Genomic DNA, 576716 nt, shown 5'->3' on the forward strand with positions numbered 1-576716 from the left:
CACACTGCACACACCTCACATACACACTGCACACACCTCACATACACACTGCACACACCTCACATATACACTGCACACACCTCACATATACACTGCACACACCTCACATACACACTGCACACACCTCACATACACACTGCACACACCTCACATATACACTGCACACACCTCACATATACACTGCACACACCTCACATACACACTGCGCACACCGCACATACACACTGCACACACCTCACATTCACACTGCACACACCTCACATACACACTGCACACACCTCACATACACACTGCACACACCTCACATATACACTGCACACACCTCACATATACACTGCACACACCTCACATACACACTGCACACACCTCACATACACACTGCACACACCTCACATACACACTGCACACACCTCACATATACACTGCACACACCTCACATATACACTGCGCACACCTCACATTCACACTGCGCACACCTCACATATACACTGCACACACCTCACATACACACTGCACACACCTCACATACACACTGCACACACCTCACATGCACACTGCACACACCTCACATACACACTGCGCACACCTCACATACACACTGCACACACCTCACATACACACTGCACACACCTCACATACACACTGCACACACCTCACATACACACTACGCACACCTCACATATACACTGCACACACCTCACATACACACTGCACACACCTCACATATACACTGCACACACCTCACATACACACTGCACACACCTCACATACACACTGCACACACCTCACATTCACACTGCACACACCTCACATATACACTGCACACACCTCACATATACACTGCACACACCTCACATATACACTGCACACACCTCACATACACACTGCACACACCTCACATTCACACTGCACACACCTCACATAAACACTGCACACACCTCACATTCACACTGCACACACCTCACATACACACTGCACACACCTCACATATACACTGCACACACCTCACATATACACTGCACACACCTCACATACACACTGCGCACACCTCACATACACACTGCACACACCTCACATTCACACTGCACACACCTCACATACACACTGCACACACCTCACATATACACTGCACACACCTCACATTCACACTGCACACACCTCACATATACACTGCACACACCTCACATACACACTGCACACACCTCACATACACACTGAACACACCTCACATACACACTGCACACACCTCACATACACACTGCGCACACCTCACATACACACTGCACACACCTCAAAAACACACTGCACACACCTCACATACACACTGCACACACCTCACATACACACTGCGCACACCTCACATATACACTGCACACACCTCACATACACACTGCACACACCTCACATACACACTGCACACACCTCACATTCACACTGCACACACCTCACATTCACACAGCACACACCTCACATATACACTGCACACACCTCACATATACACTGCACACACCTCACATACACACTGCACACACCTCACATTCACACTGCACACACCTCACATACACACTGCACACACCTCACATTCACACTGCACACACCTCACATACACACTGCACACACCTCACATATACACTGCACACACCTCACATACACACTGCACACACCTCACATACACACTGCGCACACCTCACATACACACTGCACACACCTCACATACACACTGCACACACCTCACATACACACTGCACACACCTCACATACACACTGCGCACACCTCTCATATACACTGCACACACCTCACATACACACTGCACACACCTCACATACACACTGCACACACCTCACATTCACACTGCACACACCTCACATTCACACTGCACACACCTCACATATACACTGCACACACCTCACATATACACTGCACACACCTCACATATACACTGCACACACCTCACATACACACTGCACACACCTCACATACACACTGCACACACCTCACATACACACTGTGCACACCTCACATATACACTGCACACACCTCACATATACACTGCACACACCTCACATACACACTGCACACACCTCACATACACACTGCACACACCTCACATACACACTGCACACACCTCACATACACACTGCGCACACCTCACATACACACTGCACACACCTCACATACACACTGCACACACCTCACATACACACTGCACACACCTCACATACACACTGCGCACACCTCTCATATACACTGCACACACCTCACATACACACTGCACACACCTCACATACACACTGCACACACCTCACATTCACACTGCACACACCTCACATTCACACTGCACACAACCTCACATATACACTGCACACACCTCACATATACACTGCACACACCTCACATATACACTGCACACACCTCACATACACACTGCACACACCTCACATTCACACTGCACACACCTCACATACACACTGCACACACCTCACATTCACACTGCACACACCTCACATACACACTGCACACACCTCACATATACACTGCACATACCTCACATACACACTGCACACACCTCACATAGACACTGAACACACCTCACATATACACTGCACACACCTCACATACACACTGCACACACCTCACATACACACTGAACACACCTCACATATACACTGCACACACCTCACATACACACTGCACACACCACACATACACACTGCACACAACTCACATATACACTGCACACACCTCACATTCACACTGCACACACCTCACATACACACTGCACACACCTCACATACACACTGCACACACCTCACATATACACTGCACACACCTCACATACACACTGCACACACCTCACATACACACTGCACACACCTCACATACACACTGCACACACCTCACATATACACTGCACACACCTCACATATACACTGCACACACCTCACATACACACTGCGCACACCGCACATACACACTGCACACACCTCACATTCACACTGCACACACCTCACATACACACTGCACACACCTCACATATACACTGCACACACCTCACATATACACTGCGCACACCTCACATTCACACTGCGCACACCTCACATATACACTGCACACACCTCACATACACACTGCACACACCTCACATACACACTGCACACACCTCACATACACACTGCACACACCTCACATACACACTGCGCACACCTCACATACACACTGCACACACCTCACATACACACTGCACACACCTCACATACACACTGCACACACCTCACATACACACTACGCACACCTCACATATACACTGCACACACCTCACATACACACTGCACACACCTCACATATACACTGCACACACCTCACATACACACTGCACACACCTCACATACACACTGCACACACCTCACATTCACACTGCACACACCTCACATATACACTGCACACACCTCACATATACACTGCACACACCTCACATATACACTGCACACACCTCACATACACACTGCACACACCTCACATTCACACTGCACACACCTCACATAAACACTGCACACACCTCACATTCACACTGCACACACCTCACATACACACTGCACACACCTCACATATACACTGCACACACCTCACATATACACTGCACACACCTCACATACACACTGCGCACACCTCACATACACACTGCACACACCTCACATTCACACTGCACACACCTCACATACACACTGCACACACCTCACATATACACTGCACACACCTCACATTCACACTGCACACACCTCACATATACACTGCACACACCTCACATACACACTGCACACACCTCACATACACACTGAACACACCTCACATACACACTGCACACACCTCACATACACACTGCGCACACCTCACATACACACTGCACACACCTCACAAACACACTGCACACACCTCACATACACACTGCACACACCTCACATACACACTGCGCACACCTCACATATACACTGCACACACCTCACATACACACTGCACACACCTCACATACACACTGCACACACCTCACATTCACACTGCACACACCTCACATTCACACAGCACACACCTCACATATACACTGCACACACCTCACATATACACTGCACACACCTCACATACACACTGCACACACCTCACATTCACACTGCACACACCTCACATACACACTGCACACACCTCACATTCACACTGCACACACCTCACATACACACTGCACACACCTCACATATACACTGCACACACCTCACATACACACTGCACACACCTCACATACACACTGCACACACCTCACATACACACTGAACACACCTCACATATACACTGCACACACCTCACATACACACTGCACACACCTCACATACACACTGCACACAACTCACATATACACTGCACACACCTCACATTCACACTGCACACACCTCACATACACACTGCACACACCTCACATACACACTGCACACACCTCACATATACACTGCACACACCTCACATACACACTGCACACACCTCACATACACACTGCACACACCTCACATACACACTGCACACACCTCACATATACACTGCACACACCTCACATATACACTGCGCACACCTCACATACACACTGCGCACACCTCACATACACACTGCACACACCTCACATTCACACTGCACACACCTCACATACACACTGCACACACCTCACATATACACTGCACACACCTCACATATACACTGCGCACACCTCACATTCACACTGCACACACCTCACATATACACTGCACACACCTCACATACACACTGCACACACCTCACATACACACTGCACACACCTCACATACACACTGCACACACCTCACATTCACACTGCACACACCACACATTCACACTGCACACACCTCACATACACACTGCACACACCTCACATTCACACTGCACACACCTCACATTCACACTGCACACACCTCACATTCACACTGCACACACCTCACATATACACTGCACACACCGCACATTCACACTGCACACACCTCACATACACACTGCACACACCTCACATATACACTGCACACACCTCACATACACACTGCACACACCTCACATACACACTGCACACACCTCACATACACACTGCACACACCTCACATATACACTGCACACACCTCACATATACACTGCACACCTCACATATACACTGCGCACACCTCACATACACACTGCGCACACCTCACATATACACTGCACACACCTCACATATACACTGCACACACCTCACATATACACTGCACACACCTCACATATACACTGCACACACCTCACATATACACTGCGCACACCTCACATTCACACTGCACACACCTCACATATACACTGCACACACCTCACATACACACTGCACACACCTCACATACACACTGAACACACCTCACATACACACTGCACACACCTCACATACACACTGCGCACACCTCACATACACACTGCACACACCTCACAAACACACTGCACACACCTCACATACACACTGCACACACCTCACATACACACTGCGCACACCTCACATATACACTGCACACACCTCACATACACACTGCACACACCTCACATACACACTGCACACACCTCACATTCACACTGCACACACCTCACATTCACACAGCACACACCTCACATATACACTGCACACACCTCACATATACACTGCACACACCTCACATATACACTGCACACACCTCACATACACACTGCACACACCTCACATTCACACTGCACACACCTCACATACACACTGCACACACCTCACATTCACACTGCACACACCTCACATACACACTGCACACACCTCACATATACACTGCACACACCTCACATATACACTGCACACACCTCACATATACACTGCACACACCTCACATATACACTGCACACACCTCACATTCACACTGCACACACCTCACATACACACTGCACACACCTCACATTCACACTGCACACACCTCACATACACACTGCACACACCTCACATATACACTGCACACACCTCACATACACACTGCACACACCTCACATACACACTGAACACACCTCACATATACACTGCACACACCTCACATACACACTGCACACACCTCACATACACACTGCACACAACTCACATATACACTGCACACACCTCACATTCACACTGCACACACCTCACATACACACTGCACACACCTCACATACACACTGCACACACCTCACATATACACTGCACACACCTCACATACACACTGCACACACCTCACATACACACTGCACACACCTCACATACAGACTGCACACACCTCACATATACACTGCGCACACCTCACATATACACTGCGCACACCTCACATACACACTGCGCACACCTCACATACACACTGCACACACCTCACATTCACACTGCACACACCTCACATACACACTGCACACACCTCACATATACACTACACACACCTCACATATACACTGCGCACACCTCACATTCACACTGCACACACCTCACATATACACTGCACACACCTCACATACACACTGCACACACCTCACATACACACTGCACACACCTCACATACACACTGCACACACCTCACATTCACACTGCACACACCACACATTCACACTGCACACACCTCACATACACACTGCACACACCTCACATTCACACTGCACACACCTCACATTCACACTGCACACACCTCACATTCACACTGCACACACCTCACATATACACTGCACACACCGCACATTCACACTGCACACACCTCACATACACACTGCACACACCTCACATATACACTGCACACACCTCACATACACACTGCACACACCTCACATACACACTGCACACACCTCACATACACACTGCACACACCTCACATATACACTGCACACACCTCACATATACACTGCAAACCTCACATATACACTGCGCACACCTCACATACACACTGCGCACACCTCACATATACACTGCACACACCTCACATATACACTGCACACACCTCACATATACACTGCACACACCTCACATATACACTGCGCACACCTCACATTCACACTGCACACACCTCACATATACACTGCACACACCTCACATACACACTGCACACACCTCACATACACACTGAACACACCTCACATACACACTGCACACACCTCACATACACACTGCGCACACCTCACATACACACTGCACACACCTCACATACACACTGCACACACCTCACATTCACACTGCACACACCTCACATTCACACAGCACACACCTCACATATACACTGCACACACCTCACATATACACTGCACACACCTCACATACACACTGCACACACCTCACATTCACACTGCACACACCTCACATACACACTGCACACACCTCACATTCACACTGCATACACCTCACATACACACTGCACACACCTCACATATACACTGCACACACCTCACATACACACTGCACACACCTCACATACACACTGCACACACCTCACATAAACACTGAACACACCTCACATATACACTGCACACACCTCACATACACACTGCACACACCTCACATACACACTGCACACAACTCACATATACACTGCACACACCTCACATTCACACTGCACACACCTCACATACACACTGCACACACCTCACATACACACTGCACACACCTCACATATACACTGCACACACCTCACATACACACTGCACACACCTCACATACACACTGCACACACCTCACATACACACTGCACACACCTCACATATACACTGCACACACCTCACATATACACTGCGCACACCTCACATACACACTGCGCACACCTCACATACACACTGCACACACCTCACATTCACACTGCACACACCTCACATACACACTGCACACACCTCACATATACACTGCACACACCTCACATATACACTGCGCACACCTCACATTCACACTGCACACACCTCACATATACACTGCACACACCTCACATACACACTGCACACACCTCACATACACACTGCACACACCTCACATACACACTGCACACACCTCACATTCACACTGCACACACCACACATTCACACTGCACACACCTCACATACACACTGCACACACCTCACATTCACACTGCACACACCTCACATTCCCACTGCACACACCTCACATTCACACTGCACACACCTCACATATACACTGCACACACCGCACATTCACACTGCACACACCTCACATACACACTGCACACACCTCACATATACACTGCACACACCTCACATACACACTGCACACACCTCACATACACACTGCACACACCTCACATACACACTGCACACACCTCACATATACACTGCACACACCTCACATATACACTGCACACCTCACATATACACTGCGCACACCTCACATACACACTGCGCACACCTCACATATACACTGCACACACCTCACATATACACTGCACACACCTCACATATACACTGCACACACCTCACATATACACTGCGCACACCTCACATTCACACTGCACACACCTCACATATACACTGCACACACCTCACATACACACTGCACACACCTCACATACACACTGAACACACCTCACAAACACACTGCACACACCTCACATACACACTGCGCACACCTCACATACACACTGCACACACCTCACAAACACACTGCACACACCTCACATACACACTGCACACACCTCACATACACACTGCGCACACCTCACATATACACTGCACACACCTCACATACACACTGCACACACCTCACATACACACTGCACACACCTCACATTCACACTGCACACACCTCACATTCACACAGCACACACCTCACATATACACTGCACACACCTCACATATACACTGCACACACCTCACATATACACTGCACACACCTCACATACACACTGCACACACCTCACATTCACACTGCACACACCTCACATACACACTGCACACACCTCACATTCACACTGCACACACCTCACATACACACTGCACACACCTCACATATACACTGCACACACCTCACATATACACTGCACACACCTCACATATACACTGCACACACCTCACATATACACTGCACACACCTCACATTCACACTGCACACACCTCACATACACACTGCACACACCTCACATTCACACTGCACACACCTCACATACACACTGCACACACCTCACATATACACTGCACACACCTCACATACACACTGCACACACCTCACATACACACTGAACACACCTCACATATACACTGCACACACCTCACATACACACTGCACACACCTCACATACACACTGCACACAACTCACATATACACTGCACACACCTCACATTCACACTGCACACACCTCACATACACACTGCACACACCTCACATACACACTGCACACACCTCACATATACACTGCACACACCTCACATACACACTGCACACACCACACATACACACTGCACACACCTCACATACACACTGCACACACCTCACATATACACTGCGCACACCTCACATATACACTGCGCACACCTCACATACACACTGCGCACACCTCACATACACACTGCACACACCTCACATTCACACTGCACACACCTCACATACACACTGCACACACCTCACATATACACTACACACACCTCACATATACACTGCGCACACCTCACATTCACACTGCACACACCTCACATATACACTGCACACACCTCACATACACACTGCACACACCTCACATACACACTGCACACACCTCACATACACACTGCACACACCTCACATTCACACTGCACACACCACACATTCACACTGCACACACCTCACATACACACTGCACACACCTCACATTCACACTGCACACACCTCACATTCACACTGCACACACCTCACATTCACACTGCACACACCTCACATATACACTGCACACACCGCACATTCACACTGCACACACCTCACATACACACTGCACACACCTCACATATACACTGCACACACCTCACATACACACTGCACACACCTCACATACACACTGCACACACCTCACATACACACTGCACACACCTCACATATACACTGCACACACCTCACATATACACTGCGCACACCTCACATATACACTGCGCACACCTCACATATACACTGCGCACACCTCACATTCACACTGCACACACCTCACATATACACTGCACACACCTCACATATACACTGCACACACCTTACATATACACTGCACACACACCTCACATACACACTGCACACACCTCACATACACACTGCACACACCTCACATGCACACTGCACACACCTCACATATACACTGCACACACCTCACATATACACTGCACACACCTCACATATACACTGCACACACCTCACATTCACACTGCACACACCTCACATACACACTGCACACACCTCACATACACACTGCACACACCTCACATATACACTGCGCACACCTCACATATACACTGCGCACACCTCACATATACACTGCGCACACCTCACATACACACTGCGCACACCTCACATTCACACTGCACACACCTCACATTCACACTGCACACACCTCACATATACACTGCACACACCTCACATATACACTGCACACACCTTACATATACACTGCACACACACCTCACATGCACACTGCACACACCTCACATACACACTGCACACACCTCACATACACACTGCACACACCTCACATACACACTGCACACACCTCACATACACACTGCACACACCTCACATTCACACTGCACACACCACACATTCACACTGCACACACCTCACATACACACTGCACACACCTCACATTCACACTGCACACACCTCACATTCACACTGCACACACCTCACATTCACACTGCACACACCTCACATATACACTGCACACACCGCACATTCACACTGCACACACCTCACATACACACTGCACACACCTCACATACACACTGCACACACCTCACATATACACTGCACACACCTCACATACACACTGCACACACCTCACATACACACTGCACACACCTCACATACACACTGCACACACCTCACATATACACTGCGCACACCTCACATATACACTGCGCACACCTCACATACACACTGCGCACACCTCACATACACACTGCACACACCTCACATTCACACTGCACACACCTCACATACACACTGCACACACCTCACATATACACTGCACACACCTCACATATACACTGCGCACACCTCACATTCACACTGCACACACCTCACATATACACTGCACACACCTCACATACACACTGCACACACCTCACATACACACTGCACACACCTCACATACACACTGCACACACCTCACATTCACACTGCACACACCACACATTCACACTGCACACACCTCACATACACACTGCACACACCTCACATTCACACTGCACACACCTCACATTCACACTGCACACACCTCACATTCACACTGCACACAATTCACATATACACTGCACACACCGCACATTCACACTGCACACACCTCACATACACACTGCACACACCTCACATATACACTGCACACACCTCACATACACACTGCACACACCTCACATACACACTGCACACACCTCACATACACACTGCACACACCTCACATATACACTGCACACACCTCACATATACACTGCACACCTCACATATACACTGCGCACACCTCACATACACACTGCGCACACCTCACATATACACTGCACACACCTCACATATACACTGCACACACCTCACATATACACTGCACACACCTCACATATACACTGCGCACACCTCACATTCACACTGCACACACCTCACATATACACTGCACACACCTCACATACACACTGCACACACCTCACATACACACTGAACACACCTCACATACACACTGCACACACCTCACATACACACTGCGCACACCTCACATACACACTGCACACACCTCACAAACACACTGCACACACCTCACATACACACTGCACACACCTCACATACACACTGCGCACACCTCACATATACACTGCACACACCTCACATACACACTGCACACACCTCACATACACACTGCACACACCTTACATTCACACTGCACACACCTCACATTCACACAGCACACACCTCACATATACACTGCACACACCTCACATATACACTGCACACACCTCACATATACACTGCACACACCTCACATATACACTGCACACACCTCACATACACACTGCACACACCTCACATTCACACTGCACACACCTCACATACATACTGCACACACCTCACATTCACACTGCACACACCTCACATACACACTGCACACACCTCACATATACACTGCACACACCTCACATATACACTGCACACACCTCACATATACACTGCACACACCTTACATATACACTGCACACACCTCACATTCACACTGCACACACCTCACATACACACTGCACACACCTCACATTCACACTGCACACACCTCACATACACACTGCACACACCTCACATATACACTGCACACACCTCACATACACACTGCACACACCTCACATACACACTGAACACACCTCACATAAACACTGCACACACCTCACATACACACTGCACACACCTCACATACACACTGCACACAACTCACATATACACTGCACACACCTCACATTCACACTGCACACACCTCACATACACACTGCACACACCTCACATACACACTGCACACACCTCACATATACACTGCACACACCTCACATACACACTGCACACACCTCACATACACACTGCACACACCTCACATACACACTGCACACACCTCACATATACACTGCGCACACCTCACATATACACTGCGCACACCTCACATACACACTGCGCACACCTCACATACACACTGCACACACCTCACATTCACACTGCACACACCTCACATACACACTGCACACACCTCACATATACACTGCGCACACCTCACATTCACACTGCACACACCTCACATATACACTGCACACACCTCACATACACACTGCACACACCTCACATACACACTGCACACACCTCACATACACACTGCACACACCTCACATTCACACTGCACACACCACACATTCACACTGCACACACCTCACATACACACTGCACACACCTCACATTCACACTGCACACACCTCACATTCACACTGCACACACCTCACATTCACACTGCACACACCTCACATATACACTGCACACACCGCACATTCACACTGCACACACCTCACATACACACTGCACACACCTCACATATACACTGCACACACCTCACATACACACTGCACACACCTCACATACACACTGCACACACCTCACATACACACTGCACACACCTCACATATACACTGCACACACCTCACATATACACTGCACACCTCACATATACACTGCGCACACCTCACATACACACTGCGCACACCTCACATATACACTGCACACACCTCACATATACACTGCACACACCTCACATATACACTGCACACACCTCACATACACACTGCACACACCTCACATATACACTGCACACACCTCACATACACACAGCACACACCTCACATACACACTGCGCACACCTCACATACACACTGCGCACACCTCACATTCACACTGCACACACCTCACATACACACTGCACACACCTCACATTCACACTGCACACACCTCACATTCACACTGCACACACCTCACATATACACTGCACACACCTCACATTCACACTGCACACACCTCACATACACACTGCACACACCTCACATATACACTGCACACACCTCACATACACACTGCACACACCTCACATACACACTGCACACACCTCACATATACACTGCACACACCTCACATATACACTGCGCACACCTCACATATACACTGCGCACACCTCACATATACACTGCGCACACCTCACATACACACTGCGCACACCTCACATTCACACTGCACACACCTCACATTCACACTGCACACACCTCACATATACACTGCACACACCTCACATATACACTGCACACACCTTACATATACACTGCACACACACCTCACATACACACTGCACACACCTCACATACACACTGCACACACCTCACATGCACACTGCACACACCTCACATATACACTGCACACACCTCACATATACACTGCACACACCTCACATATACACTGCACACACCTCACATTCACACTGCACACACCTCACATACACACTGCACACACCTCACATACACACTGCACACACCTCACATATACACTGCGCACACCTCACATATACACTGCGCACACCTCACATATACACTGCGCACACCTCACATACACACTGCGCACACCTCACATTCACACTGCACACACCTCACATTCACACTGCACACACCTCACATATACACTGCACACACCTCACATATACACTGCACACACCTTACATATACACTGCACACACACCTCACATGCACACTGCACACACCTCACATACACACTGCACACACCTCACATACACACTGCACACACCTCACATACACACTGCACACACCTCACATACACACTGCACACACCTCACATTCACACTGCACACACCACACATTCACACTGCACACACCTCACATACACACTGCACACACCTCACATTCACACTGCACACACCTCACATTCACACTGCACACACCTCACATTCACACTGCACACACCTCACATATACACTGCACACACCGCACATTCACACTGCACACACCTCACATACACACTGCACACACCTCACATACACACTGCACACACCTCACATATACACTGCACACACCTCACATACACACTGCACACACCTCACATACACACTGCACACACCTCACATACACACTGCACACACCTCACATATACACTGCGCACACCTCACATATACACTGCGCACACCTCACATACACACTGCGCACACCTCACATACACACTGCACACACCTCACATTCACACTGCACACACCTCACATACACACTGCACACACCTCACATATACACTGCACACACCTCACATATACACTGCGCACACCTCACATTCACACTGCACACACCTCACATATACACTGCACACACCTCACATACACACTGCACACACCTCACATACACACTGCACACACCTCACATACACACTGCACACACCTCACATTCACACTGCACACACCACACATTCACACTGCACACACCTCACATACACACTGCACACACCTCACATTCACACTGCACACACCTCACATTCACACTGCACACACCTCACATTCACACTGCACACACCTCACATATACACTGCACACACCGCACATTCACACTGCACACACCTCACATACACACTGCACACACCTCACATATACACTGCACACACCTCACATACACACTGCACACACCTCACATACACACTGCACACACCTCACATACACACTGCACACACCTCACATATACACTGCACACACCTCACATATACACTGCACACCTCACATATACACTGCGCACACCTCACATACACACTGCGCACACCTCACATATACACTGCACACACCTCACATATACACTGCACACACCTCACATATACACTGCACACACCTCACATACACACTGCACACACCTCACATACACACTGCACACACCTCACATACACACAGCACACACCTCACATACACACTGCGCACACCTCACATACACACTGCGCACACCTCACATTCACACTGCACACACCTCACATACACACTGCACACACCTCACATTCACACTGCACACACCTCACATTCACACTGCACACACCTCACATATACACTGCACACACCTCACATTCACACTGCACACACCTCACATACACACTGCACACACCTCACATATACACTGCACACACCTCACATACACACTGCACACACCTCACATACACACTGCACACACCTCACATATACACTGCACACACCTCACATATACACTGCGCACACCTCACATATACACTGCGCACACCTCACATATACACTGCGCACACCTCACATACACACTGCGCACACCTCACATTCACACTGCACACACCTCACATTCACACTGCACACACCTCACATATACACTGCACACACCTCACATATACACTGCACACACCTTACATATACACTGCACACACACCTCACATACACACTGCACACACCTCACATACACACTGCACACACCTCACATGCACACTGCACACACCTCACATATACACTGCACACACCTCACATATACACTGCACACACCTCACATATACACTGCACACACCTCACATTCACACTGCACACACCTCACATACACACTGCACACACCTCACATACACACTGCACACACCTCACATATACACTGCGCACACCTCACATATACACTGCGCACACCTCACATATACACTGCGCACACCTCACATACACACTGCGCACACCTCACATTCACACTGCACACACCTCACATTCACACTGCACACACCTCACATATACACTGCACACACCTCACATATACACTGCACACACCTTACATATACACTGCACACACACCTCACATACACACTGCACTCACCTCACATACACACTGCACACACCTCACATGCACACTGCACACACCTCACATATACACTGCACACACCTCACATATACACTGCACACACCTCACATATACACTGCACACACCTCACATTCACACTGCACACACCTCACATACACACTGCACACACCTCACATACACACTGCACACACCTCACATATACACTGCGCACACCTCACATATACACTGCGCACACCTCACATACACACTGCGCACACCTCACATACACACTGCACACACCTCACATTCACACTGCACACACCTCACATACACACTGCACACACCTCACATATACACTGCACACACCTCACATATACACTGCGCACACCTCACATTCACACTGCACACACCTCACATATACACTGCACACACCTCACATACACACTGCACACACCTCACATACACACTGCACACACCTCACATACACACTGCACACACCTCACATTCACACTGCACACACCACACATTCACACTGCACACACCTCACATACACACTGCACACACCTCACATTCACACTGCACACACCTCACATTCACACTGCACACACCTCACATTCACACTGCACACACCTCACATATACACTGCACACACCGCACATTCACACTGCACACACCTCACATACACACTGCACACACCTCACATATACACTGCACACACCTCACATACACACTGCACACACCTCACATACACACTGCACACACCTCACATACACACTGCACACACCTCACATTCACACTGCACACACCACACATTCACACTGCACACACCTCACATACACACTGCACACACCTCACATTCACACTGCACACACCTCACATTCACACTGCACACACCTCACATTCACACTGCACACACCTCACATATACACTGCACACACCTCACATACACACTGCACACACCTCACATACACACTGCACACACCTCACATACACACTGCACACACCTCACATACACACTACGCACACCTCACATATACACTGCACACACCTCACATACACACTGCACACACCTCACATATACACTGCACACACCTCACATACACACTGCACACACCTCACATACACACTGCACACACCTCACATTCACACTGCACACACCTCACATATACACTGCACACACCTCACATATACACTGCACACACCTCACATATACACTGCACACACCTCACATACACACTGCACACACCTCACATTCACACTGCACACACCTCACATACACACTGCACACACCTCACATTCACACTGCACACACCTCACATACACACTGCACACACCTCACATATACACTGCACACACCTCACATATACACTGCACACACCTCACATACACACTGCGCACACCTCACATACACACTGCACACACCTCACATTCACACTGCACACACCTCACATACACACTGCACACACCTCACATATACACTGCACACACCTCACATTCACACTGCACACACCTCACATATACACTGCACACACCTCACGTACACACTGCACACACCTCACATACACACTGAACACACCTCACATACACACTGCACACACCTCACATACACACTGCGCACACCTCACATACACACTGCACACACCTCACAAACACACTGCACACACCTCACATACACACTGCACACACCTCACATACACACTGCGCACACCTCACATATACACTGCACACACCTCACATACACACTGCACACACCTCACATACACACTGCACACACCTCACATTCACACTGCACACACCTCACATTCACACAGCACACACCTCACATATACACTGCACACACCTCACATATACACTGCACACACCTCACATACACACTGCACACACCTCACATTCACACTGCACACACCTCACATACACACTGCACACACCTCACATTCACACTGCACACACCTCACATACACACTGCACACACCTCACATATACACTGCACACACCTCACATACACACTGCACACACCTCACATACACACTGCACACACCTCACATACACACTGAACACACCTCACATATACACTGCACACACCTCACATACACACTGCACACACCTCACATACACACTGCACACAACTCACATATACACTGCACACACCTCACATTCACACTGCACACACCTCACATACACACTGCACACACCTCACATACACACTGCACACACCTCACATATACACTGCACACACCTCACATACACACTGCACACACCTCACATACACACTGCACACACCTCACATATACACTGCACACACCTCACATATACACTGCGCACACCTCACATACACACTGCGCACACCTCACATACACACTGCACACACCTCACATTCACACTGCACACACCTCACATACACACTGCACACACCTCACATATACACTGCACACACCTCACATATACACTGCGCACACCTCACATTCACACTGCACACACCTCACATATACACTGCACACACCTCACATACACACTGCACACACCTCACATACACACTGCACACACCTCACATACACACTGCACACACCTCACATTCACACTGCACACACCACACATTCACACTGCACACACCTCACATACACACTGCACACACCTCACATTCACACTGCACACACCTCACATTCACACTGCACACACCTCACATTCACACTGCACACACCTCACATATACACTGCACACACCGCACATTCACACTGCACACACCTCACATACACACTGCACACACCTCACATATACACTGCACACACCTCACATACACACTGCACACACCTCACATACACACTGCACACACCTCACATACACACTGCACACACCTCACATATACACTGCACACACCTCACATATACACTGCACACCTCACATATACACTGCGCACACCTCACATACACACTGCGCACACCTCACATATACACTGCACACACCTCACATATACACTGCACACACCTCACATATACACTGCACACACCTCACATATACACTGCGCACACCTCACATTCACACTGCACACACCTCACATATACACTGCACACACCTCACATACACACTGCACACACCTCACATACACACTGAACACACCTCACATACACACTGCACACACCTCACATACACACTGCGCACACCTCACATACACACTGCACACACCTCACAAACACACTGCACACACCTCACATACACACTGCACACACCTCACATACACACTGCGCACACTTCACATATACACTGCACACACCTCACATACACACTGCACACACCTCACATACACACTGAACACACCTCACATTCACACTGCACACACCTCACATTCACACAGCACACACCTCACATATACACTGCACACACCTCACATATACACTGCACACACCTCACATATACACTGCACACACCTCACATATACACTGCACACACCTCACATACACACTGCACACACCTCACATTCACACTGCACACACCTCACATACACACTGCACACACCTCACATTCACACTGCACACACCTCACATACACACTGCACACACCTCACATATACACTGCACACACCTCACATATACACTGCACACACCTCACATATACACTGCACACACCTCACATTCACACTGCACACACCTCACATACACACTGCACACACCTCACATTCACACTGCACACACCTCACATACACACTGCACACACCTCACATATACACTGCACACACCTCACATACACACTGCACACACCTCACATACACACTGAACACACCTCACATATACACTGCACACACCTCACATACACACTGCACACACCTCACATACACACTGCACACAACTCACATATACACTGCACACACCTCACATTCACACTGCACACACCTCACATACACACTGCACACACCTCACATACACACTGCACACACCTCACATATACACTGCACACACCTCACATTCACACTGCACACACCTCACATACACACTGCACACACCTCACATACACACTGCACACACCTCACATTCACACTGCACACACCTCACATATACACTGCACACACCGCACATTCACACTGCACACACCTCACATACACACTGCACACACCTCACATATACACTGCACACACCTCACATATACACTGCGCACACCTCACATTCACACTGCACACACCTCACATATACACTGCACACACCTCACATACACACTGCACACACCTCACATACACACTGCACACACCTCACATACACACTGCACACACCTCACATTCACACTGCACACACCACACATTCACACTGCACACACCTCACATACACACTGCACACACCTCACATTAACACTGCACACACCTCACATTCACACTGCACACACCTCACATTCACACTGCACACACCTCACATATACACTGCACACACCGCACATTCACACTGCGCACACCTCACATACACACTGCACACACCTCACATATACACTGCACACACCTCACATACACACTGCACACACCTCACATACACACTGCACACACCTCACATACACACTGCACACACCTCACATATACACTGCACACACCTCACATATACACTGCACACCTCACATATACACTGCGCACACCTTACATACACACTGCGCACACCTCACATATACACTGCACACACCTCACATATACACTGCAAACACCTCACATATACACTGCACACACCTCACATATACACTGCACACACCTCACATTCACACTGCACACACCTCACATATACACTGCACACACCTCACATACACACTGCACATACCTCACATACACACTGAACACACCTCACATACACACTGCACACACCTCACATACACACTGCGCACACCTCAAATACACACTGCACACACCTCACAAACACACTGCACACACCTCACATACACACTGCACACACCTCACATACACACTGCGCACACCTCACATATACACTGCACACACCTCACATACACACTGCAAACACCTCACATACACACTGCACACACCTCACATTCACACTGCACACACCTCACATTCACACAGCACACACCTCACATATACACTGCACACACCTCACATATACACTGCACACACCTCACATATACACTGCACACACCTCACATATACACTGCACACACCTCACATACACACTGCACACACCTCACATTCACACTGCACACACCTCACATACATACTGCACACACCTCACATTCACACTGCACACACCTCACATACACACTGCACACACCTCACATATACACTGCACACACCTCACATACACACTGCACACACCTCACATACACACTGAACACACCTCACATAAACACTGCACACACCTCACATACACACTGCACACACCTCACATACACACTGCACACAACTCACATATACACTGCACACACCTCACATTCACACTGCACACACCTCACATACACACTGCACACACCTCACATACACACTGCACACACCTCACATATACACTGCACACACCTCACATACACACTGCACACACCTCACATACACACTGCACACACCTCACATACACACTGCACACACCTCACATATACACTGCGCACACCTCACATATACACTGCGCACACCTCACATACACACTGCGCACACCTCACATACACACTGCACACACCTCACATTCACACTGCACACACCTCACATACACACTGCACACACCTCACATATACACTGCACACACCTCACATATACACTGCGCACACCTCACATTCACACTGCACACACCTCACATATACACTGCACACACCTCACATACACACTGCACACACCTCACATACACACTGCACACACCTCACATACACACTGCACACACCTCACATTCACACTGCACACACCACACATTCACACTGCACACACCTCACATACACACTGCACACACCTCACATTCACACTGCACACACCTCACATTCACACTGCACACACCTCACATTCACACTGCACACACCTCACATATACACTGCACACACCGCACATTCACACTGCACACACCTCACATACACACTGCACACACCTCACATATACACTGCACACACCTCACATACACACTGCACACACCTCACATACACACTGCACACACCTCACATACACACTGCACACACCTCACATATACACTGCACACACCTCACATATACACTGCACACCTCACATATACACTGCGCACACCTCACATACACACTGCGCACACCTCACATATACACTGCACACACCTCACATATACACTGCACACACCTCACATATACACTGCACACACCTCACATACACACTGCACACACCTCACATACACACTGCACACACCTCACATACACACAGCACACACCTCACATACACACTGCGCACACCTCACATACACACTGCGCACACCTCACATTCACACTGCACACACCTAACATACACACTGCACACACCTCACATTCACACTGCACACACCTCACATTCACACTGCACACACCTCACATATACACTGCACACACCTCACATTCACACTGCACACACCTCACATACACACTGCACACACCTCACATATACACTGCACACACCTCACATACACACTGCACACACCTCACATACACACTGCACACACCTCACATATACACTGCACACACCTCACATATACACTGCGCACACCTCACATATACACTGCGCACACCTCACATATACACTGCGCACACCTCACATACACACTGCGCACACCTCACATTCACACTGCACACACCTCACATTCACACTGCACACACCTCACATATACACTGCACACACCTCACATATACACTGCACACACCTTACATATACACTGCACACACACCTCACATACACACTGCACACACCTCACATACACACTGCACACACCTCACATGCACACTGCACACACCTCACATATACACTGCACACACCTCACATATACACTGCACACACCTCACATATACACTGCACACACCTCACATTCACACTGCACACACCTCACATACACACTGCACACACCTCACATACACACTGCACACACCTCACATATACACTGCGCACACCTCACATATACACTGCGCACACCTCACATATACACTGCGCACACCTCACATACACACTGCGCACACCTCACATTCACACTGCACACACCTCACATTCACACTGCACACACCTCACATATACACTGCACACACCTCACATATACACTGCACACACCTTACATATACACTGCACACACACCTCACATACACACTGCACACACCTCACATACACACTGCACACACCTCACATGCACACTGCACACACCTCACATATACACTGCACACACCTCACATATACACTGCACACACCTCACATATACACTGCACACACCTCACATTCACACTGCACACACCTCACATACACACTGCACACACCTCACATACACACTGCACACACCTCACATATACACTGCGCACACCTCACATATACACTGCGCACACCTCACATACACACTGCGCACACCTCACATACACACTGCACACACCTCACATTCACACTGCACACACCTCACATACACACTGCACACACCTCACATATACACTGCACACACTTCACATATACACTGCGCACACCTCACATTCACACTGCACACACCTCACATATACACTGCACACACCTCACATACACACTGCACACACCTCACATACACACTGCACACACCTCACATACACACTGCACACACCTCACATTCACACTGCACACACCACACATTCACACTGCACACACCTCACATACACACTGCACACACCTCACATTCACACTGCACACACCTCACATTCACACTGCACACACCTCACATTCACACTGCACACACCTCACATATACACTGCACACACCGCACATTCACACTGCACACACCTCACATACACACTGCACACACCTCACATATACACTGCACACACCTCACATACACACTGCACACACCTCACATACACACTGCACACACCTCACATACACACTGCACACACCTCACATATACACTGCACACCTCACATATACACTGCGCACACCTCACATAAACACTGCGCACACCTCACATATACACTGCACACACCTCACATATACACTGCACACACCTCACATATACACTGCACACACCTCACATACACACTGCACACACGTCACATACACACTGCACACACCTCACATACACACAGCACACACCTCACATACACACTGCGCACACCTCACATACACACTGCGCACACCTCACATTCACACTGCACACACCTCACATACACACTGCACACACCTCACATTCACACTGCACACACCTCACATTCACACTGCACACACCTCACATATACACTGCACACACCTCACATTCACACTGCACACACCTCACATACACACTGCACACACCTCACATATACACTGCACACACCTCACATACACACTGCACACACCTCACATACACACTGCACACACCTCACATATACACTGCACACACCTCACATATACACTGCGCACACCTCACATATACACTGCGCACACCTCACATATACACTGCGCACACCTCACATACACACTGCGCACACCTCACATTCACACTGCACACACCTCACATTCACACTGCACACACCTCACATATACACTGCACACACCTCACATATACACTGCACACACCTTACATATACACTGCACACACACCTCACATACACACTGCACACACCTCACATACACACTGCACACACCTCACATGCACACTGCACACACCTCACATATACACTGCACACACCTCACATATACACTGCACACACCTCACATATACACTGCACACACCTCACATTCACACTGCACACACCTCACATACACACTGCACACACGTCACATACACACTGCACACACCTCACATACACACTGCACACACCTCACATACACACTGCGCACACCTCACATACACACTGCACACACCTCACATATACACTGCACACACCTCACATATACACTGCACACACCTCACATATACACTGCACACACATCACATTCACACTGCACACACCTCACATACACACTGCGCACACCTCACATACACACTGCGCACACCTCACATTCACACTGCGCACACCTCACATACACACTGCACACACCTCACATATACACTGCGCACACCTCACATATACACTGCGCACACCTCACATACACACTGCACACACCTCACATACACACTGCGCACACCTCACATATACACTGCACACACCTCACATATACACTGCACACACCTCACATATACACTGCACACACACCTCACATACACACTGCACACACCTCACATACACACTGCACACACCTCACATACACACTGCACACACCTCACATACACACTGCACACACCTCACATACACACTGCACACACCTCACATATACACTGCACACACCTCACATATACACTGCACACACACCTCACATACACACTGCACACACCTCACATACACACTGCACACACCTCACATACACACTGCACACACCTCACATATACACTGCACACACCTCACATTCACACTGCACACACCTCACATACACACTGCACACACCTCACATTCACACTGCGCACACCTCACATACACACTGCACACACCTCACATTCACACTGCGCACACCTCACATACACACTGCACACACCTCACATACACACTGCACACACCTCACATACACACTGCGCACACCTCACATATACACTGCACACACCTCACATATACACTGCACACACCTCACATATACACTACACACACACCTCACATACACACTGCACACACCTCACATACACACTGCACACAACTCACATACACACTGCACACACCTCACATACACACTGCGCACACCTCACATACACACTGCACACACCTCACATATACACTGCACACACCTCACATATACACTGCACACACCTCACATATACACTGCACACACCTCACATTCACACTGCACACACCTCACATACACACTGCGCACACCTCACATACACACTGCGCACACCTCACATTCACACTGCACACACCTCACATACACACTGCACACACCTCACATATACACTGCACACACCTCACATATACACTGCGCACACCTCACATACACACTGCGCACACCTCACATACACACTGCACACACCTCACATACACACTGCACACACCTCACATATTCACTGAACACACCTCACATATACACTGCACACACCTCACATATACACTGCACACACCTCACATTCACACTGCACACACCTCACATACACACTGCACACACCTCACATACACACTGCACACACCTCACATACACACTGCGCACACCTCACATACACACTGCACACACCTCACATATACACTGCACACACCTCACATATACACTGCACACACCTCACATACACACTGCACACACCTCACATATACACTGCACACACCTCACATTCACACTGCACACACCTCACATACACACTGCGCACACCTCACATACACACTGCGCAAACCTCACATTCACACTGCACACACCTCACATACACACTGCACACACCTCACATATACACTGCACACACCTCACATATACACTGCGCACACCATACATACACACTGCGCACACCTCACATACACACTGCACACACCTCACATACACACTGCACACACCTCACATACACACTGCGCACACCTCACATATACACTGCACACACCTCACATATACACTGCACACACCTCACATATACACTGCACACACACCTCACATACACACTGCACACACCTCACATACACACTGCACACACCTCACATACACACTGCGCACACCTCACATACACACTGCACACACCTCACATTTACACTGCACACACCTCCCATATACACTGCACACACCTCCCATTCACACTGCACACACCTCACATACACACTGCGCACACCTCACATACACACTGCGCACACCTCACATTTACACTACACACACCTCACATACACACTGCACACACCTCACATACACACTGCACACACCTCACATATACACTGCGCACACCTCACATACACACTGCGCACACCTCACATACACACTGCACACACCTCACATACACACTGCACACACCTCACATACACACTGCGCACAGCTCACATACACACTGCACACACCTCACATATACACTGCGCACACCTCACATACACACTGCACACACCTCACATACACACTGCGCACACCTCACATACACACTGCACATACCTCACATATACACTGCACACACCTCACATATACACTGCACACACCTCACATACACACTGCACACACCTCACATATACACTGCACACACCTCACATTTACACTGCACACACCTCACATACACACTGCGCACACCTCATATACACACTGCGCACACCTCACATTCACACTGCACACACCTCACATACACACTGCACACACCTCACATATACACTGCACACACCTCACATACACAGTGCGCACACCTCACATACACACTGCGCACACCTCACATACACACTGCACACACCTCACATACACACTGCACACACCTCACATACACACTGCGCACACCTCACATATACACTGCACACACCTCACATATACACTGCACACAACTCACATATACACTGCACACACACCTCACATACACACTGCACACACCTCACATACACACTGCACACACCTCACATACACACTGCACACACCTCACATACACACTGCACACACCTCACATATACACTGCACACACCTCACATATACACTGCAAACACCTCACATATACACTGCACACACCTCACATTCACACTGCACACACCTCACATACACACTGCACACACCTCACATACACACTGCACACACCTCACATACACACTGCGCACACCTCACATACACACTGCGCACACCTCACATACACACTGCGCACACCTCACATTCACACTGCACACACCTCACATACATACTGCACACACCTCACATATACACTGCACACACCTCACATATACACTGCGCACACCTCACATACACAGTGCGCACACCTCACATACACACTGCACACACCTCACATACACACTGCGCACACCTCACATACACACTGTGCACACCTCACATATACACTGCACACACCTCACATATACACTGCACACACCTCACATATACACTGCACACACACCTCACATACACACTGCACACACCTCACATACACACTGCACACACCTCACATACACACTGCACACACCTCACATATACACTGCACACACCTCACATATACACTGCACACACGTCACATATACACTGCACACACCTCACATTCACACTGCACACACCTCACATACACACTGCACACACCTCACATACACACTGCACACACCTCACATACACACTGCACACACCTCACATACACACTGCGCACACCTCACATACACACTGCACACACCTCACATATACACTGCACACACCTCACATATACACTGCACACACCTCACATTCACACTGCACACACCTCACATACACACTGCGCACACCTCACATACACACTGCGCACACCTCACATTCACACTGCACACACCTCACATACACACTGCACACACCTCACATATACACTGCACACACCTCACATATACACTGCGCACACCTCACATACACACTGCGCACACATAACATACACACTGCACACATCTCACATACACACTGCACACACCTCACATACACACTGCGCACACCTCACATACACACTGCGCACACCTCACATATACACTGCACACACCTCACATATACACTGCACACACCTCACATATACACTGCACACACCTCACATATACACTGCACACACCTCACATATACACGGCGCACACCTCACATACACACTGCGCACACCTCACATACACACTGCACACACCTCACATATACACTGCACACACCTCACATATACACTGCACACACCTCACATATACACTGCGCACACCTCACATACACACTGCACACACCTCACATACACACTGCACACACCTCACATATACACTGTACACACCTCACATATACACTGCACACACCTCACATATACACTGCACACACCTCACATATACACTGCACACACCTCACATTCACACTGCACACACCTCACATACACACTGCACACACCTCACAAACACACTGCACACACCTCACATACACACTGCACACACCTCACATACACACTGCGCACACCTCACATACACACTGCACACACCTCACATATACACTGCACACACCTCACATATACACTGCACACACCTCACATTCACACTGCACACACCTCACATACACACTGCGCACACCTCACATACACACTGCGCACACCTCACATTCACACTGCACACACCTCACATACACACTGCACACACCTCACATATACACTGCACACACCTCACATACACACTGCGCACACCTCACATACACACTGCGCACACCTCACATTCACACTGCACACACCTCACATACACACTGCACACACCTCACATATACACTGCACACACCTCACATATACACTGCACACACCTCACATATACACTGCACACACCTCACATATACACTGCGCACACCTCACATACACACTGCACACAACTCACATACACACTGCACACACCTCACATATACACTGCACACACCTCACATATACACTGCACACACCTCACATATATACTGCGCACACCTCACATACACACTGCACACACCTCACATATACACTGCACACACACCTCACATACACACTGCACACACCTCACATACACACTGCACACACCTCACATACACACTGCACACACCTCACATATACACTGCACACACCTCACATATACACTGCACACACGTCACATATACACTGCACACACCTCACATTCACACTGCACACACCTCACATACACACTGCACACACCTCACATACACACTGCACACACCTCACATACACACTGCACACACCTCACATACACACTGCGCACACCTCACATACACACTGCACACACCTCACATATACACTGCACACACCTCACATATACACTGCACACACCTCACATTCACACTGCACACACCTCACATACACACTGCGCACACCTCACATACACACTGCGCACACCTCACATTCACACTGCACACACCTCACATACACACTGCACACACCTCACATATACACTGCACACACCTCACATATACACTGCGCACACCTCACATACACACTGCGCACACCTCACATACACACTGCACACATCTCACATACACACTGCACACACCTCACATACACACTGCGCACACCTCACATACACACTGCACACACCTCACATATACACTGCACACACCTCACATATACACTGCACACACCTCACATATACACTGCACACACCTCACATATACACTGCACACACCTCACATATACACTGCGCACACCTCACATACACACTGCGCACACCTCACATACACACTGCACACACCTCACATATACACTGCACACACCTCACATATACACTGCACACACCTCACATATACACTGCGCACACCTCACATACACACTGCACACACCTCACATACACACTGCACACACCTCACATATACACTGTACACACCTCACATATACACTGCACACACCTCACATATACACTGCACACACCTCACATTCACACTGCACACACCTCACATACACACTGCACACACCTCACAAACACACTGCACACACCTCACATACACACTGCACACACCTCACATACACACTGCGCACACCTCACATACACACTGCACACACCTCACATATACACTGCACACACCTCACATATACACTGCACACACCTCACATTCACACTGCACACACCTCACATACACACTGCGCACACCTCACATACACACTGCGCACACCTCACATTCACACTGCACACACCTCACATACACACTGCACACACCTCACATATACACTGCACACACCTCACATACACACTGCGCACACCTCACATACACACTGCGCACACCTCACATTCACACTGCACACACCTCACATACACACTGCACACACCTCACATATACACTGCACACACCTCACATATACACTGCACACACCTCACATATACACTGCACACACCTCACATATACACTGCGCACACCTCACATACACACTGCACACAACTCACATACACACTGCACACACCTCACATATACACTGCACACACCTCACATATACACTGCACACACCTCACATATATACTGCGCACACCTCACATACACACTGCACACACCTCACATACACACTGTACACACCTCACATATACACTGCACACACCTCACATATACACTGCACACACCTCACATATACACTGCACACACCTCACATATACACTGCACACACCTCACATTCACACTGCACACACCTCACATACACACTGCACACACCTCACATACACACTGCACACACCTCACATATACACTGCACACACCTCACATACACACTGCGCACACCTCACATACACACTGCGCACACCTCACATTCACACTGCACACACCTCACATACACACTGCACACACCTCACATATACACTGCACACACCTCACATATACACTGCACACACCTCACATATACACTGCACACACCTCACATATACACTGCGCACACCTCACATACACACTGCACACAACTCACATACACACTGCACACACCTCACATATACACTGCACACACCTCACATATACACTGCACACACCTCACATATATACTGCGCACACCTCACATACACACTGCACACACCTCACATACACACTGTACACACCTCACATATACACTGCACACACCTCACATATACACTGCACACACCTCACATATACACTGCACACACCTCACATATACACTGCACACACCTCACATTCACACTGCACACACCTCACATACACACTGCACACACCTCACATACACACTGCACACACCTCACATACACACTGCACACACCTCACATACACACTGCGCACACCTCACATACACACTGCACACACCTCACATATACACTGCACACACCTCACATATACACTGCACACACCTCACATATACACTGCACACACCTCACATTCACACTGCACACACCTCACATACACACTGCGCACACCTCACATACACACTGCGCACACCTCACATTCACACTGCACACACCTCACATACACACTGCACACACCTCACATATACACTGCACACACCTCACATACACACTGCGCACACCTCACATACACACTGCACACACCTCACATTCACACTGCACACACCTCACATACACACTGCACACACCTCACATATACACTGCACACACCTCACATATACACTGCACACACCTCACATATACACTGCACACACCTCACATATACACTGCGCACACCTCACATACACACTGCACACAACTCACATACACACTGCACACACCTCACATATACACTGCACACACCTCACATATACACTGCACACACCTCACATATATACTGCGCACACCTCACATACACACTGCACACACCTCACATACACACTGTACACACCTCACATATACACTGCACACACCTCACATATACACTGCACACACCTCACATATACACTGCACACACCTCACATATACACTGCACACACCTCACATTCACACTGCACACACCTCACATACACACTGCACACACCTCACATACACACTGCACACACCTCACATACACACTGCACACACCTCACATACACACTGCGCACACCTCACATACACATTGCACACACCTCACATATACACTGCACACACCTCATATATACACTGCACACACCTCACATTCACACTGCGCACACCTCACATACACACTGCGCACACCTCACATACACACTGCACACACCTCACATACACACTGCACACACCTCACATTCACACTGCACACACCTCACATATACACTGCACACACCTCACATATACACTGCACACACCTCACATTCACACTGCACACACCTCACATTCACACTGCACACACCTCACATTCACACTGCACACACCTCACATATACACTGCACACACCTCACATACACACTGCACACACCTCACATATACACTGCACACACCTCACATATACACTGCGCACACCTCACATACACACTGCGCACACCTCACATTCACACTGCACACACCTCACATACACACTCCACACACCTCACATATACACTGCACACACCTCACATATACACTGCACACACCTCACATATACACTGCACACAACTCACATTCACACTGCACACACCTCACATTCACACTGCACACACCACACATTCACACTGCACACACCTCACATACACACTGCACACACCTCACATTCACACTGCACACACCTCACATTCACACTGCACACACCTCACATTCACACTGCACACACCTCACATATACACTGCACACACCGCACATTCACACTGCACACACCTCACATACACACTGCACACACCTCACATATACACTGCACACACCTCACATACACACTGCACACACCTCACATACACACTGCACACACCTCACATACACACTGCACACACCTCACATATACACTGCACACACCTCACATATACACTGCACACCTCACATATACACTGCGCACACCTCACATACACACTGCGCACACCTCACATATACACTGCACACACCTCACATATACACTGCACACACCTCACATATACACTGCACACACCTCACATATACACTGCGCACACCTCACATTCACACTGCACACACCTCACATATACACTGCACACACCTCACATACACACTGCACACACCTCACATACACACTGAACACACCTCACATACACACTGCACACACCTCACATACACACTGCGCACACCTCACATACACACTGCACACACCTCACAAACACACTGCACACACCTCACATACACACTGCACACACCTCACATACACACTGCGCACACCTCACATATACACTGCACACACCTCACATACACACTGCACACACCTCACATACACACTGCACACACCTCACATTCACACTGCACACACCTCACATTCACACAGCACACACCTCACATATACACTGCACACACCTCACATATACACTGCACACACCTCACATATACACTGCACACACCTCACATACACACTGCACACACCTCACATACACACTGCACACACCTCACATTCACACTGCACACACCTCACATACACACTGCACACACCTCACATTCACACTGCACACACCTCACATACACACTGCACACACCTCACATATATACACTGCACACACCTCACATAACACTGCACAACCTCAGATATACACTGCACACACCTCACATAACACTGCAACAACCTCACATCACACTGCACACACCTCACATACACATGCACACCCTCACAATACACACTGCACACACCTCACATACACACTGCACACACCTCACATAACACTGCACACACCTCACATACACACTGCACACACCTCACATACACATGCACACACCTCACATACACACTGCACACACCTCACATACACACTGCACACACCTCACATACACACTGCACACACCTCACATATACACTGCACACACCTCACATTCACACTGCACACACCTCACATACACACTGCACACACCTCACATACACACTGCACACACCTCACATACACACTGCACACACTCACATATACACTGCACACACACTCACATACACACTGCACACACCTCACATACACACTGCACACACCTCACATATACACTGCACACACCTCACATACACACTGCACACACCTCACATACCACTAACACTGCACACACCTCACATTCACACTGCACACACCTCACATACACACTGCACACACCTCACATATACACTGCACACACCTCACATATACACTGCGCACACCTCACATTCACACTGCACACACCTCACATATACTCTGCACACACCTCACATATACACTGCACACACCTCACATTCACACTGCACACACCTCACATACACACTGCACACACCTCACATTCACACTGCACACACCTCACATACACACAGCACACACCTCACATATACACTGCACACACCTCACATACACACTGCACACACCTCACATACACACTGAACACACCTCACATATACACTGCACACACCTCCACATACACACTGCACACACCTCACATACTTACTGCACACAACTCACATATACACTGCACACACCTCACATTCACACTGCACACACCTCACATACACACTGCACACACCTCACATACACACTGCACACACCTCACATATACACTGCACACACCTCACATACACACTGCACACACCTCACATACACACTGCACACACCTCACATACACACTGCACACACCTCACATATACACTGCGCACACCTCACATATACACTGCGCACACCTCACATACACACTGCGCACACCTCACATACACACTGCACACACCTCACATTCACACTGCACACACCTCACATACACACTGCACACACCTCACATATACACTGCACACACCTCACATACACACTGCACACACCCACATACACACTGCACACACCTCACATATACACTGCACACACCTCACATACACACTGCACACACCTCACATACACACTGCACACACCTCACATTCACACTGCACACACCACACATTCACACTGCACACACCTCACATACACACTGCACACACCTCACATTCACACTGCACACACCTCACATTCCACTGCACACACCTCACATTCACACTGCACACACCTCACATATACACTGCACACACCGCACATTCACACTGCACACACCTCACATACACACTGCACACACCTCACATATACACTGCACACACCTCACATATACACTGCACACACCTCACATATACACTGCGCACACCTCACATATACACTGCCACACCTCACATACACACTGCGCACACCTCACATATACACTGCACACACCTCACATATACACTGCACACACCTCACATATACACTGCACACACCTCACATACACACTGCACACACCTCACATACACACTGCACACACCTCACATACACACAGCACACACCTCACATACACACTGCGCACACCTCACATACACACTGCGCACACCTCACATTCACTCTGCACACACCTCACATACACACTGCACACACCTCACATTCACACTGCACACACCTCACATTCACACTGCACACACCTCACATATACACTGCACACACCTCACATCACACTGCACACACCTCACATACACACTGCACACACCTCACATATACACTGCACACACCTCACATTCACACTGCACACACCTCACATACACACTGCACACACCTCACATATACACTGCGCACACCTCACATACACACTGCGCACACCTCACATATACACTGCACACACCTCACATATACACTGCACACACCTCACATATACACTGCACACACCTCACATACACACTGCACACACCTCACATACACACTGCACACACCTCACATACACACAGCACACACCTCACATACACACTGCGCACACCTCACATACACACTGCGCACACCTCACATTCACTCTGCACACACCTCACATACACACTGCACACACCTCACATTCACACTGCACACACCTCACATTCACACTGCACACACCTCACATATACACTGCACACACCTCACATTCACACTGCACACACCTCACATACACACTGCACACACCTCACATATACACTGCACACACCTCACATACACACTGCACACACCTCACATACACACTGCACACACCTCACATATACACTGCACACACCTCACATATACACTGCGCACACCTCACATATACACTGCGCACACCTCACATATACACTGCGCACACCTCACATACACACTGCGCACACCTCACATTCACACTGCACACACCTCACATTCACACTGCACACACCTCACATATACACTGCACACACCTCACATATACACTGCACACACCTTACATATACACTGCACACACACCTCACATACACACTGCACACACCTCACATACACACTGCACACACCTCACATGCACACTGCACACACCTCACATATACACTGCACACACCTCACATATACACTGCACACACCTCACATATACACTGCACACACCTCACATTCACACTGCACACACCTCACATACACACTGCACACACCTCACATACACACTGCACACACCTCACATATACACTGCGCACACCTCACATATACACTGCGCACACCTCACATATACACTGCGCACACCTCACATACACACTGCGCACACCTCACATTCACACTACACACACCTCACATTCACACTGCACACACCTCACATATACACTGCACACACCTCACATATACACTGCACACACCTTACATATACACTGCACACACACCTCACATACACACTGCACACACCTCACATACACACTGCACACACCTCACATGCACACTGCACACACCTCACATATACACTGCACACACCTCACATATACACTGCACACACCTCACATTCACACTGCACACACCTCACATACACACTGCACACACCTCACATACACACTGCACACACCTCACATATACACTGCGCACACCTCACATATACACTGCGCACACCTCACATACACACTGCACACACCTCACATTCACACTGCACACACCTCACATACACACTGCACACACCTCACATATACACTGCACACACCTCACATATACACTGCGCACACCTCACATTCACACTGCACACACCTCACATATACACTGCACACACCTCACATACACACTGCACACACCTCACATACACACTGCACACACCTCACATACACACTGCACACAACTCACATTCACACTGCACACACCACACATTCACACTGCACACACCTCACATACACACTGCACACACCTCACATTCACACTGCACACACCTCACATTCACACTGCACACACCTCACATTCACACTGCACACACCTCACATATACACTGCACACACCGCACATTCACACTGCACACACCTCACATACACACTGCACACACCTCACATATACACTGCACACACCTCACATACACACTGCACACACCTCACATACACACTGCACACACCTCACATACACACTGCACACACCTCACATATACACTGCACACCTCACATATACACTGCGCACACCTCACATACACACTGCGCACACCTCACATATACACTGCACACACCTCACATATACACTGCACACACCTCACATATACACTGCACACACCTCACATACACACTGCACACACCTCACATACACACTGCACACACCTCACATACACACAGCACACACCTCACATACACACTGCGCACACCTCACATACACACTGCGCACACCTCACATTCACACTGCACACACCTCACATACACACTGCACACACCTCACATTCACACTGCACACACCTCACATTCACACTGCACACACCTCACATATACACTGCACACACCTCACATTCACACTGCACACACCTCACATACACACTGCACACACCTCACATATACACTGCACACACCTCACATACACACTGCACACACCTCACATACACACTGCACACACCTCACATATACACTGCACACACCTCACATATACACTGCGCACACCTCACATATATACTGCGCACACCTCACATATACACTGCGCACACCTCACATACACACTGCGCACACCTCACATTCACACTGCACACACCTCACATTCACACTGCACACACCTCACATATACACTGCACACACACACATATACACTGCACACACCTCACATTCACACTGCACACACCTCACATACACACTGCGCACACCTCACATACACACTGCGCACACCTCACATTCACACTGCACACACCTCACATACACACTGCACACACCTCACATATACACTGCACACACCTCACATACACACTGCGCACACCTCACATACACACTGCACACACCTCACATTCACACTGCACACACCTCACATACACACTGCACACACCTCACATATACACTGCACACACCTCACATATACACTGCACACACCTCACATATACACTGCACACACCTCACATATACACTGCGCACACCTCACATACACACTGCACACAACTCACATACACACTGCACACACCTCACATATACACTGCACACACCTCACATATACACTGCACACACCTCACATATATACTGCGCACACCTCACATACACACTGCACACACCTCACATACACACTGTACACACCTCACATATACACTGCACACACCTCACATATACACTGCACACACCTCACATATACACTGCACACACCTCACATATACACTGCACACACCTCACATTCACACTGCACACACCTCACATACACACTGCACACACCTCACATACACACTGCACACACCTCACATACACACTGCACACACCTCACATACACACTGCGCACACCTCACATACACATTGCACACACCTCACATATACACTGCACACACCTCATATATACACTGCACACACCTCACATTCACACTGCGCACACCTCACATACACACTGCGCACACCTCACATACACACTGCACACACCTCACATACACACTGCACACACCTCACATTCACACTGCACACACCTCACATATACACTGCACACACCTCACATATACACTGCACACACCTCACATTCACACTGCACACACCTCACATTCACACTGCACACACCTCACATTCACACTGCACACACCTCACATATACACTGCACACACCTCACATACACACTGCACACACCTCACATATACACTGCACACACCTCACATATACACTGCGCACACCTCACATACACACTGCGCACACCTCACATTCACACTGCACACACCTCACATACACACTCCACACACCTCACATATACACTGCACACACCTCACATATACACTGCACACACCTCACATATACACTGCACACAACTCACATTCACACTGCACACACCTCACATTCACACTGCACACACCACACATTCACACTGCACACACCTCACATACACACTGCACACACCTCACATTCACACTGCACACACCTCACATTCACACTGCACACACCTCACATTCACACTGCACACACCTCACATATACACTGCACACACCGCACATTCACACTGCACACACCTCACATACACACTGCACACACCTCACATATACACTGCACACACCTCACATACACACTGCACACACCTCACATACACACTGCACACACCTCACATACACACTGCACACACCTCACATATACACTGCACACACCTCACATATACACTGCACACCTCACATATACACTGCGCACACCTCACATACACACTGCGCACACCTCACATATACACTGCACACACCTCACATATACACTGCACACACCTCACATATACACTGCACACACCTCACATATACACTGCGCACACCTCACATTCACACTGCACACACCTCACATATACACTGCACACACCTCACATACACACTGCACACACCTCACATACACACTGAACACACCTCACATACACACTGCACACACCTCACATACACACTGCGCACACCTCACATACACACTGCACACACCTCACAAACACACTGCACACACCTCACATACACACTGCACACACCTCACATACACACTGCGCACACCTCACATATACACTGCACACACCTCACATACACACTGCACACACCTCACATACACACTGCACACACCTCACATTCACACTGCACACACCTCACATTCACACAGCACACACCTCACATATACACTGCACACACCTCACATATACACTGCACACACCTCACATATACACTGCACACACCTCACATACACACTGCACACACCTCACATACACACTGCACACACCTCACATTCACACTGCACACACCTCACATACACACTGCACACACCTCACATTCACACTGCACACACCTCACATACACACTGCACACACCTCACATATACACTGCACACACCTCACATATACACTGCACACACCTCACATATACACTGCACACACCTCACATATACACTGCACACACCTCACATTCACACTGCACACACCTCACATACACATTGCACACACCTCACATTCACACTGCACACACCTCACATACACACTGCACACACCTCACATATACACTGCACACACCTCACATACACACTGCACACACCTCACATACACACTGAACACACCTCACATATACACTGCACACACCTCACATACACACTGCACACACCTCACATACACACTGCACACAACTCACATATACACTGCACACACCTCACATTCACACTGCACACACCTCACATACACACTGCACACACCTCACATACACACTGCACACACCTCACATAAACACTGCACACACCTCACATACACACTGCACACACCTCACATACACACTGCACACACCTCACATACACACTGCGCACACCTCACATATACACTGCGCACACCTCACATATACACTGCGCACACCTCACATACACACTGCACACACCTCACATTCACACTGCACACACCTCACATACACACTGCACACACCTCACATATACACTGCACACACCTCACATATACACTGCGCACACCTCACATTCACACTGCACACACCTCACATATACTCTGCACACACCTCACATATACACTGCACACACCTCACATTCACACTGCACACACCTCACATACACACTGCACACACCTCACATTCACACTGCACACACCTCACATACACACAGCACACACCTCACATATACACTGCACACACCTCACATACACACTGCACACACCTCACATACACACTGAACACACCTCACATATACACTGCACACACCTCACATACACACTGCACACACCTCACATACTTACTGCACACAACTCACATATACACTGCACACACCTCACATTCACACTGCACACACCTCACATACACACTGCACACACCTCACATACACACTGCACACACCTCACATATACACTGCACACACCTCACATACACACTGCACACACCTCACATACACACTGCACACACCTCACATACACACTGCACACACCTCACATATACACTGCGCACACCTCACATATACACTGCGCACACCTCACATACACACTGCGCACACCTCACATACACACTGCACACACCTCACATTCACACTGCACACACCTCACATACACACTGCACACACCTCACATATACACTGCACACACCTCACATATACACTGCGCACACCTCACATTCACACTGCACACACCTCACATATACACTGCACACACCTCACATACACACTGCACACACCTCACATACACACTGCACACACCTCACATTCACACTGCACACACCACACATTCACACTGCACACACCTCACATACACACTGCACACACCTCACATTCACACTGCACACACCTCACATTCACACTGCACACACCTCACATTCACACTGCACACACCTCACATATACACTGCACACACCGCACATTCACACTGCACACACCTCACATACACACTGCACACACCTCACATATACACTGCACACACCTCACATATACACTGCACACACCTCACATATACACTGCACACCTCACATATACACTGCGCACACCTCACATACACACTGCGCACACCTCACATATACACTGCACACACCTCACATATACACTGCACACACCTCACATATACACTGCACACACCTCACATACACACTGCACACACCTCACATACACACTGCACACACCTCACATACACACAGCACACACCTCACATACACACTGCGCACACCTCACATACACACTGCGCACACCTCACATTCACTCTGCACACACCTCACATACACACTGCACACACCTCACATTCACACTGCACACACCTCACATTCACACTGCACACACCTCACATATACACTGCACACACCTCACATTCACACTGCACACACCTCACATACACACTGCACACACCTCACATATACACTGCACACACCTCACATACACACTGCACACACCTCACATACACACTGCACACACCTCACATATACACTGCACACACCTCACATATACACTGCGCACACCTCACATATACACTGCGCACACCTCACATATACACTGCGCACACCTCACATACACACTGCGCACACCTCACATTCACACTGCACACACCTCACATTCACACTGCACACACCTCACATATACACTGCACACACCTCACATATACACTGCACACACCTTACATATACACTGCACACACACCTCACATACACACTGCACACACCTCACATACACACTGCACACACCTCACATGCACACTGCACACACCTCACATATACACTGCACACACCTCACATATACACTGCACACACCTCACATATACACTGCACACACCTCACATTCACACTGCACACACCTCACATACACACTGCACACACCTCACATACACACTGCACACACCTCACATATACACTGCGCACACCTCACATATACACTGCGCACACCTCACATATACACTGCGCACACCTCACATACACACTGCGCACACCTCACATTCACACTACACACACCTCACATTCACACTGCACACACCTCACATATACACTGCACACACCTCACATATACACTGCACACACCTTACATATACACTGCACACACACCTCACATACACACTGCACACACCTCACATACACACTGCACACACCTCACATGCACTCTGCACACACCTCACATATACACTGCACACACCTCACATATACACTGCACACACCTCACATTCACACTGCACACACCTCACATACACACTGCACACACCTCACATACACACTGCACACACCTCACATATACACTGCGCACACCTCACATATACACTGCGCACACCTCACATACACACTGCACACACCTCACATTCACACTGCACACACCTCACATACACACTGCACACACCTCACATATACACTGCACACACCTCACATATACACTGCGCACACCTCACATTCACACTGCACACACCTCACATATACACTGCACACACCTCACATACACACTGCACACACCTCACATACACACTGCACACACCTCACATACACACTGCACACAACTCACATTCACACTGCACACACCACACATTCACACTGCACACACCTCACATACACACTGCACACACCTCACATTCACACTGCACACACCTCACATTCACACTGCACACACCTCACATTCACACTGCACACACCTCACATATACACTGCACACACCGCACATTCACACTGCACACACCTCACATACACACTGCACACACCTCACATATACACTGCACACACCTCACATACACACTGCACACACCTCACATACACACTGCACACACCTCACATACACACTGCACACACCTCACATATACACTGCACACCTCACATATACACTGCGCACACCTCACATACACACTGCGCACACCTCACATATACACTGCACACACCTCACATATACACTGCACACACCTCACATATACACTGCACACACCTCACATACACACTGCACACACCTCACATACACACTGCACACACCTCACATACACACAGCACACACCTCACATACACACTGCGCACACCTCACATACACACTGCGCACACCTCACATTCACACTGCACACACCTCACATACACACTGCACACACCTCACATTCACACTGCACACACCTCACATTCACACTGCACACACCTCACATATACACTGCACACACCTCACATTCACACTGCACACACCTCACATACACACTGCACACACCTCACATATACACTGCACACACCTCACATACACACTGCACACACCTCACATACACACTGCACACACCTCACATATACACTGCACACACCTCACATATACACTGCGCACACCTCACATATATACTGCGCACACCTCACATATACACTGCGCACACCTCACATACACACTGCGCACACCTCACATTCACACTGCACACACCTCACATTCACACTGCACACACCTCACATATACACTGCACACACCTCACATATACACTGCACACACCTTACATATACACTGCACACACACCTCACATACACACTGCACACACCTCACATACACACTGCACACACCTCACATGCACACTGCACACACCTCACATATACACTGCACACACCTCACATATACACTGCACACACCTCACATATACACTGCACACACCTCACATTCACACTGCACACACCTCACATACACACTGCACACACGTCACATACACACTGCACACACCTCACATACACACTGCACACACCTCACATACACACTGCGCACACCTCACATACACACTGCACACACCTCACATATACACTGCACACACCTCACATATACACTGCACACACCTCACATATACACTGCACACACATCACATTCACACTGCACACACCTCACATACACACTGCGCACACCTCACATACACACTGCGCACACCTCACATTCACACTGCGCACAACTCACATACACACTGCACACACCTCACATATACACTGTGCACACCTCACATATACACTGCGCACACCTCACATACACACTGCACACACCTCACATACACACTGCGCACACCTCACATATACACTGCACACACCTCACATATACACTGCACACACCTCACATATACACTGCACACACACCTCACATACACACTGTACACACCTCACATACACACTGCACACACCTCACATACACACTGCACACACCTCACATACACACTGCACACACCTCACATACACACTGCACACACCTCACATATACACTGCACACACCTCACATATACACTGCACACACACCTCACATACACACTGCACACACCTCACATACACACTGCACACACCTCACATACACACTGCACACACCTCACATATACACTGCACACACCTCACATTCACACTGCACACACCTCACATACACACTGCACACACCTCACATTCACACTGCGCACACCTCACATACACACTGCACACACCTCACATTCACACTGCGCACACCTCACATACACACTGCACACACCTCACATATACACTGCACACACATCACATATACACTGCACACACCTCACATACACACTGCGCACACCTCACATACACACTGCACACACCTCACATACACACTGCACACACCTCACATACACACTGCGCACACCTCACATATACACTGCACACACCTCACATATACACTGCACACACCTCACATATACACTGCACACACACCTCACATACACACTGCACACACCTCACATACACACTGCACACAACTCACATACACACTGCACACACCTCACATACACACTGCGCACACCTCACATACACACTGCACACACCTCACATATACACTGCACACACCTCACATATACACTGCACACACCTCACATATACACTGCACACACCTCACATTCACACTGCACATACCTCACATACACACTGCGCACACCTCACATACACACTGCGCACACCTCACATTCACACTGCACACACCTCACATACACACTGCACACACCTCACATATACACTGCACACACCTCACATATACACTGCGCACACCTCACATACACACTGCGCACACCTCACATACACACTGCACACACCTCACATACACACTGCACACACCTCACATATACACTGCACACACCTCACATATACACTGCACACACCTCACATATACACTGCACACACCTCACATTCACACTGCACACACCTCACATACACACTGCACACACCTCACATACACACTGCACACACCTCACATACACACTGCACACACCTCACATACACACTGCGCACACCTCACATACACACTGCACACACCTCACATATACACTGCACACACCTCACATATACACTGCACACACCTCACATACACACTGCACACACCTCACATATACACTGCACACACCTCACATTCACACTGCACACACCTCACATACACACTGCGCACACCTCACATACACACTGCGCAAACCTCACATTCACACTGCACACACCTCACATACACACTGCACACACCTCACATATACACTGCACACACCTCACATATACACTGCGCACACCTCACATACACACTGCGCACACCTCACATACACACTGCACACACCTCACATACACACTGCACACACCTCACATACACACTGCGCACACCTCACATATACACTGCACACACCTCACATATACACTGCACACACCTCACATATACACTGCACACACACCTCACATACACACTGCACACACCTCACATACACACTGCACACACCTCACATACACACTGCGCACACCTCACATACACACTGCACACACCTCACATTTACACTGCACACACCTCACATATACACTGCACACACCTCCCATTCACACTGCACACACCTCACATACACACTGCGCACACCTCACATACACACTGCGCACACCTCACATTTACACTGCACACACCTCACATACACACTGCACACACCTCACATACACACTGCACACACCTCACATACACACTGCACACACCTCACATATACACTGCACACACCTCACATATACACTGCACACACCTCATATATACACTGCGCACACCTCACATACACACTGCGCACACCTCACATACACACTGCACACACCTCACATATACACTGCGCACACCTCACATACACACTGCACACACCTCACATACACACTGCACACACCTCACATATACACTGCACACACCTCACATATACACTGCACACACCTCACATATACACTGCACACACCTCACATTCACACTGCACACACCTCACATACACACTGCACACACCTCACATACACACTGCACACACCTCACATACACACTGCACACACCTCACATACACACTGCGCACACCTCACATACACACTGCACACACCTCACATATACACTGCACACACCTCACATATACACTGCACACACCTCACATACACACTGCACACACCTCACATATACACTGCACACACCTCACATTCACACTGCACACACCTCACATACACACTGCGCACACCTCACATACACACTGCGCAAACCTCACATTCACACTGCACACACCTCACATACACACTGCACACACCTCACATATACACTGCACACACCTCACATATACACTGCGCACACCTCACATACACACTGCGCACACCTCACATACACACTGCACACACCTCACATACACACTGCACACACCTCACATACACACTGCGCACACCTCACATATACACTGCACACACCTCACATATACACTGCACACACCTCACATATACACTGCACACACACCTCACATACACACTGCACACACCTCACATACACACTGCACACACCTCACATACACACTGCGCACACCTCACATACACACTGCACACACCTCACATTTACACTGCACACACCTCACATATACACTGCACACACCTCCCATTCACACTGCACACACCTCACATACACACTGCGCACACCTCACATACACACTGCGCACACCTCACATTTACACTGCACACACCTCACATACACACTGCACACACCTCACATACACACTGCACACACCTCACATATACACTGCGCACACCTCACATACACACTGCGCACACCTCACACACACTGCACACACCTCACATACACACTGCACACACCTCACATACACACTGCGCACACCTCACATACACACTGCACACACCTCACATATACACTGCGCACACCTCACATACACACTGCACACACCTCACATACACACTGCGCACACCTCACATACACACTGCACATACCTCACATATACACTGCACACACCTCACATATACACTGCACACACCTCACATACACACTGCACACACCTCACATATACACTGCACACACCTCACATTTACACTGCACACACCTCACATACACACTGCGCACACCTCATATACACACTGCGCACACCTCACATTCACACTGCACACACCTCACATACACACTGCACACACCTCACATATACACTGCACACACCTCACATACACAGTGCGCACACCTCACATACACACTGCGCACACCTCACATACACACTGCACACACCTCACATACACACTGCACACACCTCACATACACACTGCGCACACCTCACATATACACTGCACACACCTCACATATACACTGCACACACCTCACATATACACTGCACACACACCTCACATACACACTGCACACACCTCACATACACACTGCACACACCTCACATATACACTGCAAACACCTCACATATACACTGCACACACCTCACATTCACACTGCACACACCTCACATACACACTGCACACACCTCACATATACACTGCACACACCTCACATACACAGTGCGCACACCTCACATACACACTGCGCACACCTCACATACACACTGCACACACCTCACATACACACTGCACACACCTCACATACACACTGCGCACACCTCACATATACACTGCACACACCTCACATATACACTGCACACACCTCACATATACACTGCACACACACCTCACATACACACTGCACACACCTCACATACACACTGCACACACCTCACATATACACTGCACACACCTCACATATACACTGCAAACACCTCACATATACACTGCACACACCTCACATTCACACTGCACACACCTCACATACACACTGCACACACCTCACATACACACTGCACACACCTCACATACACACTGCGCACACCTCACATACACACTGCGCACACCTCACATACACACTGCGCACACCTCACATTCACACTGCACACACCTCACATACATACTGCACACACCTCACATATACACTGCACACACCTCACATATACACTGCGCACACCTCACATACACAGTGCGCACACCTCACATACACACTGCACACACCTCACATACACACTGCGCACACCTCACATACACACTGTGCACACCTCACATATACACTGCACACACCTCACATATACACTGCACACACCTCACATATACACTGCACACACACCTCACATACACACTGCACACACCTCACATACACACTGCACACACCTCACATACACACTGCACACACCTCACATATACACTGCACACACCTCACATATACACTGCACACACCTCACATATACACTGCACACACCTCACATTCACACTGCACACACCTCACATACACACTGCACACACCTCACATACACACTGCACACACCTCACATACACACTGCACACACCTCACATACACACTGCGCACACCTCACATACACACTGCACACACCTCACATATACACTGCACACACCTCACACATACACTGCACACACCTCACATTCACACTGCACACACCTCACATACACACTGCGCACACCTCACATACACACTGCGCACACCTCACATTCACACTGCACACACCTCACATACACACTGCACACACCTCACATATACACTGCACACACCTCACATATACACTGCGCACACCTAACATACACACTGCGCACACCTCACATACACACTGCACACATCTCACATACACACTGCACACACCTCACATACACACTGCGCACACCTCACATACACACTGCACACACCTCACATATACACTGCACACACCTCACATATACACTGCACACACCTCACATATACACTGCACACACCTCACATATACACTGCGCACACCTCACATACACACTGCGCACACCTCACATACACACTGCACACACCTCACATATACACTGCACACACCTCACATATACACTGCACACACCTCACATATACACTGCGCACACCTCACATACACACTGCACACACCTCACATACACACTGCACACACCTCACATATACACTGTACACACCTCACATATACACTGCACACACCTCACATATACACTGCACACACGTCACATATACACTGCACACACCTCACATTCACACTGCACACACCTCACATACACACTGCACACACCTCACAAACACACTGCACACACCTCACATACACACTGCACACACCTCACATACACACTGCGCACACCTCACATACACACTGCGCACACCTCACATATACACTGCACACACCTCACATATACACTGCACACACCTCACATTCACACTGCACACACCTCACATACACACTGCGCACACCTCACATACACACTGCGCACACCTCACATTCACACTGCACACACCTCACATACACAATGCACACACCTCACATATACACTGCACACACCTCACATACACACTGCGCACACCTCACATACACACTGCGCACACCTCACATTCACACTGCACACACCTCACATACACACTGCACACACCTCACATATACACTGCACACACCTCACATATACACTGCACACACCTCACATATACACTGCACACACCTCACATATACACTGCACACACCTCACATACACACTGCACACACCTCACATATACACTGCACACACCTCACATATACACTGCACACACCTCACATTCACACTGCACACACCTCACATACACACTGCACACACCTCACATACACACTGCGCACACCTCACATATACACTGCGCACACCTCACATTCACACTGCACACACCTCACATACACACTGCACACACCTCACATATACACTGCACACACCTCACATACACACTGCGCACACCTCACATACACACTGCGCACACCTCACATTCACACTGCACACACCTCACATACACACTGCACACACCTCACATATACACTGCACACACCTCACATATACACTGCACACACCTCACATATACACTGCACACACCTCACATATACACTGCACACACCTCACATATACACTGCGCACACCTCACATACACACTGCACACAACTCACATACACACTACACACACCTCACATATACACTGCACACACCTCACATATACACTGCACACACCTCACATATATACTGCGCACACCTCACATACACACTGCACACACCTCACATACACACTGTACACACCTCACATATACACTGCACACACCTCACATATACACTGCACACACCTCACATATACACTGCACACACCTCACATATACACTGCACACACCTCACATTCACACTGCACACACCTCACATACACACTGCACACACCTCACATACACACTGCACACACCTCACATACACACTGCACACACCTCACATACACACTGCGCACACCTCACATACACACTGCACACACCTCACATATACACTGCACACACCTCATATATACACTGCACACACCTCACATTCACACTGCGCACACCTCACATACACACTGCACACACCTCACATATACACTGCACACACCTCACATATACACTGCACACACCTCACATATACACTGCACACACCTCACATTCACACTGCACACACCTCACATACACACTGCGCACACCTCACATATACACTGCGCACACCTCACATTCACACTGCACACACCTCACATACACACTGCACACACCTCACATATACACTGCACACACCTCACATACACACTGCGCACACCTCACATACACACTGCGCACACCTCACATTCACACTGCACACACCTCACATACACACTGCACACACCTCACATATACACTGCACACACCTCACATATACACTGCACACACCTCACATATACACTGCACACACCTCACATATACACTGCACACACCTCACATATACACTGCGCACACCTCACATACACACTGCACACAACTCACATACACACTACACACACCTCACATATACACTGCACACACCTCACATATACACTGCACACACCTCACATATATACTGCGCACACCTCACATACACACTGCACACACCTCACATACACACTGTACACACCTCACATATACACTGCACACACCTCACATATACACTGCACACACCTCACATATACACTGCACACACCTCACATATACACTGCACACACCTCACATTCACACTGCACACACCTCACATACACACTGCACACACCTCACATACACACTGCACACACCTCACATACACACTGCACACACCTCACATACACACTGCGCACACCTCACATACACACTGCACACACCTCACATATACACTGCACACACCTCATATATACACTGCACACACCTCACATTCACACTGCGCACACCTCACATACACACTGCGCACACCTCACATACACACTGCGCAAACCTCACATTCACACTGCACACACCTCACATACACACTGCACACACCTCACATATACACTGCACACACCTCACATATACACTGCGCACACCTCACATACACACTGCGCACACCTCACATACACACTGCACACACCTCACATACACACTGCACACACCTCACATACACACTGCGCACACCTCACATATACACTGCACACACCTCACATATACACTGCACACACCTCACATATACACTGCACACACACCTCACATACACACTGCACACACCTCACATACACACTGCACACACCTCACATACACACTGCGCACACCTCACATACACACTGCACACACCTCACATTTACACTGCACACACCTCACATATACACTGCACAAACCTCCCATTCACACTGCACACACCTCACATACACACTGCGCACACCTCACATACACACTGCGCACACCTCACATTTACACTGCACACACCTCACATACACACTGCACACACCTCACATACACACTGCACACACCTCACATATACACTGCGCACACCTCACATACACACTGCGCACACCTCACACACACTGCACACACCTCACATACACACTGCACACACCTCACATACACACTGCGCACACCTCACATACACACTGCACACACCTCACATATACACTGCGCACACCTCACATACACACTGCACACACCTCACATACACACTGCGCACACCTCACATACACACTGCACATACCTCACATATACACTGCACACACCTCACATATACACTGCACACACCTCACATACACACTGCACACACCTCACATATACACTGCACACACCTCACATTTACACTGCACACACCTCACATACACACTGCGCACACCTCATATACACACTGCGCACACCTCACATTCACACTGCACACACCTCACATACAGACTGCACACACCTCACATATACACTGCACACACCTCACATACACAGTGCGCACACCTCACATACACACTGCGCACACCTCACATACACACTGCACACACCTCACATACACACTGCGCACACCTCACATATACACTGCACACACCTCACATATACACTGCACACACCTCACATATACACTGCACACACACCTCACATACACACTGCACACACCTCACATACACACTGCACACACCTCACATATACACTGCACACACCTCACATATACACTGCAAACACCTCACATATACACTGCACACACCTCACATTCACACTGCACACACCTCACATACACACTGCACACACCTCACATACACACTGCACACACCTCACATACACACTGCGCACACCTCACATACACACTGCGCACACCTCACATACACACTGCGCACACCTCACATTCACACTGCACACACCTCACATACATACTGCACACACCTCACATATACACTACACACACCTCACATATACACTGCACACACCTCACATATACACTGCACACACCTCACATATACACTGCAAACACCTCACATATACACTGCACACACCTCACATTCACACTGCACACACCTCACATACACACTGCACACACCTCACATACACACTGCACACACCTCACATACACACTGCGCACACCTCACATACACACTGCGCACACCTCACATACACACTGCGCACACCTCACATTCACACTGCACACACCTCACATACATACTGCACACACCTCACATATACACTACACACACCTCACATATACACTGCACACACCTCACATATACACTGCACACACCTCACATATATACTGCGCACACCTCACATACACACTGCACACACCTCACATACACACTGTACACACCTCACATATACACTGCACACACCTCACATATACACTGCACACACCTCACATATACACTGCACACACCTCACATATACACTGCACACACCTCACATTCACACTGCACACACCTCACATACACACTGCACACACCTCACATACACACTGCACACACCTCACATACACACTGCACACACCTCACATACACACTGCGCACACCTCACATACACACTGCACACACCTCACATATACACTGCACACACCTCATATATACACTGCACACACCTCACATTCACACTGCGCACACCTCACATACACACTGCGCACACCTCACATACACACTGCGCAAACCTCACATTCACACTGCACACACCTCACATACACACTGCACACACCTCACATATACACTGCACACACCTCACATATACACTGCGCACACCTCACATACACACTGCGCACACCTCACATACACACTGCACACACCTCACATACACACTGCACACACCTCACATACACACTGCGCACACCTCACATATACACTGCACACACCTCACATATACACTGCACACACCTCACATATACACTGCACACACACCTCACATACACACTGCACACACCTCACATACACACTGCACACACCTCACATACACACTGCGCACACCTCACATACACACTGCACACACCTCACATTTACACTGCACACACCTCACATATACACTGCACAAACCTCCCATTCACACTGCACACACCTCACATACACACTGCGCACACCTCACATACACACTGCGCACACCTCACATTTACACTGCACACACCTCACATACACACTGCACACACCTCACATACACACTGCACACACCTCACATATACACTGCGCACACCTCACATACACACTGCGCACACCTCACACACACTGCACACACCTCACATACACACTGCACACACCTCACATACACACTGCGCACACCTCACATACACACTGCACACACCTCACATATACACTGCGCACACCTCACATACACACTGCACACACCTCACATACACACTGCGCACACCTCACATACACACTGCACATACCTCACATATACACTGCACACACCTCACATATACACTGCACACACCTCACATACACACTGCACACACCTCACATATACACTGCACACACCTCACATTTACACTGCACACACCTCACATACACACTGCGCACACCTCATATACACACTGCGCACACCTCACATTCACACTGCACACACCTCACATACAGACTGCACACACCTCACATATACACTGCACACACCTCACATACACAGTGCGCACACCTCACATACACACTGCGCACACCTCACATACACACTGCACACACCTCACATACACACTGCGCACACCTCACATATACACTGCACACACCTCACATATACACTGCACACACCTCACATATACACTGCACACACACCTCACATACACACTGCACACACCTCACATACACACTGCACACACCTCACATATACACTGCACACACCTCACATATACACTGCAAACACCTCACATATACACTGCACACACCTCACATTCACACTGCACACACCTCACATACACACTGCACACACCTCACATACACACTGCACACACCTCACATACACACTGCGCACACCTCACATACACACTGCGCACACCTCACATACACACTGCGCACACCTCACATTCACACTGCACACACCTCACATACATACTGCACACACCTCACATATACACTGCACACACCTCACATATACACTGCGCACACCTCACATACACAGTGCGCACACCTCACATACACACTGCACACACCTCACATACACACTGCGCACACCTCACATACACACTGTGCACACCTCACATATACACTGCACACACCTCACATATACACTGCACACACCTCACATATACACTGCACACACACCTCACATACACACTGCACACACACCTCACATACACACTGCACACACCTCACATACACACTGCACACACCTCACATATACACTGCACACACCTCACATATACACTGCACACACCTCACATATACACTGCACACACCTCACATTCACACTGCACACACCTCACATACACACTGCACACACCTCACATACACACTGCACACACCTCACATACACACTGCACACACCTCACATACACACTGCACACACCTCACATACACACTGCGCACACCTCACATACACACTGCACACACCTCACATATACACTGCACACACCTCACATATACACTGCACACACCTCACATTCACACTGCACACACCTCACATACACACTGCGCACACCTCACATACACACTGCGCACACCTCACATTCACACTGCACACACCTCACATACACACTGCACACACCTCACATATACACTGCACACACCTCACATATACACTGCGCACACCTCACATACACACTGCGCACACCTCACATACACACTGCACACATCTCACATACACACTGCACACACCTCACATACACACTGCGCACACCTCACATACACACTGCACACACCTCACATATACACTGCACACACCTCACATATACACTGCACACACCTCACATATACACTGCACACACCTCACATATACACTGCGCACACCTCACATACACACTGCTCACACCTCACATACACACTGCACACACCTCACATATACACTGCACACACCTCACATATACACTGCACACACCTCACATATACACTGCGCACACCTCACATACACACTGCACACACCTCACATACACACTGCACACACCTCACATATACACTGTACACACCTCACATATACACTGCACACACCTCACATATACACTGCACACACCTCACATATACACTGCACACACCTCACATTCACACTGCACACACCTCACATACACACTGCACACACCTCACAAACACACTGCACACACCTCACATACACACTGCACACACCTCACATACACACTGCGCACACCTCACATACACACTGCACACACCTCACATATACACTGCACACACCTCACATATACACTGCACACACCTCACATTCACACTGCACACACCTCACATACACACTGCGCACACCTCACATACACACTGCGCACACCTCACATTCACACTGCACACACCTCACATACACACTGCACACACCTCACATATACACTGCACACACCTCACATACACACTGCGCACACCTCACATACACACTGCGCACACCTCACATTCACACTGCACACACCTCACATACACACTGCACACACCTCACATATACACTGCACACACCTCACATATACACTGCACACACCTCACATATACACTGCACACACCTCACATATACACTGCACACACCTCACATATACACTGCGCACACCTCACATACACACTGCACACAACTCACATACACACTGCACACACCTCACATATACACTGCACACACCTCACATATACACTGCACACACCTCACATATATACTGCGCACACCTCACATACACACTGCACACACCTCACATACACACTGTACACACCTCACATATACACTGCACACACCTCACATATACACTGCACACACCTCACATATACACTGCACACACCTCACATATACACTGCACACACCTCACATTCACACTGCACACACCTCACATACACACTGCACACACCTCACATACACACTGCACACACCTCACATACACACTGCACACACCTCACATACACACTGCGCACACCTCACATACACACTGCACACACCTCACATATACACTGCACACACCTCACATATACACTGCACACACCTCACATATACACTGCACACACCTCACATTCACACTGCACACACCTCACATACACACTGCGCACACCTCACATACACACTGCGCACACCTCACATTCACACTGCACACACCTCACATACACACTGCACACACCTCACATATACACTGCACACACCTCACATACACACTGCGCACACCTCACATACACACTGCGCACACCTCACATTCACACTGCACACACCTCACATACACACTGCACACACCTCACATATACACTGCACACACCTCACATATACACTGCACACACCTCACATATACACTGCACACACCTCACATATACACTGCACACACCTCACATATACACTGCGCACACCTCACATACACACTGCACACAACTCACATACACACTGCACACACCTCACATATACACTGCACACACCTCACATATACACTGCACACACCTCACATATATACTGCGCACACCTCACATACACACTGCACACACCTCACATACACACTGTACACACCTCACATATACACTGCACACACCTCACATATACACTGCACACACCTCACATATACACTGCACACACCTCACATATACACTGCACACACCTCACATTCACACTGCACACACCTCACATACACACTGCACACACCTCACATACACACTGCACACACCTCACATACACACTGCACACACCTCACATACACACTGCGCACACCTCACATACACACTGCACACACCTCACATATACACTGCACACACCTCATATATACACTGCACACACCTCACATTCACACTGCGCACACCTCACATACACACTGCGCACACCTCACATACACACTGCACACACCTCACATTCACACTGCACACACCTCACATTCACACTGCACACACCTCACATATACACTGCACACACCTCACATATACACTGCACACACCTCACATTCACACTGCACACACCTCACATTCACACTGCACACACCTCACATTCACACTGCACACACCTCACATATACACTGCACACACCTCACATACACACTGCACACACCTCACATATACACTGCACACACCTCACATATACACTGCGCACACCTCACATACACACTGCACACACCTCACATTCACACTGCACACACCTCACATACACACTCCACACACCTCACATATACACTGCACACACCTCACATATACACTGCACACACCTCACATATACACTGCACACACCTCACATTCACACTGCACACACCTCACATACACACTGCACACACCTCACATACACACTGCACACACCTCACATACACACTGCACACACCTCACATACACACTGCGCACACCTCACATACACACTGCACACACCTCACATACACACTGCACACACCTCACATATACACTGCACACACCTCACATACACACTGCACACACCTCACATTCACACTGCACACACCTCACATACACACTGCGCACACCTCACATACACACTGCACACACCTCACATATACACTGCACACACCTCACATACACACTGCACACACCTCACATACACACTGTGCACACCTCACATACACACTGCGCACACCTCACATACACACTGCACACACCTCACATATACACTGCGCACACCTCACATACACACTGCGCACACCTCACATACACACTGCACACACCTCACATACACACTGCACACACCTCACATATACACTGCACACACCTCACATACACACTGCACACACCTCACATACACACTGCGCACACCTCACATACACACTGCGCACACCTCACATATACACTGCGCACACCTCACATATACACTGCACACACCTCACATACACACTGCACACACCTCACATACACACACTGATTTATGCTGGAGGTAATGAAGATGTTCTACAGTATGAGCTGCAGTTTCTGCTACCAGCAGCACTGTCCCAGAAGACACCTCCCTGCACTCTCCTCTGCTGGGAGCTGGCAGGAGCATGAGGAGGCGAGCAGGAGGAGGCTGACAGGAGGAGGCGGAGGAGGCTGGCAGGAGCAAGGGTAAGCGAGCAGGAGGAGGCTGACAGGAGGAGGCTGGCAGTGGAAGAAGGAGGCTGACAGGAGGAGGCTGGCAGGAGCTGGAGGAGGCTGACAGGAGCAGAAGGAGACTGGCAGGAACAGGAGGCTGGCAGGAGCAGGAGGAGGCTTACAAGAGCAAGGGGAGGCTGGCAGGAGGAGGAGGCTGGCAGGAACAAGGGGAGGCTGGCAGGAGGAGGAGGTTGGCAGGAACAAGGGGAGGCTGGCAGGAGGAGGAGGCTGGCAGGAGGAGGCTGACAGGAGCAGCACAGCACGGCACAGAGGTGGACACAGGAGAACTTATATGGCAGCTCAGCTCGGTAGGTGCCGGGTCTCTGGCTCCCCCTCAGGCTCTGTACAGAAGGACAGGAGCACTGGCGCTGCTATCACTCTGATGAGGGAGGTTCAGCGGCCAGGTCCTGAAGCTCTTCAGACAGCAAGGCCTGTAGTGACATCATGGTCACATGATCATGATGTCCCTACAGGTCCTCAACCAGTCTCTACATCGGAAGCCCCGCTGATAGATAATGCTATTATTAGTGAAGCTCCTGCTGTAGCTGCTGGGGGCCCCCAAGGGAATGGGGACCCTAGGCAGATGCCAAGTCTGCCCCCCCTCCCCCAACGCCGGCCCTGCCTGTAATTGCAAACAAAGGTTTCTGTACCAAATATTAACTTCTGTTTTTCTATTGTATCAAATACTTATTTCATGCAGTAAAATGCACGTTAATTATGTAAAAATCAATAAATGTGATTTTCTGGATTTTTTTTTGAGGATTCTGTCTCTCACAGGTGAAGTGTACCTATGATAAAAATTACAGACCTCTCCATTCTTTGTAGGTGTTAAAACTTGCAAAATCATCAGTGTATCAAATTTCAGGACATACTAAACTGCATATTGGGATGATGGGATGATGGGCTGCAATGCTAGACTCGACCACTAGATGGCAGCACATTTTTCAAATGCAGACCAGGAAATGACTTCTGGCCTTGATACTGGATTAGAAGAAGCTGCAGTTTTTAACTCTTGACCTGTAATATAGAAAGAAATCAGAGGGAATTCAATGGAAATATTAAAATCAATGAGAACATCCACACGGCTGGATTAAAATTTAATAATAGAACCAGGGAAAAAAGATTGTAACTATTTGGGATTATGTGTAGAATATCGGGGTTACACACGTCTGGTGATATATCTCATCAACATCTCATAGGAATATAAGTATAATTATTGTTCTGTATGGGGATTATGGGTGAAATATCACAAATACACATGCCCAGGAACATATTTCATCTACTTCTCATAGGAATATACAGAACAATAGTTATACCCATATTCCTATGAGAAGTAGATGAAATATGTTCCTGGGCATGTGTATTTGTGATATTTCACCCATAATCCCCATACAGAACAATAATTATACTTATATTCCTATGAGATGTTGATGAGATATATCACCAGGCGTGTGTAACCCCGATATTCTACACATAATCCCAAATAGTTACAATCTGTTTTCCCTGGTGCTATTATTAAACTTTAATCCAGCCCTGTGGATGTTCTGATTCATTTAAGTATTTCCATTGAATTCCCTCTGATTTCTTTCTATATTACAGGTCAAGAGTTAAAAACTGCAGCTTCTTCTAATCCAGTATCAAGGCCAGAAGTCATTTCCTGGTCTGCATTTGAAAAATGTGCTGCCATCTAGTGGTCGAGTCTAGCATTGCAGCCCATCATCCCAATATGCAGTTTAGTACGTCCCCAACTTTCCCCACTGCGTATATATACAGTATATATATATATATATATATATATATATATATATATATACATTTTATTCATTTTTAAATGTATTTTTATACATTTGGACTTGTTTGGTTATTATTCTCACTTTAACAGATGAAAATTCAAATTGCCTAATAATTGTGTACACAATGTGCTTTTAATATACTGTCTTATAATACATTTGCAATGCAATACTCAGTGTCCTATGCAGCTCAGCCTAAATTTTAGCATTACAGGAGCATTACATGAGTGTAAGGTGATGGACATATTGCCCGCATTTCCCCCTTGAAGAACAAGTGTAGTATTATATTGTGTAATGTGAATTATGTTATGCGTTAATGATGTATGTTGTTTGACAGTAGGGAAAGTAGGAGTTAAAGGTTGGGACTAGCCCAGAGTGGGAGGGGAAAAGCTGAAGGGACAGAGACAGCTTCCTGTTAGAACATCAGAAAAGGGCCAGAGTGTGTAGAAAAAAGACCTAAGGTTTGATTTGAGCAGTGCCACATGACATGGGTGTCCCTAACGAGAGAGGAGACAGAAGGTAGCGAGATCCTAGCGGAGAGTAAGAGAGAGAAGTGACTGAAAGAACAGAGTGATCAATAGGAGATGGGTAATGGGTCAGGATGGCCCAGATTTTATAACTTACAGAAGTAATGGGCCTAAATGGGACAGAGTATGTAAGATGAAGAGAGTGCCCTGGGAGGAAGTTCCAGAGCGTCAGAGACAGAGAAGATAAGTACCGGCCATACTGGCAATATTGTTCCCTAGAGAGGAAAGAAGACGCGGAATTGTGGGTTGAGATTAGCTCTTTCTGACTGGACTGTAGTACTGAGCTGGGCTGTGGTAAAGTAGAGAGGAACGTTGAAGATAGAGCATAAATGAGTAAAGAGGAGGGAATTGAAACTGTGTGTGGAAAATGTTACGTATTGGAAAGGAAATGTTCATCAAGTTGTGTGCCCACTATCTACTGTATAGAGTCCCCCCAAGTTATCATTGAGTAAAAAGCTTATATTTTACTGGTTGCCTCCCTCATTGAACTGTCAAACATCTGGTCCTGGTCAACCAACATCATCAGTTACATGCGTCCTGCAAGGGTGTAGTGCCCCCACAGCACAAGTCCATACACCGAGCCAGGAACAACACCCTTATGTAATGTGCCGGGGCAGAAGAGACAAGTACCTCACCCGTGGCTACTACCCCATGCCACATTACACTTGGCATCGTCTGCGGGATCGAGTCTTGCAGCCAGAAGAGCAGAGTGATGTGGGGAAGTCTCGAGTTTTGTGGAAGATGGTGACCATTAGGTGATCTAAAATGGTGCCAAGCACGAATTTTGAAATGGCGGTTGGTGGCGCAGTACAACAAAAAGGTCCCGCCCATAGTGAGTGTACAAAGAACAAAAGGGCGCAAAAACAGTTTTCCAGCCCTCCAGAGGTTACACCTACCAAAGGGAGTATCGGCACTGGAAGTGCCAGCCTACCACGAGGAGTTGCTGCTGCAGTAAAATTGTCACAGTTTCATAATAACCTAGGTATGCTGTGAGTGAAAGCTCAGCTGCGCTATGAAATTTGGAGTGTGCTGGTCTGTCAGCATTTTTATTGACAGAAAGAAATCAGAGGGAATTCAATGGAAATATTAAAATGAATGAGAACATCCACACGGCTGGATTAAAATTTAATAATAGAACCAGGGAAAAAAGATTGTAACTATTTGGGATTATGTGTAGAATATCGGGGTTACACACGCCTGGTGATATATCTCATCAACATCTCATAGGAATATAAGTATAATTATTGTTCTGTATGGGGATTATGGGTGAAATATCACAAATACACATGCCCAGGAACATATTTCATCTACTTCTCATAGGAATATACAGAACAATAGTTATACCCATATTCCTATGAGAAGTAGATGAAATATGTTCCTGGGCATGTGTATTTGTGATATTTCACCCATAATCCCCATACAGAACAATAGTTATACCCATATTCCTATGAGAAGTAGATGAAGTATGTTCCTGGGCATGTGTATTTGTGATATTTCACCCATAATCCCCATACAGAACAATAGTTATACCCATATTCCTATGAGAAGTCCCTATCTGATTTAGTCTGTGGCCGTTTCCCCCAGGTGTCTACCATCCTTAAACATTTTCAAGGTATTTATCTGGATAACTGCTAGTAGTGTGTGTCAGCTGTTGCTTTGCTTAGCTCTGTGTCTCTTTCCTCTGACCCTGTTGCCGAACCTAGGACTTGTCATGACTATTCTTGTAGATTACCCCTTCTAGTTTTGACATACCCTTCTGGTATCTGACCCTGGATTTGACCTCTGATTATCCGTTTGTTGTATTCCCTGGTTTTGACGTACTCTCCTGACATTTGACTCCGGACTTTTTCCTGACCACGCCTTTGACCTACCCCTCTGCACTACGAGCCCTCCTGGTATCTGACCTTGGACTTCCTGGCTACCTTGTCTCACGGCTTGCCTGTGAGAAGTGACTTAGAGTCACAAAAATGAAGTAGAAGGAAAATGTCTGCCCAGTAAGGTGTGACTCAGGAAAATGGGTGGAGGAGATAGAGAAAAGGGATGGTGAGCTGAAGAGAGTCCCACCTAATGAAAGGCAGAGCCGTGATGAACGACACCGATAGGCAAGAGAAAAGGCACCATTTGGGGGTTTGAAGTCGAGGTGATAACAGTGCGGAACAGTGACAGGAGTAATAATGGTGGAGACGGAGTTTTTGTTGGTGAAGGGAGGCCTGGAGCTTAGTGAGACATGCGAGGGAAGGATTAAGCGAGACGGTTGCGCCAGTTTATGGCGATGATGGAGGAAGAGATTAGGCTGGGCGACCTAATGGAGGAGGCTGAGGGCATGAGCCAGAGTCTGAATCTCTGACTATGGCCTGGTTCGCGGCCCGCAGACGGGCCAAGCACTTGGAGGCTGTATGGGCCTAGATGCCGGTGGGTCCCCCGCCGATCCCAGAAGTGGTCCCCACTTCTAGATGGGCACCCCCTGCTACCCTGCACCCTCAGTCAAGGACTGACTTTGATATAGTGTGGATGTCCCACCAAGGACAACATCTGCAAGGAGTTTGTATGTTCTCCCCATGTTTGCGTGGGTTTCCTCCGGGTTCTCTGGTTTCCTCTCACATTCCAAAGACATACTGATAGGGAATTTAGATTGTGAGCCCAAATGGGGACAGTTCCGATAATGTCTGTAAAGCACTGTGGAATTAATGATGCTATATAAGTGAGTAGAATAAATAAAATAAAAAAATAAAATGTCAGAAAGGGCCCAGAGTGCTTAAAAAGAAGATCTAAGGTCTGATCTGAGCAGTGCCGCATGATGTGGGTGTCCCTAATGAGAGATGAGACAGAGGATAGCGAGATCCTAGCGGAAAGTAAAAGAGAAGTGACTGAAAGAACAGAATGATCGATTGGAGATGGGTCTTGGGTCACAACGCCTAGTAATACGGTCCAGAGTTTATAACCTACAGAGATAACGGGCCTAAACGGGACAGAATAAGCAAGATGAAGAGAGTGCCCTGGTGCGGGAGTTTCAGAGTGTCAGAGACAGAGAAGATGAGTACCGGCCATAATGGCAATATAGTTCCCTAGAGAGGAAAGAAGATGAATAGGACTCTTGCTAAATGGACTGTAGTACTAAGCTGGGCTGGGGTAAAGTAGAGAGGAATGTTGAAGATAGAGGATAAGTGATTAAAGAAGAAGGAATTGAAACTCTGTGTGGAAAATGCTCTGTATTGGAAAGGAAACGTTCATCAAGGTGTGTACCCGCTATCTACTGTATATAACCCCCCCCCCTCCCCAAGTTATCATAGAATAAAAAAATAATTTTTGACTAGTGGTCTCCCTCATTGAGCTGTCAAACATCTTGTCCTAGCCAACCAACGTCCTGCAAGGGCGTAGCTCCCTCACAGCAAAAGTCTGCATACCCAGCCAGGACCTCCACCTTCATGTATCATGCTGGGGCACAAGAGATGAGTACCTCGCCCACAGCTACTGCCACGCATCATGTTACAGGAGTTCCAAGATGGCTGTATCGGAGGTCCTCGACAGCCCCCCAGCTGCCATGATAACTCATTGATGCACCAATGACATAATTTAAATGCTGCCATCAGAGATTGACAATGACAACTAACTGGTTAACGGCAGGTATCAGCCCACATGTCCACACTTGTGGACCCCGACGCAGACGTATGAGCTAAGGGGTTAAAAAAGTTCATCGGTAATAAAATAATATATGGTCAACTTCCATTCCAGTGCCCGATTCCTCAATATTCTCTGCTTATATACAGTGTATAGCAGGTGATGTCTGCAACCAATCGCTGGTCTTAGTCGTGCAGGTTAGAGACCGGTGAGGTTGATTGGCTGCAGATGACAAATGGGGTATGCGGGCCGTGATATCTGCACCTGCCAGAAGCATCAGTGACGCAGCATTAGAACGGAAGATAAGTACACTGCTCAAAAAAATAAAGGGAACACTTAAACAACAGAATATAACTCCAAGTGAATCAAACTTCTGTGAAATCAAATGTCCACTTAGGAAGCCACACTGATTAACAATCAATTTCACATGCTGTTGTGCAAATGGAATACACAATAGATGGAAATTATTGGCAATTATCAAGACACCCTCAATAAAGGAGTGGTTCTGCAGGTGGGGACCACAAACCACATCTCAGTACCAATGCTTTCTGGCTGATGTTTTGGTCTCTTTTGAATGTTGGTTGTGCTTTCACACTTGTGGTAACATGAGACGGACTCTACAACCCGCAGAAGTTGTTCAGGTAGTGCAGCTCATCCAGGATGGCACATCAATGTGAGTTGTGGCAAGAAGGTTTGCTGTGTCTGTCAGCGCAGTGTCCAGAGGCTGAAGGCGCTACCAGGAGACAGGCCAGTACACCAGGAGATGTGGAGGGGGCTGTAGGAGGGCAACAACCCAGCAGCAGGACCGCTACCTCCGCCTTTGTGCAAGGAGGAACAGGAGGAGCACTGCCAGAGCACTGCAAAATGACATCCAGCAGGCCACAAATGTGCATGTGTCTGCACAAACGGTTAGAAACCGACTCCATGAGGGTGGTATGAGGGCCCGACGTCCACAGATGGGGGTTGTGCTCACAGCCCAACACCGAGCAGGACGCTTGGCTTTTGCCACAGAACACCAGGATTGGCAAAGTCGCCACTGGTGCCCTGTACTCTTCACAGATGAAAGCAGGTTCACACTCAGCACATGTGACAGAGTCTGGAGATGCCGTGGAGAGCGATCTGCTGCCTGCAACATCCTTCAGCATGACCGGTTTGGCAGTTGGTCAGTTATGGTGTGGGGTGGCATTTCTATGGAGGGCCGCACAGCCCTCCATGTGCTCGCCAGAGGTAGCCTGACTGCCATTAGGTACCGATATGAGCTCCTCAAGCCCCTTGTGAGACCATATGCTGGTGCGGTTGGCCCTGGGCTCCTCCTAATGCAGGACAATGCTAGACCTCATGAGGTTGGAGTGTGTCAGCACTTCCTGCAAGATGAAGGCATTGAAGCTATGGCCTGTCCCGACTGTTCCCCAGACCTGAATCTGATTGAGCACATCTGGGACATCATGTCTCGCTCAATCCACCAACATCACGTTGCACCACAGACTGTCCAGGAGTTGGCGGATGCTTTAGTCCAGGTCTGGGAGGAGATCCCACAGGAGACCAACCGCAACCTCATCAGGAGCATGCCCAGGCGTTGTAGGGAGATCATACAGGCACGTGGAGGCCACACACAATACTGAGCCTCATTTTGACTTGTTTTAAGGACATTACATCAAAGTTGGATCAGCCTGTAGTGTGTTTTTCCACTTTAATTTTGGGGGTGACTCCAAATCCAGGCCTCCATTGGTTAATAAATTTGATTTCCATTGATGCTTTTTGTGTGATTTTGTTGTCAGCACATTCAACTTTGTACAGAACAAAGTATTCAATGAGAATATTTCATTCATTCAGATCTAGGATGTGTTATTTGAGTGTTCCCTTTATTTTTTTGAGCAGTGTATATGTTATTCCTTTATTTTGGCAGTATTGCAGCCATCACAAAAAAGTGATAGCAAATTCCTAGGAGGTGGCATCTGTGTGGTAGTCCGGGTGATTGTGTTAGAACTCTCCTGTTAGTTTTTTTCTATTTTGGTCACGTGACCTGCTGCCTATTTATTCCAGCTCCGCCCTTCTGGCTTTGCTGGACTTCAGTGTTATTTGACTCTCTATCTAGCCAGGTGCTTTTGTACCTATCTCTCTAGTTCGTTTGGTCCTTTGGACCTCTAAGTACTTTTTGTCTGTTTGTCTTTTTGCTCCGCTACAACACCTGCTCCCTTTATTCTATAGGTCTGCGTTCAGACTAGCTGAGGACGAAGGCGGGTCTGTTCACAAGGAACAGGTCGCCCGCTGCAACGTAGGGAATCAGCTTAGTCTTATTATAGGGACAGATTCCCTTTCTTTCCTTAGTTCTTGTAGCAGATCATAACAGATTGGTGTAGCATCGGCGTCTCCGCCTCCTGCCGGGCAGAGACGCCGTTCCCCTCACTGCCACGGTCCCAGTCCGGCGTCTTCCTGTTCTCCTGCTGCTAAGGCGTGCACTGCGCTCAGCTTCCTGGGGACTGTGCTTAGGGCGCTCGCTCCCTCCCTCTTAAAGGGGCCGGGCGAGCCATCCTAAAGAGTCCCGGCTAATGGCCGGAGGACTGTCCCTGTATTAAGCACCTCCTCCAAAATGGAGATGCCTGTGAAAGGTTGTTGTTTGTGTGCTAACACTCTCCTCAGCCCTCAGGTTCCTTGCCCGCCAGTCTGTCTAACAATCCAGCCCGCCAGTCTAACAGTCCAGCCCGCCAGTCTGTCTAACAGTCCTGCCCGACAGTCTATCAGTCATGCCCGCCAGTCTGCCTATCTGCCGTGCCAGCTAGCCTGCCTACCCGCAGCACCTGCCAGTTACCTGCCGTGCCTGTCAGCCTGCCAACCCGGAGCAACTGCCAGCCTGCCTACCCGGAGCACCTTCCAGATTATCTGCCATGCCTGCCTGCCTACCCGGAGCACCTGCCAAGTTACCTGCCATACCCGCCTGCTCGTTTACCCGGAGTACCTGTCTGGCTATCCGCTGTACCCGCCTGCTTGTCTACCCGGATCACCCGCCAGCCTACCTGCCATGCCCATCCGCTGTACCGGTCAGTTCCTGTTGTGTGACTCACGCGCGTCCTCTGTAAGCCCTACCCTGGGAGATGGGGGACTCGGAGTCGGGTCCAGTAATGTAGAGATGGGGTGCAGCCATGGCCCGGACCTGCTCCGTACCCAGGGTCGTCACACTAAAACAAAAGAGATGGTACGGGCTTATCCGGGTTGAGTGGCTGATCTCGACTACGCCACCTGTGGCACCTGGTGAAGGCCATCAGCGCTGCTGCAGTCCACTGAGGCCTGGTGTTATGGCAGCCATCGTTGTTACTACTCCCCACAGGCGGAGCAGGGCCTCAGGGCAGAGTGACAGGATGGAGGGGGTAGTAGTCTAGGAGGTCTGGTGCCGCTTAATGTGGTGTAATGCAGAATAAAGATTCTGGAGGCCATAGGGGTTAACTTCCAGGGTTTGTTTACTCACATTGAAGAGTACAGCTGCAAGGCTTCTCCCTGCTCCTCTCGGAGTTCTGCGGTCACCAGAGACTGGGGGGTCCGACAACCTCCGAGTAAGTCCAGTGTTCAATCAGGACCCCGCACCAGAGTGTTCCTAGACTTCAGACCGGGTCCTTTCCTGTCGGTGTGTATGTAGATAGGCTGGGTCTCCCTCTGAACTCCTCTCAGAAAAAGGGTATGGGTGGCAGCTCCGCTCCTTCCGATACTCGGTGGGATCCTCAGGGCCTACCGGACTTTCCTGACTAGGACGTGGAGTAGCAAGGTCAGGTGTCGGGGGCCGGTACCCCTCTTGCAGCCGGAATCCCTCTGAATATATCAGGTTGGCGAGGACAGGTGGCGTATACCGCTCCGTCTGCATCCTCCCTGGGATCCATTTGTGGTGGAGCTACACTCTTAAGCTCCGGGCCTTCTTGGTCATGGTCCTTGACCGGGCTGAGACATTCATTATCTGCAACCTGTCCTTCGACCCAAGGCCGGGGTACGAGGGCCGTATCTCCATCCTCTGCAGGTCCAAACAGGATCCACGCTCAGGGAGGAAGGCCACGTTAAGAATAGTCAAAGAACCATCAGAAGACAAGACAAGACAAGACCATGAGCCAAGATGGCTGTGTACTAAATATGAAATTTAAAGTGTCACTAAAATGTGAGTCCTCCACCCTCACCCACTAAATGGTTCCCCTATCTCTTGGTTCCCCAGTCTCCCGATTACCAGGAGGGGCAGCACCTAGTGCATTCTAGCCCCCTCTGGTGGGAGAAGTGTGGTGTTGGATGTGGAGGTGGGGTCCTGACCATCACACTGTTCTTACCTCAGAGAAGGAACACTACACTCCATTATAGAAGTGCAGCATCCCTGTGGCGGTCGAACCCTCAGGGGCGCCACACTGTCATCTGACACATAGGAGTCACCTGCTCTCCCACAAGGTCGGTCCCAGAGTGGCACCTGGTTCACCTGCCCTGTGCCTCCTTGGTTCACAGAGTCGACTAAGACGCTGTGTGCCCTGGGTCGGTCCGAGTAGGCACTGAGTTATGTCCCTCTGGTCCCTCCTTGCATCAAAGCACAGAGGTTTCACCACCCGGATCCGTAACAATTGGACTCACTGATTAGATAGTGATGGCAAATTCCTAGGATGTGGCATCTGTGTGGTAGTCCGGGTGATTGGACTCACTGATTAGATAGTGATGGCAAATTCCTAGGAGCTGGCATCTGTGTGGTAGTCTGTGTGACTGGACTCTCACTGATTAGACTGTGATGGCAAATTCATAGAATGTGGCATCTGTGTGGTAGTCCGGGTGATAAGACTCACTGATTAGACAGTGATGGCAAATTCCTAGGAGATGGCATCTGTGTGGTAGTCCGGGTGATTGGACTCACTGATTAGACAGTGATGGCAAATTCCTAGGATGTGGCATCTGTGTGGTAGTCTGGGTGACTGGACTCACTGATTAGACAGTGATGGCAAATTCCTAGGATGTGGCATCTGTGTGGTAGTCCAGGTGATTGGACTCACTGATTAGATAGTGATGGCAAATTCCTAGGATGTGGCATCTATGTGATAGTCCGGGTGATTGGACTCACTGATTAGATAGTGATGGCAAATTCCTAGGAGCTGGCATCTGTGTGGTAGTCTGTGTGATTAGACAGTGATGGTCAATTCCTAGGATGTGGAATCTGTGTGGTAGTCCGTGTGATTAGATTCACTGATTAGACAGTGATGGCAAATTCCTAGGATGTGGCATCTGTGTGGTAGTCTGTGTGATTAGACAGTGATGGTCAATTCCTAGGATGTGGAATCTGTGTGGTAGTCCGTGTGATTAGATTCACTGATTAGACAGTGATGGCAAATTCCTAGGATGTGGCATCTGTGTGGTAGTCTGAGTGACTGGACTCACTAATTAGACAGTGATGGCAAATTCCTAGGATGTGGCATTTGTGTGGTAGTCCGAGTGATTGGACTCACTGATTAGATAGTGATGGCAAATTCCTAGGAGCTGGCATCTGTGTGGTAGTCTGTGTGATTAGACAGTGATGGTCAATTCCTAGGATGTGGAATCTGTGTGATAGTCCGGGTGATTGGACTCACTGATTAGATAGTGATGGCAAATTCCTAGGAGCTGGCATCTGTGTGGTAGTCTGTGTGATTAGACAGTGATGGTCAATTCCTAGGATGTGGAATCTGTGTGGTAGTCCGTGTGATTAGATTCACTGATTAGACAGTGATGGCAAATTCCTAGGATGTGGCATCTGTGTGGTAGTCTGAGTGACTGGACTCACTAATTAGACAGTGATGGCAAATTCCTAGGATGTGGCATTTGTGTGGTAGTCCGAGTGATTGGACTCACTGATTAGATAGTGATGGCAAATTCCTAGGATGTGGCATCTGTGTGGTAGTCCGTGTGATTAGACTCAATGATTAGACAGTGATGGCATATCTAAGAGGAGCTGGCAGTTACTTATTCACATAGCTAAGATAGCTTCTCTGAGAACTTTTCACACCTAGAATCGTTTTAGGCCAGGCTAGCTGCTGCTGAATTCTATGGAGAAATACATTAACGAAGAAAAAAAAAATGCCAGGACCAAAATACATCCACATTGTTCAAAAAGATGTACATTTTATTGAATAAAAGACAAAAAAAAATAAAAATCCAGCAACAGGTATAATGATGCACAGAAAGGTGAGTGAGCAACAGAGATAGCTCAATACTATATATACTCTAATTAATTCTGTAGGTATAAAATGACAAAGTGCTCAATAAATCTCTGATCATATACAGTACAGACCCAAAGTTTGGACACACCTTCTCATTTAAAGATTTTTCTGTATTTTCATGACTTTGAAAATTGTACATTCACACTGAAGGCATCAAAACTATGAATTAACACATGTGAAATTATATACTTAACAAAAAAGTGTGAAACAACTGAAAATATGTCTTATATTCTAGGTTCTTCAAAGTAGCCACCTTTTGCTTTGATGACTGCTTTGCACACTCTTGGCATTCTCTTGATGAGCTTCAAGAGGCAGTCACCGGAAATGGTCTTCCAACAATCTTGAAGGAGTTCCCAGAGATGCTTAGCACTTGTTGGCCCTTTTGCCTTCACTCTGCGGTCCAGCTCACCCCAAACCATCTCGATTGAGTTCAGGTCTGGTGACCAAAGATCTCAAATTTGGACTCATCAGACCAAAGCACAGATTTCCACTGGTCTAATGTCCATTCCTTGTGTTCTTTAGCCCAAACAAGTCTCTTCTGCTTGTTGCCTGTCCTTAGCAGTGGTTTCCTAGCAGTTATTTTACCATGAAGGCCTGCTGCACAAAGTCTCCTCTTAACAGTTGTTGTAGAGATGTGTCCGCAGCTAGAACTCTGTGTGGCATTGACCTGGTCTCTAATCTGAGCTGCTGTTAACCTGTGATTTCTGAGGCTGGTGACTCGGATAAACTTATCCTCAGAAGCAGAGGTGACTCTTGGTCTTCCTTTCCTGGGGCGGTCCTCATGTGAGCCAGTCTCTTTGTATCGCTTGATGGTTTTTGCAACTGCACTTAGGAACACATTCAAAGTTTGCCCAATTTTTCGGACTGACTGACCTTCATTTCTTAAAGTAATGATGACCACTCGTTTTTCTTTACTTAGCTGCTTTTTTCTTGCCATAATACAAATTCTAACAGTCTATTCAGTAGGACTATCAGCTGTGTATCCACCAGACTTCTGCACAACACAACTGATGGTCCCAACCCCATTTATAAGGCAAGAAATCCCACTTATTAAACCTGACAGGGTACACCTGTGAAGTGAAAACCAATTCCGGTGACTACCTCTTGAATCTCATCAAGAGAATGCCAAGAGTGTGCAAAGCAGTCATCAAAGCAAAAGGTGGCTACTTTGAAGAACCTAGAATATAAGACATATTTTCAGTTGTTTCACACTTATTTGCTAAGTATATAATTCCACATGTGTTAATTCATAATTTTGATGCCTTCAGTGTGAATGTACAATTTTCAAAGTCATGAAAATACAGAAAAATCTTAAAATGAGGTGTGTCCAAACTTTTGGTCTGTACTGTAAATAATACATCAAATATATATATATATATATATATATATATATATATATATATATATATATAAAGAAAAGACAATATATATGTGTACACTCAAACTGAGTATATAATATAATTCTACGGAGGATCCGGTTCCATATAGAAATAAATCAGCGACTGTTTCTCGTGTTATTAATAATGGCTCCATCGCACTCTTGGAGGCCAGCTTTGCCGATTGATCCTTTTTAGACAGCCCAAATTGACTGGCATCTCTGAAGGTGCCTACTTCTTTGGTAGTTTAGGTGTAACTGTTGATTTAGGAGAACTTACAGCAGAATGTCTCCTCTCTCCATGGAATCTTAGAAGCACCAGCTACCATCGCCATAGACTTGTAGAAGCACCAGCTGCCATCTCCATAGACTTTTAGAAGCACCAGCTGCCATCTCCATAGACTCTTAGAAGCACCAGCTGCCATCTCCATAGACTCTTTGAAGCACCAGCTGCCATCTCCATAGACTCTTAGAAGCACCAGCTGCCATCTCCATAGACTCGTAGAAGCACCAGCTGCCATCTCCATAGACTCTTAGAAGCACCAGCTGCCATCTCCATAGACTCTTAGAAGCACCAGCTGCCATCTCCATAGACTCTTAGAAGCACCAGCTGCCATCTCCATAGACTCGTAGAAGCACCAGCTGCCATCTCCATAGACTCGTAGAAGCACCAGCTGCCATCTCCATAGACTCTTAGAAGCACCAGCTGCCATCTCCATAGACTCTTAGAAGCACCAGCTGCCATCTCCATAGACTCTTAGAAGCACCAGCTGCCATCTCCATAGACTCTTAGAAGCACCAGCTGCCATCTCCATAGACTCTTAGAAGCACCAGCTGCCATCTCCTAGCTTGAGAGTGAAAGAACAGTCCAGGAGGGGAAGGTTTCCAAACTCCTTTGATGAGAAATATAACAAATGTGCTTGTTTTCATGTGAACTATTGATTTGTGACATAAAATTGAAAAGAGTGGTTACTGGTAAAATGCCATTGCCCGGTTGTGCCAATGTGGCTAAGCTGTTTAACTATTTACTGGAAGGCTTTAGAAAATAAAAGTCTGTTATTCTTGCGGCACAAAATAAGTCCGGTCCTGTGTCAAAATGAAACATACCGTGAGCGCATAGAGCGGCTTGTAGCGTCCACGCTCTGTCAGTACGGAGGGGGTTAACCCGGCGCGCGGAGCTGCGGGGCTGAGCTGCGGGGCTGAGCTGCGGGGCTGAGCCGAGCACCAGACACTATTTGCATTCATGAAAACTTCCTGGTTCTGTACAGGTGAAGGCAGACAGTGCGGGGAGGAGGAGGCAGCAGGCTGAGCTCACCCCACACCGGAGAAGAGGGAGCGGGAGAGGCTGCCCTGCCTGCACACACGCCAGGCGGGCATGTGAAGAGTGCCCCGCTACCATGAGTGACAAGTCCAGCTTCCTGCATATCGGGGACATCGTGTCCCTCTACGCTGAGGGCACAGTATGCGGCTTCATCAGCACCCTGGGGTAAGTGTGCCAGCTGCCCGCCTGCCAGTGGGGCTGACTGTAGGGGAGCGGCTGTTAGCTGTGGGCAGCACAAAAAGAAAGTTTGGCAGAGTGGTGTCATGGCATGTGAGTTATCCTGGTAGGATCTGCCCGTTACACATGGTGGGATTTTTCTTCTATTTGGAGAAGATGTGCCCATATTGCCGGTGGCATGTCCCTAAGTGTCTCCTGAAAGTTCCAGTTGTGGCAAAATATCAAATGTTAATCTGATCTTTAGAAAATTGCGCCGCTGAATGGCGAGCTCCAGTACTGAGGCGCCAGTGGCTGACTGGATTGTCCTGGCATGTTGGTGGTCTGGGCTGCCATCCGCACTGAGATTGCAGGAGCTTCTTCCAGCTGAGGCTGCCATAGAGGAATAAGGCCGGGCGCTAAGACCTACTGTACGTGTGAGCTGCAGGCTTCGAGTTGTGGCGCCAGCCATGTTGTGTCTTGTTTAGCACCATCATGTTCACAATAATTCAGTGCAATGTGTCATATAGCAAATGCACCACTTTAGTCCCCATGAAGCCACATCTGAAGGCACCATTGTATGGCACTTTCCCAGAGATTATTTCAAACCACCCATGTACAGATGTATCTCACTAAATTAGAATATCATCAAAAAGTTAATTTATTTCAATTCTGCAATATAAAAAGTGAAACTCATATATTATATAGAGTCATTACAAACAGAGTGATCTATTCCAAGTGTTTATTTCTGTTAATGTTGATGATTATGGCTTACAGCCAATGAAAACATAAAAGTCATTATCTCAGTAAATTAATTAAAAAAAAACACCTGCAAAGGCTTCCTAAGCGTTTAAAAAGGTCCCTTAGTCTGTTTCAGTAGGCTCCACAATCATGGGGAAGACTGCTGACTTGACAGATGTCCAGAAGGCAGTCATTAACATACTCCACAAGGTCCCAGAGTTCCAATTTTCATTTGGAAATAAAGGTCCCAGAGTCTGGAAGAAGAGTGAAGAGGCCACAATCCAAGCTGCTTGCAGTCTAGTGTGAAGTTTCCACAATCAGTGATGGTTTGGGGAGCCATGTCATCTGCTGGTGTAGGTCCACTGTGTTTTATCAAGACCAAAGTCAGCGCAGCCGTCTACCAGGAAATTTAAGAGCACTTCATGCTTCCCTCTGCAGACAAGCTTTTTGGAGAAGGAAATGTCATTCTCCAGCAGGACTTGGCACCTGTCCACACTGCCAAAAGTACCAATACCTGGTTTAAAAACAACAGTATCACTGAGCTTGATTGGCCAGCAAACTCGCCTGACCTTAACCCCCATAGAGAATCTATGGGGTATTGTCAAGAGGAAGATGAGACACCAGACCCAGCAATGCAGACAAGCTGAAGGCTGCTAAAGCAACCTGGGCTTCCATAACACCTCAGCAGTGCCATAGGCTGATCGCCTCCATGCGGCGCCGCATTGATGCAGTAATTGATGCAAAAGGAGCCCCGACCAAGTATTGAGCGCATTTACTGAACATACATTTCAGTAGGACAACATTTCGGATTTTAAAAACATTTTTCTAACTGTTACTAAAAAGTAATTTACTGGGATAATGACTGTTGTGTTTTCATTGGCTGTAAGCCATAATCATCAACATTAACAGAAATAAACACTTGACATAGATCACTCTGTTTGTAATGACTTTATATAATATATGAGTTTCACTTTTTGTATTGAAGAACTGAAATAAATTAACTTTTTGATGATATTCTAATTTAGTGAGATGCACCTGTAAGTCCTTAGGGTCAGCTCAGTAATACCTAAGTAATGGACAACTACCCTAAGGCCGGGGTCACACGATGCTATAAATCGGATGAGTGCAATCTGATAAAAAGAGGTATTGCACTTGGTCCAATGCTATTCAATGAGGCCGTGCAGATCTGTGTATTTTATCTCGGCTGTATTCGGCGTGAGTACAATATCACAGCATGCTGAGGTTTGATTCCGAAATCGGATGGCTGCGAGAAAAAAATATTGGATGCCATACGGACCATCAGAGTGACATCTGATTTATACAGATACTTTACAATTCTGTAGTATAGGAAACTGTAAACGGCCCTGTAAAGGATTCATAGCTGCTGGGTAAAAAAAACTGATTGTATACGGGCAGCACGCAGATGACAAGTGAGAAAAAATGTCTAATTGCTTGAGGTCCTCCCACTGGGACTCAGTACAGTGCTCTATTATCTCTGTCAGTCCTATAGACCATGAATGCACACAGGGATATATTAACCCATAACCCATCCAAAAGGTTTTTAGTTATTTTGGGCCCCCTTTTGCACATTGATCTTTCACTGGATCCTGGTACGGTAGGTATTAGACCACTGTGCATAGTCCTACATAGCCATATAAACACGGTTTTGGCTGGTGCGAACAGCACATGAGAAGATTTTAGCACATGCAATCAAGGTCACAACTAGGCTGTCTTGCTAATAGAGGTACAATAATGGATGAGGCGGCATGACAATAATGCTCATCCCAGACTCTAGTGCTCTGTTGGTCCACTGTGCTGAAAATATATGCACACACTTATTGCTATGGCCCAGAGTGCAAAGTACCTTTAACCATTGGAGCCCTTGGGCACAGGTGACAGTAACAGTATGTAAGCATAAAAATAATTTACAGCCCCTAGTCCCTATAGGGTCCTTAGGTTTCAATCTAGTCACTCTTATGAATAATGCAGCCTTTGGTATACAAATGTGATCATATCATCATTTAAATGGGGGCACCAAGACCCAACTTTTCGTGATGAGACTGAAATCCCTCTTCCTCTTGATCTGGATAGAGCAGCAAGCAAGCATGCAGTGTTACTTCATTCAAAGGTTAGGGAATGAGAAAGAGCCGAGTGCAACGACCGAATGTTTCTGCCCAGGCCCTTAGACATTGAATGGAGCATCAGTGTTGGTGGGGGTCCCAGGAGTTTGGCCTCCAGAGATCAGTCATCACTCACCCTTTGGATAGGAGATCAGAGGAAAACCCCTATAAAACGAGTTAGTGCAGTTTAGGAGTTAGCCTAAGAAATGTTTAAGCTATCAATATTGGGAACTCTGTTTAAGTATTTTAACAGTAGATAATAGTAGTATAGAGTACTGTAAGGTTATAAAACGGAGAGGGAATACGGGTGTTTTGGAAAGAATTTAGGTGTTAACATCCTGCAGTGCAACCGCACAGTGAGTAAATAGAGAGTATTCCGCCAATATTTGGACAGAGCACTGCACAATGAGTTTACGGGGTGCGGTGCTGCGATAGTGTGCCATAAAAAACATTCACATGTAACTATGTATTACTGTATGACTGCTCGTGTATGTGTGTCTTACATTGTAGCTGTACTTTCTGAAGACTTTGGCAAAATGATATGTCCAAGTTCTAAGAAACCCCCGCCCCCCCCCCCAAGTGCTAATATGAAGAACCACAAGCGGAACATGTCTTCAGCTAATTCAGTCTACTCAAAGAGAGCAGCACTCTAATAACTTCTGCCTCTTTATTTTAATGACCTGGCATTATTAGATTTCAAAAGTGTAGTGAAAGTGCATTTACTTTTTAAGAATACAGTATATTGTATGTGACTATGTATTAATGTATTGGTATTAAGTATGTATAAGACTTAGAGCAGATTTCACAATGCAAACTGACTACATAATTGAATAGCTCTCTTAGACCTGATGAGACTAATGTATTTACTTTGAAAATCCATGTCAAAACGTCTGCATAATCCTGATATTAAAGGGAACCTGGGACTTTTCAGATCTCTAATATGGGCACACAGGTGATAGAAATGTAAATATATACATACCTGTATGGCCCATAGTAGAGGTCTGCTATCTTTTTATAAAATTCATTTCCTAGGCTTGGCAACCGGGGGACGCCAAGAAAAGCCCGCCTATTACTTAAATATTACCCCCTTCCCCTGCCCTCCCGTGCACATCACAGGGCCCTGTGACGTGCAGCCTGGATCTGCGCATTGCGCATGCGCGGGGTGTGCAGATCTAGAGTGCACATACCTAATTACCTGGAAGTGAGAGCTGCGACTTGCCACTCAGTTCTTGTTAATTACTTAGACTTCTGATGGCGGGGGCCGTAGCGCCAGCTCTGAGTGGGCACGGGGCTCACATGACATAACAAACTTACGTGAACCCTGGGAACGTGAGTGCTGACACCGCTGGAACGGCGCCGGCAATGGAAGGGGCTATAAGTGTTGTTATTTAAATGGGGCCAAAATGGGGAATGAGAAGGGGTTGTTCAAGTAGTGGACAACTCCTTTAAGGGTCATTCATCCTAGAGATATCTGATGTCTATTTCTAGCTTTAGGCCGCCAAGACCATCAAAATACAGGTGACACAGGTCTCTCCTAGATAATACCCTACAGCTTCATATACTCTACACTATAATTATGTAGAATTTGTCTGGCTGGCCATTATTAGACACAATGCCTTAGGCAAGCTAATACTTTGGGATAGCTTGTTTCAGGTTAATGAAAAGTGTTTTTGAAAACAAACAAACACATATATAACTGTAGTATATGTAGATGTGAAGGATATGCATAACTTTCTGCTATAGTATGCTCTGCATCGTAATATCAGTACCTTGTGCACATAAGCCATGTATTCGGTAAAATGCCAGCGTCTATTCATCTGTATGTGTTCGGTACAATGCTTTCATTGTGAGCTATATTTACTAGCAGGCAGAAAGGTATGTTCAGTTACGCTTCTTTTCTCCTTATTTGGCACCTGAACAGCGAAAATTCTCAGTGTCCTGTTAAAAAACTCTTGTCTCTCTGTATAGTGGTGCCATAGATGTCTCTTGAATGGGTTAAGGAAAGTTCTGCCTCTGTGCCTTGCAGATAAAGAGAGGAAATGAAGTGTGTGTGGTGGGGGGCAAGGGGGAAGAAGAGGCAGGGGACTATGTGTTCCTTGTCCTGTCATCCAGTCATTGCCATAGGGATCAGCAGAACACATTTTTTAAGCAGTGACATTTTCTTGATTTTAAGAAGTCGCCTTGTCTTTTGGCTAAATCATTGGGTTTAGAAATGGAGAAATGGAAGAATATACTGTATGTGTGTGTTTATGGGTGGTAATATTGATCTGGCATTGAAAGCATTGTAGGTACTATGTGATTGCATTACTGGCTATTCCCTCATAAAAGTGACCATATGATGCTGTGGTGGTCTGCTATCAGTTTTATAAGAATACAGACTGTCATAAATGTAATCCTTTGTTTGCATAATTAACTGGCAGCAAAGCAAGAAAGAAGCATTCTCTATAGGATCATTAACCATTTCCTACAATAGCTGAGAAGACTGTACACTAGACTGTGCACTCCGGGTTTACCCTTGCTCTAGTGTTTTTTATTTCTCTTTAGTCATATAGGTATATTGTATGACTCTTCATTTTCAAGGAGGCCAGGTTAGCAGGTTTCACCGCCATAGAAGAATCTAAAGAATTCTTAGAATGGTCAGTATAATTGGCCACATCTTTAAATTTTGTTTGAGAATCAGCTTATCTTATGTTTTCTGTGCTAATAACCTGCTTTATGGCTTGGAGCCGTCACTTGTTCAATATGTGCTTATGAGTAATAATCTGCAGGAGGTTCCTTGGAGTTCCCATGAATAGATGATTCATTTAACCATAGGACAAACTTTCATTGTTCAAATTCTGCACTACGAAGAAGTTAAACCCAATTTTCCCTTTCAATTTTTTAAGGAGAATCTGTCACCAGGTTTTTACCATCTCATCTGAGAGCGACATGAAGTAGGGGCTGAAACCCTTATTCCAGCGATGTATCACTCACTGGACTGCACGCTGTCACGTTGATAAAATCACTGTTTTATCTGCTGCTGATCTGCCAGTTCTCTCAGTGCTGAGCTGTGTATAACCCCACACCACTGACAGGAAGCTGCCGGATTGGCCAGTCAATCACAGCCCTCTGGGTGTGGGGACCGCTAGCATGCATCCCCGCACCTGCTCCCGTGCCACTCAGCACTGAACTGTCACTGTGTGTTTACACGCAGTGACAGTTCAAAATCATGATGCTTGTCATTGGTCGTAAAGGGGTTAACTTCATAGGTTTTCAGACTTATTTATTCACACTTCCAAGGTCCAGCTTTACCTCCCATCAGTGCAGCGCTCTTTGTTGATCAGCTGCAGTGGTGACGCCAATCACTGTGCTCAGCAGCTCTGCCTTGGTATACAGAATGGGTTGCTGAGCACAGAGATTGGCTGGAAGGTTTAAAAATGCTGTAGTCACAACATCACTACTGCAGCCAATCAACAAAGACCGGAACAGCAGTGGAGAGGGATCGCTAGATCGCTCATGTCAGCTGCATCTTAAAAACATCTCCAGAATCCGACCTTTTCTTACCTTTGAAACAGCAAAAATCCTTACTGTCAATCTTATTCATTCTCGTCAGGACTACTGCATCGCCACTTCAGCGATACCTCCACCCTGTACCAGTCATTGCACTGGTTGCTCATTTGCTACAGAATACAATATAAAGTCTCTCTCATCCACAAAACTCTCTACAATTCTGCACTATCATACGTCTCCTTCTTCATCTCAGTCTGTCACCCTACTCGTGCTCTCCATTCTACAACTGACCTAAAACTAACATCCTTCATAATCTGAACTTCACATCTCCGTCTCCAAGACTTCTCTTGTGCTGCACCAGTTGTCTGGAATGCACTACCCCGAATGATCCGATTAATACTTAGCCCCCACATTTTTAATCATACTCTAACCCCTTCATGCTGTGCCCCTTTTCCATTTTTGCGCTTTTGTTTTTTGCTCCCCTTCTTCCCAGAACCATAACTTTTTTATTTTTCAGTAAATATGGCCTTATGAGGGCTTGTCTTTTGCGGGACGAGTTGTACTTTTGAAGGACACCATTAGTTTTACCATATTGTGTACTGGAAACCAGGAAGAAAATTCAAAGTGCAGTGAAATTGCAAAAAAAGTTCAGTTCCACAATTGTTTTTTTTTTTTGTTTACCATGTTCACTAATTGCTAAAAATGACCTGCCATTATGATTCTCCAAGTCATTATGAGTTCGTAGATCCCAAACATGTATAGTTTCTTTTTTATCTAAATGGTGGAAAAAAATCCAAAGTTTGTTAAAAGAAAAAAAAAAAGTCGCCATTATCCGAAACCGGTAGCGTCTCCATTTTTCGGGATCTGGGGCCAGGTGAGGGGTTATTTTTTGCGCGCCAAGCTGATGTTTTCATTGATGCCATTTTGGTGTAGATACTATCTTGTGATCGCCTTTTATTGCATTTTATTGCAATGTTGCGGCGACCAAAAAAATCGTAATTCTGGCATTTTGATTTTTTTTCTCATCACGCTGTTTAGCGACCGGATTAATTATTTTTATATATTGATAGATCGGGCAATTCTGAATACGGCGATACCAAACATTATATTTTGATTTTTTTTTAATTATTTTATTTTGAATGGGGCGAAAGGGGGGTGGCTTGAACTTTTTAGATTTTTTTAATTTTTTTAATATTTTTTAAAAACGTTTTATACTTTTTACTGGCTTCAATAGTCTCTGTGGGCGACTAGAAGCTGCGATCGTCTGATCGCCTGTGTTACATATAGCAGGGCTTCAACCCAGCTATGTGTAACAAAAGTGCTCATCAGCTGTGAGCGCCGACCGCTCATAGCAGATCGGCTATGACAATAACAGGGGTCTCCTGCAGAGTGGCCTAGTCAAAGTCCTGACCTTAATCCGATTGAGATAATGTGGCATGGCCTTGAAAAGGCTCAGAAGCCCTCTAATGTGGCTAAATTACAACAATTTTGCAAAGATGAGTGGGCCAAAATTCCTCCAGACTGTTGCAAAAGACTCATAGCCAGTTATCGCAAACATTTGATTGCAGTTGTAGCTGCTAAGAGTGGCCCGACCAGTTATTAGGTTTAGGGGGCAATCACTTTTTCCTCACAGGGCCCTGTAGGTTTGGATTTCTTTTTCCCCTGATAATAAAGACTTTCATTTAAAAGCTGCATTATGTGTTTACTTGTGTTATCTTTGTCTAATATTTAAATTTGTTTTGTAATCTGAAACATTTAAGTGTGACAAACATGCAAAAGAATAAGAAATCAGGAAGAGGGCAAACACTTCTTCACACCACTGAAGAGCAACAGTTATAACCAGAAATAATAAACTACCAATGTGAAAAATAAGCTTAATACAATAACAAATGGTGTGTGTGACACTCCTCATGTGACTGCCCAGATAAATAAAAAAAGCAAACAAATGTCAACACTATAGGAAATGTTTTACCAAGCAGGTTAGACAACTAAATCACTACAAACACATTCAAATAGCACACAGTTCAAAATGTATGTAAAGTATAAGCAGACACCGTTGGGTTGGTATGACTTCTGACATTGTATTCAAGGGAAAACAGGGTAGGCAGCCTTCCCATAGATTATTGTGTGGGATGTGGTGGGTGTTTGGGGTCAAACCTGGAAACACTCCTGTGTATCCACACTGCATGTGAAATATACAAGAATGTTTCCTGCTTTTCACCTGAAGTCCACCCCGAACCCAGGAATTCCTATACTATATATTCACCGGCCCACTGCCATTTACCTGATGAAGGGTGTTATACCCGAAAAACTATTATCTACTCCTATACCTGTTGTGCTATGAAATGGCCATTTAGTGCGCAATTCTTCTCTTTATCTGCTGTGTTATGACAATGAATTATCATATATGTTACAGGAGATTTATCTCAAAATGGTGCATGCTTTTTGTTTCATTTAGAATAACCGACAGTGTTGCTTGAAAGTTTGTGAACCCTTAAGTAATTTCTATATTTTTACATAAATTATCTCAGATTGTCATGCATATCTTAAAAGTAGATAAAGAGAACCAGAAATGATCCAATATCACAAGTGGCTAACAAAACAGCAGTGAGACCATTATGGCCAGGGACCATGTTTGCAAATGGCACCTTCCCAGGCTAAAAATAGCAGCTCACAGCTGCCGCATAAATTGCATGAATAGAAATGCTAATGAAGATTGGGTGAATGGGACTAGCTGACACCTAGCTTTTTTGTTTGGTGATGTCAAGGTGTCAATCAGACACAGACACAGAGTAAACACTTTATTTGAAATACAACAGAAACATTCTTTAATCATTCAAATAAACCAATATACTCACCCCAGTTCTGATGGTAATTCAAGGTTTAAGCAATGTCCCACCAAATAACTTTATTTAGCTCTAAAAAGCATTCATTGATGTACAAAAACGCATGCAAAAACCGCTTTGAAAATCCGCATGCGTTTTTCCTGCCAAGGAGATGCTTGAAAAACGCACAGGAAATTTCTGCTTCAAATCCTGACCGTGCGCACATAGGCTAAAGGTATGTGCACAAGATCGATATAGGCAGCGCTTTGAACGCAGCATACTTTATGCTGTGTCTAAAGCGCTGCACGCAGGGGAATCCGCATGTGTTCATTGAACCATGTGGATTCATTGCAATCAATACATTGTATTGATCTAGTTTCTCTTGAGGAGAAATTGACATGATGCGGTCTGGAAAGACACGCCTCATGTCCGTGTCCGCGGGTGATCCGCAGATGCACGGAAAAGCATAGTTGGCATGGGATTTCTTGAAATCCCATCCACTATGCTGTAACATCTGGCCGCTGCAGATTGCATGCAGCGCAAGTGCACTGCGTCCAATCCGCAACGATTACGGATCGTGTGCACGTACTCTACTTGTAAAAAAAAAAAAAAAAAAAAAAATTTCAGTGAGAGCTGCTCATAGGATTGCTAGAGAGGCAAATCAGAACTCCCGCTTGACTGCAAAAGACCTTCAGAATGATTTAGCAGACTCTGGAGTTGTGGTACATTGTTGTAGTGTTCAGAGACACTTGTACAAATATAGCCTTCATGGAAGACTCATCAGAAGAAAATCTCTCCTGCATCCTGAACCATAAAATTCAGGGTCAGAATTATGCAAAAGAACATCTAAACAAGGCTGATGCATTTTGGAAACAAGTCCTGTGGACCGATGAAGTTAAAATAGAACTCTTTGGCCACAATGATCAATGTGTGGAGATAAAAGGGTACAGAATTTCAGGAAAAGAACATCTCGCCAACCATTAAACATAGGGGTGGATGTCAGTGGAATTTTCTTCCTTACCAATTAGAAATCGTCCACACCTGAATTCGGAAGCTAATCTGTTATTTATTGATCTTGCGGCATGGAGACAAAATGAAAGCTAACAAATTATTACTATAACCATAATGTCTACCCTCATTTCATTCAATGGCAGTTATATAGGTAAAAATAAAGGCATGTCATAATAATGATTCTAGTACAGGAAAATATAATTAACAGAATGCAAAATGCAGCTGTCATGTGAAGATAACTTTTAATTCTTGCATTTTAACGAGTGAGCAAAGACACCAGCTAACTAGAAAGGAATTCAACAACAAACCCACAGATGTTCACTTAGAGATAATAATTAGTTGATACAAGACTGAGTCTAATACATATATATATATGCATATGTATATACAGTATGTACCTTCTAAAAGTCTATATAATAATGATTATTAAAATAAGCAAGAAATTTATTACAATTATTATAACAGTGGATCAATCATGCTTTGGGGTCTTGTTGCAGCGAGTGGCACGAGAAATATTTCACTGATAGAGGGAAGAATAGATTCAGTAAAATTTAAACAAGTTCTTGATGCAAACATGACACTATCTGTAAAAAAAAAAGCTGAAGTTGAAAAGAAGATGGCTTCTACAAATAGATAATGATCCTAAACACTCATCAAAATCCACAATAGACAACCTCAAAAGGCGCAAGCTGAAGGTTTTACAATGGGCCTCAGTCCCCTGATCTGAACATCATTGAAAATTTGTAGCTAGACCTCAAAATAGCAATGCATGCATGACGACCCAGGAATCTCACAGAACTGGAAGAATTTTCCAAAGAGGAATGGACAAAAATCCCTCAAATCAGAACTGAAAGACTCTTGGCTGGCTACAAAAAGTGTTTACAAGCTATGATACTTGCAAAAGGGGTAGATACTAGCCATGCAGGGTGCTCAAACTTTTGCATCGGCCCATTTACCCTTTTGTAATATTTTAAAATGTAAAAGACGAAAATATATATATTTTTTTGCCTAAAATAATAAATTTTCTTTGTATCTTTAACTTTAGGCCTTTTAGAGATCATTTCATCTTCAACTTGATTAACTGTTCACAATAACAGTAATTTTGACCATGGGTGCCCAAACTTTTACATGCCACTGTATATCCTGTGCGAGTGGGTGGTCACGTGTCCACAAATATGTGATTTGCATACGTTAAGCCACGTGCAAACTAGATTCCCATTCACATCTCTCAATAGAAAATTGTAAGAAGTGGATGAGAAACTAGACCACGCATGACCACAGGTATGCAAAGTGTATACTTGCAGTCACACTGAAAATAGAGGGAAAAACCGTCAGTGTGCACATTGCACCCTGTCAAAATTCAGAAATCTGTAGTCAAATAGAGTAACTGAGGAAATTCCAGTTGAGCCTGAAAACCCCTGTAACCTTACCCAAATGCGGTTACAAGTACTAGATAGTTTGTGCTTTACAAATAGATGGATGACATGAGGATTTATGTTTTATGTGTCAGTTTAACGTTCTCAGGAACCAGTATTGTCACAACCAAAGAAGAAAAGGATAGCCTTGGAGAAATGTATGTACAAATAATGAACCAAATGGGAAAACCCATATAATTATCCCTCTCTAAACGGGCTATAAAATGTAACTTTTAATCTTTATATTAAAATGTGAATGTAAAGGGTATTAAAATATTATCCCTAATCAGCCAAAGTGATAAATAGAGTAAAATCTATGACGTTGTGATGGTATCATGGGGTTTCATCACTAGAGCAGAATGGGAAAGATAACTTTCAGCACATGTCCCCCCAACATGTTTCACTGCACTAGCGGCATCATCGGGGGATGGGACACTAACATGAATGGATTGGAAAGTTACAGAGAACTAAATTTGCTATTGGATGGCGACTTCCATGGTGTCAATGAGATATGATGCATATTGTGTGAACGAATCATGGTGCTCCTTATATCAAATTTATGCTAGGAGACAATTGGCTAGATATTTGGCTACCTGCCAGTGGTGTAAATGAATATGTGGTCATTTCCTCTATTTGGTTAAACACCTTTCTATTGGTTATAGAAAGCCCAATTGGTTATTGGACTTTAACTACCCTGAAATACATTGGGGAATAGAAACCTGTAGTTCCAGGAAAGGTAATAGGTTTTTGACAACTATGAGAGACAATTACCTTTCACAACTGGTTCAGGACCCAACAACAAGGGGGGCACTGCTAGACCTAATATTAACCAACAGGCCAGACCGCATATCAAATATATGAGTTGGGGGTCACTTGGGTAATAGTGATCACAAAATAATAAGTTTTCATTTATCCTTTAATAAGATGTGTAGTAGAGGGGTTACAAGGACACTAAATTTCAGGATGGCAAATTTCCAACGGTTGAGAGATGATCTTAGTGCAATAAACTGGGACAATATCCTGAGACATAAAACTACACAAAGCAAATGGGAGACATTTATTAGCATCCTGAATAGGATCTGTGCACAATATATACCCTATGGAAATAGACAGGCTAGAAATAGGAGGAAACCACTATGGCTAAATAGAGCTGTAAGGGGCGCAATAAGTGACAAAAAGAAAGCATTTAGAGAACTAAAGCAAGTAGGTAGTGATGAGGCATTAAATAAATCTAGAAAATTAAATAAATTCTGTAAAAACCAAATCAAGGCAGCAAAGATTGAGACAGAGAGACTCATTGCCAGAGAAAGTAAAAATAATCCAAAAATATTCTTTAACTACATAAATAATAAGAAACTAAAAAATGATAGTATTGGCCCCCTTAAAAATAGTCTGGGTGAAATGGTGGATGAGGATGAGGAAAAATCCAATATGCTAAATGATTTTTTTTCAACAGTATTTACACAAGAAAATTGCATGACAGAAAACGATCAGTGATAACAAAAATTCTACGTTAAATGTCACTTGCTTAACCCAGCAGGAAGTACGGCGGCGTCTAAAAATCACTAAAGTTGACAAATCCACTGGCCCGGATTGGATACTTAATTCCTGCAGTACTCGCGGGTGTAACGTCGTAGATTTACCATTATTTTTAATCTTTAAAGATTCCATAATAACAGGGTCTGTACCACAGGACTGGCGTATAGCAAATGTGGTGCCAATATTGAAAAAGGGAACAAAAACCAAACTTGGAAATTTTAGGCCGGTAAGCTTAACCTCAACTGTGGGTAAAATCCTGGAGGGTTTCCTAAGAGATACTATACTAGAGTATCTGAAGAAAAATACCCAATATCAACATGGGTTTACGAGGGACCATTCCTGTCAAACTAATCTGATCAGCTTTTATGAAGAAGTAAGTTCCGGACTGGACCAAGGAAATGCAGTAGATGTTGTGTATATGGACTTTTCAAAAGCTTTTGATACGGTTCCACACAAAAGATTGATACATAAAATGAGAACAATGGGGATGGGTGAAAATATATGTAAGTGGGTTAAGAACTGGCTCAGTGATAGGAAACAAAGGGTGGTTATTAATGGAACACACTCAGACTGGGTCACAGTTAACAGTGGGGTACCGCAGGGGTCAGTATTGGGCCCGCTTCTCTTTAACATATTTATTATTGACCTTGTAGGGGGCATACAGAGTAGTATTTCAATATTTGCAGATGACACTAAACTCTGCAGGGTAATCATTACAGAGGAGGACAATTTTATATTACAGGAGGATCTATGTAAACTAGAAGCTTGGGCTGATAAATGGCAAATGAGCTTTAATGGGGATAAATGTAAGGTAATGCACTTGGGAAGAGGAAATAAAATGTATAATTATATGCTTAATTGTAAAAAACTGGGCAAAACTGTCACTGAAAAAGACCTGGGTGTATTGGTGGATGACAAGCTCACGTTTGGTGGCCAGTGTCAGGCTGCTGCTGCAAAGGCAAATAAAATAATGGGATGCATTTAAAGAGGCATAGATGCTCATAAGGAGAACATAAGTTTACCTCTAGAATACTGTGTACAGTTCTGGTCTCCGGTGTATAAGAAAGACATAGATGAACTAGAGCGGGTGCAGAGAAGAGCGACCAAGGTTATTAGAGGACTGGGGGGTCTGCAATACCAAGACAGGTTATTACACTTGGGGTTATTTAGTTTGGAAAAACAAAGGCTTAGGGGTGATTTTATTACTATGTACAAGTATATGAGGGGACAGTACAAAGACCTTTCTACTGATCGTTTTACTCTGAGGCCAGAGACAGGGACAAGGGGCATCTTCTACTTCTGGAGGAAAGAAGGTTTAATCATAATCACAGACAGGGATTCTTTACTGTAAGAGCAGTGAGACTATGGAACTCTCTGCCGCATGATGTTGTAATGAGTGATTCACTACTAAAATTTAAGAAGGGCATGGATGCATTTCTTGAAAAGTATAATATTGCAGGTTATATATACTAGATTCCTTGATAGGACTTTGATCCAGGGAACTAGTCTGATTGTTGTATGGAGTCGGGAAGGAATTTTTTTCCCCATTGTGGAGCTTAGTGTTTGCCACATAGGGTTTTTCGTCTGGACTTAGTCTTCCTTCAACCTTAAAAACTATGGTACGATGTTACTATGTTATGGGATATATACAGAGGCTATATATGGGACACATGTCTAGCCGGCAGCCATTCATGTTAGTGTCCCATCCGTTGATGACGCCGCTAGTGCGATGAAACATGTTGGAGGGACATGTGCTGAGATTTATTTATCCCATTCTACTCTAGTGGTGACACCCCCCGGTACCATCAGAACGTCATAGATTTTAGTCTAGTCTATTCATCAATTTGGCTGGTTAGGGATAATATTTTAATACCCTCTACATTCACATTTTAATATGAAGATTTAAAGTTTAATTTTATAGCCTGTTTAGAGAAGGATAATTATATGGGTTTTCCCATTTGGTTCATTATTTGTACCTACATTCTTCCAAGGCTATCCTTTTCCTCTTTGTTTGTGATACTTGAATATTAGGGTTTATAGCCCATTTATGAGGAATTATATTGGGTCGCTGTACCCTTTGAAATACTCCCGTCATAGATTATGGCTGGGTTTCTCTCTCAACAAATAAATTTGAGGATTTATCAGCAGAGGCATTAAAATTTTTTTTCAAAATCAGGAGTCTCTGATAATTCTGGAAACACTGATATACCATATTTTTCGGACTATAAGACGCAAGGGACCATAAGACGCACCTAGGTTTTAGACGAAGAAAATAGAAAAAAAATGTAAGCAAAAAACGTGGTCATGATACCCTGTTAAGGGGGAGGGGGTCTGCTGCTGACACTGTTATAGGGGTAATCTCCCCCAATACTGTTAATATCCCCCATCCTGGTATATATGGCCCCCTCCTTCCTGTTATACGTGGCCCTCATCCCCATCCTGATATGCATGGCACCCCAGTCCCCCATCCTGGTATGCATGGCCCCCTCATCCCCCATCCTGGTATGCATGGTACCCTCATTCCTCTTCCTGGTATGGATGGCCCCCTTCATCCCTGTATGGATGGCCCCCTTCATCCCTGTATGGATGGCTCCCCTCATGCCTCATCCCTGTATGGATGGTCCCCCTCATGCCTTATCTCTGTATCTCTGTATGGATGGCCCCCCTCATGCCTCATCCCTGCATGGATGGCCCCCCTCATCCCTGCATGGATGGCCCCCCTCATGCCTCATCCCTGCATGGATGGCCCCCCTCATGCCTCATCCCTGCATGAATGGCCCCCCTCATCCTTGTATGCGTGGCCCCCCTCATCCCTGTATGTATGCCCTCACTCATTCTGGTATGCTTGCCCCCCCCCTGATTCCTGTCATGCTGCAGAGAAAAAAATAAACTTTCATTCTCACCTCCTCTCTCCTCCAGTGCTGCGTCTCTCTCTGTGCCGGAATGGTCACTGCTCCCCACACTGGCACTGCGTGCGTGGAGAGCAATGACGATTAATTCTCCCTAATAGCGCGTATACTGTAGCCACAGAACGGCTCCTGCGCTTGGCGGTCAGCGTGCCCGCTATTAAAGGTCATTAATATTCACCACACCCATGGGCTGCGGCTACAGCTTGCACGCTATTAGGAAGAATGAATGGTCACTGCTCCCCACGCACGCAGTCCCAGCGTGGGGAGCAGTGACTATTCCTGCACAGAATGAGACGCTGCGCTGGAGGAGAGAGGAGGTGAATATGAAACTTTTTTTTTTTTCTCTGCAGCATGACCGGGATCAGGGGGTGCCATACATACAGGGATGAAGGGTGACCGTGCCATACATACCGGGATGAGGGGGGCCATACATACAGGGATGAAGGATGCCATACATACCAGGAGCCGCGCTGCGGGCACAGTGTGCTGGTTATTAAGGAAAATTAATACTCAATGCTCCCCATGCCCATGGGCGTGGGGAGCAGTGAATATTCATTTTCTTTAGTAGTGGGCAAAGTGCAGGTTGCAGCAGGCGGCTGTCGCCTCCTGTGCACCTCTACTCCGCCACTGCCGCTTTCCCCACATCCCCCACAACCCACAGCCACAGTATTTATGTATATCGGACTATAAGACGCACCCCCCACTTTCCTCCAAAACTTTGGAGGGAAAAAGTGTGTCTTATAGTCCGAAAAATACGGTAGCTTTCCAGAATTTATTTAAAACGTTTAAAACTCACACTTGATCTTGGTGGGAAGTGACCAGTTTGGATACTTATCTCAAGCAGAGATTAGTCTATTGTGGCTTACGGATCTCTCTCTTAACTAACGCACATAGAGAAGATCAAGAATTTCTGAAGGGGTGGGAGAGATTAACTGAAAACTCCCTGCGCATGATTAAGTGCTTACTTGATTACGAAAAGGAATACTTTTCAAAAATCAATTTACAACTTGAGAAATGGGTTGAACAAAGTAAAAGTTTTGCCACTAATCCAGAATTTTAAGATCTTGAAAACAAACTACAAAAAAATCTTGAGAATTTCAAAAGAATTATTAAAGAGCGGAAACATAAGAAATTCATCAGAGATCTTAACGATTTCCAAACAGGCACTGAATACCAAAAATTATACACAAAACAAGATAAAGGGGCCGGTAGGGCTAGCAGTGATTATTCGGAAAGTGATTTATCAGAATCAGAAGAAACTAATTCACGTAAATTCTCAAAATCCCCAAAAAAATTTCTAAAAGAAAAATTTAATACCTGCAACTTTAATACTAGCACCAATAGAGGTCCAATTCCCAAAAGGAAGGATTACAATACATCGTTTCATAATCCCAAACATACCGAGAGAAATATCAATAGTGATCAAGATTTTGTTATCGAGGCAATCTCAAATCGGTGCAATATGTTCGGGGTCTTCTATGGATGCATCTTCAGATTCCTCTCTTGTACAACCGTTGAATATACAGGTTCAAAAAGCTCCTATATTACATCCATTGAATTCAATATCCCCAAATATGGGAGTAGATTTGCAACAGGGAAATATGGCATTACAAACAGCGGGGAATACACAAATACCATTAGAATTGTGTTTGACACCCACAACTTCTTCTTCTTTTTTAGGGGCATGCCAAATTCAACTGCACAACAGGAACAAATGGTCATATCAACAAGCGCCCAAATAAAACTAGCAGATGAGATCCAAATATTTAATTTATCATCAACTGTATTAAGAGAAAGACAAATAGATATTTTGAGTAGAGGATTATCATTTACTATAACCTCTAAAATGAACATCTTTAATTGGATGAAAGATATTAATCTTTTTGCAAGAAAATTGGCACTACATAAAATACATATACATCGAAATAAAGATTTGAATCAGCTTATGAGGAAGGAGTAGGAATCTGAGGATGCCCTTAATGAATTATTGGTTGAGAATGAGGTACTTTAATCTGCTCAGGACTATTTACATCTTTAAAACCCAAGTCACTTACAACCCCATCCTTTTGTACGTATCCTGCTATTGCAAGTTTTGTGGATTTAGTAACTAAAGATCTGGAAAACATCCACTAGGGTTCCATTTGCCACGACAACAATGTTACCCCAGAGGAATATGAAGAGATTGAAGAACTCCACAAGAATAATGACATAATAGTCAAAGCAGCGGATAAAGGGGGTAACATCGTTGTCATGGATAAGAATTTTTATGTTGGGATGGTGGAACAAATCTTACTTGATTCTGATACATATGAAAAATTGAGAACAGATCCTACGCTACAATACTTGAACGAACTGAAAAATATATTGGAAGACGGCAAAGGAAGAGGACTTATAAGTGAAGATGAATATAAATGTATATATAACAAACCTCCTACAATTGCAACTTTTTATGCACTCCCAAAAGTGCATAAACATAAAATGAATCCCCCCGGAAGACCAGTAGTCTCTGGGAATGATTGCCTCACTGAGAAACCAATCATATATGTGGATAAAATCACTCAGTCATTTATTATCACATTACCTTCTTATTTAAAAGACACTAAAGATACAGTGTGTAAATTACAGAACCTCTCAGTGTCAGAAGATACCCTTATCGCCAGCTTGGATGTGGAAATGCTGTATATCAGCATTAAACACGATCTTGGCATCCAAGTGGTAGAATTTTTCTTAAAATCACGTAGTTCCCATCATCGTGAACACAATTCCTTTGTACTCACGCTTCCTAGGTTTGTGTTAGAGCACAATTTATTTTTGTTTAATGGGGTAATCTTCTATCAAATCAGGGGTACCGCTATGGGGACGGTATGTGCCCCCTCATATGCAAATTTATTCCTGCGTTGGTGGGAGGATCAACATGTGTTTAATGAGGATCTTTTATTTTACACCACATTTTGGCAAGCACAGCAGTCAGACTTTTTTTTAGTTGATGATGAGGTTTGCACACATGTCAGGAGGAATTTTGGTCCACTCCTCTTTGCAGATCATCTCTAAATCATTAAGATTTTGAGGCTGTCGCTTAGCAACTCGGAGCTTCAGCTCCCTTCATAAGTTTTCTATGGGATTAAGGTCTGGAGACTGGCTAGGCCACTCCATGACCTTACTGTGCTTCTTTTTGAGCCTCTCCTTTGTTGCCTTGGCTGTATGCTTTGGGTCATTGTCTTAACTCAAGTTGAGTTAATGCCAAAGAGCTCAATTTTTGTCTCATCTGACCACAGCACCTTCTCCCAATAACTCACAGAATCATCCAGGTGTTTATTGGCAAACTTCAGAAGGGCCTGCACGTGTGCCTTCTTGAGCAGGGGCAACTTGCGGGCACTGCAGGATTTTAAACCTTTAAGGCGTAATGTGTTATCAATGGTTTTCTTTGTGACTGTGGTCCCAGCTACCTTGAGATCATTAACAAGTTCGCCCCGTGTAGTTTTAGGCTGATCTCTCACCTTCCTCATAATCAAGGATACCCTACGAGGTGAGATTTTGCATGGTGCCCCAGATCGATGTCGATTGACAGTCATTTTGTATTTCTTCAATTTTCTTACTATTGCATCAACAGTTGTCTCCTTCTCATCCAGCTTCTTAATTGTGGTTTTGTAGCCCATTCCAGCTTTGTGCAGGTCTATGATGTTGTCCCCGACATCCTTAGAAAGCTCTTTGGTCTTGCCCATGTTGTAGAGGTTAGTCTGACTGATTAATTGAGTCTGTGGACAGGAGTTTTTTATACAGGTGACACTGTAAGACAGCTGTCTTTAATGCAGGTAACGAGTTGATTAGGAGCGTCTAACTAGTCTGTAGGAGCCAGAGCTCATAATGGTGTGTAGGGCATCATATACTTATTTCTCACTGCAAAATGCAAATAAATTGATCTAATTTATACAATGTGATTTTCTTGATTTTGTTTTTTTGGATATTCTCTCTCTCAATGTTAAAATTAACCTTCCCTTAAAATTATAGACTGTTCATGTCTTTGTCAGTGGGCAAACTTACAAAAACAGCAAGGGATCAAATAATTATTTCCTTCACTGTATCAGGATTGGGGATGAGGTGGCCATACATACCAGGATTAGGGATGAGTGGGCAATAGTTACCAGGATGGGGAAATTTACCAGTAGCTGCTGCACTTCCCACCTTAGGCTTATACTCGAGTCAATACGTTTACCCAGTTTTTTGTGGTAAAATTGGGTAACTCGGCTTATACTCTATTATATACAGTACATGAAAATACATAAAAATAGATAAATGTATATAATTTATTAGCTATAAGTGTATAAGTAGGGAGTTTATTTATGATAAAAATTAAAGAATAAATTTACGTAGTTTAGGGGTATTATTTTAAATGTTTTAATTTAGCACTTTTCCATATATGGCCTTATGAAATCCTAAAATTCCTATATGTGCTCTCCAATAATAGAGGCAAGTTCCTGTAACAATATTCATGAATATATTGGTTGAAAAGAAATGTACTCGTTTATACTATAATATAAGTGTACTGATATTTATATATTACTAGCGATGATTAAGATGCTATCACTGTAATCCAATTATTGAGTGATATAGTAAGACTATGATCGAATCCAATTGAATTATCCAGTGCTATAATACCTGTGTTGATACTTTCGCATCTATTAGGACAAATGTGACTATGCCTTTGACCAATCATATTGTATGACAGTAATGATGATGCACTTACATCTGATTTCTGATTGGGTGTTTCTAATGGGAACTCCCATTGGATATTGTGACTATGCTAGCGGCCAATTGAAATGCTCCAGCATGACAAGCACGATGACATGCTTGCGTCTGATTGGATGTTTAAAACAGGATGTTGTGACTGCACTGGTGGCCAATTGAAATGTGCCACGTCAGTATGACGAGTGCGATGATGCGCTCGCGTCTGATTGGATGAGAAAAATACGACGTCCTTCCTTTTATGGTTATTGGAAGAGCGCCGTTATATTCTGTTTGATTACTGATGTAGCCAATCATCGGAATGATAATTATGATGACGTGGCCATTTGTGATTGGAGAGTTACAGAGAACTAAATGTGCTATTGGATGTCGATTTCCATGGTTACAATGAGGTATGATGCATATTGTGTGAACGAATCATGGTTCTCCTTATGTCAGATTTATGCTAGGAGACAATTGGCTAGATATTTGGCTACCTGCCACTGGTGTAAATGAATATGTGGTCATACAGAGGCTATATATGGAACACATGTCTGGCCAGCAGCCATTCATCTTAGTGTCCCATCCCCTGATGACGCCGCTAGTGCGGTGAAACATGTTGGAGGCACATGCTGAGATTTATTTATCCCATTCAGCTCTAGTGATGACACACCACAGTACCATCAGAACATCATAGATTTTAGTCTATCATTTTGGCTGATTAGGGATAATATTTTAATACCCTCCACATTCACATTTTAATATAAAGATTATTGTTTACATTTTATAGCCAGTATTACATTGGCATTGAATTCTCATAGATAAAATGTTTAATTGTATTGATTTAGATTTATTATTATATAAAGGTGTCCATATGAAATCCCTTTTAAAACAGATACTCAAAGAGTACATTTGGATAGTTAGTTTTTTTGCATGAGTAACTTTCATATTGTTATGGTTTGGTGTGATCACCCTCAGCTAGTTACAACCCACCCAAGTCTTGAGGAAAAGTTCTGCTGAAAATGATAACTCTCAGCTATATTTAACCTTGTTTTCCATGAGTAACCTGCGCTTCCTGAAACACCCCGCAATGTGCCGGCGCTATGAGCAGCCAACTTCCTATAACCACGCTGCTGTCTTGCCTTCTGCACAGATGGGCAGGCTCTACTTCACTTGTATCTCTGGACTTATTAATAGCACCGATACATCATTTCTATCAATCTACTTTTATAGAAATAGGTCAGAATTGTAATTACATTAAGCATGCAGTAGTCTGGCCTGTAAAGAAGCACACAGATGTCACCATGCCCAAGATTCCCCTACGTTGCCTATTTTTAACCCCTTCCGCTTTATGTGGTAATAATTCTGGAATACTGCTACATATCCCAGTGATACTGCTATTTTTTTATGGACCACTTCACTTTTGAAGAAACTTTGAAGGACTTGTATATCAGAAAACCCTTAAATAAGACCCAATGTTAAAAACTGCATCTCTCAAAGTATTCATTAGTGCATTTAGTTAACCCCTTAAAGTGCTAAATAGGAATTAGAACAAAGTGGAAAGAAAAAAAATTAAAACGTTAATTTTTTTCCACAAAAATGTTGCTTTAGCCCCACATTTTTCATAGCAATATCTCCTAACATTTGAAGAACAGAAAGAGGGACCCTGGCAACACCCCAATACACGCCCATTTACCATTTCTTTCTACCCTGGCAGGAGGAGTTTTCACAGGGCAACTGGCAGTGAGGGAAATTCTGCAAATGCCCGAAACTGCAGGGCGTAGAGCCAAATCCAGGACTGTCCGCTGTATCCGGGACAGTTAGGACTAGAGATGAGTGGATGAATTCACGGGACTGCGGTGCAGCGTCCAAGTCAGTGGTACCGGGCTGTGAATCCCTAAACTTCTGTCGTCCCCGGCGCAGCTTTTGATTAGCCAGGGCTGGTATGACGTCATCACGTTACTGTGTTTTTTGTTTTCAGAAGATGTCTGCACCAAACTACAACAATCTTCTCTCACTTATTTGATGCGTTTCTGGTGCAGATGTGAAGCCGCGTTTTTAATGTGTTTTTTTTATAGTACAGAAAAGCTTTGATTCTGCACCTAGTAAAGTATCTGCAGTTTTTTAACTTGTTTTTTTTCAGGCTCCACAAAGAAAACAAGAGAGCAAAGAAGCCCCAAAACCACTCGGTTAAGCAGCGTCTTCAGGCCACAAGAAGCGCAGTTTTCATGAAATCACATCCACTTTCCTTGGACAGTTAAACACAGCAGAATTTTTGTGCATTTACGCTACATGTAAACAAGGTCTAAATTTTGAAGCAAAGTGGATGGAATTCCATGAAATCTCCTCTCTCTGTGGTCTGAAGACGCTGTTGAACTCTGCGGTTTTGGTGCATTTTCTCTCTATAGGCTTCTGAAAAAAAAACGTAACGTTTAAGCGCAGAATCAAAGCATTTCTGTACTATTAATTAAAAAAGCGTTAAAAAGTCTGCTTTATATCTGCTCCGAAATCGCATCGAATAAGGGGAAAATGAATAAAAGATATGCAGCAAACACACAATAATCAGAGAAGATTGTTATTGTGTCGTGTGGTGCGGACACCTGCAGAAAAAAAGCAGCAGAAAGAATGCGGCATTTACGCTATGTGTGAACACGTTCTCAGCATTACCGTTTCAATCACGCCATTTGTTTTACGTCATTTACTGATTCCTGTAAATAATCAGATTGTTACGATTACAGGGACACTAAATATGTCCTTGTTATTTGCTGATTTGTGATATTTATTATTTGTTTTTTTTAAAAATGCATTAAAAATTACATTTTTTTTCATTATCAAGTGTTTTTCATTATTATTTTTTAGTAATTTTATTTTATTCTCCCTCTAGAATACAAATACATACATTGTACATAGTAGTGTATTTCTATCAGTATAATCTGCCTGTATACTTGGTCAGAGCAAGTACACAAAATTCCCTCCATTGCATCATCAGAGTTTGTGGCTCAGCTGCTAAGGCTCCTTCCTGTAAAGTTGAGGTTGTTGGTTTGAGACTGGGAGACTCACAAGAAAAAAAAAAATGTTGTAATTGCTTAATATTTTTACTACTTTCATAGTTACTAAAAATTGTTTTTTTTCACCTCAGTATACAGGGACTATAGAAATACATTATGTATCTCTATGGACATGTATCACCTGCTTCTGTGTTCATTGCCTGCAATAGAGGTCAAGATTGCCAAATTCTCCTGTATGTATCAGCATAAGCTGTGGCTCATTGGTAGAGCTGCAGCTTGTGAATGCAGAGCTGTGAGTTTGAGTCCCAGGGAATCCTTATCAGAGTAGAAGCAGTGAATATATAATTTAATTTATGCAGCAAGAAGCCCCACCCCCAAGGAGGAGCTACGGAGTGCAGCCATCAAGGCGTCGGAGAGAAGAGAGGTGAGTATAGAAGCTAACTGGACACTGGACCTAGCTTTCAAATTAGGACAGTCCTGCTGAATCCGGGACGGTTGGGAGCTTTACATTACAAAGAAAACATATGTGGTCGTAAACTATTGTTTGGGTATATGGCAGGGCTCGGAAGAGAAGGAGCGCTATGTGACTTTTGGTCACAAATTTGGCTTGAATAGATTGTGGACACAATGTCGTGTTTGCAGAGCCCATGATGTGCCAAAACAGCAGAAATCCCCCACAAGTGATCCTATTTTGGAAACCACTCCCCTTAATGAATTAATCCAAAGGTGTAATGAGCATTTTGAACCCACAGGTGATTCACAGAATTTTGCAACATTGGGCCGTGAAAATGAAAGTTTACATAATTATTATTTATTATGATAGCGCCATTAATTCCATGGCACTTTACATGTGAAAAAGGGGTATACATAGCAGACAACAAGTACAATAGTTTGAACAAAAACAAGTCACCGACTTGTACAGGAGGAGAGAGGACCCTGCCCGCGAGGGCTCACAATCTAGCACATTTTTCTGGAATGGTTCTCCACGGCCTTAAGGTGCCAGAACAGCATAAACCCCCAAAACTTTGAATATTGTTTTACTTGCGGTTTCACTGGCATTTAAATTTATAACGGGTGGCATATGTAAGCTGTGCAGAGTCATCAGGGTGTAATATGGTTGTGGAATAAGTATGTAAGCAATAAATATAATCAATAATTCATGGATGTGTGGTACACTTTGAATTATTAATGTATGCATAGGTTAGGTTTTTCAGGGCACGTGCTACATTGCTAAGTGGTGACTCTTCTTAGGCTATGTTCACACATTGCGTTTTTGCTTCATTTTTTCCCGCAGGCAAAGCCTGGTCTCTTTTCAGTAAAAAAGCAGCTTCAAAAAAGCAGGTTTTGCTGGGTTTTTGCTGCGTATTTGCTGCGTTTTTCTTGCTGCATTTTTATTGTCTCTTGTGCATGCTGACAAAGTTTAGTGCCCCCCCCTTCCAAAAAAAAAAAAAAAAAAAGATGATGCAACGTTCTTAAAGTTTGGCACCAGAAATGCAGCAAAACCTGATATCTGCATTTTTGCTGCATTTTTGAACTTCCTGATTGCTTTCTATGGGAGAAAAAAACGCTGCAAAAAATGCTGCAAAAACACTGAAAGAAAGAAGTGACATGTTGCAGTTTGCAAAAATGCAGCAGTTTTCCAAATCAGTCAGGAAAAAAACCAAGGTGTGTGCATTAGATTTCTGAAATCTCATAGCTTTTTGCTGGTACTATAAAATGCAGCTTTAAAATTTGCATAAAAAAATGCAGCAAAAACGCAACATGTGAACATAGCATTATTCTTATTTTGTAACACTCATGGCTCCTTTTTTGTGACCTTACTTTCCTTGCAGTTTGGGGGACGCCACTGAGAAAATGTTGCCTTGGTGTAATACAGGCACCTTCTTTTCCAGGTGTACTAGGGCCCACCCTTATTTTGGAACTGAAGGAAGGAATGTTCCAATCTGGCCTGCACATCGTGATAGCACGTATGTGCCATCTGTACAATGTGCATGGCAAGCTTTTTGTTCCACACTTTTGTTTTCTTGGTGGCACTGTAACTCTTGAGCACTTTATCATAGAGATCAACTTCTCCCATGTTCTTGTTGTACTTCAGGACATAGTCTCGTTTGGGAACAAGTTACCTCATACAGTAGTGTAGGTGCTAGTTCTGTATACTGTGGACAGGATAAAGACATTCCTCTTGTCCTTATACTTGACCACCAGCACGTTATCGGTACATTGGGCTCTGCTCTCACCCTCTCTAAGCAGCTGCCCAATTAGTGACCTAGGGAGGTCTATCTGGTTTTTGCGCTCAGTACCGCATGCTGCAGTAGCTCTGGCAGAGAGGGACTTGATATGCTGCTATAGAAGTTTTCCACATAGAGGTGGTAACCCAGTTCCAGCAGTGGGTGCACCAATTCCCACACAATTTTCCAACCCACTCCCACGTCAGGGGGGTCATTTTGGGGGTTCAGTCATGAACCTTAAATCTGTGGGTGTACCCTGAGGTACTCTGCACAGTTTATGCACTTAGATTCCGTACCTTGCCCTCTCACATGCAGGTATTCTCGAAATGTAACCCTTCCCTTGAAGTGGATTGGCAATTCATGTATTCAGATGTCCCTTTGGGGAATGTACACCTCAGCAAGATTGTTGCTGAAGTGATCAATGACTTGCCTAACTTTGAATAGGCGATCAAAGTTGGGGGTCATCTCAGGGTGGACACTGCATTATTATTACCATCCAAAAACCTAAGAATGGCCTCATAGCGTGTCCGAGTCATAGCCATTCAGAAAACTGGAGTGTTATATAAAATATCCACTTTCCAATATTGCCAAATTTCTGGCTTTTCACTCTCTGAAGCACAAGATCCCGAAATGTCCTCATTTCTATTGCTGAAGTGGAGTTTTGGCCAATAAATTGTTCAGCAGATGAATTAGTCTGGGCCATTATGTGATTTACGAATAGGAGTTTGAAAGCATCAATTTCTGTGAGGCTGGCAGTCTCAAATTGTTTTCCAGAGCTGCCGACAAAATCAGGAATCACTAACTGTGGGCATTTCCTCATCTGTAGACTACGTGTGGGGTTCATTGTCACTAGAGGAGGGGGAAAAATAGAGCAATGTGGTATGCTCTTCCTCACGATCGGTACTGGAGGCAAGGAAAGTGGAGGCTGAAATCTGCATTTGGGATGACTGGGGCATCTGTTTATTTTTCATGGGGGCAGTGTGTGTCTATTGTTTTTTTATGTGTATTATATAACCTATTTTTATTCTGAGGTGTGTGAAGTAAGAATAGAAGAAAGTAAAAATAGAAAAAGTAAAGTGTAGAAAAGGGAAAGAATAGAAGACAAGAAAAACTGAATTAAGAAAAACAAAAAGGAGAATATAAAGATTTAGTAAAAAATAAAACTTACTGCACGAAGTAAAAACAATTATTGTACACCCGCATTTATCTGATGCCAATCGTACTTCTATATATTAGTGGGAAAAAAAACTGTAATACAATAATTACTTCAGTATTTTACCACCAAAAATTCTGAGATTTTCAGTAATTAACAGCAGTGAAGATCAGCATCAGCAGTTCAGTAGCCAGTACAAGGCTGTGGCACGACATGTCCCAGCCAGAAGAAGGCTCACAGCTCAGCGTAATGACCTCTCTACACACTTTTCCAGACTGGAATGAGTCGGTGCTGAGCGCTTATCTAGAGGTTAAGCAGATGTCCAGCACAGCAATTAGTCGTCACTATCCAACAATCAGCAATCACCACTGGTGACACCAACACCATCTTAAAGCAGCAACAACCAATGATCGGTGCTGTCAAAGTAGCGATCACTACTGGCCACCATTTTTTTACTAGTAATTATTGACTTTCTAGCAGAAATTGCTGTGATTGGCTGGTCAGCATTGCCTATGCAGGTAATGGCGAATCACCCCCAGTCAATGAGTACAGATGCCCTGCTGTCAGGAACAGCAGCCATCTTTACTTGGTCACCGTGTCTCCCCATGATGTACAGGTATGTCATATATCGGTAAAGGGGTTAAATCATAATTGTTACAGATAGTCAAACAAAGATTTCATACAAAGACAAAATGAATAAAGAAAACATAAGCATTTAAGTATGACTATAAGGCTAAGTGCCCACAATGCAGAAATCAAGCAGAAATTTTGCTGAGCATTTCTGCATCTCCTTGGCAGAAAAAATCTGCTTTTTTTTCTGCCATGAAGAAGCGGTTTTTAAGTGTTTTTGCATGCATTTCAGCATGTGTTTTTTCAAGCGCTTTTCCAAGCAATTTTGAGCATCACTTGGAAAAGTGCTTGACAAGTTGGTCACACAATACTAATCCATGCAACTGGCATGGATTTATATTGTGTGACCAACTTACGCTGCTTTAAATGCAGCATCAATAGTTAAAAAAAAGAATTAAAACGTAAAAAAGAAAAAGAAAACATTATACTTATCTCTCCGGCGGCCCCCGGTCTCCACTCCGATGGCGTCCTCTGTCATCGGCGTCCCGCGGTGTTCTGAAAGGACCTGCGTTGACGTCATTCAGTCAGCTGACAGGTCACGCGACCGCCGACGTCAGCGGTCGCGTGACCACCACATGACTAAATGACGTCACCGCAGGTCCTTTCAGAACACCGCGGGACGCCGATGACAGAGGACTCCATCGGAGAGGAGACCGGGGGCCTGCCAGAGAGGTAAGTATAATTTTATTTTTTACGTTTTTATTCTTTTTTTACTAATGGTACCCGGGTCGGATGAGAGTCTCCTCTTCTCCAGACCCGGGTACCATCCGCACATTGAACCACATAACATCCGCATGCATACATGTATACATGCGGATGTTATGCGGTACAATGCAAATCAATAGCGGGATTTAGCCATGATTACGCACAAGAAATGGTTGTGCTGCGGATTTTTCCGCAATGATAATCTGCAGCGGAAATTTCCACAGCATGTGCACAGCACATGTGGATTATCATTGGGAAACATGGCAGACAACTTAAGCATTTTTAATACGTTTTGCGTGGCGGAAATTTCGCCGCGGAAACTTATTAAATCCTCATTGTGGGCACAAAGCCTAAAAAATAATTCAAGATATTGCAGGAATAACTACCAATAAATGCTTCTAATAGCTGGAGATCAGACCTGATCTTTCATATTATTGTGGAAGAATTTTGACTTATTTAGCCAAATTGGGAGACATTTAAAGGGAACCTCATTCACAAGTCCGTGCCTCCAGTACGTGTGGTGACAGTTTCCACACGTACCGGAGACACTGATACATGCAGATCCATTAAAATCAATGGGTCTGTGAACATGTCAGTGTGTTTTCAAGGACCGTGTATCCGTGTGCTTCACACGCTGACATTTTTTTACGGATGCACAGTCCGCAAAATGTAACAAACGGATGACATCTGTGTGACATGTACCTGCGCCTAGGTATCAACGCTACAGTTAGCGCTGTTCCCAAGCACCGGTGCTGAACACTGCCCTCATCATGGTTCCCTGTCGGCGCTGTGATCAGCACCAGCAGGATCAATGATGAGGGTAGTAGTCTTCACCTGCAGTGTCCATGTGTAAAAATAAGAATAAAATAATAAAATCCTTATACTCACCTGTCCGGAGATGTCCCCTGCTGTAATCCATGCGACCGCTGACACAGAGGTGGGGAGAATGAGCTGCTCCAGAGCTGCGCGCAGTGAGTGACAGGACACCGCTCCTGAGCTCAGCTCTGGGGCTGCTCGCTGGAGCGGCTCAATCTCCCCGGCTCTTGTGTGTCAGCGGTCGCATGGATTACAGCGGGGGACATCTCCGGACAGGTGAGTATAAGGATTTTATTATTTTATTCTTATTTTTATACATGGACACTGCGGGAGCGGACACTACTACCCTCATCATTATCCTTGCTAGTGCTGATTGCAGCGTCGGCAGGGAACCATGATTAGGGCAGCTGTCAGCACCGGCCCTTGGTAACACCGCTAACTGTAGCGCTGATTCCCAGGCGCCGGTGCGTGTGATCCTGATGCCGCACACAGGCCGCACATGGATGCTACACGTAAAACACACACGGACACACGGGACACGGATATCTCCAGTACCGTTTTTTCCAGTACCGGAAATATTAGGACGTGTGAAACCGGCCTAATTGTAAGCTCGGCTGCAGGGAGAAAGTAAAGTTGTACACTTCAACATTGAAATTGCAATACCAGTAAGGAAAAGCCGTGATATTATCACAGGAGCGATAGACTTGTTAATGATATGCCAAAAAAAAGAAAAAAATGGAAGCAAAATTTTCAAAACATCTCAATATATGCAGTATTGATTATAAGGCTATGTTCACACGTGTTTTTTTTCAGCATCACAAATCTGCAGCAAAACCCAATTCTGGCAGGAAATCAGCTGTGTCAAAAACGCAGGTTTTGCTGCGTTTTTTGATGCGTTTTTTCACCGTTTTTTTTTACTGTCCTTCGGTCTCAACTTATGCATGTACATAAAGTTTTGTGAAAACAAAAATCTCATTCTATTTTTGGCATAGTGGGGGAGGTGAATTGTTCACGAATAATTTAAACACAGGCAATGCATTTAGTTTGTATGACACTATTTACTTTCACACTATGTGGTCTGCCATTCAGTTTCACTGGAATTGTTCAATCATGACATGTAGCTCAGCTAATGTTTTCACCCTTACACATCGCTAATTTAATTAAACTCTCCTAATACAAACAACCATCTCAGTAACCAAGACAAGATGGTAAAATAACAAAAATAAATGAGTTTCACATACTGCTGTACTTGTTTATTTTCACTAAAAACGCAGCAAAACCTGATAGCTATGTTCACACAACATGGTTTCTTCAGCAGGTTTTTCACTACCCATTACTTCTAATAGGTGAAAAATGCTGACAAAACGCTGAAAAAAGTGATATGCTCTATTTTCTAAAAACCCAACAAAGGCACAAAATACGCAACAAAAAAAAAAGATGTGTGAACAGAGAATTCTGTTTTATAGACTTTGCTGATACTGCAAAACACAGCTGAAAATTTGCATAAAAATCTGCAGCAAAAAACACTGAAAAACCCAACATGTGTAAACATAGCGTAAGAGTCACGCACTGAACTTACTGCACTTACACGCCTTGTCATGCTATCAATGTGGGTATCAATGGTTGTATTAGGAATGTTCAGCTCGACATTACATTTGGTTGTTGAACCAGTGGTACGGCCATTTCTCCAAAGTGTCCCAGGAGTCGTTTTCAACATGAAAACCACAGGCCATATGTTGCTTATGCTATTGTGAGCAGCCTAATGTTGTCTGAACGTACTACCATGGCCTCCAGTGTCTCTAGACTTCTCACCCATGAAACATAGCTTTAAACTTCATTGGTCAGTAATAACAGAGGAAGCTGTCAGCAGCGGATCTTAATGAAGTTCATTCAGTGTAGCAGAACATTCCTCAGACAACTATTAATAATCTTATTGATAGCAGCCAAGGCACGTAAGCGTTCGGATTTCTGCATGTGGTGCTCATATTCGATACTGAATATATTAAGATGTTTTTAAAATTTTGATTCCATTTTTTTTCACCATTTGCATGTCATTAACATGTCTATTAATCCTGTGATTTCCATAAGTCCATGGCTTTTCCTTCTTGATCTTGCAATTTCAGTAGTTTGGGTGACTCCATGGGCTGTGAGCAGTCCGCTCTTAATACACAGTGAGCTTGTTTAATCATCCAAATAGTTTTTCTCCACTCACCAGGAAGACAACTCCACTACTGTCTCTCCAAACGTTGCCGAAGTCCAGCAAAACTAGTCGGTCAAGGCAGGTAAAAATCTTGAAAATGTAACAAAAAGCTGGTGGCCTCGTAAGATATCAGAATTTTATTTTAAACTCATTAAAAATTTATCACAGCAAAGGAAGATGAGAATTGATGCTTTTCGATACAAAGGTCATAATAGTAACTTTTCGATTAAGACCTTTTGTCAAGAAGGTGTGGGAAAGATTAAGTGCAAAACGAAGGGAAAAGGGGGAGGAAGCCCAAACACTAGGGAAAGGGGGAGTGGAGACCCCCTAGGCAGATCAAATATCACCCTGCCTACCCTACCGTCCCTATATAGGTTCCACACCTATTGCCGAGCAGGACCCGAAGCCCTAGATGTCCCTAGAGCACAGGGGTGAGCACAGGCCCCACTACAAACTAAAGACAACAAGTTAGACAAACAAAGGGGAAAACTTAGCTTGAGCAGACACCAGAGGAGTAACGCCAACTGTCCTCCAAGGGCACCAGAGAAGAAGCTAGCCAACTGCTAGTGCTCCCAAGCCTGCACAAAGGTACATAGGACTATCACCGGAGATTCCCTGGAGCAAACTAAGTGTTCTTAACTCCCAGGCAAGGATGTGTCAAATAGCAGCAGGAGGGAGGTCGCCACTGGGTATTAACCCTTCTACAGCCAGATCCACAGCAACTGTCTACTACAAGTGACACACCCATGACAATACTCCCCCTTCTACGAGTGGCCTCCAGGATAAGAGATGTGGAATGCACGAACCAACCTAGGGGCATACACCTCTGATGCTGAAACCCTCATCCTTTCCTCTGGACCATAACCCTTCCAGTGCACCAAGTACTGTAGGGAACAATGCTGGAGACGAGAATCTACAATCCTCAAAATCTGAAACTCCAAATTACCATCAACAAGGATTGGGGGCAGTGGTAGGGGAGATGACTCAACTAGTTCTACATATTTCTTTAGCAGAGACCTGTGAAAGACATTGTGGATTTTAAGGGCCTGAGATAGCTCAAGAAGAAACGCTACTGGGTTAATGACGGCGGCTATTTTATAGGGACGAATAAATCTAGGTCCCAGCTTCCAGGAAGGAACCTTCAACTTGATATTCCTAGTAGACAACCACACAAAGTCATTCACACTCAGGTCCGGACCCGGCAAGCGTCTCCTGTTAGCCATACGTCTGTACCTGTCTCCCATGATCTTCAAATTACTCAGAGCCCCCTGCCATACTGAGGAGAGTGATGAAGCAAAACGATCCTCCTCAAGAACTCCTGAAGCCCCTCCCCCACTAAAAGTGCCAAACTGTGGATGGAAACCGTGTGTACCAAAGAACGGTGACCTGCTGGGAGATTCTGCCAGCGGTAAGTAAGATGCCCAATCTTCCTGATTTTCGGAGACAAAACAGCTGAGGTAAGTCTCCAGATTCTGGTTAATGCACTCGGTCTGCCTATTCAACTGAGGATGGAAGGTAGAGGAAAAGGACAGTTGCAATCCCAGTTAAGAACAGAACGCTTTCCAGAACTTGGAAACAAACTGGGTCCCCCGATCTGAAGCCACATTGGAGTGAACCCCGTGAAACTTTACAATCTGTTATAAACACCTGAGCAAGAGTCTTGGCAATCATAAGTGCTGGTAATGCGATGAAGTGAACCATTTTACTGAACCTATCTACAACCATCAAAACCACAGTTTTGCCTGCAGATACCGGTAGGTCAGTAATAAAATCCATGGACAAGTGTATCCATGGCCTGCTAGGAATAGGTAGCGTAAGAAGAGTACCAGACAGACAGGTATCCGATACTTTAGACCGCCCTCAAATACTACAAGCAAACACATGTTCAACCACATCCCAATGGAACCCTGGCCACCAAAAACGACAAGAAAGTAGGTCCACAGATGCCTTACCACCTAGATGACCAGCAAGCACAGAGTTGTGATGTTCCCTAATTGCGGCACAGATTAGATGGTACAAATAACCTTCCTGAAGGGCAGGAGGCACTGGCATCCCCCTGAGCCTCCAACACCTCACTTCCAGTTCAGGGTACAATGCCAAAATGATTACCCCATTCTACAAAATCGGGGCAGGGTTCTCATAGTCACCCCCACCAGGGAAGCTCTGGGACAAAGCATCAGCCTTGACTTTTTTTGATCCCTGAACGGAAATTGACAACAAAATTGAACCTAATAAAAAACAGGGACCATCTGGCTTGCCTAGGGTTGAGATGTTTGGCCGATCAAAGATATGACAGGTTCTTATGGTCTGTGATAGAAGTAATAGGATGGACAGCCGTCTCTAACCAATGTCACCATTTTTTGAACGCCAATTAATCGCCAAAAGTTCCCTATTACCCACGTCATAATTTCACTCAGCCGAAGATCATTTCTTAGAAAAGAAAGTGCATGGACACCATTTAACAGGGGATGGACCCTGAGACAACACAGCCCCAACCCCCACCTCCAGCACATCAACTTAAAGGATTGGGAAGCATTGGGTTGACTGAGTATAGGTGCAGTGGCAAAACATCTCTTCAGGGAGGAAAATTTTTTTTTTTTTTGTTTGGCACATAGTTTGTTATCCCTTAATATCTGAAGCACCTATTTAACATTCCCCTGCTGTGTCTCAAAATCAGGTGAGTAAACAAAGATATCATCCAGATAGACCACCACAAACCTGCCCACCAAATGATGGAAAATATCATTAATGAAATGTTGGTACACCGCAGGTGCATTGGTCAAACCGAATGTTGATTCTAACCAGACTGTAGGCTCCCTTTAAATCCAATTTGGAGAACACTTTAGCTCCCACGACCTGGCTGAACAAATCAGGAATCCGAGGAAGAGGTTATGGATCCCAGATGGTAATTTGATTTAATTCCTGGAAATCTAAACAGGGACGTAGACCATCATCTTTTTTTCTTCACGAAGAAGAACCCTGCTGCCTTGGGCAAAGATGAGGGTCTGATATGTCACTTCTCCAGACTTTTCGCAATGAAATCCTTCATGGCTTGTCTCTCAGGGCCAGAAAGATTATACAGTCTGGACTTTGGTAGTTTAGCTCCGGGGGTCAGGTTAATAGGACAGTCATATGCACGATGAGGAGGCAAATCCTGACACCCCCTCTCAGAAAAAACGTCCTCAAAACCAGACAAGAATGCAGGTAAGGTCTCTGTAGAGACTGTAGAAAGGGAAATATTTAAACAGTTCTCATGGCAGTAATCTCCCCACTCAATGATCTCTAGATTGCCAACCCACCAACGGATTATGTTTCACCAACCAGGGTAGACCCAGTACAATTAGAGTGGGAAGACCATCCAGGACACAGCAAGGGATTATCTCACAATGAACTGACCACACCCTCAGTTTTACATTATGTACAATCTGAGTTAACAAGACAACAAAGTAGACAAACAAAGGGGATAAACTTAGCTTGAGCAGACACCAGAGGGGTAACTCCAAATGTCCTCCAAGAGCACCAGAGAAGAAGCTAGCCGACTGCTAGTGCTCCAAGCCTGCATAAAGGTACATAGGACTATCAACGGTGATTCCCTTGAGCAAACTAAGTGTTCTTAACTCCCAGGCAAGGATGTGTCAATTAGCAGCAGGAGGGAGGTCACCACTGGGTCTTAATGGAAGAAGGACTAAGAAGATGTCTGTAATTCCAAGAGCAGTGACCTTCTACAGCCAAATCCAGAGCAACTGTCTACTACACCTGATACACCCGTGACACCTTTGTGTTGAAACACGCCAACGCCCATCTTCCTCTGCTATGATGAATTTTTAATGCGTTTAAAATAAAATTCTGATATTTTACGAAGCCACCAGCTTTTTGTTTTAAGGTTGTTATAAACATGTATACTGTGGAGCAGGATGTCAGTCATGGAGTAGGGGGAGTGATTACCACATGCTGATAGTGCAGTGACACCTGACTGCTCAAACCTCTTGGTGCCACCAACTTGACTTGTCTGGAATCGAGCCGCTGCAGAGAGAATAAAACTTTAATTGGAAGTTTGGCTGCAGAGATAAAATAGTCAACTACATATGTTTATATGTAGAAAGCTACATATGTTTTAAATGGTAATCACCTGCAAATTAACATTATGGCTGCAAATAAAAATCACTTAAAGGGGTTATCTCTAGTTCCTTTTTTTTAGAAACGCATCACTTGCCATTGGGGGACACCCCTAAAGATTGACAATTCAGGCTGGCAGCATGGCTGAGATGCTGGCCTGAACTGTGCTCTCTGATGTTGCAAACACAGGCAGATTTGTCTATGCAGCATCAGAGAGGATTGCTGGCAGGATGCAGCAATCCTGCCAGCTTCTCAAAACATTAAAAATCACTCTATTCTTCAAAATGGAGAGTACTTGTAAACAGTGGTAAGTTGTAAAGTCGCTTGTTTTTATAAACAATTTGCAATTTTACCCATTTAATAATATTGGACTTGCCATTTAAACATCAGTATCGGGAGCCATAAAGTTTTGCTTTTGTTTTTGCTGTCAATCATAAATATTAAATTCATAACTAGTTCAGGCTACTGTTTCTAAAAAGAATCTAGGTCATGTCAATGTACTGTAGCAGTGAACATTATTGTTCTGGGATTTCAGTTAATTGTGTCAAACTTTGAATACAATCAAAAGGGCAATGACAGACACTTGAAACTTTTTAATGGAGTTCTGACATCAGTACTGTCTTAGATAAGTAGTATTCATGGCCATTAACCCCTTTCTGACATTGTCAGTAATAGTACATCCCTGTTGTCTGTGACTTATGGACCAGGTATGTACTATTACGACAATGTGATCGCGCCCGGGCGCGATCTCTGCCGGGTGTCAGCTGATTCTAACAGCTGACACCAGGCACTCAGTGCCAGGAGTGGTGCCTGGCAATCCTGGCACTTTAACCCGCTAAATGTTGTGATTACAGCATTTAGCAAGTGAGCAGGGGAACAGATGCCCCGTGCTCCTAGATCTGAGACCCCGCTCTGTCATCGCAGGGTCCTGATCATTGCCATGGTGACCCGATCTCTTAATTACGACATCCGGGTCACCAGGCCCCAGTAAGTTACTTTGATCATGCGAAGTGCATGATCAAAGTAACTTGTGTCTGTAGGGCTAACAGGTTATAATGTATAGCAGTGATCCTGCACTGCTATACATTTTAACTGCAATCAGACTGCAGAAAGTAAAAGTCCCATCGTGGGACGAAGTAAAAAAATGTAAAAAAAAGTTGTAAAAATATTGAAAAAAAAAAAAAAAAAGGGAACACTTAAACAACAGAATATAACTCCAAGTAAATCAAACTTCTGTGAAATCAAACTGTCCACTTAGGAAGCAACACTGATTGACAATCAATTTCACATGCTGTTGTGCAAATGGAATAGAGGATAGATGGAAATTATTGGTAATTATCAAGACACCCTCAATAAAGGAGTGGTTCTGCAGGTGGGGACCACAGACCACATCTCAGTATCAATGCTTTCTGGCTGATGTTTTGGTCTCTTTTGAATGTTGGTTGTGCTTTCACACTTGTGGCAGCATGAGACGGACTCTACAACCCACAGAAGTTGCTCAGGTAGTGCAGCTCATCCAGGATGGCACATCAATGCGAGCTGTGGCAAGAAGGTTTGCTGTGTCTGTCAGCGTAGTGTTCAGAGGCTGGAGGCACTACCAGGAGACAGGCCAGTACGCCAGGAGACGTGGAGGGGGCCGTAGGAGGGCAACAACCCAGCAGCAGGACCGCTACCTCCGCCTTTGTGCAAGGAGGAACAGGAGGAGCACTGCCAGAGCCCTGCAAAATGACATCCAGCAGGCCACAAATGTGCATGTGTCTGCACAAACGGTTAGAAACCGACTCCATGAGGGTGGTATGAGGGCGTGACGTCCACAGATGGGGGTTGTACTCACAGCCCAACACCGTGCAGGACGCTTTGCATTTGCCACAGAACACCTGGATTGGCAACGTCGCCACTGGCACCCTGTGCTCTTCACAGATGAAAGCAGGTTCACACTGAGCACATGTGACAGACGTGACAGAGTCTGGAGACACCGTGAGAACGATCTGCTGCCTGCAACATCCTTCAGCATGACCGGTTTGGCAGTGGGTCAGTAATGGTGTGGGGTGGCATTTCTTTGGAGGGCCGCACAGCCCTCCATGTGCTTGTCAGAGGAAGCCTAACTGCTATTAGGTACCGAGATGAGATCCTCAGACCCCTTGTGAGACCATATGCTGGTGCGGTTGGACCTGGGTTCCTCCTAATGCAGGACAATGCTAGACCTCATGTGGCTGGAGTGTGTCAGCAGTTCCTGCAAGATGAAGGTATTGAAGCTATGGACTGGTCCGCCCATTCCCCAGTCCCGAATCTGATTGAGCCCATCTGGGACATCATGTCTCGCTCCATCCACCAACATCACGTTGCACCACAGACTGTCCAGGAGTTGGCGGGTGCTTTAGTCCAGGTCTGGGAGGAGATCCCACAGGAGACCATCCACAACCTCATCAGGAGCATGGCCAGACATTGTAGTCAGGTCATACAGGCACGTGGAGGCCACACACAATACTGAGCCTCATTTTGACCTGTTTTAAGGACATTACATCAAAGTTGGATCAGCCTGTAGTGTGTTTTTCCACTTTAATTTTGGGGGTGACTCCAAATCCAGGCCTCCATTGGTTAATAAATTTGATTTCCATTGATGATTTTTGTGTGATTTTGTTGTCAGCACATTCAACTTTGTACAGAATAAAGTATTCAATGAGAATATTTCATTCATTCAGATCTAGGATGTGTTATTTGAGTGTTCCCTTTATTTTTTTGAGCAGTGTGTGTGTGTGTATATATATATATATATATATATATATATATATATATATATATATATAAATTTTGTAAAAATAATTATTATGAAAACAAAACAATAAGTACACATTTGGTATTGCTGCCGGAACGACCCGACCTATAAAACTGTCCCATTAGTTAACCCCTTTAGTGAACACAGTAAATAAAAAAAAGAAGCAAAAAACGGTGCTTCATCATCATACCGCCGAACAAAACACGATCAAAAATGTGAATGTAAATAAAATGGTGCCGCTGAAAACGTCATCTTGTTCCACAAAAAACAAGCCTCCATACAACTCCGTCAACCGAAAAATAAAAGTTATAACTCTCAGAACAAAGCGATGCAAAAAATTTTTTTTTTCTATAAAATAGTTTTTATTGTGTAAAAGTGCCAAAACATAAAAAAACTATATAACTGTAGTATCGCTGTTAACGTACTGACCCGAAGAATAACGCTGCCTATCAATTTTACCACATGTGGAACGGCACAAAACCCCCCCTAAAACACATTTCCTAAATTGTTTGGTTTTTGTTTATTCTGACTCCCAAAAATCGGAATAGAAAGCGATAAAAAAATTTAAAAAATGTCACGTGCCCGAAAATGGTATCAATAAAAATGTCAACTTGTCCTGCAAAAAACAAGCCCTTACGTGACTGTCAGCCGAAATATGGAAAAATTATAGCTCTCAAAATATGGCGATGCAAAAACTAGTCTTTGTAAAAAAAAAAAAGTGTCTTTTAGTGTGTGACAGCGGCCAATCATAAAAACCCGATATAAATCTGGTATCGCTGTAATCGCACTGATCCGAAGTATAAAGTCGTCTAATCACTTATGCCGCAGGAGGAACAAAGTAAAAAAAAAAATAAAACCAATTCTTCACCTACTTCTGATTTGTTCATTCTGCCTCCCAAAGATCGCAGTATGTCTCGGCTCACATTTATCCTGCGCTTTGCGTTGAGTGCTTACACCGGGGTTTCCATGTAAATCTCTGAAATACATGATTCAGACGGAACCCCTGGCGGAAGATTCCCTTTAATGAGGCAGATGGAGACACCATCTGGCCTGTGATCCCACGGTGTCCATCTTTCTATTAGGGGTGCCGTTGGCCACAGTTTTGTGAACTTCTGAAAAAAAAGAACAACGCTAAACAGAGGCCAGACTGAGTCCAAAGTAACTCTGCTGTCTCGTTATTGTGAATGGATCCCTCGGGATAGGGTTGTGTTAGGATTAGGGTAGTATTAGGGTTAGTATTAAAGTTAGGGTTGTGTTATGGTTAGGGTAGTGTTAGGGTTTGGTTTAGGGTTCGGCTTAGGATTGTGTTGGGATTGGGATTTTTCCAAAAGTAAAGAAAAAAAAATGAAGATATGGTGAACAGCGTTGAGCGCAAGTGCTCACTACTTGCGTTTGCACTGAGTAACGCGGGTGCTTGAGTAGCATGCTTGAATCTCCGCCCCATATGTTTCTCAGCTGTTATACAGCCAATAAAAACATGCAGGGATTGCCTGCCATGCACGAGCAATCCCCACATGTTTTTTTTTGGGTGTCTAACAACCGTGAAACATGCGGGCGGGGACTCGAGGATGTCACTCAAGCACTTACGGTACTTGGTGCATACCCGAGTACCCGATGCAAACTCAAGTAGCAAGCACTTGCACTCAAGACTAATGACAACATTTTCAATATGATGACCTAATGTTATCAAATTTATTGTAGTACCTCGGGGTTCAAAATGTTCACTATGCCCCTTGATAAAATCCTTGAGGGTTGTAGTTTCCAAAATGCGGATTTTACATGTGTATTTCCTGCCAGGTAGAAGCGTTTGTCAAGCGTTTTTGCATGCATTTCTGCATGCGAGTTATCAAGTTCTTTTCCAAGCGATTTTAGCATCACATGGAATAGTGCTTGACAACTTGGTCACACTATATAACTCCATGCAACCGGCATGGATTTATATAGTGTGACCAAGTAAATAGTTAAAAAAAAAAGAATAAGAATGGTAAAAAATAAAGATTATACTTACCTTCTGATGGCCGTCGGTCTTTTCTCTGCTGCTTCCGGTCTCTTGTATTGCTTGCGGTGGTGTGAAAGGACCTTTCATGACATCATTTAGTCATGTGACAGGTCACGCGACCGCTGACGTCAGCGGTTGCGTGACCTGTCACATGACTAAATGATGTCATGGAAGGTCCTTTTAGACCATCGCGAGCCGCCCAACACACCGGACGCATCGCTTTGGAGACCGGGGGCCATCGGAAGGTAAATATAATCTTTATTTTTTATTTTAAATTCTTTTTTTAACAGGTACCATGGTACCCGAGTCTGGAGGAGAGTCTCCTCTTCTCCAGACCCGGGTACCATCCGCACATTGAATCGCTTAATATCCGCATGTGCACATGTAGTGATGCGGATATTAAGCGATTCAATGGCGGCAATTACGCTGCGTGTCCGCAAAATTAATGGACATGCTGCGTATTTTTCTGCAATGATAATCCACAGCGGAAATTATGTGCACAGCACATGCGGATTATCATTGGGGACCATGGGGCACGTATTACCAAGCGTTTTTTAAGCGTTTTTGCTGCGGAAATTCCGCGGCAAAAACGTTTGAAAATCGCATAGTGGGCACGCAGTCTTAATAAACTTCTTGAATGTGGTTTTGAGCACCTTGAGGGGTGCAGTTTTTAGAATGGTGTCACTTTTGGGTATTTTCTGTTATAAAGGCCCCTCAAAGTCACTTCAAATGTGATACGGTCCCTAAAAAAATGGTTTTGTAAATTTTGTTGGAAAAATTAGAAATCACTGGTCAACTTTTAACCCTTATAACTTTCTAACAAAAAAAAATATTGGTTCCAATATTGTGCTGATGTAAAGTAGACATGTGGGAAATGTTATTTATTAACTATTTTCTGTGACATATCTCTCTGATTTAAGGGTATGAAAATTCAAAGATGGAAAATGACGAAATTATCAAAATATTGGAAAAATTGTTTTTTTTCACTAATAAATTCAAGCCGTATCAAACAAATTTTACTACTATCATGAAGTACAACATGTCGTGAAAAGAGTATCTCAGAATCAGTGGGATCCATTGAAGCGTTCCAGAGTTATTACTTCATAAAATGACAGTGGTCAGAATTGTAAAAATTGGCCTGGTCATTAACGTGCAAACTACCGTTGGGGATAAAGGGGTTAAATATGATTTTGAGATCAAGATTATGCAGAAGATTTTCCAGTTCCTATAAATTCTAGACATTTTTGTCAGGATTTATAGATTGGTGCACCATTTTTGCATTTTGACGATGTTGCCAATATCATTGAGTTGAGTTGCTCTTTTTTAAAAATGATATCCGTAACAATGTGTTAGCATCTGAATAAATTATTTAGACCAACATCCTTGGTTTGGCTATAATGAGCAACATTTTTAACCACAAACAGAAAATTGTAAGACGAGATAAAAAGATGGAAAATGTTGGTTGGATATGACAGAATTATAGTGCTAACATTTTGTACACCATGTTCTTTAGCAGTACTGTACAGTATTCTTGATCTTCCACATTGCAGTCCAGCCAGTATTTCATAGTACTACATTCAGGTTTTCCAACATCTTAACCTTTTCTTGTGCCGGTATTTTAATGCATCAGTCTCAGCATAGTACCATAAAGTAGCTATGGTACTTTACAGAATTTTCCCCAAGCCATACACATAACTAACTCTTTTTCAGTCACCATTGTGACCTCTCCCATTCACAGTTCGTTATGACCCAATCCTTGGTCCCCAATGTGCCACCCCTCTAAATCTTAGTCTCGAGCATAATATGCGTTAATTCTTATATCTTTCATGCCTTCCATTCTTATTTTTAGTCATGCATAGCACCCCTCTTGGCTCCCATCATGGTACCCCTTTTAATCTTGGTCCAGCATAGCTCCCCTCTTGGTTCTCTTTCACTTATTTCTATTATCCAGAGTTCTTTCTCTCTGATTTCTAGTCCCAAGCTTGACTCCTCTTTCATTTCCTTACAGTATAATACACCAATATTGCTCACCTCTCATATTTATGGGGTACACATGATCAGCATAACAACAGAACATTGCCCATGGTATCACACTGCCTCCTCGGCGTTTTTCCCATCATTACTATACTCTATAAAGCAGCTTTAATCCTGAGCACTGTACATATACGAAAAGAGTGCAATCTACAGTTGAAACCAGAAGTTTACATACACTATATAAAAAGACATATGCATATTTTTCTCAATATCTGATATGAAATCAGAATAAACCTTTCCAGTTTTAGGTAAATTATTTTTAATATTTGCCAAATGCCAGAATAATGAGAGAGAGAGAGAGAATGTTTTAAGGCATTTTTATTACGTACGGCAAAGTCAAAAGTTTACATACACTAAGATTACTATGCCTTTAAACAATTCTGGACTGTCCATATGATGATGTCATGTGTTTGGAAGCTTCTGAGAGACACACCTGTGGATGTATTTTAATGCACACCTGAAACACACTGCTTCTTTGTGTAGCATTATGGGAAAGTCTAAAGAAATCAGAAGATCAGATAGAGAATTGTGGACTTGCACAAGTCTGGCTCATCCTTGGGTACAATCAAGATACCTAAAGGTGCCTCATTCATTTGTACATACAATTATATGCAAGTACAAACAAGACTGGAATGTCCAGCCATCATACCGCTCAGGAAGGAGACAGGTTCTGTGTCCCAGAGATGAACGTGCTTTGGTCTAACATGCATATCAACCCAAGGACAAAAGCAAAAGATCTTGTGAAGATGATGGCTGAAGCTGGTAAGATTGTGTCAATATCCACAGTGAAACGAGTACTGCATCAACATGGGCTGAAAGGCCACTCTGCCAGGAAGAAGCCATTACTGCAAAAGAAACATAAAAAAGCCAGATTAATGTTTGCAAATGCACACAGGAATAAAGACCTTAATTTAAGTTTTTGGGCATAATGACCGTCGTTTTGGTTGGAGGAAAAAGGGAGAAGCCTGGAAGCCTAAGAACACCATCCCAACTGTGAAACATGGGGGAGGCAGCATCATGTTGTGGGGTTGTTTTGCTGCAGGAGGGACTGGTGCACTTCACAAAATAGATGGCATCATGAGAAAAGAAGATTATGTGGCAATACTGAAGCATTATTTCAAGACATTAGCCAGGAAGGTAAAGCTTGGGCAGAAATGGGTCTTCCAGATGGACAATGACCTGAAGTATACTGTCAAAATGGTAACAAAGTGGCTTAAGGATAACAAAGTCAATGTTTTGGAGTGGCCATCACAAAGCCCAGTGTCACGGGTGTGTCGCCACGAAGATCGTCACGATTACACAGCCTGACTTCTCGCAGCTGAGGTTTTGGTGCATTGTGTTTTTCGGCAGTGAGGGAGTTAACTCTCTCTCTCTCTGTGCTAGACGAGGTCCAGCCTCGCCCAGCTGCAATCAATGCTGCTGTAGTGGGACTCCTTCAAATGCCTGCCGGTCTGTTAGGGAAGTGTCGGTGAAAGCATTTCATGCAGACTAACAAAGCGGATCGTGGTATTTGGAGTTTCAGAGCTAAGTGTATTTGGAGAGTTTTTTCCCTTCCTCGCTTTATCATTTATCTCCTTTCCCGTTGGTGTTCCCTCTGTTGTAGTTGTGTAGTTTTTGTATGCAAGGTGGTTTTGGTTTTACCCTTGTACTGTCTCGTTCGTCTAAGTACTGAGTGTGGGCATATTATTACCTGTCCCCTTTTGTTGTGATCAGGGGTCCTTCTCAGGACTAGATTACTTAGGTGCAGGGATCCTCAGGAGGTAGGGGTTACGCTGGCGGCCTGGACCTCTGTACCTTTAACAGTACCTCCAGGTAGAGGGATTAGTCAGGGCCCCAGCTTAGGGTCAGCTTAGGCCCCCTACCTCCAGTACACAGAGACAGCGTGACACCCAGATCTCAATCCTATTGAAAATTTATAGGCAAAGCTGAAAAGGCAGGTGCGAGCAATGCGACCTACAAACCTGGATCAGTTACACCAGTTTTGTCAGGAGGAATGGGCCCAAATTCCGACCAACTATTGTGAGAAGCTTGCGGAAGGATATCTGAAATGTTTGACCCAAGTCATTCAGTTTAAGGGCAATGGCACCAAATACTAATGAAATGTATGTAAACTTTTGACTTTGCAGTAATAAAAATGCTTTAAAACATTCTCTCTCTCTCGTTAAAAATAATGGTAATCCTGATTGACCTAAATTGGGAAAAATATTGAGAAAAACATGCATATGTGTCTTTTTATATAGGGTATGTAAACTTCTGGTTTCAACTGTAGGTTACCAGTATATAATATACATTTAACTATACATACCTTAAGGGCATAACCTAGTTATCATGATAAAAAAGTAATGGTATAAACTCAAACTTAGTGACTGACAGACTAGCGGAAGGGGCTTAAAATGTACATATTACATCCTGATAAAATCTCTTCCCACTCCCAGCCAGTAAATGATGCAGACGCATGTAAAAACATGGTGATTCACTGGACCAGGCCAAGTTTTTACATTGCTCCATGGTTAATATATGCTTCAAGCCCTTGCCACAGTGAACAAGGGTCAGCATGGGCATGATGACAGGTATGTGGCTAAAAAGGCCCATATGTCGCGGTTCCGCCCCTCGGTGTGTCTGGGATGCAGTTACTGGCGGCTCGGTCATCCAATCTGGTACAGGGGCGTGCTGGAGCTATCACTGTGTTGATTGACTGACTTTTGACTTCAGACTCCTTGACTATTCCGTCTCACTGTTTGACCATGAAAAGTGACTCAGTGTCACACCATTCTCAGCAAGCTACAAGCCACAATGAGAGAGATTTATTAAGATTGCCATAAAGTAGATCAGTCTTACTAGAAAGCATACTGGCTAGGATGTGCCTGATTTATTAAGAGGCATCCTAAAAAATCAGCCACATTACATGCTGTGCATGTGCCAGAAATGCAAGTTCCAGACACTTTTTTGAAACATTCTATGAGAAAGTTAAAAAAGTTGCAAACTATGGTCTACATATATTACGTGCCATAATTTTCAATTTTTGTTTGTGATACTTGTTATTGTACCTCAAAATGATACCACTAAAGTACAGCCTGTCCCAAAAGACATAAGACCTTATACAGCACTGTCGATGAAAAAATAAAAGGTTGTGGCAAACAAACTTGCAGAATTTATCAACTGATTTCTGTTCCTCCTGAATTTTGAACATCTCTGTTTAGAGTAAGAGGTATAGAGAATAGAGCAAATCCACAGACTGTGAAAAGAAGTTTTTCATACTTTGCTATGTATTTTGCAACAAATGTAAAGTTAGCTGGAATAAAAAAGGAGATCCCTTGTTCAGATGTTGAAAAAGTGAACTAAAGCAATTGTCGTAATGCTAATGTGGTTAATGCTGCCAATTGTCAAGAGCATTGTAGGGGCTGTCATAAAATAGCACTATGATATATTCTCAGACTAGCACAGATTTTGAGAGCAGCTTCAATCACATTTTGTTTTTGATAAATAAATATATATAAATATATAATTTTTTTGAAATCATCTTGTAGGTCTAGAACAAAGGATGAAGAAATGGTTGATAGGTGTCTTTTTTTGTATCCACTTCTGGGCTTGAAACAAAAAACTATTATTAAAAACTGCCACAAAAATTGCATGTGTCTGCAATCATAAATGCCTTGTTTGATGTGATTATTTTAAGCCAAAGCACTTGTATTTTGATCTTTGTCGATGGTTACAAAAACTGCATCTAAAACTTCACCATTCACACAGTGCAGCCTTATAGGACAGTGTTGGGAATTTGTTACCAAATTGTTCATCAAATAAGAAAAATCGCAATGCAGGTATTCTAATTTTTTCAAGCTGTGCTACAAGTACTATCTGCATCAACATTATGCAGTTTACCCAGGTACACTTACACTTAAAGGGAACCTGTCACCAGAAATAACTTTGTTAACCTGCAGATATGCAGTTAATCTGCAGGTTAACAGCGTTATTATGCTGCCCGGCGCCTGCACATAGCCTAAGGCTGTGGGGAGAAAATTAATTTTATTCTCCCTGCCAGCATTCAGATTCAGTCACGGGGGGGCGGGGGCAGCGCCAATTCAATCACTGAAGAGCAGCCGCCGTAACCGCGCTCCTGGCCCTGACTGACAGCTGGCCACAATGTAAAACCAGTGTCAGTCAGGGCCGAGGGAGTGGTTACAGAGGCCGCTCTGTATTCTCAGGGTGATGACTGAACCCGTGGCGCCCCCGCCTCCATGACTGAATCCGAATGCTAGCGGGGAGAAAAAAAGTTAATTTTCTTCCCGCTGCATTTGACTACGTGCAGGCGCCGGGCTGCATAATAATGCTGTAAACCTGCAGTTTAACCGCATATATGCAGGTGAACAGCGTTATTTCTGGTGACAGGTCCCCTTTAAGTACTTTTAATCACTTAGAATGTAAAACTTTTGTGACCAGCTTGTGAGTCAGCAATAATTCCCCTATGACAATTGACAAGAGAGAGAGATTTTTCATGTTTTGCTGTCTCTCAACCTGGAAATTCAGTTTTTTCAAGGGTTTGCATCAGTTCATGTAAAGAACATGCCTACAATTGTGAACAATTGGTTTTCTTTTTATTTTGAAGCAAGCAACTAATACAAAAACTTCAATGTGCATATCTATTCACCCCCCTAAATCAGTACTTTGTAGAGCCAACTTTTGTGGCAATTACAGCTACAAGTCGCTTTGGCTAAGTGAGCTTTCCATATTTTGCCACTGGGATTTTTGCCGATTTCTCAAGGCAAAACTGCTCCAGCTTCTTCAAGTTAGATGATTTCCTCTGGTGAACAGCAATCTTCAAGTCTGACCACAGATTCTCAATTGGATTAAGGTCTGGGTTTTGACTAGGCCACTCCAAAACATTTACACATTTCCCTTTAAATCACTTGAGTGTTGCTTTAGCCATTGTCTTGTTGGAAGGTGAACCTACGTCACAGTCTCAAATCACTAACAGACTAAAACAGGTTTTGCTCAAGAATATCACTGTATTTCGCACCATCCACCTTCCCCTCGACGCAGACCATTTTCCCTGTCCTGCTGCTAAAAATCATCCCCAAAGCATGATGCTGCCACCACCTTGCTTCACTGTGGGGGCGCCGGACATAGCGTTTACCTTGGTGGTCAAAAAGTTCAATTTTGGTTTCATCTGACTACAGCACCTTCCTCTGTACATTTGGGGAGTCTCCCACATGTCTTTTGGCAACTCAAAACGAGCCTTACAATTTTTGTGTGAAAATAAAGCCTTTTTTTCTGCCCCCTCTTCCATAAAGACCGCTTCTATGCAGTGTACAACTTATTGTGGCGATATGGACAAATACTTCAGCCTCTGTTTGGGAACTCTGCAGCTCCTTCAGGGTTACCTTTAGTCTCTGTGCTGCCTCTTTGGTTAATGCCCTCCTTGCCCGGTCATGGGCGGTCCTCTCTTGGCAGGTTTGTTGTGGTACCATGTTCTTTCCCTTTGATGATAATGGATTTGATGGTTCTCCAGGGGATCATCAGAGATTGGAATATTTTTTAGAACCCAACCTTGACTTGTACTTCTCAACAACTTTGTCCGTGACTTGTTTGGAGATCTCCTTGGTCTTCATGGAGTTGTTTGATTAGTGTTGCCTCTTGCTTAATGGTGTTGCAGCCTCTGGGGCCTTTCAGAAAAGGTGTATATTGTAGCATCGGCGTCTGTGCCTCCTGCCAGGCAGAGACGGCGTTCCCCTCACCGCCGAGGTCCTGGTCCGGCGTCTTCCTGCTTCTCCCCTGCTGTGGGGCGCAACGCGCGCAGCTTCCTCGGCACTGTGCTTAGAGCGCGCGCGCGCTCCCTCCCTCTCAAAGGGGCTGTGCACGCCGTCTTAAAAAGTCCCTGGCCAATGACCAGAGGACTTCTCCTATATAAGGCTCCTCCTCCAAAATGGAGGTGCCTGTGCAAGGTTGTTGTTCCGTGTGCTAACACTTGCTTCAGCCCTCAGGTCCCGCTGCCTGTCAGTCCTGCCCGCCTGTCTGTCTACAGTCCAGCCTGCCAGTCTGTCTAATAGTTCTGCCCACCAGTCTGCCAGTTACCTGCCGTGCCTGCCAGCCTGCCAACCCTGAGCACCTGCCAAGTAACCTGTCGTGCCCGCCAGCTTGCCTACCCGGAGCACCTGCCAAGTAACCTGTCGTGCCCGCCTGCTTGCCTACCCGGAGCGCCTGCCTGGGAATCCGCCGTACCTGCCTGCTTATCTACCTGGACCACCCGCCAGCCTGCCCACCGTGCTCATCCGCTGTATCGGTTAGCTCCTGTCATCTGACCTGTGGGAGTGGCCTGCTCTCACACAAGTTCGGTCCCAGAGTGGCACCTGGTTCACCTGCCTAGTCCCTCCCTGGTTAACGAAGTCGACTAAGCCGCTGTGTGACCTGGGTCAGGCCAAGTAGGCACTTAGTCACGCCTCTCTGGTCCCTCCTTGCAACGAAGCACAGAGGTTCCACCACCCGGACCCGTAACATATATATACTGAAATACCATGTGACACTTAGATTGCACACAAGTGGACTTCCTTTCACTATGCATGTGACTTATGAAGGTAATTGCTTGCATCAGGAATTTTTAGGGACTTCATAGTAAAATGGATGAATACATATGCACATGCCAATTTTTTGTTATTTATTTAATTTATGCCTATATTTTTCTCATTTCACTTCACCAACATAGGCTGAGTTCACACGATGCGTTTTTAATGCGTTTCCGCGGCGTTTTTGCAGCTGCGTAAACGTCGCGGAAACGCATTAAAAACGCATGGTAGAAGGGCAGCAATGTTCCCCAATTGAAATCCGCATGTGCTGTGCCCATGATGCGGATTTTTCCGCAGCGTAAACGCTGCGCTCAAAAATCTGCAGCATGTCAATTAATTTTGCGTAAACGCGGCGTTTTCGCCGCCATTGACTTGCATTAGAACGGGCCAATTCCGCAAGACTGCATTTGTACTTGCGTTATTGGCGCGTTCTAATATGCGGAGGGTACCCGGGTGTGGAGGAGAGGAGAGTCTCTTCCACACCCAGGTACCATTAAAAAAGCTGTAAAAAAAGAATAAAATAAAAAATAAATGTATACTTACCTTCTGTCGGCCCGCACACCGCTCCTGCTTGGTTCCCGGCACTTTGCAGTGAAGGACCTGCGCTGACGTCAGAGTCATGTGATGGGTCACGTGACGCTGACGTCGGCAGGTCTTTCAATTCAAAGTTGCCGGCAGCCGGGAGAACGGAGTGAGCAGGACAGCGCAGGCCATCGGAGGGTAAAGTATACATTTATTTTTTATTTTTACCACTCTCTCGGGTCACGCTATATAAATCCATGCCGGTTGCATGGATTTATTTAGTGTGACCTAGTTGTCAAGCACTTTCCAGGTGATGCTAAAATCGCCTGGAAAGCGCTTGTCAATCCGCATGCGTTTTTTCTGCCAGGGAGATGCAGAAATGATGCAGAAATTTTCTGCTTCATTTCTGCATCGTGTGCACATACCCTTAGGCTATGTGCCCACGTTGCATTTATGAAGCAGAAAATTTCTGCTTCATTTCTGCAAGTCCTCTCCCGGAAAAACGCATGCGGAATTCCGCACGCGTTTATCGCGCATTTTTCGCGCGTTTATCACGCGTTTTCCACATGCGGAATTGCCTTGCGTTTTTTATGCATTGGACAAAGGCAATTCTGCTTGCGGAAACGCAAAATTAAATGACATGCTGCGGATTTTTGAACGCAGCATAAACGCTGCGGAAAAATCCGCAGCATGTGCATAGAACTTGCGGAATCCCATTGGGGACCATGGGGTGCGGGTTACCAAGCGTTTTACAAGCGTTTCCGCTGCGGAAATTCCGCATCAAAAATGCTTGAAAAACGCTACGTGGGCACACAGCCTTAGACTATTAGTGCTGATGTGTCACACATAAATCAGATCACAAAAATATTTAAACACCAGTTGTAATGTAGCAACATAGGTAAAAAGCCAAGGGGGTGAATACTTTCACAGGCCATTTTATGAAAAATTTTCATCTACAATGTATTGTGTTCAAGGCCGACCTTAGCCTGAATGGTGCCCTGTGTGAAATTACTCTTTGGTGGTCTTACCCATTTGAATTATTACCCAGTTTCTCAGAACGCGAACGAGGACAGGAGGCCATTTTTTTTATATCCTAAGAAAAGTGATTTAAGCATTCTTCACAGTTTTTTTCCTTGCATGAAATTACCCACCACCCACATATGAATTGTACTATAATGTCCTCTTCAATATGTGGTGTGGAATCTGCACCTCAAATTCCATCACCCTAAGGCTATGTGCGCACAATCAGTATTTGCTTGCAGAAATTTCTGCAGCCTTTCTGCAAGGTTCTGCACCTCTTGGCAGAAAAAGCGCTGCAGAAATTCTGCAGCGTTTTTGATGCATTTCCATGCGTTTTTGATGCGTTTTTGCCTGCGTATTTGCCATACGTTTCTTGCAATGCATTGTATAGTAAAAATGCAGGCAAAAACGAATAAAGATTGGACATGCTGCTGCTTATGTAAACGCACATGAAATCCTAACAGGAGAATTCCTGATCATGTGCACAGATCTTGCAAATTCCCATATAAAATGCTGGGATAAGGTTTGCAATGCGTTTTTGGGGCCAATTCTGCGTGGATTTACCACATCAAAAACGCAGAAAAAATGTATTGTGTGCACATAGCCTAAGAGTATTCACAGGATATTACATAATGTATATTATCTCATCGATAGGACCCACATGTATCTCGAGAATGAGGCACTGTTGCTTTTTGCTCTTCCTGGGGAAGTGTTATAAATTCCTATACACATGAATGGCAATTCTGGCCATCTCTTGGCTGAGGATCGGCATCTGCAATACATTTCTGGCAAATCCTGTGGATATGCCGTAAGTGTACAAGACGAGAATACCAGTTGATGCTCGATGTAGCTGGCGGCCCTGCTCTGCATGTTCTCAGGGCCACAAAGACCAAAATACAGATGTTAAAGAGGGATTGTATAAAATTAGAAAAAATCTCTGCTTTCCTGTATAACAGAGTGTCTGAGTTTTATCTGACGCTTCTGGGCTCCTTGGACCTGTGCTCCATGTGCTAGTATAAATTACCTTCCTATTCTACCACGAATGGTGGCTTCCTATTAGGCCATCAGAACAAACATTTGATTATAATAGAAAGTTAAGGTAGATCAGGGATGTTGTTAATACCCAGTGTGCATTTTAATTGAACATTTAATAAAAGTTAAATTTTATAGTCTTTAGTGAGGGGTACTATATGGGGTTTCCCTATTTGGTAAATATTGCATAAGTATCCCTCGCGGCTATTTATATTCCTCTTGTAGGTATTTGGATATTGCCCTGTTAACTTTCTCTACTGAACGGGCCTCACATGTAATAAAACTGTCAAACAGTCACAAATCATGCACACGGGAGTGATTTAAACATAACACCGAGCAGCTGTAACTACTCGGTGCTCCCCCGAGCATACTTGGCAAAAGGGTTAACAGAACATCCTCGCTCAACACTACTTTTAATGTTTATCTCACCCAAAAATTTTTGCTAAGTCCCTATGACTCCTTACTTTAAAGCCGAATGCCAAACCTGCAGTTAGTCGACTAACCTTTGCTGACGACCACTGATCCTTAGCTCCACTGCTTCACCACAGTAACAACACTCCCAACTGATCATCCTCAGACAAGTTCCGACCGAAGAACCCAACCAGTGCTCCCATTGTTGCCATAATGACTAATCAGCTGCCCATGTACTACTTGCAAGAGATGACTTAATCAATGGCTCAGCCACCCGGATACCACACTCCAGAATTCCGGAGGGCACTCGAAACCCTTCTCTGCATTCAGAGCCAACGACCAAAAAACACTCCCACTGGAAACGAGAAATTGAATCGGCAATGGAATTCTCAACACCTGGAACATGAGGTGCTGTAATATACGCATTACTAGAGAGACAGTGTAAATCCAGGTGACGAAGAACCTGAATCACTGAGGGTGAAAATGCGGTAATGTTGCTGATCACCAACACCACCCCCATGTTATCACAGTTGAAACAAACTCTCCTGTTCTGTAATCCTGCCTTCCACAAAGTCACTGCCACCAGGAAAAATCTCAAGCAGTGCAATATTTTTAACTAAACCAGCCCTAACCCATTCTTCCGGCCATTCACCCGCACACCACTGGCCTTTAAAATAATCTCCAAAGCCTGAACTCCCTGCTGCATCTGTATACAATTCTATGTCAAAATTGTCTACCTCCTTGTCTATCAGCAGCGAATTGTCACGGGTGTGTCAGAAGTGACAGACAGTCGCCCTGCAGTTGGTTGCAGGAGATCTCTTAGTTTGGCATTACAACCACCTTCTTAGAAACTGTCTCTCTAGGACCCAGTGGCTACCTTCCTCTTGCTAATTAACACCCAGGTTTTCAGGAGGTAAGTACAAGTTTTTTGTATTTAAGGAGGCCTGCAAACTGTATTTTAAACTTCATCCTTACTCCTCTGGAAATGAGGAGCAACTGGTTGGAATTGTGATCTCCCTACCTCAGGGACATCTTCAATTGTAGGCGTTTTCTTTACCGCAGGATCCGATTTGTCTCCAGCCTGTGGAGGTTTTTTTTGGGGCTCTGGCCCTCATCTATGATGACTCTGACTGAGTCGCCTTGGCTGAGTCTAGGCTACAGCAGGGGAATCGGTCAGTGGAGATGAACAGTTCTGAATTCCGTAGATGGGCAACGAATTCTAAATGGAATGACTCCGCCCATAGAAGCCATTTTTGTGAGGGTCTTTCTGAAAGTTTGAAACATGCCTTGGCAGTATATGAAACCCCTCAGTCCTTAGAGGCTGTCATGTCGTTGGCCATACGTCTTGATAGACGCCTTCGGGATAGACTAGTGAGACCACCTTCTCCGGGGCCTTCTTGTCTGGTTATGTACCTCTGCCGGGGGAGCGGTCTGGCGGTGAACCAGTGCGGGGGGAAGTGGAGGAACTTATGCAGTTAGGGGGGGCCTTTACATCAAACATTTCCCCAGAGATTCGCAAGAAAAAAGGTGTATGTTTTTTTATGGCAAAAAGGTAAATTTTATTGGGACCTGTCCTTCAATTCCTAAACAAAAGGAGACTCTATTAATTCTTGGTAGTCTGGAGTTGGATAAGCAAGGGGTGAATTTGTTGCCAACCTGCAGTTTCGACTTTGTCCTGACAGCAGAGGTGGTGCTAGAGAGCAAAACCATGAAATTTCTGTGTTTGTTGACAGTGGAGCCAGAGTCAGCATGGTTGAAAACTCATGGTCTTGCTTGCTGTACTTTAGCTAAACCTATTTCTATCTTCGCCATAGACTCGGTTCCACTTGCACAGAAAGCATTTACTCAGATTGTACATAATGTAAAACTGATGGTGGGGTCGGTTCATTGTGAAATAATCCCTTGCTATGTCCTTCATAGTCTCCGCCACCCCCCCCCCAATTGTTCTGGGTCTCTCCTGGCTGGTGAAACATAATCCATTGGTGGATTGGCAAGCCATAGAGATCATTGAATGGGGAGATTACTTCCTTGAGAACTGTTTAGATATTTCCCTTGCTACTGTCTCTACTGAAATATTACCTGCTTTTTTGGCTGGTATGAGGACGTTTTTTTCTGAGAGGGGTTGTCAGGAATTGCCTCCTCATCGTGCATATGACTGTTCTACTAACCTGACCCCCGGAGCTAAACTACCGAAGTCCAGACTGTATAATCTTTCTGGCCCTTTGAGACAAGCCATGAAGGATTTAATTGCGTAATGTCTTGAGAAGGGACACATCAGGCCCTCATCTTCGCCTGTGGTGGCAGGGTTCATCTTTGTGAAGAAAAAGATGGCGGTCTATGTCCCTGTTTAGATTTCCGGGAATTAAATCAAATTACCATCCAAGATCCATACCCTCTTTCTCTGACCCCTGATTCCTGATTTGTTCAGCCAGGTTGTAGGAGCTATGGTATTCTCCAAGTTGGAATTAATGGAAGCCCACAATCTGGTTATAATCCGAGAAGGAGACGAATGGAAAATGGTGTTCAATACCCCTAAAGGGCATTTCGAGAGTCTGGTTATGCCTTTCGGTTTGACCAACGCACATGCGGTATTCCAGCATTTCATAAATGGTATTTTCCATCATTTCGTGAGGAGGTTTGTGGTGGTCTATCTGGATGATATTTTGGTTTACTCATCTGATTTTGAGACACATCGGGGGCATGTTAAACAGGTGCTCCAGATATTAAGGGATAACAAACTCTATGCCAAATTGGAAAAATGTGTTTTTGCCGTTCAGGAGGTGCTGTTTTTGGGGTACCTGTTGTCATCTTCGGGTTTTCGGATGGATGCGGAGAAGATCCGTGCAATCCTTGTTTGGAACCGTCCCGAGAACCTGAGGGCTCTACAACGTTTTCTGGGCTTTACTAATTTTTACCGGAAATTCATCCAAAATTACTCAGTAATTGTGAAACCCCTTACTGACATGACTAGGAAGGGATCTCATTTTTCCAAATGGTCGGAGGCCTCCCTCCAGGCTTTTTCTTCCTTAAAGAATTATTTTGCCACTGCACCTATACTCAGTCAACCCGGTGTTTCCCAGCCCTTTATTGTGGAAGTTGATGTGTCGAATGTAATGGTTTGGGCTGTCTTGTCTCAGGGTCCGTCCCCTGGTAAATGGTGTCCATGCGCCGCCTTTTCTAAAAAATTGTCTTCAGCTGAGAGAAATTATGATGTGTGCAATAGGGAACTCTTGGCTATCAAATTGGCGTTCGAAGAATGGCGACATTGGTTGGAGGGGGCTGTCCATCCTATTACTGTTATTACTGACCATAAGAACCTGTCATATCTCCAGTCAGCTAAATGTCTCAACCCTAGGCAAGCCAAATGGTCCCTGTTTTTTACTAGGTTCAATTTTGTTGTCACTTTTTGTATAGGGGTCAAAAATGTCAAGGCTGATGCTTTGTCCCGGAGCTTCGCGGGTGGTGGTGACCATGAGAACCCTGCCACAATATTACAGAAGGAAGTAGTCATTTCGGCATTATATCCTGAACTGGAGGGTGAGGTTTGGAGGCTCAGGGGAATGCCCCTGCCTCCTGCCCTCCAGGAAGGTTATTTGTACCATCCAATCTGCGCCTTAAGGTTATTAAAGAACATCATAACTCTGAGGTTGCTGGTCATCCAGGTGGTAAGGCAACCACGGACCTCCTCTCTCATCGTTTTTGGTGGCCTGGGTTGCATCGGGATGTGATTGACCACGTATCTGCTTGTAGTATTTGCACGCGGTCTAAGGTTTCGCATACCTGTCTGTCTGGTACTCTTCTTCCACTACCTATCCCTAGTAGGCCACGGACACACTTGTCCATGGATTTTATTACTGACCTACCGGTATCTGCAGGCAAAACAGTGGTTTTGGTGGTTGTAGATAGGTTCAGTGAAATGGTTCACTTCATTGCATTACCTGCACTTCCAAATGCCAAGACACCTGCTCAGGTGTTTATAAATCAGTTCGTGAAGCTTCACGGGGTTCCCTCCGATGTGGTGTCAGACTAGGGGACCCAATTTGTTTCCATGGTCTGGAAGGCATTCTGTTCTCGACTGGGGATGCAGCTGTCCTTTTCCTCAGCCTTCCACCCCAAGTCGAATGGACAGACCGAGCGTGTCAATCAGAATTTGGAGACCTACCTCAGGTGTTTCGTCTCCGAAAATCAGGAGGATTGGGCATCCTACTTACCAATGGCAGAATTTGCCATTAATAATCATCAACAAGAATCCACTGGCAGGTCTTCCGTGCATACAGTTTGGCACTTTTAGTGTGGGAGGAGCTTCAGGAGTTCCTGAGGAGGAACGGTTTGCTTCATCGCTCTCCTCGGTAGGGCAGGGCATTCTGAGTAATTTAAAGATCATGGGAGACAGGTATAAACGTATGGCTGACAGAAAACGCTTGCCAGGTCTGGACCTGAATGTGAATGACTTTGTGTGGTTGTCTACCAAGAATATAAGATTGAAAGTTATTTCTTGGATGCTGGGACCTAGGTTTATTGGTCCCTATAAAATAATCGCCGGCAGCGTTCCGTCTTGAACTTCCTCAGGCCCTTAAGATCCAGAGTGTGTTCCACAGGTCCTTACTCAAGAAGTATGTGGAACCTCTTAAGCCCTCACCTCTACCACCGCCCCCAGTAATGGTTAATGGTAATCTGGAGTTCCAGATTTTGAGGATTGTAGATTCTTGTCTCCAATGTCGTTCTCTACAATACTTGCACTGGAAGGGTTATGGTGCAGAGGAGAGGATGTGGGCTTCAGCATCAGAGGTGAACACTCCCAGGTTGGTTTGTTCATTCCACACCTCTTATGCTGAGAAACCCGGTCCTGAGTGTCTAGAGGCCACTCGTAGTGGGGGGGGGGGGGGTACTGTCACGGGTGTGTCAGAAGTGACAGACAGTCGCCCTGCAGTTGGTTGCAGGAGATCTCTTCGTTTGGCATTACAGACACCTTCTTAGAAGCTGTCTCTCTAGGATCCAGCGGCCACCTTCCTCTTGCTAATTAGCACCCTGGCCTGGGTGTATAAATACTTGCTGTTTGCTAGAGGGAGTTGTCGGCGATATTCACATGACCCCTTGTGAAAGCTTGAGTGAGAGCAGTACTTCTTCCTCTCTGGAGCTAAGATGACGTGTGTTCATCTCTCTGAAGTCGACTAAAGCTAAGCTATCTTACCTTGTTTGTTCCCCCTTGTTGTCTTTAGTGGTCATTGGGTTTATCGACTAGCGCTCATCCCCTCCCTTCCCTAGCCAGGGCCAAACGCCAGGGAAAGACAGGGCGAGGTTCCTGTGCGGTGATTGGTGAAGAACCAATCTATGGATGTTAGGGGAGACAGAGTGATATGCACTTAGTCTTCCCTACATGTTGCTTGACACTAATGACCATTGTAATGTTCCAAAAACTCCCCTCAAACTGCCAAATCAGCTCGGTGCTCCTTTGATAAACGGACATAATAGTGCAGTGCGTGCACTCCCGCTGTTGAACTGGCTAATCGCCGAGAAATAACCCTACCTTTGATCATATTGTGGCATGCAAAATTTAATTTACCAAGTAGAGATTGCAATTCCCTCAACGTCAATTTCTTAACTCGCTGTGCCCTGGCTACCTCAGCCCTTTAAAGCCTCAACTTTTTCTTCGGGAAGCCTAAATTCCCATTTTTCCGAATTGATAACAATCCCCAAAAAACGGATGCACGCGGTGGGACCTTCTGTTTTCTCTGGGGCTAAGGGGGTGCCAAACTTCTTAGCCAGTCTACAGCCTCAGAATGGTCTCACAGCAGGAGGAATCACTAGTGCCGATACATAGAAAGTCGTCCAAACAATGAATAAGAGAATCAAAACCGGAAACATTGCAAATCACCAACTCTAAAAAGGAACTGCAAGACTCAAATAATGCACAGGATAACAAACAGCCCATAGTCAAACATCTGTCTACAAAATATGCCCCCTCCCAAAAACAGACTAATAACCAAACAATACTGTGACGCAAAGGCAATAACCTAAAAGCAAATTCTATGTTGGTCTTCGACATCAAACCCCTTTCCCGTACTGTCTAATCCAAAGCGCCGCCTCATCAGATGATGTATAGACTACTGAACATTGCTCAGGGTCAATTCTATCATTCACAAACATGCCACGGGGGTAAGAAAGATGATGGATTAGCCAAAACTTATTCAGCTCTTTTTTGGGAACAATCCCCAGTGGAGAAACCACTAAGTTTGGACAAGGGGGTTCTCTGAATGGTCCGGACATACGAACCAAAGCCACTTCCTTCTCTAATTTCAGTCCGAAACAACTAATGCATACTTAAATGCTGATTTTTGATTCTTGAGGACCCGAGGAATTACAAAAGGAAGGGGTGGGGATTTTGAATCCCCCTCCAAAACCTGCGTCCAACAATCTCGCCTTTTCTTGATCGGGAAATCTACTTAGATAGGGTAGCATCGCGGTTAGTTTCACCAGCTTCGCTCCCATGGATATTGTTGGCAGCTGACTTTGTTTGCCTTGTTTGTCTTAAAAAATCTTGTGTCCTGTGTGAGGTACCGCTGCAATGTGAGCAGAGATGCTTTAACTTGCAGTTCGCTCTGAATTTACACTGGCTTTCGTTGATCTGCCAGCATAAACCCAGCTTCTGAGGCTCTGACTACTGGTTTTTGATTTCCATACTGGCTACCCGACTGGCCGGCCAAACTGGCCCCCCCTTGACAGGAATGCCATTACCCTTAACCACAAGTCTATATCCTTCTGATCCCATCTTATGGTGGACCGCACGGCTTTCCACTGACGAAACCGTTTGTTGTACCTCAGCCAAGCTTGCCCCCCATAAACTCACCTATGCAATCCATATAACAGGATAATGGTGAGCAGTTCTCAGGCGCTTTTTTACTTATGACACTGGTCAGGATAGCAAATGCCTGAAGACAGTAAGCAAAAGTCTGGAGGATCAAGCGTCATCTTCGTGTTATGGGTCCGGGTGGTGGAACCTCTGTGCTTTGATGCAAGAAGGGACCAGAGGGGCGTAACTAAGTGCCTACGCGGACTGACCCAAGTCACACGGCGGCTTAGTCGACTCCGTGAACCAAGGAGGGACCAGGCAGGTGAACCAGGTGCGACTTTGGGACCGACATTGTGTGAGAGCAGGTGACTCCCACGGGTCAGATGACAGGAGCTGACTGGTACAGCGGATGAGCGCGGCAGGTAGGCTGGCGGGTGATCCGGGTAGACAAGCAGGCGGGTACGGCGGATAGCCAGACAGGTACTCCGGTAAACGAGCAGGCGGGTACGGCAGGTAATCTGGCAGGTGCTCCAGGTAGGCAGGCTGGCGGGCACAGCGGGTAACTGGCTGGTGCTCCGGGTAGGCAGGCTAGCGGGCTCAGCGGGTAACTTGCAGGTGCTCCGGGTAGGCAAGCTGGCGGGCAGGACTGTTAGACAGACTGTCGGGCTAGGAACCTGAGGGCTGAGGAGAGTGTTAGTACACAAACAACAACCTTGCACAGGCACCTCCATTTTGGAGGAGGTGCTTAATATAGGGGCAGTCCTCCGGCCGGGGACTCTTTAGGATGGCGCGCGCGGCCCTTTTAAGAGGGAGGGGGCGCGCACGCGCCCTAAGCACAGTGCCCAGGAAGCTGCGCGCAGTGCACGCCTTAGCAGCAGGGGAACAGGAAGACGCCGGACCGGGACCGCGGCTGTGAGGGGGACGGCGTCTCTGCCTCCTGCGTCTTCTACACTCTGCTTCTTTTCATCCTCCTTTTTGCTGTCATCCTTTTTACTTTTATCTAGACTGAATTTTTCTAGTGGTAAAAGTTAAAAAATCTCGACATATTCGTCCTTCCAGATTTTTTCTCTAATTTCCTTCTTCAAACGGGCTCCCAGAGGGCCCTCGAAACAGACATATACCTACCCGTGTGCCCTATCGTCAAGATAAATCCTATGCTCTTTCTCTCTCTGCACTGACACGGATACCGAGCCAGAGGCCTGTCTCAATGCCCCAAACCCACTCTGACTAACCAATTGTGGAGTGATCCACACAGCAAGATGTGCATGAGTTGCCCTATCCCCTTCCAAATGAGTTAGCAAGTCTCTCACGTTAGCTAAAACGTCCCTGACCCCCATTACGCAACATATCTGACTGACCCTCCTCCATTTGACCCACATCAATGGAGCCCACTCCCTGACTACACACAACCCCTGAAGACATAAAAATAGGTGGGAACGGGCATGACATCGAGTAATACAGGGCTGCGAAGGAGCTGTGATCCTTCCAGCCACCATTCCTGAATCCACGTGTGGTTCTCGAGAACCTAAACCCCCGATTCTTCCTGATGAGCCGACCTGGGACTGGGCGGTGATCGGTGAAAGTAACATGATCCTCAATGTCGAGGCCCCAGAAGGCCGTGCCACACTGGCGGAGACCCCTTGAAACAATGATGGATGGACTAGGGGGCAATAAATGAGCCGATGGGTCATCAGGTGATAACCCCCTGCCCATGTCATGTGAAAGCTGTGACGCCCGGATGTCGTGGAAAAGGACTGGTGAGCAGCAGAGGGCTGATGGACCAGTGTTCCCCATCTGTGATAGGGGCCCCCCTGTGAACAGTCCGTACCCCCTGAGGCCCCATACTACCAATCGCTGGAGCAGAAGCGGGCCGCCCGACCGGTACATCTGTGGCGCCCCTGAGGGTTCGACCGCCGCAGGGATGCTGCCCTTCTCTAGTGGAGTGTGGTATTCCTCCTCTGAGGTAAGGACAGTGTGATAGTCGTGACCTAACCTTTTGCATCCAACACCACACTTCTCCACCAGAGGGAGCTATTTTGCACTAGGTGCTGCTCCCCTGGTTACAGGGAGACTGGGGAACACAAAGTGGTAGGAACCAGTTAGTGGGTGAGGGTGGAGGACTTACAAGTTAGTGACACTTTAGATTTGATATTTAATTCAATGCCATCTTTGATCTTGGCCCTTCGTCTTTTTGCTGGTCCTAGTTAGTCAAGTTCATGTGGTCGTACTGTGCTGTCAGACTACTGTGTGTAATGTGACCTCCCTCCGGGAGCGCAGATCTTGTGTGGGCCTGCACCGGCAAGGGACACAGCCCTCGTACCCTGGCCTCGGGACGAGAGGTAGTGGGCAGACAAAGAATGTCTCAACTCGGCCCAGGACCAGGATCAAGAAGGCCCGGAGCTTAAGTGTGTGGCTCCGTAGCACATGGATCCCAGGCAGGATGCAGACGGAGCGGTGTACGCCACCTGTCCTCACCATGCTGATAGATTCAGAGGGACTCCGGCTGCAAGAGGGGTACCGGCCCCTGACACCCGACCTTGCTACTCTACGTCCTGGACGGGAAAGCCCGGTTAGGCCCAGAGGATCCCATCGGGTATCGGACGGAGCGGAGCTGCCACCCGTACCCTTGTCCTGAGAGGAGCTCAGAGGGAGACCCGGCCTATTTGCACACACACGGACAGGAAAGGATTCGGTCTGTAGTTCAGGAACACTCTGCTGTAGGGTCGCGACTGAATGCTGGACTTACTCGGAGGTTGTCGGACCCCCGTCCCTGGTGACCGCAGGACTCCGCGGGGAGCAGTGAGTCGCCTTCCTTTGCAATCTAAGTGAGTAAAGCCTTGGAAGTTCACCCCTATGGCCTCCGGACTGTTATTTCTGCGCCACACCACGGGATGCAGGATCCCTTTTTCCTTAACTACTACCCCCTCCATCCCTCTGCCCTGAGGCCTTGCTCCGCCTGTGGGGAGTAGTAAGAACTTTGGCCGCAGTACCACCAGGCCTCAGCGGACTGCAGCGGCGCTGGTGACCCTTCACCAGGCACCACAGGTGGCATAGTCGTTAGTCAGCCACTCAACCCGGACAAGCCCATACCATCTCTTTCTAATGTGACGGCCCTGAGCACGGGTCGGGCCCGGGCCACGGCTGCATCCCACCTCTCCATCACAGGGCCCGACACCGAGTCCCCCAACACCCAGGGTAAAACACGGGCTTTACGAGTAGAGGCGTCACACATCTCCTTGGCAACCTGCTGTGACGTCATCGGAAGTCGAGGAAGTGGCGCACGTAGGCCCCGCAGGACTCAGCCGCGTGTATTGATTCCTCCCTGCCCAGTGTCAACTCACACATTTCTGCTCGCACAGCGGAGGCGTCACTACCGTTCCAGCACACCCATTCTTGATGACAGCTGACCTTCCAGCCAGCCAGAAGGCTGAGACCTGGCAGCCGTCCGGTGACCCTCAAGATGTTGAGCCACGGCCACTATAAGGTGGATCAAGGAGACACGGGGTACTGTAGGGTGCCCTGAGAGCGGGAAACTGAAGTACCCCGCGAGTGTGTATGAGTGTGTGCTAGTGTATTCGAGTGTGTGTGCGAGTGTGTGTGAGTGTGCGCGAGTGTGCGCGAGTGTGTACGAGTGTGTGCGAGTGTGTATGAGTGAGTGTATGTGAGTGTGTGCTAATGAGTGTGTGAGAGTTTGTATGAGTGAGTGTGTGTGAAAGTGTTCGAGTGTGTGCGAGTGCATGCGAGTGTGTGCGAGTGAGTGTGTGCGAGTGAGTGTGTTCGAGTGTGTATGAGTGAGTGTGTGCGAGTGTGTGTGAGTGAATGTGTGCGAGTGTGTATGAGTATAACCCCTGCTGCCAGCCCACTCCCACCCCTCATTAACAACTCCTCCTTTTCTCATAATAGGCATCACAGCTGCTGCGGGACCCCATATTAGACACCTTAGCTTCTGAAGAACCCAATATCAGACACCTAAGCTGCAGAACCTTATAATGCACACGTCACCTGCTGCAGGACATCATAATACACATCTCAGCTGCTGTAGGACCACATATTAGACACCTCAGCTGCTGCAGAACGTCATAATACACCTCAGCTGCTGCAAAACTTCATAATACACACCTCAGCTGCTGCAGAACATTATAATACACAGCTTAGCTGTTGCTGAACCTTATAATACACCTCAGCTGCTGCAGAACCTCATAATACACCTCAACTTTTTCAGAACATCATAATGCACAGCTTAGCTGATGCAGAACATCATAATACACACATCAGCTGCTGCAGAACCTCATAATACACCTCAGCTGCTGCAGAACCTCATAATACACCCCAACGTCTGCAGAACATCATAATATACAGCTTAGCTGCTGCAGAACCTCATAATACACACATCAGCTGCTATATAGCCTCATAATACACATCACAGCTGCTGTAGGACCCCCTATTAGACACCTCAGCTGCTGCAGAACCTCCTAATACACCTCAGCTGCTGCAAAACCTCATAAAACACCTCAGCTGCTGCAAAGCCTCATAATACACCTCAGCTGCTGCAGAACCTCATAATACACCTCAACTTCTGCAGAACGTCATAATACACCGCTTAGCTGCTGCAGAACCTCATAATGCACACCTCAGCTGCTACAGAACCTAATAATACACCTCAGCTGCTGCAGAACCTCATAATACACCCCAACGTCTGCAGAACATCATAGTTTACAGCTTAGCTGCTGCAGAACCTCATAATACACACATCAGCTGCTATATAGCCTCATAATACACATCACAGCTGCTGTAGGACCCCCTATTAGACACCTCAGCTGCTGCAGAACCTCATAATACACCTCAGCTGCTGCAAAACCTCATAATACACACCTCAGCTGCTGCAGAACATTATAATACACAGCTTAGCTGTTGCTGAACCTCATAATACACCTCAGCTGCTGCAGAACCTCATAATACACCTCAACTTTTGCAGAACATCATAATGCACAGCTTAGCTGCTGCAGAACCTCATAATACACACATCAGCTGCTGCAGAACCTCATAAAACACCTCAGCTGCTGCAAAGCCTCATAATACACCTCAGCTGCTGCAGAACCTCATAATACACCTCAACTTCTGCAGACCGTCATAATACACAGCTTAGCTGTTGCAGAACCTCATAATACACCTCAGCTGCTGCAGAACCTCATAATACACCTCAACTTTTGCAGAACATCATAATGCACAGCTTAGCTGCTGCAGAACCTCATAATACACACCTCAGCTGCTACAGAACCTAATAATACACCTCAGCTGCTGCAGAACCTCATAATACACTTCAGCTGCTGCAAAACCTCATAGTACACACCTCAGCTGCTGCAGAACATTCTAATACACAGCTTAGCTGTTGCAGAACCTCATAATACACCTCAGCTGCTGCAGAACCTCATAATACACCTCAGCTGCTGCAGAGTCTCATAATACACACCTCAGCTGCTGCAGAACCTCATAATACACACCTCAGCTGCCTCAGAACACCATAATACACAGCTTAGCTGCTGCAGAACCTCATAATACACACCTCAGCTGCTACAGAACCTAATAATACACCTCAGCTGCTGCAGAACCTCATAATACACCTCAGCTGCTGCAAAACCTCATAGTACACACCTCAGCTGCTGCAGAACATTCTAATACACAGCTTAGCTGTTGCAGAACCTCATAATACACCTCAGCTGCTGCAGAACCTCATAATACACCTCAGCTGCTGCAGAGTCTCATAATACACACCTCAGCTGCTGCAGAACCTCATAATACACACCTCAGCTGCCTCAGAACACCATAATACACAGCTTAGCTGCTGCAGAACCTCATAATACACACCTCAGCTGCTACAGAACCTAATAATACACCTCAGCTGCTGCAGAACCTCATAATACACCTCAGCTGCTGCAAAACCTCATAGTACACACCTCAGCTGCTGCAGAACATTCTAATACACAGCTTAGCTGTTGCAGAACCTCATAATACACCTCAGCTGCTGCAGAACCTCATAATACACCTCAGCTGCTGCAGAGTCTCATAATACACCTCAGCTGCTGCAGAACCTCATAATACACACCTCAGCTGCCTCAGAACCTCATAATACACACCTCAGCTGCCTCAGAACACCATAATACACACCTCAGCTGCTGCAGAGTCTCATAATACACCTCAGCTGCTGCAGAACCTCATAATACACCTCAACTTCTACAGAACATCATAATACACAGCTTAGCTGCTGCACAACCTCATAATACACAGATTAGCTGTTGCAGAACCTCATAATACACACCTAAACTGCTGCAGAACCTCATAATACTCCTCATGTGCTGCAGAACCTCATAATACACCTCATCTACTGCAGGAACTGATAATATACACCTTATCTGCCTCAGAACCGCATAATACACACCTCAGCTGCTGCAGAAACTCATAATACACCTCAGCTGCTGCATAGCCTCATACTACATACCTCAGCTGCTGCAGAACAGCATAATACACAGCTCAGCTACTGCAGAAACTCATAATACACTTCAGCTGCTGCAAAACCTCATAATGTACACCTCAGCTGCTGCAGAACATTATAATACACAGCTTAGCTGTTGCAGAACCTCATAATACACCTCAGCTGCTGTGGAACCTCATAATACACCTCCGCTGCTGTAGTACCTCATAATACACACCTCAGCTGCCTCAAAACAGCATAATACACACCTCAGCTACTGCAGAACCTCACACTACACACTTCAGCGGCTGCATCAACATACACCTCAGTTGTGGCAGAACATCATAATACACCTCAACTGCAGCAGAATCTCATAATAAACCTCAGCTGCTGCAGAACCTCATACTACACACCTCAGCTGCTGCAGAACCTCATACTACACACCTCAGCTGCTGCAGAACCTCATACTACACACCTCAGCTGCTGCAGAACAGCATAATACACACCTCAGCTGCTGCAGAACAGCATAATACACACCTCAACTGCAGCAGAATCTCATAATAAACCTCAGCTGCTGCAGAACCTCATACTACACACCTCAGCTGCTGCAGAACAGCATAATACACACCTCAGCTGCTGCAGAACAGCATAATACACAGCTCAGCTGCTGCAGAACAGAATAATACACACCAGCTGCTGCAGAACAGCATAATACACACCAGCTGCTGCAGAACAACGTAATACACACCAGCTGCTGCAGAACAGCATAATTCACACCTCAGCAGCTGCAGAACAGCATAATTCACACCTCAGCTGCTGCAGAACCTCATAATTCACACGTCAGCTGCTGCAGAACCTCCTAATACAAACCACAGCTGCTGCAGAACCTCACTACTTTCAAGTCCACACTCACTGTAGCAAAACAAACCTACTTCTCATCTCTCATATCTTCCCTGTCTCACAACCCTAAACAGGGAAAATATATATTTTTGTACCGTGTTAGCCAGTAGATAGAATAATATTTAGATTTGAGAGTCCTCAGTGGTTGATACCTCTTAATGGCTAACTGAAAAGATGGTAACAAATTGCAAGCTTTCGAGACTACTCAGGTCTCTTCATCAGGCATAGTATAAGACAAAATCTGAAGAGTCACATATTTATACAAAATAAGACACACAAGAAAAAAAAATGCAATAGGTAAGACAGGTGATGAAAAGCAGAGTTATTATGGAAGAGATAAACAGTTCTGGCTATAAATATTTTAGCAGTTAATAGATAAGGAGTATGAAGGTTTTATTGTCCTGTGTCCAGTGTTGTGATGACCTCACAGGTCTGAGAGTCTGAGGAGCACATTCCTTAGTTGATGTAGAATGACATAAATCCATGCGACACATTCATTCCTGCTCTGAAAGTGTTAAAGGTCATCATCAGTTTGTATTCTGAGACTCTTCTTTCTCTTTGAGATTTGAAGTTACCTTTTAATACTAGTAATTTCATATCTTTTATGCTGTGATCAGGGGAACAAAAATGCTTGGCTACAGGCAGATATATTCTTTTTTCTTTTATTGTGTGGAGATGATGATTCATCCTTGTTCTAAGTTTTTGCCCTGTCTCCAACACATAAAGACCCCCAGCTGGACATTTGGTACATATAATTAAGTACACTACATTAGATGTGATACAGCTGAACGTACCTGGGATCTTATAGTCCTGATGTGAATTGGGAATCTTTATCTTGTCTGTGGTCGTTATAAACGGACAGGTTTTACATTTTTTCTGGTTGCGGGGAAAGGTACCTGTAGCTGGTGGAGATGACAGGGAGCTTCTGACAATGATGTCTAAGCCCTTTCCACTTGCTGCTGACTCCAACTCAAAAATATCTCCCGGTTCCGCACATTCCTTAACCATGAATCTGCAAAAACACTAGTGCACACACTCATCATCTCACTCCTCGACTACTGCAACCTCTTGCTTTGTGGCCTCCCCTCTAACTGTCACGCATGGTGTAGGAAAGACTTAGTGCAACACAAAGGGAAGAGGGATAGGGAGCTCATACTCTAGGGAAAGGGGGGAATGGAGACCTCCTAGGCTGATCTAATATCACCCTTTCTCCACTAACGTCCCTATATTGGTTCTTCACCAATGGACGCACACGAACCTTGTCCTGTCTTTCCCTGGCGTTTGACCCTGGCTAGGGAAGGGAGGGGGATGAGCGCTAGTCAATCCCTACTGACAACTAAAGACAACAAGGGGGAACAAACAAAGGAAGATAGCTTAACTTTTAGTCGACTTCAGAGAGATGAACACCCATCCTCATAGCTCCAGAGAGGATGAAGTAATGCACTTGCTCCGAGCCTTCACAAGGGGTAATGTGAATGTCGCCGGCAACTCCCTCTGGCAGACAGCAGGTATTTATACACCCAGGCCAAGAGGAAGTTAGCCGCTGGGTCCTAGAGAGACAGCCTCTAAGAAGGTGTCTGTAATGCCAAACTAAGAGATCTCCTTCAACCAACTGCAGGACAACTGTCTGTCACTTCTGACACACCCGAGACATGAACACTCTTGCAACCCTCCAATCTATCTTAAACTCTGCTGCTAATCCACCGCTATTCCCTGGCCTCTCCTCTCTATCAATCCCTTCACTGGCTCACCATTACCCAGAGACTCCAGTTCAAAATCCTTACCACGGCATACAAAGCCATCGACAACCCGACTCCTCCATACATCTATGGCCTAGTCTCCTGGTACTTACCTACATGAAACTGCCAATCTTCACAAGATATCCTTCTCTACTCCCCTCTTATCTCCTCTTCACACAATCGCATACAAGATTTCTCCCCTGCATCACCCCCTACTCTGGAACTCTCTATAGACTGTAAGCTCGCGAGCAGGGCCCTCACTCCGTTCGATATGAGATATGCTTATTCTGTATTGTCTGTATAAGTCCCCCCTAAAATTTGTAAAGTGCTGCGGAATATGTTGGCGCTATAAAAATAAACTATTATTATTATTATTATTATTATCAGACTCTCTCCTACCATGGAAACCTTCAAAAGGAACCTGAAGTCCTACCTCTTCCGACAAGCCTACAACCAGCAGTAACCCTCGTTCCATCATACTACTGCACGACCAGCTCTACCTTCACATACTGTTTCCTCACCCATCCCTTGTAGACTGTCATCTCTCCTCCTGTACAAGTTGCTGACTTGTATCGTTCAAGATTATTGTAATTGTTTTTGCTATGTATACCCCCTTTTTCAAATGTAAAGCGCCGTGGAATAAATGGCGCTATAATAATAATAAATAGTAACATTATGTAGGTAGACTGACAGATAAAAAGATGGATATGAAATAGATAGATAGATAGATAAATAGATAGATAGTGTATGTGTGTCATACATGGGGTGTAATATAATATATAATATTACACGCTACATATTACTCCCAGACATATTTTTCTAAATGTACTATTGGCATTAAATTCTCGCCTGATGTCGATAACAATCCATCCAATCCACATGTGCAAAGAAATCAAACCATAGATGTCCATAAATTAAGTTATATGCAATAATGATAAATGACAAAGGGAAAATATATTGGACACACTTGCTAAAATTGAATTAATACTTTGTACAAAAGCCTTTGCTGCTGATGACAGCTTTAAGATGCCTCCTGTATGGAGAAACTGATTGCATGCATTGCTCAGGTGTGATTTTGGCCCATTCTTCCACACGAACTCTTCAAATCCTGAAGGTCCCATGGGCTCCTTCTATGAACTCTGAGCTTTAGTTCCCGTAAATTTACCATTGGTTTCAGGGCAAGTGATTGGCTGGGCCATTCTAGCAGCTTTATTTTCTTGGCTGTGTGTTTGGGATCTTGCTGAAATGTCCACCCTCGTTTCATCTTCATCATCCTGGTAGATGGCAGCTGATTTTTATCAAGAATGTACATTTGTCCGTTCATCCTTCTTTCAGTTATATGAAGTTTGCCAGTGTGTTGTTTGCACCGTCCCCTCTCTCTGGTGCAGACTGGCGAGAAGATGTGACAGAGTGTAGAACACGGATAGGCTGTGTGCCCACGATGCGTTTTTTAAGCGTTTCCGCAGCGGCAAAAACGCTGCAGAAACGCTTAAAAAACGCATGGTAGAAGGCCTGCCATGTTCCCCAATGATAATCCGCATGTGCTGTGCACATGCTGCGGAAATTTCCGCTGCGGATTATCATTGCGGAAAAAAACGCAGCACTACCAATTATTTTGCGGAAGTGCTGCGTTTTCGCCGTCATTGACTTGCATTGAATCGCTTGGATTCCGCATCACTGCATCTGTAGATGCGGAATCCATGTGTTTCAATGTGCGGATGTTACCGGGGTCTGGAGGACAGGAGACTCTCCTCCGGACCCAGGTACCATAGAACCTGAAAAAAAAAGAATAAAATAAAAAAATATTATATTTACCTTCTGATGGCCCGCGGTGCGCTTGTCTTCGCTTGCCGGCAGATCGCGGTGGACTGAAGGACCTGTGCTGACGTCATAGTCATGTTACGGCAGGTCTTTCAGTGTAGTGTACCGCGAGCTGCCGTCAAGCCAGGACGGAGCGAAGCAAGACTGCGGGGGCCATCAGAAGGTAAGTATAGATTTATTTTTTGACATTCTTTGGGGTCACACTATATAAATCCATGCCGTTTGCATGGATTTATATAGTGTGACCAAGTTAACAAGCACTTTCCAAGTGATGCTAAAATCGCTTGGAAAGCGCTTGTCAACCCCCATGCGGAAATGCATGTGAAGAACGCTTCACATCCTCATGTACCTGGCAGGAAAACGCATGTACAATCCGCATGTACAATCCGCATGCATTTTTTGGGCTCATAGCCATAAGGGGGCGAAGTGAACCCCTGCAATCTGCTTCTGCCTGTTGAAGTCCTGTGTGTGTTGGTCGAAAGTGAATTGCCACTGCCAGAGGTGTCTTTTCCTTTTTAAAGGGAATCTGTCACCCCCTGGAACTTTTCAGACCGCTAATATGGGCATACAGGTGATAGAAATGTGAATCTCTACTTACCTGTATGGCCCATATTAGCTGTCTGGTTGCTGTGTAATAGCTTTTTTATTAAATTATTTCTGCTAAGCTTTGCGTCCCCTGGACGCCAAGAAATCCCTGCCTACTAGCCCTATTTCCAAACTCACCCCACCTCCCCTGCACGTCACAGGGCCCCAAGGGAACTTGTGCTCAGGCGCTGGGAAGGGAGAGTGACTCACCAGCGCCTGCGCACAAGTTCCCTGCTACACAACGCTACACAGACAGCAGGGAAAAGAGTGCCGTCCGTACAGAGGAAACCGCACAGGCGCAGGATCCGGCCGGGAGCTGCACGTCACAGGGCCCTGCGACGTGCAGGGCAGGAGGGGTGAGTATAGAAATAGGGCTAGTAGGTGGGGATTTCTTGGCGTCCGGGGGACGCGAAGCTTAGAAGAATAAAAAAGCTATTTCACATCAACCAGACCACTAATATGGGCCATACAGGTAAGTAGAGATTCACATTTCTATCACCTGTATGCCCATATTAGCGGTCTGAAAAATCCCATGGGGTGACAGATTCCCTTTAACCATGCTCCGGCACTGACTGACAGCTGGCTTAGCAGTGTATCAGTACAGAGCCTACTATCAGTCACAGCTGGAGGTGTGGTTACAGCCGGCGCTCACTATGCACTGAGCGGTGACTGAAGGGCCACCTGTCAATCAGTGCTAGGCCGCCCTTACAACCGACGGTCACTATATAGTGAACGGTGACTAAAGCCGCAGCGGCCATGCCTCTGACTGAAAGCCAGAGGCTACCGGGAGAAATAATATTCATTTCCTCCTGGCAGATAGGTTTTCAGTGCAGCTGCCACATGGCTTTAGAACTCTGTTAACTTGTAGATTAACCCCATATCTGCAGGTGAATAAGGTTTTTTGACATGACACATTCTATTTAAGCCAAAACCAGGAGTAGAACATAACCACAGAAAAAATATTATGGAATTATTTATACTTCTAGTTTTGCTGCACTGTTTGTGTTGGTCTGCCTGTTTCCGCTTATTGGTTTTGCTGTTTGAACTATTGGATTTCTTATTTGTGATTTCTTCTTTCCCTGGTAGTTTGGTTGATGACAGATGTGTTGTGGAGCCTGCTGCAGGAGATCTGGATAACCCACCCAAAAAATTCAGAGGTGAGAATGACATGAGAACCGAGTTAAAAATTATGTAATTTTTATAAATTTTCAGTGTGAAAATAGAGAGTATACCTAAATACATATCTTACACTACTGATGTGTGGCTGTGTATATCTTGAATGTCTACCCACACAATATCTAATATATATAATTGTCTTATCCCGTCTGTCTGTCTGTCCTTCTATCCAGGAAATCCCGCGTCGCTGATTGGTCCAGCCGCGGCCAATCAGCGACGCAGGATTTCAGAACAAGATGGCGGCCGTTAGCGGCTCATCTGCCGCACGGAGGTCAGCGGCGATGCAGCCGGGAGATCACCATCACACGCTCACCCTCACCCTCAGACGCTCACCCTCAGACGCTCACCCTCAGACGCTCACCCTCAGACGCTCACCCTCAGACGCTCACCCTCAGACGCTCACCCTCACTCACTCACCCTCACACGCTCCCACACTCACCCTCAGACGCTCACCCTCAGACGCTCACCCTCAGACGCTCACCCTCAGACGCTCACCCTCAGACGCTCACCCTCACCCTCACATGCTCACCCTCACATGCTCACCCTCACACGCTCACCCTCACACGCTCCCACACTCACCCTCACACGCTCCCACGCTCACCCTCACACGCTCACCCTCACACGCTCCCACGCTCACCCTCACACGCTCCCATGCTCACCTTCACACGCTCCTACGCTCACTCTCACACGCTCTCCTTGACACGCTCACCCTCACACACACACCCTCACACGCTCACCCTCACACCCTCACACACACACCCTCACACGCACACCCTCACACGCACACGCTCACCCTCACTCTCACACGATCACCCTCACACGCTCACCCTCACACGCTCACACTCTCACGCTCACCCTCTCACGCTCACCCTCTCACGCTCACCCTCTCACGCTCTCCCGCTCACCCTCACACGCACACCCTCACACGCTCACACCCTCACACGCTCACCGTCACCCCCTCACACGCACACCCTCAGACGCTCTCACCCTCAGACGCTGACACTCTCACCCTCACACGCACACCCACAGACCCTCACACGCTCACCCTCACACCCTTACCCACTCACCCTTACCCGCTCACTCTCTCACGCTCACCCTCTCACGCTCACCCTCTCACGCTCACCCTCTCACGCTCTCCCGCTCACCCTCACACGCACACCCTCACACGCTCACACCCTCACACGCTCACCGTCACCCCCTCACACGCACACCCTCAGACGCTCTCACCCTCAGACGCTGACACGCTCACCCTCACACGCACACCCACAGACCCTCACACGCTCACCCTCACACCCTTACCCACTCACCCTTACCCGCTCACTCTCTCACGCTCACCCTCTCACTCTCACCCTCTCACGCTCTCCCGCTCACGCTCTCCCGCTCACCCTCACACGCACACCCTCACACGCTCACACCCTCACACGCTCACCGTCACCCCCTCACACGCACACCCTCAGACGCTCTCACCCTCAGACGCTGACACGCTCACCCTCACACGCACACCCACAGACCCTCACACGCTCACCCTCACACCCTTACCCACTCACCCTTACCCACTCACTCTCTCACGCTCACCCTCTCACTCTCACCCTCTCACGCTCTCCCGCTCACCCTCACACGCACACCCTCACACGCACACCCACAGACGCTCTCACCCTCAGACCCTCACACGCTCACCCTCACATGCACACCCACAGACCCTCACACGCTCACCCTCACACCCTTACCCATTCACCCTTACCCGCTCACCCTCACACGCTCACCCTCACATGATTACCCTCACACATTCACCCTCACATGCTCACCCTCACATGCTCACCCTCACATGCTCACCCTCACACGCACTCCCTCACATGCTCACCCTCACACGCACACCCTCGCACCCTCACACGATCACCCTCACACGCTCACCCTCACACGCTCACCCTCACCCTCACACGCTCACCCTCACGCGCTCACCCTCACACGCTCACCCTCACGCGCTCACCCTCACACGCTCACCCTCACGCGCTCACCCTCACACGCACACCCTCTCACGCTCACCCTCTCACGCTCACCCTCACACGCACACCCTCACATTCACACGCTCACCCTCACACGCTCACCCTCACACGCTCACCCTCACATGCTCACCCTCACACGCTCACCCTCTCACGCTCACCCTCACACTCTCCCACTCACCCTCACCAGCTCACCCGCTCACACGCACACCCTCAGACGCTCACACGCTTACCCTCACACGCTCACCCTCACCCGCTCACACGCACACCCACAGGTGCTCACACTCTCACACGCTCACCCTCACACCATCACCCGCACACCCTCAGACGCTCACACCGTCACCCTCACACGCGCTCACCCGCTCACCCTCACACGCTCACGACCACACGCTCACCCCCACACACTCACCCTCTCACGCTCACCCTCATCCTCACACGCTCACCCTCACACACTCACCCTCACACACTCACCCTCACATGCTCACCCTCACACACTCACCCTCACATGCTCACAATCTCACCCTCACACGCTCACCCACTTACACTCACCCTCACCCGCTCACCCTCACACGCTCACCCTCACACGCTCACACTCTCGCCCGCTCACCCTCACACGCTCACACTCTCACCCGCTCCCACGCACACGCTCCCACGCACACGCTCCCACGCACACACACGCTCACCCTCACACTATCACACGCTCACCCTCACACGCACACCCTCACACGGTCACCCTCACACGCTCACACGCACACCTCCACACGCTCACTCTCACATGCACACCCTCACCCGCTCACCCTCACACCCTGTGCTAGCCGGTCATCTCCCTCACACGCTCACCCGTTCACCCTGTGCTAACCGGTCATCTCCCAGCTGTTCGCAGCAGAAGTACCCCGACCGGTGGCCTCGCTCCCCGATCCTCCAAAATTCATTAGGGGCCTCGGGGGGATACATTGGGGGGCTGATTTAAAGTAGTGCACAACCCATTTAAATACTGCTTCGCTGATTAGTCGCGCCCTGTCGGCCACATACATATTCTAGAATACCCGATGCGTTAGAATCGGGCCACCATCTAGTTGACAAATAAATTGGAATACACCTCTTAGGGTATGTGCACACGATCCGTACTGTCAGCGCTTTGAACGTAGCATACTTTATGCTGCGTCCAAAGCGCAGCACGCAGGGGAATCCGCATGTGTTCATTGAACCATGCGGATTCACCGCAATCAATACATTGCACTGATCTAATTTGTCTTGCAGAGACTAGCGACTTCGCAAGAGAAATTGACATGCTGCAGTCTGGAAAGACACCCCGCATGTCCATGTCCGCAGGTGCACGGAGATGCTTAGTAGGCATGGGATTTCTACAAATCCCATCCACTATGCTGTAACAGCTGCAGAACATGCAGCGTCAAACCCACAGCGGCCTTTGACCGTGTGCACATACGCTTAGTCTATGTGCACACTGTGTGTTTTTGATGCATTTTTTCTGCGTTTTTTTCTGCTTGGAAATGGACCAAAAACGCTAGGTAATCCGTCTGCCAGCTAATGCAATGACAATCCTGATGTGTGTGCACATCCGGAATTTTCCGCTCAGGATTGTCACTGCGTTTAAATCCACAGCATTTCCATTCTTTGTAGCATTTCGGCAGCATTTACCGCCCACTGAGGTCAATTGAACCGCAGCAAACACGCAGGTATAAATATAACTGCGGATTTGCTGCGGATGTTTGCTGCGTATTTGACTGACTCAATTCAAGTCAATGAGTCAAATACACCACAAAAACGCTCAAGCATGGTACCTGGGCTGGGGATGAAGACTATTCTTCCCATCATCCGACTGCCGCTCCCGCTGATAACATCGAGAGCAGCGCGGCTAAGGGGAGAAGTAGTTTCCTCTGCCGAGCCGACGTCCGTGCGCTGTATCAAAAAAATAAATAAAAATCTACATTAAAATTAAAACACCTTTCATTCTCACCTGTCCGGCGTCCTCCCGATGTCCCCGGCGACCCGATCACTCGGTGGCCGGCGGTACACTGATGGGAGTGTGCTCGCTCCCGGCAGTGTACATCGCTGTGCTGCCGGGACGGAGTTTACTGAAGTTCATCAACTGTAGATCAGCTGATAAGCTCTGCGACCTCACTTTACGACACCGGTGCTGTGTGTGAATATTCTCACGCATCACTGATGCAGTAAATGAGGTCACCAGGGCTGATCAGCTGATCTTCAGCTGATGAACTCAGAGCGAAATCAGCCTGCAGCACAGTGATGTACACGGACAGGAGTTATTACACTCCTGTCAGTGTATACAGTGCTGTCTTCTACAGCAGTCACATCAGTGATTGATGTGGCTACTGTAGAAGTGACCCAGATCATCGTGGGACACTCTGATTACGTTATGACGGTGGACAGGTGAGGGATATGGTTGTTTTTTATTTTTGTTTTTTTACAGGAGACGAGGGATTGTGGGAGTAAGAAAATAATAATTTATTAAAACCATGTGTAATTTTGTTTCAATAAAAGAATATTCTGGCCGTGTCTTTATTGAAAAAGTGTCGTAAACCTTACTATGGGGTTAGTAATGGGGGCGTCTATAGACGTCCTCCATTACTAACCTGGGCTTCATGTCAGCCACCAATACAAGGCTGACATGAACCCCAACCTTATTACCCCACTCGCCACCGCTACACAGCAATGAGAAGAGCGAGGCTAAGTGCCAGATTTGGCGCATCTTATGGATACTCCGTTTCTGTGACTGCTGAGAGCTGATATTATTAGCCTCAGAGGGGGCTAGTATTCATGGCCCCTTCCCTGGCTATTAATATCAGCCCGTAGCTGTCTGTTTAGCCTTTGCTGGTTAGATTTTATAGGGGGACCCTACGTCAATTTTTTTCTGGGGTCCCCCTGTAATCTAGCCACTAAAGACTAAGTAAACAGCTGTGGACTGTTATTAATAGCCAAGGAACATTTTTGGCTAATGGCCCCTTCCTCGGCTACCAATATCAACTACCAGTGGTCGGCTTTCCCTCTGCTGGTTATTAAAATGACGCGGGAGCACAAGACTTAATTTTAGGCTATGTGCCCACGATCCGGACGTAGCAGCGTTATATTGAACGCTGGTAAATCTGCATGTGTTCACTGAACCATGCGAATTGCCGCATTCAATACATTCTAGTAGTCAAATTTCTGTTGCGGAGACTAGTGACTCCGCAATAGAAATTGACATGCTGCGGTCCTGAAAGACGCGCCATATGTCAGTGTCCACGAGTGATCCGCAGCCTCAGATGCATGCATAGTGGACATGGGATTTCTAGAAATACCATCCACTATGCTGTAACATCTGGACGCTGCGGGTTTGACGCTGTATAAACACGCAGCTTCAAACCTGCAGCGGCTCCTGATCGTAGGCACATACCCAAACTCACCCACAGCATGTCAATTTCTGTAGTGGAGACTCCACTGAAGATTTTGACCGATTGAATTGTCATTATATGCAATGGATTCACATGTACCGATAACAAAAGTGCGGCATTAGAACACAGCGTTTTGGACGCAGCTAAAATATGCTGCTTCCAAAGCGCTGCTGTTTGCTGATCGTGAGGACTTAGCGGCTAGCAAAACAGCTGTGAGCTGTTATTAATGGCCAGGGAACATGTTTGCACCTTCCTAGGCTAAAAATATCCGCTACCAGCTGCCTCAGAAATTACATGTTTGGGAATGCTAATGAGATTGGATTAGCTGACACCTAGCCCTTTTGTTTAGTGATGACAAGGTGTCAATCAGACCCTTTCATTACTAAACCTAATTTAATTAAAGTAAAGAGTTAAATAAACACACACAGAGTAAACACTTTATTTGAAATTCAACAGACACATTCTGTAATCATTTAAATTAACCAATATACTCATCCCAGGTCTGACGGTAATCCAAGGGTCATAGCGATGTCACTCGTTTCTTTTTTCAAATATCTATATTTGGCTCCAAAAAGCATTCATTGATGTACAAAAATGCATTAAAAAATGCATAAAAAATGCATCAAGAACGCATAAAAATCGCGGCAAAACGCACGTTTTTTCTGCAGTGTTTTTCCTGCCAAGAGATGCAGAAACGCTGAAGAAACTACTGCAATCAAATCCTGAACGTGCGCACATAGCCTTAGTTTCTGAATTCTGTTTTTTATTCAGTATCTTGTCGCAGGTGTAATCCAGCCCCCACCACCATGCAATGTGCCTGTACTGACATTTGTGATAAATTTGCTTGTTTTAACTTTAAAGGGTTATTCCCATCTCCAGGATCCTATCCCAATATGTAGTAGGTGTAATAATAATGATATGGATAACTAAGCTACTGCAATGCCCTGCACATGGGGTAACCGACACAGCGAATCAGGAGAACTATACTACATTTCTAAATAGAGGTATTTGCTAATATTATCATTATTACTCCTAATACATATCTGGATAGGATCCTCGAGATGCGAATACCCCCTTAAAGTTTAATGGAGGAGGGATAATGGTTAGGGATGTTTTTCAAGTTTTTTTCAAGAGAAATCTTAAAGCTTCAGTATACCAAAATATTTTGTACTATTGTAGCTTCCAACTTTTCAGTGACAATTTAACTGTACCCCAGCGCACAAAGCAAGGTCTGTAACAGCATTGTTGGGTAAGACGGCTGTGGAAGAAGTTGACAGGTTCACACAGAGTCCTAACCTCAACCTCCTCAAACACCTTTGGCATTAACTTACAAAACTATATCAGTATTAATGGATTTAGAAAGGAATGTCATAAAATCTTCCAAAGGTGAAATGTGTAGATGTCCCAATGTTTTGGCCATATAGTGAGTGTCTTAAAGAGGTATTCCTCTTAGGCTGGGTTCACATATACCCATTGCATTAGGCTCAGTTTTATGAGCCTGATACAACTCAACAGATCAAAAATGCGTCATTTGCCTTCAGGCCCTGATGATTCCCTGGTTTGGGGGGGGTGTTGGAGTTATGATCATATCTTCATTGGCCATTGCCACGTTTCTTGTGTGGCTGCTGACCGCAGCTTCAGTGATCATCAGCACATTTCTATGCCCGCAAACCTCATCTTTTGTGCCTGCCACCACAGTCCCTGCCTCTGACACTGCCACCTCTTTCTCTGAAATGACATGTCATCAGGGAGCAGTTATAGAAGCAGGGTGATTGACTGCAGTGCTGTCAAACAGATTCTATAAACGCCCTCAGACAAATTGTCATCAAGGTATGGCTCTGCTGTTACTAATCCTGCTGTCATCACCATCTTCTGATGATGATTGATTTGAGGGTGGTGATAGAAGCTGTGTGGTGGCGCTGCTGTCACCCACCCTGCTTCTATCACCACCCCCTCATGAGGTCTCATATCAGGAAAGATGAAGTGCTGTCAGAAGCAGACCTGTGGCAGCGGCGACCAAAGAAGCAGACAGTGTGGACAGAAGTGTCAGAGCTGCCACTAATCCATGGTCACATTTCTATCACCCCCCCTTGAAAAAGAACATCAGGGGACGGCGGTGATGGAAGGTGTGGTAAGTGTCCATCCGGAGCTCCATCCCCTGATGTCCTGTTTCATAGCGGTGATAGGGAAATTTACAATAAAACCAAGTACAAAAATAGTCAGGGTTGCAGATAGAAATTTATAAAGCATATTATAGGTATCAGAGAACCCCTTTAACCTCAGTGTTTTCAGTATTTCTCATACTTCTTTGGTATAGTGCATTTCTAATCTGACACTTATTCATCTTGCTCTTTTTTTGAACTTTTCTTATAGACTGTCTGTTTAAGGTATGTCCCATGAACAGATATTCTGCTCAAAAGCAATACTGGAAGGCTAAGCAGGCCAAACAGGAAAAGGAAAAGATCTCCGATGTCCTTCTTCTGCAGAAGCTTCAGGTAACATGCAAATGATAGTATAAGCAGCACTACACAAGGCAATTACCTTTAACACATTTCACTATATCTGTTATCCCGAGCTAACTAATAAAGCTGGATTATAGAGCAATATTTGCTCACGATTTTCATGTATTATAGTGTAAGTAGATAACCTAATGCTATTGCTGTATTTATTTTTCACCTATTTTTTATTCTGAACAAATTCTGAATAGTTAAAAAGTTGTGTATTGTATAGTATTGTATTCTATATTTAAAGAATATTTAGATATCTGATTTATTTAGCATATACAGTCCTCAACATTGAAATTGTCATACCAAGGAAATAAAGTCACGGAATTATAAAAATCACAGAATTAATAGATATGATAAAGATATGCAAATGATTAAAAAATTTGAAGCAACATTTTTAAAACATATCCATCTATTCAGTATCACGCAGATACTCTCACTTAGATGGCATGGCATGTTATCAATGAGGTTATTAATGGGGAATGTTCTAACATGCTGAATGCACCTGGGCACGCAAATTACCAAAGTCCTCTGCTACCAATGATGCCCTAAATGCACTTGATGGGAGACAAGTCCGTAGGTTCAGCAGGCTATGGTAGCACATTTAATCCATGCAAGCTGTTCACAGTAGCATAAGCAACATGGGACCTTCTCTGTTGAGTTCAAAGTTGAAAAACAGCTCACATTCACATTCCTTCATGAAGGCTTATTCACATCATTGACCTCATGGGTTCACTCCCTGGATTATGGTGCCGATGTGTTCATTCAATGTACACTAACAGCTTGACGGTACATTGATTTGGTCATGGAATCAGTGGTATTGCCATTTCTCGAAAGTGTCTCAGGAACTGTTTTTCAGCATAGCGACACCAGGTCGCATGTTGCTTGTGCTGCTGTGAGGATTATGCATGGCCTAAATGTGCTAGTATGGCCTGCATCGCCTCTGGACTTGTGTCACTGATGTGTCAGGTGTACCAGACGGTCGCTCTGGATCTGGCTTCAGAAGGGCTCTGCGTTTGGCATTGCAGACGCCTTCTTAATCCTTCTTACTTTTGGACCCAGTCAGGGCTGTGGAGTCGGTAAACCAAACCTCCGACTCCTCAATTTCCATGACTACGACTCCCTCATACATAGCTCACGTTTAAGTGATCAATTTACTGTTGCACAGATTAATCTCCGCTAAAAGTCTAGACCCTTAGATCAGGAATAGGACAGACATTTATAGGACATTTCAGAAATTTACCAAATTCTTATGAGAAAATATTCCCCACAAACTGCATTGAATTACTGTATCAAATTTATTATATATTTTAGGAGTCGGTCCATTTTATACCGACTCCATGACTTCGACTCCGCAGCCCTGAACCCACCGGCAACCTCCCTCCTGCTCTGATTGACACACCCTGGTCTGGGTGTTTATAAACTCTCAGCCTGCTTCAGGGAGTCACCAGTGATATTTCCATTTTCCCTTGTGCAGGCTTAGAGCAATAGCAGTCAGCTAGCTTCCTTCCCTGGTGCACTTGGAGGACGTTTGGTGTTATCTCTCTTGTGTCTGCTCAAGCTAAGTTTTCCCCCTTTGTTTGTCTACCTTGTTGTCTTTAGTTTATAGTGGGGCCTGACCAATGCTCACTCCCCCACTCCCTTTCCATGGTCTAGCTCTTGGGATATAAAGGGATTAGGTTTCCTGTTCGGCGATAGGTGCGGAACCTATATAGGGACTGTAGGATAGGTAGGTGATATTAGATCTGCCTAGGGGTCTCCACTCCCCCTTTGGGCTACCTTCCCCTCATCCCTTCATGTTGCACTTAGTCTTTTTCACACCGCGCGTGACATTATCACCGGCCGTGCATATATATATATAGCAAAAAAAAACTGATACGTGTTTTTTTTTGTGTGTGTGGTTTTTTTTTTTGGTGTGTTTTTTTTTTTCTTGGTTCATGGATCCCACTGCCGAGTTGTCAAAGCAGCTGCACAGGATGTCTCTGGAGGTGACTGACCTCCGCTATGAGGTTCAGCCGCAGCAACAGAAGCTTCAGGTCCCTACATTTTGGTCTCTGCAGGTAGGGCTTTCCAGCTTGAACCCAAGTTGCCCTCCCGGAGAGGTTTTCAGGAGGTAGGGACAAGTTTTTTGTGTTCAAGAAAGCTTGCAAACTGTATTTTAAACTTGCGTCCTTACTTCTCCGGAGATGAGAAGCAACGAGTGGGAATTGTGATCTCACTGCTGCAAGGAGATCCTCAATCCTGGGCTTTCTCTTTGCCGCAGGGTTCGGTTTGTCTCCAGTCTGTGGAGGGGTTTTTCAGGACTCTAGCCCTCATTTATTATTACCCTGACCGAATCTCCTTGGCTGAGTCCAGGTTGCTTTGCCTTCATCAGGGAAATCGGTCAGTAAAGACATAGAGCTTGTTGTTGGCTATACGTGTTTATAGACGCCTTTGGAATAGGTGGGTGAGACCACCTTCTCCGGAGCCTTCTTTTTGGGGTAATGCTCCTTTGCCGGGGGAGCGGTCAGGTGGCGGTGAACCAGTACGGGGGGAGATTGAAGAACCCATGCAGTTAGGGGTTGCCTCTGCATCGTACATTTCCCTGAAGATCCGCAAAAAAAAGGGCTTGTTTTTTTTGTGGGAAAAAGGGACATTTTATTGGGGCCTGTCCTTTGATTCCTAAGCAAAAGGAAACCCGATTAACCCTTGGTAGTCTGGAATTGGATAAGCAAGGGGGTGCATTTATCGTCAACCTGCAGTTCCCAGTTTGTCCTGAAAGCTGAGGTGGTGCTAGTGAACAACACCGAGAAAATTTCTGTGTTTGTTGACAGTGGAGCTGGAGTCAGCATGGTTGATGCTGAGTTTGTGAGAACTCATGGTCTTGCTTGCTGTACTTTAGCTAAGCCCATTCCCATCTTTGCCATTGACTCACTGCCACTTGCACAGAAAGCTCTGACTCAGATTGTACATAATGTAGAACTGAGGGTGGGGTCGGTTCATTGTGAGATAATTCCTTGCTGTGTCCTGGACGGTCTTCTCACCCCAATTGTTTTTAGTCTACCCTGGTTAGTGACACATAATCCATTGGTGGATTGGCAATCCAGGGAGATCATTGAGTGGGGCGATTACTGCCATGAGAGCTGTTTAAATATTTCCCTTTCTACAGTCTCTACAGAGACCTTACACCTGCATTTTTGTCTGGTTTTGAGGACATTTTTTTCTGAGAGGGGGTGTCAGGATTTGCCTCCTCATCGTGCATATGACTGTCCTATTAACCTGACCCCCAGAGCTAAACTACCAAAGTCCAGACTGTATAATCTTTCTGGCCCTGTGAGACAAGCCATGAAGGATTTCATTGTGGAAAGTCTGGAGAAGTGACATATCAGACCCTCATCTTCGCCTGTGGCGGCAGGGTTCTTCTTCGTGAAGAAAAAAGATGGCGGTCTATGTCCCTGTTTAGATTTCCGGGAATTAAATCAAATTACAATCCGGGATCCATACCCTTTTCTTCTGATTCCAGATTTGTTCAGCCAGGTCGTGGGAGCTAAGGTGTTCTCCAATTTGGATAAAAGGGGAGCCTACAATCTGGTTAGAATCAGAGAGGGGGATGAATAGAAAACAGCGTTCAGTACCCCTGAAGGGCATTTCGAGAGTCTGGTTATGCCTTTCGGTTTGACCAATGCACATGCTGTTTTCCAGCACTTCATTAATGATATTTTCCATCATTTGGTGGGCAGGTTTGTGGTGGTCCATCTGGATGATATTTTGGTTTACTCACCTGATTTTGAGACATGTTAAACAGGTGCTTCAGATATTAAGGGATAACAAACTATATGCCAAACTAGAAAAGTGTGTTATTGCCGTCCAGGAGGTGCAGTTTTTGGGGTACCTGTTGTCATCTTTGGTTTTTCGGATGGATCCGGAGGAGATCCGTGCTGTCCTTGATTGGGACCGTCCCGAGAACCTGAAGGCTCTACAATGTTTTCTGGGCTTTACTAATTTTTACCGGAAATTCCTCCAAAATTATTCAGTAATTGTGAAGCCCCTCACTGGCATGACTAGGAAGGGGTCTGATTTTTCAAAATGGTCGGATGCCGCCCTGGAGGCTTTTTCCTCCCTAAAGAGCTATGTTGCCACTGCACCTATACTCAGTCAACCCGATGTTTCTCAATCCTTTATTGTGGAAGTTAATGTGTCAGAGGTGGGGGTTGGGGCTGTGTTGTCTCAGAGTCCGTCCCCTGGTAAATGGCGTCCATGCGCTTTCTTTTCCAAGAAATTATCTTTGGCTGAGAGAAATTATGGGTGATTTAAGCAATTAGGGAGATTTTGGCGATTAAATTGTCGTTCGAAGAATGTCGACATTGGTCGGAGGGGGCTGTCCATTTTATTACTGTTATCACTGACCATAAGGACCTGTCATATCTTCAATCGGCTAAATGTCTCAACCCTAGGAAAGCTAGATGGTCCCTGTTTTTTTACTAGGTTCAATTTTGTTTTCACTTTCCGTCCAGGGGTCAAAAATGTCAAGGCTGATGCTTTGTCCCGGAGCTTCCCTGGTGGCGATGACCATGAGAACCCTGCCCCAGGTTTACAGAATGGGGTAGTCACTTCCTTCGGCATTCTACCCTGAACTTGCGGGTGAGATGTTGGAGGCTCAGGTGGACGGGCCTTCCTCCTGCCCTTCAGGAAGGTTATTTGTACCATTTAATCTGCGCTGTAAAGTATTAAGGGAACATCAGAACTCTGTGCTTACTGGTCATCCAGGTGGTAAGGCAACTGCGGACCCCCTTTCTCATCGTTTTTGGTGGCCGGGGTTGCATCTGGATGTGGTTGACCACTCTGCTTGTACTATTTGCATGTGTTCTAAAGTATCGCATACCCGTCTGTCTGGAACACTTTTTCCGCTACCTGTTCATAACAGGCCATGGACACACTTGTCCATGGATTTTATTACTGACCTACCGGTATCTGCAGGCAAAACTGTGGTTTTGTTGGTTGCAGATAGGTTCAGTAAAATGGTTCACTTCGTTGCATTACCGGGACTTCCGAATGCCAAGACTCTTGCTCAGGTGTTTATAAATGAGATTTTGAAGCTTCACGGGGTTCCCTCTGATGTGGTTTCAGATTGAGGGACCCAGTTTGTTTCCAAGTTCTGAAAAGCGTTCTGTTCTTGGGGTGCAGCTGTCCTTTTACTCTGTCTTCCATCCTCAGTCGAATGGACAGACCGAGCGCATTAATCAGAGTTTGGAGACTTACCTCAGGTGTTTTGTCTCCTAAAATCAGGAGGATTGGGCATCTTACTTACCGCTGGCAGAATTTGCTATTAATAATCATCATCGCCAAGAATCTACCGGCAGGTCACCATTCTTTGGTGCATACTGTTACCATCCACAATTTGGCACTTTTAGTGGGGGAGGGGCTTCGGTCGTTCTTGAGGAGGAATGTTTTGCTTTGTTACTCTCCTCGGTGTGGCAAGGAGTTCTGAGTAATTTGAAGATCTAGGGAGACAGGTAAAAACATATGGCTGGCAGAAAACTCTTGCCAGGTCTGGACCTGAGTGTGAATGACTTTGTGTGGTTGTCTACCAGGAATATCAAGGTTCCTTCTTGGAAGCTGGGACCTAGATTTATTGGTCCCTATAAAGTAGCCACCATCATTCACCCACCACCGTTTCATCTTGAGCTACCTCAGGCCCTTAAGATCCACAATATCTTTCACAGATCTCTGCTCAAGAAATATGTGGAACCTCTTGAGTCCTCACCCCTACCGCTGCTCCCAATAATGGTTGATAGTAATCTGGAGCTTCAGATTTCGAGGATTGTGGATTTTCGTCTCCAACGTCGTTCACTTCAATACTTGGTGCACTGCAAGGGTTATGGTCCAGAGGAAAGGATGTGGGTTTCAGCATCAGAGGTGAATGTCCATAGTCTGGTTCATTTTTTCCACACCTCTTATCCTTAGAAACCTGGTTCTGAGTGTCCGGAGACCCCTCGTAGAAGGAGGGGGTACTGTCACGGGTGTGTCAGGTGTAACAGACGGTCGCTCTAGATCTGGCTGCAGAAGGGCACTGCATTTGGCATTGCAGACACCTTCTTAATCCTTCTTGCTTTTGGACCCAGCAGCAACCTCTCTCATGCTCTGACACACCCTGGTCTGTGTGTTTATATACTTTCAGTCTGCTTCAGGGAGTCATTACTTCCTTTTTCCCTTGTGCAGGCTTGGAGCAATAGCAGTCGGCTAGCTTCCTCTTTGGTGCCCTTGGAGGACGTTTGGTGTTACAGTGGGTAAGGAAAATATTCAGACCCCTTAAAATTTTTGACTCTTTGTTTCATTCCTGCCATTTGGTAAATTCTAAAAACTTCATTTTTTTTCTCATTAAAGTACACTCTGCACCCCATCTTGACTGAAAAAAAAATCCAGAAATGTAGAAATTTTCGCAAATTTATTAAAAAAGAAAAACTCAAATATCACATGGTCATAAGTATTCAGACCCTTTGCTCAGTATTGAGCAGAAGCACCCTTTTGAGCTAGAACAGCTATGAGTCTTCTTGGGAATGATGCAACAAGTTTTTCACACCTGGATATGGGGATCCTCTGCCATTCTTCCTTGCAGATCCTCTCCAGCTCCGTCAGGTTGGATGGTGAACGTTGGTGGACAGCCATTTTCCGGTCTCTCCAGAGATGGTCAATTGAGTTTAGGTCAAGGCTCTGGCTGGGCCAGTCAAGAATGGTTACAGAGTTGTTCTGAAGCCACTCCTTTGTTATTTTAGCTGTGTGCTTAGGGTCATTGTCTTGTTAGAAGGTGAACCTTCGGCCAAGTATGAGGTCCAGAGCACTCTGGAAGAGGATTTCATCCAGGATATCTCTGTACTTGGCCGCATTCATGTTTCCTTTAATTGCAATCAGTAGTCCTGTCCCTGCAGCTGAAAAACACCCCCATAGCATGATGCTGCCACCACCTTGATTCACTGTTGGGATTGTATTAGACAGGTGATGAGCAGTTCCTGGTTTTCTCCACACATACTGCTTAGAATTATCACCAAAAAGTTCCATCTTCATCTCATCAGACCAGAGAATCTTATTTCTCATAGTCTGGGAGTCTTTCATGTGTTTTTGAGCAAACTCTATGCAAGCTTTCATATGTCTTGCACTGAGGAGAGGCTTCTGTCGAGCCACTCTGCTGTAAAGGCCCGACTGGTGGAGGGATGCAGTGATAGTTGACTTTGTGGAACTTTCTCCCATCTCCCTACTGCATCTCTGGAGGTTAGCCACAGTGATCTTGGGGTTCTTCTTTACCTCTCTCACCAAGGCTTTTCTCCCACGATTGCTCAGTTTGGCTGGACGGCCTGGTCTAGGAAGACTCCTGGTGGTCCCAAACTTCTTCCATTTAAAGATTATGGAGGCCACTCTGCTCTTAGGAACCTTGTGTAATGCAGAAACTCTTTTGTAACCTTGGCCAGATCTGTGCCTTGCCACAATTCGGTCTCTGTGCTCCTTGGGCAGTTCCTTTGAGCTCATGATTCTCATTTGTTCTGACATGCACTGTGAGCTGTGAGGTCTTATATAGACAGGTGTGTGCCTTTCCAAATCAAGTCCTATAAGTTTAATTAAGCACAGCTGGACTCCAATGAAGGAGCAGAACCATCTCAAGGAGGATCACAAGGAAATGGACAGCATGTGACTTAAATATGAGTGTCTGAGCAAAGGGTCTGAATACTTATGACCATGTGATATTTCAGTTTTTCTTTTTTAATAAATTTGCAAAAATTTCTTCATTTCTTTTTTTTTTTCAGTCAAGATGGGGTGCGGAGTGTACTTTAATGAGAAAAAAAAATTAACTCTTTAGAATTTATCAAATGGCTGCAATGAAACAAAGAGTGAAGAATTGAAAGGGGTCTGAATACTTTCTGTACCCACTGTATCTCTCTTATTTTTGCTCAAGCTAAGTTTTCACCCTATGTTTGTTGTTTGTCTACCTTGTTGTCTTTAGTTTATAGTGGGGCTTGACAAGTGCTCACCCCCCACTCTATCTAGGGCCTAGCTCTAGGGATATACAGGGATTAGGTTTCCTGTTCGGCGTTAGGTGCGAAACCTATATAGGGACGGTCGGATAGGTAGGGTTATATTAGATCTGCCTAGGGGTCTCCACTCTCCCTTTCCCTAGCGTTTGGGATACCTTCCCCTCATCCCTTCGTGTTGCACTTAGTCAGGGACCTGTCAGCAGTGGACCTTGATAATTTGCCTGCCAAAGTGCATTCAGCATGGCAGGACATTTTGTCAGACAACCATAAATAATCTCACTGATAACAAGTTGTGTCAGTGCGTGTATTCCTATGCGTGTCACTAATTTTCGGAGCTGTATAAATTATGATGTTTCGATTTTTTTTTTCCATTTTTTCATTATTTGTATATCATTAATATGTCTCTCAATCCTGTGATTTTCATAATTCCATGACTTTTCCTTCTTGGTGTTGCAATTTCATGTTGAGGAGTGTACGTTTGGCTTATAGCAGAATTGAAGGCCCACCACAGTGAAATCAGATGGGTCTCATGAAGCCATGCTGTGGTTTAAAACTATGATCTCTGAAATTTGTGGCATCATGACATTTTTTTTCCGGTGCCACATAAATAGTCATTTTCTGGCCACACTAAAAGCCATGCCTCAACTACTGTAATAGTCACTTACTTCCACCAGAAAAAAAAAACATATATTTATTTTTAAATATTTATTAAAACCTTGTTTTCCTTGTGGTCACTCCAATTCATTTCCTGTCTCTAGGATTATATTTTTTTGTGTAGTTAGTTATTTTTTTATTTTATTTTTATATTATATTTTTTGTATGTTCATCTGGTGATAGGTGTCTCTTCTCACTGCTCAATGCACATGCATGTGTTTAGAACATGGAGAGGGAGTAGGCAGCCATCAGACAAGCCTAACAGCACCTTATTTCCCATAAAAAAAAAAGAAAGGGCGACTTGAAATAATTCTTTCCTCGAACATCTGCTGGAGAAAAATTGGGACACTGTTCTAAATACTGAATATTTGTTTGGTCCCGTGGAAATTTACAGGTTTGGCTGTTATTTGCCAATGTGTGTGTCCAGCTTAAGTTAAACATGAAGCTGTTTTTAGTTTGGTGTGGACAAGTAGTGTATTTAATGGCGCCCTCTCTCAATTTGTGCCTCTTATTTGTAGCATGCAGCAACATTGGAGCAAAAGCAAAATGACACTGAGAATAAGAAGGTTCATGGTGAAGTGGTGAAATATGGCAGTGTAATACAGGTAAGCACGGTCTCGTAGTTTAACATAGCTCAGTACATTGTTTATGATGTGTAAGGAAATCGTCTGCGAGGACCACCCTCATACACGTTAACTTCTAATGCAATTTTTTATTCTTTTCCTCAAAAAAAGTTTTTACTGTATATCCCTACTGGAACCATCTTTTTAGAAATGAGGGCTTGGGAGTGCGTGGCTTCTTATTTTACCCATCATACCCACGCACAAGCAAGCCGGTAGCAGATATCTCTCTATTTTCTTTAGTTAGAATAAAAAAAAGGATTGTGCATGTTGGAATTCCTTTCTTCTCTTTGACATTTGGCATGGGGAGAGCATGGGGCATGCCATGTCAATTAAATGGTAGAATCTTGGGTTTGGCTGGCATTCATCTATTGTGAGTGACTACCTTATAATGACATGTTACCCTAAGGTCCCTTGTAGTGTTGAGCTAGTATGTTCTGTCCGAGTATGCTCGGGCCGAGCTTCGAGTATTTACAGCTGCTCGGTGATATGGTTGAATCGCTCCCGTGTGCATGATTTGCAACTGTTTGACAGCTTTATTACATGTGAGGAATGTCTATTTCTTACACATTCCTCACATGTAATAAAGCTGTCAGTCACAAATCATGCACACGGGAGCGATTCAACCATATCACCGAGCAGCTGTAAATACTCGGAGCTCGCCCGAGCATACTCGGACAGAACATACTAGCTCAACACTAGTCCCTTGATATAGTTTACACATGAAAGATATATTTTATTAACTATGTCTGTGTCTCCCATTTCCATCTTTATTCCATACTTTATTATAGCTGCTTCATATGAAAAGTAACAAGTACCTCACTGTGAATAAACGCCTTCCTGCGCTTCTGGAAAAGAATGCCATGCGTGTTACTCTTGATGCAACTGGAAATGAGGGGTCCTGGCTTTTTATCCAACCCTTTTGGAAACTGCGCAGTAATGGAGACAATGTAAGGAAATCCCTGAAATGTACAATGGGCTAAGCTAATTGCAAAGTAAATTACAGCAATGGATGCATTCATCATGTTAATAAGAATCCCATCCAAACCTCAAAATATTGAGGTAAAATATCCCCCTATTTTACTTCAGTGATGAAGTCATTTTCCATTTCCTGTGCTACTGTCCTTCCAGCCTGCGGATAGATGATAGATAGATCTGTTATAAGATTGTTTTAGACTTAAAGAGAAATACTTGTAAGGAAAAGTACAGTAGGTAAAACAATCGATTATTTTATTTAACACGTTCCAAATTATTATGCAAATGCTATTTTTCTCTGATATTTCTAAATGGTCGATGCAAATGAGTCAGTATAGTGTTCAAATCATCAACCTCCCAATGATAATAGTTTTTTTTTCCAAAAGTTAAAAAACTCAAAATGCACTTTTCCAAATTATTACGCACAACAGAGGCACCAGCAGCTGCAAATTCCTTGCCCAAGACAGCACTATTTGACGCTTTTCTGCAGCAGAGAGATCCTTTTTCTTTATCCTTATTGATTGAAACCTGTGGCCTTCTTAATAATGTGAGATATCCTTCTTAGGCAGTGTGCTCACCATGCGTTTTTCAAGCATTTCCGCAGCGGCAATTCTGCCGCGGAAACGCTTACTAAACGTTTGGTAGAAGGTCTGCTATGTTCCCCAATGATAATCCGCATGTGCTGTGCACATGCTGCTGAAATTTCCGCTGCGGGTTATCATTGCGGAAAATCCGCAGCACTACCATTAATTTTGTGGAATCGCTGCGTTTTAGCTGCCATTGACTTGCATTGAATCGCATAACATCCACATGACTACATGTGCACATGCGGATATTAAGCGATTCAGTGTGCGGATGGTACATGGGGTCTGGAGAAGGGGAGACTCTCCTCCAGACCCGGGTACCATAGTACCTGTAGTTAAAAAAGAATTAAAATAATAAATAAACATATGCTCACCTTTTGATGGCCCCCCAGTCTCCTTCTCCAGTCTCTTCGGCGGCTCGTGGTGGTAAAAGGACCTTCCATGATGTAATTTAGTCATGTGACAGGTCACGCGACCGCTGACGTTGGCGGTCACGTGACCTGTCACATGACTAACTGACGTCATGGAAGGTCCTTTTACACCACCGCGAGCCGCCGAAGAGACCGGACGCACCATACAGGAGACCGGGGGCCATTCTGAAGGTGAGTATATGCATTTACAGCATCATAACTTGATCACACTATATAAATATATGTCAGTTACATGGATTTATATAGTGTGACCAAGTTGTCAAGCACTTTCCAAGTGATGCTAAAATCGCCTGGAAAAGCGCTTGACAACCCGCATGTGAAATCGCATGTTAAAAACGCTTCACATCCGCTTCTACCTGGCAGAAAAAACACATGTACAATCTGCATGTACAATCTGCATGTGTTTTTTCTGCCAGGAAGATGCACAAACTCTCAGGAGAAATCCGCAGCATTTCTGCATCGTGGGCACTTAGCCTTGCTAGTTTTCCTTTAATTGGGCTCACCTGGCAAACTAATGACCACATGTGTTTGAGATTGATTTCAATGATTCAAAGAGCCCTGAGACACAATACCATCCATCAGTTTATTTGGAAAAGAAAAAATGACTTCTTTATGACACTTAAATCCAATCTGCATAATAATTTGGAATGCGGTATATACAGTACAGGCCAAAAGTTTGGACACACCTTCTCATTTAAAGATTTTTCTGTATTTTCATGACTATGAGAATTGTACATTCACACTGAAGGCATTAAAACTATGAATTAACACATGTGGAATTATATACTTAACAAAGAAGTGTGAAACAACTGAAAATATGTCTTATATTCTAGGTTCTTCAAAGTAGCCACCTTTTGCTTTGATGACTGCTTTGCACACTCTTGCCATTCTCTTGATGAGCTTCAAGAGGTAGTCACCAGAAATGGTCTACCAGCAATCTTGAAGGAGTTCCCAGAGATGCTTAGCACTTGTTGGCCCTTTTGCCTTCACTCTGCAGTCCAGCTCACCCCAAACCATCTCGATTGGGTTCAGGTCTGGTAACTGTGGAGGCCAGGTCATCTGGCGTAGCACCTCATCACTCTCCCTCTTGGTCAAGTAGCCCTTACACAGCCTGGAGGTGTGTTTGGGGTCATTGTCCTGTTGAAAAATAAATGATGGTCCAACTAAACGCAAACCATATGGAATAGCATGCCGCTGCAAGATGCTGTGGTAGCCATGCTGGTCCAGTATGCCTTCAATTTTGAATAAATCCCCAACAGTGTCACCAGCAAAGCACCCCCACACCATCACACCTCCTCCTCCATGCTTCACGGTGGGAACCAGGCATGTAGAGTCCATCCATTCACCTTTTCTGCGTCGCACAAAGACACGGTGGTTGGAACCAAAGATCTCAAATTTGGACTCATCAGACCAAAGAAAAGATTTCTACTGGTCTAATGTCCACTCCTTGTGTTCTTTAGCCCAAACAAGTCTCTTCTGCTTGCTGCCTGTCCTTAGCAGTGGTTTCCTAGCAGCTATTTTACCATGAAGGCCTGCTGCAAAAAGTCTCCTCTTAACAGTTGTTGAAGAGATGTGTCTGCTGCTAGAACTCCTCTGTGTGGCATTGACCTGGTCTCTAATCTGAGCTGCTGTTAACCTGTGATTTCTGAGGCTGGTGACTCGGATAAACTTATCCTCAGAAGCAGAAGTGACTCTTGGTCTTCCTTTCCTGGGGCGGTCCTCATGTGAGCCAGTTTCTTTGTAGCGCTTAATGGTTTTTGCAACTGCACTTTGGGGACACTTTCAAAGTTTTCCCAATTTTTCGGACTGACTGACCTTCATTTCTTAAATTAATTGTGGCCACTCGTTTTTCTTTACTTAGCTGCTTTTTTCTTGCCATAATACAAATTCTAACAGTCTATTCAGTAGGACTATCAGCTGTGTATCCACCAGACTTCTGCACAACACAACTGATGGTCCCAACCCCATTGATAAGGCAAAAAATCCCACTTATTAAACCTGACAGGGCACACCTGTGAAGTGAAAACCATTTCCGGTGACTACCTCTTGAAGCTCATTAAAAGAATACCAAAGTGTGCAAAGCAATCATCAAAGCAAAAGGTGGCTACTTTGAAGAACCTAGAATATAAGACATATTTTCAGTTGTTTCACACTTTTTTGTTAAGTATATAATTCCACATGTGTTAATTCATAGTTTTGATGCCTTCAGTGTGAATGGACAATTTTCATAGTCATGAAAATTCAGAAAAATCTTTACATGAGAAGGTGTGTCAAAACTTTTGGTCTGTACTGTATAGTATACAAGCATATACCGTATTTTTGTGAACCACATATACTGTATTATGCACTTTACTTTTTGGGATATAATATTTTATATTTATTTGTACCATTACTATTTATTCTTGCTAACAAAAGTGTGCCTCTTATATTACAGAGGCTGCTTCCTGTTGGTTGATGTAACTGATCTGTGTGTGTTGATGTAGCTGAGCTCTGTGTGCGTGTGGATTTAGTTTAGCTAGATGTGTGTGTGTTGACCTAGTTTAATTGTGTGTGTCTGCATCTAGCAGAGCTGCATGTGTGTACACGTGTAGCAGAGTTCTGTATTTAGCAAAGCTGTGTGTGTAGCAGTGGTGTGTGTGTATATAGCCGAATTGTATGCTTATATACAGCAGAACCGAGTGTGCATTTAGTGTGCATGCAGTAGTGTTTATGTGTGTGCACTGCAGAGAATGTACGTAATATGTATGATGTAAAACTATATGTGTATATTACACATGCTACAGAGAAACACTAACAATAGATATACAATCTCTCCATTGTGTAACGGGACGGGTGGTGGAACCGCTGTGCTGTGGTCCGTGGAGAGCCTGGAGGGGCGTAATTAGGGACCTCACCAAATTTGACCTCAGATGTACGGCGGCTTGACGATTCCATGACCCGAGGAGGGATGAGGAAGGTGGACCAGGTGCAACTCTGGGACTGACCTCGGGTGGATGACAGGAGGCAGGCACAGTCGGGCAAGGCTGATAGGCTGACACGGCTGGTAGACCGGCAGGCGGGCATGGCTGGTAGACAGGCTTGCGGGCACGGCTGATAGACGGGCAAGTAAATGGTGATACATGCACTGGGACCTGAGAACTGACAAGAGTGTTTAAGCAGCAAACTTTTAACATTGCACAGGCACCTACATGTTGGAGGAGGTGCCTTAAGTATTTAGTGTCCTCTGGTCTTTGGCCGGGGACACTTTAGGATGGCGCGCACAGCCCCTTTAAGAAGCAGGGAGCACGCGTGTGCGCCTTAAGCACAGTACCTAGGGATCTGCGCGCAGTGTGCGTACCTCGGGCAGAGTCGGCGTCGACGGAGGACGGAGGAGCGGGACTCCCTGGCCTGGGCCTGTAGTGGTAAGGGTACCCTAGAGCATTAAAATTATTGATATTGACCTTACCCCTCCTCTTGTTTACACCTCAAGTGAAGTTTAATTAGTAGGAAGTATGTTTTATACTGTATATATTTTTGAGTACTGAATCTGAAATATAAATACATCTCTCTTATAGGTGGTTGTTGGTGATAAGGTAAATCTTAACCCTGTGAATGCTGGGCAACCCCTACATGCCAGTAACTATGAACTCAGTGACAACCCAGGCTGCAAGGAGGTAAGAACAATAGATGGCTGGGCTTTTATTCGGTTTAGGCATAAATAACTTGGAAGATACAATTGTTTCCTATTCATTATTGTTCAGTGAATGTTTATAAAGCAAAATGATTTTGTCTTGTAATTTCAGGGTGACTGTACTTTTTATAAATTAAGCCACCTTGATTTCCCAGATTTTGTTTGTGTCTGGTTGTGTCTGGCGAACTAACAGTTGCAGAAATGCATTTGAATTTGCAAATTTAAAGAAAATAAAACTCTGTTATTACTTCAGCCTTTATAACGGACATTTTGGAATGGTTCACTGACTACTTTATGGATACTGTATATTAAAGAAAGCGCTGTAGTTGATTTTCTAATGCTGAAATATATTTGTGTTTTCAATGTAAATGTGGGTGTTCACCATAGGCATCCTCTTCTTGTTTTCTATAAAATTTGATGAAAGCTCCTTTTTAAGGTCACGGTTATAGTGGACCTTAGAGGAGATGCCTACATTAAAGAAATTAACTTTAGATGTGTTCCTAATATAAATACATACAACTTTGTAATGTATTTCTATTTACAAAAGAGCCCTAGACTTCAATTGCTTTCCAGTGGTCACTGCAGCTCCCCTCCTAGTTTGGGATTAGCACAGGAGAGGCTTTCCTGTGGTAGCATCTCATCAATGCTGTGTGTGAAGAGAACTGGCTGAATGACTCATTTCAATAGCTAAGCCAGACCCCTTTTCTGTCTATACATTGTCTTTGAGAAAGTAAGCTGACTGACTTGGCTATTGGTATGACCAGTAAGCCAGCATTCTTCACACAAAACACTGATGAACGTCCAGTTGTGTTGAGAACAAGACAGTTTTTTTAGCATTTTATTATACATTTATTTGGTCCCACTGATGGACTTGACCGCGACCCTTGCTAATAACTTAGATGCTGTGGTCTTCATTGACCATGGCATCAGGTGAATAAAGAGTGGGCCCGGTTATCTCCGATCCTGACAGTTGCAGCAAAGTGTCAGCTGTAAAATACATTGCTGATGGCACAGGCAAAGCTCCTGTGCCCACATCATGCCCGCATCACCCCAGCAGTGTAAGTAAGTAGTGTTGCCTAAATAGGCCATCATGTTCTCCTGATGAATGCGTTGTCATTTCACAAATAGCACAGAAGATGATACCAATTGAACAGTAAGACTGTAGTGTACCCAAGCATTTCATTGGAATTACTCTGTTTTAGGTGAACTCCTTAAATTCTAACACCAGCTGGAAGATCAATCTTTTCATGCAATACAAAGACTACATGGAGGATGCCCTGAAAGGGGTGAGAACAAAAATATGAAATGCATGTTTTAATATTTTCATCACTCCTTCTTCAAGCTTCAAGATAAACCCCTTTTCTCTTATTCATCTTATTCCACTTCTTTAATTGCTATTACATCTATAGTAATGGATAACGGCTATATATGTCACATTAGCTACAGTCATATGTTACTAACCTACAGACAGTATGGCAGATGGACTCTGCGATCAGACTACACACAAGGTTTGTTTGTAGTCTGTAACTATAGAGACACGTTGCTCTGCAGCAAGATTATTTTACAAATTATTTGCGAAGTTTCTTCATTTTTTCATTTTAGATTTATTGGAGCAATAAGATTGCTTGGAAAAGAGTACATCATTTAGGTTTAAAAGGTACAAGGAAATTTTAATTGAGTTTTAATGGGTGCTCCTGTTTTCAGATGTTTTACCTCCTTGGACCTCTGGCAGTTTTTATTCACATTGATACAACAAAAGTCAGGAGCTTCGCAGGAGTTTAAAGGGGCTGTTCAGGACTTAGATGTTTAAGACTTATATTTGGGATAGGTCATCAGATTGGTGGAGTTCCAACACCCCGCACCTCCATTTATCATCTTCCATTCATTTTCTATTGAAGTGAACGAAAGCTGAGCTGCGTTACCTGAGAATGTCTCTATAAATTGTACAGAGTTCTGGTGTACAATTGTTCTGTACACTGTGTACATGTAGTTGCCTTGGGATCTGCAAACAGCTCAAAGGTGGGGGATGCTGGTGTTCAACTCCCACCGATCTGATATTAATGACCTACCCTATCCATGATGAAGTGGAACATTGTCATCACCTTTTTAAAGTATCTTTATTATATTTTTTATCATTGTGATCAGTGAATTGTATATTAAAAATAGATGGAAATTATTTTATCTGAGTTGCAAAACAATTAAAAAACTGTTGAAAAAGAGGCACGTGTGAACCCAGTTTTACACTGGGATAATCATTCTCCCATTCTCCTAGGCAAGCACGTACATTGTAGAGGTTCCATATTGTTTTTTTTATTTGCAACATTTCATATTTTAGCAAAAATGCTCCGAGATGCACCATAGATAACAGACATGTTTGTGCACTAGCTTATCTGTTTTTGCTGTACATATTTCCTATTACTTATGTACTCATTTGTGTAATTTCCATAGGGGGATGTGGTTCGCCTCTTTCATGCCGAGCAAGAGAAGTTTCTGACATGTGATGAATATAAGGCTCGGCATCATGTATTTCTGCGTACCACACTGCGCCAGTCCGCCACTTCAGCTACTAGCTCCAACGCTCTTTGGGAGGTGGAGGTGAGAAGCCCCTCACCTTTTTTGTCTTTCAAGGCTGGATCTTTGTAATAGCTGATTATAAAATGTTAGTTGTGTCCTTATAACAATCCCCTTTTGGTTATAGAGATCCCTAAAATAAGATGATTACAGGCTGTCTAACCTCTGGGGGCCAAAGCCATCACCTATAATATACAGATTTTTCTTTAATGACTAAGGCTTCATTCATGGGGTACTTGTCGATGTGTTGATGTGCACAACTACACATAGTAAACTATGTGATTATTGATATTTTACATTATATTTTTCTTTCTTTTTTTATTAAAGGTGGTACATCATGATCCTTGCAGAGGGGGTGCTGGACACTGGAACAGTTTATATAGATTTAAACACCTTGCAACTGGAAACTACCTTGCCGCAGAAGTAAGTTTGGGGCATTATATTGAAATACTTGATGTGTTATCTATGTAACTACAAGGTGATTGTATTTTGATAGCTAATGCTACAATTAATGTTTAATTTGACCATAGGCAGTATGGCTTGGGGCATATAAACGATGTGTTCTAGTCTTGCACACCTCATTCATTGTTACTGACATTCTGAGTACATATGGCAGTGCTCCTCGTGCTATCTGTAGGTTATGGGTGATTACCCAATAAGTATTTTATTCTAACATTGTTGCAGCGATTAGAGCAGTGGTTTCTCCTTGTTTATTCTCCCTAGCTATCGGGAAATGTATGGATAATGTGGTCAGTTATGTGTTCTGCACAATAAGCTATGCCTGGAGCTGCTTAATGGTGTCCTTACTCCAAAGTACAGCACTATTGGGAGCAGGCAGACAGCGCACTGAAGCCTTCTCTTTTTACAATAGTCACTTTTCAGTTACAAGAAGCCCATTTTCTGAGGTAATCCAGGCATTTGGGCTTGTCTTGCTTTCCCTGATCTCTGTATAAGGTGTAATCATTAGTTGTAGATCTGAGTAGTGATAGAAGGCGTGACAACACTGCTCAGATGTAATGCTATCATTTACACTTAGCAAATACTTATATATATGAGGAACACATTTCCAGCACAGAACCTCATCTCTTAGGAAAAGGTGTGTCTCAGTTTATGGGGATTCAGTGTGAGATAAGAGACATGAAAAAACATGTTTGCCCGTGTTTAGTAGAGTCTTTTTGTAGGTGTGTTTTATGAGCAATTTTCAGCTGCCTACTTCAGTTAGCCTGGAGTTACATTCATTGCCAGGATTTCAGGACACTATTCCATAATAAGATAGGAAATATAAGAGCAATAAGTAATATATTAATAATGTTGTACTCGGCTGTTACTGAACTTCTGAAGAGTATGTTGTAGGATACCCTCACACAGACGTATTTCCATTCCATTTGCTGTCCGTAAATAACACAACAGCACTGAAACCAAGTTTAGCCTATGTGCAAGTGCACACTGTCTAATTTTCTCCCTCACCACACCACAGTTCTGCATGAATCAAAGCCGCAGCATGCTGTAGTCTGTCCTGATTTATGGACCAGGATGCATGTAAATAGCAGGCATCTCCTGCACCCGTCTGCTATGCGGAAAGGCATAAGGAGCCAGTCGCATTTTGTGAATGTGACTGTCCTCCCACCTCTCCTCCTGCTCTCTCTTTGACCACTTACAATCTGGCTTCCGACCGCACCATTCCACTGAAACTGCCCCGACTAAAGTCACCAACGACCTACTAACCGCCAAATCCAAACAAGACTGCTCTGTCCTTCTCCTCCTGGACCTATCATCTGCCTTCTACACAGTGGATCATTCCCTCTTACTACAGACTCTCATCTCTTGGCATCACAGACTTGGCCCTATCTTGGATCTCCTCATACCTAACAGACCAGACATTCAGCATCTCCCACTCTCACACCACCTCCTCATCTCGCCCCCTATCTGTCGGTGTCCCCAAAGGTTCAAACTGAATTCATCATCTTTCCACCATCTCACTCACCCCCCCCCCCATCTGACCTATCCATCAAAGTGAATGGCTGCCCACTCTCCCCAGTCCCGCAAGCTTGACTCTGATCTGTCCTTCAAACTTCAGATCCAAGCCCTTTCCACTTGCTGCCGACTCCAACTACAAAGTATTTCGTGGATCCGCACATTCCTCGACCATGAATCGAAAATAACACCAGTGCACGCCCTCATCATCTCCCGCCTCGACTACTGCAACCTCCTGCTCTGTGGCCTCCCTTTTAACACTCTCACACCTCTCCAAAAGATCGTAAACTCTGCTGCCTGACTAATCCACCTGTCACCCCGCTATTCCCCGGCCTCTCCCCTCTGTCAATCCCTACACTGGCTCCCCATTACTCAGAGACTCCAGTTCAAATCTCTAACCATGGCATACAAAGCCATCCACAACTTGTCTCCTCCATACATCTGTGACCTAGTCTCTCGATAATTACCTGCATGCGACCTCCGATCCTCACAAGATCTCCTTCTCTTCTCCCCTCTTATCTCCTCTTCCCACAATTGCATACAAGATTTCTCCCTTGCATTCCCCCTACTCTGAAGCTCTTTACCCCAACAAATCAGATTCTCGCCTACCATGGAAACCTTCAAAAGGAACCTGAAGACCTACCTCTTCCGACAAGCCTACAACCAGCAGTAACCCTAGTTCCACCATACCGCTGCACGACCACCTCTCCTCTCACTTACTGTATCCGCACCCATCCCTCGTAGATTGTGAGCCCTCGCGGGCAGGGTCCTCTCTCCTCCTGTACCAGTCGGTTACTCGTTTTGTTCAAGACTATTGTAAGTGTTTTTGCTATGTATACCCCTTTTTCACATGTAAAGCACCATGGAATAAATGACGCTATAATAATAATAATTCAATAAATTCAGCAGCTGTGTGAACTTAGAATAATACACAGCATTTTGCTTAGTTTTTCATGGCATCTACATCAGCATTTTTATTGTAGTTTTTTAGGGCGCAAACACTGACATCAGATATTACTTTACATTTTATAGCAACAAATGTAAAATACTACATTCATATTGCAAAACATTTTGGCATGTACATTTTGGTGGGATCAGTGGCATTTTATTTACAAGAACAGCATGTTCAGAATATCTACAAAAATGCTACAAAATAAAAAATAAACACCAAAAATTACGGAAACCCCCTTAAATGTCTGATTTTGTTACATATTGAAAAAACTAGTGTGTAAGTGCACGAAGAAACTGTAAGGCAGTGTTCACATGTGACGTTTTTGCACAAGTTTTTTTGTTGCGTTTTTTTCTGCAGAAAATAAGCTGCACTTTACAGAACTATCAAAAGCTATGAGACTTCAGAAATCTCATGCACACGCTTGTGTTTTTTTTTTCACAAATAGCTCAAAAAAGTTGCAAAAGGTCTTGCTGCGTTCTTGCTGTTTTTTTTGCTGTGTTTTTTGTGAATAAAACTAACTTTATTAAACATGTACTGTGGACAGTAATCCACAGCAAAAAATGTAGTAAATAGCCACGTATGAACATTGACCAAAGGCCACGTTCAATTTTCACTTATGTGTTCTATCCGTGGTTTTCATGGATAGAAAACAGATTAAAATTGCCCATAAAAGTCAGTGAAAATTTCTGATAGCACATGGATGCCATCAGTGTGCAGTCTGTGGGTTGTCCTTGATTTAACATTGTATCAGATAGGAGAAGCTTTGCAATTTATTTATTTTTTCATGTGAAAAAAATCACTCACAAAAAGTTTGATGGTAAAAACTGACACACTGACTAAACACCAATGAACTCCGATCCAAGAAAAATCACTGACGTCTGAATGAGGCTGAAGTCCGATTTCAGATGGCTGTAATGTCGTCTCATGATAGGCTGCAATACCTGGCCCTTAACAAACTTATAGCCTATAGGTTGGTTTTAGTGAACCAAAGGTGTCAGTCACTTAGTGGTTGCCAAAAGGAGAAAGACATTTTTTAAAGACGATCTGTGACTACTTCTATGGGAAGTGATGAGTAACACCTACATAGCACCATTCATCTAAATGTATTATTTACATTTAAATTAATGTAAATTTCCCTTTAACACATAGTATGACTTGATGAATAAATAAATGCAACTTACAATAATTAGATAACAATAGGGAGCATGTGTTATAGGCAGTGTCAGAAATGATTTCCTGTGTAACTTCATATGTGCAGCAAAATGAAAACTCGGGCTTCTCTGTAAAGCTTTTGGGCTACAAAGCTGCTGCTTGATTGAAGTCATTGTTTACGAGCTATTTGTTAAGCTGTTGGAGGAATTTGCCGCGCTGCCTCCATATCGAGTATCAAACTTGTGAACTTTTCATGGAATCTGCTCTTAATAGCTGTGTGGAAAGGTAAACTGGCCTGCGGAAAGTAAAATGAATTAGGTGTCCTGGTTGTTTTATTTCTACTGTTATTTACAGTGTATAAGGGGGAATGTTAGTACTTGTGGAGAGTGCCAAGTTGGTGTAAGGAGACTTATAGGCCATGCAATGCTCCTTTGGGAATTCAAATATGCAAATTGACTCTTCAGAGAGGAAGAGAACTTGAACTCTAGCACCACCTATTGGAAGCAGCAATCCTACATGTCAATTTTGAGCCTTTAACAAGACTTGTCACATGACTTAGGATAAAAGCCAAACCAGAATCCCGTGTTTTGGGTGTTTGTTCTTCCTCAGTGTAAAGCAGATCTGGTTTGGTTGGGTGAGAGGCCTCTGACAAGGGTGTCCAAAGGTGAAAGTTTTTCCTTGTGGGTAGTGACGAGCCAGGGAAAGGATACTTATAGGCCATGAAATGCTCCTCTTGGAATTTATATATGAAAATAGTGTATAGCAATGCTGTTCTGTATAGAGGATATGTAGATTTATCTACATACGTATGTTGATTTAACTTCTTTCGTGTCCACTGTGGTTCTCACTGATGAAATTTCCTTTAATACATACCTGCACTCAGGCTAAGTTAATAATCCCTCAAATGTTGGAGTGTGAGAGAAAACTGGGGGGAGACCTGACCCATATGTTTTATGTCGTCATACCTAGGTTGAGTTTGAGCCTGTTACGCCTAATACTATGAGGCTTATAAATGTCCTTTAGCGACATACAAGGAGAGTTCCACGTCTGGCGTTTATGCACAAGGAGCAAAATTGTCATATGATGTCCCCAGTGTAATTACAGCTGTAAAATATGTTTGTAGACCATAGCTAAATAGGAATTAAAGAACCAGCTAAATGCAGACAAAGCAAGTGTTATAACCATGCCGGGAAGAGCTTACTATGTCTTGTCAATGTGAACAAGTGTGAACAAGTAGGAAGAAATACATCTATCTCAACTGACAGCTCTCAGGGGAGTTTGGGGAGCAAGAGGGTTGGTGTAAAAAGTTGGGAAGGGGTGTTTGCTTTTACAGTACTAGGCAGTGTGATGGTAAAATAGTAGATGATAGGTATAGTGGCTGTATCTAGATGAATTCTGTATAATACAGTGGAATGTGTAGGAGGCTTAGATGTTTGCGGTAGCATTCCTCACATAGGGTGCTGCTAGGCCACAGTCTTGTAGCATGACGAACACGCTTAGAAGCAAATAGAAAGGTGAAATTCATTATTTGAACAATAGGTGGTATAGCTAATATTTAGGTATTTACAGGCTTTGACTGACGTGCATAATATGGAGAATGAGTATTGTGTGTTGATTTCACTCAGGGAATGTTCTTCATTCTTATGATGAAGTATACAGTATTGTAGATAGTTAGGAGAGTTCTGTTTTACCTGCTATATGGATATGCTGTACGTTGCCTATGTTTTCACAGGATAAAATTATTTGAACCCCGCTAAATGGCTGGTGGTGTGTCCACAATAACCCCCGCAGCCTACTCTATACAAGCATACACAAACACATTCACTGCTATGTAGTATGTTGGTTTGTTAGCAGGGTCCTAACAGTGGAGAAGAGGGGGCATTTGGGAGAGCATCAAGTGTGTTAGGGTATGTTCACATGTTCAGTATTTGTAGCAGAAAAAATCTGCTGCAAATAGTCGAGTGTTGGCAGGAAAACGCTGGGTAAAATACACATTTTTAATGCATTTTATGATGTGTTTTTTCTTCATTCATTTGAATAGGTGAAAAATGCTGCACAAATTCTAAAAAAAATTTACATGCTGCCGATTTGAAATTGCACATGCTACTAATTAAAAATTAGCCTCCTTTGGGTATTCTTAGATGGAATAATAAAATCCTAGGGAAAGTTCCCAGAATTTGATTCCTTATAAAGACGCTGGGTATTAGATTTAAAAGGACAGCTGTATTTCCGTTCTGGTAGCACAGTCTAAAATCATCAGTATTTCCATATATGTTACTATGCGATATAGCTGCTTCACAAATAAAATTCACATAAATTGCTGTCAAAAAGGAGAAAAGAATTCCCTCTGTGAACCCAGACTGACTGACATTGTGCAAATGAGTCTTGTTAGCCAACGTGGAAAGAGTGATAGAAGAAAGAAAAGGAGTCTAGTGGGGCAGTGGAGACTGTGTGTCCTTGGCACAGTTTGACTAGTCACTATTCTTCTGCCAAGTGGCAGGAAAATGATGACCGGATTGTTACGGCTGGTTCACATGTAAAGGAAGTGATTCTTTCTGTTATGTTCAATTGGCATGAATAGACCCAGACATGGCAAAGGGTATATTATTTCTTATCATACTTAACTGGTTATTCTTAACCAACACGTTTAGGACTTTTAGTAATGTTATACTTAATTGCATTATTTTATATATTCCTGTACTCATTTATAAAAGCTGTAGGCTAAAGCTTTAGCAAAAGTGTATTTTTGCAGCAATTTGCTGCCACTTTAATATACTTTGCATGTTTGTACTACTAGTATCTATTACAGGAGAGAGGCATTATTGGCTAGATAATCCTATGAGCGTTGTCTTTGGTTTTGTGGTTTGTCGTGCAATCATGATCAGTCCTTGTATTGCAATTCTCCTTTAGGCAATAGTTCCACAAGTTGTGATGGTACTTCAGTGATTCATTCATTTATTTTATTATTATTTATATTATTTATTGCTTATCTACTATACTGGCCGTAGCATCAGGCATATTATCTAATATGGCACCTAGGTTACAAGATGTTTGGCTCAGTTGAAAAATATAATGGTATTGTTCTCAGTGGTCTTTGTAAAGTTGACAGTTTGAATGTTTCCCATGAGAAATCTTGGATTTAGCATGGTCTGTTTTGTGTGGTGACTGTGTGTAAGCATTGGGTGACAACAGCCATCTATTTCCTTCCCTTTCTCAGCTGCTGATGGGTGTCAGGTAATGACCATGCTATACAGATTAGAAAAAAATATTTCATCATCTCACTGGTATTGGAGACGTTCCATAGTGTAATAGGTGCGGTGCACGGATAAACTCCATGCCAGCTCCTTGGTGAACATAGACGGTAAGTAATAACAGGTAATCCAGCAACCACTGTTTCAAAAAGTCATAATTAAGAGCCCCATTTAGGGTTCAAAACACAAAGACCCGGTGTCCTTTGTTGTACAACATCGTGTTTTTATGCTCATCTTGTGTTTAATATTTTCCCAATAAATGTGAAGTTTTATTTTTGAAGCCGCGGATGCTGGAATACCCGTCATTCCTTACCCATCTATGCGATACAGATGCCTACTTTGAGTGGCCAATGTTAAAGAGAATCTGTGACCAGATTTAGGGCTTTTTCACATGTCAGTATCTCTGGTACGAGTGGTGACAGTTTTCACACGTACCGGAGACACGGATACACGCAGACCCATTCAAATCTATGGGTCTGCGCACACTGACATGTCAGTTTTTTTGCGGGTTACACGGTCGGCAAAAGTGCCTCATGCTGAACACACACGGATGATATCCGTGTGTCATCAGTGTGACACGGACTGGCGCCTGGGAATCAGCGCTACAGTTAGCGCTGTTCCCAAGCGCCAACTGCCCTCATCATGGTTCCCTGCATGCGCTGCGATCAGCACCAGCAGGGACAATGATGAGGGTAATGGTGGTCTGCTCCCGCAGTGTCCCCACCTGTAAAAATAAGAGTAAAATAATAAAATCCATGTAATCACCCTCTCCTAGGTGTCCCCCGCTGTAATCCTCTGACCGCTGACGCCAAGGAGCCGGGAAGAATGAGCCGCTCCAGCGAACGGCCCCAGAGCTGCGCTCAGTGAGGGAAAGGACACCGCTCCTGAGTTGCAGCTCCGGAGCCGCTAATTCTCCCCAGCTCCTCTGCGTCAGCGGTCATAGGATTACAGCGGGGGACACCTAGGACAGGTGAGTATATGGATTTTATTATTTTATTCTTATTTTTACAGGTGGGGACACTGCGGGAGGAGACTACTACTACTCTCATCATTGTTCCTGCTGGTGCTGATGGCAGATCCAGCAGGGAACCATGATGAGGGCGGTCCGCACCGGCGCTTGGGAACAGCGCTAACTGAACACTGATTCCCAGGTGCTGGTCGGTGTGCTCCTGATGTGGCACACACGGACACATGGGACACGGATATCTCCAGTACCGGTTTTTCCGGTACCCGAAATATCCGGATGTGTGAAACAGGGAAATAGAATGTCAGTCAGCAGCAGAGGAGTACTCGGCTCATGAATACACCGGACTCCACATCGCGCACACACAGCAGTGAGAAGTCTCCTAAGCTTGGTTCGCACTTCAGCAGATATTCTAGAAAAACTGCAAGTTACTGTACACACAGCTACAGTGTATATTCAAGATGTCTGTCCCTGCATTTTAGGTTGCTTTCAGACACAACAGCATAATCCTGTTGGCAGATTCCCTTTAATGTCTGCAAGTAAGAATGCATGTAAAATCCAGACTTAAATATTTAATTAAATTGGTTAGAAGATCAGCATTCTGATAGTTAATTTTGTGGAGGGGTAAGTGTTATGGGGGCACTGTTCATGGCAGCCTTACTGATGTTAATAGGGCTTCCTCGGACAGGCCTAGCACAAGCCACTTCTTTTACCAGATTCCATAGGTTGCCCTGGCCTTAACCCTTTAGCCATGGACTGGGATCTGGAGATACACAGCAGCCCTGGTTTTGGGCCACGGAGAAGACTGCAGGCCAATAAAGCAATCTAATGGCTTCAAGGGTCATCATGCAAGGTCGGTACCAGGAGATCAAATTCAGAGACAGACTCTTTCGGCAGGAGAATATTCTGAACACAGGCTGAGGTCAGAAAAAGGTACATACAGGCAGCACAAGAGTTGTTTTCTCTATAAGTGGTGAAGGAAAATGATTCTCAGCAGTTTAAATTGTGACCAGCCTCGCCCCAGGCTGACAGCAAAGAGAAACACTATCTAGCTAGGAATTAACCTTCAAGTTTCTGGTCTGTGTGGAACTACAAGTCCCAGAAGGTTACAGGGCTACTGTATTGTCACCGTGCGTCGCGCACCAACCAAAGCGGAGTGAGAAGGGACAGGCGTCGGCATGGATGTGACAGCTAGATCTTATTCTGCTTTCGGAATTCTTTACGTTTTCACATCACTCATGATACTGACTGTGAAAGAATACTGTGTTACTGCCATGGTCCTGTTTTTTCTCTATCATTCAGTGCAGTGCACACAAGTTTTTGTTTCTTTCTTCATTTGTTAGGAAAACCCTACCTATAAGGGGGATGCTCCTGAGTCTAAGTCTGGATCATCTTATGCAGTAACATCATCTGTAAGTATTGTTTCCACTAAAATAAAGAAAATACCCTAGTAAAATGCAACTTCACCTTGAAAAGTGCAATATAAGCTAAAAGATTTTTCAATGCTTAGCAAAGAAAAATGTAATGTAATTGAGTCTTAACAATCTATGGCACAAATAAGAAACTGCTGTGTAGAATAGTGAAGTATGTAGACACTCGGAGAGTGTTATATAATGCATTGCCCTATTATTTGCCCTGGAACAAAACCTACATTCCTGAAATGACATATCTAGTCCATCTCCCCAGTGAGAAGAAGTTAATCTAGATCTCTCAAGCTAATACCCAATGCTGCCTTTTCATTTTCCTGTTTGCTTTGTGCTAATTTTACCAAGGTGCTCCTTGCACCTAAGCTGCTCTATTAAACAAATAGGACTGCAAAGCATCCCTGGAGAATGGTTATTGTCTGTGTTAGAAAAGTGACCTTTTGGGCTGTATTTTATTTATGCATTCTTTTTTCTCTTGTCATTTTCTAAATGATCTTCTTAACACCTGTATTTCATATCCTTCTGTAGTTCTAATGATTCTTATTTATTATAGTACATCTGTGAAGTTCCAGGCTTTCTGCTTTCTCTTCCTTGGGTTTTCCTGAATTATTTAACCTCTCCATAATCTGAACTCCTCTCAGTACATTTATTTCTTTTCTTTCTCTTGGTTTTTTTCCTTCTTCATCTCTCAATTTTCAGCCTCTGCCATCTCTCCATTGACCACCGATCTTCTCTCAGGTAGTGAACAGTCGCCCCAATCGCAGGAATGCCGGGGAGAAGATTAAGTATCGCCTTGTTGCTGTACCGCACGGCAATGACATTGCCTCACTCTTTGAACTGGATCCAACTACTCTACAGAAGACAGATTCGTCTGTGCCCAGGTACCTTCAATATGTCATAGAATGATTCTGTGTAGAGACACATTTTCCTCCTGCTCTGCTCTTATGTGTAGTATTGCCTCCTAGGGCTTGTTGCAATGGCTTCTTTCAATTGCTGTGTGTAAATTCTGTTTTATTAGCCTGCAGTACATCTGCTAGCCTATTGTTTCAATTCCCTTACAGTAAAATAGAACTTCCTAGCATTACTCCTGAGCATTCCTCTTTGAAGCTACAGGTCATGCCCTCTTTTTCCAGTGTCTTTCATCCATGATAATAAGAACATCCTGAACCTTGGTGAAACTTTTGATGCAGTTTTCTGTCCTTTTTTTACACCAGACTGAGAAAGCTAGCTGCCAAGTACTCTATTGCATAGGACGTACAGACCCAAAGTTCTGGCTTTACACCCCTATAGTTAGGTAATAGACTGCCAGTTTGCTGATAGATCTTGTCAGTACAGATAGGTTCTTCATTCTCTTTTGGATGCCTGTTTAGCAGCAATAAGTGGGGACACCTAATAATATAAGTCGTGAAACTGGAGGTATTTCTCCCGAGACCTCTGGCATACACTTAATTATTAGCATTTCAAGATTGCTCTCCGAGAATAAAGCTGTCACAGCATTTGTGACATTAAACAGTATTTTTTTCTCCATAGTTAACAGCTATATTGTTTTTCTCTCTCTGTTTTAAAAAAAAATTGTCTAATTATTTATCATCTTGCTGACAACTCAAAGCCTTCGAGCAACCTATCAGGCAACATGTGCGGTGATGTGACACTGAAATTAAGTATTCAGTTCACATTCCTTTGATTTACTATGCAATATGCTCCTAAAATTTCTTACAATTACTGGAAAAGCAGGAAAGAGAAATTTTTGTTTTGTGCAACCCCCATCTTGTCTAATTCATAAAGGAATTGCAGTTCCAGATTTCTGTCGGTCTAGAGGCCTGACCTTGGCTGTGTACTAGCCTGTAACTTTGGTTCTTTCTTGCCAAAATACAATTTGTGAGTGTCTGCCTATGATCTTATTGAGGTCTTCCTCAGTAGCATCCCTAAATATTTGGTGATAACTGTATGCACCTCTGATAGGACGTAGTTATCCAGTCTGCAGACTAACATTCATTGCTTGTTGTCTTTTGTCAGAAACTCATTTGTGAGGCTACGACATTTGTGCACCAACACGTGGATTCAGAGCACCAATGTCCCCATAGATGTTGATGAAGAACGGCCAATACGTCTGATGGTAAAGTCACATAAACTCTTTGCATGGATATCTTTTCTGACCCTTTTAGGATACAGGCAACTTTTGTTAATGCGTTTTCTATTTTTTTTGTCCCCTTCTTCCCAGAGTTATAACTTTTCTTTTATTTTTCAATCTAGTAGCTGTATAAGGGCTTCTTTTTAGCAGGACCAGCTGTAGTTTTGAATGACACCTTCATTTTACCTTGCACTGTAATGGAAAACTTTGTATGGTAAAAATGACCTTTCAAAATGATTTTCCCTATAAGTACGATTATGGCAAAACCAAACTTGCATACATTTACTTTCTGAGACCCATAGTGTAAATTTTTTTTTTCACAACTTGAGCTGACAGTTTTATTGATACCAATTTGGGGTATATACCACGTTTTGATCACTTTCTGTTGCATATTTTAGGCAGGTGTGGTGACCAAAATACAGCCATTTTGGCATTTTGATTTTTTTCTCCTCATTATGGCGCTTTCCATATGGGTTAATTAGTGTAATATTTCGATAGGCCAGACTTTTACGGCTGCAGTAATACCAAAATACAGTTGTGCTCAAAAGTTTACATACCCCGGTAGAATTTTTGCTTTCTTGGCCTTGTTTCAGAGAATATGAATGATAACAAGAAAACTTTTTCTCCTCTCATGGTTATTGGTTGGGTGAAGCCATTTATTGTCAAACTACTGTGTTTTCTCTTCTTAAATGTTAATGACAACCAAAAACATCCAAATGACCCTGATAAAAAGTTCACATACCCTGGTGATTTTAGCCTGATAACATGCACAGAATTTGACACAAATGGGTTTGGCTACTAAAGGTAACTTCCTCACCTGGGACCTGTTTGCTTGTAATCAGCTGAGAGAGTTTCTGGGATCCAGACAGACTCTTGCATCTTTCATCCAGCCACTGATGTTTCTGGATGCCTTGAGAGACCATGTTTCATAAATCCTTTTGTAATATTACTGCAATGGGAATTCAACTGTTCATGGAGGGTTTGAGTTGTTCCTTCCACATATTGCATGTTGCAGGAGCATTGGCTAAGGTATATCACATATCGGGATTGGCAATCCTTGTGTGACTTCATAGGAAATATTTCTCTTGTTGGTTGAATAAAAGGTTTGCTCTCCATGAACTATAGTTTTACAACAAAGGCATTTTCGAGCAAGGCATCTAAAACAACCAGTTTTTTGGGGAGCCAGAGTTTTTCTGTGCGACTTGGAGCCAGTATATTTCTTAAGGTGGGGGCTCTTCTGTAGATGAGTATGGGTTGTCTGGGTATGACAGAACTCAAAATGTTTTTTTTTTAGTATATGCCAGTGTTTCTGCAGTGATTTACAGATAAAATGATGTGCAGAATTATATGTTGGATGCTGTTTTTGGTGTTGATTGAATGAAATGCTGTTGTGACAAAGATTTAGTTTGTTGGCAGGCTCTTTTTATAAGGCTTTTGGGGTAGTTTTGCCTGCTAAACCTTTGTTGGAGAATATTGGCTTGGGTGAAAATATCTTCGTCATGGCTACAATTGTGTCTTTTTTTGGTATTGATTATAAGAGATGCTTTTAAGCCATTTAGGGTAGTGGTCGCTTGTGAAATGATGATAAAGCGGCTGTTGAGGTGTGAAATACAGTAGTAAGATTCAGGAAATCAATACTATTTCCACCAATTGTGGGAGTAAATGAGATCCCCAAGATCTGAAACTGTAATAGTTTGGATTAAATGAAATAACGGAAATGTTCATATAACACTTGTCTGCCCAAGCTCCTAACTATCTGGTATTCCAAATATACAATGAGTGAAATAAGTATTGAACACATCACCAATTTTCTAAGTAAATCTACTTCTAAAGGTGCTATTGACATGAAATTCTCACCAGATGTCAGTAACAGCCAATCCAATCAACACAGGCAAAGAAATCAAACCATAGATAACCATAAATTAAGTTATGCGTAATAATGAGAAATGACACAGAGAAAAAGTATTGAACATGCTTACTGAAATCTATTTAATACTTCGTACAAAAGCTGTTGGTGATGACAGCTTCAAGACACCTCCTATATGGAGAAACTGATTGCATGCATTGCTCAGGTGTGATTTTGGCCCAATCTTCCACACAAACACTCTTCAAATCCTGAAGGGTTCCGTAAGCTGCTTCTATTAACTCTGAGTTTTAGTTCCTTCCATAAATTTTTCATTGGATTCAGGTCATATGATTGGCTGGGCCATTCTAGCAGCTTTATTTTCTTTCACTGAAACCAATTGAGAGTTTCCTTTGCTTTGTGTTTGAGATCATTGTTACCCTTGTTTCATCTTCATCATTCTGGTCGATTGCAGCAGATTTTTATCAAGAATCTCTTGATACATTTGTCCATTCATCCTTCCTTCAATTATATGACGTTTGCCAGTGCTGTATGCTTAAAAACAGTCCCACACCATGATGTTCCCACCTCCAAACCTCACTGTTAGTATGGTGTTTTTGGGGTGATGTGCTGTGCCTTTTGGCCTCTAAACATGGTGTGTATTATGGCATCCAAAGAAATCAATTTTCTTCTCATCTGACCAGACTATATTCTCCCAGTATTTCACAGGCTTGTCTAAATGTTGTTGAGCAAACTTTAAACGCACTTGAACATCCTTTTTGTTCAGCAATGGAGTCTTGCGTTGTGAGCGTGCATACAGGCCATAGAGGTTGGGTGCATTACTTATAGCTTTCTTTGAAACAATTGTACCTGCTTGTTTGAAGTCTTTCTGTAGCTCTCTACATGTGATCCTTGGCTCTTGGACAACTCTTCTGATTCTGTTTACTGTGAAATTATGTTCATTCTACTTCTGGATTGTGGCCCCAACAGTGCTCACTGGAACCTTCAGTAGTTTAGAAATTCTTTTGTAACCAATGTCATCAGTATGTTTGCAACAATAAGGTTGCAAAGGTCTTAAAAACGCTCACTGGTTATACCCATCATGAGATGATTCTTGTGTGGCACCTTGGTAATGAGACATCTTTTTATAGGTCATCAGTTGAACCAGCTGATATTATTTGTCACCAAGTGGCAGGATTGCTTTCTAATTACTGATAGATTTCAGCTGGTATCATGACTTTCCATGGCTTTTTGCACCTCTCTTTCTTCATGTATTCAATATTTTTTCCCTCTGTAATTTCTCATTATTACACATAACTTAATTTATGGATATTAATGACTTGATTTATGTGCCTGTGTGGATTGGTCGTTACAAACATCTAGTGAGAATTTCATGTCAATATCACTTTTAGAAATATATTTACTTAGAAAATTGGTGACGTGTTCAATACTTATTTCACCCGCTGTGTGTATATACAGTGGTGACCAAAACTTTTGCATTTTTTTAAAAGTGTGATTACTTCTGTCTGGTTGTTGTGATGCCATTTTCCTGGTGATTTTAGTAAACCGGAAGCAAATGGTTGTCAGCTATAAGGAAGAAAATTGTGTTTGACATTGTTTTGTCAATTTGTAATTGATGCAACTGTACAAGTAAACAATGTTGGCAATTATTATTATAGGGAAGCTATATTTATTAGGAGACTGATAAAGTGCTGTATAATATATTACGATTGCTTCATCAGTCTCCAAATAACATTTCTAATGATGCCAAAGTGCTGCTGCAATATGTGTAACAATAATGTGTAATCCTGCCACCTGCGGAGCCAGACTTTTCTGGAAGCATGTCACTCATCCCTGCAGTTTGCTGGTACCATGCCTACAGTGGTGTGATTGACTAACCAGTATGTGTTGGGAGGAGCAATGCTCACAAACATAAATGATCAAAGTTTCCTGCATTGCAGATGGAATTTAGTGGATCACACAAGTCATTATCATGTCAAATTGTTAATTGTATTTGGCTGTCCTCCAGCTTTTCACTTTGAATTATGCATGTAATATCTGTTTGAAGACCTATACTTACAATGTTTTTTTGTCTTTGTAACAAATGTAAATGCATATTCCTTAAATGGTTTGTACCAAGATTTGAAGCTATCCCCAGCACACCCATTGAGAAGGGAGCAGAGGTGCCCCATATAGTGGGGGTCTCAGTGGTCCGATCTCCAGCGCTCAAGAAGTTATCCCTTAACCCATGGCTACAAGATAACTTCAGGTCTTGGTAGAAAACCTTTAAGTACCCCCATAGTTATATAAGTGTGACCCTCAGTATGCACAACACAATACATGCTTGACCACTCTAGATTTTAAAATGTACAATTTGCTTCTAACAGTCAGGGATCTTTACTGGTGGTTTTAAAAAACAAACAAACATATAAGTGGGTCTTTACTGGTAAATTACAGCCGATTAATTTGCCTCTTCTTTTTTATGTGTCTTTCATTTGAATAGCTTGGTACTTGCCCCACTAAAGAAGATAAAGAGGCGTTTGCCATTGTATCTGTGCCTGTTTCTGAGATTCGTGACTTGGATTTTGCTAATGATGCCAGTTTAATGCTGGCTAATTTTGTGGAACGTTTGATTGAGGGATTCATCAGCCAGAATGACCGCAGGTAGGGATTTGCATTCCCAATGATTAATGATATAACTTTACTGTCACTAGATTCATGCTGCCCAAACCATGAGAAGAATGAATCTAAGTCTGGCTGCAGCCAGGTATGTTTTACATTGCGTTTCAGAGACAACATACCATATTTTTCGGACTATAAGACGCACTTTTTTCCTCCAAAATTTTGGAGGAAAATAGGGGGTGCGTCTTATAGTCCGAATGTTGGGAGGCAGGTGTATATATATACAGTATATATATATATATATATATATATATATATATATATATATATATGTATGTATGTGTGTGTGTGTGTGTGTGTGTGTATATATATGTATATGTATGTGTGTGTGTATATATATGTATGTGTGTGTGTGTATATATATATATATATATATATATATAGGGTGTGGAGGAGCGGGGCACAGGAGGCACTGGCCACCCGCTGCAGCCTACACTGTCCCTGCTGCTAAAGAAAATGAATATTCATTGCTCCCCACGCCCATGGGGCGTGGGGAGAATTGAATATTTATATTATTTATATTATTTATTATTATAGCGCCATTTATTCCATGGCGCTTTACATGTGAAAAAGGGGTATAAAACAAGAACAATTACAATAATCTTGAACACAATGTGACAGCGACTGGTACAGGAGGAGCGAGGACCCTGTCCGCGAGGGCTCACAATCTACAAGGGATGGGTGAGGATACAGTAGGTGAGGGTAGAGCTGGTCGTGCAGCGGTATGGTGGAGCGATGGTTACTGCAGGTTGTAGGCTTGTCGGAAGAGGTGGGTCTTCAGGTTCCTTTTGAAGGTTTCCACGGTAGGCGAGAGTCTGATACGTTGGGGTAGAGAGTTCCAGAGTAGGGCGGAAGCACGGGAGAAATCTTGTATACAGTTGTGGGAGGAGGAGATAAGAGGGGAGTAGAGAAAGAGATCTTGTGAGGATCGGAGGTTGCAGGTATGTAACGGGAGACTAGGTCGGAGATATATGGAGGAGACAGGTTGTGAATGGCTTTGTATGTCATGGTTAGGGTTTTGAACTGGAGTCTCTGAGCAATGGGGAGCCAGTGAAGAGATTGACAGAGAGGAGAGGCCGGGGAATAGCGGGGGGACAGGTGGATTAATCGAGCAGCAGAGTTTATGATAGATTGGAGGGGTGCGAGAGTGTTAGAGGGGAGGCCACAGAGCAGGAGGTTGCACTAGTCAAGGCGGGAGATGATGAGGGCGTGCACTAGTGTTTTTGAAGATTCATGGTTTAGGAATGTGCGGATCCGGGAGATATTTTTGAGTTGGAGTCGGCAGGAAGTGGAAAGGGCTTGGATATGTGGTTTGAAGGAGAGTTCCGAGTCCAGGGTTACCCCAAGGCAGCGAGCTTGAGGGACTGGGGAGAGTGGGCAGCCATTGACGTTGATAGATAGGTCAGTTGGGAGGGTTGAATGAGATGGCGGAAAGATGATGAATTCTGTTTTGTCCATGTTAAGTTTTAGAAATCTGGCAGAGAAGAAGGATGAAATAGCAGACAGACATTGTGGGGCTTTGGTTAATAAGGAGGTGATATCGGGTCCAGAGAGGTAGATCTGTGTGTCATCAGCGCAGAGGTGATACTGAAAGCCATGAGACTCTATGAGCTGTCCCAGGCCTAAGGTGTAGATGGAGAAGAGCAGGGGTCCTAGAACTGAACCTTGGGGGACACCGACAGATAGGGGGCGAGATGAAGAGGTGGTGTGCGAGTGGGAGACACTGAATGTCCGGTCTGTTAGGTATGAGGAGATCCAGGATAGGGCCAAGTCTGTGATGCCGAGAGATGAGAGAGTCTGTAGTAAGAGGGAATGGTCCACTGTGTCAAAGGCAGATGACAGGTCTAGGAGGAGGAGGACAGAGTAGTGTCGCTTAGATTTGGCGGTTAGTAGGTCGTTTGTGACTTTAGTCAGTGCAGTTTCAGTAGAATGGTGCGGTCGGAAACCAGATTGTAGGCGGTCAAAGAGGGAGCAGGAGGAGAGGTGGGAGGACAGTTCAGAATGGACATGTTGTTCCAGTAGTTTTGAGGCATAGGGGAGAAGTGATATGGGGCGATAGCTAGACACAGAGGATGGGTCAAGGGAGGGCTTTTTGAGGATGGGTGTGATTGAGGCATGTTTGAAGCATGAGGGGAAAACGCCAGTTGTTAATGACAGGTTGAAGAGGTGGGCTAGGGCTGGGATGAAGATAGTGGTAAGGTTTGGGATGAGGTGGGACGGGATTGGGTCAAGTTTACAGGTGGTGAGGTGTGATTTGGAGAGTAAGGAGGAAAGTTGATCTTCAGAAATGGTGGAGAATGTAGTTTTGGAGGAGGAGGGTTGAGTAGGTGTGGGGAGGGGCGGTGGGGACTTTAGGCAAAAGCTTTGTCTGATGGTGTCAATCTTCTGCTTGAAGAATGAGGCAAAGTCTTCGGCTGAAATAAGAGGAGAGGGAGGAGGCACTGGGGGACGGAGGAGAGAATTGAAGGTGTTGAATAGTTGTTTAGGGTTGTGAGACAGGGAGGATATGAGAGATGCAAAGTATGTTTGTTTTGCTGCAGTGAGTGTGGACTTGAAGGTAGTGAGGGACTGTTTGAATGCGATGAAGTGCTCATGGGAGTGGGACCTTTTCCATCTACGTTCAGCAACCCTGGTGGCCCGTCGCAGTTCTTTAGTTAGGCTGGTGTGCCAGGGTTGTCTGTTGATTGTGCGAGCCTTGGTATGCGTGAGGGGGGCAACCGAATCGAGAGCTGCAGCTGTTGTGGTGTTGTATAAAGTGGCAGCAACATCTCCATCATGTAAGGAACTAATGTCTGTAAGAGGGAGGAGGGATTCAGAGAGTGAGTGTAGGTCAAGGTGTTTGAGATTTCTACGAGGGTATGCAAGTTTGTGGAGTGGGGATTGAATATTCATGCTTCTTAATAGCGGCACACAGTGTAGACCAGAAGGAGAGACCTAACTAGTCTGATGCGGTCACCGGCCAGCTCATCTCTGCCCTGCTCCAGTTCATTGACAGGTTTCTCCCATGTATGTACATGAGAAGAGACCTGGTAATCAACTGGATCAGGGAGAGGAGAAGCCGGCCTGAGACTGCATCAGACTAGTCAGGTCTCTCCCTATAGTGTCCTTGCAGCTTTTCAAAAGACTGGGATGATTTTTTCTCACTTGTCATCCGTGTGCTGTCCATATGCGATCTCTTATTTTACAGCAGCAGGTATTGATAATTTACAAGACCATTTACAGTTTATTACTTTACAGAATTGCAATGTATCCATAAAATCCGGATGCTGTACTGCTTCCGATTTTCCTCTCGCACCTATAGACTTCAATGTATCAGTCTCATCCAATTTACGTAAGAAACCAGTGCAGGCTGCAATTATTTTCAAACACAGACTAGGTAAGTGAAATAAATCGTTCATCTGCACTGCCCCATTGAATAACATTGGTCGGAGTTCGATCTGTTTTCTTAACGGGTTACACTCAGACGGAAAATACGGTCGTCTGCATGAGGCTTTAATATGGTTTTATTGACAAGCTGGCCCTGACTTATATAGATTCATGCATAATGCTACACGCTGTCATACTATTGCCTCAGGATGTCATGTATCTATCATAATAAGCTGCTGTGTGTGTCACTAATGTAATCTGCATTCTGCATTTCTTTTTAGCAGTTTTTTTTTAAATCAAATGTTTTTATTGATTTTTATAAAGATTTACACAAAGGGCAAAAACAACAACAACCAGACATTGGAGAAACACAGTTCTCCACCACCCAACCTTAAGAAGCATTAAACATGAGTTATTAATACATCCTGGCCCTGCAAAACCAGCAGAATTAGATGAACAAATATTTGAACAAAGTAACAATAGTCAATCCAATTACATATAACTTGTGGAAGTACTAATAACATTTTTATTAATTTTCAAAGAAGTTTAACTTGTGGCATCATATAAACGTAACTCAAAGCAAGCTGAGGCGAAATCTCCTCAGTTCCCTAAATGTGAAACCAGAGCCATCAATCCATAGACCCCATATCTTGTCAAATTTAGAGATAGCATCTCTTTTTAGGTATATGCCTTTTTCCTAATTTACTAGCCAGTTAACTTTATCAATAAATTCGGATATCATAGGCTCCTGATCTCTTTTTAGCAGTTTTACCCTTTTTTTTCCCCATGCTATAGTCAGTTGTCATTTTCTCCTGAGCCCAGGTCCAGAAGGACAAGTGTGTTAGGTGTCAGTCTGTTGCTGGATTTGAAATGGGTCAAGAACCTCCTGCAGTCTCACATTTTGGTCCAGCCAGGGCTGATGCTGCTCAGAATCATCATCAGCCCCAACACCTAGCTGGTCCATGAGATGTGCAGATTGTCTCCCAGGTATTTGTGCCCAGCAATGTTAAGCGTAGGTTGCAGAGGGAGACAGGGCTTTTGGAGTCTAAATCCAGGATTCGCCGCACTGACATTGCCCGTGACCTGGCGGATCGTGATTGGTGGTTTGGCACCCACCTGACCCGGTGACCTGGCACCACCTGATTGGTCCACGGGTAGCGTCACCAATGGCGCGTCGGTGGGCAGGGCTTAGTCTTTAAAAGGCCCGCCCACAAACATGGCAGCGCACTCTGATCATTGAGCAGTGATGCTGTTGTGTGGACGACTCTGTTCCACGTGTAGTTTCTGCTAGGCAGGTTAGCTCCATAGAGGCAGGTAGCTTCGTCTTGCAGTCTGGCTCAGCCAGAGGGGTCGCCTAACACCCCGAGCAGCCTGCAGACGTCCTGTTCACAGCTATCGTCTGTCAGACACGTGGAGTAATACCCTGCAGTCCGGTAGCACGCCGGCTGGAGGCATGTGTACCCGTCGGCGTAGTCACACACGCATCCTATCGCCGCCAGTGTAGTCGCTGTGCAGTAACAGGGCTACAGATAGTTTCCCAGTCGCACATCTCCCCTGCTGTTAACGGAGATAGAGCGAACCGCTATACCCGTTACTGTGTGCAGTAACACGGAAGGGTTTAACATTTAAGTTGGTTGCTTTCCGTTTCACCCGGGAAGTGTTCGGCAGCAGTCCACCAGGCTGCATCGCGGACCCCGGGGTCGGTTGCGTTCCGTTATATTAAAGTTGTCTGCAACCGCCCTCCTAACGTATCAGAGCGCGCCCGGGTCTTGCCGAACATAGCCGACAACCAGCAATTGCTGCAGTATATACAACGAATTGAGGCCAGACTTAAATCTCTGGAACAAGCTGTCCCGGTCGCTGATATCACTGCAGTAGCTACCCAGGCGGCTACTCTAGCAGCCAATATTATTAACTCAGCTGCGGTGAATACTGCAAGCACTGCAAGTGCTCCTTTACCCCATTTTGCTCTCCCGGAAAAATTTTCTGGGGACAGTAAACTCTGCAGGGGTTTTATTAATGTATGCTCCATTCATTTGGAGATGATGGAGGCACGGTTCCCCTCCGAAAGAGCCAAAGTGGGATATATCATCTCATTACTCTCTCACAGGGCTCTGGAGTGGGCTACTCCTCTATGGGAGCGGAATAATCCGGTTGTAGTAAATGCGGGTCTTTTCCTTAAGACCTTAAAATGTGTATTCCTATGTCCTCAGGCACGCATGATACGGCTCTTAAGCTTCTCGCGTTGATCCAGGGTTCAGCCACTGCCAGCCACTATGCCATCCAGTTCAGAACCCTAGTGGCTGAACTGGATTGGTCTGAGCGGTCGCTTATCCCGGTGTTCTGGAAGGGTCTGGCTGGGCATATTAAAGATGCTCTATCTACCAGAGAGATTCCAACCTCCCTGGAGGAGTTAATATCTCTCGCTGACCGTATAGATTTGCGTCATGCGGAACACAAGTTAGAGCTGGAGGTTGCCAGACCTCAGTATCAGTTGGCACCATCCTTCTCTAGACCCATTTCCAAACCCGAGACTCTCGACCCGGAGCCTGAGGCTATGGATATATCCCGGACTGAGTCTGGTCCTTCTCGTTCCCGTCTTGCACATCTTTTGGAGTACCCCGTAAATAAGGGTTCCAAGCAGTCGGGAAAACGAGTAGGTCTTACCACCGTTGGAGGAGGTGTATTAAATTCTGGGACTTCTTCCTCTAAATTATTATATAACGTGACATTGTCGTTTGGTACATCTGCAGTTACTGCCAAGGCATGGGTGGACTCTGGTGCTGATGGCAATTTTTTATCATCTACGTTTGCGCAGAGGCATGCCATCCCTATAGAGTTACTCTCAAGACCAATGAACATTAGTGTTGTCAATGGTTCATTCCTTGACGCGCAAATCACCCACCAGTCGATTCCCCTCAACATGTCATTTCCTCAGGGCCACGGGAGGTCATCTCATTTCTTATTATTCCCGGTGGATTAGACGAGGTGTTATTGGGTCTCCCCCGGCTATGCTGTCATACTCCACACATTGACTGGAATACGGGGAGAATTTCTTCCTGGAGTGAGAATTGTGCGTCTCAGTGTATGGTCAAAGTCACCCGGAGGGTAGTCTCTGATCCCTCTACTGATGTGGCCTCCGGTACAGATTCTTTGTCTGTCCCCAGGACCCGGGTCTTGTCAGACTGTGTCGAAAAGAACTCTCAGGTAGAGAGTGTGGCTGCAGTGTCCTCTAACACGGTTCCGTCGGGGAGGACGTTTGTTTCCCCTAATCTACAGAATATGGTGCTCTCCTGGGCTCATGTGCCTAAGATCAGAGTCCACCTGGGGGTCAAACGTACCGCTAAGTCCCTTCAACGGTCCTATTGGTGGCCCCGGTGGCGCCAGGACGTCAGGGACTTTGCTATCGCGTGTCCCGTCTGTGCAAGAGTTAAATCTTTCCGCCAAAATCCGGTTGCTCTTCCCCATCTGTCACCCGTGACGGACTCCACACATAGTGAGTCGGTTGCCACTTCTCGTCGCCCTGTCCCCTTATTCTATCCGGGCGACAGAGTGTGGCTCTCGGTCCGCAATACTGAAGTACGCGGGGAGTCTGCTAAGTTTGCCCCCCGCTTTAAAAAAGGGTACCCTGTACACCGGAGGGGTCACAGTTCTGTGAATCCTCTCTGTGACCCGGTGGACCTCATTCTTGCACCCCGGCTCATGGAGAAAAATGAGCGTCAAGTGGAGGGGGATGTTAGAAGGGGGGATAATGTTAGGCATCGGTCTGTTGCTGGATTCGAAATGGGTCCAGAATGTTCTGCAGTTTCCCATTTTGATCCAGCCAGGGCTGATGCTGCTCAGCATCGTCGTCAGCCCCAATGCCTAGCTGGTCCACGAGATGTGCAGATTGTCTCCCAGGTATTTGTGCCCAGCAATGTTAAGCATAGGTTGCAGAGGGAGACAGGACTTTTGGAGTCTAAGTCCAGGATTCGCTGCACTGAACATGCCCGTGACCTGGCGGATCGTGATTGGTGGTTTGGCACCCACCTGACCCGGTGACCTGGCACCACCTGATTGGTCCACGGGTAGCGTCACCAATGGCGCGTCGGTGGGCAGGGCTTAGTCTTTAAAAGGCCCGCCCACAAACATGGCGGCGCACTCTGATCATTGAGCAGTGATGCTGTTGTGTGGACGACTTTGTTCCACGTGTAGTTTCTGCTAGGCAGGTTAGCTCCATAGAGGCAGGTAGCTTCGTCTTGCAGTCTGGCTCAGCCAAAGGGGTCGCCTAACACACCGAGCAGCCTGCAGACGTCCTGTTCACGGTTGTCGTCTGTCAGACACGTGGAGAAATACCCTGCAGTCCGGTAGCACGCCGGCTGGAGGCATGTGTACCCGTCGGCGTAGTCACACATGCATCCTAGCGCCGCCAGTGTAGTCCCTGTGTAGTTAACAGGGCTACAGATAGTTTCCCCATCGCACATCTCCCGTGCTGTTAACGGAGATAGAGCGAACCGCTATACCCGTTCCTGTGTGCAGTAACACGGAAGGGTGTATCATTTAAGTTGGTTGCTTTCCGTTTCACCCGGGAAGTGTTCGGCAGCAGTCCACCAGGCTGCATCGCGGACCCCGGGGTCGGTTGCGTTCCATTATATTAAAGTTGTCTGCAACCGCCCTCCTAACAGAGTGCTGCCTGCTATAATGTGCCCTCCCAGCACACAATTCTGTGCCTGCTGCTAATCTTGTATCAGAGTGTCTAAAGCCCCCGTCACACTAAGCGAGATCGCTGCGGAGTCACAAGTTTTGTGACACAACAACGACCTCAGTAGCGATCTCGCTACGTTTGACACTTAGCAGCGACCAGGCCCCTGCTGTGAGATCGCTGGTCGTGTTGGAATGGTCTGGACATTTCTTTGATCGTTGAGGCCCCGCTGGGTAGCATGCATCCCTGTGTTTCACACCTTACCAACGACCTCGTTGACGACTCAGACACAGAAACACATAGGCGTGCATCGTTATACAGATCTTTACGGGTCGCCACATCGTTGCTGCGTCGTTGGGAAGATCTGACTGTTTGACATCTCACCAGCGACCACATAGCGACGCAGCAACGATCCCTGACAGGTCGTATCGTTGTCGGGATTTCTGTAGCGTCGCTTAGTGTGATGGGGCCTTAAGTCAGTGTGGTGGAGCTCACCATGTTATACTTACCTGAATAATGTGCACAATTATTTGTTCCTGTATTAAACATGAAAATTAGCAGCCTTTCTACAACCATCTATTTCATACCTGCATTCATAGTTAGATACTTACACAGATACATACCGTATTTTTCGGACTATAAGACGCACCTAGGTTTTAAAGGAGGAAAATAGGAAAAAAAAATAAGCAAAAAATGTGGTCATGATGCCCTGTTATGGGGGAGGGGGTCTGCTGCTGACACTGGTATTGGGGTAGTGTCCCCCAATTCTGTTAATATCCTCCATCCTGGTATTTATGGCCCCTCCTTCCTGGTATAAGTGGCCCCCATCCCATCCTGGTATGCATGGTACCCCTTTATCCCCCATCCTGGTATGCATGGCACCCCTTTATCCCCCATCCTGGTATGCATGGCACCCCTTTATCCCCCATCCTGGTATGCATGGCACCCTTTGAGCCCCCATCCTGGTATGTATGGCACCCTCCGAGCCCCCATCACGCTGCCTACAAAAAAAAAAAAAAATGAACAAGCATACTCACCTCCTCTGCCCTCTAGCCCTGTCCCGCTCTGCTGCCGACCCACTCACTGTGTGAGCCGCGCATTGCAGGGCGCGCATGACGTCCCTGCCATGCGCCCTCACACAGTGTGAGACGCTGTGCTGGAATAGTCACTGCTCCCCACGCCGGGATTGTATGGATATCTCTGACACTGAGAACATTGAGGAGAATTGAGCTATTGCAATTGCCAGGTATAGGGCAAAAAGAGCACCTCATAAATGGCGACAGAGGCACAGCATGTTCCAGGTTTCTATATCTTTGTATACACTCCTATTTTTTGCAGAATGCCATGATTTAAGTCTTAGAAACAGCATTTCTTTCCTGAACACTTTGTATTGTGCAGTAGTAGCTAAATGTGGATATAAGTAGTTAAGCATTTTGGCGTAAATACAGTTAACGGGCTGAACTCTATTGGTGAGCCTATTCCAACCACTCCCTATTTGTTTAAGCCTATTAATAGGATATGTAGGTTAAATAGCACCTTTTATCATGCGCTGCCTCTAATAGCTATTCAATGTATTGTTAAACAAATCCTTATCTGCACCATGCACATTTATGATGTAACAATGAGCATCCGTTCAGTACACAAACACAGATAACAGCCTGAACCTGAACAACCCTCAGATAGAAGCCTTTACTGCGCCATCTCATTAATCCACTGCAGCCTGTTTCCCTGTGAATAGGTCATCATTATACAATCACTTATTGTGCATATATAGTCAACATACTTTTACATCATCCTGTTCATTACTGATGCTCAGATTAGCCAGATCCATAGCACTGAGGCATTGTGCAGAGTGTTGGATTGAATTAGGATGTTCTTTCCCTGAGGATGTATTTCTAGTCTAGTCCTGTCGAGTGCACAGGATCCTTCCATGTCTGCTGTGAAATTGTGTCTGTTGATCCTTCTATGAATGGTAAAAATTCTTTATTGCCCACACCCCAATGACTTCATTCCTTCTGTCTGAGACATGCACAGTCTTAATAAGGTGCATGCAGAACAAGGATTAACACCACTGACTCTAAGCAGTTTGATGCTACAGTAACTCTTGATGTCTTTTAATCCTCCGTGGTGACTGATTTCAGATTTTTTTAATACTTAAAATTAAATCTGTGTGTTGTGCTGCTTCGTTTAATATGTGATCTATGAAATCATATTCCCCTTAAATTTAGGATCTGCAATGTATTCATGCAGCTAAGTTATAAAGGCCAATTATGGTATATGCTCACAGTGAAGTAATATGCAACATACTGATGGGCTGCGGAAAATTCCTCATTTTGAGATCTTAGCATCTGTGACCCCCATGCAACCAACACTCTGCTCTGCCAGTTGGCAATGTATAAAGGATGTCTCTTTCCTGATTCATAGCAGCAGCATCCAAACACTTTAGCTGTGAGCCATAGTTTAGGACATTCATCCAGAGGTGTACCTATGCTTTCTGGCACCCTGGGCAAGAGTTCAGTTTGGCACCCCCACTCCCTCCTCCCCCCAGCGCATATGCGAGCTGAATCCTGACCGCGAGTATATTACACACTGTTAGGATTGGCTTCAAGGCTTCATTTTATAATTAAAGGACTAGTCCAGGTTTTAGATTAAAGTCTGCAGCCACTCTATGTGACTTTTAGGATTCTGCCTTGCACAAGTATGCGATTTGTATACTTCTGGCCACATTCCGACTAGACGTGTCTGGCCTCGCTCAATTCATTTTCATTGAGTGAGGCCACGCATGTCTAGTCGGCACGTGACCACATATATGTAAATCGCCGGCACTGTGAGAAGTCAGAAGTCTGCAGTCACCTAGAATGACTGAAGGCTCATCACAAACTTAAATAACCCCTTTAATCCTCCTAACATACACTACCGTTCAAAAGTTTGGGGTCATTTAGAAATTTCATTATTTTTTAAAGAAAAGCACATTTTTTTTCAATGAAGCTAACATATAAAGGAATCAGTAATACACTCTATACATTGTTAATGTGGTAAATGACTATTCTAGTTGCAAACGTCTTGTTTTTATTGCAATATCTACATAGGTGTATAGAGGCCCATTTCCAACAACCACCACTCCAGTGTTTTAATGGTACATTGTGTTTGCTGTGTAAGAAGGCTAATGAATGTTTAGAAAACCCTCGAAAACCCTTACACAAGTATGTTAGCCCAGCTGAAAACAGTTTGGCTGATGTGAGAAGCTATAAAATTGACCTTCCTTTGAGCTAGTTGGTAATCTGGAGCATTACATTTCTTTGTTCTATAAAACTCTCAAAATGACCAGAAAAAGAGAACTTTCATGTGAAACTCGACAGTCTATTCTTGTTCGAAGAAATGAAGGCTATTCCATGCGAGAAATTGCCAAGAAATTGAAGATTTTCTACAACGGTGTATACTACTCCCTTCGGAGGTGTAACGGGTCTGGGAGGCGGAACCTCTGAGCTACTATACAAGGGGGCGGTCCTTGTAAGGGAGCGGGTGGCGACCAGGCAGGCAGTCACAGCAGGTGACCGGGACAGTCTCTAGAAGAACGGGCAGGAGGTCGCGGCAAGTGACCGGGGCAGTCTCTGGATGAACGGGCAGATGGTCACGGCAAGTGACCGGGGCAGTCTCTGGGTGAACGGGCAGATGGTCACGGCAAGTGACCGGGGCAGTCTCTGGGTGAACGGGCAGATGGTCACGGCAAGTGACCGGGGCAGTCTCTGGGTAAAGGGTTGGTACGACCTGTGGCGGCTGATGGTAGACGTGAGCTCCCAGGTGAGCAGGCGAGAGTCTCTGGATAAACGGGTGGTCACAGCATGTGACGGCGGAGCCTCCAGGAAGACCAACAGACAGGCGGCAGATGAGCGCTCCCAGGTGAGCGGGCAGAAGTCTCTGGACAGGCGGGTGGTCACAGCACGTGACGGCAGAGCCTCCAGGTAGGCTAGCAGACAGGCAGCAGATGAGCGCTCCCAGGTGAGCGGGCAGGAGTCACTGGACAGGCAGGTGGTCACAGCACGTGACGGCAGAGCCTCCAGGTAGGCTAGCAGGCAGGTAGCAGATGTGCGCTCCCAGGTGAGCGGGCAAGCTGGTCCATAGACAGACTGACAGGAGTAGTAAGGCAGACCGTCGGACCTCAGGCTAGCAGGCAGGTAGCAGGATATCAGGCAGGAATTAGACAGCAGACTGGCAGGAATCTGGCAGGTATCTGGCAGGTAACTGGCAACGGGACCTGAGGGCTGAAGCAGAGTAGTGAACAGTGCTACAACATTGCTCGGGCACCTCCATTTTGGAGGAGGTGCCTTTTATATGGGAGGTCCTCCGGCAATTGGCCGGGGACTCCTTAGGACGGCGCGCGCGGTCCCTTTAAGAGAGGGGGAGCGCGCGCGCGCGCGCGCCCTAAGCACACTGCCGGGGAAGGAGCGCGTGCCGGAAGCAGCGGGGAGAGCAGCGCTGGAGGACGCCGCGCCAGGAGCGGGGAGGTGAGAGGGACGGCGTCTCTGCCTAGAACGGGGCAGAGACGCCGATGCTACAGGAGGCGAGCACAAACAGGCTCTAACCTGAGTAGAAAGAGGATTGGGAGGCCCCGCTGCACAACTGAGCAATAAGACAAGTACATTAGAGTCTCTAGTTTGAGAAATCGACGCCTCACAGCTCCTCAACTGGCAGCTTCATTAAATAGTACACGCAAAACGCCAGTGTCAACGTCTACAGTGAAGAGGCGACTCCGGGATGCTGGCCTTCAGGGCAAAATGGCAAAGAAAAAGCCATATCTGAGACTGGATAATAAAAGGAAAAGATTAATATGGGCAAAAGAACACAGATATTGGACAGAGGAAGATTGGAAAAAAGTTTTATGGACAGACGAATCAAAGTTTGAGGTGTTTGGATCACACAGAAGAACATTTGTGAGACGCAGAAAAACTGAAAAGATGCTGGAAGAGTGCCTGACGCCGTCTGTCAAGCATGGCGGAGGTAATGTGATGGTCTGGGGTTGCTTTGGTGCTGGTAAAGTGGGAGATTTGTTCAAGGTAAATGGGATTTTGAATAAGGAAGGTTATCACTCCATTTTGCAACGCCATGCCATTGTTAGAACTCTCCTGTTAGTTTTTTTTTAGTTTGCTGGTCACATGACCATTTTTGCCTATTTAATCCGGCTCCGCCCTCCTGGTCTTGCTGGACTTCATTGTATTTACTACTCTTGAGCTAGCTTGGTGCTCTGTTGCCGTTCTCTGTTAGTTTTGCTAGGTCTTCTGACCTCTATGCTTTTTGTTGTGTGTTTGTCTTTGACTGCTACTATTTCTGCTAGGAGGTGTCCAACTTATCCCAGTCCCTAGTTCTTGTAGGGATCCCTCCCTCACATCTATAGGTCTTCGTACAGACTAGCCGAGGACTTTAGCGGGTCTGATCGCAGGATCAGGTTCCCCGTTATATCGTAGGGATCTAGTTTAGTTCTATTGTAGGGACAGTTCTCCTGTCTTTCCTTAGTCTCTGTAGCAGATCATAACAGTAAGTCCAGCCCTGAAAGAAAAAAAAAAATTTTCTCTAAGGAAAGACCTCCAGTTTTCCATCATGGTCTCGGTTCAAGGTTTGGCTCAATGCTTGCAGGGACTCTCTCTGGAGGTGGCCGAGCTCCAACAACACGTGAGTAGCTGTTCTGGAGCGCATTTTGTGGAACCAAAGGTACGTCTGCCTGATCTATTTTTTGGCGAACAACAAGATTTTTTTTCTTTTAAAAATGCTTGTTTATTGTATTTTCGTTTGAGACCCGGATCCTCTGGTGATGAATCACAGTGCATAGGGTTCATAATGTCACTTTTGCGCAAAGATCCTCAGAGTTGGGCCTTCTCTCTCCAACCTAGTGATCCGTGCTTTAGATCAGTGGATAGTTTTTTTCTGCTTTGGGTTTGTTGTATGATGATCCTGATCGTGTCTCATCTGCTGAGTCTGAATTGAGACGTTTGAGGCAGGGATCAGGTAATGTGGAAAAATAATGTTCTCACTTCCGTCGGTGGTCTGCCCAGGTGGGGTGGAACGATTCAGCTTTGAAAAGCTTGTTTCTTGCAGGGCTAGGTGAAAGGATTAAGGATTTACTGATTGCTTATCCCACACCTGGAAACTTGCAGGAGGCAATGCAATTAGCTATACGGGTGGACAGGAGACTGCGTGCAAGGGTTAATGAGAGCAAATCCTCTGCTATGTCAGCTCCGAGTCCTGAGAGGGTCTGTGCTGACAATGGAGAGCCGATGGAGATTGGGGCGATGACACCCCGCTCTCAGGAAAAAGACCGCAGACTTTCTGAAGGCTTGTGCTTCTATTGCGGAAATTCTGGTCATTTTATTAAGAACTGTGTGCTTCGTATGAAGAAAGAAAAAAAAATGGTCAGTTATGCCCGTATTGCCTGTTTAAATTCTAAGGGAGTATTCCTATCTGCCACTACTGCTGCTCAGGATGAATTAATTGAATTTCGGGTATTTGTGGATTGTGGTTCTACTCTGAATGTGATTGATGGGGGATTCTTGGAAAAACTTAGATTAGAACCTAAAACTTTGTCATCCCCTATTGCTGTGGTTTCTGTTGATGGCTCTCCCTTGAAGAGTGTTACTCATAAGGTCTGTGAATTTCCCCTCACTATTAATGGTATTCACCAAGAAAATTTGGATTTGGTGGTATTGGATAATTTGCCTTCTCCAGTAATATTGGGGTTACCCTGGTTAAAATTGCACAATCCTGTACTGGATTGGTCTACCAATGAAATTAAGTCCTGGAGCCCTAAGTGCTATGACAAGTGTTGTAACGGACGTATTGCTGCTGTGGATAAAGGTGAATTACCTGTACCTATTCAGGATTTTTGGAGAGTTTTTTCTGAAGAGGAGTCACAAATTTTGCCTCCCCATAGAGACTATGATTGTACCATTCAATTTGTCCCTGGAGCGACTCTTCCTAAAAGTCGTTTATTTAATCTTACTATTCCTGAGAGAAAGGCTTTGGAGGAATACATACAGACAAGCTTGGCCGCCGGTCACATTAGGCCTTCCAAGTCTCCTGTGGCTGTTGGATTTTTTTTTGTAAAAAAAAAAGATGGTGGTTTACGTCCTTGTCTGGACTTTCGTGAGATTAATAAAATTACTGTACGCAATCCTTACCCACTGCCATTGATTCCTGATTTATTTAACCAGTTAGTGGGGGCCAAGTGGTTCTCTAAAATTGATCTCCGGGGGGCATACAATTTGTTGCGCATGAAGGAGGGTGATGAATGGAAGACTGCTTTTAACACTCCTGTGGGTCATTTTGAGAATCTGGTTATGCCTTTTGGTCTTACCAATGCTCCAGCATTTTTTCAGAATCTTATTAATGACATCCTTAGACCTTTAATCGGCAAAAATGTGGTTGTGTATTTGGATGACATTCTGATTTATTCGCCTGATCTGGAGTCTCATTGGCGGAGCGTACCTGAGGTATTACAGTTATTAATGGACAATTCGCTTTTTGCTAAGCTGGAGAAATGTGAGTTCGCTGTACAGAGAATTAGTTTTTTGGGCTACATTATCTCCAGTGAAGGTTTTGAGATGGACCCGGTTAAAGTTCAAGCTGTGCAGGAATGGCCTAGGCCTATTGGTTTGAAATCGATACAGAGGTTTTTGGGTTTCGCCAATTATTACAGAAAATTCCTAAAAAAAATTTCTATTATTGTCAAACCGCTGACCGATCTCATCAGGAAAGGTGCTAATGCGGTTCAGTGGACTTCTGAGGCCATTGAAGCTTTTGTGTTTCTAAAGGAGAGGTTCACCTCTGCTCCCATCCTTATGCAGCCTGATGTGACTAAGCCGTTTTTGGTTGAGGTTGATGCTTCTTCGGTGGGGGTCGGTGCGGTGTTGTCTCAGGAAAACAAGGATGGAGTACATCCCTGTGCCTTTTTTTCAAAAAAATTTTCTGAGACTGAACTTAATTACGATATTGGTAATCGGGAATTGCTGGCGATTAAACTCGCATTTGAACACTGGCGTCACCTCTTGGAAGGTGCTGAATTTCCCATTCAGGTTTTCACTGATCATAAAAATCTGATCTATCTTGATGCTGCCAAGCGCTTGAATGCCCGTCAGGCTAGGTGGGCACTTTTTTTGTCACGGTTTAATTTTTCCGTTACTTACATCCCGGGTACCAAGAATGTTAAAGCGGATGCTTTGTCTCGCAGCTTTTCTCCCATGGTCGGTGTTGAGGAGGAAGAGGAGAGCATTTTACAAGAAGGTGTTGTGATTGCTGCTTTGGACTCCGTTTTGGAGGATGAGATTCTTAAAGCTCAGGAGAATGCCCCATCTAACACTCCCCATGGGAGGTTGTTTGTGCCTAGGACCTTTAGGAGACATTTGTTTGTTGAGTGTCATGAGTCTCGGTTGGCAGGTCATCCAGGAATTTCTGAGACCAAGAGACTTGTGGGTCGCAGTTTTTGGTGGCCTGGATGGCAGAAGGAAGTCATTAAGTGGGTGCGCCAATGTACTGTGTGTGCTAGATCCAAGTCTTCGCATGCTCCTGCTGCGGGGTTGCTTTGCCCTCTGGAGGTTCCTAGTGCACCTTGGACACATCTGGCTATGGACTTTATTACTGACCTTCCCCCCTCTGAAGGTTTCACGGTCATCTGGGTGGTCGTGGACCGTTTTTGCAAGATGTGTCACTTGGTTCCCTTCATCAAACTGCCTTGCGCTAAGACACTCGCTAAGGCCTTTGTCAAGGATATTGTCAGACTCCATGGTGTTCCTACTGACATTGTTTTTGATAGGGGACCTCAGTTCATGGCTCGTTTTTGGCGTGCCTTTTGTGACAGGTTGGGAGTTCATTTGTCATTTTCATCTGGATATCATCCTGAGTCTAATGGCCAGACAGAAAGGAAGAACCAGGATGTTGAGCAGTTCTTGCGTTGTTTTGTGGCAGACAATCAAGAGGGGTGGTCTGAGTTTCTGCCACTTGCTGAATTTGCTCTTAACAACCATACATCCTCTTCTGCTGGGTGTTTTCCTTTTTTTTGTTGTTCTGGGAGACCTCCGTCTTTTGGGTCATTCTCCAAATTGGTTTCGGCTGTGCCTGAGGAGGAGAGTTTTTCCGGTGATTTGGAGAGAGTTTGGATGGATGTGCGTGGTAATCTTCAGGAGGCTAACAAAAAATCTAAGAGGTACTTTGATAGGAAACGGCAAGAGGTTTTGTTTGCTGTTGGTGACATGGTTTGGTTGTCCTCTAAGAATCTGCGATTGAGGATTCCTTCTAAAAAATTGGGTCCCAAGTTCGTAGGGCCCTTTAAGGTGCTTCAGATAGTTAACCAATCTGCTGTTAGGTTGGAGGTTCCTACGTCCTGGAAGATTAACCCGGTGTTTCATGTTTCTCTGTTGAAAAAAGCTGATGTGTCGGATGGTGACGCCTCTGCCACTGTTCCTCCGGTGGTGGAGGACGGGGAATATGAAATTTCCCGCATCCTAAATTCTAGACGGTATAGAGGGAGTTTGCAGTATCTCGTCGCTTGGAAGGGTTTCGGACCTGAGGATAACTCATGGGTGAGGGCGGATGATGTTTCTGCTTCCAGACTTGTCAGAGCGTTTCACAGGAGGTTTCCTGGTAAGCCTGGGCATAGGGGATCCGGAGGATCCTCTTAGAAGAGGGGGTACTGTTAGAACTCTCCTGTTAGTTTTTTTTTAGTTTGCTGGTCACATGACCATTTTTGCCTATTTAATCCGGCTCCGCCCTCCTGGTCTTGCTGGACTTCATTGTATTTACTACTCTTGAGCTAGCTTGGTGCTCTGTTGCCGTTCTCTGTTAGTTTTGCTAGGTCTTCTGACCTCTATGCTTTTTGTTGTGTGTTTGTCTTTGACTGCTACTATTTCTGCTAGGAGGTGTCCAACTTATCCCAGTCCCTAGTTCTTGTAGGGATCCCTCCCTCACATCTATAGGTCTTCGTACAGACTAGCCGAGGACTTTAGCGGGTCTGATCGCAGGATCAGGTTCCCCATTACATCGTAGGGATCTAGTTTAGTTCTATTGTAGGGACAGTTCTCCTGTCTTTCCTTAGTCTCTGTAGCAGATCATAACAGCCATACCCTGTGGACAGCGTTTGATTGGAGCCAATTTCATCCTACAACAGGACAATGACCCAAAGCACACCTCCAAATTATGCATGAACTATTTAGGGAAGAAGGAGGCAGCTGGTATTCTAGCTGTAATGGAGTGGCCAGTGCAGTCTCCAGATCTCAACCCCATTGTGCTGTTGTGGGAGCAGCTTGACCGTATGATACTCAAAAAATGCCCATCAAGCCAATCCAACTTGTGGGAGGGGATTCAGGAAGCACGGGGGGGGGGAATTTCTCAAGATTACCTCAGCAAATTAACAGCTAGAATGGCAAAGGTCTGCGATGCTGGAATTGCTGCAAAGGGAGCATTCTTTGACGAAAGCAAAGTTTGAAGGAGAAAATTATTCTTTCAAATAAAAATCATTATTTCTAACCTTGTCAATGTCTGGACTATATTTTCTAATCATTTTGCAACTCATTTGATAAATAAAAGTATGAGTTTTCATGGAAAACACAAAATTATCTGGGTGACCCCAAACTTTTGAACTGTAGTGTAAATAAAAATATGAGAATTAGTCCGTATCACAAAAAACATTTACGTCCAGGTACCTGATAGATGACGTTGTCTCTGGAGTCGTTCTCTTTCGTTTCTTCATCTTGTCCAGACGCCATGATGACTTTTCTCATTCACAGCTCATCTCTGCAGACTTCCATCTTCTCCGGTCTTCTGCAGCACATCCCCACACGATGCCCTTAAAGATAGCTGAGTCATTATAATGCTCCTGAATAAAAATATCTTCCCTATGCTGAGCCCTTGAATAAATAATTGCCCCTCATTATATTCCCTGCGCAAAATATGACCCCCACACTGTCCCTCTTATGTTACATGCTCTCCACACTGCCCTCTCCTTTCCATACTGGGCCCCCTCTTCACACGGTCCTCTCACACTGTGTCCCCCTATAGGGCCCATTCTCTATACTGTGACTCATCATCACACTCCCCCTCCTTGGCATACTGTCCCTTCCTGGCTGTGCCCTTACACTGTCACCCCATACTACACACCCAACACTACTCAGTCTCCATTCTGTGCCCACTCACACTTTTCTCCCCCCATTATTCCCCCCTCCTCCTCATACTGTCTTCTCTCACATCCCCCTGCTAACCATACTGTCTCTTCATAAATTTACCCTCACACACCCCCCCCACCAATTCCCCATACTGTGTCTGCACACATCACATTACCTTTCTTCGCTCCCAATATTGTGTGTACGCACCCATTCTCCCCCTTCTGTGTCCGCACCAATCACCCACACACACAATCTCTCCTACTCCTCTCTCCACACCAAATCTCTCCCCCACACTAAATCTCCCCCCAACAATATAATAAATCTCCCCTCAGCCATACAATAAACCCCCCCCTCATCCATACAATAAATCTCCCCCCCACACTAAAACTTCCCCCAGCCATGCAATAAATCTCCCCCCAGAAATATAATAAATCTTCCCCAGCCATACCATATATCACCACCCACAGTAAATCACCCCCTAGCCATACCATAAATCATCCCCTAGACATACCATAAGTCACCCCCTAGCCACACCATAAATCATCCTTCAGCCATACCATAAATCACCCCCCCGTAGTAATTCAACCCCCAGCCATACCATAAATCATCCCCCATAGTAAATAACCTCCCAGCCATACCATAAATCACCCCCGATAGTAAATCACTCCCATAGTAAATCACTCTCTGTCACGGAAGGTGTGGGAAAGACTTAGTGCAACACAAAGGGAAAGGAACCCAGACAATAGGGAAAGGGGGGAGTGGAGACCTAGTCTGGTCTAGTGTCACTCTGTCTCAACCACCGTCCCTATATTGGCTCTTCACCAATCGCCACACGCGTGCCTCTCCCTGACTTTCCCTGGCATATAGCTAAGGTTAGGGAAGGAAGGAGATGAGCACTAGTCGATCTCCACTAAACTCTATTGACAACAAGGGTAGGCAAATGGGGGGAATTGCTTAGCTTTAGACGACTCCAAACAAATGCGCACACGGCCTCAAGCTCCAGAGAGGACGAAGTACTGCTCTTGCTAAAGCCTCACAAGAAGTAATGACTATCGCCGACACCTCCCTCTCATACACACCAGGTATTTATACACCCAGGCCAGGGAGCAAATTAGCCAGAGGGAGGTAGCCTCTTGGTCCTAGAGACAGCTTGGTCCTAAGAAGATGTCTGTAATGCCAAACGTAGAGACCTTCTGCAACCAACTGAAGGGCGACTGTCTATCATCTCTGACACACCCGTGACACTCTCCAGCCATACCATAAATCACCCCCCAGACATACCAAAGATCACCCCCCATAGTAAATTACCCCCTAGCCATACAAAAAAATCTCCTCCCAGCCATACCATAAATCACCCTCCATAGTAAATCAGCTCCCAGCCATACCATAAATCACCCCCCAGCCATACGATAAATCACCCGCCATAGTAAATGACCCACATAGTAAATCACCCTCCCAGTCATAGCATAAATCATCCCCCAGCCATACAATAAATCACCCCCCCGCCATACAATAAATCACCCCCCATAATGAATCTTCACCTCCATTCCATCTTTGGTGTCCTCAGCTCTGAAGCACAGAGCACTTTCCACCAATGTGCACCTCTGCAGCTGCAGCGCCGGTGAGCGACATCAGCAGCGTGATCACATGACCTGAGGTCAGAGCTTCAACGCTGGGAGCCGACACGCTGTAGCTTGACAGCCTGCTCAGAGAACTGCCGACTCCCAGTCCGGGGGCGGCAGAATGCTGCCATTGGGGGAGACACATCGGCCAGCCGCATTAAGCAGTCCGACTGCTCCCCACTGCCGGCTGCGCCCAGGGCACATGCCCCGGCTGCTCCCCCCCCAGATACGCCTCTGCATTCATCTATCTGGAGAAGTTGGGATTTGGGAACGGGTCACAGCACACCTGTTCTCCAAATATGAGCAGTGCAGATACTATTGGCTTATATAATATATCCAACTGTAGTGGTATGAATGCTTAATGGGAATCTGTCAGCAGGTATTTGCTGACAGCAGCATGATGTAGGCAAAGAGACCCTGAATCAATGATGTATAACTTACTGGGTGCAGCCATTCTGACACAGTCAGAGGTTTTTAGATTTAGCAATTCAGCAGAGCTGAGAAATATAACACTACCCACACCAGGCTCTCTGTGGCACAGCTATAGACTGTGAGCTGCTTATCACAGGAGGGGGCGGAGTTAGACCAGGGCTCATGTTTCCATCTAGTCACAGCAATGTTAATCTCAAGGTAATTAAACCTTCAGGCTAAGTAAATAACACCACACAGCCGGGCATGTTACAGTATTTTAACCCTTTTATTCATTCTGTCGGGCATGTCACTCGAGCACTCACGATACTCGGTGCATGGGATGTAAACTCAAGTAGCAAGCACTTGCACTCAACACTAGTCACCATATCGTCATCATTTTTTTTTCATTACTTTTGAAAAAATCTCAACCCCAATACTACCCTAACCCCAGCACAACCCTAACCCTAGCACAACCCTAACTTTAACCCTAACCCTAGCACAACCCTACACCTAGCACAACCCTAACCCTAGCTTTTATTTTTTACGCCTTTCTTCGTGCGGTATAAGTGATTAGACAACTTTATTCTTCCGGTCGGTGCAATTACAGCGATACCAAATTCATATCGGGTTTTTATGATTGGCAGCTGTCACACACTTAAAAACCCTTTTTTTTTTTGCGAAGACTAGTTATTGCATCACCATATTTTGAGAGCTATAATTGTTCCATATTTCGGCCAAAGAATCATGTGATGGCTTGTGTTTTGCAGTGCAAGTTGACGTTTTTATCGATACCATTTTCGGGGACGTGGCATTTTTGATCGCTTTCGATTCCAATTTTTGGGAGGCAGAATAAACAAAAACCAACAATTCAGGAATTGTTTTTTTTTTTATGCCGATCCGCGTGTGGTAAAATTGATAAGGTAGCTTTATTCTTTGGGTCAGTATGTTTACAGCGATACCACGTTTATATAGTTTTTTTTTTAATGTTTTTGGTGTTTTTACGCAATAAAAACTATTTTATAGAAAAAATATTTTTTTTTGTATCGCTTTAGTCTGAGAGCTATAACTTTTTTATTTTTCGGCCTTTGGAGCTGTATGGCGGCTTATTTTTTGCGGGACAAGATGACTTTTTCAGCGGTACCATTTTTATTTACATTTGTCTTTTTGATCACATTTTATTCCATTTTTTGTTTGGCGGTATGATGATAAAGCATCGTTGTTTGCTTAGTTGTTTTTTTTTATTTTTTACCGTGTAGGGGTTAACTAGTGGGACAGTTTTATACGTCAACTCGTAAATATTTTTACTTTTTTTTTTTCACTTTCTGATACTCCCACTATGGGACTTTCACTTTTTGCAGTCTGATCCTGTATAGCATAGAGATGCAGGAGCATCTCTATGCTATCCAGGCTGTCAGCGCTGAAAAGGCAGAAGGTACTTTGATCACGCTCTGCGCATGATCAAAATAACTTCCTGCTGCCTGGTGACCTGGATGTCATCATGATGACATTGGGTTACCATGACAACTACTGGGACCTGACACAGACAGCGCAGGATGACGGAGAGGAGGTAAGTAAGCCGCGCTTACCTCCACTTGCTCCTGGAAATCTGCGATCGACTTAAGCATGTCACGGTGAGGAGACTTTTAAAGCTGCCATGCTCCTCTGGAAATATGCAAATTGTCTCTTCAGAGAGGAAGAGGATCAGAACTCTATTGCCACCTACAGGAAGTAGCAATCCTAAAAGTCAATAGTGACCCTTTAAGGAGCCTTATCACATGACATAGCATATATAATTGAGTTTCTGGTTCTTGCTTATATCCTAAGTCATGTTATAAGGCTACACCCCATACTGCCCCGGTTTGCCTATTCAGATGGAGCTGCCTAAAACTGACATGGAAATGTCAAAAGGCATAAAATTTTAGCGCATCCCTGCATTGCACAAAAATTGCCGTTATTCAAAGTGTTTTATGCGAGTTTCCTGGGCCAACATGTTTTCATGGCCGTACATATGGCTGCATCATCTATATATATTCAGACAAAACAGACTGCACGTTGACATCACAATAAAATACTAGTTCATATTAACGATTTTACGTGTCCTTGTGGAAGAAATCACAGCATGCACTAGTCTCATCTGTTTTGTGAGCTAGGCAGTGCTAATTTTAATGGCAGATAGCTCCTGGACCCGTTCGTGAGATGGACACGCTCATGGAGCTGCACATGGATTGCACACTTGACTGGCCGAGAAATCACATATTGATGTGAACTCAGCCAAACTGACCAAACTATTACATTTAGCACATTTGGTTAGGAAAATGTGGATTTTTTGTGCGTGGACACTCAATTTTTGTGCCAGGTCTCCACTAGCCTGTGTTACCCTTGATTGTCATGTTTCATAATCCCCAATATGCCTTATACCGCCATAATATAAGTATATACAATGACTTTGTATAATACAGTTGACATTTTTTTTTCAGTGTATTGTAAAAATGTGAATCTAACAATCAGGTTGTATATTTTTAAGATTTGCCATCAAACTCTTAGAAGATTTGGTTTTCTTTGTGGTGGATGTTCCAAACAATGGTCAAAATGTGTTGGAGATAGTGATTTCCAAGCCCAACAGAGAGCGTCAAAAGCTCATGAGGGAGCAGAACATACTTAAGCAGGTTGGATAAATTAATATTATTTATATTTATTGTGTTTTTTGGGATTTGATTCCCTTCTTTTACATTTTATGACTTTTGCTGTCTCTTATTGTTTTTGTTTTTAATTTATCTTTTTGTTCATGTTTATTTTTCTTCCTTATTGGTATATTATAATACAGTCATAAGAAAAGTTAAATACATATTACTTTGATTCTATAGTTTTCCATATAAGGATATAATAAAACAAATTATCTGGTCCTTAGAAGGTTTTAAAATTAGTTTGGTACAACCTCTGATGAGCGGCAACACATGACAAATTACTCGTCATTATTTAATTAGCAAAAACTAGGTCAAAGTGTAGAAGCAGTGTGTGAAAAATTAAGTACACCCCATAATCAATAGCTTGTATAACGACTTATGGTAGCAATAATTGATTTCTATATGATTTTCAGTCTCTCACATTGTCATGGAAATTGTCTCTTCAGAGAGGAAGAGGACTAGGACTCTAGTGCCACCTACTGTACAGGAAGTAGCAATCCTAAAAGTCAATAGTGACCCTTTAACGAGCCTTATCACATGACTTAGGATAAAAGCCAGAACCAGAAACTCAATTTGCAGATACTGTGTTTTGGGGTACTGCCCCTCGTCAGTGCAAAGTGTGAGTTCTGGTTTGGCTGGGCGAGAGGCGTCAGACGGTATCTAAGGAATTCTTGCCCATTCTTCTTCACAACGTTGTTTAAGTTCATTGAGGTTTATTGGCATTCGTTTATGCACAGTTCTCTATAGGTCCCACTACAGCATTTCAATTGGGTTGAGGTCTAGACTTTAACTAGGTCATTGCAACACCTTGATTTTTTTTCTTTTTCAGCCATTCTGATGTAGATTTGCTGGTGTGCTTCACATCATTGTCCAGATGCATGATCCAGTTACAGCCAAGCTTCAGCTTTTAGATAGATGCCCTCACATTTAACTCTAAAATACTTGGTATGCAGAGGACCTCAGGTCAAATCAGCTACAGCAAAACAAGCACCAAAATATCACCCTTCCACAACTTTGCTTGACAGTGATTGTGTTGGTATGCTGTGCTTGTTTTTTGCCAAATGTGGCACAGGGCATTGTTGGCAAACATCCCCACTTAGATCCCATCTGTCCATAGGACATTGTTATAGAATCCTTGCTGTTTGTTCACATGTAATTTTGCAAATTTTAGCAGTGTTGCGCTGGACTTTTTAGAAAAAAGAGGCTTGCTTCTGGCAACCCTTCCAAACAACCCATACTTGTTTAATCTTTTTCTAATTCTGCTATCTCGAATTTGAACATTTAACATGCTGAGACCTTTAAAGTCTGATCTATAGCGAATGGATTTTGTGCAATTTCTCTAAGCCGTACACAATCTGACCTTAGAGTGAGTTTGCTAGGACATTCACTCCTGGGAAGATTGGCAAGTGTCTTGAATGTTTTCCACTTGTGAATAATCTTTCTCACTATAGAATGATAGATTGAAATTAAATGGAAATGGCCTATAACCCTTCCCATATTGATGGACAATTTCTTCTCTAAGATCATTGCTGATGTCTTTCCTCCTTGGCATTGTGTCAACACACTGAATGGTCCACACCAACAAACTGCCAAAACTTCTGCTTCTATAGAGATGGTCATGATGATGAACACTTTATCAAGAGCGTTTAGTTTACCCCTTACCGATATCCGCCATACATGTACGCCGCAAGTCAGTACTGAGTGTATGGAGTGTGCTCATGGGATGAGCTTGCCACATACCACTAAGTAATGGCTGTGTCTTACAACTAGGACCTGACTCTAACACCAGCGAGCAGAGCTATTAACATTGTAAATGCCAATGTCTGACTCTGACAGAGACATTAACAGCGCACCGGCATGGGGGCGCATCATTGTTTGCACCCATCAGTGCTCCTGTGACATGCTCGCAGGGCACTGATGGGTTGCTAGGACAGCCGGGGGCAGGTTTGCCAACCGTACAGAAATTTCAGGACAGTTCGTAAAAGTAGGGTACTTTTTTGCCCTGTGTGTAAAAAAATGTTAAGGCTTCTGTTAAGGCTTTTTTTTAAGCTGAAGAAAATTATACAGATTTTGACTTTAATTATCATTATTTTACAATTTATAGAGAATGCAGCTGATGTCTCCATATCAGAATTATGGTCTACAAACATGGATCACTTATAATCATAATGATTTATTATAGATTTTCAAAGTGTCCATAAAAAATATTGTCTGTATGATTTTTTGATAAGATGTCCAGGAAAAATACAAACTCAAGTTGGCACCCCTTGCAGGGGTTCTGTTGAAGACCTCTGTGCCTGTCATTACAGAGCTCCCTTGAAACTCAGCCTGTGGAGATTGTGATTTTTTCTATATGCAGCACTACTGTGGTATTGCTGTATATAGTACAAGCGATCAGATAATCGCAGGTTTGAGTCCTCTAAGGGGACTAATAAATAAAGTAAAATGTAAATAAAAAGTATAAAAAATATAAAAAAAAGAAACAAGTTTAAATCATACCCCTTTTCCCCCATTAAAAATAAAAATAAAAAAAACAAAAAAATATATATTGTGTCAGTGTGTCCAAAAAAGTCTGATGTATCAAAATATAAAAATAATTAATCCGAGGAATGAACACCACAATCAGAAAAAAAATACAAAATAACGTTTCTCTATCGCTTCATTGGGGGACACAGGAAACCATGGGTGTATGCTGCTGCCACTAGGAGGCTGACACTATGCACAAAAAGTTAGCTCCTCCCCAGCAGTGTACACCCCACTGACTGGCATTAAGTTAATTAGTTTAGATTAGTGTTAGGCGTCAGGCTGTTGCTGGATTCAAAATGAGTCCAGAACCTTCTGTGGTCTCCCATTCTGGTCCAGCTGGGGCTGATGCTGTTCAGCATCATCGTCAGCCCCAACGCCTAGCTGGTCCACTAGATGTACAGATTGTCTCTTGGTTATTTGTGCCTAGCAATGTTAAGCATAGGTTGCGGAGGGAGACAGGGCTCTTGGAGTCTAAGTCCAGGATTCGCCGCACTGAGCATGCCTGTGACCTGGCGGACCGTGATTGGTGGTTTGGCAACCACCTGACCCGGTGACCTGGCACCGCCTGATTGGTCCATGGGTGGCGTCACCAATGGTGCGACGGTGGGCAGGGCTTAGTATTTAAAAGGCCCGCCCACAAACATGGCGGCTCGCTCTGATCATTGAGCAAGTGATGCTGTTTTGTGGACGACTGTGTTCCACGTAGTTTCCATAGGCAGGTGTAGTGGAAATAGGCAGGTAGCTTCGTCTAGCAGTCTGGCTCTGCCAAAGGGGTCCCCTAACACCCCGAGCAGCCTGCAGACGTCCTGTCCACGGCTATCGCCTGTCAGCCACGTGGAGTAGTACCCTTCAGTCCGGTAGCACGTCGGCTGGAGGCACGTGTACCCGTCGGCGTAGTCACACACGCATCCTAGCGCCGCCAGTGTAGTCCCTGTGCTGTAACAGGACTACAGATAGTTTTTCACCGCATATCTCTCGTGCTGCTAACGGAGATAGTGTGAATTGCTATACCCGTTCCAGTGTGCAGTAACACGGAAGGGTTTATCATTTAAGTTGGTTGCTTTCCTTTTCACTCGGAAAGTGTTCGGCAGCAGTCCACCAGGCTGCATCGCGGACCCCCGGGTCAGTTGCGTTCCATTATAATAAAGTTGTTTGCAACCGCCCTCCCAACACTTAGTGTCAGTAGGAGGTGGACACAGGTCTTTGACAAGACCCAGATCTACCTCGGTTTTCGTCGTTTTCCAGTGATTTTTTCCCTTTTTCTTTTTCAGAAGGTTCTTCTTTTACCTCTGGAGGGATACAGTGTGCGACAGTCACACTGTACTCTCATGTGGAGACTATGAGTATGGCGTGAACTGCCACCCCGTATCCTCCTCTGTCTATTGGGTAGGACCTTAACCCCTAACACATGAAGAGTGTTCAGGTGACCCGAAGGACAGTCCTGCCCCCCACTCCTGCCCGCTCGCCTACCAGAGCCTGACGGTTTCACGAGTATCGGACGTCCTGCTATCGGCCTTCCCGCCCTCTTGACGGTGAGGTCTGGATGTCTGATCGTATTTATGAGTCATCTGCAGAGACGAAGAGCTACCCCCTTTTTTCCACAGGGCCCAATCACTCTATTCCTTCACTGGAGGGGACAAGAAGATTGGCAACAGATGGATGCGGTGCATGTGTGTGGGCTCTATATTTTGTGTACATGTGTTTTGTGTGCCTGTTCCGACCTTAGGGCCTGCCCGTCACCTTCCTTTTTAGTCCTCCGCGCGCCACCTCCTCCTGCGCCAGCCTCTCTGCCTACTCTAGGGCCCAGCTGCTATGCAGCCTAGCCCCAGCCCTGGGCCCTGCCCACTTTTTTCCCTCTTATTGCGCGGGCTTTTTCTCTGCTGGTGCAGACACTCCCTGTCTCCTCTCTCAGCGGCGCGGGAAACTGCCCGACCTTTTGCTTTCATGAGGCCCACTCCTTCCTACCCGGGACGACCATTTTTGGGAATCTATATACCAGAACCTTAGGAGCCCTCCCCCAGCTAACCTTCCTGGCCCTCATCACCATGGCCTCCTGGGATCAGACTGCTGGTTCTCCCTGGCAGTCTGGTTACAAAATTTAGTCCCCGACTCAGATCTGGGCCTTTTCCTACGTCCGGGCAATGCCCCGTCACCCCGACCAATCAGTGTGTGGCCGGGACATGCCTCCGATCATCCCAGCCAATCAGTCGCTTGGTCTCTCCTGCGCTCCCCGCCCACCGTCCTCATCCATTCACAGCACGTCTTGCTCCCTTGATACCCGAGAAGAGAGGAGAGCTGCATCCAGGCCTACACTATTGCAGGGTTTGGGCCTGCCCTCGGCTGACTAAAGCTCCATGCTCACCAGCAGTCTCCTTCTGATCTCCAAGCCCCGGCTGCCCTGTCCTCTGGAGATATGGTAGGACAGGACATTCTTCAGGACAGACTACTAGGTGCAGTGCACAACACAGCTGGACGTCAGAGAATGCTATTCTGTGTAATGCATTCAGGTATACAGACCTTGACCGCAGCACAAAAGTGCTCCTTCATATGCCCCTTTTTCTCCTGGGTTCTATCCACGGTGAGTGAGTCGCAGGGTATTGAGAGTCAATTGCAGCCGTGGTATTGGTGCTCTGTCCTCTATCCAGTGAGTCAGATGCACCACTTACCAGGTACTTTATAGTCGACTGCAGCCACCTACGTTTCTTTCTATTCAGTGAATAAGATGTGCCTCGTGGTCGACAGCAGCAGCGGTACCAGTGTTCTGCCCACTACTGTGTGAGGCAGACACACCTTCTACCATGTACCTGACAGTCGACTGCAGCAGCGGTACCAGTGTTCTACCTGCTACCAGGCGAGTCAGATACACTTTCTATAACGTACCTCACGGTAGACTGCAGCTGCGGTATCTGTGTTCTGCCCACTACCAGGCTAATCAGAAACACCTTCTATCACCTACCTCATGGTCGACTGCAGCAGTGGCACCTATGTTCGGCCTGCTACCAGGAGAGTCAGGCACACCTTCTATCATGTACCTCATGGTCAACTGGTGCAGCGGTACCAGTGTTCTGCCCTCTACCAGGTGAGTCAGAAACGCCTTCTACCAAGTACCTGACGGTCGATTGCTGTGTGGCCCCCCAGGAGTCCGGTTTCCACATTGGCATTGCCTCCCTCACAGGGGGTGATGCCATGCCTAGAAGCAAGGAGGGGTCCCCTTATCAGGTAACACCAGCATCCCACACTTTTCCTGGCTCCAGACCAGAAGGAGGAGCTCTAACCCGGTTTCAGGGGAGCTTCCCCTTTAAATTAAAGCCCGGGGGCGGGAGTTAGAAAAGTCAGTTGTAGTGAGAAAAGTCAGTTGGAGATGGAGAGAGATGAGGGAGAACCTGGGGAGGGGAGCTGTGACCAAGCTCGCCCCAGAGAAATGCGCCAGAAACTGGACACCGGAGTACGTGGTTGCTCGGGTACTGAAGTCCCGGCAGCTAAATCCGGAGGGCAGGAGACTGCAGGTCTCCTGGCCCCACCAAACACCCGGCGGCTTAGCAGCATACTAGAGCACGGAGCCGCCACGAAGGAGCGACACCTGTAAAAGGCTCGAGCTGCATGCCATACAGACCAGGATTTAACGATAACTCAGGAAAGAGGGCCGGAGCATACCTTTAGGCAGCAGGGCCAAAGAGGACAGCGCAGAAGGAAGGCCTACAACCCCACCTGGCGAGGTGGATCCCAAATTGCTTCTAAGCTGCCCGGATCTTCATTACCTTCTGTTACCAGTGCCCCGGTCTGCACCATCAAACATCAAGTAAAGGTAGAGGAAACCGCCATTCTTGTGTCATCTGGTCATTATCTGCACCCTCAGTCCTGCACCCCAAAATCCACAATCCCCTACATAAACCGCACCGGTAGCTCTGGGGCCCCGGTTACCAGTGGGGAGCAAATCCATCCCAGCTGCGTCACTAACGGCCCCAGCGGTCTCTTTCAGCAGCGGCAGACACCTATAGCTGCATACCACTGGTGGCGTCACAAAACTTTTCCCCTAAATAAACTGTCCTTTTTATTGACCGCCTAGGGCCCCGGACCAGGTCACACCCCCGTGACATTCCCAAGGAACCGACCGACTCTGTGGCGAGTACCCCATGGTCCTAGGGGGCGCGTCAGCTGCAGAGGTCCATGTTCCTGTTTAATATTCAGTAAGTCAGGCGCACCACCCACCACATACCTCATGACCGATTGCACCGGCATTCACGTTCTGCCCACTATGCAGTGATAACCACATGGCCGAGCACAGCAGCATTGTAAATACCTGGTCTACTTTCCAGCTGGTCAGTCACTCATCTGTCATATATCCCAAATGATCGCTTGCAGTACCTTTTTTCAGGGGCTCTGTCCGCGATTCAGCAAGTCAGACCTCCTTCCTGTCATGCACCTCTCCCTGATTGCGGTTGCATCCCATGTGCCTTGTCCACCATCCTGTTATTTGGACCTATGGCCATGTCCCATCATAGCAGCAGCTTTTTTAGTGTTCTGGCTTCTGTCCAGTGAGTCAGATTCTACATCTACCATGATTCTCACGTCTGAGCGCAATGCAATCCAAGAGCGCTTGAGCGATCTCACCACCTGAGTTCTTTGCCTGTTTTTTTCGGCACTTACCTTTTATTTCCTACAGAGCGAGGATAAATCCATAAGTACCATTGCCTATTTAGCCCTGGGATTCCATTTCTGAATGTTATGTGAACGAGCTCCCTCCTCACACAAGAATTTGATCAGATAACACCTTACCCTTTACAGCAACGACCATAGTACGAGTTTCTTCCTATGGCAAGAATTGTGTCCTTCCGAGTATCTTTTACATTTTGATTTCCATGTCCAGCACTGCCTCGCCAAGACAGCTCATTCCATTTGTGTAATCCCTGCCTAAATCTGACCCTGTGGGGCACAAGGTCAGCACTCGGGCCCAGCTGGTTGTCAGTGAGCCGGTCTCCACTCTTTCCGTTGCCTACACAAGGCATTCTTGTTGCCAGCGCCAGGCGTCCTCCCAGGGTCCCCTCCTTGATTAGTAGAACCTCGCTGAACAGGTTTTGATCCTTGTTTGTGTTTTTCTTACAGCAACCAATTTTTTTTCCCGTTCCTCTTCGTGATCATCTGTCGAGTTGCGGCTCATGCCAAGGTAAGCGGTCCCACATGTGAGGATCCCTGCTCCCTTCCTTTCTAAGATGGTCGAGGTTGGACAAGGTCTTCCCAAGAAGATGCAGGAAATCAGTGCTTGTTTTCGCCATCTGTCGGACCGCTCATTCTCTTATCAACTAGTTTTTCCTCCAATGTCTCTTTTCTCGCCATTCGGGCACTTCCTGACTCTCGGTTTCAGACTGTCGTTATTCAGCTCTTGGGTCCTAGGTTCTGAATATTTCTCCCAATTCAGGGTAGGACAGTACCTATTTTTCCTTGCTGGATCTACTGCTTAGGTACTGATGTGCCTTACAACGCTCTCCAAAACGGCTAATTCCATAGAACCTACGACCTTCCACTGTGGGCTGTAGCTCAGTGGTGAGAGCAACAGCCTGTGAACATTAGGATGCATACTGTGATGCGAGTTGGAGTCCTAGGTGGGACCCTATAACAAGAGGGGGAAGAGTTGAATATATAATTTAATTTATTCCACCCAGTGCACTTGTATTTGCTCCAGTGCATTTCTTCTGGACTGTGGAGACTCCTAGAATCTCTACAAGCCTTATGAGTTGCCATCGGCTTAGACCTTTCTCAGTGTCCTTACAGGGATCACACATTTGGTCCTGGACTCCTCTTTTTCGATGTGCTCTGAGATTCTTTGCACTTTTCTCGGAGCACACTTCCGCTTGAGCTCGAACATCTTCAGGTGATAATCGCCCCCTTTTTTCGTCCAGAAGGGTTCTCCTTTTTCGGAATGCAATCGCTCTGAATTTCCCCCTGGTTTTCTCTCTTCTGAGCATATTCTTAGTCTTGGCCTACTGGTGGGTTTCTACTCTCATTCTTCGCAAAAGATCCTTCAGACCGAAGTAAATTTGTGATGACTGTCATCTCTCCTCTTCTCAGCTAGGAACTTTAGCCTACCGTCCTTCTTCATTTGGATCCTGGAGTCTTGGTATTCTCTAAGGCTCCTCTCCTTCTTCATCTGAAATCTGGAGGGAAGGTATTGTCTTATTTCCAATGCGGAACCCAGAATTCTCTTTCCTTCCAAGATATAACGCTATCCTGGTCAGCCTCAGTGTAGGTATCTGTTCATGGACTGATCAATATTTGCGGATTCGTCCACAGTAATCTAAGTTCTACTGACTTCCCAACCTGCGAAATGTATTCGACAGGAGAATGGTAGTCTCATCAGAAGGTTCCCCATTTTATTTCTTCAAACAGTTTTTGTCCATGGTAATTTATAGCCGAATATACCCTACTTCCTCTACGAGGGTTTTTCAGCCCACTTCCAGATTCCGCGACTATTCCACGTTATTCTCCAACACTTTCACATTCACCTACACTTGAATCCTTCTATTGTGAACTGTGGCTCATTGGTAGAGCAGCAGTTTGCTAACACTAAGAGGCGCATTCGTTTTTCGGGGAGACCGAAACACAGGAGGGAGATGAAGTGAATATGTATTTTCCTTCCTTCCCTTCTTCTCCTAACATGGACGTAGTCTACTTTCTTACAGTCTCCTCTTGGAAACTTCTATATCTGTTTTTTTCCAATTCCTTCATCTTCGCTATTTCAATTGGACTATCCTTGCACTCAGCTCTCTAAAGGGCCATGTTTTCTGCGCTGTGTATTCTCTTCCAGAAGAATTTAGCTTCTCGCTCTCTGGTCAGAATTTTTCTTAAGGGAGTGGCTCACGCAGTTCTTCTGTATCGAATGCCAATTGATCCCTGGGAACTCAACCTTGTTCTGGAGGCCCTCAGGAGTTCTCCCTTTGCACCACTGCAAGTCTCTGTCTCTGCCTTCTTGGAAGGTGGTTTTCCTTGTGGCCATTTCTTCCATCAGGCATGTTTCGGAGCTGGTGGCTCTGTCTTGTCGCTCCACCAGAACAGGGTGGTCTTGCGACCAGTGCCTTCTTTCCTTCCCTAGGTGGTTTCCACCTTTCATCTCAATGAGGACATTGTCCTACTTTCCTTTTGTCCATCTCCGTCTCACTCTCTGGAATGCTCCTTGAACAAGTTGATTATGGTCAGGGTTTACCTTGCTTGGACCGCCCCCTTCCGGAAGATGGATTCTTTTTTTGTTGTCCTTGAGGGGGCGTGGAGAGGCCTTCCAGCTTCCAGGCCTACGAACACTCGCTGAATCCTAATGGCAATCCTGACTAGGAACAGAACTGCTCCCCCTGGGATTAAGGCCCACTCTACTCGAGTGGTGGGTGCCTCCTTCGTTGTTTGTCATAGGGCTTCTGCCCTACAGCTTTGTGAATCGGCAACCTGTTTTTTTCCATTCACACGTTCGCCAAGTTTTACAGAATCCATACCTTCAGCTGATGCCAGCCTAGGTAGGAGAATATCGCAGACGGCAGTAGTTAGTTCTCCGACCTTTATGGAGTTTTCTGCTGTTTTCCCTCCCCAGGGACTGCTTTGGGACATTCCTTGGTTACCTGTGTCCCCCAATGGAGCGATAGAGAAAACAGAATTTTTGGTTACTCACTGTAAAATCTGTTTGTCGGAGCCTTCATTGGGGTACACAGCACCCTCCCATATTTGACAGCTTTTACTAACTGTTGTTATAATATTACAGTTTGGATTTGTGTATTTCTCTTTTAAATGTTGCTTCTCCTACTGCTTGTACACTAACTGATTGACTTACTGCCAGTCAGTGTGGTGTACACTTCTGGGGAGGAGCAAACTTTTTTTGTGCATAGTGTCAGCCTCCTAGTGGCAGCAGCATACACCCATGGGTTCCTGTGTCCCCCAATGAAGGCTCTGAGAAACAGATTTTGCAGTGAGTAACCAAAAATCCTGGTTTTTTTTGGTCACCGCAATAGCCCAAAAAATGCTGTATTGCTGTGTTGTCTCACCCCACATAAAGCAAGCCCTCACAAAGTTCTATCGATCAAAAAATGAAAGCATTATAAGTCTCAAAAAATGGCGATGCTATTAAAAATGTTGTTTTTCAAAGTGCTTATTTTTTTCATCAGTAAAACAATGAAAAACCTTGACAAATTTGATATCAGCACAATCATACTGATGAGGAGAATTATATTGCCAGGTCATTTTTACCACACAATTTACACCATAAAAACAATTCCTAAAAAAAACAATGTCATAATTATGTTTTTTTTTTGCAATTTCACCGCACTTGGAATTTTTCCCCGGTTTTCCAGTACACTATGTGTTAAATGAATGGTGTCAATCAAAAGTACAACTTTTCCCTCAAAAAACAAGCCCTCATACATCTATGTGGACAGAAAATTATAAAAAGTTATGGCTCTTGGAAGAAGAGGAGGAAAAAATGAAAATGAAAACAAAAAAGACCATGTTGGAAGGAGTTAAAGGGAATCTGTTAGCAGGTTTTTGTTATGTAATCTGAAGACAGCAAGAGGTAGGGGTTTAAACACAGATTTCAGGGAAGCCTGTCTTATCCTATTCAGTAGTTTTGTTTGCTTGCAATATTTGATTTAGCACCAGGAGCTTATCAATGCTGGGACACAACAGTGCATGCATGTCTGTCTGACACGCCCCCTCCTATGATAGGCGGGGTTAGCATCCTCAGCTCTGCTGTATTGCCAAGTCTAAAAGCTCTGATTCTGTCAGAATGGCTGCACCCAGTAAACTACCGTATTTTGCAGACTATAAGATGCACCCCAAATTTTGGGGAAGGAAAATGGGGAAAACATTTTATTTAAATAAAATGGTGGTGTGTCTTATAGTCTGATTTTATGATAGCTTACCAGGGGGGCAGCGGCAGTGGTGGAGTGGGGTCAGAGGAGGCAGGGTCGCTGCTGCAGGAGGCCAACGGCGGCGGCAGGAGTGGGACGATGCCCTGGGCATTTTCTCATAAGCCCACACAGGAAAATCAATGGGAAAGGGACTCTGCTCACTGCCGACATTTTTTTGAAAGCCCAGGACCCACAGCCTCGCAATGCTGGGACACCCCTTCCTCCCAGCATGGGGCCTGCAGCATTGCTCCACTCCTGCCGCCGCCGGCCTCCTGCAGCAAGAACCCTGCCTCCTGTGACCCCTCTCCACTGCAACCTCACCCCACCCTCGGTAAGTTACCTTCAGACTCTAAGGTGCAACCCCATTTTCCTACCAAATTTTGGGGAAAAAAAGTGCGTCTTATAACCCGAAAAATACAGTAAGTGATACATTGTTGGATTCAACTTCTCTTTGCCTACATCAGGCTGCTCTCAGATGAGGTAGCAAAAACCTGCGGACAGATTCCTTTTAAAAGCACTTGACTGCTACTGCTTATGTCCTATAGAAGCAGTAAGGGTATACCTAATTTTTCACACATCACTTCTGCATTTTGGCCTAGTTTTTGTTAACCCTGCTGTTCTGTTTGGGTCTACTATACACTTATAATGTTCGCATTTTTGATCGGACCTATTAAAGTCTTGATTTTTAGCTAATTTAAGTGTTTTATTTGAATACCTGTTGCATTATTATACTGTATCTGAACATGATTGTTCATAAACAAATGAAAAATGAAATCAAAAACTTAATTTTTATTTTTTTTGTATCAAAAAATGTTACATTGCCTTATTGTAATATTCATGCATATTGCACATTTGCACAAAAAAAAATATTATTTATATAACTGTAAACTATATCAAATAACATCAAACTGTATGTAAATATATTTAAAAAAAAAAAAAATAAATAAAAGTTCAGTTTTTTCTATATAAAATGGTAAATAAGGTTTACGGTGCTAAATTTACTGTTTGCATTATTCACAAGTATAATTTACATGTCTTTTGCATAAATACCTTGCACAACTGCAACATATCACATTTGTTTTGTGATTACTTGATGTTGGACAGAAGGCTCATCGTTTCCGTTTTAGGCTGGTTGCATTGCTGGTGGAGGCCGTGGGTATCGTAGCAGTGCCGGTGGAAGCCGTTGGTAGCCGTTGGTTCACTTTCTTTAGCATGCTGTTGGATCCTATGGACAATGGCTGCCGCTCCATCATCTCTGGGTGTTACTTTTCTTTCTTTGATACATGGGCTAATCAGTGGTTTTTCCAACACAGTAAGAGAACCGGCTAACACAAGGAAAATAAGAAAATCTTTTCTTTTACAATGTGAAATGTTGACAACTGAATTGAACTATTTCTATATGAACAGCAGGGTAAATAAGATACAGCAAAAAAAAATTTGCACATAGATATACTGGAAGCGAATCCATCTGCTGTATCATAATTAGAAAATGTATGTATGTGTAAATCTGCACGGACCAAAAGGACCTAGATAAACTGAGAAATAGTAGTAGATATAATATATAGTCCAAAATGAGATTATAACGCCTTTATTTTACTCAAAAAATGGCTGGAGATTAGCATAAAAGGCTATCCGTCATTTTTGACCAAACAGTACAAAAAAAACGTAGAGCAAAAAGTAAGCAAAAAAAATACCCATAGTAAGAACCCCTCAAATGAGGAAAAGTCAATTAACCACAAGTTTCAGACCCACATAATGAATATTTTAAAAAATATCAAATTTCAAATTCGGTCATTTTTGAGCAACAGGGTTAAATAACTAATGACACGGTTTAATTTGTCATATAAAGTTGTTGTTCATTCAAGGTTGTATTTACCTAATTTTAAGAGCTTCTAAGGACCAAATTTATTTTATTTTCTGTTCAAAGAGGTTTTATTAGTGGTTCTCATTTCTGTATTATGCTTTATTTAAGGTTTTTCTTTTATTCTTTGTAACACTTGGTCTCACTTTCATATATTTTTTTAGATTTTTGGAATTCTTAAAGCACCATTTAAAGACAAAGGTGGGGATGGTCCTCTACTTAGGCTTGAAGAACTCTCTGACCAAAAAAATGCTCCATACCAGTATATGTTCAGACTCTGCTATCGAGTTCTCCGTCACTCTCAGGATGATTATAGGAAGAACCAGGTAATGTAGATAATTGTCTTAATCAAACGTCTTAATATTGGCATACTAAAACTGTCTTTTAACCTTCAAGCCATTTGATGTACATACCCATAATGAGCATGTCACTTTGTGCTCCATGATGGATATGTTCATTTTGCTGATCTCACGGTACAGCTTTTGTACTGGTGCAATCAGATGCAGGAGGCCGAGTGATTTACATAATCAGACTTCTACTGTAACTGTAAAGATCGGTGTTCTTTGCAATCCCAGCAGGTTAACCCCTGATATGCCACTGTCAATAGTGACAGAGGCAGAAGAGGAGTTTGGCTGTGGGAAATCATTCTCTCTGGCATCCCATTGGCACCCCCGTAGCCAGATCATGGCATGTTGATGAGTTGATATGGCAACCAGAGGCTTGCCATACACTATAGCACATCAGATCCCGCCGGAGCATCACATAATATATGCTGAAAATCTGCAGTATATATCACACATGATTAACTGAGACACTGTTGTAAACATCAGGATACATTGAGACTGCTGTATACATGACATAGCATACACTGAGACTGCTGTGTAGATCACATAGAATAAACCGAGGGTCTGCTGTATACAGAACATAGGATAAACTAAGATTTTGCTATATACATCACATTGTGTATACTGAGACTCTGCTATATCACATATGATACACTGAAACTCTGCAGTATATATCACACATGATACACTGAGACACTGCTGTATACATCACATAGGATATTCTGAGACTCTGTTGTATATACATCACATAGGATACACTGAGACTCTGCTGTATACATCATATAGGATACACTAAGGATCAACTGTATATCATTATTAGATTGGTTGGGGGCCTTATTTAGATTGCTTATACGTGCCATATTTTTAGCAGGATGGTACTAGGCATTACAGTTTTGTTCCATTCACTTGAATAGGACAATTCTGTAATACCTTACTTTGCCGCTATGAAAAGTATGGTGAAGCGAGAACAAACCAGCCTGGAAGACGCTGTGAACTCTGAAGAAGCTGTAGAATTTGCACAAGCTGTTATGCTTCTTCAAACAGCTGATTGGTGGGGAAACCGACAATTGGACCTCCAATGGTATAATATCATTATTCTATCTATCTATCGTTAGTCTATCATAAGCAAAGGCCATCAGTGTTTCAACATGACACTGGAAAAGCTATTTATCTCAGGAAGGATTGTTTGAAAAAGATGAAGAAAATAACCAGTTACAAGATGGATGGATAAAGACCAGGCCATTTACACAATGTCCGGAAGAAAAAAAATAGTAATAGTTTAATATTTCAATATAAGAAAGTGAGGCTATAAGTGGATGAGCATCATAGTTGAATGGTCAAGAAAAATTTATATCTTTGAAGAGTCAAATCAATATATGGTATAAGTTTAAATGCCCTGTTTTCTCTCACTGTAGGAGCACATCGCCAAGCAATTTGGGGTGATGCAATCTCAGATTGGATATGACATTCTGGCTGAGGACACAATTACTGCACTGCTACATAACAATCGAAAACTTCTAGAAAAACACATAACTAAAACTGAGGTTGAGACTTTTGTCAGCTTGGTTAGGAAAAACCGTGAGCCAAGGTAAGCGCACTTTTCTCAATAACGTGCTCACTCCTGTTTGCTGGATGATTTAATACAACTAACTCTTATGTAATTGATGGGAGAAAAAATGTAGGGTTCCAAATGTAGTCAGTCATATATTATAAAACCATGATTCAGGATATGTGTGGCTACGGGATCATTCCTTAACCCCTTTACACCCAAAGGCTGTTTGCACGTTAATGACCAGGCCAATTTTTACAATTCTGACCACTGTCACTTTGAGGCAATAACTCTGGAACACTTCAACGGATCCCACTGATTCTGAGATTGTTTTTTCGTGAAATATTATACCTCATGATAGCGGTAAAATTTATTTCTTATGACTGACGTTTATTTGTGAAAAAATCGGAAGTGTGGCGAAAACTTTGAAAATTTTGCAATTTTCAAACTTTTAATTTTCAGAGGGATATGTCACTCAAAATAGTTAATAAATAACATTTCCCACATGTCTACTTTACATCAAAACAATTTTGGAACCAAATTTTTTTTTTGTTAGGAAGTTATAAGGGTTAAAATTTGACCTGCGATTTATAATCTTTACAACAAAATTTACCATTTGAAGTGACACTGAGGGGCCTTTATGACAGAAAACACCCAAAAGTGACACCATTCTAAAAACTGCACCCATCAAGGTGCTCAAAACCACATTCAAGAAGTTTATTAACCCTTCAGATGCTTCACAGGAATTTTTGGAATGTGGAAGAAAACAATGAACATTTAACTTTTTTTCACTAAAATTTAACTTTAGATCCAAATTTTTTATTTTCGCAAAGGTAACAGGAAAAAATGGACTCCAAAATGTGTTGTGCAATTTCTCCTGAGCATGCCAATACACCATATGTGGGGGAAAACCATCGTTTGTGCGCTCGGAAGGCAAGGAGCGACATTTGACTTTTTGAATGTAAAATTTGTTTGAATAATTAGCAGACACTATGTCGCGTTTGGGGAGTCCCTGATGTGCCTAAACAGTGGAAACCTTCCACAAGTGACACCATTTTGGAAACTAGACCCCTAAAGGAACGTATCTAGATGTCAGGTGAGCACTTTGAACCCCAACTGTTTCACAAAAGTTTTAGCCCCAATTTTTTTATTTTCACAAGGGTAACAGGAGAAATTGGACCCCAAAAGTTGTTGTGCAATTTCTCCTAAGAATGCTGATACCCCATATGTGAGAGAAAACTACTGTTTGGGCGCACGTCATGGCTCGAAAGGGAAGGAGTAACGTTTTGGAACGTAGTGATGGAATGGTCTGCGGGTGTCATGTCGTGTTTGCAGAGCCCCTGATGTGCCTAAATAGTGGAAATGCCCAAAAAGTGCCCCCTTTTTTTGGAAACTAGACCACCCCCAATGAATTTATCTAGATGTGTGGTGAGCACCTTGAACCCCCAGGTGCTTCACAGAAAATTATAACGTTGACTTGTGAAAATAAAAAAATGATTTTTTTTTCCACAAAAATGTTATTTTAGCAATTTCTCATGAGCATGCAGATAACCCCATATGTAGTCGAAAACTGCTTTTGAGGCACAGTGGAAAGCTCCGAAGGGAGGAAGCGCCATATTGGAGTTCATATTTTGCTGGGCTAGTTTGATGGTGCTCCCACCATAAGAGACCCCATTTTACAAACTACATCTCTCAATGAATTCATCTAGCGGTGCAGTGAGCATGTTGACACCACATGTGCCTCACAGAATTTTACACCATTATGCGGTGAAGATGTAATGACAGCCATCTCCCCAGTGCCAATACCTGACATGCAGCCCCATATCATCAATGACTGGAAATTTGCATGTTCTCTTCATGCAATCATCTTTATAAATCTCATTGGAATGGCACCAAACAAAAGTTCCAGCATCATCACCTTGCCCAATGCAGATTCGCGATTCATCACTGAATATGACTTTCATCTAGTCATCCACAGTCCGCGATTGCTTTTCCTTAGCCCATTGTAACCTTGTTTTTTTATCTGTTTAGGTGTCAATGATGGCTTTTGTTTAACTTTTCTGTTTGTAAATCCCATTTCCTTTAGGCGGTTTCTTACAGTTCGGTCACAGACATTGACTCCAGTTTCCTCCCATTCGTTCCTCATTTGTTTTGTTGTGCATTTCTTGTTTTGGAGACATATTGCTTTAAGTTTCCGGTCTTGACGCTTTGATGTCTTCCTTGGTCTATCAGTATGTTTGCCTTTAACAACCTTCCCATGTTGTTTGTATTTGGTGCAGATTTTAGACACAGCTGACTGTTAACAACCAACATCTTTTGCAACATTGCGTGATGATTTATCTTCTTTTAAGTGTTTGATAATCCTCTCCTTTGTTTCAATTGACATCTCTCTTGTTGGAGCCATGATTCATGTCAGTCCACTTGGTGCAACAGCTCTCCAAGTTGTGATCACTCCTTTTTAGATGCAGACTAATGAGCAGATCTAATTTCATGCAGGTGTTAGTTTTGGAAATGAAAATTTACAGGGTGATTCCATAATTTTTTCCTCAGAATTGAGTGATTCCATAATTTTTTCCCTCTGCTTGGTCTGAAAAAAATTACCCTTACTGAGTACCACATTTTTAATCTTGATTTCTTTTAGTGTTTCTTAAAGCCCTAAAGTTGCCATTTGAAATGACTTTAGTTTTGTACCTTGTCTGTGATCTGCTTTTTTTCAACAACATTAAACAACTGAATGAACATCCTTCGAGCCCGGTGATTCCATAATTTTTGCCAGGGGTTGTAGTAATGTGGAAGCCCCCTATATTTCCTTTAACAGATGACGGACCGGAATGGGGACTTGCTTTTTTTGTGGATTGAGTTGAAGCTTTTATTGTGATCCAAAATATGTAAAATGTTCTCATTTATCCTGTGCTCTACGCTGAGCACTGATATCGGGGTTTCTATTTAAATCTCAGAGTGAGATCATTTAGATGAAACCCCCGAGGGATCCATTCACTATAATGAGACAGCAGAGTTAAGCCTCTTTCACACCTCAGTGTGTCCGGTACGTGTGGTGACAGTTTCCACATGTACCGGAGACACATACACACGCAGACTCATTCACATGAATGGGTCTGTGCACATATCAGTGTGTTTCCACAGACCATGTGTCCGTGGCCAAAACACGTTGACATGTCCATTTTTTTCACGCTGCACGGGCCGCAAACCATCCCACACTGATGACATACGGATGACATCCGTGTGACATGTACTGGCGCCTGGGAATCTGAGTATAGTTCCATCTGAATCATGTATTTCAGAGATTTACACACTATATATATTTTTTTATTATTTTTACATTTTTCAAAAAATATTTTTTACAACTTTTTTTCACTTTTTTACTTAGCCTCGGTATGGGACTTTCGCTTTCTGCCGTCTGATTGCAGTTATAAGGTATAGCAGTGCAAGATCACTGCAGACACAAGATAGTTTGATCATGCACTGCACATGATCAAACTACCTTGCTAGTGCCTGGTGACCTGGATGTCGTCATGACGACATCGGGTCACCATGAAAACGATTAAGACCCCGTGATGACGCCACGGGGTCTCCGATCCAAGAGCAAAGGGGCTTTTGTCCCTCTGCTCGCTAGCTAAGTGCTGCATTTAGGGGGTTAAAGTGCCGGGAGCGGTGTGGGCACCGCTCCTGTCACTGGGTTCAGGGTGTCAGCTGTCAGAATCAGCTGACACCCGGTAGCGATTGCACCTGCACAGCCGTTGTGCGGGCGCGATAAGTAAGATGGAAAAAATACGTGCCTGGTCCATAAAGCTCAGGGCACAGGGACATATTAATACGGCTCACGTCAGAAAGGGGTTAAAGGTCAGTCTGCTTAAATCATTGAGAATTCTAGTTAACTTATTTTATTGTATTTGTACTGATCAAAGTCATAGCAGACTGTATACAGTTATGGGGAAAGTTCTCTGTTGTCTGAGAAGGGAGTCTGCCCAATAAATAAATCTTTCACACATTGCAGTAAGGGAGAGACGGAGAGATGGTTTAGTGTGCCCGTATTGATAAATCTCCCACATTATGTTTTACCAAAAATGGTTTATTGAACACATGATAAGATCCATAGATACCTGTAGGTTGATAATCCTCTCTTTCTTCTAGGTTTCTAGACTACCTTTCAGATTTGTGTGTATCAAATCATATTGCAATCCCAGTAACTCAAGAGCTCATTTGTAAATGTGTTTTAGATGCCAAAAACAGTGATATCCTCATAAAAACAGAGTAAGTACTTTCATCTCTAAATGATTGCTTTCTTACTGTGTTTGAGACTGGTTATTTGTTGGATTGCAACATTCATTCTGTACTATACTTGTAGAAACAGCAGCAAAAAGTTTATTTTTTCAAAACAGGTCACCACTCAATAAAGGTAATATGAAGGTCCTAGGGACATTTTATATATTTTTTACCTACGTATTCATTAAAGGTTATGTTTTAACCTCTCTCACTACTTTATTTGTACTATACATGTACAATTAATAGGATATTTCCATTTTCCCGCCGAGGGGTTAAGAATGCTAAATTTAGCTCATTGGTATATGCTGTTTATACAGTGCCTACAAGTAGTATTCAACCCCCTGCAGATTTAGCTGGTTGACACATGCGGAATTAACTTGGCATTGTGACATTTGTACTGTAGATCAGCCTGGAAGTGGGAAATGCACTGCAGCAAATTTTGCTTTTTTTTTTTTTTTTTTTTTTTTTAAAACGTTAAAAGTTAATTCAGAGTGTCATTTATTATTCAACCCCTCAAACCACAAGAATTCTGTTTGGTCCCCCTAAAGTATTAAGAAGTAGTTCAGGCACCAAGAATAATGAGCTTCACATGTGTGGATTAAAGATCTCTTTTGCCAGCCTTTTCTGACTATTTAAGACCCTCCCCAAACTTGTGAACAGCACTCAGACATGGTCAACATGGGAAAGACAAAGAAGCATTCCAAGGCCATCAGAGACAAGATCGTGGAGGGTCACAAGGCTGGCAAGGGGTACAAAACCCTTTAAAAGGAGTTGGGCCTACCTGTCTCCACTGTTGGGAGCATCATCCGTAAGTGGAAGGCTTATGGAACTACTGTTAGCCTTCCACGGCCTGGACAGCCTTTGAAAGTGTCCTCCCGTGCCGAGGCCAGGCTTGTCCGAAGAGTCAAGGCTAACCCAAGGACAACAAGGAAGGAGCTCCGGGAAGATCTCATGGCAGTGGGGACATTGGTTTCTGTCAATACCATAAGTAACGTACTCCACCGCAATGGTCTCCGTTCCAGACGAGCCTGTATGGTACCTTTACTTTCAAAGCGTCATGTCAAGGCTCGTCTACAGTTTGCTCATGATCACTTGGAGGACTCTGAGACAGACTGGTTCAAGGTTCTATGGTCTAATGAGACCAAGATCGAGATCTTTGGTGCCAACCACACACGTGACGTTTGGAGACTGGATGGCACTGCATACGACCCCAAGAATACCATCCCTACAGTCAAGCATGGTGGTGGCAGCATCATGCTGTGGGGCTGATTCTCAGCCAAGGGGCCTGGCCATCTGGTCCGCATCCATGGGAAGATGGATAGCACGGCCTACCTGGAGATTTTGGCCAAGAACCTCCGCTCCTCCATCAAGCATCTTAAGATGGGTCGTAATTTCATCTTCCAACAAGACAACGACCCAAAGCACACAGCCAAGAAAACCAAGGCCTGGTTCAAGAGGGAAAAAGTCAAGGTGTTGGAGTGGCCTAGTCAGTCTCCTGACCTTAACCCAATTGAAAACTTGTGGAAGGAGCTCAAGAATATAGTCCACATGAGACACCCAAAGAACCTAGATAACTTGGAGAAGATCTGCATGGAGGAGTGGGCCAAGATAACTCCACAGACCTGTGCCGGCCTGATCAGGTCTTATAAAAGACGATTATTAGCTGTAATTGCAAACAAGGGTTATTACACAAAATATTAAACATAGGGGTTGTATAACAATTGACCCACACTTTTAGGTTTAAAATTTAATAAAATTCAACTGAGCAACATAACTTTTTGGTTTGTAAGATTTATGCTTCTGTTCATAAAACCTACTCTCGTTTGCAGTTTGAAGGCTCTAACTTATTTGCATCTTATCAAACCAGCTAAATCTGCAGGGGGTTGAATACTACTTGTAGGCACTGTATGTATGTTACTTGACTTAGACCCTCCACTTCTAGGTATAGTCAGATCTCTGAAGTAGATCACCTCCCCACATTTAATATCTAAATAGTAGCATAGGTTGAATGAAGACCTAGGTCCATCACGTTCAGCCTTCCTCCCCAATTGTATATTTTGTCTAATTTAATTAACCCACAATATTAAGTGTATCAAGGAAATCGTCCAACCCTTTTTTTGAAAGCTGTTATAGTGCCGGTCATCACTACCTCTTGTGGTAGGGCATTCCACCGTCTGACTGTAAAGAACCCTTTCCTGTTTAGGTGCCGGTTTAGGTTTCTTCCACCAGTAATGAGTGTCCCCTGGTCCTTAGTATGGTCTTTGGAAGGAATAAGTCATGTGCTAGACCTTTGTACTGACCGCACATATATTTATACATGTAAATGAGATCTCCTCTGAGGCGTTTTTTTTTTCTAAGCTAAACAAGCCCAACTTTTCCAACCTCTCATCATATGAGAGGCCTTCCATCCCTTGTAATAATCTAGTTGCCCGCCTTTGAACTGACTCTAACTTCTGAATATCCTTTTAAAATGTGGAGCCCAAAACTGGATCTCATATTCTAGATGTGGCCTCACCTGTGATTTATAAAGGGGTAACAATACATTGGGATTGCGGGATTTTATTTCTCTTTTTATGCATCCTAAAATCTTATTTGCTTTTGCTGCTGATTGACATTGAGTACTGCTGCTCAACTTACTTGTAACCAGAATACCCAAGTCCTTCTCCTGTTCTGTAGTCCCAAGTATACTCCCATTTAATGTTTATGCAGCAATAGGATTACTCTGTCCAAGCTCCATTACTCTACATTATGCCTCATCTGAAAAAAAAGCAAAGACAGAAATACAATACACAAATACCATGTAGTAAATAAATAAATCGCAATAGTGCATGAAAATAATAATAAACGGGGACTTAGTTAACATAATTTTGATCAAAATAATGCGAAAGCCATCCCCACTCAACACGGCGACCCTTATGGGACAGTCCTAACTCTAATATTTAAAACCTTACCGTTTGTAAAGTGACATACATGTGGGTAAGGGCAGAGAGACTGAACCAAAACAGTGGACACAGAGACATGGGGAACAATATGAATAAGCTTTCCAGCTCAAAGAAAGGGCGGCCACACCCTTATATGTGCTAAGTACACATTAGTCTGAAAAAAACAAGATCTGCCAAGTGTTTGCCCATTCAGTCATCTTATCCAGATCGTTCTGCAATATAGTAATGTCAATATCAGATTTTAATATCCTACATAGTTTGGTGTCGTCAGCAAAGACTGAAGGCCCCGTCACACTTAGCGACGCTACAGCGATCCCGACAACGATACGACCTGTAGGGGTCGTTGCTGCGTCGCTATGTGATCGCTGGTGAGCTGTGAAACAGGCAGGCTCACCAGCAATCAGGGGAGCAGCGACATCGTGGAAAGAATCTTTCCACGATGTCCTGCTCCTGGTTACCAGCCTGCTGAAGCAGGAGCAGGCTGGTAACCATGATAAACAGCGGGTTACTAGGGGCACACGCGCACTTAGCAACCCGCTGTTTATCATGGTTACCACTCTGCTATGGTGAGCGGGAGGTTACCGCTCACCGTAGCAGAGTGGTAACCATGATAAACAGCGGGTTGCTAAGTGCGCGTGCGCCCCTAGTAACCCGCTGTTTATCATGGTTACCAGCCTGATCGCTGGTCCCGCTGGTCACACACAGCGATGTGTGCTGACCAGCGGGAGGGCAAAGACCAAAAAAAGGTCCAGGACATTCTGCAGCGATCTGCGACCTCACAGCAGGGGCCTGATCGCTGCAAAGTGTCACACATAGCGACATCGCTGGTGAGGTCGCTGTTGCGTCACCAAAACCATGACTCAGCAGCGATCTCGCTAGCGATCTCGCTATGTGAGATGGGGGCTTGACACTTTACTCCCAATCCCAAGGTCATTAATAAAGAGGTTAAAAAGAATCGGTCCTAGCACAGATCCCTGCGGCACCCCACTGCTGACTATATCCCATTTAGAGAACGTACCATTTATGACTACTCTTTGTTTCCTATCATTTAGCCAATTCCTTACCCATCTACATATAGTGTCTCCAAGTCTTTGCTTCTGTAGCTTCAGTATAAGGCTGTTATGTGGTACAGAATCAAATACCTTTGCAAAGTCCAGATTAATCACATCAGCCGCATTACCAACATCCAGATTTGCACTTACCTCCTCATAGAACCCCAACATGTTGGTTAGACACGACCTACAGTATTTTTCATAAATCCGTGCTGATTATCATTTATTATATTATTCTCTGCTATATAACTCTGCAGGTCATCTCTTATGATGCACACTACTGATGTCAGACTTACTGGACAGTAGTTACCTGGATCCACAGGAGGCAGGAGCCGCCTGCTGCTGCCTACAATGTGCCCGCTGCTAAAGAAAATGAATATTCACTGCTCCTCACACCCGTGGGACGTGGGGAGCAGTGACCATTCACTCTCCTTAATAGCGTGCACACTGTGGGCGTGGGGAGTAGTGAATATTCATGCTCTTTAATGGCGGGCACACAAGACCGCAGAGCTGCAGCAGGTGCCGCGGGTACAGTGTGCGCGCTATTAAGGGGAGTGAATGGTAACTGCTCCCCAGGTCGCGGCATTGAGAGCAGTGACTATTCCGGGACAGCATCTCGCAGTGTGAGGGCACATGGCAGTGATGCCATGCGCGGCTCACACTGTGAGATCAGTGTCGGCAGCAGAGCAGGACGCAGCGCTGGTGCAGAGAGGAGGTGAGTATAATTATTTTTTTTTGTGAAGCGTGATGGGGGTCAGTGGGGTGCCAATCATACCAGGATGGAGGGGTGCCAAGAATACCAGGAAGAGGGATGAGGGGGGCCAGACATACTAGGAAGAGCCATGAAGGGTGCCAAGCATACCAGGAAGAGGAATGAGGGGGCCATACATACCAGGAAGAGGGATATAGTGTGCCATTCATACCAGGATGAGGGGTGCCATGCATACCAGGTTGAGGGGTGCCATGCATATCAGGATGAGGGATGCCATGCATACCAGGATGGGGGATGAGGGTGCCATGCATTCCAGAATGGGAGATTGGGGTGCCATGCATACCAGGATGGGGGGTGCCATGCGTACCAGGATAGGGGATTGGGGTGCCATGCATACCAGGATAGGGATTAGGGGAGCCATGCATATCAGGACGGGGATGAGTGTCACATATAACAGGAAGGAGAGGGCCATATATACCAGGATGGGGGATATTAACGAAATTGGGGGACATTACCCCTATAACAGTGTCAGCAGCAGCCCCCCTCCCCCTTGACAGGGCATCATGACCAGATTTTTTGCTAATTTTTTTTTAGATTTTCCTCCTCTAAAACCTAGCTGCGTCTTATGGTCCTGTGCATGCATATCAGGTGGTGAACTTTGATTTTTGCCCTGTTGAAAGATCCCTGGAACAGACTGTTCGTTGGTGAACATGGATGAAAAGTGCCTGTTTAATATCTCAGCCTTTTCATTGTTCACTATAATTATCGTCCCTTAAGGGGCCGTCGATACCATCTGTTATTTTTCTTTTTGGCATTGATATATTTCTAATTTTTTTGGAATTTATTTTAATGTCGTTGGCGATTTGTTTCTCTGTAGATAACTTTGCTTGCTTGATTTCTTTTTTACATTTCTTATTTAGGTCTTTATTCTCCTGAAATGCTATTTCTGTTTACTTGGCATTCAAGATTTTGAATGCCTTTTGTTTTTGTCTTATTAAACTTTGTACTTTATTTATCCATAATGGTTTCTTTTTATCCCTTGACATTTTATTACCAGAGGGTATACATTTTCTACAGGATTCTAGTAGTAATTCCTTAAACATGCCCCATTTATTTTAAGTATCCTAGGTTACCATGGCGTGGCCCTAGTCTACACAATGAAGTTCATCCCTTAATTTGTTGAAATCAGCTTTCCTAAAGTTACTGGTTTTTGTATTTCCTTTTTGAAATGTTTTATTGAAAATTACATGCTACAAACTTGTAGCGTCGGTGTCTCTGCCTCCTGCCCTGCAGAGATGCCAATCACCTCACCGGCGTCCTCCTGCTCTCCAGCTGAGCCTGCCCGGGGTGCGCGCAGATACCTGGGCACTGTACTTAGGGCACGCGCTCCCTCCCTCTTAAAGGGGCCGCGCACACCTTCCTAAAAAGTCCCCCGCCAGTGGCCGGAGGACTGCCCCTATTTAAGGCACCTCCTCCAAAATGGAGGTGCTTGTGCAAAGTTGTTGTTTTGTGTACTAAACACTTCTCCAGCCCTCAGGTCCCAGTGCTGTCCGCCAGCCTGACTTTCAGCTGTGCCCGCCAGCTTGTCTACCAGCCGGGTCCACTTGTCAGTCTGCCATCCTAGCCTGCCTGCCTTCCTGCATCACCTGCCTGTCTACCAGCCGTGCTCATCTGCCGTGCCTGTCGGCTTCAGCCATCAGTCCCGTGGGAGTCGCCTACTCTCACACAAGGTCGGTCCCAGAGTGACACCTGGTCCACCTTCCCGGTCCCTCCTTGGTTCGATTAAGCCGCCGTGTAGCCAGGGTCGGTCCGGGTAGGTACTTGGTTACACCCCTCTGGTCCTTCCTTGTATCACAGCACAGAGGTTCCACCACCCGGACCCGTAACAGTTTCACAGACCATGGAATCCGGTGGCTCCCAGGCTCCTTCGCTCTCTTACCTGTACCAAGAGGTCTCCTGCCAGAGATCCCAACAGGATGCGATTCTGTCCTATCTGCGGACTGTCAACTCCCGCTTGGATGCGCTGTCCACCCCGACTCTGTCTGGCTCTAACCAAGCGGCATCCGCTTTGACGGCACCTCAACCCAGTGGCGCTGTGGCACCCGGCTTAGGACCCCGGCTATCTGCTCCACCACATTTTGGTAGTGATTCCGCTCTATGTCTGGGCTTCATTAACCAGTGCATGCTGCACTTTGAGCTCCTGGCTCATCAGTTTGCTTCTGATCGGACTAAAGTGGCATTTATCATGTCTCATCTCACTGGAGAGGCGTTAGCGTGGCTCAATCCCCTATGGGAGAGAGGGGATCCCCTGGTGTCGAATCTTCAGGCTTCTCTTGTGGCCTTCCGCAGGGTTTTTGGTGAACCTGGCCGCACATCCTCGACTGCCTCCTCTCTACTTCGTCTACGCCAAGGGAGTCTCACTGTGGGCCAGTACGCGTTGCGGTTTCGGACCCTCGTGTCTTAACTGGCCTGGAATAACAAGGCCCTAGTATCTACCTTTTGGGAGGGCCTTTCCAGACGGATCTAGGACGAACTAACCGGTCATGACATACCCTCCTCTCTGGCTGGACAACCTGGTGTCTTTGGCCTCACGGATTGACATCTGGTTCCAGGAGCATTCTAAGGATGTGATCCGTGAGAGGAGATCTCTGCGCTTTGCACCAACTTTCCAAAGGCCAGTCTCCCCACAGGCCTCTACCTCGGCATCTACTCCTGACGCTATGCAGGTAGACCAGGTTAAGATGGGCAAGTCTTGCCAGGAGGTCCGCCGCGCTGAGGGCAGATGTTTTTACTGTAGCAGCTCAGAACACCTAATCCGCTCTTGTCCAGAGAGACCGGGAAACTCCAGTGCCTAGGATCACTTGGAGAGGTCATCTTGGGCAAAAATTCTTCCTCTCCATGACTCTGCAGGTATCGATAACCTGCGGGAAGATACACTTCTTCGAGACTGCCTATCTGGATTCTGGTGCTGCTGGGAATCTCATCCAACAGGCCCTTGTGGAACGGTTTCAGATCCCTACTCAACATCTTTTGGATCCGTTAGCAGTTTCCTCCGTGGATGGGAAGATTCTTTCAGAGTCCAGAGCCTGTAGTTCTTAAGATGGGAATGCTAAACTTGGAGAAAATCTCCTTCTACGTGCTGTCCGACTTCTCTCATCCTTTGCTGCTAGGACTGCCTTGGCTACAGAGACATGAGCCAGTCTTGAATTGGAGCTCGGGTGAGGTGCTCCACTGGGGACAGGAGTGTCATAAGACCTGCTTGGTTACTGTCCGTCTTGCTCGACCTCTGTCCACTCCAGCTAACCTACCTGGCTTGCCGGCACATTACTGGTCATATGCGGATGTCTTTGACAAAAAGGAGGCTGAGACACTACCTCCTCATAGGCCGTATGACTGTCCCATCGACCTCATCCCTGATGCTTCACCTCCTCGAGATCGAATCTACCCTTTGTCACTGGCTGAGACCCGTGCCATGTCTGAGTACATTGAAGAGAATCTTGCTAGGGGTTTTATCCAGAAATACACCTCTCCGGCTGGAGCAGGATTCTCCTTCGTCAAGAAGGATGGCTCTCTTCACCCTTGCATCAACTATAGGGGCCTAAATCAGATTACGATCAAAAATAAGTATCCCTTGCCTCTCATCTCGAAGTTGTTTGACTGCCTAAAGGGTGCGAAGATCTTCATTAAACTCTATCTTCGTGGTGCTTACACTCTAATCTGGATTCGCCCAGGAGACGAGTGGAAGACGGCATTCAACACTAGAGATGGCCACTACGAGTACCGTGTGATGCTCTTCGGACTCTGCAACGCGCCAGCTGTCTTTCAGGAGCTGGTGAACGACATCTTCCGAGATCTCCTGTACTCATGTGTGGTAGTGTACCTGGACGATATCCTTCTGTTCTCCCCTGATTTGTCTTCTCATCAAAGAGACGTTTGACAGGTATTGCAGAGGCTCAGGAAGAATCGTCTATATGCTAAGTTCAAGAAATGCATCTTTGAACAGACTTCTCTTTCATTTCTGGGATACATAATCTCGGAGACCGGACTTAGGATGGATCCTGAAAAAGTGTCCGCTGTTCTAAAATGGCCCCGACCTGAGGGGCTGGAGGCTATTTAGCTGTTTCTGGGATTCGCTAATTATTACCGTCTCTTCATTTCTCATTTCTCTTCCCGGACTGTTCCCATCTCTGCCCTGACCCGCAAAGGGGCTAATCCCAAGGAATGGTCTCCCCGAGGTGAAAAGTGTCTTCGTGTCCTTGAAGCAAACTTTCTCTTCTGCTCCAGTGCTACATCGTCCTGACTGTAACAAACAGTTCTTCCTGAAGGTTGATGCCTCTTCCTCTAGGTACTCACCTAGAAATCCTCGTCTGGGCGAATGGTGACCTGCGGCTTCTTTTCTAAGCTGTTCTCTCCTTCTGAGCGCAATTACTCCATCGGAGATCGGGAGCTGCTTGCCATCAAAATAGCGCTGGAGGAGTGGCGGTTCTTACTAGAAGGGGCTCTGCATCCAGTGGTCATCTACACGGACCATAAGAATCTCACATACCTGCAGTCTGCTCAAAGACTAAATCCTCGTCAGGCCCGATGGTCTCTATTCTTTGCTCTCTTCAACTTCACTCTCCATTATCGCCCGGCAGACAAGAATATTAAGGCTGACGCACTCTCTCGCTCATTCCTGTCTACCAATCAAGAGGAGGAGCCCCTACACATCATTGACCCCTCCAGAATAATGACTGTTGCCCCATTGGACCTGTCTTATCTTCCTCCTGGTAAGACCTTTGTGGTGGCTCCGGATAGGAGGAGGGTCTTACTCTGGGGTCATTCGTCCGAATTGGCTGGACATGCCGGTAAAAAGGAAGACACTTCTGCTAATTTCCCGACATTATTAATGGCTGACTCGGCGCAAGGATGTTGCGGGTTTTGTCTCCGTTTGCTCTTCCTGTGCCCGTAATAAGACACCTAGGCAACTTCCGACTGGTCGACTTCTTCCTCTACCCGTGCCTTCTGCTCCCTGGCAACACATCGCTTTGGATTTTATTACGAATCTTCCTGTATCGGTTGGTTGTACTGTCATATGGGTGGACGCTAATCGCTTCTCCAAGATTGCTCAATTCATTCCCCTGCCAGGTCTTCCCTCTGCGCCCATTCTGGCTAAAGACTTCACCCGTCACATCTTCCGTCTCCACGGCCTACCTCTTCATATTGTCTCGGATAGAGGAGTTCAGTTTACTTCACGCTTCTGGAGAGCCACGTGCAAGCTGCTGGATGTCACATTGGATTTCTCTTCAGCCTATCATCCTCAGTTCAATGGCCAGGTGGAACATATCAATCAGATCCTCACTAGTTTCCTTCGGCACTTTGTCAACGCTCATCATAGTGACTGGGTGGAACTTCTGCCTTGGGCCGAGTTTTCTTACAACAACCATGTGAGTGAGTCCTCAGCCAAGTCTCCGTTCTTTGTGGTGTATGGTCAGCATCCCAATATTCTGTTTCCTGTTTCTACTTCTGTGGACAATCCGACTGCGGAGTATGTTGTCAGAGACTTTTCAGTGATTTGGGAGGACACTAAATCTGCGCTACTACAGTCCTTGGAGCGGATGAAGAAGCATGCTGATAAGAGATGTCTGGATCCACTTCCATTCCGTCCGGGTCTGGCTTTCCTCCAAATATGTCCGTCTTAAGATACCATCATACAAGTTGGGCCCGCTATTCATCTGTCCTTTCGAGATTCTGAGCCAAATAAATCCAGTGGCTTACAAGCTTAAACTCCCTGCCTCCTTACGGATCCCCAATTCCTTTCATGTGTCTCTCCTCAAGCCTGTTGTCCTCAATTCTTTCTCTGACAATCCAGCTACCACTCCAGCTCCAGTCTCTGCTGAGGACGTCTTTGAGGTAGAGAACATTTTGGCCATCAAGAGGATAAGAGGAAAGACTTTCTTTCTTGTGGATTGGAAGGGGTTTGGTCCTGAGGAGAGGTCATGGGAGCCCAGGGCGAGCATACATGCTCCTCTTCTAGAAAAATTTCTTGCGGGCTTGAAGAGGGGCGTAAAGGTGGGGTACTGTAGCATCCATATCTCTGCCTACTGCCCAGCAGAGACGCCGATTCCCTCACCGCCGCGTTCCCGGTCCGGCGTCTTCTGGCTCTCCCGCTGCTTCTGCCGGGGTGCGCGCACCACGCGCAGATCCCCGGGCACTGTACAGCCTGTTTTTCAGCCGTGTCTGCCAGCCTGTCTACCAGCTGCGTCCACTGTCAGTCTGCCAACCTAGCCTGCCTGCCTACCTGCATCACCTGCCTGTCTACCAGCCATGCTCATCTGCCTGTTGGCTTCGGCCATCAGTTCTGTGGGAGTCGCCTGCTCTCACACTAGGTCGGTCTCATAGTGGCACCTGGTCCACCTTCCCTGTCCCTCCTTGGTTCACGGAGTCGATTAAGCCGCCGTGTAGACAGGGTCGGTCCAGGTAGTGTTAAGGGGACGGTTGCAAACAACTTTATTAAATAATGGAAAGCAACCAAACCTGGGGTCCGCGATGCAGCCTGGAGAACTGCGGCCGAACACCTTCCGGGTTGAAGGTAAAACAACCAACAGAAATAACAATCCCCTCCGTGTTACTGCACACCGGAACGGGAATAGGGATTTGCACTATCTCCGTTAACTGCACGAGAGATGTGCGACAAATAATGTATCCGTAGCCCTGTTTACTGCACAGGGACTACACAGCAGGCGCTAGGATGCATGTGTGATTCACGCCGGCGTGTACGTGCTCCTTGCCGGCGTGCTACCGGACTGAAGAGTCTCTCTCCACGTGGCTTACAGGCGGTGCCGGGAATACGGCGTCTGCAGACTGCTCGGGGTGTATGGCAACCCCTTTGTCGGAGCCGGACTGTCAGACGAAGCTACCTGCCTCCCTCCATCTAAGGCTACCTATCCCCCGCTAAACCTGCCTGACAGAAGCTAAAGCACACGTGGAGCCCAAACGACCAAGCGTCCACACATTAACACCAACATAGCTCAATGATCAGAGCGCGCCGCCATGTTTGTGGGCGGGCTATTTAAAGATTAAGCCCTGCCCACCGTCGCATTATTGGTGACGTCACTTGCGACCAATCAGGCGGTGCCAGGTCACCGGATCAGCTGACTCCAAATCCACCAATTACGTCCGCCATGTCACGGACATGCTCAGTACAGAGAATCCTGGACTTAGGCTGTAGCAGCCCTGTTTACCTCCGCAACCTATCCTTCATGTTGCTAGGAACAAAGACCCAAGAGACAACCTGTACATCTTGTGCACCAGCTAGGCATTGGGACCAACGAAGATGCTGAGCAGCATCTGCCCCAGCTGGACCTGAATGGGAGACCACAGAATCCACTGATGATTCTGAACCCATTTCAGATCCAGCAAACGCCTGACGCCTAACATTATCCCCCCTTCTAACTTCCTCCTCCACTTGACACTCATATTCCTCAATGAGCAGGGGAGCATGAATGTGGTCCACTGGTTCCCAGGAGCAATCCACAGATCCATGGCCCCTCTGGTGTACTAGGTAATATTTTTTGCCACGAACCATCTTGGACCCCACGATCGCCTGTATCACGAGATGATCACTCCTGGAGTCTGAAGCCGGTTGGGGTTCCGAGAATTTTGTCAGGCGAACCGACTTAAGGAGCGACACATGAAAAGTGTCGTGAATTCTCATGCGTCGTGGTAACTGTAACCGGTACACTACGGGGTTTATTTGGGCCAAAATTTTGAAAGGACCAATAAAACGGGGGGCAAACTTAGCAGATTCCCCGCATACTCTGATATTGCGAGCCGCGAGCCACACCCTGTCGCCCGGAGAGAATACGGGGGCTGGATGGCGATGAGTGTCAGCCGACTCTCTCATCCGATTCTTGGAGGCCAATATAGCATTCTGGGTATGATACCAAACCTCCTGCGCCTCCAGAGCCCAATCTCTGACCCCAGGTTCCACTGAGGGAACTGGCATAGGAACCGGGACTCGCGGATGTTGGCCATTATTTAGAAGAAACGGAGTCTGACCTGTGGATCCGCCACTGCGTTGTTTAGAGCAAATTCTGCCCAAGGAAGCAATATCGCCCAATCATTATGATTGGCCGAACCGAAATGGCGTAAGTATGTCACAAGCGTCTGGTTAGTGCGTTCCACCAGACCATTGATCTCCGGGTGATAGGCAGTAGAAAGATTCATTTCAATGCTAAGCAAATTACACAATTCTTTCCAGAACCGGGAGGAAAACTGTGGACCCCGGTCACAGACAATCCTATCAGGCATTCTGTGGAGACGGAAAACGTGACGAATGAACAGTGATGCCAGAACCCGGGAAAACGGTACCCTAGGCAAAGGAACCAGGTGAACCATCTTAGAAAAATGATCAGAAACCACCCATATTGTCGTGTTTCCCCGGGATTTAGGTAACTCGACAATGAAATCCATCCCAATCAGCTCCCAAGGTCTATCCGCCACGGGTAACGGATGAAGAAGACCAGCCGGCCTCTGACGGGACGAATTATTTCTCGCACAGGAGACACACGTTTGAACATATTCCTTAACGTCCTGGGGTAACCGAGGCCACCAATGCGACCGTTGGAGAAACTCCGTGGTACCTTTGACCCCAAAATGACCTCCGATCTTAGAGGCATGTGCCCAGGAGAGCACCTCATTTTGTAAATTAGGAGGAACGAACGTCCTCCCAGGGGGAACCTGGTTTAGGGACACTGAAGCCACCATCTGCATACACTCCGGAGGAACAATAAGCCTGGGCTCATCATCGTCCTCAGCCGTATCCATGGACCGGGACAAAGCGTCCGCCCGAGGGTTCTTTTCCCCTTTTAAAAAGTGAATGGAAAAATTGAATCGGGAAAAGAAAAGAGACCACCTGGCCTGCCTTGGGTTAAGACGCTGCGCCGTCTGTAGGTACGAAAGATTTTTATGATCGGAATACACCATGAAAGGATGTTTAGCTCCCTCCAAGAGGTACCTCCATTCCGAAAAAGCCATCTTAATAGCAAGTAATTCTTTGTCACCAATCGTATAATTCCTCTCTGCTGGAGAGAAGGTCTTGGAGAAGAAAAAACATGGTCTTGTCCGACCCTGTTCATTCTTTTGAGATTGAACCGCTCCTGCTCCAACAGAGGAAGCATCGACCTCCAGGAAGAATGGTTTGTCCACATCCGGGCGACGGAGAATGGGAGCTCTAGAAAAATAGGATTTAATCTCCTGGAACGCCTCGGATGTCTCCTTAGACCAATTCTTGGGATTGGCACCTTTCCTGGTTAAAGTGGCCAAAGGAGCCACCAGTATGGAAAAATGTGGTATGAACTGCCGGTAGTAGTTGATAAAGCCCATGAAGCGTTGTACCGCTTTAAGGGAATGGGGCTCCTGCCAGTTCTGTACCGCCACCAACTTTTGTGGGTCCATGGCCTGGAGGACTGCGGCCAAACACCTTCCGGGTAAGAAGGTAAAACAACCAACAGAAATAACAATCACCTCCGTGTTACTGCACACGGGAACGGGAATAGGGATTTGCACTATCTCCCTTAACTGCACGAGAGATGTGCGACAAATAATGTATCCGTAGCCCTGTTTACTGCACAGGGACTACGCAGCAGGCACTAGGATGCATGTGTGATTCACACCGGCGTGTACGTGCTCCCAGCCGGCGTGCTACCGGACTGAGGAGTATCTCTCCACGTGGCTTACAGGCGGTGCCGGGAATACGGCGTCTGCAGACTGCTCGGGGTGTATGGCAACCCCTTTGTCGGAGCCGGACTGTCAGACGAAGCTACCTGCCTCCCTCCATCTAGGGCTACCTATCCCCCGCTAAACCTGCCTGACAGAAGCTAAAGCACACGTGGAGCCCAAACGACCAAGCGTCCACACATTAACACCAACATAGCTCAATGATCAGAGCGCGCCGCCATGTTTGTGGGCGGGCTATTTAAAGATTAAGCCCTGCCCACCGTCGCATTATTGGTGACTTCACCCGCGACCAATCAGGCGGTGCCAGGTCACCGGATCAGCTGACTCCCAAACCACCAATCACGGTCTGCCATGTCACGGGCATGCTCAGTACAGAGAATCCTGGACTTAGGCTGTAGCAGCCCTATTTCCCTCCGCAACCTATCCTTCATGTTGCTAGGAACAAACACCTGAGAGACAACCTGTACATCTCGTGCACCAGCTAGGCGGTGGGCCCAATGATGATGCTGAGCAGCATCTGCCCCAGCTGGACTGGAATGGGAGATCACAGAATCCATTGATGATTCTGAACCCATTTCAGATCCAGCAAACGCCTGACGCCTAACAGATAGGCTCTTAGTTATGCCCCTCACAAAGGTTCCACCACCCAGACCTGTAACAAAACTTCCCACTGCATCCTTAATGCTCATTGACCTGTGGATCTGAAATTGTGTCTGGTCTGTTTGACAGAACCAGATCCAGCAGATTATCTCTCCTGATTGGTTCATCTATCAGCTGAGAGAGGGAATTGTGTATAAGAAATTGCAGCTTTTAGCACAACTGGAAGATTCTATGTCCCACTGAATGTCTGGATAGATAAAATCCCCCATAATAAGGACCCTATTATTTGTTGCAGCATTTCATCCTCTACCTTTTCAGCCATATTAGGAGGCTTATAGCCAACTTCAATTTGCAGCTTTCCATTGTTTCCATCATCATGTACATTTACCCACACTGACTCTACATTGTTGCAGCTTCCCCTAATATCGTCATTAAGCACAGGTTTTAAGTTGGATATTACGAAAATACACACCCCTACACCTTTTTTGTGTTTCCTGTCCTTTCTAAATGTAGTATAACCCTCTGTTTGTCACCCAGTCATGGCTTTCATGCAGCCAGGTTCCCGTAATGCCCACCACATCGTATTCTGTGACCGACATACTGGTGCAACCTCACTAAATTAGAATATCATTGAAAAGTTAATTTATTTCATTTATTTTATAATTATATTTTAATTATACATTTTATTTTAATACAAAGAGTGAAACTCATATTATATACAGTCATTACAAACAGAGTGATCTATTTCAAGTGTTTATTTCTGTTAATGTTGATGATTATGGCTTACAACCAATGAAAACACAAAAGTCATTATCTCAGTAAATTAGAATACTTTATAACAACAGCTTGAAAAATGTTTTTAAAATTCGAAATGTTGGCTTACTGAAATGTATGTTCAGTAAATTGTGTTGCAGCGGCTTGCTGCATTGCTAGAATGTCCAGGGGGTGTGCTCTACCTGACCATTTACCTCCCCCTCAGGTGACTGATCACGGGACTGTGACATCATCACAGGTCCTGTGTGCACAAAAGGATATATAAACCCTGGCAGTTTTGAAACAGGGAGAGAAAGAGTGGCCTGATGAGGCCTAGAGAGAGAGGCCTGGTGAAATCTGGAAGGCAAAGGCTGGATCCTCGGTGTTGGAGATACCTATAGCCTTGGAGGGCGAGAGGCCTGGTCCCTGTGTGGGACTCCACTAGCCTGGAAGGCAGAGGCTGGATCCCCCTGTGTTTGAGATACTAGTAGCCTTTGAAGGTAAGTGGCCCGGAGGCCCCATCTGGGAAGCCTTAAAGCCATAGCTGTGGCAGAACCAAGCTGACTGTAGCAGCTACGACCCGGCAAAGGTAAAAACGCTGCTTAATGTGGACATTGATATTGTTACCTTGCTGAAGGCTGTGTCTGGAGCCATGTGGGCATATCTGTCACTGGAAAGGCTCTTGGATGTTATATGTGTAACATGTCAGCGAGCCACTGAGATGGACTATGTTATGGGCTTTTTATGAGGTGTAATAAACTGCTGGACTATATATTACCGGAAAAAGTTGCATGTGTGCTTTAATTGACCCGGTGAAGCGAGTACCCCAGCGTGATGAATAGCGCAACCTTACAAAATGCACTCAATACTTGATCGGGGCTCCTTTTGTATCAATTACTGCATCAATGCGGTGTGGCATGGAGGCGATCAGCCTGTGGTACTGCTGAGGTGTTATGGAAGCTCAGGTTGCTTTGATAGCAGCCTTCAGCTCATCTGCATTGTTGGGTCTGGTGTCTCTCATCTTCCTCTTGACAATATCCCATAGATTCTCTATGGAGTTAAGGTCAGGCGAGTTTGCTGGCCAATCAAGCACAGTGATACTGTTGTTTTTAAACCAGGTATTGGGGTGTTGGTACTTTTGGCAGTGTGGATAGATGCCAAGTCCTGCTGGAGAATGAAATTTCCATCTCCCAAAAGCTTTTCGGCAGAAGGAAGCATGAAGTTCTCTAAAATTTCATGGTAGACGGCTGCGCTGACTTTGGTCTTGATAAAACACAGTGGACCTACACCAGCAGATGACATGGCTCCCCAAACCATCACTGATTGTGGAAACTTCACACTAGACCCAAGCAGTTTGGATTGTGTGCCTCTCCACTCTTCTTCCAGACTCTGGGACCTTGATTTCCAAATGAAAATTGGAACTCTGGGACCTTGTGGAGTGTATCAATGACTGCCTTCTGGACATCTGTCAAGTCAGCAGTCTTCTCCATGATTGTGGAGCCTACTGAAACAGACTAAGAAACCTTTTTAAACGCTTAGGAAGCCTGTGCAGGTATTTTTTGTTAATTATTGTAATTTACTGAGATAATGACTTTTGTGTTTTCATTGGCTCTAAGCCATAATCATCAACATTAACAGAAATAAACACTTGAAATAGATCACTCTGTTTGTAATGACCCTATATAATATGAGTTTCACTTTTTGTATTGATGAACTGAAATAAATTAACTTTTTGATGATATTCTAATTTACTTCTCCTGTAAGAGTCTCCAGTTCATTCATTTTGTTTGCGAGACTTCTTGCATTTGCCAGCAAACATTTAATACTATTAGCACATTTCTTACTCTAACTCAGCTCCCTACTTTCCTTGCATATCCCAGTTCCTCATTAACCCCTACGGTCTCACTCTCTCTGTCTACTCTATTTATCCCCTTATTAACACAACTACCCTCCCTTCCCCCAGATCCTAATTTAAAAGCTCCTCCATTTTTCCCCCAACATAGCTGCACCCTCCCCAGTGAGGTGCAGCCTGTCCCTATCGTCCCTACCATAGAGCCTGTAGCCAACATCCAACTCGGCCCAGTTCTCCATGAACCCAAATTCTTACTTCCTGCACCAATTTCTAAGCCACTTTTTTTTTTACCTCCCTAAGCTCCTGCTGTCTTTCTAGTGACGCTCGTGGCACCAGCAGTATTTCTGAAGACACCTGGCCTTCAGCTTCTCTCCTAGTTCCCTCCAATCATTTTTAAGGACCTTCCACCTGCCTCTAGCTTTGTCATTGGTACCAATGTGTGCCATGACCGCTGGGTTTTCCCCATCCTCACCCAGCAATCTGTCAGTCCGATCCACGATATGTCGAACTCGAGCACCTGGCAGTACTGATGGGCGAACCCCTGACTGTTCGGGTTCGGCGGGTTCAGCCCAATGCCGAACAGTTTATTAAAAGTTTGGGTTCGGGCACCAGAACAGTGCCTGAAACCGAACACGGACCCTAATTCACATGAATGGGGGACCCGAACATCAGGTGTTTGCCACACTGTCATGAGCATGACAACACTGCAAACACTGCCTCTGATCGGCAGTAAGATTAATACCACCAGTCAGAGCGCTGCGGTTCCCATGCTGTCAGGTGACAGCGTGGGATAAAGGGCCTGAACATTGGGTGTTTGCTATGCTGTCATCTGCATGATAGCGCCACAAACACTGCTTCTGATTGGTGGTAAGATTAATACCACTGGTCAGAGCTCTGCGATTTCCATGCTGTCAGATGACAGCTTGAGCCTGCAGCTGTGACCGGAGGTAAAAGGTTTACCTCCGGTCACAGGTGTTGGTAGATGAGACTACTACAAGCATCAGCCTGCTGTTGCCGATAACAGCGAGAGCAGGTGCGGCTGATGGGAGTATTTATCTGTCGGCGCCTGTTATATAAATAAATTTTAAAAATAAATGGTGTGGGTTCACCTGTATTTTTGATAACCAGCCAAGCAAAACTAACAGCTATGGGCTTCAACCCTCAGCTGTCAGATTTAGCAAGGCTGGATATCAAGAATGGAGGGATCCCTCACTGTTTTTTTAATTATTTAAATAAATAATTTAAAAAGACGGCTTGCGGACCCCCATTTTTGACAACCAGCCAAGCTAAAGCAGACAGCTGGGGGCTGGCCTAAAAATATCAGCTTGCATCTATAAGATGTGCCAGTTCTTGCACTTTGCCTGGCTCTCCCCACTGCCTTGTGGCGATGGCAATTGGGGTAATATATGTGGGGTTGATGTCTCCTTTGTATTGTCCGATGACATCAATCCCACAGGTTAGTAATGGAGACACGTCTGTAAGACGCATATCCATTACTATTCCTATAGTCAAATTGTTAAATAAAGACAAACACCCAGAATAAATTATTTTATTTGAAATAAAACTCAGACACAGTTTTACTTTTTTATTTAAAAGCAACAAGCACTATTATACTCACCTAACACCTAATCCCCAATGCCCTTGTCTCCTGTAAGAAAACAAAAATACAAAACAAAAATATCCCTCACCTGTCCGAAGTTCTGTCCCACGCCGTATTCCAAGTCTGGGATAAATAATTTTCAACCGGGACGGTTCCAAGAAGCGACTGTTCCCGGCTGAAAACCACTGGATTATGGCGTGGGACAGAACTTCGGACAGGTGAGGGATATTGTTGTTTTTTATTTTTATTCTCTTACAGGAGATGAGGGCATCGGGATTAGGTGTCACGCAAGGTGAGGGAAAGACTAAGTGCACAACGACGGGAAGAGCGAGAGGAAGCCCAACCACTAGGTAAAGGGGGAGTGGAGACCCTTAGGCAGATCTGACAATACCCTGACTACCTAAATGGTTTCGTACCTATCGCTGAGCAGGAAACCTAATCCCTGACTGCCCCTAGCGATAGGCCCTAGGTAGAGAGGGGACGGGGTGAGCATTAGTCAGCCCCCACTGCAACGAAAGACAAAACTGTAAACAGACAAGGGAAGATGCTTAGCTGGAGAAGACAGCAGAGAGATCACGCCAACTATCCTCCAAGGGAACTCCAAGAAGACACTAGCCGACTACTAGTACTTCAGGCCTGGAAAGAGGAAAATAGAGCTATCACTCGACTCTCTGGAGAGACTGAAGGTATTTAAACATCCAGCAAGGGTTTGTCAATTAGCAGCAGATGGTGGAGGTCACTGCTAGGTTCTAGAAGGAGAAGGATAACACTACACTACAGAGATGAAAGGATCAAGAAGGCGTCTGCAAATCCAAGTGCAGTGACCTTCTACAGCCGGATCCAGAACGACTGTCAGTCACACTTGATATACCTGTGTGTGTGTTTTATTTCTTCCTGGTGCGGTGACAAGTGGGGTAATATTTGTGGGGTTGATGTTAGCTTTGTAATGTCAGCTGACATCAAGCCCATGGGTTAATAATGGAAGGCATGTATCAACGCCCCCATTACTAAACACCGTAAGTTTAAGTTAAAAAAAACACAGTTACAGAAAATAGTCCTTTAGTTGAACAAAACAAACAGAAAAACTCCTTTATTTGATATAAACACTCCCCACTTTCTTTTACCTATTTATTAATGTAAAAATAAAAAATCACAGTATTCCTTACCTGTCAGCCGATAATCCATATGTCCCATGACGTGCTTCATGATGCGACCACTCAGCCCTGCATCCAGGAGACACTGCTCTGAGCATAAGAACTCAACTTCAGTGCTTAGCGGTGACGTCAATAAGGTGAGCGGCGTTCATAGCTGATATAGTCCTATAGACACCTCTCCATTACTACCCCCTGGGCTTGATGTCAGCTGACATTACAAAGCTGACATCAACCCCACAAATATTACCCCACTTGCCACCGCACCAGGGCAAGTGGTAACAGCTGTACAAAGTGCCAGAATTGGCGCATTTGATAGATGAGCCTTCTCTGGGGCTGCTGCAGGCTGCTATTTTTAGGCTGGGGAGAGCCAATATCCATGGCCTTTTCCCAGTCTGAGAAATCAGTCCCCAGTTTTCTGCTTTAGCTTGGCTGGTTGTCAAAAATGGGAGGTGCCCCATGCCAGTTTTTTTTTATTATTTATTTAATAATGAAAAAATATGGCATGGGGACCCCTCTATTTTTGATAACCAGCTAAGATAAACCTGACAGATGAGGGCTGCAGCCCACAGCTGTCAACTTTCCCTGTGCTGGTTAGCAAGAATAGAAGCGACCCAATGCCATTTTTTATTTTATTTATTGCTGGTGAATACTCTCATCAATGTATACCTGTATACCTGCTCTCATTGCTATCAGCGAGACCAGGCGTACGATGATGAGATTGGTACTCTCATCAGCTGACGCTGTGACCGGTGGTAACCTTTTTACTGCCGGTCACAGCTGCTTGCTCACATGCTGTCATCTGTGTGACAGAGTGGAAACTGCAGCGCTCTGACTGGCGGTAACGAAATTACCGCAGATCAGAGCCGGTGTTTCTCACGCTGTCACACAGATGACAGCACAGGAAACGCCGGATGTTCGGTCCCTGAATGGGGTTCAGATTCAAGTTCGGGTACCTTTCTGGTACCCGAACCGTACTTTTTGTTTAAGGTTCGACCTCACCCGACAAACTCGTGGATGTTCCACGGGTACGCCCATCACTAGACACCTCTACTATAAACCATTCACACTCTACCATGGAGTTGTATTGTGACTTGCAAATATCCCACACACTGACAATGGACATTGTACACCTTACTTTGATGCTTTATGTACTGTATACAATTGATTTTGACAACTTGTAACATGTTAGTGTTTGTTTCTTTATTTTCTCCCATGAGAGCATTATTTATTATCTAAACTATAACTGCAATATGGACTACTCTTTTTCAGAAGCTTTTAACTCATTAGGCATTGAATCTAGACAGACAGAGTACTCACTTGGATGGAATATGTGTTTTTATCACATGTATTATATTTCCTGTACATTGTCATTTTCCCAGATATTGGAAGCTTTGCTTAATCCATGTTTTCTTTATCTGACAATATGTACCATTATTTGTGTAACCTATGCAAATGATGTACGTGTACTTTTTGTCTTCTGTGCATTCTTTAATAAAGCACCACGGTTAATTAGAAAAATAAGATCTGGTCTAATAATCGACTTGTGAATCATCTGGTATGAAGTAAACCTTTAGTGGCAAGTGACTGACTCTAAAGTTATCTCCATAGGGTGGTCTTCAGGCTTTTTTTCCACCCTGCAGTATAAGGGGTCCATCATTGTGTGAGTCTGAGCCAATCCAGGCCCTGATAAAGCATAGATACGGGCATATATGCTGTCCCGGAGGATAGAGATTAAATGTGTAGTACCTAAGATTATAATTCTTCTTCTTACCCACTCCCATGTTAAAAGATTTAACCAACTTTACATCTGTAGGTAAATAATTATGATAATTATAATGTTTTTCAACCAAGGTGTATCTAATATGTTTGATGCATTTTTTTTTCCTGAAGACTGAGACCAGTCAAAGAGATGTCTCAATCCCCAGAATACATGAGCATTGAGTACTGTGAAGAGGAAGTCTGGCTAGTCTGGTTAGACAAAAACAATGATACCCTTGAGAAGAGCATCCGACAGTTATCACAGGAGGCTAGGGCTGGCAATGTCCACGATGAGAATATATTGACATATTATCGGTAAGCTTCTAGTGCACTTCTTTTGTGACTCCTTGTATTTCAATGGTCATTTTTCATTTTAACTATACAGCTCACACTCATGACATTTATAATGTTCATGGTGATGTGTGATTTTTTTGTATATATTTCCACAGTTACCAGTTGAAACTTTTTGCACGAATGTGCTTAGATCGTCAGTACCTGGCTATTCATGAAATCTCCAAGCAGTTGAGTGTTGATCTGATCTTCCTATGTATGGCTGATGAGATGCTTCCTTTTGAGATCAGAGCTTCTTTCTGCCACCTGATGCTACATGTCCATGTAGACAGAGACCCTCAAGAACTAGTAACTCCAGTAAAGTATGCCCGTCTATGGACTGAAATCCCTACAAGCATCACAATTAAGGAGTAAGCATTACTAGCTTTGCCTTTAAAAATGTAAAATTTAATTTTGAAGGTTTTCCTGGGAATACAGTGGGGGAAATAAGTATTTGATACACTGCTGATTTTGCAAGTTTTCCCACCTACAGAGAATGGAGAGGTCTGTAATTTTCATCTTAGATACACTTCAACTGAGACAGAATCTAAAAATAAAAACTAGAAAATCATATTATATGATTTTTTAATTAATTAAATTGCATTTTATTGCATGAAATATGTATTCGATCACCTACCAACCAGCAAGAATTCTGTCTCTCACAGACCTGTTAGTTTTTCATTAAGAATCCCTCCTACTCTGTACTCATTACCTGTATTAATTGCACCTGTTTGAACTTGTTACCTCTATAAAAGACACATGTCCACACACTCAATCAATCACACTCCAACCTCTCCACCATGGCCAAGACCAAAGAGCTGTCTAAGGACACCAGGGACAAAATTGTAGACCTGCCCAAGGCTGGAATGGGCTACAGGACAATAGGCAAGCAGCTTGGGGAGAAGGCTACAACTGTTATTAGGAAATGGAAGAAACACAAGATGACTGTCAATCTTCCTCTGTCTGGGGCTTCATGCAAGATCTCGCCTCGTGGGGTAAGGATGATTCTGACAAAGGTCAGAAATCGGCCCAGAACTAAATGCTAGGACCTAGTTAATGACCTGAAGAGAGCTGGGACCACAGTCTCAAATATTACCGATAGTAACTCACCATGCCGTCATGGATTAAAATTGTGCAGGGAAAGCAAGGTCCCCCGCTCACGCAGCACATGGCTGGGCCCGTTTGAAGTTTGCAAATGTCTATCTGGATGAACCAGAAGAGGCATGGGAGAAGGTCATTTGGTCTGATGAGACCAAAATAGAACTTTTTGGTATCAGCTCCACTCGCCGTGTTTGAAGGAAGAAGGATGAGTACAAATCCAAGAACACCGTCCCAACCGTGAATCATGGTAAGGGAGACATCATACTTTAGGGGTGCTTTTCTGCAAAGGTGACAAGATGACTGCACCGTATTAAAGGGAGCATGGATAGGGTCATGTATCGGGAGATTTTGGCCAACAACCTCCTTCCCTCAATAAGAGCATTGATGATGGGTCGTAGCTGCGTCTTCCAGCATGGCAATGACTTGAAACACACAGCCAGGGCAACTAAGGAGTGGCTCCGTAAGAAGCATTTCAAGGTCCTGGAGTGGCCTAGCCAGTCTCCAGACCTGAACCCAATAGAAAATCTTTGGCTGGAGCTGAAACTAAATGTTGCCCAGTGACAGCCCCGAAACCTGAAAGATCTGGAGAAGATCTGTATGGAGGAGTGGGACAAAATCCCTGCTGCAGTGGGTGCAAACTTGGTCAAGAACTACAGGAAACGTCTGACCTCTGTAATTGCAAACAAAGGTTTCAATACCAAATATTAAAGGGGTTGTCCAGTCAAAAGGTATAAGTCTGTGTGACTGCAGACTTATGAATCCTTCCAGCATGCACACTGTGGTGATTTGCCGGTTTCAGACCCGGGATCGGAGGGTATGTATGATTTATATGTACCCCCGGCCAGTCTGCGCAGACTCGCTCTGTACACTTGTATTGAGCGAGGCCACTACCTGTCTAGTGATGCGGACGGCCAGTGGTCGCGTCCGACTAGAAGGCGCGGCCTGCAGACTTATCACTTTTAACCGGACATTCTGTTTTTCTATCGTATCAAATACTGTACTTATTTCATGCAATAAAATACTAATTAATTATATAAAAATCATACAATGTGATTTTCTGGATTTTTTTTTTAAAGATTTTGTCTCTCACAGTTGAAGTGTACCTATGATAAAAATTACAGACCTCTCTATTCTTTTTAGGTGGGAAAACTTGCAAAATCATCAGTGTATCAATTACTTATTTTCCCCACTGTATCTTTATTTTAAATTAGTTGCAGACCTAGATAATGACAAACTTACCAATACACTCCTCCCAGGTCAAGCCACTTCTATGGTCTATGCTGACAGGCTGCACCAGTGACATCAACGGCATACATGAGCACTGGAACCAATACCTGGGCTCAGTGACTCTGCAGGTGCAGACGCTAGTCCAGGGATTGGCTGTGCAACCCTGCAGTCTGCACCATGTTGAGAGTGAGGATTGTCTGCCACTCTATACAAAAAAATATCACTCCTGGACAACCTCTGCATGTCTAATGATGAATTGTACTGCTAATAAATTGCTCAGGTCGTATGTCTTATAGCTGACGGATGTACAGCATTACATAGCATTCCACCTTCTGTTTCTTCACACAGTTATGACTCCAACCTGAATGATTCACGAGATGACAAGAAAAATAAGTTCACAAATACAATGGAATTTGTGGAAGATTATCTGAACACTGTTGTCAGTGAAGCTACGCCATTTGCCAATGAGGAAAAGAACAAGCTAACATTTGAGGTCATTCTATAATCGGATATTAAAAAGTAAAACCGATTCCGCCATATAGTAGATCATATAGTAGGGCTATACTTTGCAAGATATGGTCATGGAAAACTTCCAGGAACTTTTAGAAGATCCTTGGCAGCACTGATTACTATTATATGTGCATGCATTAGTAATATACGGCTGCACCTACATTGCATAATTATTTTATACCAGGGATCTTTTTTTTATATTTTATTGCCAATGTTGGGATAATAATGGGGCATATACAGTATATCAATACTGTCTAATGTTTAGATGGCTCAAACTTAAACTAGACACTGTTTAAATGCACCAGATTTAGCAAAGTGGTAGCTCATGCTGCTTTAGCACATTTTTGGCGCATAATATTGTGCATTAGGTCACACCCCCAATCCACTAAGCCACATCCCTTTAAGTAAAGCCACGTCCAGGCATGTAAAATGTCTTGAACACATAATAAATATGGTGCAAGTTATGAAAGACAATTTTTTGTCGCAAAATGTGCCAGAATTCTAATATATTATTTAACCGGTCATACGTCCCACTGCAAGGATGCTCGAGATCACAGTAATGCAAAGTTCTATAAAGCTGTCACAGTAACAGATAAAGTACATCTTTACTGCATCTATGATCCACATAATCTGACCAGTAGTTCCACAAGTGATTGCCGCCAACAATAATAATAATAATAATAATCTCTTTATTAATACTGTTATGAGTTACCTTTAAAGGACAACTGGACACAGAGCAGCTAAGTTGGACAATTTGCTTTACAGTGGGTTAAAAACTGGCGTGTCACATGCTTGACATACTTTTTAAGTGTGTTTAACTCATTTGTTCTTGTGAGTATAATTGAGTATTGGAAGCTTATTGTCTGCCAGTGCTGCTCCATGTCCTGTTGTTCTTAAAGGGAAAAACCTACAAGAAGCAAAATGAACATAAACCCTGCTGTAAATGAATAAAAAGCAAGTGCATTTAAGTAAAATAGGATTCTTAGTAACACTGTTTTTGATCTAAAATAGTATGAAATCTATCCCACCAGCGACAAGGTGAACCCGTTCGAGATAGAACCTGCTCTGTCTAATATTAAAAACCTTACCATGTGTCAAAGTTGACCTCAGTGTGAATAAGGGCAGACAAAGGACTGAGTCCCAAACTGTGAACACCAGCCTAGGGAAGCTTTAAATGTATTATCCAGCTCTAGGAAGGGAGCTTCATTTTACTTCTTGTAGGTTTTTCTGATTCATGGCCATTGTGAAACATGCATTTATGTGCTGCATGTATACCAACTTAAACCAAGCTCAAATTTTTTGTTTGTTCTTAAAGGGAGCCTAGTGACAGTATTATTGGCGGTGATTGTTTGTGGAACTACTGGTCTCAGTGGGAATGATAGCCACATGATTTGATTTTGTACACTGACAGTGTAAGTGAGAGGGAGGGTTTTGGATTATGTGGATTCTGCTCTAAAAATCGTGCATGCGGCAAAGTTGTATTTTATCTGCACGAGAATTCTGTCACATTTCGTATGCTAATTCTCTGCCATTATGTGTATGTAAATTACAACATCTGAAGCTAATTTAGTAACTTTATTCTTGTAGGTGGTCAGCCTTGCACGTCATTTGATATATTTTGGATTCTATAGCTTCAGTGAACTTCTGAGATTGACACGAACTTTACTAGGAATTATAGACTGTGTTCAAAATGGCAATTCAATAGTGCCACATCCTGTGTACAGCGAAGATTCAGCAGGTATGCCACAACGGAGCAGTAAGAAGTTTCCCTTTTTTACATATTGGATTTGTATTGATACAGTAGAGTATAATACACTATGATATAATATAGCAATATAACAATCCACATTGAACATCTGCCTCCTGTCAAAACTTTCTTACATTTGACACCTAAAATGTCTCCTTGCTTGAAATATCTACTGTACTAAAGGCAGGTGCAAAGATCCAAAATGTTGTCTAGCAATACATAAGGCCTGAAAAAAAATATGTATTTCACATTAGGAATGCTTCTTTATTTTCTTTTCAGTAAAAACACTTAGACACCATTTACATGTGTATCTGTCACGCCAGGTGTGGGAAAGACTAAGTGCAACACGAAGGGAAGAGGGGAAGGGAGCCCAGACAGTAGGGAAAGAGGAAGTGGAGACCTCCTAAGCTGATCTGTTATCACCTTGTCTCCCCTATCATCTCTATATTGGTTCCTCACCAATTGCCACAAAGGAAACCTAAGCCCTATATTTCCCTAGCGCTTGGCCCAGGATAGGGAAGGGGGATGGGCACTAGTCAGTCCCCACTAACAACTAAAGACAACAAGGGAGACAAACATGGGGAAAGTAACTTAGCTTGCGCCGACTTCAGAGATATTATACCAAACGTCCTCCTAGCACCAGAGAGGAAGTAAGCAGACTGCAATAGCTCCAAGCCTTCACAAGGGAACATGTGAATATCATCGGCATCGGCACCTCCCTATAGCAAGCAATAAGTATTTAAACACCCAGGCCTGGGTGTCAATTAGCACGAGGGAGGTAGCCACTGGGTCCTAGAGTGAGACAGATTTAAGAAGGCATCTGCAATGCCAAAACGAAGAGATCTTCTTCAACCAATTACAGTACGAATGATTGTTACATCTGACACACCCGTGACAGTACCCCCCTTTTACGAGTGGCCTCAGGACCAGGTTTCTCAGGGTAAGAGGTGTGTAACGAACGAACCAACCTGGGAGCGTTTACCTCTGATGCTGATACCATTTCCTCTCTTCTGGACCACAACCCTTCCAGTGCACCAAGTTTTGTATGGAACGAGTTTGGAGACGAGAATCTACATTCCTCGAAAACTGAAATTCCAGATTACCATCATTGAGGGCGGCGGTAGGGGTGAGGGCTCAAGAGGTTCCACATATTTCTTGAGTATGGGCCTGTGGAAAACATTGTGGACCTTAAGGGCCTGATGAAGCTCAAGGCGAAACGCTGCTGGGTTAATGACGGCTGTTATTTTATAGGGAATAATAAACCTAGGTCCCAGCTTTCAAGAAGAGACTTTCAACTTGATATTCCTGGTAGACAACTACACAAAGTCATTCACACCCAGGTACAGACCTGGCCAGCGTTTTCTGTCAGCCATACGTTTATACCTGTCTCCCATGATCTTTAAATTACTCAGAACCCCCCGCCACACCGAGGAGAGCGACGAAGCAAAACGTTCCTTCTCAGGAACTCCCTAAGCTCCTCCCCCACCAAAGATGCCAAACCGTGGATTGTAACCGTATGCATCAAAGAACGGTGACCTGCCAGTGGATTCTTGTCGATGATTATTAATGGCAAATTCTGCCAGTGGTAAGTAGGAAGCTCAATCCTGATTTTCGGAGATGAAACACCTGAGGTAGCGCTCCAAATTCTGTTTGATGCGCTCAGTCTGTCCATACGACTGAGGGTGGAAGGCAGAGGAAAAAGACAGCTGCACCCCTAGTTGAGAACAGAATGCTTTCCAGAACTTGGAAACAAATTGTGTCCCCCGATCTGACACCACATCAGAGGGAACCCAGTGAAGCTTCACAGTCTCATTTATAAATACCTTGGTAAGTGTCTTGGCATTTGGAAGTGCAGGTAATGCGATGAAGTGAACCATTTTACTGAAGCTATCTACAACCACCAAAACCACCGTTTTGCCTGCAGAAACTGGTAGGTCAGTAATAAAATCCATGGACAAATGTGTCCATGGCATACTAGGGACAGGTAGCGAAAGAAGAGTACCAGGCGGACGGGTATGCGATACTTTAGAACGCGCGCAAATACTACAAGCAGATACGTGTTCAATCACATCCCGAAGCAATCCCGACCACCTAAAACGACGAGAGAGGAGGTCCGCGATTGCCTTACCACCTGGATGACCAGCAAGCACAGAGTTATGATGTTCCTTAATTACTTTGCGGCACAGGTTAGATGGTACAAATAACCTTCCTGAAGGGCAGGAGTCAGGGGCATCGTCCTGAGTCTCCAACACCCTCACCCTCCAGTTCAGGATACAATACTGAAATGACTACCCCCTTCTGTAATATTGGGGCAGGGTTCTTATGGTCACCCTTCCGGGACAAAGCATCAGCCTTGACATTTTTGACCCCTGGACAAAAAGTGACAACAAAATTGAACCTAGTAAAAAACAGGGACCATCTGGCTTGCCTAGGGTTGAGATGTTTAGCTGATTGGAGATATGACAGGTTCTTATGGTCAGTAATAGGATGGACAGCCCCCTCCAACCAATGTCGCTATTCTTTGAACCCCAATTTGATTGCCAAAAGTTCCCTATTACCCACGCCATAATTTTTCTCAGCTGAAGACAATTTTTTAGAAAAAAAAGCGCATGGGCGCCATTTACCAGGGGACGGCCATGATACAACAACGCATCAACTTCCATAATAAAGGGTTGGGAAACATCGGGTTGACTGAGTATAGGTGCCGTGGCAAAACAATTCTTTAAGGAAGAAAAAGCCTGGAGGGAGGCATCCGACCATTTGGAAAAATCAGACCCCTTCCTAGTCATGTCAGTAAGGGGTTTCACGATTCAAGTAATTTTGGATGAATTTCCGGTAAAAATTAGTAAAGCCCAGAAAACGTAGAGCCTTCAGGTTCTCGGGACGGTTCTAATCAAGGACTGCACGGATCTTCTCCGGATCCATCCGAAAACCCGAAGGTGACAACACGTACCCCAAAAACTGCACCTCCTGAACGGTGAAAACACATTTTTCTAGTTTGGCATATAGTTTGTTATCCCGTAATATCGGGAGCACCTGTTTAACATGCCCCTGATGTGGTTCAATATCGGGTGAGTAAACCAAAATATCGTCCAGATAGACCACAAACCTCCCCACCAAATGATGGAAAATATCATTTATGAAATGCTGGAACACCGCAGGTGCTTTCGTCAAACCGAAAGGCATAACCAGACTCTCGAAATGCCCTTCAGGGGTATTGAACGCTGTTTTACATTCATCCCCTTCTCTGATTCTAACCAGATTGTAGGCTCCCTTTAAATCCAACTTGGAGAATACCTTACCTCCCACAACCTGGCTGAACAAATGTGGAATCAGAGGAAGAGGATATGGATCTCAGATGGTAATTTGATTTAATTCCCGGAACGGAAATCTAAACAGGGACGTAGGCCGCCACGAGTGAAGATAAGGACCTGATGTGTTCCTTCTCCAGACTTTCCGCAATGTAATCCTTCATGGCTTGTCTCTCAGGGCCAGAAAGATTATACAGTCTGGACTTTGGTAGTTTAGCTCCGGGGTCAGGTTAATAGGACAGTCATATGCATGATGAAAAGGCAAATTCTGACACCCCCTCTCAGAAAAAACGTCCTCAAAACCAGACAGAAAAGCAGGTAATATTTCCTTGGCGACTGTAGCAAGGAAAATATGTAAACTGTTCTCATGGCAGTAATCTCCCCATTCAATGATCTCCCCAGCTTGCCAATCCACTAACGGGTTATGTTTCACCAACCAGCGAAGACCCAAAGCAATTGGGGTGGGAAGACCGTCCAGGACATAGCAAGGGATTATCTCACAATGAACCGACCCCAACCTCAGTTTTACATTTTGTACAATCTGAGTTAGTGCTTTCTATACAAGTGGCACTGAATCGATGGCAAAGATGAGAATAGGCCACCAACCATGCGGACTCCAGCTCCACTGTCAACAAACACAGAAATGTTCTCGGTTTTGCTCTCTAGCACCACCTCTGCTGTCAGGACTAACCGGGAACTGCAGGTTGGCGATAAATGCACCCCTTGCTTATCCAACTCCAGACTACCAAGGGTTAATCGAGTCTCCTTTTGCTTAGGAATCAAAGGACAGGCCTTAATAAAATGTCCCTTTTTCCCACAAAAAAAACATGTCTTTTTTTGTTGCGAATCTCCAGGGAAATGTATGATGCAGAGGCACCCCCTAACTGCATTGGTTCCTCCATCTCCCCCAGTACTGGTTCACCGCCAGACCGTACTTCCGGCAGAGGTCTCACCCACCTATCCCGAAGGCGTCTATCAAGACGTATAGCCAACAACATGGCAGCCTCCAAGGACTCAGGGGTTTCATATACTGCCAAAGCATCTTTCAACCTTTCAGTAAGGCCCTCTCAAAATTGGCTTCTATGAGCTGAGTCATTCTATTTAGAATCCATTGCCCATCTATAGAATTCAGAACTGTACGTCTCCACTGACCAATTCCCCTGCTGAAGGCAACATAGCCTAGACTCAGCCAAGGTGACTCAGTCAGAGTCATCATAGATGAGGGCCAGGGCCCCAAAAAAATCCTCCACAGACTGAAGACAAACCGAATCCTGCGGTAAACAAAAAGCCCAGGATTGCGGATCTCCCTGCAGCAGTGAGATCACAATTCCCACTCGTTGCTACTCACTTCCGGAGGAGTAAGGACGAAGTTTAAAGTACAGTTTGCAGGCTTCCTTGAACACAAAAAACTTGTCCCTACCTCCTGAAAACCTGTCCAGGAGGGCAACCTTAGGTTCAGGCTGGACAGGCCTACCTGCAGAGACCTCTACATTAGCGACCTGTAGCCGCTGATGCTGTTGTTGAACCTCACAGTGGAGGTCATTCACCTCCAGAGACAGACTGCACAGCGCTCTGCAACTGAAACCATACCAAAAGGAAGAAAAGAAAAATGCCCGAAAAAAACCCCACACAAATAAACTCAAGTGTCAGGTTTTTTTTTTCTAAATGTGCACGGTCGTTGATCATGTCACGCCAGATGTGGACAAGACTAAGTGCAACACGAAGGTTAAGAGGATAAGGAAACCCAGACACTAGGGAAAGGGGGGTGGAGACCTCCTAGACAGATCTGATATCACCCTGTCTCTCCTATCATCGCTATATTAGTTCATCACCAATTGCCGCACAGGAAACCTAAGCCCTGTATGTCCCTAGCGCTTTGCCTTGGATTGGGAAAAGGTGGGTGAGAACTAGTAAGTCCCCACTAACAACTAAGAAAGTAACTTGGCTTGAGCCAACTTCAGAGAGATTACACCAAACGTCCTCCTAGCACCAGAGAGGAAGTAAGCAGACTGCAATTGCTCCAAGCCTTCACAAGCGAACATGTGAATATCACCGGCACCTCCCTGTAGCAAACAAAGTATTTAAACATCCAGGCCTGGGTGTCAATTAGCAGGAGGAAGGTAACCACTAGGTCCTATAGACAGATTTAAGAAGGCATCTGTAATGCCAAACAAAGAGATCTTCTGCAACCAACTTCAGGGCGACTGTCACATCTGACACACCCGTGACAGTATCATAAATGAAGCCACTGTCAGCAACCTACCATGGTTCCATGGAACCATTAGCATCGCTTGAGATCTGATCCCAGATTCCCTAAAAACACAGCAACGAGAAATATCACTTATTTAAAGAAGCATTCCCATTATGTTTTTATTCATTAAATGTGTGTATATATGCATGTAAAGTAGTGTGAGTGTATTAATATGCTCACCTACCACTGTTTTCTCCGTTGTCCAGTGCCATTCTTCTCTGCTTCTGAGTGACATCACTGCAATTGCAATTAGCCAGCTCACTGTTTGCTCTGTTTGTGAGCTAGAAACCTCTTTTACAATGTAAGCCTAAGGAACCTAGAACCCTTCTGGCCCCTTCCTAGGGAGCCTTCTGATGCTAAATAGGCTTACAATCTAAAAGTCACCTCAGGATCATGCAGAGCGCAGCATGACCCAGAGACTCTGCAGAGGGGTGATGTCAGTCAGAACAGAATAAGAACGGTGCTAGATCCCAGAGAGAGCGGCAGTAGGTGAGTATATTAATACACACACTGCACTACATGCATATACATGCATACAGTGTTGGCACCCTTTGGAATAAATAACTGCAATCAATCGCTTCTTATGACCATCAACAGGCTTCGTACACCACTCACCTGTAATTTAGGACTACTTTTCTTTTTAAGCTGCTCCACGTCTTTCATATTTGAAGGGTGCCTTCTCCCAACAGCAGTTTTAAGATCTCTCCACAGTTGTTCAATGGGATTTAGATCCGGACTCATTGCTTCCACTTCAGAACTCTCCAGCACTTTGTTTCCATCCATTTCTGGGTGCTTCTTGAAGTATGTTTTGGTCATTGTCCTGCTGCATGACCTAGGGCGAAACCCATCTTTCTGACACTGGGCACTACATTGCAAATTTTCAGATTTCATGATGCCTTGCACACAGTCAAGGCACCCAGTGCCAGAGGCAGCAAATCAACTCCAAAACATTGTTGAAACTCCACCATATTTGACTGTAGGTACTGTGTTCTATTTTGTAGGCCTCATTACGTTTTCAGTAAATAATAGGATGATCTGGTTTACCAAAAAACTCTACATTGATTTCATCTGTCCACAAGATGCTTTCCCAGAAGGATTTTTGTTTACGTACATTTTGGCAAACTGTAGTTTAGCTTTTTTATGTCTGTGTCAGCAGTGAGGTCCTCCTGAGTCTCCTGCCATAGCGTTTAATTTCATTCAAATATCAACGGATACTTCGAGCTGACACTGATGCAACCTGAGCCTGCAGGACAGATTACATTTTTTTGGAACTTGATTGGGGCTGCTTATCCTATCCTGCGTTGAAACCCTTCATCAATTTTTGTTTGCCATCCATGTCCAGTGAGATTAGCTGTTGTATCAATTTTGGATCTCCAGTCCTCAGACAGTTCTTTTCTCTTCTTTCTGTTCTCCATGTTTAGTGAGGCACACACAGACACACAAATCAAAGATTGAGTTAACTTCTCTGCTCTTTATCTGGTTTCAGTTGTGATTTTCATATTGCCCACACCTGTTACTTGCCACAGGTAAGTTTGAACGAGCATCACATGCTTGAAACAAAGTTGTTTACCCACATTTTTTGAAAGGTGCCAACAATTTTGTCCATCACATTTTTGTGATTTTGTGTGAAATTATGTCCAATTTGCCGTTTTTTTGTGTTGTTCCAATATACACAAAGGGAATAAACATGTGTATAACAAAACATGTGTAATTGCAATAATTTTCTAGTGAAATACTTCATTTTCTGGAACAATTTCAAGGGTGCCAACACTTTCGGCAATGACTGTATATACACACATTTAATGAGTCATAAACTTAATAGGACTTCTTCTTTATCAGGGAAGGCAGACTGATTTCAATCTTTAATCTACTTAGTAAATTATATCTAAACTAGTACTAAAGGACTAAACCCTTTGAACAATATACAGTACAGACCAAAAGTTTGGACACACCTTCTCATTTAAAGATTTTTCTGTATTTTCATGACTATGAAAATTGTACATTCACACTGAAGGCATCAAAACTATGAATTAACACATGTGGAATTATATACTTAACAAAAAAGTGTGAAACAACTGAAAATATGTCTTATATTCTAGGTTCTTCAAAGTAGACACCTTTTGCTTTGATGACTACTTTGCACACTCTTGGCATTCTCTTGATGAGCTTCAAGAGGTAGTCACCGGAAATGGTCTTCCAACAATCTTGAAGGAGTTCCCAGAGATGCTTAGCACTTGTTGGCCCTTTTGCCTTCACTCTGCGGTCCAGCTCACCCCAAACCATCTCGATTGGGTTCAGGTCTGGTGACTGTGGAGGCCAGGTCATCTGGCGTAGCACCCCATCACTCTCCTTCTTGGTCAAATAGCCCTTACACAGCCTGGAGGTGTGGTTGGGGTCATTGTCCTGTTGAAAAAGAAATGATGGTCCAACTTAACGCAAACCGGATGGAATAGCATGCCGCTGCAAGATGCTGTGGTAGCCATGCTGGTTCAGTATGCCTTCAATTTTGAATAAATCCCCAACAGTGTCACCAGCAAAGCACCCCCACACCATCACACCTCCTCCTCCATGCTTCACGGTGGGAACCAGGCATGTAGAGTCCATCCATTCACCTTTTCTGCGTCGCACAAAGACACGGTGGTTGGAACCAAAGATCTCAAATTTGGACTCTTCAGACCAAAGCACAGATTTCCATTTCTTGTGTTCTTTTGCCCAAACAAGTCTCTTCTGCTTGTTGCCTGTCCTTAGCAGTGGTTTCCTAGCAGCTATTTTACCATGAAGGCCTGCTGCACAAATTTTCCTCTTAACAGTTGTTGTAGAGATGTGTCTGCTGCTAGAACTCTGTGTGGCATTTACCTGGTCTGTAATCTGAGCTGCTGTTAACCTGCCATTTCTGAGGCTGGTGACCCGGATAAACTTATCCTCAGAAGCAGAGGTGACTCTTGGTCTTCTTTTCCTGGGGCGGTCCTCATGTGAGCCAGTTTCTTTGTAGCGCTTGATGGTTTTTGCAACTGCACTTGGGGACACTTTCAAAGTTTTCCCAATTTTTCGGACTGACTGACCTTCATTTCTTAAAGTAATGATGGCCACTCATTTTTCTTTACTTAGCTGCTTTTTTCTTGCCGTAATACAAATTCTAACAGTCTATTCAGTAGGACTATCAGCTGTGTATCCACCTGACTTCTGCACAACACAACTGATGGTCCCAACCCCATTTATAAAGCAAGAAATCCCACTTATTAAACCTGACTGGGCACGCCTGTGAAGTGAAAACCATTTCCGGTGACTACCGCTCATCAAGAGAATGCCAAGAGTGTGCAAAGCAGTCATCAAAGCAAAAGGTGGCTACTTTGAAGAACCTAGAATATAAGACATATTTTCAGTTGTTTCACACTTTTTTGTTAAGTATATAATTCCACATGTGTTAATTCATAGTTTTGATGCCTTCAGTGTGAATGTACAATTTTCATAGTCAGGAAAATGCAGAAAAATCTTTAAATGAGAAGGTGTGTCCAAACCTTTGGTCTGTAGTGTATGTAAAAGTATATTTAGGAGGATGAATTCTTGTACATCTAAGCACTCTGTTTTGATGCTCTTTTACTTTGCTAGAAAAAAATGTGAGGCGATCTATACAAGGAATGGGGCAAATGATGTCCACAATGGTGCTGACTCGAAAACCATCTGTATTCAGTTCATCTTCACTCATGAATTCTGTAGTGGGTCAGGAGGCTCCTAAGAGGAAGACTGTTGAAACTGAGAACATAACTGTGATGGAAACTAAACTCAAGATCCTGGAGATACTTCAGGTTTGTATTCTATTGGTTACAGGTTTTACCAGTAGATTTCATTGCATGCTGTTTTAAGTTTTAATTAACCTTTTTATTCTGATGACTTATAGGGCAAAATTAGTGATACAAAACAAGCTTCAAATGTTTGTAAAGATGTCCATACACCTACACTAACTGTCATAACACATTCCACATACACATGCACACTTTTGTCCCATTTAATTAAGACTGACATTTCGTATGCCAGTCTTAATGATGGTCGTGCAGGAATAAAATGCACCTAATTCATTAAGAGGCACACAACGCTTCACAGTTCAGCACATCTTACCACTGGCATGCGCTTTGCCAGAAATGTTGCTCCATTAAGTGACACTAGAGCAACATTTCTGGACTTTTTAAATGCGCTCGATACAATGCCACACCAAAGGTTGGTACATAAAATGAGAGCAATCGGTCTAGGGGAAAATATTTGTAACTGGGTTAACAACTGGCTCAGTGATAGGAAAGACAGGGTAGTTATTAATGGAACATACTCTGATTGGGCCACAGTTAACAGTGGGGTACCATAGTGGTCCGTACTGGGGACTCTTCTTTTTAATATAACTACCTTGTAGAGAGCAAGCAGAGTAGAATTATTCTCACAATACTAAACTCTTCAAGGTAATCAACACAAGGGAAAATAATGTAATTTTTCAGTAGGATTTATGTAAGCCGGAGGCTTCGGCTGAGAAATTGCAATTGAAGTTTAATATAGATAAGTGTAAGGGCATGCACTCAGAGGAAATAAAATGTACAAATGTGTACTAAATGATTAAACACTTGGTGAAACTGTCACTGAAAAAGACTTGGGCAATTGGGTGGACTCAAGGAGGAGGGTTCCAGCTTCACGGACATAAAAATCTTTATTGGCACATGTTTAGGGATGAGCTGTCCCGTGGAAGTTCTGGTTCTGGAACTTTACCCAAACTTTAGACCAAATCTCTATTTGGTACCAGAACTGTACCCAAACTTGAACCTGAACCCCATTGAAAATGGAGACCCGAACTTTGGATCTGGAAAAAAATTCCCCCTTAACTCCGAACATTGCAATGGACTTCTGGGAGGAGTCTGTGTTTGGCATTTAACGCCAGACGCTAACTGTCCAATACGAACCCCGAGCTTTCAAGTTTGTGTTCGCTCATCTCTATACAGTGGCATGTAAAGGTTTCGGCATCTCTGGTCAAAATTACTGTTATTGTGAACAGTTAAGCAAGCTGAAGATGAAATGATCTCTAAAAGGTCTAAAGTGAAAAGATGACACATTTCCTTTGTATTTTAGGCAATATGTATATATATATTTTTTATTTTTTACATTTCTTAAAAATTACAAATAACAAATAAGAAAATGGGCCAATGCAAAAGTTTGGGCACCGTATACATGTTAAAATTCCAAATAACATCTATATCAGCTTAGAGAGAAAAAATGACGCACCAGAAACACATCTGTATTTCTTATAGCTCTAAGCCGATATGAATGTTATTTTGTATTTTACCATGTACCAATAAAGAAGTTTTTTTTTTTGTATCGTAAAGATGGATTATTCCTCCTTGCTTACAGTGTTGGGTGTTTTGGCAGAAATACAGGTGCATCTCACTAAATTAGAATATCATCAAAAAGTTAATTTATTTCAGTTCTTCAATACAAAAAAATGAAACTCATATATTATATAAAGTCATTACAAACAGAGTGATCTATATCAAGTGTTTATTTCTGTTAATGTTGATGATTATGGCTTACAGCCAATGAAAACATAAAAGTCATTATCTCAGTAAATTAGAATACTTTATAACAACAGCTTGAAAAATGATTTTAAAATCCGAAATGTTGGCCTGCTTAAAAGTATGTTCAGTAAATGCATTCAATACTTGGTTGGGGCTTCTTTTGCATCAATTTTGTGCGCCAATATATAGGAAGGGACATAGCTGAATTAGAGTGGGTGGAGAGAAGAGCAACAAAGGTTATTAGGGAATAGATGACCTGCAATTCCATGATAGATTATCAAGCAATGGGATACTCATTTTAGAAAAGCAGAAGCTTATGGGTGATCTTATTACAATGTACAAATATGAGGGGACAGTAGAGAGATGCCATTTTTGAAAATTATAATATTACAAGTTATGGGCACTAGATTCTGTAATGGGACGTTGGTCCAGGGAACTAGTCTGATTGCCAAGTGTGGAGTCAGGAAGGAATTTTTCCCCTATTATCGGGCATTTAGCATCTGTCTCATGAGGTTTTTGCCTTCGTCTGGATCAACATGTTAGGGTATAGGTTGCACTCAATGGATTTATATCTTCATACAACCTTACAAACTATGAAATTATGAAACTACTTTGCAACTTTTAATGCATTTGTCAGGCTAGCATTGCCATGCCCCAGCTTCACCAATCTTTACAGAGCAGGCCGACTTTTTGTGCAACTTTGTGCTGAGCAAAAATTTTGCAACATTTGAAGGTTTTTATGCCAGTTTTCTTGCGTAAACACCTTGATGAGTTAGAGCATTGGTGTCTGGAACGGGAAAAACTGCTGGTGTTTTAATTCATCTAAGAGCTAAATCATCAGGCATGGAAATTAAGTATGTCAATCCTTCTATTGTCCAACATCATTTGTTGAAGTCAGGAAGTCATACAGTTATATCTAATTGGTGTTTCGAAAATGGGAGGGGGAAGGGGTGGTAAAACTTGATGTTGTAGAGGTCGGGAGGTCCCCATACACATATGTTCAGCCGGTGCTAGCAGAGTAAGAAGATCCAGTTCCATGGGGTAAAACCTTTTTTTATCAGTGAAAAAATATAAATCCAGTAGTGAGAGTAAAACCGTAACATGTCATAGCTAAAAACTAGGTACAAAGTCCATAGTTCGATGGTCCAATGACCGTCCGTGCGATCAACGCGTTTCTGGTGTTATTCATCCATGACTAAGGGTGGATCGATGATCGGCCGGTCGGTCATCTGACCACCGAACTATGGACTTTGTGGTTTTTAGCTTTGACATGTTATGTTTTTATTCTTTCACTAATAAAGAAAAGGCTTTACGCTGCGGAGTTGGATCTTCTTCCTCTGATGTTTCCATTGCGTCCAAGCTAAGACGCCGTCCGTGGTACTGTATGTCATGGACATTGATAGTGGTGAGCTGGTCCTTTTCTTTATGATTATCAGCCTGAGCTGCCAAAATTGGGTTCTTGAACATCTTTGCTTTTTTATGTTTATGCTTTTAAAGACCTTAATCCTGGTTCTGCATTCTTACTTACACTTTCGTACTTTGTGGTTTAATGATATGTTTGGTTCTTTGCAGTTCATCCTGAATGTACGACTGGATTACAGGATATCTTTTCTACTCTCTGTCTTCAAGAAGGAGTTTGTTGAAGTTTTCCCAATGCAAGATAATGCAGCAGATGGGACAGCTCCCGCCTTTGATAATACAAGTAAATCACATACAAATAAAAGGCTACAATTGCCAAAATAGTTTAAAATAAATACTGTAGATGCTGCTTTTTTTTTTTTTTTTTTTTTTTTTTTGTAGTAGTAGTAGTAACTCCAAAAATAGCAGGATGCCACACAGATGCTCACCCTTTTAATAAATATGTGCTGAATTGGTAGTGTTAACCGCCATTACACGTTAGATTAAAATTGTCCTAACCTGCGCAATCGGCCGACAGCTATCATGTTTATGACAGGACTGTGCACTCCTTTGTGTTTAACTTGTACCCCAGGAAAAGTCCTGAAATGTACGTTAATGGATGATGTGATAGTTGCCGAACAGTGGCATCCATCACCATATGGCTATAATGAAATCATGAGTTTTCCAATAAGTTTTTAAACAAATGCCATTATAGCCTATAGGTAACAGATTACATGATTAGACATCCATTACACACATGCTGTAATGGCATCCGTTTAGCATATACATCATGAAAGCTATTTTAAAGCTTATTGATGTATATCCCTAATGGATTCCAGAGGCAAATGTTAACAAAAGTGTAATATGAATGGGGCCTAAGTTGGACAAAGGCACATGCATTATGCAAACAGTTCCATGTAGTTGGGACAGCTATCAGCCATTCACCACACACATAACATCCTTATTATCATATTTTTTGTAGACTATTCTTACAATGTCATGTCATTGATGCTTCGTTTTTTTATACTTTTATGGGACAGAAGGATCAAGCAAGTGATACCTTAACTGATCAGACCTTTTTTTGTCAGGCAGAACAGTGGTTTCAGGGGTTTATGACAGAAACATGTCCCCAAGCCACTATTAAGCTAAACAATAAAGCAGTCTCAGTTGTCATTGCATGCATGGTTATAGAGGGGTGGGTCTGCTTAGATGTTGGTTTCTTTACGGCAAACTTAAAGTCATGTAATAGTCATTCAATGCTATAAGCCAACACTTGAAAGATAATCATATGTAATATAATTTTAAAAACCGGAGCTTATTTGGTAGCATAGGTTCTAGTATTATGGTTTATGATAATTGTAAATATGTTTATGTTCTTACTTTTACAGATGCTACTCTAAATCTAGAGCGCATTGGAGAACAAGCAGAAGCTATGTTTTGTGTAGGGTAAGAGAGTCACTGCATTTAAAAAAGTCTGCAATCCAGAAGTATTATCTGCTGCATCGGTGCCTTAACAGAATTCTGGTTATATTACTGCAGGAAGAATTCAATGTTGGAGGTGGATGATGAAGGTGGCCGAATGTTTCTGCGAGTACTCATACAATTGACCATGAATGACTATCCAGCTTTAATCTCTGGATCTCTGCAACTTCTATTCAAGCATTTTAGCCAACGGCAAGAAGTGCTGCACACCTTCAAACAGGTATCAATAACTGAGCAGAGATTATCAGAGGATAAAAGAGATAGAAAGTTCAACACTGTTGTACAACCCTAATTCCAAAAAAGTTGTGACCCTGTGTAAAATGGAAAGAAAACAATCCAATGATTTGGAAATTTCTTACAGCCATATTTTATTCACCACATTAGAACATAGTTCACAAATCAGATCTTGAAAGTTAGACATTTTTCTATTTCATTTGAAAAAAATAACTCATTTACAAATTGATGGCAGCAACACATCTCAAAAAAGTTGTTAGAAGGCCATGTCCACCATTGTGTAACATCATCCTCTCTTTTTACAACAGTCTGTAAACATCTGGGGAGTGAGGAGACAATTGCTGGAGTTTTGGAAATGTTATCCCATTCTTGTCTGTAGGATACAGTTGCTCAATTGTTTTGGGTCAAGTCTTCCTCTGTGAAGCCATGCTGTTGTGATGGATGCAGTATGTGGTTTAGCATTGTCTTTGCTGAAATATGTAAGGTCTTCCCTGAAATAGACATTGTCCAGATGGGGACACATGTTGTTCGAAAATCTCTCAGCATTGATATTGCCTTTCCAGAGACATAAAGACAGCAGCTTTTTTGGATTGTCTTGATATGTTACTTTTCTATGCATGATAGAGCTTTAACTTGCATTTGTGGCTTGCATGCCGAACTGTGCTCACAGAGAATGATCTCTGGAAGTATCCCTGAGTCCAGGCATTGATTTGCATTACCGAATCATTCCTGTTTTAATGCAGTGCTGCCTGAAGGCCTGTAGATCATGAGCATCTAATATTGACCGTCAGCCTTGTTCCTTGTGCACATAGGCTTCTACTGAGTCTCTGAATCTTTCGATGATATTATGCACTGTAGATGGTGGGGTATTCAGATACTTTGCAATTTTACATTGAAGAACATTTTTTCTGGAAATTGTCCACAATTTTTAGACGTATTTGTTCACAGATTTGTGAACCTCTGACCATCTTTGCTTCTGAGAGACTATGCCTATCTAACATGCCACATTTCTACACTTAATTGAAAATTGACCCTTCGGCTGTTTTTCATTGGTAGTACTTACTTTTCAAGTCTTTTGCTAACCCTTTCACAACTTTTTTAGATGTGTTGCTGCCATCAATTTCTATTTTTTCAAATTAAATGGAAAATTTCCAAATCACTGCACTTATGTTTCTTACATTTTACACAGCATCCGAACTTTTTTGGAATTGAGGTTGTACTTTATTGACTGTTAGAGTATTTTTAATTGTTAGAGAAAATTGTGCTATAATGCCTACTGTCTGATAAGTTGCCAAATGATTGTCTGCCTTTTGTGGAATATCACCTCACCTCATTACAGCGTCTAGTCCTCTCACTTTCAAGTGATACCGATCAGCCTTAGCAATGCCCCATTCTGGGTAGCCCACACACTACCCAGCTAAGCTAATTTCTTTAAGATCAGCAACTTAGTTTCATCTCTATGTATTCTATTTAGGTCTTGCTGACCAGTCAATGGCTGGTCAGCAGAATCAATAACCATAACCAGTGGCATGATTGATTTCGGGGCCAATAGCAGGATTGCTATGATAACTGTGCATTATCATAACAATGTCAGTAATTGCTTTGTATTACAGCTCCTTGCATGATTATTCCTGTTTAATATTCTGATTCCTGACCGGACTTGTGTAACCACTACTTTACTATTTAATTCCTTGAATGCTTATTTGAACTAGGCCCTGGAGTGAATGAACTGTCTCTTGCCCAGCATCTTTGCCAGATTAATTGGACTTGACCTTGTTTTTACTTCCGACCACACCCCTAGTTGCTGATTCGGTCATTGAATCAGTCGCTCTAATATTGACCCAGTTTATTGACCATCCCGTTGCCAACTTGCTGTATCATCCAGCAGCTACTCCATGAACACAACCCAAAGGTCTCTGCAGCGAAGGTCACATTCCTGTATAGGGATATAAGGTTGTACACCAAAACGTTCCCTGGAACCTGCTAAGTGGAGTGGCTTGTGTGGAGCCTGTTCACGGAAACCCTCTGAAGAGTTGACAGTTTTCACATACAGGCCATAACAAATATAAATTCTTGTGCATTTTATAATCTGATAACGCCCTTATGATATCTAAGTGAACAGAGATTCCTTCATGTGGTCAACTTACAATAGGGCAATCAAATATTGCTTATAAATTGTTCACTGTTTGTCTACCTTATGTTACTTTTACTAATTAATATCACACATCTCGCCACATTATATTTTATACTACTTTGCATTTAATAGTGTTATTCTGATTTTTAGGTTCAACTACTTATCTCTGCCCAGGATGTAGATAATTACAAGGTTATAAAATGTGAGCTGGACAGGCTGAGAACAATGGTAGAAAAGTCTGAACTCTGGGTGGACAAAAAAGAAAAATCAGGAAGTGGAAGCTCCTCAGAAGGGAGCAAAAAGGAGAAGAAAGAGGTATTAAATTTTATTAAGACAGCACTGGAAACTTTCCCTTCAAAAAATGCCTTCATGGCTTGGTCTGTAAGTTTTAAAATGAATAAAGGCTGTCTAGAGAAATCTGAAAATACATTGCAATGTGTAAACGGGCAGGAAGGAGCTGACAAAGCAAATTTACATAATTTCAATTTACCGTATTTAATGGATTATAGGTCGCACTTTTTCCCCCCAAAATTTGGTAGGAAAAAGGGTGTGCGTCTTATAATGCGAACTTATGGTATTTTACCTGGGTGGCCTCGTCGGATCGGGGTCCCAGATACAGTAGGTTGGTGCCAGTGGCAGGGCGATGCTGCGGGCCCCATCCTCAGAAGAAGTGTCGCTGATTCAAGGCGGCGGTGGTGGCGGCGGTAGCGGGTCGATGCTGTGGCCCCATCCTCAGAAGTCGGCAGTGAGCGGAGGCGAGGTTCCCTATCCCGTACATAGCCCTGCCCTGTGCTTCGGCAAAATGACCGCCGGAGCATGTGGAGATTGAGATCTCGGAAGACGCCACTGCCACCACCACCGCCTTGAATCAGCGACACTTCTTCTGAGGACCGAGGCGCAGCATCGCCTCGCTCCCGCCGCCACCACCACCACCTTGAATCAGCGACACTTCTTCTGAGGACGGGGCCCGCAGCATCGCCCGACTCCTACCGCAGCCGCCTCCGCCGCCAATCTCCGGTGTGTGTGACACCCGCTCCACCAACGTTGCCCGCCAGGTAAAAAGGATTATAAGGCACACCATTTTGTTTAAAAAAAAATGTTTTCCTACTTTGCACCCCAAAATTTGGGGTGCGTCTTTTAATCCGCAAAATACAGTAAATGCTGACAAACCGAAGAATTGGCGAAATGTATCAATAATGATGCAGGCACTGTTTAAAATGTCATTAAATTGAGCAATGTCTGTGACATATTCTTTATAATGTTCCATAGAAAATAATAGAGTTGTATTGATACAGGCTGTTATAAAGCAAACGCAAGCTACATGCCAGTTTTGGAAGGGAATGCGTTATCTTGGAAACAGAGTCCAATTTGCAGACTGTATGACATAGAGCAGGATGAGCTGAACAAATTGATAGTTTTATGAGATAAAATTGACTTTACGTTCAGAGTCCAGTAGGCGGTCCTAACTGATTATTCTCTGCTATCTCTGTGTGTATACCTATTGGACATGTCATCATGGTGTAAGCAGAGGTTTGAATGAATAAATTACTAGCTCTACTACTCAATCCCACAAAAGGAATTATTAACCTCTGCAGCTGCTCATGCATGCTGCCTATAGAGTGCACTGGCAGGTTCCCTTTAAGAACCAATTGATACAGAATTCAAAAGGTTTTGTAGGAAGTGTTAGAAATTGTAAAGATGTTTGCAAAACTCATATGTGACAGTTTTCCCTTTCACGCCATGATAAATCTCAGTTGATTAAAAAAAGCCACAGTGGCTTTTTAAATCATGGTGGTGAATTATTTATACTGCAATCTCTTCACAACTAGAAACTGGTTTAATTATATGACGTCATATTATATGAAATAGCAAGAAATAACTCCCTAAATTTAAGCATCTCTATACAAAGGATAACAAAATCCGCCTAATCTTTAAATATACACAACCGAAAAGTAGTATACATCTGTTGTCTGATATCTAAAATTATACATGAAAACCATCATATTTTTTCTTCCCTTAACAGCATACAGAGAATCAGGAGGCATCTGGAAAACCTGCTGTGGAGAAGAGCAGTGAAAACTATCAACTTGTGAAAGAGGTAAAGGGATCATTTAACTTACAAACATAAAACTATATGGCATTGCTGTTTTCTATCAGTTAATGCCATATAGCTTTATCAGTTAATGCCATCCATATAGGTGAATTTCATGGGAACCTTTTTCCAATGTGATTACCCTGAATATTACGATGTAATATATATCTTTGCCTTTGTTTAGATTTTAGAAAGACTGAATAAAATGTGCGGTGTTGGTGAACAAGTTCGCAAAAAGCAACAGAGACTGCTCAAAAATATGGATGCTCATAAGGTTATGCTTGATCTTCTTCAAATCCCATATGAAAAGGTATACTAATATATTTCACTGTGCATAATAAAAATAACTAGTATGTTTATATAAGTGCATAAAAGTATATATTTAAAAGGGGTTGCTGGCACCACCACCGATCACAAGAATCGAGTCTCAGTCCCAGATTTCAGTAGAGCGACAATAGAAAAGTTCCTGGGACTGCTGAATATATTGGAGCTCGATACAAATTGAGCAGCAATACGCATGCTCGCACATTGCTGTATTTAAAGGGGGTGGGGTTTAAGGATCTTTTTTTGTGACACCCTCTTTGATGCTGCTCACAGAATTTACTTGAAATAGAAAGCTTATGCAGTATTTGATATAGGGCTTATGCACATTTAGTTTTTCTGTTATACTACACCTAGCCTTCGTTCACTTTTACATACATAGAAATTAACACACATAAGTTAACAGAGCCTTACCTTCACATTAATGCCTTTTGTTCTTAAATTGCACTTTTCCTATTTTGCTGCTATGATCCCCAGGAGAAAGTAGCGGCTGTGTTCAGTTCACTTGCAATGCTACCATAGGGGTAAGGGCTCTTTCACATGTCAGTATCTCTGGTACAAGTGGTGACAGTTTTCACACGTACCAAAGACACTGACAGACACAGACCCATTCAAATGAATGGGTCTGTGCACATCTCAGTGTGTTTCCACGGACCGAGTGTCCCTGTGCTCCACACGGAGACAAGTCCGTTTTTTTCCGAATACACTGTCTGCAAAAGTGCCCCACGCTGAACACACACGGATGACATCCGTGTGTCATCAGTGTGACACGGACCGGCGCCTGGGAATTGGCGCTACTGGTAGCATTGTTCCCAAGCGCTGGGTGCTGAACACTGCCTTCGTCATGGTTCCCTGCCGGAGCTGTGATCAACACCAGCAGGGACCATGATGAGGGTAGTGGTAGTCTGCTCCTGCAGTGTCCCCATCTGTAAAAATAAGAATAAAATAATGAGCAGCTCCGGAGCTGCGCTCAGTGAGTGACTGGACACCGCTGCTGAGTTGCAGCTCCGGAGCCGCTCATTCTCCCCGGCTCCTCTGCAGCAGCGGTCGCATGGATTACATCGGGGGACACCTAGGAGAGGTGAGTACATGGATTTTATTATTTTATTCATATTTTTACAGACGGGGACATTGCGGGAGCAGACTACCACTGCTCCCGCACTGCTTCCCTGATCGCAGCGCCGGCAGGGAACCATAATGAAGTGTTCAGCACCCGGCTCTTGGGAACAGCGCTACCTGTAGTGCAGAATCCTAGGCTCTGTCCGTGTGATCCTGATGTGGACACACGGGACATGGATATCTCCGGTACTGTTTTTTCCGGTACCAGAAATATCCAGACGTGTGAAACCGACCTAAATGAAGCATTACACAGTGCTTGTTGGAGTGAATGGCTTGTCAGTGATACCAGTGCTGCTGCTCTAGATGCTAACATATTGGTACTTAAACTAGATGTATAAGACCTGATGTTCTTCACTGAAATGATCAGGCTACGGAATGGTAATCAAGTAGTTACTCTAATTCAAAGCAATCAATATTACATGAGGCCATTTTCTCTGATTGAAAGTTGTTCGCTCCTCTGGGGTCTCAGTTTGTCCTTCTTATCTGTGGTACTAATGCTTTTTATACTCTGTCCAGTATGAGATTATGCAATATGATGTGCACCTATCGCCGGTCATCATTACACAGGACAACATTTTTCCTTCCACCAGGAGGAAATGCTAACATTCTTTGCTACTTAAAGGGGTTGTCCACCACTTTCACATTGATGCCCACCAATGTATGATCGGCCGGGGTCCCGCACCCGGCACCCCCGCCGATAAGCTGCTATCGGTGCCGGCGGCGGCCTCCTGACAGAAGTCCTTACCTGCAGTGCTTGGCCGTCAAATTGTAGTGGCCGGCGCGGGCTACTGTACATCCGCCTCCCATTCAGTTGAATGGGAGGCGGATGTGCTGTAACAAGTGCCGGCCACTACAACTTGATGGCCAAGCACCGCAGGTAAGGACTTCTGGCCGCCGCCGGCACCGATAGCAGCTGATTGGTGGGAGTGCCACGTGCGGGACCACATTGATGCACTATCCCTCGGATAGGGCATCAATGTGAAAGTACTGGACAACTTCTTTAAGGATGCAGTCTGTTTTGGCCTTCAGAATTTTTTTTGTGTTCTAAAAGCCATTAACTTTTTTTTCCTTCAACATTAATATACAATGGTTTGTGTTTTTTTTGTAGAATACATTTTTTAATGGCACCATTTGGCGTAAATATAAGGCATTGTATTAACTATATTAAACTATTTTGGGAGTGTGTAAATCAAAGGCATGGTCTACTACTGGACCTCCCCTTCTTAACATGCTAAAATCCCCCAGATAAAATGAATGGACCACACTCACCTCCCAGAGCCGGTCTTCTGATGTTGGAGCTGTCTCCCAGCAGTCACATGCCATTGTTATGTTTTATGGCCGGCTTTCAGTATTCCGTCACATCGGTCCATCACTCTGATGGAATAGTGTTGGCTTTTGAATCTTTGTCTGCGCAGGGAATCTAAAACTCTGTATCAGAGATACAAAGCTAATGAAATCATGATCGAGTGAAGGAATTGTTATATTTGCCTTTTTAGCCTCCAAATATACCCTTTCAGTAACCATAACTTCTTAGTCCAATGACATGGCCATTTTCTCTCATCTTTTCTTCCCTTCACATATAATTGTGTAATAGCAAGAGGTGACTATAATAATTAGTTGCAAGAAACTTTCAGTCAATATTAAGAAAAAATAAATTATCCTGGCAGCTTTATTTCCTGGCTCAGCGCTATATTGCAGAAATTATTCTGCCCTTAAGAATTATGCCTTGGTCATATAGTTTTCTGATACATACCAACTTTGAAGTCAGAGCACTAGTATGGCACTCTTCCCTAAAAATGAAGAAAGACCTTTCTGTATTGACAACACACTGTTTAATTGTCTATAGAAACAAATTTGTTGCCGTATGAAAAAATGGCTTTCTTTAATAAATCCCTTTTGGCTGTTTCTATGGATTACCATCATATTATAAATGAGCCATTGGCCCTACAAATGAGCATTGATTTCCTGGAATGACTTATCTCCATCTAACACAGGAGCGATACTCCCTACGGGAAAGTGATCATAGCCCTGTTATATAGCAATTTGTGGCAAATGTCAGTGATGGTCATTTTTCATTAGTCAGGCAAGAAAATACTTAAATATTTTAAGGTTAGACAATGTAATACACCTATCTGGTGCAATGCATGTTAGGCAGTTTAATGCTCTCCGAATGTAGCGGATATTGACTGTCTAGTACTTTAAACATATTCGGAGCTTTTAATTGTCTTTTATGTTTCTGTCTGAAGTGGGAAGCTTGGTAGTATAATGTGATGCTGAAATAAAAGTACATTTGTAAGTCTCTACAGCCTATTAAGTAACACATGCATGCACATCCAATTTTACCTCTATACACGATACTATGTAACGCTATAAGATGAAATAAATGTACATTGAGGATTGAAAATAATGTGACTGTCATGTTGTATTGTATTTGCTTTCAGCCCATGGCTGGAACATTCCAGAAGCACCTGTATAATGTAAAATTATAGCCGTAGCTAAGAGTTAGATCTGCTTTCTTTGCTTCCTCGGGCGCTGCTTTTCTAAATGAGCCACAAATTATAAATGGGACATTTTTCTTCCAAATTATCCTCAATTCACACAAAATTGCCGTTGAAAAAAATGTTTCACAGGGCCCAGGCGATAAATTGATTTCTTATCTGGGAAAAGATTTATAGCTATAGCTTGAAGAAGAAAGGAATAAAGTAAGAAAAGAACCCTCTTGAATACAGCATGTGTACACTAATGCAAATGTGCTCGGCAGGATTGTTGGCTTGGATCTTTATTCTCTGTTAGGAAGAAGGTTATGGTATGCTTCAAAATAATACTTATTATGAAGAATGTATAGAGCTTCCTCTATCATAAAGATAGAGGAATGGAGAGAGCCAGCTTTAGAAACAACTGCCGCTGCCACTCTTTTATGTTCCTGTATTGAAAAGCTTACATGCTTGATACAAACACAATTGACAATGCAATCTTTTAGCTGATGCAAAATGAGTAGGCATATCTCTGGAGGGTTAATACTACCTTCAATTACCTAGTTATTCTTATGTTTGTATCACAAAAATGAGAGTACCTCATATTTCACATGTAAAGCGCCATAGAATAAATGGCGCTATAATAATAAATAATATCATATTTGCAAAATTAATTAAGATACATATGTGTGTATAAGTGTGTGTGTGTATATATACTGTATATATACAGTATTCAGACATCTTTAAATTTTTCACTTTTTGTTTCATTGCAGCCATTTGGCAAATTCTAAAAAGTTCATTTTTTTCTCATTAAAGTCCACTCTGCACCCCATCTTGACTGAAAAAAAACTGAAATGTAGAAATTTTTGCAAATTTATTAAAAAGGAAAAACTGAAATGTCACATGGTCGTAAGTATTCAGACCCTTTGCTCAGTATTGAGTAGAAGCACCCTTTTGAGCTAGTACAGCCAAGAGTCTTCTTGGGAATGATGCAACAAATTTTTCACACCTGGATTTGGGGATCCTCTGCCATTCTTCCTTGCAGATCCTCTCCAGTTCTGTCAGGTTGGATGGTGAACGTTGGTGGACAGCCATTTTCAGGTCTCTCCAGAGATGCTCAATTGGGTTTAGGTCAGGGCTCTGGCTGGGCCAGTCAAGAATGGTCACAGAGATGTTCTGAAGCCACTCCTTTGTTATTTTAGCTGTGTGCTTAGGGTCATTGTCTTGGAAGGTGAACCTTCGGCCAAGTCTTAGGTCCAGAGCACTCTGGAAGATGTTTTCATCCAGGATATCACTGTACTTGGCCGCATTCATGTTCCCTTCAATTGCAACCAGTCGTCCTGTCCCTGCAGCTGAAAAACACCCCCATAGCATGTTGCTGCCACCACCATGTTTCACTGTTGGGATTGTATTGGGCGGGTGATGAGCAGTGCCTGGTTTTCTCCACATATACCACTTAGAATTATCATAAAAAAGTTCTATCTTCGTCTCACCAGACCAGAGAATCTGATTTCTTATAGTCTGAGAGTCCTTCATGTGTTTTTGAGCAAACTCTATGGGGGCTTTCATATGTCTTGCACTGAGGACAGGATTCCGTCGGGCCACTCTGCCATAAAGGCCCGACTGGTGGAGGGCTGCAGTGATATTTGACTTTGTGGAACTTTCTCCCATCTCCCTACTGCATCTCTGGAGCTCAGTCACAGTTATCTTGGGGTTCTTTTTTACCTCTCTCACCAAGGCTCTTCTCCCAAGATTGCTCAGTTTGGCTGGACGGCCAAGTCTAGGAAGACTCCTAGTGGTCCCAAACTTCTTCCATTTACAGATTATGGAGGCCACTCTGCTCTTAGGAACCTTGTGTAATGCAGAAATTCTTTTGTAACCTTGGCAAAATCTGTGCCTTGCCACAATTCTGTCTCTGAGCTCCTTGGGCAGTTCCTTTGAGCTCATGATTCTCATTTGGTCTGACATGAACTGTGAGCTGTGAGGTCTTACATAGACAAATGTGTGCCTTTCCAAATCAAGTCCTATCAGTTTAATTAAACTCAGCTGGACTCCAATGAAGGAGTAGAACCATCTCAAGGAGGATCACAAGGAAATGGACAGCATGTGACTCAAATATGAGTGTCTGAGCAAAGGGTCTGCATACTTATGACCATGTGATATTTCAGTTTTTCTTTTTTAATAAATTTGCAAAAATGTCTACATTTCTGTTTATTTTCAGTCAAGATGGAGGGCAGAGTGTACTTTAATGAGAAAAAAAAGAACTTTTTAGAATTTACCATATGGCTGCAATGAAACATAGTGAAAAATTTAAAGAGGTCTGAACACTTTCCATACCTGCTTTGTGTGTGTGTGTATATATATGTATGTGTATATATATATATACACAGTACAGACCAAAAGTTTGGACACACCTTCTCATTTAAAGATTTTTCTGTATTTTCATGACTATGAAAATTGTACATTCACACTGAAGGCATCAAAACTATGAATTAACACATGTGGAATTATATACTTAACAAAAAAGTGTGAAACAACTGAAAATATATCTTATATTCTAGGTTCTTCAAAGTAGCCACCTTTTGCTTTGATGACTGCTTTGCACATTCTTGGCATTCTCTTGATGAGCTTCAAGAGGTAGTCACCGGAAATGGTTTTCACTTCACAGGTGTGCCCTGTCAGGTTTAATAAGTGGGATTTTTTGCCTTATAAATGGGGTTGGGACCATTAGTTGTGTTGTGCAGAAGTCTGGTGGATACACAGCTGATAGTCCTACTGAATAGACTGTTAGAATTTATATTATGGCAAGAAAAAAGCAGCTAAGTAAAGAACAACGAGTGGCCATCATTACTTTAAGAAATGAAGGTCAGTCAGTCCGAAAAATTGGGCAAACTTTGAAAGTGTCTCCAAGTGCAGTTGCAAAAACCATCAAGCGCTACTACCACCTAAGGAAATGTAGACCAAGAGTCACCTCTGCTTCTGAGGATAAGTTTATCCGAGTCACCAGCCTCAGAAATCGCAGGTTAACAGCAGCTCAGATTAGAGACCAGGTCAATGCCACACAGAGTTCTAGCAGCAGACACATCTCTACAACAACTGTTAAGAGGAGACTTTGTGCAGCAGGCCTTCATGGTAAAATAGCTGCTAGGAAACCACTGCTAAAGACAGGCAACAAGCAGAAGAGACTTGTTTGGGCTAAAGAACACAAGGAATGGACATTAGACCAGTGGAAATCTGTGTTTTGGTCTGATGAGTCCAAATTTGAGATCTTTGGTTCCAACCACCGTGTCTTTGTGCGACGTAGAAAAGGTGAACGGATGGACTCTACTTGCCTGGTTCCCAGCATGGAGGAGAAGGTGTGATGGTGTGGGGGTGCTTTGCTGGTGACACTGTTGGGCATTTATTCAAAATTGAAGGCATACTGAACCAGCATGGCTACCACAGCATCTTGCAGCGGCATGCTATTCCATCCGGTTTGCGTTTAGTTGGACCATCATTTATTTATCAACAGGACAATGACCCCAAGCACACCTCCAGGTTGTGTAAGGGCTATTTGACCAAGAGGGAGAGTGATGGGGTGCTACTCCAGATTACCTGGCCTCCACAGTCACCAGACCTGAACCCAATCGAGATAGTTTGGGGTGAGCTGGACCGCATAGTGAAGGCAAAAGGGCCAACAAGTGCTCAGCATCTCTGGGAACTCCTTCAAGATTGTTGGAAGACCATTTCCGGTGACTACCTCTTGAAGCTCATCAAGAGAATGCCAAGAGTGTGCAAAGCAGACATCAATGCAAAAGGTGGCGACTTTGAAGAACCTAGAATTTAAGACATTTTTTCAGTTGTTTCACACTTTTTTGTTAAGTATATAATTCCACAGGTGTTAATTCATAGTTTTGATGCCTTCAGTGTGAATGTACAATTTTCATAGTCATGAAAATACAGAAAAGTCTTTAAATGAGAAGGTGTGTCCAAACTTTTGGTCCGTACTGTGTATATATATATATATATATATATATATATATATATATATATATATATTATATATTTAAATGGGCTGGTAGAATAGAATATATATCACCTGCTGGTTAAATGGGGGGAGTGCAAGGTCAGACAAGAGGCAATTACCACCTCCTATAGTAATATGTAATAAGAAAACTGACCAGCACATCCTAATTTACATCTAATTTGTATACTATATACAATAGTGTGCAAAAGTTTAGGCCGGTGTGGAAACATAATGCTGCCAAGTGAGAATTCTTTCCAAAATAGAAGTGTTAATAGTTTATTTTTATCAATTAACAAAATGCAATGCAATACCATGAGGGAGACATCTGATTGGCTCCAAATTCATTCTGCAGCAGGACAACGATCCCAAATATATAGCCAACATCTTTAAGAGCTATCTTCACTTTTATTTTTGGAAGAATTCTTATTTTTACTAAACCTTTGCACAGTACTGTATATACTGTATATATGTACAGTAACGGCCAAAAGTTTCAAAACTGACACAAATTTTGGTTTTCACAAAGTTTGCTGCTTAAGTGTTTTTAGATCTTTCCGTCGGATGTTTCTGTGGTTACTGAAGTAGAGCTATAAACATTTCATGCTTTTTAAAACTTTTTTTGACAAATACAGTAAAGTATCCTGAGACCACTCATGTGCGGGGCTGCTTTTCATCGAAGGGAGGGGACTCACAATTTTAATAAATAATATTGTGATGAATAAAGTACGGTATCTTATTATCTCCCAAGAGTAACTTCGATTCAGGAGCAATTTCCAGCATGGTGGAGCACTATGTCACAAGGCAAAAGTGATAAATATGTGGCTCGATGAGCAAAACATTGAAAACTGTAATTGACAAAAAACAAAAATACAGAAGCAGAAATCTTTCCTTTGTAGTTTTCACCTCGTGTTTATAGCTTAAATGAATACATATACAAACTGTAAGATCCATATCACTAATGAGTTTGTGTTGTTTGTACAGGGAGACATGAAAATGAAGGAGATTTTGAAGTACACACATCAGTTTCTGCAGAAATTTTGTGCTGGGAACCCGGAAAACCAGGCTCTTTTACACAAGCACTTGTCTCTGTTCCTAACGCCCGGAGTAAGTTACAGGATTTAAGGAATATATACAAGCTATGTGAACCGAAGATAACTTATTGGGAGAATGAAGACCATGGTGCAATGCAAAAGCACTGTGCTTCTTTGAATTAAAATTACTGTACTCACAATCCTACTAATTTCATATGATTATTCCCACAGTCAGTGTTTGTGTAATATACTGTATATTGGTACCTACACACATTAGCATTAGTGATGAGCGAGCATGCTCGCTACTGCTCGGTATTCACCTGAGCATCTCACTGCTCGAGATGCTCGGCGCTCGCCAAGTATTTCTGGGGTTGCTCGGCGGGAGCTTGGGTCCGCTCCCTGCATGTTTGGCGCTCTTTAGAGAGCCAATGAACATGCAGGGATTGTCTGCCACACACTGTAATGCCGTAGCCATGTTTGTTGTGGCATTACAGTGATTGGCTGGCCGCACAGCGTCATCAGGTCTATATCAGACCTGGCACCGCTGTGCTCGTCACAGTCTACTCCGGAATCAGGCAGTGTAGGGAGAGGTGCTGCTAAGCTAGGGAGAGATTTGCTTGTTTCTTAGTTAATGTAGGTATACCACCATATATTATACACATATCCATCTAAACTAACAGTCCTTCTGAGGACTAATCCAGATGCATAGATATCACTGCTAGGCAGGCAGGCGGTGTATGTGGCAGACTGCAGTGCATATAGCAAGAGGGTCCATTCCAGTTCTGTCTGCTGCTGGTGCTTTTACAGATAATTTTTAGAAATAGCCCCAGGTATCAGGGGCCAGGAATATTTTTTTGTTGTATCTTAATCCTGATTATTTGCTTAAAAAGCATTCCAGAGAACACCGTTTTTATGCTCCATTTGCGTGTTGGCACTGCAAAATACAGCCAGATCCTTTCCATATTACAGCGCTAAAAATCCATTTATTTGAAAGTGTGGTTTGGCCATCACCCGGATCACATATAATTGTGCTGAAAATTCTGCCATTTCTGGCCTCCATTGAAATTTTGTTGCTGTGTTAGCGAAGTTATTGACACAAGTGCGCTGTTAAAAATAGTTACATACAGGCCACCTATTTAAAACTGTGGTTTGTCCGTCACACAGATCACATATCACTGCAGTTCAAATCCAGCCATTTGTAGTGAACGTGGAAAATATTATCCTCCATTTAAAATAGGCAAGGTGCGTGGCAAGGGACGGGGAAGTGGAAGTGATGGTAATGGTGCATGCAGAGGACGAGGCCGAGGACGTGGGCTAGCTGAAATTGTGCCACAACAAGCACCCACATCTTCTCACTCAACCTTCCTGTCCCAATTAATAGGGGACCGCAGAACACCACTATTGAACACAGAGCAGTGTGAAAAGGTTATTGGTTGGATAGCAGATAATGCTTCCAGTCACTTAGCCACCACCACCCTGTGTTCCACACGGTCAGGTCTCAGTAGCCGTGAGTCTGGACAGCATATTCCTCACCCTGATCCTCCTTCCTCCCACCATGCCGAGTGCCCGGAGACATTTGATCCCACACTTGGACACTCTGAAGAACTGTTCACTTTTCCATTTATAGATTTGGGCCTTTCTCCGGGTCCACTTGAAGCGGGGCAAGAGGAGATCACATGTAGCGATGCCCAAATATTTGAGCAGCCACGGTCACACAAAGGCAATGGTGGGAAACTGTCACAAGAGGTGGACGCTGATGAGACACAATTGCCAGAAAGTCAGGAGGAGGACCAGGGTGCGGAAGTGGAAGACAAGGTGGTGGATGACATAGTAACTGACCCAACCTGGCAGGGGGACATACAGAGCGAGGACAGCAGCACACAGGGGGAGGGAGGCGTAGCACCACAACAGGCAGGAAGAAGCATTGTGGTGGTCGCAGACAGAAAGCGGGCAACTGTTTCCCGTAACATCAACACGACGGAAGTTGCCAGTACAACTGTTAGGTCTTCCCGCGTCTGGTTGGTTTTTAAAAACTCTGCCGATAACCCCAAAAAGGCCATTTGCACCACCTGGCAGGCCAGCATCAGCAGGGGTAGCAAAACTACCAGCCTAACCGCCACCAGCATGATCAGGCACATGGCAGCAAAGCACCCGACTAAATGGGCTGGACCCCAGGGTCCAGGAACAGTGTCTGCGGGTGGCACCACTGCTTCTTCCGCTGTTGTGCGTGCAAGCCAATCCTCTGTCCATGGTGCATGCGAAGATGCCTCCTGCCCTGCACCTGGCTTAATAGCTCTGACAACATTGTTGACAGCAGTGACTTGGGAGTCAGAAATGCTTCCAGGGGTCTTCCCCATGCTGTTCCCATGTCATTTGAGCACTGTTCCCATCAATTTGGGCAATTTTTAGGCCCTCTGCAGACCGCCGAGGGGATTCGCCGGAAATATGCTCGAGTTTCCCATAGACTTACATTGGGCTCGTTGCTCGGGTCGAGCACCAGAGCATTCCAATTTTCTCAACCCGAGCAACGAGCACCCGAGCATTTTATTGCTCGCCCATCACTAATTAACATATCTGTAGAACTAGTAATATCTGGAGGCACAGGTCACAGCTGTCAGCTGAACGATTGGTGAGCCGAGACCTATCTCCCCCGGTTCCATACATGCACAGGAACTTTCGGCTCAGTCTATCGCGTATTTGTTCTCTATGGAAGATCCACTATCAGACTCTTCTAATAGCAGATTACTTGTTTCCCGAAAAAAAATATCAGCCGTTGAAATTCCGGCATGCCAATCATTCTCTCCCCCAACATCACCTGTCATGTGAGAATGGGGAAACCCCATCCACATTAGATTGTTGGTGGGTTCAAACGATTTTAGTCTGTGTGTGGTTGCCTTAAAGGTGCACATTCTAACTGCGCTTAGCATTCAATCATAATACTTTATTACTGTACTTTTACACATGCAAGACACTATTGATCTTCTGAGCTCAACTAAATTCTATACAACTAAATTTAGAAGATAGCCAAATGCCATTTGTTCCCATGCTTCTGTGGGAAACAGCACTAGAGTTGGCTATATAGATCCATGTGATTTTTTGCTATAATTTATCATTTATTCACTAAAAAATTGTAAGGAATAGCTGATATTTTTTGTATGTCTAAATAGTGAAAGTGAAGAATCCTAATAAATGTGTGGCTTAGTTATATGGCTTTTACCATAATATTAACTGTCAGTGATATACTTCTGACCCTAAAATCAGGTTCTAGCAGCACACCCCGTTCCATAAGTGCACAATTTCATCTACGGCTGGCAAGGATTGGACAGCCACGTTCAGTTCACAGCTGCTTATTGGACCAATAATGTACAATAAACATTTACGATGAATATTGATGTAAATGTGACAGCATTTACTGCATGAAGAAATTTAGTAAAATTATTTTTTCCACTAACAATGTCAACAAATAAGTACCATATTATGATTTTTTCTACACATAAGCTTCCATATTTTTCAGACTATAAGACGCACCGGACCATAAGACGCACCTAGGCTTTAGAGGAGGAAAATAGAAAAAAAATTTAAGCAAAAATGTGGTCATGATGCACTTTTTTGTCTGCTGCTGACACTGTTATAGGGGTAATGTCCCCCATCCTGATATATATGGCCCCCTCCTTCCTGTTATACGTGGCCCCATCGCCATCCTGATATGCATGGCAACCCTCATCCTGATCCTGGTATACATGGCACCCTTCATCCCCCATCCTGGAATGCAAGGCACCCCTCATCCCTCATCCTAGTATGCATGCCCCCCCTTATCCCTCTTCTTGGTATGCATGGCATCCCTCATACCTCTTTCTGGTATACTTGCCACCCCTCATCCTGGTATGCATGGCCCCCCTCATCCCTCTTCCTGATATGCATGGCACCTCTCAACTCTCTTCCAGGTATGGATGGCACCCTTCATCCCTCTTCCTGGTATGCTTGGCACTCCTCATCCTGATATGCATGCCCCCCCTCATTCCTCTTCCTAGTATGCATGGCACCCCTCATCCCTCTTCCTGGTATGCATGGCACCCTTCATCCCTCTTCCTGGCATGCTTGGCACCCCTCATCCTGGTATGCATGACCCCCTCATCCCTCTTCCTGGTATGCATGGCACCCTTCATCACCTATCCTGGTATGCATGGCACCCCTCATCCCTCATCCTGGTATGCATGGCCCCCCATCATCCCTCTTCCTGGTATGGATGGCACCCCTCATCCCTCTTCCTGGTATGCATGGCACCCTCATCCCTCTCCCTAGTATACTTGGCACCCCTCATCCTGGTATGCATGGCCCCCTCATCCCTCTTCCTGACATGCATAGCACCCCTCATCCCTCTTCCAGGTATGCATGGCATCCTTCATCCCTCTTCCTGTTATGCTTGGCACTCCTCATCCTGGTATGCATGGCCCCCCTCATTCCTCTTCCTGGTATGCATGGCACCCTTCATCCTTCTTCCTTGTATGCATGGCACCCTTCATCCCCCATCCTGGTATGCATGGCACTCTTCATCCCACATCCTGGTATGCATGGCACCCCTCATTCCTCTTCCTGGTATGCATGGCACCCCTCATTCCTCTTCCTGGTATGCATGGCACCCTTCATCCCTCTTCGTGGTATGCTTGGCACCCCTCATCCTGGTATGCATGCCCCTCTCATCCCTCTTCCTGGAATGCATGGCACCCTTCATTCCCCATCCTGGTATGCATGGCACCCTTTATCCCCCATCCTGGTATGCATGGCACCCTTCATCCCCATGGTATGCATGGCACCCTTCATCCCCCATCCTGGTATGCATGGCCCCCCTCATCCCTCTTCCTGGTATGCATGGCACCTCTCATCCCTCTTCCTGGTATACATGGCACCCCTCATCCCTCTCCCTGGTTTGATTGGCACCCCTCATCCTGGTATGCATGGTCCCCCTCATCCCTCTTCCTGATATGCATGGCACCCCTCATCCCTCTTCCCGGTATGCATGGCACCCTTCATCCCTCTTCCTGGTATGCTTGGCACTCCTCATCCTGGTATGCATGGCCCCCCTCATCCCTCTTTCTGGTATGCATGGCACCCTTCATCCTTCTTCCAGGTATGCATGTCACCCTTCATCCCGCATCCTGGTATGCATGGCACCCTTCATCCCTCATCCTGGTATGCATGGCACCCCTCTTCCTGGTATGCATGGCACCCCTCTTCCTGGTATGCATGGCACCCCTCATCCCTCTTCTGGGTATGCATGGCACCCTTCATCCCTTTTCCTGATATGCTTGGCACCCCTCATCCTGGTACGCATGACCCCCTCATCCCTCTTTCTGGTATGCATGGCACCCTTCATCCCACCACCTGGTATGCATGGCATCCTTCATCCCCCATCCTGGTATGCATGGCACCCCTCATCCCTCATCCTGGTATGCATGGCCCCCCTCATCCCTCTTCTTGGTATGCATGGCACCCCTTATACCTCTTCCTGGTATACTTGGCACCCCTCATCCTGTTGTGCATGGCCCCCCTCATCCCTCTTCCTGGTATTCATGGCCCCCCTCTTCCTAGTATGCATGGCACCCTTCATCCCTTTTCCTGGTATGCATGGCACCCTTCATCCCCCATCCTGGTATGCATGGCACCCCTCATCCCTCTTCCTGGTATGCATGACACCCTTCATCCCCCATCCTGGTATGCATGGCCCCCCTCATCCCTCTTCCTGGTATGCATGGCACCCCTCATCCCTCTTCCTGGTATACTTGGCACCGCTCATCCTGGTATGCTTGGTCCCCTCATCCCTCTTCCTGGTATGCATGTCACCCCTCATCCCCCATCCTGGTATGTATGGCCCCCCTTATCCTGGTATGCATGGCCCCCCTCATCCCTCTTCCTGGTATGCATGGTACCCCTCATCCCCCATCCTGGTATGCATGGCACCTCCATCCCCATCACGCTGCACATAAAAAAATAAACAATTGTACTCACCTTCCTTCCCTCTGCTCCAGCGCTGCGTCTTGCTTTGCTGACAGCACTGATCTCACTGAGTGAGCCGCACATGACGTCATCACACTGTGAGATGGCCTGCCAGAATAGTCACTGCTCCCCACGCCGGGACTATGGACGTGGGGAGCAGTGACTTCACTCTCCTTAATAGTGCGCAATGCGGCTCCCGCTGCGGCTTGGCGGTTTGTGTGCCAGTTATTAAAGAGCATGAATATTCACTACTCCCCACGCCCGAGCAGCAGCAGGAGTTGCGCTGCAGCTACACTGTGCACGCTATTAAGGAAAATGAATATTCACTGCTTCCCACGCCCATGGGCGTGGAGAGCAGTGAATATTCTTTTTTTTTTTAGCAGCGGGCACAGTGTAGCTGCAGCAGGCGGGTTCTGCCTCCTGTGCCCCGTCGCTGCCGCTCCCCCCACACCACCCACAGCCACAGTGTGTGTGTGTGTGTATATATTGTGGTAGAATGACTCGCTCTGCCACTTCAGGAAGTAGACTCAGGAACCCAGGTTTTCTTTGCAGGCTTTATTAGCAGCATAAAGCTCTGCACTCCAGCAAAATAAATACAGCCTTACTTGGCTAAACCACAAAAAAAAACAAAAGATAAACTATAGCACAGTCCATATATGTGTGTGCGGGTCGCACACACAGGTTATGTCCAACCTTCAGCTCCCTCCTGAGCTATGGCTGTCCAGTCTCGACCTTGCCTCTCCAAACACAACAACTCACAGAAAAAAAAACAGGACAGAACTTTTAAACGTTGCTCAGCCACACCCAGAGGTGGAGGTATAGGGAATGAGGTTCCTCCCATCTCTATGTCATTCCCCTGAAACCACGCCCTTTAAGTGAGTTAACCCACCAGCATATAACATTCTGACAGAAAGTCCATTGGTTTCAGTTCACACAGGCTAGCAACCTGTGCGACACATACTTCCCCTCATATACCATACCAGTGACTCTGTCACATATTCCTCCCCTCTGCCCAAAGCCAGGGGTTTGGGCACCTTCTGATACCAGACAGGGAATTCTAGAAAGAGCATCAGTGTTCCCGTGTAACTTCCCGGGCCTATGCTCTATGTGAAAGTTGAAGTCCTGAAGAGCTAGGAACCATCTAGTTACCCTGGCATTTTTACCCCTCTTTTCCCTCAACCATCTCAATGGGGCATGGTCTGATACCAACTTAAACTTCCGGCCTAGTAGGTAGTATCTTAGTGTATCTACGGCCCATTTTATTTCTAGACACTCTTTTTCTACTATTGCGTAGTTTTTCTCGCAGGACGAAAGCTTCCGGCTCAGATAGAGAATGGGATGTTCTTCTCTATTTATCTCTTGAGAGAGTACGGCTCCTAGACCAACCTCTGAAGCGTCTGTCTGGACCACAAACTCTTTCTTGAAGTCTGGTGTGACCAGGACCGGCTGTTTACACAGTGCTGACTTCAACAGTTGAAACGCAGTCTCTGTTTCCTCCGTCCACTTCACCATGGTTGATCTGGTGCCTTTTAGGAGATCCGTCAGTAGCACGGCCTTCATGGCAAAATTTGGGATAAACCGCCGGTAATATCCTACCATTCCCAGGAATGATCTGACTTGCTTCTTGGAGAGCGGTTTCAGCCAGGTCTGGATTGCCTCCACTTTATTAACTTGCGGCTTTATTTTGCCTCTCCCGACGACATAGCCCAAGTACTTGGCCTCCTCTTTTCCAACGGCGCATTTTTTTGGATTTATTGTAAATCCCGTCTTCCTTAGAGCATCCAGAATGGCATGTAGTTTAGGTAGATGACTTTCCCAGTCTGGGCTAAAGACTACAATGTCGTCAAGGTAGGCTGCGGCATACTTCTTATGTGGGGCTAGGATCTGATCCATAGCCCTCTGGAAGGTGGCTGGGGCCCCCTGTAATCCGAACGACATCCGAGTGTATTGGAAGCACTCATCAGGTGTTGAGAAAGCCATCTTCTCCTTGGCCATCTGGGATATGGGGATCTGCCAGTAGCCCTTCGTCAGGTCCAGAGTGGTGATGTACCTCGCCGGTCCAAGCCTCTCGATGAGTTCATCGACGCAGGGCATCGGGTACTCTTCACACTTGGACTCCTCATTCAGCCGGCGGTAATCGTTACAAAACCTCCACTCTCCGTTGGGTTTTGGCACAAGGACAATGGGGCTCGACCATCCACTCTTTGACTCCTCTATTACACCGAGGTCTAACATCCTCTTCACCTCGGCCGAGATCACCTCCCGGCGTGCTTCAGGAATCCTGTATGGCTTCAGGTTCACCCTTATATGCGGCTCTGTTAGTACATCATGCTCTACCACCTGCGTATGCCCCGGCAACTCTGAGAACAGGTCCCGATTCTGCAGCAGTTCTCAACACTGTTGCTTCTGGGCTGGCGAAAGGGTCTCCGCTATCGTGTCATCTTCCACCTGGCCTTCGGGAGTAGCTCCCAGGCAAGGAGTTCCCACGGGTTCCCGATCTCGTCACAGCTTGAGCAGGTTTACATGGTACACCTGGTACATAACACACAGAGACTAGAGCCAAATAAACTCAAGCTCAAGGAAGATATATATAAAAAATATGTTTTTATTAAGGCAATTTAAAAGGGTATCATAATATAAAATAAATTTAAAAAACAGAAACCTTCCACTTCCAATTGCAGAAACCTTTCGTATAAATAGCCCACATATGTATCAATAGTAAGTTCCCTAAAAGAACAGCCCATATAATGAATATATTTGATATTAGGCTTCAGACCATTTTGATGAATATAAGAATAATCCTTATCAAAACACTATAAAAGAGTAACCAGAATTATAGAAAAGACATGAATTACATGAAATATAAACGTCAATACAGACCCAATTGATAGGAATATATCCAAGTTGTAAAACAAGGTCTGATAATTAGCCACAATAGTATATCAAAAACAAAGTGTCAGTGCATAGTGCAGGGCCCACTAAAGGGATAGTACTTACAAGTAAGCCAGGTATTCAGCATAGGAATAAACCCCGACGACACCGTTTCGCCGATGCTTCATCAATGGGGGCGTGTATTGTGTGTGCATAGTGTCCCGGTTTATATGAACTCACATATAATCAGCTGTTTAGGGTCACCTGGATACTCAGAGCTAATTGGCGCATGCGTGGGTACCTGGAACTTCCGTACACCTGGTGTGGCTTTCTTCGGCCAGGCTGGTGGACTCTGTAGTTCACTTCACCGAGCTTCTCCACCACCTCATATGGGCCTTGCCACTTGGCCAGAAACTTACTTTCAACGGTGGAAATAAGAACCAGGACGCGATCCCCAGGTTGGAACTGTCTCAGCCTTGCCGACCGGTTATATACCCTCGTCTGGGCTTCCTGCGCCTGGAGATGTTCCTTCATGATGGGCATCACCTTTGCCATTCTCTCCTGTAACTGGGTAACATGTTCGATGATGCTCTGGTGGGGCGTGACCTCGGCCTCCCAGGTTTCCTTGGCGATGTCTAGGAGACCTCTTGGATGCCGTCCATACAGGAGCTCAAATGGAGAGAAGCCAGTGGACGCTTGAGGAACTTCTCTGACAGAGAAAAGCAGAAATGGTAGCAGGTAGTCCCACTCTCACCCATCCTTTTCAATGACCTTCCTGAGCATCGCCTTTAAGGTCTTATTGAAGCGTTCCACTAAGCCGTCCGTCTGTGGATGATAAACTGAGGTCCGAATCTGGGCAATCTGAAGGACTCTGCATAGCTCCTTCATCACCTTGCTCATGAAGGGGGTTCCTTGGTCTGTCAAAATCTCTTTTGGCAGACCTGTCCAAGCAAAAATATGAACTAGCTCTCGGGCTATACTTTTACTGGACGAGTTCCTTAGGGGTACCGCTTCGGGGTACCGGGTCACATAATCCATGACCACCAGGATGTATTGGTGGCCCCGGGCTGATTTAACTAAGGGACCCACAAGGTCCATGGCAATCCTCTCAAAGGGAACCTCTATGACCGGTAGTGGAACTAATGGACTACAGATGTGGGAGGTTGGCGCGGTTATCTGGTAGGTGGGGCAGGACCTACAATAGTTTAAGATTTCCCGATAACATCCTGGCCAATAAAACCTCCTTATAATTCTCTCCTGGGTTTTCTCAACCCCTAGGTGTCCCCCCAGAATATGTGAGTGTGCCATGTTTAATATCCTTTGACGGTATGAACCTGGAACTAACAGCTGTTCCACTACCTCTTCACTTTTTAGTTTGGTCACCCGGTATAATAGCTCCCCCTAAACTGCAAAGTGTGGGTACCTGGTGTCCGCCACCGGCTCTTGAGCAACACCATTACAAACAGTAACATTATCCCATGCCCCTTTCAAAGTCAAGTCCCGAACCTGAGCTGACCCAAAGTTCTCTCCAGGCACCTCTAATTCAGGGAGGTCGACCACCTCAGACACAGTCTCGTCCTCGTCGCCGACAAGAACACATAGTGGGAACTCATCTACTTCCGATGTCGCCGGGGTATTTCTCTAGGGTCCTGGCTTTTTTTCACGGGACTCAGTCTGGATCCCTTCCCCCACAAGTCCCAGAACAAGGGAAAATCGCGCCCCAAAATGACGGGATGTATCAGGTCCTTGACCACCCCGACTTCGTGGGAGTGGGCGCCACAGTCTGTTCCGACTGTCACTCTGGCCACCGGGTAGTTCTTGGCATCCCCATGTATGCAGCGGACGCAAACAGATTTGGTAGGGATCAGCTGGTGGGGAAGGGTGGCACTGATTAAGGTTACCAGACTCCCAGCGTCCAACAGCCCCAGGACCATCACTCCGATAACGGATACGGCACATGCCTGCGGCCCCTCACCGGGTTGACAGTCCACACTGCAGGCTGGGTAAGCATAGTATGAACATCGTCTGCCTAGGCTGCAGTCCATTGGCTCAGCAGATGTATGACACTGGGCGACTACGTGTCCCGGATTGCGACACCGCCAACAGATCACATCCTTAACAACAGTCCTTGCGGCACCTTCAGTGGAAGTGGGATGCCCCCCAGTTGTGGCTCTGAACCCCTTCCGTGGTAAACTCGCCCCCTTTAGGGCACTCCTTTAGGGGGAGGTGATTATGTCGGGTTTCCCTAGGGATTTTTCGACCACTTGGTACCTCTCTACCAGGCCAACAAGGTCGTCCGCATTCCGAGGGTCGCCCTGGACAACCCAGGTCTGCACCGGCCTGGGTAGGGAATGGATGAACCTGTTCATCACCACACGATCAACCATCTGGGCAGGAGTGGAAGACTCTGGCTGCAGCCACTTCTGGACTAGATGTAACAAGTCGAACATCTGTGAGCGTGGAGGTTTGTCGCCAGCATATGCCCAGTGGTGGACCCTTTGCGCTCTGACAGACATAGTCACTCTTGAGCGTGCCAATATCTCGGTTTTTAATTTTGCGTACTCCTTTGCGTCTTGTAATGTCAGATTATAATAGGCCTTCTGCGGCTCCCCGTTCAAATATGGCGCCAGACCCTCCGCCCACTGCTCCTGAGGTAATCTCTCCCGTTCTGCCACCCTTTCAAAAACAGTCAGGAACACCTCAACGTCATCCCCTGGGGTCATCTTCTGTAAGGTTTTCCTTACTGTTTTCCTGACCTGTGCGTCCTCACCTGGATCTAGGGGTGGAGCGGATGTCCTGCCATGGATCTCTGCTGCTACGAGCTCCATCTGTCGTTGCTGCTGCTGGATTTGCTGTATCAGGAGTTTATTTGTCTCCTGCTGCTGCTCCCGTTGCTGTTGCAGCTGCTCCCATTGCTGCTGTAGCTGCTCTCGGTGCTGCTGCTGCATGCTCTGCTGGGTCTGCTGTATGCTCTGCTGGGTCTGCAAGTGCAGTTGCTGCATGCTCTGCTGGCTTTGGACCAGGTGCTTAACGAGCTCCTCCATGCTGCCGGACTTCTCTAGCTGGCTGGCGGCCTTTACCCAGGACATCTACTGGTCTCTGTGGCAGGTACACGTGTTCCTGGAATCTTGCACGCACTCCTTGCACCAACTGTGGTAGGACGACTCGCTCGGCCACTTCCGGAAGTAGACTCAGGAACCCGGGTTTTCTTTGCAGGCTTTATTAGCAGCATAAAGCTCTGCACTCCAGCAAAATAAATACAGCCTTACTTGGCTAAACTACAAAAAACAAAACAAAAGATGAACTATAGCATATATGTGTGTGTGGGTCGCATACACAGGTTATGTCCTGCCTTCAGCTCCCTCCTGAGCTATGGCTGTCAAGTCTGGAGACTTTGCCTCTCCAAACACAACAACAAAGCGAAAAAAAACAGGACAGAACTTTTAAACGTTGCTCAGCCACACCCTGAGGTGGCGGTATGGGGAATGACATCCCTCCCATCACAATGTCATTCCCCTGAAACCACCCCCTTTAAGTGAGTTAACCTACCAGCATATAACATGCTGGCAGAAAGTCCATTGGTTTCAGTTCACACAGGCTAGCAACCTGTGTGACACATACTTCTCCTCATGTACCATACCAGTGACTCTGTCACAATATGTGTATATATATATATATATATATATATATATATATATATATATTTAGATTATATTTTATATATATATATATATATATATATATATATATATATATATATATATACATACATTCCGACTATAAGACGCACTCCCCACTTTCCTCTAAAATTTTTGAAGAAAAAAGTGCGTCTTATACTCCAAAATGTACGGTATACAGTCATATGAAAAAGTTTGGGCACCCCTATTAATCTTAAGCTTAATGTTTTATAAAAATTTGTGCTTTTGCAACAGCTATTTCAGTTTGATATATGTAATAACTGTTGGACACAGTAATGTTTCTGCCTTGAAATGAGGCTTATTGTACTAATAGAAAATGTGCAATCTGCATTCAAACAAAATTTGACAGGTGCATAAGTATGGGCACCCTTATCATTTTCCTGTTTTAAATACTCCTACCTACTTTTTACTGACTTACTAAAGCACTTTTTTTTGGTTTTGTAACCTCATTGAGCTTTGAACTTCATAGCCAGGTGTATGCAATCATGAGAAAAGCTACTTAAAGTGGCCACTTGCAAGTTGTTCTCCTGTTTGAATCTCCTCTGAAGAGTGGCATCATGGGCTCCTCAAAACAACTGTCAAATGATCTGAAAACAAAGATTATTCAACATAGTTGTTCAGGGGAAGGATACAAAAAGCTGTCTCAGAGATTTAACCTGTCAGTTTCCACTGTGAGGAACATAGTAAGGAAATGGAAGAACACATGGACAGTTCTTGTTAAGGCCAGAAGTGGCAGGCCAAGAAAAACATCAGAAAGGCAGAGAAGAAGAATGGTGAGATCAGTCAAGGACAATCCTCAGACCACCTCCAGACAGCTGCAGCATCAACTTGCTGCAGATGGTGTCACTGTGCATCGGTCAACTATACAACGCACTTTGCACAAGGAGAAGCTGTATGGGAGAGTGATGCGAAAGAAGCCGTTTCTGCAAGCACGCCACAAACAGAGTTGGCTGAGGTATGCAAAAGCACATTTGGAGAAGCCAATTTCTCTTTGGAAGAAGGTCCTGTGGACTGATGAAACCAAGATTGAGTTGTTTGGTCATACAAAAAGGCATTATGCATGGCGGCAAAAAAACACAGCATTCCAAGAAAAACACTTGCTACCCACAGTAAAATTTGGTGGAGGTTCCATCATGCTTTGGGGCTGTGTGGCCAATGCCGGCACTGGGAATCTTGTTAAAGTTGAGGGACGCATGGATTCCACTCAGTATCAGCAGATTCTTGACAATAATGTTCAAGAATCAGTGATAAAGTTGAAGTTACGCAGGGGATGGATCTTTCAGCAAGACAATGATCCAAAACACCGCTCCAAATCTACTCAGGCATTCATGCAGAGGAACAATTACAATGTTCTGGAATGGCCATCCCAGTCCCCAGACCTGAATATCATTGAACATCTGTGGGATCATTTGAAGAGGGCTGTCCATGCTCGGCGACCATCAAGCTTTACTGAACTGGAATTGTTTTGTAAAGAGGAATGGTCAAAAATACCTTCATCCAGGATCCAGGAACTCATTAAAAGCTACAGGAAGCGACTAGAGGCTGTTATTTTTGCAAAAGGAGGATCTACTAAATATTAATGTCACTTTTCTGGTGAGGTGCCCATACTTATGCACCTGTCAAATTTTGTTTGAATGCAGATTGCACATTTTCTGTTAGTACAATAAACCTCATTTCAAGGCAGAAACATTACTGTGTCCAACAGTTATTACATATATCAAACTGAAATAGCTGTTGCAAAAACATCAATTTTTATAAAACATTAAGCTTAAGATTAATAGGGGTGCCCAAACTTTTTCATATGACTGTATATGATTCTTAACCAAAAGGACCAGACTTAAAGAAAGTATAAATGATGTAGGTAGCAGAGTTGCAAAGCATCCAGAAATTCTTGAACAGTTCACTTTCTTTCAGAAAATGTGATGCGTCCTTGATTTTTCTTAAACTAGAAGAGATTAAGTTTATTGTGACTGTAATTATCTTCAACTTACAGTTCACAGCTAATGCTACTAATGTGCTTCTATCAGTATACTATGATGTGTAGACATATTTTACTTCTAATCTTTGATTCATTATGGTTTTCTAAAGAGTCTGTAAAAATGTTGGCTGTCCAAGATGTTTGCATAATTTGTCCTTGATTTGGTTTGCAGCTCTTAGAGGCAGAGACTATGCAGCACATTTTCCTGAATAACTACCAGTTGTGCACAGAGATCCATGAGACTGTTTTACAACACTTCATCCATTGTTTAGCCACGCATGGCAGACATGTGCAGTACTTGGACTTCCTCCACACCATCATCAAAGCTGAAGGCAAATATATCAAGAAATGCCAGGACATGATCATGACAGAGGTAAAGATTGGACAGCAGTCTACATGAAAAGATTTTTAACAAAAAAAGAGTTTAAACAAAATTAAAGTTAATCAGGCTAAAATATATTTGTTGGCCTTGTAACAAATTCCCAAAGGCTCTTGTTGTCTGAACTGTATTGTTGCAAACTAAAAATAGAGATTATAGACTGATTTTATAAAGCGTGAATATGTTGTGTTCTAAATATTTATATATGTTATGCTAAATATTTATTTGTTCTAGTAGTATCGGAGTCATACCTATACTGGATAGCCAAAAAAAATAATTTCTTCCCTTGTAACTTTCTCATTTTCATGATTAGGCAGCTTATATTCATCAGCATTCTGCCAACACCATAGGTGCCTGAACTTCCTTATACGCTTTTATACTCACTATACTCACTTATAATCAGAATGCATCGCTTCTGCCTTTATCTAATAGCTTGCCTGCCTCATTTGTAAGACCCCATAGCTCTGTTATGTATGCATGCAGTTTTCCAGGTTTGAAAAAACAAGAGAAGAGGAGCAGAGAGCCAAAATACCCACTCCACCCTCTATAACCTTTGTCAGCATCTCTGCTGATTGATGTGAATTACACTTCACAACAGGCAGTGGTAAAAAATAGACTGAAATGAGACTCTTGTACTGTGGAATGACTTTTCAGGCTGAAAACATCATTACGGCAAATAAACTACCGTTCTTTGCGATAGTTTTACTCATTGTAACAGAAGTATGCTTCAATTCAAATTCTTCAAATGCTTCAAAATAATATAAATTCAGCTTCTCTTCATTTAGGTCAAGTGATCACATGGTGACATTAGGAATGACATGCTTTTATGTTCTCTCAAGGGTATCAGGAGTATGATAAGACTGCGTGAACTGTACCACAGAATTTTCTCGCAGAGGGAGATAGAAACTCTTTTTACACTTTCTGATGATGACTAGATAGCTCCTGTCACACAGATATCATGAAGAAGATGGCAGTTCAGCCTCCATGATTATGTAATCTACAGGGTGGGCCATTTATATGGATACACCTAAATAAAATGGGAATGGTTGGTGATATCAACTTCCTGTTTGTGGCACATTAGTATATGGGAGGGGGAAAACTTTTCCAGATGGGTGGTGACCATGGCGGCCATTTTGAAGTCGGCCATTTTGGATCCAACTATATTTTTTTCAATGGGAAGAGGGTCATGTGACACATCAAACTTATTGAGAATTTCATAAGAAAAACAATGGTGTGCTTGGTTTTAACGTAACTATTCTTTCATGAGTTTTTTACAAGTTTATGCCCACTTATAAAATGTGTTCAAAGTACTGCCCATTGTGTTGGATTGTCAATGCAACCCTCTTCTCCCACTCTTGACTCACTGATAGCAACACAGCAGAAGAAATGCTAGCACATGCTTCCTGTATCCTCCAGTGATAAAACAATAGGCAGCGCAATATGTTTCCTCACACAAATGAGCAGTTGAGAGTCCATGCAGTGTCACCGGTATATGGACTTATGCTTTCTCCCCCAGGAGCTGTGTATGTGCGACCATGAACTGCAGCATCTGGACATGGTTGGACACACAAAATGACACAGTGGATAGCACAGACATGACTACAAGATTATATCAGCACGGAAAAAAATATTTAAATTGTGGAACTTATTAATATTTCAAGATTTGATTCAAATATACTTTGTTCATAGAACTATTGAACTACTGCTTAATTCTTCCTGGATGTGTTAACCATTGCTACAGGTCCTACTTTGGTATTTGTTCTTGTACATTAGGTATATATAAAATGCAAAATGTGTGAACAATATGTATCTAACAAGTAGAAAGTAGTACATAGTAGTAGTATATTTTAACCTTTATCCTTTCAATGTGATAGATTTTTGTAAATGCACTTTCAGCTTTTTACTACTTGCTTAGAAATGTATGTTGATGCAAAACACCAGTGGTAAATGACTGTGTATGGCTGACTGTCTTAACCTTGACCAATAGGTAATAAAATTAACTAAAACTGTACTCTTTCTTTGTGCAGTTGACAAATGCAGGAGATGATGTTGTCGTTTTCTACAATGACAAATCTTCATTTGCGTCAATGCTGGAAATGATGGCTGCAGCTCGTGAGGGGGTAGATGAGAACAGTCCTCTCATGTATCACATTTCACTAGTTGATCTTCTAGCTGCTTGTGCTGAGGGCAAAAATGTCTACACTGAGATCAAGTGCACATCTTTATTACCTCTGGAGGATGTTGTACGGGTGGTTACTCATGAAGACTGCATTACCGAGGTCAGATTTTAAATTCTACTTTGGTTAATGCATAAAAGTATCTGATATTATAGGACAAACCTTGCTTGTTGAAAGAGTCCCTTTACAAGATGCTGATCTGAAATGAACCCCAGCAATGAGCTGATACCTGTGGGGAAGCCTTCACAGAAGAGGCTAAGCATTACACAGCACCCATATATCCTTCGAATAGTTGCTCTATAAAATCAGTCTGAAACTGAGAAACATGTGGCACATTGTAGCATGTAAAGTAGTAACATTTGTGCACTTAGTAATTTCATGTATTAAACATGAATCCTGAAGCTTTGCTTGATGTAATATGGACTAATGAAAATTTGTCTTCTTTAAATCAAAATTATTATTATTTATTATTATAGCGCCATTAATTCCTTGGCACTTTACATGTGAAAAGGGGTATACATAGCAGACAACAAGTACAAAAATTTCAACAAAAGCTAGTCTCCAACTGGTACAGGAGGAGAGAGGACCCTGCCCGCGAGGGCTCACAATCTACAAGGGATGGGTGAGGATACAGTAGGTGAGAGGAGAGGTGGTCGTGCAGTGGTATGGTGGAACTAGGGTTACTGCTGGTTGTAGGCTTGTCAAAAGAGGTAGGTGTTCAGTTTCCTTTTGAAGGTTTCCATGGTAGGCGAGACTCTGATATGTTGGGGTAGAGAGTTCCAGAATAGAGCGGATGCACGGGAGAAATCTTGTATGCGATTGGGGGAAGAGGAGATAAGAGGGGAGTAGAGAAGGAGATCTTGTGAGGATCGGAGGTTGTGTGCAGGTAAATACTGGGAGACTAGGTCACAGAGGAGATAGGTTGTGGATGGCTTTGTATGCCGTGGTTAGGGTTTTGAACTTGAGTCTCTGGTCAATGTGGAGCCAGTGCATGGATTGACAGAGGGGAGAGGCCGGGGAATAGCGGGATGACAGGTGGATTAGTCGGGCAGCAGAGTTTACGATAGATTGTAGGGGTACAAGAGTGTTAGAAGGGAGGCCACAGAGCAGTAGGTTGTAGTAGTCGAGGCCGGAGATGATGATGGCATGCACTAGTGTTTTTGCAGATTCATGGTGGATGAATGTGCGGATCTGGGAGATATTTTTGAGTTGGAGTCGGCAGGAAATGGAAAGGGCTTGGATATGAGGTTTGAAGGAGAGATCAGAGTCAAGGGTTACACAGAGGCAGCGTGCTTGCGGGACTGGGGAGAGTTGGCAGCCATTGACTTTGATGGATAGGTCAGTTGGAGGGGTTGAATGAGATGGTGGAAATATGATGAAATCGGTTTTATCCATGTTAAGTTTTAGAAATCTAGCAGAGAAGAAAGATGAGATGGAGGACAGGCATTGTGGGATTCTGGTTAGTAAGGAGGTGATATCAGGTCCAGAAAGGTAGATCTGTGTGTCATCAGCATAGAGGTGATACTGAAAGTCATGAGACTCTATGTGCTGTCCCAGGCACAAAGTTGTAGATGGAGAAGTAGTCCTAGAACTGAACCTTGGAGGACACCGACATATAGGGAGCGAGATGAGAAAGTGGTGTGTGAGTGGGAGACACTGAATGTCCTGTCTGTTAGGTATGAGGAGATCCAAGATAGGACCAAGTCTGTGATGCCAAGAGATGAGAGAGTCTGTAGTAAAAGGGAATGGTCCACTGTGTCAGAGGCAGATGATAGGTCCAGGAGGAGGAGGACAGAGTAGTGTCGCATTGATTTGACGGTTAGTAGGTCGTTGGTGACTTTAGTTGTGGCGGTTTCAGTGGAATGGTGCGGTCGGAAGCCAGATTGTAAGCGGTCAAAGAGGTCAAAATAAATATGCTTTAAAATAACGTGCCATTGTAAAAGTGATTTCCTTTATTTCAAAGCAGATTCATTTTCTAATATTTACAGTGGTTACGGAAAATATTCAGACCCCTTTAAATTTTTCACTCTTTTTTTCATTGTAGCCATTTGGTAAATTCTAAAAAGTTAATTTTTTTCTCATTAAAGTACACTCTGCACCCCATCTTGACTGAAAAAAAACAAATGTAGACATTTTTGCAAATTTATTAAAAAAGAAATACTGAAATATCACATGGTCATAAGTATTCAGACCCTTTGCTCAGACACTCCTATTTAAGTCACATGCTGTCCATTTCCTTGTGATCCTCCTTGAGATGATTCTACTCCTTCATTGGAGTCCAGCTATGTTTAATTAAACTGATAGGAGTTTATTTGGAAGGACACACACCTGTCTATATAAAACCTCACAGCTCACAGTGCATGTCAGACCAAATCAGAATCATGAGCTCAAAGGAAGTGCCCAAGGAGCTCAGAGACAGAATTGTGGCAAGGCACAGATCTGGCTAAGGTTAAAAAAGAATTTCTGCATTACTCCAGGTTTCTAATAGCATAGTGGCCTCCATAATGCTTAAATGGAAGAAGTTTGGGACCACCAGAAGTCTTCCTAGACCTGGCCATCCAGCCAAACTGAGCAATTGTGGGAGAAGAGGCTTGGTGAGAGAGGTAGAGAAGAACCCCAAGATCACTGTGGCTGAGCTCCAGAGATGCAGTAGGGAGATGGGAGAAAGTTCCACAAAGTCAACTATCACTGCAGCCCTCCACCAGTCGGGCCTTTATGGCAGAGTGGCCCGACTGAAGCCTCTCTTCGATGCAAGACATATGAGAGCCCGCATAGAGTTTGCTAACTAAAAACATGAATGACTCCCAGACTATGAGAAATCAGATTCTCTGGTCTGATGAGATGAAGATAGAACTTTTTGGTGATAATTCTAAGCGGTATGTGTGGAGAAAACCAGGCACTGCTCATCACCTGCCCAATACAATCCCAACAGTGAAACATGGTGGTGGCAGCATCTATGGGGGTGTTTTTCAGCTGCAGGGACAGGACGACTGGTTGCAATTGAAGGAAACATGAATGCTGCCAAGTACAGAGATATCCTGGATGAAAACCTCTTCCAAAGTGCTCTGGACCTCATACTTGGCCGAAGGTTCACTTTCCAACAAGACAATGACCCTAAGCACACAGCTAAAATAACAAAGGAGTGGCTTCAGAACATTTCTGTGACCATTCTTGACTGGCCCAGCCAGAGCCCTGATCTAAACCCAATTGAGTATCACTAGATAGACCTGAAAATGGCCGTCCACCAACGTTCACCATCCAACCTGATGGAACTGGAGAGGATCTGCAAGGAAGAATGGCAGAAGATCCCCAAATCCAGTTGTGAAAAACTTGTTGCATCATTCCCAAGAAGACTCTTGGCTGTACTAGCTCAAAAAGGTGCTTCTACTCAATACGGAGCAAAGGGTCTGAATACTTATGACCATGTGATATTTCTGTTTTTCTTATTTAATAAATTTGCAAAGATTTCTAAATTTCTGTATTTTTTCAGTCAAGATGGGGTGCAGAGTGTACTTTAATGAGAAAAAAATGAACTTTTTAGAATTTACCAAATGGCTGCAATGAAACAGAGTGAAAAATTTAAAGGGGTCTGAATGCTTTCCGTACCCACTGTATTTCCATTGGTTTTTTTTAACATTTCTCCATTTTATGTTTAACTATTTTGAATTATTTTGTTTCAAAGGTAAAATTGTCTTACGTGAACTTTGTAAATCACTGTTATGTGGACACAGAGGTGGAAATGAAAGAAATATATACAAGCAACCACATCTGGACCCTTTTTGAAAACTTCATTCTAGACATGGCTCAAGTAGGTATTCGAGAAATGTTGATTTTTAGTTTTGGCATAGATGTCATTTTTAGTAAAAAAAAATTTAGATACACACTAATAGAACTATTATATCTACATTTTCTGCTTCTCCCAGGTATGTAATAAGCGTGAGAAACGTCTTTCAGACCCTACCTTAGAAAAGTATGTTCTTACGGTGGTTTTGGAAACAATAAGATCATTCTTTAACTCCCCATTTTCAGAGAACAGCACATCTCTACAGGTATGAGATTATACACAGCACAATCCATATTAACATTCTGTATTGCTTTGCTTATTCTTTGGGTCTTGAGGGCTTTTGGAAGCTAGCTGTATATGCATTGTAGAAATGATTAAATGGAAATATTAAAGTGGTTGTCCACTACTCGGACTACTCCTTCCGAATCCCTATGTTTCACCCCCCAGTAAAATAATAAAACTTATACTCATTTGGAACAGTGCCGGCACCGATTCTCCCTGGGAACGCATGACATTGCAATGTCACACATTCCTTGCGGCCAATCAGTGCTGGCTTCACTCTTTCCTCCTTCAGACAAATCAAGACATCCGGAGGAAATGAGAGCAGTAGCAGGTCTCACTTCCTCCTGTCAGTTAAGTGCATAGGAAAAGAGAGTGAAACCACTGCTGATTGGCCACAGGGATTGTGTGACATAATGACATGCAATACCCAGGAGAGCTAGTGCCAACACTGCTGTAACGACGCCGACATCGGAGGTGAGTATAAGTGTTATTTTACTGGGGGGGAAACATTGGGATTGAGAAGGGATAGTCAACCCCATTAAGTGCATACAAGGCTCTTGAAGAAGGCTGGCTATGCTTTAGGAGCCAAAAAGGCACTGAGTCTTTTGTACCCATTTGTCATAGAGATTGTTGTTGGTCCAAGACAACAGATCCTCACCAATTTCTAGATTGAAGGGTAACTATATAGTTTTTGCTCTTATTTTATTCTCAATGTTGAACTGAGTATTTTGTTTGTTTGTTTTTTTAAATTGCCCTATGGTTCCAGAGATCTGGGACGTTTTAATTACTGCTCATTTTTAGATCTTTACCAAGGGCATAGCTCATAGGTTAATAATGCAGAGCACCCTAAAGACATGACCCCAGAGAATACTCTGAACAACGCCTCCTTGGTAAAGACTAAATAAATTAGCACTAAATTAAAAGCCGTATATTTTTGAAACTATAAGGTGGATTAAATAAAAAAAAGAAAAGAATACTGAGTGGAGCTTTGGTAATAAAATATGGGCAAAAAAGGGCAATTTTTGACATGGTGATAGGTTGTCTTTAAATAAAATACTGTTATCAGCATATCAAATTATATGTGCAAGTACATTTGTGTATTAGAAAATGATAATATATAAATATAAAATGATATTAATCAATTACTGTTTTTAAGACTCATCAAACAATAGTAGTCCAGCTTCTGCAGTCAACTGCTCGGCTTCTTGAGTGCCCCTGGCTTCAGCAGCAATATAAAGGATCAGTAGAAGCTTGCATAAGGGCCTTGGCCGTGGTTGGTAAGAAATTTCACATTATCTTAAATGGGCTGCCTTATACTAGTTACTGGTATACATACAGTGGCGACCAAAAGTTTTTTTGTTTTTTTTTAAACGTGTGATTACTTCTATCAGGTTGTTGTGATGCCATTTCACTGGTGATGAATTAATAATAATGATAATATGAATTGAAAGTGCATGAAGTTGTCATCATGCAAGACCTTAGTTTTAACCAAATTCCTTTTGAATATAGGTATTGTCATTTAATTAAAGAAAACTGACTGCCAAAAGTTTTGCATATACTATTTATTGATCACAACATAGATAGTAATTCATTGGTTACAATGTTATAACTTAGTATTTTATACCATAACCTCTTGCTTTAATTACTGCTCCACACCAACGGGGCATTGAAGCCACTAGGGTATTCAAGACATCTTGAGGGATCTTGTGCCATTCCATTTGCAAATCTGCAAACAATTCATTCTTTATTGCTATGGGTACGGGCCCCAACTTGTTGCCCTAACTCATCCCAAATGTGCTCTATAGGGTGTAAATCAATCGATTGGCTTGGCCATTGCAACAGGCGAATATTTTTCTTTGCTAACCAATTTTTGACTTAATTGGATGTGTGGCTTAGGATCATTGTCTTGATGGAATTTCCATCCCCTGCCTACTTTGGTTTTTCAATATGGCAGCATTACATTCTCCAGTATATCCTTGTACATGGTAGCATTCTTATTTCCATTAATTCTATGTAGAGGGCCAATGAAAGGTGCAGAAAAGCAGCCCCAAATCGTGACATTGCCACCACCATATTTCACTTTAGGTGTTTGGTACCTTACATCATTACGTTTTCCAATTGGGCAGTATATATAGTGCTTGTCATCACTATTAAACTGACTGAACTTTATCAGACCACAACACCTCAGACCAATCTGTCTCTTTCCATTGGCAAACTCAAGTTGGACCTTCCGGTTCTTTGCAGAGATGAAAAGCTTCTTGACTGGAACTCATGCATTCAACCCTACTGTTCTTAGTCGTCGCACCACAGTTTGGCGACTCACTTTGACCCCACATTCTTCGTTCATTTCATGTGAAATCTGTACAGCACTTTTATGGACATCAGATACTAACTTTTTCTTACTATTGTGATCAACTCTGGAGGAAGTTTTCTGTGATCGTCCACTTCTAGGTTTGTCAGCTGTTCCGTAACCTTCTTTTTCTTTCTTTAATATACATGACACAGGACTCTGAGAACAGTTGAATTCCATAGCTACCTCTTTTTGGCTTTTTGCTGACTTCACTTTCAGAATAATAAGCTTCCTGACCACTGGTGATACATTTGGCTTTGTCTTTGACATGTTTTCACCTAAAAACACAAACACAAAAAAAAAATAATTTTAGGCAAAATTTGACTAACCATGATAAAATATGGCAAACATTTCGCACAGCAGATGTTAAAAACTAACACATAAAGGGATAAAACAACTTCAAACACAATTTTTGTCCTTATTTGCTTCCGGTTTACTAAAATCACCAGGAAAATGGCATCACAAAACAAGACAGAAGTAATCACACTTTAAAAAAAAATAAAAAACTATTGGTTGCCACTGTAATATCTTAGCAAACACAAATAAATAATAAATGTAATGTAAAGAAATTAATCCTGTATGAGGATTTTCAGTTAATCAGTAAGGATTCCTTGCAGTAACTCAATGCATTTTTAAGCCCATTTTTTCAGTTTACTAGCATTTTTTGCAGTAGTTGTCTTGTTTGTTTTTTCTTGATTTTATTATTCAAAAACACAACATTTTTTTTTACCATTTGTGGCATGTTTTATTCATAGACCTCCAAAAGTCATGTGTTATTGTCACTTTTGTTTTTGGGGTTTTTTCTTTTGCTGTTTTTTTGTTGCTTTTTTTTACATAACAACCTAAGTTATTCTGGCCAGAAAATAAAGCTTTTTTTCACATGCATTTATTTGAGCCAAAAAAAATGCAACACAGAATGTTATGTGCAAAGGTACCTGAACGGGAATCTGTTAGCAGGTTTTTGCTATGTAATCTGACAGCACCATCAGGCCGATTCCAGCTTTGTGTCGTTTAGTTTACGGGGTGCAGCAGTTGTGATATAGTTACAGTTTTTGCTGTTGCAGATCTAGCAGAGCTTACTTGTTGATCTGCGTATAACCCGCCCACACCTCAGCTTTCTGGGTGTATTCTATAGTGACAGAGCTGCTAATCAGGGGTGCGGGTTTGGCAAGTTGTCCTGTAGTGATAATCTCCTGCTGATAAAGCATTGATTGTATTGAAACAGCAATCCGCAGCCTAAAAAGTCACATAGCTGGAATCAGAGTCTCTGCTCCTACATCATGCTGCTCTCAGAGCACATAGCAAAAACCTGGTGACAGATTCCCCATAAGATTGCTGCGAAATGCAGAGATATTATTTTATTTTTTGATTACGTTTTTTTCTATCACTTTTTAGCAAAAAGCCGCAACATTTCCCTTCCCATGGACTTAGACTCACACGTCAGTTGTTTACTGAACAGTTCATCAAGTTCCCTTCAAAGAAATCAGCCCACCTACAAGCAAGCAACATCCTCAAGAACCTTCACTCGGGTCACTGCCACACAGAATCAGTGGGACTACAAGAATATTGTAGAAAAATTACAGGTCAGTATGAGGGAGAAGTAGGTGGAAAGCATGGACTGTAATCTGTCACAATTAAAGTCTTAGAAAAGCCAGTATGGTAATAGCAATTATTGTCTTCTCACAAGCTAATATTATTATTATCATGTAAATATTACAGTTTACATGCTGTCTACAAACAGACAAGTAATGAATGATGGCATTTACTTGGTGTTGAAATGGTACAGTAATGTGCACATCCACCTGATGAGCGGAGTGGTGCCGGTCACACATGCTCAGTGGCTGTCCCACATCCGGGGGTCTGCATAGTGTCACCACTCCATTCAGAGCAGCCCGTAGAATTAGCAAGCTGGGTAGACGGCTATTTCTGTGGGCTTCTTTACAGTGACCAGAGAATCACTATGTTAAGGACTGGCTGCTCTGAGCATGTGTGACCTGCAGCTTACTATACACCACACTATGTTAGTAAGTCTTCTCTTACTAAGCATATAAATGGCACACTGTATTTCTATTTTATTCTCTATACAATAGGTGTGACGTTCAGTAGAGGTCCAGCCCCCTTACCTGTACTACACTGACCCCTTTCTTTTGTCTTCAGGATATAATAAATGTGCTGGAGGAGCAGCTAAAGCCGCTTGTAGAAGCAGAACAGTCCGTTCTTGTTGATGTTCTGCATCACCCTGAATTACTGTTTGCTGAAGGAACGGACCCTCGTTCACGATGTGAGAGTGGGGGCTTCATTTCAAAGTAAGACAACACCGAGTAACAGAACTAATGTGTATCACAACGCGTTCACATACTTATAGGCAGTAAGTGATTGGTGGGCTGATTTTACAGACACCGTATTGGTACATACTAGTCTATTATTTTTTTTTTTGTAATATTTGTATTTTGCTTGTATTTTTTAATTAGTTCTGTTTTCTACATTTTTCAGACTTATTCAGCACACCAAAAATCTTATGTCCAGCGAAGAGAAGCTGTGCATAAAAGTTTTACGGACATTACAGCAAATGTTGGTGAAGAAAAATAACTATGAGGACCGGGTAAGTAGAAGTAGCAAAAGAAAAGTATATAGCTCACCAGTATAACTCCACAACTAGGAAGATGGAGAAAGCATCCAGGATTCTGGGAGACTCCAAAGCCTTCGAACATTAGAAGGGAACTAGCACTTGCTTTCTCTGCAGTTTTAGTAAGGTTTGTATTGTGAAAACCATTTGCATAAAAGGATAAAGGTATAAACTAAAGATACATCTATATGTTCCATCAAGCAATATTGTAGGGGAATGTAAGAGTGATGTAGTTAAATGCTTCGGGCAGTCTTAGAGCATCATGAACCCCACTGTATTTGGAGTATATGATGGTAATGTATTTCTGTGTGGAGCGTACACACTACCATTTAAAATTATGGCAGCAGGCTCCATCTTATTCCATAGATCAAAGTAAGCATTCTTGTAGAGGTTCCATAATGCACATAGTATTAAGGACTGAAATGCACTGGGTTGTCTGCATGAGCCCTTAAACCCTTGCTTTAACTTAATATTTTACATCAAACTCATTTGAAAAGTACATTGAACTTTTTCTTTGTACAACTGAACATTTTTATTTGGCTATAATTTTACTTTAGAGCAGCTTAAGAGCCTAAGGAATAACAACAGTATGAATAAAATTAGTAAGTGAGGAACTGTCTTGTAACTCTTACAGGCCATAAAGCTTAGGTTAGGAAGTTTTTAATATAGTACTATTCTTTATACACATATAAATCTGCACAATAACTGCAGGAAAACTCTCATTTTTGAATTGTTACGTCAAAGGACTAGCATAGCCCATGCTGAAGTATTGCAGCAAGCCAAATAAAATAATCATGAAATGAAACTACTCAGAAAGGCAGAATTATGGTGAATACCTGCAAAGCTGTGAAATTATTAGATTGATCAATATGCAAATTGCCTCTTCAGAGAAAAAGAGAACCCGAACTCTATAGCGCCACATATTGGAAGCAGCAATCCAACAAGTCACAATCAACCCTTTAACCAGTCGTGCAATATGGCTTAGGATAAAAGCTAAATCAGAATTGATTGTGACTTGTAGGATTGCTGGGTGGCGCTATAGAGTTCAAGTCCTCTTTTTCTCTGAAGAGGCAATTTGCATATTAAATTTCCCAGAGGAGCATTGCATGGCTAATGAGCCTCCTTACCTTGACATGCCAGAGCCGGTATGTCACTCTCCACAAGGAGAAACGTTACCCCTTAGACCTCGATTGTTCAAGAAATATACCCAGCGTTTAATGGGCTTTCTTACAATCACAACTAGATAAGTGATAAATACCTATTTTCATATTTAATTTCCCAGAGGAGAATTGCAAGGCCTAAAAGTCTTACTCCGGTTTGACGCTTAGTCAGAGGCCTGACTATTTGCATAGATGTTTTATAGCACACACTAAACAGACTCCAAAATTCCAGTTATCAGCCGTGGAAGGGCATACGAATATTGTACTGTTCAAGTGTCCAGGAATGCCTCAAATGGCTATTCTCCGCCAGTTAGCTGAGAAGAATGCGCTGTTTTACATACAATACACACTAACTGGTGGACAAACACACACTAACTGTATGCAACTTACTGCTGGCCAAAGAAGTAATTTAAAGTATGTTGCTATACCCAGTGGCTTACTGATACAGTTGAAACCAGAAGTTTACATACACTATATAAAAAGACACATATGCATGTATTTCTCAGTATCTGACATGAAATCAGAATAAACCTTTCGCTTTTTAGGTCAATTAGGATTACCATGATTTTTAATATTTGCCAAATGCCAGAATAATGAGAGAGAGAGAGTATGTTTTAAGGCATTTTTATTACTTACTGCAAAGTCAAAAGTTTACATATATTTCATTAGTATTTGGTACCATTGCCCTGAAACTGAATGACTTGGGTCAAACGTTGCTTTGGGTCAAACTTTGCCTCACTCGCACCTGCCATTTCAGCTTTGCCAATACATTTTCAATAGGATTGAGATCAGGGCTTTGTGATGGCCACTCCAAAACATTGACTTTGTTATCATTAAGCCACTTTGTTACCAAGATTTCTATGCCTTTAAACAATTCTGGACTGCCCATATGATGATTTTATGTGTTTGGAAGCTTCTGATAGGTTTTTTGGCAACATCTGTGGATGTATTTAATGCACCCCTGAAACACACTGCTTCTTTGTGTAACATCATGGGAAAGTATAAAGAAATCAGACAAGATATCAGGAAGAGAATTGTGGACTTGCACAAGTCTGGCTCATCCTTGGGTACAATTTCAGGATACCTGAAGGTGCCTCGTTCATCTGTACAAACAATTATACGCAAGTACAAACAAGATGGGAAAGTCCAGCCATCGTAACGCTCAGGAACGAGATGGGCTCTGTGTCCCAGAGATGAACGTGCTTTGGTCCAGCATGTGCATATCAACCCAAGGACAAAAGCAAAAGAGCTTGTGAAGATGATGGCGGAAGCTGCTAAGATTGTGTCAATATCCACAGTGAAACGAGTACTGCATCAACATGGGCTGAAAGGCCACTCTGCCAGGAAGAAGCCATTACTGCAAAAGAAACATAAAAAGCCAGATTAATGTTTGCTAATGCACACAGGAACAAAGACCTTCATTTTTGGAGACCTGTCCTGTGATCTGCTGAAACTAAAATTGAACTTTTTGGGCATAATGACCATCGTTACGTTTGGAGGAAAAAGGGAGAAGCTTGGAAGCCTAAAAACACCTTCGCAACTGTGAAACACGGGGGAGGCAGCATCATATTGTGGGGTTGTTTTGCTGCAGGAGGGACTGGTGCACTTCACAAAATAGATGGCATCATGACAAAAGAAGATTATGTGGCAATACTGAAGCAACATCTCAGGACATCAGCCAGGAAGTTAAAGCTTGGGCAGAAATGGGTCTTCCAAATGGACAATGACCCAAAGTCAAAATGGTAACAAAGTGGCTTAAGGATAACAAAGTCAATGTTTTGGAGTGGCCATCACAAAGCCCTGATCTCAATCCTACTGAAAATTTATTGGCAGAGCTGAAAAGGCTGCGAGCAAAGCGACCTACAAACCAGGATAAGTTACACCAGTTTTGTCAGGAGGAATGGGTACAAATTCCAACCAACTATTGTGAGAAGCTTGTGGAAGGATATCCCAAACGTTTGACCCAAGTCATTCAGTTTAAGGGCAATGGTACCAAATACTAATGAAATGGATGGGAACTTTTGACTTTGCAGTAAGTAATAAAAATGCCTTAAAACATTCTCTCTCTCTCTCATTATTCTGGCATTTGGCTGACTATTACAGATTATGGTAATCCTAATTGACCTAAAACGGAAAAGGTTTTTTCTGATTTCATGTCAGATATTGAGAAAAACATGCAAATGTGTCTTTTTATATAGTGTATGTAAACTTCTGGTTTCAACTGTATATGCCAATAGTCATAAGCTCTGTATTTTATATATTGAACAGGTGTCATTTTGGAGCAAGAATACAAATACTAGCACTATAGCTATAATTCAGTTACTACTATGTAGTGTATTATGCACATGTTTTGTAAACCAGAATGGATTCACAAAATGATTAATTCAGTGTTTATAATTAAATCTGCGCATCAATTTCACTTTAAGAATTTAATGGTGCTCAGCTTCATTATGTAGAGCATTTTGTTCATTATCAGTTTACAGATAACCTGCATCTCCACCAGCTCAGCATGTTCATTATTACTACACAGATTCTCAATATCTTTATAAATGAATCCTGCAATTTACCTTTTCCTCCTTCTCTGTCTGACTTGATTTTCTCTTCTGTCCCTATAGGGAAATTTACTAAGGAAAACCCTTCTAAATAATTATCTGCAAAGCAAGAAGTCAAGTGCTAAAGGCGAGACCACTGATATCTCCGCCATGGGTAATGAACTTCTCCTTCCTAATAAATCAGCATTTTTCTAGATCCTTATAGTTTTAGTGCAGGAATAGCATTGTCTACAATGTATATAAAACCCATATTCATACCCTTGAGCTGTAAAATGCTATTGTTTAAACTTTTATGACCACCATTTAGAGCTTCTAGCAGTATAGTTCTAATAACAATAATATACTTTTCCCCAGACAATCATATATTTTCACTTTTTTTATTTATGACACTTTGGACTGAAATCATATCATCAATTTCCTTGACAGGTCAGGACCAGGATTGGTCTATAATAGCTCCAATTCAATGTAAACTGGACCGAGAGGGAGCAACAAAACTTGTGGCTGATCTTATAATGAGTTCCAAGAATGATAAGATCTTTCAAGAAAGTATTTTATTGGCCATTAGACTATTGGACGGTGGTAACACAGAAATACAGGTATTTAAAAACTTTGAAACTTGTGGCCTCTTAATTTAATACTTACAAAAATGGATAATACCATCTAATTTTGTTATTGATTGTCACTGAGATATAACATTATTAATGCGCACCTGTCAGCAGGATTGTGCTTAGTAAACCACATACACTGTCAGATGGGTGACATTACCCTGATTAATACGATACCTTTGTTGATGAAATCCGTCCAGTGGTTCTTGTGTAATCTTCATTTTCATTTCTGCCATAATGAGATTCTCGTGCTTCGGGGCGGCCTTTCGGGAGGGGCTGTAACTGGTGGTCTGCTTATGTATTCCTATGTCAGCCTTCTGACAGGTCACTGTGCTTTCAGTGACCTGCCTACTATTTTAAATACTGCCTGTGTAATTTCTGTGGCAAATGTGAAAGTTTTGGTTGCCGAGAGATGCTACTGCTCACGCGCGGGCGCAATTTTGCTGGAGGAAAAATAATTTGCCTGCAGCAATATGGCGCCACGTATGCTACTGCGCGGGCGGCAGGGGCTATATTGCTGCAGCATCTATCGCTTACCGATAGATGCTACTGCACAAGCATCGCTAGCGGCGCCATGTTGCTGGAGGAAAAATAAATTTGTCTGCAGCAATATGGCCCCCGCCACCCGCACTTGCGCAGTAGCATTTCTCGGTTGACGAGAGATGCTACTGCGCATGCACAGCTCTATATTGCTGCAGGCAAATTCTTTTTCCTCCAGCAAAATGGCGGTGGGGGCCATTTGGCACAGAAATGACAAAGGCAATATTTAAAATAATTTTCAGGTCACTGAAAGCACAGTGACCAGTCAGAAGCCAGAGATATGAATACACAATCAGAGCATCACATAAAGCACCTCCCCAAACTCTCGCCCCGAAGCACGAGCATCTCATTATGTCAGAAATGAAAATAAAGATTATAAAAGAACCACAGGACGGATTTCATCAACAAAGGTATCATATTAATCAGTGTAACGGCGCCCACCTGACAGTGTATGTGGTTTACTAAGCACAATCCTGCTGACAGGTGTGCTTTAATGGTAGGGACTTTGGCCTATCACCTTCACAGCTGAAAACCTTGACATATGCAGTGCAGGGATTTATAGCTCAGCTGAAAGATTATAGAAGAATAAGATCAATAAGTGCATCCCACAGGGACAGGCATCCCAAAGTTTCCTGACCCAACAATAAAAGGCCCAGATGCATCCTGTAGAAAAATGAAAGAATGTGCAACAAAAAGATGTAAAGAATGCATGAGGTATTGGTCGATGGGGAAACTTGGGCTGCCTGTCCCTGGTGTGTTGGGGAGGGAACTAACATAGTGCTGGGCAGCCTGCCTGATCTAGTAGGCTGTTAGCCAGACACTGTGCACTACATCTGTGTGACTGGCGTCTTATACAAGCCATATCCGTGTGCATTTATAATACTAGGCAACCACCTCCAACGTGAATGATAGGCGTGCGAGTGGTTGTTTCACATGTATTTTGCACCTGTTTGCCTTTATCATGGGGGCCAACTGCATCCTGTAATGCTTAAGAATTTCTGAGCTGATGTTGGTAAATACAGCTGCCTTTTTTCTGTGAAGCTTTTTGTATTTTATATCCTTTTCGGTGAGTTGCTTAGCTGAAAGAATGGCGCGGTCTGTAGCCTCCTGAACAGTGGCTACCTAGGACCATCTCATAGTTTGTATTCTTGCGAGCAGGGCCCTCTCTCCTCTTTATATCTGTTGATTTATGTGATAATTGTTATTTGGTAATGTATTTTATTGGCTGTACAATTCCCCGCTAAAATGTAAAGTGCTGCGGAATATGTTGGCTCTATAGGAATAAAAATTATTATTATTGTTGTGTAGGGAAATACTGTGAAGGCAGCAATAGCCTGTGCTGCTCCTTTATTTTTGCAGTTGTTGTATCACTAACTGACACAGTACAGCATTACACCAGTTGCTTAACGGGGTGGTCCGAAACTAATATTAAATTTAATCCTAAATGTATATCTGTTTATTGTACTAATCTAATCTTTTTTTCTCTGATAAACTTGAAGTAAAAAGTCCTAACTGCTTTTTTTAATTTTTTTACCTACTTCCGATTTGAAGACATCTCATTTGAGAATCTCCAGTGCATACTGGGATACTAAAACGGGATGTCATCAGGGAGCAGAGGCTGTGATCCTTATCGTGATCCTGTCCGCACCCTCACATAAATCATCATCAGTGATATCCATTTCAGGGAATGGTCTAGTCTCTACTCTACTGAGCATGTGTCTGTTGTCATTTTCGACATATGCCCAGTCCGAGCTACCTTGTCACTGTGCAATATTCTTTTCAATGTGCAGTGACAGTGAGCTCCCTTTGCAAGCTGGCAACAGAGTGCACTGTCAATGCACATTGTAAGGGGAGTACACGGCAAGCAGAGACCAGCCCACCCCCGAAAGTGATGTCTGTTTCTGGAGCGGGACAGTTCTCTTCTTTTTCTGCTTGCCACATTCTCTTCTTACAATGCACACTAACAGTGCGTTGACAGCTTGTTACTTCCAATTAGAGCAGGTGTGGGGGCGCATTGTCACTGTGCATTTAAAATAATATAGCACAGGGACTAGAGAGCTCTGACTGAGCATACTTTACAATTGACAATCAGTGAATGCTCAGTAGAGTTGGGACCATCCCAGCCCCTTGAACAGACGTAGCCGATGACGCTTAGTTTCAGGGTAAGGACAGAGGCTGCAGCAGTGACCGCGGCTTCTGACCCCCTACTGACATCCCGTTTCAGTATTCCAGCATGCACTGGGAATTCTCAAATGAAATGTCATCATAACGGATGTACGGTAGGTAAAAAAAAAATAAAGCAATTAGAGAGAGAGGACTTTTAAATTAAAGTGTATTGGAAAAACAATTAGATTAATACAATGACTAGACATTTAGGATTAAAATCAATATTCGTTTCAGACCACCCCTTTATTATTGCAGAATGGAATGCGTTGCCAGCTTTTGGACTAAACCCCCTAATTGTCTTATGTGAATCACAATATGGACTAAATAAGTGAAAACTGGAGGCAACTAATGAAAAAACTATTTGAACCCAATCTTTCAAGTGTTTTAACTTGAGACATATGGAAAGAGACATGCACAAAACAACATTTCCCTTATTTACAAGTGATTTCCCCTTGCATTGTTCCCTATGTATTGAGTTAGAATCAGTGCTGAATTGAGAAGCAACACACTTATACGCAAAAGCACAATGTTTATCTTTACACTGAAATATTAATGACATTCACATATCTGTTTGTTTCCAGAATTCATTTTACAATCTAATGAAGGGTGACAATAAGTCAGAAAAGTTTTTCAAGGTCTTGTTTGAAAGAATTAAAAGTGCTCAGCAGGAAATCAAATCTACCATGTCCGTAAACATGAATGATCTAGGGTCAAATGAACCCAATGAGACAGGTGAAACTCTCGCCACAAAAGGTAACTTACAGCAGAACGTGCGGACAGAAGGCGCAAAGTATTAAAATAAATCTGAACGTTGATTTTCTTTGCATACGCTGATAATTTATGGAAACAATATATTTTGATATAATAACATTTGTGAGATAACATGTTGTGTGGATTAAGACAGACAGGATAGGTAGCTGGTGAAATTCACAATATTAACCTTTTCATACCTTTTTCTTGTAAGATATTGTGGTGCCTGCTTCTTCAAAGGCCATAACCGGAGGACCCCACCATCGCAAAGGACATGAAGGGGGAGAGCTTGGTGAAGGTAATGAAGTCGGTCCTATTGTACTAATTATGGAACCCATATTGAGATTTCTTCAACTGTTGTGTGAAAACCACAACCCAGACCTGCAGGTAAACAGGAGTTCTTAACATAATTAGTCAAGTTGATCACTCATTAATATTAGTTGAAATGTACTGTATTTACAATATAAATGTATAAAATAGTATTTAACTATTTAGAAATCACTGTAACCTAAAGGTAAATGCAAGTTATCACCTATTCACAAGAGCAACTGAGTACGATATTCCCACAGGCAATAAGTAAAGCTGTGATGCTCATGCCGGACCATCGCTCTATTCAAACAGGGCACTCTAGCCACATTTTTGGAAATGGTGGACAACTTATAACCTATCTTGTGTATTTTTGAGGACTTTCATTTATGCTACAAGCCCTTTAATAATTCAGCAATAATATAGACAATGATACTGATGTAACATGAGCATAAACGTCACATATAATCGTCCAGTACGTGTGGCATAATCAGACAAGTTCTTCTATCAGTAAGTGAGGGATTACAGTAAAATTGTTATATAGCTGCATATCTACCTGCTTCTGGCTTACCTAAATACCTTACCTAAATAGGATGCCTAGTCTTGTCTCATAATTGGTTATCCCTGCTGGGAATGCTTTGCTTTTTTTCTTTACAGTGGCATAATGCTTCAAGGATGGAAAAACCCAGAACATTCCTCAAATGATGATGCCTACCACAATTGGATTTGTATGGGATCTCACTATGACTCTGTATGAAATAAGAGGCATAGTAAAGGCCCAATACACTTCCTTCGGTGCCCTATAATGGCTCCTTTTAGTAATTTGGCTGTGTTCTTGAGACCTAATTTGAAATTCTATGATGAACAAAAACTAGACTAGACAAATATTTGTCCAAAGAAGCATCGCGGTCTATAGGTCATAATATATGCTTCAGTAATGTTAACATTTCATACTGGTAAGGATAGGAAGCATATTTTCCATTAATTGCAGGAGTAAATGCTCACTTTAAATTACCCATTTTTCCATCAGAATTTCTTGCGGAATCAGAATAATAAGACCAATTACAACTTAGTGTGTGAGACTTTACAGTTCCTGGATATCATGTGTGGGAGCACCACAGGTGGTCTTGGTCTTTTAGGTCTATACATTAATGAAAAAAATGTGGCTCTTATAATCCAGACCTTGGAGACCCTCACAGAATATTGCCAAGGACCTTGCCATGAGAACCAGGTATGTCACATGCTTTGGCATTAACTAGTAATAGATATCACCTGAAGAAAAACTTCTGATATGTTAAAATGACATGTAAGCTGTAAGCTGTTTTTATTTTAGGGTATCTAGACCTGCACCAAGTGTAGTACCGCCAAAGTGATCAACTTAAGCCCAGTTTTCACTTTAGATAGCTGCCAGCCGAACCATCCGCCTAACCATTGTTCATCTGACTGCTATCTCGCCGGACTATCCCATACCCAAGAGCCATCATCTCTGGTAGCTTATCTCTTACAAAACAAAAGGATTAGCATGCATGATCCTTATCTCCCCCAACATCTGTCAAGGGAGAGTCGAGGGCCCCCATATACAATAGTCTTGACTTCCGAAACTATCGATATTGATAGGTTCAGCCTAGAGAGTCTGAAGGGTCTAGGGGGCATGAGCTTTATATGTCTCATCATTAAAGAGCTGAGCAGAGGAGTATACACTCTTATAGAAAGTGGGTTGCTTGTACACCACTAACCATGCCTCTCTGAGGTTCCGCTGAGCAAAGCACATCAAAGGGGCACCATGCTTCTGCCTCTTCATTCTAGTGATTAGTTGGGGTCTCAAGACAGTGACCTCCACTAATCCAAACTTCTTATAAGACCTGCAGAGCCCGTCTGAGAATGCACATCTCCCTTCCTTTAATTCTATATGGGACTGCAGGAAACAGATGAGTGCTGTCAGTGGCGTAACTAGAGTCTGACGGGCCCCAATGTAAGATTTGGACCGGCCCCCCCCATTCTGAATAAAAAATATATATACCCTCCATCCTAGTATATACACGTCCCTAATCCTGGCCCTGTTGTGGTATATATATCGCCCATTCTGCTATATGTCCCTTATTCCGGACCCCATCCTGGTATATATAACCCCCATCCTGATATATATGTCCCCCATTCTGCTGTTGTTCTTTAACGTATAGAAGAAATAAACCATTATGCTCACCAGGAGCATACATAGAAGTCATGGGGCACCATAGAAGAAGTATAATGCACCCCCATATTCCTCCATTTAGTATTATGCACAGCCCATAGTACTCTATATAATATAATATACTGCACAGCTCATAGTCATCAATGTAGTATAATGCAAAGCCCATAGTCATCCATAAAGTATAATGCACAGACCATAGTCATGCATAAAGTATAATGCAGCCCCATAGTCATCCATAAAGTATAATGCAAAGCCCATAGTCATCCATAAAGTATTATGCACAGACCATAGTTATGCATAAAGTATAATGCAGCCTCATAGTCATCCATAAAATATAATGCACCCCCAGTCATCCATAGAAGTATAATGCACCCCCATATTCATCCTATAAAGTATAATGCACCACCATAGTCATCCATAGTAGTATAATGCACCCCTGTAGTCATCTTATAAAATATAATGCACTCTCATAGTCGTCCTATAAAGAATAATGCACCAGTCATTGTAAAAAGTATACTGATTTATTTATTTTTTTTTCAAAAGAAATACTCACCATTCCTTTGCTCCAGCGCGGCGTGCGTCCTCTTGTGAAGCCAGCAGCTTCTCTGCCATTTGCCCTGTCACATGCACGCCAACATCAGCTGCTGGCCTCTGATTGGCCGACAGCGTGTATTGCACGCCGCAATACACTTCAACTGTATGTGCATCTGTGGACGCACATCCAGTTGAAACTTTTACTAGCGTCATTTGGCCCCTGACCCGCTGGGCCCAGTCGCAGTGGCAACCGGTCATTGCGCCGCTGGACAGAGCCATGACTGGTAGAGTGGTTTCTGGACCCACCACTCGGGTTTCCCTTGGACCAACCTCTTTGATTACCTCCACATGTCCATAAAGAATCTACTTTTTACTGAAAACTTCACCTCCAATAGAACTGATCTTTCTATTAACTATGATATCAATTATGTGCACAGGAACATCTCCCACTTTATATCACTTACAAGCAAGGGGCTAACTATAGCGAATGCAGTGGTTACGCCTCATACCCCCTCCCCCACTCCCAATGTGTTCCAGACAGCTCAGTGATACATCAATTTTAACACTTTACATTAAGATAACAAGATATATTGCAGAAATGCCACCAGCTGGACACCATGAAATGCTGGCTATTTGTTCTGTTGGGATGAGGCGCACTAACTTCTGCCACACATACTTTATGTGCCAGAGACTGCCAGTGCCGTTCACCTGATTTATCTTCAGCAGCAGCACACTGTCACACAGACAGAGGCCGGAGCCACAGGCAGAGGCCGGAGCCACAGGCAGAGGCCGGAGGGGGCGGAGCCACAGGCAGAGGCCGGAGCCACAGGCAGAGGCCGGAGGGGGCGGAGCCCAGCGCTGCCCACCTGTTTCTACTGAAAGTGCAGGAGCAGCGCAGCGCCTCTCTCACTGAGGGGGGCCAGCTGATTTTCTGCAGAGTGGGCCCCCAGATCTGCCGGGCCTGGTCAAGTTGGGAACCTCTGCGACCGCGAAAGTTACACCCCTGAGTGCTGTAGTTGGCTATCTCTGGCAGTACAAAAGACAACCAGTGTAGCAGAAGTGTGCGTACTTCATTCAGATGGGGCTCTGTAAATGACCTTTTTCTCTGGAATGGGGTAGTCCCAGCAGTCTGACACCCAGCGATCAATAAGTCATCTCCTACCCTATGGAAATGAGTTAACTTTCATAAATGGTAGAAACCCCATAAGAAATGTGTTAAACATGATATTTCTACTTTGTTTTACAGAGTTGCATAGTGACACATGACTCCAATGGCATTGATATCATAACAGCCTTAATATTAAATGACATCAGTCCTTTGTGTAAATATAGGATGGACTTGGTTTTACAGCTGAAGGTATGGTATACAGAGCTATATGTTATACACAGCTATATGCTTAATAGTGCTATGTAATTGAAATGCATGTATAGTCTTTTGTCAGGAAAATAGGATCAATTGCTTAGTAATAGCATTTTTCGGTGTTTGTCCACATGGTGGTACTCTTCTGTTGCAACGTTTAGGATGCATGCTTGGCATAGAAGTATCGCAGGGCATTCCACTTATAATAAAAATGCCATCATACTTTACATAGATTTATAGGAATAGAACAACATCAATTATTTCTGGTCTGGTTAGGGTAATCGATTTGTTATCCATTTAGTTTGCATTTAGTTTGCTTTGTGCTTAATGTATGAGAAATAGTATGATAATCATTTCAGAATGAAATCATGGATTTGTTGGTGTTTTGTGGTCTTCATAAATCTGTGCAAAACAAAAGCCCTTGAAAATAACCAGCAGAGAGTCTGCACGTCATTTTATTCTAAAAGACCATTTAGGGCTATTATTAAAGATTTATATTATCAAGGCTGTTTTGTAGCAGGATGAATAATGCACAAGAAACAAATGAATGGCTCATGTAGAATGCCTGTGTATTCTGTTGCCCCATCCATTACTCTCTCAAAAAAGGGTGATTTTATGTTGAGCACATTGTAGCCTATGGGGTACTGAACTACTTTGGGTGGGAGATATTTACCATTGAAACATCAAAAAGCAATGGTCCGATGTTTCCATAACCGTGTTCCTGTATAGTCAGAAGCACCTATGGACTATACTTTGGATAGGTTATCCGTATCAGATGGATGAGTTCCATCTCCCAGCACCCTACTCAGATGGGTGAGTTCCATCTCCCAGCACCCTACTCAGATGGGTGAGTTCCATCTCCCAGCACCCTACTCAGATGGGTGAGTTCCATCTCCCAGCACCCTACTCAGATGGGTGAGTTCCATCTCCCAGCACCCTACTCAGATGGGTGAGTTCCATCTCCCAGCACCCTACTCAGATGGGTGAGTTCCATCTCCAGCACCCTACTCAGATGGGCGAGTTCCATCTCCAGCACCCTACTCAGATGGGCGAGTTCCATCTCCAGCACCCTACTCAGATGGGTGAGTTCCATCTCCCAGCACCCTACTCAGATGGGTGAGTTCCATCTCCCAGCACCCTACTCAGATGGGTGAGTTCCATCTCCCAGCACCCTACTCAGATGGGTGAGTTCCATCTCCCAGCACCCTACTGATCACTTGTTAGAAGCAGTGGCCAGAAAGGAGCTGCAGCCAGCTACTGCAGATGAACATTGATTCTCCTAAGGGTAGGTCATCCATATCTGGCCATGTGAAATATGTTGGTGGAATAAAAGCTATGTAAACTAAATCTAACGGTTACCAGACACAAACATTTCACTTTCTTTTTCATACACTGTATAGGAAGTAGTTAAAGTGGACTAGATCAGGTGACGTTTTAGCATGAGATGCCATGTTTGTACATGACGAATACACATATACAGTACACAAGAGATGTGATGGATTCCTGTAGCACACAGAAGTAAGATCAAGCAGTATAGAGCAGTGTAGCCTTGACTTCAGGTACACTTTCTAGAAAGCTGCGTCACTGCTGGTCTCTCTGCCTGTCTTGCTCAGCCTCCCTCCATTCTCCATAGTCTTTAATAGACAGCTTTAATCTGATGACGCTGAACAGATAGGCAGACTTGTTTAGACCCAGATGAAAGATGTCTCCATGTGTATGTGACTCGCCCCCAGGGCCGTGGGGCACTCGGATCCGGGCAATAGGGAAACGGTGGGAATAGTAGTGGCAACCCGGTTCCGTGGCTCAGGGTGGTCAGGCCAGTGGTAGTCCGGTATGCGCTGATGATTATGTCCGACTACGCCACCCGTGGATTTGCGGTCATTAGGTACCGCCGCTGCAAGGCAGACCGCTGGGGCTGATGAGGTGTGCAGCTGGGATGGTGTGACTCCCCACGGGAAGAGTGCGGCCCCAGGGCAGTGTAGTGGATGGTGGGAGTGATGGTGGTGAGAGTCCCAGTACCGGTAGTGCTGGAGGCGCGAAGGAGCACACAGACAATAGGTTGCAGTCCAGGGTCTTTACTGAAACAGGTAAATTGACCCATAAACAGTCCCAGCTAGGAGGGGACCTGGATGTCTGAGAGCAACGGGGAAATTGGCCCTGGTCAGGGTGAGGGTGTAGGCCTACCGTGCTTTCTGCGCTCCTTCTGGCTATCTCCTCGTTATAGGGTAACAGCCCACGTTTCCGAGCTCTCCGTGTATTCTCGCCTGTATGGCCTGCAACGTGGGTTCCTTTCTGCTCCTGGCCTGGTACGGCTTTACTGGTCCCTTCGGTTGTGGCAGGGCCTCCAGGCTTCTTAGGCCAAGGAATATACAGTCCCTTGCGGACTGGTTCTCTGCTGGGGGATGTAGAATCCTCCCTGCCTCAGACACCAAAGTCTGGTAAAGTAAGTCTTTTATCTGCCAAGACAGGCTCTCTTCGCCTCTCGTCTCTGGCTTGTGGCTCTCCTCCCGCCACACTTCCTCTTAGGTGCAATACAACTGTCTGTCCCTGTTCTCCTCTGGGACAAGTCTCAGTCCTGAGACAGGCCTTCAAGTTCTCCCTAACCCTGCCCCCAGTACCAGCTTTTATAGGGGCAGCCAGCTCCCCCTACTGGCCTGAGACAGGAGGCATTGCATGCTAATGTTCCCCTAACTAGAGAACCTCCCCCTTGCTCTCAGACACAGCTTTAATTACACTTGTGGCATCCAGGCCAGGGTGACACATATGATGTAAGACATGTTGTGACTAAATGTAATGATGAGTTCATGGGGAGACAAGAAGTGGCTCACAAGTGATGTAAAATAAGCATTTTTTTCTTGAAAATATATATACAACATTTATTATAATTCACCTATACTATTGATTTATGCAAAGTTTGTAGGCATGGCAGTAACCATTTAAGTTTGTCAGTGTAGAAAAGATTGGTAGGAGCCCTCATATATAACTATGTCAACAGAAAGATAAAAAAAAGTTTGGCCTCTTGGAAGAAGGAGAGCAAAAAAACCGAAAGAACAAAAAATTGGCTGTTTTGCAAGGGGTTAATAACCACATCAGTTCTTCCTCGTGCTTTCGTATAGTCATGGGACTTTTCCATACCTTTTAATATTCTTATCATTTTCCATAGAGGATTCATTAGCCCATATATTAAATCTTTTTTCTGTTTGATACCTTCTACTACTTACAGGACAACGCGTCAAAGCTGCTTTTAGGTCTCATGGAAAGTCGTCATGACAGTGAAAATGCAGAAAGAATTCTTCTCAGTTTGCGACCACAGGAACTGGTAAGCATCTCTTCATATTAGATTTTTTATGAGTCCAAAACTGTCTTAATTTAGTTGTATTGAAAAATATGGCTATGATGCAGCTAGAATATAGCTGTATCCGACGTAGATGGCACAAGACCGCAGAGCCCATTGATTAGCTGCAGTGGTCACATGCTGCAGTCAAGTCAGCAAAGTTGGGGGTGAGCAGGGTCAGGCAATGCTAGAGCAGTAGGTGGGGGGGGGGCTAAATAAGGCTCATTTTTTAATTATAGATTGAGCCAGCTTGCTGCGAAAAAAAAGGAAACCTGCAAAAGATGATGTACGGTGGTCAGTCCCTCTTCTGCCAACTCATCGATGCCGCCATAATGTGATTGTGCGATGTCAATGATTTCCTATAGCTGCTGAGCCCTACAGAAACCCTCCCAGGTCTGCAATCTGTGCTTTACACTGACAACAATAACACACTGCAGTACAGAAATATTCCAGCTTACTATTAAATTATTGATCACATGTCAAGTAAAAATGCTTGACTATGTAAAAAAAATACAAAAACATAAAAAAGTGCATGTAATTGGTATTGCTGCAAAGATCGTACCGTAACATGAATGTTTTATTCATCCATCATGATGAATGTTCCAACAAAAAATAACAACAATGGGGAAATAAAGTTAATGTAGAAGTCCTATGTCTGGTACTAATGGAAACTGCAGATGTCCATGTAAAATATAAGCCCTTACACACCATCTATAGTGGAATAATAAAAATGTTATGGCTCTCAGAATATGGTGACTTTGAAAAAAATATTTTTTAAAGTTGTTTTTATTTTTCAAAAGTAGTACTGCAGAAAAATTTGGCATTGATGAAATAGTACAGAATGAAATTAACATGTGATTTATACCGCAGGTATGCTTAATAATGAAACCCCAAAAATGTATTGAGGAATTGCTCTTTTTTCCTTTATCAACACAAAATGGTGTTATTCAAGAATAATACTTGCTATGCAATTTAAAAAAAAAAAAAAAAAAAAAACCTTACAGGGAACCTAATAGCGGAGACGCTGGCTGTATAATTTCAGCCATGTACAGTACAGACCAAAAGTTTGGACACACCTTCTCATTTAAAGATTTTTCTGTATTTTCATGACTATGAAAATTGTACATTCACACTGAAGGCATCAAAACTATTAATTAACTCATGTGGAATTATATACTTAACAAAAAAGTGTGAAACAACTGAAAATATGTCTTATATTCTAGGTTCTTCAAAGTAGCCACCTTTTGCTTTGCTGACTGCTTTGCACACTCTTGGCATTCTCTTGATGAGCTTCAAGAGGTAGTCACCGGAAATGGTCTTCCAACAATCTGGAAGGAGTTCCCAGAGATGCTTAGCACTTGTTGGCCCTTTTGCCTTCACTCTGTGGTCCAGCTCACCCCAAACCATCTCGATTGGGTTCAGGTCTGGTGACTGTGGAGGCCAGGTCATCTGGCGTAGCACCCCATCACTCTCCCTCTCGGTCAAATAGCCCTTACACAGCCTGGAGGTGTGTTTGGGGTCATTGTCCTGTTGAAAAATAAATGATGGTCCAACTAAACGCAAACCGGATGGAATAGCATGCCGCTGCAAGATGCTGTGGTAGTCATGCTGGTTCAGTATGCCTTCAATTTTGAATAAATCCCCAACAGTGTCACCAGCAAAGCACCCCCACACCATCACACCTCCTCCTCCATGCTTGACGGTGGGAACCAGGCATGTAGAGTCCATCCGTTCACCTTTTCTGCGTCACACAAAGACACGGTGGTTGGAACCAAAGATCTCAAATTTGGACTCATCAGACCAAAGCACAGATTTCCACTGGTCTAATGTCCATTCCTTGTGTCTTCCTTTCCTGGGGCTGTCCTCATGTGAGCCAGTTTCTTTGTAGCGCTTGATGGTTTTTGCAACTGCACTTGGGGACACTTTCAAAGTTTTCCCAATTTTTCGCACTGACTGACCTTCATTTCTTAAAGTATGATGGCCACTCGTTTTTCTTTACTTAGCTGCTTTTTTCTTGCCATAATACAAATTCTAACAGTCTATTCAGTAGGACTATCAGCTGTGTATCCACCTGACTTCTGCACAGCACAACTGATGGTCCCAACCCCATTTATAAGGCAAGAAATCCCACTTATTAAACCTGACTGGGCACACCTGTGAAGTGAAAACCATTTCCGGTGACTACCTCTTGAAGCTCATCAAGAGAATGCCAAGAGTGTGCAAAGCAGTCATCAAAGCAAAAGGTGGCTGCTTTGAAGAACCTAGAATATAAGACATATTTTCAGTTGTTTCACACTTTTTTGTTAAGTATATCATTCCACATGTGTTAATTCATAGTTTTGATGCCTTCAGTGTGAATGTACAATTTTCATAGTCATGAAAATACAGAAAAATCTTTAAATGAGAAGGTGTGTCCAAACTTTTGGCCTGTACTGTATGTGCTGTCAGGTTCCCTTTAAGTGGTTGTAAAAGTGCCAGAAAATAACACTATGTTAGACCAGACTGGGTCGAAATGTTCTGCGCTGCTGGATAAACAAAAACCAGGATCCAAGGACCAAGATGGATGAAAGTGGTTTAATTGTCAATGTGTTTCAAAGTCAATCCAACTCCTTCAGGACATCCATCTTGGTCCTTGGATCCTGTTTTTTGCTTATCCAGCAGAGCAGAATACATTGACCCGCTCTGGTATTACCTCGAGTTCCCCGTGGTTACTGCAGCAGCTATTATCTTTACATCATACACAACCCCGACTGATGAGGATTCCATGTTTACCCACTTTGTTCTATTAGGATAAGACCCTATTGTGCTTTACATGTCTCTCCACAGAAAATAATACTAGACTTTTAAGTTAAATGTGTTATTATTGCTATTAATAATAAATAATATTGATGATAAATGTCACCCTTTGTTCTTATCATTTTTTATCTATTTGCTGTATTGTATTTTAGGTTTTATAATAACTCGCCCTATTTTACATAAAAAGTACTGGATTGTGAAATGAGTACACTTTACTATACTTTACATTCCCCAATATGGCCCCCGCCGGCAGCGCTTGTGCAGTAGCATCTCTCGTTTGCCGAGAGATGCTACTGCGCACGCGCGGCACCATATTGCTGCAGGCAAATTCTTTTTCCTCCAGCAAAATGGCACCCGCATGTGCGCAGTAGCATCTCTCGGCAAACGAGAGATGCTACTGCGCATGCGCTGGTGGCGGCGGCGGACATTTTGGGGAATGTAAATTTAATTTTGTCACACAAATTAAAAAGTCAGTATTTAAAATAGTAGACAGGTCACTGAAAGCACAGTGACCTGTCACAAGGCAGAGATAGGAATACGTGAATATATAATGAGAGCACCAGAGCACATGCATATCATTGTGTCAGAAATTAAAATAAAGATTATAAAAGAACCACTGGACGGATTACATCAACAAAGGTATCATTTTACTCAGTATAAAGGTGCCCACCTGACAGTGTTTGTGGTTCACTAAGCACAATCCTGCTGACAGGTGCGCTTTAAGTCATGATCTAAATGTATCCAAAGCAATATGAATATTTACAGTTCAGATGTTGTAATTAGGTGGATGTTATCAAGAAAGCTTATTATCAAGAAGATGAAGGAGACAGCTCTGATGTGTCACCACGTGAAGTTGGACATAACATTTACATCCTTGCTTTGCAGGTCAGACCTTAATTTGTTTTTTTTTCTTACCTTGTAAGTGCTATGAAGTACTATATTTCTATGCATAGTCTATTGAATTAGTTACCAGCAAATAATAATGAAATGAATACTTGTGATATAATGTTGTCTTTTTGCTTTGTAATAATGTAAATTTGTAATTCCCAAATTATAAGACCCAGTTAACGGATAAGACAAAAGTGGCACATTGCAGTGTTCCAGCAATGTTATTTTGAAAGGAAGTGGACATTTGAAGTTCATGCCTAGCTGAGTAATTGCAAGCAAACATCGGCGTCTGCTGGTCAAAGGCAAAAGTTAAAGTAAAGAAAGAATTACAGTAGTAGGAACCTTTTAGTGGGAACCTATGTTCCCAGAGGAAGAGTTTAAAGATGAAAAGATGAGACCAGGTCAGGTGACACCAGTGTCGCAGTGACTAATTATAAAAGGCTTGGCTGGGCTGAAACGTTACAGTTGGTGCCAGAACCTGGACCAGGACAGGTCGTGTGACTGTTAGGTGGGCTTACAGCCACCATCGCCACAGTAGAGCCCGGTAGTGATCAGATGCCAGAGAAGGCCTGTGCTGAGAGGAAGATTGGTGACCTGAGCTGATAGGAAGATTCGTGACTGTAAGCAGCAACAGTAGAAGATCCGTACCCCGCGCCAGTAGAAGAATGTGACCAGATCTGAACCAGGCTCGGGAGACGATCCGGTTGTAGCAGATGACTGTTCTTGTGGGCCGTTACTTCCAGCGCATACGTACGGTACAGGGTATGGGCTGGGGCCGTGCTTCAGGGAACAGAGATGGCCAGTGCTACGAGCACACTGTATACCCAGTGACTCGCATAGCAAGGACTTGTGGCCTAGCAGGAAATACCGATGACCCCTGCTAGGGCAAGTGTAACGATTAGAGGTGCTTACAAAGACTACAAAAGGGACAGGCCTAGTACTGAGAGTGCCGTCCATGAAGTTGAGACATAAATGCATTAACAATTTAAAGGGATTTTCCCATGAACAAAAGTTCATTTTAATCAATAGATCTTGGAATAATAATAACTTCCACAATTGGATGTGTTTAAATAAAATGTTCCTGTGCTGAGATAATCTTATAAATATGCCCCGATGTGTACTGTGTAATGACTGTGTCTGACAATACAGGAACATGGTCTGATCATACCACAGCTCCTGGGCAGGGGTGGAAGCAAAAGACTATACAGACATTACAGCAGGGGATCACAGCTGATTTTTTCTTTGAAGTAAAAAATTGCTTAAAAACAGGCAGGGAAATGTTTTACCTCACAAAAAGAATCAGCCGAGATCCTGTGCTGTAATGTCTGTTTATTTTTTTGCTTCCCCCTCTGTCCAGGAGCTGTGGTATGACCAGACCATGTTCCTGTACAGTCAGACACGGCCATTACACAGTACACAGCAGGGGCACATTTATAAGATTATCTCACCACAGGAACATTTTATTTACACACATCCAATTGTGGAAATTATTATTATTCCAAGAACTGTTGATTAAAACGAACTTTCATTCGTGGGAAAACTACTTTTAACTGCTAGATAACAAGAACAGTTCATGTAATAGAGCGTTGCATAGATATTGTATTTAGTTGCATTGCTGTGTTATAATATACTATATTAACCCTATTACTGTAATCCGCCATGTAGTGCTTACTTGTACAGTGGGGAAAAAAAGTATTTAGTCAGCCACCAATTGTGCAAATTCTCCCACTTAGAAAGACGAGAGAGGCCTGTAATTGATATCATAGGTCGACCTCAACTATGAGAGACAAAAGGAGAAAACAAATCCTGAAAATCACATTGTCTGATTTGGAAATAATTTTTTTTCAAATTTTGGTGGAAAATAAGTATTTGGTCAATTACAAAAGTTCATCTCAATACTTTGTTATATATCCTTTGTTGACAATGACAGAGGTCAAACGTTTTCTGTAAGTCTTCACAAGGTTGGCACACACTGTTGCTGGTATGTTGGCCCATTCCTACGTGTAGATCTCCTCTAGAACAGTGATGTTTTGGGGCTGCCGCTGGGCAACACGGACTTTCAACTCCCTCCAAAGGTTTTCTATATAGTTTAGATCTGGAGACTGGCTAGGCCAATCCAGGACCTTGAAATGCTTCTTACGAAGCCACTCCTTCGTTGCCCTGGTGGTGTGCTTGGCATCATTGTCATGCTGAAAGACCCAGCCACGTTTCATCTTTAATGCCCTTGCTGATGGAAGGAGGTTTGCACTCAAAATCTCTTGATACATGGCCCCATTCATTCTTTCATGTACACGGATCAGTCAGCCCTGGTCCCTTGCAGAGACACAGCCCCAAAGCATGATGTTGCCACCCCCAAGCTTCACAATAGGTATGGTGTTCTTTGGATGCAACTCTGCATTCTTTCTTCTCCAAACACGACGAGTTGTGTTTCTATCAAACAGTTCTACTTTGGTTTCATCTGACCATATGACATTCTCCCAATACTCTTCTGGATCATCCAAATGCTCTCTAGCAAACTTTAGATGGGCCCGGACATGTAATGGCTTAAGCAGGGGGACACGTCTGGCACTGCAGGATCTGAGTCACTGGTGGCATAGTGTGTTACTGATGGTAGCCTGTGTAACGTTGGTCCCAGCTCTCTGCAGGTCATTCAATAGGCCCCCCTGTGTGGTTCTGGGATTTTTGCTCACCGTTCTTGAGATCATTTTGACCCCACAGGGTGAGATCTTGTGTGGAGCCCCTGATCGAGGGAGATTATCAGTGGTCTTGTATGTCTTCCATTTTCTAATTATTGCTCCCACAGTTAATTTTGTCACACCAATTGCAGATTCAGTCTTCCCAGCCTGGTGCAGGGCTACAATTTTGTTTCTGGCATCCTTCGACAGCTGTTTGGTCTTCACCATAGTGGAGTTTGGAGTGTGACTGTTTAAGGTTGCGGACAGGTGTCTTTTATACTGATAACAAGTTCAAACAGGTGCCAGTACTACAGGTAATGAGTGGAGGACAGAGGAGCCTCTTAAAAGAAGAAGTTACTGGTCTGTGAGAGCCAGAAATCTTGCTTGTAATTGACCAAATACTTATTTTCCACCAAAATTTGAAAAAAATTTCTTTCCAAATCAGACAATATGATTTTTAGGATTTATTTTCTCATTTTGTGTCTCGTAGTTGAGGTCTACCTATGATGTCAATTACAGGCCTCTCTCATCTTTTTAAGTGGGAGAACTTGCACAATTGTTGGGTGACTAAATACTTTTTTTCCCCACTGTATATATACAGTTGTACTCAAAAGTTTACATACCCCGGCAGATATTTTGCTTTCTTGGCCTTGTTTCAGAGAATATGACTGATAACAAAAAACAAAAAAACTTTTTCTCCACTCATGGTTATTGGTTGGGTGAAGCCATTTATTGTCAAACTACTGTGTTTTCTCTTTTTAAATCTTAATGACAACCAAAAACATCCAAATGACCCTGATCAAAAGTTCACTTACCCAAGTTCTTAATACTGTGTATTGCCCCCTCTAACCTCAATGACAGCTTGAAGTCTTTTGTGGTAGTTGTGGATGATGTTCTTTATTTTCTCAGATGGTAAAGCTGCCCATTCTTCTTTGCAAAAAGCCTCCAGTTCCTGTAAATTCCTGGGCTGTCTAGCATGAACTGCGCGCTTGAGATCTCCCCAGAGTGGCTCAATGATATTGAGGTCAGGAGACTAAGATGGCCACTCCAGACCCTTCACTTTGTTCTGCTGTAGCCAATGACAGGTCGACTTGGCCTTGTGTTTTGGATCGTTGTCATGTTGGAACGTCCAAGTACGTCCCATGCGCAGCTTCTGGGCTGATGAGTGCAAATTTGCCTCCAGTATTTGCTGATAGCGTGCTGCATTCATCTTTCCTTTAACTGCTACCAAGTTTCCTGTGCCTTTGTAGCTCACACATCCCCAAAACATCAGAGATCCACCTCCGTGCTTTACAGTAGGAATGGTGTTTATTTCATCATATGCCTTGTTGACCTCTCTCCAAATGTAACGTTTATGGTTGTGGCCAAAAAGTTTAATTTTGGTCTCATCACTCCAAATTACCTTGTTCCAGAAGTTTTGAGGCTTGTCTCTGTGCTGTTTGGCGTATTGTAGGCGAGATACTTTGTGGCATTTGCACAGTAATGGCTTTCTTCTGGCAACTCGACCATGCAGCCCATTTTTCTACAAGTGCCTCCTTATTGTGCATCTTGAAATAGCCACACCGCTAGTTTTCAAAGAGTCCTGAATTTCAGCTGATGTTATATGTGGGTTTTTCTTTGCATCCCAAACAATTTTCCTAGCAGTTGTGGCTGAAATTTTTTTTTGGTCTACCTGACCGTGGTTTGGTTTTTACAGAGCCCCTGATTTTCCATTTGTTAATCATAGTTTGAACGCTGCTGACTGGCATTATCAATTCCTTGTATTTTTTTTGTATCCCTTTCCTGTGTTATACAGTTCAACTACCTTTTCCTGTAGATCCGTTGACAATTCTTTTGCTTTCCCCATGACTCACAATCCAGAAACCTCATTGGCTGGATGAAAGATGCAAGAGTCTGTCTGGATCCCAGAAACTCACTCAGCTTTTATACACACACACTGATTACAACCAAACAGGTCACAAGTGAGGATGTTACCTTTAGTAGCCATTCAAACCCATTTGTGTCAAATTCTGTGCATGTTATCAGGCCAAAATCACCAGGGTATGTGAACTTTTGATCAGGTCATTTGGATGTTTTTGGTTGTCATTAAGATTTAAAAAGTGAAAACACAGTAGTTTGACAATAAACGGCTTAACCCAACCAATAACCATGGGTGGAGAAAAAGGTTCTTTTAGCATTCATATTCTCTGAAACAAGGCCAAGAAAGCATCATACTTCTGCAAACCTTTTTGCATCATTCATATGGACAATACTCTGCCCCCTCGCACGTGCTTCTGCTGTGTGTCATATGCCCACTCACATCTGGTCTCTTAAGCCTTAGCGTAGCATCAGAGCATCAGAGACCTCACTTAACTCTTAGGGCTTCACGAGCATGGAGTGCCACACTCGGCACCAATCAGCTTCTGACTCCCTCACAACACACAGACAATGTGTTACTACTCTACCCTCATGGGTAATAATTTGATTGTTCAACCTAGGAAAATTGGTCATATGCTATACTTGTAGGCTTCCTAATTACTGCCCACTCTGTGATTGTTGCCCGAAATACTAATATTACATATGCCATAAGAACCAATGAAGAAAAAAGGATTTTCCGGCACTTCCATCCATATAATCTATCTTTTTATTAGAAATTTATTTAAAAACAGGAGGATCCATGAGGATGAAATCTTACTTGTTTCTGACGTACACTACCCCCTTAATGAGGAAACTGCACTTCACCAGCAGGAATTGGCACCAATCAATCAATAAATAATTTATTGGGACATAGTGGCCCAACAATGTTAACATAGCCTGTCTCTTGTAACAGAATTTTGCTACAGTCAATGTCTATCCTGTTAGTCTCTTCAACCCTCTTATAGTTTCTACCACTACGTATAAGAGACTAACATATTAATCTACATAGACTATGCTTTTATTGGAGTTTACAACAGCTGCACGGTTATGAAGTGGAAGGACTGTGTCGAGTAGCCAGCATATGGCGTATTGTCGTTAGCGGTCCTTCATACTGTACTGCGTGACCTCTTTGTTGTTTTTTTTTGGTCAGTTTCCCCTGTAATCTTCCATGTTGCAATGATGCAGATAATGGTTGCTGTGTGTCCCAAGTAAAACAGTTCATTCTCCCTCAATGTCTGAGTGCTGATGATTCAGCTGAAATCTGACATTTTGCAAAAGGTTATGGGCTTAGCTGCGGAGTGAAACAGAAAGAGCAAAGTACAGCACAGCCTGAGGAACAGACTGAAGGAATCTTCCAGAGGTTCTTGTGTCCTGAATACATGTATGACTCTCAGTAGATGCATGCGAAGGAGTGAAGGAAAATGGCCGGCAGCTCCGAGCTTAAATTTACAGTGGACAAACTGAATAATAACACCTATGAAAGTTTAAAGTGGAAATATTATGATCTAGAGATGACTTGTGAGAGGTTATTATTACAGCGAGACCATAGATTAATCAAGAACGGAACAAGAAAAACACAGGCAAGAGCCACTGCTAGCTTATTAGTGAAGGATGACCAACTGGTCTATATAAGACATGAGAACAATGCTAAAGGCATGTTGAATGCAATGCAAAAGCTCCATTAGAGATCTAGTCTAAATTGCAAGATATTTCTGTTAAGGAAACTAAAAAAAAAGACTTGGCGATCATGCCACTAACAGCTGTGGGTGAGGACAAAAAAGACAGTCATGTTACAGACACATTGCAATGCAGTTTACCTGGCATACAGTGCACTGATTGATGCACTAAAAGCAAGGCATGAGATATGAAATTAACTTGTGCAGGACTCCATGGAAAGTGACAGTGGAATTAATCTTGGCAATAGATGCACACAAGAAGGAAACTATAACATGTTTCAGATGCAACATATGGAAAAGAGAACAAAAGGAGCAATTTTAAAAAAGGAGCTAAAAAGGCCAAAGCTACTGTTTCAGATCCATGTGCAAAAATTGGAGTGGCACCTTTAAAGTGACAAATAATAATCATACATTACAAGATGGGTGCATTAAATATGGAACAATCTATCTTACTGATGGAAGCTAAATTAATGCAGAAGATACTGTACATAAATTCTTTGTGTCCCCTAAAAAATGGACGGAATTTAACTATAGCAGTAAAAGACATGTTGTAAGTTACCAGTCTAGAAGAAGGACAGTTATAGGTAAAGCGTATAAACAACTAAAGGACTCACTGTAAAACACCAAGGCAAAAACTGTACTATCCTGGATGGAAAATGGGATATAGCTAATGCTAAAGATTAAAGGGGTACTCTGGAGAGAAAACCTCTGCATAAATATCTGGGTCATAGACATCCAAACGCATTAAGGAATGCCTCCCAGCTTTTGAAGAACAGAAAGAGGGACAAATCATGAGGTGCGCTGTTGCAAATTTTGGCCATGCCCTGGCCATATCTCAATTCACGCCCATTTACCATTTCTTTCTATCCTGGCAGGAGAAGATGTCAGAAGGGTGCTGGTAGTGAGAGGAATTCAGACTCCTGAGACTGAAGGGCGTAGACCCAAATCCCGGACTGTCTTCTGTATCTGGGACAGTTAGGACTAGAGATGAGTGGATCAATTCACAGGACTCTGGTCCAGCAGGCAGGGCAGTGGTAACTGGCAGCTGTTCGGGAGGCCCACAAATCTCATACCATCAAGTGTCCCCGGCGCGGCTTTTAATTAGCTAGCGCTGGAACAACGTCATCTTTGTCATCTGCTCATCTCTAGTTAGGACCTTTTGGATTTATTTTTTGTTCATTCATTCACAGTCGTAGCAGCCAGAACTTTCTCATCTTTATGTAGTTTCAGTCAATGACATCTGGCTTTTTGATGTAAGGCCATGTTCACACAGTGCATAAATATCGTGTTTTTGTTTACGACAGGTGCAACACCAAGCTACACAATAACAATCTTCTCTGATTGCATTTTTGCTGCATTTTTATGTCTTTTCCCCTTACTAGATGCGTTTTAGTGCAGATGTGAAGCTGCATTTTTAGGTGTTTTTTATAATACAGAAAAGCTTTGATTCTGCACTTAAAAATGTATCTGCAGTTTCTTACATGCTTTTTTTATGCTAGACAAAGGAGTCTCCAGAAGAAAAAACACCAAAACTGCACAGTTCAGTAGCATATTTATATGCACTGGGAGCGCAGTTTTCATGAAATCACATCCACTTGGACAGTTAAACACAGTAGAATTTCTGTGCAGAAAAACGCAACATTTACCCTACTTGTGAACACAGTTTAAAAAGATGTCTAAGGCTGTGTGCCCACTATGCATTTTTTAAGCGTTTTCCACAGCGGCAATTCCGCCGCAGAAATGCTTAAAAAATGCTTGGTAGAAGGTCTGCCATGTTCCCCAATGATAATCCGCATGCTGTGCACATGCTGCGGAAATTTCCCTGTGGATTATTATTGCGGAAAAATCCGCAGCATTACCAATTATTTTACATAAGCGCGGCGTTTTCAGCAGCAGAAGGGAAGGAAGGGAGACACAGATTCTCTACTTCGTGGGTAGGCGGAGCCCCATAGGATAGTCACCTCAGATTGGAAAAGACGACCGGCCCCTCCAGTATATAGGCTCCTCCTACTCCCATGTTCATCAGTCTTTTATCTGAGGTCTCAGAGGATAGTCGCTGCTTCGGCAGCTCCTCAGAAGAGTTGTTATTTTATATCCAGCGAGTCCTGGACCCCCCATGGTCTAGAGGTCTCTGGGGGTCTCGGCGCTGCTGAGACCCCTGACCCTCCCCTGGCAGCTCTGTGTACCCCTTGAGGAGGTTCCCACTTATGCCTGCCGGCCCCGGGGGATACAGGGCGCTCCCTGGCGGAGGCGCACACCACACATCAGAGAGGGTCCCTGCGTGCTCCGCCATAGGGGGGAGCAAAGGGCCATGGCGCCACACATCCCTGAGGATCCCTGTGGCGTTCAGCCGGGTAAGTGTTCCTTGGTCTAAAGAGTATCTTTGACGGCTACGGCAAGTGTACTGCCTGTGTGTTTCTTGTCTATTTCAGACGCTGCCTTGACTGGGGAGCTGAGACAGAGGCCAGTAATTTTTATTTTTATTTGCGCATGCTTTTTCGTTTTTGCTACCTGCCTTCATTGAGGCAGGAAGCTCCCTGTATTGGCGCGCGTTTTCTTGCTTTTATTGACTTGCTTCCTGCCTTCATAGAGGTAGGAAGTTTTCTGCCCTCATTTTTGTTGTTTGAATAAGGCTGGGGGGCGTGGCCTAGCGGGGGCGTGGCTTAGCGTCTCCTGGCTTCCTGCCGTCATTACTTAGGCAGGAAGCGCTTGGTTGAGCGTGCGCTGGCGGTCCCTGCTTCTCCCTCCGGCGTCCAGCGGCGCCTCCTGCTCTCTGCTCCCCGTCCGTCCACACACTTAGGAAGAGCGGTCGCCGCAGTACCGGTGAGTCCCCTCTGCCTCTGGCAGGGGTTCTTTGTCAGTGCTGTCTCTCCAGGCTACTTATTAGGAGTCCTCGTGAGCACTGCCGCTTTCTCTCCTAAAGCTATTTACTTCACTGACCTTTTAGGCTGTGTTGTATTATAGTTGCTGTGATGTTAACCCCTTCTGAAAAAGTGGAGCTTTAGGGGAAACACATGGTGTTTAAGGGAGTTTCCCCCTATTGATTTTTTGCTCGGCATTTCTGGGGTAGCTCTTTCTAAGGGTGAGCTTTAACCCTTCAGAGCCTGTCGCATATATAAAAAAAATAAATAAGTAAATAAAAATATAAAAAAAAAAAAAGTGAGTTTTGAAAACAGGCTGTGCAGCTTTCACACTTTTTTGCCATCCTTGTTGTACATCCTGGCATCTGGTTTGGGTGGCATGTCGGATCAGGGGCCTGGGAGTGCGGATCGGTCTCCTGATCCGTTTCAGGTTCAGTCGCACGCCTCTGATACACTCAGGCCTTCTACTACATCAAGTTCAACGCTCAGTGATGATAAGGTGGAGGCGCTCACTCGCTCCATTGATAGTCTCTCTAGTCTCCTGGGACAGTGGGTGTCAGCTAGATCACACCCAATGCCACGAGGTAAAAAGCGCCGCAAGACTATAGTGGCGTTGTCTCCCTCGCAGAGTGCATCAGAGGCTTCGGATTCACCAACAGATTCGGTTTATGAAATTTCTGAGTCCGAAGAGGAGGATCAACAGGATCGCTCTGTTTCTCTTTCTGGTCGCGTAGATGGGCTTATTAAGGACATGCGGGAAGTATTAGAGCTGTCTGAAGAGCCGACAAGACCGTCTAGGTAGGGCCGTCTGTATCAGAAGACGCGCCGTGTTCGTTCTACATTACCTGCGCATGAAGAACTTAACGAAGCGGTGGAGAAGGAGCGTCAGTGTCCGGATAAACGCTTCCGAGGATCGCGTTTTTTTGATGCCCTATATTCCTGTGCCAAGGAGATGGTTACTAATTGGGTTCCCTCTCCTGAGGTGGATATATCTCTATCTCAGCTGACCAAGTTTTCCCTGCTTCCTGTTAAAGGGAGAGCCAATCTTCAGGATCCTTTGGACAGAAGATCGGAGTCAGCGGCGAAATCCATCTATGAAGCCGCGGGTCATGGTTTCCGAGCGGCCTTGGGGGCCATGTGGGCCAGTGAGGCTTCTCTGCGGTGGTTGGATCAGCTGCGTGCGGCGTGGCAGGATGGGACTTCGCGTTCAGAAGTGGAAAAGCTTTTTCAGCGAATGGAAGAAGCTATGTGTTATGGCAGAGATGCAGTACTGGACACTGCTTCAATTCTGTCCAGGGCTCAGGCTTCGGCAGTCACGATTAGAAGAGCTCTGTGGCTTAAACAGTGGACCGGGGATGCAGTATCCAAACAGGGATTGCTTAGTCTGGCATATAAGGGCGGTCAGCTCTTTGGTTCAGATCTTTCGGAACTAATTGCCAAAGCTAAAGCTAAGGATGTTACTCTGCCTGGGAAAAAGGCAGTGGCATCCACAGCCGGCAGGACAGGGCCCAGCAGAGGTCTTCGGTCCTTTCGGGCCAGGGGACGATTCAGTCAGCCTTCTTGGTGATTGGGTCGTCCCTCATCCTCCTGCAGATCCGCCCAGAAATCCTGTACTCCTTGGAAGCAACGGTCCCGTCAGGACAGACGGGAGGTTGATAAAAAGTCCGCTAAGGCTGACTGACGCCAGGGATTCCCCCGAGGGCTATCGGGTGGGAGGTCGTCTGCTACAATTCGGGTCAATCTGGGCATCCCACATAGCAGACGCCTGGGTGACACGGGTTATGTCGGCAGGCTATTTCATAGAGTTTCATTCGCTGCCTCCAGACAGGTTTCGTCTGACGGGCATTCCGTCCGTGCCAAGACTGGCTGCCGCACTGTTTCAGGAGGTCGACTCTCTCCTACAGCAGGGTGTGGTGGTTCAGGTTCCTCCGGAAGACCAGGGAATGGGTTTTTATTCCAACCTTTTTGTGGTCCCCAAAAAGGAGGACAAGTTTCGTCCGGTGCTGGATCTCAGGGATTTGAATATTTATGTCCGGACACGGATGTTCCGCATGGAGTCTCTCCGATCGGTGATAGCGACCCTGTCGCAGTACGATTTCTTGGTGTCCATAGACATTCGCGACGCCTATTTGCATATCCCTATCGGCAGGGCTCACCAGCGTTTCTTGCGTTTCGCTATAGGTCAAACCCATTACCAGTTTGTGGCCCTGCCTTTCGGGTTGGCCTCAGCTCCCAGGGTTTTTACAAAAATTCTGGCTCCTCTCATGGCGCTTCTTCGAAGACAGGGGGTTACGATCCTCCCTTACCTGGACGACCTGTTCATAGTGTCACCCACAGCGGAGGAGGCAATAGCAGCTCGCGATCTCTCCCTTCAGTACCTGATGGACTTCGGGTGGCTGATCAATTGGAAGAAATCGTCATTGGAGCCAGCACAGTCCATTCTTTTCCTGGGGATGCAGTTCGATACTGTTCGGGCAGTTGTGTCCCTGCCTCCTGTCAAACAGATGAACCTTCGTCTTCTGGTCCAGGCTATGAGGTCGGCGCTGTCAATGTCCCTTCGGGAATGCATGCGCCTTCTGGGTCAAATGGTGGCAACTATGGAAGCAGTACCATTTGCACAATTTCATTCCCAGGATCTCCAGAGCCTTATTCTGACCCATTGGGATCGATCGCTAACTTCTCTGGATCGCTCGGTCATTATCTCCCGCAGGGTGCGAGAATGCGAGAATCTCTTGGATGGTGGTTACGTCCGGAGACTCTATCCGTGGGGAAATCCTTCCTTCCTCCGAGATGGTCGGTGGTGACAACCGATGCCAGCCGGACAGGCTGGGGGGGAGTTCGGAACAACCTCTGGATTCAGGGAGTCTGGTCGCCAAAGGAGTAGTCTCTCCCGATCAACATTTTGGAGTTGAGAGCAATATTTCTCTGCCTCCAACATTGGGCGGTCTTATTGAGCGGTCTACCGGTCCGGATCCAGTCGGACAACGCTACGGCTGTTGCATACATCAACCGCCAAGGCGGGACGAAGAGTTCCAGTCTCATGTCGGAGGTCTCTCGGATCCTGGTCTGGGCCGAGTCCAAAGTTCCAGCAATCTCTGCAATTCACATTCCAGGGGTGTTGAATATCTCGGCGGACTTCCTCAGTCGCGAGCAAGTGGACCCTGGGGAATGGAGTCTCCATCCAGAAGTGTTTTCTCTGCTGTGTTCCCGTTGGGGGACTCCTCAGGTGGACTTGATGGCATCCAGGCTGAACGCCAGGGTTCTGACGTTCATGTCCAGGTACAGGGACCCGGAGGCGGTGGCGGTGGATGCTCTAGTGGCCCCGTGGAGTCAGTTCAAGCTGATCTATGCGTTTCCACCGATATCCTTACTACCTCTGGTGATCAGACGGATCAAACTCGAAAGGGTATCAATAATTCTGATAGCACCAGACTGGCCGCGGAGGACATGGTATTTGACGCTGGTGTCTCTTCAGGCGGCACCTCCGTTTCCGCTGCCCCATCACCCGGACTTGCTCACTCAGGGGCCCATTCGTCATCCGGACCTGAGGTCCCTTCGTTTGACGGCGTGGCTCTTGAGACCGAGATCTTGACCCGTCGCGGTTTTTCGCCCGAGGTCATTGCTACCTTGCGGGCGGCCCGGAGTCCAGCTACGTCCAGGATTTATCACAGAACTTGGGAGTCTTTCTATTCATGGTGTTCTGGATCCTCAAGAAACCCGAGGGTTTTTTCCATCCCCAACTTCTTGGCCTTTCTGCAATCTAGTCTGGCCAGGGGTTTGGCAGTTAGTACGGTGCGGGGACAGGTATCTGCTCTTTCTGCACTTTTTAGGAAGGCTATTGCCTCTCGTAGGGATGTGCGCTCTTTTTTCCGCCACGGAGGGCAGTTGTGGCTCCATGGCGGCTTAATCTAGTCCTGGAAGCCCTTCAGCATAGGCTTTTGAGCCTATGGATTCTGCTAAACTTTCACTACTTTCTTGGAAGGTGGCCTTCTTGGTGGCAGTCACCTCTTTCAGAAGGGTATCGGAATTGGCAGCACTTTCTTGCTCACCTCCTTTTCTGGAATTTTTTCCGGATCGCGTGGTGCTTCGTACTCGGGAAGATTTTTTGCCTAAGGTAGTGTCACAATTCCACATTAATCAGGACATTGTGTTGCCTTCTCTTTGTCCAGGACCTAAGAATCCAAGGGAGCGGGCCTTGCACTCGTTGGACTTAGTGCGGGCATTGAAGTTCTATCTTACGATCACCCAAGGTTTTCGGAAGTCGGACTCTCTTTTTATAATTCCGGCAGGTCGTCGGCGTGGTCAACGTGCTTCCAAAGACACGATAGCTCGGTGGATCCGTTCAGCTATCCTGGAAGCGTACCGGCTCAAGGGCGAGCCTTGTCCGGTTAAAGTTAAAGCTCATTCCACGAGAGCCATTGGCTCATTGTGGGCTTTTCGTCAGGGGGCCTCGGCAGCGCAACTCTGCCGGGCGGCCACCTGGCGCTCCGTTCACACCTTTACTAAGTTTTATAAGGTGGACGTAAGTGCTTCATCCGATGCGGCCCTGGGACGCAGGGTCCTGCAGGCGGCGGTAATTTAAGTTATCCCTTTACTTAGTTTTCCGTTATTTTAGCGCGGTTTGCGCTCTTGCCTAAGTTTTGGGGTATGGAGGCTTCTGCCTCTATTTCCCACCCTTAAGTAGGTACTGCTTTAGCACGTCCCACGAAGTAGAGAATCTGTGTCTCCCTTCCTTCCCTTCTGCTGCTGAAAGCCGGATTTTGGTAAGAACTTACCTGTAAAATCCTTTTCAGCGAAGGAAGGAAGGGAGACACAGCACCCTCCCAGGGCAGAAGTGTTTTTTTGTGTTGCTAGATGCAGCGCGTCTCCTTCCTGATGTCGATCTTCTGGACTGGGTTTAGCGCTCTACGGCTCTCCTTCCAGTTTCGCCAGCTCTACACAGTTGTCAGGTCCAATGGGGTATGCCTAAGACTGTGTGTTTCTATTACATAACCTGTTTTCTCTCATTTCTGAAATTTCAGAAGGGGATATGTTGTTCTGCTGGTTGGTCTGCTCTTCCTTAGCTTGTGTACGGACTGATGAACATGGGAGTAGGAGGAGCCTATATACTGGAGGGGCCGGTCGTCTTTTCCAATCTGAGGTGACTATCCTATGGGGCTCCGCCTACCCACGAAGTAGAGAATCTGTGTCTCCCTTCCTTCCTTCGCTGAAAAGGATTTTACAGGTAAGTTCTTACCAAAATCCGGCTTTTGCCGCCATTGACTTGCATTGAATCGCATAATATCCTCATGACTACATGTGCACATGCGGATATTAAGCGATTCAATGTGCGAAGACTCTCCCCCAGACACTTGTACCATAGTACCTGTAAAAAAAAAGAATTTAAAATAAAAAAAAAACATTATACTTCCTTTCTGATGGCCCCCGGTCTCCTTAGTGATGCGTCCTGGCTCCCCGGCGGCTCGCGATGGTCTAAAAAGACCTTCCATGCCATCATTTAGTCATGTGACGGGTCACGCGACCGCTGACGTCGGCGGTCGCGTAACCTGTCACATGACTAAATGACGTCATGGAAGGTCCTTTTACACCACCGCAAGCTACCATGGAGACCGGAGAAGGAGACCGGGAGCCATCGGAAGGTAAGTATAATGTTTTTTTACCATTTTTATTCTTTTTTTTTAACTAACTTGGTCACACTATATAAAATCCATGCCTGTGTCCATGGATTTATATAGTGTGACCAAGTTGTCAAGCACTTTTCCAAGTGATGCTAAAATTGCTTGGAAAAGCGCTTGATAACCCACATGCGAAAACGCATGTGCAAAACGCGTGACAAACGCTTGTCCGCGGCTGAAAAACGCATTTAAAATCCGCATTGTTCTGCCAGGGAGATGCAGAAACGCTCAGGAAAAATCACATGCTGCTGTATTCTGCGGTTTGGTACTTTTTTCTTTATATGTGGAGCCTGAAAAAAACGCAATGGAAAAAAAAGTATAAAAACGCAGATTCACATCTGCACCAAAAATGCATTAAATATAGGTGAACACGCATAAAAGAAACAAGAAAAATCCACAGGGCTGTGGAGTCGGTAAGCCAAACCTCCGACTCTGACTCCTCAATTTCCATGACTCCGACTCCACGACTCCCTCATACATGGCTTGTGTTTAAGTGATAAATTTACTGTAGCACAGATTCATCTCCGCTAAAAGTCTAGACCCTTAGATCAGGAATAGGACAGACATTTATACGACATTTCATAACTTTCCCAAATTCTTATGAAAAAAATATTCCCCACAAACTACATTGAACTGTTGTACCCAATTTATTATATATTTTAGGAGTTGGAGTCTGTCCATTTTATACCAACTCCGACTCCACAGCCCTGCAAATCTGCAATAATCAGAGAAGATTGTTATTTGGTCGTTTGGTGAGTACATAGAATATGTGCAGGAAAAAAAGCAGTAGAAAAAACGCAGGATTTACGCTACGTGTGAACATGAACTCATCATTACATTTTTATTACATTTTTAATGGGTTTAATAGAGAGAGAATATCAATCACACCATTTTTTAAGCCATTTACTGATACCTGTAAATAATCTGATCACTGTGTTGTGCGAGTTGTTACGATTACAGGGACATCAAATATGCTGATTTGTCATGTTTATTATTTTTCTAAAAAGCAAATCAAAACTGATATTATTATAATTGTTTTTCATTATTTTTTAGTAATTTCATAGGAAGAAAATAAAATGTATTTTATTCTCTCTCTAGAATACAGAGACATAAAAATACACTGCTATGTACAGATGTGTCTCTATGTAATCTATCTGTGGAGTCAGATCTCTACTTATTCTGTCTGTGGAGTAATAAAGATCAAGTATACAAAATTCTCCCAGTAACATCACCAGAGCCTGTGGGTCAGTAGCTTTAGCTTCTTCCTGTAATGTTGAAGGTTGTGGGTTTGTGCTCTTGGGAGACTCACAAAAAAAAAGAGAAATTTAAATTTTTGTAATTGCTTTTTATTATTTTTAGTAGTTTTATAGGAACAAAAAAAAATCTGACCTTTTTCTTCTGCTCAGTGCACAAGTACAAAGAAGTACACTGCTGTATGCAATGTACATGTATAATCCGTTTCTGAGTTTACTGTCTGCAATACATCTCAAGATTACCAAATTCTCTTATATTTATCATTATGGGCTGTGGCTCCTAGCTAGATCTGCTGCCTGAGAACATGGAGACAGGAGTTTGAGTTTTCCTGGCGAGAACCAATCACAGGAGAAGAAATGTGACTATTATAGCTTAATTTAGTTTGTATGTTCTCCCTGTGTTTGCGTGGGTTTCCCCCCGGCTCTCCGGTTTCCTCCCACACTCCAAAGACATACTGATAGGGAATGTAGATTGTGAGTGCCAATGGGGACAGTGCCAATAATATCTGTAAATTGTCTGAATTGTAAAGCGCTGCGGAATATGTTGGCGCTATATAAATAAAAAGATTATTATTATTAATTTATGTAAGTATGGAGAGATGTGGCCCTCCCCCCACGAGGAGGAGAAGCTACAGAGCGATGAAGACATTGGAGAGAGGTGAGAAATACCAGGACAAAGCCCTGACGTGGCAGAACTGAGCCCTCAAATTAGGACAGTCCCACTGAATCCAGGATGATTGGAAGCTACAGCATGTTAAAGAACTGTAAAAATGGAACAGACAAAGGATGTTATAATGTCCACTTGTCCACATTCTGTAACATGTGAATGCTGCATTAAATTCAAGGCTACAGGGGCACTTCTTTCTAAAAAAAAGTTATACCACAGCTTCAAAACCACTTCTCCTAATACAAAGCCCTGGAGGCAAAAGGTATATATTGACAAACCCCAAAACAGACAGTGCATCAGTGTTTCTTTTTCCGAAGTCCTGAAAGATAATGTGATGACATGAACAGAAGAGAAAGCTGACAGTGATCATAGTACTGTATTATCTGAACAAATGAATGAAGTCGGCACAAGCCCAAACACTACAAATGAGATACAACCACACCCAGGTATAGAACTAATGAGTTCAACAAGTGAAAACCACCTGTACAGCTCACATACAAAAGAAGCACAGTGAATGTAAACTAACTCACAACGTGGGAAGATGTACAGGTGCCTCTCACTAAATTACAATATCATCAAAAAGTCAATTTATTTCAGTTCTTCAATACAAAAGGTGAAACTCCTATATTATATAGAGTCATTACAGAGTGATCTATTTCAAGTGTTTATTTCTGTTAATGTTGATGATTATGGCTTACAGCCAATGAAAACACAAAAGTCATTATCCCAGTAAATTACTTTTTAGTAACAGTTAGAAAAATGTTTTTAAAATCCGAAATGTTGTCCTACTGAAATGTATGTTCAGTAAATGCACTCAATACTTGGTCGGGGCTCCTTTTACATCAATTACTGCATCAATGTGGCGTGGCATGGAGGCGATCAGCCTGTGGCACTGCTGAGGTGTTATGGAAGCCCAGGTTGCTTTGATAGTAGTTTCAGCTCATCTGCCTTGTTGGGTCTAGTGTCTCTCATCTTCCTCTTGACAATACCCCATATATTCCCTATGGGGTTAAGGTCAGGTGAGTTTGCTGGCCAATCAAGCACAGTGATACTGTTTATAAACCAGGTATTGGTACTTTTGGCAGTGTGGACAGGTGCCAAGTCCTGCTGGAGAATGACATTTCCATCTCCAAAAAGCTTGTCAGCAGAGGGAAGCATGAAGTGCTCTAAAATTACCTGGTAGACGGTTGCGCTGACTTTGGAATTGATAAAACACAGTGGACCTACACCAGCAGATGACATGGCTCCCCAAACCATCACAGATTGTGGAAACTTCACACTAGATTGCAAGCAGCTTGGATTGTGGCCTCTTCACTCTTCCTTCAGACTCTGGGACCTTGATTTCCAAATGAAATGCAAAATTTACTTTGCATTTACTTAGTGTCAATGACTGCCTTCTGTACATCTGTCAAGTCAACAGTCTTCCCCATGATTGTGGAGCCTACTGAAACAGACTTAGGGACCTTTTTAAGCGCTTAGGAAGCCTTTGCAGGTGTTTTTTGTTATTTATTGTAATTTACTGAGATAATGATTTTTGTGTTTTCATTGGCTGTAAGCCATAATCATCAACATTAACAGAAATAAACACATGAAATAGATCACTTTGTTTGTAATGACTGTGTATAATATGAGTTTCACTTTTTGTATTGAAGAACTGAAATAAATTAACTTTTTGATGATATTCTAATTTAGTGAGATGCACTTGTATCTCAGCTCTCAGAAGGGCAGGCTAAAAAATTGATAAATGTTGTAGCGGAGAATATGAAACCCATGAATAGCAACCAAGGATCTTTGGAACTCACACATGTAAAGAGTTAATTCAAGTTCAAAGCATATTGATATAAAGTTCCATTTAGCAAATGGCGCTGAATTTGTTGAAACTGTACTGTGTGACCTCTTTGATGTGTTTGTTCCGCTTCTCCATGTTGCTGTAATGGATGTTGTGTGTCCCAAGTAAATGGTTCATTCTTCAGCAATGTAAAAATACCAGTTATATGCAAAACTAAACAGTTTGTTAGTGCTTATATTGATTATCTAGCTGATTTTAATACAACACTTAAAAGAGCATCTAAACTTTTTTTTATTATTGATCAGCCTTTGTTAAAGTGATGATTATTTGTAACAGACTTCATTAACTTATTTTGCTTCCTTCTATCTTTAAAGGGAACCTTATATCTTTTCCTGACCCCCAATCCACCATCACTTATTTTTGTTACCATTATAGACTTCTTAACAAGCCCATTTTATTGTATTATTGATTTCTCCATATGCTAAAAAAATAGCATAACTGCAGTGGTGAAATGCTAATTAGTGGGTGACTAATTAAGGGGCATTGCTTTCCCCAGACTAATCAACGTGCAAGTCTTGCTATCATGCTTTGGTGGGCATGAATAGCATGATTTGCAAGGACGGAGTCACCGAGTGTGACTGTGAGTATGGTACATAGCACGGCAGTTATAAAACAATAAAAGGGACTGCCTATGTATGCCCCATCCCCCTCTGGCCGCTTCACTGTGCAGAACACAATGAAGAAGATTTATCAAAATTAATACAAAGAAATTGAGTAGTTTTCCATAGCACCTGATCGGGTAGCTGTGGTTATTTGGCAACTACCCAATTAGAATAAGCCATTTGATTATTTGCTGTAACTGCTGGTTTACCTAAATTCCTTTAACGCTACATTCCCACAAGTATCTGGTGAGTTTTTGATGTTGCAGATTTTCTGCAGTATTTCTGCACTTATCTGGAAAATTCGTTTTTTTGTACATCCATTCTTATCGCATTTTTGATGCTGCGGTTTCTGTCTCTTTTTGGTAGGTCATGCTTTAAATAAAGCTGATTTGTTTTTGATACAGTCATGTGTGGATTACATGCGCTTTTTACCTGCGGACATTCCACATCTAATACAATTCTACAGGGAAAATCGGCATGTTGTGGATCTCAGATATGCATCACATGTCAGTTTACGCCGCATAAAAAAAGCTCAGTCTGCATGAAATTTCTATAAATCCCATCCACCTCGCTCGACCTGTAAGATTCTGCATTTTTTCCGCAGTGAAAATACAAAACAAAAACTCACAGTGGGAACGTAACCTAAGGGCTTGTGCATACAGCGGAATTACACATATTCCTTGTAGGGAGCAATAATATCGCACTTGGAATTGCTTCAAGTTTCATAGAAAGCGTTTTTTTTTATTATTCTGGGACCATTCATACTGCATGAGCCCTAAAACTGAGGCACCCCCAATACTGCACCGTTTTTCTTTATGAAGAGAATATTATGAAATGTTGTGTCTTTCATATTTTCTTGCAGCTGGCACGTCACAACAGGCATCTACAGCATCTTATGAAGCCTATCCATAGGATACAAGAGGAAGAGGAGAGTATCTCTACTATGGTAATATTCGCTCTACTTGTCTGTCATGTCATATTAAATTAAACATGAGTAACCATCCACCAATTATTAGGAGCTTTACCCTGAGAATGTCTTCACATTTTCATCAACTGGCCTTCCTCACCGCTATTTCACAGATACTTTTATCTAGCTGTTCATCTCTAAGCACATCTTGTTATAACACCCGACAGTGATGTTCAGTAGACACAATTCTGTTGGCAGATCTGAGTGTTAAATATAATACATTCAATCAACATATTGAGTTAAATTGTGAGGCAGTCCAAGTGTAAGGCAGACCAAATAGCTAATATTTATCAGCTCCAGACTTTTCAGGCTCATGACGACAACTATGTGACTAGAGAGTCAGCAGTTCTCTCAGTGATCTATTGAGAAAAGCAGCTAAGACTCTGGTCGGCACATGACGACAACTATGTTATTGAGAAAAGCAGCTAAGACTCTGGTCGGCACATGACGACAACTATGTTATTGAGAAAAGCAGCTAAGACTCTGGTCGGCACTTGACGACAACTATGTTATTGAGAAAAGCAGCTAAGACTCTAGTCGGCACATGACGACAACTATGTTATTGAGAAAAGCAGCTAAGACTCTGGTCGGCACTTGACGACAACTATGTTATTGAGAAAAGCAGCTAAGACTCTAGTCGGCACATAACGACAACTATGTTATTGAGAAAAGCAGCTAAGACTCTGGTCGGCACATAACGACAACTATGTTATTGAGAAAAGCAGCTAAGACTCTGGTCGGCACATGACGACAACTATGTTATTGAGAAAAGCAGCTAAGACTTTGGTCGGCACATGACGACAACTATGTTATTGAGAAAAGCAGCTAAGACTCTGGTCGGCACATGACGACAACTATGTTATTGAGAAAAGCAGCTAAGACTCTGGTCGGCACATGACGACAACTATGTTATTGAGAAAAGCAGCTAAGACTCTGGTCGGCACATGATGACAACTATGTTATTGAGAAAAGCAGCTAAGACTCTGGTCGGCACATGATGACAACTATGTTATTGAGAAAAGCAGCTAAGACTCTGGTCGTCATATGACGACAACTATGTTATTGAGAAAAGCAGCTAAGACTGTGGTCGGCACACAATGACAACTATGTTATTGAGAAAAGCTGCTAATACTAGTCGGCACATGACGACAACTATGTGACTAGAGAGTTAACAGCTTCTCTCAGTGTTCTATTAAGAGAAGCCGCTGAGACTCTGCTAGTCCTCACACGGAATTTAGTGTATATTTTTTCGCCGTAAGGTTTTTTAATTGTTTTTATCTATTCTGTTTGTCTATCATTAACAAAAATCATTTTTTTATATTTGGTGATCCTGACTACTACATACACACTTATTTCTTTGTTGTTTCATTTGTGTGTGGTTATCGATCCCATCATTTATTTTGTTGTGTCCTCATTCTTTGTTGTTGACTCTAGCCAGCATGTAGAGAGTCAGCCACTTCTTCGAATAGAACCTCAGGAGAATCTTCTGAGACTCTGGTTGGCACATGACTGAGTTTACAGCCTGCATTTGAGACTCTAGTTGGCAGGTTACTGCAACTAATGCTACTAAATTCTCATCTACTTGTCCAAATGGAATATTGAGAGAGGCGGCTAAGAATTTAGTCAGCTTGTGACTGCAACCATGCAGATTGCTTACTTGTGACCATGTGACGACTGCTGGAACCAGCAAGCCGAATCCTATCGGTGTATACAATTTGGAGCTCTAGAATTGGCAAGCTTCAGGGCTTGCCAAAAATTTCATCAGGGTTGGACAACCCCTTTAAATGTTTGCAGTCGTTTTTATGAGCAGAAACAACCACAAACTAGACAATGAATAGCACAGCTAAGAACAACAATTAATGAAACTTGCCCACATTAAGATATTAACTGTTTAAAATAGGTTTAAAATGTTTTTGTCTGTTTGTAAAGGGAAATTAGCATCAATAATTCAGATTCATTTACAAACCTTGAACATTAAATTTTACTGTGCTGGTGCAATTAACTCTGAAACTCCTGAAGTACACTTATCACTCAGAAAAACATAATAAAAAGGCGCAGGAGATTTTTTTTTTTAGTTTGTCTGTCCTTGCTTTGTACGACAACACCAACTAACCTAAGTTTCATTTGTATACTTATTTTTAATACATGTATTCACGAGATAAATGTATGATCAATGGAGATCCAACTTTTGGACTCCAACTGAACCTGAAAATAGAGGCCGCATGTTTTCTGTGTAAATGGAAAGGTTATTCGCTTGTGTGGCCAACACTTTGTTCACTGTCTACGGGAGCTGTGGTCATGCATGTATATGCAGTACCATTCCCATAGACCCATAGAAGTGAATTCAGTGGTCATACATGTAAATTAGCACTCCATTAACTCTAGAGACACAGAGCCCATGTTCTTGGTATCTGTGGGAGTGCTACTGATCATACATTTTTCACTTGTCCCCTTAATTTGAATATTATCCACAATGACATTTAGTACCTGTTACAGTGGGTTCCAATTCTTTTTTAGAGACTCTATTGGTGAATTAGGCTATGATCACACGTTGCATTTTTACAGCATTTTTTTATGCAAATTTTCTGCTGCGTTTTACAGTACCAGCGAAGTCTGAGAGTTCAGAAATCTCATGCACACATATTGTTTCTTTTCCTGACTGTTTTGTCAAAGAGCTGCGTTTTTGCAAACTGCAGCATGTCACTTCTTGCAACGTTTTTGCAGCTTTTTTCACCCATAGAAAGCAATGGGTAGTGCAAAAACACTGCGCAAAACGCAGGTATCAGGTTTTGCTGCGTTTTTGGTGCCAAAACCTGCTGAAGTTGAATCAGGTCATTTTTTTTCTATACTAAACTTTATCAGCATGCACAAGAGACAAATGAACACTGACAAAAGCGCAGTAAAAAAATGCTGCAAAAACTCAGCAAAACCTGCTTTTTTGATGTTGGTTCTTTACTGAGCATAGCCTTAGAGTCTCTCGTCAAAGATATTTTTAAATAGCATAAATTACAAAGTGTCTTTGTAAAATCAAAGGAAAAGGGGCTCAAAATGCTTAGTATACAGCAGGTCTGGAACACCTTATCAGGGATTTTACATTTGATACGTATGTAGTACAAATGCAGACAAAACCTTATTATTGAGCTACTCATGTTACATACACTAGCCCATAGTGTACATGGTACTATTCATTAATGGTGACTGTATGTTTTTATGATTTCCAGGAACTCTGCAGTCTGGAAGAACATTTCTATGTCTCCCTGAAGAGTTTTTTCTTACAAATAGCTATGTAATAAAAAATGCAAGGAATGTAGTGGGTTTACACTAACCAGTAGTTTCTGACCTGTGTATTGATTTAAGAGGGACTTAATTTTGGCTATTTCATTTACAGCTCAGCCTAAATAATAAGCAATTGACACAAATGTTGAAGTCAAAAACTGCCCCAGTAGAGGAAGAAAAAGAAGACCCTCTGGTATACTATGCCAAACATACTGCACAGATTGAGGTAAGAATGTTACTCCGTAATACCCAGATGTGAGACAGTTATCTATGATAAGGCCCCATTCACATGTCCGAATTTTATCATACAGTAGATGGATGTGACACCGATGGCATGCTGTCTATTACATCTCAGACCCATTCATAGATGTCTGTGAGATTAGTCCACAAATCGGAACAAACTTTAGACAAGCGTCTATTTTTTTAATGCAGCCATAGAATACCATGGGAATGTGTTCTAGCCATGAAAACACAGATAGAACATGTACATGAAACACGGTTGAATAGGGCCGAATATCAATTATGGCCCGGAAGTTGGTTTGAAATCGTATAAACACAATGAAGAAGAATTACGAAAGCTGATCAATTTTTAGATAATGAAAACAGATTAGACAGTCTAAAAATGCACCACCATATTTATCAACAGCATGAGATACTTTCATAAATTTGGTGATCTAAGTTTGTCCCACAAATGGTCACCAGAATTTTGCCTCATTTTACAAATACACTGTGTTCCAAATTATTATGCAAATAATACTTTCTCAGATTTTCCCAAATTACCTATATGAATTGCAGTCATTGTAATTTTCCAGTCAAATAACTATTAGAGTACAATTGAAAGGTGTTTGTACAAACTGCCTATGATAACAGTATATTTTTTAAAAAATAACACTCAAACTGCACGTTCCAAATTATTATGCACAGCAGAGTTTTCAACCTTTTCATTTTAATAAAGAACAAAAAAATGGTCATTTTTGAAATCATAAGCATTAGCAGGTTATTACAAACTGAAATCTAACAGTTTTCAACTCAAAACTTTATTCTAGGTGATGTTACATTTGCACATAGGACCCCTTGTTCGAAAGGAGCTTCTGAACTCTCTCGTCCATTGAATTTGTCAGGTTTTGGATGGTTTCTGCTTCAATTGTTTTGCATGAGGACAGAATACCCTCCCAGAGCTGTTGTTTAGATGTGAACTGCCTCCCGCCATCATAGACACTCCCTTTGATGATGCTCCAGAGGTTCTCAATGGGGTTGAGGTCAGGGGAGCATGGGGGCCACACCATAAGTTTGTCCCCTTTTATGCCCATAGCAGCCAGAGATGCAGATGTGCTATGTGCAGCATGAGACGGGGCATTATCATGCATGAAAATGATCTTGCTGCGGAATGCACGGTTCTTCTTCTTGAACCATGGAAGGAAGTGCTGTTTGAGAAGCTCAACATACATTATGGAGTTCATCTTTACCCCTTCAGGGATCCTAAAAGGGCCGACAATCTCTCTCCCCATGATTCCAGCCCAAAACATTACTCCACCTCCTCCTTGTTAGCGCCATAGCCGTGTTTGCATGGGGTGTCCATCAACCAGCCATCCTCCACTCCATCCATCTGGACCATCGAGATCATTTCATGCATGATAATGCCCCGTCTCATGCTGCACATAACACATCTGCATCTCTCGCTGCTATGGGCATAAAAGGGGACAAACTTATGGTCTGGCCCCCATGCTCCCCTGACCTCAACCCCATTGAGAACCTCTGGAGCATCATCACAAGGAGCGTCTATGATGGCGGGAGGCAGTTCACATCTAAGCAACAGCTCTGGGAGGGTATTCTGTCCTCATGCAAAACAATTGAAGCAGAAACCATCCAAAACCTGACAAATTCAATGGATGAGAGAGTTCAGAAGCTCCTTTCAAACAAGGGGTCCTATGTGCAAATGTAATATCACCTAGAATAAAGTTTTGAGTTGAAAACTGTTTGATTTCAGTTTGTAATAACCTGCTAATGCTTATAATTTCAAAAATGACCATTTTTTTGTTCTTTATTAAAATGAAAAGGTTGAAAACTCTGCTGTGCATAATAATTTGGAACCTGCATTTTGAGTGCAGTTTGAGTTTTTTATTTTTTTAAAAATATACTGTTATCATAGGCAGTTTGTACAAAAACCTTTCAATTGTACTCTAATAGTTATTTGACTGGAAAATTACAATGACTGCAATTCATATAGGTAATTTGGGAAAATCTGAGAAAATATTATTTGCATAATAATTTGGAACACAGTGTAGGCCAATTAAATGAGCGGCTGAGAGAGAGAGCATAATACAGTAAGGTGAAGTGACAGGAGACTATTTCAGTTAATGTGAACTTGCCTCTTAATGGAATTTAATACATCGACATTTCCCTTAAGGGAATCTGTCACCCCCTGGCACTTATCTGACCTCTACTATGGGCATACAGGTGACAGAAATGTGAATCTCTACTTACCTGTATGGCCCATATTAGAGGACTTGTTGCAGTGAAATGTCTTTTTATTCTTTCAAGTTTCTGACGCTTGCAGGCCCGGGGATGGAAAGAAATCCCACCTCATGTGTGAATTATAATTCCGCCCCCCCCCCCTGCACATCAGTACACTGCGCTGCCAGGGCCTGCAGTCACGTGAGCGATCACCATGGTGGTGAGCTCACCGGGGCTGATCAGCTGATCTTCAGCTGATGAACCCCAGTGACCTCCTGCAGCAGCATGTACACTGACGGGAGTGATTTTACACCCCTGTCAGTGTACATTGCTGTCTTCTACAGCAGTGACATCAGTGATTGCTGATGTCACTGCTGTAGAAGTGACATGGATCTTCAAGGGACAATCGTTAGCAGTAATCGTGGACTGCGTCGCGACGGCGGACAGGTGAGGGATATGGTTGTTTTGTTTTTTTACTTTTTTTTCAGAAGATTGAAGACTTCGTGGACAGAGTACAATAAAAAAAAAAGTGAAATCATGTGCTTTTCATTAAAATACTTTATTCTGGCCGTGTCTTTTATTGAAAAGGCTGGGATAACTTTACTACTCAGTTAGTAATAGGGGCGTCTTATAGGCGCCCTCCATTACTAACCTGCGCTTCACGTCAGCCTTGTATTGGCGGCTGACGTGAAGCCCAGGTTAGTAATGGTGGGCCCCTATAACCAACCCCATTACCCCACTTGCCATCGCTACAGGGCAGTGGGAAGAGCGGAGGCTAAGCGCCAGATTTGGTGCATTTTATGGATGCGCCATTTCTGGGACTGCTGAGGGGTGATATTAATAGCCACGGAGGGGGCTAGTATTCATGGCCCCTTCCCTGGCTATTAATATCTGCCCACCACTGTAAGTTTAGCCTTTTCCGGTTAGATTTTATAGGGGGACCCCACGTCAATTTTTTATGGGGTCCCCCTGTAATCTAGCCAGTAAAGGCTAATCAAACAGCTGTGGGATGATATTAATAGCCAGTGAACATTGTTGGCTTTTGGCCCCTTCCCCGGCTACTAATATCAGCCCCCCAGTGGTCGGCTTTCCCTCTGCTGGTTATAAAAATGATGCAGGAGCCCGCAACTTTTTTTTTTTTTAATTTTAGGCTCTGTGCCCATGATCCGGACGTAGCAGCACTTTGGACGCATATTTTTTCCTGCGTCTAAAATGTTGCATTCCATTGAACGCAGGTAAATCCACATGTGTTCACTGAACCATGCATATTTACCGCATTCAATACATTCTAGTGGTCAAATTTATGTTGCGGAGACTAGCAACTCCACAAGAGAATTTGACATGCTGTGGTCCTGAAAGACGCGCCACATGTCAGTGTCCACGGGTGATTTGCAGTCTCTGATGCACGCATAGTGGACATGGGATTTCTTGAGATGCCATCCAATATGCTTTAACATCTGGACACTGCAGGTTTGACACTGTATAAACACGCAGCGTCAAACTTGCAGCGGCTCCTGATCATGGCTACGTACCCAAACTCACCTGCAGCATGTCAATTTCTGTAGCAGAGACTAGCGACTCCGCAAGACAATTTGACATGCTGCGGTCCTGAAAGACACGCCGCATGTCAGTGTCCGCGGGTGATCCTCAGCCTCTGATGCACGCATAGTGGACATGGGATTTCTAGAGATCCCATCCAATATGCTGTAACATCTGGACGCTGTGGATTTGACGCTGCATAAGCAAGCAGTGTCAAACCTGCAGCGGCTCCTGACCGTGGCCACGTACCCAAACTCACCAGCAGCATGTCAATTTCTGTAGCGGACATGCTAGTCTCCGCTGCAGATTTTGACCGATTGACGTGTCATTATATGCGGTGTATTCACATTTACAGACAACAAAAGTGCGGCATTAGAACACAGCATTTTGGATGCAGCAAAAATACACTGCGTCCAAAGCGCTGCTGAGTTCTGCTCCTGGGGACGTAGCGGCTAATGAAACAGCTGTGAGCTGTTAATAATGGCCAGGGATCATTTTAATGGCACCTTCCTAGGCTAAAAGTAGCTGCTCACAGCTGCCCCAGACATTACATAAAGGGAAATGCTAATGAAGATTGGGTGAATGGGATTAGCTGACACCTAGCTCTTTTGTTTGGTGATGACAAGGTGTCAATCAGACCCTTTCATCACCATACCTAAGTAAAGTAAAGAGTTAAATAAACACATAGACACAGAGCAAACACTTTATTTGAAATACAACATACACATTCTTTAATCATTTAAATTTACCAATATACTCACCCCAGTTCTAACGGTAATCCAGGGGTTTAAGCAATGTCCCACCAAATAACTTTATTTAGCTCCAAAAGCCTTCATTGATGTACAAAAACGCTTCAAAAAACGCAGCAAAAACATGTCAAAATCGCGACAAAACTGCACGTTTTTTCAGCCGCGTTTTTCCTGCCAAGGAGATGCAGAAATGCTCAGGAAATTTCTGCTTCAAATCCTAAACGTGCGCACATAGCCCATATTTGCTTTTTTCCTCACCCTGCTTCCCTCTCCTCCCCCTTCCCTCTCCATCGCATACAATGGGCTGGTCCACATGACATCACAGGATGCTGGCCGTCTGCCTATCTTGAGCAAGATTTGATTTGAGCTGGTCTTTTCTTAATGGATAGCGAGTTTAGGAGGCGGAGGAGAGAAATAAGTGGCTGATTAATGTGGAAGAAAGCAGATATCTCTGAAGATACTGTATATATTAAAGTTTGTTACAGTCACCTATTTCTGCAAAGTTTGTTGAAAATTCAGTCCCCATTTAAACATTTCTAAAGCTTTATGAAAAGAAAAACAAATAACATTTCCATATTTAGCAAGCATAAATATTACAAAAAGCTTAAGATACATTTTGGAGAAACATTTTACACCAATTCTATCTTGGTTTTCTTTGCACCAATGTTTTTTGAGACCAATTCTTATTTTCTATGTAATAAATGTGTCAAAAACGTAGACACAGGCTAGCCGTGGCCACTATCAAGCAGAAACAAAGCATAAGTGTCGAGCTTGTCGAATTTAGGCACTAATTTAGGCGCACTTCAATTTTTAAAGTACTGCAAAAAATTCTTATGCAGTTTATGATTAGAATCTGGTGTAAATGAAATAGTAAATATAACTTTATCAATGTATTTTGCTTTCCTGTTGTCAGATATAATTTTCCACAATACATTTTGTTATGAAGAAAGTTTCAGCAGTGTAAAAAGTGAAAGTAATAGATTGTATAAATCTTGAGAAAGATGCAGCTTCAGTTTTGCCTCAGGCGGCTATATGCTTCACTCCATTAGCGTACACTTTTATTTTCCGCATTGCAAGAATACTTTTGCGTGGTGCCTCATGAATTATGTGTGTTTGTTGTCGACAGATTGTACGTTCAGACCGAAGCATGGAACAAATTGTGTTTCCTGTTCCAAATATCTGCAAGTTCCTCACAGAAGAGACAAAACACCGAGTATTCACTACCACAGAGCAGGATGAGCAGAGCAGCAAAGTTAGCGACTTCTTTGACCAGTCATCTTTCCTTCATAATGAGATGGAGTGGCAGAAGAAACTACGAAGTATGGCTTCCTCAGATAAGCTTTTAATATAGATTGTCATAGGAAATGAGCAGTTGGGTGGTTTCAGCACTTGTTATAGTCCTAAAACCACATGCATACGTCTCAAGATGTCGTTTTCTATAAAAACAGATGATAATAGGCCAACTGACATTTGTACACACCGTGCTGGCATTACCACTATCCTTTAGTTGGAGCAGTTCTAAAAGCAAAGTCAGCAGCATTTTTTGGGCTAAATACAAAAACCATTAAAAGTCCGTCTGAGCCAATTTTCACATATTCTGGTACTAATAAATGACAAAACATGCCAAAATAATGCAATTTTTAGAATGTAGGTTTGAAAAAAAAAGCTTTTTATTTTGCAATATTTTGGATATAGACTACCGTGCTAGAAACATACAAATGCCTGTGATGGGCTAGCACATGCAACAATCACAGGACTAATTGGTAGAAATGAGTGAATAAAATATATGAATAAATATATAAATGAATATACTGGATATAAATAAATGAAATATAGATATATACAGTACAGACCAAAAGTTTGGACACACCTCATTTAAAGATTTTTCTGTATTTTCATGACTATGAAAATTGTACATTCACACTGAAGGCATCAAAACTATGAATTAACACATGTGGAATTATATACTTAACAAAAAAGTGTGAAACAACTAAATATATATTATATATATATTATATTCTAGGTTCTTCAAAGTAGCCACCTTTTGCTTTGATGACTGCTTTGCACACTCTTGGCATTCTCTTGATGAGCTTCAAGAGGTAGTCACCGGAAATGGTTTTCACTTCACAGGTGTGCCCTGTCAGGTTTAATAAGTGGGGATTTCTTGCCTTATAAATGGGGTTGGGACCATCAGTTGTGTTGTGCAGAAGTCCAGTGGATACACAGCTGATAGTCCTACTGAATAGACTGTTACAATTTGTATTATGGTAAGAAAAAAGCAGCTAAGTAAAGAAAAACGAGTGGCCATCATTACTTTAAGAAATGAAGGTCAGTCAGTCCGAAAAATTGGGCAAACTTTGAAAGTGTCCCCAAGTGCAGTTGCAAAAACCATCAAGCACTACAGAGAAACTGGCTCACATAAGGACCGCCCCAGGAAAGGAAGACCAAGAGTCACCTCTGCTTCTGAGGATAAGTTTATCCGAGTCACCAGCCTCAGAAATCACAGGTTAACAGCAGCTCAGATTAGAGACCAGGTCAATGCCACACAGAGTTCTAGCAGCAGACACATCTCTACAACAACTGTTAAGAGGAGACTTTGTGCAGCAGGCCTTCATGGTAAAATAGCTGCTAGGAAACCACTGCTAAGGACAGGCAACAAGCAGAAGAGACTTGTTTGGGCTAAAGAACACAAGGAATGGACATTAGACCAGTGGAAATCTGTGCTTTTATCTGATGAGTCCAAATTTTAGATCTTTGGTTCCAACCACCGTGTCTTTGTGTGACGCAGAAAAGGTGAACGGATGGACTCTACATGCCTGGTTCCCACCGTGAAGCATGGAGGAGGAGGTGTGATGGTGTGGGGGTGCTTTGCTGGTGACACTGTTGGGGATTTATTAAAAATTGAAGGCATACTGAACCAGCATGGCTACCACAGCATCTTGCAGCGGCATGCTATTCCATCAGGTTTGCGTTTAGTTGGACCATCATTTATTTTTCAACAGGACACCTCCAGGCTGTGTAAGGGCTATTTGACCAAGAAGGAGAGTGATGGGGTGCTGCTCCAGGTGACCTGGCCTCCACATACACCAGACCTGAACCCAATCGAGATGATTTGGGGTGCGCTGGACCGCAGAGTGGCAAAAGGGCCAACAAGTGCTACTAAGCATTTCTGGGAACTCCTTCAAGATTGTTGGAAGACCATTTCCGGTGACTACCTCTTGAAGCTCATCAAGAGAATGCCAAGAGTGTGCAAAGCAGTCATCAAAGCAAAAGGTGGCTACTTTGAAGAACCTAGAATATAAGACATATTTTCAGTTGTTTCACACTTTTTTGTTAAGTATATAATTCCACATGTGTTAATTCATAGTTTTGATGCTTTCAGTGTGAATGTACAATTTTCATAGTCATGAAAATACAGAAAAATCTTGGTGTGTCCAAACTTTTGGTCTGTACTGTATATATATAAGAAAAGTACACTGATTTCATAAAATAGATAATAGAAGGATACCTTTGATGACATACATAGCAATACATTAATTACATAATCATGATTAAAAGATGTATACAATCATATATTTAATAATGAGAACATACTATAACCTACATATGTATCCATTGTATTAATCATTCACATATACCTATATAAATAAAAAGCACACATAAATAACATAAAGAATATGATTACACATATACAGTACAGACCAAAAGTTTGGACAAACCTTCTCATTTAAAGATTTTTCTGTATTTTCATGACTTTGACAATTGTACATTCACACTGAAGGCATCAAAACTATGAATTAACACATGTGGAATTATATACTTAACAAAAAAGTGTGAAACAACTGAAAATATGTCTTATGTTCTAGGTTCTTCAAAGTAGCCACCTTTTGCTTTGATGACTGCTTTGCACACTCTTGGCATTCTCTTGATGAGGTTCAAGAGGTAGTCACTGGAAATGGACTTACAGCAATCTTGAAGGAGTTCCCAGAGATGCTTAGCACTTGTTGGCCCTTTTGCCTTCACTCTGCGTTCCAGCTCACCCCAAACCATCTCGATTGGGTTCAGGTCTGGTGACTGTGGATGCCAGGTCATCTGGAGTAGCACCCCATCACTCTCTTTCTTGGTCAAATAGGCGTTACACAGCCTGGAGGTGTGTTTGGGGTCATTGTCCTGTTGAAAAGTAAATGATGGTCCAACTAAACGCAAACCGGATGGAATAGCATGCCGCTGCAAGATGCTGTGGTAGCCATGCTGGTTCAGTATGCCTTCAATTTTGAATAAATCTCCAACAGTGTCACCAGCAAAGCACCCCACACCATCACACCTCCTCCTCCATGCTTCACGGTGGGAACCAGGCATGTAGAGTCCTTCCGTTCACCTTTTCTGCATCGCACAAATACACGGCAGTTGGAACCAAAGATCTAAAATTTGGACTCATCATACCAAAGCACAGATTTACACTGGTCTAATGTCCATTCCTTGTGTTCTTTAGCCCAAACAAGTCTCTTCTGCTTGTTGCCTGTCCTTAGCAGTGGTTTCCTAGCAGCTATTTTACCATGAAGGCCTGCTGCACAAAGTCTCCTCTTAACATTTGTTGAAGAGATGTGTCTGCTGCTAGAACTCCTCTGTGTGGCATTGACCTGGTCTCTAATCTGAGCTGCAGTTAACCTGCGATTTCTGAGGCTGGTGACTCGGATAAACTTATCCTCAGAAGCAGAGGTGACTCTTGGTCTTCCTTTCCTGGGGCGGTCCTCATGTGAGCCAGTTTCTTTGTAGCGCTTGATGGTTTTTGCAACTGCACTTGGGGACACTTTCAAAGTTTGCCCAATTTTTCGGACTGACTGACCTTCATCTCTTAAAGTAATGATGGCCACTCGTTTTTCTTTACTTAGCTGCTTTTTTCTTGCCATAATACAAATTCTAACAGTCTATTCAGTAGGACTATTAGCTGTGTATCCACCAGACTTCTGCACAACACAACTGATGGTCTCAACCCCATTTATAAGGCAAGAAATCCCACTTATTAAACCTGACAGGGCTCACCTGTGAAGTGAAAACCATTTCCGGTGACTGCCTCTTGAAGCTCATCAAGAGAATGCCAAGAGTGTGCAAAGCAGTCATCAAAGCAAAAGGTGGCTACTTTGAAGAACCTAGAATATAAGACATATTTTCAGTTGTTTCACACTTTTTTGTTAAGTATATAATTCCACATGTGTTAATTCATAGTTTTGATGCCTTCAGTGTGAATGTACAATTTTCATAGTCAAGAAATACAGAAAAATCTTTAAATGAGAAGGTGTGTCCAAACTTTTGGTCTGTACTGTATATAAAATAATGTATTTTATATATATAGAAAATAGCGGTGCAGCAGAGGCAAGCTACAAATATTCGTGGGTGCAGAGCCCTACAGGCATAACCAAACCTCAGTAATAGTCCATGAAGAGAAAGGCAGCACTTCAGTCTTCAAATAAGCTGTGTTTTTTTGACACATAGTCGTAGTGGCAGTGCTAACGTTTTGTTCCTATTGAGGAACTTAGTCAAGCAGACTTACAAGTTGTACAATATAAGTGATTGATTATTTCATCCATAAAAAAGATAACTAAATATATTAATAAATATTATATATGTTTTTTTAAAAAACTAACATTAAAATAGAGTAATTAATAAAAAGGTGAGTGTGTGACTAGCTAAAGTGCAAATACTGTGTGTAATCAGTTTATTAACAAATAAATGATAGATCAATAAAAAATATTTACTGGTAAATAAAATAAAATGTGAATACATATTTGTCAGAGAAAATCTGTATGTATAAAGAAAAAATCATATATATCCTATAAGTAATAAAAATGAAATAAACTATATAAAACATTTCTCTATATATATTATGTGCATTATGTGAATATGTCAACACATATGGATGCATAAAATGTGCATAATGACATTAAGTGTCTGTATACATGCTCCTTAATGATAACAATATTATTTTTAAAGAAAATATATATATTTTAAATTTTAAATATCTTATACCAATATATAAGTACAGCATATAAATACAAACATATAAATACAATACAAGTGGAAGAGGTATCAAAATAAATCCAAAATAGTGATAGTAATATCAAAATAAGTCCATAACAGTACACGCATGTCCATACGGCCTTTCTAAATATATACTAGGATCCAAGATCCAATCGATAAGATCTCTTTCTTAATAGTGAAATACCGAATACAAGCCGAATACGAGCCACTCGAATAAATAATAGATGCTTTAATATAATAGAATATTGAAAAGAAAAGACAATAGATAAAAGGTTAGTTTATATCCGAAACCTAAACATGTATCCTTAATCCCTTCGAGAGTAGCATGCAATCATTCTACCCCTATAAATAGACATAATTCAAAAAATACAATGACTAAAATGACACAATAATAAAAGCTATCTAAAAATAAAATTAGATATGTTACTCTAAGAAGCACTAGCATATGTATAATAAAAACAACACTGGTCAAATATGTTAGCAGCAGATGGGCAGGGCAAAGGGGTATCAAATCATAAGAATTATTATAGAAATTATAAAAATGGTGCAAAGCTCATGATTTGATTAAAGGGATTGTCCACTACTTATTATCCCCTTCCCAATGTATTCCCCCAGGGCCCATAAGTGTCTTTGTAATTTCCTTCTGTTGCAGGTTCTGCCTGTGAGTGGCGCTATCGCTGGCCTCTCACAAGCATCACATGACCCCAGCTGCAGCCGGCTCTGACATCCGCTGACTTCACAACAAGTCCAGGCTGCAGCCGAGGGTCCCTCTTCTGCGTTCTACCGGTGGATTCTGGGTTGTGGGCGGGGTTACCCCGCGTGTCACACCCAGCATCTCTCTCCCTCTCCCCATTCATTGGGAAAACACATGGTGGATGCTGGGTGTTACGTGCGGGGTCACCTAGCCCACAACCCAGCAGCCACTGCGGGGACCCCAGCGCTGATTCATGCCTCACTTGTCATAACGTCGGCGCAGGATCACGTAATGCCTGTGAGCGGCCACCGATAGCGCCACTCACAGGTAGAACCTGCAACAGAAGGTATTTACAAATATACTTATGGGCCCCGGGGGGATACATTGGGGGCATAATAAAAAGTTGTGGCCAACTTCTTTAAGGCCTATTGGTTGGACTGTGTTGAGGGTCCAAATCCATTTATGCTCACATCGTGAGAGTCTCTTGTTCACATTGCCACCACGTGATCCTGATAAAAGTAGTAATATAGTGGATGGAGCGGGGGTCGCACATTACACCACTGTTCCCATAGAAGTGGATGGAGTGGTATCACTGGAAGCATAGCTAGGGTTTTGGTTTGGGATGGTGAAACTTCTGAGTGGGCCCCTAACCGGGTAACCCTGATTACAACTACGGTGGTGCACCCTAATAGTACATGTAAGAGAACCTCAACAGATGACCGTGCTGTTACTAAAAATATAAAACACTCCATATAGTATAATGCACTCCCCATTGGCCTGCATATAGTATAATGCACTCCCCATCGGCCTCCATATAGTATAATGCACTCCCCATCGACCTCCATATAGTATAATGCACTCTCCATGGGCCTGCATACAGTATAATGCACTCCCTATCGGCCTCCATATAGTATAATGCACTCCCTATCCGCTTCCATATAGTAGTATAATGCACTACCCATCGGCCTCCATATAATATAATGCACTCCCCATCGGCCTCCATATAGTATAATGCACTCCCCATAGGCCACTATATAGCATAATGCACTTCTAATAGGCCTCCATATAGTATAATGCACTCCCCATAGGCCTCCATATAGTATAATGCACTCCCCATCGGACTCCATATAGTATAATGCACTCCCCATAGGTCTCCATACAATATAATGCACTCCCCATTGGCCTCCACACAATATAATGCACTCCCCATTGGCTTCCATACAGTATAATGCACAGCCCATAGGCCTACATTATACTATAATGCACTCCCTATCGGCCTCCATATAGTATAATGCACTCCCCATGGGCCTCCATATAGTATAATGCACACCCCATAGGCCTCCATATAGTATAATGCACTCCCCATGGGCCTCCATATAGTATAATGCACAGCCCATAGTCCTCCATATAGTATAATACACAGCTCATAGTCCTCCATATAGTATAATGCACTCCCCATGGGCCTCCATATAGTATAATGCACACCCCATAGGCCTCCATATAGTATAATGCACACCCCATAGGCCTCCATATAGTATAATGCACAGCCCATAGTCCTCCATATAGTATAATGCACAGTCCATAGTCCTCCATATAGTATAATGCACAGTCCATAGTCCTCCATATAGTATAATGCACAGTCCATAGTCCTCCATATAGTATAATGCACAGCCCATAGGCCTCCATATAGTATAATGCACTCCTCCTTGCTCCCCTGCTGCTCCGATCTCTGTAGCAAGCACCCACACATCTCAGCACAGTGGACTCCATGTAGTGACGTCATCGCGCCCGCTGTCAGTGTCTGCGTTAGTGACATCATATGCAGAGGGGGATTGATGGGAACATCACGCTCCCTCACTCATTATTGCTTTCAACTGTATTGGCAACCAGTCAATACAGTTGAATTTGTAAAGACGGGCGGGGGGGCCTGGAGCTGGGCTCTCACCTGGCTCACGGGCACCACATCGGCCGCTTGGCAGTGCAGGGAGTTCATGTCTCCCTGCTCTGCCACATACTTTAACTGCATCAGCTGGGTGTCACACATTACACCACTGCTCCCATAGAAGTGGACGGAGTGGGGTTATATCTTACATACATTAGATACTGCATATCTAATCCTATCATGTGATACACTACACTTAGCCCTGTATCTAATCCCAGCTTGTTACTCTAAGTGTATCTAATCGCGCACGTGATACACTCCTCGTATCTAACCCCAGCTTATACACAGAGCAGTACCATCTTACAGAATCGGTGCTGCCATCCTCGGTGACACTGTACTTGTCAATATCACTGGCAGTCACCAACAAGATGGCTCCATACTGTGATCCTGTACTTCATCCTCTCTTATCCTGTCACAAACACCCAGAAGGAGCGGAGGGATGTCACACACATGTGAGCAGATCCAGCCCACATTTACTGCAGGCGTAATGTGACCTAGTTATACACTACGTCTTTATAGCAAATTTCAACTGCTGCTCCCTCTAGCATTTAAAAGTGGAAATACCAAATCTTTTTAAATTATTTTTCATATTTTACTTCATTAAAACAAATGCTAATATTTTTTATAAAATTAAAACATTAAGGCTGCCTGCCCACGTTGCGTATTACAAGCGTATATGCTGTGGAATTTCCGCAGCGTAAACACTTGTAAAACGCATGTATATCCGCACCCCATGGTCCCCAATGGCATTCCGCAATGGCAATGCCCATGCTGCGGATTTTTCCGCAGCGTATATGCTGCGGTCAAAAATCCGCAGCATGTTCATTAATTTTGCGTTTCTGCATGCGGATGGTACCCAAGTCTGGAGGAGAGGAGACTCTCATCCGGACCTGGGTACCAAAGAACCTGTAAAAAAAATAATAAAATAAAGTTTATACTTATCTTCTGATGTCTTCCCTGGTGTTTTCCCGCCGTCGCGAGGTGTGTGAAGGACCTGCCACGTCATTGAGTCATGTGACCCATCACATGACTCAATGACGTCACCGAAGGTCCTGCACACAACAGCGTGAGCCGCTCAAGACTCCGGACGGGGCAGAGAATGCATCGGAAGGTGAGTATAAACTTTATTTTTTACCATTCTGATTCTTATTTTTTAACTGTTACTTGGTCACACTATATAAATCCATGCCGGTTGCATGGATTTATATAGTGTGAACAAGTTGTCAAGCACTTTTCCAAGTGATGCTTAAATCACTTGGAGAAGTGCTTGATAACCCACATGTGGAAATGCATGCAAAGACGCCGCAAAGACGCCTCACAAACGCTTCTACCTGGCGGGAAAACCGCATGTAAAATCCGCATGTGATTTTCCCGCCAGGGAGAAGCGTAAAAAATATGCTTCAGTTCCGCAACGTGGGCACATAGCCTAATACTTTCATTTTTTTCAATTGTTGAAAAAAATGTTTTTTGATGGCATCTTCCCTTTAACTTAAGTTCTGAGTGATGACAATCCTATCACAGATGGTAATGATAACACTAATACAGATAGCAATGACAATAGTATAATGGCTCAGATTGCAGAGTTAAAAGGAGTAAATTACATCCAGTTAGAGTCCATTTCTGTATCAAATACTTTATCATGAAGTGACACAAAGTGCAGGGAATAGCGGCACTAATGACGTTTAGTCAATGCTGTAGAAATTCCTTGCAGTATTGTGCAGTTATGTGGTGCGGTTAGCGTGTCCTTAATTAGGTCTCTAAAGTGGTACATTGCAGCTGCAGTGCAGGGTTCAGAGGGATAGCAGCCTGAGGAGCGTGGAGATGCAGGAGCGTCCTCCTGTCGTTCGCAGCTGCTGTCCTGGTGTGCAGAGCGATCCAGCCGGAAGTGATGCTAGCGCGTGCGGTGGTGCTAGCGTGTAACGTAACCAGAGGAGACTGTTTTTCAACAGGTGAAAACATTGCTTTAAAAAGACACCAGTTAAAAAATAAATAAATTGCCAGGGAGTGCACAGTGAAGCTTGCAAACGATCATTTAGTATTGTGCATTTACGTAATCAACAGCTCATATTGTTTTTGCCTCTTGTGTGTTTTTTTTTAGGTATGCCTTTAATATATTGGTTTTCACGTAGAATGACACTTTGGGGAACCATTTCTTTCAATCTGGCAGTTTTTATCAACCTAATAATAGCCTTTTTCTACCCCTATGTAGAGGGCACTTCTATGGGTAAGATATGTATGCGTATGTATATATATATATGTTTATATATAAAACTCAATAATGCATTTTTTAAGACAAACTTTTTCTGTTTCACAACAGTATGCATATGCAGCAAGGGGTAAAGAAACCGCTGTGGTGTGCTACGCTGTGAAAGACGCACCCCTACACTATTTGCATAGCAGCTTCATTCACTTTGTATAAGGACAGCCATGCTGCACAAGTAGGGCTGGGAGTTCCTTTCAAGGGAACCGTTCACATTTAAAATGTACACCAGTCTATATGCAGCAATGATTGACACACTTCTTTATAGAAGTGTGATAACAGAGAAAGCTGTCAATCACTAATTAGGATCGCCCCTAGACTGAAAACCCCACAATAAGAGATTTAAATGAATATAACACAAAATTTACTGACTCTTTTCTCACTAAACTATACATCAATCTGCTCAGCTCCTCCTGCTCTATAACATTCTGCCTGGGGATTAGGCTATATTTAAGGCATTGTCCTATAAACATCAGATATAACCTGTCAAAAGGATAGGTGTTAAATATGTGATCTCTGGGCATCTGGCTGCCAAGACCCCCTTGATCACTAAGCTCAAAGTCCCCTCTATGAAAGAAGCGGTAACAAGCATGTGTTACTACCACTCCCGTGAATGGAGCAGCAATCGGCCGCTCACTCTTTCCTCACTTACACCAATGACTTTGTAATCCCTGTTGTCATAATCAGTCCTAGATAGAGAACAAATGTACCGTATATTCCGGCGTATAAGACGACCTGGTGTATAAGACGACCCCCCTACTTTCCTGTTAAAATATCGAGTTTAGGATATATTCACCGTATAAGACTACCCCTTTTCCAACGCATACCAAACACCGGTAAAAATTAAAAAAAAAACAGATTTGAATTTAACATGGTCCTTTTTTAATTTAAATTCTTATGACATGCAGGTATATAGCAGGAAAACTGTCACTCATAAACATATTAAAATAGGGGGGACCCCACGTCATTTTTTGGGGGGGTCCCCCATTCTAATAGCTAGTAAAGGCTAGGTATTCAGCTGGGGGCTGATATTAGTAGCCTGGGAAGCTCCGTGGGTATTACCCCCTTCCCAGACTTCAAACATCTGCCCCAGCCGTCTGCTTAACCTCCGCTAGAGACTATAATGATGGTGGATCCCACGCCAATTTTCTTTTTAAAAAATCCTTTATTTTAACACTAAATGACAATTGAGGGGTTAATAAAGATGCAGTCCCTAAATTATTAATTTTGTAATTAATTTTTCCCAAAAATGTTGACGTGGGGCTTCGCCATATTTTTGTGTCCAGCCAGGTACAGCAGGCAGGAACGGGCTGCACCAGCTGCCTATTTGTACCTGGCCGGACACAACAATATAGGGAAGCCCTTTTTTTTTAAATTATTTCATGAAATAATTTAAAAAAAAAATACTTGGGGCTTCGCCCTATTTTTGTGTCCAGCCAGGTACAACTAGGCAGCTGGGGGCTGGAATCCGCAGCGCAGGGAGGCCCAAGCTTTCTGGGCCCCCCCCGCTGCAAATTGCAGTCCGCAGCCACCCCGGAAAATGGCGCGTTCATAGAAGCGCCATCTTCTGGCGCTGTACCCAACTCATCCAGGGCCCTGGTGCGGTGGCTCACTGGGTAATAAAGGGGTTAGGGCCAGCTTGGCATTATCAGCTGGCCCTAAGCCCGAAATTCATGGGGTCATGCCAATATTAGACATGACCACCATGAATTTCTAGTAAAGTAATTAAAAAAAACACAACACCCAGAATAAAGTCCTTTAATTGAAATAAACACACAATTTTTTAATGTTCTAAATTAAACCATACTTACCATCACGCCCATTCCAGCTGAAGCCAACGATCTTCTGCAATAAAAGTAAAATAATAAAGCAACCTCATCCTTACCTCTCCATGGTTCCCAGGACCGGTCCAGCTCTGCTACATTCACATGACAGGCTGGACCGCAGCAGAACGCTGCCGTTCAGCTTGCCATGCGGCAGACACTGAGAAGCGCAGGCATGCTTGCGCTCCTCAGTGTCTGACTGTGACGGCATCCAGATGAGCCGAGATCATGTCCAATGAACTCGGCTCACCTCATGCACGTCACTGACAGCGTGGGAAAATTCTCCTGCTCCCCGCATGCGCAGTAGAAGTTTCCCACGCTGTCAGTGACGGACGTCCAGGAGGTGAGCTGAGTTCATTGTCGGCTCATCTGGATGCCGTCACAGTCAGACACTGAGGAGCGCAAGCATGCCTGCGCTTCTCAGTGTCTGCGGGATGACAGGCTGGATGGCGGCGTTCTGCTGCGGTCCAGCCTGTCATCTCGATGTAGCAGAGCTGGACCCGTCCTGGGAACCATGGAAAGGTAAGGATGAGGTTGCTTTATTATTTTATTTTTATTACAGGAGATCGTTGGCTTCAGCTGGAATGGGCGTGATGGTAAGTATGGTTTAATTTAGAACAATAAAGATTTGTGTCTTTATTTCAATTAAAGGACTTTATTCTGGGTGTTTGTGTTTTTTTTAACTTTGACTATGGGGTTAGTAATGGGGGTGTCTTATAGACGCCTCTCCATTACTAACCTGGGCTTGATGTCAGCTGGCATTATAAGCTGACATCAACCCCAGCCCTATTACCCCACTGCCACCGCTACAGGGCAGTGGGAAGAGCGAGGCTAAGTGCCAGAATTGGCGCATCCTATGAATGCGCCATTTCTGGGGCGGCTGACGGCTGGTGTTTCTAGCCTGGGAGGGGGCCAATATTCATGGCTCCCTTCCTGGGCTATTAATATCAGCCTCCAGCTGTCTGCCTAGCCTTTGCTAGCTATTAAAATAGGGGGGACCCCACGTCATTTTTTTGGGATCCCCCATTTTAATAGCTAGTAAAGGCTAGGTATTCAGCTGGGGGCTGATATTAGTAGCCTGGGAAGCTCCGTGGGTATTACCCCCTTCCCAGGCTTCAAACATCTGCCCCAGCCGTCTGCTTAACCTCCGCTAGAGACTAAAATTAAGGGGAACCCCACGCCAATTTTTTTTTTAATAAATCCGTTATTTTAACACTAGATGACAAGTACAGTAACCAGCACTGTCCCTGTACTTCTTATATATGTGACTGACATGTTTCTATCTATCTAATCTATGTGTGAAGCTCTATTCTGTCTGTTATAAATTGTCGGGTACAGATGCTGAATTGCCGGCCGGCTTTTTTAAAGAGACGGTGCATGAAAACACTATTATTTGTTTTAATAAATCCTTTACACTAAATGACAAGTACAGTAACCAACACTGTCACTGTACTTCTTATATATGTGACTGACATGTTTCTATCTATCTAATCTATGTGTGAAGCTCTATTCTTTCTATTCTAAATTGTCGGGTGCCGGCTTATGCCGCTGCTGAATTGCCGGCTTTTTATATATTGTCACAGAAGCGATGCGAACTTCCCTGCTCCGGACACAGCGCAGCGCTTCTGTGACAAGTGAAAGCTGTCGGCACAGAAGCCCTGCGCTGTGTCCGGAGCTGGGAATACGCAGCGATGTGTCAGTTTCAGCAAAGAAGCGCTGACTGTCTGGACCTACCGCGCCCGTATTTTAACTCCCTCCACCTTATATTAACTCCGACATGGCAAGGATACGGCCACGGCAGCTTATTAACACCCCCAGAGTATCCCCGCATGTCAATTTCTGAAAGTTCAAAAGCATTACCGGCGTATAAGACGACCCCAGACTAGACAGAAGATTTTTCAGTCTTCAAAAGTCGTCTTATACGCCGGAATATACGGTATATAGTTTAAATTACACCACATTGTAGCACCAATCAAAGGTTTAGTGTCTCAGATCCCCAGGGGATGCTTTTCTGGAATAGGAGCTCTGGGCAATTGCATTAATAGGAAGCTACATACTGATTGTTACCTTCCTGTTCCCTCCCTGCATTGATCATAGGAAGAAGTGTGTGGTTCTGATTGGACAAGCACGCAGTTCTCTTTAAGATTGGGTAGAGAACTTATTGCCTGATCACTAGAGAAATCTTCAGCTGGAATGCAAGCTGCTTAAAGCGCACCTGTCAGCAGGATTGTGCTCAGTAAACTACATACATTGTCAGGTGGGCGCCATTACAGTGAATAATATGATACCTTAGTTGATTAAATCCGTTCTGTCGTTCTTGTGTAATCTTTACTTTCAGTTAGTAGATAATGATATGCCCGTTTTTCGGGGTGGAACTGTGGAGTGGGCTCTATCTTGTGCTCTGCTTACAACTGTATGCTCTTATGACAGCTCACTGATCGTTCACGGACTTGCCTCCTATTTTACATAATGCATCTAGTATAGCGGGGCTAGGTAAAATAAGAGGCAGGTCAGTGAAGGCACAGTGAGCTGTCATAAGAGCATACAGATGAATACATAAGCAGAGCACCAGATAGAGCGCCCCCCACAGGCCGCCCCAAAGCACGAGCATATTTTTATCTAAAAACAAAGTAAAGATTACACAAGAACCACAGCATGGATTTCATCAACCAAGGTATCACTTTAATCAGAGTAATGTCACCCACCTGACAGTGTATATAGTTTACTGAGCACAATCCTGCTGACAGGTGCCCTTTAAAGGAAAAAATGATACCAACTTATTAGCATTAAAGAGGTTGTCCAGTGAAATCAAGTTATCACCTACCCACAGGATAGGTAATAACTTGTTGATCAGTGGGAGTCTGACTGCTGGTACCCACACCAAATGGCAGTATGGGTAACTTTTATCCCTGTTAGAATGGAGCGGCAGTACGCATGGAGCAGCAATCCTCCAGTCCATTTTGTAATGGAAATAAAAGTGACCCATCTGAGATACAAATTCCTCAATCTGCCAATTGGTGTGTTTCCCAGCAGTGGTCACCGGTCAGCAAGTTCATATATCCACTGGTTAGATGATATCTTCTTGGGACAGTGCCTTCAATATTTAATGTTTGTGTCTGTTAACAATGAAGGTTGTAAGCATTTAAGAAGCAATCACGTCACAGGCGTGCAGACAGGAGCGTGGAATGGCGCGCTCTGCTGTCGGCAGCTGTTAAATCCGGCTGTCAGAGATTAACAGCGGGATTTAACAGGTGCTCCGCCCGCAGCTGTTGTAGCCAAATGATGGCTGAATAAATCAGCCATCATATATCGGGAAAGATGCAGGTTCAGCATGTGAGCCCGCATCAAATTCAGGGAAACAACATGTGACATAAATATACGTCATATGTCGTGAAGAGGTTAAAGAAGCACTCCCATCAAAGTTTTTATCCTCTTCCACGCTCCTGTCTGCACACCTGTGACATGATCGTGGGGCACCGATAGGTTGTCATGAGAGCTCGGGGTCTGCCGACCACTGTGCCTGTCATTACGATCCACCTGTGAACGCCGGAGATTGTAATTTATGTTATATGTGGAGCACAAGCGATCTGACTATTGCAGCTTCATGTCTCCTAAGGGGACTATTAAATGCAGTATAAAGTTTTTAAAAAAATGAAAAAAGTTAAAAATCACTCCTCCATTGAAAATAAAACAATTAAAAAAATACATGTGGTATCGCTGCTTTCTGAAATGTCTGATCTATCAAAATATAAAATAAATTAATCTGGTCGATAAACAGCATATCGACAAGAATAATTGAAACGCCAGAATTACGTTTTTTTGGGGCTGGCACAACATTGCCATAAAATGCATTAAGAGGCGATATAAACATTGTATCTACCCCAAAATGGTATCAATAAAAACGTCAGCTCAAGGTGCAAAACATAAGCTGTCACCCAGCCCCATATCCCAAAAATGGAGACGCTGCGGGTCTCGGAAAATGACGACAACACCACAAAATAAATTTCAAACAAATTTCTGAATTTTTTTTCACCACGTAAATAAAAAAAAAACTATACATGTTTGGTATTTACATACTCGCACTGAACTGGGGAGTCATGTTGTCAGGTAAGTTTCACCATATAGTGAACATGGTACATAAAAGACCAAGAAAACAATTGTGGAATTGCACTTTTTTTTGCAATTTCACTGAACTTGGATTTTTTTTTTCCTATTTTCCAGTACACGATATGGTAAAATCAATGGTGCAATTCAAAAGTACAACATGTCCCGCAAAAAACAAGCCCTCATACGGCTATATTGATGGAAAAATAATAAAGTTATGACTCTTGGAAGAAGGGGAGGAAAAAACTGAAAATGGCCTGGGGGTGTTTGTATAATTCTTGTAATATCTTTGTAATATCTCAGCTTGAAGAAATATGGAAAACTAGTTGTTATTGGCTGTCTGTGTTTATAAAGTAAATCTATGTTTGTTTTATATCCTAGGAGTATTGGATTCTCCACTTATATCTCTTCTTTTCTGGGCCATGGTTTGCTTCTCAGTAATGTCCCTTTTCACAAAGCGATATGGTCTTCGACCACTTATTGTGGCATTGATCTTGCGTTCCGTGTATTACCTTGGTATCGGTCCAACACTCTACATACTTGGAGGGCTGAATGTAAGGCTTCATGTACTTTATACTTGTGAAAATGCATGTAAATGACTGAAATCTCATTTTAGAAGTGGATTACACTCTGTCATTGCAGAAAGCCAGAAAAAGTTCTGAATAAACAGTGAACTTTGTTCTGTCTTTGTGCCTTGACCGGAACTGCCAGAAGGCACTTCAGCAAGTAATCCCATTCAGACACCAGGAATTTAAGCTTGGTATGGGTTCACTCAGTAGTTGTACTATTTCAGATTATGTAAGGGCACTAAGTTACAGTATATTGAGTGCTAAAATACATTCTTCATCAGCCCCAAAATTTGTCTTGTAGCATACAGGCAACACTATGTCATGTCAATAAACATCTAAACAGTTCACTAACTATTCTTGTTAAAGGAGTTTGAGACTTCAGAAGTTTGGAAAAATAACCTTGAGTGCATTTGTAATGTATTTTCTGTCATTTTTCTAGGATGTCTTAGTATAGGGACACACAGCATTTATGTCCATTGGCAGGAAGTTACTTCTGACAATGACCAGTCAGGGTAGATGACTAAGAATCTATCCACCATAGAGTACAATTGTGAAAAAAAAAACATACGGTACTGTGCAAAAGTTATTTTTATCAGTTTAAGACTACCTGTCATGTGCTCAAAAAAAATTAGCTAAATAGCTTGTAAAAAATCCCAATTTTTTTGAGCAAGTGGCAGATCCTATTTAACAGAATGATGTTAATTAACAAAAAGGAAATGCAAAGCGAATCAACATTTGATCTTCAAAATACCATCAATGCATCATTTTTTCTAGGTATACTTGCACAGTTTTATAATGAATTCTGCAGGGAGGTTGTTCCAAACATCTTTGTGAACTAAGCACAGATCTGTAGATGTCGGCTTGCTCAAATCCTTCTGTCTCTTCATGTAATCCTAGACAGACTGGATAATGAAAGGACCTGGAAACCATCTGCAGTGACTTTGAAGACTTAGGCAAGAAAGTGAAAGAATTGGGAGCGCAGGTGGTCTTCTCATCCATCCTCCCAGTGGATGGCCATGGAACAATGAGGTGGAATAAGATTCTACAGGTGAACAACTGGCTACGTCGATGGTGCCGTCAACAAGGATTTGGATTTCTGGATCACGGAATGAATTACCTATACGATGGACTACTTGCTAGAGATGGGGTGCACCTTACGAAGACTGGAAAACATGTATTTGGAAGTCGCCTTGCTACACTCATCAGAAGAGCTTTAAACTAGAACAATGTGGGAAGGGAAGCAAAAGGCCGGAAAAAGCCATACAGCTGACAAATACTATTGAGATCTCTGCTACTGGAAGTGGAAAAGAAGAACAAAGACAAAAAAATCTAAATAATAAAAATATGGGAGGAAGAGAAACCAATCACAAACTAAAATGTTTTTATACAAATGCACAAAGCATAGGCAACAAACAAGGAGAATTGGAACTACTAATGCAGGAAAAGGAATATGATGTCATTGGAATCACTGAAACTTGGTGGGACGATACACATGATTGGAATAAAAGGCTAAAAGGATACAACTTATTTGCAAGAAACAGACTTGATAAACGAGGAGGAGGTGTTGCATTGTATGTTAGAAAAGCGTATATCTGCACAGAGATTGAAGCTTCAGAGACTGGGAGTTCTGTGGAAACTGTTTGGGTAAGAATACAAGGAGAGAACAACGGAAAGGACACCATTGTAGGCATTTACTACAGGCCACCTGGGCAAGCTGAAGATATGGATGAACTCTTTATGTATCAAATGACCAAGTTCTCCAAAAAATATGACGTAGTGGTCATGGGAGATTTCAACTATCCAGACATTTGTTGGGAATCTCTCTCAAGTAAAACTAACAGGTCAAGCAAATTCTTATCCTCTCTTGCTGACAACTTTATCTTCCAAAAGGTAGGGGAGAAAACAAGGGGATCTGCTACTTTGGATCTAATCCTTATAAACAGGGAGGAAATGGTTGAGGAGGTAAAGGTGGCTGGGACCCTAGGAGGCAGCGATCATGCTATTATAGAATTTTGGATAACTAGAGGAGGAAGACATGTGAAGACTCAAACTTCAAGGTTAGATTTTAGAAAGGCAGATTTTAAGAGACTCAGAAAGAGAATAGGAGGGATCCAATGGCTGGATGTCCTTAAGGACAAAAATGTCCAGGAAGGATGGGAAATTTTTAAAAATGAGATTCTCAAAGCACAATCGTTAACAATCCCGAAAAGTAGGAAGAATGGGAAGCATTTAAGGAAACCAGGATGGATGAACACAGAACTTAAACACATGCTAAAAAGAAAGAAAGAAATGTTTATTAAATGGAAAGAGGGAGGCATATCTAAAGAAGATTATAATGCAGTCTGCAGATCCTGCAGGGCACGTATCAGGTTAGCTAAAGCTGACAATGAATTAAGGCTTGCAAGAGATGTCAAAAGCAATAAAAAAGGATTTTGGGGGTATGTCAAAAGTAAAAGAAAAATCAAAGATGCTATAGGATTTTTACAGGATGAAAATGGAGAAATGGTAAGAGAGGATGTTGAGAAGGCCGAACTTTTTAATTCCTATTTTGCATCTGTTTTCTCTCAGAAAGAAAATGTAACATCAACTGATCTTCACTGTCCTTTTAAAGGAATAGAGGAATCCAAGTTATCAGTAAACAGAAAGATTGTGAGGGAATATTTAGCTAACATAAATGAGTTCAAGTCTCCAGGTCCAGATGAATTACACCCCAGAGTACTGAAGGAGATTGTAGAAGAAATTTTAGAACCACTCTCCATAATCTTTGAAAATTCTTGGAGAACAGGAGAAGTCCCAGAAGACTGGAGAAGAGCAAATGTTGTTCCTATCTTCAAAAAGGGGAAGAAGGTGGACCCAGGGAACTATAGGCCGGTGAGTCTGACTTCTATACCAGGAAAGATCTTTGAACAAATTATTAAACAACATGTATGTAAGTACATGGATAAGAATGAAGTGATTAACCAGAGTCAGCATGGGTTTGTAACTAACAAGTCATGTCAGACTAACTTAATTTCCTTCTATGACAGAATCACTGACTGGGTGGATCAGGGAAATGCTGTAGATATAGTATATCTTGACTTCAGCAAAGCATTTGACAAAGTATCTCACATCATCCTTATTGAAAAAATGACCAAGTATGCAATGGACCAGGCAACTGTTAGGTGGATTCATAACTGGCTTAGTGATCGGACTCAAAGGGTGGTTGTAAATGGCTTCACATCCAGCTGGATGAATGTCTCAAGTGGGGTACCACAGGGCTCCGTCCTGGGACCTGTATTGTTCAACATCTTTATCAATGATTTAGATGAAGGAATTGAGGGTAAACTGATTAAATTTGCTGATGACACAAAGCTAGGAGGGATAGCTAATACTAGAGAAGAGAGAGAGAGGATTCAAAAAGACCTAAATAAACTGGAGCAGTGGGCAGCAACCAACAGAATGGTTTTTAACAGGGAAAAATGCAAAGTACTACATCTGGGCAATAAAAATGAAAAAAGCATATACAGAATGGGAGGAATAGAGCTAAGCAACAGTACATGTGAAAAAGACTTAGGTATACTAATAGATCATAGACTGAACATGAGTCAACAGTGTGATGCAGCAGCAAAAAGGCAAATACAATTCTGGGATGTATTAACAGAAGCATACAGTCTAGATCACGTGAAGTCATTATCGGTCTTTACTCCTCTTTGGTCAGACCTCATCTGGAATACTGTGTACAGTTTTGGGCACCACATTTTAAAAAAGACATAGACAAACTGGAGCAAGTTCAGAGAAGAGCGACCAGAATGGTGACTGGTCTGCAAACCATGTCCTATGAGGAACGGTTGCAGGATTTGGGAATGTTTAGCTTGCAAAAAAGAAGACTGAGAGGAGACTTAATAGCTGTCTACAAATATGTCAAGGGCTGTCACATTGTAGAAGGATCATCTTTATTCTCATTTGCACAAGGAAAGACTAGAAGCAATGGGATGAAACTAAATGGGAGGAGACACAGATTAGATATTAGAAAAAACTTTTTGACAGTTAGGGTGATTAATGAGTGGAACAGGCTGCCACGAGAGGTGGTGAGTTCCCCTTCAATGGACGTCTTCAAACAGAGGCTGGACAGACATCTGTCTGAGATGATCTAGTGAATCCTGCTTTGAGCAGGGGGTTGGACCAGATGACCCAGGAGGTCCCTTCCAACTCTACCATTCTATGATTCTATGTTGAGATCAGGACTCTATGAAGCCATATCATCACTTCCAGAACTCTTTGTTCTTTTAAGATAGTTCTTAATGCTGTTTCCAGTCATTGTGCTGCAGAAAAAACTTGTAGCCAATCAGACACATTCCTGATGTTATTGCATTATGGATTAGGTATCTGCCTGTATTTCTCAACACCGATGACAACATTATTCCTGACCAATTCTCCAACTCTATATGCTTAAATGCAGCCCCCATCTTGCAAAGAACCTGCTGCACGGTAGCTTACAAACACTCATTATTATTGTAGGGCTCTCAAGCTCTTTGTCAAACAAACTAAACTGCCTCTTGTTACAGTCAAATATTTCAAATTTTGACTCATCAGTCTGAGTACCTGCTGACCTTTTTCAGCACGTTGGTTCCTATGTTATCGTGTACAGTAGTGTTCAAAATAATAGCAGTCCAATATGACTAACCAGATTAATCACTGCTTTTGGTATAAATTATATTACCACATGTCAAACAATTTACCAGTTGGTGCAGTAGATTCTAAGAAAACTAACAGACTCAGCATTCATGATCTGCAGGTTTTTGAGTCTGTGTATTTGAATAATTAATTGAAAGGGGGTGTGTTCAAAATAATAGCAGTGTGAAGTTCAATTAGTGAGGACAATCATTCTGTGATGAAACCGGTGTGAATCAGGTGGCCCTTATTTAAGGGTGAAGCAAGCACATGCTGTACATTCATTTCTTCTTGAGTGCCTGAGAGATATGGGTTGTTCGAGACATTGTTTAGAAGAATAGCATATTTTGATTAAAAAGTTGATTGGAGAGGGTAAAACTTATAAAGAAGTGCAGACAATGATAGGCTGTTCAGCTAAAATGATCTCCAATGCTTTAAAATGGAAAGCAAAACCAGAGAGACATGGAAGAAAACGGAAGACTACCATTCGAATGGATCGAAGAATAGCCAGAGTGGCAAATCCAATGATCAGCTCCAGGATGATTATAGACAGTCTTAAGTTACCTGTGAGTACTGTGACAGTTAGAAGACACCTGTGTGAAGCTAATTAGCAAGAAGTCCCTGCAAAGTCCCATTGTTAAAAAAAGACATGTACTGAAGCAGATACAATTTGCCAAAGAACACATCAACTGGCCTAAAAAGAAATGGAGAAACATTCTGTGGACTGATGAAAGTAAAACTGGACTTTTTGGGTTCAAGGGCCGCAGACAGTTCATCAGACGACCCCCAAACTCTGCATTCAAGCCACAGTACACTCTGATATGGGCATGTTTCTCTTAGGCTGCGTTCACACATTGCGTATTTTTTACGCGCGAGTATTTTCCTGCAGTTTTTACCTGCTTTTTTTTACGCAGGTAAAAACTGCACCTCCATTCACACACTGCGTTTTTTCCTGCGTTTTTTTACACAGGTGCAGGAGAAATAAAGTGTGAGGAGCATGGACACCTGTATGTAATGTAATGTATGTGTCTGTATGTGTAATGTAATGTATGTGTCTGTGTGTCCTGTGTGTACTGTCTGTGTCTATGTGTCGTGTGTGTGAGTGTCCCCCTAGCAGTGTATGTACAGCCAGCTTCTGGCTGCAGTACATACACTGCTTTAAAGAAAAAAACTATGGATACTCACCTATCCGATGGACGGGAGAGGCGTCCGGTCCCGCGGCTTCCAGCATCTGCCGTGAAGCGATCAGCTGACTGTCAGGTGACCGGCTTGTAAATCAGCTGACCGGAAGCCGGTAAGCTACAGTCAGCTGAACGGTTCTCCGGCTGATGCTGGAAGCCGCGGGACCGGAGCGGTCGCCTCTCCCATCCATCGGATAGGTGAGTATCCATAGTTTCTCCTGCGCCTCCATAAAAAAGCGCTGGAATTATGCAGTGTGTGAACACCGCTGCGTAATTCCATCGTTTATAATGGGCACAATAGGAGAAAGCGCAGGACGCAGCTGCGTAAAGAATTGACATGTCAATTCTTTACGCAGCTGCGCTTTCGTGCTGCGTAAAATAACACAGTGTCTGAACGGTCAAGTGAATTTCCCATTCACTTTGCTGGTAGACAGAAGGCACATTTCGTATTTTGAAAAAGCGCGCGCGAAAATACTCAATGTGTGAATGCAGCCTTACTATGGTGCCGGACCTATTTACCACATACCAAGGATCATGGACCAGTTTGTCCTAGTATAAAGATTTTGTGCTTAACTGATGGTTTTGAACATACTGCTATTATTTTGAATACTACTGTATAGTTGAGTCAGTTAACCTTCTTTCCATGTCAAAGGTATGGCTTTTTGTCCTCAATTTTCCAGGAAGACAACTACTAGCCACACTTCTCCAAACAGTCGTTGGGTATAGTTAGGTCACACTGGTGCTGCAATTTCTGAGCTGCTGGCACTGCTAAACAATTTCTAATTTTGAAGGGAAGTAGGCATGGAGTGTTTTACATCTGCTGCACTAAGTTCCTTCGGCCCACCGTGCCATCTACACTGATGTGTGCACTTAGCCAAAGACTGATTTGAAATTCTGATATCCTTGGGACTTTCAGGGAGTTCTAAGTTATCCACCAAGGAAGTAAGGTGAGTACAGGAAAAGGACGCTATTACTTTTTCATGTAGATAGCATTAGTTCTTAGGATTCTGTAGTCCCATCCTCATGACTGATGGTACAGTTGCATGTAAAAGTTTGGGCACCCCTTGTCAAAATTACCGTTGTGAACAGTTAAGCAAGTTGAAGATAAAATGATCTCTAAAAGGCCTAAAGTTAAAGAAGTTGTGTCCAACATTTGGACAACCCCTTCTCATGTCCCAAAGCTTCTAGTCACCTCCGGTGCTGGCGCGGTTCCAGTGGTGTCAGCACTTATGGTCCCGGGGCTCTCGTACTATTGTTGTGACACGTGAGCCAAGCGTCCAATCAGTGCCGGCGTCACTGTCTACGCCTTCTGTCAAATTGAACATGAAGAGGAAGTCCAGGCTGCAGCTGATCACTGACTATGACGCCGGGTCTGATTGGGTGCCAGACTCATATGTTACAACATCCGCATGGGAGCCCCGGGACCGCAAGTGCCGACACCGCTGGTACGGCACGGGAGGTGAGAATAACTTTTTTTTTATCGGGGGAAAAACTTTTAGATGAAGAAGAGGTTATCCTAGTAGTGGACAACCCCCTTAAAGATGACACATTTCTTTTTAGATTTTAGACAAAATAAAAAAAAATTATATTTATCTATACAGTTCTGGTAAAAATTAAGAGACCACTGCAAAATTTTCATTTTCTCTGATTTTTCTCTTTATAAGTATATTTTTGAGTAAAATGTACATTGTTGTTTTATTCTATAAACTACTGACAACATGTCTCCGAAATTCAAAGCTAAAAATTTTGTATTTATTTGCAGCAAATGAGAAATCATCAAAATAATAAAAAAGAAACAGAGCTTTCAGACCTCAAATAATGCAAAGAAAACAAGTTTTTATTCATTTAGAAACAACAATACTCATGTTTTAACTCAGGAAGAGTTCAGAAATCCATATTTGGTGGAATAACCATGATTTTTAATCACAGCTTTCATGCGTCTTGGCATGCTTTCCACCAGTCTTTCACACTGCTTTTGGGTGACCTTTTGCCACTCCTGGCACAAAAATGTAAGCAGTTCTTCTTTGTTTGATGGCTTGTGACTATCCATCTTCATCTTGATTACATTCCAGAGGTTTTCAATGGGGTTCAGGTCTGGAGATTTGGCTGGCCATGACAGGGTCTTGATGTGGTGCTCCTTCATCCACACATTGATGGACCTAGCTGTGTGGCATGGGGCATTGTCCTGCTGGAAAAAAACAGTCCTCAGAGTTGGAGAACATTGCCTGTGCAGAAGGAAGCAAGTGTTTTTCAAGGACAACCTCATATACGGCTTGATTCATATGTTTTTCGCAAAGATTAACCCCCCCCCCAATTCCAGCCTTGCTGAAGCATCCCCAGATCATCACCGATCCGCCACCAAATTTCACAGTGGGTGCAAGACACTGTGGCTTGTATGCCTCTCCAGGTCTCCGTCTAACCATTAGACGACCAGGTGTTGGGCAGAGCTGAAAATTAGACTCATCAGAGAAGATTGCCGTACGCCAGTCCTCCATGGTCCAATCCTTATGGACTTTGGCAAACTTCAGCCTGGCTCTCCTTTGCTTCTCATTGATGAAAGGCTTTTTTCTAGCTTTACATGACTTGAGGCCTGCCTCTAGGAGCCTATTACGAACTGTTCTTGCCGTACACTTCACCCCAGCTGCCATTTACCATTCCTTTTGTAGGTCACTTGATGTCATCCTGCGATTGCTGAGTGACATTCGAATAAGATGACGGTCATCCCGGTTAGTGGAGAGTCGCTTTTGCCCTTTGGCGGTCTGTAGCTTTGTTGTCCCCTATGTCTGCTGTTTGACCTCGTTGTAATGGACTGCCGTCTTCATAATTTTAAGGATGGAGACAACATGACGCTCACTGTATCCCTCTGCTAGTAAAGCCAGAATTTAGCCCTTCTTTTCCTCACTCAACACTTTTCTTTTCAACTCCTTTGGCATGGTTAAAAGTTATTTTGTCATTCAAATTACTTTTGGGCTATTCCTAGCACTTGTTTTGCCATCCAGCTTGTCCTATTGCAAGAGGATTTTGAAGACCACAGCAGTGTTTTTTATACTTTCCCTCGTTACATAAGATTTGGTTCAGGTGATCACCTAATCAGAAGTACATTAAGTAGAATGAGGTGTACTTTGGTTGGAATTCAACTCACACTGGAGTGGAATGACTGTCAGACATGCATGTAGAGATGGTGATTTTTAGAAAACTGTGCAGTGGCCTCTTAATTTTTGCCAGAGCTGTGTATATATATATATGCGTGTATGTGTATGTGTGTATATATATATATATATATATATATATATATACATATATACAGTGCATTGTGAAAGTATTTGGCCCCCTTGAACTTTTCTACTTTTTGCCACATTTTTGGCTTCAAACATAAAGATATAAAATTCTAATTTTTTGGGGAAGAATCAACAACAAGTGGGACACAATCGTGAAGTGGAAAGGCCAGGTGATGCAAATTTCCCAGCTTTTTAAAAACTCAGCCTCCTCTAACCTTGTCCCAAAAAACAGCAGCCATGGGTTCTTCTAAGCAGCTGCCTAGCACACTGAAAATGAAAATGTTGGAGGCCCACACAGCAGTAGAAGGCTATAAGAAGATAGCAAAGTGTTTTCAAATTGCCCTCTGCTGCGTCCTCACCATAAAATTCAGAAGTATGCAAAAGAACATCTAAACAAGCCTGATGCATTTTGGAAACAAGTCCTGTGGACCGATGATGTTAAAATAGAACTCTTTGGCCACAAAAATCAAAGGTATGTGTGGGGAAAAAAGGGCACAGAATTTCAGGAAAAGAACATCTCGCCAACCATTAAGCATTGGGTTGATAAATAATGGTTTTGGGTTGTGTTGCAGCCAATAGCACGGGGAACATTTCACGTGTAGAGGGAAGAATCGATCCAATGAAATTTCATCAAATTCTTGATGCAAACGTAACACCCTCTGTAAAAAAGCTGAAGTTGAAAAGAGGATGGCTTCTACAAATGGATAACAATTCCAAACACGCGTCAAAATCCACATTAGACAACATTAAAAGGCGCAAGCTGAAGGTTTTACAAGGGCCCTCACAGTCCCCTGATCTGAACATCCTTGAAAATCTGTGGCTAGACCTCAAAATAGCAGTGCATGCAAGACAACAAAGGAATCTCACAGAACTGGAAGAATTTTCCAAGGAAGAATGGATGAAAATCCCTCAAACATGAATCAAAAGACTGTTGGCTGGCTGCAAAGTGTCTACAAGCTGTGATACTTTCAAAAAGGGGTGCTACTAGGTACTAACCATGCAGGTTGCCCAAACTTTTGCATCGGCCCATTTTCGTTTTTTGTAATTTTTAAAATGTACAAAATGAATATATATACAGTACCGACCAAAAGTTTGGACACACCTTCTCATTTATAGATTTTTCTGTATTTTCAAAGCACCCCCACACCATCACACCTCCTCCTCCATGCTTCACGGTGGGAACCAGGCATGTAGAGTCTCTCCGTTCACCTTTTCTGCGTCTCACAAAAACACGGTGGTTGGAACCAAAGATCTCCAATTTGGACTCATCAGATCAAAGCACAGATTTCCACTGGTCTAATGTCCATTCCTTGTGTTCTTTAGCCAAAACAAGTCTCTTCTGCTTGTTTCCTGTCCTTAGCAGTGGTTTCCTAGCAGCTATTTTACCATGAAGGCCTGCTGCACAAAGTCTCCTCTTAACAGTTGTTGAAGACATGTGTCTGCTGTTAGAACTCTGTGTGGCATTGACCTGGTCTCTAATCTGAGCTGCTGTTAACCTGCGATTTCTGAGGCTGGTGACTCGGATAAACTTATCCTCAGTAGCAGAGGTGACTCTTGGTCTTCCTTTCCTGGGGCGGTCCTCATGTGAGCCAGTTTCTTTGTAGCGCTTGATGGTTTTTGCAACTGCACTTGGGGACACTTTCAAAGTTTGCTCAATTTTTCGGACTGACTGACCTTCATTTCTTAATGTAATGATGGCAACTCGTTTTTCTTTGCTTAGCTGCTTTTTTCTTGCCATAATATAAATTCTAACAGTCTATTCAGTAGGACTATCAGCTGTGTATCCACCAGACTTCTGCGCAACACAACTGATGGTCCCAACCCCATTTATAAGGCAAGAAATCCCACTTATTAAATATGACAGGGCACACCTGTGAAGTGAAAACCATTTCCGGTGACTGCCTCTTGAAGCTCATCAAGAGAATGCCAAGAGTGTGCAAAGCAGTCATCAAAGCAAAAGGTGGCTACTTTGAAGAACCTAGAATATAAGACATATTTTCAGTTGTTTCACATTTTTTTGTTAAGTATATAATTCCACATGTGTTAATTCATAGTTTTGATGCCTTCAGTGTGAATGTACAATTTTCATAGTCATGAAAATACAGAAAAATCTTTAAATGAGGTGTGTCCAAACTTTTGGTCTGTACTATATATATGTGTGTGTGTGTGTGTGTGTGTGTGTGTGTGTGTGTGTGTGTGTGTGTGTGTTTTGGGCCTAAAATACAAAGGAAATGTGTCATCTTTAACTTTAGGCCTTTTAGAGATCATTTCATCTTCAACTTGCTTAACTGTTCACAGTAACAGTAATTTGGACCAGGGGTGCCCAAACTTTTACATGCCACTGCATCTATTATGTGACGAAGCATTAGTGCCATTTGTGCATCTTTTTCCTAGTTTATAACCACTCTTGCATGTAAAATAAGTCTTGTACATTTTCTTCTGGTCAACTCTCATATCTTTTTTTTTTATATTCTCAACAGCTGACGAACAAAATAGTTTTTGTTGTTAGTTTTGTGGGTAATCGAGGAACCTTTATCCGTGGCTATAAGGCCATGATAATGGATATGGAATTTCTCTATCATGTTGCCTACATTCTTACTAGTTTTCTGGGAATCTTCGCTCATGAACTGTTTTATAGCATCCTGGTAAGTGACTTGTGATTTACATTCAAACATGGCTATTCTATTGCTTAAGCTATATGATCTACATACAAACCTAACAATTATAATGGTTAAAAGGGTTGTCCCACAGATAAAGTACATTTTAATTAAAAGATCTTGGAATATAATAAGTTCTATTATTTATTATTAAGTTCTACAATTGGATTGGTTAAAAAAATGTTCCTGAGCTGAGATAATCTTATAAATGTGCCCCTGCTAAGTACTGTAAGTGACTTAGACTTTTCTCCCTGGCCAGGAGCTGTGGTATGTGCCAACCATGAACTAGAGCAGTTCTGCAGGATGGGACACAACCATTACACAGTACACAGCAGGGACACATTTATTACATTATCACTGCACTGGAACATTTTTAACACCCAATTGTGAAACATTATTATTCCAAGATCTATTGATTAAAATGAACTTTGTTTATAGGACAACCCCTTTAAGTTCTAACTGCTTAGCCTAAATATTCAAGACTTGTTCTTGTACAATAAATTGTATGTGTGTTTCTCCTGATCTAGAAATACATAGTGAGGTTTAAACAGTTCAGCAACAGCTCTGCAGCACAGATCAGCGAATAGTCTGTAGCTGTTTTCTTTCGCTGAAGAACTCTGAGTTTTCCTGTAAATGCTTTTCTATTAAGCAATCCTACTCTACTATTCAAAAACGCAGTAATGTTGCCTTTGGGACTTCATAAAGCAGCTGAAAGACTCAAAGTCATTAAAGGAGAGCTGCACATGGTTGCCAAGCAGAAAAACACATTAAAGTCAACTTCAAGAATGGAGAATAAGTGCTATTGTGTTTTGTTTGATTTTCAATTTCTTGCTATTTTAATATGACTTAACTTCATCCTAATTTCTTTCAACTTAAGCTTTTTGACCTGATATATCGTGAAGAGACGCTATTTAATGTAATAAAGAGTGTAACACGAAATGGCCGATCGATTCTCCTCACTGCATTGCTTGCCCTGATCCTGGTCTACCTCTTCTCCATTGTGGGCTTCCTCTTCTTGAAAGATGACTTCATTATGGAAGTGGATCGGCTTCCCCAGGGTAGGCAGTAGAGGAAATAGTATTTCTGCAGTGCAGAAGGAAAGCCATAGTATGTGATTTGTATTTTACAATTGATTTTTTTTACCGGTCAATCTAAATGCTTTAGTCATGAAAGTTGTTTTTATGCATTATAAATTACTGCATCTTAGTCTGATGGACTATTTAAAGAAAGTAGTTCAATGAGCCTGTTTCTCTACAGCTCCCCTCACTATGGCTCACTCAATGGGATCCAGCTCTTTTGCAGAATATTGTGGGAAGGACCAAGCTGACTGCACTTCTGAGGTTACAGTACTTGATAACACTGAAGGTGAATAGACTGGAATGGTGATGGGTTGTATCTGCTATAAACGTCTTATTGCATTCTTTCTCTTGGCTCAATAATCACCATTCCATTATACTTGCAATATACCTCGATGCCATTCCTTTCAGCCTCTTGGTAATTTTCTCTAGATACATTGGAAACTGTTTATTTAATGGGGTGTGCATACTTCCTAACTGTAAACTGTGTAGAACAGGGTACACTTGTAAAGTAAAATGTGAAAGTAATGTATATGTTCCTTACCGAAACTGGCGATATATTGTACAGAAGTAGCAATACATTTTTTCTAGTTATATATATTTACTCAGACCAATACTGTTTTTTATCATCAAAATAATGTGTACTTCCTATTGTAGTAAAGGGCGTGATGGGATCTCAGTTGCCTAGACAAGCACATAGAAAAATGTCACTTCTAACCCCTAAGGACAGAGCTCATTTTCATTATGTTTGCAAATTTCCCTACCCTAACTTAAGCCATAACTTTTTTTGTGAAAATAGAAATATGAGAGTTTGTCTTTTGCGAGACAAGTTGTAATTTTGAATGAGACCATTTATTTTACCATACAATATACTACAATTTGAAGTAGTAAAAAAATGGTCAAAAAATAAAATTTCTCAAGGATTTTTTGGCTTTTTGTTTTTATGGCGTTCATTTTGTAGTAGAATGACCTGGAAAGCTGATTCTCCAGGTCAGTACAGTTACAGAGATATTTTTTTTTAGTTAAGTGGAGAAAAAAATTAGATTTTTGTCTAAAAAAAATTTAGGTTTGTGTTGCCATTTTCCGAGACCAGTAACATTTACTGTTAGCTTTGTGAGGGCTTGTTTTTTGCTTGGCAAGCTAGTGGTTTTACTCATATAGATTTTGGGTACACGTGATGTTTTGATAATTTTTTATTGCATTTTAGTAGATAACGAAAACTGCAATTCTGGACTTTTATGGATGCAGCAATACAACATTTTTTAATAGCTTAATTATTTTGGAGCTGTGCTTCACAGGAGTATCAAAATGGCTTGAGCAGACCATCGGCTGTCACTGAAACCCATTAGTCCTTTGTGATCACTTCGCAGGGGACGATGGGAGCTAATGCATGCGAGCAAAGTTCCATTTAAAAGCCGCTGTCAGAGACTGACGGTAACGTTTAAATGGTTAACTATAGTGATCGGAGCTGAACTTTGGCCACATTTGTTAGTCACAGGTGCCAGCTGTGTAATTTAGCTGCCATCTACCACATGTGGAGAGAGCTCAGCTACTGCTATCACATGTATGTGATATTGCATTAAGAGATTAATGACTGTTCCAGCCTCAGAATTATTCAACCCCCGGAATAGAATCCCTTATAAGTGCAAATCAGATGTTGTCTCAAGCACACGTGATGCATATAATCAAGAGCTTCATTAGTTACATCAGGTATGCGTGAGATAAAACATGTCAATTACCTGAACTGGCTAGGGGCTTGTTGAATGTATCACTTGATTACATGTTATAAATCTAAGTCAAAAAAGTAGTACAAAAAGTTAAGAGATCGTTCGCTTGCTGAACCTGGAACAAATAGAGGAATTTCCTGTTGTCATTTTCGCAAAGATGTCCCCTGCAACATAGAAATATAAAATACAATATCTATGAGTTAATAACAAAGTTTGCTACTTTTTTTTAAGTACTTGATCTATGTTCCGATTTACTAATATATTGCCATTTTCATATTCTACAGTAAAAAAAATTTTTTTATAAACAAAGCCAATTACTTATGTAAATTCACATTTGATTTATATATTTTTCATCTACATTTAAATCTTTTTAGATGAAGATGATGACACGGAGAGAGCCTGTGATACACTGCTCATGTGCATTCTAACCGTTCTTAATCATGGGTTGCGGAATGGAGGAGGTGTGGGAGACATTTTGAGAAAACCTTCTAAAGAAGTGAGTAAGAAAGAAAGAATTCTTTATAAATATGGGGGCTACTTTACTTACTTATCTTTATTCCTTATTACAAACTGCACCTTTCATTAAAAAAATTCTTCCATTTCCTTATATATATACATGTATATATTGTGACAAAGCTGGAGGGGAGATATGTTTTCCTGAGGCTGTTAGCCTCAGTGAACTAAAACCATTAAATTTCCTCCAGCATGTTATTTGTTGAGAGGGGTTAAGTCCATTTGTAAAAGGGAGTGTTTTTTGTGAATGACCATTGTGAATGGTGGGAGATCATTCACCATATCTCCACCTCAGGGTGTGGTCTGGGGGAGTTTAAATACTCAGTCAGCTGAGGCATTCAGAATTCAATGTCTGGAGAAGTAAGCTCCAGAAGGGAGCTTGTGTTTGTTCTTGAACCATGTGGAGTTACTGAACTCTCAGCAGGCGGATCCCTGCTACTACAAGGACTGTGTTTTGTGTGACCGTTTTTGCTTTGTTTTCCTGTTTTGCCCAGTGGGCTGTGTTTATTTTCGCGGACTAAATGTTAGTTTATGCCACATTACTATAAACCAACCAAAGATTTAAAGAGACAGCGTACTTGTGTCTACCTCTGTGTGCAGCTGAGTGAGAGACCAACCACAATATATATACGTGTATGTGTTTTTGGATGTACATATTACATTTACTTTGAATATTGTGACATTAATATTGAGAGAAAATTAAATATTACGTTTAAATATTAAATAATTATCAACCATAATTGTTTCCATAAATCCCAAATTTTCTTAAAGAGGTTTTACCATGAACAAAGTATATTTTCATCAATAGATCTTGAAATAATAATAATTTCCACATTTGGATGTGTTTAAAAAAATGTCCCTGTGCTGAGATAATCTTATAAATGTGCCCCTGCTGTGTACTGTGTAATGGCTGTGTCGGACTGTACAGGAACATGGTCTGATTATACCACAGCTCCTGGACAGAGGGGGAGAAAGAGTATACAGACAGGACAGCACGGGATCACAGCTGATTCTTTCTGCGAGGTAAAGCATTTGCCATCACCTGCTGTCCTCTCTGTATACTCTCTTTTGCAGCCTTCCCAGCCCAGGAGATGTGGTATGATCAGACCATGTTACTGCACAGTCAGACACGGCCATTACACAGTACACAGCAGGGGCACATTTATAAGATTATCTCAGCACAGGAACATTTTTTTCACACATCCAATTATGGAAATTATTATTATTCCAAGATGTATTGATTAAAATGTACTTTGTTGGAAAACTCCTTTAAATATCTTTGTCTGCCCATTATTTTGATATATTCCTTCTTGTCTTTTCAAATTTTTAACCCATTGGCTATTCAAGGGAGTTTGTGCTACCTTCATTCTTTTTAACAATTAGCAAACTTGACTAGAATAGCAACCTCTGCATAATGAATTTTTAATATCTATTCATACTTAAATCCTTGCATATTCCCAACAGACATAATAGTGGGTCTACTTATATATGGTAATATGAAGAATGTTATTTGTCTGATCTATTATTTCCAAGCAGTGTCTGAGTAGTCTTAGACACATACAAAACCGATGCATCATCTTACTTCCCTTTCACATTTTGGCAATAAGGTGATTTTTTTCTTAGAAAACGTATGAATCTTTTTCGGTGTTTATTATAATTGATGTATTAAAAATAAAGGCAAAACTTTTGAAAATCTTTTAACCCCTTAAGCCCCGCGGGTGGTTTGCACGTTAATGACCGGGCCAATTTTTACAATTCTGACCACTGTCACTTTATGAGGTAATTACTCTGGAACGCTTCAACGGATCCTCCTGATTCTGAGATTGTTTTTTCGTGACATATTGTACTTCATGATTGTGGAAAAATTTCTTCGATATCACTTGCGTTTATTTGTGAAAAAAACGGAAATTTGGCGAAAATTTTGCAATTTTCAAAATTTGAATTTTTAAGCCCTGAAATCAGAGCGATATGTCACACAAAAGAGTTAATAAATAACATTTACCACATGTCTACTTTACATCAGCACAATTTTGGAACCCAAATTTTTTTTTGTTAGGGAGCTATAAGGGTTAAAAGTTGACCAGCGATTTCTCATTTTTCCAACAAAATTTACAAAACCATTTTTTTAGGGACCACATCACATTTGAAGTCACTTTGAGAGGTCTTTATGACAGAAAATACCCAAAAGTGACACCATTCTAAAAACTGCACCCCTCAAGGTGCTCAAAACCACATTCAAGAACTTTATTAACCCTTCAGGTGCTTCATAGGAATTTTTTGAATGTGGAAGAAAAAAATGAACATTTAACTTTTTTCACTAAAATGTTACTTTAGACCCAATTTTTTTTATTTTCACAGGGGTAACAAGAAAAAATGGACCGCAAAATTTGTTGTGCAATTTCCCCTGGGCACGCAGATACCCAATATTTGGGGAAAAAAACACTGTTTGGGCGCACTGTAGGGCTCGGAAGGGAAGGAGCGCCATTTGACTTTTTGATTGTAAAATTTGCTTGAATAATTAGCGGACACCATGTTGCGTTTAGAGAGCCCCTGTGTGCCCAAACATTGGAGCTCCCCCACAAGTGACCCCATTTTGGAAACTAGACCCCCCAAGGCACCTATCTAGATGCATAGTGAGCAGTTGCAACCCCCAGGTGCTTCACAAATTGATTCGTGAAAATGAAAAAGTGAAAAAAAAAACACTTTTTCATTGTTACGAATCAATTTGCGAAGCACCTGGGGGTTCCAACTGCTCACTATGCATCTAGATAGGTGCCTTGGGGGGTTTAGTTTCCAAAATGGGGTCACTTGTGGGGGAGCTCCAATGTTTGGGCACACAGGGACTCTCTAAATGCAACATGGTATCCGCTAACAAATTGAATGGAAAATCGGCTCAAATTGTTAGCGGACACCACATTGCGTTTGGAGAGCCCCTCTGTGCCCAAACTTTGGAGCTCCCCCACAAGTGACCCCATTTTGGAAACTAGACCCCCCAAGGCACCTTTCTAGATGCATAGTGAGCACTTGGAACCCCCAGGTGCTTCACAAATTGATTCGTAATAATGAAAAAGTGAAAAAAAAAACACTTTTTCATTTTTATGAATCAATTTGTGAAGCACCTGGGGTTCCAAGTGCTCACTATTCATCTAGATAGGTGCCTTGGGGGGTCTAGTTTCCAAAATGGGGTCACTTGTGGGGGAGCTCCAATGTTTGGGCACACAGGGACTCTCCAAATGCAACATGATATCCGCTAACAATTTGAGCCGACAATTTGTTAGCGGATATCATGTTGCATTTGGAGAGTCCCTGTGTGCCCAAACATTGGAGCTCCCCCACAAGTGACCCCATTTTGGAAACTAGACCCCCCAAGGCACCTATCTAGATTCATAGTGAGCACTTGGAACCCCAGGTGCTTCACAAATTGATTCATAAAAATGAAAAAGTGTTTTTTTTTTCACTTTTTCATTATTACGAATCAATTTGTGAAGCACCTGGGGGTTCCAAGTGCTCACTTTGCATCTAGAAAGGTGCCTTGGGGGGTCTAGTTTCCAAAATGGGGTCACTTGTGGGGGAGCTCCAAAGTTTGGGCACAGAGGGGCTCTCCAAACGCAATGTGGTGTCCGCTAACAATTTGAGCCGATTTTCCATTCAATTTGTTAGCGGATACCATGTCGCGTTTGGAGAGCCCGTGATGTGCCTAAACAGTGGAGCTCCCCCACAAGTGTCCCCATTTTGGAAACTATACCCCTCAAGGATTTTATTAAGGTGTATAGTGAACATTTTGAACCCAGAGGTACGGCACAGAATTTGTTTACATTAGGTCATCATATTGAATAAGTTGTCATTATTCTTGAGCGCAAGTGCTCGCTACTTGAGTTTGCATCGGGTACTCAGGTATGCACCATGTACAGCGTGTGCTCGAGTGACATGCTCGAGTCCCTGCTCCGCATGTTTCACGGTTATTAGACACCCAAAAAAAAACATGCGGGGATCGCTCGTGCATGGCAGGCAATCCCCGTAAAGTTTTTTGGCCGCGAAGCATATGGGGCAGAGACTCGAGCATGTCACTCAAATACCCACGATACTCAATGCATACCAGAGCACCCGATGCAAACTCAAGTAGCGAGCACTTGCTCTCAACACTAGTCGCCATATCGTCATCTTTTTTTCTTACTTTTGAAAAAAATCCCAACCCCAGCCCTAGCCCTAGCACAACCCTAGCCCCAGCACAACCCTAGCCCCAGCACAACCCTAGCCCCAAACCCAGCCCTAACCCTAGCCCAATCCTAACCCAAGAGTTTATTTTTGACGCCGTTCCTTGTGCGGTATAAGTGATTAGACGACTTTATTCTTCGGGTCGGTGTGATTACAGCAATGCCAGAATCATATGGGGTTTTTATGACTGACAGCTGTCACACACTAAAAGACGCATTTTTTGTAAAATCTAGTTTTTGCATCGCCATATTTTGAGAGCTATAATTTTTCCAGATTTTGGCAGACAGTCATGTGACGGCTCGTTTTTTGCGGGATGACTTGACGTTGTTATTGGTGCCATTTTCAGGCACGTGACATTTTTTGATCGCTTTCTATTCCGATTTTTGGGAGGCAGAATAAACAAAAACCAACAATTCAGGAATTGTTTTTTTTTTTTTTTTTTATTCTGTTCCGCGTGTGGTAAAATTGATGAGGTAGCTTTATTCTTCGGGTCAGTACGTTTACAGCGGTACCACATTTGTATCATTTTTCTATGTTTTGGCGCTTATACACAATAAAAGCTATTTTATAGAAAAAAATATTTTTTAGTATCGCTTTATTCTGAGAGCTATAACTTTTTTATTTTTCGGCTGATGGAGATGTATGGCGGCTTGTTTTTTGCGGGACGAGATGACGTTTTCAGCGGTATCATTTTTATTTATATGCGTCTTTTTGATCGCGTGTTATTCCACTTTTTATTTGGCGGTATGGTGATAAAGCATTGTTTTTTGCTTCGTTTTTTTTTTTTTTTTTACCGTGTTCACTGAAGGGGTTAACTAGTGGGACAGTTTTATAGGTCAGGTTGTTCCGGACGCGGCGATACCAAATATGTGTACTTTTATTGTTTTTTTTTTATTTTTTTTATAATAATATTTATTGATGGGTACATTATATTTTTATTTTTGGTGTATTATTTTTTTTATTTTTTTATAATATTTTTGCACATTTTTTTTTTTTTCCCACTTTCACACAGTTTATACACTTTATTACTTTGTCCCACTCTGGGACTTTCACTTTTTTTTTTCTGATCGCCTGCATGGCACAGGAATGGAGCACCATCCCTATGCCATGAAGGCTGTCAGAAGTGCACAGTGTGAAGATTGCTTGGAGATGCACTGCGCATGTCCAAGCAATCTTCCTGCTCTCTGGTGACCCGGATGTTGTCATGACGACATCGGGTCGTCATGGCAAGACCCGGGAAGCCTTTGCAGACTGCGCTGGAAGCCGGAAGAGGAGGTGAGTATCGCCGATCACCTCCCCTTGCCCCCGCAATGCCGCGATCGACTTCGATCGCAGCATCGCGGGGGTTAATGTGCTGGGAGCGGTGCAGGACCGCTCCCTGCACATAGTACCGGGTGTCAGCTGTGACAATCAGCTGACACCCGGCGGCGATCGCGCCCGCACAGCCTGTGTGCGCGCGCGATCGCGATGACGTACTAATACGGGTCTGGCTCTTAAGTCCCAGGGCACAGACGCGTATTAGTACGTCAGATGTTATTAAGGGGTTAAAGTTACTGATTTTTTATTCTTTAAAATAACTTTTAAATATTCACCAGGAATCTCTCCATATACTTCCTCCTGTTCTTCTTTTCTTATTTTCCCACTCATATTTAATAAAAGTTCGATATACGCTCTAGATATACCCATTTATGTTACACAAGATGAAGCTATTTTGACGGATACATTACCTGGTTCATTTTACTCTTCATTATTTTTGTTAATTGACCCATACCACTATGACTTTGAACATTTTTTCAAAGTGACAGACCCACTAAATTCAGTGTTTGGCTACAGCACAGTCAACAAGACGTCAGCCCTGCAGACAAACAATGGACACCAGGACCAGAAAAGGAAACTTGGCGCTGGATCTGGGGAGGTGACAGAACTTAAGAAACCTTAAAACCTGTTTATTACATTTCCCTTTCTGCGTTTTGCCAACAGGAGTCTCTGTTTCCAGCTCGTGTGATTTATGATCTCCTCTTCTTCTTCATTGTTATTATCATCGTTCTGAATCTAATTTTTGGTGTTATTATTGACACATTTGCCGATTTGAGAAGTGAGAAACAAAAGAAAGAAGAAGTGCTGAAGACTACCTGCTTTATATGTGGTAAGCAACAACAAATCTTAGTAAGCACGATTTAAATCATGTAGACGGGTACTTAAAGATTGCCATTAAAAATGGTTCTGAACAACTATCACAAGCTCCTATTTCTGCTAATAAAAAAGCCACAAAATCCAGGTCAGATTTATAATTCAGAAGGCTGCAAGATGTGAACTTTATGTTGTAGATTTTACTACTAAAAATGCAGAGTTTGAGTCTCAGTTATTGATGCTAGCTGTATAATTGCTTCCAACAGTAATGAAATGCAAGACACTTTTATGTATTAGACCAGGTTATATCAGATCCCATATATCTGTATATCCATTATCTAATCTTATAATATAAGTATTTTCTACCTAATAAACTGCAGAGACTGTCATGGCCAAAGTCAATACAAACATTCATATATTTTATTGTTTTGGATATTAGATGCACTATTTAGCAGGAAGAATCTGCTCAATGCGTCTTTCAGTAAGGGCACAGAAGCCAAAGTAGTACATTTAAGTGGCTTGTGAAATTGTAAGAGAGGAAGAAAAATTACTGGCTGGACAACTACCTCCAACTACCTTGCAAGTTATCTTCCAAGCAGCCACATAACTACTGGTATACTACAGGGTGGGCCATTTATATGGATACACCTAAATTAAATGGGAATGGTTGGTGATATCAACTTCCTGTTTGTGGCACATTAGTATATGGGAGGGGGAAAACTTTTCCAGATGGGTGGTGACCACGGCGGCCATTTTGAAGTCGGCCATTTTGGATCCAACTTTATTTTTTTCAATGGGAAGAGGGTCTGACACATCAATCTTATTGATAATTTCATAAGAAAAATAATGGTGTGCTTGGTTTTAACGTAACTTTATTCTTTCATGAGATTTTTACAAGTTTATGACCAGTTATAAAATGTGTTCAAAGTGCTGCTCATTGTGTTGTATTGTCAATGCAACCCACTGGATATCTGAAATTGCTACATGATGTGTTGCCCTCTTTATGCACTGAAGATGGCACGTTCCCTGAGTTTTTCCAACAAGATGGTGCACCACCACATTATGGGTGTCAGGTCCGAGCATTCCTACATGAACAGTTTCCTGGATAGTGGATTGGTCGTCATGGGCCAGTTGAATGGCCACCAAGGTCTCCCGATCTGACCCCCTTAGACTTTTATCTGGGGTCATCTGAAGGCTATTGTCTATGCTGTGAAGATACGAGATGTGCAGCATCTGAAACAATGGATACTGGAAGCCAGTGCTAGCATTTCTTCTGTGGTGTTGCTATCAGTGTGTCAAGAGTGGGAGAAGAGGGTTGCATTGACAATCCAACACAATGGGCAGTACTTTGAACACATTTTATAAGTGGTCATAAACTTGTAAAAAACTCATGAAAGAATAAAGTTACGTTAAAACCAAGCACACCATTGTTTTTCTTATGAAATTCTCAATAAGTTTGATGTGTCATATGACCCTCTTCCCATTGAAAAAAATAAACTTGGATCCAAAATGACCGACTTCAAAATGGCCGCCATGGTCACCACCCATCTGGAAAAGTTTTCCCCCTCCCATATACTAATGTACCACAAACAGGAAGTTGATATCACCAACCATTCCCATTTAATTTAGGTGTATCCATCTAAATGGCCCATCCAGTATAAAAGGCACCTGATTTTAAAGGGTGACACAGCAGCAGTTTCCTTTAAGGGGCATCAGACAAATTCCTGACTAGGGCTCTGATCTAACACTCAGGGAGGCACCCACTGCCATCTACTGGTCCTGAGCTGCAGCTCAGCCTTTCATGCAGTTGTATGTTCACCAGTAGCATAGTGAAAACATTGCAGTGAGACATAATGCCGAGATGCTTTTAGTGGTACAAATAGATGATCGATAGGAGCATAGAGGGCCACTATTATAATTTAACTTAGAGTTTGTGACGATGAGACATAATAAGGAAAATAGAGCGATGTAAGATGAGAAGTAGCTTGGATTTGACAGTGCTGTGAAAATGTATTGTTTAAAAATAGCAGTAAGTACAGCATAAAGTTCTATATACACACACTGGCCCAAGCTCTCTAACGCGTGGCATATGCATTCTAGCAGCAGGCTGGCCTAAAAAGTTATGCAGCACTCACATTGCATTATCCTCCCAATTCAGGACATCTTCTGGAGATTCCACCTGAATGCATGAAATACAATTGAAAGGAGGTCAGACAAAGTCTGTGCTTTTGTGTCTGACTAAGAAGACAGACACCAGAAAATTGGTCAATTGCAATCCAAAGTTTCATATTTTGGACTAGGTTTGCCTCATTCAACTAAATTCGTTGAATGCCTGAATTCCATTTTTCATGCATTCAGACAGAACCCTAAACAGAGAAGATAACGCAATGTGAACACTGTCCAAGTCACAATGTGAACACTGTCCAAGTCACAAACCAAAATTTCCATACCTTCTCCAATCTAAAATATACCAATTAAAATTGAAGTGGAATTCAATGGTACTTGAATGTTACAAAAACCCATAGTCTCCAAAATGTGGATTTTGTAATTTACTCTATGTGAATTCAGAAACTTTCCAGTCGACTGGCTGTCAATTTGCTGAAACATAGAGCGCTGACAAAAAGGTAAAAAAAAACCTAATACATCACAGCAGCTCTACTGGCCACCTCAACTGGATGCTCTCCACCATATCAATCCTTCAACCTCCACTTTCCTCCACCACGCCATGAAACCTCTTCACGATAGGCTGGTATTTCTGGCCCCAACTAATTTCAGGCCATCTCTGAGCAGGCACATCATAAGGTTCCAGTATTGTCAGGATGTGCTTCACGACCTTACGGCGCGTATTTAATGAAAAATGACCTCAAAAATGAAAAATGCATAGATCATTACATATGGGCAACAGTGTTTTGATTTTGAAAGCATTTATATCCTCTCTGTTTTACTTTATGAATATACCGTATCCTATATCACTATATACATTATATGTTAAGAGTACAGTAATTGTGTTCAACTATCTTTTTAATCTTTGAGAATGCCTCACTATGAAGTGGTGAGAAAGGCCTGAGAACACTCGGAGCAGCATTGGTTTCATTCATCTGATTCACTGTAGTCCATAAAAGGGGTCAGCAGGCCATTAAGGACCACTCCAACTGGTGTTTTATTGCCACCTTTGTTATCAATATTACAATATCAGTAATGAGTTTACATCATATGCATTAAAACACTTATTGGTTGCTGTCTTCTGTGGCTTCCTGTGCTGCTCTCCTGCATCATCTGTCTGCAGCTGTTCCTTGCTTGCTCACACAGCTGACCATTTATGTAAGTGTATGAGAGATCGTTCTGGGTCTTGTAGACTTACACTGAGAAACTGACCTCCAGTCCACACAGAAGACGCAGTGTGAGCCGGCTGGTAACGACTGTAGTCACGTGATGCCGTACAGGAGCGGGACAGAGACCGGTGAGTATTATAATGCACACCCTGAATATACATCACAAAAGATTAAATAAAAAAAAACACTGGATGGTACTTTAAATCATTATGTCATTTAAGTCTGCACAGCATAGACTGTAAATGAAATAAATATTGATTTATAAATGTGGAATATTTTTTCATTGCTTGTAATCCATTTATGATAGGAACAACACTGTGTCTTTGTGCATTCCATGCATTCTGCTGCCAGGATCTTGCTTGTTCTGATATGTTTATAGGTCATTGATTTGAGAGGGTCTTAGGCACAGATTTCACACCTAGGTGCTATGAAATCTGCAAACATTCCATATCCAATTGAGGTGGATTTTTGTCTGCGCTTTGGAAAAAAATAATCTGCAAGAAAAATGATTATGCACATTTTTTCTCTAGATTCAAGACCAAAGTAAAGGATTAGCCCCATTGAATGATGGCACATTCACAGCAGAAATCCTAGTGTCAACCTTGGACTTCTTGCAGATTTCAGATTTTTCATTGGCAGATTTATGGCATGTGCACATAGCCTTATGCTCCCCATACACATTAGACCAATGTCGGCCAAACCCACTGGTATCAAATTTATGCATGTCATAACTTTCTTTTTTTAAACTGACAGAAGCCAATTCATCGTAAACCCTCTGCACTGATAGCGCATGTTTCTATAAAGTGTACTGATATAGTGATTTTTATGTAACCAAGTTCAGTACATGTTCTCGGTTCACCAATAGTCCTGATATCTCACTGGCACATTTTGTAGTATATGGATGTTCATTTAAAGAAAAAACAAAAGAAATCCTGATCATTATACTAATTAGAGTAGACCTCTTAATTTGTGTCAATTGAGAACATTAATTTGCTGTAGGCTTTAAACTAACGGCAAACCATTTAACTACTGCAAAATAACTAAAGCTTCTCAAAACTGGTGCCATTTTTTATACTGCAGTTTTACTGTTTCAGTTACTTTTTCCTGATTTTCAGAGATCTATTTTGAAAATTGTGGGTACTAAAATGAATTCAAGAGCTCTTGCTAAACATGATTTTAAAGGGAACCTGATCCACATGCAGCATGTGTAAAGATTAATGATTTCAGAAATGATTTCATAAATATATGCTTAACTCTGAAATTCTGTGGCATGTCAGAGAAGAATACAGCTTAATAGCCACCAGGAACCGAGCCACTCGAGAGACTAGTAGGACAAGGGGGTCCACATCGGCTTCTCCCTGGGTGCATGTATAGGGATGTATCAGCTGTTATGTTTTAGAAATATTTAAAAGGAACCGAAGTTAAAGGCTATGCTGACATCTCAGTTTAGGCATGCACTGTGCGGCATAGGTCTGAAAAATTCATTGAACACATAATGTATGTCTAAGTGTATATGTTTAATGCATGGCTATAACGTATTTTCAGCATTGCCAAGAATAAGCAGATAAGGTCTGGATAACTAATTCAACCTTTCACAAACCTAACTCATAAGGAAGAAGACAAAACAACCGTCCTTGTGATTGAAGTCAGTTCTGTGTCACCGGGGAAAATTAAATCATTCCCACTCTACACACCAGTCACATAAATCCCTGGATCAATTTAAATAGAATTCTCCTCTTTGTCCATTATATTTTAATCCTATTATCCATTAAAGTTTGTTTTAAAGGTCAATTAACCCATTAATAAAGAGCACAGCCATTCGTTGCTTTGTGGACACAGCCCCATTTTTTATTTCTGACGTGTCACTTTTAATAACTTTGGAATGTTTCTTCTTATTGAAGTTATTTTGAGCCTGTTTTCTAGTCACGCATTGTACTTTTACATCAATAGTACTTTTAGGTCAAAATGTTTGATATTTCTAAAAAAATAAATACATTTACAAAAAGTTTTGAAAAATTTGGTTTTCAAACTTTTAATTTTTCTGCCCTTTCCTGACATTTGACATATATGGACAACATAGCATGGGAGGTGTTTCCACTTTATGAGGTACAATTACATCATGGTGATCATGCGGGCAGTGTAGTAGTGTCTACATGATCACTACCATGATCTTGGCTTAACTGGCAGCCGAGCTCCAGCAAAACAGCAGTGGTGTGGTGCGGACCACCCTTGGCTGCTTAACCCTCTAGATACCAGTAGCAATAGTGACTGCAGGGTTTATATAGCTTTGAAACAAAGGGGTCTCCCTTTCTCACATCATCTGCATGGCCCCACCCCGCAGTGCGATCATGGGGTTCTGATAGTTGTTATTGCAACTGGAGGGTATATCATACACTGGCCTCCTGGTCTGCCAGATATGATGGCCTGGTTTTGCCTGCCATAAGCAGAGTCTTAACATTTCTCTTGTCAGTGTATGGCTAAGTTCACGCAAGAATATTAAAAAATCATCTAAATTTTTATCTAAAACAAATGAACGATTTTTATTTGTACTGTCATCCCTATGACATCTGTATGGCATCCATATTGCATTCATTATTATAAATCAGCAGTGAATAAAATTTACAAGACCAAAAACAATTTCCTGCATTAGTGAATTGCAATGTATCTATAAAAATTGGATGATACACAGTTAATCTGTATTATTTTGCGAACTTATGGACTTGAATTTGCAAGTCTCATCCGAAGTACTGAAAAGACTAGTGCATGCTGCATTTTTTTACGTGGACATTCAATCCATAAAAAATGGCCATCTGAGCAGCCCAGTATTATCACATTCCCAGATCGAATATACTGTATATTCGTGTGAATGTAGCATTAGACTTACAGGTCTAATGTACTTCACTGCATGAGTATTGTGATATATTAGAGCAGTGATCAGAGGAATCAGTGTTGAAATCCCATAGTGGCACTAATTAAAAAAATAAAAAAAACAAAAATAAATTAAAAAAATGTAGACAACTCACAATTTAAAGAACGGAAAAATGTATGGCCATTAAAAACACATTTGTTATGTAATAACAAAAGGAAAAAAGAAAAACTGTTCTACTATTTAACCTATACAATGAACACCCTGGCAGCACGGTCGCTCAATGATTAGCACTGTTGCTTTTCAGCACTGAGTTCTGGATACAAATGCCACCAAGGACATCTGCAAGGAGTTTGTATGTTCTCCCCATGTTTCTGTGAGTTTCTTCCGGGTTCTCCGGTTTCCTCCCACACTCCAAAGACATACTGATAGGAAATTTAGATTGTGAGCCCCAATGGGTATAATGATAATGCCTGCTAAACGCTGTGAAACAAACGGTGCTATATATGTACAGTGTCATGTAAAAGTTTGGGCACCCTTGGTCAAAATTTCTGTTATTGTGAACAGTTAAGCAAGTTGAAGATGAAATGATCTCTAAAAGTCCTAAAATTAAAGATGACACATTTTTTTGCATTAAAAATAGGGGTGGATCAATCATGTTTTGGGGTTGTTTTGCAGCCAATAGCACGGGGAACTTTTCACGGCTAGAGGGAAGAATGGATTCAATGAAATTTCATCAAATTCTTGATGCAAATATAACACCATCTGTAAAAAAGCTGAAGTTGAAGAGAGGATGGCTTCTCCCTATGCATAATAATCTTAAACACACATCAAACTCCTCAATAGACTACCTTAAAAAGAGCAAGCTGAATGTTTTACAATAGCCCTTACAGTCCCCTGATCTGAATCTCATTGAAAATCTGTGGCTAGACCTCAAAATAGCAGTGCATGCAAGACGACCAAGAAATCTCACAGAACTGGAAGAATTTTCCAAGGAAGAATGGATGAAAATCCCCCAAACAAGAACTGAAAGACTCTTGTCTGACTACAAAAAGTGTTTACAAGCTGTGATACTTTCAAAAGGGAAGGCCACTAGGTAGGGTGCCCAAACTTTTACATTGCCCCATTTTTGTTTTTGTAATTTTTAAAATGTAAAAGATAAAAATATTTTTTTTTCTTTGCTTACAATGCAAATGAAATGTGTCATCTTTAACGTTAGGCCTTTTAGAGATCGTTTCAACTTGTTTAACTATTCACAATAACAGTCATTTTGACCAGGGGTGCCCAAACTTTTACATGCCACTGTAAGTAAAATAAATATTTAACACTTTAAAATAATAAATAGAAAACAGAAAAAATGCTATTTTTGTCAGTATAATGACAAACAAAAGTGGAAAAAATCAGTCATATGTAAAGAAAAATTATATCACTGAAAATGTCAACTCATCCTGCGAAAGACTAGCCCTCACTAAGCACTTTCGTTTGAAAAGCAAAATGTTACAGATTTCAAATTATGGTGATGCAAACACAAATTATGTCTTGTAAAAAAATATCTTTATTAGTTCAAAAGCAGCAAAAAATAAAAAAAAAACAATATAAATCTGCTATCTTTGTGATCATAATGACCCGAAGAATAATAATGTCTGATCCTGTCCTGATCTGGCTGTAAATCACTATAATTACACTATCAGAATCACGCTGGACCAAGTAGCGCCCCTCACCCTCAGAACCTCTAAGCACAGAGTAAAACAGCTCTGGCTCACACCGCAAACCCGATTTCTCCAGCGATGGTCTCGAAGTGCCAAACGCCTATGGAGGAAAACTCGTACACTAGAAAACTTTATCCACTATAAATTTATGTTAACCTATAACTCTGCCCTTCACCTTGCCAAACAGTCCTACTTCACCACCCTGATCTCCTCACTGTCCAACAACCCCAAAAAACTCTTCGACACCTTTCACTCCCGCCTCAGTCCTAAAGCACAGGCCCCCATCACAGACATTTGTGCTGAGGACTTGACCTCCTACTTCACAGAGAAAATAGACATCATCCGTCAGGAAATCAGCTCCCAGCCACCAAGTGCCTTGACTCCCATCCTTCCCCACATCTCCGCTGGATCACTCTCCACATTTGACCCAGTCACAGAAGAAGTCGTCTCCAGGCTCCTCTCTTCTTCTCATCCCACTACATGCACCACTGACCCCATTCCCTCACATCTACTCCAGTCTCTCTCGTCAGTCGTCACTACTCACTTAACTAAAATCTTTAACCTCTCCCTCTCTTCTGGTATCTTCCCCTCCTCCTTCAAACACCCCATCATTACTCCATTATTAAAAAGCACTCTCTTGACCCTTCCTGAACAAACAACTACAGACCTGTCTCCAATCTCCCCTTCATCTCTAAACTCTTGGAGCGCCCGGTCTACTCCCACCTTACCCGTTACCTCTCCATTCACTCTCTTCTAGACCCATCACAGTCCGGCTTCCAACCCCTACTTTCTACAGAAACTCCACTCAGCAAAGTAACCAATGACCTTACTCACAACAAAACGTAATGGTGACTACTCGCTGCTCATTCTTCTTGACCTCTCTGCAGCTTTCGACACCGTTGACCACCACCTCCTACTGTCTATGCTCCACTCAATCGGCATAAAGGACTTCTTTCTCCTGGTTCTTTCTACCTATCTGACCCCTCTTTCAGTGTATTGTTCGCTTTCTCCCCTTCTTCCCTCATTCCTCTCACTATTGGGGTTCCCCAGGGTTCCCCTTGGCCCTCTTCTCTTCTCTCTGTACACGGCCCCAATTGGATAGACCATCAGCAAATTTGACTTTCAGTACCATCTTTATGCTGATGACACACAATTATACACCTCATCCCCTGACCTTACTCCCACTGTACTACAGAACACCAGTGACTATCTGGCCGCAGTTTCCAACATTATGTCCTCTCTCTATCTGAAACTTAACCTTTCCAAAACTGAACTACTTCTGCTCCCGCCGTCTACTCACTTCCCTAAATCTGACATCTCCCTCTCCATGTGTGGCACCACAATAACGCCGAGCCAGCAGGCGTGCTGTCTGGGCGTTGTGTTTGACCAATCTTTTCTTCACCTTACATATACAATCTCTTGCCTGCTCTTGTCGCTTGCACCTGAACAACATCTCTAGAATCCGCCCCTTTCTCACCTTGGAAACAGCAAAAACCCTCACTGTTGCCCTGATCCACTCCCGCCTTGACTACTGTAACTTTCTATTAATTGGCCTCCCCCTCACTCGACTTTCCCCTCTCCAATCCATCCTTAATGCTGCAGCCATGGTCAGTACAGAGATCTCTCCCATGACCTGTTTATACCAAGGATGGTGACAAAGACGAGGGGGCACACTATGCGTCTGGAGGAAAGGAGGTTCCTGCACCAGCATAGAAGGGGATTCTTTACGGTCAGAGCCGTGAGACTCTGGAACTCTCTGGGAGAGGAAGTGGTGATGTCCAACTCACTTAAAGAGTTCAAGAGAGGCCTGGACGCCTTTCTTGAGAACAATAAAATTACATCTTATGCTTAGTTAATTAATCCAGGGATTTAATCTTACTGCCAGATTGGTGTCGGGAAGTGAATTTTTCCTCAGTGATGTAAATTGGCCTATACCTCATGGTTTTTTGTTGCCTTCCCCTGGATCAACGCTGCGGAATAGCTGCAGTGCACAAGAAATAGGCTGAACTGGATGGACGCTTGTCTTTTTTCGGCCTTATAAACTATGTAACTATGTAACTATCTATCTGGCTAATCATTACTCAGACGCTTCTGCTCTATGCCAGTCATCGCACTGGCTGCCTATACATTATAGGATCCAATTTAAATTGCTTGTTCTCACCCACAAAGCTCTCCACAGTGCAGCACCCCCCTACATTTCTTCTCTCATTTCTGTTTCTCTGACTACCCGTTCTCTACTTTCCACAAGCGACTTTTGACTAACATACACACTAATCCGTACCTCCTACTCCTGGCTCCAAGACTTCTCCCGAGTTGCACCTATTTTTTGGAATGCTCTACCCCAAGAAATTAGGACGAACCACAACTTACACAGTTTTTAGGCGCTCCCTAAAAACACACCTGTTTAGGGCGGCCTATCACATTCCCTAATCAATGTCCTTTTATATTTTTATAGCCCATTCATTATTTCTCCAAACATAAGTCTCCATCGAACCCAAAAGCACTACAAATACTTACTGGTGATGAGCTCACGCAGTCTTTATCTATCCCTCATCCCCTCAAGATGGCTGGACCATCATTGTAAATAAGCCCCTGTCCTTTGTGTCACCCCCATCTCATTGTAGATTGTAAGCTCTTACGAGCAGGGTCGTCATTATTTTTGCTTTTAATTATTTTTATTATCTTTAGCTATGTTACTTATGACTGTTGTATATGAACCTCTGAATTTTAAAGCGCTACGGAATATGTTGGCGCTATATAAATAAAAAATATTACTATTTTTATTTGAATAAATCAATAGTACAAGCAAATCTAAGAAAAGTTATAATATGCCTCATATCTTATCAGAGAGTTTGGCTTCTTTCTTCCCATCCACTCTGAAAAACATTTCAACTCCCTTTTACCAAAGACAAGACAGACTGCCAAGCACATTGAGTTGCCAGAATACACAGCCTTGTATATTCTATGGAGAGGGGAGTGAGGAGCAGAGTGAGAAAAGGGGCAGAGGGAGACACAGAAAGATTGTACTGAGCTTTTTAACAAGCCTTTCACCTCATGCCAGAGCTGGATTCACATCTACACTGATCAATACTACTATAGAATGTCCTCTATGCTACTGCTTCTCTCTGTGTACTATCTATGGGAAGAAAAGCAGAAATCCATACCTGTGTGCTAGGATGTGTAAGTTAGACATCATAGATGTTACTGTCCTTTCACCAGCTCAATCGCTAATTGAGAGACAGAAGCTGTAGAGAGGAAAACTGGTTAAAATTCAGCATATAAGTCAAATAATGGCTAAAGATATTCATGAACACACAGGACAGCTTATTCTGACAAGTTACTTGAAAGTACAATTTACTTTAAATGCTCACACAAGTTCTTCATTACTGACTGAGACATGCTATTTAGTAAAGATTGAATATTTTTTAATATTATGTTCATTTTTATTATAAAATTTTAATATGTAATCATTTTGGATGACCTTTTCTAAGAAATGTTTTCAACACTGTAGACTGTGAGCCCTCGCGGGCAGGGTCCTCGCTCCTCCTGTACCAGTCGCTGTCACATTGTGTTCAAGATTATTGTAATTGTTTTTGCTATGTATTCCTCCTTTTTCACATGTAAAGCGCCATGGAATAAATGGTGCTATAATAATAATAATAATAATAATAACACTGAAGAAAAAACCTGACTTAGCCATGCTCACCAGTTCACACTTACATCTTTAGTTTCAAACTGACAGTGAATTTAAGTCATATTGTAACCAACCTAGACACTGATCCTAAGCTGACATACCTATAGTAAAAGACTTGGAGTATTAGGCTAGGGCCACACAAGTATATATAAACCCGTCAGATTCTCATCCAGAAAAGTGAGACTATTTTCTCTCAATTGTCAACTGTGTGCTGTCTGTATACAATCCATTTTTTACCCAGCAGCTATGAATCCTTTACAGGACCATTTACAGTTTCCTATACTACAGAATTGTAAAGTATCTGTATAAATCAGATGTCACTCTGATGGACCGTATGGCATCCGATTTTTTTTTCTCGCAGCCATCCGATTTCGGAATCAAACCTCAGCATGCTGTGATATTGTACTCACGCCGAATACAGCCGAGATAAAATACACAGATCTGCACGGCCTCATTGAATAGCATTGGACCAAGTGCAATACCTCTTTATGTGTGAGCGAGCCCTTCTAAATCTTATCTGGAAGTACTGGACAATCCTTTTACTAGACTGTCAAGATTCTGTCAAGTTGTCACTAAAGCTAATGGTAGTCACTTTAATCAGAAGAAAGCTGGAGGGCAGCTGGATAAGCAGCACTAACTACAGAATTAAATGTGTGTGAAATGCCACAAATTAGTGACATTTCCAACATGCATAAAAATTGTTTCTAATATTTATTTCTCTATCCAAATGTCATAGCCTGACTTATTTCCTGAGGCACCAGTGTATAATGGTATGCATATAAAAGTATGCAGATTATGAAAATAGCCTCATTGTAGCACAGATAGTAAGACAATTTAGTATAAAGCCAGTGATTAGGAAAAAGTGTTAAATTCTATGGCCAGTCCCTGCCCTAATTCACTGTGGGTCTGCTGCATGATGTTCAGTGTCAACACATTGTAGGGCTGCACTTAATGTGCTAATTGCTTTTCTGATACTTTGCCCGGTACATAAAAGTGGGAAGTGAGAAAGCAAGGAAACAATGAAATGAATCGACAGTAGCAACGGTTTCAATACTTCCAGAAGTTACTGACTTCAGACTGTCAAAAAGGTGTATTCCAATACATAACCTGCCAAAACCTTGCAAGTTATTAGGTTCCAGCAATATTTTTTTAAGAATAATCTGCATACTATAGCAGTTTAGCTTTTGTTATACTGATTATTATAGTATATTGTTATATCAATATTACTGTATATTGATGATGGATTATTTTGAAAGGTCATTTTCAGAAATTTCATAAGTTTGGTTGAAAATTAGGTCTTCTTTAATGCCATTTTCTAAAATTCCATTTATTACTCACAAAGTGATTAAAGAAAAATTGCTATTGATCACATATTGTATAACATTAAAGATGTCTGCTATAAAAGTGTTGTCTTCCAATGTATGTCTATGCAGTTTTCCCGGTGACTGTCTGAACATTATTCATCACTCTTAAAGCTGCACTAAAGACTGTCTAAATGTCACACATACTAATAATACTCTTATCTGCTTGTAAAATGTGAATCTTATACACTTCTGCAGGACTGGAGAGAGATAAGTTTGACAATAAGACCGTGTCCTTTGAGGAACACATTAAGGAAGAGCACAATATCTGGAATTATCTGTACTTCATCGTGTTGGTGAGAGTGAAGAACAAGACAGATTACACCGGTCCAGAGAGCTATGTGGCACAGATGATAAAGGTCAGCTTCAACACTCCTTCAATGCTCCTGGTACTGTGAGCTGTGATTGTGGCGTTAATGAGCATAACCGGGTAGTTTCTGGTAGTATTTATACTGTATATACATACATATTATATTATAGTTTTTTCCATCCACAGACTTAGATAAACAGATAAATTGTTTATATTTTGCCAATCTGTCCGTTTGATGATTTGAAGTCTCAATCCCATATAGTGAAGCAGTTAGAAAGTTTATTTAGAAGTGAGATTAGAGTAAAAGAAGTTAAAGAGAAAAAAATGAAGACATGGTCATAGAGTCCCCCCTGTGATGGAAGATGACAGGAGAATCTATCCGCTATTCCCAGGACTTGGGGCCCGATTCATCATTTGCGATTTATTGAAGTCCAGTTTCTTTTTTTGTCTTGTGGTACTTGCTGATATTTTTTTTATTCTTCCAAATGACGGTCCATGAATTTGGCACAAAATCAAAAATGCTCTTATTTTTGTCTGTAACCGGTTGCTGTGACTCATCTTTAAAAAGTTGCCAAAACGTGCCAGATTGAAAGCCCCTCTAGAAACCTTCTTCCAGGGTGGACTGGAATGAAATGTGCCAAAAAATGCAACATTTGGTAAAATTCATATTTCAGGAGCCTGTCTAAAACATCTGAATATGCAAATTTGCTGAGGAAAATTAAAACAGACTTAAAAAAGGCAGACAATTTAACAAGTGGCACAAAACATATAGAAAATAAGGCGCAAATACAAAAGTCTCTAAAAAGAAGCAAATTATTCCAGTGGAGAAACAAAACTCATAATTTGGGGCCACTGTTTAAACGGATTTTCTGGCTATTTACCTAGTACTTACCTCCATACATAGGCTGTGTGCCCATGATGCGTTTTTTAAGCGTTTCCGCAGCGGCAAAGACGCTGCAGAAACGCTTAAAAAATGCTTGGTGGAAGGCCTGCCATGTTCCCCAATGATGATCCTCATATGCTGTGCACATGCTACAGAAATTTCTGCTGCGGACTATCATTGCGGGAAAAAAACGCAGCACTACCAATTATTTTGCGGAAGTGCTGCGTTTTCGCCACCATTGACTTGCATTAGACCGCATGTATTCCGCTTCACTAGATAAGCACATGCGGAATACATGCGTTCAATGTGCGGATGGTACCCAGGTGTGGAGGAAAGGAGACTCCTCCGGACCCGGGTACCATAGAAACTGTAAAAAAAAAAAGAATGAAATAAAAAATAAATATATACTTACCTTCTGACGGCCCCCGGTGCGCTCCACCTCTCATGCCGGCAGATCGCGATGGACTGAAGGACCTGCGCTGACGTCATAGTCATGTGACGGGCCACACGATGCTGACGTCAGCAGGTCCTTCAGTGTACCGCGATCTACCGGCAGCCAGGAAGGAGCGAAGCACGACTGCGGGGGCCATCGGAAGGTAAGTATAGATTTATTTTTTTATTTTTAAACATTCTTTTACGGTCACACTATATAAATTCTTGCCGGTTGCATGTATTTATATAGTGTGACCAAGTTGACAAGCACTTTCCAAGTGATGCTAAAATCGCTTGGAAAGCGCTTGTCAACCCGCATGCGGAAATGCATGTGAAGAACGCTTCACATCCGCTTGTCCCTGGCAGGAAAAACGCATGTACAATCCGCATGTACAATCCGCATGTGCAATCCGCATGTGCAATCCGCATGTGCAATCCGCATGTGCAATCCGCATGTGCAATCCGCATGTACAATCCGCATGCGTTTTTTCTGCCAGGGAGATACAGAAACGCTCAGGAAAAAATCCTGAGCATTTCTGCATCGTGGGCACATAGCCTAATAACTGTTAGAAACCACTGGCCAATTAATATAAACAAATACATAAATTCATTTTAATTAACACAGGTATCATTTTATGCTGACAAGAGCAACACTGACTATTTGTAATTAAGGAGAAATCCAGCTTCCACAATAAAAAATGTTTAATGGATTAAATAAAAGCAAAAAACAAGGATTGCAATACAATGACTTTGGAAAGGTGTGAGGGGGAAAAAGGAGTACAAACGACCACTGGACGCGTTTCGAGCACTCTTAGACTCTTATAGTGCTCTTAGACTCAGTATAGTGGTCTGAGCGTCACATTGATGATTTTATGCGATCAGGATATTGGTTGCAGCCGGTAATAATCAATCAGGTAAGTAGACAGCCATCTGATTTGATTACAAGTTCTCCAGTCCGAGAAGTGAGCGAATTCAGTTAAAATTACCGTATTTAAAATCAAACACAGTGCAAATGACATGTAAGACAAAAACATAAGGAAAAACTTATAAGGAAAAAACTTACGTGGAACAATATCAAAAGCATAACAATATTACAAGAAACGAAGAAAAAAGAAAAAATAGTGATCAGCTCACCCATTCATGTAGAAGATAGGCTTCCTCAAACGGAAACTGGCAGTGCCACAAGATAAGTATTCAAAAGACAAGGATTATCCAGCGTTTCTCAGAACAAGATCCCCACAAGTCTGGATTGGCCATATCCAACCACGTGCAAAGTCAGTGTATGACATAGAAACGCCGACGAGCACATGGTTATGGATCGCAACGACTAAGGAAGTTTCATTCCGAAACGCGTCTGCCTAAGTACTCTGTACTGATTTGATGTCATCTTATGTCTCTGAAAAAGTTTTTAATATTTTTCATTAATAAATTTTCTATTTTTATGGAGATTTTTTCCACTCTGGATAATCCTTGTCTTTTGAATTTTGCAAGAAAGGAACATGGGAGAGAATTTACCCGAGTAGTGCACAGTAAATGGGCACAGATGCATTTTGATGTAATTCTCAGACCGCAAGGTAAGAACAATGTTAATAACAATTACAATTAAATACTAATGCTATGGAAATCAAGAAATAGGATAGTCATTGGAAAAAGGTCACCAATTTTCTTGTTTTACAAATTGTGCATAATAAATAAGCACAAATATATGTAGGTAATGCTCTCAGATTGCAAAATAAAGACAGTATCGATTATAATCAAATACTGATACTGTAAAATTAGTAATATGCGATACTCATTAAACAGTTCATTAAGTTCCTTGGTTTCTGAAATGAGACAATACATTGTTATAATACAGATAATCACCATAACAATTAATGTATATACTAAAACATATGTGGTATAATAAAACGCCAGGTCCACAGAGAAATCATAATTCGTAAGAGTATTAGTCTTTTTATATATTCATATCCCAAAATAACTAAAGGGAATTAATGAACATTGATAAACCTATAGTAGCGTCCATATAAATTGAAGAATAAAAAAGTATGGACACATATGACAGAACGCCAAGTTCATAGCGGAATTATAAATAACGGGAGTTATTTCTTTATTTATATCCCAATTTAAACAAAAAACATTAGTAAATCTATAATAGTATTCATATGAATTAATGAGTAAAAAAGTGTGGACACATAACGAACCTGTAATAGGAGAAATAGGTATACCCACATTTTAATCATTTCCAAAACATAAAATTGTTTAAGAATGTAGCATAAATTATTTTCTTCAGTTTAGACCCGCCGGAACGCGTGTATTTAGCATGTATACACATTGTTGATCGCAAATCCAGAGAGGAACTAATATCTTACAAACAATCCGTCTGCAGAAATAAATTAAATTAGTCACGACAAAAGCCGACGTTGGTTTTAACATATAGTGCTCACTTTAATGAAATCTCTAATATTGTCCACCGTAACCTACACATACTAAGAGATGACGATACAATGGACAAAATATTAGAAAATGGGGTGAGGATTGTCTCACGCCGTGCTCCTACATTAGCAAGCCACTTGTCACCGAGTTATCATGTCACTAATTCAAATTGCAGGTCTCAGCACTGGTTATCCCTCTCTGGATTTTTTTAAGTGTGGACAACATCCCTGTAAAACCTGTACTATTTCTAGTAAAACACTTATTTTTTCTGGTTCAGACAGTAGCAGAACATATAACATTAAGGGTGTTTTGAATTGCAAGTCTGACTTTGTCATTTATATATTTGAGTGTCAGTCTTGTAACTTTAATTTTCTAGTAGTGGAACCTATATATTTTAAGACTAGAATCAGGGAACATTTGCATGACATTGTACAACAATTTAATCAAAATATGTAAAATTTTTCTAGACATTTTATTACTCATCACAATAGAAAAATCGTACATTGTAAAGTATATGCTATAGAACAAGTTCCTAGACACACTAGAGGTGGGAACAGAGAACAGAAATGACGAGACCGAGAAGCCTTTTGGATATACATGCTAAATACACGCGTTCCGGCGGGTCTAAATTGAAGAAAATAATTTATGCTACATTATTAAATAATTTTATGTTTTGGAAATGATTAACCGGTTCAGGACCGCCCACTGTACATAAACATCGGCGCTGCCTGGGCTCTGTGCAGCGCCGACGTTTAAAAACGGTGTGTGGTCCCGCAGCACTCAGGACCCCCAGGGTCCTGCAAGCGCTGTGGTTCCGGTGCAGAGCCATAGCTCTGACAGGGGACATCATCGAGACCTGATTGGATCAGGTCCCAATGATGATAACCCTTTGCTATCTTCTATATGCCGTGATCTATAGTTATCGCGACATATAGCAGATAGTGAGAGGAGAGGGGGTCGTCAACTTACCTCTCCGACGGCCCCCTGATATCTTCCAGGACCAGGATGTTGTTATGGCAGCTGGAGGTCACATGACAGCCTCCAGATGTGCCATATATGGTGTCCTGCTAGGCTCAGCCTGCAGCTGAAGCCTGGCAGGAGACACTGACTGTGAAACAGTCAGCAAAGATATCATGCAATGTAATACATGTCTATTACATTGCAAGACATCAGTAATTAGAAAAATAAAAATTAATGTCCCATACAGGGACTAAGTAAAAATGTAAAAAAAAAAGTCAAAAAAATGTTTTCAAACTGTTAAAAAAAAATCACAAAATAAATAAAAATAAATAAATAAAATATTAAACCAATAAATCCGTATATTTATGCAAAAACAAAAAAAGTGCACATATTTGGTATCGCCGCGTCTGAAACAACCCGATCTATAAAACTGTTACACTAATTAACTCCTTCTGTGCACACCATAATAAAAATAAATAAAAAACGGAGCAAAAAACTATGCTTTTTCATCATATCGCCAAACAAAAAGTGGAAAAAAATGCGATCAAAAAGCAAAATGGAAATAAAAATGGTAACGCTGAAAATGTCATCTTGTTCCACAAAAAAAAGCCGCCATACAGCTTCATCAGCCGAAAAATAAAAAAGTTATAGCGCTCAGAATAAAGTGATGCAAAAAATATATTTTTTCTATAAAATTGTTTTATTGTGTAAAAGCACCAAAACATAAAAAAAATATACAGTAAGTGTAGTATCGCTGTAAACGTACTGACCCGAAGAATAATGCTGCCTTATCACTTTTACCACACGCAGAACGGGATAAAAAAAAACCTCAAAAAACAATTCCTGAATTGTTGGTTTTTGTTAATTTTACCTCCCAAAAAACGCAATCGGATGCGATCAAAAAATGTCACGTACCCAAAAATGGTACCAATAAAAATGTCAACTCGTCCCGCAAAAAACAAGCCGTCACATGACTCTGTCGGCCGAAATATGGAAAAATTATAGCTCTCAAAATATGGCGATGCAAAAACTAGATTTTGCAAAAAAAAGCGGCTCTTAGTGTGTGACAGCTGTCAATCATAAAAACACAATATAAATCTGGTATCTCTGTAATCGCACCGACCCGAAGAATAAAGTAATCTCATCACTTATACCGCACGAGGAATGGCGTAAAAAATAAATAAAACCAATTCTTCACCTGCTACTGATTTGTTTAGTATGTCTCCCAAAGATCGCAGTATGGCTCGGCACACATTTATCCTGCGCTCTGCGCTGAGCACTTACACCAGAGTTTCCGTGTAAATCTCTGAAATACGTGATTCAGACGGAACCCATGACAGAAGATTCCCTGTAATGAGGCAGATATAGGCCACTGTGGATGCCATCTGGCCTGTGATCCCACAGTGTCAGTTTTTTTAGGCGTGCATAAAAGTGCGGTTGGCCACAGTTTTGTGCACTTCTGAAAAAAAGGACACCGCTAAACAGAGGTCAGATGGAGTCCAGAGTAACTCTGCTGCCTCATTACAGTGAATGGATCCCGCAGGGGTTTCATCTGAATTACATCACTTGGAAATTTAGATGGAAACCCCTATGTGAGTGCTCAGCCTCGAGCGCCGTATAAATGTTACATAAAGTGTTCCCAATAAAAGATTCAACTCAGTCCTCAAAAAAAGCTAGTCCCCACTCAGGTCCGTCATCTGTTAAAAATATTCCAAGTTACTGGTAGCAGAAAGGCTCTGGAAAAGCGAAATGGCCCTTGCCCCCCAAAAGAAATTCAGAAAATGTTGTGCTCCCAAATCCAAATGCCTATTCTACAATTATTTGTTCTCCAATTGTCAAATAGCGCTCCGTCCCTCCCAGATCTCGCCGTATGGCTAAGCGGTATATACAGTCACATATGGGGTATTGCCACTTTTAGAAGAAATTGTGTGACACATTTCGGCACCATTTTTACCTATTGCCCTGTGTGAAAATGTAAAATCTGAGGGTAAAACATTTTTTTGTGGTAAAAATATAATTATGTATTTTTCACTGCCCAATGGTATAAATTTAAAAGTTAAAAAATACTCACTACTTCCCTAGATGAATTCCTTGAGAGGTGTAGTTTACAAAATGGGGTCACTTGTGGGGGTTTCTGCTGTTTCGGCATGTCAGCGACTCTTCAAATGTGACATGGTGTCTGCAACCTATCCCAGCCAACATAGCGCTCCTTTCTCTTCCGAACCCTGCCGTACACCAAAGCAGTGGTTTTCCCCCACATATGGGGTATCGGAGAAATTGCACAACAAATTTCATGGTGCAATTTATCCTGTTACCCTTATGATAATGCAAAATTAGGGAATGAAAAACATTTTTTGTGGGAAAAATGTGAAAATTTTATTTTTACGGCTCAATATTAATAAACTTCTGTGAAACACCTGGGGGTGCAAGGTGCTCACCACACATCTAGATAAGTTCCCTAAGGGGTCTAGTTTCCAAAATGGGGGCACTTGTGGGGGGTTTCCACTGTTTAGGCACATTAGGGGCTCCCCAAATGCGACATGGCGTCCGCTAATTATTCAAACAAATTTTACATTCAAAAAGTCAAATGGCGCTCCTTCCCTTTCAAACCCTGCCGTGCGACCAAACAGTGGTTTGCCTCCACATATGGGGTATCGGCGTGTTCAGGAGAAATTGCACAACAAATTTCGTGGTGCAATTTATCCTATTACCCTTATGATAATGCAAAATTAAGGGATGAAAAACGTTTTTGTGGGAAAAATGTAAAAATTTTATTTTTACAGCTCAATATAATAAACTTCTGTGAAGCACCTTGGGGTTCAAGGTGCTCACCACACATCTAGATAAGTTCCCTAAGGGGTCTAGTTTCCAAAATGGTGTCACTTGTGGGGGGTTTCCACTGTTTAGGCAGATCAAGGGCTCTCCAAACGCAACATGGCGTCTGCTAATTATTCAAACAAATTTTACATTCAAAAAGTCTAATGGCGCTCCTTCCCTTCCAAACCCTGCAGTGCGCCCAAACAGTGGTTTTCCCTCACATATGGGGTATCAGCGTGCTCATGAGAAATTGCACTACAAATTGTGTATTCCATTTTTTCCTGTTACCCTTGTGAAAATAAAAAAATTGGGTCTAAAGTAACATTTTTGTGAAAAAAAGTTAAATGTTCATTGTTTTCTTCCACACTCCAAAAATTGCCGTGAAACACCTGAAGGGTTAATAAACTTCTTGAATGTGGTTTTGAGCACCTTGAGGGGTGCAGTTTTTAGAATGGTGTCACTTTTGGGTATTTTCTGTCATAAAGGCCCCTCAAAGTCACTTCAAATAAGATGTGGTCCCTAAAAAAATGTTTTCGTAAATTTTGTTGGAAAAATGAGAAATCGCTGGTCAACTTTTAATCCTTATAGCTTCCTAACAAAAAAAAATTTTTTGTTCCAAAATTGTGCTGATGTAAAGTAGACATGTGGGAAATGTTATTTATTAAGTATTTTGTATGACATATCTCTCTGATTTAAGGGCATGAAAATTCAAAGTTTGAAAATTGCAAAATTTTCAAAATTTTTGCCAAATTTCCGATTTTTTCACAAATAAACGCAAGTGATATCGAAGAAATTTTACCACTATCATGAAGTACAATATGTCACGAAAAAAAAATCTCAGAATCAGGGGAATCCGTTGAAGCGTTCCAGAGTAATTACTTCATAAAGTGACAGTGGTCAGAATTGAAAAAATTGGCCTGGTCACGAAGGCAAAAACAGGCTCTGGGGCGAAGTGGTTAAAATGTGGGTATACCTATTTCTCCTATTACAGGTTCGTTATGTGTCCACACTTTTTTACTCATTAATTCATATGAATACTATTATAGATTTACTAATGTTTTTTGTTTAAATTGGGATATAAATAAAGAAATAACTCCCGTTATTTATAATTCCGCTATGAACTTGGCGTTCTGTCATATGTGTCCATACTTTTTATTCATCAATTTATATGGACGCTACTATAGGTTTATCAATGTTCATTAATTCCCTTTAGTTATTTTGGGATATGAATATATAAAAAGACTAATACTCTTACGAATTATGATTCCTCTGTGGACCTGGCGTTTTATTATACCACATATGTTTTAGTATATACATTAATTGTTATGGTGATTATCTGTATTATAACAATGTATTGTCTCATTTCAGAAACCAAGGAACTTAATGAACTGTTTAATGAGTATCGCATATTACTAATTTTACAGTATCAGTATTTGATTATAATCGATACTGTCTTTATTTTGCAATCTGAGAGCATTACCTACATATATTTGTGCTTATTTATTATGCACAATTTGTAAAGCAAGAAAATTGGTGACCTTTTTCCAATGACTATCCTATTTCTTGATTTCCATAGCATTAGTATTTAATTGTAATTGTTATTAACATTGTTCTTACCTTGCGGTCTGAGAATATCATCAAAATGCATCTGTGCCCATTTACTGTGCACTACTCGGGTAAATTCTCTCCCATGTTCCTTTCTTGCAATATTCAAAAGACAAGGATTATCCAGAGTGGAAAAAATCTCCATAAAAATAGAAAATTTATTAATGAAAAATATTAAAAACTTTTTCAGAGACATAAGATGACATCAAATCAGTACAGAGTTCTTAGGCAGACGCGTTTCGGAATGAAACTTCCTTGGTCGTCTCTATCAATAACCATGTGCTCATTGGCAGTTTTATGTCGTATACTGACTTTGCACGTGGTTGGATATGGCCAATCCCGTCTTGTGGGGATCTTGTTCTGAGAAACGCTGGATAATCCTTGTCTTTTGAAAACTTATCCTGTGGCACTGCCAGTTTCCTTGCGAGGAAGCCTATCTTCTACATGAATGGGTGAACTGATCATTCTTTTTTCTTCGTTTCTTGTAATATTGTTATGCTTTTGATATTGTTCCATGTAAGTTTTTTCCTTATAAATTTTTCCTTATGTTTTTGTCTTACATGTCATTTGCACTGTGTTTGATTTTACATACGGTCATTTTAACTGAATTCTCTCACTTCTCGGACTGGAGAACTTGCAATCAAATCAGATGGCTGTCTACTTACCTGATTGATTATTACCGGCTGCAACCAATATCCTGATCGCATAAAATCATCAATGTGAAGCTCAGACCACTATACTGAGTCTAAGAGCACTATAAGAGTCTAAGAGTGCTCGAAACGCGTCCAGTGGTCGTTTGTACTCCTTTTTCCCCTCACACCTTTCCAAAGTGGTTGTATTGCAATCCTTGTTTTTTAATGGATTAAATAAAAACAAACATTTTTTATCATGGAAGCTGGATTTCTCCTTAATTAAAAGTGTGCTTTTTGTCTTGCAGAGACGATTCTTTCTGCTTCAAACCACGAATACATCAGGATTCCTATTAAGGCTATGTGCCTACGTAGCAGATTTGATGCCGAACGTTTTGCCTCTCTCAGGCAGAAAAAATGGTCATACTGCGTTTTGCAACGCAATGCGAGTTCGGCGCGCTAATTAGCGCATCATGTGCACAGCACATCCGAATTCACATTGCTTTGCATGGCAGACTGTTTTACAAGCGTTTTCGTTGCGTTTTTGCAGCCGTAAAAACGTCGCAAAAACGCTATGTGGGCACACATAAGGGTAAGCTGAAATTTTCTCTGGTTTGCATGTGTCAACACTGACTATTCCCTTACTGATAAGTCAGTATTGCCGTTGAGCAGCCTAGTCTTCATAGGAAAAAACAGACTAACGGGAACATAGGTTCTAATTGCTTTCTAAGTCATTCTTGCAAAAGCATATTTTCTTTAAAACAGTGAAATATACAGTACATGTATATATTCTAATAAGAATATAATTCAGCAAAGCACTATGATCAATTAATGATTCATTTTTCTTATCAGTATTTAAGTTCAGACAAATTACTTTATAACACAGTGCAATTCTCCACTTGCAATTTTCTCTGATAACAGCTTTGTGAAGCAGTTACACCTTTCAAGAGGCTAGCTGGGTGTCACTGGCCCAGGGTGTGCAGCTAGTGCAAGGTAAGCTGAGCGCCAGCAGAAAAGATTAGAGGGTTTGTCTCAACTATCATTACTGTATGTCCTATTAGATCTCTGTCTATCAGCTAGAGCAGATAGAGATTGAGGGAACAGCATACACTTTACATTACTAAAGGGAATGTGTAATCAGAAAATTACTTACAGTACTATTGAAATCAGGTTCAAACAGTAAATGTATTTTTTTTTCACAATCTATATTAAAAAAAGATAGAAGTTTATCAATTTTCACACTGGCTTCAGGGGCTATTGTAGATTTATACTTCCTGCCTCTTCAGGGAGTTCACAATAGACCGACTCAGTAATAGATTAATGGAGCACTTACACTTCAAAGTAATCGTAAACAATCATTGTTAAAAAAGCTCATTTTATGATTATCTTGCCATGTAAACATTACATCTAATGAAAAAGCAAAATGCTTGCTTGTGAAGACCCGGGGTCTTCCGTGGGCGTAACCCTACTCAGACAACACAGGGTGATGGTAAAACAGCATGGCATTACTTTATTGAACCACAAAACGGACAATAAACACATAGAACAGTCCCAGCAAATACCCAAGATGGTACAACATTACACAGTCTCACCCTTCCACTGGCCCACCTGGGATAAAACAGCTGCAGCTTTAGGACTTCCAGGGCCAACTACCTCAACCAGTGGCCCCCCGCTTCTGGCGGACCCCCACAGAGAGAAGGTAGCGCAAGCTTAGGAAGCTAGCAGTCCATCAAGGTACAAGGCCAGGAGACCTGAGGGTCCCACCCTGGCCACTCCGAGAGTTTCCATGCGGCTAGATGACCGGCGGGTCCCAAACTGGCTTCTCCTAATGTCTCTTTGGGCTCCAGGCGACTGGAGGTCCACCTGGCAACCCCAAACAACATATCCATGGGGCCAGGTGACTTCATCGTCCCAACCTGGTCTCCCCAAATGTATCCATGGTATCTCTGATGGTCAATGGAGCAGACCCATGTCTTTACAGTTAGGGCTATATACCCTTAGGCTAGAATCATGTAGAATCCAAATCTGTGTCTCTTTGGGTAAAGCCATCCTACTAAGCTGATGGTGTGAAGAGAGTCTGATCTCTGATTCTCCTTGTAAAGTCTCTTTTCTCTCTCTGTTTCATGTCTGACTGCTACAGAAGCACATGTCCCTTAAAATAGTTACAGTTGTCCTTGCAAGTACATATTCACAGGTAAGGGGTTAGGAAGGGCATTACAGGGCTCAGGTCACATTGTTTGAGCTAATCTATTAACATAGTTGGTATAGTAGGGGGCTCTTGTAAATAAACATCTAGCTAGATTAGTTTAATATGTCATTAGCATAGTAGCAAACATCATTGTTTCCAAATGAAGACAAGTCAACATTCAGTTTTATACAAATAATATGACCTTCTTGACCAGCCGCAGAAATACACATACATTTACATGTCAACACAAGGATAATAGTGTATTTCTCTTGGATTAACAAATCTAAACATCTGGCTGATTAAGATTATAAACTGTATCGTCACATTGTTCATCGGGTGAAATGTCTTTAATGCAGCATAAAAGATCACTGTTCTCGCTGGTCCATTGCCCTGTGTAAAAAAGACTTGCACTGTCAAAAACAATGGCAGCATAAGTGCACTGAGCAATCCAGTATAGATCGCTCAGTGACCATCGTTTATGTTGGTCTGCCCTTGTAAAGATGCATTCAAACGACATCCGCTCAGTAAAAGATTATCAATTGACAGTCAAATCTTGCCGCCAATTTGTCTGTGTAAACAGACCCTGACTGAGCAATAGACCGACTTATACTGTATATTTTATATTGAAGCATCTACTGAGCATGTGCAAAGGTTGCTGTGAAGGAAGGGACAGCAGGAATCTGTGACATCACATGCTGTAAATTTCCGCTCAGGATTACCATTGCGGAAAAAAACGCAGCATGTCCATTCTTTCCACCACGAATTCGCGCCCATTGATTAGAATTGAATCGCAGCAAATCCGCAGGTGTAGATATTATTAGATTTGCTGCGTTTCAATTAAAGCCAATGGGCGCAAATTCGCGGCGGAAACGCACTGCGAGTGGTACCCAGGTCGGCAGAGGAGGTCTACTAATCCTCTCATCCGATCGCCACTCCCGCTGATAACAGCGAGAGCGGCTCGGCTGGGGGGAGCAGTTGTCTGATTGTCTAAAAAATTCTTGTATCGTCAGCGGTTCTTCATTTATCCCATGCCTGGCTATTAATTTACATGCAATGTATAACAACCTAACAGTCAACAATTTGAACTGATTTTGAATCTGGATCTCGTCCACATAACCTAAAATGCAAACCACAGGATCCCTCTCAATTCTACAGTCATACACTCCCTCTATAGTGTTAATAACCGCTGTCTAGTATGAGTCCAGTCTGGAGCACTGCCACAACATATTTAAGATCTCGGCCCCATCAGCCTGGCAACGAGGGCATTCAGAAGTCTGTCTCAGTCCTGCCCTATATACTGTAGTTTTTCAGGGGTCCTGTATTCTCTATGGAACACATATATTTGTGACAGTCTGAGAAAAAATTGGAGAAAACAACAGGTAGAATAGTGGAAAATTATAAATTCATTTTATTAGGAAATATCAATAAAACTTGTATAAAGACAGCATACGAAGTGGATACAACAAGGGATGTACATAAATATAACCCTATGTAAGGAATAGTAAAGGGAGCAAAGTATGATGGAATGCAGACTCGAAGCAATATGAAAGCAGAGAACACCATATCAGACAACTAAATTCACTGAATCCAAACGACTATTGCACTATGCCCTATGGCCAAATATACCTCACATGTTCGTGGGTGACTTCCATAGATAAGTTATTGGCCATTTTTTTTCAAAAGCACAGTGGCCCAATTTTTATTGAAGGGGCACAGTGCAAGAGCAGTGAGGTCAGTGACTGAGCCGATATGGAGATAATGACAAACGGCATATAGAAACGCTGAGCTATATATACACAATGACCCCCCCAATTAATATAGCAGTACAAACTGAGTTGCTTACCAGGGATGGAGGAAGGGTGGTGAGGGTAAAACAGCGCGTTTTGCGGTACAAGAATCCACTTTGTCAAGGGCAAATAGTATGTATTCCATAATCGCCTCCCACTTATCCTCTTCTATCGGTCCCAATTCGTCTTCCCACTTTCCTTTAACCTTAATCGGGTAATTGATTAAAAAGGTGTGCATTAAGTCCTTATAAATACCTGACATAACTGCTTTTGTTCCCCCATCACTACACACATGGTCCACCAATATGTCTTTTTGGACCCTCATAGAAACCATCTTATCCTGCGCTATGTAAGCGTGACAGAACTGTCTATATTGGAATCTACATATCTCAGATAACTCATAATCCGCCTGTAGTTTCCAAAAGTCACTAGTCCTCGCGAGTCCTGTAATTGCGCCATGTATTGAATTCCTTTCCTCTTCCAGTTTTTAAATTCCCTCATTTTGTCAAACTCCGGCAGTTTTTCATTTTGCCATATAGGGGAATAATTAGTCAGGGCCTCCACTCCCCTAATCCTTTTAATCTCCTCCCATACCTGGTGTATCAGGGCCAGAGTGGGGCATGACAGTCCAAGTTTCCTAAAACTACCTGCCTCCAGTCCTTGAACCAATGGATCTGTCCCCTGTACCTGAGTCAATATCCGCCATACCGAACCCGTGCCCTCTGTCTCTCTCCATCCCCTCAGCTGTTGACCCTGAGCTGCTAGATAGTAAATCCACGGGCTCGGGAGTGCCAGCCCCCCCTCATTTTTGGGCCTCTGTAATATTTCCTATCTAATCCTCGGTTGTTTTTTCCCCCATGCAAGATCCCTAAATATAGAATTAATTGTACCGAACCACTGTTTAGGTAACCATATGGGGGCATTGTGCAGCACGTACAGCACCTGGGGCATCAGCACCATTTTAATCAGATTTGTCCTTCCCACCACTGATAGATGTAATCTACACCACGCCCCCACTTTGCTTCTGACAGGAGCTCCTGCTTAACATGCCCCCGATGTGTCTCAAAATCAGGAGAGTAAACCAAGATATCGTCCAGATAGACCACCACAAACCTCCCCACCAAATCATGGAACATATAGTTTATGAAATGCTGGAATACCGCAGGTGCATTGGTCAAACTGAAAGGCATAACCAGACTCTCCAAATGCCCTTCAGGGGTATTGAACGCTGTTTTCCATTTGTCCCCTTCTCTGATTCTAACCAGATTGTAGGCTCCCCTTAAATCCAACTTGGAGAATATAATTGCTCCTACAACCTGGCTGAACAAATCAGGAATCAGAGGAAGAGAGTATCGATCACGGATGGTAATTTGATTTAATTCCCGGGAATCTAAACAGGGACGTAGACCGCCATCTTTTTTCTTCACAAAGAATAACCCTGCTGCCACAGGTGAAGATGAGGGTCTGATATGTCCCTTCTCCAGACTTTCCGCAATGAAATCCTTCATGGCTTGTCTCACAGGGCCAGAAAGATTATACAGTCTGGACTTCAGTAGTTTAGCTCCAGGGGTCAGGTTAATAGGACAGTCATATGCACGATGAGGAGGCAATTCCTGACAACCCCGCTCAGAAAAAAGTCCTCAAAACCAGACAGAAAAGCAGGTAGTATTTCCGTAGAGACAGTAGCAAGGGAAATATCTAAACCGTTCTCACGGCAGTAATCTCCCCATTCAATAATCTCCCGGGCTTGACAATCACTAAACGGATTATGTTTAACAAGCCAAGGAATACCCAAAACAATAGGTATGGGAAGATTGTTAAGGACATAGCAAGGAATTATTTCACAATGAACTGACCCCACCCTCAGTTTTACATTATGTACAATCTGAGTAAATGCTTTCTGTGCAACTGGCAAAGATGGTCGATGGCGAAGATGGAAATAAGTTTTGCTAAAGTACAGCAAGCAAGACTATGAGTTTTCACAAACTCCGCATCAACCATGCTGATCGGCTCCACTGTCAACAAACACAGACATTTTCTCAGTTTTGCTCTCTAGCACCACCTCTGCTGTCAGGACAAACATGGAACTCCAGGTTGGCAACAAATGCACCCCTTGTTTATCCAACTCCAGACTACCAAGAGTTAATCGAGTCTCCTTTTCTTTAGGAATTGAAGGACAGGTCCCATCAAAATGTCCCTTTTTCCCACAAAAAAAACATACGCTTTTTTTCTTGAGAATCTCTGGGGAAATGTATGATGCAGAGACACCCCCTAACTGCATGGGTTCCTCCACCTCCCCCAGTACTGGTTCATCCCCAGACCACTCCCCGGCAGAGGTACATATACGTGACATGAAGGCCCCGGAGAAGGTGGTCTCACCTGTCTATCAAGACACATGGCCAAAGACATGGCAGCCTCCGAGGACTGAGGGGTTTCGTATACTGCCAATGCATCTTTCAACCTTTCAGAAAGACCCTCACAAAATTGGCTTCTAAGGGCTGAGTCATTCCATTTAGAATCCATTGCGGATTCTACGGAATTCAGAACTGTACGTCTCCACTGCCCGATTCTACTGCTGAAGGCGATGTAGCCGAGACTCAGCCAAGGCGACTCGGTCAGGGTCATCATAGATGAGGGCCAGAGCCCCGAAAACCCCTCCACAGACGGGAGACAAACCGAGTCCTGCAGTAAAGAAAACACCCACGACTGAGGATCTCCCTGCAGTAGAGAGATCAGAATTCCAACCCGTTGCTCATCATTTCCGGAGTAGTAAGGACGAAGTTTAAAATACAGTTTGCAGGCCTCCTTGAGTACAAAAAAATTGTCCCTACCTCCTGAAAATATGTCTAAGAGGGCAACCTTGGGTTCAGGCTGGCCAGGCCTACCTGCAGAGACCCACACATTGGCGACCTGTAGCCACTGATGCTACTGCTGAACCTCACAGTGGAGGTCATTCACCTCCAGAGACAGACGGCGGAATTGCTCTGCGAGCTCTGCAACTGAATCCATGCCAACGAGAAAAGGAAAAAAAATGTTGCCCAAAAAAACACACACACAAAAAAATAAACCAAAGTGTCAGTTTTTTTCTTTTTTTTCTTTCCTTTTCAGAATGTGTTTGGCCGGCAATAATGTCACCCAAGGTGTGGGAAAGACTTAGTGCAACACAAAGGGAAGAGTGAAAGGGAGCCCAGACTCTAGGGAAAGGGGGTAGTGGAGACCTTCTAGGCTGATCTAATATCAACCTGTCTCCACTAACGTCCCTGTATTGGCTCTTCACCGATCGTTGCACACAAACCTCTCCCTGTCTTTCCCTGGCGTTGGGCCCTGGCTAGGGAAGGGAGGGGGATGAGCGCTAGTCGATCCCCACTGACCACTAAAGACAACAAGGGGGAACAAACAAGAGAAGATAGCTTAGCTTTTATTATTATTATTATTATTATTTATTATTATAGCGCCATTTATTCCATGGCGCTTTACATGTGATAGGGATATACATAGCAAAAACATTTACATAATCTTAACAAAACGAGTCAGCGACTGGTACAGGAGGAGCAAGGACCCTGCCCACGAGGGCTCACAGTCTACAAGGGATGGGTGAGGATACTGTAGGTGGGGGTAGAGGAGGTCATGCAGTAATGTGGTGGAGCGGTGGTTACTGCAGGTTGTAGGCTTGTCGGAAGAGGTAGGTCTTCAGGTTTCTTTTGAAGGCTTCCATGGTAGGCGAGAGTCTAATGTGTTGGGGTAGAGAGTTCCAGAGTAGGGGGGATGCATGGGAGAAATCTTGTATGCAATTGTGGGAAGAGGAGATAAGAGGGGAGTAGAGAAGGAGATCTTGTGAGGATCGGAGGTTGCGTGCAGGTAAGTACCGGGAGACTAGGTCACAGATGTATGGAGGAAACAGGTTGTGGATGGCTTTATATGCCATGGTTAGGGTTTTGAACTGGAGTCTCTGGGCAATGGGGAGCCAGTGAAGGGATTGACAGAGGGGGGAGGCCAGGGAATAGTGGGGGCACAGGTGGATTAGTCGAGCAGCAGAGTTTAGGATAGATTGGAGGGGCGCAAGAGTGTTGGAAGGGAGGCCACAGAGCAGGAGGTTGCAGTAGTCGAGGCGGGAGATGATGAGGGCATGCACTAGTGTTTTTGCAGAGTCTTTGCTGAGGAATGCACGGATCCGGGAGATATTTTTGAGTTGGAGTCGGCAGGAAGTGGAAAGGGCTTGGATATGTGGTTTGAAGGAGAGTTCCGAGTCCAGGGTTACCCCAAGGCAGCGAGCTTGTGGGACTGGGGAGAGTGAACAGCCATTGACGTTGATGTATAGGTCAGATGGGGGATATTAATGAGAGGGTGGAAAGATGATGAACTCTGTTTTATCCATGTTGAGTTTTAGAAATCTGGCAGAGAAGAAGGATGAGATGGCGGACAGACATTGTGGGATTTTGGTTAGTAGGGAGGAGATATCGGGTCCAGAGAGGTAGATCTGTGTGTCATCAGCATAGAGGTGATACTGAAAGCCATGAGACTCTATGAGCTGTCCCAGGCCCAAGGTGTAGATGGAGAAGAGCAGAGGTCCTAGAACTGAACCTTGGGGGACACCGATAGATAGGGGGCGAGATGAGGAGGTGGTGTGTGAGTGGGAGACGCTGAATGTCCTGTCTGTTAAGTATGAGAAGATCCAAGATAGGGCCAAGTCCGTGATGCCAAGAGATGAGAGAATCTGTAGTAAGAGGGAATGGTCTACTGTGTCGAAGGCAGATGACAGGTCCAGAAGGAGGAGGATGGAGTAGTGTCGCTTGGATTTGGCATTTAGTAGGTCGTTGGTGACTTTGGTCAGGGCAGTTTTCAGTTGAGTGATGCGGTCGGAAACCAGATTGCAGGCGGTCGAAGAGGGAACAGGAGGAGAGGTGGGAGGACAGTTCAAGGTGGACATGTTGTTCTAGTAGTTTTGAGGCAAAGAGGAGAAGTGATATGGGGCGGTAGCTAGTCAGAGAGGATGGGTCAAGGGAGGGCTTTTTGAGGATGGGTGTGATTGCGGCATGTTTGAAATATGAGGGGAAGACACCGGTTGTTAGTGACAGGTTGAAGAGGTGGGTTAGGGTTGGGATGAAGACTGTGGTAAGGTTAGGGATGAGGTGGGATAGGATTGGGTCAAGTTCGCAGGTGGTGAGGTGTGATTTGGAGAGTAAAGAGGAGACTTGACCTTCTGTAATGTTGGAAAAGTGGGGTTTGGAGGAGGAAGGTTGAGTAGATATGAGGAGGGGTTGTGTGGACTTTAGGCAAAAGCTTTGTTTGATGGTGTCAATCTTCTACTTGAAGAATGAGGCAAAGTCTTCGGCTGAGATGAGAGAAGAGGGAGGAGGTGCTGGGGGACGAAGGAGAGAATTGAAAGTGTTAAATAGCTGTTTAGGGTTGTGAGACAGGGAGGATATGAGAGATGAGAAGTAGGTCTGTTTTGCTGTAGTGAGTGCGGACTTGAAAATAGTGAGGGATTGTTTGAATGCGATGAAGTGCTCGATGGAGTGAGACCTTTTCCATCTCCGCTCCGCAACCCTGGAGGCCCGTCGCAGTTCTTTAGTAAGTTTGGTGTGCCAGGGTTGCCAGTTGATTGTGCGAGATTTGGTATGTGTGAGAGGGGCGATCGAGTCGAGAGCTGCAGCTATTGTGGTGTTATATGAAGCGGCAGCAACATCTGCATTGTGTAAGGAATTTATGTCTGTAAGAGGGAGGAGGGATTCAGAGAGTGAGTGTAGGTCAAGATGTTTGAGGTTTCTGCGAGCGTGTGTAAGTTTGTGGAGTGGGGATTGTGCACCTGGAGAGGAGAGGGTAGAGAATGTGAGGAGGTTATGGTCAGAGAGAGGGAGGGGTGAGTTAGAGAGGTTAGATAGGGAACAGAGGCGGGTGAAGATGAGGTCCAGTGTGTGGCCATCTTTATGAGTAGCTGCCGAAGACCATTGAGCAAGGCCGAAGGAGGAAGTGAGGGATAAGAGCTTAGAGACAGACTAGTGGGAAGTGTGAATGGGGATGTTGAAGTCACCCATTATGATAGTGGGGATGTCAGTGGAAAGGAAGTAAAGCAGCCAGGTGGTGAAGTGGTCTAAGAAAGTGGTGGCTAGCCCTGGGGGTCGGTAAATGATGGCCAGTTGGAGGTCAGAGGGGGAATAGATGCGCACACAGTGCACCTCAAAAGAGAGGAGTGTAACGGAGGGTGGCAGTGATATTTGGGTGAAAGCGCAGGTATCTGACAGGAGAAAACCTACGCCTCTGCCATGTTTGCCGTTGGGGCGGGGGGTGTGGGAAAGGTGGAATCCGCCATATGAAAGTGCAGCTGGGGAGGCTGTGTCAGAGGCAGTGAGCCATGTTTCGGTGATGGCGAGGAAGGAAAGTTTGTTAGTAATGAAAAGGTCGTGGATGTAGGAAAGTTTGTTGCAGACGGAGCGAGCGTTTCATAGAGCTCCTGTTAGTGCAACTGAGGAAGTGGGGATTAGTTGGATGGGTATGAGGTTAGAAGGGTTGCGACAGTTTGTGGAAGGTCGTGGATAGGAGGTAGAAGTAACTGTGGGAATATGGCGAGGAGGACCAGGATTTGTAGAAATATCTCCAGCAGTGAGGAGGAGCAGAGAAAGTGTTAGCAGGTGGGAGCAAGAGAGAGCATGAGGTAGCTGTCTGTGTTTGGAGATCCAGGATTGAATGTTGAGGAATAATTCGGAGGAGGAGGTGAGATGAATGGGGAGGATGGAGGGAGAGATGAAGAGTTTCTTACTAGGTGTAGGGATTTGAGGGAGGGGTTACTAGAAAGTGGAGGACTATAGAGGAAAAAGTGAGAGCTAACAGAAACATAGTTAGAAGAGAGTAAGTGGTCAAAGTGTTGGTTACCTGACTCCTGCACTGACTAACTGCCTCTGAAATAACTGCCACTTATCTCCGAAGCCACTTTGCACAAGAAAGCGCGTGCACAACCCAGCACTCGTGCACCCCTTAAAGGGCTTCTAAATATATAGGGCACACTAAACCATCAGGTGAGGGGCATTGTGGGAGCTGCTTGTGGCTAAATTAGCAGCTGCTTATCTCACCAGGAGATGGCTGGGTGATCAAAGACAGAGCTAGGACTCTGTAGGCTCTGCAGTTTGGCACCTCTAAACATAAGATAAAATCTACAGTGGGGAAAGGACAGACATATGTGAGTATTGAATGGAATGGGATAGATAAAGCAGAAATATCAAGCAGAGAATTCTACCAGTGAGTTGAATCAGGAGAGCAGAGCATTAGATGGCGGCATATACAGCAAGCAGAGGAATTGTGCAGGAGAAGAGCATGTACCCGTGAGTTGAATCAGGAGAGCAGAGCATTAGATGGTGGCATATACAGCAAGCAGAGGAATTGTGCAGGAGAAGAGCATGTACCAGTGAGTTGAATCAAGAGAGCAGAGAGATTAACACCCGTCCTCATATCTCTACAGAGGATGAAGTAATGCACTTGCTTCGAGCCTTCACAAAGGGTAAAGTGAGTATCACCGGCACCTCCCTCAAGCATACAACAGGTATTTATACACCCAAGCCAGGGTGTTAATTAGCCAGAGAGACAGCCTCTAAGAAGGTGTCTGCAATGCCAAACGTAGAGATCTGCAACCAACTTCAGGGCGACTGCCTTTCACTTCTGACACACCCGTGACAGGTGAAGCTCTAGCATGGCTCAATCCTCTTGTGTCGAACCTCCATTCCATTCTAGAGGCATTCCATAAGGTGTTCGACGAGCCTGGCCACGCTTCTTCTACACTACAGCATCTTCTCTACTCAGGCTATGCCAGGGTAACATCACAATGGGCCAGTATGCTGTTCGGTTTCGTACCCTATCTAAACTCGCTTGGAATTATAAGGCTCTGGTGGCTACCTTCTGGGAGGACCTCTCTGGGCAAATCAAGGATGAGCTGGCTGGTTGGGAAATACCTACCTCATTTGATGACCTGGTGTCCCTAGCAACCCGGATGACATCAGGGTTCAGCAGCGATCCAAAGAGGTGACCCACAGAAGATCTGTGTGCCTAGCTCCCACCTTCCAAAGGCCGATCACTCAGCAAGCCCCTGCTGCGGTACCTCTCCTAGAGTCTATGCAGATTAACCAGGTGAAGTTGGCTAAGTGTTGTCAGGAGGCTTGTCGTGCAGAAGGAACATGCTTCTATTGTTGCAGTCCCGAACACCTTATCCTGTTCTGACCCAAGAAACCAGGAAAATACTGTGCCTAGGGTCTTTTGGAGAGGCTAAAAATCACTCCTCTCCATCGCTGACTCTGACAGTATCAGTCTCCAGCGGCAACATCCATTTTGTTGAGCCAGTCCACCTGGACTCTGGTTCTTCAGGTAATCTCATCCAACAGGATGTTGTATAGCCGTATAAAATCCCGACCCAATGTCTACAGGATCCGTTGGTGGTTTCATTGTTGGATGGAAAGCTTCTTTCCAAGACCATCCTGTTTGTTACCAAGCCCATGGAACTTTGGGTAGGGATGCTACACTCACAGAAGATTCCTCTCTATATACTATAAGTTCTGTCTCACCCTTTGCTACTAGGTCTCCCATGGCTGCAGAGACACGAGCCTGTTTTGGACTGGAGATCTGGAGAAGTACTCCGTTGGGGTCAGGAATGCCACAAAAATTGGCTTGTCTCCATTTGTCCTGCTCGACCCCCGACTTCTCCATCAAACTATAGGGGACTAAATCAAATAACAATAAAAAATAAATATCCTCTGCCTCTCATCTCTGAGCTGTTAGATAGTCTTAAAGGTTCCAGAGTTTTCACCAAACTGGACTTTCGGGGGGCGTACAACCTGATCCAAATTCGCCAGGGCGATAAATGGAAAACGGCCTTTAATACACGTGATGGCCACTACGAGTATCGTGCTATCCCATTTGGACTCGCCTATCACACCTGCAGTCTTTCAAGAACTGGTGAACAACATCTTCCAGGATCTGCTCTACATGTGTAGTAGTGTACTTTGACGATATCTTTGTGTTATCCTCCGATCTGCCTTCACACTGAAGAGATGTTCACCAGGTTCTGCAGAGATTAAGAACCATCTGTATGCCAAATATGAAAAGTGCGTTTTTGAGCAGACTTCTCTTCCATTTGTTGGATATATTATCTCCAAGACCGGCCTGAAAATGGATCCCGAGAAAGTGTCCGCCGTCCTGAAGTGGCTCCGTCCAGACGGTCTGAAAGCTATATAGCGATTTCTCAGATTTGCAAACTACTACCGCCAGTTCATCTCCCAATTTCTTTTACCTGACTTCTCCTCTCTCAGCCCTGACCCGCAAAGGGACCAATCCTAAGATACTAACTCCAGAGGCTGAAAGTGCCTTTGTGTCTTTAAAACAGGCCTTCCCTGCTCCTGTGCTGAATCGTCCAGACAATAATAAGCAGATTTTTCTGGAGATGGATGCTTCTTCCTCAAGGGCCGGAGCCGTTCTTACCCAGAAGTCCTCGTCCGGCATCATGGTGACCTGTGATTTCTTTTCCAAGATTTTCTCTGCTCCAGAACGCAATTACTCGATTGGTGATCGGAAACTGCTTGTGATATAACTGGTGCTGGAGGAGTGGCGATTCTTGCTGGAAGGGGCTGTGCATCCGACAACTTAATCCACATCAAGCCAGGTGGTCTTTTGTTTTTTTGCCTGCTTTAACTTTACTCTCCATTTCTGGCTGGCGGATAAGAACATTAAGGCAGCACACTCACCAGATCGTTTTGTCTTCTAATCAGAAGGAGGCGCCTCAACACATTATTAATTATAATTACGATCGCTCCGTTGGATTTGTCTCATCTTCCCTCCGGTAAAACTTATGTTGCTGAACCAGATAGGAAGTAGGTCACTCGTCTAGGCTGACTGGCCATGCTGGAAAGAAGAAGATGGCTTTCCCCATTTCCCAACACTATTGGCAGCCAATCCTGCGCTAGGATATTATGGATTTCATCTCTGCCTGTCCCTCTTGTGCTCAAAACAAAACTCCCAAACAGCTTCCAACCAGTTCGTTACTTCCCTTGCCCATGCCATCTGCTCCCTGGCAGCTTATTGCTATGGATTTCATCACTGATCTTCCAGTATCGGCCGGGTGTACTGTCATCTGGGTGGTTTTGGATCGGTTCTCCAAGATGGCTCACTTCACTCCGCTAACCGGTCTTCCATATGCACCAGTGCTGGCAGAGAAATTTATTCTCCATATTTTCTGCCTCCATGGTCTACCACTCCATATTATCTCTGATAGTGGCATCCAGTTTATCTCTCATTTCTGAAGGGCCACCTGCAAGTTACTGAATGTTTACTTTGGATTTTTCATCGGCCTACCATCCTCAGTCCAATGGCCAGGAAGAGCAATTCAATGTGATCCTGACTAACTGCCTCCAGCACTTCATCAATGCCCACCACAGTCACTGGGCTGAATTCTCATACAATAACCATGTGAGTGAATCTTCTACCAAATCTCCAGATAAGGTCTGGCTGTCGTCTAAGTTTGTCCATCTCAAGGTACCTTCGTATAAACCAGCCCTCGCTTCATCGGTCCCTTCAAAGTTTTAAAACAGATTAATCCAGTAGCCTATAAGCTCAAACTCCCGGCCTCTTTACAGATCCCCAATTCCTTTCATGTGTCTCTCTTCAAGCGTATAGTCCTCAGTCCTTTTTTCAAAGATCCTGGTATTACTCCTGCTCCAGTCAGCACTGCAGATGTTTCCGAGGTAGAGATTCTGGCCACCAAGAGGGTAAGAGGAAAAATCTTTTTCTTGTGGATTGGAAGGGGTTCGGTTCTGAGGAGAGGTCCTGGGAGTCCAGGGAGAACATCCATGCCGCTCTCCTCCTGGAGAGATTTCTTGCATGCTTGAAAGAAAGAGGGCGTAAAGGGGGGGTACTGTAGCGCCGGCGTCCCTGCACACTGCCCCTCTTCCCCGGCGGGGACGCCGGCTCACTCACCTCTGTTTCCCCCAGCCCAGACTTCCTCCTTTCTTTTCAGCGCCTGCCCGGGGTACGTACATGACATGCAGATTCTGGGCACTGTGCTTAGGGCGTGTGCGCTCCCTCTCTCTTAAAGGGCGCGCCTCTTCCTAAAGTGTCCCCAGCCAATAGCTGTAGGACACTTACTATTTAAGGCATCTCCTCCAGCATAGAGGTGCCTGAATAACATTGTTTGTCTGTTACTAACACGCTTGCTAGTTCTCAGGTCCCAGTGCTTGAATCCAGTATACCAGTACTGTACATCAGTCTTGGCCGCCCGCCTGCCTGTGTATCAGCCGTGCCTGTCAGCTGTGCTCCTCTGCCTGCCTGCCTGTTTTGCCATGTTTACCATTCTTAGCCGTTCCCTTCCTCTTGTCCCTTGAGGGTCAGCTGTCATCCACCCTAGGTCAGTCCTGGTGTAGCTTCTGGTCCCGCCTCCCTCATCTCTCCTTGGATAAGCCGCCGTGCATCCGAGGTCGGACTTGGTGAGGCACCTAGTAGCGCCCCTCCAGGCTTTCCTCGGATCACGGCACAGTAGCTCCACCACCGAGTCCATTAGAGAGGTGTTACCTGTCCCTGTAATCCTATCTATGATGATAATGAGTCTACTGTAAAAAAAAAAAATCAGGAAGTGTAAATCTAAAATACCCCCAATTGCCATTGTGAAAATTGCAAGATTTCTAATTATTTTTAAAGCAGATGGTGATATTTAGATTGTGAGCCCCAATGGGCACAGTGATGATAATGTTTGTAAAGCGCTGTGGAATAGGATGACGCTATATAAATAAAATACCTATGAAAAAAAGCATTGCTAAACATTTTTAACAAAATACAATTCACACAAACACTCATATTTAAGCATTATCAAACATTTGAAATTAAATCAATTGAACACAGAAATTGAATTACAGATTCATTTAATGTTAGTGGAGCCCTATAGCTAACATTGGTAATGGCCACTCTTGCGTGCACACTGGTACTGCTGGTAGTATTGCATGGGTGATAAGGAAACTACTTACATGTAGTTAGCACTGTTAAGTTAGAACTTCTGCATGTTGGAACTTAAGACACTTATAAGAAATGTTAAAGAAATTAAAAAAATTCTGTCTAGTTCAATCTCTAATCATCAAAGCTTTGAAGAGTACGAAGCTTAGAAAGTGAGCACAATAGAGCTCTGCAGTGCTTTACTTTTTTTGTTAGTAACAGGTTTTTTAAATTTGCCATATTGTCTAAATCCCATTTCACACATTATACCATATTTTCTGAAAGTGCAGCCACCCACACAGAAATATCACAAATCCTGCCAACAGTGCCTGTATATAAGATGTCATTTGCAGAGTTGAGCCAGTAAGCTGCCTGAGAGATTTTAAATTATATCCATCTATGTGGAATTTATTCAGCGTATCATTAGTCATTAAACAAATATACTGGGGAACAGCCCTGTGAGTTTTGTACTCTCCCAGTTCTGTCATACACAAGTGCTGGAAAGTATTGTACATTCTCTCTTACAGTATCTGACTAGTTGTCCTAATAAGTGGTGTTTAATTGACAGCAATCAAAGAAAAACTTTATTTTTACAAGCACAGTGTAGTGGCATAATAGGAAAGTGCTGTCTAAACCACTTTGAGCTGCTAAATATTCTAATTAATTGGAGCAACACAGTAGTGCCTACTGATAAATAAGCATACAAAAATTCATTTTTATTTTCATTCAACTCATGAAGAATCCCTCGAGTAGGTAACAAATCATATGGTTGAGTATTAGCTTTAGTAATGAAAATTCCACAGCGTTTTACAGACATCATCACTCTCCCCATTGGGGCTCACAATCTACATTCCCTATCAGTATGTTTTTGGAGTGTGGGAGGAAACCGGAGTACCCCAAGGGAACCCACGCAAACACGGGGAGAACATACAAACTCCTTGGTGGGATTTGAATTCAGGACCCCAGCGCTGCAACAGTGCAAAACACTGAGCCACTGTGCTGTCCATAATGCTTGAGTAATAACAGACATATCATTAGCATTAAAAACAAAGAGGTGACTAGTGAATAGCCATGCTTTTAGACTCACTCTATAAAAGCAAAATGGGGGAATTGCTGGCTTCCTGAAATGCTTTTGTTGAGTATAAGCCTGCCAACTGTATGTCTGACCAGGAGACTCTCTACACTCACTACCAAGCTAACTTCTGTGCCAACGTTAGTGCAGCAACAAGTAGCCAAAGCAGCAGCTATTACAGTTTATATATGACATAATCTATTAGATGTTTTGCACCAACCTGATGCACATCAGCTGAGAAGCATCGCCTGACCCACCAGGTCCAGGTACGTGGACTGTGTTCTTTCTACCGCAGATACCATGAGCCCTTTCGCCAGTACTTCTGAGTCAGCGTTGAACACTGGCAAGAACTGACCCAGTTTGTCATGGAATTAGTGTTTATTCAGCCTTCAGTGTACTGTCAGAGAAGGCATACAGTGCAACAGGAGGCCTTGTCACACCCAAGTGGGTCAGACTGTCCTATGAAAGTAGAAAAACCTTACATTTGTCAAAATTAATCATGCATGGAACACTGCTGATTTTCATTCACCTATAGCTGATGTCAAGGATTTGATCAGTCACAGCATCTTCTTGCTTGTCCATTACGTTCTTCACTGTTCTTCTGCTGCCAGTTCCAGTGTCCTCACATAGGCAGATATCTCCTGCCTGTCCATAGTGTTTTATCTATACTGTGCATCTGCTCCTGGGGCTGCCAGTGCTGGCCTTACACAGCCATACATCTTCTGCGTGTCCATCATGTTGTACAGTACATTGTGCTGTTACTGCCATTGCCAATAGATAGCCAGTCAGCAACTACTGCCAGTGGTGGCTCTGCACAGTCTGACATTTATCTCTCTTATAGTATTTTGTACTACGTGGTCAACCACACATCTCCTGCCTGTCCATTGTGTTCTCTAGCTATACTGTACTGCAGCTGGGGACACTACACTGTACATGGATACCTGAAACAGCTCAAAAAAAGGGATAGTTTTCAAATGGCTGAAAACCATTGACCAATGGAGTAATAGCATTAATCTATGTTCTCTGCCCCTGGTAATATACTAAGTAATATACCAGCTGCCATCTTCTGTTCTCAACACCGCTCTGGTCGTCTTCTGCTGGTTGTGAGCTACTGGATCTCTCCAATGTTGTCTGGGCAAACTGGAGGTCATTTCTCAATGTACAATAGTGTTCAAAATAATATCAGTTAGTATGTTCAAAAACATGAGTTAAGCACAAAATATTTAAACTAGTTTTTATTTCCATGCATTGGGAACATTTCACACTGTTATCTAATTCAAAACATGAAAATATATATACTGTTTAACTACTTTACAGAAAATTACAAAAAATAAACATTGGGCTGTTCTTAAAAATAGCAGTGTCTGCATTTGTCTTTACAAACCCACAAAATGTACTCCTTTTGAGGATTAAGTATTCCAGTGAATCACTAACCTAATATTTAGTTGTATACCCACAGTTTCTTAGAATTGCTTCACATCTATGTTGCTTAGAGTCAACCAACTTCTGACACCTGTCAACTGTTTTTCCAGCCAAGGATGTTTTGACTGCATCCCACATTTTTTTTAGCATTTGTTGGCTTTGTGTCACGCAAGGTCTGGGAAAGACTAAGTGCAACACGAAGTTCCCTTCGGGGGGAGGAAGCCCAAAGACTAGGGGAATGGGTAGTGGAGACCCCTAGGCAGATCTAATATCACCCTGCCTACTCTACCATCCCTATTTAGGTTCCACACATATCGCTGAGAAGGACCCTAAGCCCTGGATGTCCCTAGAGCTTGGCCCTAGATAGGAAGGGGTGAGCACTGGTCAGGCCCCACTACAAACTAAAGACAAGGTAGACAAACAAAGGGGATAAAGTTAGCTTGAGCAGACACCAGAGGAGTAATGCCAACTGTCCTCCAAGGGCACCAGAGAAGAAGCTAGCGACTGATAGTGCTCCAAGCCTGCACAAAGGTACATAGAAGTATCACTGGCGATTCCCAGGAGCAAGCTGAGTGTTTTTAACTCCCAGTCAAGGGTGTGTCAATCAACAGCAGGAGGGAAGTCGCTGCTGGGTCTTAAAGGAAGAAGGATTAATAAGGCGTCTGTAATGCCAGGCGCAGTGACCTTCTACAGCCAGATCCAGAGCAACTGTCTATTATACCTGACACACCCGTAACACTTTGCCTCAGAAACGGCATTTTTTATGTCACCCCGCAAGTGTTCTAAAGGGAATATTTCACACCCCTGGGCGATATCAGACCTCTATTATGGGCATACAGGTGATAGAAAAGTAAATCTATACTTACCTGTATGGCCCATAGCAAAGGTCTGATTGCAGAGAAATCTGGTGTAATAAAGTCTGTTTTCCAGAGGTTTGGCGTCCGGGGGACCATATCCGGGGAAACAAAGTGCGCTCCATGGGAGCGGCGCTTTGCGCATGCACGGGAGAGAAGGCAGAACAGGGCCCTGTGACGTGCAGGGGAGGGGGGAATATGGTAATTTAGCACAGAGGCGGCAATTTAGGGGAATGGTAAGCAGATAGGAGGGGTTTGCTTGGCGTCCCCCCAGACATCAAGCCTCTGGAAAACAGACTTTATAAAACCAGATTTCTCTGCAATCAAACTTCAAGACTACCTCTTGAAGCTCATCAAGAGAATGCCAAGAGTGTGCAAAGCAGTCATCAAAGCAAAAGGTGGCTACTTTGAAGAACCTAGAATATAAGACATATTTTCAGTTGTTTCACACTTTTTTGTTAAGTATATAATTCCACATGTGTTAATTCATAGTTTTGATGCCTTCAGTGTGAATGTACAATTTCCATAGTCATGAAAATACAGAAAAATCTTTAAATGAGAAGGTGTGTCCAAACTTTTGGTCTGTACTGTACATATATATATAATACACTACCGTTCAAAAGTTTGGGGTCACCCAGACAATTTTGTGTTTTCCATGAAAACTCATACTTTTATTTATCAAATGAGTTGCAAAATGAATAGAAAATATAGTCCAGACATTGACAAGGTTAGAAATAATGATTTTTATTTGAAAGAATAATTTTCTCCTTCAAACTTTGCTTTCGTTAAAGAATGCTCCCTTTGCAGCAATTACAGCATTGCAGACCTTTGGCATTCTAGCTGTTAATTTGCTGAGGTAATCTTGAGAAATTTCCCCCCATGCTTCCTGAAGCCCCTCCCACAAGATGGATTGGCTTGATGGGCACTTTTTGCGTACCATACGGTCAAGCTGCTCCTACAACAGCTCAATGGGGATGAGATCTGGTGACTGCGCTGGCCACTCCATTACAGATAGAATACCAGCTGCCTGTTTCTTCCCTAAATAGTTCATGCATAATTTGGAGGTGTACTTTGGGTCATTGTCCTGTTGTAGGATGAAAATTGGAACCAATGAAGCGCTGTCCACAGGGTATGGCATGGCGTTGCAAAATGGAGTAATAGCCTTCCTTATTCAAAATCCCTTTTACCTTGTACAAATCTCCCACTTTACCAGCACCAAAGCAACCCCAGGCCATCACATTACCTCCACCATGCTTGACAGATGGCATCAGGCACTCTTCCAACATCTTTTCAGTTGTTCTGCGCCTCACAAATGTTCTTCTGTGTGATCCAAACACCTCAAACTTTGATTCGTCTGTCCATAAAACTTTTTTCCAATCTCCTCTGTCCAATGTCTGTGTTCTTTTGCCCATATTAATCTTTTCCTTTTATTAGCCAGTCTCAGATTTGTTTTTTGCTTTGCCACTTTGCCCTGAAGGCCAGCATCCCTGAGTCGCCGCTTCACGGTAGATGTTGACACTGGCGTTTTGTGTGTACTATTTAATGAAGCTGCCAGTTGAGGAGCTGTGAGGGGTCGATTTCTGAAACTAGAGACTCTAATGTACTTGTCTTGTTGCTCAGTTGTGCAGCGGGGCCTCCCACTTCTCTTTCTACTCTGGTTAGAGCCTGTTTGTGCTCTCCTCTGAAGGGAGTAGTACACACAGTTGTAGGAAATCTTCAGTTTCTTGGCAACTTCTTGCATGGAATAGCCTTCATTTCTAAGAACAAGAATAGACTGTCGAGTTTCACATGAAAGTTCTCTTTTTCTGGCCATTTTGAGAGTTTCATAGAACAAACAAATGTAATGCTCCAGATTCTCAACTAGCTCAAAGGAAGGTCAATTTTATAGCTTCTCAAATCAGCCAAACCGTTTTCAGCTGGGCTAACATACTTGTGCAAGGGGTTTTCTAGGGTCTTCTAAACATCCATTAGCCTTCTTACACAGTTAGCAAACACAATGTACCATTAAAACACTGGAGTGGTGGTTGCTGGAAATGGGCCTCTAAACACCTATGTAGATATTGCAATAAAAACAAGACATTTGCAGCTAGAATAGTCATTTACCACATTAACAATGTATAGAGTGTATTTCTGATTCATTTAATGTTAGCTTCATTGAAAAACAATGTGCTTTTCTTTCAAAAATAATGAAATTTCTAAATGACTCCAAACTTTTGAACGGTAGTGTATATTCATATCAAATATATATATATCCATATCAAATAGCGTAAAGGGGGTTAAAGAGAATATGACAGCAAGCTTAAGCTTTTCAGATTGAGGGAAGCATAGACTAGAGACATAGACCCTGAATCCATCAGTGTGTCACTTACTGTAGCCTTGATAATAGCAATGTTTTATTTGTTAGTCTTCTCAATTATGTACTCTGCCTAGCCCTGTACGTCTAAAAGAGCCAAAATGAGCCTCTCGTAGACATACATTGAGAGCTTGTGACCATTACCTCTTGACTTCCGGTCAGTTATAAGCTGTGGTCACAAGATGGCAGAGCTGGATCGGAGGGGCACTGGGAAGGACAGAAGACTCTTAAGTATATTACTAGGGGCAGGGAACATCAGGGATGAAATTTAAAAAAAACAAAAAACGCTGGAGTGATGCTTTAAAAAGCCATTACTTCTTCACTTTTTAAACTGCAAACTTGTTGAGGCTCCCAAATAAGGAATAATTTTTGGCAGTGCTTGTTAAAATACTATTCTTCATTTTTAAACAACAATTAACAGTTCATTTTTGGACCACCACTCCAAAGTCATAGCTTTTTCTTTATACATCACATCTGTATAAACACCGGAATGGCATAGCTTGGCCACAAAAATGGGATCGTTTTAGAATAATTTTAAAAAGCATAAGTGCAATAGCACAATGTGTTATTAAAAAGGCTGTTGGTTACCCTTAGCCATATATATTGAGGTCACTTTGACATTAATAAGGCTGTGTTTGCTTTAAAGAACTTGAAAGGGGTTGGCTAAAATCCAAGGAGACCTTAGAGTGTTATACACATCGTTTTAGGGCACTTGGAGACCTTTGCAGTACTTGCGATCTGTGGCAATTTTTTTATTATGATTATATTTTTAATTTAGCAAAGCTTTTGAATATTTAGAGATAAGCTTATCTGTAATATATGATGACTGTTAATTATTAATTTTCTCTAACTGAACTGTGAGGGAATTACATCTTTTTATTTATTGCACGCCCACAGCTAGTTTGCTATGAATGTTTTTGTGCAGAATATGTTTTGTTTATTATGTGAAACATTTAACGGCATCACCTCAACTAATTATGTCAGTTATGGAGCAGTGACATTTGGTGATGAATTAATATAATGGAAAAAAATTCATTACAGACATTATTATACATTTTACAGTACTGATTTCTAGTGGCCATGGTGTTCATTTTTCAGCATTTCAGTTTGTCTTTTACCATATAATGCAGGATACATCTGTCAGATACAGCCGTTTAACTGTAAATAGTATAAAATATATAAACCTACAAATATATCATGAGCAAAAAAGTACTATAGCCACAATTTGCACACACAGGGGATAGACTAAACCGATAGGAAAAAAGTGCAAGGCATGAAGATGTGACTAAAAATCTGATTTTATTTCAACATCAATTAAAAATAATAACATAATAGACCCATAATATATACAATCAAATAAAAATAGGAAGAGGGTACAATCATCTGTTACAAACGGATACCAATATATGGGTGCCGCTCCTCATGGTCTGGTGAGATTTGTTACCCTTTCCCATTGCACTGTGCATGTTTCTACACCCCATACTTACGGAAATAAATTAAATTATCCTGTGGTAATTGATTCTTTTTCAATCACTATTTACATCTAGTGTACCTCCAAACCTTTATTTTATTGGTATCCGTCTGTAACATGATTGTCCCCTCTTCTTATTTGTATTTGATTGTATATATTACGGGTCTATTATGTTATTATTTTTAATTGATGTTGAAATAAAATCAGATTTTTATTCATATCTTTATGCCTTGCACTTTTTTTCCTGTCGGTTTGGTATAAAATATGGATGAAATTAGTGTTAAGTTAAACTTGTATGATTCTTTACAGAATAGGGAAGTAAGAGGTTATAGAGAATTTTCTTACTTATTAAATGATTCAGGTCCTTGCTATGTTGTAAGTACCACATGCAGACTTTCCCAAAAGCAGTCCCCGATCTTTAAGTCTGAGAACTGTGGCTATATGGCTGTACTGTGCTAAATGTATCCAAAGTGAAGACACATTCCCTATCTACTATATTAACATATTGAAATAAATAAAACATTAGCTGTTTAAACTAGTACAGACAACAATGAGAGGATTGTTGATTTTAAAGTGAATGTCCAGCTTTTAAAAGTAACATGATGTAAGGTTTCTAGCAGTTGAGTTGAGTCTTTCTGGTACGCAGCTCTACATTTCTTGCGTAAACAAAGTTCATTGATAGAATTCTTCCAATATTAGGAGCTTACAGTATACTACTACATTCTGTGGTATTCAACGCAATGTATATTATGCTCCTAGACTCCCATTACTAGTGGTCGACATTTATCATTAAAATCTATGGCATGGGATTTAGAACAACAAAAAACGCAAGCTCCATCAGCTAGTGATTTGTCAAGAAATGAATTAGAATAAAATGGTGTTCAAACATAGCTACTCATTGTGTGTCTGTACAACATAAGTGACTTCTAGTTCTACTCTCACTCACTGGTTACACTTCCTAGAAATGTAACTTGTGGAGTTCAATTGTAAATAAGTTAATAAAGAAATATTTTTGATTGGGTTTAATTTAGGTTTAATGATTGACCTATAAATGAAATATGTCGCTTAATGTGGTTTTCCACTTTCAGGAAAGTGGACCCCAAATGCTGGGTCCAGCTATGGCTGTCAGCCTCTACTCGGGTCTCGATGTTTGGACTGCAGCCATGACGTCACTTCGACAACACGCATCACCGCTGTAGCCAATCACCGAGCACAGTGGTTCATGTTGTCTAGCTCAGCACAGCCAAAGAGCTCATTGATTAGCTACAGCGCTGATGCACACTGTCAATGTGACATCACGGCTGCAGCCAAAACAATGAGATTGGAGCAGTGGCCGGCAGCCATCACTGGACCCAGAGATGGCAGGTACCTGCTCTGCTTATTATTTCAGGTATTGTACAATGTTTAGGGTCGACTTTCATGAAAGTGGAAAACCCCTTTTAGGATAAGACTTGAATGGACAGGTAGAATTGCTTAAAGGGGCATTCCCATCTCAGACATTTACGGCATATCCATGGGATAAATAAATAGCTCATAGATGCAGATCCCACCTAACATGCTTGCTTAGATTTTTTTTTAACTCCTATAAAAGTGAATGGAGAGTGACCCTCATGCTCAACCACCTCTTTGTATACAGTGGCTCAAGACAGACCACTGCCTCCAGTGGAACCCACTCCAAAACAGGATATGCTATAAATGTCTGAGATGGGAATAGCCCTTTAAGCGTAGCATAAGATAAATGAATGTTCTGCAGGAATATCAATAATGAGTGCTGTGCAGTTCACTTTGTCCACTGTAATAATACAACTATTACATTTCAGTTTTAGGGATAATTTAATGACAGCCCATATGTACAGTATAGCAGGCAAAAAATGTTCTGTTGATGGAAGCAGAAATAGGTTGTATTTGAGTGTGCATAAATTTAAAGTAAACTGATAAAGCCATGTTAATAATATATACACGTTATATTTGATGACTTCTTTTGCAGAGTAAAAACCTGGACTGGTTTCCCAGGATGAGAGCAATGTCTCTAGTCAGTAATGAAGGGGAGGGAGAGCAGAATGAGATACGTAGCCTCCAGGACAAACTGAACTCAACCATGCGGCTGGTTACTCATCTAACATCACAGCTCAATGAACTCAAGGAACAGGTACAGAATTCACCTTCATCAATTTCACTAACAGAGGGCCAGAAGCAGTCGTAGAGCCTGTGTAGCTAGCTTGTGAAGAATGGATGGCAATGTCACACGGCACTGTGATTTTCTAGTCTGTAGAAGATTGGTATGGATTTGGCTGATGATATCCCAGACTGGCACCGCACAGTCATATAGCTTTGCTAAAAGGGTTAAAATAACTTTCTAATTGCTTTGGAATTAAATTGGTGCCATCTTCGTTCAAACATTGCTGCTGTGGCTGAGCCTGTCCATGCCCTTTTCTGCAAATTAGATCAAAACCAGCTTTGTTCAGCATGGCTTGACCTGTATAGAGGAGACCCATCAAGTCTCTAGTGATATTGTATGGCACCATGATATGGAGATACATGTCTGTAAAATGTAATCTTTCAGTGCATGCTGCAGTGTTACACTTTGCTACCGTTACATGGCCCTTTTCAGCAGTTGTATATTCAGCTTTAGCACTGGCTTTATGCGCTATCACAACTGCCACCAATCTGTTATAGCAGTAGAAGGTCTTAGAGACTTTTGGTAGTGTATATTATGATGGTCCATGATTATTCCTAGAAGATAATGAATATCTCGCCCTCTCAATATTAACATAATTCAATTTTACTGCTTCACTATTGGATGACAAGGTTTTTACTCTTCTGTAGTTCCTTCAAACATGAGCACTCTGCAAGTAATTTATCATTCGCTTAACTATCCTTAGAGATTAATATATGCCACGCTGCAGAGTGTAAGTACTGAGGCAGAAACCAATCTAGAGACATATTTGATACATTCTCTTGTACGTTTTTTTCATTTAGATGACCGAGCAGAGGAAGCGCCGTCAGAGAATGGGATTCGTAGATGTTCAGGCGAACACGGGACACTCCATGGCCAGCAATCAACTCATAGTCAGCCAGTGATAGAGTTGGAAAGATACTGAAGATGAGCTGTCCGCCATAAAATGTTGTTGAAGACCATAGCTGAATACTGTGCAAATAATGCTAATAATATGCATAACATTGATAATGCTGCTCTTTATAGAAAAGCAAGAATGTTTTGGGGTTTGTAAGATCAGAACATGATTATAGTAATGAAGATAGTCGTTTCCTGTAACTAAGAGGGATCAAGGAAGACGGACTGTGGAGGTGTGCAATACACGTGGAGGTCTACTTGCACACTCATTTTTTAAACACTGCTGAAACGAAATATTAAAAGCACACAAAGGAAACAGTGTTTTGCACAAAGTTCAACTATAACATGTATTAATCCTGTTAAATGTTTCTTGATATTGTAAATAAGATTAATATAATGCAAGCATCCACTACAGCAAATAATGACCAGCACCTAGCTAGTTTTCAAAGTGCTATTGGGATTGTGTCGGGCACTTATGGAGATTGATACAATTATTGACTCATTTTGCATACTCTGTCTTAGATAGTAAGGCAGATAAACCCATTAACTGTTCCTCAGATTAGAATTGAAGCTAAATATTGAATGAGGTCAGATTAATGGTAAGAGGAAATGTTGAAGTAGTACTGACTGGTTGCAGCACATATAGGTTTATTTCAATGCAGTTGAAAAGTCTTTACCATTTTTATGAAGGAAAAGATTATTCTTAATAGACCTGCGTGGATACAATTTTTGTGTACTTTGTTGCTTGGATGGTGTAATTGTAATCAAGAGAAACAAAAATGATAGGTTTACAAACATTACATGTATATACTACTAGTTTTATTTCGTAGATGTGCCCTGACGCTTAGGTATGGGCATCCCGATAGAGAAATCTACTGTTTACAGAAAAGATAGGGCACTTGGGTAGTTAGGAACTCTTTATATTTCAGTAGAAACCTGATAGGAAATGATAATATAATATTTTCTCTTTACCTATTACATAATAAAGTACCTAAATATGTGTAACCATGTGAGTTGTACTTTCCTCTTATATAATAATAATAATAATAATTTTTATTTATATAGCACCAACATATTCCACAGCACTTTACAATTAAGCGGGGACATGTACAGACAATAAATTCAATACAAGGTGAGACAGTTTAACAGTTACATCAGGAGTGAGGTCCCTGCTCGCAAGCTTACAATCTACAAGGAAATGGGGTGAAACAATAGGTGGAAAGTGCTTGTTATTTCAGGTCAGGCAATTATAATAAGTCGGGATTATCATATAGAACTGAATGATCCGATCATCAGCCAGTATGTTCAAGTGCAATACTCAATTACCGAGTGCAGTTATCGTGTGCATGGAGGGTATAGAAACAGATGAACAGTAGGGGGCAGATTCTGAATAGTATTTAGGCGGGAACAGGGGAAAGTTAGTTTACTGGGTATTTGAGATGGTAGGCTTGTTTAAAGAGATGGGTTTTTAAAGCGCGCTTGGAGACATCGGGGCTAGGCATCAATCGGATCGTCTGGGGTAGAGCATTCCAGAGAACTGGGGCAGCACGAGAGAAGTCTTGGAGACGGAGGTGCGAGGTTCGGATTATGGGGGATGTTAGTCTTAGGTCATTTGTGGAACGGAGGGCACGTGTAGGATGATAGACTGAGATAAGAGAGGAGAGATATACCAACAATTGTGCATATGACTGCTATTTGTGGGAATTTCCTGAACTTATTTATGTGATTTGTGCAACGTAGGCCAAAAACAGGAAACAAACTGCAGAGCTGAAAACTCTTCTTAACCGATTCGCCCTGAAGCCTATTTTCACCTTCATGACCAAGCCAATTTTTACAATTCTGACCAGTGTCACTTTATGAGGTAATAACTCTAGAACGCTTCAACGTATCCTAGTGCTTCTAAGATTGTTTTTTTCGTGACATATTGTACTTCATGTTAGTGGTAAATTTAGGATGATATTTCTGTGTTTGTGAAAATATCGGAAATTTGGTGAAAATTTTGCAATTTTCACATTTTTAATTCTTATGCCCTTAAACCAGAGTTATATCACACAAAATAAGTAGTAAATAACATTTATCACATGTCTACTTTACATCTGCATCATTTTTTAAACATAATTGTTTTTTGTTAGTAAGTTATAAGGGTTAAAAGTTTATCAGCAATTTCTAATTTTTCCAACAAAATTTTCAAAACCGTTTTTTTGTCACATTTGAAGTGACATTGAGGGGCCTATGTGACAGGCAATGCCCAAAAGTAACACAAAAAGTAAAAACTGCACCCCTTAAGCTGCTTAAAACCACATTCAAAAAGTTTATTAACGCTTCAAGTGCTTCACAGGAATTAAAGCATTGTGGAAGGAAAAAATGAAAATTTTACTTTTTCCCACAATAAAGTTATTTTCGGGCCTCATTTTGCATTTTCACTAGGGTAACAGGAGAAGTTTCACAATACAATTTGTTGTGCAATTTCTCCTGAATACGCCAATACCCCATATGTGGTGGAAAACTGCTGTTTGGGCGCACGACAGGACCCGGAAGGGAAGGAGAACCATTTTACTTTTGGAATGCAAAATTGGTTGGAATCAATAGCGGACGCCATGTCATGTTTGGAGAGCCCCTAATGTGCCTAAACATTAGAAACCCCCATAAATTACCCCATTTTGGAATCTAGACCCCTCAAGGAATTTATCTAGATGTGTGATAAGCACCTTGAATCCGCAGATGCTTCACAGAATTTTATAATGTTGAGCGTGAATAAAAAATCACATTTTTCCCACAAAAATGTTGTTTTAGCTCAAATTTTTTTGCTTTCACAAGGGTAGCAAGAGAAAATGGACTTCAAAATTTAAGCACAGTTTCTTCTGAATACACCGATACCGTATATGTGGTGGGAAACTACTGTTTGGATACACTGCAGAGCTCCTTAAGGAAGGCGTGACATTTTGGAGCGCAGATTTTGATGGAATGATCTGCAGGTGCCATGTCACGTTTGGAGAGCCCCTGATGTGCCTAAACAGTAAAAAAAAAAAAAAAACAGTGACCCCATTTTTGGAAACTACACCCCTCAATGAATTATCTAAAGGCATAGTTATAGTGATGATAATAATGCTTTTTGTTTTACTGGTGTATGAATTTATATTGTTGTGGTATGTGTAAGTTGTTCGGAGTACATCAGATTATAAAAGTGTGTTGTAACAGGGTAAAACCAAATGTTATTAATATATGGACGTGTCGTATGCTTTGAAGCAATCCTTATTGCAAAGACCAGGTGTGGGGACATGGGGGTCAGTGGGTGCTCTCCTCCGCTGGCCAAGACCGCATGGACCAGGACTCATCCCACTGAATGCCCACTCTCCTTTCCTGTGGACATAATACTACTCAGACAACACAGGGTGAGAGTAAAACAGTGTGGCAATACTTTATTGAACCACCAATAGACAATAACATATAAAACCGTCCCAACAAATACCCAAGATGGTAAAAAATTACAGATTCTCACCCTTCCGCTGATTTGCCGGGATTAGAGCATCTACGACTACGTGGCTTCCAGGGCTGACTACCCCCACCTGTGGCATTCTGCTTTTTGCGGGCACTCACAGAGAGGAGGTAACGACAAGCTTAGGAAGCGGACAGTCCATTGCGGTACACGTCCAGGAGACCGGAGTGTCCCAACCTGGACTGTCCAAACGTCTCCATGGGGCCAAATGACCGGAGGATCCTAACCTGGCTTCTCCGAACGTGTGCACGGAGCCAAGTGACTGGAGGGTCCCAACCTGGATTCCACAAATGTCTCTCCATGGGTTCTGTGATGGTCCATGCAGCAGATCTGTATTCTGCTAGCTAGGGCCGTGGTTCCTTAGGCTGGCATCCTGTCGAATGTCAAATCTGTATCCCTCTTGATGGAGCCATGGTGTCCTGGCTCCTGTTCTGTAGAGTCTCTCTGCATAGGGATATAGATCCCTTTTTAGGGCAGGGACACACTGCCGTATTTCTCGTGCGATCATCGCATCGCACTGAACCGACTGGCCGGCACCTCTCTTGACCTGACCATGACAGCATGATGGATTTCTATGCAGCTGTCAAGCTCAGGTTAGGAGAGGTGCCGGCCAGTACGTGGTTTATGATGCGATCCTCGGACGAGAAATACGGCAGTGTGCCTCTGCCCTTATACCCACATCTGTGGTTCAGGTCATCATTCAGAGGTCGGGGGAAGGTGGGATGACATTGTTTGAGTATTTAATCAATCTGCATAGTTTGGCTTCCATTGTTTTGCAGTTCAACAAGCTAAATGGACTTATACAATGGGTAATCAATAGTGATGAGCAAGCACTAAAATTCTCGTTACTCGGGTCGAGGAAATTGTAATGCTCGGGTGCATGACCTGAGTAACGAGTACAATATAAGTCAATGGGAAACTCAAGCATTTTTCCGGAGGCCATCCTTGGAGGTCTGGAGGGGGCCTAAAAATTGGTCAAATCAATTGAAATAGTGCTGAAATGACATGGGAACAGCATGGGGAAGACCCCTGGAAGCATCTCTGAATCCCAAGTCACTGCTGTGAACAATGTTGTCAGAGTATTACACCACGGTTATGGACTAACAATAAAACATACAAAAACAAAGCTGAAATGCATTTTCCTGCAAAAATGTTAAGAAACATTCTTTCCAGGGTAATGACTTAAATAACCAAAAGCAAAAATGCTCCTCCACACCTTGGACTATTTTCACATGTAGTGTTTTTGATGCATTTTTGCACTTTTGCATTGCTTTCAACGGTGAAAAATACATTAACCAGTAAATGTAATTTTAACATTTTACTACCTTATCTGGCCATGTGGTTTCTGAGACATGATCAGACACATCTTGCTCCATTTATGAAGGAGGTACTCTGAAAGTCACAAAGCCTATTTTTACAGGGTCATCGGGTGGCCCTCACTATTGTTAGAGGGCCATCAGCCCGCTATGCCTTTCATAGCCGTATATTGCTACTACAACGTATCCATCTGAGTTGGTCAGATTTTCTATTTGAAATCTGGATGTTCAGCAGGTGGCCCTCACAATTTATAGAGTGCCAGCAGGCGGCCTCCACTATTTTTAGAGGGCCATCAGGCATCTTGGGGACAGATGAGACCAAGATAGAGCTTTTTGGTAATGCACATCATTCAACTGTTTACTGTAAATGGAATGAGGCCACAAAGAATAGAACACAGTACTTCTAGTCAAATATGGTGGAGGTTCAAAGATATATAGGGGTTGCCTTGCTGCCTCGGGCACAGGGTGCCTTGACTGTGCAAGGCATCATGAAATGTGAAGATTCCCAAAGGATTTTGGGTCTCAATTTAGTGCCCAGTGTCATAAAACTAAGTTTGCATCCTAGGTCATGTGTCTTCCAGCAGGACAATGACCCCAAACATACTTAAAGAAGCACCCAGAAATGGATGGAAACAAAGCACTGGAGAGTTCTGAAGTGGTAATTCCAGCTCCAGTAGCGTCAAGTCTCCCACCACTACTTCTTACATACGGAAGCTACAGAGAAACTGTGAATGGACATATTAAATCAATACAATTTTTAACTTCTGTCAAATATGAAAAATTTCTGTCAACCTTGATTAATTTCTGAGTACAGATCACCGTAAAAATTATGAATCGATCAATGAGTGCATGGAACACATTAATCAAGTTATGCACTGTGGAGGATATGTATGTGACAGAATATGAACACTCATTTCCAGCTGATGATACCTAACACCTGTCCCTATTGTAAAAGCAGCTAACAGTGGTATCAATAGGTAATAGAATATTTTTTTTTTTGCAGCATGGAGTAAAATACAATAATCCCTGAATAGATGCCTGTAAGACGCTATCTCTACTGCTATAGGTCACCCCTACACAAATAGCAGATAAGAGAGGTAATATTGTACAATAAAAAATAGAATTTAACCGGCTCCGAAGTGTTTTTTTTGGTGCCTTGCAGCACCAAACTGCGGAGGAACGCAAGAAACCCTGCCTGCTTTGATGAATTTCTAATTACAGGTCACCGTTAATAATTATGAATCAGTTAATGAGTGCATGGAAAGAATCAATCAAGTCATGCACTGTTGAAGATGTGTATGTGACCATAATGAACATTTATTTCCTGCTGATGATACCTAGCACCTGTCCCCGAGTGTAGATTGTATTAAAAATCATGAATCCGTCAATGATTTTTGGAAAAAAGCAATGAAGTTATTAGACAGTGTAAGAGATTATGCAACCAGAATGAACACTCATTTAACATAGTAACATAGTTTGTAAAGCCGAATAAAGACTTGCGTCCATCAAGTTCGACCTGTTAGTTCTGTAATTGCTAAAGTTGATCCAGAGGAGGGCAAAAACCCCAATTGATTTGGCCAATCTTCACCTGAGGAAAAATTCCCTCCCGACTCTGAAACCAGCAGTCAGAAAAAATCCCTGTATCAACCTACTATTTTATTTTATTTTTAAGTATATGCTGAAATCTGTCTGGTATCTAGAAATGCATCCAGTCCCCGCTTGAACTGGTGTAGTGAATCCGACATTACCGTCTCCTCACTCAGTGAATTCCATATTCTCACTGCTCTTACTGTAAAGAACCCCTTCCTATGCTGGTGCTGAAACCTTTTCTCTTCCAGTCTTAGTGAATGCCCTCTTGTTACCGTAATATCCCTCCTTTTGAACAAATCCCGGGCAAGATCTCTATACTGTCCCCTAACATATTTGTACACATTTATTATGTCCCCCCTCAACCTTCTCTTTTCCAGGCTGAATAGTCCTAGTTTTGCCAACCTCTCTGGGTATTGCAGTCCCTCCATTCCCTTTATTAATTTTGTTGCCCTCCTTTGTACCTTTTCAAGCTCATTTATATCCTTTCTATATATTGGGGCCCATAACTGAGCACAGTATTCCAAGTGTGGTCTGACCAGTGCTTTGTACAGTGGAAGAACAATGTTCTCATCCTTTGCAGCTATACCTCTTCTGATACATCCCATTACCCTGTTTGCCCTTACAGCAGCGGCCTGACTTTGGGCACTCCAATTTAGTTTGCTATCAATCAAGATGCCCAAGTCCTTCTCCATCTCTGAATTCCCCAATGATTTCCCATTCAGTGAGTACTGGTGACTTCCATTTTTCCTTCCCATATGTATGACCTTACATTTCTCCTCATAAAACCTCATTTGCCATTTAATGCTCCACCTACCCAGCTTATCCAAATCCCTCTGTAGGTCTGCACTGTCCTCTTTTGTATTAATTGTTTTACATAACTTTGTGTCATCTGCAAATATTGATATTTTACTATTTATCCCGTTGACTATGTCGTTAATAAAGATATTAAATAACATTGGGCCTAGTACAGACCCCTGTGGTACCCCACTAGTGACGCTTACCCAATCTGAGTATATTCCATTTATAACCACCCTCTGCCTTCTATCCCTTAGCCAGTTAGCTACCCACTTGCAAACATTTTCCCCCAGCCCCATCATTCTCATTTTGTATACCAACCTATTATGTGGCACGCTATCGAACGCTTTTGAGAAGTCGAGATACACGACATCCACTGGTTCCCCCTGATCTACTCGAGAGCTAACCTCCTCGTAGAAGTCAATCAGGTTTGTTTGGCAGGAGCGATTCCTCATGAATCCATGTTGGTTCGGGGTTAATAGATTATTAGCATCAAGATGCTCCGTAATTGCCTCTTTAATGAAGCTTTCAAAAATTTTGCCCACAACGGGCGTCAGACTCACCGGCCGATAGTTTCCGGCGTCACTTTTTGCTCCCTTTTTGAATATTGGCACTGCATTCGCCTGTCGCCAATCAAGTGGCACAGACCCAGTCTCAACAGAGTCCTTAAATATAAGATATAACGGTCTGTCTATCACATTACTTAGTTCCCTTAGTACCCGTGGGTGTATGCCATCAGGTCCTGGTGATTTGTTTATTTTAATGTTACTGAGGCGTTTCTGTACCCCAACTTGGGTTAGATTTGTCATACTTAGTGGAGGATTAAGCTTGTCACTTCTCATTTCGCCTGTTAGTTCTATTTCCTTTGTGAAAGTTGTCGAAAAAAATGATTTAATAGATTAGCTTTATCCTCATCTTTCTCTATGATTTTGCCTTCCTCACTTTTTATCGGTCCAATATTATCCGATTTAATCCTTTTACTATTTATATACGTAAAGAACAGTTTGGGATTTGATCTACTTTCCCTAGCAATACGTTTCTCTGTTTCCTCCTTCGCTATTTTTATTTGTTTTTTACAGGTTCTCGTTTTTTCCTTGTAACACATTAGTGCCTCCTTACTGTTTTCCTGTTTTAATCTCTTGAATGCCTCTTTTTTGCTATTTAACGCCCCTTTTACGTTCTTGTTCAACCATATTGGTTTCCTCTTGTTTCTGGCTCTTTTATTCCCATACGGTATATACCTCTCGCACTGAGTATTCAGAATTCTTTTGAAGGTTTCCCATTTACTATTCGTATTCCTTTGATTAAGTACTTTGTCCCAGTCAATAAGTTGAAGGTTTTCTATCAGCTGATCAAACTTCGCCCTCCTAAAGTTTAATGTTTTAGTTGTTCCCTTATTGATAACCCTACTGAAGGGCATTTTGAAGTCGATAATATTATGATCGCTATTACCTAGGTGCCCCCCTATCTGTACCTCAGTTATTCTATCAGGCCTATTAGTCAATATTAAGTCCAACACTGCCTTCCCTCTCGGTTCCTGCACTAGTTGGGAGAGATAATTATCCTTAATATTTGTCAAGAACCTTTTTCCTTTCTGAGATCTACAGGTTTCTGTTTCCCAGTCAATATCCGGGTAGTTGAAATCCCCCATTACAATCACTTCATTATGTTTTGCTACTTTGTCTAATTGTCCTAATAGCAGATTCTCATTCTCCTCTGTTATATTTGGTGGCTTATAGCAGATCCCCAGTAATATTTTATTATTATTTTTTGCCCCCTCTATCTCTACCCACATGGACTCGACCCCCTCTTCTCACTCTCCTATATCTTCCCTTAGTCTGGGCTTTAGACATGACTTTACATATAAGCAGACTCCTCCGCCTTTCCCCTGTTTCCGGTCCCTTCTAAATAAACTATAATCTAATAAATTTACCGCCCAGTCGTAGCTATCGTCTAGCCAAGTCTCTGTTATACCTACGATGTCATACCTCTCCTCCGATATAAGCGCCCGCAGCTCATCCGCCTTATTGGTCAGGCTTCTTGCGTTGGTCAGCATGCAAGATAAAACTTTGGGGTTATTTAGCATCCTATTCTTCTCTAACGATCTAACTGTACTATCCCCACCCCCCTCTCCACCCTCATTATATTCACTTCTCCCCTTCCCCCTTGCTTGCCTCACATCCCACCTATTTCCTTGGTTACCCCCCCCCGTCTCTAGTTTAAAAACTCCTCCAACCTATTAGCCATCTTCTTCCCCAGCACCGCTGCACCCTCCCCATTGAGGTGCAGCCCGTCCCTACGGTAGAGCCTGTAGCCGACCGCGAAGTCGGCCCAGTTCTCCATGAACCCAAACCCTTCTGCCTTGCACCAACTCTTTAGCCACTTATTCACCTCCCTAACTTCCCGTTGGCGCTCCTGTGTGGCTCGCGGGATTGGTAGTATTTCTGAGAAAACTACCTTGGAGGTCCTTGCCCTAAGCTTCCTACCTAGGTCCCTGAAATCATTTTAAGGACCCTCCATCTACCACTCACTTTGTCATTGGTGCTGATGTGGACCATGACCGCTGAGTCTTCGCCAGCCCCACCCAGTAACCTGTCAACCCGATCCGCGATGTGCCGGACTCGAGCGCCAGGGAGGCAGCACACCGTTCGGCGATCCCATTCTTTGTGACAGATTGCCCTGTCTGTCCCCCTAATAATAGAGTCACCCACTACCAGGACCTGTCTTGCCTGCCCAACACTTCCCCCCTCCCCCTCATTACTGGAGCATACACTCCCCCGGCGGTCAGAGGATCTGTCGTGCTCCAATAATGCCGGTTCTGAACCAGCCTTCCTATACTTCTTCCCTCTATCCCTCCTAACTGTTATCCAGCTCCCTGCCTGTTCAGCCTGCACTTCCCCACTATGCTCCACCCCCAGAGTTGACCCATTGAGTGTCTGCTCGGGGAGCAGCAAACTCCGTTCCATGTTGTCGATGCTCCTCAGTATCGCTATCTGAGCACTTAGATCCAGAATTTGGGCTTCCAAGTGTACGATATGCTCACATCTCTCGCAGCAGTATGGATCCTCGAGCGGTTGCTCACGGAATGCATACATTGCGCAAGATGTACACTGCACGGCTCCGGCCAACATGGACGTCATTCTAAATATGGGGATACAGTCAGTATATATATACAAGTACAAAACACAATTATTTATATATAGGTGTGAAGTGACCGCGGGCAAGGCCGCGCATTGGTATCTATAATCTGGCCCAGCAAGATCCCCACACACAGACTCTATCTTGATAACCGTATCTTTACTCGTATACATTTTTAACAGCAAAGAAAAACAATAAATGACAACAGTAAATATGCACAGTAATAACGTTTACTGATAAGCTGACCCTCACTGTCCCTACTCACATGTTACCAGTCCTTTACTCCAGAAGGATGTGTCCCCCGTCGCAGGCCTGTCTGTCTTTGCAGAAGGGCGTCCCAGCCGGAGAAAAAAAAAAAAGGGACAACAAATTACGCTGAAAGGAGGGAATACTTCGGCCTCTCGCCAGAGGACCCGCTTACAGTCTCTCTGATCCGGATAGCAGCTTTGGTGGATCCCTTATGTAGTCCACACTCCAGTAGCAGGGAGTGTAATAGCAGTATCCCTCAGCAGTGAAGAAGCTGGGGAAGGCCCCGAGGATATGGTGTCAGGTAAAAGGAATCCCGTTGAGAGTCTCTCCTGCGCCACGCACGAGGGCCTGCACACAGTCCTGGCTCTTTTCACAGCCCACAGCAAACTCCTCGCGCGCTTTTTTCTGCTTCCCACTTTGGTCACGTGACTCTCTAGGGCCGGACACAGGAGGCTCAGTCTTTTGCTGTGTCATCTCACCCTGCGCAGGTGCAACCTCTGGCCACAAGGTGGCAACATCATCCTGTGTAATCACTTCTGTAACAGGCTCTATATCAATAATCACCGAACAGCCAGAGCCTGCCAGCTCACTACACGCCCCCCCACTCAAAGGTTGGCAGTCCCTGTCAACGACCGGCTCCAGGGCGGCGATGGCTGTGGATGTGACAGGGGGCGGCTGGGAAGAGGGCCACACATATTGGTCTCTGTAGGACTGTCCTGGAGGTACCCCTGCAGTGGTCCTCGTCCGCCTAACGGGTTGGATCCCCTCTCTCCTATCAGTCACCCCACTCTCTTTCCCAGTCGACATGTCAGTAGAGGAGGTAATCGGTTCAAGTGCATCAGTCGGACGGACAGGGGTAGGCATGCATTCAGTCTCTACATCCCCGGGGTCAGTGTCTCCGACAGTATTAGTGATATCCATCTCTCTAGGTATCACAGTAGGGGAGTCAGGCTGGGAACGGCAGGGGCGCAACATATTACGTTGCAAAGTTCGGATGCTGCCGCTGTCTTCGCCCTGCACTCGATAGACGGGGCCACCTTGGTACGGCTGTCCAATTACTCGATAGACTTCGGTCTCCCACTTGGGCCGGAGTTTCCCCTGCGGCTTCTTTATTCGGACTAGGACCAGTTGACCTACATTCAGTGGGTCTTCTTGTACCGGAAGTGGGTCAGCGTGTACTTGATCCTGAATTTGTCGGCCTACTAGCCGGTAGACAGTCTCCATTCTCTGGCGGTGTGTTTGTAGCCAGGAAGGATAGGTACCACAGGTATCTTCTTCGGAGCTAGACAGTTGCAACTCATGGATGTCTTTGCCTGGACGGCCAAAGAGAAGGGTATATGGGGTATATCCGGTGACGGAATGGACCTGATTATTATAGGCCCACAGCAGTTCCGGGAGGAATCGAGGCCAGTCGGGCTTTTTGTCTTCAGCCAAAGTCCGGATCAGTTGTAAGAGGGTCCGGTTAAAGCGTTCACACGCGCCATTCCCTTGTGGATGGTAAGGGGTGGTCCTGGACTTCTTGATTCCATACATCCGTTGGAGTTCTTCAATGACTCGCCCTTCGAAACAAGCCCCCTGATCAGAGTGTAGCCGCTCCGGACACCCGTAGACCCGAATGAATTGCTGACAGATAGCCTGTGCAGCTGATTCAGCAGTCTGATCCTTCGTAGCAACAGCGACAGCAAATTTCGTGAAGTGGTCCACCATCACCAGACAGTACTGGTAGCCACTATTCGCCGTTCCGATCAACAGATAGTCCACCATCAACAGCTCAAGGGGCCTCAACGTCTTAATAGTCTGGACGGGGGCACGCTGCTCTGCAGACTTGTGGAATTCACAGGTACGGCATGCTTGACAGACATTTTCAACCAACTTACGGAGCCCCGGACAAAAAATGAACTGCTGGGTCCACCGGAGGATCTTGTCTATGCCGAAGTGGCCGTTCCTCCTGTGAGCTTCGCCCACCATCTCATGGGCCAACTGCACCGGGACGACAATCTGCAAACACTCCTCCAGCATATGGGATAAAAGGGCCCTGCGACACAGGACTCCATCTTTCACAATCAGCCGATCCCACTGGGCAAGCAGAGCCAAGGCTCCGGTTAATAGTCGGGCTCGCACTTCGGAGGGCGGTTTCTCTTGTTTATTCACATACTGTTTCAGTAAGACGTGCTCGGGATCTCGATCTTGAAGCTTGGCCCATTCTTGCTGGGACAGGGGAGATCCCACTACGGCTTCAATCCCTCCTACAGCATACTGGCGGTTATCTTCTATTTGCTTTGTGAGCCGGGCAAAGTCAGGCATCTCATCTTCCTCCAACTCTTCATCCCGGTCCCCCACTGGCGGGGATGATGACACTCTAGACAGGCTGTCAGCATTCTGATTCTCGTTCCCCGCTCTGTATTTAATTTTGTACTGGAATCTAGAGAGCCTGGCTATCCAGCGCTGTTCCATTGCCCCTAGTTTGGCATTCTCTAGGTCGGCAAGAGGATTGTTGTCCGTCATGACCAGCACTTCCGCTCCTGTCAGATAGCCAGCAAATTTCTCCGTCATAGCCCAAGTCAGAGCCAGGAGTTCCAAGCGGAAGGAGCTGTAGTTGACGGGATTCTTTTCGGTGTCACGGAGAGACCTACTGGCATAGGCTATCACGCGTTCTTTATTATCTTGAACTTGAGAGAGGACCGCCCCTAGACCTTGAAGGCTGGCGTCGGTGTGCAACTGAAACGGTAATGTGTAGTCTGCATATGCCAGAACAGGGGGTGATGTTAGAGCAGCCTTAAGTGCCTGAAAGGATTTTTCTCGGTCAGGCCCCCAACTGATGCGTCGTCCTCTGGGGCTGTTCACGGTCCCTCGGAGAACCTCATGCAGTGGTTCAGCAAGCCGAGCAAAGTCCTTGACAAACCGACGGTAGTAGCCTGCTAGCCCCAGAAAAGCCCGGACTTCTTTGACGGTAGTTGGCTGCGGCCACTCTTGAACGGCTGCTATCTTCTCCGGAGAGGGCTGGACGCCTTCGGCCGAGATCCGGTGACCCAAGTAGTCGATTTCCTGCTGGAACAGACGGCACTTGCTGGGCTTCAACTTCAAGCCGTGTCGCCTCAAGCGCTGGAACACTTGGCCAAGCTTGTGAAGATGATCTTCAAAGGTGGCGGAGTATACCACGATGTCGTCAAGGTATATCAGCGTAAACTCAAAGTTGAAGTCCCCCAGACAGCGTTCCATTAGTCTCTGAAAGGTCCCCGGTGCATTATTCAAGCCGAACGGCATCCGGTCGAACTCATACAGGCCCATGGGAAGGATGAAGGCGGTCTTTTCCCTGTCCTTCTCACTCATTGGAACCTGCCAATATCCACTGGCCAGGTCTAGGGACGAGAAATATTTGGCCTTCTTCAGGGCGGTCAGTGACTCTTCGATCCGAGGAAGTGGATATGAGTCCCGGATAGTGCAAGCGTTCAGCCTCCGGTAGTCCATGCAAAACCTTAGGGAACCATCTTTCTTTTTGACTATCACCACGGGTGCAGCCCACGGGCTCTGGCTTTCACGTACCACTCCGGCGTGTAGCATAGATTCTAACAGGCTTTTCACCTCCTGGTATTGGTGAGGTGGTATCTGCCGGTACCTCTCGCGGATAGGGGGGGTATCGCCCGTGGGTATCTCGTGCTGGATACTGGTGGTACACCCAAAGTCTGTGTCATGCGTTGCAAAGGAGTCTTGGTGTTCCCGCAGAAGTTCCTCCACTTGAAACACTTCTTGTTCGGTGTACTGAGACGTGTCTAGCTGCACTTTTTCCCGTAGTTTTCGCCCAATGTCTTCATCGTCTACTTGAGCGTTTATGGCTGAGACGGTTACCGTCCAGTCGCCTTCTGTAGACGGGGTGAATTCTAGGGGTCCAATGGGATTCACTTCCGTGGGTAGAGCATATACCCGGGCAAGTTGAGTGCCGGCTTCAAGGGCTAGGCCTACGTCTGCGGTGTTGTTTAGCCTGACAGGGACTCTCCCGTTCCGCACGACAGCTAGAGTGCGAGCAACTAGTGGGTTTAGCTTACCCCCACTTGGGGTCCTCGGCTCGATCAACACTTCAACCCCCTCAAGTTGTCGGTGGGTGTTAAGGGGTAAGGAAATGACTGTCTCTTTTTCAGCGGGCAAAGTAATCCGGGTACGGCGTGGCACTGTAATGGCGGCTAGGGGTAGTTGTTCCTCTGCCATCTGTTGAAGTCCAACGGTCCGGATTACGCGCTGGAACGCCAGACGAGTCGGCTTATGTTTGGTGACTTTCTGCCAGTATTTGGGTCCTTTTCTTGTCAACAGCATAAGATCCAGGTCTTTCAAGATGTTCATTCCAACTATCACTGGGGTCTCGGAGCCGAAACCTTCCTTGACGATGACGATCCCTCGTTTCCCTAAGTCCTGTCCGCAGGCCTTTGTGTCCATCCAAGCAACTCCGGTCACTGGAATGGGTAGATTATTAGCCGCAATAATCTTAATGGTGGTGTCTGGGTCACGAGCAGTTCTTGGTTTGAGGTAATTTTCGTAAAACTGTTCAGAGATCGTGGTCACTTGTGACCCAGTGTCCATCAGTCCCTGTACGGCAATTCCTTCCAGGACAACTTCAAGTGTCGGGCTATTCGAGGCAAGAGCACTCCGCCATCGGCTCTGTTTTTCCACACCCCTCTCCTTGGCCTCCCCTGCTGCGCGAGCCTCACCTGCAGGGGTGTCTAGTTTAACGGCGGCCATTGTGGTGAGGCCCGGCGTGGTAGCTCTGCTTGTGGATATGGCTGGGGTTCAATTCGCTGGTCTGATCGAAATTCCCTTCGCTGGGGTGACTGAGGGTTTGTTCGTTGGTGCGACGGAGGTTGTTGCGGAGGGAAGTGTTGAGGACAACGATTTGTCCTATGGCGAGGATCACCGCATGACCAACACTGTCCCACGGGACGACTAGGCTGTCTTCGCTGGTCTCCCTGTCGGTCTAATGTTAACTGTAATACCTGTTGCTGTAAGTCTGCTACCATCTGTTTCAGGTCTTCCGTGTCACTGTTCGGATTTTTAATGTCAGATATGGATCTGCACGCAGCACCTTGAATCCCCACATCCATGACGGGTCCCCTTGAACGTTCTATGGCTTCCTGTTTGACTTCAGCAAAAGTAAGAGCCGGCATCATCCGGATCAAGTCCTGTAACGTGCGGTTAAGATACTGGTCTCTCAGTCCTATTACAAATTGGTCTCTCAGTACCAGGTCACGAGGAGCCATACCAGCTAGTTGCTAGTTGCAAGGCTGCGCATTGGTATCTATAATCTGGCCCAGCAAGATCCCCACACACAGACTCTATCTTGATAACCGTATCTTTACTCGTATACATTTTTAACAGCAAAGAAAAACAATAAATGACAACAGTAAATATGCACAGTAATAACGTGTACTGATAAGCTGACCCTCACTGTCCCTACTCACACGTTACCAGTCCTTTACTCCAGAAGGATGTGTCCCCCGTCGCAGGCCTGTCTGTCTTTACAGGAGGGCGTCCCAGCCGGAGAAAAAAAACAGGAACAACAAATTACGCTGAAAGGAGGGAATACTTCGGCCTCTCGCCAGAGGACCCGCTTACAGTCTCTCTGATCCGGATAGCAGCTTTGGTGGATCCCTTATGTAGTCCACACTCCAGTAGCAGGGAGTGTAATAGCAGTATCCCTCAGCAGTGAAGAAGCTGGGGAAGGCCCCGAGGATATAGTGTCAGGTAAAAGGAATCCCGTTGAGAGTCTCTCCTGCGCCACGCACGAGGGCCTGCACACAGTCCTGGCTCTTTTCACAGCCCACAGCAAACTCCCCGCGCGCTTTTTTCTGCTTCCCACTTTGGTCACGTGACTCTCTAGGGCCGGACACAGGAGGCTCAGTCTTTTGCTCTGTCATCACACCCTGCGCAGGTGCAACCTCTGGCCACAAGGTGGCAACATCATCCTGTGTAATCACTTCTGTAACAGGCTCTATATCAATAATCACCGAACAGCCAGAGCCTGCCAGCTCACTACAGGTGTATGGACGGGGATCAATTAGGGATGTGCAAGTGTATCAATTAGATATCGGCGGGGGATCAGTTAAGTATGGACGGGGATCAATTAAGTATCAAGTATGGACGGGGGAATCAGCTAAGTAGGTCAGGTGGATTAATTAAGTATGGACGGTGTGTCAATTAACTATGGACTGGGGATCAATAAATATGGACTGGGGAAATAATTAATTGTGGACTGGCGAATCAATCAATTAATTATGGACAGGGGGTTAATTAAATATGGATGGGGATAAGGCAAATAAATAGGGACTGGGAATCAGTAAAAGTGGACAGGGGGAATCTATTAAATATGGACAAGGGGGATCAATTGATTATGGGCTGGGGGGGTCGATCAGTTAAATGTGGTCGGGGGATCAATTTAATATGGACGGGGGTGGTTGGGGGATCAATTAAGTGAGGAAGGGGGGGTCAATTTAAATGTGGTCAGGGGGATCAGTTAAATATGGACGGGGGGTGATCAGGGGGTTAATTTAAATATGGACGGGGGGTGATCAATTAAATATGGACTGGGGGATCACTAAAGATGGCCGGGGGAGATGTATTAAATATGGATAGGGGGGAGATCGATCAAGTATGGACAGGGGATTAATTTAAATAAGGCCGGGGGGGGGGAACACTTAAATATAATACAATTACAATACAAATACAATACAGTACAGTACAGTACACACTCGGGTTCAGTAGGGCCGCTTATCGCGGCCTCCTTCCCCTCACTCACCTCCTCTAGGGACGCTGCACGCTATCACAGCGCGCTCGCCCCTCCGGTCGCCTCTTACCGGTCCTCCTGGTCACCTCCTGGTCATCACCACCTGGCGCCCTCCGCCGGCCGGCGCTGCACGCTATCACAGCGCTCTCTTGCGCTCGTCCCTCCGGTCGCCTCTTACCGGTCCACTCGGTCACCTCCGCCTGGCTCCCTCGCCGGATGGCCGCGAGCCGTGTCGGACCTCGCCGCACGCCGCTCACCACAGCCACACCACAGCCCACGTGCTCACACCCCGCGCGCGCTCTCACTTCCGGTCACGTGCTCTCTCTGTAGCTGGGAAGGGGTCGGATGAAAAAGTCCTGGAGATGTTTTTCCCTCCTTCCCAGCTCCTACAGCAGCACAAACTCCCAGCACCAACAGGCTCCTCCTCTTCCTCTTCCTGTCTGGAGCTCAATGCATCTCCTCCTGAAGTGCTAAGTAACAGCGGTATCAATAGGGAGTAGATTTTTTTTTTGCTTGCTTGCAAGCGTATAAGGCAATAATCCCGGTCTTGATGCGTGTAATATGCTATCCATAGTGCGATAGCTCAACCATACAGGAATTTCAGATAAGAGTTAATATTGTAGAATATAGATTTGAATTAGACTCCTCGTAATTTAGAAGTGAGTCTCCTATACTGTTATTGCATATGCAGCAAGTTCAAGGGCTGCCAAAAATTAGGACGCACTCCAATACCAATTTGAAGAGATGTAGTGGCGGGCCTCAGTAAAAAAAATTATTTACCCTTATTAAGGAGTGGGTCTCCTAGATTAGGGTAAAAATATTTACCCCTGTGGGGTATACATATATATTGTATAGAATGTTAGAGGTAGGCCTCTAAAAATAATTCCTATGGGCATCATAAACACCCTTAAAAAAATAATGTGGATGTTGCATGACGGTCACCCTGGTGATATGGTGGTGGAGGATGAGGAGAAGGATAAGGAGGAGGACAACATAAAATAGACGTATGCTCATGTCTGGGTGTGAAGGGGTGCATGGGAATAGACCCCCCCCCCCAAAAAAACAATGGATTTGAGTTTATGTTCTGCTGCTATCATCCGGTGGTGTTGAGAAGTCTGGCACAATCCAACCCTTGTTCATTTTGATAAGAGTCAGCCTGTCAGCATTTTCAGTAGACAGACGGATGCGCCGATCAGTCATAATACCCCCGGCGACACTAAAAACCCGCTCTGACAAAACGCTAGCAGCAGGGCAGGCCAGGGCCTTCAAAGCATAGAGCGGACAGTTCATGCCACATGTCCATCTTGGATACCCAATAGTTGTAAGTCACAGAGGAATCACGGAGGACGCTGGTACGGTCAGCTAAGTACTCTTTCAGCATCTTCCAAAACTTTTCCCTCCTTGTCAGAGTACCCAGCACATGAAGGCCTGGGCACTGGGAGAGTCTGAGAAAACTGTCCCAGACCTTTGACAGTGTTCCCCTCCCTCTGCTGCATCTGGTTTGTATCTCCCTCAACTGTATTTCTTGGTTGTCCAAGGAACTGTGACCTCTGCTGCCAGTGTTGTCAGATGGAATTTTTTAATAATTCTTCAACAAGGGCCTTCTGGTACTGCAACATTTTATTAGACCTTGCTGCCATGGGAAGGAGAGATAGAAAGTTCTCCTTGTAGCGCAGGACTAGAAGTGTGCCCAAAATGCGTACAACACAAGGGTCACTGGAAAGACTGACAACAGCCAAGAATATCCTGTCCCCACCAAGAGGACAACTGTCCATGTTCTCATCCTGGTCCTCTTCTTCCCCATCTTCAGGCCATCCACGCTGAACAGACGGTATGAATGTGGAGTGGATAGTACTGTCTATAGGGCAGGAAATCAGCTCCTGTTCCTCCTGCTCCTCATTATCACTAAATCTGCGTTAAGATGAGACTGGGCTGTGTAGCATCACCTGGAAAAAGATCTTTGCTCCATCTCATCGTGCGCCGCCTTCAATTCCTCTTTAATTGTGAACAACGAGCATTTCAGTAGACAGAGAAGCCAGATGGTGACGCTAATTATGGCATCATTGCTGTTCACCATCTTGGTCAAGTCCTCAAAGTTTTGGAGAACGGAACAGATGTCAGACATCCATGCCCACTCATCAGCTCTTATGTGCGGAGGCTGACCTGAATACTGATGGACTTGTTGAAGCTGGTACTCAACAGCCCTCTGCTGCTCACAAATCCTTCCCAACATATGCAACGCTGAGTTCCAACGCGTGGTAACATTACACACCAGTCGGTGAGCTGGAAGCTGCAAACACTGCTTAAGCACTGTCAGGACGGCAGAAGCTGTAGCTAACTTTTGGAAATGGGCACACACGCAGCGTACTTTCACAAGCAGCTCAGGCAGATCTGGGCAAGTTTTGAGAAACCACTGAACCACTAAGTTGAGTACATAGGCAAGGTACGTGTGCGAGGTTGCCAAGCTTTAGACCAGGTTCTGGAAATTGTCATAAACGACCATGCCTGGCTGTAGGTTCAGCAGTGAGAGCCACAGATCTGCCTTCTCTCTTATAGTTTTCAACAACTCTGTAGCGGTGTGCGGTTTGTCACCTAAGCAGATTAGCTTCAGCAAAGCCTGTTGCAGCTTGGCCAGGGCAGTGCTGCAGTGCTTCCAGCTTGTGACTGATGTGGTCATTTTGGGGATGGAGGCTGAAGAGGAGGAGGAGGTGCAGGAGCTGTAGAATGTGGGGGCAACCCTGATTGACCCAGCGCCCGCAATTCTCGGCGTTGGGGGGACGTGTTCCGTTCCAGGGTCCGACAGTCCGGACTTACACAATATTCACCCAGTGTGCCGTCAAAGAAATGTACCATCCCTGGCCACAAGGACTTGTCCATGTGTCTGCGATTGGGTGGACCTTCCCAGTAACTGCGTTGGTGAGGTCACGGGTAATGTTCTGGGACACATGCTTGTGTAAGGCAGGGATGGCACAGCAGGAGAAATAGTGGTGGCTAGGGACCGAGTACCGAGGAACAGCCACTGCCACGAGGTTGTGGAAAGCTTCTGTCTCCACAAGTCTAAAAGGCAACATTTCCAGTACAAGCAGTCGAGAAATGTGGCAGTTTAGTATTGTGGCCTGTGAGTGGGAGGCAGCATATTTGCGCTTTCGTTCCAAGGATTGGGGTAGGGACAACTGAACACTGCGCTGTGACAAGGATGTGGATGTGGTTGCTCATGGTGATGCTTGCAAGTGTGCAACGACAGGTGCAGGGTGGGAGGCATCTTTGCCTGTATCATGGACAGGGGATTGATGTGCACGCACAACAGTGGAACAGGCAGTGGTGTCACCCGCAGACACCGCCTCTGGACCCTGGTGTTCAGCCCAATTAGTCGGGTGCTTTGGTCTCATGTGCCTGATCATGCTGGTGGTGGTCAGGCTGGTAATTTTGATGCTTCTGCTGATGCTGGCATGGCAGATGTTGGAAATGTGCTTTTTTTAACTGGACAGTCTTTAAAAAATAGCCAGACTTGGCAACTTCCCTCATATTGGTGTTTTGGGGAACAGTTGCCCGTCTTGTGTCTGTGGCCTCCCCACTGCTTCTTCATGCCTGTGGTGGTGCTGCACATACCTCCCCCTCTGTGGTGCTGTCCTCGCGATGCATGTCACCTTCCCAGGTTGGGTCAGTGACTTCATCATCCACCACCTCATCTTCCACGTACGCACCCTGGGCCTCTTCCTGACTTTCTGGCAACTGTGTCTCATCATCATCCACCTCTTGCAACAGTAATTGCACTTTCCCACCGTTGCTTTCGTGGGACCATGACTGCTCAAATATTTGGTTATCCCTACATGCAATCTTCTCTTGACCCACTTGAAGCGGACTGAGCGAAAGGCCAGAATCTATAAATGGAAATGTGAACAGCTCTTTGGAGTGTCCAAGTGTTGGTTCACTTGTCTCCGGGCACTCGGCATGGTGGGAGGAAGGAGGATCAGGGTGAGGAATATGTGGTCCAGTCTCATGGCTAGTGAGACTGGACCGTGTGGAAGACAGGGTGGTGGTGGCAAACTGACTGGAAGCATTATCTTCTATCCAACCAACAACCTTTTCACACTGGTCTGGCTTCAAGAGTGGTGTTCCGCTGACCCTTATAAAGTGGGACAGGAAGGTAGGTCGACATGGTATGGGTGCTTGTTGTGCTCCCTCAGCAGGCACAGTTTCATCTTGCCCACGGCCTCGGCCTCTATGTCCACTTCCCCGTCCCGTACCACGCGCCTTGCCCATTTTAAATGAAATGGAGTTTAATATTTTGCAGCTTGCAAAAAATGTTACGGTTATCACCGCAGTAATATTTGATCACGTCTGATGACCAATTTGTTTTAGGCCAGACCGGTATAGGTCAGCGACCAAGTGTGGATATGTTTTGAACGCACAACTGCCACACTTTAAATGGAGTACAATATTATATTTTGAAGCTTCCTAAAAATTCAGGATTAATACTGCAGTAATATTTGACTACCTCAGATGATGGATACAGCGCTGTTATTCAAATCAACCAAATCTGGCTGTATGCTGCGAACAAGCAAATGAAACAATAAAAATCGTGTACTATATTGATTTTCACCAAAATTAGCAGGATTAAGAGCAAAATGAATATTATTAGCCCTGATATCTAGGGCTATTGATAGGAGTTCCAGCAGCAGAAAGAACATGCAATGGACCCTATTCTGTACTATACTATACTACTTTCCAAGCTTTTTAGAGATGGAAATTTCATTCTCCAGCAGGACTTGGCACCTGTCCACACTGCCAAAAGTACCAATACCTGATTTAAAAACAACAGTATGGCTGTGCCCACGATGCGTTTTTAATGCGTTTCTGCAGCGTTTTTGCAGCTGCGGAAATGCATTAAAAACGCATGGTAGAAGGGCAGCAATGTTCCCCAATGATAATCCGCATGTGCTGTGCACATGCTGCGGAAATTTCCGCTGCGGATTATCATTGTGGAAAAAAACGCAGCACTACCAATTATTTTGCGGAAGTGCTGCGTTTTCGCCGCCATTCACTTGCATTAGAACGCGCCAATTCCGCAAGACTGCATCTGTACCTGCGTAATTGGCGCGTTCTAATGTGTGGATGGTACCCGGGTGTAGAGGAGAGGAGAGTCTCATCCACACCCAGGTACCATTGAAAAATCTGTAAAATAAAAAATAAATGTGTACTTACCTTCTGGCGGCCCGCGGTGCGCTCCTCCTTGCTTCCCGGCACTTCGCGGTGGATTGAAGGACCTGCGCTGACGTCAGAGTCATGTGACGGGTCACGCGACGCTGACGTCGGCAGGTCTTTCAATCCACCGCTGGCGGCAAGGGAGAACGGAGTGAGCAGGACACCGGGGGCCATCGGAGGGTAAGTATAGATTTATTTTTTTATTTTTTACCATTCTTTTAAGGTCACACTATATAAATCCATGCCGTTTGCATGGATATATATAGTGTGACCTAGTTGTCACAAGCACTTTCCAAGTGATGCTAATCGCTAGGAAAGCCCTTATCAATCCGCATGTGGAAATTCCAGTGAATAACGCTTCATTTCCGCATGTCCCTGGCAGGAAAACGCATGTACAATCCGCATGTACAATCCGCATGTACAATCCGCATGTACAATCCGCATGCGTTTTTTTCTGCCAGGGAGATGCAGAAACGATCAGGAAAAAATCCGGAGCATTTCTGCATCGTGGGCACATAGCCTAACACTGTGCTTGATTGGCCAGCAAACTCGCCTGACCTTAAACTATGGGGTATTGTCAAGAGGAAGATGAGAGACACCAGACCCAGCAATGCAGACGAGCTGAAGGCTGCTATCAAAGCAACCTGGGCTTCCATAACACCTCAGCAGTGCCACAGGCTGATCGCTTCCATGCCACGCCACATTGATGCAGTAATTGAACAGTAATTGATGGAAAAGGAGCCCCGACCAAGTATTGAGTGCATTTAATGAACATACATTTCAGAAGGCCAACATTTCGGATTTTAAATACATTTTTCAAGCTGTTATAAAGTATTCTAATTTACTGAGATAATGACGTTTCTGTTTTCATTGGCTGTAAGCCATAATCATCAACATTAACAGAAATAAACACTTGAAATAGATCACTCTGTAATGAACTGGAATAAATTAACTTTTTGATGATATTCTAATTTAATGAGATGCATCCATTATAAGAACATGTCAGTTGGTGTTCCATAACAGACTCTGCATACTAATCGTATGGTACAGCTTATGTAGTAGTGTAATCAAGTACAGGAGCCCAAATGATATACACAGCCGGGCTCCTGCTGTAACTGGTAGGATTGGTGTCCTTACTGATTCCAGCAGTTTAAGTGAAAAAAAAAAAGTTATGACTCTCAGAATATTATACAAAATAAAAAAAAATTATTTGGGTTAAAAAGTAATTTTCTTGTGCAAAATTAAAAAAATATATATATGAATTGGTTGGGTATCACTAGAATCGTATTGACCCATACTATAAAACTACAGTATTATTTATCCAATTTAGTGTATGCCATAAGGAAAAAAAATATAAAAAAAACATACCAGAATTTCTGATTTTTGCTCATCTAGCCTCCCCCAAAAAATTAAGAAAAACGTGATCAAAAAGTTGAATGTACCTAACAAAGGACACATTGAAAACCACAAAAAAAAGCTCTCACACAAGTCTGTACACAGAAAAAAATAAACTATGGGTCTCAGAATATTTCTTCTCAAATTTTTCATTCTCACAAAAGCTAATAGGAGGAAGTGGACCACACAATTTGTTATACAATTTTTTCCTGAACATAGTGATACCCCCATAAGTGGCTGAATTCTACTTTTTGGTCTTACGGCGGGGCTTGGATGGGATGAAGGACTATTTGACTATTGGAGTGTCATTTTGACTGTGATAGATGGATGATGCCATGTCTTATTAGCAGCGAAGCCTTTGAGGGGGCAGAGCAACAAAAAAAAACACAAGTTACCCAATTTGGGAAGCTATCTAGGGGTGTTATGAACCACAAGTGCATCAAAATTTTTCAACAATGTGCCATGAAAATAAAGAATTTAATTTTTACAACAAATTTTTCATTTTCACAAAGAATAATGGGTAAAAATGGACCCCATCATTTGTCTTAAAGGCAGTGATAATCCCATATGAATCTACTGTTTGGGCACATAGCAGGGTTCACCAGGGAAGTAGTGCTATCTGACTTTAAAGCACAGATTTTGCAGGAATAGATTGCAGGTAGCATTTGTAAAGCCCCCGACATGCCAAAACAGCAAAAATTCCAAAAATTACCCCATTTTGGAAATTACACACCTCGATGAATTCATTTATGGATGCAGTGACTATTTTTGTCTCATGGGTGTTTTCCAGAAAAAAAGCATGGACTAGATGTTGCAGAGTGAAAATTGCAAATATGCCAGCTTAGTGTCCATACATTGTGCCCTTTGCGCTTCTGAAGACACACACCCAGTAAATTAAGTGGGCTCTTCTTGCTACAGTAATGCCACACATGTGGATGCTAACTGTGACATAGGCACAAAGTGGGGCACAGCAGTTAGGGGGGCATTTGGATTTGGGAGCGCAGATTCTGCTGGATTTTTTTTGGGGGGGTATGAGAGGGACATTTCGCTTTTATGAGCCCTTGTGCTACTAGTAATGTGGAAACCTCCTATTTTTTCATTGACAGACCTGAGTGGGTGCTTGATTTTTGTGGGTTGATTTTAAGTTTTTATTGCTAATATTTTGGGGTACATATAATTTTTTGATCGCTTTAGTATAAGCCTAAGTTCACATTTATCCTGTGTTCTACGCTGAGCATTTACATCAGATATTCTATCAACATACCCAAAAAACGTGATTGAGACTAAACTTCTAACACAACCACTCACTATAATGAAGCAGATGGAGTTACTTTTGACTGTCTGGCCTCTGTTCTGGTGGTGGTCCATCTTTTTAGGCATGTACTAAAACACAGGCAATCTCACTTTTTTGTGCTAAAAAGATTCATTAAATGCTGGGACACCGTTGAAACAGAGTCCAAATAAAGGACTTATGTGTGTGTAAGTGGTTCCGTCAGGAATTTTGTATGAATCTCGTTTTTAAGAGATATAGATAGAAAACTCTGATGTGAATGCTCCGCATAGAGCACAGGATAATGGTATATGCACACAATGCAAAACTGCTGCAAAAATTAGCATAATGTAAAAACAACATTGCTGTGTACATGTCCAGTCTTTTGTCGCTTTTTTTAACAGCTTCAGGGTTTGAAAATTGTGAAACGGTAAAAAGACGGTCCATTTTTTTTAAATGACTTCCAAATTCTGACAAAAATGAAATGCTGTATTCTAAAGCCCCAAAATAAATAAGTACTTAACCCCTTTTTGACATGAGGTGTAATAATACGTCTCTGTGACCTGAGCCTTAATGACCAGGTACGTATTATTACACTTCACTGATTGCGCACACCTGCACAGTGGCTGTGAGGGCGCATTCGCCGCCTGGTGTCAGCTGATTCTGACAACTGACACTCAGTATTATGTGCCAGGAGCAGTCCCGCACCGTTCCCGGCACATTAACCCCCAAAATGCAAGGAGAAGAGAAACAGCCCCTCTTACCTTGCATCGGAGACACCGTGCTGTCAGTGCGGGGTCCCGATCATTGCCATGGTGATCCGATGTCATCATGAAGTTAGATAGATCATGCACAGAACACTTGGTGCTCAAGGTATACGTGGGGTATGTGGTAATGTTAATGAAAACGCTAGTGAACCAACACTGTCACGTCCTATCCAAAGACAACTGTCAACTTCTGTAACTGGACGGGCTACTCCACTCCCTTTCTTTGGCAGTCACACAGCGGTACGCCTAGTTGAAGAGGGACAGAAAGAGCATGTGCTCCAGTGGATGGCAAGCGCTGCTGCAAATGGCCTCTCCTCTTTCTCCACCTCAACATCACACACAGCACAGTCCACAGAGGTGGCACCACAATTACCCTTGCTTCCCCCCATGTCACAACTGTCCAATCACCCAACTGACTCTAGGGAACCACAGATGGGTGAGTCTGCAGAACTGTTCACACATTCTGTGCCATGGGCATCAGAAGTGTACTCCAATGATCCACAGAGCCAAGAGGAGGAAAGCATCAGCACCAATGCCCAAAATTTTTATAGGTTGGATTCGAGGCAGAACGAAGTAGGGTCCGAGCAGCATCCTGACCCTCATCACCAGACGTTAACGGAGGTAGGTAATCGGAGGTAATCCTGATGAGACTCAGATACCTTCGACTCATGTGGACTGTACTGTGCTGTCAGGGCAAGAAAAGGAGAAGGGTGACTCTCAGGGCGAGGAATGGGATAACACATTGGATGATGATGAGGTTGCTGATCCCACTTGGTGTGAACCCAGAGGCACGCAGCTGAGTAGCTCATCTGAGGAGGAGGAAGACAAGGAGGTTATGTTGCACCCTATGGCACAGACACGGAGTGATGCAACCACAACAGGCACTGCATCCTTAGCCACAACTGTGGCTGTGGCCAGCAGCGGTCGTGCGTCTGCAGCTCGCTGGGGTGGTAAGGGTTGCCTAGCCTGGACCTTTTTTGACACCGCAAAGGATGAGTCAACTCACCTTATCTGCAATCTTTGCAAAAATAAACTCAATAGAGGGAAAAAGTACAATAGTTTGACTACTACATGCATGAACCTTCACATGCGCAATCAACATGCATTACTCTGGCAATCTCACTGCGATAAAATGCGGACCAGCGGACCTCAACAACCATCAGCCGCCCCATCAACCGCATCTGCTGCTTCTTCCTCCTCTGTTTCCATGGCAATTATTGTCACGCAGGTATTCGACCACAGAACCTCTGGTTCTTTACCTGCTCCAATCAGGCTGAGTGAGAGCCCGTCAGCTGTAACGGAAGAGGACATACCTGCTGTGTTTGTTTCACTGAGTACACCACATGTTTCTCAATCCATCATAACATCTGCACCTCACTCACGGTCCAGCAGTTTGTCCTGTTCACTGTACTCCAGCCTCTCTCAGCACTGCAGCTAGCTCTTGGTCCCGCAGTTGTGGTCACGTAAAAGATTGTTTCATCCTACACATGACAAAGCTAAGATGTTGAACTCCGCATCTCCAATCAGTTGGCCACGGAAATGCTGCCTTTCTGCCTCATAGATAAAGACGGTTTCTGAAAGCTGATGGCCTTCATAGTCCCCCAGTACCAGTTGCCCAGTCGCCATTACTTCTCTTAAGAAAGCTGTGCCTGTGCTACACCAACATGTCACAGACAACATCACCCATTCCGCGACTAAATCTATGTCTGCCAGGGTGAACTTCACCACAGACACCTGGATGAGTAAGGGCATTACATCTCGCTGACTGGGCACTGGGTGACTCTGGTGGCTCTGGGGGCAGGCAGGGAAGGGGCTGCTCCACAAGTATTGGAATCACCAAGGCTTGCAGAACAAACCTCTGTATTTCACACTTCCTCCACTGCTTCTCCCTCCTCCACCTCCTCTAGGGCCTCCACCTGCGCACTCAACCTCTGCCTTAATGAGACACGCCTTCCAACAGTGCAGAGCATATCCACACCCTTTCCATACTGTGCAGCCAGGGCTCATTACAATTAGGCAGTGTTAAGGTTAATATGGCTTGGAGATGGCAGTCATACAGCTGAAGAGTTGTGGATAGCTCTCCGGGCTGAGTTTGAGCAATGGCTGTCTCCGCTGAACCTGGAGCCAGGGAAGGCAGTGTGCGATAACGGTGGAAACCTGGTGGCAGCCCTATGCTGAGGAGAGCTCACACACGTGACTTGCATTCTCAACCTGGTGGTACAGCGATTTCTCTGCCACTATCCCAGCCTCCACCGTTTGCACCCCTCAGGACTTGCATCGATACAGAGTTCTTTGTCCACGCCAGTTAACAGGTTGATATGCGATGTGCCGACATGGTGGAATTCCACTCTGCACATGTTGCAGCGACTGTGGCAGCAGCAACGAGCCCTGATGCAGTATGTCTTGTTGTGTAGCCTGGGCCAATGCACTACGGACGTGGAGCATATCACATTTACGAAGTGGGCACAGATTAAGGACCTCCGCCCTGTTCTGCTCAGTTTTGAAATGGCTACTAAGATGGTTAGCACTGACAATGATGTCATCAGCATCACTATTCCGGTCATCTACATAATGGAGCAGACTTTGAATAGCCTCCGGCAGGAGGTGGAGGATGCGGAAGGGATAACAATGTTTGAAAGTTCCAGACTGTCGTCACACAGGTGGATGCCAAGCGAGGGTGGATTACTGTGATGTAGTTGTTCTGGTGATACCAGACAAACTGTTAGTGAAGGTGCAAGAGCAGAGGAACAAATGGAGGAGGAAGAGGTGATGGGCAAGCAACAGTCAGAAGATGGAGAGGATAATCATCCCCTCTGTGTTGTTCGTGGTTGGCGGGGTGGTGGTGGAGGAAACAAGCATCAGTGTTACCCAGCCCGCAGCACAGCATGGCCTTGGATCTCATGGAAGAGCCTGACATATGAGTGCCTTCTTGCTGCACTATCTGCAACATGATGCTCGTAAAGTTATGATTCGAAATAATGCTGACTACTGAGTTGCCACTCTGTTAGATCCATGTTATAAGAGTAAATTTTGCCAGATGCTTCCCGCCCCGGAAAGGGACCTGCGAATGCTGGAGTATCGAAACAAGCTTTTACACAACCTTAAGAGAAGTTTTCCCCAAGACAGCAGTGAGGCACACAGTGTGCATCGCAGCTTTAGACTTATAACCCCAGGAACGTCAATTCGTCAATGCAAAACCATTAGCAGCAGCAGCAGTGTAAGTGTCAGAAGCAATTTTTGTGAGTCCTTTCACACATTTTTTACACCAGCTCGTGCATCAGCACAACAGAGTCCAAGTCTGACACTTGATGAACGACTGGAAAGGATGGTGCAGGAGTATCTGGAGCTCAATATGAATACCATGATTTTGGACCCTTTTACATTTTGGTCTTCAAAAATGGATGAATGGCCTGTAGTGATGAGCGAAAGTGCTCGCCACTGCTTGGTACTCACCCGAGCATCACGACGCTCGACAATCTTGGCGCTCAGTGACTATTTCCAGGTTGCTCGGGCGGGAACTCGGGTCCCCACCCTGCTTGTTTGGCACTCTTAGGAGAGCCAATGAACATGCAGACATTGCTTGCCACACACTGTAATGCCGTAGCCATGTTGGCTGTGGGCATTACAGTGATTGGCTGGCCGCACAGCGTCATCAGGTCTATATAAGACCTGGCGCCACTATGCTCGCCACAGTGTACCCTGGAATCAGGCAGAGTAAGGAGAGCTGCTGCTGCGTCAATGAGAGAATTGCTTGTTTAGAGTTAGTATAGGTATTCCAAAACATATATCTATATATCCATCTGAACTAACAGTCCTTCTGAGGACTAATCCAGGTACATATTTTCAGTGATGAAGGTAATAGCAGGTGTTAGGCAGGCAGGCAGTGTATGTGGCAGACTGCAGTGCATATAGTGCAAGAGGGTCCATAGCACATTCCTACTGCTGCTGTTCTTACAGATATTTGTAAACATAGCCCCAGGTATCAGGGGCCAGGGCATTTTTTTTTATCTTAATCCTGGTTATTTGCTTAAAAAGCAATCCAGAGTACACAATTTTTCTGCTCTATTTGCTTGGTAGCAGTGCAGAATACAGCCAGATCTGTTCCATATTTCAGCGCTAAAAATCCAAAAATTTGAACAGAACCTGGAAAATATTGGCCTCCTTTTCCATTCTGTTTCAGTGTGTCAATCAAGCTATTCACACTAGGTCTCTGTGTAGAATAATATTAGTAAATTACAGGCCTGCTATTTAAAACCATGGTTCTTTGTCAGACATATCACATATAAAAGTGTTCCAAAATTAACCATTTCTGCCTTCCATTTCATTGCAGTGTGTCGGTCAAGCTATTCACACTAGATCTCTGTGAAGAATAATATTAGTCAGTTACAGGCCTGCCATTTAAAACCGTGGTTCTCTGTCAGACATATCACATATAACACTGTTCCAAAATCAGCCATTTCTCCCTTCCATTTTGTTGTAGTGTATTGGTCAAGCTATTCACACTAGGTCTCTGTGAAGAATAATATTAGTAAATTACATGCCTGCTATTTAAAACCGTGGTTCTCTGTCAGACATATCACATATAACTGAGTTCCAAAATCAGCCATTTCTAGTAGCGTGGAAAATATTGTCCTCCATTTAAAATGGGCAAGGTGCGTGGCAAGGGACGGGGAAGTGGATGTGAAAGTGATGGAGCATGTAGAGGCCGAGGCTGTGGACAAGCTGAAATTGTGCCACAACAAACACCCACATCTTGACGCCCGTCCTTCCTGTCACAATTGCTAGGGGACCGCAGCACACCACTATTAAACCCAGAGCAATGTCTAAAGGTTGTTGGTTGGATAGCAGATAATGCTTCCAGTCACTTTGCCACCACCACTACCTCCATGTCTTCCACATGGTCAAGTCTCAGTAGCCGTGAGTCTGGACCGCATATTCCTCACCCGGATACTCCTTTCTTCCACTATGCCTAGTGCCCGGAGACAACTGATCCCACACTTGGACACTCAGAAGAGCTGTTCACTTTTCCATTTGTAGATTCGGGCCTCTCGCACGGCCAGTTTCAAGTGAGTCAAGAGGAGAACGCATGTAGCGACGCCCAAATATTTGAGCAGCCACGGTCACACGAAGGCAACGGTGGGAAACTGCAATTACTGTCGCAAGAAGTAGATGATGATGATGAGACACAATTGCCAGAAAATCAGGAGGAGGACCAGGGTGCAGAAGTGGAAGACGAGGTGGTGGATGATATAGTAACTGACCAAACCTGGCAGGGGGACATGCAGAGCGAGGACAGCAGCACACAGGGGGAGGGAGGCGTAGCACCACAACAGGCAAGAACAAGCAGTGTGGTGGCCGCAGACACAACGCGTTCCCGGTAACACAAACACATCGGAATTTGCCAGTACAACTGTTAGGTCTTCCCAAGTCTGGTTGTTTTTTAAAGACTCTGCAGATAACCCCAAAAAGGCCATTTACACCTCCTGCTAGGCCAGCATCAGCAGGGGTAGCAAAACTAGCAGCCTGACCACCACCAGCAAAATAAGGCACATGGCAGCAAGTGGGCCAAACCCCAGGGTACAGAAACAGTGTCTGTGGGTGACACCACTGCTTCTTCCGCTGTTGTGTGTGCACGCTAATCCCCTGTCCATGGCACTTGCGAAGATACATCCCGCCCTGCACATGTCGATGCACACTCTCAACTAGCACCATTAACAAGAACGTCCACTTCTTTGTCCCAGCTCATCGTTCAGTTGTCCCTACCCTAGTCCTTGGAATGCAAGCGCAAATACGCAGCCAGCGCCCCACAGGCCACACTTCTAAATTCACACAGTTCGCGACTGCTTGCGCTTGAAATGTTGCATTTTAGGCACGTGGAGACGGAAGCTTTCCGCAACCTGATAGCGGCGGCCGTCCCTTGGTACTCGGTCCCCAGCCGCCACTACTTCTCCCGGTGTGCCGTCCCGGCATTACACGAGCACGTGTCCCACAACATTAGACGTGCCCTCAACAACGCAGTTACTGGGAAAGTCCACCTAACCACGGACACGTGGACAAGTGCTTGTGGGCAGGGACGGTACATCTCGCTGACGGCACACTGGGTTAATATAGTGGAAGCCGGGATCCAGTCGAACCTTGGGACGGAACACGTCCTCCCGACGCCGAGGATTGCAGGCTCTGGGTCAATCAGGGTGGCCCCCACATTCTACAACTCCTGCACGTCCTCCTCCTCCTCTTTAGCCTCCATCTCCAAAATGAGCACATCAGTCAGAAGCTGGAAACAGTGCAGCACTGCCTCAGCCAAGCGGCAACAGACTGTGCTGAAGGTAATATGCTTAGGTGACAAACCGCACATCACTGAAGAGTTGTGGACAGCTCTGTGGCAGGCAGATCTGTGGCTGACACCACTGAACCTACAGGCAGGCATGGTCGTGTGTGACAATGGTGGCGGCTCTGAAGCAAGGTGAGCTCACACACGTACCATGCCTTTCCCATGTGCTTAACCTCGTGGTTCAGCGGTTTCTCAAAACCTACCCAGATCTGTCGCATCTGCTTGTCAAAGTACGCCACATGTGTACCCATTTTAGAATGACAGCTACAGCTTCCACCGCCCTTGCCGTGCTTCAGCAGCATTTGCAGCTTCCAGCTCACTAACTAGTGTGCGATGTCAATGTGGCGCCCCTGAGGGTTTGACCGCCACAGGGATGCTGCACTTCTTTAATGGAGTGTAGTGTTCCTCCTCTGAGGTAAGAACAGTGTGATGGTCAGGACCCAACCTTTGCATCCAACACCACATTTCTTCACCAGAGTGTTAGAACTCTCCTGTTAGGTTTTTTCTATTTTGCTGGTCACATGACCTTTTTGCCTATTTAATCCTGCTCCGCCCTTCTGGCCATGCTGGACTTCATTGTAATTTCTACTCTTAAGCTAGGCAGGTGCTTTGTAACCTTTCTCAGTCAGTTTAGCTAGGTCTTTTGACCTTTATGTTCTATGTTGTGTGTTTGTCTTTTTACTGCTACAATTTCTGCTAGGAGGTGTCCATCTTTCTCCCAGTCCCTAGTTCTTGTAGGGATCCCTCCCTCACATCTATAGGTCTTCATTCAGACTAGCTGAGGACTTTAGCAGGTCTGATCGCAGGATCAGGTTCCCCGTTACATCGTAGGGATCTAGCTTAGTTCTATTGTAGGGACAGATCTCCTGTCTTTCCTTAGTGCTTGTAGCCTATCATAACACAGAGGGGGCTAGAATGCACTAGGTGCTGCCCTCCTGGTTACAGGGAGACTGGGGAACCAATAGTTAGGGGAACCAGTTAATGGGTGAGGGTGGAGGACTCACAATTTAGTGACACTGTAAATTTCAAATTTAATAAAAAGCCATCCTGGTTCGTGGTCTTTCGCTGGTCTTTGGTATTGTGATCTCCCACCCTGAACGTGGATCCTGTGTGGGCCTGCGGCGGATGGAGACACAGCCCTCATACCCCGGTCTTGGGATAAGGGGCAGGTTGTAGATGAGGAATGTCTCAACCTCGTCAAGGACCACGACCAAGAAGGCCCGGAGCTTAGTAGTGTAGCTCCACAACAAATGGATCCCAGGGAAGATGCAGACGGAGCGGTGTACGCCACCTGTCCTCGCCAACCTGATATATTCAGAGGGAGTCCGGCTGCAAGAGGGGTATCGGCCCCCGACACCCGACCTTGCTACTCTATGTCCTGGTCGGGAAAGCCCGGTAGGCCCTGAGGATCCCACCGGGTATCGGAAGGAGCGGAGCTGCCACCCGTGCCCTTGTTCTGAGAGGAGCACAGAGGGAGACCCGGCCTATTTACACACACAGACAGGAGAGGATACGGTCTGTAGTTCAGGAACACTCTGGTGCGGGGTCCCGATTGAATGCTGGACTTGCTTGGAGGTTGTCGGACCCCCGTCCATGGTGACCGCAGGACTCCGCGGGGAGCAGGGAGTCACCTTCCTTCTGCCATCTCTAATGTGAGTAAAGCTTTCGAAGTTCACCCCTTTGGCCTCTGGACTGTTTATTCTGCGCTACACCGCACAACGCGGCGCCCGTTGTCCTCTACTACTACCCCTGTCCTCCTGTCTCTCTGCCCTGAGGCCTTGCTCCGCCTGTGGGGAGTAGTAATAACTATGGCCGCCATACCACCATGCCTCAGCGGACTGCAGCGGTGCTGGTGGCCTTCACCAGGTGCCACAGGTGGCGTAGTCGGAATCAGCCACTCAACCCGGATAAGTCCACACCATCCTTTTTAATGTGATGGCCCTGAGCACGGATCGGGTCTGGGCCACGGTTGCACCCCATCTCTACATCACAGGACCCGACTCCGAGTCCTCCATTTCCCAGGGTAAAGAAAAGGGCTTCCGAGAAGAGGCGTCACATCCCCATGCGTTGGAGCTCTACATTGCAGATGTTGGGAAGGATTTGTGAACAGAAGAGGGCAGTTTTTGACTACCAACATCAACACGGCCGTCGGTATTCAGGTCAGACTCCACACATAAGACCTCAGGAGTGGACAAGGATGTCAGACATCTGTACCATACTCCAAAACTTTGAGGACTCCACCAAGATGCTGAGCGGCGATGACGCCATAATTAGCATCACTATCCCGCTTCTCTGTCTTCTAAAACGCTCTTTGCTCACAATTGAAGAGGATGCATTGCAGGTGGAGCACGATGAGATGGAGCAAGGAACCATACAGGGTGATTCCACACAGCCCAGCCTCATCTCATCCCAACATGGATTGGGCGACAATGAGGAAGAGGAGGAGGAAGAACAGGAGCTAATTTCCTGCGCTAAAGACGGTACTTTCTGCACAACTGTCATACAGTCTGTTCAGCGTGGATGGCCTGAGGACAGGGAGGAGGAAGAGGAGGATGAGGAGGAGAGAATGGTGAGGACACAGAAGTCTTGCCTCTTTGCAGTCTGGCACACATGGCTCAGTTTATGTTACGCTGTCTTTCCCGTGACCCTCGTGTTGTCCAAATTTTGGATGACAGTCATTACTGGTTTGTGACACTTTTAGACCCACGCTACAAGGAGAACTTTCTGTCTCTTATTCCTTTGCCGGACAGGCCTAATAAAATGGGGTAATACCAGAATGCCTTTGTTGTGGAATTATTAAAAAAATTCCCATCTGGAAACGCTGGTGACAGAGGTCACAGTTCATTGGACAACCAAGGAGTACAGGCGAGAGGGAAAAGGAGGGAAAAGTTTCAGAAAATGCTGAGGGAGTACCTTGCCGACCGTACCAATGTCCTCCATGACTCCTCTGTGCCTTATAATTATTGGGTTTCCAAGCTGGCTAGCGTTTTTTCAGAGCAGGTTTTTAGTGCCGCTGGTTGAATTATAGCTGAAAATGAACGTTTTTGGTCCGACAGTTGATATAGTTTCTCAAAATAAATTCCTTCTGGTCCGCTGGGTTCACAAAGACATACGTGGAAGGCATAAACGAGCAAGTAGTAAAGTTTCCACATGCATGTGAGCCTTTGAGGGAAGTACCTCTATTCAACTTCGTTGTAGGTCGAATAAAATGGCTCCTTTAAAAATCGTCCTCAAGGTTTCTTGCCCTCCTTGGAGTCAAAAGTGGTTTTGCAGGTATGACATGTTGCAGTTTTGGTTCAGTCAGCAAAATAGTCCAGTTCTTATGGAGTATGGCATGCAAATCCCTCCACTGATTGTTGTAATTAGTAATCAAACAGATTTAAGTATCGTCTTTTCTAGGTTTAGGTCATAACAAGTCTGACCTCTCAAGATGTCTAACCCTGTTCAGTGCTGTATTAATCGTTTTTCCAGGGTAACCCCTGGTCTTCAGCCGAGAGGTTAATTCACAAGCCTGAAATGCAAAATCGACAGTGCTACTACAATTGTGTTTAGTTCTCAGTAACTGGCTGTAAGGGATACCTCTTTTGAGGTGCAGTGGGTGGAAACTGCTATAATGTAGCAAGGAGTTTGTCGAGGTGGTCTTACGGTACAAATTAGACCATATACTATTGTTTTCTAAGGTAAGATGCACATCAAGAAAGTTCACTGAACGGGTTGAGATCTGATAGGTAAGGTGTATATTGTATGTATTTTGATTTAGGAAGGAAATGAATTCCACACATAGATCCTCAGGGCCAGTCCACAACAGAAGAATGTCGTTGATGTACCTGAACCACTTGAAGACATGCTCCCGGAAACAAGCCGACGGGTACACGTGCTCCGCCTCCCACCAAACAAGGAAAAGGTTGACATAGGAGGGGGCACAGCGCGCACCCCGGAGACTTGCCTGTGGTAGGTACGATCGAAGACAAAATAGTTGTGTTTCAAAATAAAAGACATCAATTCAAGCAAAAAGGCACTGTGTGCAGGGTCAGAGGACTCTGGACCCTGCAAAAAGGAGGCAATTGCCTGTAGACTCAATTGGTGCGGGATACTGGTATAGAGGGACTCCACATCTATGGACACTAAAAGAGTATCCTCCGGGACATGGAGCCCCTCCAACATATCAAGGAGGTGCATTGTGTCTCGAACATATGATTTGAGTCCGAGAACGTGAGGCTGCAAATAGAAATCTACGTATTCGCACGGCCTTTCACTAAGGTCACCAATGCCTGCAACGATGGGTCTGCCAGGGGGAGCCGACAGTGACTTATGGACCTTCGTAAGAAGGTAAAATGTTGGGATAACTAGTTTCCTGGTGGTTAAAAATTCCCAGCCTTGTCAATGACTCCCTGTCTAAATGCCTCCTCCAGGAGAGAATCCAATTTCTTTTTGAACAGCTCAGAGGGATCTGAAGGGAGAGCCATATAATAGTCCCTATTACCCAACTGCCGTTTGGCCTCTGCAAGGTATAACTCAACTGGCCATAGTACTATATTACCCCCTTTATCTGCCTCCTTTATGACAAACAGGGTGTTCTGTTTTAGAGAGTTAATAGCACGTTTTTGAGCCAGCGATAAATTGCTATTATCATTGCCTCTAAGTTTAAGATTTTCTATGTCATGTACAACTGATCTGAAAAAGGTTTGAATGGTGGGTACTACTCCTAGAGAAGGTGTTACCTTAGAAGGGAGGCGGGAATTAAACATTCTCCTACCTAAAGACTCCTCGCTTTCTTTCAAAAGGTCCATAAGATCACGGAAGGTTTGTCGCTCGTCCGGTGGTAGATCATCCAGGGCAGATGGTTGACAATGCATATGTCTGAACATTAGGTTTCTGCAAAATAAGTACACGTCTTTAATAAAGGTAAATCTATCAAGTGCCTGCATGGGGGAGAATGTCAACCCCTTTGCTAGCACTGAGCTTTCAACTTCAGACAATGTATGTTTGGAAAGATTTATGATCAGAAGTTCATCCACCACCGACGAGTCCTCTATCGTCTGTTCCCACTCCTTAGGTGATTGCGAAAGGGCGAGAAATTTTTGTGTCTGTTTCTTCTGACAATTTTGCGTCCTTCACCTCCGCCTCCCACGTCTAGTGCGCCTTCTGGATCGCTTGTGTCCATTGATAAAAAAATCGCTGGACATTATGTCACTTTCCTTATTCATAGGACCAGTCCCAACTGTATCAATACATGGTCTTCTGTTGCCTGAATGTGACCATTTATATGCCGTCTTATTTTCATAGTCCAGTTTATCCCTCAAGAATTTGCGTTTTTTTCCAGCCATAATGTCCTTTTCATAATGGTCCATGATTTCTTTAAACCTAGTATAAAATGGCTGTACCAGTGAGGATTTGTCAAAAGAGTCAGTTTTACCCTCACAGGCAGCAATTTTTGTCTTAAGATCTAACAACAATGCCTTATCATGGTCAATGAACATTCTCAGGATAATTTGGGAGCATTGCAGTAAACCTGCTTCCCAAATACTTTTAAATTGGGAATCACATTCATATACTGGAAAAATCTGGAACCTCAAGCCCCTGGGAATAATGGATAGTTTCAAATATTGTTCCAGGCTATTGGCATTCCACCAACCCGAATGTAGTTTTTATGCAATTTGAGTAATTCATCTGTGATCGTTGTAAAATCATCATTAGTACACACATGCACCGTTTGAATGGGAGTAATCTCACCTTCTTATTTTTCTAATGCAACTGCATATATTTTGATGCAGTTGTTCTATAAGGTAGCACTTGTAATTACAGATACTCATCAGATTAATATATTTGTGGGAAGATTTTTAGGAATAATCTGTATTGCCTCTATATTATTATATGTATTACAATTATATTTTCATATACTATATACCTTCACGGGTATTTGGTACAGGTTTTTAAGTATGTTTTAACTGGAGTGTGTTTAGTGTTCCTAATAAAATTTCTCTATTATTTTTCAATCCTTGCGGCTTGATTTTTATTACTTATCAAGAATACTTGGTGCCTAGCATATGTACCCCTTGTTCTCTTCAAAGTTTCCAGCCCGTAAAAGTGGCATATTAACTCTGACAACGTTGTTGACAGCAGTGACCTAGGAGTCAGAGATGCTTCCGGGGGTCTTCCCCATGCTGTTCCCATGTCATTTGAGCACTGTTCCCATCGATTTTGGCAATTTTTAGGCCCTTTGTAGACCGCCGGAGGTGCCGCCGGAAAAATGCTTGAGTTTCCCATAGACTTACATTGGGCTCGTTACTCAGACCGAGCACTCAAGCATTCCAATTTGCTCGACCCGAGCATTTTAGTGCTCGCTCATCACTAGTGGTCTGGAGGTTGTATCATGCCCGGCAGCCAGCGTTCTCTCAGAACGTGTCTTCAGTGCTGCTGGTGGTGTCCTGATGGATAAGCGCATCCTGCTGTCCCCTTAAAGTGTAGATTGCCTAACTTTCATAAAGATGAACAAGTCATGGTCTCCAAGGACTTGTGCACCCCAATCGCAGACTGTGCAGACTAGGCGATGTAGTCTTTAGTGTGCTGTATTGATCTCGCGTAATTGCAGTCTGTGATATTTTAGCGTGGCTTCTGTGCCTGCTGTTGCTGCTGCAGGTGTTAACACAAATTTTTGGAAATGTGAACACTCCTGGTTGGATCTCCATCTGCTTGGTTGGCTGTATTGGAAGAGGTGTCGGTGCTAAGTATACTATTTGTATTGTAGTGAAATTGATGCCACTTCGGTGGTGTCTACCACTAATTTTTTGAAATTTGGAGACTTCTAATTGGGTCTCCATCTGCTGGGCTGGCTGTAGAGGAAGAGGTGTCGGTCCCCAATATAATAGTTATACTCTGGTGAAATTGAGGCCACTTTGATGGTGTCAGCCCATAATTTAGGGAAATGTGAAAACTCTTGATTGGGTCTGCATCCGCTGGGTTGGCTGTAGTGGAAGAGGTGTCGTCCTAATTATACTATTTGTACTGTAGTGAAATTGAAGCCACTTCGGTGATGTCTGCCAATAATTGTTGGAAATGTGGAGTCTACTGATTGGGTCTCCATTAGTGATGAGTCAGCGTGCTCGGCACAGCTAGGTACTCGCCAGAGCATCTCACTGCTCGACATGCTCGGCGAGTATTTCCGGGATGCTCTGGCAGGAGCTCAGGTCCCCGCCCCCCATGTTTGGCGCTCTTTGGACAGCCAATTAACATGCAGGGACTGCCTGCCACACACAGTAATGCCGTAGCCATGTTGATTGTGTCATTACAGTGATTGGCTGGCGGCATAGCGTCATCGAGTCTACAGAAGACCCGGTACCCTATGCTCATCACAGTCTGGAAGCAGGTAGAGTGGGAGAGGTGCTGCTGAGTGAGGGATAGAATTGGCGGTTTATTAGTTAGGTATAGGTATTCCACAGCAAGATATATATCTATCTGAACTAACAGTCCTTCTGAGGACTAAGCCAGCTGTATATATAAATCCTGATGATAGCAGGAGTTATGCAGGCAGAGTTTGTGGACACTGTATACAGCAGAATATGGTCCATTGCATGTTCTGTCTGCTGCTGCTGTTACAGATATCCATAGCCTTATATATCAGAGCTAATTTTTTTTTGCTCTTAACCCTGATTTGCTTAAAAAGCAATGCAGTATATCATTTTACTGCTCCATTTGCTTGTTAGCAGAATACAGCCAGATTTTTTTTATTTTATTCGCATTGCTGTATTGTGGAAGCAGAGAAACTTTTCCATCATCAGATGTGACCCCATATTACTGCGGTAATAATACAGACATTTTGTGTAGCGTGCCAAATATTACCCTCCATTTAAAGTCTGCCACTTGGGTGTTGTTCATCCTATTCACACTTGGTTGCTGACCAATACCACACCCAAAAGGCCACTTCCTAAAACCGTGGTCATCAGACGTGATCCCATATTTCTGTGGTAATAATCCTGAAATTTTTGGGTGCTGGCAAATATCATACTCCATTTAAAGTCTGGCAGTTGTTTGTTCAGACCTATTCACAGTTGGTCGCTGACATAGAATATCTGTGAACAATGTTGTCAGAGTATTATGCCACTTTTACGGACTGTGGTAAAATGGTTTGCTCGGCTGTACACGGAAGTAGACATGGAACACTGTCTCTTTAAGTTTTCGGGTTGTTTTATTAAAACGTCATAAACCAACCTAGAGTTCATAAAGTAAATACAGCCCATTCAGCATAATGGCAAAAACAAAATAGAAATATTCAGCACAGTCTGTATATTGGCCAGGTTCCGGCCACTCAGGGTTAACCACACAAGGTTCAGCACAATACATGCAAGCTCCTCTCTGGAGCAGGTCTCTCCAGATACTGCCCCCTAACACCTGAGTCAAAAGGTTGGCTATTTATAGTCCAGATCACAGCCTAAAGTGGAGATATGAAGAACAACCTCATGCCCGCTCTATGGTTGTTCTCATAAAATATAAAATATGCCCTTTTAAGCATGGCTGATTAACCCTGTCTGAATCTACCATGCAGGAGAAAACTTCCATGTTTCACATCACTGAAGCTAGTAATAGCCTGAGTGAAACATATCTCCTCTCCAGTATTCTGCCAGCGACTTTGTCACAGGACTAACAATAAAACATACAAAAATGAAGCTAAATTGGATTTTCCTGGAAGAAATGTTAAGAAACATTCTTTGCAGGGTCATGACTTGTATATAAGGCCAAATAAATTAGAAAAAACTATAAAAAACACAGCAGGCTCTTTAGTATAAAAACCAGACTCGCCAATGTAACCTCTTAATCCTTGCACACTTCAACACAATGTTCACAAGGTAGACAGCAGAAGTGGTTGCTTCCCTAGACGAGAAAACTCATTCATGATGGCAAAGGCCACCATCTCCTTACCTTGCTGCCTGATACTTTTCTGTGGGAATGAGATTGGCTCCAAGCAGCCAGGTATATCCAGCGAATGGCACGTCATGGTTTGGTATGAGCACCCAGTACCAGAGGAGAAGCCATCTACAATTTCCATATCTCAGGAATTTTATTTGGTAGACTGGCTGCTGGGGGGTTTCTACTCACTTGGGAGAGTTGGTAGTCAAAACAGGAAGCGTTTCCATTTAAAGGTCCATTCTGGTTTATTGCGGTGTCAAAAACCAGCCATAAGCAAAGAAAAATAAACAGTCTTCAGTTCAGGCGCGCAAAGTAAACAGTTCTTTAGGCCAAGTCTCCTGAGAACCAGTCCTAGTCACACCGGCTGGAAAGCATCAAGTACACCAGCTCAGTTTGCAGATACCACATAGTAGGACCTCTTCCTCCTCACACAGAGATTATGTGTCAAACAATGGACTCCATTTTACCTTGTTAACCACACCCAGAGGTGAAGTATGTGGGTAGCCAGGCCCGCCCATCTCTGGCTACCCATAAAACTTGGGCCTAGATGCACCAAACAATCCTCTTAGTGCTTACGTGCAGTAGAACAACATTCCAGGATTACATCACAGAAGACAGCCATCTCTGTGATACATACCTCCCATTAACTATGGTCCGTTAGCCACCTTACACTGCCCAAACATTAATTTCTCACAAAGTAGCTGAAGACACTGAGTGGCAATAGGTGCAAGTTTCTCCAGCATGACCTGTTAGATATCAGAGGTAGAACAGAATTGGGCTTTGTTATTTTATTATTATAGTCCTAATTGTAATATTTCTACTCTTGTAAAATTGATGCCACATTGGTGATGTCAGCCTTTAATTTTTGGAAGTGTAGAGACTCCTGGTTGGGTCTCCTTCATGTGTGTTGTCTGTAGCAGTAGGCCTCCCAGACTGGCAGGATTCCACTTACTTTCAGTCAACTACTCATGTTACTATCTTTAAATTTTTGTACCAATACTAATCTATGAAGCTGATTTTTCTGCCTTTTGAGTGTGGCTGAGCATAAAAGCAGGTTGAACTGTTGCATGTGGTATCAGGGCTCCCAGCACAGCAGACCTACATGGATCCCTCACCCACCTCATCTTAATTTGAAGTTCAATTCAAAGCTGTAAATTCTGACCCAGACCCTAATATCTCATGCATGGCCCATGGCTGATTGCTGCTGTGCCATTGTAAAATTTGTACTGTAGGTCAATTGAGGACACTTTCCTGGTGTCTGCCCCTAATTTGATGTGTTTTGGCAGCTTTTGGGCCAGTTTGAAGACGTTGTGTATGCGTTTGTTTTTGCCCCCCATTGAATCCAATGGTATTCGGCTATGTTCGGCGAATATTCGATGAATAAATTGGCGAATATTGCAAATTCGACGATCAGGATCCAAACCGAATATTGAAATATTCGCTCATTTCTACTTTGGAAAAGCAAAATGGCCCATGCCCCTCCCAAAAAAATTCAGCAAATTCTGTGCTCCCAAATCCAAATGCCCCCCTCCCTTCTGAGCCCCACATTGTGCTTAAAATGCAGTTAGCGTCCACATGATTGGTATTTCTGTAGCAATGAGAGCCCGCCTAATTTACGGGTGCACGTTATCACGGGTTTACCGTGACAGAGAGGAGTTAGAAGACCGCAGTGTCTGAGTTCCGTACTCCTGCATTGAGTAGAAGCACTTCTCCCTCTTATTAAATGGTACTAGTTTCTTTCAGCAGTGCAGGAGTTAATCTGCTTAACTTTGCGTATCTGTAGCTTCTATTTGGAAGTTCTCAGCTGTGCAGCATCAGCCACTCCCCTCTCCTATATAGTGTCTGCTCTAGCTATCTGGGATTGCCAGAGTTAAGTCTTGTACAGCCTGGTGAGGAGTGGAGGATTCAGTGTTTGGTAGAGGCATTTAAGGAGAGTTGTTCTGTGACTGTTGCTTGGAGTTTTGGTTGTGTGCATAGTCCCATTCTCTTCTTCTGTCTACCTTCCTAATTCCTTTGGTGTTCCCCTCTGTTGTCTGTGAATGCATGTTTTGTGTGTTTGGTATTTTCATTTATCCCATTATGTCCTCCCTTGTTTATCTGGCTAGTGTATTTACATACACTATTCCTCCCCAGTTCCCTGGGGTGATTCAAGAGAACAGCAAGGAAGCATGGCCCGAGCATCTTCACCATCTGAAGTTACCTGGGGAACAGGAATAGATAGGGCGCCCCTACTGTTAGGGACAAGGTAGGAGCCCCTGGTCCCAGGTTGTCAGACAACAGCATTGTGACACAAGTCACCAAAAGCATGAGCTAGGCATAATGTACTGGTCACTATAACGTACTGGTCACTATAACGTATTGGTTACTACAATGTACTGGTCACTACAATGTGCTGGTCACTACAACGTGCTGGTCATTACTACGTGCTGGTAACCACAATGGCAGTTTGCAATTTTCACTCAGCAACATCCACTGCTGCTTGTTTCTGGAAAACACCCATGTAGTTAAAATCCCCACTACACCTGTAGATAAATTCCCAAAGGGGTATAATTTCCAAAATGGGGTCACTTGAGGGGGGATTATGCTCTTTTAGCACTTAGGGGCTCTGTATATGGAGTCCACATTCTATTCTAAGAAAATCTGAGCTTCAGGAGGCGAATAGTGCTCTATCCCTTCCGAGTCTCACCGTGTGGCTAAGAAGTACTATGCAGCCAGATATGGGCTATTTCTACATTCAGCAGAAATTGTGTGACAAATTTTGTGGCATTTTTACCCATTCCTCACTGTGAAAATGTAAAATCTGGGGCTAAAACAAAACTTTGGTGGTAAAAATATAATAATTCTTTCTTCACTACCCAATGGTGTAAAATTATGTGAGGCACATAGCAACCAATCAGATTTCACTTTTCATTCCTCACAGACTCTTTGGAAAATGAAAGGTGGAATCTGATTGGTTGCTAAGGGCAACTGAGCCAGTTTCATAGATCTAGTTTTCACAGATAGATCTCCCCCAAATCATTTTTTCTGTTCAAAACCTTTTACTGCGTTCGTGACAAATTCAATGCCACTGGCTCAATCCATAATTCTCCAAAAACTGGTTGACCCAAAACAGTCTGTACAGAAGATAATAAACAACTTGTTGCTGAAACATTTGTTCAGAGTCCAAAAAAGTCCACCAGAAGAGCCTCTTTGGAATTGGGAATTTCACAAGCTTCTATCATGCGAATCCTGAAATCTATTGGATGGAAAGCTTATCGTCCACATCTAATTCATGGTTTATTGGAGGATGATCCAGGCAGGCGGCTGCAATTTAGTGAGATTATGCTTAACGAAATTGAAGAAAATCCAGTAATTTTCGATAACATTATGTGGAGTGATGAAGCTTCTTTCAAATTAACCATTTCACGCCAGAGCCTGTTTTCGCCTTCGTGACCAGGCCAATTTTTTCAATTCTGACCACTGTCACTTTAAGAGGGAATTACTCTGGAACGCTTCAATGGATCCCCCTGATTCTGAGATTGTTCTCTTGTGACATCTTGTACTTCATGATAGTGGTAAAATTTCTTTGATATCACTTGCGTTTATTTGTGAAAAAATCGGAAATTTGGCGAAAATTTTCAAACTTTGAATTTTCATGCCCTTAAATCAGAAAGATGTGTCACACAAAATAGTTAATAAATAACATTTCCCACATGTCTACTTTACATCAGCACAATTTTGGAACCAACATTTTTTTTTGTTAGGAAGCTATAAGGGTTAAAAGTTGACCAGCGATTTCTCATTTTTCCAACAAAATTTACAAAAACATTTTTTTAGGGACCACATCTTATTTGAAGTGATTTTGAGGGGCCTTTATGATAGAAAATACCCCAAAGTGACACAATTCTAAAAACTGCACCCCTCAAGGTGCTCAAAACCACATTCAAGAACTTTATTAACCCTTCAGGTGCTTCACGGGAATTTTTGGAATGTGGAAGAAAACAATGAACATTTAACTTTTTTTCACACAAACGTTACTTTAGACCCAATTTTTTTATTTTCACAAGGGTAACAGGAAAAAATGGACTACACAATTTGTAGTGCAATTTCTCCTCGCTGATACCCCATATGTGAGGGAAAATCACTGTTTTGGCGCACTGCAGGGTTTGGAAAAATGTTTTTCATCCCCTAATTTTGCATTACCATAAGGGTAATAGGAGAAATTGCACCATGAAATTTGCTGTGCAATTTCTCCTGAACACGCCGATACTCCATATGTGGGGGAAAACCACTGTTTGGGCGCACTGCAGGGTTCGGAAGGGAAGGAGCGCCATTTGACTTTTTGAATGTAAAATTTGTTTGAATAATTAGCGGACGCCATGTCGCATTTGGGGAGCCCCTGATGTGCCTAAACAGTGGAAATCCTCCAAAAGTGACACCATTTTGGAAACTAGACCCCTTAGGGAACTTATCTAAATGTTGGTGAGCACCTTGCACCTACAGGTGCTTCACAGAAGTTTATAATATTGAGCCGTAAAAATAAAATTTTCACATTTTTCCAACAAAAATGTTTTTCATCCCCTAATTTTGCATTATCATAAGGGTAACAGGAGAAATGGCACCATTAAATTTCTTGTGCAATTTCTCCTGAGTACGCTGATACCCCATATGTGGGGGAAAACCACTGCTTTGGTGTACGGCAGGGTTCGGAAGAGAAAGGAGCGCTATGTTGGCTGGGATAGGTGGCAGACACCATGTCACATTTGAAGAGTCGCTGACATGCCGAAACAGCAGAAACCCCCACAAGTGACCCCATTTTGTAAACTACACCTCTCAAGGAATTCATCTAGGGAAGTAGTGAGTATTTTTTAATTTTTTAATTTATACCATTGGGCAGTGAAGAAAACATAATTATATTTTTACCACAAAAAAATGTTTTACCCTCAGATTTTACATTTTCACACAGGGCAATGGGTAAAAATGGTGCCGAAATGTGTCACACAATTTCTTCTAAAAGTGGCAATACCCCATATGTGGCTGTACCATACCGCTTAGCCATACCGTGAGATCCGGGAGGGACGGAGAGCTATTTGACTCTTGGAGAACAAATTATTGTAGCATAGTTTGCGGACTCCATATACACAGCCCCTAAGTGCTAGCAGAGCAGAATCCCCCCTCAAGTGACCCCATTTTAGAAATTATACCCCTTTGGGAATTTACCTACAGGTGTAGTGACGATTTTGACTCCATGGGTCTTTTCCAGAAACAAGCAGCAGTGGATGTTGCTGAGTGAAAATTTCAAACTGCTGTTGAAGTGACCAGTACGCTGTAGTGAACAGTACGTTGTTCCAAGATTGTGCTTCTGGAGACATGCACCTGTAAATTAGGCAAGCTCTCTTTGCTACAGGAATGCCAAACATGTGGACCCTAAATGTAGTTTAGGCACATTGTGGGGCTCAGAAGGGAGGGAGGCATTTGGATTTGGGAGCACAACATTTTCTGAATTTCTTTTGGGGGGGCAAGGGCCATTTCGCTTTTCCAGAGCCTTTCTGCTACCAGTAACTTGGAAGTCCCTTATATTTTTAACAGATAACGGACCTGAGTGGGGACTAGCTTTTTTTGAGGACTGAGTTGAAGCTTTTATTGGGAACATTTTACATAACATTCATCCTGTCCTCTAGGCTGAGCACTTACATCGGGGTTTCCATCTAAATTTCCAAGTGATGTAATGCAGATGAGACTCCTGTGGGATCCATTCACTATAATGAGGCAGCAGAGTTACTCTGGACTCCGTCTGGCCTCTGTTTAGCGGCGTCCTTTTTTTCAGAAGTGCACAAAATTGAGGCCAACTGCACTTTTATGCACGCCTAAAAAAACTGACACCGTGGGATCACAGTGCCTATATCTGCCTCATTACAGGGAATCTTCCGTCATGGGTTCAGTCTGAATCACGTATTTCAGAGATTTAAACAGAAACCCCGGTGTAAGTGCTCAGCGCAGAGCACAGGATAAATGTGAGCAGAGCCTTACTGCGATCTTTGGGAGACATAATAAACATATCAGCAGCAGGTGAAGAATTGGTTTTATTTTTTTACGCCGTTCCTCGTGTGGTATAAGTGATTAGATTACTTTATTCTTCGGGTCGGTGCGATTACAGCTATACCAGATTTATATCGGGTTTTTATGATTGACAGCTGTCACACACTAAAAATCGCTTCTTTTTGCAAAATCTAGTTTTTGCATCACCATATTTTGAGAGCTATAATTTTTCCATATTTCAGCCGACAGAGTCATGTCATGGCTTGTTTTTTGCGGGACGAGTTGACATTTTTACTGGTACAATTTTTGGGTGCGTGACATTTTTTGATCGCTTTCTATTCCGTTTTTTGGGAGGTAAAATTAACAAAAACCAACAATTCAGGAATTGTTTTTTGAGTTTTTTTATGCCATTCTGCATGTGGCAAAAGTGATAAGGCAGCGTTATTCTTCAGGTCAGTATGTTTACAGCGATACTACACTTTTTTCATGTTTTGGCACTTTTACACAATAAAACTATTTTATAGAAAAAATAGTTTTTTTGCATCGCTTTATTCTGAGAGCTATAACTTTTTTATTTTTCGGCTGATGGAGCTGTATGGCGGCTTTTTTTTTGCGGAACAAGATGACGTTTTCAGCGGTACCATTTTTATTTCCATTTGGCTTTTTGATCGCATGTTATTCCACTTTTTGTTTGTCAATATGATGAAAAAGCATAGTTTTTTGCTCCGTTTTTTATTTATTTATTTTTTACGGTGTGCACAGAAGGAGTTAATTAGTGTGACAGTTTTATAGATTGGGTTGTTTCGGATGCGGCGATACCAAATATGTGTACTTTTTTTGTTTTTACATAAATATACTGATTTATTGGTTTAATATTTTATTTATTTATTTTTATTTATTTTGTGATTTTTTTTAACAGTTTGAAAACATTTTTTTGACTTTTTTTTCTATTTTTACTTAGTCCTGTATGGGACATTAATTTTATTTTTCTAATCACTGTTCTCATGCAATGCAATAGACATGTATTACATTGCATGAGAGCTCTGCTGACAGTGTAAAACTGTCATTATCTCCTGCTAGACTGAATTGCAGACTGAGCCTAGCAGGACACCGTACATGGCAGACCCGGAGGCGGTCATGTAACCTCCGGCTACCATGACAAATCCAGGTCCTCTCAGACATCAGGGGGGCCTTCGGAGAGGTAAGTGGACGACGCCCTCTCCTCTCACTATCTTCTAAATGCCGCGATCGCTATAGATCGTGGCATCTAGAAGATAGCAAAGGGTTAACATCATTGGGACCTATTCCAATCAGGTCCCGATGATGTCCCCTGTCAGAGCTGTTGCTCAGCACCGCAGCCGCCGAACTTGCAGGACCCTGGGGGTCCTGAGCGCTGCAGGACCACCGACTGTTTATAAATGTCGACGCTGCACAGAGCCCAGGCAGCGCCGATTTTTATATACAGTGGGCGGTCGGGAAGTGATTAACAGACATAATTGTATTTACTGGTATAATGAGAACATGTATTTAACATTAGAGCAACAACTAAATGAGCCCGGTGTCAATGTTTGGGGTGGTATTTCAAGTTTTGGTGTTTTAGGACCAATATTTTTTGATGGAACAGTCACAGGAGATAAGTATTTTGAAATTCTAATGAATCAAGTTGTTCACCAGTTACAGCAACAGCCTAATTCAAATGACCTTTGTTTCCAACAAGATGGGGCCCCTCCACATTATTCAAGAGTAGTCCGCGAGTATCTTGATGAAACATTTCCTAATAAATGGATTGGCCGAAGAGGCCCACTTGATTGGCCGGCACGTTCATCATACTTGACCCCATTGGATTTTTTCTTTTGGGGAGTACTCAAGGACAAAGTTTATAGTCGAAAACCAAAAAGTGTCAGTGATTTGAAAAATTACATAAGAGATGCATTTCAAGAAATTAATACCCAAAGAGACTTGTGCAAAAAAGTTTGTCGAAGCGTAAGAGGCGACTTCAAAGCTGTGCAAATTGTAATGGAAAACAGTTTGAGCACCTGCGTTGATAAAATGTAAGGGCTTTTGTATTATTGTTCAGAATAAGATTGAATTGTCAATGTTATGCTTGTGTTAGTAAATATAATTTTATATATAAATCAAAATAAATATTATTTTCTGGCCACCTACTTTTGGACCACCCTGTATATGGGAATTTGAATGGGTAAGGTATTCGTGAAAATGGAGACACGAGAGCTTCATAAATTCATTATAACACCATGTAGTTGTCTTGTAGTGAGACATAAATAAAAATGAAGAAAGAAAAGAAAGGGAGGAAAGAAAAAGAGTAGGGGGGAAAGGAAGAAAGAAAATTATTATTTTTTTTTTTAACCCCTTTACCACCAAAGGTTGTTTGCACGTTAATGACCAGGTCATTTTTTACAATTCTGACCACTGTCACTTTATGAGGTAATAACTCCGGAATGCTTCAATGGATCCCACTGATTCTGAGATTGTTTTTTCATGACATACTGTACTTCATAATAGTGGTAAAATGTATGTGATATAACTTGCGTTTATTTGTGAAAAAATCGTAAATTTGGCGAAAATGTAGAAAATTTCACAATTTTCAAGATTTGAATTTTCATGCCCTTAAATCAGAGAGACATGTCACACAAAATGATTAATGAATAACTTTTCCCACATGTTTGCTTTACATCACCACAATTTTGGAACCCAGTTTTTTTTTGTTAGGGAGCTATAAGGGTTAAAAGTTGACCAGCAGCGATTTCTCACATTTCCAACAAAATTTAAAAACCATTTTTTTAGGGACCACATCACATTTGAAGAGACTTTGAGGAGTCTATATGTCAGAAAATACCCAAAAGTGACACCATTCTAAAAACTTCACCCCTCAAGGTGCTCAAAACCACATTCAAGAAGTTTATTAACCCTTCACGTGCTTCACAGGAATTTTTGGAATCTGGAAGAAAACAATGAACATTTAACTTTTTTTCACAAAAATGTTAATTTACACCCAAAATTGTATTATTTTTGCAAGGTTAACAAGAAAAATGGACCATAAAATTTGTTGTGCAATTTCTCCTGAGCACGCCAATACCTCATATGTGGGGGAAAACCACTGTTTGGGCACACGGCAGGGCTCGGAAGGGAAGGAGCGCCATTTGACTTTTTGAATGTAAAATTTGCTTGAATAATTAGTGGACGCCATGCTGCATTTGGGGAGCTCCTGATGTGTCTAAACAGTGGAAACCCCCCACAAGTGACACCATTTTGGAAACTAGACCCCTCAAGGAACTTATAAATTTGGTGCAATTTCTCCTGTTACCCTTATGAAAATGGAAAATTGGGGGCTGAAAAACATTTTTGTAAGAAAAATGTGAACATTTTATTTTTACGGCTCAATGTTATCTAGAACAGGAGAAATTGCACCATGCCATTTGTTGTGCAATTTCTCCTGAGTAAGCCGATACCACATATCTGGGGGAAAACCACTGTTTGGGTGCATGGCAGGGCTCAAAAGGGAAGGAGCGTTATTTGACATTTTGAATGTAAAATTTTCTTGAATAATTAACGGATATCTTGTCACGTTTTAGGAGCCCCTGATGTGCCTAAACAGTGAAAATCTCCCACAAGTTACACCATTTTGGAAACTACACCCCTCAGGAAACTTATCTAGATGTGTGGTGAGCACCTTGAACCCCCAGGTGCTTCACAGAAGTTTATAACATTGAGCCGTAAAAATAAAATTTTCACATTTTTCCCACAAAAATGTTTTTCAGCTCCCAATTTTGCATTTTCATAAGGGTAACAGGAGAAATTGCACCATACAATTTGTTGTGCGATTTCTCCTGAGTAAGCCGATACTCTATACGTGGGGAAAAACCACTGTTTGGACGTACGGCAGGCCTCGGAACTGAAGCAGTGCCATTTGACTTTTTGAATGTAAAATTTGCATGAATAATTAGCGGACGCCATGTCGCGTTTGGGGAGCCCCTGATGTGCCTAAGCAGTGGAAAAATTATCTTTCAGCCCCAATTTTTTTATTTTCACATGGGTAACTGGAGAAATTGGACCCCATAAGTTGTTGCGCAATTTTTCCTGAGCATGCAGATACCCCATATGTGGTCAAAAACTACTTTTGAAGCACAGTGCAAAGCTCAAAAGGGAAGAAGCGCCATATTGGAGTTCATAGTTTGCTGGACTGGTTAGACGGTGCCATGTCACATTAGTAGAGCCCCTAAGGTGCCAGCCAGAACAGCAGAACCCCTCATAAGAGACCTCATTTTACAAACTACACCTCTCAATGAATTCATCTAGGGGTGCAGTGAACATGCTGACACCACATGTGCCTCGCAGAATTTTACACCATTGGGCGGTGAAGAAAGAATAATTACATTTTTACCACCCAAATTTTGTTTTAGCCCCAGATTTTACATTTTCACACTGGGAAATGGGTAAAAATGGCACCAAAATTTGTCACACAATTTCTGCTGAATGTAGAAATACCCCATATGTGGCTGTACAGTACTGCTTAGCCACACGGTGAGACTCGGGAGGGATGGAGCATTATCTGCTTACTAGAGCACAGATTTTCCTAGAATAACATGCAGACTCCATATACACAGCTCCTACGTAATTCAGATGAACACCCGAGGGATCCATTTACTATAATGAGGCAGCAGAGTTAGGCCTCTTTCACACGTCAGTGTGTCCGGTACATGTGGTGACAGTTTCCACATGTACTGGAGACACATACACATGCAGACCCATTCAAATGAATGAGTCTGAGCACATGTCAGTGTGTTTCCTCTGGCCGTGTGTCCGTGGGCAAAACATGTTGACATGTCCATTTTTTTCATGCTGCACGGGCCGCAAATAGTCCCACACTGTGACACATACCGGCGCCTGGGTATCATTGTACAGTTAGCACTGTTCCCAAGCGCCGGGTGCTGAAAGCTGCCCTCATCATTGTCCCCTGCTTGCACTGCCATCAGCGCGAGCAAGTGACAATGATGAGAGTAGTATTCTGCTCCCGCTGTGTCCTTGTGTAAAAACAATAATAAAAGTAAAAAATACTGATACTTACCTGTCCGAAGATGTTCTCCACTGTAATCCACCTGACCGCTCACCCAGTGATATCGGGGAGAATGACTCGCTCAGCGAGTGAGCCCCAGAGCTGCGCTGAGCTCAGTGAGTGATAGGACACCGCTTGCTGAGCGCAGCTCCGGGGCCCGCTTGCTGGAGCAAGCCATTCTCCCTGGCTTCTCAGCGTGAGCAGTTAGATGGGTTACTGCGGGGGACATATTCGGACCGGTGAGTATAAGGATTTTTTAAATTTTATTCTTATTTTTACACCAGGACACAGTGGGAGCAGAATACTACGCTCAACATTGTCCCTTGCTCGCACTGATCGCAGCGCCGGCAGGGGACAATGATGACGGCAGCATTCAGCACCCGGCACTTGGGAACAGCGCTAACTGTATCGCTGATTCCCAGGTGCCGGTACGTGTGCTCCTGATGCAGCACACGGTTGCAACACGTCTGCCACACAGGTGCACATGGACATGGATATCTTTGGTACTGTTTTTTCCGGTACCGGAAATATCAGGACGTGTGAAACCGGCCTTACTCTGGACTCCGTCTCGCCTCTCTTTAGGGGTGTCCTTTTTTTCAGAGGTTTACAAAACAGTGGCTGATGGCACTTTTATGCACGCCTAAAAAGACGGACACTGTGGGATCACAGGCCAGACGGCGTCCACGGTGCCTCCATCTGCCTCATTACAGGGAATGTTCCGCCGGAGTTTCCATCTGAATTTCAGAGATTTACACAGAAATCCCAGTGCAAGTGGTCAGCGCAGAGCACAGGATAAATGTGGGCTGAGTCATACTGCGATCTTTGGGAGGCAGAATGAACAAATGAGCAGCAGGTGAAGAATTGATTTTATTTATTTTTTATGCCGTTCCTCATGTGGTATAAGTGATTAGACAACTTTATTCTTCGGGTTGGCGTGATTACAGCAATACCAGATTTATATCGGGTTTTTATATTTGGCTGCTGTCGCACACTAAAAAACGTTTTTTTTTTGCAAAGGCTAGTTTTTGCATTGCCATATTTTGAGAGCTATAATTCTTCCTTATTTCGGTTGACATTCATGTAAGGGCTTGTTTTTTGTGGGACAAGTTGATATTTTTATTGGTGCCATGTTCGGGCACGTGCCATTTCTTGATCGCTTTCTATTCTGATTTTTGGGAGACAGAATAAATAAAAAACAACAATTTAAGAATAGGTTTTTTTTTTATTCCGTTCTGCGTGATATAAAATTGATAAGGCAGCTTTATTCTTCGGGTCAGTACGTTTACAGCGATACCATATTTATATAAAAACAATTTTATAGAAATAAGAATTTTTTTTGCATCGCTTTATTCTGAGAGCCATACCTTTTTATTTTTCTGCTGATTGGGCTGTATGGCAGCTTGTTTTTTGCAGGACAAGATGGCGTTTTCAGTGGTACCATTTTTATTTACATTCTGTTTTTGATCATGTTTTATTCCACTTTTAGTTCGGCAGTATGATGATAAAGCATTGTTTTTTGCTTCGCTTTTTTTTTTACGGTGTTCACTAAAGGGGTTAACTAGCGGGACAGTTTTATAGATTAGGTCGTTCCGGACACAGCGATAGCAAATATGTGTACTTTTATATTGTATTTTTATTTCATAATAGTTATTTATGGATACAATATAGGATATATAATATACAATATATGATATATAATATATATATTTTTAAAAAAAATTATTTGTACAACTTTTTTTTTTACCTTTTTTCACTTTTTTACTTAGTTATAATGTATAGCATTGCTATACATTATAACTGTCAGTGCTGCAGACACAAGTTACTCTGATCATGCACTGCGCATGATCAAACTAACTTGCTGGTGCCTGGTGACCCGAATGTCGTCATGATGGGTCACCATGGCAACGATCAGGACCCCACGCTGATGGTGCGGGGTGTCCGATTGAAGAGCAGAGGTACTTCGGTCCCTCTGCTCACTTGCTAAATGCTGCAATCACAGCGATTGCCACACACTGATTGCCAGGTGTGAGCTGTCAGAATTAGCTGACACCCGACGGCGATTGGGCCCACACAGCCTGTGCGCGGGCGCGATCGCCATGAATAAATATTTACCTGGTCCATAAGGCCCAGGGCACAGGGACGTATTATTGCGTATAATGTCAGAAAGGGGTTAGTTTTTCTTTTTTTCTTAAAGGGTTTTTTTTTTTGTTTTTTTTTACATTTTTGTACAGTATTATCACTAGTGATGAGCGAACGCGCTCGCCACTGCTTGGTACTCGCCCAAGCATCAAGCGCTACAAAGAAACTGGCTCACATGAGGACCGCCCCAGGAAAGGAGGACCAAGAGTCACCTCTGCTTCTGAAGATAAGTTTATCCAAGTCACCAGCCTCAAAAATCGCAGGTTAACAGCAGCTTAGATTAGAGACCAGGTCAATGCCACACAGAGGAGTTCTAGCAGCAGACACATCTCTTCAACAACTGTTAAGAGGAGACTTTGTGCAGCAGGCCTTCATGGTAAAATAGCTGCTAGGAAACAACTGCTAAGGACAGGCAACAAGCAGAAGAGACTTGTTTGGGCTAAAGAACACAATGAATGGACATTAGACCAGTGGAAACCTGTGCTTTGGTCTGATGAGTCCAAATTTGAGATCTTTGGTTCCAACCACTGTGTCTTTGTGCGATGCAGAAAAGGTGAACGGATGGACTCTACATGCCTGGTTCCCACCGTGAAGCATGGAGGAGGAGGTGTGATGGTGTGGGGGTGCTTTGCTGGTGACACTGTTGGGGATTTATTCAAAATTGAAGGCATACTGAACCAGCATGGCTACCACAGCATCTTGCAGCGGCATGCTATTCCATCCGGTTTGCGTTTAGTTGGACCATCATTTATTTTTCAACGGGACAATGACCCCAAACACACCTACAGGCTGTGTAAGGGCTATTTGATCAAGAAGGAGAGTGATGGGGTGCTACGCCAGATGACCCGGCCTCCACAGTCACCAGACCTGAACCCAATCGAGATGTTTTGGGGTGAGCTGGACCGCAGAGTGAAGGCAAAAGGGCCAACAAGTGCTAAGCATCTCTGGGAACTCCTTCAAAATTATTGGAAGACCATTTCCGGTGACTACCTCTTGAAGCTCATCAAGAGAATTCCAAAAGTGTGCAAAGCAGTCATCAAAGCAAAAGGTGGCTACTTTGAAGAACCTAGAATATAAGACATATTTTCAGTTGTTTCACACTTTTTTGTTAAGTATATAATTCCACATGTGTTAATTCATAGTTTTGATGCCTTCAGTGTGAATGTACAATTTTCATAGTCATGAAAAGATAGAAAAATCTTTAAATGAGAAGGTGTGTCTAAACTTTTGGTCTGTACTGTATATCCAACTGAACTAACAGTCCTTCTAAGGACTAATCCAGCTGCATATATTCAGTGGTGATAGCAGGAGTTAAGCAGGCAGGCAGGGTATGTGGCAGACTGCAGTGCATATATTGCAAGAGGGTCCATTGAACGACCTGTTAGTATAGGTATTCCACAACATAAGTATATATGTCTGTACTGTATATTCATCTGAACTAACAGTCCTTCTGAGGACTAATCCAGCTGCATATAATCAGTGCTAGGCAGGAGTTAGGCAGGCAGTGTATCTGGCAGACTGCAGTGCATATAGCGCAAGACGATCCATTGAACGTCCTGTGATAAAAATCCAGAAATTTGAACTGAACGTGGAAAATATTGGCCTCCTTTTCCATTCTGTTGCAGTGTGCAGTCAAGTTATTCACACTAGGTGTCTGTGAAGAATAGTATTAGTAAATTACAGGCCTGCTATTTAAAACCGTGGTTCTCTGTCAGACATATCACCTATAAGACTGTTCCAAAATTAGACATTTCTTCCATTTCCATTCTGTTGCAGTGTGTCGGTCAAGCTATTCACACTAGGTGTCTGTGAAGAATAGTATTAGTAAATTACAGGCCTGCTATTTAAAACCGTGGTTCTATGTCAGGCATATCACCTATAAGACTGTTTCAAAATCAGACATTTCTTCCATTTCCATTCTGTTGCAGTGTGTTGGTCAAGCTATTCACACTAGAAGTCTGTGAAGAATAATATTAATAAATTACAGGCCTGCTATTTAAAACTTTGGTTCTCTGTCAGACATATCAACTGTAAGACTGTTCCGAAATCAGACATTTCTTCCATTTCCATCGTGTTGCAGTGTGTTGGTTTGTTGGTCAAGCTATTCACACTAGGTGTCTGTGAAAAATAATATTTATAAAGTATAGACCTGCTATTTAAAACTGTGGTTCTCTGTCAGACATATCACTAGTGTTGAGTGAGCATGCTCGACACTGCTCGGTACTCGCCCGAGCATCTCACTACTTGGGATGTTCGGCGAGCACTGAGCATTTTTGGGTTACTCGGGCGGGAGCTCGGGTCTCCGCTCTGCAAGTTTGGCGCTCTTTATTGAGCCAATGAACATGCAGGGATTGTCAGCCAGTCACTGTAATGCTGCAGCCATGTTGGTTGTGGGCATTACAGTGATTGGCCGGCCGCACAGCGTCACCTTGAGTATTTAAAACTGGGCGCCGCCATCTTGGACACAGTCGCTCCGGATCAGAAAGTGTAGGGAGAGTGCTGCTGAGCTAGGGAGAGATTTATACTGCGAAATAGGTAGTGTGGGGTCTCTAAAGCCTGCAAAATCAAACAAACAGTCCTTCTGAGGACTAATATCCATCCCAGATATCAGGCAGGCAGGCAGGCTGTATAGGAGACGCAGTGGTTATACCAACAAACACTGCATTACAGTCCTGTGTGTTGCTGTGGCTCAAATTGCTAGACTTAGCCTAAGGTCTCAGGGGCCAGGAAAAATGCTTTTATTTTCATCTAAATCCTCTTTTTTTTTTCCCTCAATCAGACTGTACAAATACCCATCTTATTAACCTTTTGGTATTCCCCCCCCTCCCAAAAAAAAAAAGATTGAGTGTGTCTGTGAGTGTTCAGACACAAATATATCGGTTTAAAAGAGCCTGGTTTCGTCCAGATAACTAGTACTGTGGTTTTGCAGTTCCACGGTTCAAATCTCTGTATTATCCATTTTTTTGCCTTTTTTCCATAAAAAAAAACAGTTTGAGTATCTCGCTGACTGTTCAGACACAAATATATCTATTTAAAAAAGTCTGGTATACGCCAGGAAATTAGAACTGTGGTTTTCCTCTTCCACGGTTCAAATCTCGGTGTTATCCAGCTTTTCGCCTTTTTCCATTAAAAAAAACAGTTTGAGTGTCTCGCTGACTGTTCAGACACAAATATATCTGTTTAAAAGATTCTGGTGCAGGCCAGAGAACTAGAACTGTGGTTTTCCTCTTCCACGGTTCAAATCTGGATGTTTTCCACCTTTTTGCCCTTTTTCCATGAAAAAAAAACAGTTTGAGTGTCTCGCTGACTGTTCAGACACAAATATATCTGTTTTAAAGATTCTGGTGTGGGCCAGAGAACTAGAACTGTGGTTTTCCTCTTCCACGGTTCAAATCTGGGTGATATCCACCTTTTTGACTTTTTTCCATAAAAAAAACAGTTTGAGTGTCTGGCTGACTGTTCAGACACAAATATATCTGTTTAAAAGATTCTGGTGTAGGCCAGAGAAATAGAACTGTGGTTTGCCTCTTCCACAGTTCAAATCTGGGTGTTATCCACCTTTTTGCCTGTTTTCCATTAAAAAAAACAGTTTGAGTGTCTCGCTGATTGTTCAGACACAAATATATCTGTTTAAAAGATTCTGGTGTAGGTTAGAGAAATAGAACTGTGGTTTTCCTCTTCCACGGTTCAAATCAGGGTGTAATCCACCTTTTTGCCTTTTTTACATAAAAAAAAACAGTTTGAGTGTCTCGCTGACTGTTCAGACACAAATATATCTGTTTAAAAGATTCTGGTGTAGGCCAGAGAACTAAAAGTGTGGTTTTCCTCTTCCATGGTTCAAATCTGGGTGTAATCCACCTTTTTGCCTTTTTTACATAAAAAAAACAGTCTGAGTGTCTCGCTGACTGTTCAGACACTAATATATCTGTTTAAAAGATTCTGGTGTAGGCCAGAGAACTAGAACTGTGGTTTTCCTCTTCCACGGTTCAAATCTCCTTTTTATTACCCTTTTACCATTGATAGTGCGAGTGTAAGCTATTTTACTTCATTTACAATGGGCAAGGCGTGTGGCAAGGGACGTGGAACTGGACGTTTTGGTGATGGTGCTTGCCGAGGACGGGGCCGTGGCTAAGGTGAAAATGTGCCACAACCAACACCCACATCTTCTCGCTCCCACTTCTTGACCGAATTACTATGGAACCACACAACAACACCACTATTGCGAACTGATCAGTGTGAACAGGTTATTAATTGGATAGCAGATAATACTTCCAGTCACCTGGGCACCACCACCTCCGGTCTGTCTTCCACACGGTCAAGTCTTAGTAGCTGTGAGTCTCGACTGCATACTTATCCTCACCCTGATGCTCCTTCCTCCCACCATGCCGAGTGTCGTCAGACAGCAATTGAACCCACAGTTGGACACTCTGTAGAGCTGTTCACTGGTCTATTTCCATATTTGGGCCCCTCGCCTGATCCACTTGAAGTGGTGGAAGAGGAGATCCCATGTAGCAATGGCCAAATATTTGAACAGCCACGGCCACAGGAAGGTGACCCTGGCAATTTGTCACAAGAGGTGGACGATGACGAGACACAATTGCCACGAAGTGAGGAGGAGGACCGTGGTGCTGAAGTGGAAGAGGAGGAGGTGGTGAATGATTTAGTAACTGACCCAACGTGGCAGGAGGACACGCAGAGCGAGGCCAGCAGCACATGGGGGGAGGGAGGCAGAGTACCCCAACAGGCAGAAAGAAGCAGTGTGGTGGCCGCAGACAGAAGGCGGGCAACCTTTCCCAGTAACACCAACACGAGGGACGTTGCCAGTACAAGCAGTAGGTCTTCCAGAGTCTGGAATTTTTTTTAAAGACTCTGCTGATAACCCCAAAAAGGCCATTTGTACCACCTGCCAGGCCAGCATCAGCAGGGGTGCCAAAACTACCAGCCTGACCACCACGAGCATGATCAGGCACATGTCAGCAAAGCACCCGACTTTGTGGGGCGAACCCCAGCGTCCACGACCAGTGTCCGCGGGTGTCACCACTGCTTCTTCGGCTGTTGTGCGTGTAAGAGAACCCCCTGTTGTGCGTGCAAGGCATACCCCTGTCCATACTGCATGCAAAGATGCCCCCTCCTCTCAGTCTTCACTTGTTATGGCAGTTTCGCAAGAAACAGCATCAACGTCCACGTCCACATCCCACCGCAGCGGTGTCCATAACCCAGACCTTTGAACGAAAGCGCAAATTTGCAGCCAATGGCCCACAGGCCACAGTCCTAAATTCGCACATTTCACGACTGCTTGCGTTGGAAATGCTGCCTTTTACGCTGGTGGAGACGGAATCCTTCCGCAACCTTATGGCGGTGGCCGTCCCTCGGTACTCGGTCCCCAGCCGACATTATTTTGCCCGGTGTGCCATCCCTGCACTACACAAGCACGTGTCCCAAAACATCTGCCGTGCCCTCTGCAACGCAGTTACTGGGAGAGTCCACCTGACAACGGACACGTGGACAAGTGCTTGTGGTCAGGGATGGTACATCTCCCTGACGGCACACTGGGTAAACATAGTGGAAGCCGGGACCCAGTCGGACCTTGGAACGGAACACATCTTCCCCACACCGAGGATTGCGGGCACTATGTCAGTCAGATTTGCCCCCACAGTGTACATCTCCTGCGCATCATCCTCCTCCTCCTCCTCATGTTCAGCCTCCATCTCAGATATCACCACATCAGTTACAAGCTGGAAGCACTGCAGGACTGCCTCAGCCAAACGGCAACAGGCTGTGCTGAAACTCCTAAGCTTAGGTGATAAACCTCACACTGCTTGTGAGTTGTGGACAGCTGTGAAAGAGCAGGCAGATCTGTGGCTGAGACCGCTGAACCAACATCCAGGCATGGTCGTGTGTGACAATGGCCGTAACCTGGTGGCGGCTCTGAGGCTAGGCGAGATCACACACGTACCATGCCTGGCTCATGTGCTTAACCTCGTGGTTCAGCGGTTTCTTAAATCGTACCCCGAGTTGCCAGATCTGCTCGTCAAAGTACGCCGCCTGTCAGCTCATTTTCGCAAGTCGCCTACAGCTTCCGCAGCCCTTGCTGTGTTGCTGCAGCGTTTGCAGCTTCCGGCACACCGACTGGTGTGTGATGTCCCCACACGTTGTAACTCTACCCTCCACATGTTGCAAAGGATTTGTGAGCAGAAGAGAGCAGTTGTGGAATACCTGTTGCAACAAGGCCGTCGATATTCAGGTCAGACTCCACACATAAGACCTCAGGAGTGGACCTGGATGTTTGACATATGTACCATCCTGACAAACTTTGAGGAGTCCACCAAGATGGTGAGTGGCGATGATGCCATCATTAGCGTCAGCATCCCACTTGTCTGTCTTTTGCAAAGCTCTCTGCAGAGAATTAAAGAGGAGGCATTGCTGCCAGAGTAAGCTGAGATGGATCAAGAAGGCTTAGCGGGCGATTACACACAGCCCAGCCTCATCTCATCCCAATGTGCATTGGGGGACAATGAGGGAGAGGAGGAGGAGGAGGAAGAACAGGAGCTGGTATCATGCACTGTAGACTGTAGTACCTGTACAACTGTCATACCGTCGATTCAGCGTGGGTGGCCTGAGGACAGGGGGGAGGAGGAAGAGGAGGAGAGCATGGTCAGTCGTCATCTTCGTGAGGACACAGAAGTATTGCCCGTTACCAGTCTGGCACGCATGGCTGACTTTATGTTACGCTGCCTTAACCGTGGCGTTGTCAAAATGTTGGGTGACAGTCATTACTGGTTGGTGACACTTTTAGACCCCCGCTACAAGGAGAACTTTCACTCTCTTATTTTTGAGGTGGAGAGGTCTACAAAAATGAGGCAGTACCAGAAGGCCCTTGCTGCAGAACTGTTAAAAAAATTCCCATCTGAACACGCTAACGGTAGAGGTCACAGTTCGTTGCCCAACCAAGGCGTACAGGCGAGAGAGACGCAACTCCAATTCAGCAGAGGCAGGGGAGCACTGTCAACTTTCTGGTACATTAAAATCGTCTTGTTAAGCTACTGTGACCATTACGTCTCTTCCAAGGGTCATTGATATTGTCTTTTTATTCCACTGGGACTTCCACCACTCTTCCAAGGGGCATTGATATTGTCTTTTTATTCCACTGCGACCTCCACCACTCTTCCAAGGGGCATTGATATTGTCTTTTTATTACATTGGGACCTCCACGTCTCTTCCAAGGGGCATTAAAACCGTCTTGTTAGGCTACTGTGAACTCCACGTCTCTTCCAAGGGGCATTAAAACCGTCTTGTTAAACCACTCTGAACTCCACGTCTCTTCCAAGATGCATTAAAACCATCTTGCTAAGCTACTATGACCTCCACGTCTCTTCCAAGGGGCATTAAAACCGTCTTGTTAGGCTACTGTGAACTCCACGTCTCTTCCAAGGGGCATTAAAACGGTCTTGTTAAACCACTCTGAACTCCGCAGCTCTTCCAAGGGGCATTGAAATGTTGTTTTAATTACCTCTAACCTCCACGACTCTTCCAACGGGCATTGCATTTCCTCCTAATTTTAGTCAGCTTTTGCTTTTCAATGCATAGGCGATCACTAAGGGAGACCCACTCCCCAATAATGGGTAGAAGGTTTTTAGTACGCTGTAATCCACGTCTGTTTCAAGGGGCATTGCAGTTCCTCATAATTTTTGGAAAGCCTTCCATTCACTGCTTAGGCCAACAGTGTACAGGAGACCCAGTTGCTATAAATGGAAAAAACGGTTTAGTTGAGGCCCTCTGACCTCCATGTCACTTCCAAGGGGCATTGGAGTGCCTCGAAATTTTTGGTAGGTATTGCACTCACTGTATGCCCTATAACTGCGTAGCCGAACTGCTCCTTTTGCTACAAAAACATATCCTACAAGACATGTGTGGTTGACTGGCCTGATATTGATGTGAATGGTCCCTGTTCCTCCTGCTCTTTCTCCTTTGCCACCACCTCATCCATAATTCATCACCTGAAGCTTTGTTTTAACGGGAGTCATAGAACTGGGATAGTAGCAGGAAAACATCCAGCAATCCTTGAAGGAGGTAGGATATGCGCCAAAACGCTAAGCACCTCAGGCCTAGCCGCTACTACATACATGCGCTTGCATTCCAAGGAACAGAAAGCTAAGGAGATGGATGGCCTCATGATCATGAATAATTTACTCGTTGTGTAGGAGGCCGACCACTGCTGCTGTCTACCTTCTGAACTTTGTGTTGAAGCCTGATTGACCCAGGACCCGCAATCCTCTATGTCAGAAGGACGTGTTGCATCCCAGTGTCCATCTGTGTCCCGGCTTCCACAATATTAACCCAGTGTGAAGGCGTCAGTGAGATGGACCATCCCTGGCCACATTCACTTGTCCACATGTTTGTGGTTAGGCTGTCCTTCCCACTAAATGCACTGAGGAGGGCACAGGTAATGTTTTGGTATGCGCGCTTGTGTATAAGGCGCACCGGGACAAATAGGGGCGGCTGGGGACAGAGTATGGACACCCGGCCGCCCCCTGGCAACTGGGGACCAAGCGTGGACACCCGGCCGCCGGGCGGCTGGGGACTGAGTATGGATACCAGGCCCCCGACGCAGCCATGACGTGGTGGCCAGATTCCGCCTCCACATGACTAAAAGGCCCAATTTCAAGTGCAAGCAAGCAAGCAGTATGGTATTGCAGCCTGGGAGTGGGTGGGTGGCAGGCTGAATACTTGCACTTGCATTCCAAGAAAACAAAGCAGATGCTAACTTCTATCATCACCATCATGCTCCTCACCTTGGCACTCTCAACTCCCCTGATGGAGAAGCCAGGGCCCACCAGAGGAATGGGGGAGGTACAATTGAACACTGCCCTGGGACAAGGACTTGAACGGGGATCGTTGCAAGTCTGCAATAACAGGTGCAGGGCGGGAGGCATCTTCGCATGTGCCATGAACAGGGGGTTGGCGTGCACACACTACAGCAGAATAAGCTGTCCTTCCCACTAAATGCACTGGGGAGGGCACAGGTAATGTTTTGGTATGTGCGCTTGTGTATAAGGCGCACCGGGTCAAATAGGGGCGGCTGGGGACAAAGTATGGACACCCGGCCACCCCCTGACGGCTGGGGACCGAGTGTGGATACCTGGCCGCCGGGCGGCTGGGGAATGAGTATGGATACCAGGCCGCCGACGCAGCCATGACATGGTGGCCGGCGTCTGCCTCCACAAGCCTAAAAGACCTCATTTCAAGTGCAAACAAGCTAGCAGTATGGTATTGCAGCCTGGGGGTGGGTGGGTGGCAGGCTGCACACTTACGCTTGCATTCCAAGAAAACAAAGCAGATGCTAACTTCTATCATCACCATCATGCTCCTCACCTTGGCACTCTCAACTCCCCTGATGGAGAAGCCAGGGCCCACCGGAGGAGTCTGGTTGTCTGGTGGGCTCGTCCAATGCTGCCCTAAAGCAGGCCAGGCTAAGAAAAGTGTGGGGAAGGTTACCGGGACAAATAGTGGCGGCTGGGGACTGAGTATGGAGACCTCGCTGCCGAAGCAGCCATGAGGTAGTGGCCAGCTTCGGCCTCCTCCAAACTAAAAGGCCCTATTTCAAGTGCAAGCTAGCAATATGGTATTGCAGCCTGGAGGTGGGTGGGTGGCAGGCTGCACACTTACGCTTGCATTCCAAGAAAACAAAGCAGATGCTAACTTCTATCATCATCATCATGCTCCTCACCTTGGCACTCTCAACTCCCCTGATGTAGAAGCCAGGGCCCACCGGAGTAGTCTGGTTGTCTGGTGGGCTCGTCCAATGCTGCCCTAAAGCAGGCCAGGCTAACAAAAGTGTGGGGAAGGTTACCGGGACAAATAGTGGCAGCTGGAGACTGAGTATGGAGACCTCGCTGCCGAAGCAGCCATGAGGTAGTGGCCAGCTTCGGCCTCCTCCAAACTAAAAGGCTCCATTTCAAGGGTAAGCTAGCAGTATAGTATTGCAGCCTGCGGGTGGGTGGGTGGTTGGCTGCATATTTGCGCTTGCATTGCAAGGAATGGGGGAGGTACAATTGAACACTGCCCTGGGACAAGGACTTGCACAGGGATAGTTGCAAGTCTGCATCTTCTGATGCGGCAAGGATCACTTCTGATGGGCACACTTTTAGGCAGTGACCTGGGTGTCAGAGATGCTTCCAGGGGTCTTCCCCATGCTGTTCTCATGTCTTTTCAGCACTGTATGCATGTGTCACACAGCACATGGCCAGATAAGGTTGTAAAATGTTAAAATGACATTTCCCGGTGAATGCATTTGTCATGGTTGAAAGCAATACAAAAGTGCAAAAACACATAAAAAATGCTACTTGAGAACATAGCCCAAGGTGTGGAGGAGTATTTTTGTTTTTGGTTATTTATTTTTCCTTATACACAAGTCTTTACCCTGGAAAGGATGTTCCTTAACATATTTCACAGGAAAACAGTTTCAGTTACGTTTTTGAACGTTTTATTGTGAGCCCGTAAAAGTGGCTTAATACCTCTGACCACGTTGTTGACAGCAGTGACCTGGGGGTCAGAAATGCTTCCTGGGGCGATCCCCATGCTGTCCCCATGTCATTTGAGCACTGTCACTATCGTTTTGGGCACTTTTTAGGCTTTCTAAAGACTGCCGGGGGTGCCGCCGCAAAAATGCTCGGGTCTCCCATAGACTAACATTGGGCTCGTTGCTCGGGTCGAGCACCCGAGTATCACGGTGAGCTCGGCCCGAGCTTCGAGCACCGGAGCATTTTAGTGCTCGCTCAACACTACATATCACCTATAAGACTATTCCAAAATCAGACATTTCTTCAATTTCCATTCTGTTGCAGTGTCAGTCAAGCTATTCACACTAGGTGTCTGTGAAGAATAGTATTAGTAAATTACAGGTCAGCTACTTAAAACCGTGGTTTTCTGTCAGACATATCACCTATAAGACTGTTCCAAAATAAGACATTTCTTCCATTTCCATTCTGTTGCAGTGTGTCGGTCAAGCTATCCACACTAGGTGTCTGTATAGAATATTATTAGTAAATTATAGACCTGCTATTTAAAACTGTGGTTCTCTATCAGACATATCACCAATAAGACTGTTCCAAAATCAGACATTTCATCCATTTCCATTCTGTTGCAGTGTGTCGGTCAAGCTATTCACACTAGGTGTCTGTGAAGAATAGTATTAGTAAATTACAGGTCTGCTATTTAAAACCGTGGTTCTCTGTCAGACATATCACCTATAAGACTGTTCCAAAATCAGCCATTTCTTCCATTTCCATTCTGTTGCAGTGTGTTGATCAAGCTTTTCTCACTAGGTCTCTGTGTAGAGTAATATTAGTAAATTACAGGCTTGCTATTTAAAATCGTGGTTCTCTTTCAGATGTATCACATATAACTGAGTTCCAAAATCAGCCATTTCTCGTCAGCGTGGAAAATATTGTCCTACATTTAAAATGGGCAAGGTGCGTGGCAAGGGATGGGGAAGTGAACATGATGGTGATGGTGCATGCAGAGGCTGAGGCCGAGGATGTGGCTTTGGGCAAGCTGAAATTATGCCACAATAAACACCCACATCTTGTTGCTTGACCTTCCTGACCCAATTACTATGGGACCACAGTACACCACTATTGAACCCAGAGCAGTGTCAAAAGGTTGTTGGTTGGAAAGCAGATAAGGCTTCCAGTCACTTTACCACCACCACCACCACCACCCTGTCTTCCACACGGTCAAGTCTCAGTAGCCGTGAGTCTGGACCGCGTATTCCTCACCCTGACTGTCCTTCCTCCCACCATGCCGAGTGCCGGTAGACAACTGATCGCACACTTGGACACTCAGAAGAGCTGTTCACTTTTCCATTTATAGATTCGAGCCTCTTGCCTGGCCAGCTTCAAGCAAGTCAAGAGGAGAACGCATGTAGCGATGCCCAAATATTGGAGCAGCCACGGTCACACGAAGGTGACAGTGGGAAAGTGCAATTACTGTCGCAAGAGGTGGATGATGATGAGACACAATTGCCAGAAAGTCAGGAGGAAGACCAGCGTGCGGAAGTGGAAGATGAGGTGGTGGATGATATAGTAACTGACCCAACCTGGCAGGGGGACATACAGAGCGAGGACAGCAGCACACAGGGGGAGGGAGGCAGAGCACCACAACAGACAGGAAGAAGCATTGTGGTGGCCGCAGACACAAGGTGGGAAAGCGCTCCTCGTAATGCCAACACGACGGAAGTTGCCAGTACAACAGTTAGGTCTTCCCAAGTCTGGTTATTTTTGAAAGGCTCTGCAGATAACCCCAAAAATGCCATTTGCACCACCTGCCAGGCCAGCATCAGCAGGGGTAGCAAAACTAGCAGACTGACCACCACCAGCATGATCAGGCACATGGCAGCAAAGCACCCGACTAAGTGGGTCAAACCCCATGGTCCAGCAAGTGTCTGTGGATGACACCATGCGAAGATGCCTCCCGCCCTGCACTTGTTGTGGAACACTCTCAACTAGCACCATCAGCAAGCATGTCCATGTCCTTGTCCCAGCGCAGTGTTCAGTTGTCCCTACCCCAGTCCTTGGAACGCAAGTGCAAATACGCAGCCAATGCCCCACAGGCCACACTACTAAATTTACACATTTCTCGAATGCTTGCGCTCGAAATGTTGCCTTTTAGCTCTGTGGAGACTGAAGCTTTCCACAACCTGATGACGGCAGCCGTCCCTCAGTACTCGGTCCCCAGCCACCACTATTTCTCTCGGTGTGCCATCCTCACATTACACGAGCACATGTCCCTCAACATAAGCCGTGCCATCAGCAACGCAGTTACTGGGAAAGTCCACCTAACCACGGACACGAGGACAAGTGCTTGAGGGCAGAGATGGTACATCTCGCTGACGGCACACTGGGTTAATATAGTGGAAGCCGGGACCCAGTCGGACCTTGGGATGAAACACGTCCTCCCGACACCGAGTATTGCGGGCCCTGGGTCAATCAGGGTTGTCCCCACATTCTATAGCTCCTGCACCTACTCCTCTTCAGCCTCCATCTCCAAAATGACCACATCAGTCACAAGCTGGAAGCACTGCAGCACTGCTTCGGCCAAGCAGCAACAGGCTGTGCTGAAGCTAATATGCTTAGGTGACAAACAACACAATGCTGAAGAGTTGTGGACAGCTCTGAAAGAGCAGGCAGATCTGTGGCTGACACCCCTGACCCTACAGCCGGGCATGGTCGTGTGTGACAATGGCCGGAACCTGGTGGTGGCTCTGAGGCGAAGCGAGCTCACACACGTACCATACCTGGCCCATGTGCTTAACCTTGTGGTTCAGCGGTTTCTCTAAACCTACCCGGATCCGTCTTGTACAGCAGGGGATCAGCTGTGATCCCCTGCTGTAATTTTTGTATACTCTTTGGAGTCATCCCCTGTCCAGGAGCTGTGGTATGATCAGACCATGTCCCTGTACGGTCATACACAGACAATACACAGTACACAGCAGGTGCACATTTATAAGATTGTCTCAGCACAGGAACTTTTTTTTAAACACATCCAATTGTGGAACTAATTATTATTCCAAGATCTATTGAGTAAAATGAACTTTTGTTCATGGGACAACCCCTTTAATAATGGAAAATATTTTTTCACTGACAGGACCCTGGGCCGTTTAACTCCTTAAATGCCTCGTTCGATAGCAATCACAGCATTTAGAAGGTAGGGATAGGGCCTGATCGTTGCCATGGCAACCTGAGGTCGACATGACAACCTCCGGGTCAGCCAGCTAAGGCAAGGCAAGCCTCTTACACCATACTCGGAGCATGAGAGAGAGGCTTCTGTCAGTGCAGCACTGACAAGTATAAAGCATTGCAATGTATTATATAGTGATCACCCTATTAAAAGTTAAAGTCCCATAGAGGGACTAAATAAAAAAGTAAAAAAAATAAAAAGAAATTTGTAAAAAACATTTTTAAAAATCTTAAAATAAATAGAAAAATGAATAAATTATTAAACTAATAAATAGTTATATTTATGTAAAAACAAAAAATAAACAAATAAATACACATATTTGGTATTACCGCGTTTGGAATGACCCGACCTATAAAACTGACACAATATTTAACCACTTCAATGAACTCCGTAAAAAAATAATAAAAAACGTGGCAAAAAAACTATAAAACGTAACCATAAAGTCTATTGTAAATAAAAATTGTATCGCTGAAAATGTCACCTTGCTCTGCAAAAAAACAAGCCGCCATACAGCTCAGTCAGTGGAGAAATAAGTTACAACTCTTAGAAAATAGCGATGCAAAAACAATTATTTTTTCTATAAAATAGTTTTTAATGTGTTAAAGTGGCAAAACATGAAAAAAGGACATAAATATGGTATCGTTGTAATCATACTGACCCAAAGAACAAAGATGCCTTATCATTTTTACCACACGGTGAATGACATAAAAAAACTCCAAAAAACACTTCCCGAATTGCATGTGTTTGTTCATAAAATCTGTTATGTGCCTGAGAACGGCACCAATGAAAACGTCCTGCAAAAAAAAAGCCCTCCATGCCTGTCATCAGAAATATAGAAAAATTATAGCTCTCAAAATATTGCGTTGCAAAAAATTTATTTTGCAAAAAAAAATATGAGTGACAGCTGTCAAACAGAAAAAAACTATATAAATCTGGTATCGCTGTAATCACACCGACCCAAAGAATAAAGTCATCTAATCACTTATACTGCACAAGGTACGTTGTAAAAAATAAATAAAACCAATTGTTCACCTGTTGTTGATTTGTTTATTCTGCCTCTCAAAGGTCGCAGTAAGGCTTGGCAGACATTTATCCTGCACTCTGTGCTGAGCGCTTACACTGGGGTTTCCGTGACAATCTCTGAACTACGAGATTCAAATGAAACCTCCGACAGAACATTCCCAATAATGAGGCAAATGGGGACACTTGGACGCCGTCTGACCTGTGATCTGGCATTGCCCGTCTTTTTAAGTGTGCATATAAGTGCAATTGGCAACAGTTTTGTGCACCTTTGAAAAAAAGGACACCGCTGAACAGAGGTCAGATGGAGTCCAGAGTCATAATGCCTCATAATGAATGGATCCCTCAGGGTTTCATATGAATCACATCATTCGGAGATTTTAATGGAAATCCAGATGTAAGTGCTCAGCATAGAGTGCAGGATAAATGTGATCCAAAATGTTATGAAAAATGTTCCATAAAAGTTTAAAATCAATCCACAAAAAAGCAAGTTCCCAATCAGATCCATCACCTGTCAATGCAAATATAGAGGGCTTCCACGTTATGGGTAGTGTAAGGCTCTGGAAAAGTGCTAGGGCTCCTCGCCCCCAAAGGAATTCCAGGGAATTCTGCGCCTCAGATGGCCCTCTTCCTTCTGACCCTCACAGTGTGCCTAAACCAAATTTAGCGTCTACATGTTTGGCATGTCTACAGCTATGAGAGCCCACTTCACTGGTTCAAGTCTCTAGAAGCACATGCTGAGCATAATGTACTGGGAATTACAATGTACGGGCACTACAATGTGCTGGGCACTACACTGGTACATTTGCAATTTTCACTTGGCAACGTCCACTGCAGCTTGTTTTTGAAAAACACATGTGGAGTCACTTCACTATACCTGTAGATAAATTCCTAGTGTGGTGTAATCTCCAAAATGGGGTCACTAGATAGGGGATTCTGCTCTTCTGGCACTTAAGGGCTCTGTATATGGAGTCTGCAAAATATTCTACGATAATTGTTCTCCAAGAGTAAAATAGTCCTCTTTCCCACCCGATTCTCACTGTGTGGCTAAGCAGTACTGCACAGCCACATATGGGCTATTTCTACATTCAGCAGAAATTGTGGGACACATTTTGGTGCCATTTTAACCCATTTCCCCTTGTGAAAATGTAAAATTTTGAGCTAAAACTAAATTTTTGTGGTAAAAATGTGATTATTTTTTTCTTCACTGCTCAATGGTATAAAATTCCGTGACACACTCTTGGCATCAATAGAACCACTGCACCCATAGATAAATTCATTGAGAGGTGTAGTTTGTAAAATGGGGTCACTTATGGGGGTTCTGCTGTTCTGGCACCTCATGGTCTCTTCCAGTTGGTCATGGCACCCACAAACCATAACAACAAACTCTGCACTATAATATGGCGCTCTCTCCCTTCTGAGCTTACTACTGTGCCTAAAAAGTATTTCCCGATTACATGTAGGGTATTGGGGCAGTAAGAAGAAATTGCATAACATACTATGAGCTCCATTTTTTCCTGTTTGTCCATAAAAATTAAAAACTTGAGTCTAAAACAACATTTTAGTGGTAAAATGTAATTATTATTTCTTCACCGTACAATGGTATAAAATTCTGTGAGGCACATGTGGTGTCAACATGCTAAATGCACCCCTAGATGCTTTCATTTGGCAGTGTAATTTTTAAAATGGAGTCACTCATGGAGGGATTCTGCTGTTCTGGCACCTCAGGGGCTCTTCCAATGTGACATGACACCCTCAAACCACTCCAGCAAAATCTGAACTCCAGTATGTCGCTTCTTCCTTTCCGAGCTTTGCACTGTGCCTCAAAAGTAGTTTTTGACCACATATTGAGTATTGGCGCACTCAAGAGAAATTGAGTAACAAATCTTACCATTCATTTTCTCTTATTATTCCTTTTGAAAATTAAAAACTTGGGGCCAAAGCAACATTTTAGTGGAAAAATATGGTAATTTTCCATTTACTCAGCCTAATATTACACAATTCTGTGGATCGCCTGAAAGTTAAAAATGCTCACTACACAGCTATATGAATTCCCCAAGAGGTGTAATTTCCAAAATAGGGCCACTTGTGACATCAAATGTGACATGGCATCTGCAATCTATTCCTGCCAAAATTAAGCTCCAGAATTCAGTTGGTGCTCCTTCCCTTCCAAGCCCTGCCGTGTGCCCAAACAGTAATTTTCCACCACACATGGGGTATTGGTGTATGCAAGAGAAATTGCCCAACAAATTGTATGGTCCATATTCTCTTGCTTCCCTTATAAAAATGAAAAATTTGGGGCAAAACCAACATTTGTGGGGAAAAAAAATATTTTTTCTTTTTCATGACTCAACGTTCTAAAATTCTGTGACGCACCTGTGGGTGCAAGATGCTCCCCACACCTCTAGATAAGTTCCTTGAGGGGTGTAGTTACCAAAATGTGGTCACTTGTGGTAGGTTTCCACTGTTTAGGCACATCAGTGGCTCTGCAAATGCAACATGGCATCCGCTATCTATTCTAGTCCTTTCCAAGCCCTGCAATGCGCCCAATCAGTAGTTTTCCACCACATAATGAAAATGAAAAAATTGTGGCTAAATCGACATTTTTCAGGGAAAAAGTAAAATTTTCATTTTTTCCTTACACATTGCTTTAATTTCTGTGAAGCGCATGAATCGTTAATAAACTTTTTGAATGTGGTTTTGAGCACTTTGAGGGGTGCAACTTTTTAAATGGTGTCACTGTTGTGTATTTTCTGCCATATAGGTCCCTCAAAGTCACTTCAAATGAGATGTGGCCCCTACAAAAATTGGTTTTGTAAATTTTGCTGGAAAATGAAGAAATTGTTGATCAACTTTTAACCTTTCTAACAAAAAATATATTATGTTTCAAAAACGAAGCTTATGTAAAGTAGACATATGTTAAATGTTATTTATTATCTATTTTGTGTGATACAACTATCTAAATTGTGAAATTTTCCAAATTTTCTCCAAAACTCCAATATTTTCATAAATAAACACAAAAAATAAATTTACCAATACCAAAAAGTACAACGTGTCGCGAAAAAAACATTCACAGAATCACTGGGATACGTTGAAGCGTTCCAGAGTCAGGGTATGCGCCCACGATGCAGAATTGAAGCAGAAAATTTCTGTAGCGTTTCTGCATGTTCTTGGCAGTAAAAACGCTTGCTGACTTTACACGCGTTTTTGCAGCGTTTTTTCATGCGGATTTGACTTGCGTTTTTCAAATGCATTGGGACCTCTAATCCGCATGCAGAAACGCACAAATAATGGACATGCTGCGGATTTTTTTGCAAGGAAAATTCCGCAGCATGGGCACAGAACATGCAGATTTTCATTGGAGATCATGGGGCACGGATTACCAAGCGTTTTGCAAGTATTTACGCTGCGGAAATTCCGCAGCAAAAACGCTTGAAAAACGCATAGTGGGCACACAGCCTTACTACCACATAAAGTGAGACTGGTCAGAATTGTAAAATTTGTCCTGGTCAGGAAGGTGAAAACAGGTTCAGGGGTGAAGGGGTTAAAGTGTTTTTCTCATCTTTAAAATTGATTACCTTTTCATGGGAAATGGAATACCTTAGTGATTTGTGGGTGTCCAGCTGCTGGGATATTCGCCCACTTTGGAAACCGGAGGGCCCTGAATGGAGGGATGGCTGCTCATGAGCACAACCGCTCCATTACTCCAGTAATTCTCTACGGAAGTACTAGAGATAGCTGAGTATAGCTATTATACCTGAGTATAGTAATTGGTTTTCAACACATTCCATATAATTCACAATGTGGTTCTGTTGAAAATAAAAAGGACCAATGCAATCCCAAGGCCCACATCGAGAAAATTAATTTCGGCAGTGGTTGCCAGACAGTTATTTTTCTTTCGCATTTCAATGAATTCTTCACAAGAAATTATGGGTAAATATATTCTTAAGATAAATTGAAGATCTCCCATAAGGATTTGTGTCAAATGCATCTGAGTATATAATGAAACTAATGGGATGCAATTATTTTGGGTTTTCACACAAACTCATGTTTAATCATGACTAGTGTTGAGCATTCCGATACTGAAATATCGGGTATCGGCCGATATTCGCGGTATCGGAATTCCGATACTTAATTCCGATACTATTGCAATATCGTATACCGGAATCGGAAGTTCCCATAATGCAATGAGACATTTTCATTTTATTCAGCCAATGAGGATCCTAAGAAGTGTGGGCACATCCTGTTAGGCATGTAGGCATCTTAACTAATGGCATGGCTGTGATTGGCTGCTGAAATGATGTCATGATGCACTATAAAAGCCACCGCCGCCATTTTGAGCTCACTCTGCTGTGAATTCAGTTAGGGATAGGACGCTGTTGTTCTGAGGGACAGTTTTAGCTACCTATTTGCTCTATACTGCTTTACCCAAGCTACTTTCTAAATCACTGTGCCTTGCAGTGCTAGTGCACAGTTCCCTGTGCTGTTCACCGCTTTCTGCAAGGTCTGTGTGTGTGAGTGCAGCTCACCCTGTAGTGTGTGCTTCAGCCAAGTCTGGTTGTAGTGCACTCAGTGTGTGTCACTGCCTCATACATTGTCCTTTTTTGCCAATTCATAATTTTTCCTGATATCTCCTATTAGTGTGGTGGTTCCATCTGTATTCAGCTAAATTGGTTCCAAACACACTATATAGGAGTAGATAGAGAAATTTTTTTCCGTCTTGCAGCACTAGTGCACAGTGCTCTGCATCTGTACTGTTCACCGCTGTCTGCAAGGTCTGGTGTGTGAGTGCAGCTCACCCTGTAGTGTGTGCTTCAACCCCGTCTGGTTGTAGTGCACTCAGTGTGTGTCACTGCCTCATACATTGTCCTTTATTGCCAATTCATAATTTTTCCTGATATCTCCTATTAGTGTGGTGGTTCCATCTGTATTCAGCTAAATTGGTTCCAAACACACTATATAGGAGTAGATAGAGAAATTTTTTTCCGTCTTGCAGCACTAGTGCACAGTGCTCTGCATCTGTACTGTTCACCGCTGTCTGCAAGGTCTGGTGTGTGAGTGCAGCTCACCCTGTAGTGTGTGCTTCAACCCCGTCTGGTTGTAGTGCACTCAGTGTGTGTCACTGCCTCATACATTGTCCTTTATTGCCAATTCATAATTTTTCCTGATATCTCCTATTAGTGTGGTGGTTCCATCTGTATTCAGCTAAATTGGTTCCAAACACACTATATAGGAGTAGATAGAGAATTTTTTTTCCGTCTTGCAGCACTAGTGCACAGTGCTCTGCATCTGTACTGTTCACCGCTGTCTGCAAGGTCTGGTGTGTGAGTGCAGCTCACCCTGTAGTGTGTGCTTCAACCCCGTCTGGTTGTAGTGCACTCAGTGTGTGTCACTGCCTCATACATTGTCCTTTATTGCCAATTCATAATTTTTCCTGATATCTCCTATTAGTGTGGTGGTTCCATCCATATTCAGCTAAATTGATTCCAAACACACTATATAGGAGTAGATAGAGGAGCCTTTCTGCAGCATTGGGCCCTGCAGCCCCAGCCAGATTAGTATTAGCCTATTTTTTGCAGCCTCATCTATTGCATTGTAGGTTACCTTCCTACATTGTAATAGCTACAAAAAGTTTGTGATACTATCGTTATTACATCTTTAGGCACATCCAGTGTCTTTTTGTGACAAAAAAAACCTAAATAAAGTTCACCAAACACTCCACTTTACAGTTGTGTAGGCCACATTAGCTCATATTAAAGTCTAGTCCACACTTTATAAAATTAGTGTTTCTTATACCTGTTAGCAGCTGTTCAGGAATAAGCACACTAAGCCCTTAGTACTTTTCTGCCTATCTTTATCAGTCTACCAAGATGAAGAAGGCAGGGAGTAAGGCATGTGGTCGTGGTCGTGGGCGTGGGCGTGGAGTTTCTGCAGGGAGAGGACGTGAGGATTCTGTGCCTGCAGGGAGAGGACGTGGGGATTCTGTGCCTGCTGCGGGCACCAGTGACTCAGCATCCCCCAGTTTTACCAGGGAACAGTCCTTTATGCGCAGCTTTGTAGGAGCTAGCCGTACCCCACTGCTGCGCGAGGACCAAATTGAAGCCGTTGTCGGATGGATGGCAGCTAACGCATCGACTTCAATTAGTTCCAGATCCTCTCAGGTCCTGAGCACTGAAGAGCACCCATCTGTCTCTTCACCACCTGCCAAATTGCCCAGGCAGTCAGAGAGCCCTGGACAGGAGCCATCTCTACTTCTGTTCTCTGAATCTCTTGGCTTGGAAAGAGGGGGCCAGCCAAGCAGAATTCGAGAATTTGAAGAAGAGGTAGTATGCAGTGATGCGCAACCGTTTTGTCTCTCTGAATCTGAAGAGGCGGGTGGGCCAGTGCCTATGGTCAGCAGCACACCTCAGTACGCATCTGATGATGAGACTCAGGTGCCACTTTCTGGTGCGTACTGTGCTGTCGAGACTACCCAGGAGAAGCAGTTGTTTGAAGAGGGTGGTGTAGATGATGAGGTCCTTGACCCATCATGGCGTGAGGGACAGGAAGGTGGTGGGAGCAGCTCTGAGGAAGAGATTCCCCGAACGGCCCAAAAAGGAGGGAGAGGGAGGGGGCAGACTTGGTTGCCTGTAGCCTCCACTTCGGCACCCATTAGGAGCATGGCTCTTCCAAAATCCAAAGCGGGCGCTCCCAAGACTTGCAGTGCCTGGTCCTTTTTTGACACAGTTGCAGATGACATTTGCTTTGTCAAATGCAAGCTGTGTAATCAGAAGGTGAAAAGAGGGAAAAGTGTCAGCAACCTCAATACCACAAATATGTGGAAACATGTGCGGACCAAGCACGTGGTGGAGTTACACAAACACACTGAAGACCTAGGCCAACCTACAGCGCCACCTACCACCTCTTCAGCTCGTGTTGTAGCCTCTTCCTCCAGCTCACACACAGCTGGTTCGGCTTCCTCACAGGATCGCCATGGAAGAATCTCTGGCACTGTTGTACAGAGACACAGTGTAATTCCACCCACAGCACCACTTTCCCAGTCATCCTCACACTCCCAGGCCAGTCTACAGCCATCGTTAGCACAGGCATGGGAGAAAAGGCGCCCATACTCGGCAAACCACCCCCGAGCACAGGCTCTGAATGCTGGCATTGCTAAACTACTGGCCCTTGAAATGCTATCATTCAGGCTGGTGGAGACTGACACATTCCGTAACTTTATGGCATTGGCAGTCCCACAATACAACGTGCCCAGCCGCTTTTATTTCAGCAGGCAAGCCGTCCCTGCCCTGCAACATCATGTGGAGGGAAAAATTAAACATGCGCTACAAAACGCCGTCAGTAGCAAGGTCCACCTGACCACTGATGCGTGGACCAGTAAGCATGGACAGGGACGATACCTTTCCCTCACTGCCCATTGGGTAAATGTTGTGGAGCCGGGTACAGATCTTGAGAGTGGCGCTGTACGTGTTCTGCCAACTCCAAGGATTGCAGGAATCCAGTCTGTACACATTGACTCCTCCTCATACTCCAGTTCCTCTGAATCAGCGCTGCAGGAGCCGTCACGGTCTACCTCCACATCGACCCGTGAACGGTTACCTGTTATGATGACCGATATGAGCACAGCCGTGGCCAAACGTCAACAGGCCGTATTAAAATTAATTTCTTTGGGGAATCGAAGCCACACAGCGCAGGAGCTCTGGAATGCCATCAAGCAGCAGAGTGACGTGTGGTTTGTGCCAGCGAATCTCCAGCCAGGCATGGTAGTGTGTGACAATGGCCGAAATCTGGTGGCAGCTCTGGGCCTAGGCAACCTCACTCACATCCCATGTCTGGCACATGTGCTCAACTTGGTCGTGCAGAGTTTTTTGAGGGACTATCCGGATCTTGATGCACTGCTTCACAAGGTCCGCATAGAGTGCGCTCACTTGCGGCGTTCCAGCAATGCAAGATCACGCATTGCAGCTCTGCAGCGCCGATTATGTCTTCCGGAACATCGCATCATATGTGACCTACCCACCAGGTGGAATTCAACGTTACATATGTTGGAGAGGTTGTGTGAGCAGCAGGCAGCAGTAATGGAGTACCAGCTGCAGCAGGCGCAAACAAGTCGCAGTGCGCGCCGTTCACACTTCACCACCACTGAGTGGGCCTCTATGAAGGACATTTGCCACGTTTTGCGTGCCTTCGATTATTCCACGCGGATGGCGAGTGCAGATGATGCACTAGTCAGCATGACTATCCCCCTTATCTGCCTGCTTGAAAAAACACTGCAAGCACTAAGGGACGAGGTTTTGGAAGAGGTGGAGGATGAGGAGTCACAAATGCCATCTGCTTCTCTACAGTCTGCGCAACGTGGTTCCTCACAAAGGCCTAGGCAGGGGACACTTTGTGAGGAGGATGAGGAGGAGTCAATGGATGAGGAAGACATCTGTCCAGAGGAGGGAGGTACACAATGCTCTAGTAGTCAGTATCTAGAGCGAGGGTGGGGTGATGCAGAGCAGGCAGAGATCACGCCTCAAGCAGGGGACAGCGTTTCTTGGCCAGTTGGCAGTCTGCAGCACATGGTTGATTTCATGCTGCAGTGCCTCAGAAACGACCGCCGCATCGCCCACATTCTCAACACGGCTGATTATTGGGTGTCCACCCTCCTAGATCCTCGCTACCGGGACAACTTACAAAGCCTCATAACACCATTGAACCGGGAGCGTAAAATGCGGGAGTACCAAGACGCACTGGTGCATTCCATCATGTTCTCCATTCCAACCGAGAGCAGTGCTGCTAGTGCTTTACAAAGCAGCTCAGTGCGTCGAGGCAGTGGAGGAAGCTCTGCACAAAGAGGGAGCAGAAGCAGCGCCTCAGCACAAGGCAAGACCAGTATGGCCGAAATGTGGCAAAGTTTTGTGTCCCCGCCGCCACAAATGTCTACACCATCACAGACAGCTCCAGTCAGCAGGAGGCAACGTTTCCGTCAGATGGTGACAGACTACATGTCTTGCCCTCTTAGTGTACTCCCAGACGGCTCTTCTCCCTTCAAGTTTTGGGTCTGTAAGCTGGATACATGGCCAGAGCTTAGTCAGTATGCACTGGAGGTGCTAGCTTGCCCTGCTGCTAGTGTATTATCGGAACGCGTCTTTAGTGCCGCAGGTGGTGTACTAACAGACCGTCGCATGCGACTATCCTCCGATAACGTTGACCGGCTTACTTTTCTCAAAATGAACAAGGCCTGGATCTCTCATGAATTTGCCAGTCCTCTTCCAGAATAAATAATTGGTTGGCAACAGTATCCAGGTCTCCTGTTCTGTTCATGTTTCTACCACCTGAACTGTAATCCCTGAGCTCCAACACCGCCAGTTGGCGCTCGGAAGTGCAGTCTGCACAGTCAACACTTGCTGCCGTGTTATTGGGGTTCAGTAACGTCAGCTGTTCTCCTGCTGTGCGGACGGCAATTTCTCCTGATTTGTCCACATCCACTGTACTACACATTTTAAAGTTGCTCCAATTACTCCTCTGGCTCCTCTGTTTTCATTCTTATCCCTGGGCTCCAGCACCGCCAGTTGGCGCTCGGAAGTGCTGTCTGCACAGTCAACACTTGCTACCATGTTATTGGGGTTCAGTAACGTCAGCTGTTCCCCTGCTGTGCGGACGGCAATTTCTCCTGCTCTGTCCACATTCTCACTACTACAGATTTTAAAGTTGCTCCAATTACACCTCTGGCTCCTCTGTTTTCAGTATTATCCCTGAGCTCCAACACCGCCAGTTGGCGCACGGAAGTGCCGTCTGCACAGTCAACACTTGCTGCCGTGTTATTGGGGTTCAGTAACGTCAGCTGTTCTCCTGCTGTGCGGACGGCAATTTCTCCTGCTTTGTCCAAATCCACTGTACTACACATTTTAAAGTTGCTCGAATTACACCTCTGGCTCCTCTGTTTTCATTCTTATCCCTGGGCTCCAGCACCGCCAGTTGGCGCTCGGAAGTGCCGTCTGCACAGTCAACACTTGCTGCCGTGTTATTGGGGTTCAGTAACGTCAGCTGTTCTCCTGCTGTGCGGACGGCAATTTCTCCTGCTTTGTCCACATCCACTGTACTACACATTTTAAAGTTGCTCGAATTACACCTCTGGCTCCTCTGTTTTCATTCTTATCCCTGGGCTCCAGCACCGCCAGTTGGCGCTCGGAAGTGCCGTCTGCACAGTCAACACTTGCTACCATGTTATTGGGGTTCAGTAACGTCAGCTGTTCCCCTGCTGTGTTCACGGCAATTTCTCCTGCTCTGTCCATATTCACTGTGCTACTTATTTAAAACTTGCTCCAATTACACCTCTGGCTCCTCCGTTTTTAGTATTTACCCTGGGCTCCAACACCGCCAGTTGGCGCTCGGAAGTGCTGTCTGCACAGTCAACACTTGCTGCCGTGTTATTGGGGTTCAGTAACGTCAGCTGTTCCCCTGCTGTGCGGACGGCAATTTCTCCTGCTCTGTCCACATTCTCACTACTACAGATTTTAAAGTTGCTCGAATTACACCTCTGGCTCCTCTGTTTTCATTCTTATCCCTGGGCTCCAGCACCGCCATTTGGCGCTCGGAAGTGCTGTCTGCACAGTCAACACTTGCTACCATGTTATTGGGGTTCAGTAACGTCAGCTGTTCCCCTGCTGTGCGGACGGCAATTTCTCCTGCTCTGTCCACATTCTCACTACTACAGATTTTAAAGTTGCTCCAATTACACCTCTGGCTCCTCTGTTTTCATTCTTATCCCTGGGCTCCAGCACCGCCAGTTGGCGCTCGGAAGTGCCGTCTGCACAGTCAACACTTGCTACCATGTTATTGGGGTTCAGTAACGTCAGCTGTTCCCCTGCTGTGTTCACGGCAATTTCTCCTGCTCTGTCCATATTCACTGTGCTACTTATTTAAAACTTGCTCCAATTACACCTCTGGCTCCTCCGTTTTTAGTATTTACCCTGGGCTCCAACACCGCCAGTTGGCGCTCGGAAGTGCTGTCTGCACAGTCAACACTTGCTGCCGTGTTATTGGGGTTCAGTAACGTCAGCTGTTCCCCTGCTGTGCGGACGGCAATTTCTCCTGCTCTGTCCACATTCTCACTACTACAGATTTTAAAGTTGCTCGAATTACACCTCTGGCTCCTCTGTTTTCATTCTTATCCCTGGGCTCCAGCACCGCCAGTTGGCGCTCGGAAGTGCTGTCTGCACAGTCAACACTTGCTACCATGTTATTGGGGTTCAGTAACGTCAGCTGTTCCCCTGCTGTGCGGACGGCAATTTCTCCTGCTCTGTCCACATTCTCACTACTACAGATTTTAAAGTTGCTCCAATTACACCTCTGGCTCCTCTGTTTTCATTCTTATCCCTGGGCTCCAGCACCGCCAGTTGGCGCTCGGAAGTGCCGTCTGCACAGTCAACACTTGCTGCGGTGTTATTGGGGTTCGGTAACGTCAGCTGTTCCCCTGCTGTGTTCACGGCAATTTCTCCTGCTCTGTCCATATTCACTGTGCTACTTATTTAAAACTTGCTCCAATTACACCTCTGGCTCCTCCGTTTTCAGTATTTACCCTGGGCTCCAATACCGCTAGTTGCTGCTCAGAAGTGCCGTCTGCACAGTCAACGCTTGCTCCAGTGTTATTGGGATTCAGTAACGTCAGCTGATCCCCAGCTGTGTGTCCGGCAAATTCTCCTGCTTTGTCCACATCCACTGTAGTACGGATTTAAAACCTCCTCCAAATACACCTCTGGCTCTTCTGTTTTTAGTATTTACCCTGGGCTCCAGCACCGCCAGCTGGTTCTCGGCAGTTCCATTGGCTCTTGTACCTTCTGCTACCCATCCGGGTTCCAGTACCGTCAGCTGGTTCTCGGCAGTGTCTTTGGCACGGGTACTCCCTCCTGCCCAGCCTGGTTCCAGCACGCCAGCTGTTTCCGGGTAGTGTCAACGTCACTTTGCCTCCAATGCGTTGTCCTGTCGTGTTGCGGTCGGGTTAGCCGACTCTATGGTGCCTGCAGTTTAGGTGACTCCTATGTGGGCTGCGGGATCTGGCAATGAAGGCTGGTTCCATAGTGCCAATAGGACAAGCACCCTCTGTAGGACTGTGGGTTTTGGTAACTGCGGCCGGCTCGCGGCCTTGAACTTTTTTTTTACATGGGTACCTTCTGCTACCCATCCGGGTTCCAGTACCGTCAGCTGGTTCTCGGCAGTGCCTTTGGATTAGGTGCCTCCTTCTCGGTATCCAAGTTCCACCAACGTCTGCTGGTCCTTGGTAGTGCTTTCTGGCACAGGTACCTCCTGCTTAGTAACCGAGTTCCAGTAACATCAGCTGGTCCTCGGTAGTTCCATTGGCTCTTGTACCTTCTGCTACCCATCCGGGTTCCAGTACCGTCAGCTGGTCCTCGGTAGTTCCATTTGCTCTTGTATCTTCTGCTACCCATCCGGGTTCCAGTACCGTCAGCTGGTTCTCGGCAGTGTCTTTGGCACGGGTACTCCCTCCTGCCCAGCCTGGTTCCAGCACGCCAGCTGTTTCCGGGTAGTGTCAACGTCACTTTGCCTCCAATGCGTTGTCCTGTCGTGTTGCGGTCGGGTTAGCCGACTCTATGGTGCCTGCAGTTTAGGTGACTCCTATGTGGGCTGCGGGATCTGGCAATGAAGGCTGGTTCCATAGTGCCAATAGGACAAGCACCCTCTGTAGGACTGTGGGTTTTGGTAACTGCGGCCGGCTCGCGGCCTTGAACTTTTTTTTTACATGGGTACCTTCTGCTACCCATCCGGGTTCCAGTACCGTCAGCTGGTTCTCGGCAGTGCCTTTGGATTAGGTGCCTCCTTCTCGGTATCCAAGTTCCACCAACGTCTGCTGGTCCTTGGTAGTGCTTTCTGGCACAGGTACCTCCTGCTTAGTAACCGAGTTCCAGTAACATCAGCTGGTCCTCGGTAGTTCCATTGGCTCTTGTACCTTCTGCTACCCATCCGGGTTCCAGTACCGTCAGCTGGTCCTCGGTAGTTCCATTTGCTCTTGTATCTTCTGCTACCCATCCGGGTTCCAGTACCGTCAGCTGGTTCTCGGCAGTGCCTTTGGATTAGGTGCCTCCTTCTCGGTATCCAAGTTCCACCAACGTCTGCTGGTCCTTGGTAGTGCTTTCTGGCACAGGTACCTCCTGCTTAGTAACCGAGTTCCAGTAACATCAGCTGGTCCTCGGTAGTTCCATTGGCTCTTGTACCTTCTGCTACCCATCCGGGTTCCAGTACCGTCAGCTGGTCCTCGGTAGTTCCATTTGCTCTTGTATCTTCTGCTACCCATCCGGGTTCCAGTACCGTCAGCTGGTTCTCGGCAGTGTCTTTGGCACGGGTACTCCCTCCTGCCCAGCCTGGTTCCAGCACGCCAGCTGTTTCCGGGTAGTGTCAACGTCACTTTGCCTCCAATGCGTTGTCCTGTCGTGTTGCGGTCGGGTTAGCCGACTCTATGGTGCCTGCAGTTTAGGTGACTCCTATGTGGGCTGCGGGATCTGGCAATGAAGGCTGGTTCCATAGTGCCAATAGGACAAGCACCCTCTGTAGGACTGTGGGTTTTGGTAACTGCGGCCGGCTCGCGGCCTTGAACTTTTTTTTTACATGGGTACCTTCTGCTACCCATCCGGGTTCCAGTACCGTCAGCTGGTTCTCGGCAGTGCCTTTGGATTAGGTGCCTCCTTCTCGGTATCCAAGTTCCACCAACGTCTGCTGGTCCTTGGTAGTGCTTTCTGGCACAGGTACCTCCTGCTTAGTAACCGAGTTCCAGTAACATCAGCTGGTCCTCGGTAGTTCCATTGGCTCTTGTACCTTCTGCTACCCATCCGGGTTCCAGTAACATCAGCTGGTCCTCGGTAGTTCCATTGGCTCTTGTACCTTCTGCTACCCATCCGGGTTCCAGTACCGTCAGCTGGTTCTCGGCAGTGCCTTTGGATTAGGTGCCTCCTTCTCGGTATCCAAGTTCCACCAACGTCTGCTGGTCCTTGGTAGTGCTTTCTGGCACAGGTACCTCCTGCTTAGTAACCGAGTTCCAGTAACATCAGCTGGTCCTCGGTAGTTCCATTGGCTCTTGTACCTTCTGCTATCCATCCGGGTTCCAGTACCGTCAGCTGGTCCTCGGTAGTTCCTCAGCTTTCTTGTACCTTCTGCTACATTTCCAAGTTCAAGCTTTTTGAAATGGTTCTTGGTAATCACTCTGGATCTCCCTGACGAGGACCCTGAAGACGAGGACCCTGAAGACCAACCCTAAGAAGACGAGGACCCCGAAGACAATGACCCTGAAGACGAGGACCCTGAAGACCACCCCGAAGAAGACGAGGACCCTGAAGACCACCCCGAAGAAGACGAGGACCCTGAAGACCACCCCGAAGAAGACGAGGACCCCGAAGACGAGGACCCAGAAGACCAACCCGAAGAAGACGAGGACCCCGAAGACGAGGACCCCCGAAGACGACGACCCTGAAGACCACCCCGAAGAAGACCAAGAAGATGACCCTGAAGAAGTTGACCAAGAAGACAAAGAAGAGAAGACAAGCACCAAGATACAGAAAAACAAGAGACAGAAAACCAAGAAGCAGAAATACAAGAAGCTGCAGAACAAAAAGCGGAAGAACATTAAGCATAAGACTAAAAATCAGAGCAAAAGATAATATCTAAATTATAAGCAGAAGATGACTAAGCAGTGTATGGGGGTGAGTCCGTTCCTCCTCGTGGTGCCCCTGGAAAAGACCTGCTGCTGCAGGCCAAACTGAACGCGGACAAATCCTGTTGTAAATCTTTTGTGACGGGCAGAACGAAAGGTGTAATGTCCAACCTTTTATAGATAACAACTACAGGAATGCCTGTCACAAATAAGAATATGATGAAGAAGAAGAATATGAAGAAGATGAAGAAGTAGAATATGAAGAATGTAAAAAAAAGAATAATACGAAGAAGGTGAAGAAGAAGAAGGTGAAGAAGAAGTGGATGAAAAAGATGCTGAGGATGATGAAGGAGAAAGTGTGGGAGAAGTAAAAAAGAAGGTGAAGAGCATGGAAGTAGTGAAACATAAATATCTGACAAAATATAAAAATACTTAACATAGTTAATATTTCCGTAACTCAGAACATAATAAAAAAATATTAATTCCTGCTATTCCATTTGACTGGGCTAAACCTCTATGCCTTTATTGTCTCCCCCACCTCCCCCAATACATTCTACATTATTCTTAGTTGTTTTCCTTCATGTAGAAATAACCTACAAGGAAAGAAAGGGTTTATTTTAATTCCGATATTTATGTCCCATTGACTTGCATTGGTTTCCGGTATCGGAATCGGCGATATCCGATACTTTTTCGGTATCGGTCCGATCCAATCCGATCCGATATTTCCCGATATCGGAAGGTATCGCTCAACACTAATCATGACTAGTGTTGAGCGATACCTTCCGATATCGGGAAATATCGGATCGGATTGGATCGGACCGATACCGAAAAAGTATCGGATATCGCCGATTCCGATACCGGAAACCAATGCAAGTCAATGGGACATAAATATCGGAATTAAAATAAACCCTTTCTTTCCTTGTAGGTTATTTCTACATGAAGGAAAACAACTAAGAATAATGTAGAATGTATTGGGGGAGGTGGGGGAGACAATAAAGGCATAGAGGTTTAGCCCAGTCAAATGGAATAGCAGGAATTAATATTTTTTTATTATGTTCTGAGTTACGGAAATATTAACTATGTTAAGTATTTTTATATTTTGTCAGATATTTATGTTTCACTACTTCCATGCTCTTCACCTTCTTTTTTACTTCTCCCACACTTTCTCCTTCATCATCCTCAGCATCTTTTTCATCCACTTCTTCTTCACCTTCTTCTTCTTCACCTTCTTCGTATTATTCTTTTTTTTACATTCTTCATATTCTACTTCTTCATCTTCTTCATATTCTTCTTCTTCATCATATTCTTATTTGTGACAGGCATTCCTGTAGTTGTTATCTATAAAAGGTTGGACATTACACCTTTCGTTCTGCCCGTCACAAAAGATTTACAACAGGATTTGTCCGCGTTCAGTTTGGCCTGCAGCAGCAGGTCTTTTCCAGGGGCACCACGAGGAGGAACGGACTCACCCCCATACACTGCTTAGTCATCTTCTGCTTATAATTTAGATATTATCTTTTGCTCTGATTTTTAGTCTTATGCTTAATGTTCTTCCGCTTTTTGTTCTGCAGCTTCTTGTATTTCTGCTTCTTGGTTTTCTGTCTCTTGTTTTTCTGTATCTTGGTGCTTGTCTTCTCTTCTTTGTCTTCTTGGTCAACTTCTTCAGGGTCATCTTCTTGGTCTTCTTCGGGGTGGTCTTCAGGGTCGTCGTCTTCGGGGGTCCTCGTCTTCGGGGTCCTCGTCTTCTTCGGGTTGGTCTTCTGGGTCCTCGTCTTCGGGGTCCTCGTCTTCTTCGGGGTGGTCTTCAGGGTCCTCGTCTTCTTCGGGGTGGTCTTCAGGGTCCTCGTCTTCTTCGGGGTGGTCTTCAGGGTCCTCGTCTTCAGGGTCATTGTCTTCGGGGTCCTCGTCTTCTTAGGGTTGGTCTTCAGGGTCCTCGTCTTCAGGGTCCTCGTCAGGGAGATCCAGAGTGATTACCAAGAACCATTTCAAAAAGCTTGAACTTGGAAATGTAGCAGAAGGTACAAGAAAGCTGAGGAACTACCGAGGACCAGCTGACGGTACTGGAACCCGGATGGATAGCAGAAGGTACAAGAGCCAATGGAACTACCGAGGACCAGCTGATGTTACTGGAACTCGGTTACTAAGCAGGAGGTACCTGTGCCAGAAAGCACTACCAAGGACCAGCAGACGTTGGTGGAACTTGGATACCGAGAAGGAGGCACCTAATCCAAAGGCACTGCCGAGAACCAGCTGACGGTACTGGAACCCGGATGGGTAGCAGAAGGTACAAGAGCCAATGGAACTACCGAGGACCAGCTGATGTTACTGGAACCCGGATGGGTAGCAGAAGGTACAAGAGCCAATGGAACTACCGAGGACCAGCTGATGTTACTGGAACTCGGTTACTAAGCAGGAGGTACCTGTGCCAGAAAGCACTACCAAGGACCAGCAGACGTTGGTGGAACTTGGATACCGAGAAGGAGGCACCTAATCCAAAGGCACTGCCGAGAACCAGCTGACGGTACTGGAACCCGGATGGGTAGCAGAAGGTACCCATGTAAAAAAAAAGTTCAAGGCCGCGAGCCGGCCGCAGTTACCAAAACCCACAGTCCTACAGAGGGTGCTTGTCCTATTGGCACTATGGAACCAGCCCTCATTGCCAGATCCCGCAGCCCACATAGGAGTCACCTAAACTGCAGGCACCATAGAGTCGGCTAACCCGACCGCAACACGACAGGACAACGCATTGGAGGCAAAGTGACGTTGACACTACCCGGAAACAGCTGGCGTGCTGGAACCAGGCTGGGCAGGAGGGAGTACCCGTGCCAAAGACACTGCCGAGAACCAGCTGACGGTACTGGAACCCGGATGGGTAGCAGAAGATACAAGAGCAAATGGAACTACCGAGGACCAGCTGACGGTACTGGAACCCGGATGGGTAGCAGAAGGTACAAGAGCCAATGGAACTACCGAGGACCAGCTGATGTTACTGGAACTCGGTTACTAAGCAGGAGGTACCTGTGCCAGAAAGCACTACCAAGGACCAGCAGACGTTGGTGGAACTTGGATACCGAGAAGGAGGCACCTAATCCAAAGGCACTGCCGAGAACCAGCTGACGGTACTGGAACCCGGATGGGTAGCAGAAGGTACCCATGTAAAAAAAAAGTTCAAGGCCGCGAGCCGGCCGCAGTTACCAAAACCCACAGTCCTACAGAGGGTGCTTGTCCTATTGGCACTATGGAACCAGCCTTCATTGCCAGATCCCGCAGCCCACATAGGAGTCACCTAAACTGCAGGCACCATAGAGTCGGCTAACCCGACCGCAACACGACAGGACAACGCATTGGAGGCAAAGTGACGTTGACACTACCCGGAAACAGCTGGCGTGCTGGAACCAGGCTGGGCAGGAGGGAGTACCCGTGCCAAAGACACTGCCGAGAACCAGCTGACGGTACTGGAACCCGGATGGGTAGCAGAAGATACAAGAGCAAATGGAACTACCGAGGACCAGCTGACGGTACTGGAACCCGGATGGGTAGCAGAAGGTACAAGAGCCAATGGAACTACCGAGGACCAGCTGATGTTACTGGAACTCGGTTACTAAGCAGGAGGTACCTGTGCCAGAAAGCACTACCAAGGACCAGCAGACGTTGGTGGAACTTGGATACCGAGAAGGAGGCACCTAATCCAAAGGCACTGCCGAGAACCAGCTGACGGTACTGGAACCCGGATGGGTAGCAGAAGATACAAGAGCAAATGGAACTACCGAGGACCAGCTGACGGTACTGGAACCCGGATGGGTAGCAGAAGGTACAAGAGCCAATGGAACTACCGAGGACCAGCTGATGTTACTGGAACTCGGTTACTAAGCAGGAGGTACCTGTGCCAGAAAGCACTACCAAGGACCAGCAGACGTTGGTGGAACTTGGATACCGAGAAGGAGGCACCTAATCCAAAGGCACTGCCGAGAACCAGCTGACGGTACTGGAACCCGGATGGGTAGCAGAAGGTACCCATGTAAAAAAAAAGTTCAAGGCCGCGAGCCGGCCGCAGTTACCAAAACCCACAGTCCTACAGAGGGTGCTTGTCCTATTGGCACTATGGAACCAGCCTTCATTGCCAGATCCCGCAGCCCACATAGGAGTCACCTAAACTGCAGGCACCATAGAGTCGGCTAACCCGACCGCAACACGACAGGACAACGCATTGGAGGCAAAGTGACGTTGACACTACCCGGAAACAGCTGGCGTGCTGGAACCAGGCTGGGCAGGAGGGAGTACCCGTGCCAAAGACACTGCCGAGAACCAGCTGACGGTACTGGAACCCGGATGGGTAGCAGAAGATACAAGAGCAAATGGAACTACCGAGGACCAGCTGACGGTACTGGAACCCGGATGGGTAGCAGAAGGTACAAGAGCCAATGGAACTACCGAGGACCAGCTGATGTTACTGGAACTCGGTTACTAAGCAGGAGGTACCTGTGCCAGAAAGCACTACCAAGGACCAGCAGACGTTGGTGGAACTTGGATACCGAGAAGGAGGCACCTAATCCAAAGGCACTGCCGAGAACCAGCTGACGGTACTGGAACCCGGATGGGTAGCAGAAGGTACCCATGTAAAAAAAAAGTTCAAGGCCGCGAGCCGGCCGCAGTTACCAAAACCCACAGTCCTACAGAGGGTGCTTGTCCTATTGGCACTATGGAACCAGCCTTCATTGCCAGATCCCGCAGCCCACATAGGAGTCACCTAAACTGCAGGCACCATAGAGTCGGCTAACCCGACCGCAACACGACAGGACAACGCATTGGAGGCAAAGTGACGTTGACACTACCCGGAAACAGCTGGCGTGCTGGAACCAGGCTGGGCAGGAGGGAGTACCCGTGCCAAAGACACTGCCGAGAACCAGCTGACGGTACTGGAACCCGGATGGGTAGCAGAAGGTACAAGAGCCAATGGAACTGCCGAGAACCAGCTGGCGGTGCTGGAGCCCAGGGTAAATACTAAAAACAGAAGAGCCAGAGGTGTATTTGGAGGAGGTTTTAAATCCGTACTACAGTGGATGTGGACAAAGCAGGAGAATTTGCCGGACACACAGCTGGGGATCAGCTGACGTTACTGAATCCCAATAACACTGGAGCAAGCGTTGACTGTGCAGACGGCACTTCTGAGCAGCAACTAGCGGTATTGGAGCCCAGGGTAAATACTAAAAACGGAGGAGCCAGAGGTGTAATTGGAGCAAGTTTTAAATAAGTAGCACAGTGAATATGGACAGAGCAGGAGAAATTGCCGTGAACACAGCAGGGGAACAGCTGACGTTACCGAACCCCAATAACACCGCAGCAAGTGTTGACTGTGCAGACGGCACTTCCGAGCGCCAACTGGCGGTGCTGGAGCCCAGGGATAAGAATGAAAACAGAGGAGCCAGAGGTGTAATTGGAGCAACTTTAAAATCTGTAGTAGTGAGAATGTGGACAGAGCAGGAGAAATTGCCGTCCGCACAGCAGGGGAACAGCTGACGTTACTGAACCCCAATAACATGGTAGCAAGTGTTGACTGTGCAGACAGCACTTCCGAGCGCCAACTGGCGGTGCTGGAGCCCAGGGATAAGAATGAAAACAGAGGAGCCAGAGGTGTAATTGGAGCAACTTTAAAATCTGTAGTAGTGAGAATGTGGACAGAGCAGGAGAAATTGCCGTCCGCACAGCAGGGGAACAGCTGACGTTACTGAACCCCAATAACACGGCAGCAAGTGTTGACTGTGCAGACAGCACTTCCGAGCGCCAACTGGCGGTGTTGGAGCCCAGGGTAAATACTAAAAACGGAGGAGCCAGAGGTGTAATTGGAGCAAGTTTTAAATAAGTAGCACAGTGAATATGGACAGAGCAGGAGAAATTGCCGTGAACACAGCAGGGGAACAGCTGACGTTACTGAACCCCAATAACATGGTAGCAAGTGTTGACTGTGCAGACAGCACTTCCGAGCGCCAACTGGCGGTGCTGGAGCCCAGGGATAAGAATGAAAACAGAGGAGCCAGAGGAGTAATTGGAGCAACTTTAAAATGTGTAGTACAGTGGATGTGGACAAATCAGGAGAAATTGCCGTCCGCACAGCAGGAGAACAGCTGACGTTACTGAACCCCAATAACACGGCAGCAAGTGTTGACTGTGCAGACGGCACTTCCGAGCGCCAACTGGCGGTGTTGGAGCTCAGGGATTACAGTTCAGGTGGTAGAAACATGAACAGAACAGGAGACCTGGATACTGTTGCCAACCAATTATTTATTCTGAAAGAGGACTGGCAAATTCATGAGAGATCCAGGCCTTGTTCATTTTGAGAAAAGTAAGCCGGTCAACGTTATCGGAGGATAGTCGCATGCGACGGTCTGTTAGTACACCACCTGCGGCACTAAAGACGCGTTCCGATAATACACTAGCAGCAGGGCAAGCTAGCACCTCCAGTGCATACTGACTAAGCTCTGGCCATGTATCCAGCTTACAGACCCAAAACTTGAAGGGAGAAGAGCCGTCTGGGAGTACACTAAGAGGGCAAGACATGTAGTCTGTCACCATCTGACGGAAACGTTGCCTCCTGCTGACTGGAGCTGTCTGTGATGGTGTAGACATTTGTGGCGGCGGGGACACAAAACTTTGCCACATTTCGGCCATACTGGTCTTGCCTTGTGCTGAGGCGCTGCTTCTGCTCCCTCTTTGTGCAGAGCTTCCTCCACTGCCTCGACGCACTGAGCTGCTTTGTAAAGCACTAGCAGCACTGCTCTCGGTTGGAATGGAGAACATGATGGAATGCACCAGTGCGTCTTGGTACTCCCGCATTTTACGCTCCCGGTTCAATGGTGTTATGAGGCTTTGTAAGTTGTCCCGGTAGCGAGGATCTAGGAGGGTGGACACCCAATAATCAGCCGTGTTGAGAATGTGGGCGATGCGGCGGTCGTTTCTGAGGCACTGCAGCATGAAATCAACCATGTGCTGCAGACTGCCAACTGGCCAAGAAACGCTGTCCCCTGCTTGAGGCGTGATCTCTGCCTGCTCTGCATCACCCCACCCTCGCTCTAGATACTGACTACTAGAGCATTGTGTACCTCCCTCCTCTGGACAGATGTCTTCCTCATCCATTGACTCCTCCTCATCCTCCTCACAAAGTGTCCCCTGCCTAGGCCTTTGTGAGGAACCACGTTGCGCAGACTGTAGAGAAGCAGATGGCATTTGTGACTCCTCATCCTCCACCTCTTCCAAAACCTCGTCCCTTAGTGCTTGCAGTGTTTTTTCAAGCAGGCAGATAAGGGGGATAGTCATGCTGACTAGTGCATCATCTGCACTCGCCATCCGCGTGGAATAATCGAAGGCACGCAAAACGTGGCAAATGTCCTTCATAGAGGCCCACTCAGTGGTGGTGAAGTGTGAACGGCGCGCACTGCGACTTGTTTGCGCCTGCTGCAGCTGGTACTCCATTACTGCTGCCTGCTGCTCACACAACCTCTCCAACATATGTAACGTTGAATTCCACCTGGTGGGTAGGTCACATATGATGCGATGTTCCGGAAGACATAATCGGCGCTGCAGAGCTGCAATGCGTGATCTTGCATTGCTGGAACGCCGCAAGTGAGCGCACTCTATGCGGACCTTGTGAAGCAGTGCATCAAGATCCGGATAGTCCCTCAAAAAACTCTGCACGACCAAGTTGAGCACATGTGCCAGACATGGGATGTGAGTGAGGTTGCCTAGGCCCAGAGCTGCCACCAGATTTCGGCCATTGTCACACACTACCATGCCTGGCTGGAGATTCGCTGGCACAAACCACACGTCACTCTGCTGCTTGATGGCATTCCAGAGCTCCTGCGCTGTGTGGCTTCGATTCCCCAAAGAAATTAATTTTAATACGGCCTGTTGACGTTTGGCCACGGCTGTGCTCATATCGGTCATCATAACAGGTAACCGTTCACGGGTCGATGTGGAGGTAGACCGTGACGGCTCCTGCAGCGCTGATTCAGAGGAACTGGAGTATGAGGAGGAGTCAATGTGTACAGACTGGATTCCTGCAATCCTTGGAGTTGGCAGAACACGTACAGCGCCACTCTCAAGATCTGTACCCGGCTCCACAACATTTACCCAATGGGCAGTGAGGGAAAGGTATCGTCCCTGTCCATGCTTACTGGTCCACGCATCAGTGGTCAGGTGGACCTTGCTACTGACGGCGTTTTGTAGCGCATGTTTAATTTTTCCCTCCACATGATGTTGCAGGGCAGGGACGGCTTGCCTGCTGAAATAAAAGCGGCTGGGCACGTTGTATTGTGGGACTGCCAATGCCATAAAGTTACGGAATGTGTCAGTCTCCACCAGCCTGAATGATAGCATTTCAAGGGCCAGTAGTTTAGCAATGCCAGCATTCAGAGCCTGTGCTCGGGGGTGGTTTGCCGAGTATGGGCGCCTTTTCTCCCATGCCTGTGCTAACGATGGCTGTAGACTGGCCTGGGAGTGTGAGGATGACTGGGAAAGTGGTGCTGTGGGTGGAATTACACTGTGTCTCTATACAACAGTGCCAGAGATTCTTCCATGGCGATCCTGTGAGGAAGCCGAACCAGCTGTGTGTGAGCTGGAGGAAGAGGCTACAACACGAGCTGAAGAGGTGGTAGGTGGCGCTGTAGGTTGGCCTAGGTCTTCAGTGTGTTTGTGTAACTCCACCACGTGCTTGGTCCGCACATGTTTCCACATATTTGTGGTATTGAGGTTGCTGACACTTTTCCCTCTTTTCACCTTCTGATTACACAGCTTGCATTTGACAAAGCAAATGTCATCTGCAACTGTGTCAAAAAAGGACCAGGCACTGCAAGTCTTGGGAGCGCCCGCTTTGGATTTTGGAAGAGCCATGCTCCTAATGGGTGCCGAAGTGGAGGCTACAGGCAACCAAGTCTGCCCCCTCCCTCTCCCTCCTTTTTGGGCCGTTCGGGGAATCTCTTCCTCAGAGCTGCTCCCACCACCTTCCTGTCCCTCACGCCATGATGGGTCAAGGACCTCATCATCTACACCACCCTCTTCAAACAACTGCTTCTCCTGGGTAGTCTCGACAGCACAGTACGCACCAGAAAGTGGCACCTGAGTCTCATCATCAGATGCGTACTGAGGTGTGCTGCTGACCATAGGCACTGGCCCACCCGCCTCTTCAGATTCAGAGAGACAAAACGGTTGCGCATCACTGCATACTACCTCTTCTTCAAATTCTCGAATTCTGCTTGGCTGGCCCCCTCTTTCCAAGCCAAGAGATTCAGAGAACAGAAGTAGAGATGGCTCCTGTCCAGGGCTCTCTGACTGCCTGGGCAATTTGGCAGGTGGTGAAGAGACAGATGGGTGCTCTTCAGTGCTCAGGACCTGAGAGGATCTGGAACTAATTGAAGTCGATGCATTAGCTGCCATCCATCCGACAACGGCTTCAATTTGGTCCTCGCGCAGCAGTGGGGTACGGCTAGCTCCTACAAAGCTGCGCATAAAGGACTGTTCCCTGGTAAAACTGGGGGATGCTGAGTCACTGGTGCCCGCAGCAGGCACAGAATCCCCACGTCCTCTCCCTGCAGGCACAGAATCCTCACGTCCTCTCCCTGCAGAAACTCCACGCCCACGCCCACGACCACGACCACATGCCTTACTCCCTGCCTTCTTCATCTTGGTAGACTGATAAAGATAGGCAGAAAAGTACTAAGGGCTTAGTGTGCTTATTCCTGAACAGCTGCTAACAGGTATAAGAAACACTAATTTTATAAAGTGTGGACTAGACTTTAATATGAGCTAATGTGGCCTACACAACTGTAAAGTGGAGTGTTTGGTGAACTTTATTTAGGTTTTTTTTGTCACAAAAAGACACTGGATGTGCCTAAAGATGTAATAACGATAGTATCACAAACTTTTTGTAGCTATTACAATGTAGGAAGGTAACCTACAATGCAATAGATGAGGCTGCAAAAAATAGGCTAATACTAATCTGGCTGGGGCTGCAGGGCCCAATGCTGCAGAAAGGCTCCTCTATCTACTCCTATATAGTGTGTTTGGAATCAATTTAGCTGAATATGGATGGAACCACCACACTAATAGGAGATATCAGGAAAAATTATGAATTGGCAATAAAGGACAATGTATGAGGCAGTGACACACACTGAGTGCACTACAACCAGACGGGGTTGAAGCACACACTACAGGGTGAGCTGCACTCACACACCAGACCTTGCAGACAGCGGTGAACAGTACAGATGCAGAGCACTGTGCACTAGTGCTGCAAGACGGAAAAAAAATTCTCTATCTACTCCTATATAGTGTGTTTGGAACCAATTTAGCTGAATACAGATGGAACCACCACACTAATAGGAGATATCAGGAAAAATTATGAATTGGCAATAAAGGACAATGTATGAGGCAGTGACACACACTGAGTGCACTACAACCAGACGGGGTTGAAGCACACACTACAGGGTGAGCTGCACTCACACACCAGACCTTGCAGACAGCGGTGAACAGTACAGATGCAGAGCACTGTGCACTAGTGCTGCAAGACGGAAAAAAATTTCTCTATCTACTCCTATATAGTGTGTTTGGAACCAATTTAGCTGAATACAGATGGAACCACCACACTAATAGGAGATATCAGGAAAAATTATGAATTGGCAATAAAGGACAATGTATGAGGCAGTGACACACACTGAGTGCACTACAACCAGACGGGGTTGAAGCACACACTACAGGGTGAGCTGCACTCACACACCAGACCTTGCAGACAGCGGTGAACAGTACAGCTGCAGAGCACTGTGCACTAGCGCTGCAAGACGGAAAAAAATTTCTCTATCTACTCCTATATAGTGTGTTTGGAACCAATTTAGCTGAATACAGATGGAACCACCACACTAATAGGAGATATCAGGAAAAATTATGAATTGGCAAAAAAGGACAATGTATGAGGCAGTGACACACACTGAGTGCACTACAACCAGACTTGGCTGAAGCACACACTACAGGGTGAGCTGCACTCACACACACAGACCTTGCAGATAGCGGTGAACAGCACAGGGAACTGTGCACTAGCACTGCAAGGCACAGTGATTTAGAAAGTAGCTTGGGTAAAGCAGTATAGAGCAAATAGGTAGCTAAAACTGTCCCTCAGAACAACAGCGTCCTATCCCTAACTGAATTCACAGCAGAGTGAGCTCAAAATGGCGGCGGTGGCTTTTATAGTGCATCATGACATCATTTCAGCAGCCAATCACAGCCATGCCATTAGTTAAGATGCCTACATGCCTAACAGGATGTGCCCACACTTCTTAGGATCCTCATTGGCTGAATAAAATGAAAATGTCTCATTGCATTATGGGAACTTCCGATTCCGGTATACGATATTGCAATAGTATCGGAATTAAGTATCGGCATTCCGATACCGCGAATATCGGCCGATACCCGATATTTCAGTATCGGAATGCTCAACACTAATCATGACCTTAATTTTATTTATTATAATTACCATCATATTGGTATTTCAGGAAAAAAAGGAATAATGTGCCATCTGTATCTGCAGGTGTGCCATAATACCAAGAGATGGAACATCTGCCTTGGTCAGCACAAGACTAGATTCCAGAATCTCCCTTATTTAGGGACCCTCACTTTATGGCTGATGCATATAATATATTCAGGAGGTGGAACCATAAAGTATGAAAAAAATGTGGATGCTATTCATTCATTTTGAAAACACACATTACTGTGCTCAACTTAGGAAAGACATATCAGCCCCCTTTAATATAGTAACCAAAGCCCTATTATTTTATCAAGTGCTCTAGCAAAATGCATGTCACACTGTACACGACAGAATCCAGTTCCTGGAATGCAGGTTTCAAATGAATTTAACTACAGAATGTACACTGCAATTTGAATAAAAAAAAGTTGGGAGAAAATACATCTACAAGTCAATTAGGTTTAACCAATAATAGTAAAGATTTAATCTGGGTGAAGGTGTTGGTTACCAACTGTGGCATGTTAGAATTAAAAATCCAATGCTGATTGCAAGTATGGTAACAATTATAAATCCTTGGATCAATAATCTCCAGTAATCTTGTCCCCAGTAGACTTGTACAATGAATAGACCATCACAACATGAGGTGGAAGAAAGATCCATTGTTTCACTTTTCCGTCAGTAAAAAGCTCAATAGACAAATCTCTGCTCTGTCCATTCATATACAGTATTTGGATATCATAATTCGATTGTCTCTCTGTTGTTTATCCATTATCTTAGTTGCCCTCTAGTGATGAGCCAGCATGCTTGTCACTACTCATTACTCACCCGAGCATCACTGTGCTTGAGATGCTCGTTGCTCGGCAAGTATTTTTTGAATGTTCGGGCGGGAGCTCGAGTCCCTGCCCCGCATGTTCATCCGCTTATTAGGCAGCCAATTAACATGCAGGGATTGCCTGACAGTTACTGTAATGCCATAGCCATGTTGGTTGTGTCATTACAGTGATTGGCTGGCCGCACAGCGTCATCACAGTCTACACGTCAAACAGGTCGAGTAGGGAGAGCTGCAGCAGAGCGAGGGAGAGAATTGGTTAATTTAAACAGAGATTCCACACCACTATTATTAATGTACACTAACAGTCCTTGTAAAGGCTCATTCTGATGAATGTTAATACTGCTGATAGCCAGGGCCGGCGCCAGCACCCGGGCAAGTGACAGGGCCCTGAGCAGGCGGGGAGGCCCACTCACCATTGGGCACCCCACCACGCTATGAGACCCGTGAGCGGAGTAGAGCGGCGTCAGCGCCCGCTCCCCCCGCTTGCTCAGGGCCCCGGCAGCCGTCAAAACAATGCTTACCTCTCCCCGTGCCTCCGCAGCAGGTCCTGTCTCTTCCGCGGCTCCTGCACTGTGATGTCTCAGGTCAGAGGGCGCGGTAACGTCTTTACACCACGCTCTCTTCTGAGCCATCACAGGCAATACAGAACGGGAAGACGCCAGCGACGCTGAGGAGTCCAGAGCAGCGGCAGCAGGTGAGAAGTGAGGTATTTGATTTTTTTTTTTTTAATGTATGGAGGCAATGGGCATTATAAGGGGGTGTGTGACATCCAGCATGGGGCATTAAATGGGGGGGGTGACATCTTGCATGGGGCATTAAAAGGGGGGGTGACATCCTGCATGCGGCATTAAAAGGGGGGGTGACATCCTGCATGGTGCATTAAAAGGGGGGGAAGTGACATCCTTCTTAAGGCATTATATGGGGGAGAGTGACATCCTGCATGGGGCATTATAAGGGAGGGGTGTGTGTGACATCCTGCATGGGGCATTATAATGATAAGGGGGTGACATAATGCATGGGGCATTATAAGGGGGGTGACATCCTGCATGGGGCATTATAAGGGGGGTGACAATGCATGGGGCATTATAAGGGGGGTAACATCTTGCATGGGGCATTATAAGGGGGGTGACAATGCATGGGGCATTATAAGGGGGTGACATCCTGCATGGGGCATTATAAGGGGGGGTGACATCGCGCATGGGCATTATATGGGGGGAACAGCCTGCATGGGGCATTATGTTGAGGCACAGCCTACATGGAATGTTATATGGGGGCCAGTATTCTGTATGGAGCGTTATATGGGGGCCAGTATCCTGTAAGAAGCGTTATATGGGGGCCAGTATCCTGTATGGAGCATTTTATGAGGGCCAGTATTCTGTATGGAGTGATTTGCCGGTTTCTGAGCTATTGTGGAATTTACAATAGATATCGGTCATGTAATGTAAGAAGTGAAATCTTCGGCATTGTACTACATATATATATTTCTCTGCGGTATCTGTGCATCATGAATTGTGGTATGTGTTAAAGGGGCCCACTGAGACTCTTTCACCCAGGGCCCACAAAAACCTGGAGCCGGCCCTGCTGATAGCAGTAGCGAGGCAGAATTTGTGGAGACCTAGTATAGTATAGAATAGGGTCCATTGCACGTTTTTTCTGCTTCAGGAACTCATATCAATAGCCATAGATATTGGTGAAAAGCAATATAATACACCATTTTTATTGCTCCATTTGCTTGTTAACAGCATACAGACAGATTTGGTTGATTAGAATAACATTGCTGTATTGTACAAGCAGAGAAACTTGTTCATCATCTCAGGTGGTCAAATATTACTTCCGTAATAATCCTGAATTTTTTTGGAAGCTGCAAAATATTGTACTCCATTTAAAGTGTGGCCGAACGCCAGGGTCCAGAGGCGGTGTCTGCGGGTGACACCACTGCCTGTTCTGCTGTTGTGCGTGCACGTCAATCCCCTGTCCATGATGCAGGGGAAGATGCCATCCATCCTGCACCTGTCATTGCACACTTGCATCCACCACCATCAACAACCATGTCCATGTCCTTGTCCAATCGCAGTGTTTAATTGTCCCTACCCCAGTCCTTGGAACGCAAGTGCAAATACGCAGCCAACCACTCACAGTCCACAATACTAAACTGCCAGATTTCTAGACTGCTTGCACTGGAAATGTGGCCTTTTAGGCTTGTGGAGACAGAAGCTTTCCGCAACCTCATGGCGGTGGCTGTCTTTCAGTACTCGGTAGTACCCTAGCCACCACTATTTCTCCCGGTGTACCGTCCCTGACTTACACAAGCAGATGTCCCAGAAAATTACCTGTGCCCTCACCAATGCAGTTCCTGGGAAGGTCCACCTAGTTACAGACACGTAGACAAGTGCTTGTAGCCAGGGACGGTACATTTCCCTGACAGCACACTGGGTGAATATTGTGGAAGCCAGGACCCAGTCCTTGGGATGGAACACGTCCTACCGACGCCGAAGATTGTGGGTCAATCAGGGTTTCCCCCAAATTCTACAGCTCCTGCACCTCCTCTTCCTCCTCTTCAGCCTCTGTCTCTGAAATGACCACATCAGTCGCAAGCTGGAAGAACTGTAGCACTGCTTCGGCCAAGCAGCAACAGGCTCTGCTGAAGGCAATCTGCTTAGGTGAAAAACCGTACACCGCTGCAGAGTTGTTGAAAGCTCAGAGATCAGGCAAATCTGTGGCTGAACCTACAACCAAAAGTAAGAAAAATAGATTTGGCACTCCAAGATTTCATGCAGAAAAAATTATTTTATTGTGCAAAACAATCCAGTTTGTTGCCAATATATGTTAACGTTTCGGCCTATTTATTGGCCATCTTCAAAACTATAAACAAAGTATAATATTTATATCAATACATTGAAACAAAGTAAAAAAAGTTACAATATAGTCATATGGCAATATATCCAAACACATGAAAAAATGGTTAGTGCATCACATCTCAGAAAATGCATATAGTCATACCGAGAGTAAAAGAAGATAATGAATCTATACACTAAAGTAGCATATCTGGTCCAGAGGCATATAGAGAAAAAGGGTATAAAGAAAATAATGAAAACACCATTACCAGAGTGTTGTAGCTGAGTAAGTAAAGTAAGTAAAGAGCTGTAATAGAATAAAGAGCTAAATCAAGATATTGTCCATCATTTAACTATGGAAGAAAGACAGGTGAGGATATATAAGCTTGGGATTGTTAGCAAAATACATGCATCAGGAAGTCTTATATGGCACTGTGAGAAAAGCTGTGTGAGCCCCTGGGTTTTTATATAATCAGTGTAATGAGACAAGGACCTGACTTAGTGCATTAAAAGGCTAGGAGACCCACTCCTTAATAATGGGAAAAAAAATTTGACTGCGGCTCCACTATGCCTCTTCAAAGGGGTATTGTAGTGCGTCCTAGTTTTTGGCAGCCCTTGAACGTACTGCATACACAATAAGAGCATAGGAGACCCACTCCTTAATAATTTTTAATACAATTTTTCCGAGACCCTTCACTACATCTCTTCAAATTAGTATTGGAGTGCGTCCTAATTTTTGGCAGCCCTTGAACTTATTGCATATGCAATAACAGTATAGGAGACCCACTCCTTAATCATTTTTAATATTTTTCTGAGGCCCTTCACTACGTCTCTTCAAATTGGTATTGGAGTGCGTCCTAATTTTTGGCAGCCCTTGAACGTACTGTATATGCAATCACAGTATAGGAGAACCACTCTGTGACGATACAGTGTAAAATCTTAATTAATGTTACGCTGGCGTGTCCTTTAATAAAATAAAACTTAAAGGACACATCGGGGTCCACTGGACTGCAGAGGAGCTGCAGCAGCTGAGTCCCAGAGGAATGTTCAGCTAAGCACAGAGAAAGAAATGAACTAGTGTGTTAAGTGCACACACAAGTAGTAACTAAACAAGGTACAATGCTGGGAGTTAGCAACACTCCAGAAACAAAACTAATAAACTTCTGCACAGCAAGCCACCGCTGTGCAGAGCAGGAAGGATTTGGCAGCATGAAACGCCTGAGCACTAGATGGCGTATAGAGCTGCAGATAGCTGCAGGCCAGGAAAGGCCTGGAACCTAAGTTCCTAAAGAGGAGGAGAATCTCTGCCGCACCCAACACAGGGGTGTAAAAGCGGCAGTGTGACCACACATACAATGGTGGACCCTGGAATAGTGGATCAGTAGCAAGGACGCCTCCGTGGCGTGGACACCAACCGGTGAACCGACATGGTAGAGCGTGCTGCTCACAGCATTCCCCTAGCCCTAATTGATGGCTAGGATGACTAGGGAGCTTTCAGCAGAACCCTTGTCAACGACTCTCACACACTGCATTTACTGCCAGAGACCTCACCCCAGGTTAGAAAGAGATAGACTAGGCACCAGGGCGGAGCCCACTGAGCCCTTAAATACACTAGAGACAACCCCAGACCCCAGGACAACCAACCACGCTGTACCAGACAGCAGGGGGCGTTGCTTAGTGGCACATGACCACAATGGGGCGTGGCTTAGTGGTAAATGCCTGTAAGGGGCGTGGCTTAGCAGCACATGACCACAAGGAGGTGTGGCTTAGTGGCACATGAGCAGAAACGCAGAAACCACACTTAGAATCCCTAGAACGGAACCTAAATGATGACAATTACTGACCAGCAGGAAAGGGCCTGGCCAGACGCCGTGAGAAAGCCCTTCTCCTGCATACCGGCCTAACATTACCCCCCTCTCTAGGGCTCCCCCCCGGAATTATGGATATGCTCAAAAGCGTCAATAAGATCCGGAGCGTTGATATTGTCTACCGGCTCCTGTGCAGATTCCGATTCAGCCAGAAAGGAACCAGAGAATTCATTGAGAGTAACCGGCTTGAGTAACGAAACATGGAAAGTGTTAGAAATTCGCCAAGCAGCTGGAAATTTCAGCCGATAGGCCACATCATTCACTTTGATCAAGATTCTAAATGGCCCCAAATACCGGGGAGCAAATTTAGTCGGAACCACCCGGAGGCGAATATTGCATGCAGAAAGCCACACCAAGTCCCCAAGAGCATAACTTGGAGCAGTACGCCGATGCCTATCGGCCGTGACCCTCATACGCTCCTTAGAAGCACGAAAAGACTCCTGAGTCTGATCCCAGATATCCCTGGCATTCGTTGCCCAAACCTCCACAGCGGGAAGAGGCATAAGAAGCCCCGCCGACCGTTCCCTAGATGGCTTAATTCACGCACAAGAGACGTAGGCGGCGACAAAATGGGAGATATCAGTAGACATCTTGGGCCACCAATAGGACCGAGAAATTAGCTCTTTGGTCCGTTTGTCCCCAAAGTGCCCTCCAATCTTGGAAGAGTGACCCCAATGGAGAACCTCTTGCCTACGAGACTCTGGCACAAAGGTCCTCACAGGCGGAAGTCCCTGCAAGGTGACAGGGTTCACAGAGAGTAAACTTTCGGATGGGACAATAAGCCGCGGTTCCGACTCTTCACCCAGGGGGTCAAAAGAGCGAGACAGAGCATCTGCCCGTGGATTAGATTTATGGATAAACCCCCTTGCCAGATTATCTGCAATGTATTCTGACATTGCTTTTGTCTCAGGGACCGACAAAGGATATACCCTGCCTCTTGGGGGTTCCGAACCCGGTAATAAGTTTATGGCGCAATCATACGCCCGGTGAGGTGATAGAGTCTCTGCAGCTTTTTTGGAGAAAACATCTGCATACTCCGCGTATTGAACGGGTAACGCTGACAGCTCCAGTGGTAACTCAGAACGAGAAACCGGAAGTGCCGGACGAATACAATTCCCCTGGGAGGAAGAGCTCCACTGGATAACCTGACCAGGCGACCAGTCCAGATAGGGGGAATGCCTCCGGAGCCAGGGCAGGCCAAAAAGTACCGAATCCACCCCCTCCTCCATCACCAGGAAAGAAATAGATTCGTAATGGCTAGCTCCTATCTGGAACTGTATAGCCTCAGTACGATGGGTAACCTCCTTAGGCAGAACAAACCCATTAACTACTCGGATTTTAACTGGATTAGGAAGTAAAATTAATGGAACTGAGTGGCTCTGAGCGAAAGACGCGGACATAAAGTTTGCCTCTGCTCCCGAGTCCACACAAGCTCCTATCTCCACAGTCTTCTGATCAAGAATGACTGAGGAAAGCAACAGAATTTTGGAGGAAACAAATTCATTTTCTAGTGACTCGTCTCCAACAGACACTAGAATTCCCCGTTTAACATGCGGAGAGCGACTGGCGGAGAGCGACTGGCACATCACCCAGGGCCCCGAGGGGTGTGGGACGATAGACCGGATTTTATAGACTGTTTGGGAGGACAAAGACCCTCTGTGCGTGACACCTCCATGGGCACAGAGGGGTTGAAATTATCCGATCCCTCACTCAGAGGCACTGAGAAGGTTGGAGCAGAATGCTCCCGTAGCTTCTCAGCATTCACCTCCAGTCGTCTCTCGGCAAACCGAAGGTCAATTCTGGTAGCAAGATTAATCAATGCCTCAATCGTTACTGGCACCTCTCAGGTAGCCAACGCATCTTTTACATGGGAGGCCAGACCTCTCCAGAAAATGGGAATCAGAGCTTTGTCTGGCCAATCCAACCCAGCTGCTAGGGTGCAGAAACACACCGCATAGTCGCTTACGGACAACGTAGCCTGACTAATAGCGAGAAGACGCATGGCAGTGTCATGGGTGACCTCAGGACCCAAAAAGACCTGTTTGAGGGCAGTTTTGAAACCGGCTACAGTCTGCACAACTGGATCCGACTGTTCCCAGAGTGGAGTAGCCCACTCCAGCGCCCGCTCGGAGACCAAGGAAAATATAAATCCCACCCTAGACCTATCAGTGGGGTACACCTGTGGTTGTAACTCGAAGTGCACCACACACTGATTGAGAAACCCCCGACAGGTCCGAGCGCTCCCAGAAAACTTACTTGGAAGAACTAGGCGAGGAGTTGGGACAGGGGAGGGTATTAGGGCGGCTACTGTCTGGCCCACAGCCTGAGGGGTCAGAGTTGGAATGTCCAGAGTCGGCGCACATTGTTCTACTTGTTGCAACCGAGACTCCAGCTGATGAGCCGTTCTGACTCTGTGCAGTAGACGACATACTCAGCCAGACCCTGGCCTAGTCTAATGTTACGCTGGCGTGTCCTTTAATAAAATAAAATAAAACTTAAAGGACACATCGGGGTTCACCGGACTGCAGAGGAGCTGCAGCAGCTGAGTCCCAGAGGAATGTTCAGCTAAGCACAGAGAAAGAAATGAACTAGTGTGTTAAGTGCACACACAAGTAGTAACTAAACAAGGTACAATGCTGGGAGTTAGCAACACTCCAGAAACAAAACTAATAAACTTCTGCACTGCAAGACACCGCTGTGCAGAGCAGGAAGGATTTGGCAGCATGAAACGCCTGAGCCCTAGATGGGGGCGTTTAGAGCTGCAGATGGCTGCTGGCCAGGAAAGGCCTGGAACCTAAGTTCCTAAAGATGAGGAGGATCTCTGCAGCTCCCAACACATGGGTGTAAAAGCGGCAGTGTGACCACACATACAATGGTGGACCCTGGAATGCTGGATCAGTAGCAAGGACGACTCCGTGGCGTGGACATCAACCGGTGAACCGACACGGTAGAGCGTGCTGCTCACAGCATTCCCCTAGCCCTAATTGATGGCTAAGATGACTAGGGAGCTTTCAGCAGGAACCCTTGACAACGACTCTCACATACTGCATTTACTGCCAGAGACCTCACCCCAGGTTAGAAAGAGATAGACTAGTCACCGGGGCGGAGCCCATGGAGCCCTTAAATACACTAGAGACAGCCACAGCCACCCAGGACAACCAACCACGCTGTACCAGACAGCAGGGGGGGTGGCTTAGCGGCTCATGACCACAAGGGGCATGGCTTAACGGCTCATGACCGCTAGGGGCATGGCTTAGCGGCACATGACCGGAAGGAGTCGTGGCTTAGCGGCATATGAGCAGAAACGCAGAAACCACACTTAGAATCCCTAGAACGAAACCTAAATGCTGACAATTACTGACCAGCAGGAAAGGGCCTGGCCGGATGCTGCGAGAAAGCCCTTCTCCTGCGTACCGGCTTAACAATTAGCCAGACGATTAGATTTGTTAATCCAAGAGAAATACATTATTGTGTTTTATTAGAGATTGCTGGCTGTGTTTTACTAATGTTCTGCTTGCCCGTCAGTTTATGTACACTAATTTAACTTGTAAAGTGTCCAGCATTCCATTAATCTCATTAGTATTTCAGGAGCCTCTAACCATTGATCAAAAAATCGTCTAGGCCCATTGTGTAAGTGTTGAAAGAAGATCCGACGGAGTCTCACCACAGGGAGTCTCACATGTAGACCCAGGTGACGAGGTCACCTGAGAAAGATACCTCCACTAATGCACACTTAGGTCTGGGGGTGAGAATGAGAGCAATGCTGCCATTCAGGGGGCTGAGCCCAGAGAAGCAGAAGGGACATGTGTTTTTGTAGCAGTCAGACTTGGGACAGAGAATCAAGGAGCATCAGAAAGACTTTACAAGGAGAATGAGAGACATCCTTCAGGAAAGTAGATGGATTGAATGGCACCCAAAGAGACACAGATTTGAATTCTATATTATTCTAGTCTAAGGGTACGGCCCTGACTAGAAAGAGCTCCATTAACCATCAGAGAGACATGGATACATTTTGATATAAAACAAAATAGAATAGGGGCGCAAATGGTGCTGTTACCCAATGAAATAATGGTTGAATAATAAAAAGGTCGCTCACCTTGTTGTGTTGTGATGATGCACAACACATGTAAGAGCTAATGTGGAGAGCTGCAGATAACACCAACCCTAGCAGGCTTTCCAAAATATAATAACAAACCGATGTAGAAGAAGAAAGGTGTCTAAATGTCTGCGCTCCTCCCCAAACAATGATGATCTCGTGTCCGATGGATAGATGTAAGAATTTTATTAAATAAGAATTTTATTAAATGTGGCTTTTATTTAATAAAATTCTTACATCTATTCATCGGACACGAGATCATCATTGTATGCGGAGGAGCGCAGACATTTAGACACCTTTCTTCTACATCGGTTTGTTGATACATTATGGATACATTTTGGGGAGACCAGGGTTGGGACAAAGAAGTCACCTGGCCCCATGGATATGTTGTTTGGGTTGCTAGGGGGGACCCACCGGTTGCCTGCAACCCACGGAGACATTCAGAGAAGCCAGATTGGGACCTACCGGTCATCTGGCCCCATGGAAACTCTCGGAGAGGCTAGGTTGGGACCCTCAGGTCTCCTGGTCTTGCATCTTGATGGACTGCTAGCTTCCTAAGCTTGCCACTACCTTCTCTCTGTGGGGGCCTGCCAGAAGCGGGGGGCCACTGGTTGAGGTAGTCAGCCCTGGAAGTCTCCAAAGTTGCAGCTGTTCTATCCCAGGTGGGCGGAGAAAGAAGGGTGAGACTGTCTAATGTTGTACCATCTTGGCTATTTGCTGGGACTGTTCGTTGTATTTATTTATTGTCCACTTTGTGGTTCAATAAAGTATTGTCACGCTGTTTTACCCTCACTCTGTGTTGTCTGAGTAGCATTACGCCCACGGAAGACCCCTGGTCTACACACACTCCTTAATAATTTTTAATACAATTTTTATGAGGCCTTTCACTACGTCTCTTCAAATTGGTATTGGAGTGCGTTCTAATTTTTGGCAGCCCTTGCACTTACTGCATCCGCAATAACAGTATAGGAGACCCACTCCTTAATAATGGAAAGGCCAATTCAAATTGATTCTATATTCTATAATATTACCTCTCTTAACTGCAACTGTTAGGTTTTCCAGAGTCTGGCTCTTTTTTAAAGACTGTCCAGATAACCCCAAAAAGGCCATTTGCAATATCTGTCATGCCAACATCAGCAGGGGCAGCAAAACTACCAGCCTAACCACCACCAGCATGCTCAGGCACATAACAGCAAAGCACCCGACTAGTTGGACCATATAACAAGGTCCAGAAACACACTTGCAACCACCGTCCCTACCCCAGTCCTTTGAACGAAAGCACAAATACGCAGCCAACGCCCCACAGGTCACAAATTTCTCGAATACTTGCACTTGAAATGTTGCCTTTTAGGCTTGTGGAGATGGAATCTTTCCACAACCTGATGGTGGCGGCCGTCCCTCGGTACTCGGTCGCCAGCCGCCACTATTTCTCCCGGTGTGCCGTCCCGGCATTACACAAGCACGTGTCCCACAACATTAGACATGTCCTCAACAACGCAGTTACTGGGAAAGTCCACCTAACTACGGACACGTGGACAAGTGTTTGTGGGCAGGGACAGTACATCTCGCTGACGGCACACTGGGTTAATATATTGGAAGTCGGGACGCAGTCGGACCTTGGGATGGAACACGTCCTCCCGACGCCAAGGATTGCAGGCCCTGGTTCAATCAGGGTTGCCCCCCACATTCTGAAGCTCCTGCACCTCCTCCTCCTCTTTAGCCTCCATCTACGAAATGACCAAATCAGTCGCAAGCTGGAAGCACTGTCTTGGCCAAGCGGCAACAGGCTGTGCTGAAGCTAATATGCTTAGATGACAAAACGGACAACGCTGAAGAGTTGTGGACAGGCAGATCCGTGGCTGACACCGCTGAACCTACAGCCAGGCATGGTCGTGTGTGACAATGGCCGGAACCTGGTGGCAGCTCTGAGGCGAGGCGAGCTCACACACGTATCATGCCTGGCCCATGTGCTTAACCTCATGGTTCAGCGGTTTATCAAAGCCTATCCGTATTTGTCGGATCTGCTTGTCAAAATACGCCGCCTGTGTGCCCATTTTAGAAAGTCAGCTATAGCTTCTGCTGCCCTTGCCGTGTTTCAGCAGCATTTGCAGATTCCAGTTCACTGACTGATCTGTGATGTCCCCACGTGTTGGAACTCTACATTGTAGATGTTGGGAAGGATTTGTGAGCAGAAGAGGGCAGTTGTTGATTACCAGCATCAACAAGGCCATCGGTATTCAGGTCAGACATAAGACCTCAGGAGTGGACATGGGCGTCAGACATATGTACCATCCTCTAAAACTTTGAGGCCTGGCCTGCCCTGCCGCTAGAGTTTTGTCAGAGCGGGTTTTTATTGCCACCGGTGGAATTACAACCGATAGGCACATCAGCCTGTCAACTGAAAATGCTGACAGGCTGACTCTTATAAAAATGAACAAGGGCTGGATTGGGCCTGACTTCTCAACACCACCGAGTGATAGCAGTGTAACATAAACTCAAATACAGTGTCTTTCTTTTGGGAGGTCTAACTCTATTCCCATGCACCTCTGTGTTTACACACAGACATGGATATACGCTTCCTGATTTTGTCTATTTGCTCTTGTCCTCCTCCTTCTCCGCATCCTCATCCTCCACCACCATATCAAACATATCAACATATCTACATCTCTTGCAAGGGACATTGGAGTTCCTCCAAATTTTTGGCAGCCGTTGCGTCACTGCATAGGAAAACAGTATAGGAGACACACTTCCTAATAATGGGAGCATTTTTTGCAGGAGGCCCTCCGACCTCTACGTCTCTTGTAAGGGGCATTGGAGTTCCTCCAAATTTTTGGCAACCGTTGCTTCACTGCATAGGCAAACAGTATGGGAGACACACTTCCTAATAATGTGAGCATTTTTTGCAGAAGGCCCTCCGACCTGTACATCTCTTGCAAGGGGCATTGGAGTTCCTCCAATTTTTTGGCAGCCATTGCTTCACTGCATAGGCAAACAGTATGTGAGACACAGTTCCTAATAATGGGAACATTGTTTTCAGGAGGCCCTCCGACTTCTATGTCTCTTGCAAGGGACATTGGAGTTCCTCCAAATTTTTGGCAGCCGTTGCTTCACTGCATAGGCAAACAGTATGGGAGACACAGTTCCTAATAATTGGAACATTGTTTTCAGGAGGCCCTCCGACCTCTACATCTCTTGCAAGGGGCATTGGAGTTCCTCCAATTTTTTGGCAGCCATTGCTTCACTGCATAGGCAAACAGTATGGGAGACACACTTCCTAATAATGGGAGCATTTTTTGCAGGAGGCCCTCCGACCTCTACGTCTCAAGCAAGGGGCATTGAAGTTCCTCCAAATTTTTGGCAGCCGTTGCAGTCACTGCATACGCAATAACAGTATAGGAGACCCACTCGTTAATAATGGGAACAACAAAGCATAGCCGGCTGATGGCTCTCTAACAATAGTGAGGGACAACTGCTGGCCCTTTAAGAATAGTAAGGGCCACCTGATGGCCCTATAAAAATAGGCTTTATGACTTTCAGAGTCCTCCATCATAAATAAAACAGAATGTGTCTGATGATGTGTCACACACCACATGGCCAGGTAAGGTTGTAAAATGTTAAAATGACATTTACCGGTAAATGCATTTGTCTTGGTTGAAAGCAATGCAAAAGTGCAAAAACGCATCAAAAACACTACATGTGAACATAGCCCAAGGTGTGGAGGAGCATTTTTGTTATTTATTTTGCCTTATATACAAGTTATTACCCTGGAAAGGATGTTTCTTAACATATTTCCCAGGAAAATCCATTTTGGTTTAGTTTTGTATGTTTTATTGTGAGTCCGTAAAAGTGGCTTAATACCTCTGACAACATTGTTTACAGCAGTGACCTGGGAGTCAGAAATGCTTCCAGGGGTCTTCCCCATGTAATTTGAGCATGGTTCCCATCAATTTGGTAAATTTTTAAGCTCTCTGCAGACCACCGGGGGGAGCCGCCGGAAAAATGCTCTAGTTTCTCATAGACTTACATTGGGCTCGTTACTCGGTCTGAGCACTCGAGCATTCCAATTTGCTCAACTCAAACAACGAGTACCCGAGCATTTTAGTGCTCTCTCATCACTAATGATGATTCATTGTGTGCTATGGTGTTCTTATTGTTATACAGGATCCTTTCCCTAGGTTTAACTTTAACCCTATTAAAGGCTGAGTTGATGAGGGGTCTATTGTTCCCCCTGTTGTAAAATCTTTTATGGACAATGTTACTTTCATGAAAAAAACGCATGTGTGTCGGGGTTGGCAAATGGAGGTTAAAAGAATAGTGTTAACTGAGATATCCTTTTTGTAAATAGATGTATATACTTTACTCATTAATGGGACCCCCCTGCAGGAAAATGTCCAAGAAAAGAGTGAAATTATTGGGAAAACTGTGAGTAAAGTGTAGGTTATAACTGTTTGTGTTGAGGTAAGCAATAAATTCAGGAACGGCCGCCACGTTACAGAACCAAACAACTAGGAGGTCGTCCACATATCGACAGTACCAAATTCGATTATTGAAAAACGGGTGTTCGATGTTAAAACTTACCTCTACCCACCAAGCCATAAACAAAATAGCGAGAGACAGTGAGAATTTTGAGCCCATCGGGGGTCCTACGATTTGTAGAAAAAAAATCAGAATTAAACATAAAATAATTATGACTGAGTAGATAATGTAAAGCAATAATTATGAATTGTTTTTCATTACTTTATGAATTATAGTCATTCAGATGGCAAGGTGGTGGGGAATGCAGGTATATAAATTGATGACATTTCATGTAAAAAAATTAAAATCCTGATTCCAAGAGAATTTATCAAAAATCTGTAAAACAATAGAGCTATCCTTCAAATCACCAGGAATCCTATTTCCTAGTGGATGTAGGTGTTTGTCTAGCCAAACTTATTTTTTCATTGACCCTTTATATTGATGGCTCCTAAGTAGTGTTGAGCCACCCCCGTAGAGTTCGGGTTCGGTTCGTCGAACACCGGGATGTTCGAGGAACTGTTCGTCGAACTGTTCGTCGAACACCTTAGAACACCGTCGAACACCGTTAAAACCAATGGCAGGCAAACAAAACACATAGAAACACATAGAAAACACCTTCAAAGGTGTCCAAAAGCTGACAAACTGCTCAGAAGACGCTCTCTTTAAAAAAGCCGGCCGGCAATACAGCAGCGGCATACACCGGTACCCAACAATTTAGACAAGAAGGAATAGAGCATCACACATAGATTAGATAGATAGAAACATGTCAGTCACATATATAGTAAGTATAGTGACAGTGTTGGTTACTGTACTTGTCATTTAGTGTTAAAATAAAGGATTTATTAAAAAAAAAATTGACGTGGGGTTCCCCGTAATTTTAGTCTCTAGCGGAGGTTAAGCAGACGGCTGGGGCAGATGTTTGAAGCCTGGGAAGGGGGTAATACCCATGGAGCTTCCCAGGCTACTAATATCAGCCCCCAGCTGAATACCTAGCCTTTACTAGCTATTAAAATGGGGGACCCCCAAAAAAAAATGACGTGGGGTCCCCCCTATTTTAATAGCTAGCAAAGGCTAGGCAGACAGCTGGGGGCTGATATTAATAGCCCGGGAAGGGTGCCATGAATATTGGCCCCCTCCCAGGCTAGAAACACCAGCCGTCAGCCATCCCAGAAATGGCGCATCCATAGGATGCGCCAATTCTGGCACTTAGCCTCGCTCTTCCCACTGCCCTGTAGCGGTGGCAGTGGGGTAATAGGGTTGGGGTTGATGTCAGCTTATAATGCCAGCTGACATCAAGCCCAGGTTAGTAATGGAGAGGCGTCAATAAGACACCCCCATTACTAACCCCATAGTCAAAGTTAAAAAAAAACACAAACACCCAGAATAAAGTCCTTTAATTGAAATAAACACACAATTCTTTATTGTTCTAAATTAAACCATACTTACCATCACGCCTATTCCAGCTGAAGCCAACGATCTCCTGCGATCTCCTGACAGCGTGGGAGAATTCTCACGCTGAAGCGCTGAGTGCAGGAGAATTTTCCCACGCTGTCAGTGACGTGCATGAGGTGAGCCGAGTTCATTGGACATGAACTCGGCTCATCTGGATGCCGTCACAGCGAGACACTGAGGAGCGCAAGCATGCCTGCGCTTCTCAGTGTCTGCGGGATGACAGGCTGGATGGCAGCTTTCTGCTGCGGTCCAGCCTGTCATCTCGATGTAGCAGAGCTGAAGCTGTCGTGGGAACCATGGAAAGGTAAGGATGATGTTGCTTTATTATTTTACTTTTATTGCAGGAGATCGTTGGCTTCAGCTGGAATGGGCGTGATGGTAAGTATGGTTTAATTTAGAACAATAAAGAATTGTGTGTTTATTTCAATTAAAGGACTTTATTCTGGGTGTTGTGTTTTTTTTTAAATACTTTACTAGAAATTCATGGTGGTCATGTCTAATATTGGTGTGACCCCATGAATTTCGGGCTTAGGGCCAGCTGATAATACCAAGCTGGCCCTAACCCCTTTATTACCCAGTGAGCCACCGCACCAGGGCCCTGGATGAGTTGGGTACAGCGCCAGAAGATGGCGCTTCTATGAACGCGCCATTTTCCGGGGTGGCTGCGAACAGCAATTTGCAGCGGGGTGGCCCAGAAAGCTTGGGCCTCCCTGCGCTGCAGATTCCAGCCCCCAGCTGCCTAGTTGTACCTGGCTGGATACAAAAATAGGGCGAAGCCCCACGTACTTTTTTTTTAATTATTTCATGAAATTCATGAAATAATTAAGAAAAAAAGGCCTTCCCTATATTGTTGTGTCCGGCCAGGTACAAATAGGCAGCTGGTGGTTGGGGGCAGCCCGTTCCTGCCTGCTGTACCTGGCTGGACACAAATATAGTGCTGTACTGTATATGTGACTGACATGTTTCTATCTATCTAATCTATGTGTGATTCTCTATTCTTGCACACTTACGCTTGCATTCCAAGAAAACAAAGCAGATGCTAACTTCTATCGTCATCATCATGCTCCTCACCTTGGCACTCTCAACTCCCCTGATGGAGAAGCCAGGGCCCACCGGAGGAGTCTGGTTGTCTGGTGGGCTCGGCCAATGCTGCCCTAAAGCAGGCCAGGCTAAGAAAAGTGTGGGGAAGGTTACCGGGACAAATAGGGGCGGCTGGGGACCGAGTATGGACACCTGGCCGCCCCCTGGTGGCTGGGGACCAAGTGTGGACACCCGGCCGCGTGGTGGCTGGGGACCGAGTGTGGACACCCGGCCGCCGGGCGACTGGGGACTGAGTATGGATACCAGGCCGCCGACGCAGCCATGACGTGGTTGCCGGCGTCTGCCTCCACAAGCCTAAAAGGCCTCATTTCAAGTGCAAGCAAGCTAGCAGTATGGTATTGCAGCCTGGGGGTGGGTGGGTGGCAGGCTGCATACTTGCGCTTGCATTGCAAGGAATGGGGGAGGTACAATTGAACACTGCCCTGGCACAAGGACTTGCATGGGGATAGTTGCAAGTCTGCATATTCTGATGCGGGAATGATCACTTCTGATGGGCACACTTTTAGGCAGTGACCTGGGTGTCAGAGATGCTTCCAGGGTCTTCCCCATGCTGTTCCCATGTCTTTTCAGCACTGTATGCATGTGTCACACAGCACATGGCCAGATAAGGTTGTAAAATGTTAAAATGACATTTCCCGGTGAATGCATTTGTCACGGTTGAAAGCAATACAAAAGTGCAAAAACGCATAAAAAATGCTACTTGTGAACATAGCCCAAGGTGTGGAGGAGTATTTTTGTTTTTGGTTATTTATTTTACCTTATACACAAGTCTTTACCCTGGAAAGGATGTTCCTTAACATATTTCATAGGAAAGCACTTTCCGTTTCGTTTTTGAACGTTTTATTGTGAGCCCGTAAAAGTGGCTTAATACCTCTGACCATGTTGTTGACAGCAGTGACCTGGGGGTCAGAAATGCTTCCTGGGGCGATCCCCATGCTGTCCCCATGTCATTTGAGCACTGACACTATCATTTTGGGCACTTTTTAGGCTTTCTACAGACTGCCGGGGGTGCCGCCGCAAAAATGCTCGGGTCTCCCATAGACTAATATTAGGCTCGTTGCTCGGGTCGAGCACCCGAGTATCACGGTGAGCTCGGCCCGAGCTTCGAGCACCCGAGCATTTTAGTGCTTGCTCAACAATACTTAGGAGTAGAGATGAGCGGTGTTCGACTAGAACTGTTCGCCAATCTCAAATTCGAGCTGTTTTGGGCGGTGTTCGAGTCGTTCGATGAACCCGAACGATTTGCAAAAAATTCGGCTGTTCGAGGTTATGTTCGATAACTGTTCGTGCACCAAAAGCGTGTCCTGCATGTCTGGCGCTATTTAGAGCACCAATCATGCAGGGATTGTCTGCCACTCACTGTAATGCCACAGCCATGGTGGTTGTGGCATTACAGTGGTTGCCCAAATCGATGGGAACAGTGCTCACAGTGAAACATGAAAAGCCGGCAATTCAGCAGCGGCATACACCGGTACCCGACAATTTAGAGCAGAAAGAATAGAGTATCACACATAGATTAGATAGATAGAAACATGTCAGTCACATATATAAGAAGTACAGTGGCAGTGTTGGTTACTGTACTTGTCATTTAGTGTTAAAGGATTTATTTAAAAAAATATTAGTGTTTTCATGCACCGTCTCTTTAAAAAAGCCGGCCGGCAATTCAGCATCGGTACCCGACAATTTATAACAGAAAGAATAGAGCATCACACATAGATTAGATAGATAGAAACATGTCAGTCACATATATAAGAAGTACAGTGATAGTGTTGATTACTGTACTTGTCATTTAGTGTTAAAATAAAGGATTTATTAAAAAAAAAAATTAGCGTCCGGTTCCCCGTAATTTTTGTCTCTAGCGGAGGTTAAGCAGACGGCTGGGGCAGATGTTTGAAGCCTGGGAAGGGGGTAATACCCATGGAGCTTCCCAGGCTACTAATATCAGCCCCCAGCTGAATACCTAGCCTTTACTAGCTATTAAAATGGGGGACCCCCAAAAAAATGACGTGGGGTCCCCCCTATTTTAATAACTAGCAAAGGCTAGGCAGACAGCTGGGGGCTGATATTAATAGCCCAGGAAGGGTATCATGAATATTGGCCCCCTCCCAGGCTAGAAACACCAGCCATCAGCTGCCCCAGAAATCGCGCATCCATAGGATGCGCCAATTCTGGCAGTTAGCCTCGCTGTTCCCACTGCCCTGTAGCGGTGGCAGTGGGGTAATAGGGCTGGGGTTGATGTCAGCTTATAATGCCAGCTGACATCAAGCCCAGGTTAGTAATGGAGAGGCAATAAATAATAAATAAAGACCAAGCTCAACTTATGAAGAAGGGTGCCAGGAATACAACACATGTATCCGTGTAGATGAAGATTCCGGCACACCAAATAATGTAGAAAGTCTCATATGGCTGATATAAAAGTAGATGCTTTATTTCTCCAACAATAACTGGTTCAAATCGTTGTCAATATAGTTGCCCAACGTTTCAACCCCAACGGGGTTTTCCTCAGGGGCATCAGAAGAGCTTAAAACCAGAGCATAAACATAAATAAAGTCATCAGTGGTATACAATATACTAAATCATACAATGAGCAATATTTACCAAAATCAGTAGCATATTAGTGAAAAAAGGGGGTGGGAAGGGGGGGGGGAGAAAAAAGGAGGGAAAGGTATACGGGAGGACAAAGGAGGGAGGGAGGGAAGATAAGCGTAATCCACTCGAGGCATAAGAGCTGTAAAGTAAAGGATTTCAAAGATACCTAGTTACTATACTCTGCTAAATTTCTGGGGATCTTCCCACGTAACTTGAGAGTCTTCCAGGAATAATTACTGTGTAATAGAGAAAATATGACTGTTTTGTACATAATAATACTACTTAAGCATGGCTCAAAAAAGTGGGATACGATAATATGTGATAAAACATCACAATGAGAGGCTCCTGGGAAAGTACATACCTATGAAAAGCACCAGCTGGAGCAGTCCTGGGAACCATGGAAAGGTAAGGATGATGTTGCTTTATTATTTTACATTAATTGCAGGAGATCGTTGGGCGTGATGGTAAGTATTGTTTAATTTAGAACAATAAAGAATTGTGTCTTTATTTCAATTAAAGGACTTTATTCTGGGTGTTTGTGTTTTTTTTTAACTTTGACTATGGGGTTAGTAATGGGGGTGTCTTATAGACGCCTCTTCATTACTAACCTGGGCTTGATGTCAGCTGGCATTACAGTTATATGAAAAAGTTTGGGCACCCCTATTAATCTTAAGCTTAATGTTTTATAAAAATTGGTGTTTTTGCAACAGCTATTTCAGTTTGATATATGTAATAACTGTTGGACACAGTAATGTTTCTGCCTTGAAATGAGGTTTATTGTACTAACAGAAAATGTGCAATCTGCATTCAAACAAAATTTGACAGGTGCATAAGTATGGGCACCTCACTAGAAAAGTGACATTAATATTTAGTAGATCCTCCTTTTGCAAAAATAACAGCCTCTAGTCGCTTCCTGTAGCTTTTAATGATTTCCTGGATCCTGGATGAAGGTATTTTTGACCATTCCTCTTTACAAAACAATTCCAGTTCAGTTAAGTTTGATGGTTGCCGAGCATGGACAGCCCTCTTCAAATGATCCCACAGATGTTCAATGATATTCAGGTCTGGGGATTGGGATGGCCATTCCAGAACATTGTAATTGTTCCTCTGCATGAATGCCTGAGTAGATTTGGAGCGGTGTTTTGGATCATTGTCTTGCTGAAAGATCCATCCCCTGCGTAACTTCAACTTTGTCACTGATTCTTGAACATTATTGTCAAGAATCTGCTGATACTGAGTGGAATCCATGCGTCCCTCAACTTTAACAAGATTCCCGGTGCCGGCATTGGCCACACAGCCCCAAAGCATGATGGAACCTCCACCAAATTTTACTGTGGGTAGCAAGTGTTTTTCTTGGAATGCTGTGTTTTTTTGCCGCCATGCATAACGCCTTTTTGTATGACCAAACAACTCAATCTTGGTTTCATCAGTCCACAGGACCTTCTTCCAAAAAGAAATTGGCTTCTCCAAATGTGCTTTTGCATACCTCAGCCGACTCTGTTTGTGGCGTGCTTGCAGAAACGGCTTCTTTCGTATCACTCTCCCATACAGCTTCTCCTTGTGCAAAGTGCGTTGTATAGTTGACCGATGCACAGTGACACCATCTGCAGCAAGTTGATGCTGCATCTCTCTGGAGGTGGTCTGAGGATTGTCCTTGACTGATCTCACCATTCTTCTTCTCTGCCTTTCTGATGTTTTTCTTGGCCTGCCACTTCTGGCCTTAACAAGAACTGTCCCTGTGTTCTTCAATTTCCTTACTATGTTCCTCACAGTGGAAACTGACAGGTTAAATCGCTGAGACAGCTTTTTGTATCCTTCCCCTGAACAACTATGTTGAATAATCTTTGTTTTCAGATCATTTGACAGTTGTTTTGAGGAGCCCATGATGCCACTCTTCAGAGGAGATTCAAACAGGAGAACAACTTGCAAGTGGCCACTTTAAGTAGCTTTTCTCATGATTGCATACACCTGGCTATGAAGTTCAAAGCTCAATGAGGTTACAAAACCAAAAAAAGTGCTTTAGTAAGTCAGTAAAAAGTAGGTAGGAGTATTTAAAACAAGAAAATGATAAGGGTGCCCATACTTATGCACCTGTCAAATTTTGTTTGAATGCAGATTGCACATTTTCTGTTAGTATAATAAACCTCATTTCAAGGCAGAAACATTACAGTGTCCAACAGTTATTACATATATCAAACTGAAATAGCTGTTGCAAAAACACCAATTTTTATAAAACATTAAGCTTAAGATTAATAGGGGTGCCCAAACTTTTTCATATAACTGTATAAGCTGACATCAACCCCAGCCCTATTACCCCACTGCCACCGCTATAGGGCAGTGGGAAGAGCGAGGCTAAGTGCCAGAATTGGCGCATCCTATGGATGCGCCATTTCTGGGTCGGCTGATGGCTGGTGTTTCTAGCCTGGGAGGGGGCCAATATTCATGGCACCCTTCCTGGGCTATTAATATCAGCCCCCAGCTGTCTGCCTAGCCTTTGCTAGCTATTAAAATAGGGGGGACCCCACGTTATTTTTTTGGGGGGTCCCCATTTTAATAGCTAGTAAAGGCTAGGTATTCAGCTGGGGGCTGATATTAGTAGCCTGGGAAGCTCCATGGGTATTACCCCCTTCCCACGCTTCAAACATCTGCCCCAGCAGTCTGCTTAACCTCCGCTAGAGACTAAAATTACAGGGAACCCCAAGCCAATTATTTTTTTTAATAAATCCTTTATTTTAACACTAAATGACAAGTACAGTAATCAACACTATCACTGTACTTCTTATATATGTGACTGACATGTTTCTATCTATCTAATCTATGTGTGATGCTCTATTCTTTCTGTTATAAATTGTCGGGTACCGATGCTGAATAGCCGGCCTGCTTTTTTAAAGAGACGGTGCATGAAAACACTATTATTTTTTTTAATAAATCCTTTAACACTAAATGACAAGTACAGTAAGCAACACTGTCACTGTACTTCTTATATATGTGACTGACATGTTTCTATCTATCTAATCTATGTGTGATGCTCTATTCCTTCTTGTCTAAATTGTCGGGTACCGGTATATGCCGCTGCTGATTTGCCGGCCGGCTTTTTTAAAGAGAGTGTCTTCTGAGCAGTTTGTCAGCTTTTGGACACCTTTGAAGGTGTTTTCTATGTGTTTTTGTTTGCCCGCCATTGGTTTTAACAGTGTTCGACGGTGTTCTAAGGTGTTCGACGAACAGTTCCACGAACATCCCAGTGTTCGACGTACCAAACCGAACCCGAACACTACGGGGGTGGCTCAGCACTATTCTTGATCCATCTCATCATACTCTGGCTGCAATGCCTCCTCTTAAATTCTCTGCAGAGAGCATTGCAAAAGACAGACAAGTGGGATGCGGACGCTAATGATGGCGTCATTGCCACTCACCATCTTGGTGGACTCCTCAAAGTTTGTCAGGATGGTACATATGTCAGACATCCAGGTCCACTCCTGAGGTCTTATGTGTGGAGTCTGACCTGAATATCGACAGCCTTGTTGAAGCTGGTACTCCACAACTGCTCTCTTCTGCTCACAAATCCTTTGCAACATGTGGAGGGTAGAGTTCCAACGTGTGGGGACATCACACACCAGTCGGTGTGCCGGAAGCTGCAAACGCTGCTGCAACACAGCAAGGACGGCGGAAGCTGTAACCGACTTCCGAAAATGAGCTGACAGGCGACGTACTTTGACGAGCAGATCTGGCAACTCGGGGTACAATTTAAGAAACCGCTGAACCACGAGGTTAAGCACATGAGCCAGGCATGGTACGTGTGTGATCTCGCCTCGCCTCAGAGCCGCCACCAGGTTACGGCCATTTTCACACATGACCATGCCTGGATGTAGGTTCAGCGGTCTCAGCCACAGATCTGAATGCTGTTTCACAGCTGTCCACAACTCACAAGCAGTGTGAGGTTTATCACCTAAGCTTATGAGTTTCAGCACAGCCTGTTGCCACTTGGCTGAGGCAGTACTGCAGTGCTTCCAGCTTGTAACTGATGTGGTGATATCTGAGATAGAGGCTGAACATGAGGAGGAGGATGATGCGTAGGAGCTGTACACTGTGGGGGCAACTCTGACTGACATAGGGCCCACAATCCTCGGTGTGGGGAGGATGTGTTCCGTCCCAAGGTCCGACTGGGTCCCGGCTTCCACTATGTTTACCCAGTGTGCCGTCAGGGAGATATACCGTCCCTGGCCACAAGCACTTGTCCACGTGTCCGTTGTCAGGTGGACTCTCCCAGTAACTGCATTTGTTGAGGGCACGGCAGATGTTTTGGGACACATGCTTGTGTAGTGCGGGGATGGCACACCGGGCAAAATAGTGTCGGCTGGGGACCGAGTACCGAGGGACGGCCACAGCCATAAGGTTGCGGAAGGATTCTGTCTCCACCAGCCTAAAAGGTAGCTTTTCCAATGCAAGCAGTCGTGAAATGTGCGAATTTAGGACTGTGGCCTGTGGGGCATTGGATGCGAATTTGCGCTTTCGTTCAAAGCTCTGGGATATGGACAATTGAACGCAGCGGTGGGACGTGGATGTGGACGTTGATGCTGTTTCTTGGGAAACTGCCATAACAAGTGAAGACTGAGAGGAGGGGGCATCTTTGCATGCAGTATGGACAGGGGATTGCCTTGCACGCACAACAGGGGGTTCTCTTACACGCACAACAGCGGAAGAAGCAGTGGTGACACCCGCTGACACTGGTCGTGGACCCTGGGGTTCGCCCCACAAAGTCGGGTGCTTTGCTGCCATGTGCCTGATCATGCTGGTGGTGGTCAGGCTGGTAGTTTTGTCACCCCTGCTGATGCTGGCCTGGCAGGTGGTACAAATGGCCTTTTTGGGGTTATCAGCAGAGCCTTTATAAAGATTCCAGACTCTGGAAGACCTACCGGTTGAACTGGCAATGTCCCTCGTGTTGGTGTTACGGGTAACAGTTGCTCGCCTTCTGTCTGTGGCCACCACACTGCTTCTTCCTGCCTGTTGGGGTACTTTGCCTCCCTCCCCCTGTGTGCTGCTGGCCTCGCTCTGCGTGTCCTCCTGCCACATTGGGTCAGTTACTAGATCATCCACCACCTCCTCCTCTTCCACTTCCGCACCACGGTCCTCCTCCTCACTTTGTGGCAATTGCGTCTCGTCATCATCCACCTCTTGTGACAAATTGCCAGCGTCGCCTTCCTGTGGCCATGGCTGTTCAAATATTTGGCCATCGTTACATGGGATCTCCTCTTCCACCACTTCAAGCGGAGCAGGCGAGGGGCACAAATATGGAAATGGACCAGTGAACAGCTCTTCAGAGTGTCCAACTGTGGGATCAGTTGCTGTCTGACAACACTCGGCATGGTGGGAGGAAGGAGCATCAGGGTGAGGAGGAGTATGCAGTCGAGACTCACGGCTACTAACACTTGACCGTGTGGAAGACAGACCGGAGGTGGTGGTGCCCAGGTGACTGGAAGTATTATCTGCTATCCAATTAATAACCTGTTCACACTGATCAGTTCGCAATAGTGGTGCTGTTGTGTGCTTCCCAGGTAATTCAGTCAAGAACTGGGAGCGAGAAGATGTGGCTGTTGGTTGTGGCACATTTTCACCTTGGCCACGACCCCATCCTCTGCACGCACCATCACCAGAACGTCCAGTTCCACGTCCCTTACCACGCGCCTTGCCCATTGTAAATGAAGTAAAATAGCTTACACTAGCACTATCAATGGCAAAAGGGTAATAAACAGGAGATTTGAACCGTGGAAGAGGAAAACCACAGTTCTAGTTATCTGGCCTACACCAGACTCTTTTAAACAGATATATTGGTGTCTGAACAGTCAGCGAGATACTGAAACTGTTTTTTTTATGCAAAAAGGTGGATTACACCCAGATTTGAACCGTGGGAGAGGAAAACCACAGTTCTAGTTCTCTGGCCTACACCAGACTCTTTTAAACAGATATATTGGTGTCTGAACAGTCAGCGAGACACTGAAAATGTTTTTTTATGCAAAAAAGAAAAAAAAAAGTGGATAATACAGAGATTTGAACTGTGGAACTGCAAAACCGCAGTTAGAATTTCCTGGTGTATACCAGACTTGTTAAAATAGATATATTTGTGTCTGAACAGTCAGCGACACACTCAAACTGTTTTTTTTTGTGGAAAAAAGGCAAGCAAGTTGATAACATCCAGATTTGAACCGTGGAAGAGGAAAAACACCGCTCTAGTTCTCTGGCCTACACCAGACTCTTTTAAACAGATATATTTGTGTCTGAACACTCACAGACACACTCAATTTTTTTTTTTTTGGGGGGGGGGGATACCAAATGGTTAATAAGACGGGTATTTGTACAGTCTGACTGAGGGAAAAAAAAACAAAAAACAGGATTTAGATGAAAAAAAAGGAATTTTCCTGGCCCCTGAGACCTGGGGCTAAGTCTAGAAATTTGACCAGCAGGAGCACACAGGACTGTAATGCAGTGTTTGTTGGAATAACCACTGCGTCTCCTATACAGCCTGCCTGCCTGCCTGATATCTGGGATGGATATTAGTCCTGAGAAGGACTGTTTGTTTGATTTGGCAGGCTTTAGAGACCCTACACTAACTATTTCGCAGTATAAATCTCTCCCTAGCTCAGCAGCACTGACCCTACACTGTCTGATCAGGAGCGACTGTGTCCAAGATGGCGGCACCCAGTTTTAAATACTTGAGGTGATGCTGTGCGGCCAGCCAATCACTGTAATGCCTACAAACAACATGGCTGCGGCATTACAGTGACTGGCTGGCAATCCCTGCATGTTCATTGGCTCTGTAAAGAGCGCCAAACGTGCAGGGCGGAGACCCGAGCTCCCGCCCGAGTAACCTGGAAATGCTCGGTGCTCGCCGAACATCCCGAGTAGTGAGATGCTCGGGCGAGTACCGAGCAGTGTCGAGCATGCTCGCTCAACACTAGTCGTATTCAATTCCAGAGAGATAAGGTAAATCTTTTCAATGTATAGTATGCCAGACATTTCTTTTTTGACTTTGCCATTTTCTGATAGACCGATGCTTTTGGTACATCCGTTTCTATGGCTTTATGCTTTGATCATTGACTGACAACATTACCAAGTGGGTTCCATCTTGTTTTTGCAATTGCTTCAAAACTCTACTCCAGCCACTTCTTCTGAAACTCGGTAATGCATCTATTGCTTCCAATTAGCCTGTGCACTATCAGAACTTCACAGATGTCTTCTCCAAGCAGTTGGCCAAGTCACTACTAGAGATGAGCGAACATGTTCGAAAAACGTTCGCCAATTTAAAATTCGGCATGAATGTTGCACATTCAGAATCATGATCGGTCACCCGAGCGTTTTTATTTTAAATCGTCAAAATTCAGTAAAAGTCAGGCAAATGATTGCATTTCCACTAAATAATTTTCAGCACTTTGGCTAGGATAGTTTTGCTGTATGATGATCTAGGGGAATGTGTTTGATGAGGGGAAGGGGTGGGGAGAGGTCAGAGAAGCAGCGTGCTGGTAATCTAATTTTTTTTTCTAAACTTAATGTGTGCAAATTGCGGCCAGCCAATCAGGGTGCAGGAACTATCCACAATGTCCTGACACAAGGGCTTGTGCCATTGGCTGCTGAAATCACATGTCTCTCTCTATAAAGAGCGGATATGTTGTTTTAGCACCATTTTGTTAGTATAACAGCTCAGAGAGGATGCTCCTGGTCTGCTCCTGGATACTGAAAGATTTTAGATAGTTAGCTAGGCGTTTGCTTATAAGTCAGATAGTTTAATAGATAGGGTCCTGTGTGGCTGTGAAATCGACCTTCCAGCAAATTTTTTTTGTGCTATTAGGGAGGTACAGACAGAGACAGCAGAGCACGTTTCAGCATATAACTCTGTTGCGCTCTGCTTCTATTTTGCTCCATGCACGAGTATACCATTGAAAATCATTTTTTTTCTGTTACTAACATGATACAGCATGCCACATCTCAGCTTGTAATTTTCTGGTGGTGAAATTCAGCTATATGCAAAGCTCGTTCACAGTTAAACAAAAATGTAATCTGTTGCTAACATGATACAGCAGGCCAGATCTCAGTTTGAATTTTTTTGGCACATACAGTACAGACCAAAAGTTTGGACACACCTTCTCATTTAAAGATTTTTCTGTATTTTCATGACTATGAAAATTGTACATTCACACTGAAGGCATCAAAACTATGAATTAACACATGTGGAATTATATACTTAACAAAAAAGTGTGAAACAACTGAAAATATGTCTTATATTCTAGGTTCTTCAAAGTAGCCACCTTTTGCTTTGATGACTGCTTTGCACACTCTTGGCATTCTGTTGATGAGCTTCAAGAGGTAGTCGCCGGAAATGGTTTTCACTTCACAGGTGTGCCCTGTTAGGTTTAATAAGTGGGATTTCTTGCCTTATAAATGGGGTTGGGACCATCAGTTGTGTTGTGCAGAAGTCTGGTGGATACACAGCTGATAGTCCTACTGAATAGACTGTTAGAATTTGTATTATGGCAAGAAAAAAGCAGCTAAGTAAAGAAAAACGAGTGGCCATCATTACTTTAAGAAATGAAGGTCAGTCAGTGCGAAAAATTGGGAAAACTTTGAAAGTGTCCCCAAGTGCAGTTGCAAAAACCATCAAGCGCTACAAAGAAACTGGCTCACATGAGGACTGCCCCAGGAAAGGAAGACCAAGAGTCACCTCTGCTTCTGAGGATAAGTTTACCTGAGTCACCAGCCTCAGAAATCGAAGGTTAACAGCAGCTCAGATTAGAGACCAGGTCAATGCCACACAGAGTTCTAGCAGCAGACACATCTCTTCAACAACTGTTAAGTGGAGACTTTGTGCAGCAGGCCTTCATGCTAAAATAGCTGCTAGGAACCCACTGCTAAGGACAGGCAACAAGCAGAAGAGACTTGTTTGGGCTAAAGAACACAAGGAATGGACATTAGACCAGTGGAAATCTGTGCTTTGGTCTGATGAGTCCAAATTTGAGATCTTAGGTTCCAACCACCGTGTCTTTGTGCGATGCAGAAAAGGTGAACGGATGGACTCTACATGCCTGGTTCACACCGTGAAGCATGGAGGAGGAGGTGTGATGGTGTGGGGGTGCTTTGCTGGTGACACTGTTGGGGATTTATTCAAAATTGAAGGCATACTGAACCAGCTACCACAGCATCTTGCATGCTATTCCATCCGGTTTGCGTTTAGTTGGACCATCATTTATTTTTCAACAGGACAATGACCCCAAACACACCTCCAGGCTGTGTAAGGGCTATTTGACCAAGAAGGAGAGTGTTGGGGTGCTACACCAGATGACCTGGCCTCCACAGTCACCAGACCTGAACCCAATCAAGATGGTTTGGGATGAGCTGGACCACAGAGTGAAGGCTAAAGGGCCAACAAGTCCTAAGCATCTCTGGGAACTCCTTCAAGACTGTTGAAAGACCATTTCCGGTGAATACCTCTTGAAGCTCATCAAGAGAATGCCAAGAGTGTGCAAAGCAGTCATCAAAGCAAAAGGTGGCTACTTTGAAGAACCTAGAATATAAGACATATTTTCAGTTATTTCACACTTTTTTGTTAACTATATAATTCCACATGTGTTAATTCATAGCTTTGATGCCTTCAGTGTGAATGTACAATTTTCATAGTCATGAAAATACAGAAAAATGTTTAAATGAGAAAGTGTTTCCAAACTTTTGGTCTGTACTGTATATTCTATGTTATACAGGCCATTTCCTGTAAATTCCTGGGCTGTCTAGCATGAAATGTGTGCTTGAGATCTCATCTGAGTGGCTCAATGATATTGAGGTTAGGAGACTGAGATGGCCACTCCAGAACCTTCACTTTGTTCTGCTTTAGCCAATGACAGGTCGACTTGGCCTTGTGTTTTGGATCGTTGTCATGTTGGAACATCCAAGTACGTCCCATGCGCTGCTTCCGGGCTGATGAGTGCAAATTTGCCTCCAGTGTTTGCTGATAACGTGCTGCATTCATCTTTCCTTCAACTTTTACCAAGATTCCTGTGCCTTTGTAGCTCACACATCCCCAAAACATCAGTGATCCACCTCCGTGCTTTACTGTAGGAATGGTGTTCCTTTCATCATAGGCCTTGCTGACCTCTCTCCAAATGTAACATTTATGGTTGCGGCCAAAAATTTAAATTTATTCAATCCAAATTACCTTGTTCCAGAAGTTTTGAGGCTTGTCTCTATGCTGTTTGGCGTATTGTAGGCGAGAAACTTTGTGGCATTTGCAGTAATGGCTTTCTTCTGGCGACTCGACCATGGAGCCCATTTTCTTCAAGTGCCTCCTTATTGTGCATCTTGAAACAGCCACACCACTAGTTTTCAGAGAGTCCTCCACGTCTCTTCCAAGGAGCATTAAAACTTTTTTTTGCTGTTTGGCGTATTGTATTTTATTTATTGTATTTATTTTATTGTATTGTATAGTATTTGGCGTATTTTTTTTTGTTGCTGTTTGGCGTATTGTAGGGGAGAAACTTTGTGGCATTTTCACAGTAATGGCTTTCTTCTGGCGACTCGACCATGGAGCCCATTTTTCTTCAAGTGCCTCCTTATTGTGCATCTTGAAACAGCCACACCGCTAGTTTTCAGAGAGACCTCCACGTCTCTTCCAAGGGGCATTAAAACAGTCTTGTTAAGCCAGTGTGACCTCCACGTCTCTTCCATGGGGCATTTATATTGTCCTTTTATTCCACTGCGACTTCCACCACTCTTCCAAGGGGCATTAAAACCGTCTTGTTAAGCTACTGTGACCTCTACGTCTCTTCCATGGGGCATTGATATTGTCTTTTTATTCCACTGTAACCTCCACCACTCTTCCAAGGGGCATTAAAACTGTCTTGTTAAGCTACTGTGACCTCCACGTCTCTTCCAAAGGGCATTAAAACCGTCTTGTTAAGCTACTGTGACCTCCACGTCTCTTCCAAGGGGCAATAAAACCGTCTTCTTAAGCTACTGCGACCTCCACGTCTCTTCCAAGGGGCATTGAAACCATCTTGCTAAGCTACTGTGACCTCCACATCTCTTCCAAGGGGCATTAAAACCGTCTTGTTAAGCTACTGTAACCTCCACGTCTCTTCCAAGGGGATATTGTCTTTTTATTCCACTGCGACCTCCACCACTCTTCCAAGGGGCATTAAAACCGTCTTGTTAAGCTAATGTGACCTCCATGTCTCTTCCACGGGGCATTGATATTGTCTTTTTATTCCACTGCGACCTCCACCACTCTTCCAAGGGGTATTAAAACCGTCTTGTTAAGCTACTGTGACCTCCATGTCTCTTCCACGGGGCATTGATATTGTCTTTTTATTTCACTGTAACCTCCACCACTCTTCCAAGGGGCATTAAAACCGTCTTGTTAAGCTACTGTGACCTCCACGTCTCTTCCAAGGTGCATTAAAACCATCTTGTTAAGCTACTGTGACCTCCACGTCTCTTCCAAGGGGCATTAAAACCGTCTTGTTAAGCTACTGTGACCTCCACGTCTCTTCCAAGGGGCATTAAAACCGTCTTGTTAAGCTACTGTGACCTCCACGTCTGTTCCACGGGGCATTGATATTGTCTTTTTATTCCACTGTGACCTCCACCACTCTTCCAAGGGGCATTAAAACCGTCTTGTTAAGCTACTGTGACCTCCACGTCTCTTCCAAGAGGCATTAAAACCATCTTGTTAAGCTAATGTGACCTCCACGTCTCTTCCAAGGGGCTTTAAAACCATCTTGTTAAGCTACTGTGACCTCCACATCTCTTCCAAGGGGCAATAAAACCGTCTTGTAAAGCTACTGTGACCCCCACGTCTCTTCCACGGGGCATTAAAACCGTCTTGTTAAGCTACTGCGACCTCCACCACTCTTCCAAGGGGCATTGTTATTGTCTTTTCATTCCACTGTGACCTCCACGTCTCTTCCAAGGGGCATTAAAACCATCTTGTTAAACCACTCTGACCTCCACATCTCTTCCAAGGGGCATTAAAACCGTCTTGTTAAACCACTCTGAACTCCACAGCTCTTCCACGGGGCATTGAAATATTGTTTTTAATTAACTCTAACCTCCACGACTCTTCCAATGGGCATTGCCTCCTAATTTTAGTCAGCTTTTGCTTTTCAATGCATAGGCGAACACTAAGGGAGACCCACTCCCCAATAATGGGTAGAAGGTTTTTAGTACTCTGTAATCCACGTCTGTTTCAAGGGGCATTGCAGTTCCTCATAATTTTTGGAAAGCCTTCCATTCACTGCTTAGGCCAACAGTGTACAGGAGACCCAGTTGCTATAAATGGAAAAAACGGTTTAGTTAAGGCCCTCTGACCTCCATGTCACTTCCAAGGGGCATTGGAGTGCCTCAAAATTTTTGGTAGGCATTGCACTCACTGTATGCCCTATAACTGTGTAGCCGAACCGCTCCTTTTGGTACAGAAACATATCCTACAAGACATGTGTGGTTTACTGGCCTGATATTGATGTGAATGGTCCCTGTTCCTCCTGCTCTTTCTCCTTTGCCACCACCTCATCCATCATTCATCACCTGAAGCTTTGCTTTAACGGGAGTCATAGAACTGGGATAGTAGCAGGAAAACATCCAGCAATCCTCGGAGGAAGTAGGATATGCGGCAAAACGCTGACCTCCTCAGGCCTAGCCGCTACTACATACATGCGCTTGCATTCCAAGGAACAGAAAGCTAAGGAGATGGATGGCCTCATGATCATGAATAATTTACTCGTTGTGTAGGAGGCCGACCATTGCTGCTGTCTACCTTCTGAACTTTGTGTTGAAGCCTGATTGACCCAGGACCCGCAATCCTCTATGTCTGGAGGACGTGTTGCATCCCAGTGTCCAACTGTGTCCTGGCTTCCACAATATTAATCCAGTGTGAAGGCGTCAGTGAGATGGACCATCCCTGGCCACATTCACTTGTCCACGTGTTTGTGGTTAGGCTGTCCTTCAAATAGGGGCGGCTGGGGACCGTTTATGGACACCCGGCTGCCCCAAGGCAGCTGGGGACCGTGTGTGGGCACCGGCCACGGGGCGGCTGGGGACCGAGTGTGGACACCCGGCCGCCCCCTGGCGGCTGGGGACCAAGCGTGGACACCCGGCTGCCGGGGACTGAGTATGGATACCAGGTCGCCGACGCAGCCAAGACGTGGTGGCCAGATTCCGCCTGCACATGCCTAAAAGGCCCAATTTCAAGTGCAGACAAGCAAGCAGTA

At 44.3% G+C, this 576716-nt stretch overlaps 1 protein-coding gene across 1 annotated transcript; it reads left to right on the plus strand.

Moving 5' to 3' along the window:
* Positions 1–75933: 75933 nt before the first annotated feature.
* Positions 75934–448996, plus strand: ITPR3 (inositol 1,4,5-trisphosphate receptor type 3). The gene is made up of 58 exons (XM_073666508.1): positions 75934–76249; positions 147606–147676; positions 155482–155603; positions 164788–164874; positions 165681–165839; positions 170434–170532; positions 171752–171835; positions 172998–173144; positions 173448–173543; positions 182757–182825; positions 183576–183718; positions 184854–184953; positions 189315–189475; positions 213242–213383; positions 226835–226996; positions 228430–228602; positions 232716–232835; positions 255123–255305; positions 255440–255691; positions 257997–258141; positions 259746–259896; positions 269077–269273; positions 272589–272718; positions 273803–273860; positions 273954–274116; positions 276415–276579; positions 278288–278362; positions 278541–278666; positions 287255–287377; positions 302018–302218; positions 304252–304503; positions 308084–308209; positions 308325–308450; positions 309624–309744; positions 312213–312400; positions 312975–313123; positions 313311–313419; positions 317219–317309; positions 317582–317751; positions 321048–321219; positions 321431–321603; positions 322553–322753; positions 325494–325604; positions 328831–328926; positions 332521–332622; positions 352642–352725; positions 356135–356248; positions 361891–362083; positions 371538–371663; positions 378008–378180; positions 389785–389949; positions 390839–391019; positions 391219–391326; positions 393139–393260; positions 399473–399638; positions 412783–412943; positions 447743–447904; positions 448735–448996. The coding sequence occupies exons 1-58, from the start codon at positions 76161–76163 to the stop codon at positions 448834–448836; spliced, it is 8037 nt and encodes a 2678-aa protein (XP_073522609.1). The 5' UTR covers positions 75934–76160; the 3' UTR covers positions 448837–448996.
* Positions 448997–576716: the final 127720 nt, after the last annotated feature.

Source organism: Phyllobates terribilis, unplaced genomic scaffold, assembly GCF_046119375.1.
Source record: "Phyllobates terribilis strain yellow unplaced genomic scaffold, ASM4611937v1 Scaffold_2__4_contigs__length_985480577, whole genome shotgun sequence".
Lineage (NCBI taxonomy): Eukaryota > Metazoa > Chordata > Amphibia > Anura > Dendrobatidae > Phyllobates > Phyllobates terribilis.

Bases quoted from the DNA above. Each gene is read 5' to 3' on its own strand.
- ITPR3 (XM_073666508.1), top strand. From the start codon at position 76,161: ATGAGTGACAAGTCCAGCTTCCTGCATATCGGGGACATCGTGTCCCTC. The intron at 170,533-171,751 runs GTAAGAACAATA...ACTCTGTTTTAG, and splicing joins ACAACCCAGGCTGCAAGGAG to GTGAACTCCTTAAATTCTAA. The intron at 447,905-448,734 runs GTACAGAATTCA...TTTTTCATTTAG, and splicing joins TCAATGAACTCAAGGAACAG to ATGACCGAGCAGAGGAAGCG.